The sequence below is a fragment of the Balaenoptera musculus genome, chromosome 20 (assembly GCF_009873245.2).
Source record: "Balaenoptera musculus isolate JJ_BM4_2016_0621 chromosome 20, mBalMus1.pri.v3, whole genome shotgun sequence".
NCBI lineage: Eukaryota > Metazoa > Chordata > Mammalia > Artiodactyla > Balaenopteridae > Balaenoptera > Balaenoptera musculus.
In genome coordinates, this window is record NC_045804.1 from 51401629 (window position 1) to 51914038 (window position 512410).

Sequence of the window (512410 nt, forward strand, 5' to 3'; positions counted from 1 at the left end):
GGTACACAGTGGTGTAGGTGGCAAAGCCAGGTATGTCTCACTCAAAAGTCTTTTTGTCTTTCCCTACTTCTACAAAAGCCTAGGAAAAAACAACTGGAGGGAACTGTGCCTTTACCCTAGGCACCTTCAGGACAGAAAACAGTAAGGATAGGGGTCACTTTTCTCAGATTCTTCAGGGTTTGGGTCAGGAAACTGAAGGTGATAACCGCAGACCTTTTGCATGGGCCACTGCCCTCTAACTTTCAAGGCCACCACAGTACCTGGCACACAGCAGGCACTCAGTGAAGGGAAATGGAAAAATGAATGAATATTTATACCTGTCAAATAATTTTTACTCTATCCTCATCCATCATCTTCTACATATTGTGCTATCTAGTCCACATTTATCTTGAAGAATAACAAGAAACTTAAACAGGTTGCAAGTTTTCTAAAAATTGCTGACTTACCACTTTTCAATTATTCTTTTTGGATTTTCAGTTATTATTGGGAAATAACAAAATAAACAAAGCTAAACAGATTTCTACCTTTTTTAAAAAAAGAACAGTGATATGTTTATTCACGTAACAGAATACCATACAGCAGTTAAAATAAATGACCTAGAGCTATCAATGTGAATAAATCTCAGAAGCATAATGTTAAGCACAAAAAAGCAAACTGCAGAGGATATACAAGGTATGGTACCATTTATACAAAGTCTAAAGGTATGTAAAACTACTGTATATTGCTTAGGAATAGATGCATGGATAGAAAAAAATATAAAGATATTCACAAGAATGATATACCCTCATACTTCAGATAGTAGTTACTACTATGAGGAGTAAGCAGGTTTCTTTTTGCAGAACTTTTCGGAGCCTTTAACCTGTCAATGAGCCTCATGATTCTCCTAGAGAAGTTTATCTTATCCAATGTCTCTCAAACTTATTTGGCCATGGAACCCTTTTCCTGTAGTACTTTATTAACATTGCCTAGAACGGTTTACGAATGGTAGTATAGTGTTAAAAAGGACAAAAACAAAACAAACAAAAAAACACCCTCAGAAGACCTCAAACTCAGGTCTTCCAAAAACAACGATCTACACTTGCTGAAAGATCATGGTCTGTATCTTAGCTTCCTAATGCACAAAATGAAATAGTATCAGCCTCTCTCCCCACTTTGAGGGTTCTTTTTCCGTATTTTCTTTCTATCTTCTCACGCCCCTCTCCTTGTCTCTAAACTTGACTTGAGCCAATTAAGGAGAACTACAGGAAAAGGAAAGCAGCTTGATGGAGAATGAGAAAGACCGGCAGAAGGGGTTTTCTTTAGACCACCTTTTCCTCCTCTTAAGTTTCCCCTCACTCAACTCAAATGATAAGTCCTTCCTTTTCAATCCCAAAGTTAACTTTTCTGGTTACCCCACTTCTCCTTACCTGTAGCTGAGGGGCAGCGTTAAACCCTGGTTCCTTCCCTGGGACAACCAGATAGTCTTCACACAGTCAATTACCAACTGAGCCAACTGGACATCAGGCTCCTTGCCAGGTGGACACAGGGTCTCTTCGATGAAGGCCTGGGCAGCCTCCAGCCAGGCTTGCTCCTGAGGAAAGTGAAGCGAGTTCATACACCTTCCTGACCATCTTGCCCACCAAGGAAACTGGGGAAGAATAAAGGAATAGATTTTTCTTTTTTTTTTTTTTTTTTTTAAATCAAGAGGGAGAACTTCCCTGGTGGCACAGTGGTTAAGAATCCACCTACAGATGCAGGTGACACGGGTTCGATCCCTGGTCCTGGAAGATCCCACATGTCGTGGAGCAACTAAGCCTGTGCGCCACAACTACTGAGTCTGCGCTCTAGAGCCCGTGAACTACAACTACTGAGCCCGCGCACCGCAACTACTGAAGCCCGGGTGCCTAGAGCCCATGTTCTGCAATAAGAGAAGCTCCCGCACTGCAACGAAGAGTAGCCCCCACCCCGCTCGCCGCAACTAGAGAAAGCCTGTGTGCAGCAACGAAGACCCAGCGCAGCCAAAAAAAAAAAAAAATCAAGCGGGAAAAAATGAAGATGTAAAGTAAAGGAGTTTAGAGCTTGAAGAAACCTTAGAAGTCTTAGTTCAGCCAATCAACTTAGAAAACTGGCCATCCAGCTTTGGTCTTGCCTCTTTCTTTAACAAACCTGTACCAATCCTGAAAGTGCTCAAGTAGAATAAATATTCCTTGTGAACCCTTCTTTGAGTATCCCCGGCAGAACGCTGCTCCCTCCTTGGAGCCCCCACAGTACCTTGCACATGGAGCACTGACCACCAGATACAGTGGCAGCCCACCTTCTATGCGGTCTGATTCTAAAGCCAGCAAGTTGAAAAACAAGACTGGTCTAAGGTCACCCTCAAAAAAAATCCTCTAAATTGCTCATAAGGAATAGTACATAACACTGTACAGTAATATGTATATGGAAATGGAAATGTGCCTAGTAGACATTACATAAAAGGACATAAGCAGAGTATAATTTTTAATCATCCCCCTCTTGTTTTAATGAAGTATATACATTTGAGTGCCTATAAGCTAAATATGTATGAGATACAATCTCACTGGAATTGTTTCCTGTTCTGTCTTTGTAGCTAAGATGTGGGCTTCCTAAGGAGGACAGGAACCATCTTCGTGTCTGTACCAGATTCTGGGGACATAGTTGCCTCTATATACAGATAACTCTAGGGGAGGGGGCCAGCTTAGCTTACTCCTAGTGCTAAGCAGATTTATTTTAAAATTCCGACAGAGTTCAACAATACTTAATGACCTTTATCCTTCTTATCCCCAGTGATAATTCAAAACCATTATAGCTCTATCCCTGTTCCTCCAATGCTCCTCCAGTCACTCCTCCACATCCAGTTAACCTTTAGCAGCTTGAAAACAGCTTGAAAAACCAGTGTTCAAGTTCTAGATGGCTTCAGTGTCCTTGTGGATGGCCCTATCACCCTATCATTGACCTTCACCTTCACCCCACCTCAGTCAATCACTCTTGTTCATGGTCAGTGTTGTCAAAATTGGACCAGATTATCACTTAGAACTGCCCACCAACATCAGACTCCTACACTTTTTGCCTTCCTCTCTTGATCTACTCTTTTAGCTCCTATTCCTGAGGACCTGTCCATTGGCACACTGAATACTACTGTTTCTCAAAGTGGTACTGATGCCTCAGAATCACCGAAGTTCTGTTTAAAATGCAACTGATTTTTAGGTGATCCAGTCCATTGACTCAGAATCCAGGAGTGGGTGGGGTGGGGGGAGTCAGCTCCAGAGTGTGTTTTGAACTTGGGTCTTGTGTAGGGAAAGGAAGAAGTGAAAGAGGACATCCACATTTCACGGCAGAAGTATTCAGTTGAGGGTGCTATTTGCCAAGTTAGTGAACATTGGAAGAGGGGTGGATTTTCTGAAAAGCTCATTGTTGGGCATATGTGGTGCCTGTAGGCTGGCCAGATGGAGAATCTGGCAGGCAGATGGATATAACTAGAGCTCAGGAGAGAGATCACAGCCAAAGTAGAGATTTAGGAAAAATCAGCATCTATCACTGGCTATTAAAGCCATGCAGTCAGTGGATGAGGTCGAGAAGAAAGCGTACAGTGTTCTCAAACTTCGGCCTATATCAGTATTAATCTGGGGAGCTTACTTAATTTAGATTCTATCTCCTCAATATCTTTTTACTGTTTTCACCTCTGGAACCTCAACATTGCTGCCATGGTCGGTGTCACTACCATCTCTTACTACATTTAAACCACAGCGTTCTGACTGATACTCTCTAGTCCAGGGGTCCCCAACCCCCGGGCCATGGACCGGTACCGGTCGGTGGCCTGTTAGGAACCAGGCCGCACAGGAGGAGGTGAGCAGCGGGCGGTGAGCAAGCGAAGCTTCATCTGTATTTACAGCCACTCCCCATCGCTCGCATTGTTGCCTGAGCTCCGCCTCCTTTCAGAGCAGCGATGGCATTAGATTCTCATAGAAGCGAGAACCCTACTGTGACCTGCGCATGTGAGGGATCTAGACTGTGCGCTCCTTATGAGAATCTAACGCCTGATGATCTGAGGTGGAGCTGAGGCAGTGACGCTAGCGCTGGGGAGTAGCTGCAAAAACAAATAAATTATCATTAGCAGAGAGGTCTGACTGCACAGAGACCATAATAAATCAATGTGCTTGAATCATCCCGAAACCATCCCTCCCCCCCGAAAAAGAAACTGTCTTCCACGAAACCGGTCCCTGGTGCCAAAAAGGTTGGGGACCACCGCAGTCCACTCTCTACTCTGCTACCTCAGGAAACGAAAACAAAACTCATCCACTCTTTTGCTTAGAACCCTTCAATAACTCCCAATTATCCTCCGGTTGAAATCACTGCCTACCAAGACTTACGAGACCGTCACCTTTGACCCCCTCTACCACCACCCAGCTGAACTTTTTGAGTTTTTCAAAGACACCTGCTCTATCTCTTGCCTTTGAACACGTTTTTTGCCTCCGCCTTGAAACTTCTTTTAGCGCTTTTTTTGTTTTTTTTCCTTGCTAACTCCTGCACACACTTCGGGTCTCAGAAGCTTTTCCAGATTATCGGTTACCCCTTTCCCATACAGCTGCGTCAGGGGTCTCCCCCAGGAATCCACAGCCCCACAGTTAGCCGTTCGTCTGCTCCTGGCTTCCCATTGGGCTTGAAGCCTAAGGAGTGGACAGACGTGTATTTATGGCTCACAGCCGGCGCCACTGCCATGATGGAATAAATGTAATCGCAGAACCAGTGAGAGGGGCGGGACGAAGCGCCTCACCGTCCCCCCTCGCCTGGGGGCGGCCAGCTAAGTCAGGGAGGCAAAGATGCAAGGTGGAACTTACAGGAGCAGAAAGAAATTTGGGACAGGCAAGAAAAAAGGGACGAGGGACAGAGAACAGCACTCACGGAACCAGGAGCCTCAGCCCGGCAGGCAGCCATGATGCTCCGGCGACTCCACCCCCTGGAAAGCGCGCCGAGACTCGAAGGCGGGCTGGTCCGTGACGTCATCGGCGGGCGCCTCCTTGGCTCCGCCGCCGACTTCTCCCCATTCAGCGTCAGGACCTCTCTGCTCCACTGCCATCTCTGTCTCCGACTCTGGCACTCCGACTCTGGCACTCCGACTCTGGCACCCCCAACCTCTTCCCCAGTGATATCCTGTCTGGCATCCGTGGGGTGGGGGAGCTCAGGAGCTCAAACACAGCCATTCTGGCTGGTAATTCCTATGCATCTTTCCATCTCCCTGATTGTGCCAAGCAGAGAGAAGTGTTTCCTCCTTAATGCAGCACATCATTCATACTTGCTTTGTGGCCTTAACTCATTGCTGTAATTGTTTAACTGTTTTCCCCACTTGACTGTGAGTACCTAGAACCTTTATTCTATTCTTCTTTGTATTTGGTGCCTAGAACAGTGCTTGTTGTTAAATAAGAACTTGATAAATTTTTGTGGATCTACTAATAAAAGCCTCTGCTCTCCCTAATTTAGTCAACCAACCAATCAATCCATGGCTTAATAGGCAGTGGAGTGCACAGAATTCATGCAACTATGTGTCAGGCACTGTTCGAGGCTTTGGGGATACAGCAGTGAATAAAGCAGACAAAAATCCCTGCTCCCATGGAGGTTACATTCTAGAACATGGGGGCTGACAGTTAAAAAAAAAAAAGGTAAAATGTGTAGAATGTTAGTAATAGGTGCTATGGAATGCAGGGGGTGGTGTGGTGTGTCCCTTTTATATAGAGAAGGCCTTACTGAAAAGGTGACTTTATATTAAAGAATTGAAAGAGATGAAGGATTCATATGATGGGGATCAAAGAGAAAGAATGGGCAGGTGAAACAACAAACACAAAGGCCCAGCGGTGGAAAGAAATGCAAGAAGTCAGTGAGGCTGGAGGGGAGGAGGGGAAATTAAAGACATAAAGTAAAAGAGAGGCATTTAATGCCATTGTACACTTATAGGAGCTTCAAATTGTTTTTGGAGCAAGATAGAATAAACATTGACTATAATATAGTAAGTACAAACACTTTAGACAATAAGAATGCTCTAGTCATAACAGGAGAATAAAGACTTTAATTCTACAAGTTATGGTATCCCCTAATTCAACTTCATTCAATGCAAGCTCTCTATTCCTTATTGCATGAACTAGTTATGCACTGTGGTGCTAAGTTATTTATAAGGCAAATCTTTGTTTGCAGTTATTTCCCATTATTACATCAGAGATGTGTTCCTTCCCTTTTCACCAAAACAATAGCAACGAGAGATTCCCCCAGAGAAGCTGAAACCTCTCTCCTACTCCACTCCAGCCACACTGGCTCCCTAATTAGAACACCAGTAAGAGCCTAGTCAAAATCCCAAACCTAATCATTCCTTTTGCATTCAATATTTCTCAACTCTGGAAGAACCCCCGGCCACCGTTTTTTTTTTTTTAATTTAATTTTATTTATTTTTTTAAACAGCAGGTTCTTATTAGTTATCCATTTTATACATATTAGTGTATATATGTCAATCCCAATCTCCCAATTCATCACACCACCACCACCACCACCACCACCCCCCGCCACTTTTCCCCCTTGGTGTCCATACGTTTGTTCTCTACATCTGTGTCTCAATTTCTGCCCTGCAAACCAGTTCATCTGTACCATTTTTCTAGGTTCCATATATATGCTTTAATATACGATATTTGTTTTTCTCTTTCTGACTTACTTCACTCTGTACGACAGTCTCTGGATCCATCCACGTCTCTACAAATGACTCAATTTCGTTCCTTTTTATGGCTGAGTAATATTCCGTTGTATACATGTACCACAACTTCTTTATCCATTCGTCTGTCGATGGGCATTTAGGTTGCTTCCATGTCCTGGCTATTGTAAATAGTGCTGCAATGAACATTGGGGTGCATGTGTCTTTTTGAATTATGGTTTTCTCTGGGTATATGCCCAGTAGTGGGATTGCTGGGTCATATGGTAATTCTAGTTTTAGTTTTTTAAGGAACCTCCATACTGTTCTCCATAGTGGCTGTTTCAGTTAACATTCCCACCAACAGTGCAAGAAGTTTCCCTTTTCTCCACACCCTCTCCAGCATTTGTTGTTTGTAGATTTTCTGATGATGCCCATTCTAATTGGCATGAGGTGATACCTCATTGTAGTTTTGATTTGCATTTCTCTAATAATTAGTGATGTTGAGCAGCTTTTCATGTGCTTCTTGGCCATCTGTATGTCTTCTTTGGAGAAATGTCTATTTAGGTCTTCTGCCCATTTTTTTTAAAATTAATTAATTAATTTATTTATTTATGGCTGTGTTGGGTCTTCGTTTCTGTGCGAGGGCTTTCTCTAGTTGCGGCAAGTGGGGGCCACTCTTCATCGCGGTGCACGGGCCTCTCACTATCGCGGCCTCTCTTGTTGCGGAGCACAGGCTCCAGACGCGCAGGCTCAGTAGTTGTGGCTCACGGGCCTAGTCGCTCCGGCATGTGGGATCTTCCCAGACCAGGGCTTGAACCCGTGTCCCCTGCATTGGCAGGCGGATTCTCAACCACTGCGCCACCAGGGAAGCCCCTTCTGCCCAATTTTGGATGGGGTTGTTTGTTTTTTTAATATTGAGCTGCATGAGCTGTTTATATATTTTGGAGATTAATCCTTCGTCCATTGATTCGTTTGCAAATATTTTCTCCCATTCTGAGGGTTGTCTTTTCGTCTTGTTTGTAGTTTCCTTTGTTTTGAAAAGGCCTTTAAGGCCTTTAAGTTTCATTAGGTCCCATTTGTTTACTTTTGTTTTTATTTCCATTACTCTAGGAGGTGGATCAAAAAAGATCTTGCTGTGATTTATGTCAAAGAGTGTTCTTCCTATGTTTTCCTCTAAGAGTTTTATAGCGTCTGGTCTTACATTTAGGTCTCTAATCCATTTTGAATTTATTTTTGTGTATGGTGTTAGGGAGTGTTCTAATTTCATTCTTTTACATGTAGCTGTCCAGTTTTCCCAGCACCACCTATTGAAGAGACTGTCTTTTCTCCATTGTATATCCTTGCCTCCTTCATAGATTAGTTGACCATAGGTGCATGGGTTTATCTCTGGGCTTTCTGTCCTGTTCCATTGATCTATATTTCTGTTTTTGTGCCAGTACCATATTTTCTTGATTACTGTAGCTTTGTAGTATAGTCTGAAGTCAGGGAGTCTGATTCCTCCAGCTCCGTTTTTTTCCCTCAAGACTGCTTTGGCTATTCGGGGTCTTTTGTGTCTCCATACAAATTTTAAGATTTTTTGTTCTAGTTCTGTAAAAAATGCCATTGGTAATTTGATAGGGATTGCATTGACTCTGTAGATTGTTTTGAGTAGTATAGTCATTTTCACAATATTGATTCTTCCAATCCAAGAACATGGTATATCTCTCCATCTGTGTGTATCATCTTTATTTCTTTCAGCAATGTCTTATAGTTTTCTGCATACAGGTCTTTTATCTCCCTAGGTAGGTTTATTCCTAGGTATTTTATTCTTTTTGTTGCAGTGGTAAATGGGAGTGTGTCCTTAATTTCTCTTTCAGATTTTTCATTATTAGTGTATATGAATGCAGAGATTTCTGTGCATTTATTTTGTATCCTGCTACTTTACCAAATTCATTGATTAGCTCTAGTTTACCAAGTCCATGAAGGTGTGCCCTATATCCTGGGATTTACCTCTGCTAGTTCATAGGAGGGAGAGTTGAGTTTAGGCTACAGTGATCAGACTGTAAGTTGAACTGGATCCACCACCACCCTCGTTGGTGTGATTTAAAGGTCAGGTTAGCAGTTTAATCTTGTGGCAGCATGCAGGATCAAATGAGAGGGCCACAGGGTCTGTCAAAGAGTGGGGTAAGTATGGAGGATTGGGAGCTGTCTCAGATCCAGTGATTTTGAATAAGCTACACTTGTTCAGGGGGCAGCGGGAGGTATAGGACCCAAGTCAGGAGAAGGATCAGGGACAAACAGATGAATCTGGAAGTCACTTTTCTTGTCCCTACATGGTCAAGCCAGGACTGTCACGGTACTATGGAAAAATTATTTCAGGTCTCAGTACAATGAGGGTCTTTTACTTTGACATGTCATCTTTCCATAAATTATTGTTTTTTATGTGTGCAGAGAGCATGTCCTGGGGGTCATTAACTTACTGAGCTCACTGGGCAGGATGTGGGTCTCATGCCACCAGGGTTTTATTGTTTTGGGGCATGTCTCATGCTTCTGTTGCATGGTTTGTTGCTAAGCAGGCCTGCTTGGTTTTGTGGTTAAGCAAACCTGTTTTCTTGAGTGATCATTAACTTACAGGTGTCTCCCATACTTTTTTCTTTACTTGCAATCCCCTAGTGGGATTAACTATTTAATTACCTAATTTGTCTTTTTACTCTGTCCCTATCACAATCGTACATGTATATAGTATGAGAGTTTAAAAAATGTGCCAAAAAACAGTACAAAGCTGCTAAGTGTTTGAGCTACAAAACTAAGGAACGAGAGCATGGCAATGAGCCTCAGCTTCCACTTCTGTAAAACAGGGTTTTTGTGAGGATGGACTGAGATCATGTAATGGGTGCTCAATAAATGCTTCCGATCATTATTATTGTCACCGTAACTAGCCAGAATACAGAAGTTAAAAACATATGCCTCCCCGACTTCCCTGGTGGTCCAGTGGTTAAGCCTTAGTGCTTCCAATGCAAGGGTCATGGGTTCGATCCCTGGTCCGGGAGGTTCCGCATGGCGATCGGGGTGCGCCCTGCCCCCCACAAAAAAAATATATATATATGCCTCCCACCCTGCTAAGAATTAAATAAATGAATTCATTCAGAAAAGATCAAAGTGAAAGAAAGAAAGCCAAGGGAGTAGGGGGAGGGAAACCGAGTCCTGGACAGGTAAGGTGCTTCTCAGTCCGTTTCCCGCATGCAAGGTCTCCGTCAGAGCTCAAGCTGGCTGCACGGATCTGACTGTATTTTCACAAAAGTTAATTGACCCCGGCAGGCGAGAGTGGGCGGGGGCGTTCTCAGGCTTCGCCTCTTCCTGCGGCGCACGCGGATGACGTACATGGGCGCGCCAGGATTCCGGGAGCTCAGGGACTGCGAGAACGGCTGCCACGTGCGTATGCTTACCGCGCGCAAACCCGGATGCCCCTGCATGCTTCACCCCGTAGCCACCCACCCAAAGCCTGATCCAGGCCGCTGCAGGATCCCCACCAGGCCGAGCTGCGCCCAGCGGGTGCCTGCGTGCCCGCCTTAGTGCAGGTGTCCGTTCGCGTTTGTTGGACGCCCGGCAGGGGAGACCCCATGTAAACTCATCCCCTCTCTGGCAATTCATTCATTCAACCAAGAAAAAATCCGTTGACAGCCTGTTTTATGTCAAGTACCATGCTGGTCTTTGCGGAGACAGCTCTGATGTAGACAATGCTGTCTTTGTGCTCTTGGAGCTTCTGTTTCACTGGGAATGATAAACGAAAATCAACTGGTATAATAAACAAAATGATTTCGGGTTGTGATAATTCCTGTGAAGGAATTACGGTATGGAGGACAACTGAGGCGCCTAACTTTAAAAAGGGTCATAAGGGGAATTCCCTGGCAGTCTAGTGGTTAGGACTCAGCGCTCTCACTACCGAGGGCCGGGTTCAATCCCTGGTCCGGGAAGTAGGATCCCACAAGCCACGAAGTGCGGCCAAAGGAAAAAATAAATAAAAAAAAAATAAAGGGGGTCATAAGCATTGGGTGGGGGCCGCTGAGAAAGGGAGGAATCAAGATCTGGCAGGAACACTGGTTGCTGAAATGAGACCTGGCCTGGAACTTGTCAGTCTACAAGTTTGAGATTTTTTGGTTTTTAAGCCCCAGGTATTGTTCTAAGCCTTGGTAATCCGATGGAGGTAAAATAGCTACAGTTCATGCCCTCATCGAGATTTTGTTCTAGTGGGGAAGGCAGAGCTAAAAATAAAATGTCAGATAGTGATAAATACTATATAGGAGATTAATATAAGACCATCTCATAATGGCTACTTCAGAGCAGTTGGTCAAGGAAGGCCTTTTCAAGGAGGTGAATTTTACCTGAAATCTAAATAACAAGAAAGAGCTAGCCATGCAAATAGCAGGGTGAGAAAAATGCCTTTCGGAACTGAGCTTGGCAAGTTAGAAAACAGTAATAGAAAAGAAGCCAGTGTGATTGGTGCATTGTAGGTGAGGAGAGTGGTGTGAGATAGGGTTGGAGAGATAGGCAATGGCCAGACAACATAAAGCAGGGTACTGAGTTGGAATGTTATACCGTGTGTGATGAGAAGCCATGATCTCATTTACGCTAACTTGTGGCGAGTGGATTGTGGTTGGGGCAGCGGTAGGATCAGGGGTCCTGGTCAGGAGGGCTACTGGTGCATTAGTCCAAGTGAGTCCTGGTACTGACTTGAACTGGAGTGATGGTAGCAGAGAGGAAAGGACGTGGACAGATTTGGGATATGTTTGGAAATGGATTCGCTGGCAGACTGGGTATAGAGAGGGCTCAGGGAAAGAAAAATTAAGATCGACTCCTGTGTTTTTGGCTTGAGCAACAGATTGGATGATGGTGGTGTTAACCGAGATGGGGAAAATGGGGGGAACCGCAGGTCTGGAGAAACGGTAAATCAAAATTTCTGTTTTGGCCAAAACAGGCTATCTGTGTTTATGAGACATCTATATGGCAATGTCACCTAAGCATTTGAATGTACTAGTTTGGAGTTTCAGGGAGAGTCAGAGTTGGATAAAGTTATGGAATCTGTTGCCAGATAGTAACTCAAATCATGTGAAATTGCCATTTTGAGTCAAAAATGGTTGAATGCTGGCAGTTTCATTGGTTCAGTCTAATAGATTGTATTTAAAGCCACAGGTCTGGATGAAGTCTCTTAGGAAGAACATTTAGAGGGAAGAGAACAAAGGGCACAGTCTTGGGCACCCACCATTTAGAGGTGGAGCAGCAGAGTAGGAGCCAGACAGGTGACTGAGAAGGAGCAACCAGCAGGTGGAGGAGCATCAGGAGAGTGGTGTCAGGAGGCCAAGAGAGGAGGGTGTTGCAGGAAGTAGAGGATGAATAAGTCAGATGCTGCTGAGAGGCCGAATACGGTAAGAAGGTAAGTGACCTCTAGATCGGCAACGTTGCAGTCTTTGGTGACCTTGACAGAATAGTCAAAGTCAGCCTTGAGTAAGTTAGATTTGAGATGCCTATGAGTTGTCCAAGTGAAGAAGCGAGGCAATGAGCTTCCTTTCCTCCCACTTCCTTGGGAAGAGGCCGTGTACAGCTGGGAGACCTGTGTGTGTGTGTGTGTGTGTGTGTGTGTGTGTGTGTGTGTGAGAGAGAGAGAGAGAGAGAGAGGGAGGGAGAGAGAGAGAGAGAGAGATCAGAGCTCAATGAGTGGTGCAGATCAGAAGCCCTCAGCTCTGCTAGGAGGGAGGTGTCCCTGAGCACTGGAGCAGTGAAGAAGGCCTCCCAGAGTTGGTGAGACCTGTACTCACCTTGACAAGTGGGAAAGCTTTGGACAGGATAGGGATAGGCATAGGCATTCTAGGATGGGGCAAAGGAATGGCGAGGAGGCTAGGCAGGGTTTAGTGAGTAAAGCCAGGGTCCTACTGAGAAGCACTGGGATGAGAAGTTGAAAAGTAGCTGGGGAATAGATGTGGAGAGCCTTTGACTGCCAGGCTAAAGGCTTTGGATTTACCTTGAGCAGGGAGATAATGTTTTGAAACAGTGAAGTAGAGGAACTATCATTTGACTTCACTGGCCAGACCCATCCAGCTCATCCTTCAGGTTTACGCTTAGATGCCATTTCCCTTAGGAAGTCTTTCCCACTCCTAAAGTGATAGGTTGGTACCCACAGTCCTGTGGCCTTGACCACACTGGACGGGAAATGTCTGGATGCATTTATGCCCCAGTGCCCCCACTGCTTTCCCCCACCACATCCCTAACGCTTCCGAAGCCTCAGCTGTCCTTGAAACTTGAAATCAGTTCAACAGATAGGCTCTAGTGAATGTTATTTTTTCTAACTTGTCTCGCCAGCAAAGGACACCTACAGAGATGTCCTCAGTCCTTCACTTCTATGTCCGTCCCTCTGGCCACGAGAGGGCAGCCTCTGAATATACTCAAAGGAAGCTGCGAGGGGAACTGCCAGAGCTGCAGGGTGTCAAGACCGAGCTGTGCTACAACGTGAACTGGACAGGTTGGGCCACTTACTGGATCCTCTGGGAGAGGTGCCAAGTGCCAGGGGCAGTGTCTCAAGGTGTCCTTGCCCTGTCTCCCTGCAGCTGAGTCCTCCCCGAGCGCCGAGGAGATGAAGAAGCTGAAATGGCTGTTTGGCTGCCCCTTGTTACTGGACGATGTCGCTCCGGAGTCCTGGCTCCTTCCCGGCTCCACTGACCTGCTGCTGGAGGTCGGGCCCAGGCAAGTCTCAGCCTCGGGTAGCTTGTTCCATGGTCCAGAGCCCGTCAGCCTTTCCAAACACACACTGCCACCCCTTCCACTTTCATTCCTCTTCCTCCTCTTGTGGTCCTTGGGAGACTTGTTTTCCCTTCATCCTACTCCCCGCCTAGAAAGCTGTGCACATGCTTTCCCCATGTGGGAAGATACCTTTGAAGACTGAGCCAGCTGCCAGGCATGTTCTGGAATATAACACGTTGTATTCTGAGAAGTTGAAATTGAAGCATTTTGTTGCTACAAGAACAGTTACGGTTTGATTTGAATGACCTTTGAAAGCAGGTTTCTCGGTGCCCAGGTCTGAGGCTGGAGGCCAGTGGTGTGGGCAGGTGCGGGGTGGGGGGTGGTAAGTAGAGCTGGGAGATTGCCTGGACAGCAGTGGGCAGGATCCACCTTCTCAGCTGGGGCTCTAACCATCTGGTCCTAACCAATCCACAGGCTGAACTTCTCCACGCCAACGTCCAGCAACATCGTGTCAGTGTGCCAGGCTGCGGGGCTGGGGGCTGTGGACCGCGTGGAGCCGACCCGGCGCTACCTGCTCTCGGTGAGGTAGTAGGCAGCCAGGGGGGGATCAGGAGGAGGAAGTGGAAGAGATTGGGTCCTAAGCTCTAAGGAAATGATGAGAAGCAGGGGGAGGAGTTCCTGGTTTGGCGCCTGCCCTGTTTGCAGGTTGTTCACTGCCTGAGGCCACCTGGTCGAGGAGTGAACAGGACAGAAACCCAGCCTGTGCTCCCCTTACTAATCTGTGCATGCTGACAGGGACTCATGCCTGGAAGGAGCATCTTTTTCTAACCTGAACAAAGGTGCCAGAGAGGCTAGCAGTGGGTGGTCCTGTGTGGCTTGGAGGACGAGGGTGGACCATTTTGGCCATTCTTCAACCCTGCACCCCTCGCCCTCTGTGTGTGTCTCCGCCCCTAGTTTGCCCACCCGCCTTCGGCTGAGCTGGAGGCCGTCGCCCTGGCTACCCTGCGTGACCGGATGACGGAGCAGCACTTCCCCTGTCCCATCCACAGCTTCTCCCTGGGCTGCATCCCAGCACCCCTCGGCGGCCCAATTGACATACTGGCCGAGGGCCGGTCTGCCCTGGAGAAAGCCAACCAGGAGCTAGGTGAGCAGGAAGGCCCAGGCCAGGCTAGTAGGGGTGCCGAGTCCCACAGTCAGCTCTTCTGGTGGTTGTCTCCTAGGTCTGGCCCTAGACTCCTGGGACCTGGATTTCTACACCAAGCGCTTCCAGGAGCTGCAGCGGAACCCCAGCACTGTGGAGGCCTTCGACTTGGCTCAGTCCAATAGGTGGGGAGGAATGGGGACATTCTGATGTCTGAGCCCGTGGAGGTTGGAAGGGAAGACCACAGGGACTCTCCATGGCTCTCTCTTGGCCTAGGGGCCTCCCTGAGTCTGTTTGAGTACCTGGGTTCCCCATCCATCCAGTAGTCTGCATTCACATCTTGGTTTTATCTTCACGCTGGATCTGGACCATCCACAATGACAGACTGTTGGAAGCTTATGACTTCTGGAATCTATTTTGACCTGTGGCCGTAACTCTGCCATTTATGCTGATGAGAAGACATGGCAAGGCCTGAGAAATGACCCATGTTTCCACCCTGCCTTCCCCTCCCCACGTCACCCCCTGCAGTGAGCACAGCCGACACTGGTTCTTCAAGGGCCGACTCCACGTGGATGGGCAGGAGCTGGCACACTCGCTGTTTGAGTCCATCATGAGCACCCAGGCATCCTCGCACCCCAACAACGTCCTCAAGTTCTGTGACAACAGCAGGTGGGCTGTGCCCTCAGCTGGGGTGACCTCAGACCCAGGGAACGGGAGGCCCCAGGCTCTGGTGGGGTAAGTGCAGATCCCAGGAAGGAAGTGAGACTCAGAACGGATGTGTCCACAGTGCAATCCAGGGGAAGGAAGTCCGATTCCTGCGTCCCGAGGACCCCTCACGGCCAAGCTGCTTCAGGCAACGTCAGGGGCTGAGACATGTCGTCTTCACAGCAGAGACCCACAACTTCCCCACAGGTGAGATGAGTCCTCAGGAGGGATAGGCAGGGTCAGAGTATAGGGTAGGGCAAAGGCCCCAGGCCCACCTGGGGACCAGCAGGTTGGCTGCATGTCCTTATTTTCAGTGGGGTGGTCAGAGGTGGAGTTTGCCTTTTCAGTACCCATACCCTTCCTCTCTCTTCACAGGAGTAGCCCCCTTCAGCGGTGCGACCACTGGCACAGGGGGCCGGATCCGAGATGTCCAGTGCACAGGCCGCGGGGCCCACGTGGTGGCTGGCACTGCTGGCTATTGCTTTGGAAACCTGCACATCCCAGGTCCCGTCTCTTTCCTCTCTACCCATCTCCCCTTCCAGATCCCTTGTCCTGGCAGGCACTGGACACTTATCTCTTAGGTCAAAGGGTCATCATGGGTACCTTTTCTTGGGAGGGAGGGCTCTAGAGTAGCTGGCCTTTCGCCAACCGTGGTTGTGAGGACAGTAGGCCAAGGAAGACCCAGATCTGGCTTTGCAGAACCACAATTTTCTTTATAAACTAGTATCTACTCAGCCAAAAAGAATTGTGGTACTGGGTTGGACTTCTGGCCATCAACTGCCCCAAAAATCCTTTTTTTTCTTTTTTTTTTTTTTTTTGATGTGGACTATTTTTAAAGTCTCTGTTGAATTTGTTTATTGCTTCTGCTTTTATGCTTTGGTTTTTTTTTTTTTTATTATTAATTTTTTTATTTTTGGCTGTGTTGGATCTTCGTTTCTGTGCGAGGGCTTTCTCTAGTTGCAGCAAGCGGGGGCCACTCTTCATCGCGGTGCGCGGGCCTCTCACCATTGCGGCCTCTCTCGCTGCGGAGCACAGACTCCAGACGCGCAGGCTCAGTAGTTGTGGCTCACGGGCCCAGCTGCTCCGCGGCATGTGGGATCCTCCCAGACCAGGGCTCGAAACCCGTATCTCCTGCATTGGCAGGCAGATTCTCAACCACTGCGCCACCAGGGAAGCCCTATGCTTTGGTTTTTTGACTGCGAGGCATGCGGGATCCTAGCTCCCCAACCAGGGATCGAACCCACACCCTCCCCCGCCCCGCCCCAAATTGGAAGGGGAAGTCTTAACCACTGGACAGCCAGGGAAGTCCCAAAATCCAATTTCTTGGAAAGTGTTAAGAACTCTGATCCCAAGAGTCAGACTCTCCCTGAAGGGCCCTGACTCCTCCATCTTCCATCTTTACAGTCCATCCATCTTTCTCCTTCCTGCCCAGGTTACAGTATGCCCTGGGAGGATCCAAGCTTCCAGTATCCTGGGAACTTTGCCCGACCCCTGGAGATTGCCATCGAGGCCAGTAATGGGGCTTCTGACTACGGCAACAAGTTTGGAGAACCAGTTCTGGCTGGTGAGGCTTGGTGGGGCATGGGGGCTAACAGTCCCAGAGGCGGGGTGGGGTGAGGTGTGTGACCCAGTGAGCGCTGAGGAGCCTGGCTGACTAGACTCTGTCCCTCTCCCTGTGCCGTCCACGCTCCAGGCTTTGCCCGTTCCTTGGGCCTCCAGCTCCCAGACGGCCAGCGGCGCGAGTGGATCAAGCCCATCATGTTTAGTGGAGGCATTGGGTCCATGGAAGCTGAGCATGTGAGCAAGGAGCCCCCAGAGCCAGGTAAGAGCCCGCCACCTGTCTACCAGGTCCAGCCAGCTTTCTCCCCAGCATGTGGCAGCCGCAGGAGTGGAATTTAGAGGAACTTCAGTGGTTTGTTTTTCATCTCCCAGCTCATGTCTCCTCTCCCCAGTACAGGCTTTCAAGGCAGGGCAGGGCTTTATGCCAGTGGGGCAGGCTCAGTCTGTGTGGCCTCTGTTTCTTCCCGGGTTGACTTCTGCATGGCAGGGGCCCACCCTGCTAAGTCAAGGCAGCCAGTGTTTACCCAGGGCCTGTTTTTATCTGCAAGCTCAGTTCAATCGGTCGACATTTACTGAGCGCCCATCGGGTGCTGGGCACCATGCTAGGACCTGTGGTGGAATCAAGATAAAGGCCACGTACCATTTATTGAATGGGTGACCCGTCACATGGCTCAGAATTTAAAAAGCAAAGAAAGGTTATACAGGGGAAACTCTCCTTCCCCTGACCTTCAGCCACCCAGTTTCCCTCCCTAGAGATAACCAATGTTAATTGGTTACTTTTGTACCCTACCAGAGGTTTTTCCTGCATACATAAACAGACCCATGTGTATATTTGCCCCCCCTTATTTATTTATGTATTTATTTATTTATTTTTAAAAGTTATTTCTGAGATATACGTTTTAAAGTAAAACCCCCCCCTTTTTAAACAAATAGCATGTGTGCACACCTTTTTTTTCTTTTTGGCCTCGCTGCGCAGCTTATGGGATTTTAGTTCCCCGACCAGGGATCGAACCCGGGGCCCCAGCAGTGAGAGCGCCGAGCCCTTACCACTGGACCACCAGGGAATTCCCCACCTATTTTTTTAATAACCATTTTATTAAGATGTAATTCATGTACCATAAAGTTTACACTTTTAAAGTGTACAAGTCAGTGGTTTTAGTATATTCACAAAGTTGTGCGTCAATCACCACTAATTCCAGAACATTTTCATCATCCCAGAAAGAAACCCTGCACCCATGAGCAGTCACTCCCCATGCCCCCTTCCTCGGCCTCTGGAAACCAATAATCTACTTTCTGTCTCGATGAATTTCCCTGTTATAAATGTTGTGTTTGGCTTCTTTCACTTTGCATGATGTCTTAAAGGTTCATCCATATTATAGTATGTATCAGTACTTCATTCCTTTTTATGGCTGAATAATGTTCCATCATGTTGCTGTATCATTTTGTCTCTCCGTCAGTTGGTAAACATTTGGGCTGTTTCTGCTTTTCGGCTATTATGAATAATGCTGCTATAAACATTTTATTTATTTATTTATTTTTGCCTGCATTGGGTCTTCGTTGCTGCGCGTGGGCTTTCTCTAGTTCTGGCGAGTGGGGGCTACTCTTCATTGTGGTGCACGGGCTTCTCATCGCAGTGGCTTCTCTTGTTGCGGAGCACGGGCTCTAAGCGCGTGGGCTTCAGTAGTTGTGGCTCGCTGGCTCTAGAGCCCAGGCTCAGTAGTTGTGGCGCACGGGCTTAGTTGCTCCGAGGCATGTGGGATCTTCCCGGACCAGGGCTCCTGCATTGGCAGGCAGATTCTTAACCACTGCGCCACCAGGGAAGTCCTGCTATAAACATTTGTGTACAGGTTTTCCTATGTACTTATGTTCTGAATTCTCTTGGGTAGGTAACTAGGAGTAGACTTGCTAGGTCACATGGTAACTGTACTCAGTCTTTGAAAAAACTACCTGACTGTTTTCCAAAGCAGCTGCACCATTTTACATTCCCCTCAGCAGTGTGTGAAGGTTCCGATTTCTCCAGATCCTTGCCAACACTTATCTGTCTCTTTGATTATAGCCATCATAGTGGATGTGAAGTAGTATCTTATGGTTTGGATTTGCATTTCCCTAATGACTCAGGATGTTAAGCATCTTTTCCTATGTTTCTTGGCTATCTGTATACCTTCCTTGGAGAAATATCTATTCATGTCCTTTGCCCATTTTTAAATTGGGTTGTCTTTTTTTTTTTTGGAGTTTAAGTTAGAGTTCTTTGCATATTCTGGATATTAGTCCCTTATCTGATAGGTAAATGATTTGCAAATATTTCCTTCCATTCTGTGGGTTGTCTTTTTACTTTCTTCATGGTGTCCTCTGAAGCACAAATGTTTTTAATTTTGGTAAAGTATAATTTATCTATATATTTTTTCTTTGTGGCTTCTGGCTTATAGTGTCATGACTAAGAAACCACTGCCTAAGCCAAGGTCACCAAGATTGACTCATATATTCTCTTGTAATACTTTTATAGCTTTTAGCTTTTACATTTAGGTCTCTGATACATTTTGAATTTTTGTGTATGGTATGAAGTAGGGATCCAGCTTCCTTCTTTCACATGTGGATATCCAGTTGTTCTAACAATCCTTTTTGAAAAAAACTGTTCTTACCCCCATTGAATTGTCTTGGCACTCTTGCCAAAAATCAGTTGGCTATAAATGTTTGGGCTCATTTATGGACTCACAGTTCTATTCCAATGACCTATCTATCTACCTGTCTCCTTCTGCTAGTAACACACTTTCTTGATTACTGTAGCTTTACAGTAAGTTTAAAAGCGGAAAGTATGAGTCCTTCAATTTTGTTCTTCTTTTTCAAGATTGTTTTGGCTTTGTTCTAGGTCCCTAGAATTTCCATATAAATTTTAGGATCAGCTGGTCAGTTTCTTTGAAAAAGGTGGCTGATTGTGTTGACTCTGCAGTTCACTTTGGGGAGTAACAATTGTAACAATATTAAGTTTTCCAATCTATAAGCATGAAACCTCTTTCAATTTATTTAGGCCTCCTAAGATATTTCATAATTTTCAGTGTGTAAGTCTTAAGTATTTTATTCTTGTTGATGCTGTTCTAAGTGGGTATGCATACTTCTGCACCTTGCTTTTTTTCAGCTTAGCAATATACTTGGAGATCATTTCATACTGATGAGATCAGATTATTTCATTATATTCATATGTAACTCTCTTTTTCGGGGAAATTCCCTGGCGGTCCAGTGGTTAGGGCTCCATTCTTTCACTGCTGAGGGCTTGGATTCAATCTCTGGCTGGAGAACTAAGATCCTGCAAGCCGCGCAGCATAACGAAAAAAAAAATTCTCTGTTTCAGTGGCTTAGTTTTTCATTATATGGCTTATACCATAATTTATTTAACCAGTTCTCTGTTGTTAGCATTTAGATTATTTCTCGTCTTTGGTAATACAAATAATGCTGCAGTGTTTAATTTTGTACGTAGGTGCTTTGTACCTGTGAGAATAAATCTGGAGGGTAAATTCCTCAAAGTGTATTTACCCAATCAAAGAATTTTGATTGCTCTCAGCTCTAACACCAGCTTCCCTTTATCCTCACACTGCTTCTTTCTCACACGTCTGGTCACTTCCCGAATGTTCTGATTCTGCCCTCCTTCCTCGCAGGCATGGACGTTGTGAAGGTTGGGGGTCCTGTCTACAGGATTGGAGTTGGGGGCGGAGCTGCTTCGTCCGTGCAGGCAAGTGCAAATAGCTCAGGTGCCAACTCCATGACATCTCTGGGCCCCATGCATGGGTGGGGTGTGAGCTCCCAGCCCCCCTGAGCTGAGATGTGCCATCTGTCCTCCCAGGTGCAGGGAGACAACGCCAGCGACCTGGACTTTGGGGCTGTGCAGCGGGGAGACCCGGAGATGGAACAGAAGATGAACCGTGTGATCCGGGCTTGCGTGGAGGCCCCCGGGGGAAACCCCATCTGCAGCCTTCATGACCAGGGCGCCGGTGGCAATGGTGAGAGGAGGGGTTGGGACAGGGGACCAGGCCTACCTGGTCTCCTGCCAGGTTCAGTCTGGGGAGAGGTATCGCGGATCTGCAACCAACCAGCTAGCTCTGGGCCCCACTCTCCACCCACTACACATTCTGGACAGGCTCAGGGTTAGTTGCTGGAGAGGGTGCAGTAGCGGTTCAAACAGGGATGCACAGAATTAGGGGCTCCTTTGGAGGCTGGGAACGGCCTTTTGTTTGCCCGGTGCTGACCAGGGCCAGGTGAGAGCCTCTCCCGGAAACCCTCTCACCAGGCAACGTCCTGAAGGAGCTGAGTGACCCAGCCGGAGCCGTCATTTATACCAGCCGCTTCCAGGTGGGTCTCCTCCCTGAAGTCTGATTGTCTCCCTGCCCCTGCCAGTCCCAGCCGGCCCCACCCATCTGTCCCCCACTCCCAGCAAGAACATGAGACTTGGAAGTGCCCGCTGACCCTTCCCTTTCGTCCTCCCCCATGGATGTGCAGCTCGGGGACCCGACCCTGAACGCCCTGGAAATCTGGGGGGCCGAGTACCAGGAGTCAAATGCACTTCTGCTGAGGCCCCCCGACCGGGACTTCCTGAGTCGTGTCAGCGCCCGAGAACGCTGCCCAGCTTGCTTTGTGGGCACCATCACTGGAGACAGGAGAGTGAGTTGGCTCAGGGAGTCGGTAACAGATGCTGTGAGTGGGCTTGAGCTGCCTAGGAGGGAGAGCTGTCTCAGGAAAGAGACGAGAGGATGGGAGCCGTGGGGACCAGCGTGGGGCCGGGGGCCTCAACAGGAGAAGCCAGATGGGGTGGACAGAGCATCTCTGCCGGCTTTCCAGAAGTGTTTATTCCCTGCTGGTGGTCACAGTCTCGTTCTCTCTGGGCGATGTCCCTGTGGCCTACAGATAGTGCTGGTGGATGATCGGGAGTGTCCTATGGGAAGAGATGGCCAGGGGGATGCCCCCCCAACACCTCCCCCGACCCTTGTGGACCTGGATCTGGACTGGGTGCTGGGCAAGATGCCCCGGAAGGTATGTGGGGGGCGGGAGGTTTCTCCCTCTCCGGCCCAGCCCTTCAGACCATCGTCTGCCCTACACGTGCTTTGTCACCTGTGTGCCCAGCGCCTCCCCAGGCGCTCACACCACTGTTGCCACCTGTGTTGCAGGAGTTCTTCCTCCAGAGGAGTCTCCCCGTGCTGCGGCCCCTGGCCTTGCCCCCAGGGCTGAGCGTGCGCCAGGCCCTGGCACGGGTCCTCAGGCTGCCTGCGGTGGCCAGCAAGCGCTACCTCACCAGCAAGGTCCGCCCCGCACCTGGCTCCGCCCCGCACCTGGCTCCGCCCCGCACCTGGCTCCGCCCCGCACCTGGCTCCGCCCCCAGCCCTCTGCGCCCTTCCCTCTGCTCGCCCAGCCCAGGGGACGGCTGTGGGGCCCCCCCGGGCCCGAGGGGGACGTGGCAGGGGCAGGGCAGCTACCCCGATGGCCGGAGCCCCTGCTGTCCGCCCCGAGTCTTGTTGTGTTCAGGGTGAGCCAGGCCTCCCACGCCCTTGGCCCTGTCCCTTGGCCTCTTGCCAACTCCACCTGGTTCCACAGGTGGACCGCTCCGTGGGCGGCCTGGTGGCGCAGCAGCAGTGTGTGGGACCCCTGCAGACCCCTCTGGCAGACGTGGCGGTGGTGGCACTGAGTCACCAGGAGCTCGTAGGGGCTGCCACAGCCCTGGGAGAGCAGCCAGTCAAGAGCCTGCTGGACCCCAAGGTTGCTGCCCGGCTGGCCGTGGCCGAAGCCCTCACCAACCTGGTGTTTGCTCTGGTCACCGACCTCCGGGTGAGCCCCCTGCAGCTTCTGCCCTGCAGCCCCAGGCCTCTGGGACGCAGACGCAACCACCGCCTGCTCACCCCTCTGCCCCCAGCCTCTCCACACCGCCCTCCCTCCCTAACGCGAGTCTCTGCCGCTTCCCAGGACGTGAAATGCAGCGGGAACTGGATGTGGGCGGCCAAGCTCCAGGGGGAGGGCGCGGCTCTGGCCGACGCCTGTGGGGCTGTGGCGGCCGTGATGGCGGCCCTGGGAGTGGCAGTGGACGGCGGCAAGGACTCCCTCAGCATGGCCGCCCGGGTTGGCGCTGAGACCGTGCGGGCTCCTGGTGAGCTCTGGGCGCCCAAGGGCGACGGGCAGGTCTGTGGGCCGGGCTGCGCCTCACTCTCCACTCCCTGCCCCGCAGGGTCGCTGGTCATCTCAGCCTATGCTGTCTGTCCAGACATTACAGCCACTGTGACCCCAGACCTCAAGCGTCCCGGAGGGAGAGGTAGGGGTTCTTCCCTCTCCTCGGTGCACTGTGGATTCACAGCCGGGTCCTTTGTTTGGGGTCTGCTCCGTGAGTGCTGGGCCCCCTCCTTCAGCACTGGGGCCGTGGTGCCTTCTGGGGCTGGTGGTCTGGGTGTCTCACCACGTCCCGGGAACTTCAGTGAGCATGGCGGGAGGGGTTCTCCTGAGCCGCCCACCTCCCCTCACCCCTTCCCTGTCTCCCCAGGCCACCTGCTCTACGTGCCTCTGAGTCCCGGGCAGCACCGGCTCGGGGGCACGGCTCTGGCCCAGTGCTTCTCCCAGCTCGGCGAGCAGCCTCCCGATCTGGACCTTCCGGAGAACTTGGTGCGAGCCTTTGGCATCACCCAGGGGCTGCTGAAAGGTGAGCGAGGCCCTGGAGGAGACGGTGCCTGTGGCTGGCACGGGGCGGGCACTGACCAGCTGAGCATGTGAGGGTGGGCCAAGAGGGGTCCGACGCCCTTCTCTCTGGTTCTCTGAGTGAGCCCCCCCCACTCTCGCCCCCGCCCTCTCCCGACTGTCCAGAAGGGGGGCGGGGCCTCCAGGTTTGGGTCTCGAGGCTGCTGAGCATCTTATTCCTTCCTCCAGACCGCCTCCTCTGCTCAGGCCACGATGTCAGCGACGGAGGTCTCATCACCTGCCTGCTAGAGATGGCCTTTGCTGGGAATTGTGGGATAGAGGTGGCCGTCCCTGCCTCTGGGGTCAATGGTGAGGAGCCTGAGGTCTAGATTCCAGCCTGGGCTGCCTGCCCCATCCTGCGGACCCCATGTCCTATTAAAGAGTGGAGCGTCCCCAACTCCTTTTCCCCTGAGTCCCTTGCTGTCTTTTCTGACCACTGAGCCAGGTGGCACCTCTGAAACCGCCTGCAGACCCTGAGGCCACATGCTTGGTCCTGCTTTCCCAGGCCTCACCCCATCCCTGACCCCTGCCTTCGTTCCTTTAGCCATAGCCACCTGACTCCACCTCTGAGTCCCTGGCAATACCCTAGTCACCTTGACCCCTCTGTTACTCTCCCAGCGCTGCCTGTACTGTTCGCTGAGGAGCCAGGCTTGGTGCTGGAGGTGCAAGAGCCAGACCTGGCCCAAGTGCTGACACGTTACCGGGAGGCTGGCCTCCACTGCCTGGAGCTGGGCCGCACGGGCAACGCCGGGCCCCACGCCATGGTGAGGAAGTGAGGAATGGCAGGCCTGCAGCGGGAAGGTCGTGGTTTGCCTCTGCCAGCCTCGGAGGGGGCCCAACGTGGACATCTTTGCTCTCAGCCCCTGAAAGATCTGCTCCCCTCTCTAGGTCCGGGTGTCAGTGAACGGGGCTGTCGTTCTGGAGGAGCCCGTTGGGCAGCTACGAGCCCTCTGGGAGGAGACCAGTTTCCAGCTGGATCGGCTGCAGGCAGAGCCCCACTGTGTGGCCCAGGAAGAAGAGGGGCTGAGGGAGCGGACGGGGCCCACCTACTGCCTGCCCCCCACCTTTCCCAAAGCTTCCGTGCCTCATGAGCCTGGTGAGGGAATGTGTGTAGTGGCTTGGCCGCCCGGGCACTTTGGGGAGGAGCCCAAGGCTTGGATGCGGGGGCCTGCCCTGGAAAAAGTGTCGGGGGGGCTGGGGTGGAGAAGTAACCCTCTGGCACAAGGACACTCCTTCTCCCCCCAGGTGGTCCCGCCCCCCGAGTTGCCATCTTTCGAGAAGAAGGCAGTAACGGAGACCGGGAGATGGCCGATGCCTTCCACTTGGCTGGGTTTGAGGTGAGCAGGTTGCCTGGCAGAGCCGGGGCTGGGCTTTGGGCCATGGGCCCTCTGACACTTGCCCTCCCCCTCCTGCCAGGTGTGGGACGTGACCATGCAGGACCTCTGCTCTGGAGCAGTCAGGCTGGACACGTTCCAAGGCATGGCCTTCGTGGGCGGCTTCAGCTACGCAGACGTCCTGGGCTCTGCCAAAGGTGGGTGTGCGGCCCTGCCCACTCGCTCCCCGCATGTTCCTGAAGAGCTGCCTTAGCCCCCTTCTCCCTTGACTGAGAACTGGCCTCTCGCCTCCACGAGGCTGGCCGGGGGAGCATGAGCGCATTCATTCTGGGCCAGCCGCCAGCAGGCCTGCAGGTAGCTTTTTTTTCATTCATTCGTTCATTCATTGACTGCGTTGAGTCTTCGTTGCTGCGCACAGGCTTTCTCTAGTTGAAGTGAGCGGGGGCTACTCTTCATTGCAGTGCGCAGGCTTCTCGTTGTGGTGGCTTCTCTTGTTGCGGAGCATGGGCTCTAGGCACGCGGGCTTCAGTAGTTGTGGCACACGGGCTCAGTAATTGTGGCTCGCAGGCTCTAGAGCGCAGGGTCAGTAGTTGTGGCACACGGACTTAGTTGCTCCGCGGCATGTGGGATCTTCCCGGACCTGGGCTTGAACCCTTGTCCTCCGCGTTGGCAGGCGGATTCTTAACCACTGTGCCACCAGGGAAGCCCCCTGCAGGTAGCTTGTGAGGCAGGTGGGCTGGGTGGTGCCGTGCCAACCCCGGGGGCATGTGCCGTCAGAAGCGGCAGCTGCTACTCAGCTCCAGCAGGTTGTCCTGTCAGAAAGCAGGCTCGGCACAGCCAGATCTTTCTGTTTTTCAAGAGAAGCCACAAATCCTGATTAAATGTTAGGCAACTGAATAAAAAATTTTGAAAATGCTCTGCTGCCTAAGCAGAAAACTCGTCATGGGCCATCTCAGGCCCAGGAGTTGGCAACATCTGTTTCAATCAGTTAAACCTGCTTTTTTCCCTGGCATTTGCCCTGAGCTCTGCAAAGGGGGTAGGTCCTGGGCGAGTGTAATGGGGCACGCTGGGATGGAAAGGCGACGGTCCCCCCTCATTCCGGCGCTCACCCCAGCCTCCTGTTCCCTCCTAGGGTGGGCAGCTGCTGTGACCTTTAACCCCCAGGCCGGGGCCGAGCTGAGGCGCTTCCGGCAGCGGCCAGACACCTTCAGCCTGGGCGTGTGTAACGGCTGCCAGCTGCTGGCCCTGCTGGGCTGGGTGGGAGGCAGTCCTGGTGAGGAGGCGGCAGAGATGGGCCACGAGCCCTGGCCGGCCCGGCCCGGCCTCCTGCTGCGCCACAACAGGTCTGGGCGCTTCGAGTCGCGCTGGGCCAGCGTGCGCGTGGGGCCCGGGCCGGCCCTGATGCTGCGCGGGATGGAGGGTGCCGTGCTGCCCGTGTGGAGCGCCCACGGGGAAGGTCAGGCTCCGGGGAGGCGGGGAGGGCCTGAGGGCAAGGGTGGGGGAGGACGCCACGGAGCTCTGCTCTCACGTCCCTCGTCCTTCCTTCTGCCCCAGGTTACATGGCATTTTCCTCCCCGGAACTCCAAGCCCAGATTGAGGCCAGGGGCTTGGCTCCGCTGCACTGGGCGGACGATGACGGCAACCCCACGGAACAGTACCCCCTGAATCCCAACGGGTCCCCAGGGGGCATGGCTGGCGTCTGCTCCCCCGATGGCCGCCACCTGGCTCTCATGCCTCACCCTGAGCGGTGTGTGAGGCCTTGGCAGTGGGCGTGGCGACCCCCTCCATTTGACACTCTGACCACCTCCCCCTGGCTCCAGCTCTTCATCAATGCCCGAAACTGGACCCGGGAAGGAGGCCGCTGAGCAGGCCGGGGAGACTCCCCTGGGCCCCGTGGTTTTTACCCACGGTGTCTTTAGAAGTACCTCATATTATTTCTGTGCGTCTTGGACAGACAAGGACCAAAATGCCCAAAAAAACCTTGGCTAATTTTATGAATCTGTCTATGCCTTACGCTGTTGGATCCGTTTTCAGTTCTGTTCTAACACGTTTTGTCCTTTGTGGGCCCGGGAAGCAACATGCGGTTCAGAGAATAGAGCCTGCGGTGGGAAGTCAGGATGCGTGGGGGGAGGGGTTTCCATTGCCCTGCTTCGCTGCACCACGTCAGTCATGTCACTTATCTGAGCTCGGAGGGGTGTCCTATGCCCCCCTTCCTCGTCGGGGTTTAAGGGGGTGGGGGCGGACAAAAGCAAGCAAGTGAGGACCTCGGCGTGCTCATCTGGAAAACAGCAGAAGCTTTCTGGATTCTTCTTTTTATTTTTATTTTATTTTTTAAATTTTAGATAGAGAATTTTAATTAAATTGGCATCGTTAAGACCAGAAAGATAAAGTGGACATTGTCAGTGTATCTTCAGCCCTTGCTTTAACAGGCAAATGAACACAACTTGAAACACAGGTGAATTCTGCTGGTCTATGAGACAGTGAAGGGAGCTTCTCAATATTTAAATACATTAATATAACCAGTTATAGAAATCTAAATATAAAACCAATCTCCTATAGGGTTTGAGAAGGCATTCACCATATCCCTGAAAAGTTTAACATTCCTTATTCAAGTTTAATCATCTCTTTAGAAGGGGAAAACAGTGATAGTACTTGTTGAACCAGAATTACTATCAAAATTCAAAAAGCTGACCATATTCATTTAGCCACAAGCCAATCTTATTCAAATCAGGACAGAAATACTACATCATCCATTCATGATCTGAATTCTAGTATATGAGATCAATTTAAATATGGTACACATAGAAAGTCATGAGACATTTGTTTCATAAGAAATAAGGCAGTGGCCAACTATTACTCATTAGTAGCTTTTTTGAGATAAGCTATCAAGTCTGCCCTTTCTCCCTTCTTCTTAATGCCAGTGAAGATCATTTTTGTTCCAGGGATGTACACTTCTTAGGATTCTCCAAATACACCATCAGTGTCTCCTCTCCCCAGGTGATGCCTCTGTTCTTGTTGGCATCTGTGTAAGAGAATCCGACAGGCTGACCTGTCTTTCGCCCAAACAGACCACGGAGATTTGGCCCAGTCTTGTGCTTGCCTCCCTTTTCCACAGTATGGCGCTGGGCACACTTCTGAACAAAAATCTTCTTGCCCTTCTCAACATCACCCATTTTTAAATCGTTCTTTCTCCGTGCACGACTAAGAGGTTCCCGCTCACAAACCGAACGTCCTGCTCTCGATTCTTCTTTTTAAATGCAGCGCTGTGCTAAGTGTAAGCAGTTGTTGGCAGCTTCTGTGACAGTGTCTCCAGCTGAGTCATACGACTGCCCTGGTGCTGGCCTCTGAACTCAATATTCCTAATCTTTGCTTCTAGTTTAGCAGCTCCCTTCCTTATCCCTAGCACTGAGCCTTTAGTATGCATTCATTCATTCGTTCATTCATTCATTCCATTAATTTTTGATGGTTTGCTACAGTGCCAAGCACTGTCGCTGCCACCAGGGAGTTTATGGTCTAATAGTATTTAAAATAATATCTGTGGAACTTCCTGGTGGCACAGTGGTTAAGAATCCACCTGCCAACGCAGGGGACACGGGTTCGAGCCCTGGTTCAGGAAACTCCCACATGCCACGGAGCAACTAAGCCCATGTGCCACAACTACTGAGCCTGCGCTCTAGAGCCCGCGAGCCACAACAACTGAGCCCGCTCACCACAACTACTGAAGCTCACGTGCCTAGAGCCTGTGCTCCACAACAACAGAAGCCACTGCAATGAGAAGCCCACACACCGCAACGAAGAGTAGCCCCCGCTCTCCACAGCTAGAGAAAGCCTGCGTGCAACAACAAAGACCCAACGCAGCCATAAATAAATAAATAATAAGAAATAAAGTAATATCTGTATGCGATGTATATATATATATATATACACAACGGAATAGTATTCAGCCACAAGAAAGAAGGAAATCCTGCTGTGTGCGACAACATGGATGGACCTTGAAGGTATTATGCTCAGTGAAATAAGTCAGACAGAGAAAGACAAGTACTATATGATCTCACTTATATGTAGAATCTAAAAAAAGCTGAACTTAGAAACAGAGACTAGAATGGTGGATGGGGGAAAGGGGGATGTTGGTCAAAGGGTACAAACTTCCAGATATTGGATAAACAAGCTCTGGGGATCTAAGGTACAACATGGTGATTATAGCTAATGATACTGTATCATATACTTGAAAGCTGCTACCAGAGTAGATCTGAAATGTTCTCACCAGGAAAAAGAAGTAGGAATTATGCGATGTGCTGCAGGCGTAAGATGTGATGCAGGTGTAAGGTATGGTGGTAATCACTCACTAGTGTATCAGATCAACACTTTGTACACCTTAAACTCACATAATGTTATATGTCAACTGTATCTCAATAAAGCTGAAAAAAAAAATAGTATCTGTATATGGCACCTACCATGAACCAAGCATATGCTAGGCATTTTATATGTAACTAAATTATTTTTCATAAGAGTTCAGCAAAGTACTTGATAGCCCCCCTCCCTTTTTAAAACAAAGGAAGAACTAAGGTTAAATAAATGGCAGCATTTCCTACTGCCCTGCAATCACATTTCCGGGAGGCAGCATTGTCAGGACTTCTTGCTGACAGCTGACCTTGCTCCCTTTGCTCACAGGAGTGTGTGTAAAGGCCACTTCCTCGTGACCGCTGTGACTGTCCTGTCGTACGGCTCAAGTCAGTTTGCCCCCTGAATAGCTCAACATCTTGGTTAAAGAAATTTCCCTGAGAATGGAGACTGGACTTTCAGATCCCTGAGGGCATTGGACCTGCGGGGGGAATGGGCAGTCTGAGTGGTGTACTCCTAGTAGAGTAGCCTAAGGAGAGACTGATGAAACAGTGTTGAATCACGGCTATGGAGAAAATAACTGTTTCAGGTCTTTTTCTCATTTGCAAACTGACCTACCCTGAGCAGTTTGGGGGAGTAGGGGTCATTTTGGGCATTTCAATATTCCTCCCTGATGCTGGGAAGCCGTGTGTGTGTGTGTGTGTGTGTGTGTGTGTGTGTGTGTGTATAAAATATAGGTAATCTCAAACGCACAATTTTGAGGGCTGATACCAAGTCTTGGATGTCAAGTTTATAAGCGCTTGACGCAAAAGTAGAAGGACGGTATGTGAGGTAACCTGCTGATTGGCTGTGATAGGTAAATTCATGCATTTTGGAGTTGGAGCGGTTTCTGGTTTAGATTACCCTGGCCAAGCAAGACCCACCCTTGGACACTACCAAAACCAAGTCAGCTGAGCTTGTTTTTATCCAGAAGCCTCACAACCCTGTCCTTGCTGGTCCCGACCCAGCTTCTATCTCCCCACCTCTCCCAAAGGCCGTCTAGCAAACTACCGGCTAGCTCTTTTCTGCCTCTCTTTGCCTTGCCAGGACACCAACTGCTCTGAAAGCCACTCCACAGCCCCTCCAGGTGGTGGCATTTATTCTCAAACCTCATCTCACCTTCCTCCGGCCAGGGAGTTCCTCTCTGTACCACTCCCAGATTATTCTCCACCCCCTTCGAAGAAAATCTTGCCCATTTTAGGTTCATGCCATTCTCTATCACCTTCACCCCCTACTTTGTGTTCTGTTGACTTCCCCATCACTCCCTGTGGAAGGGGATGCCAGTTGTTCCCCGATATCTGATTCCCCTTTCTAGAAATAGGACCTTCCAGTATTTTAGCAGGGGTTGTGGCTGCTCAAAATAAAGATGACATCTCCCAGTGTCCCTTACAGCTGTGACTAAATTCTGTTTTGTTTGTTTTGTTTTTGGCCATGCCACGTGGCATGTGAGATCTTAGTTCCCTGACCAGGGATTGAACCTGTGACCCCTGCAGTAGAAGCATGGAGTCTTAACCACTGGACCACCAGGGAATTCCCTGTGACTAAATTCTGATTGGTAGGAGAGAAAATACTGTATACAACTTCTACGTGTTCTTAAAGGAAGGGGTGCAACCTGAACTTTTTTGCAATGACTTCCTCCATTCTACCTCGGCCATGGAATTTTGTCAACACCCAGATGTGCTTCATTTCCACACTCACTCAAGCACCCTACCTCTGACCATAACCTCCCTTCCTTCCATCATGCATCTTCCTCTTCAGTACTCGGATCTCAAAGTCATCAGGACCTCCAGCTCAATCACATCTTTCCCCCAATCCATTTCTTCTCTCTTTTTCCCTCCTTGTCCAACTTCCAGTAACAGCTTTTCCAGTGCTCTTCAACTTGACCCAGTATCTTTTCATCATTCCCATTTGACAAAATCCCAACCCATCAGCTTTCCCAGAGAAAGCCAGACAACAGGGCAGATTGTCCCATTAGAAATTCGGCATTACCCACCTATGGGGGAAATGGGGAATCGGAATGAGAAACAGAGACCAAAGGTAATAAGAGAGGGCACCCAAGTGGAGCAATGATAATAATGTACCATGAACAGAAGGGGTATGGTGACCTCAGCTCACTACACCCGAGGTCTGAAACAAGACCATTAACGATAATGTCCAAACCTAAGTCTTGTCTTTTTTTTGGGTCTCATCAGTCAACAGCTCTCTGACCAAATTCTTTGTTAGACACCGGAGGCTCCTACGGTAGCATCACACACCTCCTTTTCTAGCCCAAGTCACTGTTGTAATTTCTTTTTCAGCATTGCAATCTTTCGTTGTTGTCGTTTTGTTTTGTTTTGTTTACCATTGCAATCTTACATTGAACTATGTGTTTCTTTGCTCAACGAGCCGTCTCCACAGTAGAGTGTGAACTCCATGAGAGCAGGAACTCCATTTCTGCCCTCCACTGCATCCTACCACCTAGCAAGGTGCTCAATAAATATATGTTGAACAAGTGAATAAATGTGAATGTTAAAATTAGTAAAGGTTGATACACATTTTTTTTCCTTAATAGAAGAGTGAACTTAGTGAATTGGGCTTATGGGTGGCTTTGCTTTGCAAGTCCTCAAGCATTTCCCTTTTTTACTTCATTCCTCCAGTCATTCAAAGTTACAAGCTCTTGTCCTCATGTCAAATGAAGGACAGTGTATGCATGTGTTGGGGCGGGGCGGGGGGGTGCATGGAGAGACAGGGAGAACCAGTAAGTCTTGTCTCTGTCTTAACACCTGCCTGGCAGCCAACAGGGCCTTCAATTTCACAGAAAAAGACACGGCCCTGAACTGAGCATGCGTTCATCCCTTTCAGCCTGATATGTGCTGGAAGGAGGGCTCCAGGAGGGCCGGGCACAGAAAGGGGGGCGTGTGTGCAGGGGTCCGGATGGGACCCCTGGAGAAGACCACTTTCTCCAGAGAGGCTCCCAGCCTCTCCAACAGGCCAGCGCACCCCTGGGCATCCCTCCAAATAGCACCTGGGACACCCCGCCCAAACCCAGGTGTGGACAACGGGGGTAGAAAGGAAAAAAGGAGGTGGACGCCAGACAGTTGTGAGCCTGTGGGAGGAGGGTGTCCCCCAAAGCAGCTGAGCCTTCAGAGGCCCCGGGGTCCCACAAGCTGTATTTATTTCCCCAGCACCTGCTGCATTCAAGACCCTGGGGCAGAAATCAAAGAAATCCTCAGCCTGTCATTAGACATTTGGGGGCAGCAAACAGCCAGATGGTGGAGCCTCGGGCGCTGCTGTGGTGGGGCCTGGGTTAGAGACCTGTCTTGGGCTTCAGGAAAGACCTTCCTATGTGAGCAGTCTACTAGGAGTGCCGGCGACTGTGGGCCGTTTTCCCCCAGGACGGCTGGCTTTGTGCGGCTTCATCTGTCTGCTCAGGCTGGAGGAGAAGCCCGTGGCTAGAGAATGGGACAAAGGGTGTGAAACAGGGAGCCCCGCCCCACCTGTCACTCAGGTAAGAAAACTGTCAAGGGCCTCCTCCCTGGGCGGGTGCACACACAGAGGGAGAGGGCCATGACGCAGACAATTTCAGTGAAACATCTTTGAGAGGAAGCTCGGGGTACAGGTGGGAGCTCACAGCAGGGGATGCAGCCCAGAGTCTCAGGATCAGGGAAGGATTCCCGGGATTAGCTGACACCTGAGGGATGCCTAGCAGCTGGTCACAGGAGAGGGGAGGGAGGGAAAGCCGAAGATATTTGCAAAGCCTCCGAGTTGAGCAATAAGGCGAGTTAAGGAACTGAACAAAGATGAGTCTGTCTGGAACATTAAGTACAATGGGAAACAGAACAGGCAGTTAAAGGCCTAACAGAGCATGTCAAGGAATCTGGATTTTCTCCTAAGAGCAATGGGAAACCACCCGAATGGGTTTATATTAGGGAGAGACATGATCACTCCAGCTGCAGAGGAGGAAGACAGGAGAGGATGTGGAGAGTCCCATAAGAGGGCTTTGCACGCTCCAGACAGAAATAGTGCTGGCCAGGACTAGGGTGGCGGCAGTGGAGATGGAGAGGGATGAAAGGATTCAAGAGACGTCAGGAGGGACTTCCCTGGTGGCGCAGTGGTTCAGAATCTGCCTGCCAATGCAGGGGACACGGGTTTGAACTGTGGTCCGGGAAGATCCCACATGCCGCGGAGGAACTGAGCCCGTGCGCCACAACTACTGAAGCCCACGCGCCTAGAGCCTGTGCTCCGCAACAAGAGAAGCCACAGCAATGAGAAGCCCGTGCACCGCGACGAAGAGTAGCCCCTGCTCGCCGCAACTAGAGAAAGCCCGCGTGCAGCAACGAAGACCCAACGCAGCCAAAAATAAATAAATAAATAAATTTATTAAAAGAAAAGAGACGTCAGGAGGTAGAATCACCAGGCACTGGATGTGAAGGGAGGAGAGAGAGGAGCTGAAGATGAAGCCCAGACTTTTTGCTGGGACCACTGGGTAGGTGATAATTTCATTAACTGTGATAGGAACACGGGAGATGGCACATGCATGGGAGGAAGATGACGTGCTCTGCTTAGGACGTGTTGAGTTTGAAGTGTCAGTGGGACACAAAAATGGAGGTGTCCCCCAGGTAGTCAGAAGAGATCTGGGATGGAGATGAAGGTTTGGGAGGCACTGGTCTATGCGTGGGGAAGGTGATCTGGGAGGAGTGAGTAGAGCCTGGTAACCCAACATTGAAGGGGTTGGCAGCAAAAGAGGAGGCTGAGAAGGAATGGCACCACTAACCTTACAGTCTAACCAGCTGAGTGGCTTCCCACTGCCCAAGTCACTGGAGCATCCTGGGATGCCCCTGGGAAGGTATCCAGGGCAACAGAAGGGACTAGAGAGTCAGCGTGTTCTCCTCACCACTGAGTCCTAGCTCTGCTGACCCCACCTTCACAGCGAGGCAAACCCTTCTCTCCCCTAGATCCTTTCCCAACGTAGTACAGACAGCCCTCCCCACTCCCAAACACCTCACCTGCAGAAGGTTACAAGGAAATGGCTTGGCTAAACAAAGCAGGTGAAAAGAGCTAAATTATGTGGCACTTTGGAGGCTGCGGCCCCGTGGACTCCCAACGGCACCTTATAGGAGGTTCCAAGGGAAGGAACAGGGGGCATCCTCACTGGGTTAAGGACACAAGGATCCTGGCCTGGGTCACAGCCCGAGGAAACCTCTCCTTACCCTTGAGGATGTGATGGGCATCCCCCTCTCCATGAGGACCCATCAGATGATGAAACGCAGTGATGGGACCAACCCCCAAGCCCCTCACCCCCACCTCCCTCAGACGCCAAGCAGGTCACCAGGGGAACGTCCACCACCACACACCACCTCTCTCATCTGACCACGTCCAAGTTGCCTCCTCCTCCCACTTCTGGAATAAAGGCTGAGAAACAGGTGTGAGATGCAGGAGGGCAGGTTAAGGAGTCAACACCGGGAGTTGCCAGAACTGAGTCGGAAGAATACGTAACTCATTCTGAGGGTGGTGGGGACGTGTGTAGCTCACTAGCTCCCGACACAGGGGCCTTATGAAGAAATGGTACAGAGCACTGACATATGGTGCGGTCATCCCTGCTTTGCTGGCCAATGATAATCCCATAGTGAAAAGCGATGCATCGCACAATTCCACTGTTGGCGAGTGGGGGACAGAGGGTAAAGTGCCCAAATTGTGACTTGGGGGCAAGAAGAGGAGCCCTCTCTCCTCTTTGCCCTGTCCACAATCAAACCCTGCGCCAGAAGCCCTATTCCTGTCATTGGTGTCTCCGCTCTTCTTGGCAAAGTCTCCATCTTTGAACCTGCTCTTTCTGCTCCATACCTTGTGGCTCATCCATATTATTACCGCCCGTGCTTTCTGCTTATTTGGCTTCATCTCCTCCTCTCCCACCTCTACCAGCTTAGTGCAGACCCTCATCACCCCAAACTTGGGATATTACAATGACCTCTTCTATTTCACCCCCAACTGGTCTGACACCAACTGGACGTACTGTAACATAATTCTGGTATATATATATATACACACACACACAATTACCAATTGTGTGTGTGTATATATATATATACACACAGACATATATATATACACACACAACACACACATACATATATATATACACACCAATATATGTATATATATATATACCAATTATTTTATGTTCAAATCCACTTTTATTAAAATTATTTGGCAATTCTGGCAGCAGTATAAAGTCTCTGACCACTGGACACATTAGACATGAGTTTATAATTTTGGTTTGTTGTGGGTTTGGGTACATGGACTTTTCTAAATCTTCTGCCCTTCATTTCATCACCAAATGGCAAGGTGCCTTAAGTTTCTCTATCTGAAATACCCTATTATTTATAGAACAGGAATTTGTAGAATAAGATTGAAAAAATAAAATGCACAGATTCAAAAAATTCTCTTCAAATATTAAAAACATACAAAGTATACTGAAGACATCTACGTTTAGTCCACTATATGTGTGTGTGTATATATATATATATATGTGTGTATATATACACCAATTTACACACACACACAGTTTTTAAAGTTTACACTCCATTTACAATTTTTTTAATTTTGATAACTGTATTTAAATAGTTTAATTTTCTTTGTATTCCTATATATTTTATTTTTTTATAATGGTTATATTTCCCTGTACATATTATCCTTGTTGCTTATCCATTTAATTTAATTTAATTATTTATTTTTGGCCACACAGCATGTGGGATCTTAATTCCCAGACCAGGGATTGAACCCACACCCCCTGCCGTGGAAGCGCGGAGTCTTAACTACTGGACCGCCAGGGAAGTCCCCTATATATTTTATCTTACGAATTTAAGAACATTATTCTGAGTAGGGGGGTGGTCCATGGGCTTCACCATACTGCCAAGGGGGTGCATGGAAGCAAAAAAGTTAAAAACCCTGCTTGGTAGAAATATATATTGTCCTTACTCTTCCCAAAGGGATGCTTGACTTTGTGCACTGAGCTACCTCTCTGGTCCGAGTCCATCACTTCCACCTCTTGGTGCCCTCAAAGGTGATGGGGTGGGGGCTCTGAGACAACTGTCCCCAAAGCAAAAAAACTGCATCAGGGGCTTCCCTGGTGGCACAGTGGTTGAGAATCTGCCTGCCAATGCAGGGGACACGGGTTTGAGCCCTGGTCTGGGAGGATCCCACATGCCGCGGAGCAACTAGGCCTGTGAGCCACAACTACTGAGCCTGTGCGTCTGGAGTCTGTGCTCCTCAACAAGAGAGGCCGCGATAGTGAGAGGCCCGCGCACCGCGATGAAGAGTGGCCTCCACTCGCCGCAACTAGAGAAAGCCCTCTCACAGAAACGAAGACCCAACACAGCCAAAAATAAATATAAAAAATAAATAAATAAATAAATAAATAACTGCATCAACTGCATGCAGGGCATTGGAAGAGGGAATGTCCCAGGGGTACAGAATCAATCAGTTGCAGGCCTACTTAAAACCAGTGAGTTGAGAGCTGGACACACCCTCACACCCTCTTGAGAAAAGTAGCTTCGGGCCATCTCAGCCTTCTGAGATCTCTCCCATGATACTGGTCAGCCTGGCCACAGCCAGCTGGACAAGGAAGGGAGCTCATCCGTGTCTGGCTAGTGGCCAGGCAGGAGAGCTGGCCAAATAGGTACTTTCAGATTGGACGGTGACTAACTGACCCGATTTGATCCTGTCTCTTGGGAAGTTTGAACTTGAACACGCAGGGGGAGTCAGTGGTTGGGAAGGCCGGAAGAAGTGACAGACACAGAGAAGAAGGTGAAGGGTGAGGGAGAGGGAAGTGGAGTCAAGAGCAGGAAGTTGCCAAGTTAGGGTTTCCTTTCACCCCACTCCCCCAGAGGAGGCCCCGCCCTGCACCTCTGTCACTTCCTGGAGGTCTGCTTCCTACCATCTGGAAGAGCCCACATAACCTGTGCCCCAAGAGCTCCAGAACTGTGGAGGGCAAGGCATCCTGAGATGCACAAGAGGCTCACAGCAGAGCATGACGCCTAACGTGCCAGAGACCCAAAATGAGGAAGCTGGGGGGATTCTCCTCAGTCTCCCTAATCTAGTCTGACCTCCTCCTGGCCCATGAATAAGCCCCCACCCCTTGTGCCCGGTGCCAGGGCCCTGTTAATTTCTATGTCCTTGCAGGTCCCTTTCCAAGGGTTCCCTAACTGCCTGACTGCTCACCAAGCAGCCAGAGCCAGTATTGCCAGCGGGGGCCAGGTGGGAGCAGATGGCAAGCCAGCAGAAATGGGGGGCAGGGATAGAGAGGTACATCATCCCCTACGTGAGGGAGGCAGCATGGGGTTGACCCCTGAGACTTGGCTCCCTTGGTTCTCCATGTCCAGGCTCCTTCTCTCCCTTGGGGGTCTATAACACACCCCTCTTCTTTCTAATTGCTTATGGATCAAACTTAGTCCGCTCTCTTTGCCCCAAAACAGATTCAATTCAACTACATCCATACTTCCTTTACTTCTAACAACGTTTCAGAGTTCAGGAAATGAGGCTCAGAGAGAAGTCTGATGCTGGCTGTCAAAAGTGAGGAGTTCACGCTCCTCGGCACACCCTGACCGTGGCCAACCCTCCAGCCTCACAGCTCCCTGCCATCCATTCCCCAGGGCACCCTTGCCAAACTGATATACTTACATTCCCCAAAACACGGCCCTCTCATTTCCAAGTCTTTGCTCCCGATGTTCCCCTTGGCTAGCATACCCCTAGGTTGCCCTGGTGAATTTTGAGTCAACCTTTAAGACTCAGAGTGTCCTCTACTGTTCTTTGTATACTCCTGGTGAGGCAGGGGCTCTGTCCTAATAGCCTTTATATCTCCAGGCTTTTGCTTAAGGCCTGGTAAGGTGAGGGACCAAAGAATATGTGCCCCTTGGCCCCAGTGTCACAAAATTATTACGGTCCAGAGGTATGATCGGCACTTGGAACCCAGTGGGTAGACAGGCTGGGACCTGGGACCTTTTGCTGCAGTGCTGCAATGCTTGCACCTGGACACACTTCTCCTCCAGCAACCAAATACAAAGAAATGGTATGGGACTAAAAATAACTACGTGTGCATGCACAGTTGGGGTAAATTCTGGACAAAAGATACAAAGAGACCAAAAAACCCAACTGCCACTTTTGAAGAGCCTGGAGCAAAAGCAGGGGGTGGCAGGGCCTTGGCTGCTATGACTTCATCTAGACTAACTGTGGCATACCCTGCCTTTCGGTTTCCCATTTCTAGAAAACTGCTCCCATCAGTAAACCATTCGACTTTAGGGATGTCAAGAGGCTCATCTAGAAGATCAGGCCTGCTGGAGTAAGTTTGTTCTCTGGTCTCTATACACTGGTGCAGTAAGTCTCCACTCTCCACTGCTGGAAGCAGAGTTGCTGGGTTCAGGGTTTGGCACACCTTTAAGGTAATGTCGGGGGTGTCCATTAGGAGGGACAGGTATCTTGTTAACCTTCCTCTAGTCAACCAATGATGTCCTCTGACCTCCAGCACAGACTGTACCTGATGAGGGGTCAACACATCTAAGTGTTGTCCCAGGGTGAGCTTGGAAGCCTCATTAGCCAACAAGGCTGTAGCTCCTACTGCCCGCAGGCAGCTAGGCCATCCCAGGCCAACTGAGTCCAGTTGTTTTGAAAAGAAAGCCACTGGTCTCTGATCTGGTCCCAGCTTTTGGGTCAGGACGGCTGGTGCTCTCCCTGACCTCTCGTGAACGTATAGGGTGAAGGGCTTGTCCATACGTGGAAGCCCCCGTGCTGGTACTCTGATCAACTCAGGCTTTGGAGTCTCAAAGGCCCGCTGGTGGTCCTTATTCCATTGAAGGCATTCCCTTTCTCCTCCCTTTAGAGCGTCATACAGAGGTTTTGCTACAAGGCCATAATTTGGAATCCAGATACGACAGAACCCAGCCATCCCGAGAAAGCCTCGGAGTTGCCTCTTTGTGGTTGGAGACGGTAATGCACTAGTTGCTATTTTTCGATCTATGGCCAGGACTCATGCCCCTGGGGTCAAAACAAATCCTAAATATTGAACCCCTTGCTGTGAGATCTGAGTCTTGGTTGGAGAGACTTTATATCCTCTTTTTGCCAGAAAATTTAGGACCCTAACAGTATTTTGACCTGAATCGTGTTTGGTCTCACTACTTATCAGTAACTCATCAACATACTGTAACAGAGTTCCCTTCTCAAGGCTCAGTTCCTTCAGTTCCCTTGCAACGCATTTCCAAAAAGATGGGGGCTGTCCCGAAAACTCTGCGGACGCACCATCCATGTATATTGGGTAACCTCCAGGGGGTCAGGGTCCCTCCATTCAAAGGCAAAAAGGTATTGAGAGTCTGGGTGTAGGGGAATACAGAAAAATGCATCTTTTGAGGTCCAAAACAGAGAAATACTGGGCGCTCCCTGACACCTGGGTGAGGAGGGTGTATGGGTTTGGCACCAGAGGGTGAATAGAGATGACTCCCACATTCACGACTCTTGCACAAACCGACACTCCCCGTTAGGCTTCTGAACGGGGAGGATCAGGGTGGTGCAAGGCGACTGGCAGGGCCTAATGAGTTCGTGTTTTAGGTTGGATTCCCCTCAGGGCCTCAGGCTTTAAAGGATATTTTCTCTTCCAGGGGTATTTTTCCCCAGGCCTTAACCTTATTTTTATTTGGGGAACACATTTTGCCCTTCCTGGCACCGAGGTATCCCAAACTGCAGGATCTACTTGTTCTCTAATTTCTTGAGGGATGTCTCGGGGAATATTTTGATGCCCAACAGGTGGGTCATCTGGGGCTACTAATAGATGCACTCTCTGTTCGAATTCTTTACCTCCTTGGACTTCACCCTGTCCTAAGAATACACTAGCTCCTAACTTACTTAGCAAATCTCTCCTGAGGAGAGGGACAGGGCATTCTGGCACGTACAAAAAGGAGTAATAATAACGGACCCGATTCCACAGGCAAAGGGAGACGTAAGTTGCCTTACCTTTAGCTGTCCATCAACTCCCGTCACAGTACAGTCATGGTTGGAGAAGGGGCCGGCTGGCCAAGTCAGAACAGAGCTGGCAGCTCCAGTGTCTACCAGAAATTCAGTTCTCCTACCTGCCACATGGAGGGTGACCCGAGGCTCCACTGGAGAAATGAGGATGGATGGAGTGGGATCTGGAGCTGGGCAGGCGCTCGGGCCGTCAGTCAGTGTGCGGGAATCTCTCATCTGAGAGATTCGCAAGGAACTGGGGCCAGTCGGGTTTGCCCCTCGGGGTCCCACAGGAGGGCGCTCAGGGCATTCCCCCTTCCAGTGCTCTCCTTCAGACAAAAGGCACACTGGTTTGGGCCCAGGTGGTTTCTTGGTGGTCTGTCCCACCTTCTCGTCCCTCCAGGGTCCCCTCGAGGTGGTGGGTGAATCAAGAGTAGCCAAAAGCTGCGTTTTCTTCATTAGCCTCTTATCCTTATTGGTCTCCTCCGTTAAGTCTCAGTTGTTATAGACCTTGAAGGCCTCCTCTACCAGGGTTGACAATGGGATATGGGGCCCAGCCTCAAGCTTTTGAAATTTTCTCCAGATATCAGGAGTAGCCTGGGTGATAAAATGCATGGCCGACAGTGTCCTCCCTTCTGCAGACTCAGGGTCTGTATTGGTGTCCTTCCTGAATGCCTCTGTCAACCGGCTCAGGAAGGCTGCCAGGTTTTCACCTTTTTCCTGTGTAACCGCTCAGACCTTATCATAATTTACAGGCATCACCATACACCTTTTCATTCCTTCTGATAAACGAGTAATATAATGTCCCATCCTAGCCTGGCCTACACGGTATTCATAGTCCCAGTGTGGGTCATGTTCTGGGATTGCACCCCCATCCACCTGATAAATCTGGTGGTGTGGATTGGTGGCCAGTAGGCCATCTGCGTGTTCCCTGGACTTCCTCAGTATACGCTCCTTTTCATCCGGGGTACAACAGTGGGCCAGAATAGCCATGATGTATTTGGGAAGTCTGTCAAAAATTTTAAAAAGTTTTAAAACACCCGGTTGGATAGGCTCATAGGTTGCTGTGAAACAATATTGATTCCTTGAGCCAAGGTAGGGAAAAAAATCAAAAGTAAATATAGATCATTTAAAGGCACAGGAATTCACACGATCTGTTATCAAAAGCAGCATTCCAGGACAACTTTGTTCTCTTATGAGAGACAGAAACCAAATCCAGTCTTGCATCAGCCTGATCTTCATAAAGTCTATTTACCTAATTAAATTTAATCCAACCTTAGAAAATCTTGATCACATACAAAATTCTTTTCTCACTGTTCCTCTTCCGCAAACCTTCTGAGGCCATACTTTGTCCCGTATTCTTTTCCCATTCAGAAATAGCCAGCTCTAGTGACACAGGCTGCAACATGGGACCCTTTGCTGCAGTGCTGCAGTGCTTGCACCTGGACACACCTCTCCTCCAGCAACAAAATACAAAGAAATTGTATGGGACTAAAAATAACTGCACGCATGCGCAGTCGGGGCAAATCCTTGCTAAAAGATACAAAGAGACCAAAAAACCCAACTGCCACTCTTGAAGAGCCCGGAGCAAAAGCAGGGTACTGCGCATGCCTCCTGCACACACCACCTATGGGGTGGGAAAACCACCTAAGCCCCCCCTCCGGCCTGACCCCCTGGACACACCCCTACCCTCCCCCACATAAAGAACAAGCTCACCACCGCCTCAGGGAGCCAGCAAGCAAGGGAAACTGTTGTTTGCTCTCACTTCCCCCTGCTGCAGCAGGGGCCCCAATAAAACCTTGCCTGAATTTCTTCTCTGGCCTCTGATCAATTTCTATTAATTAAGGAGGCCAAGAACCCTGGTCAGTAACAGGATGGCCTCAGGATGACAATCCTCTTGCTCACTTTTTGGCTTGGAAGTACATGACATCTAGAACCCCTGAGGGTATGGGTGGTCCCCTGGGTTCCAAAACTCACCCTGTTGGGTTCATTCAATCACTCAACAGTACATCATGGGCCTGTTATGCTCTAAACACTCTGCCAGGTGCTGGGGATCAAAGATGAATGGAGCAATTAGCTGGGAGGATACACTTGAGCTGAAACTTTAAGAACACTCTGAAAATCTATAAAAGAAAAACAGTTTATCTGTGCTTTCGTCCAGGCGTGTGTGTGAGGGGTGGGCAACGCCTCCCTCCCCACCCCTCCATCCCCTCGCCTCACCTCAGTTCCCAAGGTGAAGATTTGAGGGGAATTAGATGTATAATCCCCGGTTTGGGTCTTGCTTTCAGGAAGGCGTGAGGTGAGACCTGAATCCTAACCCGGCCCCGCACACCTGGCCCCATTGTTCCCCTAATTCCCTGCATCCGGGAATTAGCGATCTGGCTGGCAGCTCATTCCCTGTCAAGAGGCCCGGGAGAGTGATATGGGAGACCCTGAAACTATCCCCACCAACTCAGGAGACCCCACAAGACATCGGTCCCTTGGACGAGCAACGGCCCCTAAGGAGGGTCTCAGGCAACACTCTTAAAAAGTGCGACCCCTTTAGAAGGAGGAGACCGGCGGGGGCGGGCCAGTAACCACGAGAGTGTCACAAGCCCTAAACCAAAGTCTCAGCTCCTAGCGGACCCCAGGGTCCCACCCCGCGCCCTCCTAAGAGCTTGGCTTCCGGGAGGAGCTCCGCTGGGGCACCGCCCTCCAAGGCGCGGGCGCCAATTGGCCAGCGTGATCGCGGGCGGGGCCAAATCCTAAAGGGTCAGGAGCAGAGGAAGACCTGAAGGGGGCCGGGGCTGTTGCGAAACGGAGGTGATGCAAAGTGGCCCCATGTGGGTTTCTTTTAAATCTTTAATGCCCATACCCTAGTCTCAGGCCCATGGAGCCCACGCGAGACTACCCACTGTTCGGGGGCGCCTTCTCCGCCACTCTCCCTCCGGGGGCCATCGACGTAAGGTGAGAAGGCCCGGGCGCCAAAGGAGGCTGACCAGGTGAGTTGCGGGAAGTAGCCGGGGTCAACCAGGGTGTGCCTCGCCTCTCTCCAGCGACCTCCGACCGGTCCCGGACAATCAAGAAGTTTTCTGCCATCGCGTGACAGACCAGAGCCTGATCGTGGAACTTCTGGAGCTGCAGGCCCACGTGCAGGGCGAAGAGGCGGTGCGGTGAGGGAGGCGGGCCCGCGGCTGGCCAATGGGAGGACCAGAGCCGAAGGAGTGGGCGGGGCCTGTGGCGGGACGGTTAATCTGGGCAATGAGAACTCCAAGGGTAACACCACATCGCCAGAAATGAGCGAAGTTTAGAATAAGAGATGCTTGTAAGGGGCAGTGAGAAATGCCCCTCCCTGACCCTGCTCCCCCAACTCCAGGTACCATTTTGAGGACGTTGGCGGGGTGCAGGAGGCTAGGGTTGTGCAAGTGGAGGCTGTGCAGCCCCTCCTTTTGGAGAACCTGGCCCTGAGGGGCTGCTGTCAAGAAGCCTGGATCCTCTCTGGCAAGCAGCAGGTAGCTAAAGAAAACCAGCAGGTGAGGGCCAGGGGAGTGTGAGACGTCTTGGAGGGATGAAGGGGGTGGCTTTAGGGAATCAGGTAAGCATCCTGACTCTGATCACTTTAGGTAGCAAAGTATGTGACACTGTACCAGGCCTTGCTGCGGCTGCCCCAGTACCAGACTGATCTCCTGCTCACCTTCAATCAGCCCCCGTAAGGAGAACGGAAAGGGTACATGGCTCATGACTGGGTCCCCAGGAGAATTGGCTTGGAGGGGCAGAGTAGGGAGACTGGCTGGTGGGGTCCTCCAAGGAAGTGGGAGTGGGCCAGGGGTTTGGGGTCACAGATAACCAGGTTCTCTGGGAAACAGGAAATGGGAATTTACAAGCCCAAGTCCCAGATGATGTTCTCTCTCTATCTGTTCCCCACCCCAAGCCCTGAGAATAGGTCATCTCTTGGCCCTGAAAATCTTTCACTTCCGCCCTGGAGCCTGGGTGACTTTGAACAGTTGGTGACCAGTCTGACCCTTCACGATCCCAACATCTTTGGTCCCCAGTAAGGACGCTGAAATGCTGCATGCTGCTTCTGAAGACTTGGGGCCTCTGTTCTGCAAGGGGATCAAAGGGTTGGATATATTCCCCTAATTCCTTCCCAGTGCATAAACATAAGACACCTACTCTCTGCAGAAATAAACTTGCTTTATAACCAATATAATCTCTGTGCCTTTGAATCTAACAGAACACCTGGGTCCCCCCAATTCCCTTTGGTCTTGGACGGTGGGGTTTCAAATTGTGCATGGGATCAGAAGGGACCCAAGGCCAGCAGTGGAGGAAGGGAGGAAATACACTTTGGAGTGATTGGTTCAGCCCTGAGAGAGGGGTGTGAAATTCACAGGGGTACGGGTAGGGAAGGTTTAAAGCGACACCCAAGGAAGGGAGGGAAACGATCCCTTGTAGTGATTCAACCCTGAGAAAACAGATGGGGAGTGGGGTTGGTGGTCCCCCTCTGATGGATGAAAGATCATCTGGTCAGAAGTCACCAGGTCATAACAATGGAGTCAGAAGAGTCCAAGGAGCGCCGAATTGGTGGAGTGTTGGAAGAGTGGCTGTTGTTATTTGGTGTACATGTAGTAGAGCGTGCGCAGCTGGTCCCAGAAGAAGAGGGAGAGGATGGTGTGGGGGCCGAGGCGGAAGTAGGAGGCACCTATACCCTTGTACATGCCCCAAATGCCCTCTATCCGAGCCGTCTGCAACAGAGCATCCAGCAAGCCCCGGTACATGAGGCCCTGAAAGGTTGAAGAGGAAGAGCAGAGTTTGTCAGAGGCCACCAGGGGCCTCACCTCAGCAGGCTGCATTTTAGGCTTCCTACCTGCACCCACAATCTGCTTCCCTCACCCGCCTGGCTTTTCCTGCCTGCCTGCACCCCAGAGCACTCCCTTACCTTGCCCTGAGCATCTGTGGGCTGGTTGTAGAGCCTTGTGCTGACCACGTCAAAGGGTGTCATGGCCAGGACCACCGCAATGCCACTCACCATGGCGGCCACCAGAGCCACCTTCCAGCTCTGGGGTGGAAATATCTAAGAGGGGGAGGGAGGAAGAGCTCTGTCAGTCAGCCAATCATTCAACCCCTTGGAAAGCCCAGGCCCTGCGCCGGGGATACAGTGGAGAGCTGGTAACTCAGGGAGCTTCCACTCCACCGGTGATAACACTGTGAAGGAGGAAGAGCGGAAGGCCCTGAGGACTCAGGTGCACCTGGGAGGAAGTGACAAGAGAACTGTGGGAAGGTTGTAAAGAGACAGTGACCCCCCAAGCCCTCCTGCCGCTCCCTCACCTTGAATGTTGGCACTGTCCCTCTTCAAGCTGAGCCCACTTCAGCTTGCCCTCCCCCTGCCCACATTCCCAGGGTGGCCCCGCCCCTTTCCCAGGCAGTACCTCCCGCTGGGTCATGAGGTCCTTGGTGGACGAGAAGGTGCACAGCTGGGTGGAGGAACCGACGATAACTCGGGGCAGGCCGCCCAGGGCCCCACGCCACAACCCCACCAGACCATGTTTCTGGCCAATCTTGATTAGCGCCTGAAACATGCCCTGGTTGGGGGAGGGGGGGGCAGAGAAAAGACCATGGGGGCGGGGTTCAGTCACCCAGGCATCAGGGGCTGCCACCTCCTAATAGTGCCAAGGATGGGTCCATAAAAGGCACCCGATGTCTAGGCAACCAGTGCCATGTGGGCTTAGAGCATGAATGTGGCCCTCACTTGTCCGCCAACCCATCCTTCCCTCCCTCGCCACCCCAGAACAGGGCAGGGTATATGCAAGTGAGGACATTAGCAGGTCAGGAAAATGGGGCAAGAGAAACAGGTGCAGAAGCTAGAGGAACAGGGAACCGTGTGGATAAGAAGGTCTGGGTGGACTCCAGGGGCAGAGTAGGGCCGAACTGATGGGCTGGGCAGAGCCGTGGCTGGGTTGCGGCTGTTGGGTTCAGGCAGAAACCTGGGGGAAAATGGAAGAGAATGGGCAGGGACGCCAGCAGTTTGGAAAACCCTCACCTGATGGTTATACTGGTGCCCCACAGCAATTTCTGTGGCTGCCTGTGCCTGTAGGTGTGTCTTCACCTGGAGACGAGAGAGTATCACAGCCTATGGCCCAGCGGCCAGCCCCCCACCTCAGACACCCAAATGCCTGACCCCTTCACACTTCCTCTGCGGTGTTCGGCAATGAACATCCTTCTAATCTGATAATTATTGTTGTTCCCACCTAATAAACTGGTCATGAGACTGTGTCCCTTGGCTCCAGTCCTGGGGGATGGCTCTCCTAGCGCTGCAAGACACCCCACCCCCTCTGCATCCTTCTTCCCTTGGGGGAAGGGGCGGGCATGGAGAGGTTGGAGAATGGCAACAATTCCTAGGACTGTTCATGTTAGGCAAGACCTGGTGTCCAGCCTCTCATGCCAGCTCCTACTCCCAGACCAGCAGACAGCATCTTCGGCCACCATCATGACCAACTCCCCATCAGACTCTGGGGCAGGTTGTGAGGGGTCATCGGCAAAACTTGCTCTCTGGCCCCCAAGCCCTGTGGGGGGCATGTGTCCAGCTGACTTTGGAGAAGTCACTGTCCCTGAATCTCATACCCTGGGAGTGAGACCAGACTGCCTCTCCTTCTACAGAACTCATTGCCTCCCAACGTCTTTGCAGAAAGAGTGCTAAGCAGGGCCAAGTCCTAGCAACAAGCAGCTGTGGTGAACTTGAGCTAGTCACTTCCCCTTTCTGGGCCTCAGGTTCCTGACCCTTCACCGATACCAGACTAACTCAAAGGGGCAGACTGTGGGATAGTAATTCTGTAATGCCCAGGACTTCCCCTGATCCCCACACTCGTTGATGTATGTTAATCAAATTCCTCACCCTCCCCTACACAAATCCACTTCCAACCTCAGTATCAGGTTGTGAAGGCCCAGGCACCCACCCTACACCAAAGGTCTGCCCTGAAGGCCCCAAGCAAGACCCTTCTTCTCACCATGTAGATGGGGCTCCCCAAGTAGGCTCCCATGACCCCAGCCAGGGCTCCAGCTGCTGCGCTGCGGACAGGGCTGAGGGTGCCTTCAGCCGTGTGCAGGCAGCCCCCAGCTTCAGCCAGCCCGTAGGTGCCCAGCCGGACGCCGTTCATCAGGAACTGGTATAAGAGGGCAGGGGCCAGGCCCTTCTGCAGGGCTGCCAGGCCGTCCACCTTGCCGATGGTGATGAAGGCATGGAAGACGTTTCGGTAGTGTCGTCGGTAGGTCCCGGGGGCCTGCAGTTCTCCCTGCAGCTGCATCCTGGTCTTCACCACCTCCAGGGGATTGGTGAACAGACAGGCCCCGCAGGCTGCCAGGCCGCTCATCAAGAAGTCCATGGTGGGACAGCAGTAGCAGGAACTGGCCCAGGGGTAAGAAAGTTAAAATGAGCTTCAGAAACGGAGTCAGAAAATCAGGGGAAAGCCTCAGTTCCAGCAGTCCAGGCTGCAGGAGGTAGAAATGCAGAGGTCTGGAGTCAAGAGTGTCAGGGTCAAATGTCAAGAGGTCAAGGGTTAGCTGGAATTTGGGAGTCAGGAGATGGCAAAGAGAGAAGAAATATGAGTTTAGGAGAGTCTGGCGAGAAGGTTATGACAGGGACTTGTTAATCAAGGGATTTGAGGTCAAGGAGGGGCAGAAGCCAGGAGGGCGGCAGGTGGGATGCTGAGGATGGCCGGCTGTGGGGGCCGGGAGTAGGTGAGGGAAACGCGGAGCTGAGAGACCGGAGCCAGGGAGGAAGGAAAAAGAAAATCAGCAGGTTAAGGAGGGAAAGGATCCAGGAGAAGATCCGGTGGCGTCCCCGGACAGCAACGAGGTCTGTATCGGGGAAGGAAGTCGAGGCTCCGGCCGGGGATGAGCGCCCTCAGGCAGCTGCCGGAGCCCGCAGCAGCTTCACCCCAGGTAGCCTGCGGAGGCCGGGCCGCCACACTCCAATCACTGGAGAGCGGCGCCCAATGGGGAGCGTTAGCCGAGAGCCTCAGCCAATCAGCGCCGAGCCGGCTCTGCGGCCAATGGGAGGTGCGTTCGGCGACCCGGCCTCCGGAATCCACAGAGAGGCGTTTGGAATTAACTCTCCCCACCCCGGTACCAGTGCCTGGGCTGCGGACTCGGAGTACTGGGAGGGGTCCCCAGGGAGCAGAGGTTTTATCACTGGCGGGGAGGAGAGGTTGGACCCTGGGTTATTGGACGCAGAGGCTGAGTACGGAGGCAGCAGTCCCTCATCTGCCTGTTTGGGGCTGCTGCTCTTGCGGGCGGAGGGCTCCCCTCCTTCGCCTTGTATCCCAGGTCATCGCCGGGTGGGGCTGCCAAACTGTAGGTCCACTCCCTCTCGGTTCAGGCGCCAGGAGAGGCCGGAAACTGCGGCTCCTCCCGCGAGGCAGGTGGGACACACCTGCTGGACGGGACAGATCTCCTTAGGCTTGATAAAATATTTGTTAGGTTCCAGCGCGGGGGTGTGGTGGCTGCTGGCGCGGAGGAAGGGGTCCCGAAAGATGGCGAGGGAACAAAGTCACATCCCTACGCTCTTTTGATCCTCACAGCAAACCAGGGAGAAGGCCAGACAGGCTAAGTAAGGCGGGGTTTTGATCGCTGGGCTTAGGTTACACAGGGCCAGCAAGTGGTGGGAGAGGTCCTGAGACTCTGGACTCCTTCCTGCCGTAGTTCATGAGCCTGGTAATGGTTAATTACGCAAGAACTTCTGAGAAAAGAGACTCGGGAAGCTAGCTGGGAAGGGGTTGAGGGGGGAAGGCTTGGAGAAAGATGGCAGGAGGATAGCAGATGTCTTCTGGGGCGGGAGGAGGAGGCAAGGGGGCACACCTGTGTGTGAGGCAGCCACCAAACTTAGACTCAGAGGCCTTCGGAGTTCCAGTTTGGGTCTTCCTGCTTACCAGCTGGATAGCCTTGGGCAAGCTACTTAACATCTCAGAGCCTCCTTTGTAAAATGGGAATGATAATTATTTATTGCACAAACCTGAGTGAAAGTGTTGCATTTTCTCTAGATGCTCAATTATCAGTCTCCCTGTGCCCATGTGTATCCTGTTCCCACTGCCGGTGAAAGTCCTTGCACCCTTATTTTGGTGACCTCCAAATCACTCTTCGTCTTGAGTTTCATCTCCTGATCCTTGAAGCTTTTCAGCCACTTCCATCCTGCTTTGCTCCTCAGGCATTTACCTTTGTTTCTCATTTGATTAGCAGTCATTTACTCTGAGTCCTCCAGTACTCTGGAAGTTCTTGGATGCCCCCGGGGCTGGGGGGGCTGAGTCTGGGTCTTATCTCCCCAGTGTACTGCTATATCATTGAGCCTTTGGGTTAGGCAGGAGGGGTGGAGCAGATAACGGGGTTTCTCAGGAGAGGCTCTGAAAGGGTCCCCTGAAAATTTCCAAGGAATGCTCCCCAAATGCCTCCACCTGCTGGCTGGGATTGACACCCAGAAAATTGAATTCATCTCTTGGTGAGTGTCGAGCCAAAAGACACAACCAAGCCAAAGAGTGGGAGAAGGAAGGATTTGTAAGTAAGTTAGGAGAACACAGGGGATCTTTCCCAAAGCAGTGTCTCCCGAACAGCAAAATTGGAGACGTTTTAAGCTAAGGATACATGCATATTAGTGAATGGGTTTGGGTGGTGTATGCTTATTCGTGAAGGGGCTTGAGCAGAAGAGGAATCAGCATAGAATAGGGGCGAAGGTTGCTAGAGTCCAAGCTTTAGTTGATTGACGTCTCAAGCCCCCTACCCTATCTGCTTATAGGATGAGAGTTCATCATTGTTTTAATCTTTGAGTTTATACCAGTGATTCTCAAAGTGCAGCAGCACCTGGGGACTTAATAGAAATGCAGAGTCTCTAGGCCCCCCCTAGACCTCCTGCAGTGAAGGTGGGGGCCTGACAGGGATTAACAAACCCTCTAGGTTATTCTGATATGTGCTAAAGTTTTAGAACCACTGCTGAAGCCTTTCATTTTTAATATCCAGATGCCTTACAGATAGACAACTTTTAAAGTGTTATTTTTTTAAAAGAAGCTTAATTTTTATTTTTTTTTAATTTATTTATTTATTTTTGGCTGCGTTGGGTCTTCGTTGCTGTGCGCGGGCTTTCTCTAGTTGCGGAGAGCGGGGGGCTACTCTTTGTTGTTTCGGTGGCTTCTCTTGTTGTGGAGCACGGGCCCTAGGTGCGCGGGATCCAGTAGTTGTGGCACACGGGCTCAGTAGTTATGGCTGCTCGTGGGCTCTAGAGCACAGGCTCAGTAGTTGTGGCTCACGGGCCTAGTTGCTCCGTGGCATGTGGGATCTTCCCGGACCAGGGGTCGAACCCGTGTTCCCTTCATTGGCAGGTGGATTCTTAACCACTGCGCCACCAGGGAAGCCGTTTTCCCTGTTTTGTTTTGTTTTGTTTTGTTTTGTTTTAAACTGGGTTGCTTATCGTTGAGTTTGAGTTATTTGTGTATTTTGGATAACAGTCCTTTATCAGATAAGTGTTTTGCAAATATTTACTCCCAGTCTATGACTTGTCTTTTCATTCTCTTAATAGTGTCTTTTACAGAGCAGAAGTTTTTAATTATAATAAAGTCTAACATCAATTTTTTTCTTTCATGGATCATGTTTTTGGTGTTGTATCTAAAAACTTATTGCCAAACCCAAAGTCACCTAGATTATCTCCTGTACTTTCTTTTAGAAATTTCATAGCTTTGTATTTTACATTTAGGTCCATGATCTTTTTTGAGTGTGAATGATGTAAGGTCTGTCTTTTTTTACATATGGATATCAGTTGTTCCAGGAAGTTTTGTTGAAAATACTATCCTTTCTCCATTGAATTGCTTTTGCTCCTTTGTCAAAAATCAGTTGACTCAGGGAACAGAGCCAATATTTTATCATAACTATAAATGGAATATAATCTATAAAAATTTTGAATCACTATGTTGTACACCCAAAACTAATATAATATGGTAAATCAACTATACCTCAATTTTTAAAAAATTGAAAAAATATCAGTTGACTATATTTGTGTTGGCCCATTGCCATTGATCTATGTGTCTGTTTTTTCACCAATACCATGCTGTGTTGATTATCATAGGCTATTATCATTTTTTTTTTCCCCCTGGGTATGAATGTCCTGAGACACGTGTGAGAGGAGTGGAGGGGAAGCACAAAGATGGCCCCAGGTCTGAGAGAAGGGGTGAAACCACAGAGAGGGGAGAGTGAACGATGCAGAGGCCTGGAAGGCACGGAGCTGTGCCTCTTCGGCACCTCTACCTGGGGTGGCCTAGACACCCATGGCTTCGTATTGGCTGCCAGGCCCCACACCTGAAGTGCTCACACGCCACCTGGTGGCAGTTGGACAGAATCCTCCGTCCTCGCATAGACTAGAACCTGCACGGATTCCCAGAGCGGGCCAGCGTTTCCTCACTGCCCCCTTCCTGATTTATCGCACACCACAGGCAGGCTACCTGCCCCTAATAGCTTTCTAGACAGAAAAGAGGGCCTAGGTGTTTTGTACTCCATGAAGGATTCTATTGGAATTCAAGGTCCTGGCCCCATCAGAGGCCAGTGGGACTCAGCACTTCCTTCATCATGAGCGCCTCTCCCATTGGAAGGGATTTTTTTGCATGAATTAAGCTTTGTCCCTGCTTGTGTCACACACTCACCCCTGAACCAATCTCAGTAGCCAGGGAAGAGGAAATGTGCTGACTGGCTGCTTCTGGGCCGTACATTCCCCCAAGAATGGGCCATGTGGACCTAGAATGATGGAAGGGCGGGTCCCCGAAAGAAAACTCGGTGCTGGTACCCGAAGAGGGGGAATGGGTGGGGAACTGGTTACAACTCTTGCCATCCACTCCTCCACCTGCTCAGAAACCTCAGTGCCTGTTCTGCCCTGTCCGGTTGCCCGTGGGGTGGCCTCTACATGTTCCTCCAGCCTCGTACCCCTCTTTTCATATCAGCTAAGCTTCCCTCTCACAGTTCTCCAGATGGGCCTACTCTCCTCTTCACTGTTTCTCCACTTCCATGGTCTCCCCACATGGTCACCCATGCCTTGCCTCGTGGCCTGGCCAAACTTTACCTGATTTTCCTAACAACCAGGTGAGTGACGTAAGGAGGACTGAAGGAGGGTCGAAGCCACCTGAGGTGGAGGTAAAGGGGTGAGATAGAAAGACCTAAGGACTCCTCCAACCTTCCAGCAAAGAATCTTTGGGCAAAATCAAGACCAACCACATTGAAGCTTCTGGGGCTACTTTGTTAATCATTTTTATTTTTTAAAATGTTTATTTATCTTTTGGCTGCACCTCACAGCTTGCAGGATCTCAATTCCCCAACCAGGGATTGAACCCAGGCCATGGCAGTGCAAGCCCGGAATCCTAACCACTAGGCCACCAGGGAACTCCCCTTAATCATTTTTAAATTGAAAGTATTTTGTTTTGTTTTTCACAAAGATGTTTACTGCAGCATTAATTGTAATGCCAAAAACTGGAAGCTGCCCAAATGCCCTGCACTTGAGAATAAATTATAGCGTTTAAGATTCTTTCAACAGTAAGTGACAGAAGCTCAGCTCAAACTAGCTTAAGCACAAAAGGGAGTTCAGTGGCTCCGGAAACTGAGCAGTCCAAGGGGCTTAAATGATGTCAGGCCCCCTCCATCTCTTGGTTCTGCTTCCCTCCGGTGTGGGGCTCATTTTCTCTCACTATTGACTAGTTTCCTCCATTGTGGGGAAAGGGAGGCCGAGACACAGATTGCTCCAGACTTATATTATTCCTGCTTTGTGACCTTGGAAGAAAGAGAAAGATGCCCTTTCCCAGAGACCCAGGGCAGGACATCCTGGCATGGGTGATTTGCTCATTGCTGGGCCAGTCTCTGTGGCCAGAGGAATGGGATCCTGTGATTGGCTGAATCTGGGTCTGGTGGCCAGGAGAAGGTTGCTGTGACTGACCGTCCCACCGGAACCACATGGAGTGGGGTGGTGGATGAGAGTTTCCCAGAAGACTTTTACTGCTGTTACCAGGGTGACAAAATCTAGTTGATGCAATATTACACTCCAGGAAAAATTATAATTACAAAGTCCATGTGTGTAGTAACATGGCAAATAGTTATGAAGCGGAAAACAGAATTGAAACTATGATGGCACGTTTGGAAGGTAGAAAAAAGGAAAACTTTTGCTTTGTCGGGGTGGTGGAAGAACGTATCATTATATTAAAAATCTTCTGGGACTTCCCTGGTGGTGCAGTGGTTAAGGATCCACCTGCCAATGCAGGGGATACGGGTGGTTCGAGCTCTGGTCCGGGAAGATCCCACATGCCATGGAGCAACTAAGCCCGTGCACCACAACTACTGAGCCTGAGTGCCGCAACTACTGAAGCCTGCGCATCTAGAGCCCATGCTCCGTAACAAGAGAAGCCACCACACTGAGAAGCCCGCGCACTGCAATGAAGAGCAGCCCCCGCTCGCTGCAACTAGAGAAAGCCTGTGCGCAGCAACGAAGACCCAACGCAGCCATAAATAAATAAATAAATTTATAACAATAAATAAATAAAATAAAAATCTTCAGTACCTTTGCAAAAGTATTTGTACAATAAATAAAAGGTGTTTGTGCAAAAACAATCTGGCACATATCACATGATACAATTTTCAGAGCTCAGTTTCTTTTTGGAATGAGATGGGGCATAAATAGATGGTGATTTGTATAGATCTGAAATGTCATGCTTTTCATCTTTGTGGTTGCTTTGAGCAGGGAGCCCAATGGAACCTCTTTGTCAGGAGTGTTAGAACATTCTCAGTGTAGCTCCAGTGAACTTTAGTTCCCCAAAACATGCTATCCTGCCTTTGGGAGTAGGGGAAGTCTCTCCCCACCAGGCAGGCAGATGAAAAGCCTTCAGGTGGGTCTCTAATAAGGACAGAGAGAGGACAAGGAAATAAGCTCAGACGAGCCAGGAAGGACAGGTAAAGGTGCACGGGCGGCCCAGCCCACCTAATTCCTCTTTTTGTGCCCATACCCCCATGCAGAGCTGGGGTGGTTCATGTAGTACCGAGTGCCAACATGTCTGCAGCCAACAGCCAGCACTTTGGGGTTAGTTATCTTTTTGTTTATTTATTTTTCTTTTTGGCCGTGCTGTGTAGCTTGCAGGATCTTCCTTCCCCAACCAGGGATGGAACCCGTGCCCTAGGCAGTGAAAGCGTGGAGTCCTAACCACTGGACCGCCAGGGAAGTCCCAGTTATCTTTTTAAATGTTATTTTTGTAAGTAGTAAAACTAATACAGACATTCCTATTTTAGTAAAAACAAAAAACAGGATTTGTTTGGCTACACACATGTATCTAGCTTTCTTGATAGGGTCTCTGAGGCACTCTTGTAGAGATTTACTCTCCCTGGAAGCCGAAAAGGATCTAGAGGTGAGGGCTGGGAGACTGGATGTCTGGTCTTGGTGTGTGTGTGTGTGTGTGTGTGTGTGTGTGTGTGAGAGAGAGAGAGAGAGAGAGAGAGAGAGATGGGAAACTGGTGGGATCAACAGAATTATGGAAATGGTCTGTAGGAAAGGAGAGCCAGGGGAGTAGTGAGTGGGCTGTGGGGAGGATTCAACTCAATTTGTTCAATTCATCAAAATATTAAGCACCTCTTATTATGTGCCTGAACTTGTTCCAGAATTTTAGGGTATATCAGTGAACAAAACAGATAAAGATCACGCCTCCAGGAAGCTTACTTTCTTCTTTTTAAAATGTCATCATTTATTTATTGACAGGAAGCTTACTTTCTAATGTGTATGTAGCTATAAACATACTATGTCAATTTAATAGTAATACACTATATGCTATGTTATAAGGCATGATTGCTATGGGAAAAAAGGCAGGTCAGGAATTTGGTGTGACGCAATTTTAAAGAGTGGTAGGGCAGCCTCACTGAGAAGGTGATATTTGAGAAATGAGGTGAGGGACTCTTTCATGCGGAAGTCTTGGGAAGGGGGTCACCAGGCAGAAGACACAGCCAGTGCAAAGGCCCTGGAGCAGGAATGTGCCTGAGAGGAGAGGTTTAGGTTCATTGTTGGACCTTGTCTTTTACTCTGGACTTTGTCTTTTACTCTGAGGAAAAATGAGTTAAAACATATGTTTTATCCCAGTTTTCTGGCTTTTCGTCTTAGCGTCTTGTTTGGAGTGTGTGTGTGTGTGTGTGTATGTGAGAAAGTCTGGCAAAAGCAGGCACCTGGGCGTGGGCAAAGGCCCCCTGAGTTCCTAACTGCCCTTGCATCTTCCTCTCATTACCCTACTTCCCAGGCTGGGGTGTGGCTCATTTCGCCCCCTCAGTTGTTTTTATGACACACTCTGAGCCCTGGGAACTCAGCTCTTCAATCACAGAGCAAATTAGAGGTGAGAGGGACCCCTGCCCACTGCCCCCGCCCCCAGGGGTACTGACTCCCAGCCAATCAACATCACAGCCTCCCAGGGGGACAGGGAGAGTCAGGGGCTAGGACCCTGAGAGACAGGGACTGAGAATGGGGAGCAGGCAGGGGGCCCAGCAAAGGGCATATCCACCTGGGGTGCACCGAGATATCACACCGACCCCTTGGTCCACTACACACACACACTCTCCTGACACAATGGGCGGGTGGGGCTGAGGAACTGGCTTCCTCTGCGGAGATCTCAATCTGGGCCCTCAGTTCCCGCCCCAGAAACACAGGAACAGACCATCAGAGACCTGGCCCCGCGTTCCTTGCTCCAAGGGGCAGGCAGGACGGGCTGAAAATAGAAACCGCTTCCAAAAAGATAAAGGTAAATTTAGGGAGGGGGAAACCGGGATGGGCGGTGGGGTCCCTTGGTGTGAAATAATGGGCTGACTCACCCCCAGGGGGCAGGTTGGATGCGAAAGGGACAGGCTGTCATGCGAGGTGTGGAAGAGATGGTCAGACACGCCGTCGAGGGACGCACACCGCATCCCTCAGCGATCCAGAGGTGTCTGGAGCCCATGCCCTCCCGCCAGCCCAGCCGGTGCCATCGCCACCCTGCCCTCACCCCCACCCCTGTCCACCGCCGGCCGCTGTCCACACAGCAATGCGGACCCAGGACAGAAGGTGCACATACAACGTGCACAAACAGCCCACTCTCCACGGCAGAGTTTCATCCTTTCCCCAGACTCTGTTATCCTCCGAAACCCGGCATTCGGGGTCCCTCACATCTTCCAGAGCCCCAGTGTGCGCATGTGGAGTGTGGTGTGGTTTGGGGGGGGGGTGTCCGGTTGGGAGGAGGATCCGATTCCTGTTTCCTGCCCCTACTCACTCGGCCCCGGGAGGTGACCGAGAGTGGAGAGGCCTCGAGGGTGAGTGCTTGGGCGGAGTACCTGGATCCCTGCGAGAGGCCTGAGTGGGGGGCGGGGGGAGGAAATTAGGGCAGGTACCTGAGGGGGGCAGGGATCTCTGAGGGGGGCAAGGCTGGGGAGGAGCTGGCCAGCTGGGGAGGCTACTGCCCGGGGTCACCTAAGGAGCTTCCTGCCAGAACACAGAGGCCATTGAGCTGCAAGACTCCCAGTCTACAGCTCCCAGCCCCCACCCTGCATCATTTCTCAAAAACCAATCTGGGGCCTGGAGGGATCTGACTCTCCTGCTGACTCCACAGGGGAGTTTGGGGGCGCCAGGTCTCCCAGCCTGGACCTTGCTGCCTTCTCAGGATTACAGCGCCTTCCCGGCGGGAGGAAGTGAGCCCAGGTCCCAGCGTCTTGGCCCCATTGGTCCTCACCTTTATTCTGGCCTCCTGACCACCCTCTAGGCATCCTGGCAGGACCCAGGCTTCCACCGGGGCCTCTCTCCGGGACCAGGTGGGGGGCTGGGAGACAGGCAGGGATGAGGATGGGGCAGGAGAGACCATGCCGGGGCCTCCTGGGCTCTTGGGGTCAGAGGCTCCAGGAATCTTCATGGCAGGAAAAGGAGACTAAAAATAATCCGGAAAGGGAGAGTCCGGAGAGAGGAACTGGGAAATGGGGGTGGAGGGCCCGTTGGAGCAGGGAAATAGTGATGCATCCCTCACGGCCCAGGCACAGGCGGGCGCGCAGGCAGACGCACACCGCACATACGCCCCACACGACAGCACGGAACACACACACCCTTGCAGCCCCATCTCACACAGCACACCACACACACTGTGTACTCCACTCTCCCACTGCACACTCGCATATGACAGATACACTCTGAAACACAGCATCCAACACCCCGTTCATGTAGCGCTAGAAACACACCATGTCCACTCACGCTTAAACCACACACACAAACCTCCACAGCACGCACTACAGACACAAAACACAATAAATCAGGTAGACACATAGCGGCTCTACCAGCACACCCCATTTCCCTTACTGATCCAGTTCTCTTGTACCCCTCCCCCAGCCTGGGTCTCTACCCAGGTGCCCCAACTCTGGCCTCACTGTCTCCTCTGGCCTGATTGGGGCAGCAGAGGCTGAAAGACAGAGCGCAGTGGAGGCTGGGGGTGCCAGGGAGGGTCCAGAGTCCTCGGGGAGGGGACTGGAATAAGGAGCGGTGAGAGGTAGAGGGAGAAGACAGTGGAAATGGGAAGAGAGGAAGTGTATCCGCCTTCCCTCCTGACTCTGAAATCTTGGCTCATTTACTTGCAAACATTTCTGCTCACGGCCTCGGTCTACTCGTGGGCACTAAGGGTCTCTCTTTCTGCCCCTCTTCCTCAGGGGATGACTCCAGCAGTGTACCCCACTCCTTGGAAGAGCTCAGAGGAAGATGTCAGCTCAGTCTCTTCCTGCAGCAACACCCCCTACCCAGAAGCCCCCTCGGATCATCCGGCCGCGCCCCCCTTCTCGCCCCCGGGCTGCCCAGTCCCCGGGGGCCCACCACAACGGCTCCTCTCCACAAGAGCCTCCCCTCACTGCCAACGAGGCGCCAAGCCTGATGTGCACCCCCATCTTCTGGGAGCCCCCAGCCCCGTCCCTCAAGCCCCCAGCCCTTCTGCCCCCGTCAGCTTCTAAAGCCAGCCTCGACTCCCAGACTTCCCCAGACTCGCCTTCCGGCACCCCCAGCCCAGTGTCCCGGCGCTCCATCTCCCCAGAACCTGCTCTCCGGTCTCCAGTGCCCCCACCCAAACCCTCCGGGTCACCCCGAACAGCTCTGCCCCCGCTCCACTCGACCCGGGCCCCTGGCCAGGATGGCTCTGCCTCGGCCACAGGCACCGTGCGGAGACTGGCTGGCAGGTTCGAGTGGGGGGCTGAAGGCAGGGTCCAGGCTCCAGATGCCCTGGAGCCGGGTCCTCCAGGGGGACTGGATGTGAATGGGGAGAGAGAGACCGCCCAGGGCATCCTCGCTGGGAGTGGGTCCCAGGAGAACGGCACTCCAGGTAAGCCCGGGCTGGCTCAATCCGGCTCCTCTTCTTTGTTTTCAGGCCTTTAAGATTGGGTACTTTAAAGGGTTACTTTTTTTTTTTTTTAAAGAAATTCACGTTCTTTTATTTATTTATTTATTTATTTATGACTGTGTTGGGTCTTCGTTTCTGTGCGAGGGCTTTCTCTAGTTGTGGCAAGTGGGGACCACTCTTCATCGCGGTGCGGGGGCCTCTCACTATCGCGGCCTCTCTTGTTACGGAGCACAGGCTCCAGACGCGCAGGCTCGGTAATTGTGGCTCACGGGCCCATTTGCTCCGTGGCATGTGGGATTTTCCCAGACCAGGGCTCGAACCCGTGTCCCCTGCATTGGCAGGCAGATTCTCAACCACTGCGCCACCAGGGAAGCCCTAAGGGGTTACTTTTTAAAAACTGGATTCCATGTTTGGAAAATCTGGTTTTCAGATTTCTGGGGGTTTGAAGAGAGTCAGGGTAGAGGTGATAGATGCCTAGGGCTGACCTCCATGTTCCTGAGGCTGGGCTGGTTAAGGGGAGGGAGGAGGCCTGGGGAGAGTGGGTGTCCTAAGGATGCCCCTGTCTCCCACAGATGCTGCGCTGGCCTGCCCTCCCTGCTGCCCTTGTGTCTGCCACGTGGCCCGGCCCGGCCTGGAGCTCCGATGGGTGCCACTGGGGGGCTATGAGGACGGCCCCAGGGCCCTCTGCCGGGCCTCCCCACTGCGGACCTCCCGCTCCCGCCCCAGCCCTCCAAGCCAGCCCCCAGTTGTCCTCACGTCCTACCGCTCCACTGCCGAGCGCAAACTCCTGCCACCCCTCAAGCCCCCCAAACCAACTCGGGTCAGACAGGACGTCACCAGCTCTGGGGACGCCCCACAGCCAGATCTCGATCTGCCCTCTGAAGATGGAATCCAAACAGGTACAGGGCCCCTGGGGAGTGGACCTCTGGGCTGGGAAGGGGCCTCTGGGCTCCACGGGGTGGAGGTGAAGCATTCTGAACACCAACTCACTACAACCCCCAGCAGGCCCTGGGCTTCTTGTTCCTCTGCCAGCTGCTGCTCTGGGACTGACTGGAGTTGTAGTTTTTATAGTAACAGTCTCTGCTGGGCGGGAGTCAGGAGTCCTGGGCTGGGGATCCTGGAGGCTTGCTCTCTTCTCTCTGGATTCTCTCTCTAGGGGACAGTCCCGATGGCGCCCCTCAGAACAATCCTCCAGCCACCATGGAGGGCAGGTACCGAACACTCCCACCCTTATTCCTACCTGAGAGCAGACTAACCTACGGGTCCACCTGAATCCCACCCTCACAAGTGTGGAGTGAAGAAGGCCTAGGCCTCTAGGGACAAGCGGTGCCGGTTTCTAAGCCCAGCTCTGTCCCTTATCAGCTGTGTGACCTTATACAAGTCACTTAACCTTTCTGGGTCTCAGCCTCCTCACCTGTGAAATGGGGGTAAACATACCAAGTACTTCATAAAGTTGTTGGGGTCGGATATTGGTGACGAGCCAGAGCCATAATAAACCATTTTAGTTCCCCCACTTTGAGCTTCTATCGAAATTATTGTCTGTGACTCCATGTATCAACCAGGAACATCTCTCCTGTGTTATCTGGGCCTGTTAATCGTTTCACCACCATTATCAGAGTTAATCTGAGGCCATCCATTTATTCAACAAACATTTACTGGAGTTTATTCTCCCGGGCTTTTACTTTGGGTGAAAGGGTGCATGGTGGTGCTGATGACCGGAACAGGGCGGGGAGGTATAAGAGCTGGGTTTGCCCAGGTTGAGTTGTACCGAGGCACCCACAGGACATTCCAGACAATGGTCATTCCTTGAGAGCCCTGGAGTTGGAGGCTTGGAAGTCTCCGGTGCACAGTAGCTGAGACTGCAGGAATGGCTGGGGCGCACTTAGTACAGGGCGTCACATACAACAGGCACATAAAACGACCTGGGGTTTGTTCACAGTCCCTGCACACAACCTGCATGCAGGTCGTGCACCCCCTTACACTGTCACGTGAGGAGCACCCCCTGGAGGTGTGCACCGGCGGTGGTTCTGATGGAACCCCATCCCTCTCTCTTTCCACAGGGAGGACGAGGAGCTGGAGGAGCTGAAGGAACCGAACTGGGAGCTGCCCCTGCAGGACGGTGAGGGCCTCCGGCCCCGGGGGGTCCCTGCTGAGACCATCCAGCAGTGGGTGAGGGTTCCGGGGCACTGGACTTCGCTGATGTGCGACATCTGCTCTCCAGAGCCCCTGTACCAGACCTATCGCGCAGCCGTGCTGTCAGAGGAGCTGTGGGGGGTCAGTGAGGATGGGGGACCCTCTTCAGCAAATCCTGGGGAAGCTCCCCCCTTCGCCCGGCCCCCCGGGCCTCGCAACACGCTGTGGCAGGAGCTTCCGGCTGTGCGAGCCAGCGGCCTCCTGGACACCCTCAGCCCCCAGGAGAGGCGCATGCAGGAGGTGGACGCACCTGGGGTCCGGGGGGCGGGGCGGCGCGGGGGGGGGCGGGGGTAGGAGCCTGGGACCCGGCGCCTGGGCTGCGTGGGAGCTGGGCTTTCCACTCCCGCCCTGCTCTTCCTCCTCAGAGCCTGTTCGAGGTGGTGACATCCGAGGCCTCGTACCTGCGCTCCCTACGGCTGCTGACCGACACCTTTGTGCTGAGCCAGGCGCTCCGGGACACGCTCACCCCCCGGGATCACCACACCCTCTTCTCCAACGTGCAGCGCGTCCAGGGAGTCAGTGAGCGGTCAGTGGGGCCGCCACCCCTCCGCAAAGCGGGCCTCGGGAGGAGGCACTCCTCAGCTCTCTCCTGTCCCCGGGCCTCCCCTGCAGGGCCCACTTAGTGCCCAGCTCGTCCCTCGAGAAGCTGGGACACCTGGCTCTCTGCCCCGCTCCATTGCTTGTCGCCCACTCCCCCAGGTTTCTAGGGAAGTTACTGTCCCGTGTGCGCTCTTCCCCCCACATCAGCGACCTGTGCGACGTGGTGCACGCCCACGCCGTGGGGCCTTTCTCCGTGTACGTGGATTACGTGCGGAACCAGCAGTATCAGGAGGAGACGTACAGCCGCCTGATGTGAGCGTCCCAGGGGCGGGGCCACGTCACCAGTGCTGGCGGGAGATGGGGAGCAGGGTCGGGGTCCAGGCCGGAGCAGGTGGCGGGGAGATCGGGGCTTCGAGGCAGACGCCAGCCTGCGCCTGCTTCTACAGGGACACGAACGTGCGCTTCTCCGCGGAGCTGCGGCGGCTGCAGAGCCTCCCCAAGTGCCAGCGGCTCCCGCTGCCGTCCTTCCTGCTGCTGCCCTTTCAGCGCATCACGCGGCTCCGCATGCTGCTGCAGGTAGCCGTCCTGGCTTGGGCCCTTTTCGGTCCCACCAACCCCGTTGGAGAACTCTCCGCAGGGGCCGCCTGCCGCGCCATCACCATTTCCCACCCCACCACAAACACAAGAATCCCCTAAATCAGGACTCCTAATCGGGGCCTCTCCATCCAGGACCCACCAAACCCTACCTGGAGCTACCCAAACGTTTCAAGGAGCCGTCTGGGTGCAGGAAAAGAGCCTCTGGCTAGACACCTGAATTCTAGATTTACCTCTGCCACTAACTGGCTGAGCGACCTTGGGCAAGTCCCTTTCTCTCTCCAGGTCTCAGGGGGAATGTGGTGAGTGGTTTTTTAGGTCCTCTCAGTCCTGTCTTTGACCGTATGCCTTCCCAGTGGGGTGGTATCACCCTCAAGGAGGCAAAAACTCGTTCTTTGGGGGGCAAAAAAATCTTCAATATTCCAATGGCTTGTGGTACTCCAAAGGGCCAGGGTGTATAAATAGATATACAGTATATTTGTGGTATTAAAATTTGATGGGGGTGGGGGCAACAATTAGGGAAAAAATGTCTAAAAAGATTCCTTAGTGGGTTGATACTGAAAAAAGGGGTGAGAAACACTCTTCTGTTACAGAGTAGAAACTTCTCCCTAAACTAGGTTGCCTGATGTGGGGATCTCAATGTGAAGAGTCCCCAACTAGATCATCAGTGCCCTTGTCTTATTCAGCTTTATATATCCCCAGTGTAGACAACAACAACATAATAATAATGATGATATTAATCATAATAGCTAAACAACTCTTGGGTGTCTGTTCTAGACATGGTTCTAAGTGCAATACGCTTGTTTAACCTTACCAACGACTATGTGAGGGTAGGAACTATTATTGACCCCACTTTATAGATGAGGAAACTGAGGCTCAAAGAGGTTAAATAACTTGCCACAGGTCACACAGATAATAATTGATGGAGGCAAACTTTAAATCCAGGCACTCTTAACCCCACGCTATATTGTTTGTACTAATAGCTGTGGTTAATAATTATTAAAATAATAGCAACCCTCTTTTCAGCATTTACTATGTCCCAAAGACTATGCTAAGTACTTTACGTATATTTGCTTGCAGAATCCTCACAACAATGCTAATGGTATGGAAGGTGGGAGTTATCCCCATTTTACAGATGGGGTAACTGAGACTCAGAGAGGTAACCTGACTTGCTCAGGGTTATGCAGACAGCGAGTGGTGAGGCTGGTCCCCCAGCCCTGTGAACCCCCAAATGCCAAGCCAGGCAGGGTCCTCTGAGCTGCAGCCCCTCTGAATCCCAGAGCCACAGAGCAGGGGCCCAATTACCCTTCTTCCTCGTCCCCAGAATATCCTGCGCCAGACAGAGGAGGGGTCCAGCCGCCAGGAGAATGCCCAGAAGGCTCTGGGTGCTGTCAGCAAGGTTGGAGGGGGATGCTGGGGCTGGAGGAGGTGAGGAGGCGGTAGGGAGGGATGGAAGGGGTGGAAGGGAGTAGGAGTGGGTGACTTGGCTCCCCTTACCCAGATCATTGAGCGGTGCAGCGCCGAGGTGGGGCGCATGAAGCAGACAGAGGAGCTGATCCGGCTCACGCAGAGGCTGCGCTTCCACAAAGTCAAGGTTAGATCCTGCCCAGGCTCCCTGCTTCCCTTCCCCCGCGGTGCTGGTGCTGCAGGGAAGTCAGAACCTCCCCCCTGCTTCCTCACAGGCCCTGCCCCTGGTCTCCTGGTCCAGGCGCCTGGAGTTGCAGGGGGAGCTGACTGAGTTAGGATGCAGGAGGGGGGGTGTGCTCTTCGCCTCCCGCCCCCGCTTCACCCCCCTCTGCCTGCTGCTCTTCAGTGACCTGCTGCTCATCACTCAGCCCAAGAGGTGGGTCTCAGGGAGGGAGGGAGCCCAGGCAGGATTCCCGTTGGACCTCTGCTCTCCCTCTGAACTTCCTCTTCCCTGGGCAGTGGGCAGCGGCTACAGGTTCTGGACTATGCCCATCGCTCCCTGGTCCAGGCCCAGCAGGTCCCGGACCCATCTGGACCACCTACGTTCCGCCTCTCCCTTCTCAGCAACCACCAGGGCCGTCCCACCCACCGGCTACTCCAAGCTTCATCCCTGTGAGTTGTGTCTCCTTCAGAAAACACCCTGGGGACCCTCACTTGACCTCTCCGAGTCCACCACCCTCCTCCCTAATCTCTCTCCTCCGAAGCCCCTGCCTAACTAACCCCCAGGAGGATCTCCCGGGTCAACTGTGACCCTTCCCTATATTCCCACCAGATCAGACATGCAGCGCTGGCTGGGAGCCTTCCCTACCCCAGGCCCCCTTCCCTGCTCCCCGGGCACCATCTATGAGGACTGTGGTGAGTGTTCCCTAGAGGGGAGGAGGGAAGGAAAAGTGAGTCTTAAGGGGAATATGGAGAGAAGCTAAAAAGAGTCTGGATCCCACTGTAACGTCACCCGCCCCGACCAGACTGTTCCCAGGAACTCTGTTCAGAGACTTCCACACCTGCCAAGACTGAGGGACGGAATCTAGAGTCCAGGGCTCCCCACAAGCACCTACACAAGAGCCCCGAAGGTGAGAGATTCTTTTACTTATTCATTCAATAAGTATTTATTAAGCACCTATGAGGTGCCACTCGCTGTTCTCGGCACCAGTAAACCAAACACGTAGATATGCCTGCCCTGCTAGACTATACATTCTAGTGGAGGAGAAACAATAAAGAATAAACGAGATAAATAAGTAACATATATACAATGGAATATTACTCAGCCATAAAAAGACACGAAATTGAGTTATTTGTAGTGAGGTGGATGGACCTAGAGTCTGTCATTACAGACTGAAGTAAGTCAGAAAGAGAAAAACAAATACCGTATGCTAACGCATATATATGGAATCTAAAAAAAAAAAAAATGGTTCTGACAAACCTAGGGGCAGGACAGGAATAAAGACGCAGACATAGAGAATGGACTTGAGGACATGGGGAGGGGGAAGGGTAAGCTGGGACGAAGTGAGAGAGTGGCATGGACATATGTACACTACCAAATGTAAAATAGATAGCTAGTAGGAAGATCAGCTCGGTGCTTTGTGACCACCTAGAGGGGTGGGATAGGGAGGGTGGGAGGGAGACGCAAGAGGGAGGGGATATGGGGATATATATATACATAGAGCTGATTCACTTTGTTATACAGCAGAAACTAACACCACATGGTAAAGCAATTATACTCCAATAAAGATGTTAAAAAAAAAAGATAAATAAGTAAATTATACTGTCTGAAGGTGGTAAGTGCTGTGGGAAAATGAAAGTGAAGCAGAGTCAAGGGGGTCAGGAGTCCCGGGGTTGGGTAGGCTTACATGTTTAAGTAGGGAGGTCGAGGGGGATCTTGTTGAGGAGGCACCTTGCGAGCAGTGACTTGGTGGAGGTGAGGAATTTAGGCACGTGGTGTCTGGGGGAAGAGTGTCCCAGAGGGAGGCAGGAGTCAGGCTGGTGTGTTTGAGGAGCAGTAAGGAAGCCAGTGTGGCTAGAGGGAGTGAGGAAAACGGGGAGAAGCAGATGACATCATAGGGGAAACAGGGACCAGATCACGTGGGTCCTCGTAGGTTCCTGTAAGGAGTCTGGCTCTCACTCTGAGTGAGATGAGCAGTCATCGCAGGGCTTGACAGAGGAGGGAGCCCGATCCTCTTTTCTTTTTTTTCTTTAACTTTTTATTTTATATTGGGGTATAGCCGATTAACAATGTTGTGATAGTTTCAGGTGCACAGCAAAGCAACTCAGCCATACATATACCTGTATCCCTTCTCCCCCGAACTCCCCTCCCGTCCAGGCTGCCACATAACACTGAGCAGAAGGACCCCGACCCTCTTTGATGATGATGTTTCCTCCACCTCTAATGGCCTTTTTACCAATTCTCCAAGGCTTCTCCACTAATCCCCGCACCCGCCATGACCTTCAGGCATTAGACCCCACTGGGCCTCCTCTCCGTCCTGACCTGCCCCCTGCCCCGGTCCCACTTAGGCCCTTGTCTCTCTTTCCCCAGGCTGGCTGAAGGGGCTTCCTGGGGCCTTCCCTGCGCAGTTGGTGTGTGAAGTCACGGGGGAACACGAAAGGAGGAAGCACCTTCGTCAGCACCAGAGGCTCCTGGAGGCTGTTGGGCCCTCTTCAGGCTCCCCCAGTGCCCCCCAACCCTAATGCAGGCCGGGGGGGCGGGGGGGCGGCACAAGTTGGGACAGCGGGCAGCCTGGCACAGAGGAGACAAAGCCCATCCATCCATTGGATTTGCTGTCAGTGGAAACGCTACCTCAGTGGCAACCGATAGGGACCGAGCTTCAAGACTGGGCAGCCAATGAAAACAGAGCCGTCTGAGCCCACGCATGAGGGAGAATGAAGATGGCTTGAGTGGATTGCCAGTGGAGACAGAGGCTCAGTGCAGAGTGGCCAGTGGGTGCTGAGCTGGCTGAGCCTCTGGCCAGTGAGTATCCCTGCTATGCTCACAGCCAAGAAAGCGAAGCTAGGGCAGTGCAGCTAAAAGAGGGCTGCACTGGAGATAAAGTCCTAGGATAAAACAGCCAACAGTAGGGACACATCCAGCCAAAGAAGATGGTGATCTGGGTGCAAGAGACCAGTAGGAACCCTGCTTGGTGCTATAGCAACGACCGTCTTGCCTTTTGAGTCTGGGAAGTATTAGATTCCATTCCTGGGGTGCCTCCTGTGTCCTCTGAAGCCACTTCCTCTCTTCTAGAAGGATCCGGAGTGTGTGTCTCAGAGAATCTGTGTGTGTGTGCCTATGTCTGTGTATGTATCAAGGAAGGTGATTCTGCTGAACATGATGTGTGTGTGGTGGTGCCCCCTTCCCAGATGATTGAATCCTCTATTTCTCCCCTCACTCCCCATTTTTCCTATTCGTCTCCTCAAGAAAGACACTAGGTCTGAGCTCCAGTGGAGAATGTGCTGGGTGTGGCTGGCAGGCAGAGGCCAGAGCTGGGGATGAGAGGCCTGGGTTCTGGGTCTCTTGGAGGCCAGGGTCCCACGACAGTTGGGGGATGATATTGTGGAGCAGCCAAGCAGCCTGGCAGAGGAGTCCAAGGGGCTGAAGATGGCCAGTAACTGGGGTCCGAGGCCTCCTGAAGCCTGCAGGCCCTTCTCCTTGCCCAAAGCTTGGCCTCCATAATCCCTGCCTGCAGATCCTCCAACCTGAACAATAACCAGCCATTCAGCCTCAGCCTCGGGCTTCAGACTGGCTCTGGGTCCCAGGGTTGAGTGAAGAAACAGGAACTGTGGATCTCGGGCCAGCTGAGCCTCTAGGGCTTTCTTGCCTTCATCCTGGTCCTTTCACAGAAACACTGGGCCAAGCAGTGGGGAGAGAACAGAGAACCAGCATTACTGCCTAATCCCACCCAGAGCATCTGCTTCCAGATGAGAAACTGCCCCCGCACAATGCCAGAAGGAGGTGAGGAATGGAGACAGAGCGGAGCAGACAGCTGCTGGCAACTGGGGTCCCGGGCCTGGCACAAGGTCGTCCCTGAGCTGAGCCATCACACCTTCCCTTCAGCTCATGCATGGCAACTTGCCCAGGACAGAAACCGCCACACCGACCACTGGAGGTGCAAGGACTCTGGGAGACTGAGAGGGAGAAAGGCACTGGCATTTGGCATGTCTGTGACTTTGGAGATTGACCTAGCACAGTGCCTGACATATGAGAAACCCTCAATAAATGGTGGAGCTGCATTGAGGCTCTCCAGGGAGCATGTGCTTAAAGGAGCAGTGGTTTCCAAATGTGACTTTATTAGGGGGGAGGGGCTGGTTGAAAAGGGATCCTTTGAGAGCAGGGGTCAGCTCTGCTGGGAACTGGGGCTTGGAGACCAGGTGCAAGGTGTGTTGGCGCACTCATAGCTCCTGAGGGATCTATGGCGGTGTGATGAGAGGAGGGTTGCAGATGCTGAAGCAGAGAGCTGCTGCAGGTTGGGGAAGAGGACAGGCAGAGCCAGATATGGATGGGGCTCTGGCAGGGGATGAAGATGCAGCAAGAAGGACACAAAGGGCAATCAGTCAGCAATAAAGATCCTTTACTGACCAGCCAAGCATCTCTGTGTCTAATTCATTTCAATTCTACACCTATTTATTGAGTGCCTTCCATGTGCCAGGCACTCTTCTAGGATCTGGGGACACAGAGATGAAACAGACAAAGGCCTTGACCTCAAGGAGCCTACATTCTGGGGGAGCAGGTGGGGGGAAGTTACTAAGTGAACAAGTTAGTAAGAAAAGATCAGGTAGCAGTGAATGCTATGAAGAAAATATAGCAAAGGCTATGATACAGAGTGCCGTGTGTGTGTGTGTGTGTGTGTGTGTGTGTGTGTGTATGTGGCTTTGGGGAAGACCCTGGAGGAGGTAACATTGAGCTGAGACCCAAATGACAAGAAGGGAGCATCTGGGAAGATCTGGGCAGAGAGCACTCTAGGGGTGGTCGCAAGGGGATTGAAGTCCAGAAAGAGAAGGCAGCGGTCATGGGGAGGGAGCTGGCCTACGGGCTCCTTCCTTTCCTGGTGCGGGAGTTCCTCCACACAAACTCCCCTCTTCCTCTGACATAGTCAGAGACAGACAGACACACATCCAGAGGCGGACACAAAGCTGCACATGTGCCCCATATATGTTCCGTCTCAACTCCTCACTCCCTCCCCGAGTCCTGCCACTAAAGGAAGCCTCCAGGCTCCAAGTCAGAGGTTCTGATATAGGGATGATGGGGAGATGGAGACCAGTGAAGAATTGTTTGGGGGAAGTAAAGACAAAATACAACCGCATGTTCCAAAGAGACAGAAAGACAGGGAGGGAAGGGGACTGTCATGTTTCTGTTATCTCAGAGGCCCCTTTCCATTTTGGGGTGACCTGAGTGTGTGTGTGTGGTCCTGGAGGGGTCTGCATTCTGCAGGCCTGTCGGAGAGGGTAGAGAGGCATGAAAGAGGCAGATGTGAGGGAACGAGGACCACCAGCAGCATGGAGAAAGTGGATGGGAGAAGGAATGGGGCCCTGGTAAGAAAGAGAAAATGGAATAATGGATGGTGGGGGCGGGGGAAGGTATGGGACGTCCCTGGTGGTCCAGAGGTTGAGAGTCCACGCTTCCACTGCCGGGAGCGTGGGTTTGATCCCTGGTTGGGGAACTAAGATCCAGCATGCCTTGCAGCGAGGAAAAAAAAAAAAAAAAAAAAAAGGGGGTACAGGTGGCAGTAAGTCACTTAGTATTAGTTCCCCTAAGTTCTCTCCCTCCCTTTCCTGAACACCCTCTGCCAGGCATCAACTTCTCTGTGTACAGCCTCCTCCTGATGTCCATCATCCTCTCCATCCTGTGTGGCTCCTCCCCTTTCTTGCCCCTCTGGCTGCCTTCTGCAATTTCCTTGTAGGTGTGGCATGAGGACCCAGCATAAGGACCCATGGGAGGAAAAGTGTCTCTCAATGCTGCCCTGTCTGGCATTCCAGGCATGGTGGTGTTACTAACATCCCAGGTGGTAGAGAGGTACACTGACTGGCTTGGGGCATCCTGGAGCTGCCATTGCCCCATTCCTTCATATTCTATCATTCTGGGGAGGTGGAAGAAACAAACATTTTCACAGGCTTAGGAAAGGCTCACGTGTGTCTCAGACCTGGCGGAGGTGACTGGAGAGACAGACTGGGGAAGCTGGGCTCTTGTTGCGAGGCTTTCTCTGAATCAGTATGTGCTCTCTCCACTCACAGTCCTGCTCCTCATATTTGTGGCCTCCATATTTGGGGAGTCGACGATAATGCTGATAGGATAGGGCTCCGACCTCCCTTTGCGCTGGCCCTTCTATGGGCTCTGGGTCAACATCCTTGTGGCCATTATTGCAGGTGAGGCTGGTTGCAATCATGACCTCAAGCAACAGGTGTTTGAGAGGAGCTCGCTTCTCCCCACAGCCTGCTCATTAGCGTTCTCTCCTCTCCTTTTAGCCCCACCGGCCCCTCCAGCCCACTTCCTGCGATCCATTCCACAGCCCTTCAGCCTGGCTCTCTGTCCATCCCTGAAAGCTTTTCTCTCTCCCTCCTTCCTCGCAGGGCTCGCATCTCGTCAGCTACAGTGGTATCTGCTGGTTCCTGTTCTCCGTGTTGGCCAGTCGCCCAGGCAGGCATAGCATCCCGGTGCAGGAGTACCTCTCCTCCGACAGCGTCTCCAGCGAACTCCCGGAGGCCGCCCCGTCCTGGCTCCCCAGTACGTCCTCCCCAAACTACCCGCTCTCCACCCTCCAGCGGCCCGAGAGCGCCCCAGGCCAGAACAAGGGAAGCAGAGGGGCAGAATTCCTCGAGGATTCACTGGGACCCAACCCGGACTCCCCTCACCCCGGGGCGTGGCCAAGACCCTCCATGGCCCCGCCCCCGGGATTGGCCCCGCCTCCAGGCCGCACCCGGCCTTAGCAGGACATCTGGCCAGGCTCCGTCTCCCCCCACAGAAGGAATCCTCACGAAGTTGAGGCGCAAGCTCTTCGTCTGCAGTCAACCGCACGCCGCCGCCCCCTCCCCGCGCTGACCCGCCGAACTCTTGCTGTCGCCCCGCCTTCCCAGGGCAGGCGTTTAGCAGATTATCAACTTCGGACCCTACTGGTCACCTAGGCGCTCAGCTCCCGAGCTTCGGAGGCCGGGTTGGCATTTTCCATCGGTCCCTGCACGCACCTCTGTCACTGGGAACTCAGCCTTGCCTTGATGCTTTTCCAGATTCACAAAGGGAGGCAACCTTGAGTTTAACCGACTCTAAACCAAGAATGCATAGAGGCAGCCTGTGTGTGTCCTTCAGTTTATTGCCCAGGCCACAGAACTACCCTGAGCCCTGGTCCAGAGAGCTCAGAAGCATTTTCTCTTGGGGAGGAAACAGATTCATTTCTGAAAATTTGTTTTCTATTCATATTTGGGGTGAGAAGAAACAAAGTAGGCTGAGAAGAGGTGAGAATCAGAGAGAAGTGCTGACAGGTGTTGGGGAAATGTCAATTAAAACCAATAAACATTTCCTGAATCTCAGCTAAGTGCCCAAATCAAAAGGAGGATGGAATGGAGAAAGAGGAAGACAAAGTGGGTTAGAGAGAGAGGGAGAGAGAAGAAACATAGGAGGGAGGGCTTGTAATGCAGGGGTCAGATTCTGGCCTGCAAAGGCAAAGAGTCCGTGGATTCAGGAGCAGGACCAGAGACTGATTTTCCATAAAGCTAATATTGCTGATTTTTTTTCCAGGATGCTTTGAATATACCCAAAACTCTCGAGTGAGACTGTCCAGATTCAAATGCTGGCTCTACCACTTATTAGGTCTGTAACCTTAGCCCTGGTTCGATCCCTGGTGGGGGAAGATCCCACATGCCGCGGAGCAACTAAGCCCGTGCGCCACAACTACTGAGCCTGCACTCTAGAGCCCGAGAGCCACAACTACTGAGCCCGTGTGCCACAACTACTGAAGCTCTCACGCCTAGAGCCTGTGCTCCGCAACAAGAGAAGCCACTGCAATGAGAAGCCCGCGCACCACAACGAAGAGTAGCCCCCACTCACCGCAACTAGAGAAAACCTGCACGCAGCAACAAAGACCCAACGTAGCCAAAAATAAATAAATAAATAATAAATTAATTAAAAAAAGAAAAATTAGAAACTGACCGTTTGTTTTCCAAAATGTCTGTACCATTTTACATTCCCACCAGCGATGTATGAGAGTTCTGGTTGGTATCCTGCTCTGTGTCTTGGCCAGTACTTGGTATTGTCAGTTTTGTTGTTTTTGTTTTGCGTGCCGGTCTATTAGGTGTGTGGTACTATCTCACTGTGGTTTTAATTTGTGTTTCCCTAATGACTAATGATGCTGAGTATCTTTTCATGTGCTTATTGGCCATTCACATATCTTCTTTGGTGAAGTGTCTGTTCAAATATCTTGGCCTTTTAAAAACTGGGTGGGTTTATTTTCTTATTATTGTGTTTTAAGAGTTCTTTAAATATTCTAGATATTAGTCCTTTATCAGATATGTGATTTGAAAATATTTTCTCCCAGTCTGTGGCTTATATTTTCATTCTTCTAACTGCATTTTCCCAAGAGCAGAAATTCTTTATTTTGCAGTCATTTTTTAAAAAAAAATATTTATTTATTTACTTATTTGGCTGTGCTGGGTCTTAGTTGCAGCATGTGGGATCTTCATTGTGGCACATGGAATCTTTAGTTGCGGCATGCGGGATCTAGGTCCCTGACCAGGGATCAAACCCAGGCCCCCTGCATTGGGAGCATGGAGTCTTAGACACAGGACCACCAAGGAAGTCCCTGCAGTCACTTCTTGCTTTGTTTTAAGCAGCCATTTTTTTCTTCCTACTTCTGTTTAGTTGGTATACAGAAGGCAGTGGAATGTCCCACAGGGGCAGAACCAAGCAAGCAGGACACACACTGGCAAGTGGGTCTGCCCGTCATTCTCCCATGTGCCCAAAGCCTCAAGGTCAAAGGCATCCTGGGAGGAGAGTGGACCTAGCAACCCAGATCTTTTACAGTCTCATTCTTTACTCAATGTGTTATCCTTGAGCTGGCAGCATGGGCACCACCTGGGAGCCTGTCCGAAGTGTGGCGTCCGCATTTTAATGAGATGCCCAGGCCAGGAGTACACACATTAGAGTTTGAGGAACACCAGCAACAACTGGCCCACATGAAGGAAGGATGCATATTTCATAGATGTGAAAGGGAGGGAACATTGCAGCCACTGAAATGAATTCTGGCCACTGAAATGTCCTAGCAATGCCATGGGTCTGGGAGCTCACCACAAAGGAGATTCATGCTGGTGTTTGTACCAGGATGAGCTGGCCTGGGGTAGGACTGTTTCTGAGTGTAATGCAGGTAGCAAAGCACGTCCACGTGGACAGTCAAGGAGTGACCAATAAGCCTGTGTTCTCGAGTCCATGTTCTAAGCCCAAGTCCATATTCTCCAGGTCGGCTTTGCCCATGGGCACTGAGAGGCTATTGTCTCCTAAGGATGTCTAAGCACCTGCCCTTACGGATGGAAGAGTGGGGCACCTTCCTTCTCAGAAAGCTCCCAGCCTTGCACTCCATTCTGACTGCATCTCTGTACCTGTGTGAGCAAGTGATCATTATTTGCTGACTGCTCAGCTTCCTTTCTTTTGGGGAATGATCCCTCCCCAAATCCATGTGGTTCTGGTGGGCTGTCAGTCAAGGCATCTAGGCCAATCAGACTCTTGGGATTTGGAACCCTGCCCAGGAATAGACAAGGATGGAGGTCTGGGGGGAACTGGGGGGAAACAGCGGGAAGAGAGACCAGCTCATGCTAATGATACGTCCATGCTCCCCTGGTCTCTGTTTAGTTCTAGGCCTGGATGTTCTGCTTCACCCTGATCTGTGTTTATTCAGTATCGCCTCAATACATTCCTTTTTTCTTAACTTTGTCTGGGTTCGCGCTTTCAACCAAAGAACTCTCACTGATACAAAACCTTACAAGATAATTGGCCAGGACTTCCCTGCGGTCCAGTGGTTAAGATTCTGCGCTTCCACTGCAGGGGGTACGGGTTCAATCCCTAGTAGGGAAAGATCACTCATGTTTCGCGGTGCAGCCAAAAAATAAGTTAATTTAATTTAATTAAAAAAAAAAAAAGATAATTGGCTAGCACTGCTGCTAGCCCATAAGGGGTCTTTGTGCCTTTAACCTTGTGGTTAAAAGGCAGCCCTTTTGAATAGATGTAGGGGTAGTTGACTTGGCAGAGAGCAGTACCTTTATGAGATACAGAACAAAGCACCTCTTCCTCCAGGCCACTGGAGCCCCCTTGGCGGGGCATGGCTTATTGAGCAGAATGCTGACTGGAGTTCAGTTCTCACTCACCTCCTTTGCTGCGTGCTCTTGTGCAGTGCCCATCCTGCACAACCTTACGTGGAGACTCTGTTGTCAGGTCTCCCACATTTCCCTTCGGCTCTTTCTCTTCCTTCTGCCTTCTAGTTTACCTCTTCTAGGCTTTTACTGTGGCAACATCAAGGCTGATAACAGCTATGTTTACTTTCATAGCTGTAGTTAAGTTTTCCGTGCTTTGTCCATCTGTTGATTCAAAAATTGAAACTCAATGAAGAGTGTTTACCTTACATACTGTGACTGTATAAATATCTTTCATTGCAGAGCTAGTAATCACTAACATATTTCCTTTCTTGAGGAAATGCTGTTGGACTAGTTTTAATTACCTTTTGAAAAAGAATATTTGATACACTCACGGGGTTATATGAAATATATGTTAGTTATAAATGATTCGAGTATAATGAATACCCGTGTACCTATTACCCAACTCAGGAACAAATTACGTATTGCCAATAACATGTTATGTACCAGTGTAACCCTCCCTGTCCCATTTCCCTGTCTCCCCTGAGAAATAGCCATGACTCGATATTTCATGTTTATCATTCCAGTGCTTTTTAAAACATGCCATGCAGTCATAAGAGTATGTATGCTTCAGCAATGTTTTGCTTAGTTGCCATTCCTTCCTAAGAGTATAAGAGTCATAAGTCATAAGAGTATGTATGCTTCAGCAATGTTTTGCTTAGTTGTGCTTGTTTATAAGAGTCATAAGAGTATGTATGCTTCAGCAATGTTTTGCTTGGTTGTGCTTGTTTATGAGCTCTATAAAAATGGAATCATATTTATGGTACAGTCTTCTGGGAGTTACATTCTTCAGGAAACCTATTTCCAAGATTCTTCCATATTGTTTTGTGTTGCTGTTAGAACGGCTTACTGTGATTAAACACTTTTAGGAACTCCGGGAAAAACTAAAACAGATCCAAGGAAGAAAACGCAGTCCTGATGGTCACCAGTTCTGCATGAGGGACGTTCCCGGTAGGCCCAGCCCCCATCCCCCCAAAACTGCTCCCTCAGTTTTGCATCAGAGTCATCCCAACCTGCAGCCAGGGAAGCTAGGGAATTTGCCCACCAATTCCCTATCTGTCATTAGTTCATAGGTCAGCCTCCAGACCCGGGTGACCCTGACCATGGCTGATGGGATGGCACTTGTCCCTGGCAGGGCCAGAGAATGTTTGGGCTTGGGACAGAGAGACAGCCCGTGGCTCTGGTGGCTAAGGACAGCCCGCGATGTAAGGGCCACATTTCTCACCATGTGGACCAGAGGAGGAGGTTGGTTTGCAGAGGAAGAGCAAGATGCTCAGGGAAGGGACTTCCCTGGTGGTCCAGTGGGTAAGAATCCTCGCTCCCAATGCAGGGGGCCCGGGTTTGATCTCTGGCCGGGGAACTAGATCCCGCATGCCACAACTAAGACCCAGCGCAGCAAAAATAAATTAATCAATTTAAAAAAAATATACTCAGGGAGGAGCAAGACCAGAGTCCAAGTGCTACAGTCTGAATATTTGTGTCCCCCAAATTCATATGTCAGGAAAGTAACCCACAAGGTGACAGTTTTAGGAGGTCGGCCTTTAGGCGGCTCCACTTTCATTAATAGGATTAGTGTCCTTATACAAGAGACCCCATAGAGCTCCCTAGCTCCACGTGAGGACCCAGCGAGAACTCAGTGACCTCGAATCGGGCTGTCACCCGACCATGCCGGCTATGGTGGACGGCACCATGATCTTGGACTTCCAGCCTCCAAAACTATGAGAAATAAGTTTCTGTTGCTTATAAGCTACCCAGTCTGTGGTATTTTGTTATAGCAGTCCAAACAGATTAAGACACAGAGGAAGAGTCCTCACAGGATTTGAATTCTGTTTTTTTTTTTAAATTTAATTTAATTTATTTTTTATACAGCAGGTTCTCATTAGTTATCTATTTTATACATATTAGTGTATGTATGTCAGTCCCAGTCTCCCAATTCATCACACCACCATCACCAACCCCCCACCACTTTCCCGCCTCGGTGTCCATATGTTTAGGATTTGAATTCTTGATCCCAACTATTCTGAGGTCCAGCTGGGCACGTGACATCACAATCCGTAATTAACTCCCCTTTGGCTTAAACTAATTTTGGTTCCTTTCCATCATTTGCAGCCACTCATCAGCAAGGATGCCTGCCAAACGCCTCTGTGTTTTTTGCTCCTTCTCTGTTTGCTAGTAAAAGAGTGCAAAACAGTTAAAACAACTTAACAATAATAACTCCACTTTCTGGGAATTTACTAAAGAGTGCTTTTTGTTCATTATCTTATTCCATACTCAAACCAAATCTAGATGAGTATTATTGTGCTGTGTTATAGATGAGTAAACTGAGGCATAAAGAAGCTATAGGGGGACTTCCCTGGCGGTCCAGTGGTTTAGGTCGTGGCGCTTTCACTGCCAGGGCCTGGGTTTAATCCCTGGTCACGGAACTAAGATCCTACAAGCTGCACCAAAAAAAAAAAAAAGAAGCTATATGAATCCTTCAGGTTCACAAGACCATTAAGAGGAAGGCCCGTTATCCATGCCTCTGCCTGCTGGACCCGAAAGCCTGCGTTCTTAACCTCATGTATCACTGTCTTTGCAAAGTGAACCACCTCTGGTGGGATCCAAACTCACATCTCAGATTTGAAAGGCTCCTTCCTCATGAGAATTCCAGAGGCTGACTGAGGTCTGGAAGGCGCGGTGACCAGGCTGCCGTGGGTGACTCAGATTTATTTTCCTATAGCTTGAAAGGGAGCTTAGAAAAATCTTCTCAGACTGTGTGACACCCCCATGTCCTCTCCTAATCCTATGTCCTTTCCCTTCTGGTGCTGAGAAAAAAAGAAGGGAAAAAGGTCAAAAGAGGGGAAGGAATGGCAACTGTGGACCAGAAGTGAGTAGAGGTGGGGGAAGTAGGGAGAAGGTTGGTGACACCCGTGGAAGGCATTTCCAAATGTCTCCCTGGGGACAAGCTCCTCTCCCTCCTCCTGCTTCATCAGTGAGCACTTGGGGGTGGGGTTAGGGCAGAGGACGTGGGAAGAGAAAAGGAGACCCTCAGTGACCCCTGCTCTTAGACGAAGGGCGGCATCAGACCCACAGTTCTGAGTTAAGGCCGCGGGAGCAGGGTTTCCAGAAAGAGTTGGAGGTGAAGCTGTGGGCCCCCTCCCCCATTTGACGTCCCCCCACCCCAGGAATATTCCATGGCAGTTAGGGGCCCTGTCCTGCTGAATGTGTTGTTCTTTCCCAGATCCCAGGCCCTGTGGTGGCCACTGCTCTGCCTGATGAAAATATTTAAATGATGAAGGACAACTGACCCTGGCAAGGGAAGGGGGAGATGGAGTGGAGGATAGGAGAGTCAGGGGGTGCTCAAGATGGGGACAGGGGACATTAGGGATGAGTTCCCTGGCTCAGGAGGAGAAAGCGATGAGCATCAGAAGCCTGGAAAGGGCTGGGAGGGCTGGGAAGCAGGAGGGGGTGGAGGTGAGCCTGGGACGAGATGAAGGGGTGCCGAAATGCGTCTCCACCCCCGACAGTAACAGGCAGGTGACCATGGGCCACCACGTGGAGCATCGCTGGGTCTCTCCGATGCCCCTGCAGTGGAGGATTACACGTAGCTCTCGCTGGATGTCGCAGGTGTTGGCCTCAGAGCTCAGCCTGATCGCCTTCATCCTGCTGCTGGTCATGGTCTTCTCCAAGAAATGGCTGTACCTCTCGAGGATCCGTTTCTACCAGCACTGGCCCATGAATGTTAGCACCAAAATCGACACGTCGGTTCACATGATGTCCCTGGGGCTCCTGCAGATCTGCAAATCCAAGAGCTGTTCCAACTCAGAGAATGGGAAAGGTGAGACCCTTGCTCTCCCAACCCACCCCAGGGCTCTAGCCTGCCTTGGCCTCGACATCTGTACCCCGGTATTCTAGGCCCCTCCCTCTGGTCATCCCCATGTTTTTGGCAGGTAAGATGGTTCCGCTGGCCCTGAGACCCCCAAGGATCATTTTTTCCTCCCCAGTCTGGCCAAACTGACTCTCCTGACCCAATGGAAAGTATCACCGCTTTTTGTTAAGTCTCGCAGCCAAGTCTGTGCTTACAGAAATGCATGAGGGGGCACGTGAATCACTCAGTAATGACACAATTCACTGTTATCCTGGGAGAAGAGCCCCAGGGAGGTGGGGATTTCCTTCCTCGAGGCTTGCATACCCAGAGCTTGAGGAGTCCCCAGAATGCTCTCTCCCAGGCCCACTTTCTCACCACTGTTCTTCCCTCCGGCCTCAGGCTTTGCTTTTCTGGGCCAGCTCTGGGTTTCCATGTCTGGTTACCTTGCTCCTTCCTTCCTGGAGTTCTTGCAGCTACTTCATTCCCTATTGTTGTTAATTTCATGTCTGCTGTTCCCTCACCTCCCAGGTTTGGGCCTCCTTTCTCAGCACCTGTGGAAAACAAGAGCTATTGACCCCTCAATTCCACTTCTTTACCTCGTTAACTTTTTTTTTTAAAGTTACACAGCTATTATTTACTTCCATTATGAAAGTAACATATCCTTATTCGAATAAATTTGGGGCAACAAAAGCTATCATTTATTGCACCCTTATTCTGTTTGCTTAATTTAACCCTCTACCAATTCTAAGAGCTAGGGATAACTATCCTTATATTACAGATGTGAAAACTGAGAGGTTACCTTGCTCAGGGCCATAAAGCTATTAGGTTGAACCACATGACATGGGCAATTTTTGACCTCTTTTCACCTGCAAAAAGAGCAAATTCATACGTATCAATCTAATAATGGAGGTTTACAATTAAAACTCAGGTGTGTCTGGCTCAAAAACTCATGTAAGCACCTACATGCGTTTTTGCTCTACAGGCTACTCAAAGACTGTCACTACTGGCTATTTATTTAGCACTCATTTTTTTCCAGGATTATTTATTTATTTGTGGCCACGCCATGCGGCATGTGGGATCTTAGTTTCCCGACCAGGGATCGAACCCGTGCCCCCTGCAGTGGAAGCGTGGAGTCCTAATCACCGGACTGCCAGGGAATTCCCAGGCTTCTTTTTCTAAAATTGAACAAGTTTTGAATGATTTTTACATAGTTATAGTCATTCTTCATAAATTATTTTATATCTTTTAAATTATCTTTATTATCTATTTTATATTATCTTGAAATTTATCTTTATCAGCTATAATAAACATTTCCCTGTTATGACTATACTATTCAACTTAATAGATTTATCACCTTTTACTTGACTATTTTATTTACCTATTCTTGGCAAATTTATTTCCAGTTTCATACTTGAGAAAAAAGGACCAACAAAGTTTGTTAATCATGAAGTTTTTTCTGTGTTTAGTATCTTTCGGAACAGATTTCCCAAAGTGGGTTTAGTGGATCAAAAAGTATAACTATTTTAAGGTTTTTAATAAAATTTTCCATGTTGCTTTCAAAAAGTATGATAATTTATGCTTCCACTAACAATGTATGAAAAGGCTATTTCATTGTACCTTTGCCAGCAATGACTATTAACTTTATTCTTTTTTAAAATTTTATTTTATCTAAGTACAGTTGGTTTACAATGTTGTATTAATTTATGCTACATAGCAAAGTGATTCAGTTTCATATTCTTTTTCATTTTCTTTTTCATATTATTTTCCATTATGACTATTAACTTTAAATACATGAATATATACTTTTTTTATTAAAAAAAGTTGCACAATTATTGTTGGAAATGCAGAAAGTTTAAGAAATAAAATAAAAACCACCTAAAATTTCTCCACGCAGATATAATCACAGTTGACATTGTAACAGATTTACTTCCAATCTTTTGTGTATCTATATAAAATAAATACAAATAAATATATATCTTTATTTTTATTTTAACAAATATATATTTTTAGTTTTTCAAAGTTGTAATGATTCTACATGCTCTGTGTTGCAAACTCCATCTTTCAGTGGTAAGCATTTATTTGTATCATAAAATAATTATACTATAACATCACCTATATTAAAAATTTGATTACATAGTATACAAACACAGGGAAAATTCAAAAAATACAACTGATTACATAGTGAAGTGAGCCTCCCACCTTTGGCTTCCAGGTTCCCTCCTTAGTTTCTTCTTAGAGACATTCTATTTAGAGACAAGGATCTATCATATCCTCATTTTTAGTGAACACATAACAATCTAATGTGTGGGTACCTGATAACTTATTTAACAAATCTATTGTTAGACATACAAATAACTCTGCAAAGAAGATCCCTGTACTTAAATTTTGATGCATATCTTGGATTATTTCCTTAACATAAATTCCAAGAGGATGCATTGCTGGGTCAAAGGGCTTTAACAATTTAGATGTTGGGGGGACAGTTTGTGCCAGGTCACCATCAGAAATGCTGCCCACCAGCAGTGTGTGAAAGCACCTCTTTTCTCTAAATCCTTTCCTACACTGGATATCATCAGTTTTGTTTTGATCTTTGCTAATTCGATAGATTAAAAAATCACATTCAATTTGCAGTTCTTTGTGTTGAGTTTCATGTCTTTATTGGACATTCGTGTTCTTTTGAGACTTGCAGTTCAAGTCCTCTGTCCAGTTTTTCTTTTGAGGTAATTAGTTTCGTATGGTTGGGATTATCGCACAATCTCCATATCAAGAATCTCTGCCTATTTAATAAGTGAAAGTGATATTTTATTGTTATCTCAAATGTGCATTTCTTTGGTTATCTACAGCCCTGAACATTTTCTCTTATTTGCTCATTCGATTATATTTTGTCTTTTGTGATTGTTTAGTTCATCCTGTTTTCTCATTTTCCCTAGACAGTTTTAAGCTGTGGACAAATCACTCAGCTTTCGGGGTGGCCAAGATAACCTTCTGCCTGGCCTTGGGGCTGGGCTTCATCTTCACCATCTGGTTGCACCTGCCGTACATACCTGGTCTTCAGAGATTGCCCTTCTTTGGCTGGCTTGGGACTGTCATGAGCTTCTTTGAAGGTGCCCCCAAGCTCTGGAAACGGTCCTTAGTTTCACCTAACTCACATCTTCCTGGCGCTTCTCCCTCTTCCTTTCTTTGGGAGTGGGGTAGGGGTTTTGTGGGTGGTGGGAGAACAGAACTGGTAGTCGTTGACTGAGAACTGAGTTCCATCATTTCCTGGTCACTGGCAAGGTGGAGGTGGAGGGGTTGATTCCCATGAACCTCTGGGGCTGCATGCTCTGTGTGAACTGATGGGAGTTGTGGTTTGTGGCTGTAGTTCAACAGATGAGGAAGAGTCCCTCTGGGATTCTTGGGTGAAAATAAGACCTCTTTGCTTCCTGTCTCCCAGTTTTCTTCACTTTATTCACCCTCATACTGTTCCCTATTAACGTCTGGATCTTCGAGCTGAAGAAGAATTTATCAATCCCCATCAGCTGGAGCTATTTCATTGGTTGGCTGGTGTTTATCCTATATGTCACCTGTGGTGAGTGGCCTGGAGGGCCCTGGGAAGCAGGGAACACGGGTGGGTCAGGGAAGAGAAAGTGTGGAGGGAGGAGCTGTCAATCCCCAGGGATAGGTTCTTAGAGACTCTTCTTCCCTTTGGCCTCACCCTGCTTTGCCACTTTCCTCGCACTCTCCAACTTCACTCTCCCCCATCCCCTTGTCTTTTCCCAGCGGCGCTCTGCTACTTCAACCATACAAGGTCCTGGTGTCTGATTCTGAGCCATCCCTCTGGCACCGTGTCCTCCAGCAGCTCCGTACACCAATCTGTGAATGAGCAAGTAGCCTCAAACATGGCTGTCGATCAGGAGGAAGTCCTGGACCCTGAGTAAAAGAAGGCATCTCTGTAATCTTTTCTGAACTGGCGCCAAGTTCTGTCCATTCATTTGAATCCCTCTCCCCATCCTTCCCCCTGAACTCTTGAGTAGGTTGGCCCTCATGACTGCAAGGAATTAGAGAGGGAGGATTTTAGGCCAGCTTTGCACACCTCTTCCTTGTTCCTGCCTTGCCTACAGCTGAGATGATGTGGAATAAATTGTCTGTCTCTTGTTTATCACGTCCTGCAGTTGCTGAGACAAGACAATAACTTGAAGAAGGAGAGGAAGGGAGAAAGAACAAGTTTGTTTCCCAGTTCTTCCCGCCTATAGGGGCCCTTTGGTCCCCAAACCTGCCCAACCTCTCTCACAGCACACTGTGCACAGGCAAACACCTCTGGAGTGCTAAGCCTCTCTAAACTTTGTTTCCCCTATCCCAGCATTCGTTATTAGTAGGTGGGGGAGTAATCAGGAGAGAGAGATAACTAATGAACCTGCTGGTTTATTTATCGTGAAGGGTTCAGGGCAAAATGGCTCCAGGGTAAGAAGCAGGATACACAAGGAGAGCACAGTAGGGGGTGTGGCTGTACCGGGTGCCCAGGAGCAATCCCACCCTCGGCGTCCAGCTCAGATGACTGAGAACTCACAAAGCTCTGTGCCTGGATACCACCAGCATCAACTAAAACTCCACCTCCACCACCACCTGCATCTCCTCCACCACCACCATCATCACCACCACCAGCACCGCCACCACCTTCACCATCTCCAGCACCTCCACCACCATCTCCAACACCTTCACCATCTCCAGCACCTCCACCACCATCTCCAACACCATCTCCAACACCTTCACCATCTCCAGCACCTCCACCACCATCTCCAACACCTTCACCACCATCTCCAACACCTTCACCATCTCCAACACCTCCACCGCCTCCAACATCCCCAAAACCTTCACCATCACCAGCTGCAACTCTTCCACCTCCACCACCACCATCTCCAACACCTTCACCACCACCCCCAACTTCACCGCCTTGATTCTCTGGCTGCTACAGCTTTCTACTCAATCTCCCATGTCCTCCACTCTGTAACAACAGGACTAAAACAGAGCAAGAAAGGAAAACAGTAAAATCAGGCCATAAGGTCAAAAGACAAGTTACATGAAGACATGTGACAGCTGGCTTGGGAGGTGCTAGCCATGACGATTGGGATTCAGGCATCTTGCACAGCAAGGCTGGTCTCCCATGACTGATCTGTATCAGGTAGTATCCCTCCAGATAGAGCCATGATGCCAGCAAGCCGGAGGAGTGCAGGGACAAATTGTGAGTGGATCTGGATATGTTAAAAATGTATGCATTATTAGGCTGAATCATATGATATTGCTGTTTCAGCAGTTAAATATTGGCAATTTCATATGATTCAACCTAATATATATGACTGATTTCTATTTTATTTGAGTCTTTTTTAAGATTCTTATCCTTACCATACCTGACCAGCAGTTGTGGATTTTCTAACCTAGTTACAAGCAAATATTCTGAGCAAAGAACGTAATACAGGGTCTTGAAAATTAGGCAGAACAGACATTCCACAAATCCCTATTCAATGTCCTCCTTATGCTCCTACCACTGGTAGCTAGCAAGGTTTTATTGGAGGACTTATTGAATCAGTCATCCTGGGGAAGGGACACAAAACATAGGGATGTCATGACTTCTGCCTTAGATATAGATAAAATCTAATTAGAGAAAGTGATTTTGTAATTCTGTAGGAGTCATAAACTCAAGTGCTTACAGAAGCTAGGCAAGTAACGTAAATAAATAAAGGGGCCACTCTTCCAGTCTATATGTAATTTTCCTCTTTCGATAAAGACCTGGTATATTATTTACTGCTGGATAACAAATTACCCCAGATTTAGCAGCTTAAAATAATAAATATTTATTATCTCACATGGTTTCTGGGGTCAGGAATCTGGGAGCAGCTTAGCTGAATTGTTCTTGCTCAGGTTCTCTCATGAGGTGATAGTCAAAGTGTCAGCTGGGTCATCTGAAGTCTTTTGATGTCATCTGAAGGCTTGACTGGGGCTGGAGGATCTACTTCCAATATGGTTCACTCATTGGGCTGCTGGCAGGAAGCCTCATGCCACAAGGGCCTCTTCATGGGCTGCTTCAGGGCTAGCTGCCCCCAGAGTGAACCATCTAAGAGAGCAAGCTCCAGTGCCTTTTGTGACCTAGTCTTGGAGGAAAAACACTGTCACTTTCATCATATTTCTATTTGTTGGAAGCAAGTCACTAGGTCCACCCCACACTCAAGGCGAGGGGAATTAAGCTTCACTTATTGAGGGGAAGAGTATCAAGAATTTGTGGGGGGACTTCCCTGGTGGTCCAGTGGTTAAGACTCTGTGCTTTCACTGCAGGGGGCGCAGGTTTGACCCCTGGTCAGAGAACTAAGATCCTGCATGCAGCCAAAAAACCCAAAAAAACAAAAAAGGAATTTGTGGGTATATTTTAAAACTACCAGAGTCTGCCTTCTGGTCACAAATTACTTACATTCCTCCCTCATGCCAAATATGCTCACCTATCCCAAGGTCCCCAAGCGTCTCATCCCATTCCAGCATCAACCAGCTGAAAGTCCAGACTCTTGCTGTGTTGTGAGTGGGGGAGTTAAGTCCCCTTTGTGGAGTCTTTGAGGATTATTCCAACGTGGCTGTGGCAGTGCCACCTGAGAGGCGTTAAGAAAGTAGAGGTCCTAGAAGAGGGGGGCACAGCATGCCACGCAGGAGCCACATGGGAGGAGCACCCAGGGAGCGGGCTCAACCAAGCAGATGGAGAGCTGAGAGCGAGAGTGAGGACCCATGGGCAAATGTCTTTACGGGGTCAGGGTGGAGTCCACAAGCAAAAGGCATGAGGGGATTTCATTGGTGCGTTTGAATGTCACTAGGTCACAGAGAGGGGAGACCAAGAAGGGGAAATTGTGCCAGGAACCAAACCAGCATGATCACACTGGTGCACCTGGTTACCTGGTGAGGCATCAGGGAAATATGAAGTTTCAAAATTTTACAATATATTTGCCAGTTGTTATGGGCTGAGTTGTGTCCCCCCCCAAATTCATATGTTAAACCCCTAATCCCCAGTACCTCAGAATGTGACTGTACTTGGAGATAGGGTCTTTAAAGAGGTGACTAAGTTAAAATGAGGCCATAGGGTGGGCCCTACTTGAACTGACTGGTATCCTTGTAAGAAGAGATTAGGAATAGAGACACCAGGGATGTGTGCTCATAGAAGAAAGACCATGTGAGGACTCAGTGAGAAGGTAACCATCTGCAAACTAAGCAGAAAGATCTCAGAAGAAACCAAACCTACGTACATCTTGATCTTGGACTTCTAGTCTCCAGAACTATGAGAAAATAAATTTCTGTTGCTTAAACTGCCCAGTCTGTGGTACTTTGTTATGGCAGCCCTAGCAAACCAATACACCATCTCAATCAAGTCCAGGTACAGATGAGGCTCTTTGGATGTAATTCCTTAAGTACAGCTCCTGAATACCTGTGAACTAGAGACAAGTGATCATCCCCTGCATACCCAAAATACAATGGTGGGACATGAGAGGAAGACAGGAGTCACTGGTTCATAGCAATTCTGAAATCCAGCTGGGGAAATGTTGAAATCTCCTTGATTAGAACTCAATCCTGGGACTTTCCTGGTGGTGCAGTGGTTAAGAATCCGCCTGCCAATGCAGGGGACACGGGTTTGCTCCCTGGTCCGGGAAGATCCCACATGCCGCAAAGCAACTAAGCACGTGCACCACAATAACTAAGCCCATGTGCCACAACTACTAAGCCCGAGTGCCTAGAGCCCGTGCTCCACAACAAGAGAAGCCACCGCAATGAGAGGCCCGCGCACCGCAACAAAGAGTAGCCCCCGCTCGCCGCAACTAGAGAAAGCCCGCGCGCAGCAATGAAGACCCAACGCAGCCAAAAAAAAGCCAGTCTGAAAAGGCTACATACTCTATCATTCCAACTATATGACGTTCTTGAAAAGGCAAAACTATGGAGACAGTGAAAAGATCAGTTGCCAGGCATTAGAGAGTAGAGAGGGAGGGACAAACGGGATTTTTAGGACAGTGAAACTATTCCATATGACAGTGTAATGGTGGACACATGTCATTTTACATTTGTAAAAACCCATACAATGTACACCACCAAGAGTGAACCCTATGTAAACTATGGACTTTGGATGATAATAATGTGTCAATGTTGGTCCAACAATTATAACAAACATACCACACTGATGCCAGATGTTGATGGTGAGGGAGGCTGTGTGTGTGTATGGGGGGTGGTGGTAGGTGGGAACTCTATGTACTTCGTGCTCAATTTTGCCGTGAGTCTAAAACTGCTCTCAAAAATAAATTCTATTAATTTTTTAAAAAGGAAAAAACCAAGTGTGAAGAAAGAGAGAATATAGAGTTTAATTTTCTACAATGGAGAAAACTCAAGGGTTATACTTTCCTGCCTCCACAGAGCATTTGACAGAAACAGGTTGAGAACCCTTGCTGTACAGCAAGGAATGTCATTGAAGGATTCAACCACCGGGAAGGAAGAATTGTTCTCTGTGGGGGACCACTGTTTGAGGGTGAAGCTTGGTCAGTGGGATAGAAACTGTCTGTGGTACTTGTGAGAATTCTGGCTCTGTGTCTGTTTATCTGCACAGGGATTTGTCAGACACTACGTTCTACTGAATCCCTGAAATATACTTACATACAGAGAGGAAAATGGCACAGGGGCTGGGGACTTTCAGTCACCTTTTGGGATCTGCAACCTGGGCGATGAAGACTGATTGCATGGGAATTCCCTGGTGGTCCAGTGGTTAGGACTCTGAGCTTTCACTGCTGGGGCCTGGTTTCAATCCCTGGTCGGGGAGCTAAGACTCCCCAAGCTGCATGACATGGCCATACTTGCATGGAATCCTGCTTCTGCAAGACTAAGAGTTACTGCCCTGTATCCCCATGTTCACAGGTCCCCAGGCCTAAGGACTGGTCACAAGAAGGCAAAGCTGTCTGTCCTCTTGGTGGGACTCTGACGATTAAAAAAAATTTATGGTGGGGTGGAGACATCATTTCAGAGTTACAGAAAAGTTGCAAGAACAGTACAAAGAATTCCTTTATATTCTTCACCCAGATTTCCCCAAATGTTAACATTACTACATTGCTTTTTCTCTCTCCCTCCCTCCCTCCCTCTCTCTTTCTACACACATGCACACACACACACACACATACACTTATTTTTCTTTACCATTTAAGTTGCAGACATGATGCCCCTTTCCCTCCCAATACTTCAGTGTGTATTTCCTAAAAACATTCTGGACATTCTCTTCCATAACCACAGCACAAGTCTCAATATCAGGAAATTAACATTGATATAATAATATAACATCAGATTTTTCCAACTGTCCCAGTGATGTCCACTGAAAAGAAAGTCCTGGATCACGCACTGAATTCATTTGCCATGTCTCTTTCACCTACTTTAACTGCAACAGTTTCTCAGTCTTTCTTTGTCTCCTAACATTGACCAGTTATTTCGTAGGATGCCCCTCCATCTGGGTTGGTTTCATGTTTCCTCATAATTACATTCAGGTGATGCATTTTTGGTAGAAACATCAGAGAAATGTCGTTGTGTTCTTCTCAGTGCATCATATCAGGAGGCGCCAGTAGTTGTACCAACAATGGGGATGCTCATTTGATCACTGCGTTAAGGTGGTATCTGCCAGGTTTTTCTACTGAGGATCTTACCAAGTCTATTTCCCCTGTAAGAAGTCCTCTGATGCAAAGGAGGCAGAATGGAGAATGTTCACTGGTGAACTGCAAACAGTCCTTCAAAACTCAGCTTAAGTGACCTTTGTGTGGATCCCTTGTAAATCTTTGCTTTGTGCCCTATTTCAGCATTTAGCACTCTCTATCACGACCGATGACTTGATGGTAAACCAGCATGATGCCTGGCACATGGTTGGTGTTTATAAATGTCAAATGGATGGACGAAAGAGATAGGCTAGAGAAGTGGGTGGGTGAGGAGAGATGGAAGAGGGAAAGCCAAGACTGATAGATTTCAAGGAGGCTCCCTCCCTGGTACAGAGAATACCTGCATCTGGAGATGCGGAAGGGTGGCAGCTGCCAGGGGTCAGGACTGGTTCCCTCCACTCCACTGAGGGCAGAGACAGTGTTTCAGGGTTATTACTGGTGATGTGCGTTAAGTGTTGAGGCAAGATCCTAGGGGTCCCTGCAATTAAGGCAGCCATTTCCAGGATTCCTGTCACTGCATCAGGAGAAAGGCATAGGGAAAGGGGACATCCTCCAAAGAAGAGCAAAGAGGGGGGCAAACACCTGGTCACTGCATGACCCACCTGCGCAAAACCCAAGGAGGAAAGGCTGATAAGAGGCTCATCTGCTAGTTATGTCAAGGGAAGTGTCTAAAAGTGAAAAGAGATCCTAGACCAGCGGAGAAGTTATTCTGAACAAGGAGCTACTCGACAGAAAGGATGTACCAGTTCAAATTAAATAGAACGGGAAGATTCTACAAAGGAGACTTGGGGAAGCAAAAGACAAAATGTCAGGACCAAATTTCAAATGGAAAAAGAGAAAATATAATTCGATCTAAACCAAAAAATACATATATTTAATCAATTATAAATAAGAAAAGTAGACCTAAGATAAATGCCTCTGTAAAAGGCAAAGCCTCATATTAAAGCGGAAAGCCAATTGGCTCAGGAAGCTCAGATTTCCTGTCCACTTTGTTTGCTAGGAAAACACAGCAGAGCAGACCATCTGGGGTAATTAATTCTAGGGTAAAAATGTCAGAGCCTGGGTAAACAAAGATTAGTGCCAAGATAACAATGATAAAGTGGAACCAGGAACCAAAAAAAGAAACCAAGTTTCAATAATTCAAAGGAATAGAATTTTGGATAAAATTCAGAAGAAGATTCCAGGGACAAACTTATTCTGCCATTGGCTAACTTGGGAACAACAGAGGGTTCTTACTCTTGTATATTTCAAAGTATCTCAGGTTTCAAATCAATTTCTGGAAAATTTCTCCAAAACAAAAGGAAAGATGTGTAAATCACATATTTAAAAAGGGCTCCCCTCCCCACCAAAATGTTTCCCCTTAAAATTCTATTGATACAACCCAAAGCCACCAAATCTGAAAAGGTTAAAATAACTGTGCAGAGGTAACTGGCCCACACAGTGTTGAAGCTCACCTTGGCAAACCATGCTTTAAATGGTCTGTTGCACAAATGTCCAGAAAGCATGCAGAATAATTTGGAAGCAAGAGTTTAAGTCTGAGCTTCTCAGACACCTCCCCCTTCCTGTCTCAGAGCTAACTAATGACATTCCAATGTGTAGCCTCAAAAAACTACCGGGAATAGAATCTCAGAAATATCAAAAGAAAATGTTTTTTCTTCCCCTACAGCTGCAAAAAAGCAGATTCTATTCCACAATATTAGGCTAGTTTTGATAAAGTCGTAAGTGGAACATATTCACTAAAGCATCAATCTCTGAGTCTCCCATCTTCTCTCAAAATATTTGCAAACCATATATCTGATAAGGGGTTAATATTCAAAGTATTTAAGGAACTCCTTCAACTCAAAAGCAAAAAAACAAATAGACCAATTAAAGAATAGGCAAAGGGGAACTTCCTTGGCAGTCCAGTGGTTAAGACTCTGCGCTCCCACTGCAGGGGGCACGGGTTTGATCCCTGGTTGGGGAACTAAGATCCCACATACCACACAGCAGATATCACCTCACAACTGTTAGGAATGGTATTACTAAAAACAAAAGCTAAGTGTTGGCAAGGATGTGGAGAAACTGGAACTCTGGTACAGTGTTGGTGGGAATGTAAAATGATGCAGCTGCTATTAAAACAGCACGGAGGTTCCTCAGAAAATTAAAAATAGAAATTAAGAAAACATAATCCAGCAACCCCACTTCTGCATATTTATCCAAAAGAATTGAAATCAGGATCTATATTTGCACATTCATGTTTGCTGCAGCATTATTCACAATAGCCAAGATGTGGAAACAATCTAAATATTTACTGACAGATAAATGGATAAAGAAAATGTGGTATACATATAATGGAAGTTTATTCAGGCTTAAAAAAGAAAAAATCCTGCTATATGTGACAACATGGATGAACCTTGAGGACACTATGCTAGATCAGATAAGCCAGTCACTGTGTGATTCCACTCCCACTCACGTGAAGTATTTTTTAAAATAGTCAAACACATAGATGTGGAGACTGAATGGTGGTTGCCAGGGGCTGGGAGGGAGGGGGAAATGGGGAGTTGCTATTCAAGGGGGTATATAGTTTCAGCTATGCAAGATGATTAAATCCTAGAGATCTGCTATACAACACTCTGCCTATAGTCAACAATACACTTCAAGTTTGTTAAGGGGGGTAAATCTCATGTGAAGTGTTCTGACCACAGCAGAAGTGTGTTTGAAAACCAGAGTTCCTCTGTCCACTGCACTCCTGAACCACCCCGGGGGGGCAGATGGAGAACCGAGGTGCATTCAGCCTTGAAGGGCTTGGAATGTGGCTGGACGTGTGAATAGGCAGAGGGCACTGAACCTTGTGCCAGTGGCAGAAGCCAGGAGGGAGGACCCAGTCCAGCATGGACTCGAATAGGACTTGCCCACGTTGGCTACTTTCCTGCCTCCAAATCTCTTTTTTTTTTTTTTGCAGGAAAGGACTTGCCTTAGTTTGGCTGGTCATCCTGGGTAGAGACGGAGCTCTGTGAAAGCTCCCTAAACTGGAGGGAAAACAAGCCCCTCCCCCCATGCCCATCCTCTCTCACACACCTTATCACAATTGGGATTATTATTATCATCGTCCCCATTTTACAGGCGAGCTTTGAGCTCAGGGGATTTGTTCAAGGTTACGTATCAAGTTTACAGGCTTGAGCCTGTGGGAAAAAAATGCTGCAGGATCCTTGCTTCACTGTTAAGTCAAATCATCTTTAGCCCATTCTCCATTTACGTTTCCTAGTAAAATTGAGTTCCATAGGCCATATAACAGAATTCCAGAGATGAGCCTTAAAAAATGTAAGTCTTCATAATTAACAAAAGGAGCCTCAGTAAGATATGGCAACATTCCCTCTCTCCTGGGGACGATGTGGAAGGAGAGACACTGTTCTGCATTTTAAAACCAAGCCAAGGGGAATTCCCTGGCCGTACAGTGGTTAGGACCCCGCCAAGACAAACAAAGCAAAGCCAAATAATCTAGTCAGACAAGGTATTAAATTAAGATCTTTCTCAAGAATTGATATTGGAGATTTGTATGAATGTTTGTAACTGGTAACTCATTTCTTCTGTTTTCTGTTAAAATAAATCTGCCCTTGTAAGTATCATTTAAACAGGGGGGTTTTGTAAGTCTTCTAAGACTTTGGAAGTTGTTGCCATACCTCATAAAAACTACCTCTTAAAAAACTGTCATACTGATTGGCTGCTGCTATATGGGTTGAACTGTGTCACCCCAAAGATGCTGAAGTCCTAACCCCCATCCCCTGCCCTGTACCTGTGAATATGACCTTATTTGGAAATGGGGTCTCTGCAGATGATCAAGTTAAAGTGAGGTCATTAAGGGTGGGCCCTAATCCACTATGCTAAGGGGAAATTTGGACACAGAGACAGACACTCAGAGGGAAGGTGATGTGAAGACGTAGGGAGAATGTCATCTACAAGGCAAGGAACACCTGAGGCCGCCAGAAGCTAAAAGAGGGGCCCGGAACAGATTCTTTCTCACAGCACTCAGAAGGAACCAACGCTGCTGACATCTTGGTCTCAGACTTATGACCTCCAGAACTGTGACACAATAAATTTTTGTGCCACTCAGTTGGTTACAGCAGCCCCAGGAAATGAAAACTGCTGTCCTGAATAGAGTATAACCATTACTGTAGTTCCTTATCAGTCAGATATCTGTTAAAACAAGACAGTATCACTACACATTTTTCTCCTCTTCCCCATGCATGGTAGAAAAAATAAAAACCCTCAAATAACTTGAATCTGTTTCATATAAATGGACAGCCCTGATCTGATTACAAGTCCAGCATGCTTCCAATCCCACCACAGCTGCACCAGGGCACAGCTACCTGTTTGTTTTTCTTCTGCAGTTAACCTCTGCTCTTTCCTATTGGCTGCTCTTCTCATTAATTTGTAAGTGCTCTTTTAAAAATTAGGTTCTGTGGACAAAGAATGCCGCCTGCAATATCAGTAAACAAAGGATGTTGTGACCATCAAGTCATGAGCCCCTGCAGCTGCCCATGACTGCTCACCCTGAGGAGAGTCAGGATGGAGAAAAACAGGATACTGGTCCCTAGTTAAGATGCATATCAAAGGGATAATTTCAATAAGCCCAGACTCTTGCATCTTCCCATACACAGAAAAGTGCTAAATTCATTAACTTGAGATGTCTGTTTTTTAAAAAAAAATTAGCAGTAATCTTTTGATGTTCGATTACCTGTTTTGGGTTTTTCTTTTCTCTTTCCTTTTTTTTTGCAAAAACTGCTATATATCCTGGCTCCTCCCTTACCTCTTTGGACCAGTCCCTCCGAGCTATCTGAGAAGCTGTATCCCGGGCTTAAGTCCTCAGTAAGTCTGCTGAATAAACCATAATTCTCAACTTTTAGGTTATGCATTTTTTTTCAGTTGACAGTCCCTTATGTCTGTTTTAGATGTTGCAAATATTTTCTTCCAGCCTGTCATTTACCTTTTCTCACTTTTTTAAAGGTATTATTTTTCATAGATATTTAAAATTTTTATGTAGCCAAGTATAGTAACCTTTTCTTTCATGGCTTTCTCCATTCCAAGATCCCCCAAATCTCCTTTTTCCCCAATATTTTTTAGTTTTGTTTTTTATATTTAGGGATCAGACTTCATTTTTTTTCCAGTTAGCTATATGATCCAGCACCGTTATTTTTTTTTAATTGAGGTATAACTGACCAGCACCATTAACTGAATAATACAACCCCTCCCAGTTGTGAAATGCCCCTTTTATCATAAATTCCTAGAGGCATGGGTCTGTTTCTGGCCTTTATTCACATTCTGACTTCATCTGCCTTTCTTTAGCAACAGGCCACAGAAATGCATATGCAAAAATACAGGAATGGCCCAGATGGTGGCCAAGTGTAGAACGCAGGCCTGCCTCCTGGGGGTTACCACTTGGTCCTCTGCTGCCCTGCAAAAATGCGGGGGGCCAGATCTTCCAAGTTTTCAAGAGGTGCTGGACATCCAGATTTCTATATGAAATCTTCTGTTTTGAAAGTGATGGCAATTAATTTTTTTACATTTAAAAAACATTAAGTGGACAAAATATATATGCAAATTGAAAGCAGTCAGTTCTGTTCCAGATGCTGAAATGTGTTAATGCAGAGTAAGGCTGGACTGGGTCTGGGTGTCCACTCCAGCTCTCTCCACTGCCAACCCTAAAGAGCAAAGGAGGAAGACTGATGCAGCAGCTCCAGAAACCTAGGTTATTTGTGGCCACCCCCTGGGAAAGGCAGTAGTGTCGTGCCTCATCTCACCTCTCACCCACACGAGTTGATGATGTGGTTCCTGGTTTGCTCCGCAACCAGGAAGTCAGCATGGGGGGAGGGCTGGCACCATCAGTCAAGTTGGGCCTCCAAGGCCCTGCTAGCCTGAGTGATATAGAAAGGACGGAACGTGAGGTGCTGGCCAAGGATAGAGCAAGATTCTGGTCCCCCCAAACAAGCTGGAAAGTGATATCATCTCCTTTCTAATAATAATGCAGCCTTCCTGGATATCCAGCTTAACACTGTTTAATCAGCAAAAGAATGGCAACAGAGATCTCCAACTCTCACAAAGAGGATAAGATCTGCTGATAGCAAGGACAACTCACATCTAGAACTTCACATGCATTATCTCACTGTCTTTCACAATGACCCCATGAGGTAGGCGCCATCAGGACTGTTCTTGCCTCTTTCAGAAGACGAAACCAGCGCCAGGGGCAATCAGAATGGTTTTGAGATGGCTCTAGGATAGGCAGGAAGAATGAACGGGAGAATAAGGGACTGCAGGCCCCTTCTCCTTCCCAGTGTCCATCTCTGAAGAATCATTTGTTCACTCAACAAATCCTTACTGAACACCTCCCATGGGCTATGTACTCTTCCAGGCCTTGAGAATACAGCAGTGCACAGATCCTGGGTATTACTCTTCCCTTTACTCTGAACTATGACCCAGACTGGCCTTTGCTCTATTCTTCTCTGGTTGGAGCAGTGACCTCAGGCCAACTTTTGCATTTTGCTCCGGAGTCCTTAGTTGTTTCCCTGCTACTGGTCACTTCCTGGAATGCACTGACCCTTTCCAAGAATACATGTTGTGCTGTGCCTGAAGCATAGAAAACTGGCAGACTCAGACCCAAATCCCAGCCATGCCTTAATTTTGACCTATTTTTAAAATATGTTTCAGACACATCACACAATAATCCCTGTGGGTGCCATTCTGAGAGCCGGCATGGTATATCAGGTTTCTCTTGAAGCAGGAAACTTGATTGCCTGGTGGGGCAGGCAATCTCTGGGGCATGTTAGATCAACCTCTTTCTTCTCGTTATTTGTCCTTCACCTACATCTTCTTCTCTGATGCCCCCATCTTTTGGGTTATGTGTCTAGAAGCAGGAACAGGCACTAGATATATGTAGGGCAGTCCCACCAGCTCTACAGGCCTCAGACCCCATCAGTTCATGTTCTGCAGGCAAACATACTCTTCCACTGACTGTAGTTGGTAGAACTGCAGCCCTCCAAAAAGATACGTCCAAGTCCGAACCCCTAGCACCCGTGAATGTGACCTTACTTGGAAAAAGGGTCTTCACAGATGAAATTAAGGATCTTGAGGGACTTCCCTGGTGGCAGAGTGGTTAAGAATCTGCCTGCCAATGCAGGGGACACGGGTTCGATCCCTGATCCTGGAAGATCCCACATGCCATGGAGCAACTAAGCCCGTGTGTCACAAGTACTGAGCCTGTGCTCTAGAGCCTGTGAGCCACAACTACTGAGCCCATGCGCCACAATTACTGAGCCTGTGTGCCACAACTACTGAAGCCCACACACCTAGAGACCGTGCTCTGCAACAACAGAAGCCACGGCAAGGAGAAGCCCACACACTGCAACAAAGAGTAGCCCCCGCTCGCCGCAGCTAAGAGAAAGCCCACTCGCAGCAACGAAGATCCAACGCAGCCAAAAGTAAAATAAATTAATTAATTGAAAAAAAAGGATCTTGAGATGAGATCATCCTCAATTAGGATGGGCCCTAAGTCCAACGACATAGATTTGGTGTCCAACAGTGTCCTTGTAAGAGACAGAAAAGGAGCACACAGACAGACAGAGGGGAGAAGGCCACATGAAGACCCACGTGCAGACGAGGCAGAGACCGGATCTGTGCTACTCTAAGCCAAGGGATGCAAGGACTGCCGGCAGCCACCAAAGGAGAAAGGCATGGAATGGATTCTCCCTCAGAGCCTCCAGAAGGGACGAACCCTGCCAACACCTTGATTTCAGACCTCTAGCCTCCAGAACTATGGGAGAAGAAAGTGCTGTTGTTTTAAGCCTCCACATTTGTGGTAATGTTTTATGGCAGCCCGAGATCAGAGACCCAAGTTGCTTTCCCCCTGTGAGCCAGGACTACCATGGACAGCTTTCCTGAGAGTGTGGCCTTCATTCCTTTCATCCTTTCATTGGGCCTTGGCAACAGTTCTCAGGTGGCTACACGGTGCCCAGAGGCAGGTGTCTGTTCACCAGCAGAAGAGACCTGGGGCCCCTTGGGAGGTGCTCGGCTCTGCAGCTTCGGGAGGAGTGGGATTGACGTCCTCGTCCATGTCAGATCGGTCTGCTCCGACCTCAGCTTTTTCTTCCTGCCTGATCCAAAGGCTGCTTTCTAGCTGTTCTTCAGCAATTTCTAGTTCTTCTTCTGTTTGTAAAACAGCCACGGTTTCCCGGGGTAAGTGTGAGGAATAGAGTCCAAATTTGGCTTTACAACCAAACATCGCCTCATATGGACTTTGCTGCAAGGAAACATCAAAGGCCTGATTCCTCCCCATCTGCATGAATCGCAGGCCTTCGGCCCAGTGACGTGAACGGTTACTCTGCATCCAGGCACTCAGCATGTTCTTGACATCACGGCTTGCTCGCTCCAGGGAGCCCTGGCCTTGGCCAGGGTGGTACTTACCAGGGACAATCTTTAGGTCTGGCCATACCTCATTGAGCTCATTGACAACCTGGTTTGTGAACTCCAAGCCACTGTCAGATTCTAACATGGTGGGTGTACCAAGAACTGTGAAAATATCCAACAGGACAGCGACCACCTCATGGGCCTGTTTGGCCTTTAATGGCCGTAAAATAATAAACTTGGTCAAGTGGTCCTGGTAATATAAAATAAACTTGAACTCACCATCAGCATTTGACTGCATGTCAAGGATTTCAACTTGGCATCTGGAGTCAATGTCCTTAAATGGCATGGGCTTGGGTGCGAGGCCTCTCTTGGATACTGGGTTCTTCTGGTGGCACTGTTTACACAGAGTCAGATATAAGACAATGACTTCTTTGGTGACATTCCCATATTTTCCTTGCAGCTCCTTGAGCATGCGTGTCCGCCCGCCGTGGCCAATACTGAGATGTGTGTCGTGAAGAATATCAAACAGCTCTTCCTTGTGTACGTAATACCGTATTCGATCTTGTTCTCCATGAGTAGCCTCTATTAGTTTCTCTGTGCCCTGTACAGAGATCACGTCATATTTTGCTGCACGGCGATAATCACGTGATGACTTCCTCCCCTTCTCCTTAGCTTCCTTCACTTCCTTTATTGTTTGAAAGTACTTTTCTTTGGAAAACACCTTGCTGTTGTAACTTTTGCTTTCCACTAACTTTGTCACGCTGATGAGAAACTTTTCTCTCATGTTACTTATCTCCTTTTCCATTTCACTTGGATTTGAAACACCAGGGGGATCATTTCCAGCTCTCTGTGGCATCATGGAGAACTGTAAGAAGGATCCTAAGAAAGGCAGAAAGAAACAGAACAAGGTTAAGTTTGCTGATATTCCATCTGGAAGACTTTCCCTTCAAAGTTCCTCATTAACTCTTTCATCTGATTTTTGAACACATGGAAGAAAGATTACTAAGGTAATGGTATAAAGCAATAACAGAATAAAGATAACTAGAGGGACTTCCCTGGTGGCACAGTGGTTAAGACTCCGTGCTCCCAATGCAGGGGCCCCGGGTTCAATCCCTGGTCAGGGAACTAGATCCCACATGCATGCCGCAACTAAGAGCTTGCATGCCACAACTAAGGGGCCCACCTGCCGCAACTAAGATCAGGCACAACCAAATAAATAAAGAATAAAGATAACTAGAGGGCCCACTGGGCCCATTCAAAACCAGAGAATGTCAACAGAATTTTAAATCAGCAAGATATATATACAAATATGTAGCAATTTTTGACTTTAGGCAAACAGAGTAAATAATAAAACTGTTAGCTCAAACAGTGAAACCTAATTAACTTGTCTTTGCTAACTGAAGAAGAGAGGATAAATGGAAATGCCTACCGCAATAATAGGCTGATATCTCATCCTCCATTCCTTTTAAAATAATATAAATGGGAGAACGTTGCTAGAAGAAACCCACATAACAATAGTAAATTGTGAACTTGAAGTTAGCACCAGAGAGGGCTTTTTAGCTTTCCCACAATCAACTTAATTTCTTGTGGCTGAAGAGTCAGTCCTCATTTTAGGAGACTCAAGGAGAACGCGGTGGGATTTTTTTGGGCTTCTTTTGGCCGCACCACATGGCTTGCAGCGGGGTTGGGGAGGGAGGGCGGGGGGATCTTAGTTCCCTGACCAGGGATCGAACCCGGATCCCCTGAAGTGGAAGCGTGGAGTCCTAACCACAGGACGGCCAGGGAATTCCTGGGATATTTTTAAATGATGGTTTTCCCCATGGATTGTACACAGGATTAGTAAATGAAGACAAGTCCTTACCCTGAGGGACTGGCTTCTTGCAACTGTCCAGCATTGTGTCCCTGCTGCAATCCTTCTGAGAGGCCTCTTGACACTTCCAATCTCTGGTCACATCCTCAAATGTCACAGCCTCCTGAAATGATGCCAGCTGCTGCCACAGGGGCGGTTCTGTCTCGGGTCCTGGGCTAAGGAGTAGCTGCAGCAGGACTGGGAAAGAGACAGTGGAGGTACTGGGAACAAAGGCGCGCCCACATGCATGACTGAATGTCAGTCACGTGAGTATTACACAAAGAAAAGATAACAGAGGGAGAGGAAAGGTCTCATGTCCAGCAAGATGAGTCCAGCTACGTGGGTGAGGAAGAGGGGTTTTGTCCTCCTGGGAGGTCTGTAGGCCTGACCTGTTTTGACACTGCCTGAGCTGGAGCCCACATATTTCCAGAATGAAGCAGAGAGTCCAAGAGAACTTGAGCATTCCAAGGCCGGGAGACACTTTCAGGTACAGGCCTGATGGTTCTGAACAGAGGCAGCAGGGCCTGTTTCCAGAAATGAAAAGATTACATCTAGGGACATAGAGATATGTCAGGAGATTATCATGCCAAAGAGATACTCGAAATGGAGGCCACACTCCACCAAGATTGGAGAATTCCTCCGGAAGAGAACTTGATACTCAGGTGTCTAAACTGAGGTTCCTTAGTTAGAACAACTCTGGAACACAGGATGGTGATGAGGCCAGGGGAAGAGTTCATGTGATGATCACAGGAATTCCAATAATCTTAGGAAAACAAGATCCCCGAGATGCCAACCATCAGATGAAGAGCTGAGGGGTAGGGCAGAATCCTGAGAAGCAGAGAAAGATGGAAACATTTTTTAAAAAATATATATATATTTTAATATTTATTTATTTGTTTGGCCGTGCTGGGTCTTAGTTGTGGCACACGGGCTCTTGGTTGTGGCATGCATGTGGGATTTAGTTCCCTGACCAGGGATGGTACCCGGGCCCCCCGCATTGGGAGCGTGGAGTCTTAACCACTGGACCACCAGGGAAGTCCCGATGCAAATAATTAAAAGCTCTGAGCAAGAGTCTCAGTTAAGCTGAGCCTGCTTCCAGATCCTGAATATCCTCCACTAAAAAGGCTTTGAATTCCCTCGACTGGCATCACTGGTTAACCATGGAACATTCCTGATTCTAAAGACACTGCTGACTGTAAAACCACTGACATAATGACAATTTTCCTTTGAGAGGAAAAACTGAGGCCCTATATTAAATGAACATATCCAGATTTTTTTTTTTTGCCACGCTGCGCGGCATGCGGCATCTTAGTTCCCCAACCAGGGATTGAACCCGTGCCCCTTGCAATGGAAGTATAGAGTCTTAACCACTGAACCGCCAGGGAATTGCCCACACATCCAGATTTTTTAAAGGTGAAAAATATGCATTTCAGGATCGAAGAAACAGAATGTTTATCATATGCTCTTTCTTTAAGCCTGAGCTAAAGGCCCTCTGTGCAAACTGACATTTTTAAAGGCTCTGAGAAGTCCTGCAGTAAATAAACCAGTCTGTTTCATCCACCAGTCCCATATAATCATTGACATGGGGCTTTGTTTCCCAAGGAATATGTATTATCATCCCACAGTCCTTAGAAGAAACTTGAAACCACAAGATATTCAATGGGATCCAGGAGAAGCACCTTCCAGACTTCTCACTGAAACCAGCATCTCTCAGAAATTGGCTGCACTGGCTGCTATTTGAGGCCCTTCAGGGAACTACATGGGAAGGAAAGGCCTCATCTCCATCCTATAAAAGAATGAAGAAGACACGCTAGAAATAGTTTATAATCAAAAGATGGAAAAATCTCAGTCTTTAATATGAGAACTGGTCCTTACCCTATACCATGAAATTCTAAAGCACAGCCCGAGTCACATTTGGCTAATAGACGGATGTTGGTTGGTCTACCCAGTGTTTGTGCTTTAAAAATTGAATGGTTTACCTATATTTACAGACTGGGGAGTTCATGTAAAAATCTAGATTTCTGGCTTTCATGAAAAATGGGACGATGCAGTCATACTGGGAGCTTTGTTACTTGGCAACAACTGGCTGGAGTGGGGAGGCAGCCACTCCCTTTAGATAGTCCACACTCTGTTTCCCACAGTCTTTAAGCCAGCTACTAACTATTCACCTTAGCTGCCCACCCCTGTAGTTACCTGAGTTTGCAACACCTGTTCTAAAGCAAAAGGAAAGAAACGAGGCCCCAAAGAAAGATGGCCCACTTCCTGGTGTGATCTGTGCTGGTGGGCTGATAAATGAGCTTGTTTAGAGAAAACTGGAAAGATCTTCCTTCCTCACCCACCTGCGAGTCTTTGCTTTGGCTGTCCCGGACCTGGAACAGGTTCTTCCAAATCACACCCAGCTCAAATCAGCATCCTTCCTGATGCGCTCCAGCTGACTGCCATCTCTCCAGCCTCTGAACAGCCCGCACCACTCATGGAGCGCTTTGCATTTTCAGTCGACTGGTTCAAGTGTACAAATCTAGAAGGCAAGGGCTGAGGCTTCTGCCTCGCTGTATCCCCTCAGAGAGCCGATGAATACAGAGCTGAGACGAAAGATGTTCAAAGGGCATTTGTCAAGCACTTGGCTTACAGGTATAGAAGATAGGCACTGCAGAGGCATGGTAAGTCAATTTCTGACGCTATCATTTACTGTGTGAGTAGGCTGGGCAAAGTTACTGAGGCTTCCTTTTCCGCAACTATAAAATGGGGAAAATACCACTCTCCATCACAACGAGTTGTTGGGAAGACTCGGTGATAATGCAGATAATGCACTTAGTGCAGTGTCCCCACACCTTCCACAATACAAACTCCCGATTATTCCCGAAAACCTGGTTCGGGCATCAAGTCTTTGGCGCCGTCCTGAGTCCCGCGGTCTCGGCACCACCGCGCCAGGCTCCACGCGGGTTCAGCCTGCTAGTCGGGCCCGCCCACTCCTCCGAGGGCAGCCAACTCCGGAGGAGGAGTGAAATGAATTAGCCAGGCCAGCGGGAAGAGAGGCCGATCCGGGTGGTTTTGCAGGAGAGGGAGGTCCGGAAGGTAAAAGGAATACGCCAGGGCCGCAGGGTCGGAAGCCCGCCCCACCCACGGCCGCGTCCGCCCGCGCCGCCCGGTCCCCTCCCGCCCGCGTGGGCCCGCGGCGGCGGAGGCCGGCCGTGCCGGCCGGAAGCGGCTCCGCGCCGGCCGGAAGCCCCGCCCCTCCCGAGGGGCCCTCTGCAGACGCCGCGGCGGGAAGGAACCTTAGTCCTATTCTCGGTTACGGAGGCTGTGTTGCGGGGTCCTGCCCAGTCTGCAACGTGCTCGGCGGAAGCTGCGGTGAGTGAGATCGCTGAGGTGATAGCTGGGGCCGGCCCAGGTGCGACCTTGGCTAAGCCAGCCACTAACTCAGGTCTCCGGCGGCGGCAAAATTGGTCACCTATTTCCCGTTGTCGTAAAGGCTCCAAGATAAATGCATGCTCGCCTCCAGCCTGGAAGGTAAACCGCATTCATCGTCCTACACGTTTAAATGCTTAAGTCTAAAGTGAGGAAGGTGTTGCCAACAATTACTCTGTGCATGGTATCGCTTAATCCTCTAGGAGAAACTGCATTTTAGGTGAGCACTTTCTGCTTCAGATTGTAAGCTAAAGATTCATTTTGGTCTAACAGCACTCACACATCAGTGCAGAAAACAAGGTGGTAAAGGGGGTCCTCGGGTATTCAGCTTTACCCCAAAGTGCTGCTGCCTGCTGTAAAAAAAAATCACTATTTTATTAGTCCCCATTTCGGAATATTGTTAGAAAGCATCTCAATCATTAAAGAACTGATGCTTGGGACTTCCCTGGTCGTGCAGTGGTTAAGAATCCGCCTGCCAATGCAGGGGACACGGGTTCAAGCTCTGGTCCTGGCAGATCCCACATGCTGCAGAGCAGCTAAGCCCTGCACCGCAACTACTGAGCCTGTGGTCTAGAGCCCACGTGAAGCCTGCGCGCCTAGAGCCCGTGCTCCCCAACAAGAGAAGCCACCGCAATGAGAAGCCCAAGCGCAGCAACGAAGACCCAACGCAGCTAAAAATAAATGCATTAAAAACAAAAGAACTGATGCTCAAAGTTGGTTAAAAAAACAACTCTCTCTGAACAGTACTTTTCGTTACTGGAATCAAGCCACAAGATAAGGGTAGTCTGCCCCTACCTAGATGGCTAACATAACCTGAACTTCCCTGAAAACTGACCCACCGAAATCTAATCAGCGTCTCAAAGCACCACACGTACACAAAGACTCTTCATTTTAACAGTTTTTAATGAAAGTTGTATACACGATTACTTCATTCCTGCATCTTCTCAATTGTTTCTTCCTTATATTTGCCCTTTTCTTTTCCTACTTGGCGAGATTTGGCTTTACGTTCGAGGATCTTTTTGCGGTCTTTGTCCAGTTTTAGTCTGGTGATAACCACCTGCAGACAAATAAGAAAAAATGCTCCTGAGCTTTAAACAATTACCAACACAGAACACGTGGGAAGGCCCAACATTCAGTGCCATTCCCCACACCTGTGGGAGTGGACACGTAAACACTGAAGCGCCAGAAATGATTCTTTACCCCCAAACCTGGCTTAAATGTTCACTAATGCTCAGCCAACAAAGGAGAAGGCAATGTGGCACTGGTGGTTCTTCTCACATCCTCTTCTGTGCTTTATTATAAAATCAGCTTCTTTTTCTACTGCAAAACGTTTCAACTATTTCACTCCTCTCATAGTTTTATAAGCTAACAAAGTCATACACATTTTTGTTTCTATAGTAACATTAATACCACAAAGTTGGAAATTAAATGTAGCCTTCACACATGCTTCAACCTGCAAAACCTTTAGTGAAGTCACAGAACAGACCTTACTCCAACAGATTTGTCACTAAAGACACCCAGATTATGATAAATTTTAGTCTTAGGAAGGAAGGTGAGGGAAGGCAAAGACAGCACTGACCAAGGTCTGGAAATATAGCATAGCGACCAAAAGACAATCTCTACCGCCATGGAGGTTATATCTAATATGAGATGGAATGCTGGAGGACAGGGGCTAAATCATATTGAGATCAGGCAAAGCCTCACAGAAAGGTCTATATTTGAACAGAGACCTGATTAGAGGGGGTAGAGTATTCCAAACAGAACAGCAAGCACAAAAGTCCAGAGGCAGAAGAACTTCTAAGTTTAACAGGTGTGTTTCTCAAATTTGAGTGTGTCTGGAGGGCTTGTTAAAATAGACCCCTGGGTCCCACCCCCAAATTCTGCTTCAGTAGACCTGGGAACAGAATGGACAATTCTATGAAGTTGCCAGGTGATGCTGCCACCAGCAGACACGCTGAGGAGCACGGCTGCAGAACAGTAAAGAGGCCAGTGGACTAGAACACGGAGAGTGGAATAAGGTGACATCAAGAAGTAGCTGGGGGCTTCCCTGGTGGCGCAGTGGTTGAGAATCCGCCTGCCAATGCAGGGGACACGGGTTCGAGCCCTGGTCTGGGAAGATCCCACATGCCGCGGAGCAACTGGGCCCGTGAGCCACAGCTACTGAGCCTGCGCGTCTGGAGCCTGTGCTCCGCAGCAAGAGAGGCCGCGATAGTGAGAGGCCCGCGCACCGCGATGAAGGGTGGCCCCCACTTGCCGCAACTAGAGAAAGCCCTCGCACAAAAACGAAGACCCAACACAGCCATAAATAAATAAATAAACAAATAAATTTATTAAAAAAAAAAAAAGAAGTAGCTGGTAGGGCTTCCCTGGTGGCGCAGTGGTTAAGAATCTGCCTGCCAATGCAGGGGACACGGGTTCAAGCCCTGGCCCGGGAAGATCCCACATGCCACGGAGCAACTATGCCCGTGAGCCACAACTACTGAGCCTGTGCTCTAGAGCCCACGAGCCATAACTACTGAGCCTGCGTGCCACAACTACTGGATCCCGCATGCCTAGTGCCCGTGCTCCACAACAAGAGAAGCCACCGAAACAACAAGGAGTAGCCCCCACTCGCCGCAACTAGAGAAAGGCTGCACACAGCAATGAAGACCCAACGCAGCCAAAAATAAATAAATAAAATTAAAAAAAAAAAAAAGTAGCTGGTGATGGGACTTCCCTGGTAGCGCAGTGGTTAAGAATCCACCTGCCACTGTGGGGGACACGGGTTCAAGCCCTGGTCCAGGAAGATCCCACATGCCGCGGAACAACTAAGGCCATGCGCCACAACTACTGAGCCTGTGCTCTAGAGCCCATGAGCCACAACTACTGAGCCCAAGTGCTGCAACTACTGAAGCCTGTGCACCTAGATCCCATGCTCTGCAACAAAAGAAGCCACCACAATGAGAAGCCCGCACACCGCAACGACGAGTAGCCCCGCTCGCCACAACTAGAGAAAGCCTGCACGCTCCAAGGAAGACCCAACGCAGCCAGAAGTCTTGTAGGCCACTCTGATGGTAACAATATCTGGATACAATGTGACAGCAGTCAACAGGTCTTATCGACTGATGTGGGGTATATAATAATAATGATATTTTGGCCTGAGCAATTAGGACAAAGCTGCCACACACAGTGACGGTAACAAACTGCAAGAGGGTTCAAGGATAAAACCAGGAGTTTAAACATGTCAGGTTTGAGATATTGATTAGATATCTAAGTTGACATGCAAACTAGTCAACTGGATATTGAGGTTTGTCTGGAATAAGAGATGAAGATGAGCCATAAAGAGGAAGATCTGTGTCAAATGCTGCATTAAGTTCAGAAAACACTAAGAATCGGTCACTGGATTGGTGACCTTGACAATGGCTGATCTAGTTGGGGGCAAAAATAAGACTGTAATAAAGAATGGGAAAGTCCTCGCTCTTAAGAGATACATACTGAAGTAATTAGAGGTGAAGTGCCACGATGTTTGTAATCCACTGGTGGGTAGGGAAAAGGGCAAAGAAAATAGTAGTTGTGAATTCTAGGTGAAAGATATGCAACAGCTGTGCTAGTCTTTCGACTTCCCTGTAGTTTGAAGATTAGATTTGTGGTGCCAACTCAAGATCTTAAAAAACGAATACCTCATTATTTGAATAGGCACCAAGTACATTTATTACCTTTATATTAAGCATATTTTTTTAATTGAGAGAAATTAGACAGCAGTATTGGAGAATTCACATTGAAGTCCAGGACATGAGAATCAGACCATTATCTTCTATTTTGGCTTAGATACCAGTATCAATGGGATCTAGACTCTGAGGTCTAGATTTTTTCCATCTGCAAATGATTTAATACCTACTTTGCAGGGCTGTAAATGTGCCTTACTGTTTACTCAATTCTGTTTAATACACAGGGTATCAGCTCCATATCATCTAAAAATTACCCAATTTCCTAGATTTTAAGATCTATTCGTTTTTAGATTGATCGATCAGCTTACTAATAGCTTTTAAGGACAAGGTACATTAAATACACATACAGAATAACTGTTAAAATTTCCTTCTCCCCTCTCAAGCATTCTTAAAAACACCCACCTTGCTGGGGTGAATGCCCACGTGGACAGTTGTGCCATTAGCCTTCTCCCGCTGCACTCGTTCAATGTAGATGACATACTTCTTCCTGTAAACCTGGACTACTTTGCCAATTTGCTGCCCTTTGTAGTGCCCTCGTACAACCTAAATGCAAATTCAAAAATAAAAGATGTATGTGGTTAAAAGAATATTAAACTTGACAATCAGGAAACCTATGAATCAGGTAAACACCATTCACTTTATCAGATATACAGGATCTTCCAATTTTGAAAGACCTAATCATTAATGGAAATGTGCCAATAATTCTATCTCTGGCTTCAATTAACCTGGAAATAAACTGTGCTCCATATAAATCTACAGTGATGGACAGGGCATCCTACAACTGATGATCCAGCAGCAGTGGTGGGCTTGTTAAAAGGTTAAAAACGAGGAACAAGCCCACCTTGGTTTTTTGTACCAAGTTGACAAGGAAACTGTCACTCCATCTCAAAGGGAACAACAGGCCATAAATATTAAATTCACAACCCATTAAAGGGCCCAACTAAGTGCCAAAGAGTGGGCAGCAGCTAATATTTAAGGGAACATGCCACTTCTTTCCCTGAGGTTAACTAACATCGTTCTGTACCCGGAAGTCCCAACCATCCTCAGCTTGCCAAAGTGCTTCTGAACAGATGTTTCTTCCCAGTCGCAGAAAGCAGAGAAGACTGCCTCCGAAACCTACTGGCAATTTTAGCACCAGCACAGGAGCGACAAATGGCTATTCATGTCATGAAATGCTGGTAACATGTAAGCTGCTTTAGAGACTGCTTGAATCTTAATCACTAGCTGCAAGTTACAGCTAAGAAACATTAATAGAAATTTTCACTTAAATAGATTTGATACATTATTTACTGGTACTCTCAAACAATCATATGAAACTACAGCTCAGTTGTAACTTATATATGGATTTTGATTCAGACGCAGAATTGTTTACTGGTCCTCAAATGCCTCTCCAATGCCCAAACATACCCGGAAAAAGATAACTCCAAACTAAGATTCTGGTTCCAAACCCCCTTTCTTCTGTTTCATTAAGACTGCATCTGATGCTTGAGACAATGGAGTTTTCACCAAAGTGTAAAGGTGAAGAAAGCAGCATACTTTTTGTTTAGTCCCCAGCTCAACTCCTTCTGCAGTCCTGTGCTGGGAGCCAGTGTCTCAGATGTATCACTCTCAGAATGCAATCCATCGTCTATGCCTAATGTGCGGGATATTCGCCAAGATGACCTGAACCCGGCACATACCTGAACTTCATCATCCTTCCGGATGGGCATGGATCGGACATTGTACTTCTGTCTCAGCTCTTTAGAAAGAGGGGAAGACATAATCTTCCTGCGAATGTGGGAAGGCGCATTGAAATGCCTTTTCCGGTTCTTGCTTCGGTCAGAGGTCACAAAGGGATTGAACTTCATTTCGGCTAAATAAAAAGTTAAAAGAGGTGTAAATCCTTAAATGACCAAATCTCACTCAGTTTACAAACAAGAAACTGCAACAATTTCATCTTGAAAGTTTAGAACGCTCACAAAAGCTGTCACATTCTTTAACTCCATCAAAAACTGCTTGTAGTGAATTGCTTTACTGGGATGTTTTCTGTATTTGCTTATGGAACAGAAGAACGTTCCATTGCCAACACACCTGTTGTAATTAAACTTTTTGTTTACACACTCAAACTGCATAACTACTGCGTAAGGAAGCTAAAACAGCACTTATATTTCCGCTGAATTAGGGCAAAGCAGACTGACAATCCAAATATCACATCACGTTTTAGAAAGACCAACCAACGTTAATTTACGAACTTGAGAGTGAACACCTTTAGCCCCATCCCAAATGAATGAAATCAGGCCCTCATCCCGAACCTGGAAAATGGACAGAACTCGGGTCCAAAAAGCCTTACAATGGGCGAGCGCCGTCTGAAAGTTCGGTAGATTTACCAAGAGGCTATCTTGAGACCATTCTTTAGGAAACTACACTGTCCAGACTAGACTCCATCACCATAGGCTCCCTCCCCTTCAGCTGCCTCCCCTTCAGCTCCCGTTTCCAAGTCCCCAAATCCTCTTTCCTCCTCCCTTCCCCACCCCGGCGGTCCTTGAGCTAGGAGAAAGACAGGCCGAGACCATCCTGGCCCCCCTTCCCGGCTGCTACTCGGCCACCGGAACAGTATCGGGGCCCCCAGGGTCGAGATACACCAGGCCCGTGAACGGATGGCTGCGGATTATACGCGTTTTCCCGGCAAACTCACCCGCTAGCGATCCAGCGATGGCCACAAAAGGAAAGAGATCCACACACAGCTTCCGGTTTTGTAAGTTTCCGAGAGATCTCGCGAGACCGATGTATCTTGGAGCGAGAGAGGCGCAGAGTTTGAACACGGAGGGAAAACTGGGAAAGAAGTTGATAACTAGCGTCATCTCGTGGCTCGGAGGGGAACTGCAAAACCCTTCTCCAGGTCCTGGTGCCTACCGTGGGAGCTCTGGGTTCTACAGCTGCGTCGTCTGGGAACGGTGGTTCCCAGGCAGGTGGCGGGGGCTGCTTGGGGTCTGACTGCCCCGGCGGGTGTTGAGGGAGAGAGCGGCCCCAGGAACCCGTGTCCCTTCACTCTCGAACAGCAGGCAGCGGGTACTCCCTTAGCCGGGAAAGGGCAGGTCCTATATTTGACCGCCAGGTGGCGCCGGGACTCCGGCTGGCCGGTCACCTCGGTTACCTGGACATCGTGGGCCGAGGGCGTGGGCTTGTCGAGTGTGCCTGACAGGTAACCAGCTCCAGCCCGGCGCCCGCAGCCGCCCCGGCACCGCTGTGTGTGCTGACTGCTCCGTGGGGCCCTCCCGAGATTCGGCTCCCGCCGGCGAGGGGCCTTCCGAGGACTGGGGCCGCGGGTCCGCCCCCCACCCCGCGGAAGTAGATCTGAACCCGCGTTTCTAACGAGCTCCCAGGTGATGCCGAGGGTGCTGGTCCGAGACCACACTTTGAAGTAGCGCGCGTGAGGAAGCCTTTCCACGTAAAGAACTGTGCCCTTTTCTTTTTTTAAAAAAAATAAATTTTATTTATTTATTTATTTATTTTTGTCTGCGTTGGGTCTTCATAGCTGCACGCGGGCTTTCTCTAGTTGCAGTGAGCGGGGGCTACTCTTCGTTGCGGTGCGCGGGCTTCTCATTGCGGTGGCTTCTCTTGTTGCGGAGCACGGGCTCTAGGTGCGCGCTCTTCAGTAGTTGTGGTTCACGGGCTCTAGAGCGCAGGCTCAGTAGTTGTGGAGCACGGGCTTAGTTGCTCCGCAGCATGTGGGATCTTCCCGGACCAGGGCTGGAACCCGTGTCCCCTGCCCTGGCAGGGGGATTCTTAACCACTGTGCCCTTTTCTTAATTTTACTGCCTGCTCTCATTCAGTTCAGGATCTGATGGAAGCAGGGCAAGGGGGTGCGCTCTCCTGAAGAAGGATTGCAGTGCGGGGTGAACGCCCGCCGCGTGCCTGGCCGCGCACGTAGTAAGCGATTGGTTTCTGTTGAATGAATAACACAGGTGTCGTACTAGGGGAAGACACACGTTTCATGATACTTAAGACGTAGTAAGCTTGCAGAGTCTTAGGGACACTCTTCTACTCGCTGCCTTCTTAGCTCCTTTAATCCACCAAATAGCCTTGCCATCCTGGTATTGTTGTCCCGTTTTACAGATGAGGACCCTGAGCCACAGAGAAGTGAGAGGAGCTCGTGCAAGCTTATACAGAACCCATAGGTTATAGACGAACCCGTGCAGGCTGGCTTCCCAGCCCCTTCTGATAATTCCCTATATGGTCCCAATTTGTAGGAACCCACTGGGGTCAACTCAGAGAGTGAGAAACCATATCCTTGAGGGCCCAGAGTGGAGTCAGTCAAGAACACGTGTTTTCATGATTTAAAAATAGTTGTGTTCTTAAATATGCTGTGAAGATATAGCCCCGGATTTTATTTGTTATTCAAAAATTCAGTTAGAGCAGAATTCTGCTGCAATTCTTTTCAACAAATGTTTATGGAATATCTTTCATGGGCCAGCCAGGTTGCACCCTGGAGCTACAAAAGGAAATTAGTCAAAGTTTCTGCCTGCAGGAAGCTCACTGTCTAAGAGATGAGATAAACAACAAAATCAACAACCACAGGACCCCAGAGAAGTGCTCGCTGAGCCTGCCTGTCCTTGGTGCCTGGGTGCTTCGGGAAGAGAACTCTGGGGTCCGGGAAGACCTGGGGTGAAGTCACCCTTTAGTGACTTTTGAGGAATGTTAAAATTAGCTCCAGGAGGCAGAGGGAGTAGCTTGAGGGAAGGCGTGGGGGTGTGAAGCCCATGACGCACTGTCTCCAGGTGCCAGGTCCCTGTGCTTGGCATGAGAGGGATTCAGAGACGGAGCCCATGGGGTTCTGGGGTTGAGCTGAGTTTGATTTGGACGCTGAAAAGTCGTAGGGAGCTGCTGAAGGCTCCTGCCTTCCTTTCTGGTCTTCACCTTCTCTTTCCTCTTATTGTCTTTACTAGTTTCCTTAATCGCCTCTTCTTCAGGCCTCCCCATCATCTTTCTCTCTTCCCACAAAGGTCCTCTCTGTTTCTTCAGCCTCCCCATCATTCTCTGCTGTCTCCCAAGCCTCTCAGGCCTCCCTCCCTCCATCCAACACAGAGTCATCGAAATTAAACTCCAGCCCACCCACCATGTGGAAGCATAACCGCTTTATACAGTGTGAAGATTGTTGGAAATTGTACCCACAGATGCAGATGACTGCTAGCCTAGTTATACAGTCTGTTTATCTTCACAAGTATCTGTTGGGCGTCATGGCTCCACCCTACATGAACCTCTGGCCACCTCACCTGGCTGCCCTCTCTCCACGTTCTTCTTACATGACTCCTTTTTTTTTTTTTTTTTGAGTCTTAACCACTGGACCTCCAAGGAAGTCCCCACGTGAGTCCTTTTAAATTGGCTCCTTAGGGTCATTTTGAGGGTGGTTTTTGTGTAGCCCTAAGACACACCGAAGTAGGTATTATCCAGACTTCGTGCCTACATCCCTGGACTAAACTTTTTTTCTGGACCACAAACCAGCATGTTTTCACTTGTTCATTTGTTCATCCATTCATTCCTTCACTCATGCATTCTTCAAATATTTATCCAGCTTCGACTCTTTCCTAAATTCTGTGCCAGACACTTGGTATGATCTTAGCAAGATCAGTTAAGATCTAGCCTCTCGTCAAGGAGCACATTGTCTAGAAGGAGGAGACGGACTTGTCAACAAACATGCATTATAAAGTGTCTCGGGAAGATGGTGGGATGCAGCGGGGGACACAGCATAGGTGTGGCCAATTCTAACCAAGGTAAGGGTTGGGGGAGCTTTTATAGGTAACCCATGAACTGTTTCTGGAAAGCTAGGTAGGAGTTTTCCAGGTAGACAATGGGGGAAGCGTGTTCCAGGTGGAGGGAACTGCCCAAACGAGAGCCCAGAGGCCTGCACCAGCACTGCTTGTAGGAACTGCCAGTAGTTTGTGTTGAGAATTAGTTGTGGCGTTCCTTTGTTCTGGGTTTGAGGAGGATGAAGGAAAGGGACAAGTTGAGAGGGTGGGCCAAGACTGTTTATTTTGTGTCAGAAAAGGACATTTGGATTGTGAAGGAGGTCAGAGAGACAAGTGGTGAGTGCAGAAGGGCTGCCCGAGTCATCAGGCTTCACTGAGGGCAGAGGTCACGGGCCCGAGGGGCAGAGAGGTCTCTGATGCGCCTGCCCAGGCTCCTGGCAGCCCTGGCCCGGGGCCCGCCAGTGAAGTATGGGCCCTTCAGCACGCTGGGTCGGCCTAGACTGTGTATGAGAGTTAAAGGTTATTGTGATGGGAGGTGGCAAAGGGAGTGAGTGTGTGTGAGTGTGAGAGCGTGTGTGTGAGTGTAAAGGCCGGGGTGGGGGGGTGCCTCTGGAAAAGGGGAGGAAGAGAGGAGTGACAGTTTATGTTTAACCCCGGGGCATCCGTCTGCCTATCTACCTATCTGTCTATCTATGTTATCTTCCTGTAGTGCCCTGACCCCAGGGTGGTTGCTTAAAGCGAAAGATTTTATTTGAGAAAGAAAAGGAAGGATAGAGAAGAGGGAATCAAAACAGGGAATTCCCTGGCAGTCCAGGGGTTAGGACTCCCCACTCTCACTGCCAGGGGCCTGGGAAGTTGGAGAGCTAAGATTCCACAAGCCACGCAGCGTGGCCAAAAAAAAACAAGAAAGAGGGAATCAAAATGAGCACATTAAATGGTGGGGCCCAAAGAAATCCACAGGAACTTAGGAACGCTGAGAATATTAAACTTTCTACCTTCCTTCCTGGGTGCCTGTTAAGCCTAAGATGTCATACCTCGAACGAGACACATCAGCTGACGCCCTGGAACCACAGGACAAGCAGCCTGGCGGCTCGCAGATATTCTTGGGGCCGACTCCTCACCAGGCAACAAGTGTGTACACTGCAGATATCTTTAGCTTCTAATATAATGTTTCAATTTAATGTTTGAATAATACCTACATTTATTTGGTTCAAAAATCCCAAAATACCAAAGGTAAAGGGAGAAGTTCCCTTCCCATTCCATCATTTTCTCATCCCCATCCACAGTTCACCACTCTTACTAGTTTTTTTTCGAATATTCCTAATTGCTTTATGCACAAATCAGAAAGTAAATTCTTTTTTATTTTTTTGGGCACGCCACGCGGCATGTGGGATCTAGTTCCCTGACCAGGGATCGAACCCGTGCCCCCTGTAGTGGAAGCGCAGTCTTTTTTTTTTTTTTTTTAACATCTTTATTGGAGTATAATTGCTTTACAATGGTGTGTTAGTTTCTGCTGTACAACAAAGTGAATAAGCTATACGTATACATATATCCCCATATCTCCTCCCTCTTGCACCTCCCTCCCACCCTCCCTATCCCACCCCTCTAGGTGGTCACAAAGCACCGAGCTGATCTCCCTGTGCTATGGGGCTGCTTCCCACTAGCTAGCTATTTTACATTTGGTAGTGTATATATGTCCATGCCACTCTCTCACTTCGTCCCAGCTTACCCTTCCCCCTCCCCGTGTCCTCAAGTCCATTCTCAGCGCACTCTTAACCACTGGACATCAGGGAAGTCCCAGAAAGTAAATTCTTATTCCCCCACTTTCTATACAGGTTGTAGTATCGGATACCCAGCGTTCCATACCTTGCCTCTGCCCGTCGGCCATTGGATCTTGGAGACTTTCAGAGTCAGTTTGCAGGTCCTTCCTTGTTCTTTTTACAGCTGCATGACAGTCCCTGCATCTTAAGTTACACAACCAGCGCCTTCTGACTGGCATGTAGGGTTTTCCCAATTCTTTGTTTCTAGGAACAACACTGCAATTACATATGTCAATACCGCAATATGCAAGTGTATCTGTCAGATACCTTTCTAGAATGGGAACTGCTGGGTCAAAGTGGACATTTGATAGACAATATCAAATTTCCCCTCCTAGGGGTTTTATCAGTATCCCTTCCTACCAACCTCACTCGCTTCCCTCAACGTTGGCAGCAGGGTGAGTTTAGACAAGCTAATAGGTGAAAAATGGGATGCCAGCAGAATTGTAATTTGCATTCCTTTCACAAGTGTGTCTGAGTAAATGTTTAAGAGCCATTTGCATTTGTGTTTTCGGATGGTCTTTTTCATTTAAAATGAGTTATCCTAAAAGTCCAAGCTCAGCGCTTCCCACATGCATTTACAATGTGTCTGGAATCTTTGAGAAAATATATAGCTTTTGACATTCTTTGAAAATAAAAGAAGTGCCATCTACAAGTCACGACTGAACAATATGGAAACGCTACAGGTATTTCGAAATTAACTTTTGGCAAACACAACAGAATCTGAAAAGGCTAAAAGCAGGTCCCCAGAAATTCATGACACTGTTTGAAGCAGCCTGGCTGTGGTTAAAACTGACTCAGTAGGGGGCTTCCCTGGTGGCGCAGTGGTTGAGAATCTGCCTGCCAATGCAGGGGACACGGGTTCGAGCCCTGGTCTGGGAAGATCCCACATGCCGCGGAGCAACTAAGCCCGTGAGCCGCAACTACTGAGCCTGCGCGTCTGGACCCTGTGCTCCGCAACAAGGGAGGCCGCGATAATGGGAGGCCCGCGCACCGCAATGAAGAGTGGCCCCCACTTGCCGCAACTAGAGAAAGCCCTAGCACAGAAACGAAGACCCAACACAGCCATAAAAAAAAAAAAAAAAAAAAAAAAACTGACTCAGTAGAGTCTTTGTAAATTTAACATTTTAATTCCTATAATAAACATTTTTCCTATGAATCCACCTGTACCTCCCCCAATAGCACCTATGTTCTCTAGTCTTGAAAAGAAGAAGCCCATAAGTGCATTAAATCAACCCTCTTTGTGTCCCAATATCCCCTGCAGGTGGATCCCATTCCCTAATGGTCCCCAAATGACCACCACTACAGGCTTTTAGGAACTAGGTAAGAGGGCGCTATTTCTTTCCCCACAGACAGCGAACTGCGCTGAGAGAGGCAGAGGCTGCGGAGAGCTTGGCCTTTGGCGCACCTGGGCTCTGAACACCCACCCATTTCAGAAAACAGCTTGAGGTTTTTGCTGTTCTTAGCCCTAAAATTAAGATGATGGCCCACTGACTTATGGGCCTTAGTAAACAGAAAATAGCTGTCCCCGAATGGCTCGCTCCCCAGACAAGACCCAACCTGAGCTTTTTCTAGTGTCCTCATCAAGGACCCCCAGCATAGGCGGTGTCCCCAGGTGATGTGACCTTGGCCAGCAGCCGACAACAGCTGGCTTCCAGTGTTCACTGAGACAGAAGCGTCCCTGCCAAGCACAGCTGTTTTCTTCCCCACCCTTCCTCACCCAGCCCAGCCTGGGAATCCACCCCGGGAACTGGCCCAGCTGGTGTGGCGTCTAATGAGTGGTTGGTCATGAGGAAGAGGAGAACCTGGGCTGGGAGGGAGCCCCCAGGGGTTCGTTTGCCCACATAGTTTTCAGCTGACTCAAGTCCCGGCCACCAGGCTTCCCCTGCACTGCCCACCTTCCAGGCTATCCTTGAAAACCCCAGGACTCAAAATTTGGACCATTCCTGGGCCCGGGAGGCTTGGGGAGACCTCTGGCTCTGTGCGCCATTCTGCTGGCCTCAGCCTCTGTCAACAAACTTCTGACTCCTGCTGTGGTCTCTGCTCCCCTTTTCTGTTCCTTCCTCCAGGAGCTCCCTGAGATCAGCTTCTCCCTCAGGGAAGACCTTCCAGGCTGGCACCCTTGCCCAGCTGTGGGGTGTCACGGATGGGGGCTGAGACTCCGGGAAACACAAGTGCCTTTGGCCCCTGCACCACCCCTTCTGTTTATTGCTCGGAGCAGGTTGGAGGACCCTGGCCGGGAATTCTGACCTGGAGGAGTCCTGCCCTTGGGCCCCCTCCAGGATGTACCCCACGCAGAACCCCAGCTGGCCTCAGGTAGTTCACCTGGCAGATGAGGACTACCCCTCGGGGCTGGTGAGCCCACAGGACAGAGCAGCTGCCCATCTCCCTGCCTTGCTTGGCTCTAGCCTAGAGGAAGGACCAGTATCCCCTGAGGGTATGCCCCTGCTGCTGTTTCTGAGCAGGGGTGTCCATCATGCTTTCCTCCCTGGCCTGGAGCCTGGAGTTTCCATTTCATTCAGCCCAGCTCTGGCCTCCCTGTTCTGTCTGAGACGCACTGGGAGCGAGGAGCCCGGGGTGGGGAGATGCCACTGGACCTCCAGCCAGCACCGCCTTGACACCCCCTCTGCCCCAGGCCACCCCTCAGGGCTCGGCTGGCCCCGCCCAGGCAGCCTGGCTGTGTGAGCGGGCGGCTTCCAGAGCGGCCCTCGGGCCGGTGCCCCACTCACGCGCGCTTCCTCACCAGCAGCACCCAGGGCAGGATGGCGGCCACCACGGCCATCACGGCCACCGCGGCAATGAGGGTGATGAGCAGGAGGGCCCGGGAGCGGCTGCAGAACGTCCAGGTGGAGCTGGGCCCCCGGGGGGCCTCCGAGAACTCGGCCAGGCTGCGCCCGAGCAGGATGCTGTCCTGCTCCCCCAGGGGCACCCCGTAGCGGCTGATGATGAAGATCTGCGGCTCCCGGGGCAGGCCGGGCGGCGGGTCCAAGGGCAGCTGGCCGCCCTGATTCGGGGACGGCCTCCAGAAAGGCTGGGAGAGGGCCAGGGGGTTGGCGTGGCCTAGGGTGTCCGGCGGTGGCACGGGAGGCAGGCCCATGGGCACGGCCAGGGTCTGAGAGCTCTTGTCCAGCTTGGCGGGCCAGCAGGAGCTCTTCTTGCCGAGGAAGGTGACGTAGCGGCAGACGGGGCAGACGACGGTCCTCTGGACCTGCCCGTCCACGCGCGTGGAGAGGAGGTACTTGACCAGGCAGTCATGGCAGAACATGTGGCCACAGCACAGCGTCCGGCCGGCGCCCTCCAGATCGCAGAACTTGTCGTAGCACACGGGGCACTCGCCGCCCGAGCTTTCCTTGCTCTCCCCCTCGGACATGGCCGCACGGGAGGGCAGGGCCCCGGCTGTGGGCGGGAAGGGCCGAAGCATCAGGGCCTTTTCCTCCTCCGCTCCCCTGCCCGACCCCTCCGGGTCGCCTGCCGCCCCGCTGCCCCCACGCCCTCCTCCCCGGTCCTCTCCCGCTGCTCCTCCTCCAAGGTCTACCGGAAGTAAACCCGGACCCTCCGGAGGCGATGAGGGGCCGCTTCCGGAAGGAAGATTGGGAGACAACGAGAGATCGCAGCCACGCTGGGCTCTGGAAGGAGGTGGGTGGCGGGGGAAGGTGTAGCCTCCCACCTCCACCCCGACGGGCACTCGCTGTGAGGTCACCCCCTCCCCCTTCCTGGTTCCATGCCCGAAGTGGAGGCCGGAGGACCCATTTCCCGGGGGAAGCAGGTGGCTAAGCGGATGCGCCCGCGGCCTCAGTGCAGGCTTCAGTGTGGGCGTGTGCCCAGAGTGGCCGTTTTCCAGAAAAGCCTCTGCCGCTGCTCCGTCTCCCCGCTCGGGCTGGCTGACCCACTGGAGTGTGCTCAGCCCCTGGATCGCATCCCTGTGTGCTAGGTGTGGCTGTGAAGCAACGAGGGTTTTGAAAACGAAACTCAGAACTTACACATCCAAATGCCGGCTGGCCGGCCGCGCGGTCGCGTCAGGGAGCTGTGGGCTCCTTCCTTTGCCCATCACAGCTCACTCATCCTTCAGACTCTTCCCAGAGGCCTGCCCGAGGCTGCGAGACAACCTTCTGATTAACCTCTGTGAAGGCAGATTTTCATCCTTCGAGGATACGTCTGGTATTTGGAAATGGCCAGAAGTCACCGGGTGCCCATTCTGGTGAGAAAGCAAATGAGTGCTCAAGTGGCATGAGATTGTTTTAAATCAAAGATAAGGAGTCACCATGATGTAACAGGTGGGTTTCTAACATTATCTGAGAGCTCAAGAGAGGCTCCAAGGATGCTGTCAGCAATGGCAACATTGTTGGATTTAGTCCAGTTTCCCAAGGTGTAAACCTTGATGGGAAACACCTCTTTGGGTACGTGATGCGGTCCAAGTGTTCTCATTCTTCTACGTGTCCCCAGTATCACAGCTGTGTCATCTAAACTCATCTAGAACAGCCTCTTTAGAAGGACCGTGATCACCTGTTATTGATATATCTTTCCATCAGTGACGTAGACAAAAGACCCCTGGACACACTGACAGCTAGAGCTGTGTAGCAGCCCCCAGCCCTGAGAGATGACGTAGCGAGAACAAGATTAGTTAATAGGAAGGACAAACTAGAGTTGGTTCAATCACAAATCTTTTGGAATCTCTCCCCCCTCCTGGCTTGGTTCCAAGTCCATTTTGCCAGGTTGAAAACTTGGTCCCATAACCAAGAAAGAGCAAAAATATGTAGAGGGAGGGGTAGGGGACTGGGGACCCTGGTGGCAACACCAAAGCCTTTGCAGGGGTTTTCGAGCTTTGGTCTCTGAAGTGGTCAGTGTGGCCTCCAGGCTGGGAGTGAGGGTTCAAGTGCTCAGACTCTGAAGCTGGCTTCAAATCCTTGATATACCCATTACCGCCTGTATAACCTATCTGAGCCTCAGTTTCCCATCTCTAAGGTGGGGTTGATGATAATCGTACCACCTTCCTCTCAGCGTTGTCCAGAGTATTAAGTGAGGTAGCATGAGTGAAGAGTCTGGCACGCGGTAAGTGCTCAATAAATGGTAGGTGTCATTGTTAAGGCAGGCCGAGCCCTTTCCCCTCCTGGCATCTGCCTTCTGGCCTTCCCTCTCCTCCCCAGATGTTCCTTATTATGTAAGTGACTAAAGAATATCACACCCCTGACAGAGGGCAGCTCCCCTCAAATTAGAATAACTGAACAAGATGACAATAGATTAGGTCAGTGATGGGCAATAGATCATTAAGATGGTGATTCCAGCGTTTCTCAGACTTTTTAACTTTTTTGTTTCATAACACACTTGCAAATGTCTAAACTGGGGTTAGTCTCAGGATGACCTTGATTTCCTTAAGCCAACCAACTGTCCCCCTGCATTTCATTATTCCCCACAGGCATATAGTGGCAATTCCATCCATCCATCCAATTATTCAACAAATATTTATTGAGCGCTTGCTGCGGGCTAGGTACTGAGCCAGGCATTGGAGATAAGCAGTGTTCAAGAAAGCCCTTCATGAAACTTTAGAGCCTAGGGGACATTTATAAATTTTCTTGAAAAAAGATTTTTTTAAAAGGAGGAATGATGATCAATCGCTTAAGTTGTTTGGGTAACTGAGAAGTAAGTAATCAAGACAGGCAAGAGAAGTAAAGCAGGGACTTGCCTGGTGGCGCAGTGGTTAAGAATCCACCTCCCAATGCAGGGGACATGGGTTCGAGCCCTGGTCCGGGAAGATCCCACATGCCGTGGAGTAACTAAGCCCGTGCGCCACAACTAGTGAGCCTGTGCTCTAGAGCCTGCGAGCCACAACTACTGAAGCCCGCGTGCCTAGAGCCCGTGCTCCACAGCAAGAGAAGCCACCGCTCTCTACAACGAGAGAAAGCCCACGCACAGCAATGAGGACCCAACGCAGCCAAAAATAAATAAATAAATAAATAAATTTTTAAAAAGAGAAGTAAAGCAGATAGATAAGAGAATGCTGGAGGAAGAAAGGACTTCTGAGGCCATTTAGGAAAATCTAGTTTTATAGGTGAGCAGAGCTGGGTCCAGAGATGGGGAAGTGACTTGTCTGAGGTCACCTAGGAAGGAGAATGGAGAGGGAGATGGGAGAGAGAGAGAGATTTCATAGATAGTATAGAAAACATTAGAATCAGTTGATAGATTGGGTGGGTGAGTAGATATTAGCCAAATCAGGAAGCACTTTCCTCCTTGGGATGAGAAGGGGAGCAGGGAGGACTGAGTTTGAGGAAAAATTAAAAGGATGCAGGGGATGCAAAAGACATCCCAGGTCCCCACTGGTGGCTTCTCTGTGCAGTCCCTTCCCCATCGTGTACTTCGGGAGAGGCATGTCCCTCACGTCTGGACAATGCCACCCGCCCTCCATCCCCACCTTCTCACCTCCCTTTCTCAGCTTCCCTGACACCTCCCTCCTTGCATCCCTCCCTTTCTCTTAATTCCATTTCATTCTCCATCCTTGAGTTCCTCTTATGGCCCTGACTCTGTCTTGGGTGCTGGGGCAGGGGAGAGGGCAGCAGAAGAAATGCAAGGAATAATGCTCTGATTTGGGCACAAACTAGCTAAATAACAGTGCAAGACATTATCTGCCAAAGGCATCCCCATTGGTGCTTCAGGAAATTTCAGGGAAGGAGGGCTGAAAAGTCTTCCTAGGTGAGATGGGACTAGTGTTGAGCTAATAATAAATAATTATAACAGCGACTATTTATTGAACACTAATTATGTGCTTGGCATCTTGCATCCCTTCCTCATTTCATCATGACAGCGACTCTGGGAGGTGGATGTTATTTCCATTTTACAGATGAGGAACCGCGAGGCTTAAGTCACTTGTTCAAAGTCAGGCTGCTAGTTCAGGGCAGACCCAGGATTCGAGGCCAGGTCAGTCTGGTTACGTGGCACATGCTGCGTACCACCTCCTCTAGCGAGGGTTCGGATGCCTCCATGGAGGGCGTCCCAGACCTTGATCCAAGGAGTAGGTGAAGAATCGAGAGCAAGATGGCAGAATTGGAGGTCCCAGCCCTCACAGAATGTTTCTCTACAGAAACACTGATCTAACAAACATCCAGGGATGAAAATACCTCACGAGAGCTCCAGAATCCAGTTGTATATGTTAAATATGTACAGCTTGTTGTATGTCAATCACACCTCAGTAAAGTTGTTTTTTTTTTTTTTTTTAAGGAATAGATGAAGCCTGGATGGGAAAGTGACTCCCCAAACTTCCCTCCTCAGAGTGACTGTAAACGGGGCTGCCCCTCCAGCCGCCTGGGAGGCAGGGGAGGACGAGGGCCAGCTCAGGGGGGGCCGTCCTCGTGAAGCCCCAGTGCCTAGCTGCACCCACAGCAGCCCACCTCGAGGACTGGTGGGGGGGTGTCACCAGTCCAGACCATCCCTGCCCCCCACCTTGGGACGGTGATCGTGTGAGGCAGAGTGAGACTTGTGGGCACCGGGTTTCCCTCCTGGATTCCCGAGGCAAGGCTTTGTTGACCACTTCCTCACCCCTAGACACCACACACACACACACACAGACACACACTCTCACACCCTGGCATCACTCCAGTGTCAGTGCAGAGCCCTGCCAAGCTCTGACTGGATCCCACTCCTTCCCTGCCCCCAGCCCAGCCCCCAGACTCACTTTAGCTGGGACCAGGGCGTGCAGCATCTGCCTCTCCACCCGGGGCCTCCATGGAGCAGATCTGAGCCACCCAGAGGTGCTGGGCGGGGGACACGTCCTCCTGCCGCTGTCACTGTGACAGCCGCTGCCTCCAAGGCATTTCCTAATGACTGAGCAGGTCGGGAGGACAGCACCGGGAAGTGAATGTTGGCCAACCCGTTTGAGGCTGGGAGGCTCTTGGCGTTACCCAGGGGTTTGGCCCCTGCTGGAGTCAGGTGATCTTGATGAGGATGCTAGGAGAGGAGGGGCCCCTGCCTAAGGAGGAGCCCAGGGATGGGTGCTGGAGACAAGCAGAGGGTCTCACGATGGAGGCAGTGATCCAGGACCCCTTTGACTGAGGCTCCCCAGAGATGGGTCTTCTCAGCCCAACAATAAAAGTCATACAGTCCTTCAGCCTCCTGGACCCATTTCAGTGATCCTCCCCCAGCCCCCTGGTCCCCTGCCATGATAGGGTGAAGGGGTCGGTAATGCTTTGCCACCCAAAGTCATACACAAATATTTGGGTGATGTGCTTATGTACATTTGTCCTTCATCTCACACTCAAAGGGGCTCAGAGCTCCAAAGACCAAACACCATGGAGATAAAGAAGGAGGCAGAGTAAAACCAACAAAGTAGGGCTTTCCTGGTGGCGCAGTGGTTAAGAATCTGCCTGCCAACGCAGGGGATGTGGGTTTGAGCCCTGGTCTGGGAAGGTCCCACATGCAGCAGAGCAACTAAGCCCGTGAGCCACAACTACTGAGCCTGCGCTCTAGAGCCCACGAGCCACAACTACTGAGCCCGTGTGCCACAACTACTGAAGCCTGCGTGCCTAGAGCCCCTGCTCTGCAAAAAGAGAAGCCGCCAATGGAAAGCCCGGGCACCGCAGCTCGCCGCTTAACCTGCGCGCAGCAACAAAGACCCAATGCAGCCAAAAAAAAATAAAATAAATAAATAAATATATTTTAAAAAAAAACCCAACAAAGTAGAAACGCACACCTGCATGGAAGGAAGTCCCTGATATCACATGAAATATAGTAAGTTTCTGAACAGTCTGTGTGATTCTGTTTATGGATGATAATATCATTTTTATAGAGGAAAAATCTGGAAGACACATCCAACTTGATACTTTTATCTCTGGAGGAACTTTTTTTTTTTTATTTTGACTGCTAGGGGTCTTAGTTGCAGCGTGCAGGATCTTTAGTTTTGGCGTGCAGGATCTAGTTCCCTGAACAGGGATCAAACCCGGGCCCCCTGCATTGGGAGCACAGAGTCTTAACCACTGGACCACCAGGGAAGTCCCTGGAGGAACTTTCTGACATACATTCCTGTGATATTTGAATGTATGTTTCTTTCAAGATCAGGAAAAAATAATCAAGAATAAGGCAGGGACTTCCATGGCGGTCCAGTGGTTAAGACTCTGTGCTTCCACTGCAGGGGCACAGGTTCGATCCCTGGTCAGGGAACTAAGGTCCCACATGCTGTGTGGCAAGGCCTAAAAAAAAAAGAATAAGGCGGGAGTCCATGAGAAATTGGTTTTCTTCTGACAAAGGAGGTTCCTGGATCCAACCTGATGGCTATCAGGTTGTGTCTAGCCATCTACAGCCAAGCATGAGTGTGACCCCACCAGGGCACCCCACGACGGCCCCTCCCTCACCCAACCAGCCCTGGCCTGGCACCATGGCCACCTTGAGGCTGGGCTGGGGGAGGACGGTCAGGGGTTAGGACTCCTCGCTTTCACTGCCGCGGGCCCGGGTTCAATCTCTGGTTGGGGAACTAAGATCCCACAAGCTGCGTGGCTCAGCCCCCCCCCCCAAAAAAGCAGACTGCCCAGATGAATTTGTATTTCAGATAAACAAACAATTTTGTAGTATAAGGGTACTCAATGCAATATTTGGGACCTACTCATGGGTAATGGGGATTGACTGTATGGTGACGGACGGAAACGAAACTTCTGGTGGTGAGCACGCTGGAGTGCATACAGAAGTAGAAATAAAATGTATGCATGAAACTTACATTATAAATCAAAATAAGTTAATACTTAGGCTCTATTTATACTAATAAATTATCCATGGCTTATCTAAAACTCAAATTTCAGCAGGCATCCTATATTTCATTTTGCAACTCTAGTCCCAGAGGGCTGGCCAAATTTTTCTCCTTTTCTCAGCACCTCCAGGGGCACCTTCAGCAGTGTGGCTTCTGACTCTGCCAGGGCTTCCTGGGGGTCCCTGAAAAGAAGCCCCAAATACCCAGCATCAAGGCTGTGTGTGTCCCCCAGGGAGGGGACTGAGCCAGTCCAGGCTGTCCTTCGACTCAGACTAATGCAGCGGTCCCCAACCTGTTTGGCACCAGGGACCGGTTTCGTGGAAGGCAGTTTTTCCATGGACCGGAGGGCGGGGGGGTGTTCAGGCGGTAATGCCAGCGATGGGGAGCTGCAGATGAAGCTTTGCTCGCTCACCAGCCGCTCACCTCCCGCTGTGCAGCCCGGTTCCTAACAGGCTGGTACTGGTCCGCGGCCCGGGGGTTGGGGACCCCTGGTCTAATGTGATGTGGTTATAGTGGAAAATCTTTTCCACTCGTCCTAACCTGCCATGAAGCTTGACTTTGAGGATTACTTTGAATATATAAGTATTTATTATCATAGTCTGTCATGGTTTTGTGTTCCAAAATAAGAATTCCACTTTAAAAATCGTATCTACATATGTATGTATATGTATGCGTACACACACACACACACACCCACACCCACACACCCACAAACACCCCTGACCTGAGAGAGTAAGTATATCAGCTGGGGAAACCTTAGCTTGAATTTATTTATCAGGTTGTCTCTAGCCATCTAGCAAGGTCCTAACAGAGTAGGACATAGGACAGTTTTTTAAAAAATATTTATTTATTTATTTATTATTTATTTTGTCTGTGCCGGGTCTTAGTTGTGGCATGCAGACTTCTTAGTTGTGGCATGCGGGCTTCTTAGTTGCGGCATGCATGTGGGATTTAGTTCCAGGACCAGGGGTCAAACCTGGGGCCCCTGCAGTGGGATCGTGGAGTCTTACCCACTGGACCACCAGGGAACTCCTGGCTGTTAAGTTTTGACAGGTAGAGGGGGATTAGTGATCAAGAAGGCTTGAGAGCAGAGGTATATTAGCCAGGAGGACCCACACTATAGGATTTGATAGTAGGGAGTGTGGGGAAATTGAGATCAGTGCATGAATGTTCACAAGGGTTCTTTGTGTGTTTATATAAAGAGAAAGTGCATGTACCTTGGGGTAAGTTACTTAATCCCTTCGTCCCTCAGTTACATCATCTGAAAAATGGAGGTGATGTTACCTCCTCTATAGGATTGTGATGATCAAATGAATGGATACAAATAAGGTGCCTGAACCTACTGAATGGGAGAAAATATTTGCAAATGATATGACTGATAAGGGATTAACATATACAAACAGGTCATACAACTCAACATCAAATAAAACAAACAACCTGATTAAAAAATGGGCAGAAAAACTGAATAGACATTTTTCCAAAGAGGAAATGCAGCTAGCCAATAGGCACATGAAAAGATGCTCAACACTGCTAATCATCATGATTTCAGAGAGGCAGCAGTGAGTGGTGGTGTGAAGCTAGATCTTAATTCCCTGCCCAGGAATTGAATCTGGGTAGCCTGGATGAAAACCAGAAATCCTAGCCACCACACCCCCTGGCCGTTGCCCCCAGTGAAAAATGCATTTCTCACGGAGGCAAAACTGTAAAAACAGGTACAAAGTTTATTATTAGAGACATAGCACAACAACAAGTGGGAGAGCACACAGAGAAGCGATTTGTTTAGTTAAGATAGAAGCAAGACAGAGATGCACACCAGGAGAGAAAGCGTGTGGGCGTCCTCTCTAATGAGTAAGAGTGCAATAAATAGGCAGTGAAGTCATTTACATAGGGCAGTTCTTCCAGATCTTTGTTTACCTTTGGCCAATTATCTGGTTTCTTTTTCCACACCTGACCTGCCTTAGGACCCTCCCCAACTTGCGTGGGCAACTTTTTTCTAAGATGGATTACAGCCCAGAGGCCTATGGGATAGCCTTAGCATCACATATTATGGGGTGGTGCCCCCTCATTTTTGACCCCCCAAGGAGCCTTTCTGCACATGTGCAATGTTTCCCTTGCCCCAAGGATGGGAAGTGTATGACCTCTTGATCTTTTAACAGGGTTTAGTCCCACTCTGTTCCTGCCATAAAAATGTCCAATGTCTGGTTATTTACCCTATTTCTGTTGCTGGTTTTTATATCGAGGTGCAGATCTCGAAATATAGACAGGAGTCCGGTCATAAATATGTAGTCCTGGAGCTCATTTGTCTCTTGCTTCAGGAAATGTAAACAGGGGGCTGGTAATGAATGTCCGGCCTGGAGCCCATCTTCTTCTCACCCCAGGAAGTGTAAACAGGAGGCTAGTTGTAAATGTCTAGCCTGGAGCCCATCTATCTCCTGCCTCAATCAGGGAAATGCAAGTCAAGTGTCCCCCCTCCACACACCCCACACACCCACCCCGCATCCAATTGCAGGGGGCCCTGCTTGGTTTCAGCCAGCTCAGAGGCTGTTTTGGGATTTCAGTTTATTCACACCCCTGAAAAATCTCACTCTGTTTTACCTGTTCCCTTTGTCCCCTGGGCTCTCCCCCCATTATTACATAGCCTGGGGCTGCTGGTAGCACAGGGGAAACCTGGGGCCTTTGAACAGAACACAGGCCCTGCCAGGGCACCTGGCTTGGTAGGCGGACAAGGGCTGCTCTCATTCCCAACTCGTCCCCCTTGGCCCTCAGCCCCCTCAGTCCAACCTGCAGCCCAGCACACAGCAGCTAAAGAGCAGCTTCACAGATGTTACCCTGCACCCTCTCCTCCCTCTGAAGACTTCCATGGCTCCCCACTGCCCTCAGTACAAAGCCCACCCTCCTCAGCTGGCACATGAGGCCCTCACTGCCTTTCCCAGACTGTCTCTGGACATCCCCTTGCCCTTGGCCGTCTCATGCCACACAGCGTGGCCAAAGTGCTGCCTTTTAGTTTAGATACCTGAAGGCCTCGGGCTTCTGGGGCTCTGTGATTTTTTTTTTAAATGCCTTTTTAAAAAAATTTTTTTTTCCTGGCTGGAATGCCTTTCTACCTTATCACCTCCCCTGTGGCATCTTTAACTTTTAAGACCTTGTAGGAGGGGATCCTAACTCATCTGTGTCCACTTCTGTGGGCCTGGTGTCTATCAGTAGCGCTCAATAAATCAGTGTGGTTTGTTTTGTTTTGTTTTGTTTTGTTCTTTTGGGCCGCATCAGGCAGCATGCGGGATCTTAGTTCCCCAATCAGGGATTGAACCCAGGCTCTCCTCAGTGAAAGCTCGGGGTCCTAACCACTGGACCACCAGGGAAGTCCCTATCAATGTTTGTTAAATGAATGAAGGTAACTTCTGAAGCCTAGCTCACGTGTATGGGGTGTGTGTGTGTGTGTGGAGGGGTGGCGCACAAGGGAAGTTTGGACAATGCAGTCCTTCTCCTTTCTATTCTAGACGCCTTTGGAATCCATACCAAGATTCCCCCCTCAAAGTCATAGTGGACTGAGAACCTCAGGTCAGGCTGGAGACAGCAGGATGAGCCCACCACAGGGGTAGAGCCTTACTCAGTCACTGTACACCAATGTTGTCTTTGAAAAAGCATGATCTTGGACAGGTTCTCCAGGAGGTGAGTCTGGGGAGAGGAGGAAAGATGGGCCGGGGAAGAGGGAGGGACTTGTGACGGAATCTGGGGCTTTTTTTTAAAAATTTTTCTTTATTTATTTATTATTTTTGGCTGTGTTGGGTCTTCGTTTCTGTGTGAGGGCTTTCTCTAGTTGCAGCAAGCGGGGGCCACTCTTCATCGCGGTGCGCGGGCCTCTCATTGTCGCGGCCTCTCTTGTTGCGGAGCACAGGCTCCAGACGCGCAGGCTCAGTAGTTGTGGCTCACGGGCCCAGCTGCTCTGCGGCATGTGGGATTTTCCCAGACCAGGGCTCGAACCCGTGTCCCCTGCATTGGCAGGCGTATTCTCAGCCACTGCGCCACCAGGGAAGCCCGAATCTGGGGCTTTTAAAGGAGGAATCCCCCCGGGGAAAACTTAATCTAGTGGTTTGTCTTGGTAATTTTTGCTACATCTAAGTACGATTGTTTACTTGATTTTTCTTTAAACAACAGCAACAAAAACCTACTCTCTCTCGTTCTGAGCATCCATTCTGTGAAATCACAGGTCTGATGCTCTAATTATATTTTTAATAAACAGCAAAATGAATACATACTGTTAAGTAAAAAAAAAGAAAAAAAGTTTCTCTTGTGTACCACCGGAAGTCGTGGCGCGCACGGGCCTTGGCGCACGCTGATCTGAGACGTACGACTGGGGGATGACGACCCCCAAGGTCCGGAGCCACAGCGGCTCGGGATCTCAGAGCCGAAAGAGGCCACTTCAGGATTTTTCAAGGCTGGGCCCGAGGCTGGCTTTCAATGCTTGAGAGCCCATTGGACGGGAAGCCACAGAGTGGGATCAACCGAAGGAATCCTGAGAAAAGGAGAAAAATAGCTTGGACTTGAGAATGAAACTGGCAAGGACGGACGGTCACCCGAGGGTGCGGGCTGCGGGAGGAGACAGAGGACAGCAGGGGTGGGGCACTGGGAGAGCAGGAAGGCTGAGTCACGTCGCAGCCGCGCACGAGCCGCCGTGGGCTGCGTCCTGCAACTCACCTGGTCTGCGTGCGCCGCCGCCCCACGCCCTCCCACCGCCATAAAACACACAGGCCCCAAATCGCCAACTGCAGGAGCCGAGATGCTCTGAGACGGGTGGGGGAAGGGAAGCTAAAGAGCGGGGAAGCCCAGAGATTTGCTCGCTGGGCGGTATGTGGAAGGGAAACCTCTCCCCACTTCCTGGGGGTGGTGGCAGCTGCAGGAGAAAGACTGCTTGAAATCAGTCTTTGTTGGAGGATTTTCTGAGTCTTCACTCCATCCCAGAACTGAAAGCCTCCCTGACAGCTGAGAGGCCTCAACGCTTGAGACAGGTAAGACCAGGGTCAGGGACAGAGTCAGGAGTGAAAAAAATTTTTTGTATTTTTCCTGATTATAAAAATAGCACTAGTGTTGAAAAAAAGTGGAAATTTCATACAAGCACACGCGAAAAGGAAAAATACAAGCTCTATACCACCTCTACACATAACTATTATAACTATTTTGGTGTTTATTCTTCCAGCCCCTATATATATTATTATATATGTATATATATATGATTATGCTAAAGATAATTGTGATAAGATATAATTATAATATGTGATGATTTAAAGATAAGTGGGATCACACTGAATAAGTACTTTCAGGATCTGATTTTTTTCAATTGTTATCTTGTGATCCCCAATAAATTTTCTTTTACACCCTCATTTTGATTTTTATTTATTTTATTATTATTATTTCTTGGCCACGCCCTGAAGCTTGCGGATAGCAGCTCCCCCACCAGGGATTGAACCTGTGCCCCCTGCAGTGGAAGGGAAGCTCAGAGTCCTAACCACTGGACTACCAGGGTACTCCCATACACTCTCATGTTTTAAAAAAATTTATTCATTTTATTTATTTATTTTTGGCTGCGTTGGGCCTTCGTTGCTGCGCACGGGCTTTCTCTAGCTGCGGCGAGTGGTGGCTGCTCTCCGTTGTGTTGTGGTGGCTTCTCTTGCTGTGGAGCATGAGCTCTAGGCGCGTGACTTCAGTAGTTGTGGTGCGTGGGCTCAGTAGTTGTGGCTTGTGGGTTCTAGAGCGCAAGCTCAGCAGTTGTGGCACATGGGCCTAGCTACTCCGCGGCACGTGGGATCTTCCTGGACCAGGGATCAAACCTGTGTCCCCTGGGTTAGCAGGCAGATTCTTAATCACTGTGCCACCAGGGAAGTCCCCAGAATTATCTTTTTTAAAAATGTACATTAGTTGATTTTTGCTTCTGGTCGTGACAGAGTGGCTTGTATCAGGCTAGGATTCCTTTAGAGAACAATGTAAAAACTAGATTTCCCCCCACCCCACACACACACTCACAGCTGTTTTAAGGCTTTAGAGAGTAGCCAAAGTGGACAGAACTTAAGTAACCAGGATCCTGTACAGAAGGAAAACCCTTTGAAGTGAGGGGGATCATCTCCACTGCTTTCCTGAAGGAAATTCCTTACAGTAATTTGCTGATTTGCTTGGGAGGCATTGAGGCTGAGCAGAAAATGGTGGCCTAAAGTTTTGGCATTATGACAAGGCTCAGGAGTTCAGGATCTGACAAGAAAGAGGGACCTGAGAAACACTTTAGGGTTTCAGCTGAGACCCCTGAAGGGCTATGATCTAGGAGCAAGGGCAATCCAGAAACATACCAGCCCATACAAAGCCAGAAACATCGCAATTCCTGATTGTATTAAATGATTTAACCCTACTCTAACTGCCTGGAAACAACAACAACAACAACAAAAACCACAAACAACAACAACAACAAAACCACACCCCCAAAACAAAAAAAAAACACCCAGAAATTTCCATCTCTTCTGGAGAAATAACATAATCCAGAGCCTCTACGGTTTTTCATTCTACACAGCATCCAACATTTAACAAAAGTTAACAGATATACTAAGAGACAAGACCAAATGAACAAAAACCAAGAGAAAAAAATAAATAGCAGACCTGAAGGAGAAAAAGATATTGGTATTATTGTACATGGACTCTAATACGTTCAAGAAAGTAGATGGAGAACTAGAAACAATTTTTTTAAAAGAACCTTGGTTCTTTTTTTGTTTGTTTGTTTTTTGTTTGTTTGTTTGTTTGTTTTTGGGCCACACTGGGAGGCTTGTGGGATCTTAGTTCCCTGACCAGGGACTGAACCCAGGCCACAGCAGTGAAAGTGCCAAGTCCTAACCACTGAACTGACTTCCAGGGAATTCCCAACAGCCGGTTAGATATAACAGAAGACAGGATTAGTAAACTGAAAGATAGGTGGGTAGAAAATATTCAGTCTGAAGCATGGGAGTGGGAAAAAAAAAGATGGAAAATACAGAAAAGAGCATAAGAGAGTATGGAATGTGATGTAAAGGTCTAAATACATTTAATTGGACTCAAGGAGCATGGGTGAGTCGTTCTGAAGCAATAGGTGAAGAGTTACTGATTACAAATTTTACAGTATTAGTGAAAGACATTAAAACACAGATTCAAGAAACTCTACAGATCTGAAGCAAAATAAATACAAAAAATCCCTACCTGGGCAAACTGTAGTAAAACTTCTGAAAACCAAAGTCAAAGATTATTTTAAAAAATTGACTGAGGGCTTCCCTGGTGGCGCAGTGGTTAAGAATCCACCCGCTGATGCAGGGGACACGGGTTTGAGCCCTGGCCCGGGAAGATCCCACATGCTGCTGAGCAACTAAGACCATGTGCCACAACTACTGAGCCTGCACTCTAGAGCCTGTGAGCCACAACTACTGAAGCCCGTGTGCCTAGAGCCTGTGCTCCACAACAGGAGAAGCCACGGCAATGAGAAGCCCATGAACCACATTCATGAGTGGCCCCTGCTCGCCGCAACTAGTGAAAGCCCATGTGCAGCAACGAAGACCCAACGCAGCCAAAAAAAAAAAAATTTAAAAAAGACCTTAATTAATTAAAAAAAAAATGAAGGTGGAACAAAGAGGTTTACAAACAAAAACAGAGACTTCATTGCCAAGAGAGCTGAACTAAAAGTACTACTAAAGAACATTTTTTAGGCAGAATGAAAGTGACCCCAATGGAAGCAAAGACATGCAGGAATGAATGAATGAGAAGAGGTAAATGTGTGGGAAAAATACATGAATATTGACTGTATAGAATAATAATATTGATAATATCTTAAGTTTAAAAATGCATGAAAAATTAAAATACTTGACAATAATAGCCAAAAAGCAGGAGGAGGATATATGGAGTTAAATCAATCCTAAGATTCTTGCATTAGCTGGGGAGTGGGATTGCTTGATAACCATTAGAATTATAGTGAAAGAGTGTATAATTTGAATAATGGGAGAGGCATTAATTTAAAAAATCTAATTCAAAAGAAAGTAAGAAAGGTTTAAAATAGGGACATTTCTTAAAAATGTCTTTGACTAATTATATTTCTTCTGCTTTGAGCTTACCTGTATCTTTTGCCCTGTATCCTATTTGGATGCTTTCCTTCTGCTATTGATTTTAGATGGATTTAAATATAGGTTAGTAGAAATATGTCCATGTGAATGTTGCAAATAGTTTCTTATAGGGATCAGTTTTAAATCTTTATGCCTTGGTTTTAACACTAAGGGCTTGGTTTCACCACTTGCTTTGATGTTAGTGAAAAGAGAAATGGTCACGTCTTAGGCTTTACACCCCTAATCAATTGAACTGAACTGAGGTCAAGGGAGCAAGCAAACATGAGGTGCTGCATTCTTGTCATTTAGAGAGTATGGAGTTATCTGAACCAGTGATAGGAATAACGAATGGTGAATGTTGAAGTCTAAAGAAGGAAGAGAAATAAACCGGGCTGGGAAGAACTACAAAAATCCCCAAGAGAAGGCTCAGCCGCTGCACACAAGTAGCTGCCGCTCCGGGAGGGGATGCCTGGAGCATAGACGTGTGATGCATAGCTAATCAAGACCAGCAGGTGGCGCTCTAAAGCCGTCCGATTGCTCTCCAGACTTCCAGAGTTGAGATTTTGCTTGAGCACCTAGGAAGTGGAAACTGAGGCCCCGGGAGCTTCGGACCCCTAATTTTTGGCTCTGTGATTCCTGTAGAGCAGCAGCCCCCAACCTTTTTGGCACCAGGGATGGGTTTCTGTGGAAGACAATTTTTCCACGGACGGGGGTGGGGGTTGGGGGGGTGGTTCAGGCGGTAATGCCGAGCCACGGGGAGCGATGAGGAGCCGCAGATGAAGCTTCGCGGGCTCGCCCGCCGCTCACTGCTCACTTCCTGCTGTGCGGCCCGGTTCCTAACAGGCTGCGGACCGGTACCGTCCGCGGCCTGGGGGTTGGGGAGCCCTGCTCTAGAGGCAAAATCCCCAAGATCTAGAGCCCTGTGGGGTTCTTTTTCTATGCTTGCTTTGCCTGTGCGCGCCTGTATTGCATCATCTCTTCAATTCAGTGGCTCAAACCTTGATGAGCAAACCGATCACCTGGTTCTCTTGTGAAAATGCAAATTCTAATTCAGTCGGACTGGGGTGGGGCCTGAGGTTCTGCGTTTCTAACTAGCTCCCTGGTGATGACTCACACTCAGTAGTTCCGAAACTTAGAACATGCTGACTCTAAGGTCCTTTCTCTGTGCGATGTGGGAGGTGGGAGAGTTTGCAGCTTCCTGGAGTAAAATCCCACTGAAATGTCTGCAAGTTAAAGTTGGGCCAGTTGCGTGACCTCTTGGGGGTCTCAGTTTCCTCATCTGTAAAATGGAAATGGTGACGGCCTTTACTTAGAGAGTTATTTGAAGGTTAAAGCAGGATATTGTATGTAAAACACCACAGTGCCTGGTGCCTAGGAAGCCTCAACAAGGCTTGGGGTTACACTATGAGAAGTATGGAGACAGGCAGCCCTGGTGGGGTGGTACCTTGGAGGGAGCAAGAGGTGAGGGGCAATCCTTAAGAAGGTGCCGTCTTAGCTATCAAGATATCTGTCATCTGAAAAAAAGGGGACCTTTTTGTCATCTGGCTGAGGACAGAGAGCCAGGAGGAGAGCAGGTCTCCTGATCAGGTTGTAAACGTAAGGCTGCTTTTGAGGGAGATTTAAGTAGGCTGCAGGCTATGCAGGCTTCCTTCGGGAGATGGGGGCGGGATGGGAAGCAGTTTTTCCAGGCAGCTTGAGCTGCAGCTTTCATCACACTCCCCCATTTCACATCTTTAGGGGCTTTAGGGGTTGTGAGAAGAGCTTAGAGGAGCCAGGGATCGCCCTGGTCCTGCCCTCCTGCAAGGCTCTGCCACAGCCTGCAAAACCATTGCTATGGCGACCTCAGCCCAGATGCCTGAGTTTACCGAAATGCTTTAAATAGGGCGGTGTTTCCATAGCATCTTTTTTTTTGGCCCTGAAGTTATGTATTTTAACAGCTTTACATGTAATATTCATATATAAAAAACTTTAAGTGCTTTCCTCCAATTAAGAAATCTAAAGAATACAAAAATAAGGCATTCAATATTTGAAAAAAGTACAGATTTACAAAATGTGCATATTCTGTCATGAAAACGCCACACTAGCATTATACACTTGGAAAAAATACTAGCAGGATATATTACACATTTATGTAAGCAATAACTTAGTTATTGCTTACATAAATGCAAGCAATGCAAAAAAAAGTACATTAATCAAGATACATTAGCTTTTGTAGGTTCTAAACTGAAGGACTTCTTTTTCCTGCAGAATCCTTAAAACCTGTGGCACTTAAAATTTGTTAGCCTTTCTACTGCGAGGTAAATTATACACAACAGTGATGAAAAAGATTAATAGACCAGTTGTGTATTATGAATCATTCCAGCTTTGTTCAATAATGGCCGAAACTCTTTTCTCATATCCTCGTTTGTTTTCCTGATAAAGCTGTGATGCCTGGCTATTGGCTGGACTATTTGGATTCGGTTCATCCAGCAGGGACTGAATTGATGTTAAGAGAGAAGCTACTTCATATATTGGACTCCACTGATCCTGAAGGATATCTAAACATATGCTACCATCAGCATACACATTCGGATGAAACATTTTGGATAAAAACCTAACAGCTGGCAGTATATTTGGATACTCCTCAGAAAATTCTATTACTGGTTTAAAAGTACCATCTTCAAAGGATGTCCCTTCTGGTCCAAATATAACTGCATTCCCGTGCATGATGTTGTTTTCAGATGGTGCGCCACTGACACGCACAGGTGGGTCCTCTTGCAATCACTTGAAATCCCGCATAAGCCTCCTCCAGGGCAGGTCGGCGTGCTCCCCAGCTGCCCCGCCGTCAGCCTGAAAGCTCCGTAGCATCTTAAAGGTCCATGAACATTTACGGACGAACTTCCGATGCTCTGCTGGATGCTCCTGGGGATACAGAGACAAATCCATGCAGCCCTTTCCCTCGCTGGGTGACCTTGGGGAGATAAGCGTCACCGTGGGAAGGAATTATCAGTGAAGGGCCTCAGTAGCAGTTCTTAGCAATGGTGCTTGTCCTACGTGGTGGGACTTAATGACACACGGGACCTGCAGCCGCTTTGGAGGTGAGAGGTGTTTGGGGTGACTCTTCAGACCAGGGTGGTCTGACCTGACAAAGACTAAAGGAGTGGGTCAGATTTGGAGAGGGAGAAAGGAGGGGGGACGCCACAACCCACTAAAGGGACTAATTGGATGTATATGAAGCCAATTACACACGTTATCTCATTTAAGCCCAAACAATACTGTGAGGTCAGTACGGCATTTCATTTTGGGAAAATGCAGAGACGCACGGCAACCCGTTCAAGGTCTCGCCGCTAAAAGTGGTAGGTGGAGGCTATATGACTTCAAATTCTTTCTTTTAAGTACCACATGTGTGCTCTGCCGGGCTCTGTGCATCTCTTCTTCACCTCGCCTTTCCCCTCAAATACAGGGCTGGAGACATACATGCATATAGTGGACATGGGGAGGCTTGAGGTTCTGGCTAAAGAGTTAGGGCTTGAATTTCTTTTTTTCCCTTCCCCAGCCCTGAAGTCTTGTTCAACAACAGCTGAGCGATGAGGCTGGCAGGGTTGCCTCACTTCTAGAAGGCCGGCCCCAGCCTTCCTGGCCTGAACCCACTTCCTGTCCTTGTACCTCTTTTGTCAGAAGGTGATTCTCATGCTTCCTGTTGATTTCTACTTTGTTTCAGCGGCTTCAGCTCCGGCCGCTTTGTGCTGCTGTTGATCTGATCAGCGAGGCCTGGGACACGGGACCAGGTACGTTGGGATGGTGGGGAGTGGGGGGTCAGCTTGGACAAGGTCTGGGCCAGGTGAGGGCCAGCTGGCAACACACCAGAGTTGGGGTGGGGGGCTCCTGGTGGACCCTCTCTGTCCATGTGGTCGGGGGACTGTCAGAGGCTGAGGTCAGTTTGTGAAGTTGGCGGTGTCCCTGTCGGGGGGGTGATACCAGGGGTTGGCTTTGGTGGTTTGGTGGTTTCCTGAAATCCCATCACCTTGATTTGGTTGTGTATTACCAGAGCTGCCCAGGTAGCATTTTTCTGGGTTGCAGAGAGAGCCCCTTGGGTTCAGACAGGTTTATCTGAGGTTGACTGGGACACAGCTGGTGTGTTGCTTGCAATTTTGCCGAGCTGACCAAGTTGGGGCTTGTGATTAAGTCTTGGCTTCTTGCCTTACTTATGGGCAAGTCACTTTCCTCTGAACCTGTTTTCTGGTCTACACAGTTGTAAAATGTCTCTGCTTTGTGGGATGTTTGTGATGCTTGAGCAGGACAATGATTGTGAAAGTGTTTTGTAAACTATAAGATGGCATTCTCAGGGTTTGAGGTTACTTTTATTTCATTTTCTTTTAAAAAAAAATAAATTTATTTATGTGTTTGTTTTTGGTTGCGTTGGGTCTTCGTTGCTGCGCGGGCTTTCTCTAGTTGAGGCGAGCGGGAGCTACTCTTCATTGCGGTGCGCGGGCTTCTCATTGCGGAGCACGGGCTCCAGGTGCGTGGGCTCAGTAGTTGTGGCACGTGGGCTCTAGAGCGCAGGCTCAGTAGTTGTGGCGCACGGGCTTAGTTGCTCTGTGGCATGTGGGATCTTCCCGGACCACGGGTTGAACCCATGTCCCCTGCGTTAGCAGGCAGATTCTTAACCACTGCGCCACCAGGGAAGTCCCAAGCCATCTGGTTCTGTTGAGAAAGACTCTCTGATCTCCTGCCTGGAGGGTAGAATCCAGGCTGCCAGCATTCTTGGAGGGTCAGTAGGGGAGGGAAGTTGGGGTCTCATCGTTTGATATGAAGCCTCTGAAGAATCCTCCCTCCCTTTATCCCACTTCCCTTTCCAGTGTAGTGACAGCCTTGCCCTCTGGTGTGCCCAGTGTCCCTAGGTCTGGAGCTTCTCTGGTTTAGCTTCTCCAGAGGAGAAGCCTCCTCCTGCTGGGCAGGGGGAGAGCTAAATGCCTTGGCTGGTCAGTTACCTGGGCTGTGAAGTCTGAGTGCTTTGTAAACACACTGTGCTTTCAACAGCCCTTCCTGTTTTTGGCTCCACCCCACCCCGCCTTCTGACATAGCTGGTACCTCCAATTCCTGGGCGTTTCTGCGGTTCAGAGGCACACCCGGCTTGCTTCTGGTTGGCATTCAGTTTCCAGCCTTCTCTGATGCAATCCATCAGCTGCCATTCACCGTTCTGCTTTCTGTCTTCCAAGTCTGTTGACATCTTGTCTGCTCTCCTGTACTCCGTCCTGATGGGTTTCTACCTTTTAAAATTTGCCCTGTCTTTTTTGTGATGTTTCAGGAGGAAGTGGAGATACTTGTATTCAATCCATTGTGGTAACTGCTATAGTTGTAGCATTTTCACTTGGACCAGTGTTGTCTGAGAGTGTTGGCTTCCTCACGCTATTACCAGCACTGGGTATTATCATTTGTTTTATCTTTTAAAGATGTTTTTTGATGGACTATTTTTTTAAAGTCCTTATTGAATTTGTTACAACATTGCTTCTGCTCTATATTTTTTGTTTTTTGTTTTTTTTTCTTTTTTTTTTTGGCCACAAGGCATGTGGGATCTTAGCTCCCGTCCAGGGATCGAACCTGCACCACCTGCATTGGAAGGCGAAGTCTTAACCACTGGACCGCCAGGGAAGTCCCTATCATTTGTTTTAAACTCTGCTAATTTGATAAGTAAAAAATGTCTCATTGTCATTTTAATTTACATTTTAAAAGTTATTAATGAAACGATTGAGGATTTTCTCACGTGTTTATTGGCCGTTCGTATTTCTTCAGTGAACCACTTATTTATGTTCATTGCTCATCTTTCTACTGGAGTAGAATAATTGTTAAATTGTTAACATATGGCCAGCTCAGGGAAGAGGTTTGTGGTTGATCCCTTATTTTCCTGGATATGCGATCTCAGAGCATAGGCTTCAGAAAACAGCAGTTCTTAATGACTATGTCAAGAATTTGATGAATTTTTTTCTCCCTTGGATTATAAAAGTAATCTGTGTTCACTGTAGGAAATTTGGAAAATACAGATAAACACAAAAAAGAAAATATAAATCACCTAGAGATAGCCACCAGTTATAAATATATCCTTCCAGTCTTTTTTTTTCCTGTGGGTATATACTTATAAAAATCGGAATCATTTTATTTTGTATTCATGCTTTCGACTTACTAATCATAATTTGTTCTCATGTTATTACACAGTGTTCTATGACATTATCATTCGTGGCTACCTGGTATTCCATTGTGTGAATATATGATCATTGATTCAGTCAGTTCCCTTTGATGGACATTTAGGGTCTTACTAGGTTAAAATTTGCATTAACAATTTCCTCTTTTGATCATATCCCCATCTAACCTTGTTTTCCACTGTGTATCTGCTTAGCAATTTCTTTTTGGGGGGGAAAGGATGAAGGTAAACGTTAGTCCTTTTCTGGTTAAATTATTACTCATTCCAAATTAATGTATACAGACTCATGGAGATTTTCTAGCACTTTCTTTCTTTTTTTTTCTGTGGGTCAGAGGGAGAGATGGGGAAGGGTCGCTCTGGGATTCTCATTAGATTCCTCCACAGCTTTCAATTAGAGAGAAAATGATGAGGGGCAAAAGCACCAGGGAGGAGAGATGTATGCAATAATGAGAAAAGAGAAGCTGATCAGGTAGGCATCTGAAAAAATCATCCAAGAAATAATAGCTTAAGAGAGAGAAAACCTGAAAGAACAAAATGGTCTGGGAGTTGAAGACCTGAATTTTGTCCCTGAGTCTGCCACTAAACTGTGTGTCCTTGGGCAGGTTGCTCAACCTCTCTGGTTTCCTCATTGGCATTCCTCATCTCAGGTAGATTTCTAAGTTTTCTTTTATCTTCTGAGGTTCTATGAATATAGACTTTGTCACACTAGCTGTGTGATTCTGGACAAGTTGCTTAACCTCTCTGAGACATGGTGTTCTCAACTGTAAAGTGGGAACACTAACAGCTACTTCATAGGGTTGTTGTGAATGGATGTGTGTAAAGCACTTATCACAGGACCTGTCCCAGATGAAGTATCCAATAAATGAAAGCTTTTTTTTTAATTTTTAATTTTTTTAATAGATATTTATTGGAGTATAATTGCTTCACAATACTGTGTTAGTTTCTGTTGCACAAAGCGAATCAGCCATATGCATACACATGTCCCCATATCCCCTCCCTCTTGAGCCTCCCTCCCATCCTCCCTATCCCACCCCTCTAGGTCCTTGCAAATCACTGAGCCAGTCTCCCCGTGCTATGCTGCTGCTTCCCACCAACCAACTATTTTACATTCAGTAGTGTATATACGTCGATGCTACTCTCACTTCGCCCCAGCTTCCCCCTCCCACCCCATGTCCTCAAGTCCAGTCTCTATGTCTACCTCTTTATTCCTGCCCTGAAACTAGGTACTAGGTTTATCAGTACCTTTTTTTTTTTTTTTTTAGATTCCATATATATGCGTTAGCATACAGTATTTGTTTTTCTCTTTCTGACTTACTTCACTCTGTATGACAGACTCTAGGTCCATCCACCTCACTACAAATAACTGAGTTTCGTTTCTGAAAGCTATTTTTATTGCATGCCAGTTGTTATGTAAAAGGAGGGCAATTATATCATCCCACACCCTGTGTATTGGAAAGGAACTCTGTCTTCTTAAAAGCTGTTTCCAGGTTCAGTCAGCAGCTGGGACACATGCCAAGGGGCACAGTACAAAGTCACCACTGGTTACGGACCTCCCTTTGCAGTGCATTCTTCCCTGGGACCTGGACGCTGTCCAGATGTGGGTCAAGTAAACACCCTCTGCTCAACACAGATAAGTAGGATGCATGGATGTTGGTCCATAGGGGAAGCACTAGGAAACCCCACTTTCCAAATATAAAATATCCGGGAGTGTAGCCGAAGGGGAACTGAGCCCTAAATGATATGAATCACCAACGCGAGATGCTATTAAGAAAAAGCTGACATCCTTTCAAGCTGTGATTAATGAGCACCGAGACGGGAGGAAGAAGTCGTGGGTGTAGCCGCAGTTTTGCTCTTTGCTGCTGTGCCTTCGTGGATAAATTACCCTATTCTGTAAAATCAGGAGGCTGGACTCTATTTTTTTTCCCCAAAGGACAGTCTGTGTACTACTGGTGGCACGCACAGTGATGTTATGTGGTGCAGAGATGAACATTTGACATTTTTTTTTAACTTTTTATTTTGTATTGGAGTATAGTTGATTAACAATGTTGTGGTATTTTCAGGTGTACAGACATCTTTTTTAATGTATATATATATATATATTTTAAAATTGGAGTATAGTTGATTTACAATGTTGTGTTAGTTTCAGGTATACAGCAAAGTGAATCTGTCATACATATACACATATCCACTCGTTTTTAGATTCTTTTCCCATATAGGCCATTACAGAATATTGAGTAGAGTTCCCTGTGCTGTGCAGTAGTAGGTCCTTGAACATTTGACATCTTTTTTTTTTTTTTTTAATAGTGAAAACTTTTATATTTAGAATTAGTCAGCTGGACTCAGTTTAGATGATCCCAATTTTGTTGGCAACATCCAAAGCGTCATAGTCAGGAGCCGGTCGAACATATGCCTTCTTCTCTCCATCAGGCCTGATCAGGGTGTTGACCTTAGCCACATCAATGTCATAGAGCTTCTTCACAGCCTGTTTAATTTGGTGCTTGTTGGCCTCGACATCCACAATGAACACCAGTGTGTTGTTGTCTTCTATTTTCTTCATGGCTGACTCGGTGGTGAGGGGGAACTTGATGATGGCATAGTGGTCAAGCTTGTTTCTCCTGGGGCGCTCTTCTGAGGATATTTGGGCTGCCTCCTGAGCTGCAGTGTTTTGGGCCGTCGGAAGGTGGGTGACATCCGGATCTTCTTTTTTTTGTGGCTGTGTACGCCTTTCAACACTGCTTTCTTGGCCTTCAAAGCCTTTGCTTTGGCTTCGGCTTTGGGAGGGGCAGGGACTTCCTTCTTCGCCTTCAGCGCCATCTTCGTGACATCTTAATAGTCATGTATTTAACTTATGAAATAGTAGGGAAAATACGACTAGCAATCAATTCTATAATTTCATAGATATGATTGTTTTTTAAAAATATTTATTTATTTATTTTGGCTGCACCAGGTCTTAGTTCTGGCATGCGAGATAATTGTTGCGGCATGTGGGAGCTTTTTTTGGTTGTGGCATGTGGGATCTTTTAGTTGCAGCACGTGGACTCTTAGTTCCGGCATGTGGGATCTTGTTCTCTGACCAGGGATCGAACCCGGGCCCCCTACATTGGGAGCTCGGAGTCTTACCCACTGGACTACCAGCGAAGTCCCTGATATGATTATTTTTTAAGTTCATTTTCTTAGAAAGTGATCTGATTCAAAGAAAAATTCAAAGATGAAAAGCAGAAATGGTAAATATCATGAAGGTGGTAAAATTGGAGCATCAGATGTGGTAGGCAGAATAATAGCCCCCAAAGATGTCCAGGTCCTAATCCCCAGAACCTGTGAGTATGTTACCTTTTATGGCAAAAAAGAACTTTGCGGTTTTAAGTTAAGGATTTTGCGATGGGGAGATTATCCTGTCGAGAAGAGCTCTCCGATCTCCTGCTTGGAGGGTACAGGCTGTTGGCATTCTGGGAGACCATCGGGGAAGGCAGCTGGGGTCTTATCATTGATATTCAGCCTTTGAAGTATTCCCCCTCCCTCTCCGGCTTCCCCCCCTTTTTTTTTAAACATTTATTTATTTACTTACTTATAATATTTGGCTGTGCCAGGTCTTAGTTGAGTATGGCATGCGAGATCTTCGTGCGGGATCTTCGTTGCTGTGTGCGGGATCTTTAGTTCCCTGACCAGGGATCAAACCCAGGCCCCCTGCATTAGGAGCACGGAGTCTTAACCACTGGACCACCAGGGAAGTCCCCCGCTTCCCTTTATACTGTACTGATTCAGCCTTGCTCTCCGGTATGCCCAGTGTCCCAGGTCTGGAGCTTCTCTGGTTTAGTTTCCCCAGAGAATAAACTTCCTCCTCTTCCTCCTGCTGGGCTGGATTATCTGGGTGGCCCAATGTAATCAGAAAGGTCCTTATAAGAGGGAGGCAGGAGGAGTCAGAGAAGGCAATGTGATAACAGAAACAGCCACTGGAGTGATGCGGTCATGAGCTCAGGAACGCTGTGGCCCCTAGAAGCTGCAAGTGGCAAGGAACTGGTTCTCCCTGGAAACTCCAGAAGGAACCAGGCCTGCCAATACCTTGATTTTAGTCCCATAAGTCTCATTTTGGACATCGAACCTCCAGAACCGTAAGAGAATCAATGTGGGTTGTTTTAAGCGCTAAGCTTGTGGTACTTTGTTACAGCAGCTTCAGGAAATGAATACACCAGATGTTAGATGCACTTGAAGGCGATTTATTCTGCAAGTTCAGCGATCCCGGGGCATAGCAAAGGAACGCTGGCAGGAATGAGACTGTTCTCGGTCACCTACCCCCACCCATCTAGGACGGGGCTGACCCTGCCATCACACTGGGCAAACTGGCCAAAGAGAGGCAGGGTCTAAGCGCCCCCAGGAGGGTGCGGGAACTGTTATCATCTGGTCCAACCTGCACGTTTTACAGATAAAGAAACTGAGGTTCAGAGAAGGGAAGCAAAATCACCTATGATGGGGCTGATTCTCCAGAGAGGAGCAAACACCTGAATTCCTAAGGTGGAGGTTAGGGAAGAGGAGCAGGCGGGACTGGGTTCTCACACCAGGTGGGGAGCCCTGAGAAGGGCTGGTGCCTGCACCTTTGGCTCGGGGTGGAGGGTGGAGCTTGCCACCCTTTGATCACCTCCTCTGTGTGTCTGGGCCTCTTGCTTTATACCTTTTTTTTTTTTAAATTTATTTTTGGCTGTGTTGGGTCTTCATTGCTGCATGCGGGCTTTCTCTAGTTGCGGCGAGCAGGGGCTACTTTGTTGCTGTGCGCGGGCTTCTCATTGCGGTGGCTTCTTTTGTTGCGGAGCACGGGCTCTTGGCGCGTGGGCTTCAGTAGTTGTGGCACGCGGGCTCAGTAGTTGTGGCCCACGGACTCTAGAGCGCAGGCTCAGTAGTTGTGGCGCACGGGCTTAGTTGCTCCGAGGCACGTGGGATCTTCCCGGACCAGAGCTCAAACCCGTGTCCCCTGCACTGGCAGGCGGATTCTTAACCACCGCGCCACCAGGGAAGTCCTGTGCTTCCTCTAATATCTTTTTATCAGGGTTTTAACAACCATCCTGTCAACAGAAGACTTTCGAAAATTGTTGAAACAGCAACGTGCTTGAAGAAAGGGCTCCTCTGCTCCCCGCTTATCCTGCCCCCAGCACTTTAATTAATGTCTTCTCTTCTGCCTGGGCTGCATCCCTCTAAAGGGATGCTTCTTTTCTTTTCATAGAAGGGACATTTCTACTGTGATTAACAGCAAACCTAGGATGTTTTATTTCTGCATTTCAGCATTTATGAATCAAAATTGGCTTCTGTGGCCAGGACTCTCCTGAGTAAAGCCCTTTCTCCTAATTTTGAGCAGAAGATATTTTCCATGTAGAGGCCCCCAAAACCCACTTGTTGTAATTTTCAAAGTGGACATCAAGGCCTGTGTTGTTATTGTACAGGAATAGATGAAAACTAGTGTGAAATTGCCTCTGAGGTCCCATGGACTGTCATTTTACCAATTAGGTTATAATTATAAATGGTCAGGGTATTGTTCCCCTTATTTAGATAATGGTCACCAGACAAGTGACCCCTGGAGAAGCAATCCTTACATTCCAGATTACCTATAGTTGACATCCCAGATGGTTCTATCAAAGTCCCAAATATCATTATGTCATCAGTTAATGGATGTGTAGAAGATATGACATTTAAAAGATTGTGGGGTGGAAACTTTACACCTGTGGAACCAGCACATATATGTTTACAGGAGAGAATAACATCAGGTTGGGCTAACTAGGGAGTCATAGCAGGAGGAATTAATTCTTTGGTTTTTTTGGCCATGCCACATGGCTTGCGGGATCTTAGTTCCCTGACCAGGGATTGAACCTGCGCCCCTGGCAGTGGAAGCGCAGAGTCCTAACCACTGGACCGCCAGGGAAGGGAATTAATTCTTATGATCTGTGCTATAGAATTAGGAACCCTCCTACTGAAGCTTACCGACACCTGAGTGCCACGTCACTCTTGTATCTGCTAGAGTGACTTGGCTGAAAGGCTGGATTTTAAAATGGTCCTAAAGCCACAAACTTAGGAAAATCATTTGGAAAGAATTTTGAGGAAATGATCTAGCTTTAAGTTTGGATGCATTCTTACTTTTTTAAAACTTAAAAAATTATACAGTTAATTATTTTTGGTTAAAAATACAGAAAAGAAACAAAAAAGGAAGGACAGATGAGAGAAAATTACCTGTGATCTCACCTCCCATAGATGACCACTGTTAACATCATTTTGGTGTCTATCTTTCCAGACATTTTCCATGTAGAACATATGTATGTATTTCTGTTTTACAAAAGTGGTACCCTATTATACATATTGAATTAACTGCTTTATTCATCTGTTTCATTGTTAATATTCTTTCATACCATCATTGTTACCAACTATCTACTATTATATTGTGTGGCTATCACATAATTCCACTTAACTGATCTTTTCGTCTAGGTTATTTCTAATTTTTTTGCCAAACAGTGCTTTGATGAACATCTTCATGGATAAATCTTTACACACATCCTTGATAATTTCTCTTCAGGTAAATTCCTAGGAGAGGCTAGATCGCAAGGGCTGCATATTTGTAAGTTTCTGGCTCAAGCCACTAAACTGTCTGCCAGGAAAACTCACACGTGGGGCACCCCCTTCGCACCGTACACAAGAGTGCTGGCTTCTCTGTGTTCTTGTCTCCACTTTGTAGTCTGATGTTTTAAAAATCTCATATGTTTGTTGGATGAAATATAGAATCCCTTCTTTGCTGTGCTACTTTGAATGGTTTTGATTTGGAGCACGGTGGAATGTGATATGTTTGTTAGCCCCCTGTGTTTTTCAATTTTGTCAATTGCTCATTTTTTAATAGGGGAGTTTTTTAGTAGAGTTCTAAAGGATAAAAGTGCTTTGATGAAAGAAAGAAAAAGGAGAAAGAGGGAGCAGCAGAAGAGAGCGACGAAAATAACTCAGAACTTAACATTCTCTGCAAGTTTTTTATTCACTCAACAAATGTTAAGGGCTTACCACACGCCAGGTGCTGCCTTAAATGCCACCCTAAGTATAAAATATTGAAAAGTCCTGGCTCCTTTTTTCCTCCTCAGTACTTATAACTGTCTGACATGCTAATGTTTATCTTTTTTCGGTTTCTATTCTTTCCCTTCTTTTCTGTAAGCTTGTTTTGTTGCCTGCCCTATCTCTGGGGCCTAGAACAGTGCCAGGCACTCAATTATATTTGTTTAATGGTTGAATTCATGATCTTTCATTCCTGGTAACTTTGACTCATTGGTTTACTGGTAATGGGAATTTGGCTGAAATTGCCTGATGACAGTCAGCTCAGGTTGGTAAGAAACATCCCATTTCTTCTAAGCCCTGTCATTTCATTAGAATGGTTTGGGAGTAGGCAAAACTGGTGCCACCTTGTCTGTGCAAAGGTGTATGAGCAGATATCGCTTTTGTCTGGGGACAGTCACACTGTTTATGTAGGTGTGATGTCAACAGCCCTTGGGGTTGCCAGGTGCTAACCAAATTAGCAATTAACAGTGTTGTGCCATCCTATTCTGTGGACGCGGCTGTCACTCTGGGGTGTGGGTAGTGACCATGAGGGGGCTGGGGTGGGGGCCAGGGCTGACAGTGAAGACCGAAGCTTGGGGGAGTGGAGGCTCTGAGGCCAGGAAGCCCACGAGGCTGCGGACAGCTCCAGAACAGGAGGAAGTCCACAGTTCCGGGAGGCTTCTGGGGAAGAAACGGGGCAGCTCCAAGAGATTCACGGGGGGCGCGGCAGGATATCCGGGTCCATCGGTAGGGGAAAGAGACTCTGGCAACCTCAGTTTGCCCCCCAGATGAGGACGAGGGCCCTTTCTGCAGGACCCTGCAGGGTTTCTGCAGGACCCTGGCAGGAAGGCCTGTTGTTGCAGGCTTTACCTAAATTGTCCTCATTTTTCTCACCTGCAAGAGCCACTGGTCAGCGAGCTACACCTGGAGGCCCTCAGGGGGCGAAGCACCCTGCGAGGGCCAGAAGCAGGCTGCATTTTTCAGACACCCCAGAAAGGGAAGGAAGAGCAAGGTCTGGAACCTAAAACCCCGCGTAACAAAGCCGCCGTACCCACTTCCTGCCTTTCTGTTGACTTACAGCCAACTGGAGTTTGAAATTCAGGGGACAGATTCTATGGAAGAGCTGAGGTTTGGGAGGCTGAGTTGCTTTGGGTAGTTGGCGAGCACTGTTTGCTCCAGAAGCTACCGAAGATGCAATAAAGGCAACAAATGGAACTTCCTTTTCCCTTCTTCGGTACAGGGATACCCTAGGCTGAGCTCTTGATGGCTGGGTCAAGGGTTAGGGACCCACCAGAAGTGGGCATTTAAAAAAAAATTTATTTTATTGAAGTACAGTTGATTTACAGTGTTGTGTTAATTTCTGCTGTACAGAAAAGTGATTCAGTTGTGTGTATATACACACACACATTCTTTTTCATATTCTTCATGAAACCATTACGGTTTCTCACAGGATACTGAATACAGTTCCCTGTGCTATACAATAGGACCTTGTTGTTAATCCATTCTATGTGTAATAGTTTGCATCTGCTAATCCCAAACACGCAGTCCTCCCTCCCCCACCTCCCCTCCCCCACCTCCCCTCCCCCTTGGCAACCACAAGTCTCTTTATGTCTGTGAGTCCGTTTCTGTTTCGTAGATAGGTTCATTTGTGTCATATTTTAGATTCCACATATAAGTGATATCATATGATATTTGTCTTTCTTTTTCTGACTTCACTTAGTATGACAACCTCTAGGTCCATCCATGTTGCTGCAAATGGCATTATTTCATTGTTTTTATGGCTGAGTAATATTCCATTGTATATGTATAGATATATATATACTTCACCTTCTTTATCCTTTCATCTGTTGATGGACATTTAAGTTTCCATGTCTTGGCTATTGTGAGTAGTGCTGCTATGAACATAGGGGTGCACAGAGGTGGGCATTTTTGAATCAGCCATGAACCGGTTATCATTCCTTATCTTGGAAGGGGAAATTTACCAGCTGGTTGAAGGCTCTGGCATTCTGTAGACCACCTAGCAAGTCATTCATTCAACCAATATTTACTGAGTGGCCACTCTCTGCCAGGCACTATGATGGAAAGCAAGATAAACTTCTCTATTTAAGGCATCTGCACATATTTTTACGTTCTTAATTTCACACCTCTGTTGCATTGTCTATAGCAGCCCTTTATTTTAAGGGCCTTGACAGTTTCACGGAGAAGAATCCCCTGAGCATTAAGCCCTATTTTCCCTCAGCAGCAGCCCCTGCCACATCTATCCTCTTATCCTGCTGTGTTTCTTAAAGTACTTGTCATGACCTGACAGAAATAAATTTGTCTATTTGCTTACTGTCTTCTCCATTAGAATATGAGCTCCATGTGGGTGGGGTGTGCTCTTTATAGTTATATGGTTGAAGCCCCAGGGCCTAGAACAGAACAAGCACTATAAACCCATAGCTGATGAGTGAAAGACTTTATCAAATCACTTCTCACCTCAAGGTCCAAGTGTATAGTTTTTTTAAATTAAAAAAAGACAACTAGTAGTTATTGTAAATTACAAAAGCAAAAGATGTTGCTTTGGAGATTGTGGATGCTATAGACTGAGTTTTTTTAGTATTTATTTATTTATTTATTTTTGCCTGCGTTGGGTCTTTGTTGCTGTGCACAGGCTTTCTCTACTTGCGGCAAGTGGGGGCTACTCTTCGTTGCGGTGCGTGGGCTTCTCATTGCGGTGGCTTCTCTTGTTGCGGAGCATGGGCTCGAAGCGCACGGGCTTCAGTAGTTGTGGCATGCGAGCTCAGTAGTTGTGGCACATGGGCTTAGTAGTTGTGGCGCACGGGCTGAGTTGCTCCGCAGCCTGTGGGATCTTCCCGGACCCGGGCTCGAACCCATGTCCCCTGCAATGACAGGCAGATTCTTAACCACTTCGCCACCAGGGAAGTCCCTATAGAATGAGTTTTAAGTTTGGGGCTAGAGAAAAGTCATAACTGCTCATGGTCCAAATCCCAGTTCCTTTGTAACCTAGCATCACCTAAGTTCAGCCTTTCAGACCAGTGAAAATCTTCTCTCTCTATGGTAATTTTTCTCAGAATGTGGGGCATTTTCCAGAAAGTGCTGTCAGTCTTGCATTTGGAGTTATTGCCACCAAACCATTGATTCATTCTCTCACCTGCTGCACCGCGCGGCTTGCAGGATCTTAGTTCCCCCATCAGGGATCGAGCCCAGGCTCTGGCAGAGAAAGTGCCGAGTCCTAACCATTGGACCGCCAGGGAATTCCCTCTCTCACTTTCATTGAAGCATGTTAAATGAGTGTTTGCTAAGTGCCTGTTGCTGGCAGATATTAGGACAATCAACATTATTCCTGTGCTCAGTGAGCTTTGGTTCCTTGGGGGAGGTCAGACACCTCCATGACCAAAAGGCCGTGTTCAGTAAGTCTCCTGTGAACTATGCAGGGCTCTACATAGTTCCTTCCTCCCGAGAGGAAGGAGCACTCACTTTGGGGCTTTAGGTATCAGGGAAGGCTTCCTGGAAGCGGTAGCAATGAGTGAGACTTCAAAAGGCAGAGAGGAATGCAGGCTGGCCCCAGGGAGCAGCTGTAGCGCATCGGGCAGTGGAAGTCAATAAAAGGCCCAGAGAGGAAGGGAATTGTCCATTTGGGGTACACAGTGGAGGGTCTGGTTAGACCCAGCTAGGTAAACTGCAGGACGGAGACAGGAGAAGTGGGTTGGAGTTGCTTTGGGAGGACCTTGAATGCCAGACTTCGTAGTTCGTGTTTTATCACAAAGGCAGTAGGACGCCAAAACAAGTTTTGTTGCCTGTGATGCTCTGTACACAGTGGGATTTTAGAAAGGTTATTCTGATGGCGGTGTGCACTGCAGGGCTGGAACAAGCAATTCGAGGGAGAGAAGTTCGGGAAGGGATACTTTGGACTCGGGAGATTCAGGGGCAGAAGACTGGAAATGTATTTATTTGAGAGTTTATGAAGGGAAAGTCTTTCAGATTTCATTTCACGTGAGTGAAGTGAAAGCTGGGGAAGGGGATAATGAAGGGTGAGTTGACGAGGCTTTTGTGCCTTCGTGACTAGGGGAGTAATGACACCATTGGCAGAAACGTGAAACCCTTTCTGGAAATTTCAGCTGTGGCAAATGGAGAACCTGTTTGAGGTTTAGACATGAAGAGCTGGAGGTGGTGATGGGAATCTCGTGGACGTATCCAGCAGGCCATTAGTAACTAGCCGGCCCTTGGGAGTCCCTTGCCCAGCCTGATTGATGCGCCTATAGCTTAGCAGAAAACAGCTGGCCAAAGAGATATGGAGATCAGACTGAATCAAACCTTTGAGTTGGAGGTGTCTGCTCCCCTGATTCACTAGTTTCACATGCCCCATCTCCTCAGAGTTTTCACGGCGGGCCTGTGTGCACCGCATCACCTTTTGTGAGTGTGTGAAGTGGCTGGAGTCCACATTCTCACTGGCTGGAGTCTGTGTTAGTGTCCAGACCTCTCCTAAGGCAGCTGGTCAACCCCTCCTCTTCCAGCGTTGGAAGCTGGCCTCTGTTTCCCGGGTCTCGGAGTTTGTGGTAGGGAAGGTGGGATGCTCTCGGGGGCTGTGACGTTGACCACCTTGGCTTGGTCCAAGAAACACCTTGGATTGGGACCCATGCCTCAGCAAACCCCTGCCTAATGGTTTATGAAGGCAGAGGGTGGGGCAACCCTCACTCACCTTTCTGCCTTCACAAAGCTGATTGTAACTTCTGTTCCCCTTTGAGGCTGCCTTCCGTCTTTACGTCCACTTTATTTTCCCGGGATGGACAAACTGGAAGCAGGGAGTGGGGCAAAGGTTGCTGTTACTTTGGAGAAAACTCAACCAACACAGAGGAGGGAGTTCAGTACAGGGCTTTGATACCTCTGAGAGCCCTGCCAAGCAAAGGCCATTCATTCAGATGGGGCCAACACACCAGTCCTGACAAATACCAGTTCTGGTCCAGGCTGGGTGGGAGGGGTGGTGGCCTGGAAGATGACGCCCACATTTTCTGCAGGCCCTGGCCTGCCATTAGGTGACTCAGTGTGTTTCCCAGGACTTGGCAGGGACCAGAGCTGCAGCCTTTATTTGCTCTTGGGGTGGGACTGTTCTTTCTTGGCATCAGATGCACAGGAAGTCCTCCCTGCTCATCACCTCTGGGGCTCTGCTTTCCTGGCTGAAGCTGTGCCCTGGTGGATGAGGTCACAGGCTTCCATGATGTCCCAGGTCACTGGGCTTGCACTAAGACCTGCTTGGGTTTAAACCTCAGCTCCCCGGGCCTCAGTTTTCCAATATATAAAATGCATGTAATAATTTTAGCCTCACAAGCTGCTTATGAGGAAATGTACGTAAAGCTCTTAGCACAGGGCTCTAGCCCAATAAGTGGTCGTTATTAATAGTCCCCTTTCTTGAGTGGCAGTAGAGTAGTGGTTAACAGTGTGGTTTCTCGAGTTAGATAATCCAGACTAGGTGGGTTTGAACCTCGAGTCCTCTTTTTTCTAGTTAAGTGACCTTGGGCAACCTCATCTTACTGGGTCTTGGTCTCCTCTTTGGTAGGCTGGGAATAATAACAGCACCTATCTCATGGGGTCATTGTGAGAATTAAATTATGCAAACCAAGCATTTAGCACAATTGCCAGTACATACAAATGGCACAACAAAAGTGAACTACTCATTATTATTATTATTATCATGATCTTTTCAGAGTCTAGTTCGAGGTGCCATCCTTCCCACAATCCCATTAATAACTTATTTGATTTTCATTGATTTGGACACCTCTTAGAATCTATCTTGCACTGCTCCTGTTTATGTCCATGCCCTCAAAAATATAACTGGACCTCCCAGGCTCACCTTGTTCTCACCTTGAGACCTTACACATCACTGTGTCCAGAAACCTCACAAACCCAATCCCAAGAGCACTGACATCAGAGAGAATTATGTTATACATTACACAGCAAAAGTTCCTAAAATTGTTTTAAAAACAGCTCTGTTTCTTCAAGTTTTCACTCCCTAAGCAGTTGCCCATCCTCCTCTATCTGAGCCAGTTCACCCCGCCCCCCCTTATCCAAGTCTCCTGGGGGGTAATATGTATGTATAAATAAAATGGATTCCATTAGTTGGGGGCCCAAGGGAGTGAAAACACATACACACGCATATTTACATGAATAAATATACGCTTAGATATATAAAATATACAAGTGGAAATATTTATATTCCCTCGGTGCCCTCAACGAGTCCAATCATTCATTCAGCAAATATTTGAGCTCCCACTTTGTGCCTGGGACCAAGCTGTCTGCTGGGATAAAAAAGGAATGAGGCTCCGGTTCTCGTGTAACTTACATTTTACTGGAGGAAGACAAGAAGTAGTATAAAATTTCAGCTAGTGGGACTGCCGTAGAAACAACAGAGGTCTTCGTGAGAGGGAGTGATGAGGGGGTTAGAATACGCCTGAATTGGGTGGTCGAGGTGGACTTGGAGGTGAAATCTGAGCCGAGGTTCTTCTTATAAACGGGAACACTGAAACAGATACTTGCAGGACTTGGTGGCTGAAAACCGGGAGGCAGGTTGTCATCCACGGTGATGCCACTTTCCCGAACGTAGAGCCCTTTTAGGGAACCACGAAGGTCGCAAACGACACGCAGTGGGGCCCAGAACACCGGCGCAGAAGGCCGCCGCTAGCTTGACGTCAGCGCGCCGGGCCCGGCGCGGCCCCGCCCCCCGTGACACCATTCTCGCCACAGCCCCGCCCAGGCCGCCCCGCGCTCGCGCGCATGCTCAGAGCCCCGCCCCCGTGCGTCACAGAATGGCTTCGGACACCCAGGCAGGCTCTGACGTGTCGGGGAGGAGCCGGGCGCGGAGGTGCGCGGAGTGGAGCTCAAGGCTGCGGAGGGGAGCGGAGCTGAGCGGCTGGGCGGGCCTGGCCAGGCCAGCGGAGAGGAGACGTCGGTCGAGCGGCGGCGAACATGCGCTTTTGACACATTGGAGGTGAGCCTGTGGTGCGGGGCCGCTCCCGAGGGCGCCGGGCCGAGCCGGCGGCGCCGAGGCCTGTCCCCGGGGAGCCTGCCAGCCCGGGGGCTGTGTCCGAGGCCCCGCCGGGCCGGGCCCGGGTTCCGGGGCGACCAGTCCGGCGGCAACTGTTCCAACCGCTCTAACTGCTCCCTCCCGCCCTGGTCCGAGGTGTGGCCCACCGGGGCGCCTGGAAGGGAGCGAGCCGGGCGGTCTCCCTAGGATGTGCCCGCGTCCGCAGGTGGGGTGAGGGATGGCGGGGACGAAGGCCGGGACGTGGCACCGTGGGCCCGGGCGCTGGTGGCGCAAGGAGCGGCTCCGTTGGAGGTGGCGGCGGCAGCTCAGCCCTCCTCCTCCACCGCCCCTCCCCCATCCCGTCAGCTGGGAGGGTGGTTCGGAGCCGGGTTGGATTTTGAACTCCCCTCGCTTCTCTCCCGCGGGGGGCCAGAGCGGAAGCAGCCCACCTTGGGCTCCGGTGGCATTCCCGTGACTGCCTGTCCCGAGCTGCTCAGCACCCCTCTTGGAGTTCAGAAAAGTGTCCCCAAACGGGTTCGGGTTGCTTGTGCTGGCCTTTCTTTTTTGTTGTTGGTAAGCAACGAAGTAACTCTTTACGTTTTGCCAAGGAATTGAGGGTTCTTTCACTCCTGATAATTTCGTTACATTTCTGTAGCGCCTTCACTCGTTTCAGAACACTCTCGCTATCTCCTTTGAACCTCATCACCTGCTGAGTGGCTGCGCCTGAGTCTCTTCTCGCCATTTGACGGATGGGGAAATTGAGACCAGATGGGGTGGGGGCTTAAGTGATTTCTACTGTGGGTTCTACCAGCCGGTGAGTGGCTTCGCTTGGTCCAGGACTTACGTCTCCCGGCTTGGAGTTCTGGTTTCTTTTTGTGGGATTTTTATACCCTTCTCAGCTAGAAAGCAAAGTAGAAAATTTGACTTGCCAAAAATATACCAGAAGCTAGTAGGAGATGTGTTCAAATATTTTTGAGCAGACCTACCTAGGATAAGAACTGCTACTCAGTTGTAAGAGAAATCCTACGCTGGTACTTGGTCATGGTTGCTGGCTAATTATTTTGTCTGATAAATTGTGTTGCTTTTAATCCATTTATGAAACAGGATAATGGCTTTGCTAAGTCATGAAGTTGGTGCGGGTAAAGTGCAGCATTAAGTCATGTGTTGAAGAGAATAAAGGGGAGCTAAGGTATCTTCTCTGAATCTTTATTAAAGTTATTATTTAAAATCAGAGATCAGAAGGAACAACAACAACAAAAAACCTTTGGCTAGCCCTGGTTGCAAGTTGACTGGGTCCAGATAGAAATCTTATGAAGCAGTTGTTTTTTGTTCTGTTTTGGCTTTTTAAATTAAATAAATTGAAATTGGATGAGGAACACTTAAGTAGAAACCTCAGTAAAAACTTAGATTGCTTTTGTGACATCTCCAAAACTTATTTTTATTCTCATTTTAAGTCATACTGGGATAAATTTGGTTACTAAAGTTTAAAATTACTTCTGACGTAAGTTTCTGAGCACTTCATAAGGTAGAAAAAGAAGTTTGATAGGACCAAAAGGGAGACCATATTTATGATTGACTTTGAAAAGTTTAAAATTCTGTACATGTCACCTTTGGGAGTAGAAGAATTTTGGTAAAAAGGTATCTATTATCTATTGTGAATTCCAGAAGAACTCTTCCAGTCTCACTAGTCCATTCTACAACTATTAACAAGGAGACAATATCATATAAAATGGATTTTTTTTTTTTTTTTAAAATTTTGTAGCTACTTTATTTATTTATTTATTTATTTATTTTTGGCTGTGTTGGGTCTTCGGTTCGTGCGAGGGCTTTCTCTAGTTACGGCAAGTGGGGGCCACTCTTCATCGCGGTGCGGGGGCCGCTCTTCATCGCGGTGCGCGGGCCTTTCACTATCGCGGCCCCTCCCGCCGCGGGGCACAGGCTCCAGACGCGCAGGCTCAGTAGTTGTGGCTCACGGGCCCAGCTGCTCCGTGGCATGTGGGATCTTCCCAGACCAGGGCTCGAACCCGTGTCCCCTGCATTAGCAGGCAGATTCTCAACCACTGCGCCACCAGGGAAGCCCCTAAAATGGATTTTCTTAGCATTGCACAAAGAATAGTTTCTTTGTAAATATAGCATTTGGGACAGGCAGTTTTATACCCAAATGAGTTGATTTGTCAGTTGCTAGATATCTGAAGGTCACACACAGTATGATGATAATGCCCCATGTAGAAGTTGTCATAGTTCTGGGGTTCACACTCCATCTGTATGGGACACGGTATTGAGGGAAGATTTGGGTAGTGGGGAAGAGTATATAATTGTCTACTTTCATTTCAGCTTCAGAAGATTGTAGATGTGTCATTAAAGCTTTTTCTTTTTTTTGGTAGCAGTATAGTTTTCTGTATTGACTAACTTTCTCTAGTCTAATATCTCCAGTTACATAGTTTCAAATAACACAGTGAACACATCCTCCTGCTGTAACTTGAAGCAAAATGAACAGATTGTCTTTATGACAATAAAGGTCTGCCCCTGAGAAGGGTCTTTTGAATATCTGCAGTGGTAGCAAATTTTTGTTATTTGTAAAAAATCCAATTTCTGGAAAGGCTAAGTCTTGTGAATAAAATTAGAGTGATAAAGCTGGATAATACCAATTAGGCAGTAGAAATGAGGTATGACCACAAAGAAAGAGCTTTTTGTTTATTTTTTAATCTGGTTCTTCAAGGCTATTCCAGAAGAGGTTTTAGAAATGTTTTCAGTAATGGTGGTATCACTGAAATATGCACATAGCTGCCAGAAGTGATTGATTTTAAGGAATCATTTGTATGTTTTAAATTCTGAAGCACATTTATTTTGTGGTTATGCTTCAGAGGTCTGCAACTGAATGACCAGTTTTTAAAAATAATTTAACGACGCAACTAAGACCCGGTGCAACCAAATAAAAAAATGAAATTTATGCTGCGTTTACTGTGCCAGACTCCGTACTAAGTACTTTCAAATGTTAACACACTTAATCTTCATAACAACCCTATTTTAATTATTATCCCCATTTTACAGGTGAGGAAGTGGGTCACTGAGTGGTTAAGTAACTTGCCCAAGGTCAACTAGTGAGTAGAGGACTCTGATTCCAACCTGGGCAGTTTGGCTCCAGGGTCTGGGCTCTTAACTGCTATGCTGTGCTGCTCCTACCACTTGTTACCCTCTTAAGTGTTTTTAATTGGTTTGTTTGGAAAAGCTGATGGTCATTTTAGTAAAAGGCTTCTGGCGTAGCTTACCGTTTGAGGGAACAATAAGTGACTTGTAAAAGTAGCCTGTTAATTAGAAAAATTGTAGTCTACGTTCAATTCACATAAGATTCAGCAAGAAAACAGAAGTGAGTGTGAAATAAAAACACATATTAAAATAATTTGGCTTGGGCTTCCCTGGTGGCGCAGTGGTTGAGAATCTGCCTGCCAGTGCAGGGACACGGGTTCGAGCCCTGGTCTGGGAAGATCCCACATGCCGCGGAGCAACTGGGCCCGTGAGCCACAACTACTGAGCCTGCGCGTCTGGAGCCTGTGCTCTGCAACAAGAGAGGCCGCGATAGTGAGAGGCCCGCGCACCGCGATGAAGAGTGGCCCCCACTTGCCACAAGTAGAGAAAGCCCTCGCACAGAAACGAAGACCCAACACAGCCAAAAATAAATAAATAAATTAAAAAATAAATAAGTAAATAATTTGGCTAGAATTATTTGACACTGAGCTAAGTAGTTGGACAAGGAAAATACAAGAAATAGAACTAGATTCTGAAGAAGTTTCACACGAAAGGCTATTTAAAACCTGAGTCGCCAGGGGACACTGATGGAAAAATTGGTAGTTGTATTAAGAATACGGCCCTATTCAAGAACCAAAAAACAGGGACAAATGGACTCTTTATAGTATACCCAGAGGTGTAAACAGTGAGATTCCTCAGGCAACACTACTTAGCTAAGCACGCTTCAAAGTAATAACAGCTGTAGGTCCTCTGATACTGTATAAATGGGTCAACAACAACAATGAAAAAGAGCCTCACACAGAAAAGTTTCCAACTGGGCATGTGAACGATAACATTTGTAGATAAAAACAACCCTAACCCTATTTGTAGAAGGGTTGGCTCCACATTCAAATACATTCAAGTAAATGTTAGGTGCCAAGGGAGGCATCTAGTAGTCATTATGAACTTCCATAAGGACATTGGCCCATGGACCAATTGCCAGAATCATCAAATACTGCATAGTAACAGAAGGAGTACTGGAAACTGTAAAAGTATCCTACTTGTGAATAAAATGTTGACATGCTGAAGTAGCATCAGTCACTCAACTCCAGAAAGGCATGTATGTAATCTAGAGAAGTTCCAAAGCAAGACAACAAAAATATTTAAGGGATCCAGATGGCTGCCAAGTGAATATAAAGCTAAAAGGACAAGAAATACTCACTTTGAGAAGACCAAGGCTGAGAGGTATTATCATCAAAGTCTACAGAATTAGGGCCTAAAAAAGAATACAGACTTGTTTACCAAATCCTAGAATCTTTAAAGGGAGCAACACACTAAATGTATGGTAAATTTAAGACCAAATATACTGTGTTTTTTTTTTTTTTTTTTAATTTATTTATTTATTTTTGGCTGTGTTGGGTCTTCGTTTCTGTGCGAGGGCTTTCTCTAGTTGCAGCAAGCGGGGGCCACTCTTCATCTTGGTGCGCGGGCCTCTCACTATCGCGACCTCTCTTGTTGCGGAGCACAGGCTCCAGACGCACAGGCTCAGTAGTTGTGGCTCACGGGCCCAGTTGCTCCGCGGCATGTGGGATCTTCCCAGACCAGGGCTCGAACCCGTGTCCCCTGCATTGGCAGGCAGATTCTCAACCACTGCGCCACCAGGGAAGCCCCTATACAGTGTTTTGATTTCTCTGTAGTTTCCAACTTGCTTTTTTTTTCTTGTTGACACAAGAGTGATGTCCTTTTATCATAACCTCAGATTTATCCAGCTTCCCAGTCATGGTGTCTGTTACGGGATTCCTCCTTTGTCCTGGAGCGTCCATCTGGACTGAGCGACTCTCGGGGCGTGATGGACTAGGCTTCATCTTGGGATGTGCCTTCTTTGCAGTCCTGGGTTGGAGCCACTATTTCCTATAGCCTCTGCCATCCAGGTCTTGTTGTTCTCTTTTGTAGCTGTCTCAGGAGATGTGTGGGAGGTAACCCTCCTGAGTTCTTGTATGAGAAGGGTTCTCTCATTTCCTGAATTACCTGTTTCCTCTAGGTTCAGTAGGTCCTAGGATTTTCTTACTCATGCTGCTGGCTTTTCTCATTTCTCTGGTGGTTTTTGGTTGTCCATTTATATTTAAGAATTAAGGGCTGGACAGTGATTATTTTAGGTAGCTAGTGTGCAGTGGTTATCGCCAAGGCTCTCCCCGGTAAGTCCCAGCAGCTCCCTATTCTGTGATGTGGGGCCTCTGCTGAGCTTTATAAGTGACTGTGAATGTGGCTTGGCCTGCCTCAGACTGATAATTTTGTCTAGCTGAGAATGATAGGTTTTATAATCCTGATTTAATACATGGTGGTGTGTTGTGAGGTAGAAATAAACTGCCCACACATCTTTTGGCTTACACCATTTCTGAAACAGGAATTTCAATATTAATAAAGGAAAGCAGTACTTTGAAAGCAAAGAGGGAATAATAGGAAAAAAAAAGATTATAAGTCAGATTCAAATATCAGATTTCTACAGTGTTCCATGTTCCTGGTGAGGCAGAAGGCATTTATAAGTAAGACACAGGTGCTGCCCTTGGAAACTACCTGGAGAGCCACAACCTTTCATCGCTCTTCAAATATTTCTTGTTTAAAATAGAGTAAGTAGCAGCAGAACTTTGCTTCTTGTATCCCTTAGATCTTCATAACATTTCGCAAGACCATAATTTATTGATTGTGTATGAGAAGCTGAATATTTGAGCTGCACATTGATACATGGTTGCCAGTGTTCCAGTGGCAAATGTGTCTCTGCAGATTTGAGGACCAGCACCCAGGAGCTTCTTTAGGGCTGGATTCATAGATTTCAAATGTAATTAACTTTTTTTTTTTTTTTTGCATTTTGGGAAAAGACCTTATGTAGAGCATTCAAGGGACACAATGATTGTTGCCTCACCCTGAGGCGCTTCTCTCATGTGTCCTGTAATTATATCTTCATCTGGGTTGTCAAGGAGACTTAGGCAATGAGTCTGAGGGGTTTTTGATACCACGTGGTGATGCCCTTAACTGCTCTGGATACTCTTCTGAGATACAAATAAACCTCTTGCTACTGGATTAGCCTCATCTTCATTCACACCTTACTACTAATTAAATTACAGTTACAAATAAGATTATCCGTACATCTGGGGAAATTGAGTAGGAATTGGGAACTTTGATGAAGGGATAGGATTATAAAATTAATCAGTATTATTTACTAAACAGTATACATATTTGAAGAAACAAGTCAGCTAGTATAGTCCAAACCCTTATTAAATGAAAAAACTGAGACTTTAAGAGATTAAGCAGATTGCTTAATTGCCATTAAGGAATTTAATGGCAGAGTGGGAACCCTAGAACCCAGTCTCAGCAGGACTCCTAACTCTGTGGGTTTTACATTTTAGTATGCTGTCATGCTATAATGGTTTCTTCAAGAGTAGAAAAACAGACAAAAGTGTGCCACTGTAGGGGTAATAAGATTAGAGGAGGGTGCATTTGGTCCACTAAATGTTTATCCAGCACTTAACAATGTCTGACACATTGTAGGTGCTCAGTAAACGTCTGTAAGCACTATGTATTTTCTCTGAGCAAAGTGCTGTGCTTACTGCCAGGAGGAGACGCCAAGTATGTCAAGGACCCATCTCTTTTCAGAGAACTCTTAGGCTGATCGGTAATTTAAGTTAATTAGAAGATTGACTAATATGCCAAAAGTAATAATAGACGATGTGGTCAGGAAAGACTTGACTAAAACCAGAAGTCACAGGCCGCAAAAGCATTACACTAAATGTGTATATTGATAGTTACATTTTAATTTTATTCAACTGGAAGCTATTCTTGTGGTATACCTACCCTCAAGCTGAAGTTCTGTATTTGTTCTTGTCCATGTCTTTTCTAAACATTCGTGAGTAGTGGGTCCTGCTGGATGAATTCCGTATTCTCTGCAACTTCAAGTTTTAATTTAATTTTTAAATTTATTTTTGGCTGCTTTGGGTCTTCATTGCTGTGTGTGGGCTTTCTCTAGTTGCGGCGAAAGGGGGCTACTCTTCGATGCGGTGAGATGGCTTCTCTTGTTGCGGAGCACGGGCTCTAGGTGCACAGGCTTCAGTAGTTGAGGCGTGCGCGGGCTCAGTAGTTGTGGTTCACGGGCTTCGTTGCTCCGCAGCATGTGGGATCTTCCCGGACCAGGGCTCGAACCCGTGTCCCCTGCATTGGCAGGCGGATTCTTAACCACTGCGCCACCAGAGAAGTCCCTATTAATTTACTTTTAAAGCTGGCCTTGAATTCTTGCTACCCAGTATGGATTAGGTTGAATCAATTTTGGTTTAATTTAATAAATATTATTAAATATCTGCTATTGTGCAGGCAATGTGCTGGGGTTGAAATCAGTAAGAATGATACACAGCCTAATAGGGGGAGGTGTAAGCAAATGCATTATTATGTGGTAAATATATGCATGAAAGCATATTCATGGGGGCCAAGAGTTTGGGAGATTTTAGTGCTGTCTGGGTGAGGACAGGAAATGATTTCTGGAAAAGATGACAGCTAGGTTTTAAAGGATAAATAGGAGCTTTCTAAATGCACAAGGAAGGAGAGCCATTCCAGATAGGGAAAAGATCCAGACCTGAAGCAGAATGGTGCGTTAGGACAATTTTGAACAGTATTGCTGGAATATAAAGTCGGATGCTTGGGGAGAGGGTTGTAGGAGGTAAGACTGAAACACTTAGGTGTGAATCTAGGACAAGCCCAGCATCTTTGGTATTCCATTGGGCCTAACAGTCAACTGGAAATTTTAGGTAGTCAGTCTAAATGCAAGGTTAACTAAATAGATATTTTTTAACCCACTCTGAAAGCCTTGGGAGAAGAACCGAGGTGAAAGAACATTGAAGTTGGAGAATTAGTGGACTTATGGAGGAAGCTTGGGACTTAAAAGGTAGTTAACAGGAAATGTTTAGAAATGTAATGATAGTAAACTATTGGGAATGTGGTCCCTGATCTCCTCGAAAGGCTACCTAGCATAAAATGTTTCAAGCAGGTGTTTTGAAGCAATTGTACAACAGAGAAGGGCACGCAGCAGTAGCAACTCTGACAGTAAGCTTGTTTTCTGTCACCTGATTCCCAGAAGATCAGTTCGCTGTGAACCAGCTGCAGGATGATTCTGTGGGGTCAACTCCCCAGAACCTAGTGCCGCCACCAGAAGCACTTCACGTGGCTTCTGTGACTTTGTTCGTCTCCTCTGCTGACCCCGTCCACAGTGCTGGTGGTCCCTGTGAGTGGGGCAGTGAAATGATTTATGAGCCTGAGTTTATTGTAATAAAGAGTTAACTGCCCTTAGAATCTTTCATGTTTGACTCCCTCCAAAATGCTGCAGATTTAGTATTGTCCCAGGCTTTATACTTTTACTAAGATTCCTGTGTTCTCTATTAATTTATTTTCGTCTTTAATATTTCACAGGCTTTCTTGATCATGGATGGTGAAGATATACCAGATTTTTCAAGTTTAAAGGAGGAAACTGCTTACTGGAAGGAACTTTCCTTGAAGTATAAACAAAGGTAATGTTGAAAAGCATCCTAAAAAGGAGAGGGCTTTGGAATACATGATCTCTAGTTTGTGCCTTTTTTTTAACAAAGCTAAATTTAGAGTTTCTGATATAGGATTGGGATTCTAGAAATAGTCATAGCATTGCTTGTATTTAAACAATATAAAAATGACATAAATCCTTATATTACTCAAATTATTAAAATAGTAAGAAAACTGTCATTTGTGATTTCTCCTGGTAGTTTACCTCCTTTTATAAAGCTTATTACTGCTCTTGGCCATCTTTGGCCTGCTCGGTGTACAGATTCTGCCTCCTCATTTTGGTCTTTTGGAGATTCTGATAAGCTCTCTAGGGCTTCATAGGGTAGACTTTCTTCAGGCAGGTGTTATCAGTGTCTGGAGCCAGCAAAGCTTTGAGGGAGGGACAAGAGCTTCAGGGGTATATAGAGCATTTTATAAAATCTCAATCATTTCAATTAGTTGGGAAAACTTGTAGATAACCTTTTAAGTACCAAAACTTATCTTAAGTTTCTTTTTAAAATGAAACCTTTCTAAAATATGTATACATCTTCCAACTTTGGTTAACAGTTTAGTAAGACTTATCAAACCTTTTTTTTGGGGGGGCTGCATTGGGTCTTCATTGCTGTGCACGGGCTTCTCATTGTGGTGGCTTGTCTTGTTGCGGAGCACAGGCTCTAGGCTCACGGTCTTCCGTAGTTGTGGCTCGTGGGCTTCAGTAGTTGTGGCTCGTGGGCTCTAGAGTGCAGGCTCAGTAGTTGTGGCACATGGGCTTCGTTGCTCCGCGGCATGTGGGATCTTCCTGGACCAGGGCTTGAACCCTTGGTTCCCTGCATTGGCAGGCGGATTCTTAACCACTGCGCCACCAGGGAAGTCCTGTCAAACCTTTTATTGCTATTTCACTGTTATTGCTGAAGCCAGTTACTGTACTGTGCTAGTGGGTATGGAAAGTGTGCGTCTATGGCAGGGGTTCTTAGTCTTTTTGTGCCATAGGTGCCTTCATAGGCTGGGGAAAGCCTATGGACCCCTTCTCAGAATAACGTTTTTAAACGCATAAAATTAAATAATAGAATTACAGAGGAAACCAATTATATTGAAAAAACAAATCTAAATGTTAAACTAATTTGTGGATAGTAATATGTGCTTCTTTATCAATATGTTAAATAAGAAAGAGGGGTGAGTGTATAAAAAATGAATCCTTTTGAGGCTTATAACTTATTTTCATTGAACCCTGAATATAGAGTAAGAGATGCAAAATAGATGGCCTTTATTGTTTAGTATATTTTATGGTAGCATAACGTTGAGGCAAAAATTATTGAATTGATATATAATCATCTTCAGGATGATCCTTACGCTTCCTACTATAACTGATCTTTCCCGCTTTGTTTCTGATTAGCTTCCAGGAAGCTCGGGATGAGCTAGTTGAATTCCAGGAAGGAAGCAGAGAATTAGAAGCAGAGTTGGAGGCACAGTTAGTACAGGCTGAACAAAGAAATAGAGACTTGCAAGCTGATAACCAAAGACTGAAGTATGAAGTGGAAGCATTAAAGGTAATTGTGGCACTAAAAGCTGGTGTCTCATTTGCTGGGTTTTATTAAAATGAGAAATACATTCTTTTAGGTGGAGCTTAAGAGCAGCAGGCAACATAAAAATGTAAAAAGGCCTAAAGTGAATTTTTGACAAAAACTCTTTGCTTTCGTGGAACCAAGGGAAAGGTGGTTTAGAGTTCAGGAGTTCACTTGGAAACTGTAGCTGTCAGTTTTTTAGCTAAAATGTTCCTAGCTATAATATTACGTTGTAGTTCCTATAATTTTCAAAAGCTGCCTGATTACTTGTTTTGACAGAGTGCCTCATTCTGTGGCACTTTAAAATTATATTTGTATGAAATACACAATTATTTCATTATGGTTCGTAGTCCCTTTAGTTTTGGAGTTTAGTTTTTAAAAATTCCCTTCTAACAAGGAATATTCAGGAGTGAAAGATTAACCCCTTTTTGCTGCTCTTCCTCACATTCCTAAGCCAGATGCTTGGGGTGTTCCTGTGTCTGGGCAGTGGGGTAGATTTGGGGAAGGTGAGGTATAGGGAATTTGAACTCTTGTCAGTCAACTTCTTTGTGCTTACTCTGGGCTGCATTCAGCCTAAGAACCCGGAGTTTCCCCCACCAAGATTGAGGCTTTTAAGGCAACAGTTTCACTATTTTACCTCTTTTCAGAGAGATCATTATTAGATTTCTTTGAGAGGAGAATGATTGACTAATTTTATATGAGTTCAGGCACTTGGAATGAATGTGTCATTGTTTTTAAATAGTGTAAAAAGGAGAGAGGGGTACCATCAACTCAGATTGTGGGTGAATTTCTTGGATCCCACCCACCCCGTCCCACCCCTTACTTGGGTTACATCCTTTATTAAAGAAAACTATATGTTAATGACACATGCTTTCCTTCCTATACCCACACCTTCAGGAGAAACTGGAGCATCAATATGCACAGAGCTACAAGCAGGTCTCAGTATTAGAAGATGATTTAAGTCAGACTCGGGCCATTAAGGAGCAGTTACATAAGTATGTGAGAGAGCTGGAGCAGGCCAATGATGACCTGGAGCGAGCAAAAAGGTAAGTGAATGCTGTGCATTTTGTTAGAATAACCAAAGTTGGCAATCAGTGATAAAAATTTGTTTTTAGGCTCAACCTGTCACCTAGATCTTAGTTCCAGAACATTTCCTTTTGGTATTTCATGTCACCTGTAACTTGTCACATTGAAACTTACCAAAAATCCTTATCTCCCCAGATAATGCCCTTCCAGGCTTTTCTTTCTGTTTTTCCTTTTTTCTTCTTCTTTCAGGTACCATTGTTGATCCTGTTGGTTTTTCTTTCATGAATAAAACATTCATTCCTCCACTTTCCCTGTATGTTCTCAGTACTACCACACTTCTTGAAGGTCCTCACATCTTATACCTGAATCCTGCAGTTAATTCCTAGCTGATCTGTCTTTAAATTTTCACTGCTTTTTATTCTCTTCTGTTTTAATACTAATCATGAATTGTCTCAAAATAATGCTTTTATTATGATTTTGCTGAACAGCCTATAGTGGCTTGCCATTACTTTGCCAAGATTGCATATATCTATAATTAGTTGTTTCTTAACCATTCCAGACTTAATTCCTATTACTTTACAATTATTGTCTGATATTCCTTTCCTTAGTATCTGAGTGACACTTAAATGCTTGGCATGATGCTAGAGTTGAGGATACAAAGATAAGCTAGCCACTGCCCTTGGGCGTGACAGATAGGGATAATCCACGTGACAAACACTGGTACAGGAATGTACAGACTGCTCCAGGGCATAGAGAAGGGCACAGCTAAAGTACTCTGGTAACTGGGGAAGCTGAGTCTGCAAGGAGGAGTAGATGTTAACCGGTGAAGAGAGAGGTGCGAAGGCAGAGAGGCAGGAAAGTGCATGAGGTATTAATATTTCACTTTGACTGAAGTGTGTAAAGACAGTATGGCTGAACAAGATGAGACTGGAAGATGTTTGGGGCCAGGTTGTGTAGAACCTTGTGCTTGACTATGTTTGAAAGTCATTCTGTAGGCAAAGAGGTGCTCCTTAAGAATTTTTAAACAAAGGAGTATTATCAGATTGTGATTTGGGAAGATAATACTGAGGAATTGAAAGTAGGGAGGAGGAGATGTGAAGGCCATTGAGGAGTAATCCGGGTGATGGATGAAGAATTAAGCCAAGGGCAGAAGATTGGAGGAGAGCAAATGGAATTGAGAGGCATTTTGACAGTTGACAGGAGGTGGTAAAATTGGACATGGCATTGAGCAGCGGTCCCCAACCTTTTTGGCACCAGGGACCGGTTTCGTGGAAGATGGTTTTTCCATGGACAGAGACGGGGTCGGGGGTGGGGTGGGGTTGGAGTGGAGGGGGGGTCAGGTGGTAATGCGAGCGATGGGGAGTGGCAGACGGAGCTTCGCTCGCTCTCCTGCCGCTCACCTCCTGCTGGGGACCCTGGCATTGAGAGTTTTAACTTGAGGTTAGGAAATTTTATTTCTGTAGCACATAGTGGGTAGAGGGCACATAGCAGGTACCTGTCAATGTTTGCTGAATAAATAAGATGAGAAATGCAGGAAGAAGAAAAGCTTGGTAGGAAGAAAGTAAATAGAGTGGGACCTGGGACCGCGTTTTAAACTAATTCTTAGTTAATTCTTAACGTACTCTAAAACTATTGAAAAGTTTTCTTCCTGAAAATATGTAAACTTCATTGACTCATGTTTAAAGTCCAATGGGGAGATATAAATTGTATGATAAGTAGGCCTCCTTTAAGAAACTTGAAGGAATTTAGATGGGAATTTAAGAGAAAAGAATACATCGAATGGCCCCAAATGATAGTAGAGACACTAAATGCACCAGAGGTCAGAAGGGGGCGAGATCATTCTCTTTTAACTGGGCCAGGCTTTCTAGGTCATGAAATGGCATGAGATAAACTGACAGTTTCCTTTTGTAGTAGCTATTTGCACGTTATTTAATTCATGGACTCTAATTTTTTTTTTTTTTTTTTTTTTAGGGCAACAATAGTTTCGCTGGAAGACTTTGAACAAAGGCTAAATCAAGCCATTGAACGAAATGCATTTTTAGAAAGTGAACTTGATGAAAAGGAATCTTTGTTGGTCTCTGTACAGAGGTTAAAGGATGAAGCAAGAGGTAAAATTTATACTTAAAGAATATTTATTACCTTACTGTCCCTGAGCCAGAGTGCTAAGCTAGCTTCAGGATCAACTTTTTAAAGCTACACATTTATATGCTTTTGTCAAACACTATGCTAAGTACTCTTAATCTGTTTATTCAATATCTACATAATCAACTCTAGGAGGTAGGTATTATTATCCACATTTTATAGGTCAGAAAACTGAGGCACAGAGAGTTTGAGTTGTCAGTAGGGATTCAAACCCTGGTCTGTTTCCCAAAGCCTTAACAGCTACCACTGTGCATATATACTGCTTGGTTTGTTTGGATTTTTTTCCTTTTTGCTTGTCCTAAATAATTTTGTCATGCACATATTAGCATTACATATGTGTACATATTGCTGTATACATATTATACATGTAGAGAATATATACTTTCTTTTAAAATTCTCCTTCCCTCCCTCTTTTTTTCTTTCATGCATGTTAGAATGCAGAATATTGTAAAGAAGAAACTAAAAGTCTCTGTCAGTCCCTTTATCTTGAGAGAACCCACTAAGAGTTTGGTGTGTTTCTTTCCACTCTTCCCTGTGACTATACATAAACATACCTGTATATTTTTTTCCTTTATATAATTGGAACCACGTTATATATACATATATATTTTTTTCTATACTCCTTTAATATAGTGAATGTAATCCATGCCATTAAAAAAATCTTTTGAAATAGGTTTTTAAAAATGTATAATATTCTGTTATATATGATTTTTTTTGATGGGTCCTTTATTATTGGTCGTTAATTTTTTGCTGTAAATAGTTCTGTAAATAGTGTCCTTGTACATAATATTGGGGAGTATCTTTGATTTTCTTAGATTCTTAGAAGTGGCAAAGGATATAAGTATCTTTAATGGTTGTAACAGATGCTGCTAAATTACTTTTTAGAAAGTTGGTAACTTTACACTCTGGCAGTGACTGAGTGTCCTTCTCACAATGTTTGCTAGTATTGTGAATAATAAAAACAGATTTTAAAATTATTTAAAAATCTATTTGAAAGTTGAAAATTGATATCACATTGTTTTTAAATATTTATTTGTTTATTTTTGGCTGTGTTGGGTCTTCGTTTCTGTGCGAGGGCTTTCTCTAGTTGCGGTGAGCGGGGGCCACTCTTCATCGCGGTGCGTGGGCCTCTCACTATCGCGGCCTCCCTTATTGCGGAGCACAGGCTCCAGACGCGCAGGCTCAGCAGTTGTGGCCCACAGGCCCAGCTGCTCCGCGGCATGTGGGATCCTCCCAGACCAGGGCCCGAACCCATGTCTCCTGCATTGGCAGGCAGATTCTCAACCACTGCGCCACCAGGGAAGCCCACATTGTTTTTAATTTGTAGTTCTTTGGTTACTACTTATGAAAACTTTTTGCTAATGTTTACTGGCTCTTTTAAAAATTGTTTTTTCATGATTTTTCCTTTTTTGGGGGAGGGTTTATTCATCTGAAGAACTCCTCATAATTTATATAATGTATAAAGTATTAACTCTATCCTATTTATTTTTAAGTTTACAATTCTGGTTAAAAAAAAAAAACACGTAACATAAAATTTACCGTCTTACCCATTTCTAAGGGTACGGTTCAGTAATGTTAAACTATGTTCACATTGTTTTGTAGATCTCTAGAACTTTTTCATATTGCAGAATTGAAGCTCTTTGCCTATTGAACAGCAAATTCCCATTTCTCCCTTCCCCAGCCCGTGGCAACCGCAGTTTTACTTTCTCTCTTTTTTTTAAAGTAAATTTATTTATTTATTTTTATTTTTGGCTGCCTTGGATCTTCGTTGCTGCGCGCGGGCTTTCTCTAGTTGCGGCGAGCGGGGGCTACTCTTCCATGCGGTGTGCGGGCTTCTCGTTGCGGTGGCTTCTCGTTGCGGTGGCTTCTCGTTGCGGAGCACGGGCTCTAGGTGCGCGGGCTTCAGTAGTTGTGGCATGCAGGCTCAGTAGTTGTGGCATGCAGGCTCAGTAGTTGTGGCTCACGGGCTCTAGAGTGCAGGCTCAGTAGTTGTGGCACACGGGTTTTGTTGCTTCGAGGCATGTGGGATTTTCCTGGGCCAGGGCTTGAACCCGTGTCCCCTGCATTGGCAGGCAGATTCTTAACCACTGTGCCACCAGGGAAGCCCTGCAGTTCTACTTACTGTTGTTAGGTATGACTACAGTAGTCCCCCCTTATCCGAGGTTTAGCTTTCCATGGTTTCAGTAACCCATGGTCAGCTGCCGTCTGAAAATATTAAGTGGAGAGTTCCAGAAATCAACAATTCATAAATTTTAAATTGTTGTTCTGAGTAGCTGTTCTGAGTTGCTGTTCTAATTGCTGTTCTGAGTAGCAGGATGAAATTTTGCACCATCACGCTCAGTGGGCGTAAATCATCCACTGAGGGTCTTGGAACATACGTTCCTCAGATAAGAGAGGGACTACTGCACTCTAGATACCTCATATAAGTGAAATCATACAGTATTTATCTTTTTTGTGACTGGCTTATTTTACTTATCATGTGTCCATAATGAACATGGATGTGCAAATATCTCGGTGTCCTACTTTGAATTCTTTTTGATATATACCCAGGAGTATGGTAACTTCGTATTTTTTTTTTAATATAAGCAAGTATTCTGTAGGTCAATTGCATAACTGGAAAAGAAAACATTAATTTTGGGTTAAAAATTCAATATTTCAAAACAAAACAATTTGCAACTATTTTGACTACTTTCTTTCTAAGACAAAGTATTTCATAGGCTAGTTAGTAAAAAAAAAAAAAAAAAAAGCCAACCTATTTAAAATGACAAAAATGCACTTCATTGATTTTGTAATAATCCCCAGACTACATCATCATTTCAAAATAAATGCAAATGAGTCGGTAAAGAATATTTATTTTTGTGTCATATATGTTCACTGTGAGTTCTACTTTGGACTCTGCCCTATTTCTTTTTTCATATAGGCATAAATAATTGTTCTGTTAAGTTTATAGCATTTTTAAAGTCTAAATGATCATATAGACAGTAGGGTTGTTGTCATTTTTATTCCCCTGGAAATAAAAATTGTTAAATAGGAAATTCATTTTTGAGAAGTAGTAATTTAGGAAGAGTGTCTTTATGCCATTTCAGATGTGACTTTGCTTGATGTATTTTCTTCCTCTAGTGAATATTACTACTTTTGCAACATTTTACAGATTTAAGACAAGAACTAGCTGTTCGGGAGAGACAGCAGGAAGTAACTAGAAAGTCGGCTCCCAGTTCTCCAACTCTAGACTGTGAAAAGATGGATTCTGCTGTCCAAGCATCACTTTCTTTGCCAGCTACTCCTGTTGGCAAAGGAGCAGAGAACAGTTTTCCTTCACCAAAAGGTTTGTAGTGTCTTTTCTTTTTGAACCTGTGGTTGATTATCCACTTAAGAGGCTTTGCTGGTGAAGCAGGGGTTGCTAAGGTTTAAGCAATCATTTTAATTTTTTTTTTTTTTTTGGCCATGCTGTGTGGCATGTGGGATCTTAGTTCCCCAACCAGGGATCGAACCCATGCCCCCCTGCATTGGAAGCACGGAGTCTTAACCACTGGACCACCAGGCAAGTCCCTAAGCAATCATTTTAGTTTAAAAGTTGGTTAAATCTAGCACTGTGTGAAGCAGAAGGCATTGGTCTCCTAGGCCAACTCCTACGTAGGAAACAGTGCGATGAGGGCTACATTTGAGACAAGAGCAGCTTAATAAATTGAAATTTTAATAAAGGTTTTTAAGGGAAGTTTATTTTTTGACTATAGCAGTAATACATGTTCATGTAGAAAAATTTAAAAACAAGAGAAAAAATAAAATCCATCTGCAATCTTAGGGCTCAAAGTCAACTCTTATTAACACTTTGAATTTTTTTCTGTTGTGTGTGCTTTTTTGTGTTTGTGCCACCTTGTTACACACAAGTTTTGGGATCGTATTTTTTTTTTTAATTAATTTTTATTTGAGTATAGTTGCTTAACGGTGTTGTGTTTGGGATTGTATTTAAATGCAGTTTTATTTCTTTTGCCACTTGACATATCATGGGAGACTAGAATGCTTTATACACAGAAAGTACAGAGACTCACTGAGTTACCATTCAGACTTGTCTAAGATTGGCTTGGGTGGACATGTCCATTCTATAACATGCCTCGGTAGCTGCCATTTTCATAGGTGATGTTCAGAGTAACTGATGAATAGTACAGAAAGAATATGCCTTTTGCCATCAGTCAGGGTGTTTTTTTAAATCCAGGTAAGCAGAAAAACGATTTAGTAGCCACTAGATAGAACGTTAAGAATGGAACCCTGAAGCTCTCAGTTGAGATTTATTTAGTTTTTGCAGCTTGGAGATCATATTTCAGCTACTTCCACTCCCCTATACTTTCTTCTCCCCCAGTGGAAGCTGTCCTTCTTCACACTTTTTTTTAAAATATAGGACTTTATCTTTCGGAGTGATACGAGAAGGTTTCTGTCTGGGCGGTTAGTGCAGTTAGCACTCCATATTTTGTGCTGCCCAATACAGTAGCTGCTCCAATGTGACTATTTAAATTTTAAAATTTTATTGATTTAAATGAATTAAAATTTAAAATTGAGTTTCTAATTGCGTTGGCCACATTTCAAGTGCTCAGTAGCCCTTGAATAGATAATCCACCCTATTTTCGTCTTTTTATGAGGTGAGGGTAAGGTATGTGAAAATTCTATGTGGTTACGTTATCGATTGTACTGGTATGTGCTGACTCTGCTGCAGAGGATACAGAGCAGGCAATATGTAGATCACAGCAATCGTAAGACGCCCTCGTTCTTCAGAATGGCTGCTTGTGCATTTGAGGACCTTAGAATTACTAGCATTTGAGAATTAACAAAGCTTTGCTTTTATGTTACTAATTAGAATTATGCAGATAAATTCTGAAATTTCTTTAGTTGAGCACTAATCAGAATAGTCTGGAGCCTCAAGGGGGTGTCAGTAGGACATAGAGCTTGCTCTGGCACAGTTAAGATAATGTCAACCCTAAGGCAGTAATATTTGTCCAGACAGACAGGTTTTTCGATTGGAACTGATAGCATGAGCTTTCACTGACCTAAAAGCTGCCGTTTCATGACAAGGAAGTCTGCACAGACACAGTGAGAAGCCAGAGGTTAGAGAAATCAGTGGCAAGATTGAAGAGCTGATCTCTATGAAGTGGTCTAGCTCTAATTGTGTTTTATTGATAAAATGCCTGTTTCCAAAAAGCATTCAAGACAACTTACCATAAAAGTACAGATTTAATAATACCTAAAATATAAAATTCGAGGGGAATAGGGAAAAACAAGATCCAGAAATTCCTGCCAAGAGAAGTATAGCAGTTTATTTGTATCGCATTGAGCACCTGTTATATGTCATGTATTACTCAGGATGCGGATATCCTCAGGGGAGCATAGTGGTCTAGTAAGACTAAGTTGCTACCTTCAATGTGATTATATTCTAGAGGACAAGGATAGTAACAGCAGCAGCAACAAAAGCATTTTACATGCTGATTACAACTCTGTAGAAAGCAGATAAAAATAATAGTAACATTTATTGAGCACTTACTATGTGCTCTGCATTTAAAAAATTTATTAATGAATTTTGGGACTTCCCTGGCAGTCCAGTGGTTAGGACTCTGCACTTCCACTGCAGGGGACGTGGGTTCAATCCCTGGTCAGGGAACTAAGACCCTGCCTGCTGCGAGGCACGGCCAAAAAACAAAATTTATTAATGAATTTAAACTTAACAACTTTATGATTTAAGTGCTATTATTAGCCCCCTTTCACATTTGGCTACTTAAGGTCACACAGTTAACGGCAGAGATGGATGTGTATCTAGCAGTTTAGCTCCAGAGCTCTTAACCACCATGCTTTAATATCTCAAAAATAAATTGAAGAAATGTGCATGACTGAAAACCTTTGCTGAGGGGCATGAAAGAAGATGTGAATAAATATCATGTTAAATACCATGATTCAGAATAGGAAGACTTAATTTAGTTGCAATATCCATTTTCCCCAAATCAATCAATAGTTTAAATTTCTAATAAAAATCCTAATAGGATTTTTAAAGTTGTGAAGTTGATTTTAAAGTTACTCTGGGGCTTCCCTGGTGGTGCAGTGGTTAAGAATCCGCCTGCCAGTGCAGGGGACACGGGTTCGAGCCCTGGTCCGGGAAGAGCCCACATGCCGCGGAGCAACTAAGCCCGTGCGCCACAACGACTGAGCCTGCGCTCTAGAGCCCGCGAGCCACAACTACTGAGCCCGTGTGCCTAGAGCCCGTGCTCCACAACAAGAGAAGCCACCTCAATGAGAAGCCCGCGCTCCTCGCAACCAGAGAAAAGCCCACGCGCAGCAACGAAGATCCGATGTAGCCAAATATAAAATAAAAATTAAAAAGAAAACTTTATTTTTTATAAAGTTACTCTGGAAGAGTAAATGTGCAAGAATAGTCAATAAAAGTTTGAAATAGGTTAGTAACAAGAAGAGGCTTTGCCCTTTAGGAAATATATTTTAACACTATAATAACTAAAGCAGCATATTTCTGGTAAAATAGACAAATAATTTAATGGAACTTGAAATGTATAGAGAATTCAGTGTGTGGTTTTAGTGCCATTTCAGATGAGATAAGTCTTTTTCACTAAGTGGTATTACAACAATTAGATACCCATTTGGAGGGGAAAAATTTAGATATTTGATGAGTTTTTTAGAAAAACATTAGGAGAAAATGTGGGGAACAGTTTTATTATGTTGCAGTGAGGAAGCTCAAGGCTTCCCCCCAAACCACAAAGTTTAAGAGATAAATGTCACACTGGGAAGTACAACATATATAAGAGAAAAGGTGAATATCTATAGTGTATAGTGCCCTTGCAAATTGATTAAAGACAACCCAGTAGAAAAAAGTGCAGAGATTAAACAGATGACTTCCAGAAAAAAATATTCAAATGACTCTTGATTAGGGAAACAAAAATTAAAACAAAGTGACTATCAAATTGGCAGGAAAAAAAGATGTCTAATACTATTGAGGGCATTACCATTCAGACTGCTGATATTGGCACAACCTAGAGAACATTTTGGCAGGATATTAAGGTGAAAATATGGGCATATCCTCTGACTCAGCAGTTCTATTTTTAGGAAGCTCCTCTCCAGAAATACTTTTCTTGATGTTTTAAGGGTATATGTCCTTTCAGCATTGTTTATAATGATGAAAAATTGGATATAATCTAAACATCCAATGGAGATATTTGTGGTATCTCCACTTTATACTTTATCCACAGTTTGGAATACTATATTGATTTTTCATTCAGCGTATACTGCTTTGTAATATGAAAACCCAAATGTAAAGGGAACTGCAAGAGTAATCACTCACCTTTTATCTTTCTCTAGCTATACCAAACGGTTTTGGTACCAGCCCACTGACTCCTTCAGCTAGGATATCAGCACTAAACATCGTGGGGGACCTCTTACGGAAAGTAGGGGTAAGCCTTTAATTATTTATCACTAGGTGTTTCAGCTGCCAAGGTGATGAATTATTTCTTAATTTGCAGTGAGGGAAGAAAAAAGGATACCTTCCTGTGGTAAAGTCTGTAATTAAGCTGAGAAACAGGAGCATCCAGTGATCAGCTGAGACTGTGAACACCTCCAGGGCTCAGCCTTGCCAGTGCCTCTGCAGAGGGTCCCTGCGCTTAGCTCCCAAGTTCCCCCTGGGCCTTCTTCAAGTTCCCCCTGGCTGTTTCTAAAGCATCGTGATTCCTCCTACTTCCTCTAAGGCTGTGTGTCTTATACCGCCCTCTGATCCTTTTCTTTGCTCTGCCTGCTGTCCTCCTGGTCATCCCCGGGCTTTTTCTTCATAGGACTTCCGCATTGGCTCGTGACATGAATTTCTGCTCTTAGTCATACACGTCTTTGCTGCTTGGCCCCCTCAACTCCAGTGCTGTCTCCTTGGCTCTAACCTTGCATTCCAGAACATTTTGGCTTTTGGAATATTAAACTTGGTTTTGTGCTTATTCAGTTTTTTACTCTGTGTAATACCTACTCTTTGACCTTATCGAGAGCAGTACTCTTGTTTTGATTTTTCGGTTATCTCTTGCTTTCACTTTGTTCCTACTCATCTGTGATCCACGGATCGCTTACTCTGCCACTGTTGACTCATGGGCTCTTTGGCCATGGAGGAGACCTGCAGCCTGGATCAGTCAAGGAACTGGATTTCTTTCCTGCATCCAGATCACAGGAAACAGTTATATGACCTTGTGGATTTTTAAGCCACTATAAAGTTAGCATTTCTAGCATTAGTCAGTTTTCTTTCCTGTTTCCCTCAGTGACTTTTATTTCTCTTTTCAATAATCTACCCCTGAAACTTCCCACTATCCACCGCCCCTTCACTTATTTTTTTTGTGTGTGTGACTCTTTCTGAAAAAAGCAGAAATTGCATTATACTTTACATAAAGAAGAAATGGGAGGCCAAGATAGAAGGTCCTATTGCTACCTTTTCTGGCTCATAAAATTATTGTCTGACCATCAGATTAACTCTAAATCTGCATTTTAAAGTTACTATAAAAAGTAATGTGCACAAATCATTCATACAGTACATAGAGTAATCTTCCCTTACTCCTAACATAATCTTCCTTTAACCTAGCTGTCGTAAGAGTTGCATTGTAATAGTTTAACCTATTTGTTGTAACCTATAACTTGAAGTAATGTGCTTGCTTTTCTGTATCTTAAAAACTTTAAGCAAAAAGATGAGGCATTTAACTTACATCCTCCTAATTTTTTATTTTTTGTTCTTCTGTTGGTTATTTTTATAACTTTAAATAACATGCTTAAACCTATGTTTCTGAATTTATTAGACTGTATCTCAGCTCCCTGTTGTGTGTGTGTGTCTCTGTCCCTTCTTGAGCTCTCCATTGGTTGGTTCTGAAAATTAGTCAACAGCACCTAAAATATTATGCCTACATGTATATTATTTACTGAATAATCATAGAGGAGGAGCTGGGCTCTAGGGCTCTTTTACTTGTGCTGCTCAACAGGTGTTTCAAGCATTTTGTTCTTTACCTATTATTTACTCAAAACCATATTAGGTTTTTTCATATTTGTATCACAGTTGACATGTATGTCTTTTTTTTAACATTTTTTTAATTGGCCATCTTTTTTATTATTTTCACCGCAAAACAATTTTTACAAGATCACAATAAAATAAATAAAAAGAAAAAAGCTTCTAAAATCCTGTCATTTCAACGAATTCAACCATTTTTATTTTTTAAAATTACATTCAGCCTTTGTATGCATATATAATTTGTGTATCATTGGATATTTTTGTTATCATGGGTCTTAGCATTTCTGATTACCTTTGTTTTCTTGTGGAGCAAAGAAACACGTGCTTTGCTATATCTTGTATCTTCCGGCTTCTTATTTACTGAGTGCTCTGATATGCTTCTAGGGCTGCTGCACTGCTGTCAGCCTTGAATTTCTCTTCATTATACTCTTGGGTTAGTTCTGCCTGTTCCTGGACCCCACGTTGTCATCTTTGTTCCCTGTTTTGCTTTAGTACCTTAAGTAATTTATTTAGAAATGGTGCACGAAAGTTGAACTTAGAGTCCTTGCATTGTTTACACATTCAGCTGACAGTTTGTCTTTTAAGGTGTCGTTAGAGTTTTTGGTCTGCTGTTATCCTCCAGCCCCTGCATACTTTTATGAATATTTCATTTTCTACTTCTTCATACTACTTTGTCCACTGACTTCACCTGGAAGCCCCATTCCCACTCTTGCATCCTCTTCCACTGAGAAATCAAGGCCATCTATTTAAACTTTGTTTTCCTCTCTTAACCTTCTTTTAGTACTCTCCTATTATTACCTCTGTGGCTGTTCTTCCTTTTTATCTCAGTGGTAAAAGTATCACATTCCTCCCATGGCTAATTTTGTCCCTCTGTGCTTTGGATCTCATTCCTTCCAGCCTTCTCATCTTTATGTCTCCTGTATCTTCAGACTTTTACTATATGTTTTAATATTTATATGCAATATTTATGTATAATGTATTACATATATATACTTTATATCTACTATTTATACTTTATATCTAATATTTATATATTACATATTATACAATTTTTAAACCTTAAAAGCAGCTATTCTTTGCTTCTACCCTACGTCTCTCTTTAGCTGTCATTCCGTTTCTCTTCTCCCTTCCCAGCCAGGGGTTTGAAAGCGTGTCTCCGTGTATTGTTAGCACTTTTGATGGCGTACTCACTCCCCAGATAGCCTAGTCTGGGCTCTGTTTCCTGCTCACGCCACTCAAATTGCTCACTGATGATCTCAGTGCTGTCAGATCCAAGGGATGCTGTTCTGTCCTAATTTTACTTGAAACATTCAGCGCTGACTTATTTTTTTGAAATGGCCTTCTTTCCTCTGCTTTTCTGATGCTGTGTCGCTGTGTCACGCCTGCTCGCCTTCCTGCCCATTCCTGTTTGTCATCTTGTTGGGTCTTCATCTGCCCACCATTTCAGTGTTGATTTTGCTCAGAGTTCTGGCCTTACCTTTCTGATCTTCACAACCACAGTTTCATCTCCTACTTGGTGTGGATATGGTCTAAATCTTGATTTCTAGGCCACTGTTTTTGAGTGCCAGACCCAGTGCTTGCATTAGGCTGTCTCACTGACACCTCAAACACAAGTTGTACCTGTTATATGATAGATTCTCAGCAAATATCAGAACAAATAAATGAGTGTCTTGAATATAGGAAATTAATGGCTCTCAATTTTTATTGTGTATGTGTCTATTTAATAAGATGCTGAAAAAATGCTTATTCAGAGCTTGTCCTACAAGGTCACTACCTCTCTTCCTTCTTTCGTTGTTGTTTTACTAGGTCATGGTACTTTTGTTTTAAGAAAGGAGAAGAGAAAGAAGTTTCAGTCTGTTTTTGTTGCTGTGTCTTAATAGCTGTTGTTGAAATTATGGGGGGAGGGTTCTCAGTGGAATATGTTATCTGTGGATTTAATTTTTTTTTAATAAATTCATTTATTTTATGTATTTGGCTGCGTTGGGTCTTTGTTGCTGCGTGAGGGCTTTCTCTAGTTGTGGTGATGGGGGCTACTCTTCATTGTGGTGCGTGGGCTTCTCATTGTGGTGTGCGGGCTTCTCTTGTTGTGGAGCATGGGCTCTAGGCGCATGGGCTTCAGTAGTTGTGGCACGCAGGCTCAGTAGTTGTGGCACACGGGCTCAGTAGTTGTGGCACACGGGCTTAGTTGCTCCTCGGCATGTGGGATCTTCCCTGACTAAGGCTCAAACCCACGTCCCCTGCATTGGCAGGCGGATTCTTAACCACTGTGCCACCAGGGAAGTCCCTCTGGGTTTAATTTATCTATGTATTCCACATTCCTTAGTGTCATGGATAATAGGATTAGACTATTTTTTGTTTTTTTTTTTTTTTCGGGGAGAGTGGTTTGATTTGGTAAAGTGTTTGCGGGAAAGGGGGAGTTGGTGATATTTGTGAGCGATGGAAATTGATGAGAAACTTCTGTTCTCTTCATGTCATCTGTTGGTTTGTAGAGCCTGGCATTGACCAGGTGTTGTGGTGACAGGTGCTAAGCAGGCACTCAGTTTAGAGGTAAATGCTAACGGGCTGATGTCATTTTCAGGTGAATTATTTAACTATAGATGAAGGGTATTAGATGTTTTACAGTGTGCTCTCAGAAGTAGAAAAGCATTTAACTTCATGTGAGGTGTTGTAAATGAACTTATCCATTCTGATACAGTAGAAACGACTAACCTGAAGCCCTAAAGAAAGAATTGACTGCTTTAAAAAATTTTCAAGTGATGTTTTTGCATTCTTTAAAATGCTTGCTCCCAAAACACACACACGCACACACCCAACTAGCCAACTGACAGTCCACAACTTAGAAAGAAACAGTGGATAGGGCCAAGAGACCTGGGATCCATCTCTGTATACTGTGCCATACTTTTCTTAGTTGTAAGGTGACGATTATATCTGTATCCCTCAGTAACACTGAGAGAAGTATATATTCTGAGTTCATTAGAAAGGGAGTCAGCATAAATATTCCCTCTTTCTATTAGAAAGGTGATTGATATGGCTTAAACAGCCACCATTATCAACTGAGAGAATAAGATTTGAGTCTTGAAATAGAAATGGTTTGAAATGCAAATTTTTATGTGCAGCCACTGTTTTGACAACCAAATCATTCCTTCTTCCTTTTGTAGGCTTTAGAATCCAAATTAGCAGCTTGCAGGAATTTTGCAAAGGACCAAGCATCACGAAAATCCTATATTTCAGGGAATGTTAACTGTGGGGTGATGAATAGCAACGGCACGAAGTTCTCTCGATCAGGGCACACGTCTTTCTTCGACAAAGGGTAAGTCTTGGAAATTCTAAACGTTAATTTTTTGGGTAGTGAAGTTGCCCATTATTAAGTGAGCTTGTTGAACTTTGAAAAGATAAACTCAGTTTGATAAACCTACCTGAAGCGTTATCATTGAGATCTTAGGGGACATGAAGTCTATTGCCTTCTAGTCCCCATGGAGTCTGTTGCCCTGGGAACCCTGACTCTGAAGCTTCTGTCCTGGGAAGCAGACTCTTGAAAGGCAGCTGTGTTAGGCTCTGGGGATTAAAGATGACTATGATACGGTCCTTGTGCTCAAGGTGCTTGCAGGCTAGTAGACTTTCTTGGCAAATATTTGTTAAGAGTAGAAGAGAACATGATGATCATGTATGTGTGAGCTCTTCAACAAACGTTCTGTCGGAAGATTTTAGAAAAAATATAAAACCACTGGATCAAGTACAGTTTAGGAGATACAAGTTTTGTATGATGTGAAGATGTTTTTTGGGGAATTGAGAATTAAAAAAAAATTGTTGTAAGATTAAAGCAGTGGTACATCCTTAATACAAAAAATATGTCAGTTGGTACAGAGTATATAAAGTAAAAAGTGTTTTCCGTTTTCAAACTGTTTTTGCATCCTTATAGTTATTCCTAGGCATGTAAATTCATATTTTTATGCATCTGCTATACATTTTAAAAAACTTATGGGATACTTTATTTTAATTAATTAATTAATTAATTAATTTTTGGCTGTGTTGGGTCTTCGTTGCTGCGCGTGGGCTTTCTCTAGTTGCGGCGAGCGGGGGCTACTCTTCGTTGCGGTGCGCAGGCTTCTCACTGCGGTGGCTTCTCTTGTTGCGGAGCATGGGCTCTAGGTGCATGGGCTTCAGTAGTTGTGGCACGCGGGCTCAGTAGTTGTGGCTCGCGGGCTCCAGAGTGCAGGCTCAGTAGTTGTGGCGCATGGGCTTAGTTGCTCCGCGGCACGTGGGACCTTCCCGGACCAGGGCTCGAACCCATATCCCCTGCATTGGCAGGCGGATTCTTAACCACTGTGCCACCAGGGAAGCCCAGCAGATGTATTTTTAACCACTGTGCCACTAGGGAAGTCCCTGGGATACTTTAAATACTGCTCTGCAATATGCCTGTGGTGACTTATATTGCCAGTATCTTTCTGTGTCAGTACATATTGTTCTACTCAATTAAAAAAAAAAAACCCAACAAAATGCTGCATGGGTATACTCTTGTACGGGTGTGCCTTAGTCTAGGTAACTGGTTAGGACCTATGGTCTGAGATGCTGACTGTGTGACTTAAGGTAGCTGGTAGTGGAGCAGCAACTGAGGCACCAGGAGTCCCTTGCCACCATCTCTGCTTTGAGTCATAGAGGCAGCTTGTCCTTGTTCTGTGAAAGCAATATAGAAATTTTCACAACTTCTTAAAGGAACTTGTATTTTCTGCTTTCCTCAGTGACAGTGGCACATTTGTGGAGGCCCTGATTTGATACATAGTCCACTGTAAAAAGCTTTTTGTTGTTCATCCTTGTGGAGTGGAGTGTTCTGGTTTTTCTCTCTCCCTTAAGAGAATTCTACCTTGAAGTATATGTATTTCATTAAGGAGCACATTCTAAAATAATGTATAAATCAGGGCTTTCTTTATACACATTTCATTAAAAGCACGTTCTAAAATATCAACATATAAATCAGAACTTTATTCTAACCACTGGGGCTCCTCAGTGGTGGTAAGAATAAAATTAATATTCCTCATGTTTAGGAGCTCCAGGCAACTTTGAGGAGTGTCATTTTTATACTATAATGATAAGTGGAATAAGTCGGTAGATATTTTTACATTAGAGATGGCATTTCCCCAAAACAGTGTAGGGAAGGTTATAGGGGAGGTCTTCATGAGTGTTGGAAGTAGTGCCTAATTATTTTTCCTGCAACTTACAGTTCCCTCCAATAGAGTAGTTATTCGTCTATCTGGAATTGTATTTCTTCATGGGCCTTGGGAATCTTATGACGTGAGAACAGGCAAACCATAAATGGATTGGTCGGGCAGATGCCTTTGCAATAAAAAGTCCTTAGAACAGTCACGATGAAGGAGGGATAACATTATCAGTTCCGGCTCACTGCTCTGTCTTCCTGAGAGCCTGGCTTCTACTTGACCCCTGATGCGGAGCACCAGGGCAGTGACTTCCCAGAGAGGAACCCAGTCTTAGGTAGATGGCGGAGGATTCAGCGTAACCTGGAACGAGGAGGGCGCCCTGGGCACTGTGACGGAGATCCTGTCCCTTGAGGAGCATCCTAGGTGTAGGTATAGGCTTTATGTCCTGAACTGAATCTGGAAATATGCTTCTCAGTAGAACTAGTTACAGATAATGTTTAGTTTTGGTTTAGATAGTACAAATTTTTAATTGTATTCTTTCTGTTAAGAATGAAATATGGTTTTGTGGGTTGGCTTTTTCTCAAGTGTTTAGTTTATATGGTAAATGGATTGTATATGCACACTCAAATATTAACCTATTATTGCTCGAGTTACGTTTGTAGTTGCCATCTTCCTGAGGATAACTCTTGTGTGGGTTTTGCTATGTTCTTACTTCCTTGCTGCTTTGCTTTGATTCTGGCTTCCTTTTGGCCTGCCTGGCTTTTTACCTCTGGCCTTCCTTCCTGCTCACCTGGTGACTAGATAAAAACCATGATGGCATATACCTGCTGCAAAAGGAAGGGGTAAATATCCCCACTCCCAGCTCCATTATTAGACCTGGCTGGTTAAAAGCATAAATGATAGTTCTTGTAGAAGTGTAGCTTGTAGTTTCAGCATGAGAAGAAGCTTTCCATTTAAAAAAAGCCTTTGGCTCTAGAACTTGCCTGCTGCCTCTCACTCCTAAGGAGTCTGTCTGTAGCACTGTCACTGTTCGGGAGAGTTTGCCAAATTTGGTTTGCGTGCGCGTGCACGTATTGAATGTACGTGTATATACTGTGTGCTCCTGCTTCCCTCAGAATCTTGAGATGAAGCAACGCCTTACCACGTAAACATAAAGCCTTATTGTTATGTATTGTTTTATGGGATTTGAAAATATTTTGTAAGCTCTGGTTAGTTGAGGGCTTCTTGGAGTCAGGATTTTATCTAGTCTGTGATCACTTCAGTCCCTAAAGTGTGGGTTGCTGGGCCTACTTCCCTGTTGTTGCTGTTTCCTCCAACCACTGCCAGCCGTTCATATCACTCATCCAAAAGGACACCAGTTCACGTGCAGTGCAGTCACTTGAGTTCTCTCAAAAATGTCCTTTTTTTTCTCCATAGCTTTTATTTAGCTTCTTATGTATCACTTGTCCTAATTTTGTAAGCCAGTCTGATTTCTTTTGGGTTGGGTGTAGGTGAACGTAGACTAATTTTAGGGCATGGTGTGAAAATAGTATTTGTATTACTGTTTAATATTTTTTCCTTTCTTTTACTAGGCAAGAAAAAGTCATATTTCCCACGTTGTTCATGGGTAACTGAACTTGTTTGCTGTGCTCTTTCATTCTTAATCATGGTGTGTGGTGGAAGACAAGTTAACATTAACAAACTGGTTTTACTAACTGCATGGGGCTGACTGCTTTAACCAACTTCCAGCCCATGAGTGAGCTTTCAGGTTCCTGTTTGATTTGACTGTGCACCATTATTATTGGTTCAGCTGTGCAAAACAGAAACAAGTTAGCTGTAGTGGTCCTGGGGCGGTTGTGAAGTGCTCTGATGGTACTCCTGTTACAGGTGGGAGTGTGGTGGAGATGATGCCAGCAGTCTGGGGGCGGGTTGGGGGTCACTGCCAGGCCCTGGGACCCACATTTGACTGCCTCCACGGGCCTGGGGTGCTTCCTGTTACCCAGTGTCTTCTGTTTTCTCAAAGCAGCACTAATGATATTGGATTCTTGCCGTGTGGGAACTCTCCTCTGTGCTCACGCTTGTGTTCCCTCAGGACGCTGGAATGGTAGATGGGGACATGTGTATAAGGGCTGCCTTCCTTTTGAGGAATGTACATTTCAGTTTGCAGAGCCTGGGCCGAGGACTGGCGCTGCGCTGAGCGTCCATTTATCCATAGAACTGGGAGACGGGGGTCTGGAGTGTGTCTGCCTGCTCTCCTGAATTAGCTCTAGCCCAGTCTCTTCCTTTTCTTTCCTGCCCTCTCAGGTGTACCTGTCCTTGCTTTGACAGATTTAGTCCCCATGCTTTATCTATATTGTGTTAAATTTATTATCCTCCTGACCAGCTTCTAAACATGCATTGGTTCTTTTCCCTCTTTCCCTTCTTCTGTTGCCATTTACAGCTGACCTTAGTTCCTTGTCTTAGCTGGATTCTCTATTTTTCAGACTCTTAAACTAGATTTTTGTGGTATGATCAGGAAATTTTATAGCTTCTGGAACCTTTTTTACATAGATGATTCCCAGATCTGTATCTCCATCCCTGCCCATTCTTTCTCCGTTCAGTCCTGTGTTGTCCACTGGGACATTTCCCTTCGGCTCTTTTGCTGCTCCCTAAAACCAAATGTGGTGAGTATGGAGGCGTTTCTTTTCTTGGAAACCTTTCCTCATTGCACAGCTTTGCTGTTCCCTCAAGGGACCTCACCAGACTGATAATTCTGCTTCTAGGTTCAACTTTCTCCTTCCTCCTGGTCTTTTACTTACTAGTTCTTGACTCAGAGGTGCTAGGTAAGACCCTGGTGGATTGTTATTCTCTCTCTCTTCCATTGAACTTTCAAATCCAGAATTCCCATTTCTGTCCACACAGAGAAGCTACTTTATCTAGTTTCTTGTTTTCCCTTTATATTTTGGATTGCACTGCTTATTTTTTCCATTAGAGCAACCTGCAGTGGGAGAACCAACATGCTTGCTCACTGGAGCCTGTCAGGTGTCCCTGGGACGGGAGGAAACTGGGAAAGGATAATGGCCTTGGCATCTGGAGGCAGGTTGTGGGCCCAGCTCCCCATTGACAGGCTCACAGCGTGCACTCAGGTGAATGGCTGGACCTTCTCCTGCTTTTGTTTCCTTGGCTGTATAACAATGGGGATGAACTTAACATTCCTTAAAGGTCCATTCCTGGAAATGCAGGCATCTCAGTCCTAAACCTGCATGTGGAGCCATCCTCACGTTTGCTGCTTTTGCACGCCCTGTGGAACAGGTGCCAGGTTCTTCTTGGCACCCAGCAGTGCTCCCTTTCTGCCGAGTTTCGGGGACTGTCTGTAGCCCTGCCTGCTGCCATGCTCTGTGCAGCTGGGAATCTGATGCTCACGTGTGTAAAGCTGAACCTGTTTGTGAGGCCTGCCTAGTTAGTTCTCCCTGAGGTGTTCTAGGAGAGGCAGGCATCAGGGCTCTGGGACCAGGCAGACAAATGGCTTATTATGTGAGGGCTACAATGGCATATAGGATGTGGGCTCTGTCCCCAGAAGAGGTAAAGGCATACAGCCTTGGAGGATGGAGAGGGATGATTTAAAGTTTTCAAATGTGATGAAGCTCAAATATCAGACCTCCCCAGCCCAAAGGGAAGGGAGAAAATCTTGAGCGTGCATCACTGAGGTGGGAAAATGGACAACAGGGAGAGATTGCACTGGTCAGAGCCCCTTCTGTTGCTCTTGGCCTGTGTGGGTAGCATGATTTCCAACTCAAAATCTATACGCAGGTTAGTTTCTTAAGATGTTAACTGTTCTTCAAAGTAGTCAAGGGTCATTAGTCAAGTCTCTTTGCATGCCTGTTTCTCCAGGAGGTTGCCCTCACCTCTTCAGTGTATGAAACCGTCATCTTGATCTTGGTGGGGAATATGTGTCTGTGTTTTGTTTTTTTAAGAGAACCTCTGTCCATGAGTCTATATTCAACTCCCTGGGCCCCTCTGATGAGTAGGCCTTTGGGGACAGTGGTGGGCACGTGTGGGGCAGTCCGGCCCCTTGCACTTGGCGGCATCTCCCAAGTTGTGAGTGGGACACATTTTCTAGGACGTCTGTCAGTATGGAAGGGCTGCAGTGGTGTCCTGAGAGGGGCTGCAGGCCTTGCACTCGCTCCCTCACCGCTTCCTGAGGCTGTGCTGCCGGCGCTGGGGCTGGGCGGGGCTGGGTCCTGGCTGCAGGCGCTTGTGCTGGGCGGGGCTGGTGTCTCACAAGGTGGCAGAGAAGCCTACCCATCTGGCTTTGCTGCTGAACAATTTAAAAAAGTTATTTTTCTCCCCCTTATTTAAGATGTTCCTGTACATTGTAGGAGATTTGGAAAACAACAGAAAAGTATAAAGTAGTAAATAAAATTTACCCACAACTCAGAGGGAAGAAGAGTATTGTTACGTTTTCCTTCTGTAGTATATGTGGGCGTGTGTGTGTGTGTCCACACATTCTAGATTTAGCTCCGTGGATGGTAATGTCTAGCTGTATAAGGGGCTGTAGTCCAGAATATATACTACTCACTTTTTTGCCTTCATATTATGGAGCATATCCAGTTTGGTAACCTGCTGCTTTTTCCACCTAGCATTAATTACATTCGGCATATTTTCCATGCTGTTAAGAACTCTGGAATGTGTTTTTAATGGCTGTATGGTATTTCATTGTTTGTTTGTACCCTTATTTATTTAGGTAGTTCCCTACTGGTAGACGTTTAACCTGCTCTGTTGGGAAATCAATCAGGGCTGTGGCTGCCGCGGCCAGTGTGATAAAGTTGCCGAGGAGGGAGCAGTAGTGTCATCACTCGCAGGACCACGGGCTTCGCAAGTCTCTCACCAGCTCATGCTCTCTAGGCAGCTCGCTCCCTTGGGCCATCAGGATTCTGCTCTAGGCCGGGAAGAGGAATAGTTGTAGAGAGCAAATGAATTTCGCTGTGTGTCGAGTGATTTTAAATGACAGTCTCTCTTTCTCTTCCCTTCTCTTCTCTGCTCTGGTCACCCCCACAGGGCAGTAAACGGCTTTGACCCGGCTTCTCCTCCTCCCGGTCTGGGCTCCTCGCGCCCGTCGTCGGCACCGGGTATGCTGCCTCTCAGCGTGTGAGTGCCCGGCCTCCAGGTCGGGGCTCCCGCCCTCCTGCAACAACCCAGGACACCCACGCCTCACCCCTCGGTGCCCGGGCCCAGCTCGTGCCCCTCCGTCTGCCTCCCCACGGCTGGCAGAGGGCAGGCTGCATGCAGTGGCGGCTGCTGGGCCCTGCCCAGCCCCAGGACTCTGCGCGACATCAATACTGGCTATTTTCTCTTCTCGCCGTAGTGCCGTTGGTTTCACATGATTGCACTTTTGTGGGTCACAAGGTGATACATACACGTATTACTTGGTCACTGGATGCAGAAGTACCCATTCATCACACCTGCCTCATAGCCCCCTCCCTGCTGTACTGATAGGATTTAGTTATGTTTAGGACATTGCAGATCTTCTAGAGGTTCTCCCCCAAATCAGGTCGACGTGTGCTCTCCTCCTGAGCTCCCACCCAAGCATCTCCAGTGCTCATGGATCATGTGTCCCCACCTCCACGCCCCACGGTTTGGGCCTGTTGCTGGCAAAGAGTCAGGAAGGTCACTGAATTAGGGAACATTTTCTGCACCTTCTGGTTTTACTTTAGCAGTTATCATTCCATAGGCTAGCCTCCCAGAGCAGCGAAACGCCTGTCTGAGCCCAGGTGGCAGGAGCTTCTGGGACCTGGGCACGTGCAGGGCTGTGCCCCTGCCGTCTCCTCCTCCTCCATGTGCCTGAGACTCGGGGTGGGGGTGGTGGCGTCCTCCTCGCCAGCTCTCTGGTCCTTCAGTTAAATGACACCTTCAGAGTGTGTTTGTTTTGTTTTCAGAGGGCCTGTCCAGTTGTGTTAGGAAGGGTTGAGCGGCCTGATTCCAGGGGCCGGCTGGTGCCAGCTCCTGGGGGCAGACTGACCATAAGTGGTTGTCCCTGTGCATCCTTTGATTACTCTCATGCTGCATTTACTGTTTACATTTGTTTTATTGTACATAGGTTTGTAAACATTATTGCCTAAGATATTTGTATATAACTTGGGCTTTGTAGCTTTTATTTATTCAGAACTCATATGGCATGTTAAAGACTTACGATGGTGTCCTACTCTGGGCAGCTGTGTAGGATCATCATGTGGTTAGAAAAAATACTCCCCCTCAAAAAAATCTTTTAATGTGGAAACAATAAATTTCACAGAAAAAAAAGAAAAAGGATTGAGGTTGCTTTATTGGTTTTCTGCCATCCTGGGAGAGAGGAGCTGGAGTTGCAAAGCCAGGTTCAAATGTCACTTCTGCTGTGACATGGGACATGGGGATGGACAGCAGCTGTGGAATAGGGCAAAGAAAATTCAGGCGGCCTCAGGATGTGTGAACAGGCATTCTCATGCTGATTGTCTTTTATTTATTTATTTGTATAAAATTGAAGTATAGTTGATGTCCAATTTTACACAAGTTACAGGTATACAATATAACGATTCACAGTTTTTAAAGGTTATATCCCATTAATAGTTACTACAGAGTACCGGCTGTGTTCCCTGTGTTGTACAATACATCCTTGTGGCTTATGTATTCCTCATGCTGATTCTTGGTGCTGGTTTCTGCTCTTAGCTGTGATTTCCAGGAGCAGCCTGAGAATAGCCCTGGCCCCGTGTGGAAATCTGGGCGGAAGGGCCTGCACTTTGAGGGAGGCAGCTTGCTAAGTCTTGGAGTAACCGCGATGGATCCAGGAGCTGGTCCTCCTGCTGGGCTGCCGTTCATGACACGTGCTGGTGTTCTGGGATTAGAGGTTACTTGGATCCGGGCTTCTCTCCTCATCCCTTGAGAGAAGGTGCCAGATGTTTAGTAGCAAGAGACAGGGTGCCTGGACTTGAGGAACAAGTAAACTGGGGCATCTGTACGAATGTGTCAGATTCTGAGCACTGCTTATAACAAAGAGCATAAACGGAGTAGTTTGTAGTTTTAAGACTATATGTAAATGAAAGTAAATGAATCCAGTTCCTAAGTGAATAAGAAACATTAAGGTAGGATACATTAAAATTTTTTTCTTCTATCTGTCAGTATGCAGGCAGGAATAGCTTCTATTAGTTGTTCCTGGAGATTTCGTCATAAGTTGACTCACGAGAGACGCTTGTCCTGGTGTGTGTGTGCTGTGCCCAGCTCTGCTGGCTGAACAGTTGAAAAGAAAACTCCAGGTCTCTTACTGATGGGCAGACTCCTAGCTTCTTTCGTAGCCATCATTGGAAGGGTTGGATTAGATCAGAGGTTTCAGCGTTTAGCAGACCTCTTTGTTTATGCAGGAACCCCAAATCTAAAACATAACAAACAGAGCTACTCTGGTTAAAGTAAGGATGAGTTCTGGAGCTTCAGTCCTTTTCCTTGGCTCCCCAGCGATTTCTCACTTCCTCTCCAGCTGCACACCCCTGGGATCATCTCACCAATTGTTATTCAGGCAGTGGCTGGGAGTAGGGCCCTGGCTTGCAGGGGCCAGTGTGTTATTCACTGATGTCACCACTGCTTTGGGTCCAGGAGAGCACAGGCCAGGTCCGTGAAAGTACAGAGTATGCTGCTGGGCTTATTTCCGGCCCCTTCAGGAGGGGACTCCCACATAGTTTTGGTTTTTGATACCTGCAGCAGCCCTTGGCATATGACCCCCTGAGGAAGCTGGTTGATTCCCCAGGCCTCTTTCAGCTTTTTCTGTGGATTCCAGATCTTCCTCCACTTACAGTGGGATTACGTCCCAGTAAACTCCTTCATTGTAAATTGAAAATGTGTTTAATACACTTAACCTACTGAACGTCGTAGCTTAGCCTCGCCTACCTTAAACATGCTCAGAACGCTTAGACATTAGCCAACAGCTGGGCAAAATCATCTAACACAAAGCCTATTTGATAATTAAGTGTTGACTATCTCATCTAATTGATTGAATAGTGTACTGAAAGTGAAAAACCAAACGGTCGTCTGGGTGCAGAATGGTTGTAATTGTATCAGTTGTTGACTCGTGATTGTGTGGCTGACCGGGAACTGCCCTGGCCAGCATCGTGAGAGAGGGTCGGGCTGCGTATTGTTAGCCTGGGAGAAGATTAAAATCTAAAATTCAAAGCATGGTTTCTATTGAGTGTATCGCTTTTGCATCATGGTAGAATCAAAAAAAATCTTAAACCATTGTAAGTCAGTGACCCTCTGTATCTGGTGCAAGATGCTGCTTTGTACTTGCTCAAATAGAGCATTTGCTTCCTGGTATGAAAGTTCTACTAACTGCTTGCCCGTGTAGCTAAAGATCCTCTGAGTGGGTTCTCTTCCTAGGGCTGCTCGATTGCCAGGTTTGCGTGGCTCACACTGAAACCTTCAGGAATGAGCTGCCCCTGAGCTGGGTCCACATGGTCTCCCTTGCGTGGAGGGGGCTGATTTTCCAGGTGGCAAAGGACAGCTTCTTGTCTCCGGATATTTTCATCTCACCACCCATTCCCATCCCTTGCTCCTGAAACATCTTCCTGCATAAAATAGGAGCCAGCTGAGTGGCCAGAAGCGATACCCCACCAACTCAGTGAGGAGCCAGAAGCCGCAGCTGGGGTGTTGAGTCACAAGTAGGCAAGTGGCAACTAGATACAGTGACCTGGGCGCAGGATGAGCTGGTTTTGCCTCGGTTTACAGACGGGAAAGCGGGCCCAGGGTGTAGGTGACTGGCCTAAGCTCACGCAGCTGCTTCACGGAAGAGCCAGGTTTGGGAAGGAGCCCAGTGTTTTTCTGCTGTATTCACCACCTTGTCGAACTCGAGGCCTCGCTGGCCTTGACTCTGTCTCATGCCCCCGGAGGTGAGCTGATTTGGAACGCTTGGAAGTGATGCGCATGGAGGCTGCCCAGCCTTTGCAGCAGGAGGAATGCGGCTCATCCACCACCCTCCTCTCCCAATCCTGTGTCTGTCGTGTGTTGACTCTGTTTCTCTCAGAAGCTGTCTTGGAGACGCCATTAGCACCTCTGGAGAGCCAAGGTGGAAGCTGGCACCTCTGGGGAAGGGGACATGACCTGGGGTGCGGCAGTGGCTTTAGGGGGCAGCCTGTAGCCAGGTCTCTCTCCTGCCTGTCTGACACCGAGAATAGCCAGCCTGGCCGCTGGTGGGAACAGGGCCTGAGGGGGGTTGGGTCCAGGCTGTCAGTTGTCCACAGTGTTTGCCTAGAGGGATGCTAAGATAAGCCTTTTCTACATTCTGACTTTTACTTCATGGGTTGTTTTTCTCTCTATATTTGCCTCAAAGTTTGAAACAAATTGAGAGCACTAGCTTGGCCTTTAAAATTTGAATGTGTTACTGAATTCTTTTCTAAAAATGGGAGCGGGGGCAGGAGGCATCTTTGCAAATCATCTTCCTAGGACTTAGAGCATCTTATCTAACAACTGGTCCCATGACTTAAAAATATGATATATAGGAATACAGTAGCGCTTTTTTAATTTTAAGGAAAAACAATCTCTAGTAAATATTAATGTAACAGACTTCTTTTATAAGATAGTGCATGTGAAGAGGCAAACTTGAAAACAGAGCAAAGCTTATGGTGCTGGTGTTTGTGCCACACGGGGTTATGATTTGGAGTCATGCTTTATCCTGCTGCCCGCCTGCACCCACAGGAGTTAATGTTAGTGTTTCGAAACTGAACAGATGTTTCACTTGTTTACCTGTGGGGTGTCTTCTAATCCGGTATCAAGTTTGCTGCCCCCATTGAAATGTGGACACTCTGCCTGGGTCATGATATGCAGGTGGAGGCCTGGGAATGAGGGTGCTGGGCTGGCAGGACTGGGCAAGTTTTCTGTGCGTGGATCAACAGCGACGTTTGTGTGAGGCTCAGGGCCTTGTCAGTAGATGGAGCTATGAAGCACTGTTTTTTGGTTCCAAAAAAAGTGAGTGCTTTAACTGCCCACCCTCCCCAGCAAATCCTGCTGTCACCTAGAATTTAGGGGACTAGGTACACTTTTACATATTGGTGTCACTGAATTATCCTCTGTACGTCTTGACTCAGTCTAACAGTGTGATAAGCTGTAACGGCTCTTCGTCTATGGTAGTAAGAACAAACAAAATCAGTCTCAGTAGTACTAATATAAATATCTGATGGCAGGGGAATGGAGTGGTTGGGATGACTTATCAGCTGAACAAAAGACCACGGAGCCACTGAAACATGAGTGTGCAGTCGTGCTAATCCGTGGGAATGGAAATGATCAATGAGAAGAGGATACAAAATAGATGAACATGCAATTGCAGCTTTATAAAAAAAAAATCAAGTGAAATGAAAAGATGGAAATAGTTTACTATTTGTGGGTTCTAAATTTTCCTGTAAAGTTGCTCAAATTTTTTAAAAATTGAAGTAACATGACTGATTTTCTTTCACTGCCCCAGTTGGCCTGAAGACTTGTGCTGAGTAGTTCTGAGAGTTGACCAAGTAGCACAAAGCAGGGGGCTCCCTGACCTGCCAGATGACCAGGCTGAGCCATACTTGGGGAAATTTTAAAATGCAGATTCCCCCAGGTTCCACCCCAGCACCGGCCTAGTGAGGAGAGTTCTGTATTTCATGGACTCTAAAACACCAGCAATTGTAAGACACACCTTTATTTTGTAAACCAGTAAGAAAAATGTGCCAGTTGGAACTATGAAAACGCCTATCGTTTAGACTTTGTATTTATTGAAAGTCTAAAAGACTTCTTTATGCAGATTTTCATCATATCACACTTAATTCATACACAAAAAGGAAAATGTGAGAGATACTCCTAAAACTTCATTGTGATTCCGACGTTCTGAACTACATTTTGACCCAGAGTTGTCCTTGTCCGTGTTTTCCCAAGCAATGTCATCCTCTGCGCTGCGGTGAGCACTGGTGATGCAGTACTTCTGAAAAGCATATTCTTCTGCTGGCCCCAGAATCTTACTCTAAGCTGCTGATACTCATTCTACAAAATCTGACGCTGGGCTTTATTGACCTTACCAGGAGTCAGGCAATGACACCCACGTGACAACTGCCACCTCCTGAAGGTGATTATGAGATGCATGAGCTTACACGTGTGAGAACAGGAGCATCTTAGCTTCTGTGCAGTATGGTCCTTTGAAGGAGCCAGCAGCGCTCTGCTTGGATGTCTCAGTCAGATCCAGTGCTTAATAGTCTGATTACGTCACGTTACATCTTGAATAAGGCTTCGTGACATCCAGTTAGCGGGGATGGATTCCGTTATTGGGCTACTTTGAATAAAATAAACAGACCTCACTGCTGTAATGCATCAAACACGAATTTGTAGTCTTGGTGTTAGGGGTGAAGGACGTGTTCATACTTTGTGCATATGGTACATAGGCACTGTAATTACAGTTAATGTTGTCTTTGGAAACTGGCGTCATGTCAGTATACCTTTATAGTGTTTCATATTCGATTTCTGAAAAGAATTGTATGATTTGCTAGATTCCCAAATGACAGGTGGCTACACAAGGAAGCAGACTGCCTGGTTGGTCCTGACCGTGCACAGGATGTAGCATTCTTGCAAATGCTCAGCATTTCGGAAAGCTCTTAGTGAAGATCTTGTCCCTCCCAGAGCGACTGGAAAGCTTTTGTGGATGGGGACTCACCTCGGGTCTCAGCCACGGGCTTCACCCAGGCCGGCCTGAACTAGGGGGAGAGGAGCCATTGTCTCCACTTTCTAAAGATTCCAGCCTATGGCCTGTTGTGACTTGATTTTTTTTTTTTTAGGGGCGGGGCAGGAAGTGGTTCCTAGCATCTGACAACTGTGAGCTCTTTTCTTCCGCAGTCTTGACAGACATGTCTACTGTCATAGCAACGTTGGCGTCAGGAGGAAGGGGCCATGGGTCAGTGATACCCAGAGCCATAGGGAGGGCCGGTTGTAAGAAATCGGTCTTCCAGCTCATTTCATCTTCATTGAGGTTTCCAGGGATGGGGAAGATTGGTGACAGAAGGAAATGTGATAGGGCACTAGTCTTTCTGATGTCAGAATACCCAGGATGGTCAGGCTAGGAACAGATGTGTTATCCGTACCAAAGTAATTTAAAAGAATTTCCTAGAATGTCTGCATTAAAAAGAGCAGCAACTATGGTGTGGCGAGGGCAGACAGAGCATTTAAAGTGTACGTGACAGAGTTAAAACCCCAGCAGAGCTCATCTAAACTTCATTTCCACAAAAGGCTAAGGTTTTCCCACGTCTTGCCTGAGCCCTTCCTCACGATGGACCATACACCTGTGGGGTGGGAGCTGGTCTGTTGCTTTGTCTTTGACACTCAGAGCCTGGCTCCCATCAGCTGTCTTCCTTGTGCTTTACATGCCCCGCGAATGTTTCACGAACTGCCTTAGGCTATGATGGTGGCGGTCTGTTTAGTGAAGAAAGGTCCTTTCTAGTTAGCATCTTTTTGGAATCAGGGATTGGAATCTGTTCATGTAGATTATATGTTTCTCCTGATAGGCTGAGTAGTTGGGAAACAGTGTGACATTAACACCAGTTAAACCAGCCAGCAGGGAAGGATTCTTTTTGAGAAAAACAAGCCTCTGAATTCCACAAACTCCTGGACTGAGATATTAAATGCAGGGGTGAGAACACACCTGAGACACGGTAAGTGCAAATCACCTTTTTTTCCTATGGTAGTGACACAGGAGAAAGGGAGCACTTTTGCCCGTTTTTCACATCCCCACAACTGCCGAGCAGCCTTAGGTATATAGTTCAGACCACCAGCCTAACCTGAGCATATCATGGAAAACCCCCCAGCATTCTCTACATGATTGTGTTCCCCTAGTATTTCTCTCCAGCCTGTCCTAACTGGCTCACAGCTGCCCTTGGATCTCATCGCTGAATCCTCCCAAAAGCATTTTTAATGTGCATCCTGCCTGAAAATATAGTCTGAAACGTCTTGGACCTCTTAATCCAGTAATGAGCTTCATTGGTTGGTGACTGGAAAACCTCCTCAAGGCTTCATCCTGCAGCCCTGGATTGCTCCCTTCTCCATTAACAGTTAGGGCTCCAGCTCCAGCAGCCCTTTCCTTCCCGATGCGGCTACACACGGAGGCCATCGGTGAGAACAGGATCTGTCGCCGAGACTGCCCAGAGAATTAGCCTGTCATTCGACAGTTTCTGCGAGTGCAGTGCCCTCAGAAAAAGCAGGCTGGCTGTCAGTATTTAAAGTCTCTGTATCTTCCAACCTCCGATCAGACCACAGGTGGGAAATCGAGAACAGAAGGTGAGAAAACAGATTTCACATTCACATGATTATTCTTGTTTATTGAGGTCTGTTTATTCTCAACGGGTGCTTTTTCCTCCAAGTAAATAGAGCAGGCGTAAATATCTATAATGAATAAATTTATTGTCTTACAAAAATCATTGTCTAGAAATATGGGAATACAAGAAAAGATATTTGCAGTCAGGTGTCTGGTGGTCAACAGCCAGTACAATTCATAAAGGGGGAAAATCAAAGATTCCAAACCCACATGACAAATTCTTCCTAACAGATGTTAAAGCTTTTAACCCAAAAGGTTTGTGTTTTCAAGCATGTTGCAGAGGATCAAGGATTTATAATTAACACTGATTCATTGTCACTGAATGTTTATAATACCACTTTGACTAGAGAGGTACATGATATATGAAGCAGTCAAAACTTAATACATTAGATTGTTACAGAGGCAAATAATATATTTAACATTGTCTTAGTACTGTAGTGTCTAAGGCACTTTCTGTAATGTCAGTTTGATTAACTATCAACCAAAAACAATGCTAAGTGTTCACTGTAACACTGTCCCAAGGGGGAGGGGAAAGGAGAAATGAAAAAGGAGTCACATCCACTGGCATGTCAACATTCAGGCAGGTGGCATCTGTTCTCGAGGTTCTGTCAACCTCACCAACAAACTTGGAACAAGTCTCGGACACAAAACCAATATTCCCATTTTGGGCTCAAAGCAGCGGCTGAATTTGCACGGTCAGCACGAGAGCCTGGCTGGCGAGGGAGGGTATTCCCCGAGCTTCTGCTCAGGGGCCTGCAGCTGCTCGCGCCAGAAGCGAGGAGCACACTGGGGAAGCCGGGGCCTCAGGAGGCCACCCTGAAGTCACTGTGATGGCTGCCCCCGGGGGCCTCAGCTGGGTGGTGGCCACCGTTCTTCCTATGCACAGACTGGGCCGAGGACAGTTCACGTGAAGAGATACGGGCACACCACGACTCGAGGGAGGTGAGCATGGCCACCCCCCACGGATGCCGCTTCCCCCCATCCAACCCACCCCTCCTAATCTCTCCAAAGCCCCTTTCACAGTTTGCTCACTGAAATAGTGTTGATCATTATTTGAAGGAAATGAGAGCTACAAGTGCAGTTTAGGTTCCACGACGTTCTAAGAGACTTGACGTGGCTGAGGAGGCAGGGGCCACATGAACACAGAACTAAGGTAGCTGTCCGTACGACAGAGCATGCAGAGCGACTGGGCAGCAACCCCGGGGCTGCCCCAGCGGCCGGCAACGGGGTCTAGAGTTTGTTTGAAAAAGGGTTCTCTTCTTAACATGTATTATAAAATGGTCTCTTGATGGATATATGGAAAATAGACGCAATGATGAGACGATCTGTTTAATATGTGTAGGTTTTGTGTATATATATATAAAAAGGGGAGCAATTGTACCTAAATCTGAAGCAGGAGACAGTCGTGTAGGCTGCAAGTCCTTAAGACACAGTTGATCTCTCAGGAAGGAGTCGTGCAGTTCGCCAGTCCCCCAGATCTGCAGGGGGCCCCCGAGGCCGGGGCGCTGGGTGACTTCCTGCGTGTCCCTCGGTATCGCCTCCCCCGGCTTCCTTGGATCTACTCAGACTGGGGTGGCTGCGTCTCATTGACGTCACTGGTCTTACTTTCTGTGTCGTCATCCGACAGCTCCAGGGAAGCGCCCTCGATGTGCAGCTGGCGCCGGCCAGATCGGCTGGCGGAGAAGCTGATGGGGCCTCCTCGCCTGGAGAGCACAGAAAACGTGTGGGCACGACCGCAACAGCACGTGGCTGGCAAGTTGTTCAACCACCTGACGACTCAAACTTCCAGCCCTCCCTCAAGACGCACCAGCTGGGGGGGGGGGCGGGCAGCTCAGGAACGGCTCCGCGCTTTCCCACCTCGCCCACACCCGCCTGCGGAACATCATCCGGGTAGGGCCCCGGAGCGCTGGCGGGGGTGGGGCTGGACTCAGCTCCCCGCTCTGTGATGGACACAGTGAGGAACGTGCCACCTGCTCACCACGGGCCAGCCTCTCCCCAAAGGATGGAGGGTAAATGCTCTATCTAGGCTTTGCTCTATCTAGGCTTTGTGGGCCACCTAAGGTCGCTGTGGCACATTCTTATCTGTTTTGTCTTTTTACAGCCTTTATAAATGTGAACACCATTCTTAGCTCCCTGGCTGTACAGGAGAGCAGGGCACAGACAGGATCTGGCCCATAGGCCACGGTTTGCCAACACCTGTGCTAAGCTGTCCTTCTGGGGGAGAAGGTGTAGCCTTCGCTCCCCGTGTTCTGCCCTCACCCGGGACGTGGACAGACACCTGGGCTGGCTCTCAAGCCTCGAGCCGTGTATTCGCACAGCCCGCTAGTAAACGCGGAGCAAATGAGTGGGCCTGTTGCTCCTCCATCCTCGAGGACTACTGACAGTCAGGGATCCTGAACGGGTAAACAGGCAAGAACGAAGAGCTGGACAGGAGCCTGAGAAACCACTGCACCCGGAGCCCACGGACGCAGCTGTTTGCAGGCTCTGCGTGTGACCTCGCGGAGGCCCGGGGCGCTCACCTCAGCCGGTTCTTCAGCGTGCTGACCTCGCGGCTCAGGCCCTCGTTGGCCTCAGTGGCGTCATCCAGTTCCCGCTGGAGTTTGCGCCGAGACGCGTTGGCACGTGTAGCTTCTTCCTCTGCTTCCTCCAGCTGCCGTTTGAGCTGCTTCATCCTGGCGTTGGCCTTCTCCATCTCGGGGAAGTCACACGAACCAAGTCACACCAAACCGGTGAATCCAAATCCGGCATCGCTGCATCCTGAGTGTGTCACCATGGGCCCCTGCCCTGCCAGCCACGCGAGTGCACACACGAGTGTACCCACACACACGGCGGGCATATACACGTGCGAGTGCGCTGACACGCGAGACTGGGGCCTGGCCCAAGGCCTGTTGACCAGCCTGCCGTTCTCAGCAAAACCATGTCTATGCAGCAAATTATGCTAAAGGAAACTTAAAAAAAAACTTAAAACCCGCTTTTCATCCCTGAGTTTTCTGCAGAAAAATGACAGTTTAGTATCTTCACACGAGTGCCCTATGGGATTGTGAGAGGGAAGGGCTAGTCCCGCAAGACACAGAACAGCCAACAGTGTGGACAGTCTCCAACCCCAGGAAATGCTCCATTCATTTTACACCTCTTTGCAACACGGGTGTGTCGACGTTCTGTTTGATTCAAGTACAAAGCCACTCTGGAAGACCTGACACGAGAACTCAGCCTGCCCACTGGATCCCTCACTCCTGAGCCACAGAGACTGGCCAGTGCCCTGCGGGTCCAGCTCACACCCACCCAGAACTGCCCTCGGTGTTGCCAGGCCCTGAGCGTGGGGGTGAGAAGGGAAGGCCAGGCTGGGTGCCTGACTGGAGCAGGGGAGGAGGATCTGGGCCAAAGGCAGTGGATCCTCAGCTCCACCCACAGCAGCAAGTCTCAGAGAGGACCGGACCGAGCACCAGAGGAGGACACAGCCCCCACCCAGGTTTTAGCCAGTGCAGACCTGACCACAGTCCGAAGCCCTATCAGCACGTGCCCTTGGCACTGAGAAAACAGATGCCTGGATGCAGACAAGGAGGACCACTCGGGTCCCACGTGCAGTACATTTGCTTTCTCTTCGCTTTCCATTCAACATCTCCTGTATCCACCCCTCCATCCGGCCAATATTCAGTGACTGCCAGCTGTGCCCAGAACTATTCTAGGCATTCAAGAGATGACAGTGGGTGGAACAGGCAGAAATGTCTGTACTCCTGTAGCGTCCATTCTAGTGGAGGAAACATGATAACTTTAAGGTCAGTCCAGGCCTCACACTTCAAAGCTTCCTGACGTACTCTCGCCCACCCCTTCCCTGTATCTGGGGCACTTGGGGGGACTCATGGGGCAGGGCCAGGTCCTAATCACCTCTGTATCCCCCAGCACCTGGGAGTGAGTGGCAGGAACAAGGAACAGCACATGTTTGTTGAAACGTTAGAATTAAGAGTTTCAAATAGCTCTTCCTCATTCAGCTAGTCAAATGGTAACACGGCTGGTTTTGCATCCGTCTCCTTGCTACAGCATTTAGAGTGGAGGATGTGTTCCTCCTACCCCGCCTTCTCCCCTTACCTGTTCTTTATACTGATCGGCATGGCGGCGTTCATCCTCAACCTGCATGAAGATTTCCTTCAGCTTCTTCTCGGTACGACGGACTAGTTTGTTGGCGGCTGCTCTTTCCCTATGAAAATGAAAATGATCAACATGTTAGTTTTCCCAATTCTTGAAATGAATATTTTTTTTAAGTCCTTTTCTCTGGAAGATGGCATATGTTAGAGTGCTTTCTGGGACCTCTGTATCATCGTGATCAATATGGCCCAGAAACTTTTCCCTTCTGGTCAAACTATGGATTACCTTTAATGTATTCTAATGCTGACAGGTAGAAAAACTGCATTATTCCTTCACACACAGATGTTAATCACTTTATTTAGTGATCTACCAAAGATCAAATGTTACATACAAGCTACCTGTCACTTATTTGAGTGTAGAGTTTTTGAAGACAAAAACCTTAGTTGGTTCCTCTAATCCCCTAACTAACTTTTCAGCCTGGAAAACAAAACAAAGACTCAATTTATTAGGCGATTGTCTCAATTTAAAACTTACTGGCTACGTACGAAGATGCTAGAGCAGCTGACACTGAAACAACGCCCCCAACCCTCCACGCTTCACGTAGGAGTCAAAGCACCATGTTTCTAGACAGGCCTCCACTGTCCCACATGAAGCAGAGGTAGCTTATTTGGAGGACTCCACTGAAAACAGAAAAAGTTCTTTTGTTCCTCCACAAATGTTATGCAAAAAGGATAGTGATGGAGTCAGCTGAAAGGGCGAGTCATGTTAATTACAACCAACGGCAAACAAATCCTTAACTGTTAGAGTTGAGTGCAGGGGCAAGTCTGGGATGCTGGTTGGAGAGGATGTCAGGCTCTGAGCACAGACCCTGCATTTCTGGGCCCCAAGCTCCCCGACAGGAGGGTGAGCGGAAGGGCTGCTCTAGTTCTGGCAGTCTGTGATTGTATTCTAATAGATTTGTAAATGCCTGCCAAAAGCTGTATTGTGCAACTCCTCATAAATTTCAGAACGGTTTACGACACCCGTCTTTTTGTCATATTGCATTTCTTCTCTGCCAACAAATTGTAGCATTTCACGTGATGCCACCAACTCGGGCAGTCGACTTTGGGTAGAGATGTAAACTATGGCACCAGGAAGTCACGGGGCACAGTGTGATGGGAAGAGCTGACAGGTGAGCCCAGCGTACCCTGAGGGCTCACACCACCTTCTCTCTGGTTACACGTGTTCTTGTCATTCTTCCCCTGCCAAGGGAGCTCCCATGGGACAAGGGGCATGTCTGTGTCATCTCTGACTCACAGGCTAAACCTGGACCTGGTCTGTAGCAGAGACGCTGTGAAAACCTTTCTTTGGTTTACGGCAGCAAAAACCTCTTACTTGGCCTCCTGCTCAAGCTGCTCCTCCAACTGCCCAATCTTGGCTTCCAGGGCTGAGATGGTGGCCTTGAACTTGGACTTGACAGCGCCCTCCAGCTCCTGCAGCTTGGCCTTCAGCTCCTTGTTCTGCCGCTCCAGCTGCTGGCGCGCATTGTCACTCTTCTGGGCGGCGCTGCGCTCGGCCGCCAGCTCTGCGTTCAGCGTGTCCACCTGGAGAGGAGATGGGTCAGTCATGCGGGGGACGGCGCAGCCCTTCCTGGGGCGGCCGCCGCGTGCCCACCTGTAGCGTGGTCTTGCGGAAGCGGTCGTTGAGCAACTCCATGTTGCTCTGCTCCTCTTCAAGCTCCTCCTCCAGCTGCGCTATCCGTGCCTCCAGACGCCGCTTCTCATCCAGCAGCGCAGACCTGCCAGGCAAGGAGGCGACAGCTCAGACCCGTCTCCACGACACGGGAAACTCCCAGAGGGCGCCTCCACCCACCCTGCTGCTAGAAGCCAAGCAGCATTCTTGACGTTTCCCTTTCCTCTGTTCCCACCCCAATCCGCCATGCCTAGCTGGTTATGCTTCCAAACACACCACCCACTGCTCTCCATCCCCAGGCCTACCACCCAGGCCAGGCCCATCATCTCTCGTCTGGACCGCTGTGTAGCCTTCCGCTGACCGCCCTGCTGCCTTCCCTGCTCCAGCTCTTCTCGGCAGCCAGTGTCAGCTTTAAAAGTGCAAAACATCCTGGCATTCCCTAGCTTTTCTAGTGCACCGAGATCAAATGCCAGGTCCAAATGATGGCGTGCTAGAAAATGACCACGATGAATACTCAGTACAGTAATTAAATGGAGAAAGCAACCTCTTAATTGGGGAAAAAAAAAAAAAAAAAGGACTTTTAATGAAAAATGCATCCAGGGTAAGGTAAGTCTAAGGAATGTGCTTGTCAAACCTAATGAATCTGAAAGTGAGGACTTGCGTTGCAAGGCTGGGCACCCTATGGAAACCAGCTTGGTTCTGAATGTCTTTCCTGCACACCTGTGTGGGCATGACTGGCACAGGGAGGTGTGACCTGCCGGGGTCATGCAGCCGGCCAGGGGCCGTGGCAGCCCAGAGGCTCAGCATCTCGTGCTCATCTTTCCAGACTTGGAACAGATGAGCAAACCAACTACTGACTCCTAGATGCCAGACGACCCCCATGGCTGTCTCAGTGCCATGGGCATGCCCCAGGGGAATGGGCCAGCGCCCACGAGGACGGGGGGCCACCACCGATTGTGAGATGCCCGCCCCTTCCCACCTGCTGCCAGGAGACTCACTTGCCAGAGGCGCTGTTGGCGATCTCATCCGCCAGCTCATCTCTCTCCTGCTCGGCGTGTCGGCGGGCTCGCTCAGATGAGGCAAGTTCCTGAATAAGTTGAGACCGTGATTGAAGCTCTGGCTGTTAACAGTTTCCTCAAGTGTGAAATCCAACACTGCCTGTAGCTGCTGCCACCTTGCTCAAGGCGGTAAGTGTGCCTCCAATTGCAGTCAGATTTGAGAAATCACCCATCAACTTCTCTGACGTTAGCCAGGTAGAACGGTGTCAAAGTATGACCACTTTGTCTGCCCAACTGAAGCAGTAAGATGGTCCAGTACCATATTAAACATGGATAGTGAAATTACACTAGGCTACAAAGATACTAAAATATATTTATCTGGTCTTAGAGAAATTTCAAGGGCAGATATATTTTTTTAAACAAATGGATGAATAAGTAAACAAACAAACCTCCTGCAGTTGAAGGATTTCTGCTTCCAGACTCTTCAGTTTCTTTTCACTCTCTTTGGACTGAGCAAAAATCTCATCCCGGGATGCACGAGCTTCTTCTAATTCACGTTGGTAGTCCTTCATCTGAGCCTAAGATTAAATAGGAAGAAAGTTTTAGGGTAATGTCCATTCTTAGTTTTTAAACATATATTTTTCTCCAGATTATAATATATGCATTTATTGTAAATATAAAAGTACGTGGAAGTGACAGAAATAAGACAAGAAAACATTCAGGCCAATATCCCTTATGAATACAGATGTAAAAATCCTCAACAAAATAGTAACCAACTGAATCCATCAACATATTAAAAGAATTATACATTGTGTATATTTATATACCATTAAACCCCACCATCCAAGTGGGATTTATCTGAGGAATGCAATGTTGATTTGATATCCCAAAATGAATTAACATAACTGTATGATCATCTCAATAAATGCAGAAGAAGCATTTGACAAAATCTAATACCTTTTCAATATAAAAACACTCAATAAACTGAAGGAAACTCTGATAAAGGGCATCAGTGAAAAACTAACAGCTAATATCATACTTAATGGTCAAAGACTGAATGCCTTTCTCTAAGATAAGCAATGAGACAGGGATGCCTGACCTCGCCCCTCCTGTGTAGCATTGTAATGGAGATCCTAGGCAAAGCAGTTAGGCCAAGACAACGAAAGAAGAGACATTCAGATTGGAAAAGAAGAAATAAAACTAGCTCAATTTGCAGACGATATAACCTTATATATTGAAAATCTTAAGGAATCCACTAAAAAACGATTAGAACTAATAAACGAGTTCAGTGAGGCTGCAGCATACAGGATCGATATATAGTCAGCTCTCCGTATCTGTGAGTTCCACATCTGTGGATTCAACCAGCAATGGATCAAAAATATTCAGGGGAAAAAAATTCTCAGAAAGTTCCTAAAAGCAAAACTTGAATTTGCCACATGGGCAGCTATTTATATATCATTCACCTTGTATTAGGTAGTATTATAAGTAATCTAGAGACGATTTAAAGTATACAAGAGGATATGAATAGGTTATATGCAAATAATACACCATTTTAGCAGGGTACTTAGGATGGGAAGGAGAGACCTTTTTTTCTTTTCCCCCCCTTATTTTGGCTGTGCTGCACGGCATGTGGGATCTTAGTTCCCTGACCAGGGATCAAACCTGTGCCCCCTGCAGTGGAAGCACGGATGCCAGGGAAGTCCCAATACACCATTTTACATCAGGGACTTGAGCATCTGAGGATTTTGGTATCCATGGAGTAGGGGGGTCCTGGAACCAATCCCCCTCGGATACCAAAGGACAACTGTACAAAAATCAATTATAGGGCTTCCCTGGTGGCGCAGTGGTTGAGAATCTGCCTGCCAGTGCAGGGGACACGGGTTTGAGCCCTGGTCTGGGAAGATCCCACATGCCGCGGAGCAAATGGGCCCGTGAGCCGCAATTACTGAGCCTGCGCGTCTGGAGCCTGTGCTCCGCAGCAAGAGAAGCCACGATAGTGAGAGGCCCGCGCACCGTGATGAAGAGTGGCCCCCGCTTGCCACAACTAGAGAAAGCCCTAGCACAGAAACGAAGATCCAACACAGCCATAAATAAATAAATAAATAAATAAATAAATAATAAAAATAAAAAAAAATTTAAAAAAAATCAATTATATTTCTATATACTAACTATAAACATTCTAAATATTAACAAAGCAATTACACTTAGTGTCAAAAAGGATAAAATTTAGCTAAAGTATAAGACTTGTACACCAGAAACTATAAAATAAAGCATTGTTAAAAAAAAGAATAGAGAAATAAATGGAATGATAGCCATGTACTGTTAAGATGGCAATACTCTCCAAGTTGATCTTCCAAGTCAACACAATATAAGAATCCAAGTGGGGGGCTTTGGGGGTTGGGGGGGGAGGCAGAAATTGACAAGTTGATCCTAAATGGAATTGCAAGGAACCCAGAATACAGTCATGAAAAAGAAGAACAATGTTGGAGAAGTCAACAGAGCTACAGAGCTACAGTAATCAAGACTGTGTGGTACTGGTGGAAGGACAGACATAGAGATCAATGGAATAGAACTGAGAGTCCAGAAATAAACACAAGTCTCTGGTCAGCTGATTTTTGACAAGACTGCCAAGACAATTCAAGGGGGGAAAGACTAGTCTTTTTAACAAATGGTGCTGGGACAACTGGATATCCATCTCCGAAAGAATGAAATTGGGTTCATGTATCAAACCATATAACAAAAATTAACTCAAAATGGATTTAGAAAAAGAGCTAAAAATATAAAACTCTTAGGAGAAAACATAGGACTGAATCTTCAGGACCTTGGATTAGGCAGTGGTTTCACAGACGTAACAAAAAAAGAAACAAAAGAAAAGATAAATTGGACTCCATCAAAATTAAAAACTTTTGTGCTGTAAACAATACCATTGAGGGAGTGAATAGATAATCTAGACAATGAAAGAAAATATTTGGAAACTGTGTATCTCCTAGGAAACATCCAGAATATATACAGAAATGTTACAACTCAGTTACTGAAGACAACTCAAAAGCTTAGCAGAGGACTGAAAGACATTTTTTCCCACATATGATATTGGCTAATAAGCACATGTAAAGCTTTTCAACATCATTTGTCATTAGGGAAATGCAAATCAAAACCACAATGAGGGACTTTTCTGGTGGTGCAGTGGTTAAGAATCCACCTGCTAGGGCAGGGGACACGGGTTCGAGCCCTGGTCCGGGAAGACCCCACATGCTGCGGAGCAACTAAGTCCATGTGCCCCAACTACTGAGCCTGCACTCTAGAGCCCGCGAGCCACAACTACTGAGCCCTTGTGCCACAACTACTGAAGCCCACGCACCTAGAGCCTGTGCTCCACAACAGAGAAGGCACCGCAATGAGAAGCCCACGCACTGCAATGAAGAGTAGCCCCCGCTCGCCACAACTAGAGAAAGCCCGTGCGCAGCAACGAGGACCCAACACAGCCAAAGATAAATAAATAAATTTATAAAAAAAAAAAAAACCACAATGAGATACCACTTCATACCCACTGGGATGGCTATAATTAAAAGATAGACAATAGCAATTGTTGGTGAGGATGTAGAGAAACTGGAATCCTCATACATAGCTGGTAGGAATGTAAAATGTTGCTGTGGAAAGAATGGGCAGTTCTCAAACAGAATTACCGTATAACCTAGCAAAACACACATCCACACAAATATATGTGAATGTTCATAGCAGCAGTATTCATAGTAGCTAAAAAGTCAAAGTAACTCAAACGCCAACTGATGAATGGATTAATAAAAAAATATGGTATGTCCAAACGATGGAATATTATTTGGTAATAAAAAGAATGAAGTACTTATTTATGCTACAACATGGTGAACCTTGAAAACATGCTAAGTGAAAGAAGCTGGTCACAAAAAGCCACATATTGTAGGATTCCATTTATATGACATGTCTAGCATAGGCAAATCTATAGAGACAGAAAGTAGATTAGTGGTTGATCAATGTTGGATGTGGCAGAGATAGTGTGGAGTCACAGCTAATGGGCACAGGGTCTCTTTTAGAGGGAACCAAACTGTCCAAAATGAGATGGTGATGCTCGCACAGCCCCTATGAATACTCTAAAAAAACAGCAAAAACACTTTAAATGGGTAAATTGAATGGTGTGTGAATTATATCTCCATAAAGCTGTTAAAGTCATAGTAATATAATTTATATTCTTTGTAATTAGCTGGTCAAAGTAAAAACCTTTGTATTTAGCTTTTTAAAAAAGTGTAAGGAAGCAAATAAGTTACTCATGAAACTATTATCCAGAGATGACTTTTCCTTCTAAACTTTTTTTCTAAATGTGTATATCTACATGTCTATGTATCTTCCTGTGTCACTGCATACATATCCCCATCATTTGAATGGCTGGCAGTCCACCTACATTTAGGTTATTTCCATTTTTGCCGTCATAAATAACACTTCAGCTACATACACACAAAAGTGATGATTCAATCAGACGGAAAGGCTCACTAACGCTCACGGCGCCAGCGGAGGGAAGTCTAAAGCTCACGGCGCCAGCGGAGGGAAGTCTAACGCTCACGGCGCCAGCGGAGGGAAGTCTAACGCTCACGGCGCCAGCGGAGGGAAGTCTAACGCTCACGGCGCCAGCGGAGGGAAGTCTAACGCTCACGGCGCCAGCGGAGGGAAGTCTAACGCTCACGGCGCCAGCGGAGGGAAGTCTAACGCTCACGGCGCCAGCGGAGGGAAGTCTAACGCTCACGGCGCCAGCGGAGGGAAGTCGACACCACTCTCCTCTCGGTGGCTTAGTGGCTGCATGTTTAGTTGAGCATCAGAGGCTGTTCAGAGTCCCAAAAGCTCACCCCGCTGGTGACTCCACCCCGATCAGTCCAAGTGGGGCAAGCACTGGTCCACTGTAGACACTGGAGCTGCACATGTGACATCTTTATGGCCTGTGGCCCCAACCCACAGCCGAGGCTGACGGCTGCACTGTGCTCTCTGCAGGGGTGACCTGGCAACCCTGAGCCTGCGGGCAAGATGGCAGGCTGGGTGCTGCCCAGAGCCCTTCTCCCCAGCTTCACGGGCCATGTCGCGCTCGATCTAAGTAGGTCCAGATGACACCTACCACCACCAAAGACTGACGGCTGGCTGCACTTACCTGAAGTTTGCGGAGCTGCTTGATCACTTCATCCCTAGCTTTGTTTGCAGCCTCGATCTGCGCTTCCAGGTCCTTCAGGTCTATTTCCATTTTCTTCTTTGAAGCCACAGCAAGGGCCCGCTGTTTCCGCTCATCCTCCAGCTCAGCCTCCAGCTCCCGCACCTAATGGACCGCATCGGGTTACGCTGGTCAGACCCGGTGCCCCACCCAGAGAACCGGCACATGAGGGCTCGGGTTACTCTGGAGAGGTGCCGTCTGCCACTGGGCAGTTATTACTGTTATTAGCAGTTAATTTGTACAGAGAGATCTTTAACCACCACCACTGGTACAAACCATTTCCACTGACCACAGCAAAGGCACGTAAGGAGGCAGAGCTCATGGTCTCAGTGATGCAACGAGACTGGCCCATGTGCCCGGAGCAGAGGTCTCGGGCCAGCACCTTGCGGGTGGGCCAGCACCCCGTGGGCAAGCCAGCCAGGATGCAGACCCTCCAGCCCCAGTCAGGCCTTCAGGTGACACACCCTGCTAAGTCCATTCTGAATTCCCGACCCACAGAAACTCAGTTAATGTGTGTTGTTTTAAGTCACTAAGTTTGAGGTAATTTGTTATCTAGCAATAAATGACTAATAAAATATTAGTGGACTGCAAATAACAAAGCAAAATTAAATATATCTCAGATCCAAGACTTGATACCATGAACTCCAAGGGACTGAGAAAATATCCAAAATTAATTTTTAAAGTAAACTTTTAAATTAGAAGTTTAACATGCACTCAGGAAAGTATATAAATCATAAGTGCCCAAGCAACTTCTTAAAATTAAAAAAATGTAAATACCTAGAGTTTTCCCTTTAAAGAGTGGCTTAATGAGGACGTGTGATCTGACCTTCAGAATACCCTGAATCACCTTGTCAGGTACATACTGATTCTTCCCTTTATCGATACTCATAAGACTCACAGAACTTGAACCTGACTACATATCCCTGGAGATTCCACTAAGGGCTTTTCAGTGGATATCCTGGCTTGTAAGTAGCAGTGATATTATGTGAGAAACAGGAAATCAAAACCAGTTGTATTACACTTTAAAGAATTATCAAATGACCAAATAAATTTCCTCCAGCTAATATGTTCCAATGTGAATGAATAAGATATTGACCCAAAACTGGGCTTTGAGAACAAACCGGTCCCTGTCCTGGGGGCCGCTCTTCCATGACCCACCTGTTTAACGAGGAGCCGCTTCTTCTCCTCGTTCTGCTCATCTCTGGCCTGCAAGTCCCTCTCGAACTGGGCCTTCATGGCCTGCATGTTGACCTCCAGGCGAAGCTTGGCGTCTTCTGTAGCCTGAAGCTCATCTTCCAGCTCTTCCAGCTGGGTCCTCATTTCCTCCACCTGCTGCTCTAGGGCCCGTTTGGATTTTTCAAGTTCATGAACCTAGACCACGGGAAGCACAGGGAGGGGATGACCCTTGGTGGAGGGACAAGCGAGGACAGCAGTTCCTGTTTTATAGGCACCCCTCCCCCACATGCATCCTTCCCTCCCACTGCAGCTGCGCTAGTCCTCATTTCAGAGCGCGCCACCTGAATGACAGGCCTGATTTCTTCATTCACATGTGCTCTAGAGTCGATCAGTTACTCTCCCATGACCTTGAAGCCGAGAGATCTTTAAAAGCGGTGAACAATAAAAAAGAGCATGGTGTCAGGGGAATTGCCTGTTGATTGGCCATTGGCCTGAGGTCTGTGTCTAACATAGTACATCCCTCTTGCTGTGGAAAAGGTCATTTGTATTGAAAATGCACATGTGGAGACTTACATACTACGTGTGTGAGGCCCGCAAAGCAGGGTACAGTGAAAAAGAGGTTTGACCTTTCTCTGCGCAAAGATCCCCACCACACGTGTTTACTGAGTTCTTGGTGCCAAGCGCCGTGCTGGGTGCTCCCCCTTCGCGTCCCCTCTGACCCTGGAGACAATCCTGAGGCAGGTGTGCGCAGGTGCTATTATTATGTGTCCCTTTGGGGTTCACTGCCACGTCAGTGCTCACGCGGGCAGGAGAAGCCTTACAGCGTGAGGAGGGCCTGTGTCTCATAGTGTCCGGCACTTCACAGGCACAAAGGAAATGCTTGTGGAATGAATGTGGGACTGTCGTTTGTTCTAAAGAAAACTAATGTGGAACAAGAAAATGGAATCAGTGGTGGAATTCTCTCTCTACATTTTACTATGTAATCCTGGCCATTTCTACTCTAGGAGGCCTCTTCTTGTCCACGGGGCCGGTCCCCAGGCTGTAGGAGACTCAGCAGGAAGGTAGGACAGTCCTTCCTCCCTTATGATGTGGCCAGAGAGGCCGTGTCCCAGGAAAAGGAGCTTTTATCTTTAGAGAGGACTTTATGCTTTTCAGGGCACAGCTGCAGCAGCTTCATGAAACAGGCAAGTATCACGTCCATTTGACAGAAGAGGAAACTTAGGCTTAGACAGGTTAAATGGGAGCTTGGGGGAGAGTCAAGCCCTGAACCTGTTCTGACCCCCAGGCCTGGGTCCCCGTCACTATCCTCAACACCTCGTACACTAGGGCAGGGAGGTAGGGTAAATAAAAATCACAGCAGCTCTTGGGAAGGCGTGTGCAGTGGGAGGACAAGGGGGTCCCACCTGGCTCCTCCTCTCCAGCTTCCCCACTCGGTGCAGGAGACAGATCCCACTACCCTCAATCTGAGGGGACTTCAGGTACTTGCGTTTGATAACCACCTGAGACTCAGGAACAGAGAAACCCTTCATTAAAAGGACCCCTGCCAGGATGCAGCTTAGGGCGGGGAGGGCCCGTGAAAGCGACAAGAACTCCCTGCCTGGCTTTGGCACAGGTAACCGAGAACAGACTGCAGAAAACCTGATGGCGTATCCTGGGAGTCTTTAACCCCCTATTTATATACCGGCCGAGACACTCCCAGTCCGCTCCGCTGCAGGGCTGGGCCTTCCCAGAGCCGCCTGCCTGCCCTGAAGGCTCCGGCCCCCGGGACACTCACGTTCTTGCCCACGTCGTCCTTGGAGCTCATCAGGTCCTCCATGTCTGCCCGCAGCTGCTTGTTCTGCCGCTCAGACTCTTCCTTGGCCTCCAGCGCCTCCTCAAGGGCGCGGGCCAGGGACAGGGCTTTGGTTTCCTTCTCTCTGGCCTCTGCTTCGGCCCGGTCTCGCTCTTCCGCGTAGCGGGCAGAGACGTTCTTCTCTTCTGCTAACAGCTACACGGGATGGCGTTGGGAAACAGCAAAAATCGATTACAGAAGCAACACAGACTCCTCTCATTTGCTACGTGCCTGAATTACTGCTAAGAATATCAGGGGTGTTCTCCTGTCTCCTTCTTTATGCTGGTCTGCTTTTTCCAATTTTGCTATAAATATATATTGCTCTTAAATAAGAAAGGATTATTTTAAGCCGAAATGACAAAGGTGAGGGCTTTGCCAGGAGGAAACACGTGTGGCGCTGGCCCTGGAGCCCAGGGGTGGGGAGCGCTGGGCACCCACCTGATCGAACTTCTTCTGCTTCTTCTCCAAGTTGGAGACGATCTGGCGCTGGTGGTCCAGGTCCACCAGCAGGTCATCGAGCTCCTGCTGCAGGCGGTTCTTGGTCTTCTCCAGTTTGTCGTAGGCCAGGGCCTTCTCCTCCAGGCGCTGGCTCAATGCTTCCACGTCTTTAAGGAGCTTCTTCTTGGCTTCTTCCAAACTTTCAATTGTCCCCAGGTCATCATCTACTTTCTTCTTGGTATCTGTCAACTGAGGGAAAAAAGATCACTATTAAAGAACTCATCTGGATTTCACACTTGAGGAATAAAGATAAAACTTGTTTTCAATATTCTGTCAGAAGAAATAATATAAAGCAATACTATGTGTTTCTGAGCAAATGAATCTTAGACCATAAATTTCTTCACTGATCATCTATAAAAGGATGACTGGATTGGAATTTACATAGTTGACACAGTCTGAGGGTCTTTACTTTGCTCCCAACAAGACCCAATTAACTGTCCCAAATGGAGTTGAAACCACCCAGCAGGGCAGGGACGTTAGCTGCTAAACACACACGTTGAGGCCACACAGCGTCCCAAGTGGATCACGCACCTGGGCCTGCAGGGCCAGCACCTGCTTTTCCAGGTTCTTCCTGGCCTCCTCCTCCTCCTCCTGCTGCTCCTGAAGGCTGTTCTTCTCCTCCTCCAGCTGCCGGATCCGACTGCTCAGGTTCAGTTTCTGGCGTGTCTCTTCCTGAAGAAGCTCCTGTTTATTTTTATAAACGGTCAGTACTTAGGTTATGGTAATCACCCAAACCACAATGCCTCTGCTAAAAAAAACAGAGTCTCAGTGTGTGAGAAATACCCAGTGATGTTAACAAACAAGTGATTTTAAAACACACCTGATCATTTAACAAGTGCCCTTAATACAATATTGCTTTAAAGTTGTTCACGAGGGAATTCCCTGGCAGTCCAATGGTTAGGACTCCGCGCTTTCACTGCTGAGGGCGCAGGTTCAATCCCTGGTCAGGGAACCACGATCCCGCAAGCCATGCAGTATGGCCAAAAAAACCAAAAACAAACTTGTTCACGAGCAATGGCAGTGTCACCCCACAGGGGCCCAGGCCAGGGACCTGCGAGCTTCCCTTTCCCACATCTTTTATCACTCCTGGAATCCTTTCCTGTTTCTCTCAGGTCAGCGTTAATGAACAAAAACCATGAGAAAATGTCTAAAATGGCCAGCAACGCACAAATGTATAACAGGACCGCTGCCTGGTGAACCACACCCCAGGCAGCGCCCGGCCAGACAGCAAGAGCCGCCTCCCAGGCACCCACATGCCTGCCAGACACAGGAACCGCAGGCTCTAGATATGAGCTCAAAGGTGAGTTCCTGAGCATGAGGGCTGGTTTTGGTGCAAGATGGTTGAAAAAAAACGTAGAGCAGAATGGTTTCCCTGGTGGTGCAGTGGTTAAGAATCCGCCTGCCCATGCAGGGGACAGGGGTTTGAGCCCTGCTCCGGGAAGATCCCACATGCCATGGAGCAACTAAGCCCGTGTGCCACAACTACTGAGCCTGCGCTCTAGAGCCCGCGAGACACAACTACTGAAGCCCGCGCGCCTAGAGCCCGTGCTCTGCAGCAAGAGAAGCCACCGCAATGAGAAGCCCGCGCACCGCAGCGAAGAGTAGCCCCCGCTCGCCGCAACTAGAGAAAGCCCGTGAGCAGCAACGAAGACCCAACACGGCCAAAAATAAATAAATAAATAAATTTATATAAAGAAAAAAAAGTAGAGCAGAAGATCAGAGGTGATAAGAGGGCAGTTCTGGGGATAGCATGTTTCACCAACTTACAGATCACAGAAACAGCAAAGTTACTATTAACGCCCCACCCCTGGGGGAATACCTGTGTGTCCTGGAGTTGAGACTCAAGACCAGCTGCGTCCTTGGCAAACTTAATACCCTTTTTCTCTGCTTCTTCTAGAAGAGTTGAGACATTATCCAATTCATTCTGCAAGGAGGAGTGAAAGGTTATGACTCACTTCAGCAGTAGGCAGAGAGAAACGAGTGGTGGCTCTGGACCCTAAATGCACACGGAGCGAGCATGTCGTGGGGAGGAGGGGCCGGCCTCAGCTACGGAGGGCTCACCGCCGAGAGTCTACCGCCCGCACGAGCAGGCCCGGAGCCGGCCACCGCAGACAGCCTCCCCTACCACCCGGCCAGGGACGCTTCGGACGGCACAGCCCGCGCGTGGAGGGCGTTCTCCTAACTGGCTTGCTCTCTTGTGATTCAGCGTCAAGAGACAAAAATTATACCAAAGCCTCTGAAAGAGTGGCTGCTTTCCTATGTGAGGAGGCTCAAGACCAGCAGGTGGTTTATTTTAACCCTTTTTCACACGAAGATGCACTGTCCATATGCTGGGGGGAGGTGGGTAGGGGGCGCAAGTATTCATTTTCTTAGAGAACTTGAAAACTTTATCCCACAGATTCAAAGAAGTTTAAATTCTAAGAGTCACAGCCCACAGTTCTTTTTAAGCTGAAAGAAAATCTGGTATGATATATTTATCATGAATATGTAGCCATTTCTTATGGTCGGATTTTATGAATAACGTGGTAAAAACATTTTTTTCTTTTTCGTGTTTAATTAACGATAGCTCTAAAATACCTCCCCCTCAGAAACCCCCGTGGCGTAAGACCTTCTGTGTTTTTTGTGGGGCCAGTGGGTCTTCGACAAGAGGGACAGGAGTCGCCCTTCGTCCTAGTCTGTCCTCTAGTCACGTGAGCAAAGGCAAGGCACACGGAGGACGTTTCTATACTTGAAACTCAAGCTGATGGCGTTTCTGTTTATCCTCATTTTAGCAACGCCCTTCAGAGATCCCCCGCTTCATCAGTCTTGGCAGCAGTGGGGCGGGGAGGGCTGTGGACTCAGCAGAGCCCAGAGGCAGGCGAGCTTCTCATGTCCTCGTCCACCAGACTCACCCGGGGGGCGCTGTGAGCTTCAAGTGGGAGGACAACACAAGGAGCCTCATGTGGACCTGGGGCAGCCCGGGCGCCCCCAGTGTCAGTCCCCTCCCCCCCAACCCCGCCAGACACTGGGGGCGACGTCAAGGCTGTCCAGGCCTACCTGTAACTTGTTCGCTTTCTCGGCCAGTTCCACCCTGAGTCTGTCTCCTTCCGAGACCTTGGCGTGGAGCTCCTGGACTTGGGCGTCCAGCTTCTTCCGCTTGTGCTCAGACTCGGCCTTGACCTGCTGCAACACCTTCACCTCGCACGCCAGCTCCTTGTTGTCTGTCTCCAGGCCCTGCTTGTTCTTCTCCAGATTTGCTTTGAACTAGGAGAGAGGAGGGAAAAAGAGTTCACTAGCAGTTTTACAACAGACGACGCAAAGGGCATGGCTTTGGGATCCGGAGAACTGTGCTGACACGGAGTGAGGCTGCAGTCGACATCTGTTGCATAAATGAAGGAAGACACCTGCTGTTCGTGTAGCGTGAAGACTTCTGTGGGTGGAGCACCCCTGTACACACCGCTCAGGGCAGCAGATACAGTCTGGGCGGGGGGGGGGGGGGGGCGCGCTGGCAGCAGTGCGGGGAGCCAGCACGTGAGATACGGAAGCGGGAACGACGTGTGCGGTGCCTGAGGCAGACGGGGGGCAGGAGGGATGGGGCACCTGGAACACTTGAAGGGCCGGGCGACTTCCGGGCAGCAGGTGAGCGAGAGCAGACTTCCAGCTGCTGAAGGTTTAGAGCTAAGTCATCAGGAGGAAGAGGGTTATCGGTGAGAGGAATATGGCATTCTAAAATAACATCAAGGGCGCCTGGCTCTCCCAGGCCAGCAGTGTGCTTTCAGAAAGCAGCCGCCGCGGGGGCATCTGGCCGCCCGCGCTGCCCACCGACGCGTCCTACCCGCTTCGCCTGCTCCAGCTGCTCCGAGAGCTCCTCCAGGGCGGTCGCGTGCCTCTGCCTCATGTCCTGGATCTGAGCCTCGTGGTTCTTCGTTTCCTCCTCAAGAGCCTTCTTCAGCTCTGCCACTTCTTGTTCACGTTTGGTGCTAGAGAAACATAATTTTAGAGGGAAAAGCTCAGGATTAGTTGAATGACTAAATTAAATGCACATTTTTAAAGTTCTGCTTTTGTTTGAAACATGGCATGGATTCCAGGAGGCTGGCGTGTCTGTTACTGTGGTAGCGGGAAGCCTTCCAGAACCAGCACGACCCCCATTCCACATGCGACTTACAGTCGAGACACGGTGTAACGTCCCTAAGGGTCTTCGGACGTTCGGGGCAGCCTGGGTGCATCACAGGCCAGGCGCTGCTTAACACAAGATGCCAAAATGCCTGCCACAGCACCAGCTGGCATTTCAATAAAACCGGAAGAGGGTAAATCCCCAAAAGCGCTGGTAAAGGCTCATCAGGCAGGACACTGCACCCCGACAAAAGTGGGGCCGAGCATCAGGTTTAAGCGCACAGCTTAATGCTGAAACCAGTTAAGGTAAATACCGCTCCTGCTGAGAGCTGCCGTAACACGGAGAGCTTAGAGAGCAGTAACTTTCCAATCATCCTGAAGCACAACTCTGGCAAACTTGCTCTAAAACCCGTAGCCAGTTAGAACAGTGACATACATGCTGATTGCTGTGTGGGCGCACTTTCCTCTCTTTACAAGGAAGAGAAATCTAGGGGCTGCGACCAGCTGCGGCAAAGAGAAAAGGGGCCCAGGTGGCTTCTAGCTCCGGGGTGGCAGGTCACCAGACGAAGGGAGCCACCGGCGTCGCGGTGGCGCAGCCGGGCTCGGCCACACGTTCGCTGGAGGCGAAAGGCGTGCGGGGGTCTGGCCTTGGCCTCTGCCAGCTTCCGTGCAGAGGCGGGGTGGGTGCTGGCGGTGGAGGAGCGGCACCAGCCCAGCGAGACAGGCCCCACCGAGGTTGCTTCAGTCCACCCCCCATCGACCAGATGGCAACACCACTTCCCCTGACGCATCGGAGCTGCAGGCCGTCCGACCCCTTCACCAGCAGAAGCAGGGAGTGCTGTGCTGGAGCACATCCACGGTTTTAACAAATATGCACATACTGGGCTTCCCTGGAGGTCCGCTGGTTAAGACTCCGTGCTTCCAATGCAAGGAGGGTGGGTTTGATCCCTGGTCGGGGAACTAAGATCCTGCAAGCCGTGCAGTGTGGCCAAAAAAATTAAAAAAAAAAAAAAGGGGCATATCATTGGTACTTTTTTTTTTTTTTAAACAAGATTTGAAGGGAAGAAGTGAGCAGAACCTTTTTTTCTACCGTGGTTGAAAGCCCAGCTGAGAATGGCTATTTCAACCAAGTCTAATCATTAGACTGTGGGTTCCAGCCCACAGTTCAGTGGTTTCCAGATATTTAAAAAGCAGGTATTTTAAAGACAAGGCCAGGACTTAAAACTGCTAAAAGCAGAGCTGCTCTGTGGAGGCGGGTAGGAGCCCCTAGCCCCACTGGCTCAGGTGGCTCTGCGGGGACATACCCTGCGTGCTCGCGGGCAAAGTCCCTGGCACGCTACCGGGCTCACCTCCTCCGTTTCTTCAGCACTGAGCGCTCCGGACACCCACCGTCTGACCTCACCTGGCGGCTCGGCACCCGACGGGCACGCGCCCCTACCCACTGCCTCTGTAAATGACCCCTACTGCGCTCGCCTTGCTGCAGGCTCTCCCTGAGCCCCTTCTCGGGGGCAGGCTCCCCTTCCCACCACTCACAGCCTGGGACAGGCGGCAGCGGTGCGGGTGTGTGCGCGCGTGCGAGCATGTGCACGGCCAGGTCTACCCGCCGAGGCAGCCTGGGGATTCCTGGGCTGGCCTCACGCGGCCGGCAGCTTGGTCTTGAGGGGGGAGGAGCCGGTCAGGAGGAGGCCAGCAGGGGCCTCAGGCAGCCCACCTGCCCACCGCTAGCTGCGCGCGCTCTCCCGGGGCTTCCCGTGAGTCGTGTCTGGCTGCGCGCGTCACTTTCCTCTTGCCTGCGCTCGGCGGCTGGCCCATCTGTTACGTGGGTACCTGCACTCACCCGTCCTTTTGTCTCTGTGGACACGGGCCTCCTTCTCGTCTGTTTCTGCACCACTGTTCATCAAACCAATTGCCGCAGCCAGCAGATGCCCAAACACCCCCATCTCCTCCTGTTTCTGTGTCTGTCCCCTCTAGCCCTCTGGCCCCTGAGCCCCCCGCCTTACTTGGTTCAGGTGTAACTCTCCCTCCAGCCCTGTGTGCGTACCTGGGGCTTTTCTGATCACACCTCCCTCATCCACCTACCCTGTGCTTTCTACCTACAGGCAGGTTGGTTTCTAACCACCAAGATTTTGTTACCGTTCCACCTGCCACTGTTTCCAGGAGGGAGAGAGGATGCTTGAAGTGACAGCATACAGGAAAACACCGCCCTCCCCGAGGACGAGCATCTCTGCTCTGCCCCCGCTTACCGCAGCTCCTGCTGAGCTGCCGTGGTGTCCAGCGTGTCCTCAAGCTCTGTCTTCAGAGCTTCCAGCTCCTCACTCAAGTCCCTCTTCTGCTTTTCCGCCTTGTTCCGCGAAGCCTTCTCGGATTCAAAGTCTTCCTGCAGCTCAGCAAGCTGGGCTTGCAGCTCTCGCACGACTTTAAGCGCGTTGTTCTTGTGCAGTGTCTCGTCGTCACCCCTGCGGAGACACCCGGGCACGGGAAGCGCTCAGAGCCGGCGCCCGGGGGCTCTTCCCACAAGGAGACCCTGAGACACCACCCCCAGCCCACAGCCCACGGCTTGGAGGCCCAGAGCTGGTATCAGGATGGAGTCTGGGTCCTGTCCAAAAGGCTAATAAAGTTCTCCGTGAAAAGGGAGGACCATCTCACTTTAAGGATTATAATATTTAAAAATTCCCTCTCAAGCAAATGTTCTTCTAGTTAAAACACTGCTCAAGGTAGCGGTCTTGTCCGTCAGATTGGTTCCAGCCCACAGCGAATCTGCAAATTCAGAGAAGTTCTTGGAACAAAGTGGAAGCAGACCCGCCACCTTCACACCCTCCACTCTACGCTTTCTCTATCCTCTGGTGCATCTTTTTGCTCACGTGTGGTTTAATGTGGGTGGATGTTCTGACCGGGGATAGGTGGGAAGTGTGAGGTGAGGGAGGGGAAGCTGACACATGGGAGCAAATGGAGAATTTTAGTTCTGGGTTGCAGCCCTCACCTCTGTAAGTGGCCAAAGAAAGACTAACAGTGACAGAGGCGGAGAAGAATTTCTGTTATAAGATTTTCGTCATAGGACTCAGTTTAATTTATAATTTATTACAATCAAGAAGATTGTAATAAATTATAAATTAAACTGAGTCCTATGACCATGTAGCCAAATAGTTATTCTTTATAAAGAAATGAAATATTAGGTATAAATGTATTTACTATATATGACTTGCATTCTGTAACTGAATGGTTTAGGACTGAATAGCAAATCATGCTAGAAGAGGGGGGAATATTTCTGAAAAGTGATTTCCTCTAAACTTCTAAATCATATTGAAATTAATCTGTAACGTACAGAAACCAGAACATTTGATATGGTTAAAACTGTTCAGGTGTGAATTTCCAAGGATTTCATGATATGACTCGTGATTTTTAAGTATAAATACCAAGAAGGATTGATGAGATTTTCTGGCTGCCCTGACACAAATGCTCCGGGGTCTCCCAGGCCCGTGTCACACCCAGTGACAAGGAGGCCATAAGTCAGTGTCCCAGGGTCTCATCTGTCGGGAATCCCCCTCCAGCCACATGCCTAGTGCAGACCTGGCCAGGGCGCCCTGCAGCTCCTCCTCCTTCTTGGCCACCTGGATCTTGAGCTCGTCAATCTGTGCCTGGAGCTCAGCGATCTGGTCCTGCAGGTCCGTGGTCTCGCCGTCCAGTTTCCTTTTGGCCTTTTCCAGTTCCTGGCGGGTCTTCTCCTCCTTCTTTAAGCGCTCTTTAGGGCAAGATACAAGAAGCCCCTCAACACACTGAATGTCACTCCATATGGACAAATTCAAAATATAAACTGATTAAAGTTGAAAATTAGCCATTGTATTCTAAAGCATGTCGCTGCCTTAATATCATCCTGCCAACCGCTCCATCACCTGAAACCCATTAAGATCAAACCAAAGGCGAGATACATTAGTAGGAGGGTGGAATTTTCAGGAAGAAACTGGGAGGATTCTAAGGATGTCCTTCCACAGGGAGCGGGCCCCCGCTATCAGAGCCAAAGTGACCTGGACCCCGTGCTGTGCCCGGGATTGCAGAGGGCTTGGCACAGGCCGGGCGGCGTGTGACTCCTGTCACCCAACTCCCCTTTCACCGGGAATCCCTGGTTTGAACCCAAGACTGCAGTTCCTGAGCCCTGAGGGCGAGAGGGCAGAGTGTGGGCATCTCTCCCGCCCGCCCTCTGAATCCTGCAGTGATTCCTTAATTAGGGCCGGGGATGCTTCCATTCACACTCTGTCCTCACCCGCCCATCAATCAGGTGAGAAAAGGACAGGCCTACCTACCCTTCCCAGAAGAATCGCCTACGGGTAAGAACGGTTTATGGAAAGAATTTCAGGCTGACAACAAGGAGGACAACAAAATCCTAAATACTGTTTTAGAAACCACTCATTTTCTCCCCGTTATAAACGACCACGCGACAGCATGGTGTTAAGAGCCACGCTCTTCCCCCTCTGTCGATGCCAGTCTCCAGCTGTGGGTCAAAGGGAAGGTTTTCTGGGCTCTTTCCAACTTCCACCCTCTTATTTCTTTTGCAGAAGGCAGTGATCCATTTTGCAAAAATCCTAGCATTTGTGGGCATGACTTGGGCCACCAGAGTGAGACACTGCTACCCTGCAGAGTCTCCTGTCCCTGCCAGGTTTTGTGTCAGCAGCTGTCCCTTTGTGAAGGGAAACCTAGGCACCTCGACGCAGCATTTAGATCAAACACAAACAAATTTAACGGCCCGTACAGCTCAAACTTAATTTAGGTCCCACCTGTGTCCACCAAAGGGCAATCTATTTTACTACAGGACCTAACTTTAAAAAGTAAAAGTTTAAAGATAATTTAGTGCCGTTTGATGGCGCTAAATACTTGGTGACTAGGCAAATGACAACACCATATAAGAGGCCTATTTTAATAGTTGAACCCAAACTGATGAGCAATCCGCATGTACATATTCTATTACAGCATGTTCTGATTTAAGTAAAATCTAAAGGCTCACATGTCCTAGCCCTAAATTTCTCTAACCTCCAACACTCACCTTCTAAATCTGAGATCATCACTTCTTGCTTATTCCTGATCTTGGCCAGGTTTTTTGCCTTTTCTTCCTCTTCAGCCAGCTGAGAGGAACACTCAGCAATGCGATCTTCCATGAGTTTCTTTTCCTGAATAGGAAAAACGGCTTCAGAAAAGGCATTCAAAGTGACAACTGGGTTTGGTTATTACTTAGAAAACAAGTAACGTTGGCCCGCCCGCCTGGCCTGCAGTCCCGCAGCAGGTGCTGAATGTATTACCGCCCAGACGGGAACAAGTCGTCGGTCAGTGTCCAAAGGGCACAAAATGTGCACGTTCAATCATCTCAGGGATTAAAAGGATATTTGGTGGATTAAAAAAATTAAATAATTTCTGTCTTTAGAAATCTATACCGACTATATATCTGTAGAGACTTAAGAGAGAAAACTGAATAAATGAACTTGAAATCTTGAGAATTTCCTGTTTGAAGCCACTTTCAGTGAGAGCATTGACACAAGTATTTTCCATATTCTAAAATCAGCTCTTGGACTCCCCTGGTGGCGCAGTGGTTAAGAATCCGCCTGCCAATGCAGGGGACATGGGTTCGAGCCCTGGCCCGGGAGGATCCCACATGCCGCGGAGCAACTAAGCCCGTGCACCACAACTACTGAGCCTGCACTCTAGAGCCCGCGAACCACAACTACTGAGCCTGCGTGCCACAACTACTGAAGCCTGTGCACCTAGAGCCCGTGCTCTGCAACAAGAGAAGCCACCGCAATGAGTAGCCCACACACCACAACGAAGAGTAGCCCCCGCTCGCCGCAACTAGAGAAAGCCCACACACAGCAACGAAGACCCAACGCAGCCAAAAATAAATAAATAAAATAAACCTATTAAAAAAATAAAAATAAAAAGAAAATCAGCTCTTAAATGGAAATAGTCTCTTACTTTGATAAATTTGGAATTTTGGTCCTCGAGAAGCAGGATCTCCTCTTCCATCTTCTTGATCTTGGCCTCCGCCGTCACCTTCTCCAGCTGCAGTTTCTGGCGAGCCCCCTCCTCCTCGTCCAGCTGCTCCTCCAGGTCCTTGGGGAGAAGTACACGTGGTCAGTCTCCACACTTTCTCTACGAGATTCTACACATGCTAACGAGCAAGGTCAAAATGAAATGCCAATTCTTGATTTTCAAAATGGCAGGGTTATTTTTAAAAATATAAAATGTAATTATGTGAAACAGACACTTGTGTCCACTATAGGTTAAGTACAAAGTGCGTCAGTCCTTCTAGAAGCCAACATGGGAAAATGCAGCAGCTTTGAAAAAGAGCATTTCTTTTAAACCAGCAATTTCAGGAAAAGGCACAGATGTGATTTATATTTAAGAGACCTGTAGCAAAGTGTTATTTATCATACTGAGGAACTATGAACATACTTCAGAAAAGTCTTGGTGATTAAAAGTGGGTATATTTGGAAAATGGGATAACGTGTAGTTATTAAAATCCGTACTTTAGAACAGTAGTAACACAGGGAAATTGAATAATACAGTCCAACTACATCAAACACATACTTCATTCATTCTACTATGTCTGTTTAGCCAAAAGAGAAGAGAAAGACGACTAAGAAACAACCATGGAAATAGTACAGGTCGGTGAGAAAGGGCTGTCTCAGGTCAGGTGTGCCGTGCCGTTCACAACATGAGCGCATCACCAAACTGGGTGGGATTCCAGAGTTTACACATGGGTTTCCTATAACACACTTCTCTTTATTTCATGCCCTACGTTATTGTAGCTAATAAACATATGCATTACAGAACAGAGTTGTATGTACAAATCAATATATGGCCAGTTTAAAAAACTTTCAAGGGACTTCCGTGGTGGCACAGTGGTTAAGAATCCGCCTGCCAATGCAAGGGGCACGGGTTCAAGCCCTGGTCCGGGAAGATCCCACATGCCGCGGAGCAACCAAGCCCGTGCGCCGCAACTACTGAGCCTATGCTCTAGAGCCCAAGAGCCACAACTACTGAAGCCTGCGTGCCACAACTACTGAAGCCCGCGAGCCTAGAGCCCGTGCTCCGCAACCAGAGAAGCCACTGCAATGAGAAGCCCGCACACCGCAACGAAGAGTAGGCCCCGTTCGCTGCAACTAGAGAAAGCCCATGTGCAGCAACGAAGACCCAACGCAGCCAAAAATAAAGAAAGAAATAAATTTATATATAAAAATAATAATAAATAAAAGCTCATAAACACAGAGGTTAAAAAAAAGAAACTTTCAAGGGTAACTTTGGCTCAATAATTTACCACAGTTGATTCTGTAATGAAACCTCTGCACAAGATTAACTTTTTTTGTGAAAAACTTCAAACACACATATAAGTACAGAGTAGCACGGTGACCCTGACACAAATGCATCAGCCCAAGCTTAACAAGCATCAGCTAATGGTCAGTGGTCACTTCTAAACCTCCAGCTTCTCCCTCCTCCCCGTGCATTATTTTGAAGGAAATCCCAGACATCATATTTCATCTGTAAACCTTCAGGCTCTATCTCTAAAAGATGAAGACCATTTAAAAGTACACTTGTTTGAACTGGAATCCAAATAAGGTTCACACATTGTGATTGACTGATAAGACCCTTAAGACTGCTTTAATCTCTAGGTTCCCTTAAATTTCTTTCTCCTCCCTTTTTCTCACCATTTATTTGTTAAAAAAAAAAACCAAAAAAACCCCACAGGTCATTTGTCCTACAGTTTCCCAGAGTCTGGATTTTGTCCACTGCATCCCTGCACTGCACACTCCTAAGGTGACAAAAGCAGTGAACAGAACAGTGGGTCCAGTGTAATTCAATTAATAAATGAATCCACATATATCTGTTCAGAAATATATGCAAAAAAATAATAGGGATAATGGGATGATGGGTGGGAGGAAACTTATAAGTGCTATTTTGTATTCTCTGGGTATTCTACAATATAGTGTTATAATCAGGAAATTAATATTGAAAACAAAACAAAAACCAAAAACAGCTCTAGTAGTTTTTGGTTGAAAAGGAGACAGATCAGAAATCCCTGAAAGCCTCACAGGCGGGGGAAAAAAAAAAAGGACAAGAGACCAACAAGGTTGGGTTTTCCCAAGGGCCATGCAGTTAATATAGAATCTCAGATATTCCATAAAAGGGGGAAAAAACTAATATTTAATAATAACATTACCATAAATATTTTATAATGTGTTTGAATTTACAATGGAGATATTAAGATAACAGTGCGAAAACCCAGTGAAAGAGTCTAGAGTAAAGGTTATGAAGATGAAAAGTATTGAAAAACAAAACAAGCAAAAAACAACAACAAAAACCCTGTTCTTACAAGGAAATGCTTGTTTTCTAAAGAGAGTAATGCAAGCATTTCATGTGAAGTTGTTAAAACGTGGAGCATAAAACAGTAGGTTGGGGAGACGAGATGACTTTGGGTGACCTTACCCGGTATGAGTAAAATATTATCACTGAAATGAGCACATGCTCTGAAACAAAGAGAAAATCAAAATGGAAAAAGAATTTGAAAAAGGATACATGTATATGTATAACTGAATTACTTTGCTGTATACCTGAAACTATCACAACATTGTTAATCAACTATACTCCAATATAAAATAAAAAGTTAAAAAAAAAAGAGAATATCAAAACTGTTGATAATACCACCAGAGCTCACTATTATTGGTGACTATTATTCTAGATCTTCTGTACGTTCCCTTATAAAAATCATACATAGTTTGTAAGTTATATACTTTTAGTTAGAGCTTATTGTGTATACTCTTTTGCAACTCTCTTAATATAAATACCCATAAAAATAAACACCTTTTTAATTTATAACTGTATATTATTACCGTAGTTTAAGAATCCCCTATTGGGGCTTCCCTGGTGGTGCAGTGGTTAAGAATCCGCCTGCCAATGCAGGGGACACGGGTTCAAGCCCTGGTCCGGGAAGATCCCACATGCCACGGAGCAACTAAGCCCGTGCGCCACAACTACTGAGCCTGCGCTCTACAGCCCACGAGCCACAACTACTGAGCCCGCATGCTACAACTACTGAAGCCCGCGCACCTAGAGCCCGTGCTCTGCAACAAGAGAAGCCACTGCAATGAGAAGCCCGCGCACCGCAACAAAGAGTAGCCCCCGCTCGCTGCAACTAGAGAAAGCCTGTGAGCAGCAACGAAGACCCAACACAGCCAAAAATCAATAAATTTATAAAAAAAAAAAAAAAAGAATCCCCTATTGTTAGATAATTAGTAGGCTTCCACTGATTTATGCTTAAAGTCCTAGAACTAGAATTGCTGGATTAATGTGTACTTTTTACAGCTTTTGTGATATTTTGCCAACCTATTATGGGATACTGGAAAGCTGTTTGTGTTGAAGAGTGGAGAGGGCCTAGACAATTTATTGTATGGGGTACTTGCCAAGGAAATAATATGATATCTTTCGTGGTTTTGAGAAATGTCTGAAATGTCTGTGCTTTGCAAAGATAAGCTAAGTGGTGGGGGAGAGATCTGGAAGAAAGAAAGTTTGGTACTGGACCTGTGAAGCAGTGGTGGCAGATGCAGACACCCTGACTCTCAAGGCCATGCTGGATAGGCTGGGGTGGGGTTCCAGGAGAACGTGTCTCAGGGTACAGGCACACTGTTGTCTGGGTCACTCATCTGGGTATTCAATCACAGAGACAGCTGTGCTTCATGTGAGGACAGCTGGCTCTCCTAAGAAAGCAGCTACCAGCAGGAAGGGCTAAGTGTTGTATTCTGATTCCTGGCCACCTCCTGCGTCAGTGCTGAGCATTTCTTATGAACCAAACCACCTCGTAGGTGTCTCTCTAATGAATGGAGTGAGCAGTGGAATTATTAATGATAACACAAAGAACAAACTCCGTCCCCACAGACCCTGGGATGTTTCTACTCTGAATCACTTTGCATCCTCTAAGATGCCACATCAGAACATAAAAAAGATTCCTGTTCAAAATAACAAATCTGGGGCTTCCCTGGTGGCGCAGTGGTTAAGAATCCGCCTGCCAATGCAGGGGACACGGGTTCGAGCCCTGGTCCCGGAAGATCCCACGTGCCGCGGAGCAGCTGGGCCCGTGAGCCACAATTACTGAGCTTGCGCATCTGGAGCCTGTCCTCCGCGACAAGAGAGGCCGCAATAGTGAGAGGCCCGCGCACTGCGATGAAGAGTGGCCCTCACTTGCCACACCTGGAGAAAGCCCTCGCACAGAAACGAAGACCCAACACAGCCATAAATAAATATATAAAACTTTAAAAAAAAAACAAAAACAAATCTACTTTTGAAGGAATCTATTATATGTGTGCTTCAAATGATCTTTTAAAGGGGTGGGGGGGGTGGGGGGGGAGAAACGACTTATTACTTAGGCTCCTTCTGCTCCTCGATGGACACAAGAATCCAAACCCATAGCGTCTATTCACTCCACAGATCCATCTGGAAAACCCAAACTATACTCCTAAATGAAACTCATCACAGATACCTGAATGTGTGCTTGCATTTTCTTCTTTTCATTTTGGAGGATTTGGTTTCTTTCTTCTTCTTCTTCAACCCTAGACTCCAAGTCATGGAGAATCTCTTCTAATTCCTGCTTTTTAGCAGCAAGTCTTGCCCTCATCTCTTCTGCTTCAGCAAAGAGCTCAGTCTCTGCCTGTAGCTGCTCTGCCAGGATATTCTTCTCTTCTAGCAGCTGCAATCACAATAAAGCATCCGGTGCTATGACTGGCCAGTTATGCACAAGAGACGGTCACTGGGACTCCAGTGGTCAGTGCAGGCCACCCAAGAAACCCAGAGTTAAAAATATATAACATCACTCGCAAAACTTTCAAATATGTCTTCGGCTCTAGCAAAATAAGCTGGGTGAAAACTTGAGACAACAGAAACAATGAAAAATGTTATCCTGAATAATACATATTAAATTCATGCTATTTTAAAGAATTCCCTTTCTTACTATTAAGGTAATTCACAAAGGGACCAAAGAATAGGAGGGGAAATATTATGCAAATGCTATGAAGTTCATGGTGACTGAAGCTGTCTGGTATCAAATGATATTCTGGCCTCTACTGTTAAAACGTTTTGGCCCTGAACACATCAGTCCTATCACTGTCAGCTACAAACATTTCCTGAGTCTCTGCTTTGTCCATGAAGCACAGCTTCCTGAGAACGGGGTGTGGACTCAAGACCACTGCGGCTGGAGAGCAGGCAGGGGGGTTGCCTTGTACTGTCTCATCCTTTTACTTTTTTCTAGGTCCCTTGTGAGCAGTCATAGGAAGGTGCTAATACCAGGATAAGTCTCACTGGTGTTAAACGCACACCTGATAGCAAACGTGATCATCTGGGTGTCCAACGGGTGACAAAGGCAAAAATGCAAGAGGTCAAGCTGATTTCAGTTTATATATACCCCGATGCTTGGCCTAATACATCTGCTACCTCTATGCTCAAACGTCTATGCTTTGGAAAGGAGTGAAGAATACACACAAAACAAGATGCTGTTTCTTCGGAATTCACTGGGTGGGTCCCTATCCGCGGGGTCGCGCATCTTCACTCAGGGCTGAGCGGGAACCGGGGAGCTGTACCTGCTGGTGCTTCCTCTCCATCTCCTCCAGCTCCCCTTCCACCTTTGTCTGCTTCTCTTTCACCTTCAGCAGCTCTTCGTCTTTGGCCTGGAGTTCCTCCTCCTGGCGAGTGACTTGTAGGAGCGGCTTCACCTACATTCACGACATTGAACACTGACTGTCACACCCTGCACCTCCCCGCCCCTGGGCTCCTCTTGGTCCCGGGCGCCCACCTTGGTGAAGACGCGCCACCACTGCCAGTGCCGCAGCTTCAGGTACGCGGCGCAGTTGCGCTGCAGCACCTTCAGGGCGCTCAGCTGCTGCTGCTTCTTGGCGAAGGCCCTGAAGAAGAGGAAGGAAAACTAGTTAAAGAAAACTGTGGTTTTGTTTTTGTTTTGTTTTGCTTGTAAACAACAAACATTTATCTCTCACAGTTCTGGAGGCTGGGAAGTCCAGGATCATGGCCCCGGCAGATTCCGTGCCTGCCGAGGACCCACTTCCTCACTGACAGCTTCTTCTTGCTGTCGCCTCACATGGGGGAAGGGCAAGGAAGCTCTGTGGGGTCTCGCTCATGAGGACACTAATCCCATTCATGAGGGCTCCACCTTCATGCACTAATCACCCCAAAGGCCCCACCTCCAAACACCATCCCACTGAGGATTAGATTCTGGCACACGAATCTGGGGGACACATTCAGTCTACAGCAAATAAGAACGAACTGTGCTTTGACAGCTGCTGTCATAGGAGACTGCCTAGAGGTAAATGTTCTTTGTGGGCTGGGCTGGGGAGCGGGGACATGACCACGTCCCTGCCGGATGGCGGGCCTGCTCCGCCGACCTCAGCTCGTGTCACGGGACCTGGCACTTTGTTCACAGACGCTGCCGGAAACGGCCCCTGCCACCTACCCCCAGACACACACATGTGCGCGTGCACGCGGGTGTGAACAAGGCCCTGCCCTCCCTTTCCCTTTGCTGTGCTCTTCATCAATCCTCTATTAGCCACTCTTTTCTTTTTGGATCTGTCACAGGAGAAACCTCCCTCTTTCTTGCTAAGGTACTCTTTCTCCTCCTTCCCTCCTGGACTGGACATGCAGATCATCTTGCTGACACCTCTCATTTACAGACGGGCTCAGAGAAGCCCTCCCCGAGGACCCACGCTGAAGCAGGACCCCTTTATCGTCTGTCTTGGCCCCTTGTTTGTGTCCTTATTTAGAACGTGTGTCTGCTTACCTGGCTCTCGGTCCCACAGGACAGGGACCTCAAGTCTCACACGCGCTTGTATTTCTAGCACAAAACACATGCTTATTAGCACAAGCACACACTCTAAGCATTTAATACATGATTTCCCACTTACTTTCTGGCTAAATAACCTCTGCAAACAGCCTGAAAGAAGATAATGATATCGGTAATTTTTAAATCTCTTTCTTCCTCTAAGTGTGCCAAAACTCCAGCTCTGAAAAATATCTTGCTCTGTCCAATCCTGTACAAGTTTGGGTCCAATTCTAAAGCCCGGATCTGAGAAAGAAAGAGTCTGTTTATTATTTTTGCTACAGGAAAGATTGTGTCAATAGCCCACAAACCAGAAAAATCCAGAAGAGCTTACCATGCGCTCACAAGCCTGTTTGCCATCCATAAAACCCTTAGGAATAGCATTTGGAGTTAGGATCTCATATCTGTAAGAAAAGCAGCCAAAAAGCCTTTTGTAAAAATTTGTGGAAATGTTTACCTACTAACTATGAGTTTTGTTTTCTCTAAGAGGCAAGAATATAATGGGCAATCATGTTGAATTAAGAGTAAAGAAATGACCAGCTGATAATCTGAGGTTTTCTGCAGATCTAGTTTCTATTTCTTAAAAGAAGCAGCAAAATGAAAATGCAGTCAATTCTCCCAAGTCAGAGACCATGTTTAAGAAGTTGTGGTGGAGAGGAATCAAAAGCATGGTGATTTTAGAAACTTTTTGTTTTTATTTCCCACAAAATGTCCACGTCCTTAAGATGCAAGGAGAATCTGGCTCTTTGCGTGTTGAGTCACCGTCAACTTGTAGGCATTTATTAGATAACAGAAAAGGCTGTAAGAGCAATGCCTGGAGGCCTCTGTTTAGAACAGAAGGGGACTTCCCTGGTGGCGCAGTGGTTGAGAATCCACCTGCCAATGCAGGGGACACGGGTTTGAGCCCTGGTCCGGGAAGATCCCATGTGCCGCGGAGCAACTAAGCCCGTGAGGCACAACTACTGAGCCTGTGTGCCGCAACTACTGAAGCCTGCACGCCTAGAGCCTGTGCTCTGCAACAAGAGAAGCCACCGGGATGAGAAGCCCGCGCACCGCAACAAAGAGTAGTTCCCGCTCACTGCAACTAGAGAAAGCCCGCGCGCAGCAACGAAGACCCAACACAGCCAAAAATAAATAAATAAAAATAAATAAATTAAAAAAAAAAAAAAAAGAACAGGAGGAAGTCTCAGGGTGACTCAAAACAGCGCTGGGCTGGGTGCACATATGTTCACCGACCTGCACACCTGAGGTCTGTGCATTTACTATATGTGGGTTATACCCCAAGAAAATAAATTTTAGCACAAAGACAGTGGCTGTATTAAAAGATGAATCCTGGCTACTTCAACCAACTTTGTATTTTGGATGCCAGCTATGTTCCATTTTCTCCTATCAAATAAAAAGTGAAAATCTACCAGCTCGTTTATCATATAGTGGGGCCATAATAAGGGTTTCCCTGAAAATCTCTAGGGATTGGAACAGTTTTTCAACTGGATTCCCTCTGGGAGAAAGGGCTACTCTTTGACCTGCAGCACTGTTTATTTTATGGAAAAACAAATGCTTCATATTTGGAAACTTGATTTCCAGGAGCAAAGAGGAAAAAGGCAAACTAGACTAACTGTTAAAGAAAATTACATAATACACTTAAAAAACCTGTTGCCCATCATATGTTTTCATCCATTTCTTTTGCACACTGATCTTCTCCCTCTTGTTTTTTTCCTAATTCTTTTCTAACCTCTTGTATTTCCGACCCTACTTTAGTAAAAGGATTGTAAGAACACACACATGGGCATACACAGTGGGAAAAATATATACATACACACATACACAGATATAGTCATTGAAAAAAAGATGGAAAGAAATGTCCCAAAGTGCTTTTAGGAGTCACACCTGAATAATTTTTATTTACTTTTAACGTATTTAAAATTTTTCCTAAAAGGAACATACGTTATTCCTACATTTTAAAAAATCAGTCTACAAAAGAGTTATGTTTAAATCCCAGGTAGAACTGTCTGAATGAGTGAACTGTAAGTTCTCAGCTCTCCGTGTTTCCTCACAACAGCCTCAGGGCCCCAAGGCCAGGAAGCAGTCTTTGCTGCACCCAGAAGTTATGAGCGCCCTGCCTCTTTGTAAAGTAGGCACTCAATATTCCCGACCAACGATAACGGTAATAATGATGACCGCCCTCCTACATGAAAAGAGAACGGAAACCCTGCAGGGAACAAGGAAGAGTCCTTTCTCATCATCTCACTGTTTGATTCATATTCAGATAAGCTTTGATACACACAGAACCCAGGTAAAGGTGAGCAATACCTCTGTCTGAATTCCTGGAAAACAATCCGGTTGGGGAATCCCTGGCGACAGATTCTGATCCCTTCCAGGACACCATTGCAGCGAAGCTGATCCAGCACTAGGTGCGGGTCCAGTTTTCCAGCCTAATCAAGCAGAGGACAGTTTTAGAGCTTCATCTTTGTGACTGGACCTCGATCAGTCTTCAACACCCGCATCCGTTTTGCTAAGCACGTACCCGCTTCTCGTGATTTGGAATGATGCAGCGCACAAAGTTAGGGTTGGTGTTGCGGAGCGTCGCCATCAACTTGGTGAGAGATTCTTTGTAGAGCTGCCCGACTGTACGAAACATGCCCTTCTTGGTTTTATAGGCAGAGCCAAAAGCTGTCTCCGTCATCCCCGTGACTTGATCCAGACCCACGATCCGGTCCACTGGTGGAAATAAAAAAGACAAGGGAAAATAAGCCAACTCTAACTCTTTAGCAGGGAAAGAAAAGACAGAGTGAGAGTGCAGCAGCACAAGCTTTGTGGGACAAATGATAAGAGATGCCATAGAGGTAAGGCAGTCAGCATATTTAGACACTGCACAAGCCGTGGAACTAAAAGCCACACACTTCTAGGGCAGGATACTGTAGTGCTTTGACAACTTCGTACCACACACCAGCAGGTGCCTTCTGCTACACTAGTTTCAGGAACTCACTGCCTGATAACATTTGCCTGTTACATACACAGTTATTTGGTAAGTGAAAGATTATTGGCTGGCATTGATACCCAAACCGACACTGTGACAAGTCTCAAAATAGGAAATGGCTTCTAAAAATGTACATTAAGATATACATTTGTACAAAGCAAATCCACTTAAGTGAATATGCTCAGCAATTAGGGACCAGAGTCATCTCTTATTGGTCATTAGATTTCCAAAGAGAAAGGCCAACAAATGCAGGAAGATTAGATCACATCAGCTCAGGTTTTCAGGAAGGAGTAAACTTCAACTCTCTCCTCAAAGCATGGATGGCACTCACGAAAGGGCAAGAACACTCCATCGGAAGGAGTCTTCTGAAAAGTAATCAGTGCCTGAGCTGAGTTCAACGACGGTTAAACCTCTCGGACGCTACGCTCTTATTAAAGCAGCTGACAGTTTCCCCCGCCCACACACCTAACGCTTCCAGTGATGGGGTCACATGCAGAAGCCCGGCAAGCGCACCAGCCGCCAGCCAAACATTCGGTGCCTAATATGCTCTCATTTAAAAAAACCTGATGAATGAATGAAACACACACAAAAAATCAAAATACCAATTGAACTACCCCATCAACGCTCTCTTCGACCCTAGCAGTCCCCTCCGTTTCTTCCGTTTGCTCCCCAGGGCAGAAAGCACGTGGGGACCTGGCACCACGTGAAGTGCTCTCTCAGCAAAACCTCAGTCTTGATTCCAATCCTTGATTTCCAGTGAGGTTTTTAGGGAAGAGGCAACCATGGCCCAGGAGGTAAGCGAACTGTCCAAGTCATGCAGGCCTTCCGTGGAAGCTGCGAGAAGGGTGGATGAGGCCTGCACACTAGCTACACTTTCTCCTCGGGAAGCCGCCAGACTCGAGGGTTTAGGTCAAAGCTACTCCTGCTTGTGCCCCTTGGAGACCACCACTCTCTCCTGTGCCTTCCGCCCGGCTCTCTTCACCAAGCCTGCCCCTGCACGCGCCATGACAGTGAACTTCCGTAAGCCAGCCCACTTCTGTCTCCTCAGAGCCGGGCCTCTTTCTAGGGCGGTTCCCACACTTGCCATTCCTCATCCTTCCCGCCAATTTCTCCTTGTGCAGCCAACTGGCTTCCAGGGCACTCTCCCCCCACACCCCATTCCACTCAGGCCATGACAGGCCCGGGCCTTATTTAGCTTGACCCTGGTCCGTTTACCTGTTGACCATCACAGCAGCATTCTAGAAACTCTCCACACCTGGCTTCTCTTGTGGACCATGAACCCCACCTTCTCCTGGCCCTCGACCCACCTCTCTTAACCACCACGCTCTCCTTAATGACTTCTCTTTTGCGTTTTCTGTACACCACGACGCTCACGAAGGGCCCAAACTCAGCTCACCTAAACTCCTTTCTAGAATAAGACAGGACACACGTGCGGGCAGACAGCACTTGGCCAGAATTCTGCCTTCCTCAAGCCCGTCTCTTCCTGGGCGATCACGTTATACCTGACCTCCCAGCACCAGTCACCAAACACCTATATTCTCCTGCCCACCCAGAGGTCACAAAGCTGCCTCTGCCTTCCACAAAGTGTCTCTCACATCTGCTTTTCTCAGTATCACCTCCCTCTAACCTAGCGCGACGTCTGGCATATAACGTGCTTGATACATATATATTAGCAAATAAATGAAGTAAACATTAAATGCTTTCACAATTACAAACAGTGAGAAATGCACTGAAAGAAAAGAACAGGATGCTATGAGAAGGATGGGCGGTTAGAGACCTCTCTGGAGAAATTACGTTTCATGCCTCAAGGGTAAGGATGAGCCAGTGGAGAGATCCCTGCGGGCAGTGGGAACAGCAGGTGTGAAGGACCAGACGCAGGAAGAAGTGCAAGAAGCTGGTGCCAGTGGGGCCTCAGGAGCGAGGAGGCGAGGACACGCACGCCACAGAGAATGCACTGGGAGAGGGGTCAGGGAGCAAGGGGTGACCCATGTTGTAGTCCAGGCTCTAAGAGAGATGATGGCAGGCTGAACCTGTAAGATCACAGAGGAGATGGTGGACAAGGAAGATTCCAGATGTGTTTTGGTGGCAGGACTGACTTGCTCTTAGGATGAACTTGGTATGGAGAATAAGGCAGAGGGCAAGAACTTCTGGGATTTGGGCTTGGGCAGGCAAGTGGCTGGTGGCACCAATGGGAAGATGGGGAGAGAAGGGGGTTCTGTGGGTAGAAAGATGGATCCAAACTCTATGTAAGTTTGGGGCGCCCGTGAGACACTGAGGCGGAGATGTCAAGCGGACAGCGGACAGTCTGCTGCTAAGAAAAGAGGTCTGAAGGAGAAAAGGTAGATTTGGGAGTTGCTGACTTGCAGATAGGATTTAAAGTTACGGGACTGGATGAGTCCCCTAAAGGGCGAATGACCAGAGATGGGGGCGTGGGGCAAGCCCCAAGGAGCTGGGGCAGGAGGAGGAGCTGGATAAGGAAGATGAGAAGGGGCTGGAAGCAGGGGGGCCCAAGGTCAACGTCCTAAACTGAAGCACATTCTCCCTGCCCCTCCTCGTGTACATCTAGTGCAGACGTGGCCACGGGTTACTCAAGCCAGAAACCGGGAGTCAGCCTCCATGCCCCTCCCACATGCAGCTGCTGATCTACCGGAACCAGTCAGGACAAACTTCCGGAGTCTTCAGTCCCTCCCTCCTCTCCGCTGCCCTGGTCTGTGCCACATTGCCCTACCGGTTCCCTCCTCCAGCCTCACTCTCCCGTTTCATCCTCCACCCCTGCAGCCACAATGTGCTTTCCAGCTACACCTCTGGTCCCAGTGTCACGATTAACAGCTGTGTCTAAAACTAAGCAAGTTCCTTGCTCCTAGACTTAAAATCCTTCCATTTCTCCTACAGCTTGTAGGAAACGGTCCAAATAACAGCCCAGCAGCAGAGCACAGGGACGAAGAACTCTACCCAGAGAGTCAGAAACACCTGCCAACTTGGGTCTAGTCACCCATCTTCTCCCAGCCTCAGTTTGTTCCTCTGTGAAATGGAGCCAAGGTGACCCACCTTACAGAACCGAGGTGCCTAGAAAGCATGAAGTGCTCGGTGAAGGGACCTCCTGTCACCTTCCCTAGACGCCAACTCTACAAACCAGCTGCATTTTCTCAAAGACCCAAAGCTGTCAAGTCACCATCCTTTTCTCTCTGCCAGGAACCCCGCCTCCTTGCGACCTCATAACGGCTTTTAAATCTCCATCCCTTTCCCTACCACCTCTTCCTGTCCGCCTGCCTCCAGGCTAAACAGGCCACTCCCTCCTCGAAGCTTCAAATCACGTTAAGTCAGGCCCTGGGATGACACTTCCACTCTGATCCCTGTATATTCCTGCTGGACTCAGCTTCCGGGGACGTCTCTCTCCAGCATCGAACACACGCGGGGTCCTGAGAGCAGATCCCTGGTGGCCCTGGACCCCCCTGATCACCAGCTCAAATGGCTTCTTCTACCTTCCCCACGCCCTGATGTTGGCCTGAGCGTGGTCCCTGGCACACAGTAATTTTTTTTTTTTTTTTTTTTTAACAAATAGCCACTGAATGAACACAAAATTACCCACAAGAACAAGTCACGCCCATAACAAAAGAGAAGGAGGCACCACGCTGACTTTGGGGGGATTCAGCCGCACCGGTCTGCAGCTCTTTCCCTGAAGGGGCAGGTCCTCTTCCACAGTGCAGGATGGCGGGGACCCACGATGCAGCCCTGGGGCAAGGACCACTTTTTTTTTTTTTTTAAGTAATAAACAAAAAATATAATCATAATGAGCCTGATTTTCAAATTTAACTTTAGTAAGGGTAATCCAAAGCTAAATATCCAGATTTTTAAAAAATGAATGCTTCAGACTTTCAGTTTTTGTTTTTTTTTTTTAATTCAAAAACTTAAACTCAGGGTTAGTTTCTACCAATGAGTAAAATTATTGGGTAAAAGAGAAACACTTTGGGAACTTCATTAAATGATTTGGGCCACACTAATCATATACGATTTCACTCAAAAATCAAGACCTAGAAAAACCTCTGTTTTAAAAGAATATTTTCTTGTTGAAGACTGTTGTAGCAGGAACCAGACAAAGGTGAAAAATGCAGGCAAGATGCTAGCAGCCCCCTGAAATGAGCAGCACTGCCTCTTCTAAGACTTAATATCACTACTAAAACCTCAAAGTGTCTACTGGCCAGGGTTTCAAGGCAGAAGAATGGCTTTGTTTATCCTTCTCCTCCTCCTCCATCCAGGAAAGGCTGGTTAGGCTGCTGGTGGGCACTGCAATTCATTACTTGGTTGCCCAGTGGCCTGAAAAGAGTTCCAAGTATTTTATACTAACAACTTATTAATCAATAAACCCTACGTGGACAGTCAGAAATGAGATGAGCTCCACAGACCTGCGATCTCTAAGGCCATGTTCATAGTTTAAGAGGCAAAAAAAAAAAAGCAACAGTAATCCTCTATCTCATAAAACTGCCATCAACAGTTTTACGTAAGGAATGGTATTGTCTACAGCCGGAATGCTTAACTGGCCCTTCTTCTAGCGGACAGTCTCAGGAGACAAGAGGAATACATGAGATTTTTGTGTTCTTTAAATCTGTGCATGGGCCAAAATACTAGTGCTATTATTTCATTTGAAGTATTTAAGCCAGTTCTTCAGAAACTCTCTCTAGATAATAGAGCTGGAAACCAAAAAGGGGGGGAGAAAACTGTCTTAATGTTAATTTTAATACCCAGACACAACGATTAGGAACCACATCACACACTCCTATCCTAGAGAAGCCTCTAGCGCCCAGCGCTGTGCCAGGCTCATGGTGGATTCTCAGTGCTCATTTACATAGACTAAGACTGTTCTACTCCTAAGGTACACTAGAATGTTACTAACAGTTGAAAATGATTCCCAAACAAATATTTAACTGCTATGAATTCCCAGAAACAATCTTAACATCGAATAGTCTATCTCCAGGGTACGGCTATTACACAGTAATAACAAATTTACAGTGGTTACATAACTGGGTTGTAGAACCAATCTGTTAAATGTTCTAGAGTGTCTGGGAAGTTTTAGAAAACTTCCAGGAAGTTCAGCAGTTGACGGGGAGCGTGTGATTCAGGGAGAAAGCAATCTGCCTTCCCCCAAGCGCCAGCGTTAAGGTGACCTGAAATTTGTCTCCCTTACCCACCCTCCCCATCTGTACTTTCTGCCCCTACAGAAGCCAAAGTTTGGGCACACAGGGAGCCCCACACCTCCCACCAGCGCCTCCGGCTTGGCTACTCCTGCTTTCTTTCTCCCGCGGGCAGGTCCCATGAATATGATTCATGCCCACCCCGGGCAGCACAGAATGACTGCCTGTCCGCGGGGCCTCGGGGCACTGTGAAGAAAAGAGGACCTGCGTGAGACGATGGCCAAGGAAATAAGCATTTACTGACTTTCTCTGTTTTTTATAATTAGCACAGCAGCAGCAACGAGGGTACAAGAGCAATTACGGCAGCTGCAGAGGCAGCCTCGGCAAGTGCAAGGCCAGGCAGGCGGCGTGCACTCGGGCACTTCCTGGGCCGGGTCAGGCTCGCGCCGCCTCGTCTGATACTCGCGATAACCCTGAGAACCAAGTGTCACTGTCCCCACTGGACCTCGGGAGCTGGAGGTGCTGCTTCTCCTCGAGCTCCCAACTCTGGTTAGAACTCAAGATAAAGAAATAGGAAAGAGTAGAATATGCAATGACATATAAAACCTTCATCCACTGAACACGAAGACAATGAAACTGCGTACAGAAACCGGATCAGACCTAAACCAGACAGTCTAAAAGGCACTAAAAATAGGGGTTAGGACCAGTGGATATAATCTACACAGAGATCCAATGATGACCGTTTTTATCAGTCGTGCTACTGGATTCTAACTACTCAGTGAAGGAAAAAAAAAGGCTGGTTCAAAGTCTTCGAAGTCAGAACATCGTCATTTCTGTTATGCCAAGAAGGAAGGGAAGAATTCCGGGGCCACTAGGAGATGAAGGCAGACCCCAGTGGGGCAGCCCTCCCGCAGGCCGGGACCGAGCTCTCCCTGCTGATTCCCAGCCCCAAGTGAACTGCTGCCACCATGTTTCAAGTGCTGCTTCTATGAGAGATTGAAAAGGGTGGAGGGAGTTCTCTATCGACGACTAAAACTTGCTTCCTGTACTTCTCACCATGTTTCCGGTGGTCACCCTTCCAGACCCGTCAGCTGCTGTCCAGCACTCGTGGGGGGTCAGAGAACCTAAGGGTCCTTACTACCCTGTGAAGGACACGGCAGGTGTCCGCTAGCGTTAGGGCAGATCACACACAACCGTCCCTCCAACACAGTTCGCGTCAGGACCAAAGCCACAAACTGCCACCCCCGTCATCACAGGCCCTTTTAGTCTAAAAACCCTGCCTACCACTTTGAGGTTAGGAACCCGCTTTGCTAATTCATTGCATCCTCCATTACTAGTTTATCCCAGGAGTCTAGATTTTCAAAATATATTTGGAAGAAAACAGTCCTTTGGTTTCTAGCAGAAACTTGTATGACCTCCTTATTCTGCCTCTAGGAATTGTTCCTTTCTCTCCTGCACTTGTTCTTTGATGGTTTTGGAAACCTCTCTTTACCCCCATCTCTCATCTTTCTCCTCCAAAGCCCACGCATTCTTCTAATGCTGTTTTCCTAACGTTATGACTGTACTTAGAAGCACAGGGCCCGCGGCAGCTCTTTGTCATCTCATTGAGAGGCACCGCCCACCTCAGTGTGTCAAAGGCCATCACGACTTGATCCTGAGGATCCCCTTCATCCACCGTCTTCCGAGAAATCACTGAAAATACTAAAGCCCGTGTTTTCATTTAAAACCCGTTACCCCTCCCTGAGGTTTGAATCCATGAGCACACGTTGAGGAGAACATTTCCGCTGTAGAAATATCAGTAGTACCTACAAGTTCAAAGGCCACCTGTGGCCATAGCGGATGGAAGGCCCTCCGGGGTGGGGAGACACTGAGACCCCGATGCTTGGGTCACCTGGCTGACTCAGCCAGAGGCCACCTCATGAGAGAGACGGACCAGGCACGTTTCCAGTGCCCAGGCAAGCAGACGGGGAGGAGCGAGCCGGCTCCCTGAGGGAATGGTTTTGTCTAGGGTGGTCCTGTACCTGATCCCGCAGGTACAGAAAAGCACCTGGTCCACAGACCCCGAAGATCATGGTCCCGCAGGAAAGAGCATCTGTGCTGCAGGAGAGGGAAGGCCATGGTGGGAGGGCTGGGCGAGTCTGCTGCCCCTCGCTGCTGGGTGTGGGACACCCACCCACGGACTTCACGGTGCGCCCGTTTGGTGCCAGCAGCGGGGGAGTGATGGGGGCTCATGGGCTGGAAGTCTCTTAAATGGTTAGAAATCCAAGAGTTAGAGGAATGAATTTAAAGAGGGAGCTCTACTGGGGGAGAAAGTCCAAAAGATCGAGCGCTGACCTTCCAACAAAGCACAAGTCCCAGGCAGACCATAAGCTTCAAACTACCATCTAGCTCTTTCTCCCCCCACTTCCTCAACTCTCTCAGAACCCCCAAGGCCAAAGATGACCGACCTTGAAGATTTCTCCTGTGGACAAGTCATCCCAGTTCACGGAGCAACCTTCGGCATAATCTCTCCCTCCCTCCGCCCCCTTGCTTGCAACCTACTTCTTTCACAGTATGTGAGCCAGAATTGACCCCAGGAATCTGGGATTAAAACGGGCATGTTTCTTTAACATATTTTAAAAACACTTTTGAGATGGGTTTGGGTCTCAGCATTATGTTCCAAAAATCATGAAGGAAATTTTATAAGATGAATTTGACTTTACCTTTTGAGTTTTTACTACTTGACAATTTCACTAAACAACTGGAAGGTTAGGTGATCTGCATTTATATTCGGCTTTGGGAGGGCCTCTTTGCCATGGTTAGGCTGTATTCTTTCCTTCCTTCCATCTATCTATCTATCTATTTTTAAAGTACAGTCGATTTACAGGTTAGGCTGTATTTTAAAGAGGGCTAAGGATTCAAACCATAAGGCCCAAACTTGTGAAGCTCAATTTCAGGTTCAAGGTTCAGGTTCTAACACTCCACTTTTCGTATCAACGTGCACATTTCAAGCCTCGTAGACAGTTTCATGGTTTTCAGTTCAAAAGAAAAGGGCAAGTAGCCAGATATGCACATAAATTCCAAATAAAAGGCATAATGATGAGACCAACATACGTGAGATAATCACGTAATTATTTGTTCACAAAACGTTAATGACTTGAAAAAAGAAAAAAAAAAACCCAACTCCTCCTTGGAGTTCCTTAGAGTTGAAAATTTAAAGGTAACTCAAAGACAAAGGAGATATTACTGGGGACATCGATTCCTAACAATTCCCTTAGAGGACTGTGTATCAAACGGCACTACTGGAAAAGGTAGTGACAGACCTTTTGCTCTGCGGTGCTTACGGGCTACGCATAAAAGAAGCAATGTGTAGGCAGTAGCGACTGAATTGTTTATGCGCTCAAACAGTTGCCTTGAAGGATAATAAAACTGAGCATGAAATGAAGGTTCATGCAGGTCTATGAGCAAAACAAAAACAGAAACCCAGAAACCAAGCCCCCATCCTCCCCGGCCACCCTGCCAGGCCCCCCACCCCGCAAGTTCTTCCTCTGGGCTGAAACCCCTTGTGTTTGGAAGACCTACAGGCTTTATCCATTCACCTGGTGGCTCATGAAGACCAGAAACACTGTCATAGAAAGAAGCTCTCTGAATATTCTGAATCTCTAAAGCAGAGAAACAGCAAAAACAGGAGGACAGAAGGGCAAATACACAAACACTTCAGTTAGTGTGAAAGACATTCGACATCACAAGTCAACTTTGCAATTGGGCTACAAAAGCAGCTAGTCCAGGGCAGACCCCATGCAAACATTACTGTTTAGAGAATTTGCACATCTGGACAAAGTTCTCTATAAAATAAATGTATATAGCCGAATCATTCCCAACTCCAGGTGTGAGCATTATATCATATTAATATCAAATGGTTACCCCCATGTAAACGCAGGATGAAATTTAAGAGTAATAAGGTACTATTTGCGTTGTCTTTCATAAAATTATCTTCCAATTAGCAAATTGGGACAAGACTGCAGTAAGTTAGATTACTCTGGAAAAGGTAAATATTAGTGGCATTTACTGTCAAAAATTCACACTGCTGTGTAATTTTATCTCCAATCCAGATTTTGGAAATATAATTTATTTCAAATACCAGCTACGAATAGGTAACTACCACTAAGGAAAACAAAATTCTATTGTAGCAAGTTCTATTGTACAAAATGTTAAAGCAACTTCAAATCATAACTAAGATGATACCTATTGATCATACCGTTACCGTTATGAAAATATCATAGGAGGTACATTTACATGAAAATGTAATTTTTAGGTCTTTTCTTCCTTGTATGTTAGCCCCGAGAAGTGGCAAGAAATCGTGTGCAGCTGGTAGAGAGATCGCAAAACATCTTTCAGCAAAAAGTAGGGCACTATATAAATCTCTAGGGCAGGGCTGCCACCAATAAATCTTATTTCTCCTGGTTTGGCCTGGAGAAAACTCTAATACAAAGTTTATTTTAACATGAAATGTTTTATACTCAAGGCACTGCACCTTCACAGGCAAACTATATTCATACATCATATACTCATACATTCAGTCAACTTGTCATTTTCTGCCTTTGCATTGATGTGGCTGTAAAAAGAGAAAAATAATCACATGTTTTTCCAGGGCTATTTTCTTTTCCTAGAGAAGAAGCTCCCCTTTTCCCAAGACATCTCTACGTCCAGAGTGAGCATGATGAGTTCTCCACCCTACGACCGTCTTCAAACTCCTGTGCCTGCCGCTGACCTCATGCGTGAAACACACGGTCCTCGAAATCGGAGGAGCCTGGCATCAGGCTCCGCCTGCCCCTCCCCCTGATGCTGGGTCACCTCTGAGAGCCTGTCACTCAGATTAAACTGAGTGACCGTCCACCTGAGCTGACGGATGGCAGGACTTCCCACTAAGAGAAGCGATATCAGGAGAGCAAACACACAGGATGAGTCCGGAGTGGATGCTGGCAGAGCCAGGTCACAATGGGGAGAGGATTCCGCTCAGCCCATTTGGACAAAAGTGGCCACACGTGCTCCCAAGCCGTCCACGTGGAGAAAGGTGAGGGCCCCGGCAGGGCCTGAGCTGTGGGCCAAGGACAGGTGTTCAGGGCTTGAGCCAGGACGGGAGGGCCCCGCAGGCCACACGCCTCTCCTCTCAGAGCTTCTGCCTTCAAGCGAGTAACCTGTCTGTAGCTAGTCCATGAAAAGCACAGAAAGGCAGGTCAGGGCTCTGCAGACGGGGTCCTACCTGCGAGACACGTCCCCCGCACCTGCGACACGGGACGCGCATCTTATCATCGCTGCAGCTGCAGCCCCCACCCCCCTCACCTGCCGGATCTCACGTTCCTGACACTTGTGACCCGCTGCCGCCAGAGGCCCTCCCGTACCTGGACGGCGAGCCGGGGAGTTAAAGGAGGAGCCTGGAAGGAGGAAGCCGAGGCAGAGGCTCCTCGGTCCCGTTCCCGCCTGTGTGCGTGTCCTGAGTTTCCATCCAGAGGAAGGCCCTGGGCGGCAGGGAACACGCCGGTCACGGTTCCCGAATCCACCTCACTGCTGACAAGCGTGGGCGGTGAGCTTGTCCAGCGTGGCTGGACGTGCAGGGTCACAGGAACAGGTCAGGGGGTCCAAAGGTGTTCCCCGCAATATTGTTTTCGGTTAAGAAGTGAAAAGACAAGAGTCAAAAGTGGTTCACAGTGTCAGAACCAGTGTGTACGCCCGGGACCTGCTATCATGATTCCCCAAACACCTGCTTCTCTTTTCATTCAAAATGAAGAGAGAAAATCTGTTTTTGAGACTTCAACGGTAAAATGCTGGTTTCCTCTGTTCCTCTTCTCCTTGGCTTTCCTTCCACGGTCACCTCGCGCTGAACTGCCCGCTTCCGGGGTCTTTCACCCTGATCCATCCAACAAACCACTGCCTGCTTTGCTTCTTCAAGTTCACACTGTGTCCCTACCCTGGCCCGTAAAACTACTGATGCCATTTAGTCAGTGAAGTCAAATTCACCTGAGACTGGCCACCGCGTTCCTCCGTGCTCCGGCCTCATCCATCACCGGCCTCCTTTCCTGCTCACTCTGCCTCCTGGCCCCAACCCTGCCCTAACGCCCCAACGGGACACTCACCCCAGGTTGGGATTGTCCACTTCCGCCCTGTGATCGCTCCTTCTACCGGCTTCACCCCTGCTTCTTCCACACCAACATCACTCCTAAAAATGCCACCCACCCCTAGACGAGTGGGCTCGCAGAAGCCTACTCACCCTCCACGGTTAAGGCCCCAACAGGATGTGAATGTTCGTCGGTGGGTGCTGGGAGACTGCCCGGCCCTCAGCACGTGCTCAGGAAATGCTGGCTTTCTTTGTTTCTTCAACAAAGTATTACTTTTCGAGGACAAGGAAAACTGCCTCATCCTTCATGACATTTGACCTTAGCACCCCAGGAACAAGGCAGTCCCCGCTCAGCTGTCCCCGCGGCATTCATCTCAGGGGTCTGCGACACTCAGCAGTCTGTCCACACGTCTCACTTCCTTTGCTCTGAGATCTGAGCGGAGCCAGGAGGCGGGGTGGGCGTGGTGGGCTCCGTGGGCCACACTGCCCGGGGCAGCACAATGGAATCGACTCCGGATTGAACACAGCATTTCTGACGGGCAGCGTTACTCCTTCCTCCTCTTTTTGTGACGTTTCCTGTGCACCTTTCCCACTGACCTGTGCTGGTCTTCCCAGCCCTGTGGACCCGGTGGCCATCAGAGCTCAGGGTCCCTTTTTCCACGCTAGATCCATTTCTCAGACCCACTCTCACACTTCCCAGAACAGGGCCAAGAGTCCCTTGGCCGCGTGGGCACCGCAGACACCACCTTAGGGTCCTGCTCTCGCCTCAGTCCTCACGGGGCCCCCTAGGCTGACCAGGTCACCGCAAGTGACAGCGAGCAGGCAGCAGCCAGGTGAAGACCTCCATCCAGTGGGACAGCGATTAAAAGCTTCTGTTCTACTTGCTGGAAACCTAACCCTTCCCCCAATCCCTCCCTGTACACAGTCTCATGCACACGATCTCTCCCCAGGACACGTGCGTGCACGTGTGCGGTGTGCCCAGCCCTGCAGGCTCCCTCGCACTTGTTGGAGCCGATGTACGTGACCTTGACTAGGCTGTCTTTGGTAGGGTCATCACCCCCCTGCTCACTTTCTCTGTGGTCGTTCTTCTCTTTCTGTCTCTTTCCTTTTGTCCTGATTGCCCTAAGCCCTCTGATCTGCCCTCTGGGTTTCTTTCTCTCTACCTGAGAAGACAGCTAGATGGCAAGGTCTTGAGATGCTATAGAAAAAGCAGAAGTGAGCCAGGTAACTGACAGGCCTGGCCTCAGGGTCAAAGCCTAGGCAGGGGCAGATCCAGAGCTAAGGTCCTGCATGACCTGAGGCCAAGCGAAGCGGTGGGGACAACCAGGATGAAAGTGTAGAGAGAGCTAAACGCCAGAAGATGCTGGTCCCACTATACATACAGACACAGAGCTGCTTTGTTCCTCTGGTACCAGCAAAATCTCTAGTCTATGATAAAATCACCAAAACCTTCACCTGAGGTTCACGTAAACCAAAGAACTATGAGGACTGACAGAAATACAAACAACTGATCTATATGCAGATGGTCTAAGCTTATTCACCAGCCACTTTGCGTGCGTGTGGAGGGTAGGGCACTGGGGGAGGACGCAGCTCGGCTGACCTGGACACAACACAGCGAAGATGCACAAGGCTTCTCAGGTTTTGTATCCCGACACCCTTGGATTACAACTGCACTGGGACCAGGGTGGCCTGAGGCAAATGTGTAGTTCTTTATGGCTCTGCTACTAGAATGTTCCTACAGCACCTGACCAAGAAGGCAGATGTCTTATTACCCAAGTTTCCTTAAGGTGGGTAAATTCCGATACAATGGCAGCCCTGCTCTAGGGAAAATAAAGAGCTTTAAAGTAAAAAAAAGTCTACACACATCTATAAGTAAAAGAACCATATATAAGCCTTAACTGTAAAAGATTCGGCCAAGTTTGATTACAAACGCAAGCACGTTCTCACCATCCTTCCAGAGCTCCGCCACAAATCTGTCAGAGGACTGATGCAGAAGGGTGGCCACGTTGTCGTTCAGGGGGTCCATATTCTTCATCAGCCACTCGTCCGCCTTATAGTCCACCTGCCGGGCCAGAGCCGGGTGCGCAAGAGGGAAAAAAAAACCAAGAAACATTTCCAGCCTTAACCAAAAACGTTCACAGGACCCCCCACCCAGGTGGAGGATGGGAACTGCAGGCTCAACCCAAGACTCCCGGAGCCCCGCCCTGTTCCCTCCCCAACAGCCAATCAGAAGAAAGTCACACACCCTGCAGCCCTCACCCCAAATTTTACCTGTGAAAACCTTCCCCCCAAACTATCGGGGGCTCAGGGGTTTTGCGCATGAGCCACCCGTGCTCCTCGCTTGGCCTTGCAACAAACCTTTCTCTATACTTCTCCCGTTCCACCCCCCAAATAAGTTCATAGAACAATCCAAAAAATGGGTTGTCCCGAAGGAAGTGCCCTTGTAATATGTACTAAATTTAAGGGTTTATAAGTGTATATCAGCACATTTGTTACAACCTTCATCAAATGCAGCAAAATCTCAAACACAGCACTTTTAATGGAGTTCTTTCACTCTTACCTTCCCTGCATAATGTATAATGCAAAAGTCAGCTTTGTCTTTCAGTTGACGAGGTTTCTGAAACTTGGAGTGGGACCCTTGCTCTTGAACTAGTTTTTCAACAAAGGTCTTATCTGTGGCTTTAGGGAACCAGCACTCTTCATCCAAAAGGGCCAGCACGCCAGGAGGGTTAGCCTGATAACAGAGGCAAGAAGAACTGACACGTTTTGCACATCACTGTACATACAAGGATGTTTTCCACTGGGTTTGGCAGTTTAACTTCCAAAACAGTTAGAGCTTCGTGAAGATCTATGCAAATCAAACTGCTAGGGTAGCAGGTAATGTCAAATCGCAACTATCACGCAAACGCTGAGATCTCAAACTGCTCAAGAAGTACTGGTAAGAAAATGGATGAGTACTGTATCTCACAAACTTATAAAAAACTAATTCCAAGTAGATAACTCCCCCAAAAGTAGCAAATAAAAGACACCAGAAAGGAACTGAAAGGTGTAGAGACAAAACTGAATCTTTATATTCAATGACTGGCTGGATAAATTGTAATAAACCCTCAACTAGCTGGAATGCTTCAGACATTTTATACCCTAGTCAATTTAAGTTTCTATTTAAGTGATGATTAAATAAAACGAGCACTTCACACTTGGTGAAATATTTAAAACTATTGTTAAGTAGACTATATGGAAGGTGATGAAGTAATTTATCAATTACTTCATTGGTTTGTTTTATCAACAAATAAAATAGAGCCTTTATTTCACTCAACTAGTTCACTGAAAAAAGCCGTAGAGACTTAAAAGACACGGAGACACAAGATAGATTAGTGGCCCAGGGGCTGGGGGAGGGGAACAGGAGTGACTGCCAAGGGCAGGAAGTTTCCCTCTGGGATGATGAAAATGCTGTGGAATTAGACAGTGGTAATGGTTGTAAAGCTCTGTGAATATGCTGAAATTCACGGAATTACATACTTTAAAAGGGTGAATATTAGGATAGTGAATTATGTCTCAAATTAAAAAAAAATGCCCAGAGCTTGACATTCTCTGGGAGCTCGGAAATCAATGGAACGACTTCTTTTTTGGAGGAAAGTGGGGTACACATGAAAGCTAAATGAAATATTTAAACAATGATGGCCTATTTTATAGTGCTTTGGGGGTCATCGTTTACTGCCATACTGCAAATATAGCAAGTTTCTGATACAAGACTGAGCGTACCAATTCTAGGGCACAACGATGAAATCAGCTTTTGGAATAAATTTCTTAAGACCAGTTTTCCTCAACGCACAAGGCCTTTATGTTTACTGCAGAAGAGCTGGCTCTGTGCAAATACTGCTTAAAAAGTAACTGGAGGTTCTAGTTAAACATGAATGAAACAGTGTAATCATGTGGTCACAGGAAGGCAGAGGTTAACAGAACAGAGCAGGTAGAAGCAGCTGAGGGAATCCTCCCCTCCAGGAGCCCAGGACATCTCTGAGACCCTTACTCCCTGGCTGTCTAGTTTGTGGCCCCTCTACCTGAAAGGATTTGCAGGGTTCAGAGCTGCTAAAAGAACACTATAATCAAAGGCAACTAGGCTTCGGTGATCCTAGGGTCCAGGATGGCATTTAACCCAATTTACCCCACTCATCTGACAACTTTGAGAAATGAAGTTCTAGATTAAGATAAGTGAAACACCCATCTTTCTGCCATAATTTTTACATTTTTAATCTGTTTCAATGAAAATATTTCTAAATTCTGAAAGAGGAGCCCAAATATAATTTAATCTTTTCTAAAGGACTAAGTGACAGCATGATTCACAAGATCCATAATTTTGTCTCCTTTTTATTTTTCCTACTTCATCTTTCAATGTCAAGATCTCTCATCCCTTTTCCTTTTCACTGGGGATTTCTAAAGAGCTTTAAGTTTGGGAGACCATGTTTTGTCTTGTGGTCAGAGTACCGTAAGAAGGCAGGCGGGGCCTGGGTTTGTGAGAGATGAGGACAGACGCCCGGGACAGGCAGGTGCCCCGACAGAGTCGTTTTAGGTATTTTCCTTCTGGAAAAAGTTGTCCTCACTCTCCATTTTGAAAGGACCCACAATGGAATCATGATGCCATATCATTCTACATGCTATAGTTAAATTCCCTATGATTATAAACTCTTACAAGGTTTTGAAAAACCTTATAAAAAAGCATCTTTGTACTTATGAGGATAAGCTTTAGTTACCCCCCAAAATGGATTTGCACGACCTGTCTTATTCCCAGCTAGACACGACGCCCCTTTATCACCTCGGACGTGTGCTCAGGAGAGCCCCACACCCTTGACACGTGCCGAGGGCTGGAGTGAGGGCAGCTGCCGCCACCACCGTGGCACCTGCGGGCAGCCAAGGACCACGTCGGCCAGCACACGGACCCACGCGAGGACAGGACACGGCCGTGAGAAAGGACAGCTCAAGAAGGGTCTTACTGGCACGCTACTCACTTTTCAAATGGATATTTCAAATGGGCATTTCAAATGGGCATCACTTTCCTAGGAAATTTAGACTAGAAAATTATCTTAGCACTCATGAGACAGGATAATTCCCGTCTCAGCTGATGGCAAGAAAAAACTCAAGGCCCCGCCTGAGCAGGGGCCGAGAGCCAGACGGCGCGGAGAGGATCTTACGGGTCTCTCGATGAGGTCGATGCACGGCTGCAGGTCCAGCCCGAAGTCGATGAAGTTCCACTCAATGCCCTCGCGCTGGTACTCCTCCTGCTCCAGGATGAACATGGTGTGGTTGAAGAGCTGCTGCAGCTTCTCGTTGGTGTAGTTGATGCACAGCTGCTCGAAGGAGTTCAGCTGCGGGTGCCAGGAGAGCCATGTTCCAAACGTGGGGTGGGGATGGGGGAGGGATAATGAGTCAGCTAGTTCCCAGAAAGTTCTCGAAGAGTTATTCATCAGGTCTTGACTACCCTACTGAGTCCATCAGATGACAGTGACTAAAGCGAGGGGGGTCTCTCTTAATCTCTGTCTCACACACACACACATACACACACACACACCCAGATCACATTACTGCGAAGCTAAAATGAGAAAATGATAAACTTAGCGTGCTGAGTTTCTACAAATAAAACCATTTTGATTAGCGAATGATTAATGAAGAGAAATGAATAAATGAGAAAGAAAGTGAGAAAAAGAAGAGAAACAAAGAGACTCGGGAAGGCCAGAGGCCAAGGAGGCAAGCGCGTCTCCGTGAGCTTTGAGGGTCCAGAGGACAGATGGGCTGCTGTCTCCTCTGCTCCTTACTTAGGCCACTGGCTCCAGAGTGAGTTAAGGAAAACAATAATAAAAAATAATAATAACCTTTTCATCTGTTACAGACATTTCTTTTTCCCTCTCTGTGAAATCTGCCCATTTCTCTATTGTGCTGCTGATGGGATGAAACATGGATGGATGAAGTAACAGGGATAGTTTTTTTTTTTTAAAGAAATCTTTTTTTTAAAAATTTTATTTATTTATTTATTTATTTATGGCTGTGTTGGGTCTTCGTTTCTGTGCAAGGGCTTTCTCTAGTTGCGGCAAGTGGGGGCCACTCTTCATCGCGGTGCACGGGCCTCTCACTGTCACGGCCTCTGTTGTTGCAGAGCACAGGCTCCAGACGCGCAGGCTCAGCAATTGTGGCTCACGGGCCCAGTCGCTCCGCGGCATGTGGGATCTTCCCAGACCAGGGCCCGAACCCGTGTCCCCTGCATTGGCAGGCAGACTCTCAACCACTGCGCCACCAGGGAAGCCCGAGGGATAGTTTTCTTAAAGCAGTCGCCTTATATGAGAAGTACTCAGCCTTTCCTTCTGCTTCCATGCTGTCCACACAAGTACCATGGGCCCATGAACAACCTCTTTCATTATAAAGTGATCTGTAATTAGGGAAGGTTTAATCAAGCCCCAAGGAATAGATTTAGAGTCTGAAAAAGCCATTCCAATCTTCCCTGGGAGGTGTCACACTCAGCGTCTTAGAACGAGGTCACGCTAGGAGGGCCAGGGCAGAGTCTGCCTTGTTCAACGCCGTATTTCTAGTGACCCACATCAACACCTGCAGACCGCCCGATGGTGCTTGGTTATGTTTATGTGAATGGATTTTGCTCTGCCTTAAGATCATGAGATCTTAGCGCTCTATTTAGCCTGAGCTACTACATGTGATGGTATTTTTCTTTAATGGATTTCTACTTGTCTTCGTATTTAAGCTACCAACTGTATTTTAAAATAATCGATTTTTAAATTGGTAACACATGGTATAAAATTTAAAATGTACAGAGAGTTGCACTGAGAAGTCTCACTCCAATCACCCACTTGCTCTCCTATAAGCAACCACTGTCACCTATTTCTTGTGACCCTTCCAGAAACAGTCTGTGCACTCATAAATGTGTGTTACTCTGATTTTTAAAAAAACTTAACAACGCATCTTGGAGTCTGTAATATAAAGCCACTTCATTCTTTATAATGGGTGCACAGTTCTCTACTACATGAATATATATCATAATTAATCAAACCAATCTCCTACAGTGAGCATAAATCTCCTAACAGTGGGCATTTTCCATTCTTTTCCGTGACAAATAACACTCACTAAACAATCCTGCATTTTTAGCATCTAAAACTGTTTTTTTTTTTTTTTACTGTCTGTATATATTCGTATGTCAAAACCATACTTCTGAAGTTCTACAGCTTTATAATGTTTTAGCTCTTAATATCCTCTTTTCATTTATTTTTCAGAATTTTACTATCTATACTTTAATTAACTTATTTTTCAAATTAGTTTTAGAAGCAGGTTGCCTAGTCCTCTTCTACCCCTTGAAATAGGTTTTAAACAAGTTTGTTCACTTTAAAGATAAATTTGGGGGACTTCCCTGGTAGCACAGTGGTTAAGAATCGGCCTGCCAATTCAGGGGACACGGGTTCAAGCCCTGGTCCGGGAAGATCCCACATGCCGCAGAGCAACTAAGCCCGTGCGCCACAACTACCGAGCCCATGCACCACAACTACTGAGCCTGTGCTCTAGAGCCCGTGTGCCACAACTACTGAAGACCGTGCACCTAGAGTCCGTGCTCCACAACAAGAGAAGCCACCGCAATGGGAAGCCCATGAACCACAACGAAGAGTAGCCCCCGCTCGCTGCAACTAGAGAAAGCCCAAGCACAGCAACAAAGACCCAACGCAGCCAAAAATAAAGATAAGTAAATAAAATAAAATCTATGCTCTTTTTTCTTGATGTTAAAAACATTTTTTTTTTAAAAAAAGATAAATTTGGGGAAGATTTACACCTTTACAATGCTGAATTTTCTCATCCAAGAACAAGCTATATTTTTAAATTTCTTTAAGTCTTTCATTTTTTCACAGTTGCACTGTAAAGTTGTCTTCAACTAAATCTTGCCCATTTCTTCTTAGGTATTGCATCTGTTCTTGTTGGCAGCTGGAAGTGGGGGTCTTTTCTTTCACTGTATCTTCTGATTGTTTACATACAGGAAGGCAACAACAGACATGCAATTTGCACGCAGCCACCTTTCATGGTTTTTCAGTTATTCACAAATCAGTACATATTAAAGCAATCTTGGGGCTTCCCTGGTGGTGCAGTGCTTAAGAATCTGCCTGCCAATGCAGGGGACACGGGTTCGAGTCCTGTTCCAGGAAGATCCCACATGCCGCGAAGCAACTAAGCCCGTGCGCCACAACTACTGAGCCTGAGCTCTAGAGCCCTCGAGCCACAACTACTGAAGCCCGCTCACCTAGAGCCTGTGCTCCACAACAAGAGAAGCCACCGCAATGAGAAGCCTGTGCACCACAACAAAGAGGGGCCCCTGCTCGCCGCAACTAGAGAAAGCCGGCATGCAGCAACGAAGAACCGACGCAGCCAAAAATAAATTAAAAAACAAAAAACATATTAAAGCAATCTTTTATAGTGGCAGTGGCAGTTTGGGGGATAAAACTGCTTATACCAGTAACAGTTCAGATTTTATGAGGACAGACTTATAGTCCAAAGGGGTTCATTTTAAAACAGGACAATTTGGGCTTCCCTGGTGGCGCAGTGGTTGAGAATCTGCCTGCCAATGCAGGGGACACAGGTTCGAGCCCTGGTCTGGGAAGATCCCACATGCCGCGGAGCAACTGGGCCCGTGAGCCACAACTACTGAGCCTGTGCTCCGCAACAAGAGAGGCCACGATAGTGAGAGGCCCGCGCACCACGATGAAGAGTGGCCCCCGCTTGCCGCAACTAGAGAAAGCCCTCACACAGAAACGAAGACCCAACACAGCCAAAAATAAATTTAAAAATAAATAAATAAATAAATAAAAACAGGACAATTCAGTATCCAACTGGTCAAAGCAGCACACTGATCCCAAGAAGTATTTAATTTAGTATTTGTGCCTTGCTATGTAGTGTCTATCAAAGGAGAAAGATACACATTTTTAGGAGACCAAAATTTTATCAACGGTTAGCAAAACCACAGCAGGTATGTGACTACAAAGCTTTGACGGATTGATGGTGAGTGTTTGGAGAAATCTAGTCAGATTAGTAATGAAATATATTGAGGTGCATCACCAAGTCCTGTGGGTGTATCTTCAGAACGGAGTCTACTATGTTTCCTCATCTCTTGATCTCACACAGCTGCTCCTGACTCCCGCCCAAGCCAGTGTCATCTGGCCGCCAGGCTACGGCAACGCCATCCTCCATGGTCTCCCCGCTTCTGCTTTTCCACCTCACACTCCATGTCTCCAGCTCCTCTGCCCCTCTGGTCAGCTACATCTAGTCCCACTGGCTTTCTAGCAGTTTCTCACATCTGACAAATTCTCTCCCATACAGGACCACTGGACCTACTCTCATTATGCTGGGGCTTCTTCCTGAGGGCGGGGGCTTCTCATGCTCCACTCTTACTGCTGCAGACACATCTTCCACAGTGGGCCCCCCCAATTCCTTCTATCACAGCCCCCCCCACTTCATTATCCAAAATTCTGAGAATTTTGGGTTTCTGTCACTTAATGTTTGACTCTCTACTATCAACAGAATGGCAGGGACTGTACCTACTTATCTACCATCATATCCCTGGTGGCTGGCACTGAAGCTGGTACCGAGGGAGCCTTAAGTGTTATTTGTTAGGAAGGAAGAGCAGGAGGGAGAAAGATATACCTCAAAAATCTCAAATCCAGCGATATCCAGGATTCCAATGAAAGATGCCCCTTGCCGTTTGGTCCTATCCAGAGCTTTGTTGATGCGGTGAACGAGCCAGCGGAAGAGCCGCTCATAGGTAGCTTTTGCCAAAGCTTCTACTGCAAAATCTGCCTGTAATCAGACAACATCAACCTTTTATTCTGGAAATAATCTCAACAAAACACTAACAGCTGCTTGATGGAGGGAGTTTAATGATCTACAGCGCCCCCAGAACCCTAACAGAGCACTTACTGCTTAATCCTCTCTGAATTTTATACATCAACAGAGGGTATTAGTACAATTACATGTAAACTGGAGATAATCAATGTAGGAAATGGGTGAAGATGCCCAGTAAAAATAAACTCTTCCCTCTGCCCCTGGGGTTCTAGGCAGCGAATCTGCCCAGAGTCCAACAGGAAACAGGTGAATCCGACTCTGCATTCTTGGCGCTGTCTCCCCTCCCCCCAACAGGGACAAGGGAGCAAGCAGGGCACCCCCCTGTTGGGCGGGATCCCGAGGTACATGTCCTGGGGAACATGGACGATCCATCTACCTGGGGAAAACTCAAGGTGATATTTCAGATTTCCTTTTTTACAAGTCACCTCTAAAAACGTTCTGAGAGAAAGTACTCAATTAGTACCAAGAAACATCCATATAATAGGGCTTCTATTGATTCAGTTTGTTACATGCCCATCAGAAGGTCTAACGGCCACAGTTATCAATCAAACAAATGTGTGATAGCAACTGATGTTAAACTTACTTGTTCTTTGGTCTGTGCTTTCTGCACGTAGTCTCGGCCGACCTTGATCCGGGGGGTGAGAATAGCCCGAGTGAACTCCATCACATTCATGCCAAGAAGATGGCAGAGTTTCTGGGCAACTAGAGGGTAAAAGGTCTCCTCAATACTAGGTTTCTACTTACGATCTAGTCACAATATATTTAGTAAACACTTGAAACACCTTAGTAGTTATCAGATTGTATTAAGAAATTAAATATAAGGCATAAGGTTGGGCAAGTTTTAGGTCTGATGAAAACTACCTTCATCCTTTCAAATTAATAATACTCATCCTTAGGCTATATAAGAGAAGATTAGTCAGCAATTACTTATTCTGGGTAATTTAATGCAAGTTACTAAGTCTTAGAACCCATGGATAATGCACAGAATGAGAAAAATGGCGTTTAAAATAGTTTAAATCATCATGTTACCAAGACAACTTATCATGCCCATATAGCGATCCTAATAATATTTTAGTAGGCAAGAAACCTAAAGGTTATTAAAATTATTTGATTTCTCGGCTCACATAAAAAGCTGCTAATTTTGTTACTGTTGATTCTCACCAGCATTAGGGCACCGACCTCAGCAGAAGTTCACTGTCTAATGTCACTAAGGTCCAACAAGTGTTCCAATTATTACAATAAATGTCTGATTAAGTGTTAAAACAACAATAAAATTCTATAAGGGTAAGTACAGTTTGAATCACGTTAGAAGCATAACCAAGTTCTTTCTCAAAGATGCACTGCATCCTACCCCCCTCTGATCCAGGTGAATTGTTGGCAACCTAGCAGCACCCTGGGTGGGCAGGGCAGGCCGTGCCTCAGGGAGCACTTCCTTTGGTTTATGACTCTTCTCACCAGCTTTTACCAACTGCCCTCCTCAACCCCTACGTCCTGGCTCCTTTTAAGTTAACCTACATAGGTATGCTTGTGTGTACGTACTGAATGGGAAGTTGAAAAATACAAAGAAGCAAAAGCAAATTGCCTACACTCTCTTGCTTTATCACGATAAACATCATTTTAGCAGCGAAAAAAAATAGACTTTATAGTGTGGTTATATCTTGGCTTACTTTCCTCTACCAGGAAAACAAGTTCCCTTATAACTGCAGCACATTTTCTACTTCTAAGCCTTATTATCCTCTTATTTGCCATTTATGCTTTTTTTTAAAGAGTCATATTCAATCTAAAAGGTAATAATTTGCCAATATCCCTCTGAAGGCAACTCCAGGGAGGCGCGTGTAAATGTTTCAGCATCACTGGAAATGGAACCATTCATCCTGATTGTAGCCCGTGGTCATTTAACGCGTGCCTCCAGCCTCTGTTCTCCTGCAGATAGGTGGTTAGATCTGGCAGTCTTTTACTGGTTTTCGTTTTTGTTTTTGAAGCAGCAATAATGACCCTAATTTCCCAGCTCTCGCTTGGTCTGTTTGTGATTGTTTTTTCAGATTTTATCTAGTTTCAAACTGCCTTATATCCAAAGCCCAATAATCAAAACGTGCTCTTCCTTTTGGTTCATTATTATGTTTGTGATAAATTTCTGTGACTAAATGTATTTTTTTCTTTCGAATTTGTGGTGCTCTGGTACTACTGGTTAACAGCTATTTGCTATATTTACCTTATTCATGGGGCGGGGAGTGGATAAGGAGGAATGGGCTGTAGAGATTGGTATGTTAATAAAGATAATTTTACTTTTAGTACTATAGACAAGAGTAGAGAATAAGTCTTTTTAGAGAAATGCCACTTTGGTACCAACATGTAAAAATGCCATGGGAAATTAATGTATAATAACATATTAATAACCTGATGAAATAAGCCAGTCACAAAAGACAAATACTGAATGATTCCACTTCCACGAGGTACCTAGACTAGTCAAATTCATAGAAACAAACTGGAATGGTGGTTGCCAGGGGCTGGGGGAGGGGGAAATGGGGAGTTGTTTTAGAGTTTAAGTTTGCAAGATGAATTCTGGAGACTGATCGCATAATGATGTGAATATACATTACTGAACTGTACACTTTAAAAATGGTCAAAATAAATTTTGTTATGTGCAATTTTATCACAATTAAAAATTTTAAAAATATTGATAACCTGAAAAACTCTGGTAAGAGAAAGTAGAAATATCACCAATACTAAAAGAAGTCCAAGTGTATATGCTCACTTCAGGCCCTTATTTTTTGATCCTGAGTCAAGCATCAGACTGAAATATTTACAGATGAAATATCTGGGACTTGCTTTGAAATAATCCAGAAAAGGGGAAGTGAGAGGTGGTATGAGTGAAACACGACAGGCCATGAGTTGGTGACTGTCTACGCCAGGTGACGAGAATGTGGGGAGTTCCTTACACTCTTCTCTCTCCTCTTACATATTTACATTTTACTGTAATTAAAAAGTACAAACTCTTACTCACTGCAACAGAGCAAGTGTTAATTAACCACCACTACCTAATATAGGTAATAATTTGAGAAAAATTATTTATAGAGTTGTAATTTTTTAAAGCTTCTCATACAATTAGAAAGAGATTTATTTTACTTTCATTACTGGTGATGTAGAGAACAGCAATGAAGCAATGACACTGGAGCCATTTTAGTTGTTTTTTTTTTTAAAAAAACAGTTGTTCTGTAAATGAAGCAGGAAAAAAGGAAAAAGTAGGGAAGGATGGAAAGAAAGAAAAATAAAGTTAGAAAGAGATAAAGGAAAGAAGAAAGGAAGAAAAGAAAGAAGGAAAAGAATAGAGAAAAAACAAAAAGAGGGGGAAAGCCTTGCCATTATGAGATATTTTCAGATTTTCAGGGAAATTTTCAAATGCCAGTCTATAAAATCGTATGAAAAAGTAACAAATCAAGGGCGTTAAAAAAAGGAAAACAAAACCAACCATTATAAGCCAGAAGTTATCTTAAAATAACAAGTAGAGGACTTCCCTGGTGGCGCATTGGTTAAGAATCTGCCTGCCAATGCGGGGGACACGGGTTCGAGCCCTAGTCCGGGAAGATCCCACACGCTGTGGAGCAACTAAGCCTGTGCGCCACAACTACGGAGCCTGCACTCTAGAGCCCGCGAGCCACAACTACTGAGCCCACGTGCCACAACTACTGAAGCCTGCACGCCTAGAGCCCGTGCTCCACAACAAGAGAAGCCACTGCAAGGAGAAGCCCACGCACCACAACGAAGAGTAGCCCCTGCTCGCTGCAACTAGAGAAAGCCTGTGTGCAGCAACGAAGACCCAACGCAGCCAAATAAACAAATAAATAAATAAATATTTTTTTAAAGGTAAAAAAAAATAACAAGTAGAAAACCTATCACATTATATTTTAAAAAGTAGAAACACACTTGGCTGCCTTGTCTTTCAGAAGGGTGACTTGATTCTCTTCTATCTCTAGGTCAAGATTTCCAAGCAAAGTTACACTAATACATTTCTTGTTCTAAATCTTAAATTGCTCGATTTTAAGTCTTACTTAACCACGTGAAAGCTATATGGAAGAAGCTGGCCCAAATGTCAATCAAAATACTTTGAATGAATGATACATTTCATGATCCTGGAACTCTAAAGATTGAAGATGAGGTGCAAAGGCTTTGTCAGGAAATGGTGGTGATGAGGTATCAGGAGACGGACAGGTCCCTTAAAAGGGTTACACAGAATTAAATTAATATTGGTTACAACAAAGAAGGCCGATTTCCAGGGCAGAGACTGTGATGTATGTCAGCCTTCACTGGCCACAGTGGATCCTGTGAGGCAGGATAACGGCCTCGGGTGATCAAGCACTGGAGTCAATACACTGATTCCTCAGTTTTCTTTTTGTCTCCAGACCTTCGGAAGCAGACCTCACAAGGCTTGCAAACACACTTCATGGTTCACAAACTTCTGTCCTCGACCGGTGTGAATTTCAATCCATTTTCGATATTTAAAAGCTTGAAGATTTCATATTAAAATCTAGGTTTCCACCTTTCTCTGAAAAATCAATTCTAGCTGGCAGCCCTGGGCCTATATGCCTGGCAAGGAGAAAACTGGCTATAGAACGCGGCAGCTGCAGCTCCCTTTCAGATGAACGCTGTGGTCTCTGCAGCCTGTGTCCCCTCCCACCCCCCAGTCCTAACGCCCCATGGCTAAGGCAGAGTCTCCACTGCCGCGTCTCACCCTGCACCCCATTCTCTTGCCTCTTTTATAGAATCAGAGTGACCCTTACTCCTAGGCACGTGGAGTCTCATAGGAAACACTTCAGGAGGGCTTTTATGCTTGCGTTGTAACATGTTTTTGGAGAACACAACAACAGACCATGGAAATAGAAATAAAATCAGTATTCATCAATTTACCTGTATTCTCCGGCATGGAAGCTTGATCAGTGTTTCGCTCCTTTTTGAAAGAAATATTTCCGAACTGTAGCACTGAAGATACCACTTTAAGCATTGCTTTACGTTGATATAAAAAGAAAAAAATTAAGATACTGCATCAAAATGTAGCAGAGACATATTCTAACTTAGTTTGTGCTAAAAATTAGCTACACAAAATTTTTCAGTAAGACAAATTTTGTAAAAAAAATTTCGTAAAATTACAGGCAGTTCCCATTAGTTTCTCAATCATTTTCTAGTTTAGGTTATTTACCCCCAATTTATAAGTCTTATGAAAATTGAGCATCAGAATCTTATTAGAGAAATCACACATACACAGAATCTCTTCGTGGGAGAAGCCCATTATATGCATTGCTTCCATTGTCTCCTGAAAGTTATCTTTGTCTTGCTGTCCCGGAATAGGAATATAGCCATTGGAGAGAAATCTGTAGTTATTAAATCCTTCAAGGAGCAAGTCAGCTGAAAGAAAACATAATAGAATACAACGTAGTAAATAGTCAACAACAGACTAAAGCACATCTCCACCTTCAAACTGCACCCACATGGCAGAAGAACATCTAACCCATCACTACCACGTACTTCTTCTTTCTTTATATGCTCATGTTAAATACACAAACATAAGACAGTTTTCCATTATCTGTACAATGAAGGAAAACGATGATGTAAACAACAAACATCTAAACAGGGGCTTTTGGGAACAGCGGTTTGTATAATATTATATTTGAAATCAGAAAGCTGGGGTATGATAATCTTCCAGATAACTAAACTTTATTTTCAGATTTAAATATTTTAGGCATCTTTTGAGGGAAAGCTTTCAAACCCATATTCTACGTTCCTATATTAGCAAGGAGTTTATAGCAAACGCTATGAGGTCAATGTGAAGATTGCATGGGCTTAGATAAAGACTTGGATATGGAAGGTGTAGAATATGGACCAGGTAAATCCTGAGCCCAGACAATGCCTTGAAACTCTTTCTCCGAGTCAGTCTGTTTAGTGGTACATTGCCTCTGAGAGTGATGTCTGACATAGTAATAGTCTGACGGGGTATTATAATGGACACTCCCACTGACTCTATACTTCAGGGGCCAGGAGTTAGAGAGAACTTAAACGACTCCTTCAAGAAATGTGTTCTTAAGAGCAGAAGAACGTTCTCAGGAGCACTCAAAATAGTAAAACAGACAGTTATCCCTTTAGGAGATGTTATCGTGTGCTCCTAGCTTTCTGTGTAACTGGCTCTGCTGCAGAGAATTTCTCCCGATCACCCCCATCCCTTAATTCTTATTTACATCACATTTAGCTTCTACTGGGTATTGCTTGCTCTTTTTTCTTTTTTTTTTTAAATCTCCTTCTTTTAACAGTTTCGTCTTTTTTTTTTTTTGATTCATTACTACTTCAGAATGCCTGCCAGTCTGAAAGCCTGAGGGTTTTCTTCCCTTCAGCGTTACCTAATGTGTAATCTTGAATTTTTAGTCTCTCACTGGCAATTACTCTATTTACTTGCTGCTTATTATTATTATTTTTTTCCTTGCAGGTCTTTCTTTAACTGATTTCTGGGTTTAATGCTTCCACAGATGACCTATGGTTAACAAAAGCCTAGACCCCAGATGAGAAAAGTATTACTGGGTTTTATATGTCTGTTTTGATATCTAAATAATATACATACTAATCCTAGAGAAGCAGCATGGACTTTGAAACTCAGAAGAAACTGGAAAGTTGTGTACCTTCTCCTCTCCCTCCTGACCCAGCAAAACTCTGACCAAGAACAGAATTTACTTTTTACCCTGTCCAACCCTAAACTTGTGATTCACAAAATAAATAAATAAAAATCCACACAGGCTCTTTCTAGTACTACTGGAAGCATAACACATATTCAGTTGTAAATCTAGGAATACACATATTTATTCAAGTTAATTTTATTAAATAAATTTATTTTTTCTTACTTTTGTACTTATAAACTTTGAAATGGAATGTGTATAAAAACACATCATTTGTCTTCTAATTTAAAATTATTTTAAAAGAAAAGAAACAAAAGTACAAAAGATAACATAACACCAACCATATGCTTGCCACTTAAAGTAACTGATCCCATGGCTTGGAAGTTCAATATCATTTTCGTAATTTAACCAGCTAGAATTCTGGCGTATGTGTATAAATCTGTTTCCCAAAACTGTTCTCTTTCTCAAAAAAATTTTTTTAATATTAAAAAAGATACTCAACTGAATATAAAATAGTAAAAAACTTTGTAACTTACACTTCAGATGTTCTCCTGCTCCAGATAACAATTGGTAAAAGATATGAAAAGTACGTTCATCTTTTGCTTGACGAACAGCACGAGATTTTTCCAGAAGGTCTGAGCAAAGGAGGTTAAGGGTGACACTGAAGGCAGGAAAAGCCTTTTGACATCAGAATTACTATCGCAACTTCACAAATAAGGAAACCAAGGCACAAAGAAATTACTCAAAATAACACAGCTGGGACTTCCCTGGTGGCGCAGTGGTTAAGAGTCTGCCTGCCAATGCAGGGGACACAGGTTCAAGCCCTGGTCTGGGAAGATTCCACATGCTGCGGAGCAGCTAAGCCCATGTGCCACAACTACTGAGCCTGCGCTCTAGAGCCCGCGAGCCACAACTACTGAAGCCCGCGCGCCTAGAGCCCGTGCTCCGCAGCAAGAGAAGCCACGGCAATGAGAAGCCCGCGCACCGCAACAAAGAGCAGCCCCCGCTCGCCGCAACTAGAGAAAGCCGGTGCGCAGCAACAGCAACGAAGACCCAACGCAGCCAAAAATAAATAAACAAATAAATAATAGAAATGCGAAGCATTGTATGTAGAAAAGATTTAAAAAAAAAAACAAAACAGCTAATAAGTGGTAGAGGTACAAATCAAAACTTTGTTGAACTCCAGAATACATGTGCGTAACTCCTGTCCTACCCCTGCGAGTCCGCACTCAGCGCCTGCACGTCATAACACCGCGCCTCCGCCTGGGCATCAGGACGCACATCTGGGGCCTGTTTGGGTTCTCTGTCCACGGGGCCTTGATGCTCCCGGCGTGTCTCTGGGTCGACAGCCACACTGGGCTCTGAGAGTCTCAGTTTCACTGCTTTGGGAGAGGATTGCCTCCTCTGAAGTAAACCTTCCCAGGGGCCACCAAAGTGAATTTTATGTGTGTGCCATACAGCCTGATTTTAAATCAGACTATCCCAAACACATCCTCCACATTCGGTGGAAAGTACACTCACATGAACGATGCTCCCCAGTATGAAGAAACCCTAGCTCCATTCACCTGTCATTTTCAAGTGCTTCTTGTGTTTTCTGGCTCTGAGCATATTTAGAGACATAAAACACAGTTCTGAATTAACAGGAAAAGTTTGATTTATCCCTCACCTGAGGGATAGAAGCAGTGTATTTCTATCACTGAAGAGTATTTAACAAGTATCAGAGGATTGTCACCTGTATCTTTCCTAACTGGCACATTATCATTCAGAATCATTTCTAATTTATTATCTCTTAAATCAAATTAATTCTTTATATACCTATCATTCTTTAAGGCCATTCTATGCATGTGACATTTCTTAAGACTAGTCTATGTATTTGACTTTTTTTGCCTCTAGTTTTATTCTGCTTAACACTAACTGAAACAACTTCAGCTCTGTACATTAATAAGGTTTGTTTCGATGGGACATGTTCACCCCACTAGTATCAGAAGTAGATGGTAAAAAATGGGCTAACACAGCAGTAACTGAAGATGTTTGCAACATATCGGTATTCACCTAAACGTCCTTACAGCACACAGACACTTCCTGGGTCGATGTACAGGTACCCTCACCTCAGTGGGACCCTCCACTTCCCCAGCCATGTGACCAGATCATGACCTGGTGTTAAAAACGAACAACAACAAAATACCACTTTGGAGTTCATATTCCGAAGTTGAAGGTATTTGAACAAGTCACAATCTCTCTGGGCTAAAGTTTTATCATCTGGATAATGGAAGAGGTACCACAGAGGGTTGCCATGAGGCCACAGGAAGATTAAATCATTCTCTATTTTGAATAATGCGATTATGAAAAAGGATACATGTTTCAATGTTGGCCCCAACGATATACCCAGTTACGTCAAAGTTGATCCGAATAAACTTGCCCTGAAAATAAATCACAAAGAGAAAATTGAAAATAAATTAAGGACATAGGAGATCTGAACACTATAATAAAACAATAAGCCAAAGTACCCTATCATGTATCCATGAATTGCTTACAAAAGTGGATCTTATATATTGCCCCAAATAAAAAGAAAAAGCCTCAATAAATTTTTTTTTAAATGTAGGGCTAGGATAGGTTACTTTCCTTGACATAATAAAAATGAAATCCTAACCATTTAGAACTTTTTAAAAGCTCTTCTAAATAATCTGAAAGATTTTAATAGCTTTAAAGGAACACTACGCCCAGCCCTATAATGCTAGACTTGAAAAAAGTAAATAATATAGATGACTTCCTAAGAAAACAGAAATCCATTCAGGAAAACAACAAGAGAAAACTTGAACAGACCATAATCATAGAAAATAATAAAATATAATTACTCCTTTAAAAATGATGGATTGGTCTTAAATAGTTTTGCAAATTCCTAGGGAATATTTGATTGCTTCACTACATAACTGTTTCAGTGAAACAGAAAATAGTGATTCTTTCATAATTCATTTTATAAAGTTATCATAACACTGAATACCCAAACCGGTAAAGATATCATAAAAAAGGGAAAGCAAAATAAAAGCAAATATCTTACTTATAAATACTGATATAAAAGGCCAAATTAAATACTTTGCAAAATAAAGGAACATAATAATGATCAAGAATTCCAGGACTGCTAAGGACTGAGACTGGTAAACATACTACTATTATTCAGCAAATGAAAAGGCAAGGGATTGGAAGGCTTTCTTTATAGAAGTGGACAGGCAGATTCTAAAATTTAAGGGAAATGAAAAAGATCCAGAAAAGTCACAACAATTCTGAGAAAGAGGACCAGAGCTTGAGGACTTGCACTACCGGATTTCAAGAAGCTATAAAATGATGAAGACAGCGTGGTATTGATTAAAGAACAGAGATACAGATCAACGGAGCAGAGTAGAGTCCAGAAATAGAGCACGCACATTCGGTCAGTTCATCTTTGACAAAGGTGCCGAGGTAATTTAACAGGGAAAGGACCAGTCTTTTCAACAAGGGGTGCTTGAAATATATGCAAAGTGAAACAAAAAGAACCTAGACCCTTACCCCACACCATATACAAAAATTAACTCAAAATAGACCATAGACCTAAACGCATGGGCTAAAACTATAAAAGAAAACTTTCTAAAAGAACTTGCTAAAGAAAACAGGAGAAAATCTTTATGACAAAGATTTCTTAGATAGAATGCAAAAAGCATAAACCATACAATAAAAAACTGATAAATTGGATTTCATCAAAATTTAAAACTTCTGTTCTTTAAAAGACACTGCAGTACTCGTTTCGGAAGCACATATACTGAAAAGACGCTGTACAGAAGATTTAAAAAAAAATAAAAGAGAGGGAGAAACCAAACTGGCAGAAAAAATTTGCAAAACATGTATCTGATAAAGGATTTTGTTCCCAGAATATATACAGAACTCTTACAACCAGTAACAAGACAAAAAATCCAATAAAAAAAAATTGGACACAACATTTAAACAGATACTTCATCAAAGAAGATATGTAAATGGTCAGTAAGTATATGAAAAGATGCTCAATATCATTAGTTATTAGGGAAACGCAAACTAAAACTGGCACAATGAGATAGCATATCCACTCTAAAATTTTTAAGAAAGACCAGCAAGGCTATAGAACAATTAGGGCTCTCATGTAACCCTGGAACGAATGCAAACTGGTACAGCCACTTTGGAAAACAGTTTGCCAGTTTCTTATAAAGTTAAACATAAGTTACCACATGACACGAAGTGTTGCACGTGAAGAACGTCCACAGCCGCTTTCTCCTTAATAGTCCCCCAAAAGAAACAATCCAAATGTCCATCAAGAGCGAATGGATAAAGAAATAGTGGTATATTCACACAATGGAACACCGCAGAGCAATAAAAATGAACAAGCCAGTGATACACCCAACAACACGGATGGATCTAAAAAAGCTTTATGTTGTGTGAAAGAAGCTGGACGGTAAACACTACACTTACGCCATGATTCCATTTACTTGACATTCTAAAGAAAACAAAACTATAGAGAAGAAATAGACCAGTGGTTATCAGAGCTACAGTTAGGAGGAGGGGACTGACGATGTCAAGGCAGGAGGGAAACTTTTTGGAGGATGGGAATATTCTATCTCTGGATCACGGTGCCAGTTACACTACTATTTACATTCGTCTAAATCCATCGAACTGTACACTTGAAAGGGGTGAATTTTACTGTATGCAAAATGTAACTCAATAAACTAATTTTAAAAAATAATCAAGGGAGATATCTTAGGCCTCCTTAGATAAACATCATTTAAAAAAATATAATTAAACATCTATTCCTTAGATTTACAATAAACATGTTAAATTAAAGGTTACTTCCTCATGAAATGCTGATTTACACTCTTCACTTGTGTCTCCACTCCACTTGCCCATTCTTTTACCTATGACTTCAGGACTCTTCTCACCTTTCCAATGTTATTTTTTCAGCGTATAAATATTTACTTTAAGTAGAAAAAAATGAGTAAGTATTCGGATGCTACCACAGAATTTTTGAACTGTGATTTATTGCAGGTAAATTATATCTCAATAATGTTGATTTTCAAAACTGAAAAAAGGGATAACTTACTAAAATCAAGAACTCATATTTTGGGGCTTCCCTGGTGGCGCAGTGGTTGAGAATCTGCCTGCCAGTGCAGTGCACAGGGGTTTGAGCCCTGGTCCGGGAAGATCCCACATGCCACGGAGCAATTAAGCCCGTGTGCCACAACTACTGAACCTGCAAGCCACAATCACTGAAGCCTGTGCGCCCAGAGCCTGTGCTCCACAACAAGCCACTGCAATGAGAAGCCCGCGCACCACAATGAAGAGTAGCCCCCGCTCACCACAACTTAGAGAAAGCCCGTGCACAGCAACAAAGACCCAACACAGCCAAAAATAAATTAAATTTTAAAAAAGAACTCGTATTTTTTGCTCAATATTATGAGCACTCAGTAAGAACTCACCCAGTTTTCCAATTTTAATAAACTCAAACTAAACTAGGAAAACAAGGTGAAAAGAGGTCGTACGTGGGGAAGCTGGGGAGAAAGTTCCTAATGCTGATTTCCGGCAGTGAAGTCTCCCTCACGTACACACCGAGGAGCTGCCTCCCCACCCCAGTTCTCCCCTTCACCATTTCCAAAGTGTCCTTCAAACCACCCCCCGCCCGGCCACCAAAATGTAAATATGCTATCTCATATTTTCTAAAAGCCTTGCTCTGCACAGGAAATGCATGGCTAGTTTGGTATGGCTAAGGTATCATGGCGTCATAACAACAGACATGCACTCCATTAAGGGTCTGCCTCAGATGCCACTAAATCCCAAAGGGTTCAAGAGGGAGGTGAAAAACATGAGTCCTGGAAGAAGCAAAGGCATTCTGTGAAAAACAGCCTCTTAGCACCCCTCACACAGTCATGTATAAAGTCACTCACCACATTTACAAATTATCAAAACATTGGCTAAACCAAAACAACTCTGGGCACGGGTCTAACATTTGTAACTGAGTATATGCAGACAACAGAATAGAACATGAAATTGGAAATGAGGATGGTGACACAAATACCAGCAACGCCCTCTAGCTTAAAAGCTGACCTTGTATCACCGAACTTAATGAGGTAACAATTTAAATTCCATCAGACTACCATGCAAATCTTTAAGAGGCTGCTGGTGAGCATTGAACAATTTCTTCCATAGAGAACTTGTTAATTACTTAAGCGTCACAAAATAAAAATCACAATTTGCTTGTTTGGTTAGTTTTATTTTATGGCGGTAGAGAAAGTTTTGTTTTGTTTTTTAACGTGAGAAAAAACTTCTCCTCCTTTTCAGACGGGCTCTTGTGATATAAGTATTACTTTTATACAAACAACCAGTTTACACAAATAATATGGTTGTGGCATTGAGAGATGTTGACCAGTGGCCCCCAACTTCAGGAGAACCAAGGCGGTGTTTTTTCAGAACTTGAAGAACGTGGTCCGGGCACGTCCAAAGGACTGAGAGTCGGTGCTATGGGAACAGAAGGATTCCCAGAAACAGCCCAGTGGAGCTGAGTAGTCTTACAGTTTATCAAGTAGATCCGTTAGCTTCAAGCTAAACGGTAATTTAAAGGGAGGATCTGTGTTTACGTCCTCATAAAATAAAACTACTACAGAGAGTAGTAGGCCATGATACACTGCAGTCTGATTTCAACCTCTAAGTTGTAAGCAAAACTACTCCCTTATCTTCAAGAGATACAACATCCTGGGGTAACAGCTGTTCAGAGTGGCAACTATCAACACCTTTATTCCCTTCCACCAACAGGTTCTCACTTATTATTGCCCTTGCATTGTCAGAATGCAATACTGGAAGAATACCTAAAACCTCTGACAGCCCATAATTTTGTTTATGAGAGGAAGTCCTTTTTGGCTCTGTAATTGTAAAACGTTTTCATTTTTAGATTTACAAGCACCGATTAGAATGGTCAATCCAATGAATCTCTTCATTTCTACACCGTCTACTTCCTTCCAATCACTTTCATATACAATTCTGCCTTCAGCACTTGTCTCCTTACAAACCATACTGCATAAATGCTGGTCCACAAACATTACACAAGATGAAAGAACACTGTCACACGGCCATTTAGTAAAACCAGCGGTCCAGATTCTTATTACAAAATTCTGAGTTAGGAAATCCTTCCTGTTGAATGATTAACTGGATGCCAATGACGTACTTCCTTTTTGTCTTTAGAAATAGATTGTTCTTGAGTTTGAGAAAATTCTAGGCTACCGCATTTGAAGACTCAACCTGAGACTTACAGAACCAATTTCACTGTCATCAGAGTCTACAACGCTGCCTGTTTCTTTGCATTCATCTTCTGATTCATCTAATATTTGTGAAATGTGTTCCTCTGTCACTTTACTTCTCTTTGTCATTAAGGTGAAAACTTCTGATTTTTTCAACCATGTTCACTGAAATCTAAAAGCAGACTACAAAAATGCTGTCTGTAGCATTCTTTCATACCTTCTTGAAAGATAATGCAATTCTTTGGGCAATACAATAAGCAAACGAAAGGATGATGCAACAGTCACTGTTACAGCATCCTTCTAGGCAATTCCATTAGTCTTATTATTTTAGTCTTTTTTTAAAAAAATAAATAAATAAATTTATTTATTTATTGGCTGCGTTGGGTCTTCATTGCTGCACACGGGCTTTCTCTAGTTGTGGCGAGTAGGGGTTACTCTTCGTTGCGGTGCACGGGCTTCTCATCGCGGTGGCTTCTCTTACTGCGGAGCACGGGCTCTAGGCGCACCCGTGGGCTCAGTAGTTGTGGCACGTGGGCTCAGTAGTTGTGGTGTGCGGGCTCTACAGCGCAGGCTCAGTAGCTGTGGCACACAGGCTTAGCTGCTCCACGGCATGTGGGATCCTCCCGGACCAGGGCTCGAACCCGTGTCCCCTGCGTTGGTAGGCGGATTCTTAACCACTGTGCCACCAGGGAAGCCCCTATTTTAGTCTTTTTAAACATTGTTGGGAATAACTGATGAGTAATGATGAATCAGTTCCAAGGATGATGAAAGAGCAAAATGTTACAAAATACAGAAAAAAATAAGATCACTAAAACCCTTAATTTTTCTTAGATTTATAAAATGGCCCAAAGGACTCATATGGTAATTATGAGAGAAAATGAGTTTTATGCTATTTTTAAAATAAATCATTTCTGTTCTTGTTTTGTGGAAGACCCTTAAGAAACAATAAAGTTCAAAAACTATCAGTCCTTACAAATCGTTAGAACTGCTCAAAAAAGAAACTCAAAAACTAAAATCAGGTCCTGATGTTATAATGAGGAGTAAAATTCTTTACAAATTTTAAACAGCTATATCATCTATACCCTACTTCATTGAGTTAATAAAAAAATTACTATTTTAAGAGACAGTAGTCAAGACAATGTTACTACTTCAAAGCTGCAAAGATTACACTGCCATCACAACTGCTCAAACAGATACTTTTTCAAACTTCTCATTTTAACCCTGCAGAAATGTTAATCAAAATCATATCATATCACCTAATTCTTACTGAGTATTTCACTTAAAAATTCATTATACAGTAATACAAACGTTCAGCTTTCAATAACTTGTCTAATTTATTATGTATTTATCTACATGCTGTTTAAGCTTTCAACTTCTTATACTATTTCCTATCCCCTTTTCTTTACCACTGTACATTAGAAGTTCAAAATTCATTAAACAAAAGAAATTCTTTATTTGGGCAAAAGGACAAAGTTATCACACTGGTAATGTTGAACTGTAATAACTTTAAAATTTTAAATTGAACACTATCCATTTTATATTTGGTGAACTTATTTTTCCTTTACTTCATGAGAAAATATAAACTAAAAAGAAGTTAGATTCAAAGGAGAAAAAAAACAAAACAAAGTTTTTTAGTTCTTCTGAACTAAAAACACGGGCTTCTGAACAGGTAACCTAAAAAGAAATGGCCCCAAATAATTTAGACATGTGACCACTTACCTGGATAAACAAAGTCACCAACATACAACGTCTAATTTGCTCATCAGTTCCGTAGCCAAATCGGTTCCCTTTCCTTTTTATAACTGGCATCCGTAGTTGCTCTAACCATTACAGCTAGTGCCAGAGAAATATCTTTTGGCTAAAGGAAAAGGGCCAGGCAAAAAACTAATGAAAAAAGAGGATGGAATGAGAAAGCCTACACGTGGGAGAAGGCAGAGTGGACTGGGGGTGTCCCTCTGGCCCTGTCCTGACCCCAAAAGAAACCAGTAACTCTGAAAACAACCTACTTAGTAACTAATAAATCTTGGTTCTATTTTTAAAACACTTTAACAAAAAAACCTTATAAAGTTGAAAATTATCAACTCTCTATGCTAAGTGATACTCATGTTCAGCTATTTTACGAAATCTACCCAAGTATCGATACTTTGACAACAGAAAAAAGCAAAATTTCTGAACCAAAAAGAAATACTTTACTGAATATCCTCCAAATGGTCTAGGATTTAAATATTCCCCTTAATGTTGAACATCCTGGCAAATTAGGTAAGAGGCAGGCCAGGGGATGTGAAATCACTTCAGTGTTAGTCTTGGGGCGGGGTCAGGGGAGAAAATAAAATATATAGGTTGAAAAGCTTTTCTATCACATACATAATAAATACTCTTTCAGAATTAACATTTTTATTAACATACAAATCTAAAGTGGAAAACAAGCAGAGTTTTACTTTTAAATGGGTTGGGTCCTCTCATCTTTTAGACATGATGTGAAGAAACTTGTGGTGAAGATGCCCACACTGTATTTGATTCCCATATAGGTCAGATTATGGTACTCAGAATATTCAACCAGGATTTCGCCAATAAAAACAAAAACAAAGGAAAAGCAAATAACAGGACAAGTACATTATGTGTTAATGATAGAGGATGCATTTTGATGCCACGCACATTGCTTCCCAATCCAAGGACAACTAAGACAGCACGTTACTGCAAGAGTCTGAACAGCAAAGATGGCTAGAATCCTCTCTCTTATGTAAAACAGAAACTGTAAAGAATTTCACTCAAAAGGTGCAATAGGACAACTTGGATATTTTGATACTATCAAGAAAATAAGAAGAAAATTATCTTACTTAAAGAATTTTATTCTTTCTGAATCAACATTGACTTTCTGGAACTTTTTCGGTGGGTGGTTATGACATATCCATAGTTATTAAACCTAGATTGTTAGCAACTTACTACGGGGACAATGCAGGTTTGTTTCATGCTCTGAAAATACTTTCCCCCTTCCTAATTTGGTATTCAAAGTTGTTATAAGAGCTGTAATTTACCTGAACACATGTTAGTACAGATAGCGTGCTATGGACGTGTATTAGTTTGCTCCAGGAAAAATCTCCACTCTGGAGGCAGCTATTTGCCCTAAATGGGAAAACCCATTCGTGAAGTAATTAGTTAGGATTTAATCCCAAGGCCAGATGGCTATTTTAAATGCTTCAGCTATCTTAATCTCCAGATTACGCCAGAAGCTTTGTTAATTAGTAAAATGAGTTTTCTTGTGAACTAAGTGGCCCTGTTACTTAGTGTAACGGATGTTAGAAATTCCTGGGGAAAAATGAGTGACATTAATAGCCTGGACTGATTGGAAATACACAGACGTCCGCCAGCCAGTCTGGTGTGGGCCAGGTGTCAAGGCTGCAGCAAGCCCCAGGGGCTGCAGGGTTGGGAGGGCAGCCACGGGTTTGGAGGATGGGGGTTGCGTGGTGCAGACCACGTTCTGTCTCTAATACTGTCACATTTGCCTCGGTAAATCTTTACAGAAAGGCTCGGTGAGACGACACGAGACAGAGCAGCAACTGTGTTCAATTTACCCACAAAATTGATTTTGGTGCCTGCTCGATAATACACGTGAGGGTGCAGAATTCTGACTCACTTTCATTGTAACCTGGTAGCCGAGGGGTAAGGAGGCACCTGGAGGCTTTATCTAGCTTCAATGATTAGAGGCTAATTAGTTACCACAAGGTACATAAAACGGAATTGCCAAATTGGCTTAAATCTTTGCAAAGGAAAAAAAAAAAAGAAGAAAAAAAGGAAAAGATTTGTGCAGATATGGAAAGTGATCCCTACTAAAACTTTCTAAGACGAGACGTATCTGCTGATACAATCATTTTGAAATTGAACTCCCTGTTTCTACAGTTTCATTACAAGACATTCATTTTACATAAATCTCCTCCATCTGGAACGCATTTCACTTGTCCATAAACAGAGAGCTGGACTAACTGTGAACGATTATTTTCATAAGGGCAATGCTCTCCTAAAGAATCCCCTTCAATACAAACCATGCGCTACTCACCTTTGAAAGAAAAGATATTCTTCAGGAAATTACTTGTCTGTATCAGATCAAAGAAATGGAAACAAGTGGATTCTAAAATTTACGGAGTTTATAGTTTCTAATATTTTCACTGCAGGCATGTGGCTTGTAAATAATGACTACACGGAATTCCACTGTACGCACAACTCATCTTTTAACGTCATGTCACTCTTTCCATCTGACGTCCAACCCCAATCCCAGCCCCAACCCCAGGCTGGCCTGGCTGTGGGGCCAGCAGCTCCCACGTACCTTCTGCCCACACTTCTAAAACTGGGGCATACACACTATGGAAAACAGGGTGGATATTCCTCAACAAGGTAAAAATAGTTACCATATGATCCAGCAATCCCACTCCTGGGCATACATCCGGGAAAGACGAAAACTCTAGTTTGAAAAGATACGTGCACCCCAATGTTCATAGCAACACTATTTACAATAGCCAAGACATGGAAGCAACCTAAGTGTCCAGCAACAGATGAATGGATAAAAAGATGTGGTACATATTTATACAATGATTTATACAACATCTGTCCAGCAACAGATGAATGGATAAAAAGATGTGGTACATATTTATACAACAGAATACTACTCATCCATAAAAAAGAATGAAACATTGCCATTTGCAGCAACATGGATGGACCTAGAGATTATCATACTGAGTGAAGTAAGTCAGACAGAGAAAGACACATTACACGATGTTGCTTATATGCAGAATGTAAAAAATAATACAAATGAATTTATTTACAAAACAGAAACAGACTCACAGACATAGAAAACAAACTTACGGTTACCAAAGGGGAAGGGTGGGGAGGGATAAGTTAGGAGTATGGGACTAACAGATACACACTACTACATATAAAACAGATAAGCAACAAGGATTTACTGTATAGCACAGGGAACGATATTCAGTATCTTGTAATAACCTATAATGGAAAAGAATATGAAAAAAAAAATGTATAACTGAATCACTTTGCTGTACACCTGAAACTAACATGATATTGTAAATCAACTATGCTTCAATTAAAAAAAAAACCCAAAAAACTGGGGCATGCATATTCTCAGAGAGCCTGGCACGTGCAACACTCCCTGAGCTCAACTGTACACGATGGCAAGTCATCAAAAACACGTTAAAGGTAAAACCCAACTGAAGGCGAGCTCTGTGAGGCTGCAGACCTTTGTTTTGTGCACTGATACATTCCCAGGGCATAGAAGAGTGTCAAGTGCTTAGTAGGCAACCACACTGTAACAATGGATTCCATAAATACATACACCTACTATGTACTTACACGTGGGAGGCAGAGGCAACTAAGGATCCAGAGAGCAAGGTGGATGGGGTCCCTACCGCCAGAGATCTTACGTGCTAGCAGGGGAGAGATCACAGATAAGCAGAGCGCCGACTACAGACTGTGGTAAGTGCTACAAGGGAAATCAGCAGGACACTGGGGGAGAGGATATAGAGGAAACCTCCTCAGACCAGGTTTGAGACGAACAAGGAGTTTAGGGAAGGGAGAAGGAGAAACGTGGACAGATGTGAAACACGTTCTGGAGGCAGAACCACAAAATTCACTCCTGGCTTGGACATGGGCCATGAGAAAAAGGCTCAAGCAAGGATGATTCCTAGGCATTTTGTTTTTCTAGGTTTTGTTGTTTTTATTTTAAGTTTAAGCAACCGGGTGACTTGATGGTACCATTTATTGACATCAGACTTAAAAAAAGAAATTTTGAACGAAAAAAAAAAAAGTTCCATTTGTTAATTCAAGAAATCCATTAGACATCCAATGGAGATAACACGTAAGCAGCACAGTGCCTGGCAAAGAATAGGTGCTTAACAGTTAACTGAAATGCACAAAAAAAATCTAAATTAATAAAATTTAATTTAAAAATGAGTCTACACTGGCTACTCTCTAACCCCCTGAGAACCAGTGTCGGCAACACCCACAGGAAACTGCTAAAGGGTGTTTTAACTGAACACGAGTCAGTCAATGGAACTAATTACTTCGCTATTTTTTATGGACCCGCTAAAATCAACTTCTTGTTGTATTGTGCAGTTAATGCCTTATGATAATAGTAGCTAGCTACTAAACTCTTTAAAAAAATACTGTACGTATCAATATAAAGTTGACTTTTTCTAAGAATTAAAGCCCAAAGTCAATATTAAAGATACTTGTTTCTTGGTTGAATGAATAGCTAAGAACACTGCCTTAATCAAAAATCTTTTCTAAAAAGATTAGCTTTTATACTACAAAGCTACAGTAATCAAGACAGTATGGTACTGGCACAAAAACAGAAATATAGATCAATGGTACAGGATAGAAAGGCCAGAGATAAACCCATGCACCTATGGTCACCTAATCTATGACAAAGGAGGCAAGAATATACAATGGAGAAAAGACAGTCTCTTCAATAAGCGGTGCAGTGGAAAACTGGACAGCTACATGTAAAAGAATGAAATTAGAACACTCCCTAACACCATACACAAAAATAAACTCAAAATGGATTAAAGACTTAAATGTAACACCGGATACTATAAAACTCTTAGAGGAAAACATAGGAAAAATACTCTTTGACATAAATCACAGCAAGATCTTTTTTGACCCACTTCCTAGAGTAATGAAAAAAAAAAAAAAAAAAACAAGTGGGACCTAATTAAACTTAAAAGCTTTTGCACAGCAAAGGAAAACATAAACAAGACAAAAAGACAACATTCAGAATGGGAGAAAATTTCACAAACGAAGCAACTGACAAAGGATTGATCCCCAAAATATACAAACAGCTCATGCAGCTCAATATCAAAAAAAACAAAAAACCCAATCCAAAAATGGGCAGAAGACCTAAACAGACATTCCTCCAAAGAAGACATACACATGGCCAAGAGGCACATGAAAAGATGCTCAACATCACTAATTACTAGAGAAATGCAAATCAAAACTACAGTGAGGTATCACCTCACACCTGTCAAAATGGCCATCATCAAAAAATCTACAAACGATAAATGCTGGAGAGGGTGTGGAGAAAAGGGAACCCTCTTGCACTGTTGGTGGGAATGTAAATTGATACAGCCACTGTGGAGAACAGTATGGAGGTTCCTTAAAAAACTAAAAATAGAACTACCATATGAATGAAATTAGAACACTCCCTAACACCATACACAAAAATAAACTCAAAATGGATTAAAGACCTAAATGTAAGGCCAGACACAATAAAATTCTTAGAGGAAAACATAGGCAGAACACTCTATGACATAAATCACAGTAAGATCCTATTTGACCCACCTCCTAGAGTAATGGAAATAAAAACAAAAATAAACAAATGGGACCTAATGAAACTTAAAAGCTTTTGCACAGCAAAGGAAAACATAAACAAGACGAAAAGACAACCCTCAGAATGGGAGAAAATATTTGCAAATGAAGCAACTGACAAAGGATTAATTTCCAAAATTTACAAGCAGCTCATGCAGCTCAATATCAAAAAAACAAACAACCCAATCCAAAAGTGGGCAGAAGACCTAAACAGACATTTCTCCAAAGAAGATATACAGATTGCCAACAAACACATGAAAGGATGCTCAACATCACTAACCATTAGAGAAATGCAAATCAAAACTACAATGAGGTATCACCTCACACCAGTCAGAATGGCCATCATCAAAAAATCCACAAACAATAAATGCTGGAGAGGGTGTGGAGAAAAGGGAACCCTCTTGCACTGTTGGTGAGAATGTAAATTGATACAGCCACTATGGAGAACAGTATGGAGGTTCCTTAAAAAACTAAAAACAGAACTACCATATGACCCAGCAATCCCACTACTGGGCATATACCCTGAGAAAACCATAATTCAAAAAGGCACATGCACCCCAATGTTCACTGCAGCAGTATTTACAATAGCCAGGACATGGAAACAACCTAAATGTCCATCGACAGAGGAATGGATAAAGAAGATGTGGTACATATATACAATGGAATATTACTCAGCCATAAAAAGGAACGAAATTGGGTCATTTGTAGAGATGTGGATGGTCCTAGAGTCTGTCATACAGAGTGAAGTAAGTCAGAAAGAGAAAAGCAAATATCGTATATTAACGCATATATGTGGAATCTAGAAAAATGGTACAGATGAACCTATTTGCAGGGCAGGAATAGAGACACAGACGTAGAGAACAGACATGTGGACACTGGGGCGTAAGGGGAGGGTGGGACGAATTGGGAGATTAGGATCGACATATATACACTACCCATGTGTAAAATAGATAGCTAGTGGGAACCTGCTGTATAGCACAGGGAGCTCAGCTCAGTGCTCTGTGATGACCTAGATGGGTGGGATGGGGGTGGAGGTGGGAGGGAGGTCCCAGAGGGATGGGATATATGTATGCCTATGGCTGATTCACTTCGTCGTGCAGCAGGAACTAACACAGCATTGTGAAGCAATTATACTCCAAAAAAAAGACTAGCTTTTACTATATTAGATTGAGCATACTTAATGATGATTATTCAGTAGTACAAGCACTTTGGAAGGTGGAACCTCAGCTGAATCAGGGTTTGTTGAGAATTCACACTGAATGGGTGGTTCTTGCTAGAATCAATCTTGCTAGGAAACAATCTAAGAAATTCTTCCCACCAGGAGAATGTAAAAGAAGTTCCCACCAGAATTATTTTATCAACCTTTGGAACAGGAGGCATCAATAACAAGCATTAAGGAGACTTAAGTATAGTAATTGCTCTGCAAATGAATTTCAAAAAGTGATCAGCTTAATTTAGACTACAATTTAAAGGAACAAACTAGAGCAGAGCTTCTCAACCTCCATATAACTGACATTTGGGGATAATTCTGTTGTGGGGCCTGTCCTGTACATTGTAGGATGTTTAGCAACACCCGGGCCTCCACCCACGAGACGTCACATGTGGGATCCCCAGGGGACCCCAAATTGAGAACCACTGATCTAGAGTAATGCAAATTATGGATTATAACCTATATACGTCAATACGGAAATCTAATGATCTCTGGTAGCCAACTTCCAAGATGGCCTCAATAACCCCCCCCCCCCACCTTCTGGTACTCAGGTCACCTGCTCTGGGGGATGCCGGCTGCCATGCCGTGAGCAAGCGTCCCTGCAGAGAGGCCACTGAGGTGCGCAACTGAGGCTTCTTGCCAAAAGCTACCCAAGTAAGCTGGCAAGCTCCTCCAGCCTCAGCAGGCCTTCAGATGCCTCGGCACTAGCCAATCACACAGTAATGACAACCTCGTGGGAGACCACAGGCCAGAACCAGCACTCAGAAACGCTGAGACGATAAACGTTTTATGTCACTAGGTCTTAGGGGAATTTGTTACATAGCAACACGTCTATCTGTCCCAAACACTAAAACCTCAGTAGATGACTCTTTACCACTTAGTAACGGAATCACTACATTCTTTACCAAAGGACATACATGACTGGTTAGTAGCAATTTATCTTTTCTAGGCAAAAATGAGACAAATGGGTACAAAAGTGTTTTTCTTGAATTTAGAGTGTGGTTTGGGGGGAGGGTAGAAATCAGAATAGACTGGTAACTTGATTTATGTGGTAAAATAAAACATTTTCCACTAAGAAGTCCTTGAAAATCTTCACGGAGATTCACATACCAAAGCTGGTAGCTCACTGTGTCTCCCACCCCATGACACAGCCACTAAACACAGGGCTTTCAGGAGGAAGAATTTCAGATTTAATTGTGGCTCCAGCTCAGTGCTGATGACCCACAGAATGATAGAAACTCAAAAAGCAGCTCAGTTTCCCCAGATCCAAAAGTCACAGCCATGCTTCCTACTGACACGGGCACATTTGTTATCCCACTTTGTACAGAAAAGGCTAAAATAATTACTAAATGAACTTGGATTAAGCAAATCTTCAGATTTTAACTTACTGGGAATAAACAATATTCCAAGCAAATAGTCCCATACTTCTTACATAACTTGGAAAGTCTCTTGCACTTAAACTACCTCTGCGGGTGTTATGGGCTGAATCGTCCCCCACCCCCAAATTCATACGTTGAAGTCCTAACCTCTAGTAGCTCAGAGCATGACTATGTTTAAAGAAAGGGTCTTCACAGACGTAATTAAGCTAAAATGAGGTCACTAGGGTGGGCCGGATCCAATATGACTGGGGTCTTATGAGAGAAGAACAGACACAGACATGCAGAGAGGACCACGTGAATTCACAGCAGACGGCCATCCACAAGCCAAGGAGAGAGGCCTCGGAAGAAACCAACCCTGCCAACACCTTGATCCCAGACTTCCTCCAAATGTGAGAAAATACATGCCTATTGCTTAAGCCACCCAGTCTGTGGTGCTCTGTTTTGGCAGCCCGGGCAAAGGCATAGAGAGGGTTATCTAGCTACCTTTGTATTTCCTGGGGCCTCTGTGATCTGGTAGCTTCTCCTGATCACAGAGACCACATCATCAGGAGATTAACGTGCGGACCCAGAGTAAAGAATGTCACAGTGAACCCGATTTCCAGAAACTGCCCATCAAGGGATTGTTAGAATTGAAGTCTCTGATTCTGGCCTTCTTAACTTTAACTGAGACGTCTAATATCAGAGGAGGGAGGAAAAACATAGAATTAACTCGAATGACTTAAGTAGAGATAACAGAAGTTGAATGATTTGCTATGAAAGTGTCGACTCTGAGCAGCTGGAAAGGGGAGGGCCGTGTCCTGTAAGTCACACTGATCCGACTGTCACTCAGGATAACGTCCCCAGACTAGGTGTGCAAGCCGGTCGGGCTGAGGAAGAAAGTAAAGCTTGCAGCGAATTAAGAGAGTCGAACAGCTGAGGAGGAAATTTTTGAGGAGACAAAATGTGAGGGACAAATTCTTCTGAGGTCCACATCCCATAGAAATGGTAATGTATGAAAAGAACAATTTACCACATCAAATTCCAACTTTGCTTGTTGAGTGTTTACTGTGCCTGGTTCTGTGTTAAGTACTCAGCACGCATCTCATTTTATCTCCACGCCAACCTCATAATTATATATCATCCCCAATCAAAAACGAAGAAATAGGTTCACAGAGGTTATATAATTACACACCCATAGAATAACACATAACTATCTATATACATAACTATATATAATAAACATAGGATTAAAATTACTTTCCCATTTGTTTTGCTTTTTAAAACGTGACTACTAGGAAAATTTCAATTACACGTGACTTGCATTGTATGTCTATTGCACATCCCTGTTCCGTACTACATCTGTTAGGAAGGAAGGTACTTGATTTGCTTAATCATAGTAGACATTCAACTAGAAGTCTGAGGAATGAAAAGTTTCTGGTGCTTTTAAACTTACAAAACGAGATGAGTTATCATTTTTCACAGTCTTTGCGTTTCCAAATGATTCCAGGATTGGATTTGCTTGCAAAAGCTGCCGTTCAAGTTCCCCCTAAAAGACATTACACACACACACACACACACACACACACACACACACACACACACACACAAATAAAAGCAAATATATGTTAATCTAACATGTCTACTCCAGTCCTCAGGGAAAAAAAACAAAGCAAAACCAAACACTGCGTCTTTTGCTCAGTGTTTTCATTTTATTTGCCATCCAGCAAACTTTGCTGTTGGCTTCTTATCTTGGTCTTACGGGCTCTGCTAAAGGAAAAAATTAGCATCTACCATGTGCTCACAAGGAGAAGAAAACGTCACATTGAACAGTGATGGTAAATTTAAGGACGGGCACATAAATTAAGTGGAGAATTTTTAAAATAAAGCAAACTGGTTTTCATGAAACGAAATTTAGCATGATACTTCAATTAAGAACATATTAATACTTCTGCTTATTTCTACTTTGCCTTGTTCCAAAGATTTAAGGCAGCAAATTCTAATAACTTCTACTGTACTGGTAATAAGACTTGCCATTTTTCCAAGGGTTTCACATAATATCTTAACGATGTAGACAGGGCAATGTCCTCGTCTCCAGTTTCAGAGATGACAAAGATGGCGATGCTACTGAATTCTTGCACGTATTTAAAAAGCTAAGTATACTGTACTTGGTATAATGGTCATTACTTATATGCAAATTAAGCTTTAAAACAGATTTTACAAACAAAATACGTAAGTATATTAATATATGCTTTAATCATGAAACACAACAGAAGGCTGTATGGGGAAGCATGAGGCATTTGTGTATCCCTGGAATGTAATTTCAGAATTATACTGTAGGACTTAAATAAATCTGCTCTTTCCAAATACAAATCTTACCCCTATATTTTAAAATACCCACAGTATACTAGACCTCAAGAAAGAATAAAAACTGCTAGCTACTGTGATTCTCTAAGCAAAAAAAGAGTACAAGGAAGCTCACCTAGGATTTTAAAATTAATGGCCACTTGCTCTGTGATGTATTACACTATCATCGACTCCAAAATCAGGAACAAATCTATGCCATACACGCAGTCTCGGCATCTAACCCACGTGTGGTTGGATGTTTAGGTGGTGTGGTTCCCTCCAATGAAAGGGTCGGAAATGTTCCTGAAGCACGTGACACAGTGAGGTGCTGCAGTGTTCACGTCTACTCCAGAGCATTTATCTGGATTGTCTGATTGTCGGGATTATTTTCCCAGGTTTCATCTGTAGTCTACTATTGTGTTCAACTGAAACCAGTCAGGAACCAGTCCTGCCAGGGGAATGTCGAGACACAGCATCAACTCACATTCCTGGCTTTAGATAATATGCTCCCTGTACAGGGGATCTTCCCGTTTCTGGACTTCAAGACACCAGGCTACTTCTGATGTAAATCTTTCTAAACGCTACATGCTATCAAAGTTTCTTAAACATGGTGCCCTGAACCAATGTTAATGGCTGAGAGTCGTCACTAAGAACAGCAGCCATCGTGCTGTGACGCAGAAGTGCCTTTGCCCTGGAGGTTAGCGGCCACAGCCATCACTGAGTCTGTGCCAACATCTCGCAAAGCTCTCGGTACGCTGGCACCGCAATAATGATTTGGGCTGTGGAATCCCTTAACCTCGCTCAATCTGTGTGATCAGGGCGTAGAAACTGTCAGAAAAACCCGGACTTGATAAGTGGGGCACTGCCTTTACCTGACACTCCTGCGGTTAGATCAAGGAGTTAGAATACAGATTCCTTAAAATTACACACTATCCTACCAAATCATAATAAAAATACTTTCAATAATAATCTATCTTTAAAATATTTTCCTAACTTGGAGGTAAAGCAAATATTGTATACCTCATTTTAATATTCCCTAGACATGGCTTCAAGAATTCTTTGGGCCAAGTTTATAGATTCTTTTCTTTTCTCCTTCGCGTGTGTATGCGTGTGTGTGTGTGTACACGCACATGTGTGCGTGTGATCCACTGATCCTGATTCCATTCTTTTTTCTCTTGGCTTAAAGGCACCGGCTGTATCCCCTGCATGAGGTTAGTGAGTATCACGCCAAAACGATGCTCCGTGAATGTTTGCTGAATGGATGGGTAATCAGCGGTCCGAAGACACTCTAGTAGTATTTGGGGAGGGGATGGTGGTGAGCCAGAGGTGGCAGTAAGTTTTGGGTTAAGGGTCCTCATAATCACTGTGGTAACCGCAGGCTTGGGTCCCTGCTTTGGAGGCCACTACATTAACAGGAATGTGGTGGTACTTCTCTTCCAATGGATTTTTGACATCACTGAGACCAAGTAAAGATCTCAAAAACTCATAAATGAATCACAAAGAGCTTGACACAGGGCTAATATTATAAAACACACAAAAATGATATTTAAGAAATTACCACTAAAATTTGACCATTTCTGCACTGAATAATTTCACATTTAGATAAACAGGGCTAACAGCTCTCAACCAAATTATGAAGCCATTTACAGACCATCAGGGGACAGTGGCTAAGTGCTAACCTTTCTGCTGGAACTTGGATGGGCAATGTCCCTTTTCTATTCTATATAGTAACGAGAAATGTCACTTGGGAACGTGGGGAAAAGAAATCAGCGTTAGCTATTTAAATTATTTTTAAAGTTCTAAGTATTTAGAATTATATGATGCTTTAAAGGTTTACCAATCGTGATGAAAACTATACCCTTGTGTTTATTACATAATGTATTATATATACTTGCTATATGATAGATATAGGATGAGTTTTAAAGTGGTTAAAAAAAAATTATATATATATATGTATACATACACCTCTTTCAAAACTCCAGTTCAGCCAGCAAGGGGACTCGGGCTGGACTCTTGCTGCTCCTTGTAGGCCTGAGGGGCAAAGCTGCAGGTGTCCCACTGACCACAGAGTAGGGTTGGAAGCTGGCAGCGGCAATCAATCGCCATGCTTAGAACCAGACTCTAATCTCGAGTGGCAGGCTCTAATTTCTGTGCTTGTTACTTGCTATCTATCACCTTTTTGTCTTAGTTCAAGGCAGTTTAGACCAGTAGACACAGAGTGATCCGGAAGCTGCCATCTAGAGGTGGACGACGCAGGAGTCAGTGGGGAGGTGGGCTGGCTTGAAGGGCTCATTCCCAGGGGATGGTCCAGTTTAAGAAATTAGTCGTCCTCAAATCTGCTCTGAAATCGTACCATGTCCAGGCTCTGGAGCGGCCCTGAACACTGTGCCAGACATCGAGGGTCTGTAACAGTGACCTGCGATGAGGGAATATGGGCACTGGAGCTGTACTTGCTGTTGGCCGGGGCATTAGGCCAAATGAGGACTCATTTTGTTATAGTAAGTAAAAGTTGATAGGTAAATGTTTTACTTCTTAAATATTGTGACCTTAATTTTGAAAATTTATTTCTTACATTTGTTCATATTTCTATAATGAAGATGAAGTTAAAAGGTAAACATAAAAATATCGATCACTTCACACCGCTAGGATGGCCTTAATAAAAAGACAAGTGTTGCCCAGGATATGGAGAAACTAGCACCCTCAAACATTGCGGGGAATGTAAAGTGGTGCAGCCTCTATGGAAAAGTGTGGCAGTTCCTCAAAATGTTAAACAGAAAATTACCACAATCCAGCAATTCCACTCCTAGGTATACACCCAAGAGAACTGAAAATGTGTGCCTACGTGAAAACTTATATATTGCAGTATTATTCATATTGGTGCCAAAGTGGAAACAATCCAAATGGCCATCAACTGGTGAAGGGATAAACAGAACGTGACAAATTTAATATAATAGGTTATTATTTGGCCATAAAAAGGAATGGAGCACTTACACATGCTCCAGCATGGATGAACCTTGAAAACACTATGCACAGTGAGAACCACATATGATATGATTCCGTTCATATAAAATACCCAGAATAGGCAGAGTCAGAGAGACAGGAAGTAGATGAGTGATTTCCAGGGGCTGGGAGAACATGGAAGGTGATTCCTAAGAGGTATAAGCTTTCTTTTTGGGGTGATGAAAATATTCTAAAATTGATTGTAGTAATAATTGCATAACTCTGGGAATACACTGAAAAAAAACAAAAACAAAAACACTGACCTGTACACTTTAAAGGAATGAATTTTATGGGACATGAATTTAAACCTTAATAAAGTTATTTTAAAAAAAAGAATGAGCAAAGAGACAAAGACTCACAAAATCAGGAGCCTACAAATGCCTTCCACTTTGTTTTTACAATTTATACTGCTGTTTAGTGATAAAATGCTAGCAATTGACACAAATGGTTCCTGGGAATCTAAGTTTTGCCAATAAAGTGCAACATAAATTTGGAAACCAGTGATATTAAACCAAGAGAAACACTGCCTTTGCAAAGTATAACCATTACTTTACGGTGGCCATCCTCAAAATGGGGTGAGGAAGTCATGCCTAGGGGTGCCCGGGAAGGGGAGGGGGTGGTGGGGAGAGAAGTAAGTTCTTGATTCAACCCTCCCCAGGGTGTGACCAGTCCCTATGCTCAGGAGTATCTCATATTCCTCAGGTGTGCTGGGGAAGAAAAATTAATTGAGAACCAGGAGTCTTCTCATGTTTCTAAAAACACGGCATAGCTACTACTTGACTAGTATTAACATAACCTTGGGGAAAGCAGCATGGAAGATTCTGTGCGGAGTGCGAACATGCAACAAGACATGCAAATCAGTAATGACAGTGCAGCACGGCCCAGAGAAGCTGTCGCCTCGCCCTCCTGGAGGATACCTGCTTACAGGGCTTGATTTGACCCAAAGTAAAATCTAGGGGTAGGCATGCTACTCACACACAACAGGGATCCACTCTGTAGTTTAAGCTGACATCGAAACAAAATGTTAACGCTAATGATTTATGTAATCCACAGAGGATTTGGAAAACCCAAATCTGTACGTTAACTATTTAACACTATTTTGCTAGTGATCTAAGTACATATTAAAAGGTCATTTAGCATGTACTCTAAAACACAAAGAAAAGCTGGTTGCTGGTCTAGAGATTCCTTCTTTAACTGGCAAAGAAGCCTTTAAATATCATATAGGATAATGATTATTTCATTCATCCTCTCAATGCGTATCACTGGTCTGGTCTACAGCTAAAAGCAAAAGGACATCCTGGGCCTTCACAGGTATAGTACAGCTTTAGTGTCTGAGAATTTCTTAAGAATTCTAAAAAAGATAACTGAAAATCTCAGTATCTGCGACTATTCCTTTAGATGTTTCTGATTGTTTCTTTATATTAAGAGATTGTTTTCATAACACTATCATTTCTTGCTTTATGCTAGCTTTGCACCGCTATGCTTGTGGAAGACAGACAAACCAAAACGGTTCCAGTGCGAGGGAATGGGATGTCCAAGTACAGACGTCCCATTCCATCCAAGGCATCTGGCTCAGCTCTGCCCTCCCTCTCTTGCCAAGTAGCAGGAAATGCTCCAGTCCACGGTTTGTTCATCGCTATGCTCTGCGGAGCTAAAAGGTGGGCATCTGATAATTAGGGAGAATAACATTCCTCTGCTACTTGCCCTGGATAAAGGAAATTCTAAATTTATGTATTAAATACAATGAGGCTTTTGGGTTAAAACACTTACCAGGCCCTACAATGTTAACAGATTAGAAATTTTTTAAGTTGCAACTTTTAAAGCCGCGGCCCCAAATTCAAAATTTAATGTGTGGCATCAAGTTAGGTTTCCACCTGTTTAAGAAGTATTAAAGTAATTCCACCTGGTAATTGACACGTGAAACCCTAAGTTTACAGGCTTCATAAACATATGATTCAATGTCATGATGAAAGGGTAAATAAATATTAAAATTCCTCTATAAAACAAAGGTAAAGCAAAATGGCATGCTGCTTCTCAGGAAAGAATAAGCCTCAAAGCAACACAATTTCAAAACTAAATATTTTGTTCATAGGAGATTTTGCTCAGAACGAATGGTATTTGTTTCTAGTAGAGATTCAATCCAAAGACAGAAATTAGCGCAAACACTCAAGACTAAGAAGCATAAAGAAAAGCACTTGCCTGGTGTTTCACTGGTTTAGGTGATTCCTGCTGCTCGTTACAAACAGATAAATGCAAACGTTAGCAAGTTTGGGTCTTTTCCTAGCGGTAAGCCACATCCAAAGCACCAAGTCAGTGTGCGGTTTAGAACCGTGAAAGCTGGTTTGCCTGGCATCTCTCAGGGAGTATTAACTACTACTTCTCGTATCTACAGATTAAGGACAACTGACGTTTATATTCTCACCCCTTTTCTATCATCAATTCTCCCCAAATTTCTATCCTCCCCTCAGGCTGCTGTGCGTGGTAGCTCTGTAAGTTCAGGGAGAAGCGCTGAAAATATCTGAGGATCTTCTCTTGGTGGAAACGAAGAAGTCTTCCTAAGCACTGCTCATCGATGTTTAACAATCCCCACCACAGCTTTGTAAGAAATTAGGCTTCGAGTTACAACCGTAATTCCAGTTTGCCCTGGTGGAATCGCTAGTTACTAACATTTTCCTGATGCCCTAGCTCCCTCCTTGCTGGGTGGGGAGTGGCGGAGACAGGGAGCTGTCAATTACAGCAGCACACTGAGTCCGCTTGCTTCCTTATTCTTGTTTCTGAAATTACAAAAGAATAAATCTAAGGGTTTTAAAAAACAACAGCAGAACAAACACTTACAGGAATATTATGGTCCTTTCGTCCTTTGTGTGAAGAAGCGACATGAGCAAGGTACTGAATGACTTTCTTAGTATTTTCTGTCTTCCCGGCACCCGATTCACCCCTGGAAGAAATATTAACATAGGCTGCTTCACAAAAAGCACAGCATACACATTCCCAAACTATAATCGACAAAATTAAACTGAGTTGGAACAAGAATTAGTAGGAAGTAAAAAGAGAATAAGTAGGGAAGAAAAAAAAAAAAAAAACTATCACCAGTAGTTGGAAAATTATTATTTTTAAATGGCATAAATTAACCCAAATATTTTTTTGGTAGATGCCGCTAAGAGGACAGAGGAAAATGTTCACAACGATTTTTTTCCCCCTTGGAATTGGGGGCTCTGCCAGAGAAGCGGAGTTTATTAGAATGTTTGTAAAGCAATGCCTCAGCACCAGAAACATATCCAGCACTGGAAAGAGAATTCCTAAAACAGTTAAATTAAGGTAATTTAATCTGAAGGAGCTGAATGAACTCTGGGATGTCCGCTGATTACTGACAGCATCTTCAAGGACACTAGACGCCTTCTCGGCTCATCCCTCAGACCAGGCTGACGGTGGTTCTCTCCCCTAGACCCACGTGGCACCTTGTACATGCCTCGTACACAAATCTTCACACTGATCACCAGCCTCACCCGAGGAAGGATAAGGTCCCATGCGTTTGCTGATTTGTATGTTTGTGTAGTTTCTTTTTAATCCACGTAACCTTGTGCAGTGTCGACACACAGCCAGGACGTAATTTGTAGAGAAAATGAAGGGATACTATGCATTTTGTTATGAACTGGGACAAAGGCTATCACTTCCTATGATTTCTATTTTCAAACGAGGCTGGCACATTTCAAAGGTTGCTTTTTATTTCTACTCAGTACTAAGCTTGAAATTCAGGCAAGCTGCTAGCATACAGTGTGATACTTGAATTATGGCCTCTTTGATCAAACACTTGAGGTTCCCCAAGACCCGGGCAAAGCAAAATGAATAAAATCTCAATTTGGGTTAAAATAAAAAACTGTAATATATAATTAAATTAATTTTCTAAAAAACAACAACAAAAACACCCCAGGAACTCAAAAATGTTATTATACACATGGCCAACTAGTGATCCTCTACGCCTCTTCTATTTAAGGCTTGAAAATCTATTTTTTCGAACTCTGACCCTTTCTTGAAATTGTACTTGGAATTGTACTATCTGAACTGTCCCCAACATGAGTTCTTTAGGTTTCCTGGTTGCATTACCTCCCTAACTCTCTGCACCCGAATACCACCGAGGGGTTGGGCAAAAGGGTCCTATTGATCACCTAGTGGTATGGCTTTGAGTAAGGAAATTAACTTCTCTGGAAATGGACATCATCATTGGTAAAATGTAGGAATAGGATTAGACTCTTTCCAGCTCCAAGATTTCATGATTCTAGATACAACCCACTTACTGGTGTCTAAGAATATTTTACATATTAAGCTTATTAACCACCATCTACTGTTGTATTAAAAACTGCCCCCTTCTTTGTTTTGCCATCTAAGTCTAGTCTTACGTACTCCAATCCACCAAACCTTCTATTAATGTTTCTGCCTGCTATTCAGGCTTAAAAAGCCCTTTCCTGGCTTCCCTGGTGGCGCAGTGGTTGAGAATCTGCCTGCCAATGCAGGGGACACGGGTTCGAGCCCTGGTCTGGGAAGATCCCACATGCCGCGGAGCAACTGGGCCCGTGAGCCACAACTACTGAGCCTGCGCGTCTGGAGCCTGTGCTCCGCAACAAGAGAGGCCGCGATAGTGAGAGGCCCGTGCACTGCAATGAAGAGTGGCCCCCGCTCACCGCAACTAGAGAAAGCCCTCGCACGGAGACGAAGACCCAACACAGCCATAAATAAATAAATAAAAATTAAAAAAAAAAAAGGCCTTTCCTGCACTAACATTTATATCCATCTATATTTTCATTTCTATATCATCTATATTATTAAAACCATCTATGTTTTCTTCCAAGACTTTGATGGTTTCACTTTTTACAACTAAGTCTTTAAGTAATTTGAAAAAAAAAAAAATGTATGGTCTGAGGTCAAGACTGATTCTCATTTTCCCCTCAAATGATTCAGTCCACATCCCAACATCAACGGCTGACCAAGACATTGATTACCCAGCAATCTGAAATGTTATCTTTACCTTACACTTATGACTTATTCCAAAGCCAGTACCACACTGCAGTAGTTCGGAAGTATGACTAACCAGAGCACCCATCACTGTCTTTAAAAAATAAATCAAGTAGTCTCTGAGGTTAATTTTTTTTCAGATAAACTTCAAATAATTTTGTTCTGCTATATCCCTCTCCCATCTCCTCCCACCCGTCACCCCCATAAAAATAGTCAGACAGAATTTTGAGTTAAATAATACACCTGCTATTTTTAAGAGAAATGATGGCTTCATCTCTGTCTCAGTTAAATTCTGTATCTCTAAGTTCAAAACAGGCAAGGACCATGTTTGTCTTATTGATCTTTTAAGTCACAGTGCCTAGCATAGCAGGTACTTGCTGAATTCTGTTGAATAAATGAATATACGTCCTACACAAATTTATTTCTAGGCTCTATTTGATAATTTTTTGTTCCTGTTATTAATTTCACCACCATTATATTTTCTACCTGGCTACCACTGGTACACAGATAATGATTTTCGTTCATTCATTTATTCAACACATATTTGCAAATCATCTTCTATGTGTCGGGCATCCTTTTAAGTGCTAGAGATAGAGCTGTGGACAGGGCCCTTGTGCAGCTCAAGATCAGCAGAGACTTAAAGTAAACAAGAAAAACAAATGGGATAATTACATGTGAGGGAGGCGACGAAGGAAACAAGGAGGCGGCTGAAAGGGAAAAGGCAGAAAAGCAAAGGACAACTCCCTGGAGATGCCAGGATGAGATGCGGGGAGAAGCCTCCTGAAAGGTGAGCAGGACCAGGCAAGAGAGGGCCTGGGGCAGAGCATCCAGGGGGATGGAAAGACAAATGCAAAGCCCTCAAAGCAGAAAAAAGCTCGGTATATCCCAGGAACTGGCGGCCGGAGTGCAGGATTTGATATAAATAACTAGCAAGGCAGACAGCGGCAGGAGGTACTGCCGAGGTGGGAAGGGGTGGATGTGATGTACCCTGGAGCCATGGGAAAGAATCTGGATTTTATTTTATGTGTAATTTCGTTAAGAGCTATGATGTCGGTTTTCTTTGTTTTGTTCTTAACTTTATTCAAAACACCTAGTGTTTCAAGCTAAGCATGATGTTGGTTGTTGGTTTCAAACAGATAATTTTTCATTACGTTAAGAAATGAGCCTCATATAGCCTGGTGATGACTTGTCTTGAAAACAGTTGTGATTGGTACTCGTCAGCTTGGTTTGCCTCTGAGGTTTCTCAGCTAACCCCTCTCAACTGGACATGCTTCAGTGTGTCCTGAAAGCATTTTTTGCCCCCATCTGTCACACTTACTTGGCTGTACTTGACAACCACCTATGAACTCTGCTACATTTTCCATATTTCAGGTCTAAGGTACCTCTGCTAATAGAAAATATTGCTTCAAAGACAGATGTATTCCAGTACCTTACGGTTGAGGTCCCAAGAGGGGAGACAGCTTTATACTCTCACCTCAAAATGGGGATAATAGCTTCTGACACGTAAGGTTATTGTGAAGGAAAAAAATATAGTCCGTCTAAAGCTTATAATTAGTAGTCAGTAAACATTACCCATTATTGTCCACTCAGCTGGTGTCAGCTGGATGACACCATATAGGAGGGAATTTGAATTACTAAACTCTCTATAGTGTTAGTAAAGTGGTTAAGAAGTGGGCCATGGTGTCCTGGTGACCTACTTAGATTCAAGTCCCATCTACCACTTCCTAGCTTATGGGGCTTTGGGCAAGTTACCGGGCTCTCTGAGCCTCGGTTTATACTCCTTTAAAATGAGATTCGGTTACTTCAAAGGACTGAGATAACGCATGTAAACAGCATAGCGTGGCACCCAGCCAGAAGTTTCTCCATAAATGTCAGTAGTGGTAACAACTATGACAATGGTCAACAGTGATGATAAAGAAATTGACAGAAGTAAAAAGGTGATAACCTCTTATTTGACTATGAAAGACGCGGCAGGATCAAAGGAATATAATTCTTAGAAAAAAATTTTTTAAGGGGAAATGGCACATCTGTCCCAGATGGAAAAGGGGGAAATAAAGCATCTTGAACAAAAGTAAATGGGCAGAGCTTCCCTGGTGGCGCAGTGGTTAAGAATCCGCCTGCCAATGCACGGGACACGGGTTCGATCCCTGGTCCAGGAAGATCCCACATGCCACGGAGCAACTAAGCCCATGCGCCACAACTACCGAAGCCCATGCACCAAGAGCCCATGCTCCGCAACAAGAGAAGCCACCGCCATGAGAAGCCCGCGCACCGCAATGAAGAGTAGCCCCCGCTCACCGCAACTAGAGAAAGCCCGTGCGTGGCAACGAAGACCCAACGCAGCCATAAATAAATAAATTAATTAATTAATTAATAATACAAAAAAAAAGTAAATGGGCAAGGGAACCACAAAGAAAGCTCAGCAGACTCCTCTCGAAGAAAATTAGGAGAATCCTCAAAGGTAACAACAGGCCAAGCCCTCAAAGAGTGAAGAAGACAAAGGGAATCTGACCTCATTTCCACCAACGAGACAAGACCTATCAATGCAGTAGTTCTATACTGTAAAGGACTGCTTGTTTCATTGCTGGTCTCTGGGGCACAAGTGCAAGGTTAACGGGAGAACAGAGCAAGCAGCCTGCTGGGTGGGGTGCCCTGTGTCTGTTGCAGCACATATGGATGTAAAAGATCAGGAGTTTCTAACCTGAAGGTATTTGTGTTTTCTAGAGAGATCTGTGGCTTTCACTGGCTTCTCAAAGCAATGTGCAATCCAAACAATAACATAAAAAACAACAGTGGTGAGAAGCAGTGATGCAGATAATTAATGCATGATCAGTTCCGAGATCTTTCTCCGAATCCCTTCTGGACTGTGGGTATTTCCCCAAAGAGAACCCTGCTTTCCCAGATCTTAATTGGTTTTGTTTTTATTCTCTCTGGGTATTTGTAACATCAAATTCAGTCTAGTTTCAAAACCACCCTTTGCCTGAAGTTCTTGCTTTCGATAACCTCAATTTGAAAAACAACACATATATTTTACATAAAACATATAAATATACATATATATATAAATAGCATTACTCAATGACTTCCTACAGTTTCAAAACTCTGTTCTATTAGAAAGAAGCTTACTAGGAAGATCAAGATAGACTTGGGTTCAAGTCTTCTATTAAACACTAATACCAGCTAGTGTCAGGTATGTAAATGGAGATAACAGGGGTATTGCAAAGATTCATGGAGATAACATTTGCAAAGATGTTAGTTCCTTTTTCTGGAAGATTTGCCTGGAACATTTTAAACTCCTATTTACAAGTTGATTTGCATACTCGTTCCCCATAATACAGCTATCACTGAGAGGCAGACACAGTAATCTAAAAATCCCCACGTTTTAAGACTTGAGGACACATAAAGCAAAGAGTCGTTAGAAAAGCAAACTGAGGTCTAGAGAAGCTCACTGTCTGACCTAGGGTCATGGTAGAGCTGGGACAAAAACAAAAAACAAAACAAAAAAACCTATCCAACAACACAATGGTTTTTTAACTACAACACACTTTTTGTTGCCTTCACTATTTTTTTTTAAGACTATTTTTTTAGAGCAATTTTAGGTTACAGCACAATTGAGAGGAAGGTACAGAGATTTCCCTTGTAACCCCTGCACCCACACACACAGCCTCCTCTGTGATCAACATCAGTCACCAGAATGGTACATTTTTTACACAGGATGAGCCCTGAGTTCATAGTTTACATTAGGGTTCACTCTGGGTGTTCTATGGGGTCTGGACAAATGTATAATGCCTTGTATCCACTATTATAGTATCACACAGAATATTTTCACTTCCCTAAAAATCTTCTGTGCTCTGCCTATTCAACTCCCCTCCGCCCCCCACTCCCCTGGCAACCACCGATCTATTGATACTTATTATCTTCATAGTTTTGCCTTTTCCAGAAGAATGTCATCTAGCTGGAATCATACAGTATGTAGCCTTCTCAGATTGGCTTCTTTCACTTAGTAATGTGCACTTAAGCCTCCTCCATGTCTTTTCATAGCTTGATAGCTCATTTCTTTTTAGCACTGAGTAATACTCCATTGTCTGGATGTACCACAGTTTATTTATCCATTCACCTACTGAAGGACATCCTGGTTGCTTCCGAGTTTTGACAATTATGAACGAAGCCACTATAAACTTTCAAGTGCAGGGCTTCCCTGGTGGTGCAGTGGTTAAGAATCCGCCTGCCAATGCAGGGGACACGGGTTCGAGCCCTGGTCTGGGAAGATCCCCCATGCCGCAGAGCAACTAAGCCCGTGTGCCACAACTGCTGAGCCTGCGCTCTAGAGCCCATGAGCCACAACTACTGAAGCCCGCGCGCCTAGAGCCCGCGCTCAGCAACAAGAGAGGCCACCACAATGAGAAGCCCGCGCACCACAATGAAGAGTAGCCCCCGCTCGCCACAACTAGAGAAAGCCCATGCACAGCAACAAAGACCCAATGCAGCCAAAAATAAATAAATAAAATAAATTAAAAAAAAAAAACTTTCAAGTGCAGGTTTTGGTGTAGATACAAGTTTTTAATCCTTTGGGAAAATACCAAGGAGTCTGATTGCTGGATCATATTGTAAAAGTATGTTTAGTTTTGTAAGAAACCGCCAAACTGTCTTCAAAAGTGGCTGCACCATTCTGCATTCCCACCAGCAGCTAGTGAGAGTTCCTGTTGCTTCACATCTTCAGCAGCATTTGATGTTGACAGTGTTCCAGATTTTGGCCAGTCTAGCAGGTGTGTAGTGGTGACATGATGTGGAACATCTTTTCAGGTGCTCCTTTGCCATCTGTGTATCTTCTTTGGTGTCTTTGGTGTCTGCTAAAATGGTCTTTAGACCATTTTTTAATTGGGTTGTTTTTTCCTACAGTTGAGTCTTTTAAGAGTTCTCTGCATATTTTGGATAACAGTCCTTTATCAGTCGTGTCTGTCGTAAATATTTTCTCCCAGTCTGTGGCTTATCTTCTTGATCTCTTGACGTTGTCTTTTGCAGAGCAGAAGTTTTTAATTTTAATGAAGTCTAGCTTATCAATTATTTCCTTCATGGATGTCTTTGGTTTTGTACCACAACAGGCATTACCATACCCAAGGTCATCTAGGTTTTCTCTTATGTTATCTTCTAGAAGTTTTATGGTTTTTCATTTTACACTTAGGCCTCTGATCCATTTTGAGTTCATTTTTGTGAAGGGTGTAAGATCTGTGTCTAGGTTCTTTTTTTTCTTTTTGCATGTGGATGTCCAGTTGTTCCAGCACCATTTGTTAAAGAGACAATCTTTGCTCCATTGTATTGCCTTTGATCCTTTGTCAAGATCAGATGACTACATTTATGGGGTCTATTTCAAGGTTGCCTTAGCTATTTAATCAATTCTATCAATTTGGTTCACTTAAAACTTTTAAGGTATGTTACTTATAGCAAGAATCAACCAACTGTTTGAAATCCAGGATGGCTTATCATTATCCCTTAATGCAATATTTGTATAGGACATAAAATTCCTTAACAACAACAAAAATCTATTGTCACATCCTGATAGAAGACTGATATGGAGCAACCATTGTTTTATAATACAATTGTTACATTATATACAAACACACTTAAAAGGAGAAAAACTAGAGTTAACCAGCAGTTAGAGTCATAAAATGTAAGCAGAGTATTCTTTAAAAGGGGGCTTAGAGAACAGAGTAACTTCTTCACCAAGGGTGACTGTGAATTTTAATTATAATGAGAAGGAAAGTCAACATGAGGATTACACTCTTAACAGGATTTCACTTCCAATTACATTGGGTGCTCTCCCATGATCAAGGAAGTCCTTGCCAGGATACTGGAATAAAGGATCCAAGCCACCTGCTTGGTCATAAGTGGGAGGGCTCACACTGCCTGGCCTGAGTCTGCAGAAATAAAGGCTAGTTGGGGAGCTGTACGCAGATGAGGCCAGAGGGTAATTTACAAGTTCATCCTTTTGGGGGAAAAGTAAATTAGAGAGTAAATGACTAAAAAAGCAGAGCTTAAACAGGAGCTGTCAAACTACTTAAGTATTGATTTTTTTTAAAAATGGTGCTTCCAACTGTATTTTCTCTTTGTGATACCTTTGCAAACATAGGTACTTAATATAAAATAACTACTAAATAAAACTGACTAGTTATTCTCATACAGAAATCTTAATTAGCTCAGCTGTGTACTAAACTTAAGAAGACCCCAGTTACATACTCCTAGAGTTCTTTACTTGGTGGATCCTCAAAGGCACCAGGGAACATATCATATTTTCTTAAGTCTGGGATACCTTGTTTAACATTTTCATATTTCTCAAGTCACAATGTAGCGTGTAATAGATATAAGCATGAAAAGCTATTTGTTATTAAATATCATAACCGGTAGATTATTATAGAATTACTAAGAATTAAAATATGGTGAGGCTAAAAGAAGTAAGGGTAGGAACTGGCTGGCTACAGGAGGGAACTTTTTGCGGTTTACGTTACACAAATAACTCAGCACATATATACTTAAGATCTGTGCATTTCATTATATGTAAAATTTATCTCAAAAGATAAAGATGTAAATATTGGACTTTAGTTAACGTTATGTATGAAGTATTTAGGGGGAAGTGTGCTGACGTTTACAAATGCATCAGATGAAGGGATTAATAGTCCATCAAAGTGGTTTTCAGTTTAAACTGAAAACAATCTAAACAGTCAGCGGCCACAGAAAGGAATGCCATCTAACCTTAAGCAGAGCCTCCTGAAAATACAGCTGCCACGGACCCCCATCCCAGGGAGTTTCTGGATTGGGAGAAGTCTGACCCTTAGTACCAGGAAGTGCAAATTCAGCTGTCCACTGGCATCATAAAGCCCGATAGAACCCTCCATTACTTTCCCCCAGAAGTCCTAATTCTCCTACAGCACTCCTCCTTTTGTTAAATTTAGTATTTAAGCCTTTTATTTCTGGTTTTCAGCAGGTTACTCATGAGCACTCCCACACGCATGCGTGAATACACCTTGTCTTTTCTCCTGTTAGTCTGTCTGTTGTCAATTTGCAGACACCCAACCACAGGACCCAAGCTGGAAAAGTTCTCCTCCCAACACAAACAATAAAATGCATTGATAGATGGATAGAGCGATGAACAGATCAATATATAATAAAGCAAGTATAGTAAAATATTAATGGTAAAATCTAGGTGGTAGATATATGGGTCCTGACTGCAAAATTCTTTCAACTTTGCTTTATGTTTGAAAATATTTATAATAAAATGTTCAGAAAATTCAATTTTAAAAAAAAGAAAGAAAAGAAAACAAACATGGTACTTGATGACTGCTACTTTGTGTCCGCAAAGAGATAACCAGCTGCTAGGAGACTTACCTCATAAATCCAAGCCTATCCATGGATGCAAATGTCAGTCTAAAATGACAATGACCATCTAATTGCATGCCTGTGATGGGCACTTTTGGTGACAAGAGTAAATCAGTGCTCACTAACCTTTGGTTCTGTCAAACAGCAGTCATCCCCTCCCCCAAGTGTTTCCTGCTTCCAGACATTGCAAACAGTCCTTATCCAAAATGGTCACCCAAGCTCCCAAACCACCCAAAGAGGAGAGCTCCATGTCCTGCACCTGGTCCCCTGCGTATTGTGTGCAGGGTCACTGTTACTGTGACACTGCAGACAGGTGACACACAAGTTCTAGTCCTCTCTCGCTCCTGAGCAGAAGAAGGTAGCTCATTTATTACGCTCATTTCATGACGCTTCAGTGACTAGATTCTTGTGGCGACTTTATATTAACCAGTGCTGTATAATAAAGAATTGCTGGTCTTTGTTTCTGATTCCTGGGAGGGAGCCTCTAAGTACCTGGAATGTCTTTGTTATTCATGGTGGGCACTTCAAAAGCTCCAGGATGGGGACTGGCCAAGCTGAGAGCCCAAACGGGTGATTAGAGGTTTGGGCTTTAAACCATGTGACATGAGCCTCACCTCTTGGGAGGGGAGAGGGAGTGGACGTTGATTCAATCAATCACGCCTACATAACAAAGCCCAATAAAAACTCTGGACTTTGAAGCTTAGATAAGCTTCTTGGTTGGTAACATACACTGATGCACTGGGAAGGGAAGTGACCAGAGGCTATGGCAGCTGTGCCTTTGGGAATCCCCAGACCTCACCCTCTGTGTCTCTTCTTTTGCCTGGCTCTGACTTGTCATTCTAGCAAAGTACTGAATCTGAGCGGGTAGTGGCAACCCCCAAACGTGTAGCTATTTATTTAGTCAGAAGCACAGGTGGCCTGGGAACCCCAGAGCTTGTGGCTGGTGTCTGCCAAGCAGGCCCACGTAGAGGAGCGTGCCCGGGAAGTCAGGGTCAGAAGTGCTTTGAAACAGATACTTTTAAAAAGACATCTGCAGATCACGTTCTAAATAACTGACTTTTTGGAAGAATACAGCCAATGGAATTAAATAAATAAGTAAGTAAAGCAAAAAAGTGAACAGACTATTCTAGAATATAGAATTAAAATGAAGAGATGTAAGGAATACAAGGAGTGAGAGCCTGACAGGATTTAAAAGTTATTAGAAACATGGTGAGGACTGTTACAGAATACGGGTTGTACATGAGATGACATTACTGAATCACTGTCAATCTTCTCAAGTGTGACAATGGTCTGTGGTTATGTGGGAATGCCTTGCTCTTAGAAAACGCCTGCTGTGTATCTAGGGGTAAAGTGTCAGGATGCCTGCAAACTTGCAAATGGTTTAAAAAAAAAAAAAAGTGCTGTGTGTGTACAAAGAGAACTGACATTTAAGTGAAGGGTATACGGGCACTTAAAGTACCATTCTTTCAACTTTTCAGTAAAATTCAGGTTTGAATTTTTTAAAATAAAAACTTGGGGAAATGCACGAGCAAAGGTTAAAAAAAGGAAAAAAATGAAGTAAATAAAACGTAAAAATTTAAAAATCACTGAAATAGGGGATGGGTATATGGGGGTCACCAACTATTCTATTTTTGTGTAGGTTTGAAGTTTCAAAATAAAATGCCTTTATAAAATGCTATCAGAAAGGTTTTACCCTTTGAAGACACATACAGTATTCATTAGTTTCTAAACTTCCTAATCTGTACTTAAGCCTGTTTCCTTGGTTCCTACTTAATTAAGAGATGCATTCTTTTGTTTGCATTTTTATCCATTTCCTAAGTATGTTCAGAACAGTGTGCTAGATTCTCAGGGGATAATTAAAAAGCAATGAAGGTAAGTCACAGTTCCTACCTTACTGTCTAGTTATAAGACAAGACCCACACGACCTAAATAGGTAATGAACTGCTGTCTATAAAAAAAAGGGCCTGATAAGGGGAAATCAGTGTGGGCTGGAACTGGCTGTATCGATGGGCATATTTCCTCCCTGGGGGGAGAAAGAGGCTAAAAGGCAAGGAAGTCAGCCAGGATCCACCAAGATGGGCCAGATAGTAGGTGCTGGGCAGGGCTAGGAAAGACAGGAGAAATATGAAACGAGGTGACAACCAGAAAGAGGGATATGAAAGAGAGCGGGGAGTCCAAACACAGGGCAAGATTTAAACCTTGAGTCTGGAAACACACAGTGTTGATGTCGGAAAGAAGGATAATGGGAGACACATCTTATCTGTGTAGGAATAAAGGTTAATTTTTAGGCATGTTGAGTTTAAACTGGCATTTATTCCCTACTTCACACCCTGGGCTCCACGCAAGACCAAATTACCTGGAATTGCCTGACATCATTTCTCACCCGCTGTCCCCTGTGCCCGGAAGGTTCACCGATTCTTTAAGAAGTCCCGAGGGATTGTGACAAGGATGAGGGTCTAGAAACTCACCTGGCTGCACGGCTGGCCATCTGAGCTAGAAACCCCCTAGAAGCCAGTAAGGACCAGCCAAGGCTGCTGCCTCCCAAAGGCCCAAGTCCCCCCCACCCCCTTCCCCAATGCACCAGGGCGCAGAGATGAACTCTGTAGGGGAGCTTTCAGACTCACACCCCTGCCAGCCTTGTTCACTGTCTCAAATGTCGCTCCTCTGCTCTCATATTGTGTTTTCTTTCTCCTGATCCCAAACCCCACTATTTCCTGCTCCCGCCCCCCTCTTTTCCTCTGTACTCTCTGGGCCCCCCATTCCACAGTGTGCAAAGGCACCCATGTTCTCAGTGTCCTCCCTGAACACTCCCTCCTCCGCTGGCCCTGCTCCACGTCACACACCTGCACACACACGTGAGCAGGAAGAAAGGGGCATCTTTCTGCCTCTCCCTCAGGTCGCTTCCAGACCCTCGTGTTACAAAGCCTCGACCCCTCACCCCCGCCTCTCTGAGGTCACATACAGCCATAACGGTTGTTCTGACACTTGGATTTATTTTGTCTAGTAAGATCATTAAACACAAACAAAAACCTCCATTCCCGTTTCAAAAAAGAAAGCACTTTTTATCCCCCCCAAAAAAGGGAAGTGTCTTACCTTGGAATAAAGGACATTCCTCTAAGTGAAATAGTTTAGCTTTTTGAAGGGCTCACTAGAGGCCACCATCCTCACACTATCACTCGTGTGTGTGTGTGTGTGTGTGTGTGTGTGTGTGTGGTCAAGCCTCTCCTCTCATGTGAGTGACACACCCCCAACCCAGGCCCCTTGGCTCCTTGATACCTTCAACCCCGATGACCCCCTGCTCTCTCTTTGCTTCGGCTGCCCACTCCTGTGGCCACACCGAGGTGTTCCCATCTCATCACCTGCGGCCACAGTGCCTACTCTTCCTGCTCCTTCTGCGCCGGTGTCCCCAGGAGGACCTGTCCTCTAGTTCTCTGACCCAACTCCTTCCTCCCTATCAATCCCCCCTCGTTTGCCTATATCCCAGGCAGGGTCCATCATGACAGTTTCTCTGGCCAATGTCCTCAGTTCTCTCATTTCAGTGACTGCCCATCTGCACCCGCTTACAAAAACTGTCCCAGCTTCTGTTGGATTGAATCTGGTTCCATTCCAACACCCTCGTGGGGCAAGGTCCACAGCAACGACCCCAACTGTTTCACATCCTGCTGTACCTACCCCCTTGGCTAGTGTTTCACACACTGACCTTGGCCTTGGCCACACATCTGGCTTGGGAATGGGGCAGCAGCAAGTGCAGCAAGTGTGCACAACCCTTATGCACTGGAGCTCGCTCTCCTGCTGCTCTTGGCACCTGTCACCATGTTAAAACCAGGGCTGGCCTGCTGGAGAGTTAAAGGGCCTACAGGCAAGGCACCCCGTCCAACAGCCAGCCAGCCAGCAACTCCCCCCTTCCCCACCCCCCGTCCCAGGTGCGACAGGTCAGCCTGGCCCCGCCCAGCAGAAAGGCCCAGCTGAGCCCAACCCAATTGCTGGGAAAACTGCTTTAAGTCATTAAGTGTCAGGGTGGTTTGTTTTTTAAGAAAAGCTAATTCAGGGGCTTCCCTGGTGGCGCAGTGGTTGAGAATCCGCCTGCCAATGCAGGGGACACGGGTTCGAGCCCTGGTCCAGGAAGATCCCACATGCCGCGGAGCAACTAAGCCCATGTGCCACAACTACTGAGCCTGCGCGCCTAGAGCCTGTGCTCCGCAACAAGAAAGGCCGCGATAGTGAGAGGCCTGCGCACCGCGATGAAGAGTGGCCCCCACTTGCCGCAGCTGGAGAAAGCCCATGTGCAGCAACGAAGACCCAACGCAGCCAAAAATAAATTTATTAAAAAAATAAATAAATTTATATTGATTCGTATAACTCAGAGGCTAAACAATGCTGGAAGAAAATTTACACAACAGAGAGACTAGTGTCAGCTATTTCTGCTTCTCCCCTCCTCCTTATTAACACCAAAGTCTCTCTTCATGGGAAGGAGAAGCCACGAGATGGGAACTTTCTCAATTCCCAGCCTCCCTGTCACTCTAGAGGCCTCACGTCCCCCCAGGTCCCGGCCCGACGCCCACCCCGTGCCCTCCGCGCCCCTCAGTTCTCTCTGCCCTGCCCCCATCTCCCTCTACAGCATTTAACCTCTCCCACATTAAACTCACCATCAAAAACAACAAAAGTCGATTTCTCACCACTAATCCACTGCTGCAATTTTCACTTTCTCAAGCCCTGGGGAAGTAGCAGGCCTACACTTGGCTTTTTGATTCTTTTTTAAACTTTTTCACACACACACACCCCGCCCCCGTCATTCCTCAGCTGCCATCTGGCTTCGACCTCCCTCCCCACCCCCAGTGCACCTCAGTCGACCACCGCCAGCCTCCTGCTCTAGCGCTAAATCCCACGCCCGTGGTTCTGTATATTTCACTCAATCTCAAGGGCGTCTGACGCATTCTGTGGCCCACGGTTTGGGCGTCTCTGCGGCGTCTCACCCTCTTCCCCCACCCTTGAAGGTCGCCCCTCCCGGGGATCCCACACTCAGAGGCGACCTCACTCACCGCGTGGCTGCCGTCACCCAGGCCGCCGGCTCTGCATTCCGGGCACAGCTCCGACTCCACGTTCATGGGGCCAGCGGCCTAGTGACAGCTCCACTCTGGAGAGCCACAGGCACCTCAAAGTCAGTGTCCTCCCAAACTCCTTGCCTTCCACCCCGAGCCTGTTCCTCCACCGAACTCCTTACATCCTGAAACTGGCACAACTCCAGCCTCTCCGAGCTCCCCTTTCTCGGGCGTGTAAATCACCGAGTCCCACTGGGCCTGTCTCCTAAACTAAACTCCACCAGAGATCCATCCACTTTCCTCTGGCTCCACCACCACCTCTCCACCTGAAGTCACTTCCCTCCCTCGCGGAGCTAACTCAACAGCCTCCCACCTGGTCTTCGCGTGTTCACGCTTCCCCGTGCACCCTCCCCACCGTAGCCAGCGTGACCTTCCTAACGTGCAAATCTAACCGCTTCCTGCCACGGGTTCTGTTCTATCCTGACTCTCCAGCACTTCACACACAGCACACAGGCGCATGATAATAATGCTTCCTGGGTGGTACGGGTGAATTCCCAAAATGTCCAAGAGGTCAACACTTGGACAAACAAACTAAAGATGTAAGTTTCACAGATTAACGTTATGAAATGTGTGAAAAGCCCAGTTTGACAACCAAAGAGTAACACCAAATTTAAGCAACTTATATACTGTAGTCTTAAAACAACAACTGCAAGGTTTACGTCAAACTCTTAAGTGACTGCTCTCCCTTCCCCCTCCCCCCATACAAAAAAATAATGGCTTTTACTTTCCAACAGAATCGAAAAGAAGTCTGAATGTTCAACATTTACTTACGTGCAAAGAATTGACTGGTCCTCACGATCTACAAAACAAAACAAAACAAACAAAAAAAAAAGAAAGTGACCATTTGCCTGGTTTTTAAAAAATTTGATATAATAATAAAGTTGCAGTGATAGCCTCTAAAATACTAGTAACTCTGCTGCTCTCAGGTCAAGTTAACTCTTCCCAACCCTATTATATATTATACAGTCCTAAATCCAGTCAAGTTCATCATTCTACTGCCAGATTCTCTGGGGTAGATAACAACCCAGGCTCAGATGACTGTACATGTCTAATCAACCTGGACTCTCCAGCCCGGCTGCCCATCAGAGTCAACTGGGAAGTTTTATAAAAAGGATCTCCGCAGAGCTCCACCTCCACCTTCAGGGGGAGGGATTGAAAACCCCTTTTTAAGCAGGTTCCCCAGGTGATTCTGATGCAGGGCCAGGTTTGGAAACCACTGCCTTTCAAGAAAACCCACCACCAGAGAGGAATCATTATTAATTTGACCTTAAAGGAGAAAAAACCCCAAAAAGTATCAAACACTGAGTGGAAGAGAAGATTGAAGGAGGATAAACATCTATATGAGGTTTAACCACTGTCTCAAGTCAGAATGTTAGATACACCAAAAATAACGAAAGGACGTATGATGAAAAATATCTAACATGATTTTAAAGTGATGAATGATTTAAGTATTCATATTCAGCTCAATTTTTCAACTGAAAAGGTGAAATGCAAACCCACGTGTAGTCCAAGGACAAAACCACCTGTGTAGGATGTATGACTTCCAATCACTTATGAGCATCATTATCTCTATTTTACAGACGAGAATGTTCTTTGAGGAAGTTAATCCTCCAATCACATAGCTACTGGGGGACAAGGACGCAGGTGAGAACCCAGGTCTGTCTGCCTCCAGTGCCTGTGTCCTCAACACTCCCGACCAAGACTGTCACTGCCTCAAAAGCAACTGCGGTCACGAGGGCCCGGCCCAGGTAGCATTTCCGTCGCTCCCTACTCTGTGCTTGCTTTCCCATCAGAAAAGCCATCACGTGCCCAATGAAGGTCTCACAGTAGTTCAGGCATAGATAACCTCCATCAAAGAGAAATGAAGAGTTCCTTCACTACGTCATACTCTTTTCATATAATATTATTAAAAGAAACAAATCCATTCATATACTCTGTGTATAAACTGATTTATAGCAAGAGCATATTACTGCCTGGCCCCTTGAGTCTAATTTTAATTCCTAATAATAGCTCCTAACCACTGTTTTCTCCTTCTTTCTGGCCGCCATGGGCAACATAGTTGATGTCTGCCCCTTTATTGGTTCACTTTCCCAGGGATGTGCCATCTCCTTTCTGTGGCATGTCCTTCCCGGATCCATGACCACTTGGATTACCTCCACCTGCCCTTCGTGCTCAGCTCAGCTGTATCTCCTCTGAGGAGCCTCCCCAGACCCTCTTCCTCAGGCTTCTCCCTGTTTCCTTCTTTTGACCACAGTATTCTGGAGTTAGACAAACGATACCGCCAACTGCCTGCCCCACCAGCATGTGCTGCCTGAGATCACAGACTGTCTTGCTTCTTTATTCCCAGAATTAACAGTCAGCCTTCCGTCCACTGAGACAACCCAGTACAAGGAGCCAGGCCGGGCACTGGCAAGGCACTGGGAACTGGAATCTTCTGTCCTAGTTCCAGCCCCACCATAAACTGCCCACAGATCTATAAATGAGGCATTGATTCCTTGCTGGTCTCGGGTTCTTCACCTATAAAACTAGGATTTTACCAAGTTTTTGCGTATTATTCACTCTAAACATGAACCCTCACACCCCAAATTCTCCTGGTCTGAGCAACGTCTATAGAACTCCACTTCATAGTTTACAATGAACTTTATATGCTAAAAACCTATAAATATAACCAGACACAGCCTTATAGTGACATTTAAGGGAAATAACTTCATGTTCAAAAATGCAACTAGCCTTCTAAAGAGTAGAGACTCATTTGATAGCTCAGTTATTTTCCAAAGCACCTTTCAAAAAACACATAAGGAGGTACTCAATAAATCCATGTTGAATTAAATCATATTTTCAACAGTGAAAAAGGTTTCAAATCAGTCACCTCAGCTCCTACCTTAAAAAACTAGAAAAGCACAAATTAAACACAAAATAAGTAGAAGAAAAAATGATAAGGAACAGAAATCAATGAAATGGGAAACAGGAATAAAAAACAAAAACAAGTGACCAAATGCTGGTTCTTTGAGATCGATGAAATTGATAAATCTCTAGACAAAATGATCAGGTATAAGACACAAATTACCAGTATCTGGAATAAGAAAGGGAAAACCACTATAGATCCCAGAAATACTGAAAGGATAATAAGGAAATATTAGGAACCACTTTCTGCCAAAAAATTTGACAACTAGGATGAATAGGATAATTTCTTTAAAAGACATAAACTACTAAAGTTCACTCAAAAAGAAACAATAACTTAAATAGATGTAGAAAAGACATACAATAAAACAACATCCATTCATGAGTAAAAACAAAAACAAAAAACTCAGCAAACAGGAATACAAGGGAACTTCAACAACTTGATAAAGGGCATCTACAAAACACCTACAGACAGTTTACATCATCCTTAATGGTGAAAAACTGAATGCTGTCCCCCTGAGACCAGGAATAAGACAAGGATGTCTGTTCTCACACCTATTCAACATCACAAAGAAGAAAAATAATTAAAAGCAGAGACTTAAAAAGGAGGAAATAGGGCTTCCCTGGTGGCGCAGTGGTTGAGAGTCTGCCTGCCAATGCAGGGGACACGGGTTCGAGCCCTGGTCTGGGAAGATCCCACATGCCGTGGAGCGACTGGGCCCGTGAGCCACAATTGCTGAGCCTGCGTGTCTGGAGCCTGTGCTCCGCAACAAGAGAGGCCACGATAGTAAGAGGCCCGCGCACCGCGATGAAGAGTGGCCCCCACTTGCCGCAACTAGAGAAAGCCCTCGCGCAGAAACGAAGACCCAACACAGCCATAAATAAATAAATAAATAAAATTAAAAAAAAAAAAAAAAAAGGAGGAAATAACAATGTCTCTATTTGTAGAGGACATAATTGTCTATAGAGATAATCCCAAAGAATCTACCAAAAAACCTTTCAGAATAAGTGACTTTTGCAAGGTTGCAAAATATGTCAATATATATTTTAAAAATAATATTTCTATATATTAATAGTGAACAATTGGAAATTAAAAATTTTAAAGTTCCATTTAACACTACTAAAAACAGGAAATGCTTAGTTATACTAAGGGATATGTTATACTTAGATATAAATCTAACAAAGTATGTGCAAGACCTATATACTAAAGACTATAAAATACTGATGAAATAAATTAAAGACCTACATAAATAGAGAGATAAACCATGTTCATGGATTGGAAGACTCAAAACTATTGTCAATTCTGCTCTAATTGTTCTATAGAGTCAATGCAATCCAATCAAAATGTGAAGAGTGGGACTTTAGAAAATGACAAGCTAATTTCTATAATTTATATTGAAAGACAAAGCAACTAGAATAGAGAAAATAACTTTTAAAGAATGATGGTGGAAAATACACTATTTGATTTCAAGATTTACTGTATGGCTATTGTAACCAAGACGTATGATATCTGCCAAAGGACAGACATACAGATCAAAGGAATTGAGAATCCTGACAAAGGCAATTCACTGGAGAAAAAAATTGTCTTCTCAACAAATGGTGCCAAGATCAACTGGATATCCACATGCAAAACGATGATCTTCAATCCATACCTTGCACCATACATGAAAATTAACTCAAGATGGATCACAGACTGAGTGGGAAAAAATTGCAAATCACTTACCCAATAAAGGACTTGTAACTAAAAAGGACAAAGAATTCTCAAAAATGAGTAATAAGAAAACAAACCACCCAATTTTTTCAAATGGTTAAAAGATTTGGACACTTCACCAAGGAAGACATACAGGTGGCATAAGCACATCAAAAGATGCTTAATATCATTAGTCACTAGGGAAATGCAATTTAAGACCACAATGAAATATCACTACACACTTATCAGAGAGACTACAATTTAATAAAAAACTGACAATACCAAGTGCTGACAGGATGCAGAACTGGAACTCTCATCCATTGCTAGTAAGGTTGAAAAATGGCACAGCCACTTGGAAAAAGTTTGGTAATTTCTTATAACGTTAAACATACACCTACCATGTGACCGAGCAATCCTACTCCTAGGTATTGAGCCAAATGAAATTAAAACTTACACTCAAAAAACCTGTATACAAATGTTTCTAGTGTCTTTACTGCCAAGAACTGGAAACTATCTAAATGCCCTTCGAATGGTAAGTGAATAAATAAACTGTGGAACATGCATCCAATGGAATACTACTCAGAACTAAAAAGGAGTGAAGTATTGGTGGATGACGCTCAAATGTACTATGTTAGTGAAAGAAGCCACCCTCAAAAGGCTAACTTGTGTATGATTACATGATGTTCTGGAAAAGGCGAAACTATAGTGACAAAGGAAAAAAAAATCAGTGGTTGCCATGGTCTAGAGGGGAGGGAATGACTATAAGGAGAGTGTAGAAATTTGGGGGAAGATAGAGCTGTTCTATATCTTGATTGTAGTTACACAACTATAAGCATTTGTCAAAGGTCAAAAAACTATGCACTAAAAAGGCTGAATATTACTGTAGGCAAATGATACCTTACTAAAATTGTATATATTTAGTTTTCCCATCCAGCAACATGCTGTGCCTCTACATTTAAGACTTTAAAAAAGTTCTGCAATTTCTTATTCAAGTTCTGCCTATTTTTGTTCACTGCTACTATATACATTTTTGGCTAAAGAATAAGTACATCTTTAAACTTATCACCCAGTGAAATCACTGTTTCATCCCCTCACTAACCCTTTCACTCTGATGCCTGTACCCTCTTAGTTTTCTTCATAGCACTTATTACTATGATATTGTCTTTATTTATTTTCCTGTATCTTCAATGAGATAACAGTTCTCTAACACAATCACTAGAAGGGTTTTCCTACATTTGACAGCTTCTCAGGGTAAGGAGTGTTACTGTCTCCCACTGTCTGTATTCCCACATTATAAGATTCAATACATAGATTCAAGGCAACTGTAATTCATTATAAAACATTCCTTTTCCTGGCATAAAATAATGCCCTTTGTCCCTGTTTCTGCTGTGACGTCTACTTTAGACTTGAGATGACTTTAATTGGTGCTCTCTTTTTGTACCCATTTGGCCAAGGAAATGCCCATCACTGCACTGCTATTATTTTTCTACTTTGAGATGTCTCTCTTGTAAGGGGCATATGATTATATTAGGCTCTGTTATTTATAGGGGGTTAAAAGTATTTCTATTTACTGCTGTATTTGGTGTTACCTGTTTTCTGACCTTTTGAAGCCTTCCTTGATGTTCCTTTTAAAAGATGGTCTGTTTTCCTTGCTTTTCTTTCTCCTAATGTAAGAAACTTTTATCCAGTTTCAACATTTTTCAAAAAGAATCCTTTAACCTACATTTTAAAGGTTCACATTTTGATGTATATCAATCCTAGTCTTAAAAGACTTATTCTTAAAACAAGAGAGGGGTAGTATATGTGCTTATTATACTAGGACATCCCTTGGTGTGTCAGACATCATTTCAAGACTGCTGCTCAGGATTCCACTATATAAATGAGCCATCCTTTTAAGTAATTACTTACTCGTAGAACAATTGGTTATTTCCAGTGTTTCTCAGGAAGCTACTGGAGGCTATTCTCCATCCAAAAAAACAGCATATGGGATCCAGAAATTAAGAAATACAACCATGGAAAGAAACAAGGAGGAATTCCCTGGTGGCCCAGTGGTTAGGACTCCGTGCTTCCACTGCAGGGGGCACGGGTTCGATCCCTGTCGGGGAACTAAGCTCCCGCATGCCGCAAGGCGAGGCCACACACACACAAAACACACATACCCTTAAAACACACATACCCTTTGATCCAGCAGTCCACAGAAAGAAGCAAGGAATTTCCAGAGTGCAGGCGAAGGCAAGTCTGAAGACCACTAAGTACAGACTGGAGGATAAAGGGTCCCCGGAGGTATGTCTCCAAGGGAGGAAAGACACTGATAAATTACGTGATATATGTCTACGTATTGAAAGAAGACTTGTAGTTCTGTCAAATCAATGTAGTAATTGCAGAACTACTCTGTTCCCCCAAAATAGGAAAATTACTAACCCCAGGGAAAACAGCAAATTGTGTAAGAAAGGAAATGTGATCATAGGAGAAATAGTTTAAATGTTGAATACTAAAATGCCAAAAAATGTTGATTTGACTTCTATCAGGAAGATGGGGGCGGGCAGTTAAAAACTCTTCTTTCATAATAGGAAGTCTATAGAAAACACCGGAAGTTAAAAAAAAAAAAAGAAAGAATATCACAAGCCTGTTACTTAGAAATATATACATACACAAGAAGAAACAGATTAAAACATGATTTCCTCTAAAGAGGAAATCCAGAATGGGCAGGGGTAGGACAGGTATCTCTTGTTTCTTTTTCAATAATGTAAGCCTTGCTGTACGGTGTTTTTGCTTGTTTCAACTATCTTCACGTATTACTTTTTAACAAAAAGTAAAAAGTAATTTAAGCATTCAAAGTTCTTTGACAATTTCTGATCTTGATGTTATCCAGACTATTCTGCGTTGTTTAATGGTCTAAAACCATTTAGATAACACAGGAATTATCTAGTCCTTGAGATTTGATAGACTTCCCCACTAAAATTGTCTGGGCCTTGTGTCTTTGAGACATAAAGGTAAAATCTCTGACAATCTTTACCATTTCTCCCACTGGCATTTTTCTAAGTTTTCCACCTTATTTTGAGTCAATTTTGTCTCTGTTTATAGTGTTATAAAACCTTTATTCTTTCTGGTGGTTCTCTCTTAGTCACACTTGCCAAATGTTTGTCTATTTTACGGTCTTTTCATGGAACTAGTTCAAGTTTTACTTAACAATTTTATGTTTTTCCTCTAGTTTAGGTTCATTTCATGTTGTACTTTTTAAAAAATTGAGGTATACCTGACATGTAACGTTATATTAGTTTCAGGTGTACAACACAATGATTCAATATTTGTATATACTGCGAAATGACCACCACAAGAAGTCTTAAGTTACCATCCAGGCTGTACTTTTAAAGAACTTCTTTTGTGTGTGTGAAATGACACACAGAAAAGCTCATGAGACAATACAGTTTAATAAATTATGATAAAGTCTTTTATCTACCTTGTGAGTAAAAGGCTTGTATGTAAATTTTTATTTACTAATAAAAATATTTATAGCTATGAATTCTTTCTTAAAGCAGTTTTTGCCTTAAGCCATAAATTTTTTACATGTGATATTTTGTTGTGGTTAACTTCTAAAGAATCTGTAATAGCAGTTTTGATTTCTTCTTTTACCAAAAAAGCCATATAGATGAATGGCTAACAGCAAAAACAGTAAGAAGAACTCATTAAACAACACTCCCACAAAACAAACCCAGGTGGAAATCTGTTAATACCTTGTCTTACTGCACTGTGGCCAGAGAATGTGGCCTGATCTGAGATTTTTATTGGTGACTTAGCATCAAAATTACAAGCCAAGGTTGTAAATGTTCTTTCTGCTTGATGGGCAGTAGTAATGTATATACGGGCAGTAGTATTGTATATACACTTTCCAATTCAAGCTTGCTAAATTGTGATCACATTCTTTATGTTCTTTCTTTTCCCTACTTATCTCAAATTCTGAGAGAAACACATTAAAGCTCCCTCTATAATTGTGGGTCACATTTCCCCTGTATTTCCAATAGCTGTTGTTTTAAATATGTGATGCAATGTGAATGGTATAACTGTAAGTATTATCTGAGTCTTCTAGAGAATTATGTCACACTGTTCCTCTCTTAAATCTCCCATCTCTGCTCCCTCCTCCTCACTCTCAGCTGAGACCCTGCTTCACCTTTCCCTGAGAAAACAGGAGTGTTTTCACAAGTTCCTACCACCAACCATATCTACCCACCAACCGGCAGATGCTTTCAAGAAACCTGGCCGTGAAGGGAAGGAGAGGATGGAAGAGAGAATTTTCTTTTTTAAAGTAACGGGGAAAACTTCAGCACATTTAATGCTAACATTAGGAGCCTCTAAAAAGGGAAGCAGAAGACAGTCAACACCGTGAGCTTCCTGAGACGGATTCCTAGGAAAGGTGGGACGGGCACCAGAGGTGAAGGAGCTGGGAAGACTGCCTTCACGGGAGCAGGCGCAGGACGGGACGGTTTGTAAATCTGGCTCAGGAAGCTGCGGCAGCTCCTCTCTGGTGGCTTCTAATTTCTCCATGGATCCGGGGAAGAAGCCACCAGCTGGGGAGGAGAAGGGGACGCAGGGACCTAGGGAGCTGAAGTGGGCAGGGGCTTGAGACAATCATTAGGGAGAGTGAGGTTATAATCTTAATAGACAATCAAGGAAGGATTAGCAAGCAGTGTTCTGCGTGGAATCTGGGCTCGTGGTCACGAAATTAACAGGAGTATTGATCTGTTCAGCTGTATGAAGAGAAGATGCCAGAGGCATCAGCAACCCAAGTAAGAGCCTTAAAAAAAGACAAATATCTTGACTGACCCAGGGTAAGAATTTTGCCAAATAAGTATAACAAAAGAACAAAGGGACAAGGGGCGTAGGATACTGACAGAAGACGCTGAAATGACAGACTATAAAATCTAAACTACACAAGGAAGAAAGTCAAGGCAGTACTGATAATACACAGGGAAAAAGGAGAACAGCGTCTGGACCCGAGATCTAAACGGAGTCAAAGAACACGGTCAGGAGACTTGCTGACTGAACTGCCAGGACGGAAGGATTTTGCAATAGAATTTCTGAAATATTTGAAAAATAAGATCATTTCAGAAGGTGGCACAGTCTAGGGTGTCAGCAGCATAAGTCAGAAGAGAAGAAGATTAAGAGATGATTAAGAGACCGGGGGCTGGCTGTTGACGAAAAACTAGGAAGTAACACAGGGTTATGGCAGGGCTTGAGGCAGGGAGGAAACGACGCCGTGTTGGGGGCCAGACCCACTAAGGAGGGAGGGGAGGAGGAGGGAGGAGGGGAACCTAGAAGAAAGCTGCTACAAGCAATGAGGGGCAGGCAGAGGAGGGGCAGTGTTTTCAAGGGGTAAAGAGTATTAATAGCCCAGCAGATGCACTGAGAGTAAGGACACTGACCCCATCTCCTAGCGCACAGGATCGGAGTGGAGGGCCCACACTCGGGGGAAAGCCAAGTTTCAGTTAAAGCCCGGAGGAAAAGAAAACACTTGACGAAGACATTGAACACATAGGGAAGTTTGCACATCACAGTGTGGGAGTTACCTAAGGCAGAAATGAAAAGAGAGCATTACGGAAATGAAGATGTGACCGGGAAACAAAAGAACAAGGAGATGTGGATTTCATTCTAAGACTCCAGGAAGAAGGTAGAATCTCAGGTCTTAGATATGCATGGGGGCCCCTGGAACTACTGTTAACAGCAAAATTTGCCTTTACATCTGTCTAGGTCAACAGAAGGTGGGTGGCAGTGTTGGCTGCTACTGAGTGGAAGCTGGCTGGGGTGGACGGCCACGGGGAGGGGCAGAGGAGGAGGAGCACACGGGGTGCTGGGGGAGCCTGGAATATTAATAGTCTTAGGTCCCCTCGCATGATTACCTACCGGGCACAGGTCTCAGTGTGCTGCGTTCAGTTTCTAACACGCAGGACTGCAAATGAGAAGTCTGAGCCCACTGACGCCCTCTCCACCGAGATCATTTGATGTTGCCCTATCCACACCACGCTGTGTTAGACCAGGCATGTGCCTCCTTCCTTTCAAGATTCCTGCCTGGCACTTAGTGAACCCTCTCAGTTTCAAGACTCAAGTCCTTCTTCAGCTCTGGTGAACTTTCTCAAAAATATCACTTCTCTCATGGCTCCTGAGAGTCTATACCATGTCTACAGATATGCGGAGTGTACACCATGTTTCCTACTCTTTCTGTCATAATTTCCATCAGTTTCTTTTTGTTGTGTATTCTGGAAGAACTCCTTGAGTCGGTCTTCTAATTCATTGCTTTAGTCCAATTATGTCAATTCTGCTATCCCATGCTTTCAGAGTTTGTGATTTTTGTGAGCAAGTTTATGTGCAAGAACTCTACTTTCATTCATGCAGTCAAAGAATATTTCTTGAACAACTACTATGTGCCAGGCACACTCTGCATTTTTTTTTTTTTTTAAGTCCCACTGGTTGTTTTTTTTGGGGGGGCCGCGCCATGCGGCATGTTGTGATCTTCATTCCTTAACCAGGGATCGAACGTATGCTCCCTGCATTGGGAACACGGAGTCTTAACCACTGGACCACCAGGGAAGTCCCTCTGCATTTTATTGACGCAATATCCCCTAGAATCTAAAGTTAAGAAAAAAAATTAAGCTCTCTTCTGTTTTTTGTGTTAAAAAAACAAACTCTGTTCAGTAGGACCATCTGCTCTGAATCCTCCACATGGTCCCCTGTCAAGCTACAGGTCCTCTTCGTAGGCCCACTGACGTTTAGCTATTTATTTGCTCACGTTTGTAATTGAAAACCTAGATGGATGAGCATTGGTAGCTGGTCTAAGCTTCATGAGCAGTTGCAAGTTGTTGACTGTTGTCTGACTGCTCTAGCAGACGTCCCACCCGACTGTGTTGTATCCTATATCCACAGGTAGCCCCCTACTTATAGAAAAAAATACAGTGGAATTGGTTAGAGTGGGGTTTTTTTGTTTTTTATTGTCTGTTTTAAATTATTACGTAATAAAAACTATCAACTAATTCTTTTAGCTTCCACGTGGCAGTTTATGATTGTGGATAAGAATGTGTCACGTTGCCTTGGTTTTGAATCCTCGTTCATACCTCTTCTATTTACATTTTCTTGGTCAAGTTATTTAACTTTTTGTGCCTCAGCAAAATAGGGACAGTAATTCTATTTACTTTATAGGATTGTTGTGGATTAAATAATACACATAAAGCATTTAGCCCAGTGCCTGGCACATAATAATATTCAATACAGGTTCATTCTAGCATTAGTGATGATATTAATAATACCATTTACTGGTAAGCCACATCTTCCTCACTCTGTATTCATATAGCTGGTTTGGAAACCCAGTAGTGGGGCATTAACATTTATCCCTCTTAACTGGAGTCAAGTCACCATTCAACCTGTCAAGAGCTTTTGAAAACTGTTTCTTTTCATCAAATGTATTTCTTTTTCCTCCCAGTTTCATGTCATCTATAAATTTTACAGGCATGCATCCTATGTCTTCAAGTATATTGATTAGAATGTTGGAAAGGGCACAAACCCCTTGGTGCACATCCTGACGCCTGGCCAACCTCTATCATTAATCAGCATCTCAGGCACAACTTCGCAGCATCCAACCACGAGGAGATCAACAGGGATCATGGAACGCCGTGGAGAAGTCCTAATTCTCTGATAACACTGTCTACTATATTTCCCTTCCTACTCAGTGTAACGTAATGTGAGGAATATTTTCATGCTGTTTCTAGACTATTAACAGTAGATTCTAGAATCTTTCCTGGCAGGTATAGTAAGCTCAAGAGTGGGAGCTCCTGAGCTTAATATAAAGGGGAGCTTCTTCCTCTTTTTAAAAATTAGAATTATATAATGTGACACCATCTCAGCCTTCTGGAAACTCCTGTTCTATATAATACTTCAAAGAACAGGGGTTCGGTAACCTCAGTTGTGAGAATGTATTTGTTTAGAAGAGAAAATATGGATTCAATCAGAGGCGGAGTGTATTTTGGCCAATTTCTTCTCCCACATAAGGCAGTTTGCTCATTCATACAAATACTTTTCTGCATGTAAAGATCATTCTTCTTAATGGAGACACAGAATGAGACACAAAACAAAACGCTGAAGATTTTCCTTCTCCATCACCTGACTGCAATTTATCACAGTCATGGCCATTTCTTAACATTCTTGGCTCTGAACCTAAGAAAGGGTTATTAAATTGAATCTTTTTTAAGCCTAAGCTCATTTTGGATTCTGAACCTCTTCTTACCCATCTATGCCACTATTCTAGTCCTAAAGCACTTCCTGTTTGCCTCCGAGGACCTGGTATGGAAGAAGCATCCAAATGATACCTGAGTAGGAAATGGGTATTAACTCCCTCACACTACCCTTTAGACCCAGCACCCAGGCAGCCTTTCCAGGACCTGAGATTTGATGACAGGTGGATGCAGCATACTCTGCTTCCTGAAGACCTCATAGATTTTATTTTACTTTACAGAATTCATTTTTAAAAAAATAAAAGGAGAGAGAGGGAGAGTTACTATAGAAGATTTCACATAGTGCTAGGAAGTCCCACGTTTAAATGCAGTCTTGTTGACAGGTCCTACTGTATAACACAGAGAACTATATTCAATATCCTGTGATAAACCATAAGGGAAAAGAATAGGAAAAAGAATATATAAGGGAGTTCCCTGGTGGTCTAGTAGCTAGGGGCCACCGGGGTCACTGCCGGGGCCCAGGTTCAATCCCTGGTCAGGGAACTGAGATTCCACAAGCCACGTGGCGTGACCAAAAGAAAAAAAAAAAAGAAAAAGAACACGTATATGTAAAACTGAATCACTTTGTTGTACACCAGAAATTAACACAACGTTGTTAATCAAACTATACTTCAAGAAAATCAAAATTTTAAAAAATTTAAAAGGAAAAAAAAATAAATGTAGTCTTGTTACACAATAATGTTAAATGCATTCAAAACTGCTCCATTCTAGTTTTCAAAAAAAATTCCTCCATAAATCATTGCGTCTGAAGCCATAATTCCAATTAAGGACTCTTCAAATTTATATTTCACTCAAGATCCAAAAAGAAAACAATCGAAATCCACCAACTCCACACATGCTGTTTAACTTTTGGTGTGTCCTTTTTCATGCATTTAAATAAAAAATATTTTATAATCTTTCTTTCCCCAATGATGCATCCACCTTTTCTTTTATTCTTCCTGTTGGTTTTAAAAACTAATGCAGTACAGCTTTGATTATACTGGCTTGTGGTGGAGAGATCAAATATATATAAAAACTAGATGCTTCTTAACAGAAAAATTAACATGAAGTATTTATGAAGCACCAAGCATACTTACCGGATGCCTATAGAAAATGGCCATATTGCCTAGTCTAATCTTAAGAATTCATAATTTTTCTACAATAAACATCTATCACTTTTCTTTTTAATCTTAAAAAAAAAAAAAGTAAAGCCCTCTGTAGAAAAGATTGAAGACATTCTAAAAAAAACCGAATTACATTTAAGAAATTCTGAGTAGTATTCTAACATTTCCAGTTACCTTGAAGCATGCATCTGTAAGCAGATTCAGATATGGCATAGATGTGTGGAGGCATCTCGTGACGTTTCTTCCCTCTGTACATTTCAATAATATTCTCAGAGTAAATGGGAAGGTTCTTGTAAGGATTTATGACTACACAGAAGAGTCCAGAATAGGTCTAGAATAGATAAAAATAAAATACAGTGTTAAAAAAAACAAACAAACTGCATATATCCACAGGATCCAATCAGGAGACAAACCACACAGTAATTTGAACAGAGGACCTTTATCATTTGCACAATTAATCTATCCCTAAAATTAAATCTCGCCTATAATGGGCAATTCTAAACCACAAGTAGTTCTCCCACAGAGAGCCTATTAAGTGGTACTTCCTAGATTCAATTCCCTCATCTGTCAAATGGAAATAATAATATATGCTTCATGGCTTCACAGGGTCATTATTCAAACATGTCATTTGCTTTTTCACACTCATTCTCTCATGAGTGTATGAGGTATGAAAAGTTCATTAAGGTAGTTTCAGATTCCACGTTGCAACTCATCTTTAAGGAGATACCGGTGGCCAAGTTTGGGTACAGTATCAAAGGAGAATATCCACAATTATCTGGAAAGGTTATTATTAAAGAGTTTTTTTTTTTAAGTGTAAAACATTTTTACTCTTCTAATTTTTTTTGCTTTGGAAAATATAGGGGTTTTTTTCATAAAAATAATTTATGTCAACTTGTTATAGGTTTATTTTTAAATGAGTTGATAAATATTTAAAATTTTTGTTTTACTTTCTAAACACAGTAAATATCATGAAATATACACAAAAGCTCTTTGGGGGCCCTCAAAAATTTTTAAGAGCCACTAGTCTAGAAGATAAAAACCTTCCTCATCAGTAGGGTAATCATTACTCAGAATTAATACTAGGAGCACTTTTGCCTTTGGGGTTTTTTTAACTCACATGGAATGATTTCTGAGAACTGACTCTGGGAATTATGGAAAATCAAGAGCAGTTAGGATTGCTGCCAGATGCTCTGGTCCTGGCGGGGCTGAAGGCACCTCAGCTGCACCGGGAAGCAGACCCTTTACTTCGGGTGATTCTAAATCTAAAGGCAAGAGGATCCTAGAAAAGGCCGAGGACCAGTGGTGCTCAGCTCCCCCCAGGAAGTACCGAGGGGCTTCTAACCAACAAGCTGTGTTCAGAAAGGCTGAAACCCCTGGCAGTGGCCACCAGGAGGCACTGTCCAGCCCACTCTATTCTGAGCGCTGCAGTTAATGATGCTGGAAGAAGAAAGGTGGCCAAAAAAAGTTTAAGTGATCAGAACCACCTCAGTAGCTGCTCTCCTTTATCTTTGCTTCCCTCCCAACGGAGGCTCGGATGTGGAATGCACTTCCTACCTAGATCAGCGCTTGGGAATAAGACAAAGGCAAGCAAGGGCCCTGCCCTGAGCTCACTGATTTGGGCTGTTTGCCTGATTTCTGAACTGAGCGTCCCTGTTTGCCTGAGGCCACAGTAATTACTTGCCCCTCCCTGGGTGACTGCTGGGCCTGAAGCCGTTGGCTTTCTCATGTCCGGCATCACACCTCCAAGAACCCGGGCTGGCTCTCAGGCCACCCACCCAGCAGCCTGGCACCTTCTACCGAGTCTCTAGTCTAAGTAGGCCAGCCTCTCTCTGCCACCCACAGGAGAGAAAGGCAACGAGAGACAATAAAAACAGAGATTTTATTAAGGGTGAGAAAACTAAGGAGAGGCAATCTCAACATTTTAATTTTTTATTGAGTTTAATTTATACACAGGAAATTTGACAAATCATAACTACACATCTCAATGAATTGTTATATATACAACCTCCACTTTTTCTTCAAAAATGAGATAATAGTCTATCATGAAGCTACAAATTCTGCATTTCACTTTCTTTTGTAAGAGAAAAATAATTACAGACTGCCAAAACAAAACAAAACAAAAAACCCCAAAACCTCCAAGGAAGTTAAAATACGCCAATTCAGTTTAACATCCCATAGCATGTACGGCATGGTAACAGATCCTAATGATGACATTTGTAATCAGAAATCATTCCAACATGTGTGTCTATCATGTGTTGGGGACTTTTCTAAGGACTAAGATTACAGAGATGAGTAAATCTCACAAATATGAGTAAGTCATCAAAAAACAAGGTTGAATAATCATCAGTGTCCTATGCTTGCCAAAGAGGAGCAGTAATAGAGGTTTAAGTGGAAATACTAAATTGAAGTGCTTAAAAAGCTAAGCTTCTATCTTGAAAATTAGCTCAAATGTTGGGCTCCTGCACTGAACCAGTACTGTACCACTTTTGTCCTCCCCAAGTCACATGGAAGGAGGGCGATGTATTGTTAGTTTCTCTGGAGGCCTTAAGTTCAAAGTAAATGTCATTATGAAGCATTTGAATACATGCAGAAGATACTAAGCAACTTCTTATACGCTCTAGGGGATGAAGACAATAAAGATACACTAAGCAAACAAGACATAATATAAGGCACTAAAAAGAGAGTGGTACAAAAAAAGAAAGATGAACAAGCCTTTTCAACAGAGAAACTCTGCAGTGGAACACACGACAAACCCCACTGAAGGTCACGGCCATCTTGTCAGAAACCGTACAACTAGGTACTGAGTCCAGACCTAGAGGGTCTTTGATGTTCTTTTTAAAGACTATTAGGTCAAAAGGAGGGATAAAGGAATTCCTATTAAAATAGTAAGAATGTGGGGCTTCCCTGGTGCTCCAGTGGTTAAGTGCTCCAAATGGAGGGGGCCCAGGTTCAATCCCTGGTCAGGGAACTAGAGCCCGCATGCCACAACGAAGGTCCTGCATGCCGCAACTAAGACCTGGAGCAGCCAAATCAATAAATATTTTAAAATTAAAAAAAATAAAATAAAATAGTAAGAATGTAAAACTTGGTGGCAGGGTATATCCACGGCAGAGTGAAGCGCAGTCTAGCTGACAATAGTTTGTTCTGTGGAAGGTGAGAGAAAAGAGCCCAGACAGGCAGATTTTGTCCACTCTAGGTGATCAGGTATCAGAGGTTCAGGAGAGAAGAGTGATGGAAGGAAAGAGGCATTCCTGAAACAGCATAAACCTGGCAGCCATATGGAAAAGAGACTGAAGGGGCAAGAGGTGGGAAGCAGGAGGTGGAGATCTCTCCAGGCACAGTAACAGGCCTGCAGGAGAGAAAAACAAGACAAAAACGGAGCAGGGATGAGCCATGAAGAAAGCGGGCTGGAGATTCAACAGCAGTCAGGACTCTGAATAGAGAAAACCATTCAAGACTCAAGGTAAAGATGACTCCAAGGTTGTCAAGCTTTAGAGGTGGAAAAGTAACGAGTGGACGGGAAAAATCATTGGAATTGTTTGTGGGGAAAGATACTGAATCCCCTTTTAACATATTGAGATTGTGGCATGTTAAAAGGAGATTCATTACAATAAGGGAGCCCAGGAGAATGAATGCCTACTGAACAGTTGGAAACACTGGAATCCTAAAGCCATGAGAACATTCTGAAGAACTGCAAAGCCTTGAAGAAGTCTGCAAAGGCTTTAAGACACCAAGTAACAGTTATTATACAAAAATACTAGCACCAAAACCACCCTGACATTTTCCCAACAGTCTGTGCTGCTTTATGCCTCCAGGCTTCTACATACGCTGATCACTCTGCCCGGAATGCCCATCTCCTATCCAGTATTGGGAAATGTTACTCATCCTTTAGGGTCAGGCCTCAGTCTAAGAAAACAGGGATATGCATATACATTATTACTTCATAGCTTTGAAGGATTAGAGAACCAGGAAACAGAGGCAGGTACAGATATCAGTGCAATAGAGCAGATACAACAGTCTCTTATTAGGAACAGGGGATTGAACTGGGAGCATCACCCCAACCTACACCCCGACCGCAGCTCTCACAAGAAATCAGACCTCCGCCCAAAAAGGAAAGGAAGAGAAGAAAGAATAGGTCGCTCACACCATTTGCAAACACCACACCTAGATAAAATTCACGTGTGTATTTAAAAAAAACCAACAACCCTATGTAATAAGGAAAAGGTCATCTTCCAGAATATTCAGAGAGAGAAATGACCTCTGGACATTCTCTACAAAATAAGCTAAAAGAAAACTTTAGGGAACAGATTTATGGCTGCAACAGAATGTAACACAACATGGACTCTTAAAGAAAGATAAAACAAAGGTAAATAATAAAAGAAAAAGAAGGTACAAAGATAAAACCAATTTAAAAAATACACAGAGGAAAGATGAACATGGAGAGCAAAGAAAGGATAACTAAAATATTAATCATTGCTCCTTAGGGAGGAAAAAAGGTCAAAATTCTGTAAAAAGAACAGTAATCAAAAATAAACTTGAAGAAAACTGTCTGTGCCTGGTTGGGGTGGGGAGGTGCTGTAATACACATTGAGTTAAAAAAAAATTCATCAAGCTAATAATAACAGAAGGAATGATGACATTAGACTATCACCATTTTGCTTCCTAACGAAATGATGTATCAGGACAGTGCCCACCACCGGCACTAAAACCCTTAGGTGAGCAGAGGTTGAGACACAGATGTAGAGAACAAACGTATGGACACCAAGGGGGGAAAACCGCGGTGGGGTGGGGATGGTGGTGTGCTGAATTGGGCAATTGGGATTGATATGTATACACTGATGTGTATAAAACTGATGACTGATTAAAAAAACAAAAAAAACAAAAAAACCCTTAGGTGAAGGCAGGCACTCCTAAAGAACAAATCAGGCTGACGAAGCCCAAACTGAGTCACTGATCCATCTCAACATTGTAAACTGAGAGACAGCTGGCATCCTGTGCGTCCTGAATCTGAATCAGATCAAGCCGCTGCATCCAACTACCAGTTTACAGAAGGCACCACAGGTACGCAATCAACAAAATCCAGACTATGGGAAATTCAACAGCACAAAAGACCTTGGTATTTAAAGAAAAAAAAGCCACTCCGGAGGAGGGTAAATACCCCAGGCGTTCAGCTAGGACCCTAACTGCTACACCCTGAGAGTTTAGAGTATACCAGAAATAGACCAGCCCAAAGCCCAGTTGGGAAGGATGTAAATCCCTGACTGATCTACACGTGCTCCATCCCCTTAATCTAACTGCCTGCCCAGAGCAAAACTCTAGAACTAGCTTGATGTCATGCAGAGCCTCAAATTAACTTCACAATTTCTTATATACAGTAAGTGGCACGTAAGGCAACAGTTGTGACTAAAATCCAAGATAATATGTGGGTTCTCTGTGAGTCTACTTTTATTGCCTTGTATTATTATCTTGGACAATAATATGCTCAAGTAATTAAAAGACATGATTGAGATTAGTAAAATTGATAAACCTCTGGTGAGGCTCATTTTAAAAAGGGTAGAGCAGATTATCAGTATCAGGAGTGAGAGAGAACATCACTACAAATCCTACAGGAAAAAAGAGGGTATTATGAACAACACTATGCCAATAAATTTGAAAATTTACATGAAATAGACCAATTTCCAGAAAAACTCAATATCAAAACTGATACCAAAAATTTTTAATCTGAAAAACTCTATATCTATGAAAGAAAAACTTCCCCACAAAGGAAACTATATCATTATTGTAAAATGAAATAACATCAATCTTATCCAAACTCTTCCAGAGAAAATACAAAGATAAAATATTCCATGATTCATTTTATAAAGCCAGCATAATCTTGATACCAAAATATGACAAGGACATCATAAGAAAGGAAATTTTTAAGTCAATCTCATTTATGAATATAGATGCAAAAACTCTAAACAAAATATCAGCAAACAAAATCTAGGAATCCAGTAATACATAAAAAGAATACTTGGTCCTTGCCAGTTTAGTCTTAACACTAAAAAATATAGTATATAATTCACCACAATAACAAAATAACCAGAAAATCACACTATCATCTGATCAGAAACTGGAAAAACATGTGATAAATTAACAACCAATCAGTATTTTTTAAAATTCATCCATGCAGGATAAAAACTAGGAACAGAAGGAAACTTCCCTGAATCTAATAAAAAAATATTCAAAACAAAACAAGTCATTCTTAATAGTGAAATATTGAAAACTTTCCCTCTGACATCAGGAATGATACAAAGATGCCTCCAATAACCACTACTATTCAACAAACATTTACCAAACTGCTTAGACAATGCAATAAAGCAATGTACAAGAATTAGAAAGGAAACAATAAAACTGTCATTATCTGCAGACAACATGAGTGTGTTCAACACAACATCCGAAAGAATCTTCAGCTAAACTATTATAATCAATAAATAAACTTAGTAAGGTTGGTGAATATAAAGTCAATATACAAAATTTAACTGTAAAAAAACATGGCAACTGTATTTCTACCTAATGGTAACAATTTAAAAACAACACTTAGGGCTCCCCTGGTGGCACAGTGGTAGAGAATCCACCTGCCAATGCAGGGGACACAGGTTCCAGCCCTGGTCCCGGAAGATCCCACAGGCCGTGCAGCAACTAAGCCCGTGCGCCACAACTACTGAGCCTGCACTCTAGAGCCCGCGAGCCACAACTACTGAGCCTGCGAGCCTAGAGCCCGTGCTCCACAACAAGAGAAGCCACCGCAACGAGAAGCCCGCGCACCGCAGTGAAGAGTAGCCCCTGCTCGACACAACTAGGGAAAGCCCGAGCACAGCAACGAAGACCCAACACAGCCAAAAATAAATAAATAAATAAATTTATTAAAAAATAAAAATTAAAACACCACTTAAACCACCACTTACATAGCATTAAAAAAATCAAACACCTAAAAATAAATCCAACAAAGGATATACATGGCCTCTACAAAAAAAACCCTGAAACATATTGAGAAAAATTAAGAACTAAATAAATGAACTAGATGAACAGATATTGTAAAGATCTCATCTCTCCTCCAAAATGATCTATAGAATCAGCAAAAACCCAATAAAAATTCCAATAAGGTTGTGTGTGTGTGTGTATGAAAAACTGACAAGTGGGTTCTAAAATTATACTGAAATGCAAAGGACCTAACAACCAGAACAATCCTAAAGAACACAAATGAGAGAACACATACTGGATACCAAGCCATAGTATAAAGCTGTAATAATCAAGACAATGTGGTATCAGCCCAAGGATAGGCACATAGACCCATGAAACAGAACAGGGAGTCAAGCACACATTTATGAGCATCTGATTTACAACAAAGGTGGCACTTCAGAGCAGTGGAGAGAGGGCTATGTTTCAGTAAATGGCACTGGGTCAACTGAAGAGCAATTTGGGGAAAAAAAAATTAACCTTGCCCCTACCTTATACCATACACAAAATTAAATTCCAAATGGAACTGAGGCTGACCCTAAGAAATATATCACCAAATTCCCTTCTCCTCTGGCTTCAAACTGAGTCAGGCAGCAGGAGATTGAGGGTGGGGGGAGAATGAAGTCAGGATGTTTATCCCCCAGGCCCCTCCCTGCTAGTTGTCCGCTTCCCTCTAAAGGCGGCCACAATTCCTACCAGGAAGCCCTCTGCACACAGCATGCTCTCCCAGCTGAGGTAACAGCTCTTTGTTCCTTTAAAGATGAAGATGGGTCCAGGGCTCTCGGCCATCACTAGTGCTGGGATACTGCAACATTTCTGCATCTGTTTTCTAAACTCTATTCACATGTTTGTAAATCGTCCCCTTATTAAATTCACAGAATACCTAGTTAGAGGGCCTTCTGTTTCCTGCTGGAATCTGACTAACTTAGGCATTATCTAGAAAAGCTGAAGATATGAGTTAAAGATATGCATGTCCTATATCACCCAGAAACCACTCCTAGTTATATACCTTATAGAAAGCCATGCTTATGTGCCCCAGGACATGTCCGAAACTGTTCACTGAAGCACTGTTTGTACAATAATAGCCACAAACTGGAAAAAAAAAATGTCCAAAGACAGTTGAGAGGATAAATAAATTGGGTCAAAAATCTTACAATGGAACATTACATTCCACAAAAAGGAACAAAATACTCAAACTTTTACAGTTCAGGGCCCTTTACCACTCTTAGAAATTGTTAAAGATCCTAAAGATCTTTTGTTTTATATATTTTTATACAAATATACGTACATACATAGTTTTTAAATGTGTATTTATTCATTTAAAAATAACAATAAATAACATTTCTTATGAAAAATAACCTTCTGTTTTCCAAAATAAAAGTGAGAAGAGTGGTACAGTTTTATATTTGCAAATCTTTTATTGTCTGGCTTAACAGAAAACACTCAATTTTCTTAATAGAAAACACTCAACACTCTGTTTCAGCATTCAGTCTATTGTTGTTTTGACTGAAACACATGAAATTAGCCTTACACTGATATTTAACTGGAAAAGGGAGGAGTAGTTTAACAGCATTTTCATGTAATTATAGATATTCCTCTTTGATACTACACCAAAACTCGACAAGTAAGAATTTCCTAAAGATTAGATGCAATGTAGCATCTGACACCCTGTCAATGAACTTTTCATACTCTGTTACATACATCAAATCCATTAGCTAAGTTTGCACAGGTGAATGAATCTTTTACCGAGGCATGATTTTGTAACATCATGTACACATCATTTGGAAAACTCTGGTTCAATGAATTGTGCAAGTCTTCCAAATGATGACATTTCACACTATATGACATTAAAAAAAAAATCACATTCATTAATATCGCCATCTATCTCATCAGGAAGGTTTTAAGTGTTGACAAGCTGTCAAGTTCACAGCGGCAGATACAAATTCTAATTTTCATGTGAAAACTCAAATTTTATCATTGTCAACAAATACATTCAATTGTTTCCTTTAAAATGACAGGCTCACTTTGTTCATTTTCAAGAAAATGTCTGCCAAATACCCCAGTGTGAATTAATCATAGCTTATCTATCAGCCATTCTATCGAATAAAAATGGTATTCTATAAAAAAAAGTAGCAAGTTTAGTTTGCAACTCAAATAGCTACACACGTGCTTTTTTTCAAAGCAACCATCCTAGTTCAATATGCAGCAGAAGCGCTTTATGCATACTTATCATTTCATCACACAGAATATTAAAAGATGTGTTCTCAAGAGCTGAAATAAATTCAATCATTCCTCCTGCTTTACCAAGGACATTCTGGAGTGAAACTGGATTAGTATGACCACCAGTACAGTTTGGGGTCACTGCTTTTACCCACGATAAGGTGTCAGCAGTTTTCCTCACCATTGCTTTTACACCATCAGTACCAATGTCAACAATAAAAGGGCAAATAAAGTCTTCGATAATCATGAAAATAGTTTTGACCTCAAGGATCCCATGAAAGGGTCTTAAAGAAACCCTAGGAGTCTGTAGAGCACCCTTTGAGAACAACTGAATTACATCAACACAAAGTAATATGGGTGAATCTTAAAATTGTAATGCTGAGCAAAAATACTGACACAAAAAGGTATGTATTAAGAGATGCATTCATATAAAAATTCATCAACAGGCAAAACTAAACTATATTTTTAAGGAATGCATACTTAGTTTGAGAAAACACACTGGGAGATTTTAAGACACTTCTCAATAATCAACAGACCAAGAAGACAAAAATTAGTAAAGTTTAAACACAATTAAAAAACTTAGTCTAATGGCCACATATAGAACTCCACACCCAACAATAACAGAAAACACATTCTTAACAAACATACAGAACACTCATAAAAACTGACGATATGCTACACGAAGCAAGTCTCACAAAAACAAGGAGTGTTAGTATATGGACTATATTAATGCAATTAATTTAAAAATCAATAACACAAAGATAACTTAAAAAACAACATTTAGGAATTTTAAAAGTATATTTTTAAACGGTTCATAGGTTAAATAAGAAATAATAGAAGTTAGAAAATATTTAGAACTGAACACTAAAAATACTACATGTCAAAACGTGTGAAGTAAGCTAAAACGTAGTAGAGAAGACATCTGCAGTTTTTAAGTAGTTTTATTAAGAAAGAAGATGAAAATTAATGACCTGAGAAGATGGAAGTTGGGGAGAATAAATCCAAAGAAAATATAAGGAAATAACATAACCAAACCTGTTAGTAACTTACCTAAATGAACATATGTTATGTCTTATCTATAGAAATATGTCCCAATGGACTTCCCTGGTGGCACAGTGGTTAAGAATCCGCCTGCCAATGCAAGGGACACAGGTTCGAGCCCTGGTCCAGGAAGATCCCACATGCCGTGGAGCAACTGGGCCCGTGAGCCACAACTACTGAGCCTGCGCTCTGAAGCCTGTGAGCCACAACTACTGAGCCTGCGCTGTAGAGCCCGCGAGCCACAACAAGACAAGCCACCACAATGAGAAGCCGGTGCACCGCGACGAAGAGTAGCCCCTGGTTGCCGCAACTAGAGAAAGCCCATGTGCAGCAACAAAGACCCAACACGGCCAAAAATAAATAAATAAAAATAAATAGATTTATTTAAATAAAAAAAAAAAAGAAATATGTCCCAAAGGTCCTATCCAAGTTATTATAGTGTCTATACCATGGTACCTCAATTGATCAATTTCAAGTGCTGGGTGAATTCCAAAGCCCAATACTACACCCTTCACTCAATGTTCAGCAGCCACAGCCGCCCACAGCCCCATTCTCTTAGTTGGTTTCTTTAGAGTCAAGCGCTCCAACGTGAATCTTCCATAGGAACCCTTTCTCCACCCCACTAACTGAAGGCATGATCCTCCCAAACCTCACCTCTGCTGTGACCTTAGTACTTCAAGACAAAACTCAGGGACTTCCCTGGTGGTGCAGTGGTTAAGAATCCGCCTGCCAATGCAGGGGACACAGGTTCGAGCCCTGCTCCAGAAAGATCCTACATGCCGCGGAGCCACTAAGCCCATGCATCACAACTACTGAGCCTGTGCTCTAGAGCCCGCGAGCCACAACTACTGAGCCCGCGTGCTGCAGCTACTGAAGGCCACGCGCCTAGAGCCCGTGCTCTGCAACGAGAGAAGCCACTGCAATGAGAGGCCTGCGCACCGCAATGAAGAGTAGCCCCCCCCCCACCCCGCTCACTGCAACTAGAGAAAGCCCGCGCGCAGCAACAAAGACCCAACGCAGCCTAAAATAAATAAATTTTTAAAAAAAGAAAAAACTCAGATTCTCCTTCTGTAAAGCCCAGGGGGCCATGCTTTGAAAAGAAACCCAGAAATTCACTCCTGTTGGCCCTGAATTAAGCCTGAAAAAAATCAAACAAACTCAATAAAAGATACTTGCAAAGTCTTAGAATTATCATGAGGATTGGCTACAAGTAAACGAAATCGTCTTTTGCCCTCCTCCTTCCCTTGTACCCACAGCTTCCTTCCCCTTTCTCTTTCCCTCCTCTCTCCTCCCTGCAGCAGCCCTCCAGGGCAGGGTGGGGTCGGGTCGGGGGCAGACAGGCTCTTTTCCACAGCGCAGCACTCCACAGCTTTTTGGTTACGGCCCTGCATTTCCAGCCCTTCACAATTCACCGCACCAGGTATCATCCAAAATTGATCCACCTCTCAAATCTCAGATGTCAACATAATGATCTGACCACAATCTCTTAATTTCCCAGTTTTCTCACTCCCTCTCTCCACTCCTTTCTCTCCAGACAGAAATGCGGCCACCTTACACATTCTGTTATTCAGTCTCAGCTGGATTCCCAATGCTGTTCTCCAATTGTTTTCTTATCCTTGGCTTCCTCCCCTTTCCAAACCTTACTCATTCTCCTCAAGCCACCTTCCCGACCCTGGTGCCTCTTACCCTTCCTTTGCATCCTAACTCATAGAGAAAACATAAAATAAAAGAGACCACCAGGCTTGATTCAGACTACTCTGGCAAAGGTCATGAATGAACTACTCATTCTCAGATGTTCCCATGGCTAGCTCCCTGCTATCAGGCAGATTCCAGCTCAGATGCTACCTTCTCAAAGAGCCCTTCCCTGACCCGCTGGGGAAAGCCATCCCATAGTCCTGTTTTATTTCCGTACAGGATGTACCACAAAGGCAGGGATTTGGCCTGGCCTATTCACCACACTCTCTCCAGCACCTAGAACATAGCAGGTGCTCAGTAAACATCCACTAAATAAACTAATTCTATGGGAAGACGACTTCTGCTTTGCTGAAGTTCTGAATTATACATGGACGTTAGTACCACAGTCTTTGCATAAAATTCAACTTCTCTTTTCCAAATTCAGACCATTACAGTGTCAACCTTTCCCTCTACTTCTCTTCATTCTAAATCTATGTTCTATCTACCCTGCCTTCTTTATTTTTTAAAATTTATTTTATTGAAGTATAGTTGATTTACAATGTTGTGTTAATTTCTACTGTATAGCAAAGTGATTCAGTTATACACACACACACACACACACACATTCTTTTTCATATTCTTTTTCATTACGGTTTATCACAGGACATTGAATATAGTTCCCCGTGCTATACAGTAGCACCCTGTTGTTTATCCATTTTATATATAATAGTTTGCATCTACTAATCCCATACTCCCAATCCATCCCTCCCCCCCACTTCCCTTGGCAACCACAAGTCTGTTCTCTATGTATGGGAGTCTGTTTCTGTTTTGTAGATAAATTCATTTGTGTCGTATTTAGGATTCCACATATAAGTGATATCATATGGTATTTGTCTTTCTCTTTCTGACCTGCTTCACTCAGTATGATAATCTCTAGGTCCATCCATGTTGCTGCTAATTACCCTGCCTTCTTTAAATCATTGCCACCCGTGTCTACCATCCCTTCAAGCCTCTTTTGGCATTCGAGATTCTTTCAGTATCTGGCTTGCATTTTCCTCTCAACCCGATCCCTTATTACTTTCGGGAACTTCTATATGGTCACAACACCGTCAGTGACTGTGACATATGTGTCAACTGCTAACCACAGGACAACCCCAGCCTCAATCTCAACCTGAACGGTTTCCTCTTAAAAACCTCAGCATTCAGCTTTCCCACTTCCCTGTACCCAATGACCTTGGTCTTGCTTCTCACTGAAACCTCTAAGCTTGCAGCCCCGCCACTTTATACCCCCTGGATACACACTGGATTTCCTACCAATCTGCCGTCTGTATCCTACCACTAATGCAACTCTTATTACCATATTAAGTTCCCTTATCTTTCTGCCACACGCTCTCCCCCATCTTATTAGGCTCCAGAGCACCACTACACAAGTCTCAAATACCATTTTAGTATATTTAATTGCAGACTGGATTATTTAAAATTATGTGTTAAGATTTAAAGCAAAGCAAGACTTGGGTAAGCAAGGGACAATCTTTCTACCTTTAATAGAAATAGACATGTGAAACAGAGATTATGTGAGTATTCCACATTGATTAGGACAGTATGTATAATTTCCATTAATTCCCAGTCACCACTTCACATGATTATTTAGAGGGCATACTTACGTAGATGAGTCCTGAATAGTAACGATCCTTCAGATTATGCAAAACAGAAGCTTCATTTAAGCACGTCAATTCTGCCATATCCTCCACCTTGGAAAACTTAGGTGGGTTCATCTTCTGAATATCATCTTTGTTGACCATTGCTTTCTTTCCATTCTCCGCCAACTCCACCATAACTTCATCTCCCCGCTCTTCTTTGATACTAGCTGCCTCGAAACCATGGCGTTCTGATGGAATCCACACTAGCTTTTTAGCCGTCCAATCAGCCTGAGTGGCAGGGTTGTAGATGACTGCCCTGTCCACAAAGAGATACCTCTCTGGATCTTCAAGTCCAGTTCTCTGTGCCATTGTGAACAGGAGGATCCAAGAGCGATTGCCTCTGAGAGAAGAGGAGGAGGACAAAGTCAGATATTTCAACATATACTGTGGTTCACAAATTTTACTCTTCTAAGAAACTTAAAACAAACGCTTTGGTAAACAGAAAGCGTGAACTCTGAGTGAAGGAGCTGGGGTAGCCCTCTCCATGGCCGTACTAACTGGGTTTCCAAGGTAAATTTCAGGGGTGACCACAAATGATGACTCTGGTCGTCTGAGGACCACTCAAGATGTAGCCTGTCACTGACGGCTGGAAAACAAGCAGGAGGGAAAAGCAAAGTTCCAGTTTCACCCCTTTTTCCCTCTCCATCTCCTATTTCACCCTCATCACAAACTAAACAGGGACTTAAGAAGGGAAAGGAAAAGGAAGAAAAAGAAAACAAAGTTTCATGACAAAAGGCCCATGGAGTGCTGCTGGACCACCAGGACGTACGGATGGCCGCAGAAACGCCCGGTAGCTGCTCGCAGACCAACCCTCAGGTCTAGAATGGGCCTCCCATCCTACCTTCAGACAACAGGCTCAACGTTCTTCCTTACAACTACCCCAAGCCAGCCCCCGGCAGCTTCGCTATGGCCCATGTGGCCTCACGGTGATCACGAGACCACAGGGGATGAGCGTAAGTTGGCATCACACCCAGCCTTTCAGGTATGCGATGGGGGCTGTTCAGGTCTCCACTCCCAGGCCCGCAGCTGCTCCCCGCCCGTTCCTCTCCTGCATCCCGTCCTTCATCAGGACTCACTCCTCCACTCTGGTCTCTCGCCTCTACCCAGACTCCATGCCCCTTTCGAGTGTGGAGACTGGAAGCAAACAGAATATTCCAGACACAGTCTGACCAGTGCAGAAGAAAAGGAACTGTTCACAGCCTCAGGCCACACTGGGGAAAGCACTGCTTCTGTGACTTTTACAACGACCAGTATCTCAAGACCTGAGTGGTTTATTGAGCACTCATTTACGGTTGGTTCACAAGGAGCTGTCAGCGAAAGCTCCACTCATGGTCCTTGAAGCTACTTCTCCTCTTTCACTTGTGGGATTGACTTTTTGGATCAAAGGACAGGATTTTACATTCGTCACTCACCTTTCTGATGTGACTCATCATTCCCGCCTGACAGTATCTTTCTGGAATCCAACACCATCATTAAATACTAATGTTATTACTCCGAATTCCAGGTTATTACAAATCTCAACCAAATCAATGCAAGAAGGCAAGTGAGTAACCATCAAACCCTCCCAACTTTTCCCTCTCCCCAAAATGATGGGGATTCTTGGTAGGCAAGAGAATGGAAGGCTGCAAGGGAAATCATAAAAGTCATCCAAAGTTGTTAAGAGGTTCTCAACCTCGAGTCTGTAGACAAAGTTCAAGCTCCATGAAATCACTGAAATGGTCTAAAAACGTTGTACAACGTTTTTGTATATCTGTGCTTTTCTGAGGAGAACACGTATAACTTTCTTCAGATTCTTAAAGGGATCTATTTATCTTTGTCCTAAAAGATTAAACACTGATAGTGGGTACAAGATACTAGCCCTTTCAGTCCCAGTAAGAAGGTACTAGAATCAAATAGCTAAGATTCTTCAGAAACTGGTTGTTACAATGTAAAGGATTACAAACACTCATGCCCTGGAGCATGGTTCTCAAACTTTGGCAAGGGCATCAGCAACAACTAAAGGGCTTATTAAAATACAGATCGTTGGGCCCTATTCCCAGAATTTCTGATTCAGTAGGTCTGGGGTGGAGGGCCTGATAATTTGCATTTCTAACAAAAACTCCCAGATGCTGCTGATAATGCTGGACCACACTTTAAGAACCATTCCTCCACAGTTCTCTGGTTGCCATGGTGAACCACTGTTACTACCAGGTGTGTTGGAGTAGAAAAAAAGGTTGAAAACCAATGTTTTAGACTAATTCATAACCTGATTTAAAGGATATGCTAACGTTTTAAGGAGTATACACTTGGATAAAACAAAAATCACAAAACAGAATAAAACAACCAAACAAAAAATCACAAAACATGTAACATTAAGACTTCTACCGATAGAATTGCTAATATGGGGCTTCCCTGGTGGCGCAGTGGTTGAGAATCTGCCTGCTAATGCAGGGGACACGGGTTCGAGCCCTGGTCTGGGAAGATCCCACATGCCACGGAGCAGCTGAGCCCGTGAGCCACAACTACTGAGCCTGCGCGTCTGGAGCCTGTGCCCCGCAACGGGAAGGGGCCGCGATGGTGAAAGGCCCGCGCACCGCGATGAAGAGTGGCCCCCACTTGCCGCAACTGGAGAAAGCCCTCGCACGAACTGAAGACCCAACACAGCCAAAAATAAATAAATAAATAAATAAAGTAGCTATTAAAAAAAAAAAAAAAAAAAAGAATTGCTAATATGCTCTCTAACTATACTTGCAGTTGCCTTCTTAGGCATCCATGTGGGAGAGGGCAATAGAGAAAATATTCATGCACACATGTACATTCTGAAGAACGGTTTCAAAAACCCATCACCTCTCCGGACTGCACTAATAAGATTATTAACAAGTTTTCTGTCTTCCCAACCTGTACACTCACTACCCACTGCTAGGAAGAGGATGGCTCTGAAATGGGAATCATCCTGGATGACTGTGGATACAGACAATAGGACACACACTCTGCCTTAGGAAGGACAGTCTCTTAAAAGAGAAAATATCCAACTAGCACAAAACACGATAACAAGTTACTCTTATTCCTATTAGGTATAAACTGTAGACCCCATACAACACTTCAGAAACTGCCTTGCTGCCTGTATGTATGCACACATTTCTTCACTTTTACACTGGACATGTAATTATATGCTTAGATTTAGCAAATGACTATAAATCACAGTAACTTAACAGATCATTTCTAGGGCAGGTCTTTTTTCTTTTTTTTAAAGTAAATCATGGATTTAAAAATTATTCGACCAAATCAATGCATTTTAAATTTATCAGTATGTACTTTTTCTAGGTGGGGAACCACCTATAATTTCATATAAGGGAAAAAAACCACAATAGATCACAATAGTGTGATTACAATATGCTTCCGATTTTGTGTGTGGGGGGGGGGAAATTACATAAACACTTTTTTTTCTTTTTGTTTTAAAAGAAACAAATAGTCATTGGGTCTTCACTGGGTAGTGGGATCACAAACTACTTTTAATTTGTACTTTTCCAGAGTTTTCTACAACTAACTAAACACTATGAGGATGGTTTCCTGTCTTTGCCATATGGTGAGCTTACCCCCTGGTCCACGGGAGGGCCTCTATATACCTATTGATCAATACTACATGAATGGTCCCAACCCTCACTGTAAGTTTCAGCTTCTCCTCCACCACCAAAGGCTAACCATTCCTTCAGATCCTAACCCAACGCCACCCTTTCAGAAGTTCTCTTCAGGTCAACCTGGCAATTTAATCCTTCTCCTTCTCCTAACATTTTGTACCGCTCTCCTGGCATTCTTCTTCCCTCCCTCGCCTTTGTACCAGAGGACTCAGGTAGTAGGTGCTCAAATCCTTGTTTAGTTGACAAGAGTCCCTGAGGCCAGTGAAGATGTTTTGTTCATCTTAACTGTTCACTTGTGGTTGCCAAATATGTTGTATTTTTTTCATTCCATCGTACATTTGGTACCTAATCTTGATAATGCTGATATTTAATAGGGAAACCTCTCCCAAATGCTTTGCCTTTCGGAAAGGATAATACTAGAATTTGAAAAACAGCAGATACTGTTGTTATATACCACTAATCACGGCCAGGCACTATTCTAAGCAGTTTATGTATGTATTAACTCTTAATTCTCACAACAGCCCTACGTGGTAGGTACTATTAATATCTCCATTTTACAGATGAGGAACCCAAGGTTCAGAGAAAGCCAATAACTGGCTGGAGGTCACAGAGCTAATGAGGAGCAGAGCTGGGAGTAAACTCAGTTCAGCTCCAGAGCACATGCTACAAGGATGGAAGGGGAGAAGGAGAAAATTTTGAAGGGCATGTAGTACACTACATACTGCCTCTCGATCAATTATCGATCATGGCTTCAAGAGTACAGGCTCAGGGAATTCCCTGGCGGTCCAGTGGTCAGGACTCTGCGCTTCCACTGGCGGGGGCCGGGGTTCGATCCCTGGTCTGGGAACTAAGATCCCACAAGCCGCCAGAAAAAAAAAAAAAAAGAATACAGGCTCAGCCAATGAACGCACTAGCACAATCTAGCAAAGGCTTTGTATTTTATATTAAAAAAATACCTATATTGGGGAAAAAAAGGAATAAATAGGAACATCTTTGCAACAGACAGAATCTGAAGGTTCTTGGTGTCAACCGAAATAACTGCCTAATTACAGTTGAATCATTTATCTGTGCACAAATTAGCTCCCTACAGAGCCAAAGCCCCATCCCCTTCATTTGCTTTTAGACACACACACCCCTGCGCTCCATCTCCAAGACCATTTTAGACTCTCAATGAAATATCACCCAGGAAACTTCTCGACTGCCTCCCAGCACCTACTATAGGTACAGGCACAGGAAAACAGTTTTATGAATATCTTGCATATAAAAAGCCAAACAAAAATGATGGCTAAGGGATCCATATGATAGCGCATCTCTCTAAGACGGATAAGCTAAAACAGAATTGTCGCAATTTGTGTAACGCTACCACAGAGGTCACTTACATTACAGAGCCCTGCAAGTCTGTTCCTTTATCAGAATTCTGTTTAACCAAATGAGCAGAAATACAAACTAAGTGCAAAAGGACACTATCGCTATTCATGGCCCAAGCCACCTCTGTGAATATCTTTACACCGTGTTAAATGTTTCTGAAACGTGGAGACGACACCAGGAATTTTTATTCTTCCTATATGACAAGTAAGTACATCATCCGCTGAAGCCTATAGTCTTTCACCATACAACGTGCCCTTAAAAATTTCCTCCATCTCACCTTCCATCCAGCCTGTCTTCATTGAAAGGATTACCCTAAGGAGCCCAAATAAAAAGCCAACCTCTCGGGTCACATCCCTTTGCAGCAAAAGCTAATGCTATATCACACAATTACACCATATGCTTTCTCCAGATAAGGACGAGGAAGAACTGAATTTAAGATGCAGAAGTAAGGAGCTGCATAAAATGGCCACTTTTCCAGAGTCCGTGACAGACAGGGCATACTTAAACATCAAAAGCATGGAACTGAAAGAGTAATTAATAAAGATGGATTGATGAAGGAAATGAAACAATAAATACATTAAAGTTTTCCAGAGTGAGATACTATCAAGAATAATTAAACCTGACTCAAAGAATCCTCAGCTTCAACGTTAAAAAACAAAAATCTCAGCAAAGCCGAAGTATTATATTTGGTATTATATTATTCAGCGAAAACAGCAGTCTTTGTTTCATTTGCAGTCGGGATCTACCCTGCCTGCTTTCCCCTACCCCACCCCACCCCACCCCCTTCCATCCACCACACTGATCTCGAAGGGAACTGCAGAGGCCCCAAGGAACAGAGATAACGGTCACAGGCAGAGGCCACGTTACCCAAAACTCACCAGCCGAGCTCAGACCAGAGTCGCCAACCTCCTTCCCAAGGCCCTAGTTCCCAGGCAGGCCAGGCTGGGGGCCTCACCGGTCCCCGGGCCGCATCCGCCCACCGCAGGCCCACAAAGCCCCCGCGGACGCCGGGACTCCGCGCCTTCAACTTCCCTCCGACCCCATTCCAGGCCGATTTTATGGGATCAGGGTGTGACCCCCACTGCAGAAGGCCAGGAAGAGACTCCGCGCCGAGCCATGCCCAGATCACTTACACAATAAAGGGATCCCGAGGCGAGGGCTGACCCTCCCCCCCCCGACCGCCCTGCTGCAGCGCGCCCCCGCCACATTTCCCGCCTCGCCCCCCCAAACCTCCCGGGCCTGACCGGGCGTCCACCCCCGGCCCCCGCTGTCCCCAGAGCGCCTGGGAAGACGCCCCCCCCGCTCTCCCGCCCAGCTCCCCCGGGACCAGCGGAGCCCGACCCTCCCCAAGCCGGCGGCCGGCTGCTGAGACCCTCACCCGCCGCCGCGCGCCTCCCGGGCCGTGCGCAGCCCTGCCCTCCGGTTCCTTCACCCCGCAGGTCCCGGCGCGCCGCCCGCCTTCCGAGCCCTCGGCGAACCCCTCACCGCACTCGGGATGCCGGACCCGGCCTAACCCACCCAGTGGCCCTTCCCGTCCAGCGCTCCCCCACCCCCAACCCGGATGGCACTTTCCAGCCCGCCCCAGGACTCCCTCCCCTCCCGGGAGGCAAGCACAGGCTCGCGGGACCCCCGGGGACACCCACCAGGGCACGAGGCCCCCCCAACCCCGCGCCTCACAGACCCCGCACGCCTAGTACCAGGTCAGCCCATGCCCACCCGCAGATCTCCATCCCCAGCCCCCCAGGGGTCGTCCTCCCGCACACCCAGGCCCTAATCCCTGCAGGGGTCTCACTCTCAAGGACCTCATTCCCCGCCCCTCCAGGGGTCTCTCCACCCACCGGGGTCCCGTTACCCAACCCTAAGGTCCTTCCTTGCACGAATCTACGGCCCCTGCAGCACAAACCCTCCGCCCGGAACCCCTTCTGTCTTCCCCAGCTCCCGCTTCGGCTCCGTTCCTGCCCTACAGAGCCGCCCGGGCCCCCAGCCGGGGATCCTCTCCTCCCCCACAAACCGTCCCCCTGTCCCCGGCCGCCGCACTCGGACCCGGGAAGCCGCACCTCTCACCTTCAGCCGAAGATGGTGGCGCCGGCGCACGTCCCCAGCCGCGACCACAGATCCGGCGCCTCAGTCCAAAACCCACCGCTGCCTCCGCCGGGCTCCTTTAGCACTGCTACTCCGGGCTGCCCCACCCCCTCCCACCCTCATTGGGCCAGCTCCACGCCCGTCATCACCGCCCCCAGACCCACTGGTCCGTTTGCGCGCCCATCTCCAAGGGAAAACGTTAGCAACCCGAAAGAAGCTACCTTCCCGAGGTCCGCTCCCTCCACCCACCTGAAATGATGCTCATTGGCTCCCGCTCCCAGCCCAGGCCGCCGAGGCCCCCATCTCATAGGCTGAGCCGCACGCCCGTCAGAGATTCCGGGAGGTGCGGCCGGGGCAGTCGCGGGCGATTGGCTGGCTCGGGCGGAGATGGACAGCTGCGGCTGGCTGGGCGACCCGCGATTCCGCGGGGCAGAGGGTACGGACCCCGCAGCGGCCTCGGCCGTGCGGACCGCGGGCCAGGTGTGCCACGGCCGGAACCCCGAGCTCCGCCTGGACGCGCCTGGCCCTGGTGTCGGGCTGCAGGGGCAGTCCAGTCAAGTGCCTCGCCGCCTCCTCTGCCTGTCGCAGCCGGCGTGTCCCGCAGCGGGACCGGCTTCCACCGCGGAGTCGCGGGCCTCGGGCCGCGGGCGCTGCCTGCAGGGGCGGGGCCGGAGCGCGGTCCAGAGGCCTTACGTCACTCCCGGGGCAGCTGGGGGGGGGGGTGGGGGCCGCGGCTCGGCGGCTCACCTGCAGTGGGGGAGGGGAGGCAAGTCTCGGGCTGCTGCTCTGCCCATGCGCTCCGGCCCTGCAGCTGGGGCCCCGGCCTCAGTCGGCGGTCCGCGCTCCCGCCACTGTCGCGACCCCCGGCTCCGGGCTGACCCTGCCCGGGCCCGGGCTGACGCTACCCAGGCCCGCTGAGCGGCGGCCGCCGGACAGCTTCCTCCGCTGCTGCGGTTTTGATGTTTGAAAGGGGAGACGCCTCCCTACCCAGACTCCTGGCTGGGCTGAGATTCCAGAAGATTGAGAAGCGAACCCCCCTTGGAGAGAAGACTTGGGAAAAGGACTTAACCTCCTTCATTCGTTCGTTCATTCCTTAATTCATTCAATAGAGCTCCCTACTTGAGAGGGGCTCTGAGGAGTTTCTGTAGAGCTGTCTTATCCCCCAGGGCCTATTAACTTTTCAAAGGCCTTAGAAAACGTTTGAGACCTGAAGAAGAAAAAAAAAGCTCCAAAGTAAGGAAAGGGAACCAAAAAATCAAAGTTAATCAATATTTAATGAAACGTCTGCAATATCTAGTCAACTGCAACATGACCCTTAATTAATTATATATAAATATAATAAAGTTTAAGTCACAAGAATAAAATGATTTATTCTTACAAAAACTGAAGTTTATCCAAATCTTTTCAAAAAAATTTTACAGCAAGATGTAGTTATTTCATGTTGAATATGGGTGCATTTTATTATTTATGATGTAAGTGGCTAGGCCTAGGAAACTTCCGGTCTGGTAAAATGTGAATAAAGCAGAAAACAAAACAAGGCAGGAAACGATAAGGAGGGGGTGGTGCAATTCAGAGAAGATTTCAAGGCAGCTGAGTGCAGAGTCCCTCCTGGGGAAGTCCGAATCAGGTCCTGTACTGTCCTTTGTCCTAGTGCATCTTGCCCCCCACCCCCACCAGCCTCCTGGAGTAAGCTGCCCCTTGTCCAGGTGTCTCGTGACTCGGCTCCATGAAGTCTGTCCTTCTTAATGCAGCCTGCCCATGGAGTACAAGTTAAACTGTACATAGCATGTGAACAGTATTCCTCTTCTGAATTAAAAAAAAACAAAAACAAAACTTTTTAGAGAACACCAAACACTCCATCGCTAACGCCTGAGTCTCAGCTTTGCCAGCCACTGAAGTCATTTCTGAATGCTTAGAGCATTCACGCACTAACAGCCCCATCAGCCACCAAGTCTGTGGTTTCCCATAATTTTAAAACAAACTCAGTGGACCATCAGAAGAGGAGGGCAGGAAGCTCACCAGAATTCAACATCACAAAGATGTCAGTCCTGAAGAGAAATCAATAATAAAGAGACTGTCCCCAGGAATTCCCTGGCAGTCCAGTGGTTAGGGCTCTGGCGCTTTCACTGCGGAGGCCCAGGTTCGATCCCTGGTCCGGGTAACTTAGATCCCGCAAGCTGTGTGGCGTGGCCCCAGAAATAGAGAAACTGTCCCCAAATGCATCTCTAGCCATGACATCTCTGCAGCCCTTGGGCCCTACATTTTCAACTGTCTGCTAGAGGTTCCAACCTGGATGGGAGGACAACTGCAAAAGCAGGAAGCCCCAAACCTATTTTCTTCCCACTTCCACTTCATCCCTCCACCCAAACTCTTTCTTCCCAACTTCCCTTTGTCTGTTAATGAAACCAGCCTTGAAACCTCTTTGATTCCTTCCTCTCCCTTGCTCCCACATCATGTCCCCCTCCACCTCAGTCATCTAGCCAGCCAGGCTCAGAATTCTGACTCCAGTCTCACCCCATGTAGCTCCATCCCTGAACCTCTTGCCATTTTGATCAGGAAAACGCAGGATTTAGGACCACATAGACCTGGCTTTGAATCCATCTCTGCCACTTACTAGAGCTTTAATCTTTGACAGATTCCTTAACCTCATCTCTAAAAAGAGGATACAGGACTTCCCTGGTGGCTCAGTGGTTAAGAATCCACCTGCCAATGCAGGGGACACAGGTTCAATCCCTGCTCCGGGAAGATCCCACATGCCGCAGAGCAACTAAGCCCGTGTGCCACAACTACTGAGCCCGCATGCCACAACTACTGAAACCCGCGCACCTAGAGTCCATGCTCCGCAACAAGAGAAGCCACTGCAGTGAGAAGCCTGCGCACCGCAACAAAGAGTAGCCCCCCTCGCCGCAACTAGAGAAAGCCCGCCCACAGCAAGGAAGACCAAAGGCAGCCAAAATTAAATAAATTAAAAAAAAAAAGAGGATACAAATATACACCTGAAGGACTCATTCAACAAATATGTAACAGGATGATTTACTGGGGGAAAAAATGGCATTATGAATATACAGATTGAAAATTGTCCTTTTTTTCCTAATCTACAATTTCATTACAAAAGAGTGAGAAATCTTTGTCCTCTCTCCATAGTAATTTTTGCTGGCAGTCTAGGCTGCTTTTACCCCCAGAAGAAAAAGGTCACAGACCACTGTTTTGCAGAGTCTAGTTCACAAGTCCAAACTCATTCCCTCAGGGCAGTTCCAGCCCATGAACCTGTTTTGTTCTAAGCTGTTTTGTTCCGTCTGTACAGAGCTGATATGAAGCATTTTTTTTTAATAAATTTGAGTGAATTCCAACATTTAAGTCAAGAGCTATCCAACATCATTAGCCATTAGGGAAATGCAAATCGAAACCATAATGAGATACCACTTCACACCCACTAAGATGACTATAATCAAAAAGGCAGACAATAACAAATGTTGGCGAGGATGTAGAGAAACAGGAACCCTCAGTCATTTCTGGCAGGAAAATGGTGTAGTCACTCTGGAAAATAGTTTGCCAGTTTCTTAAAAGTTAAACATGAATGTACCATGTAACTCACAATTCTATCCTTCAGTATCTACCAAAAAACAACAAAAATAGTATGATATATATGGATACAAAAACTTGCACACAAATGTTCATAGCAGCATTATTCATAATAGCAGAAAAAAAAGGAATGTCCATCAACTGGTGAATGGGTAGACAAAATGTGGTATATCCGTACAATGGAATACTATTCAGCAATAAAAAGGAACAAACTACAGATTCATGCAGCAACACAGATGAACCTTGAAAACATTATGTTCAGTGAAAGAAGTCAGACAGAGAGACCACATATTGTATGATTCCACTTACATGAAATATCCCCAAAAGGCAAAGCTATAGAGACAGAAAGTACAATAATAGTTGCCTGAGGTAAGGGCTGCGGTGAGGAGGAGGAGGACAGCACAGGGATTAACAGTAAATATACATGTGGGATCTTATTGTGATGATGAAAATGTTCTAAAATTGATTTATGGTGATGGTTACACAACTGGATAAAGTTACTAAAAAGTCACTGAATATTATACTGTGAATTACATGATTTTAAAAATATACTTTAATAAGTAATGTTTTAAAAATATAGAAAAAAGAGTTCTCTCATGAAAATCCAGATTTCTGGCTTCCCTTGAAAACACAGAAGATCTGGAAATTCAGCGCCAATTCGCTGATGCCTTAGCTGCTGCTCATTTTTAGACAAAGCTTGTGTTCTAGAGCGTGCCTCAGTCACCACTACTCCCTGTTGTCTCTTGAAGCCAGCCTGCTTTATTCATTGACATTCTTTTCCTGGTCTTTTTAGGCATCTATTTGCGTTTTCAGTCTCTGTCATGCCTGTCAAGGGATTTCATGTCAGATCATTCCAGAGAGATAAGAGAAAGGGTGGTATTTTTGAGTTAAAGAGCTATTTCCCTGACAGTGGTGAAGGAGTAGGAGATTTGGGGTGTCCCTGAGAAGGGGCCCCCTTTCAACAAGATTCCTGGAAGTGGCAGGACTTTGGGGCAGAGGCTACTGTACTGACCACCTCACAGCCCACCCCGGGGAAATAATTCCTGACTGACAGATGCTTAATAAATGCTTGCTGAATAGAAAGATGGAAAGATGGAAAGATGGAAGGATGGATGGATGGGTGGATGGATGCATGAGGAGATCCCTTCCCGCTTTCCACAGCTCAACTGTGGCATTTTGAAACAGAAGGAAGAACAGTTAAAAACAAACAGAAAACTTCTAATGAGCTGAGAAAGAAGGAACCTTCCAGAATTTTCTTGGGCCCCTTAAGCTCTGGAGTTTTGGGGGGAAAAGAAAAAAACAGAAGAGTTTCCTGAAAATGACTAATTTAAGACTTCTCACCAGCCACGCAGGATGAGGCTAACTCAGATTTAATTTGATTTAGAAAAACAAAAGCATGATAGTCCTTGCATCCTAATGTCTTAGAGCAACTTGTACCTGTGAAAAATGCTTACTGTCTTCTGCGTCTAGGAAGAGAGCAGGGGTTTTTAATCTGGAGTCTGTGGAAACCTAAAGAGTTTTAGGGGTTTTATAAAACCTCTGAAATTGTATGCAAAATGTATTGTTCTTTTTTCTTCCCCCTCTGGGGAGAAGCTGTACAGTTTTTCGTAGATTCTCATAGAGGACTCTGATCCAAAAAGATTGCAAGAATGCGATATGGGGCTTCCCTGGTGGCGCAGTGGTTAAGAATCCGCCTGCCAGTGCAGGGGACACGGGTTCGAGCCCTAGTCTGGGAAGATCCCACATGCTGCGGAGCAACTAAGCCCGTGAGCCACAACTACTGAGCCCGTGTGCCACAACTACTGAAGCCCACGTGCCTACAGCCCATGCTCTGCAACAAGAGGAGCCACCGCAATGAGAAGCCCGTGCACCGCAACGAAGAGTAGCCCTCACTCGCCGCAACTAGAGAAAGCCCGCGCGCGGCAACAAAGACCCAATGCAGCCAAAAAAAAAAAAAAAGAATGCAACATGGCATGATAAGTACCACATGATGGGAAGTACAGCAAGATCCAGGGACACATAAGGGACACCTAACCCAGAATGGTGGCAGGAGTGGGGGTGGGGGAAGTTCCAGAAAGTCTTCTTAGAGAAAGTCATTTTGAAAATATAATCTGAAAAATAAGGCATTAACCAGACAAACCGAGGAAGAAAATACTTTCAGAGAAAAATAATACATAGAAGAGAGAGTACAGGGCTTTCCAAGCTCAGAAAGAAGTTCAGAGCAAAGCTACCGCAAAGTGAACAAACGTGGAGGAGTGTGAAATAAGGGACTGAGGAGGTAGGCAGGGGCTGGATCGTACGTGTAAACCATGAGGCGGAATTTAGATTTTATCTGGAGGACAGCGGGGGAACTATGGGAGAGTTTTCAACTGAAGAGTAAAATGACCAGGTTTGTGTTTTGGAAGCATCCCTCTGGTCATAATATAGAGAATGGATGAAAGTGGGGGTCAGGGTAGGCCAGTTAAGAGGCTGCTGCCACAAACAGTCCAACTGAGAGATGATGGTGACTTGGTCTAAGCAGCCTGGAAAAGATGTGGTCAGGTTGTAGTGATGGCAATTGCAAAGATTAACTGAGATATTTAAAGTGCCAAGCCAACGTATGAAGATGTTAAAGTGCCTCGAACGTGCATGAGGATATCTGCAAGTGCCTAGCAGAGTATAAGCTGATTCCCTTCCTCCACTTTCTCATGCCCTCTTGAATAAATATAATCCCTCACTGTACCCTGTACACACATTTATCAAAGCACCTATAAAAACTCCTTGTATGTTTTTTTATCTCCATCCCTGTATCCTCCTTCGAACCGAGTGCTGTCCAAGAGAAACAGAATGGGAGCCACCAATGCAAGCCACATATCTAAGTTTAAACTTTCTAGGGGCTACATTTTAAAAGTAAAGCAAAATAACTGAAATTAATTTTAATAACATATTAACCCAATATAAAAAGAATATTACATTTCAACATGTAAAAAAAAATCACTAATAGGCTATTTCGCATTCTTTTTCTTGTGCTAAGTGTTCAAAATCTGATGTGTGTTTTGGACCTACAGCACATCTCATTTCAGACTGGCCACATTTTAAGTGCTCAAGAGCTACACGTGGCTGGTGGCTACCACAGTGGACCCCACAGTGCCAGACTGTAAACTCCTTGCAGGCAAAGTCAATGTTTTCAGCTGTATCCCCAGGAACTAGCTCAGTGCTTGATACAGAACAGATGCTTAATAAATGCTTGTTGAATAGAAAGATGGAAAGATGGAAGGATGGATGGATGGGTGGATGGATGCATGAGGAGATCCCTTCCCGCTTTCCAGGTGTCATTTCAGCTGAGCCTGAATCCCCATCAGGACTGCAACGGTGGATGATAATACGCTGCAAGGGCAAGGATGCAAGGAACCGAAGCAGGAGCAGGGAAAAGTGATACCAGGAAACGGTGGGAAGTAACAGCATTTGACTAAAGAACGGAATACTTGCTGCAGAAAAGAAGGTGAGAAGTAATACTGGAGGTTCCTGGAAGCTGACACTGAACCCTATACACATCTGGGGATTCCCAAGCTTCCAGTGTAATTTCCATCAGTAAATATTTAAGGAACAAATGAAAAGAAAGGTGAGAGGACGAGGCAGCAGGAAAGAGACAAGGAAGCAAAAAGAAAGGGAAATGTTAGCAAAGTGATAACAACTGCTGGTGTGAATGTTGGCAAATAACACACAATAAGCAAATTTCTTAGAGGGTCCAGGTTGTCTTGATGGAAAGAGGAACAGGTCACTGGAGAAGTCTGAAGTCTGGTCAATGGTTAGAGATGAAAACAGGGTCATTGGTCTCAGAGTATCTGTGGTCCCTGGTGGATCAGACCTGGTGGGAAGAGGGGGGAGTCCCATTTTGGTGCAGAAAACCCCAGTTTGAAATCAAGCCTGATTGCTATTATATGACGCAGCATTATTGCCACCTCGGCCTTAAGGAGCCAGGCCTGGTTTGCATTGGTCCTACTCACTAGGTGAAGAGAAAATCAAGAAATTGCCCTGGATTTGCTAAAAATGGATATGACTCTTCGGGAAAAAAAAAAAAAAATAGTGTGCGGGCATCTCATTGGAGGTTGTTTTAAAAATCCAAATCAGTCTATTCTTGAAAGATATATTTTATCAAAGGCTTTTTTTGTTGTTGTTTAAAATAGTGGTCCCCAACCTTTTCGACACCAGGGACCGGTTTCATGGAAAACAATTTTTCCATGGGGGAGCGGGGTGGGGGATAGTTCAGGTGGTAATGCAAGCGATGGGGAGCGACAGATGAAGCTTTGCTCGCCTCCTGCTGTGCGGCTGGGTTCCTAACAGGTTCCTAACAGGACTGGTACCGGTCCGCGGCCTGGGGGTTGGGGACCCCTGGTTTAAAACATCCTGCCTGGGGGACTTCCCTGTTGGCACAGTGGTTAAGACTCCATGCTCCCACTGCAGGGGCCCCAGGTTCGATCCCTGGCCAGGGAACTAGATCCCACATGTATGTCGCAACTAAGAGTTCGCATGCCACAACTAAGACCCGGTGCAACCAAATAATTAATTAATTAATTAATTAATTTAAAAAAAAAAAAGTAAAACATCCTGCCTGGGAATTCCCTGGCGGTCCAGTGGTTAGGACTCCACACTTTCACTGCCGAGGGCCTGGGTTCGATGCCCGGTCAGGGAACTAACATCCCACAAGTCTCACGGTGCAGCCAAAAAAAAAATCCTGCCTGATAGTGGGTATGTCCTTAACCTCTCTGTGCCTTGATTTACTCTTGTGCAAAACAGGGATAACAATACCTACTTAGTAGGGTGGCTACCAGGCTTAGATACAGTGAGGTAACACTTGTAAAGGTCTTGGCACAAATTAGCAGTCAGTAGCGTTCCTCTTTATCATTACTATGCTATTCATCAGCAGTATCATTACCCTTTTGAAAGGACTTATACACAGCCTTTCAGAGGAAGCGTATAGTGTTCTTCCATTATTTTCTCTAGATGTATATTAAGAGTATTGTCCCTGGCTTAGAGGTTTAAATGAAGAATGCATAACCTGTAGAAAAAAATCATTTACGGCTATCAAAGTTCTTATAACAACTAAATTGAAAATATGAGGTGGGGGGCTTCCCTGGTGGCACAGTGGTTGAGAGTCCGCCTGCCAATGCAGGGGACACGGGTTCGAGCCCGGGAAGATCCCACATGCTGTGGAGCGACTAGGCCCAGTGCGCCACAACTGCTGAGCCTGCCTGCCGCAGCTACTGAGGCCCACGCGCCTAGAGCCCGTGCTCCGCAACAAGGGAAGCCACCGCAATGAGAAGCCTGTGCACCGCAAGGAAGAGTGGTCCCCGCTCGTGGCAACTAGAGAAAGCTGGCGCACAGCAATGAAGACCCAATGCAGCCAAAAATAAAAATAAATAAATTTCTAAATAAATAAATAAATAAATAAATAAATAAATAAATCCCTCCCAAAAATGTCAAAAAAAAAAAAAAATGAGGTGGGGACTTCCCCAGCGGTCCAGTGATTAAGACTCTGCGCTGCCAGTGCAGGGGGTGTGGTCAGGAAACTAAGATCCCACATGCCATGCAGTGCGGCTGAAAGATTAAAGAAAAGAAAAAGGTAGACAAACAATGCTAACTGGAAGTTATATGTACACACATAGACCTCACAAATAGCTTACCTATAAAGGTCCTCTCTGATAGACATACAGGTACCTCTACACTTAGGAGCATTTGCTCTGTACATCTAAGCAAGAGAAATGTGAAGGGATAATCTCAGTATTCGAAGTGCATCTCAGTGTCACACAGGGCCTCTCACAGTAGGTAGTATGGTACCGCAGATAAACGTCTGGACTCAGCAATCAATTAAATTGGCTCTACCACTTACAACTATGTGACCTTGGCCAAGTGATACAATCTCTCAAAGCCTCAGTGTTTTCATCTGTATAATGGTGATGATGATGATGATAGCACAGATTCCATGGGATTATTATTTTTTTTATAGAATTTTTTCTAACTTTTTTTAAAAAATTAATTAATTTATTTATTTATGGCTGTGTTGGGTCTTCGTTTCTGTGCGAGGGCTTTCTCTAACTGTGGCAAGTGGGGGCCACCCTTCATCGCGGTGCGCGGGCCTCTCACCATCGTGGCCTCTCCTATTGCGGAGCACAGGCTCCAGACGCGCAGGCTCAGTAATTGTGGCTCACGGGCCCAGTTGCTCCGTGGCATGTGGGATCTTCCCAGACCAGGGCTCGAACCCATGTCCCCTGCATTGGCAGGCAGATTCTCAACCACTGCGCCACCAGGGAAGCCCCCACGGGATTATTTTAAGGATTAAATAAGATAATATTTGCAAAGGCTTGGCCCAGCATTTGAATCCTAGAAAGTCTTGTCGATAGAATCTAGCTATCCTTAAGTGCTCAAACTGGGATCAGATCAAGTCTCTGGACCCAACTACCAATTTACCGAAACTATACAGGACAGAGGAACATGTTAAACCACACCAGAGGAATGCAATCAGCAAAATCCAGACTGTGGGAAACACCACAGGACAAACAACCTGGTTTCTTCAACAAATAAATTGCAAGGAAAAAATAAACAACAACAAAAAGATGAGGCTCTGCTGTAGGTTAAAAGAGATTTAAAAAACACATCAACCAATTGCAATGAAACCTTTTTTGGATCCTAATGCAATGAAACCTTTTTTGGATCCTCATTCAAGCAATAAAACAAATTATAATAATGTGTGTGTGTGTATATAAAATAAAATTTATGAAACAAATAGAAATTTGAATGTTGACTGAATATTGGATAATTATGAATTATTGCTAATTTTTTTATGTGTGGTTATGGTATTGTGCTTATGTGATACTAAAGAGTCCTTTTATTTTTGAAATTTACACTGAAATATTTACAGATGAAAGAATACAGTGTCTGGGATTTAATATACATATATATATAAATGTCCCCCACCCCGCCCCACACCGCAGGGCATAACGGGATCTTAGTTCCCAGACCATGGATCAAACCCATGCCCCCTGTAGTGGAAGCATGGAGTCTTAACCACTGGACTTCCAGGGAAGTCCATGGGATTTATTTTAAAATGGCATAAAAGAGAGGAAGTGGAGAGGGTACAGATGAAAGGAGTTTGGCCATGAATTGTTGAAGTTGGGTGATGGGTATAGGGGAGTTTATTATCACTTGTCTTAGTCAGTCAGGCTGCTATAAAAGAAGTCCATATAATCGATAGCTTATAAACAACAGAAATTCATTTCCCACAGTTCTGGAGGCTGGGAAGTCCAAGATCAAGGTGCTGGCACATTCAGTGTCTGGTGAGGGCCCGATTCCTGGTTTATAGATGGCTGTCTTTTGACTGTGTCCTTATGTGGCAGAAGAGGGAAGGAGCTCTCCAGGGTCTCTTTTACAAGGGCACTAATCCCATTCATGAGGACTCCACCCTCATGACCTACTCATCTCCCAAAGGCCCCACCTCCTAACACCATCACATTAGGGGTTAGGATTTCAACATATGGATTTTGGTCCCCCCAAAATAACATTCATTCCATTGCATTACTGGTCTCTCTACTTTTGCATATCTTTGAAATTCTCCAATAACATAAAATTCAAAAATTATTTTTGTTGATATGATTTCTACTGGAAGGGCTAGATTCCAAGGGAAAGGAAATGAAATCCTAGAAAAAATAAGAAATTCCTCAGGGAACTCCCTGGCTGTCCAGTGGTTGTGACTCCGTGCTTTCACTGCCGAGGGCCAGGGTTCAATCACTGGTTGGGGAACTAAGATCCCACAAGCTGCGCAGCACAGCCAAAAAAGAAAAAAAACAATTCCTCAGCTTGATTTTCACAATCTTGCATATTATGATCTCAACCTACCTTCTCAAATTCCTGTCTCCTGCTCCTTCATTACAGCTGTTTCTCCTAATAATCACCTCTCCTTGGCCTTCTCCATCTGTCTTGCTTTTTTTTTCTGGCCATCTTCTCCCCTTTGCTTATGCTATTATATGTTCCATTGGAGGGCCCTTTCTCCACAAATCCACCTGGAAAGTCCTCCCAGGAGGACTCGTGTCAGGGAGCCTTGCTGAAGCTCTTCAGTGTGAGAAACACCACTGGGGAGCTCAAGCAAAGGCCCCTGTTCTCCTCAATTTTAGACTCAAGTTTCATAGTTGTGCAGCGTTTTTGGCATATTCGGAAAGGGTGGTTCCTGCTCTGCCCGTGAGTGTTCTCATGAAAGGAGATTTCCCAATTTCCTTCTATTGAAAACACTGATGGGTGTGAGCCCACTGGTAATAACACTATTTTCCATACCAGGTATTTGAGAGTTGGCTGGCGGGAAGCAGAGGAGCTGCCCAGGAACCCAGCTTTCTCAAAGGAGCTCCAGACCTGCATCTGCCCTTCAGATAGACATGTGGGAATCACAGAATCTAGACCTTTATGGATGGAAGAGCCTGTAGAAGCTGCCTAGTCATCATTTCACAGATGAGATACCGAGTCAGGGACTTGCCCAATAGCACAGAGCAAATCAGTGCAGAGCTAGGACTCAGCCCTAAGTCAGCTGCCCACTCTCCATACAGGAATTTTCTGTGTGTCATCATTTTCAGCCACGGCAATTTTGTGGTGCACCTACTGTGTGCAGCACTCCTACTGTGTGCAGAGAAAAATAATACAGAGCATCTCAGAAAGGGTTGTAGAATTCAGAAGATGCTCGTGTGTTTAGGCAGGGAGTGGGGGAGGAGTGGGGAAGAACTCATGGAAATAGGGCTGGTTCTCAGCTTGGACAGAAGAGGGGAGAGGATGGCACAGGGTATCAAGATAATGGGGAGATAGGTCTAGAAGCCTGAGGGAGATTTAAGTAAAGGGATGCCCAATCTTCCCCCAAAGCATCTATTCACAAATCATGGAGACATCCAGTTACCTTCTCTTCCGTGCAATGCCTGACAGCCTGTGAAAATGCCTAATACTTTTCCCAGGTCCCCAGCTGACGGGCCAGAGGCTCTTGGCTCAAGGCCAAGCAGGTAATATCTAGATAACACCCAGCGTAATGATTAAACAGAGATGTTTTGGAGACACAGCCTGAGTTCAAATCCCAGCTCAGTAGTGACTTGACCTTGGACGAAGTCAAGTCCTTCCTACTTGTCAGGGTCATGGCATGAGTTCAGGAGCTGCCGTACATAAAGTGATAAGCACGGTGCCTGGCACACAGGTAACCGCTTAGTAAATGGCAGCTGCTATTCTGGTACTTTGCTCCTCTGTCTCCCTCGTCCTGGCTGCTGAGTCAACAGGAAGTTGGCCTAGAGACAAATGAGCTCCCCGGAACATACCTGGAGTCCAGACCTATTAAAAGTTTCTCTCTCTTCATGGCCACATCTTTCATTTCGGGGAAAATCTGGAAGAGCTAAACTGGGAATGGAAAATTTGCATCTGACGAAAGGTATGTGCAAACACATGTTTGCAAATGAGGTCAAGGTTTCAAAATACCCCTTCTCTGACAGATGAGTCAAGCCCCACACAGTGGTCTTACTATTTACCGCACATGACGGCACATTCTCTCCACGACTGATAGGGTCGTTTGCCAGGAGTTATATTGGAAGGAGTTACTCATTGGAAAATGTGGCTGCATTGCCCAGACTGAGATCTGAACTTGGACTTCCAGGGATTTCACCCAAAATAAGCTGAATTCCTCAGTTATAATTGTCAAAGAAACACAGCCAAGGAATCTGTGTGCCAGACCAACGCCAGCTCCTGCTGGGAAAAGTGTGGGTCCAGGCAGGGGATGCTCACGGCTTGGATTAGGAAAGCACAAGGCACTGGGCTCTTCTGACCCTCACGGCATTTAGTCACTGCCCAGGACTGTGGCCAATTGGTTGTCACTCATCCTTTTCCTTTGCGATCTCTCTTTTCTTATTGTTTCATAAAATTACTTATATCCCTTGTTGTTATTTAATCTTGTAAGCTCCTGTGAGGGCATAGATGACGCCTTATATTTTGTTGAACCACCCCCCCGCCAAATCTAATCCAGAGTCTACTACAGAGAAAGACTGTAGTTGTTCACAGACAAAAGATTCACATCCCTAGTATATTACGAGCTTCTAAAAATGGAGAAGAAAATAACCAGTAACACCACAGAAAAATGAGCTAGAGATATGAATAGATAATTCACAGAAAAAAGAAATGAAAACAGTCCTTAATCATATGAAAAAATGCCCAAACTCACTCATAATAAGAACAACATAAATGAAAACTACACAGATATTATTTCCAACCTATCAGATTGGCCCAAACTCAAAAGTTTTACAACACACTCTTGGCAAGGTTGGTGGAGAAACAGGTACACTCTGCATTACCGGGGAACCATGTTTTATTATGTAAGAGTACTATTGCATTTGTACACTCTTTAACGAGTGTATTGTTTGTGTTTGTGATACGTGGAGCCCCCTAAAGCACGGATTCTGGAGCAGGGGCCCAGGGTGGGAATTCTTTTACTGAGTTCTAAGGAAAGTTCTGCTTTGGAGTCATCTCCAATGAAAAGAGCAAGGTGGAGAAAAGTATGTACAGAATGTAAGAAAGGATGTATCTTTTTTTTTTAATCACAAAAGTTAAGCCATACTTTATTTTTTTTTTTTTAAAGTATCTATAGGGAGAGAAAGGAAATAGAGACCCAAGGATAGAAGCTGGACTTCTCTAAATATACCTTGTTTGGTAGATATGACTTTGGAACCATGTAAATATTTTATATTTTATTTTAATTTTTACTAACACAAAATTAAAGTTTAAAAAAAGGGTCTTGGGGGCTTCCCTGGTGGCGCAGTGGTTGAGAATCTGCCTGCCAATGCAGGGGACGCGGGTTCGAGCCCTGGTCTGGGAAGATCCCACATGCCGCGGAGCAACTAGGCCCGTGAGCCACAACTACTGAGCCTGCGCATCTGGAGCCTGTGCTCCCAACAAGAGAGGCTGCGATAGTGAGAGGCCCGCGCACCGCGATGAAGAGTGGCCCCCGCTTGCCGCAACTAGAGAAAGCCCTTGCACAGAAACGAAGACCCAACACAGCCAAAAAAAAAAAAAAAAAAAACTGCCTGCCAGTGCAAGGGACACGGGTTTGAGCCCTGGTCCAGGAAGATCCCACATGCCGCGGAGCAACTAAGCCCGTGCGCCACAAGTACTGAGCCTACGCTCAAGAGCCCACAAGCCACAACTACTGAGCCCATGTACCACAACTACTGAAGCCTGCGTGCCTAGAGCCCGTGCTCCACAACAAGAGGAGCCACTGCAGTGAGAAGCCCGCGCACTGCAACAAAGAGTAGCCCCCGCTCATCGCAACTAGAGAAAGCCCGTGCAGCAACGAAGACCCAACGCAGCCAAAAAACAAACTAATTAATTTTTTTTAAAAAAAGGGTCTTCACTGAAAATCTAAAGTAAGTGAAAAAAAAAAAATGAACCCAACTCTTTATCCAATTTGAGGCATAACCACACAGAGAAAAAGTATTCCAAGGGACCTGAAAGCACAGGAACTTGAGTGCACATTCCTAGTGGGATAATCCTAAGGACAAAGAGAACTGTTAGAAGGAAGGAAGGAAGGAACAAAGGTGGGGGGGGCGGGGAAGAAATCTTGAACCATCTTCAGTAATCATATTGCTGGTGATAGGGTTGATATTGCTATTCTGACACTGTTACGTGTACTCTGTGGGTTAAACCTGATGAGTAATTCTGTTATACTGTCAGGAACCAGGCGTTTCAGTATAGGAGAAAGGAGGTAAGATAGATGAGGTTAAGTAAACACTTTGCAGCACTGCATTTGAACCAGAATTTAAGCAAGAATTGATAAAAATATTCTGTCATTAAAAAGAGTATTTCCTAGCTCTGCCCATGGAAGAAGCCTAGAAACAGTGGGCACCCCTAGAGCAATGAACATCCCTGGTGGCTCTATAGTGTGGTCTACAAATGCTATCAAAACTAGGCTCCTCAGGGAAATGGCTGAGTCCAGGTCTGAGACAGGAAATATACAAGATGAGCTTGGAATATCTTATCATAACAGAAAGCAAGGAAACAAAATATCAAAAACTACTAAGTTATGACAAAAGGATGTAGGAGCTAATTTGAAGAGGCTCCCTCTGGCCAAATATGGGAGCCACAGCTTGAGTATCATAATGATAACAATGGCAATGAATTGAAACATGTTAAATATGTTTAAATACATGAGTTCACAGTGATTAAAACAAAAAGCAAATTCATGGGCTACCTTTGAAGAGGGCAAGGGAACAATCTCATGACTTAGAAAACAAGTAAATAGATGTTCAAAAAAAACAAGCATTTATCTTGCCTTTCCTATATAAACTGTAACTGCAGGAGAGCCAAAGAATTGATGAGGGAAAAGTTTTTTCCTTTAATAAATGACAGTTAATAAATGACAAAGGAATGGTAGAATTGGAATGTTGTTGCTTTACAACCCTCTGCAAATATTGGATCTAGACAATAATTGTCAGTGGATACTAACATCATAAAAAGAAAACCAACCTGACATGGTTCTCCTGGTGGAAGTACAGAATGCAACCTCTGAGTTGTCCAAAAAAAAAAAAAAAAAAAAGAAATCAAACCTAAATCTGACTGAGCCTCTAGATCTCACTACTAATTTATCAGAAATACAGAGGACAGAGAAACATGTGAAACATAGCCATAGGAAAGCAATCTGAAAAATTCAGATTGCAGGAAATTTTAAAGGACAAACAACTTGATTTCTTCAACAGTAAATTGCAAAGAAATTAAAAAGAAGGGAGAAAGAGAGTGGAAGAGAGAACTGTGGATCAAGATCAAGAGACAAAACATATATCAGCAAACAATATATGGACCTGATTTGGAATTTGATTCAAACAAACTGTTTAAAAAATTATATACAGGTAGAACAATTGGGGGATTTGAATACTCATTAGATGTTTGGTAATATTAAGGAATTATTGTTAATTTTTTTGTTGTGATAATGATATTGTGGTTTTTTGGTTTTTTTTTTAAAGAATCCCTATCTAGAGATACATGCTGATATATTCAAAACAAAATAATATGATGTTGGGAGTCATTCAAAATAATCTGGGAGGAGTGAGTAGCATTACTGTTGAAACAAGACAGTCTATGAGTTAACTGTTGGAAGCTGGGTGACAGGTCATGGTCGGGGGTGTCCTCAAACTCTTCTCTCTTTTGCTCATGTTTGAATTTTCCATAATAAAAACTTAAAAATAAGTAAGATTAAAACGTGGTTTTAATTACAAAAATAGTGCATGCTTTTTGAAAAACATTAAAATAATACAGGAGTGTAGAAAGTGAAAGATAAAATCTCCTTAACCCCTGGCCCTTGACCTCAGCAGTAATCACTACCAATGGTTCAGTAGATTCTGTGGTAAGATTCTGTGTTACTAGGACTTCCCTGGTGGTCCAGTGGGTAAGACTCCACGCTCCCAAAGCAGGGGTCCCGGGTTCGATCCCTGGTCAGGGAACTAGATCCCACATGCATGCCGCAACTAAGAAGTCTGCATGCCGCGACGAAGATCCCGCGTGCCGCAGCTAAGACCCGACACAACCAAAATAAATAAATGGATAAATATTAAAAAAAGATTTTGTGTTACTGCTCAGACATTGTCACTATGCTACTCTGAGGCGGGAGTATGCTTCCTCACCCTGTTGTACTCAGGCTTAGCCATGGAACTTGCTGGACCAAAGAACAGAGATTCTTTAAGAGCCAGAACATGGTTTTCTCTTCTGCCACGATGTTCCAGAAAGTTCGATCCCAGAGTGAAGACAACAAAGCCACAACCAGCCCATGACACCCTGGTGTACATAAGCAAAACTTTATCGTGGCAGACACTGAGATTTTTACAGTGATTTAGCACTGGGACACAACCTCACCCATCCTGACTGATACAATATCCTTCCAAGCCTTTCGTTGTGCATGTATAAAATAGTTTTTTCCATGAATATTATACATATTACTCTTCAATTTGCTTTTTTAAAAAAACTCAATAATGTATCATGGGCATTTGAGTCTCTTTGAAATAAAACCAATCTGAGTTCCCAAAGGCCCCAGAATAGTTTCCTAAGGCCAGAGACTTCTGTTTCTTTAAAATGTGGGTCAATGGAGAAGTTCTCCGGAAAAAAAATTCATGCGGGAAGTAAGCTGAGTGGGTCAGAGTGTGAATTCCAACATTAGCGCCCTCCTTGTTACCGGAGTATAATTGGCAGAGGATCTGCATGATTCCAAGGCTCTTCCTGCCGGAGGAAGGCAGGACATCTACGAGGCTGTTAAAGTGCCGGTCTTTCTCTTTGTAATCTTATAGGCGCTGCCTGAGGTTGGAGGCAAAATCCTGGATTTCCTCAACAGCTTGGAGTCAGAGGGCTTTTACTGCTATTATGATTACAGCTGAAGTGCTGGGAGAATTGAGCATTTAGTTTTTCGGTTATACTATCAAACTCAATTCAAATTGGCCCCCTGGGTTTCCTCTGTCTGATAGTGGCACCTCCACGCAGCCAGGTCCACACACTGGAAACCATCTTTCACTCTCCAGACCACTAGCACATGAGCTCCAAGGGGACAGAGATCTGTCTTGTCCACTGCCGTGTCCTCAGTGTCTGCAACGCTGCCTAACACATAGTAGCTGCTCAATAAATATTTCATCAGTGAATGATTCTAAGTACTTGCCAAGTCCTCTGACTTCTCCCTCTGTAATTTAGCTTCGACCTGTCATCCCCTCATTCCCATTGTTAGTACCCATGGTGGTTTAAAGAGAGCCACCATTCTTGGACAACGCTCCCGCTGAGATGTGGGGTGTATGTCCTCAACTCCTGAACCTCGGTGGATTCTGTGACTACTTGAACCTATAGCATATGGTAGAAGTGATGGAGTGCCACTCTCCAGGCCCAGGAATTAAGAGGCTGGCAATTTCCACTTCCTGTCTCTTGAAACTCTCACGCTTACAGCCCTGGGCTGCTGGACAGGCCCTGAGAGACTACATGGAGAGGGAGAAAGGCCCAACTGAGACCAGCCTTCCAGCCATTTCTGCCAAGGAGCCAGACGTAAGAGCAATGCTCTCTTGGACCCTCTAGACCATCTCAGCCTACCAGCTGAATACTGTTGAGTGAGTCTACTGGGTGTTCTGCCGAACAGAAAAATTATTCAGCTGAGCCCTGGGCTGGTCCACACAATTGTAGCTGAGTCCAAATTCCTGATCTCCATGATTGTAAGATGTGATACTACTGTTGTCACTTGAAGCCATTAAGTTTCAGGGTGATTTGTTAATGCAGCAATACATTACCACAACATTACCCTGCTTGGGACCTTACCTGGAAAACTGACTCCTACGTTCAGTCTCCTGCCATTCCAATCATGCTCTACACCACTCAGTTTGTTTTCTTGAAGAAGCTGTAGGAGTCCTGTTTAAAAAAAAAAAAGAAAGTTATTGTCAACAGAATATGGCCCAATCTCTTTAGCCTGCCTCCACTGGCCTTCTAAGATCGCTCTCTGAACTCAACTTTCCAAGTTCTCCTATTCCTCCTATTTCTTAAGTTCCAGCCAAATTCAAGCTTTGGTCCACCCCCTCGACACCCCATAATTTTTATTTTGTTCATACAGTTCCTCCTCCTGGAACGCCCTTCATCACATCCATGTATGTCCACATCCTCCTTGCCTTCCAAAGACATCCAAGAATGTCAATTTCCCCAGTGGAAATAATCTCTCTCCTGAATTTCCACATCATTTGACCTGGGGCTCTCATAAAATGTACCCTTCTCTGCCTTTTTAACATTATAATTTAAAACCATTCTTGCACTTCCTCATAGACCAGGGACTCCTGGGAGGCAGAGTTCACGAAGTCTTATTTACTTATGACTGAAACTAGCGAAGAACTCAGCTCTTGGTAGATCCTTAATAAATATTTGTTGGACAAACAGGAGGATAAATGGGTGAATGGGTCAGATACATTTGCTAGAACCACGTCACCGGGCCTCAGGTCCTCTCTCCATTGCTCAGCTCTGTTTTCTTCTGTCTTGGTTTCTTTCGGAGGCAGCTTCGCCAGCTGGTGGCACAGATGGCCCCTAGCAGCTTCACACCTACACCCTACCAGTTTCGCACCCTCCACCGAAAAGGGTGCTTCTTTTTTCCCAATAGTTCCAGAAAGAGTCTAGGGATGAGGACTCACTAGGCACAGAGGAGCCCTTTCCCTGAGCCAATCACTTTGGCTCTAGCCAAAGGGATGGACCGTCCTGATTGTCCAGTCCTGGGTTTCCAAGAGACCCCAGGAGCTAGAGCTGGAGGCAGTGGTGGAGGGAATTATCCTAAAGGAAAATGACAGGGCTGTTAACCAAGGAATGCAGAATGGAAGTTGGAGAGGGAAGACAACAGATCCCACCCCACCCATCCTGGGAGGAGCGACCAACCTCCCCAGAAAAGGAGTGCTTTTCCTCAAGCTTAGTTTTAGGTACCTGTTCTTTACTGGACCCTTTTAAAGAGAACTGTGCTGGGAATTCCCTGGCGGTCCAGTGGTTAGGACTCCACGCCTCCACTGCCAGGGGCCTGGGTTTGATCCCTGGTCGGGGTACTAAGATCCTGCAAGCCGTGTGGTGCAGCCAAAAAACAAACAAACAAACAAACAAACAAAGAGATCTGTGCCAACCAGGTAACATGGCATCCGGGCCCATGATAGCTCCACTCCACTAGCTCTGTCCCCTCCCCCATCTCTGCTCCTTATCCAAACCACCTTCCATTTGTCTCTGATTTGCCCTTCCTCACCCATCACGCCTAACTGTCGTCTTTCCTGGTTCCCTATCCCTCCTAGCATCCATGAGCATGAAACACAAGAGCTGTTTAACGCCACTTCCCTGCCCAAGCCCACCCGTACCACCACCGCATATTTACATCCTTTGCCTGCTGTTGGCCATCAGGCAGAAAGCCCATCTGAACAGTAAAGAGACAGAGCCCTGATGATATTGCTTGAGCTCCTGAAGCCAGCCATACCTGAAGCCAGCTATATCTCTGTTGTGGGTTGAACGGTGTCCTCCAAAAAGAAATGTTGAAGTCCTGGGACTTCCCTGGTGGCGCAGTGGTTAAGACTCCAAGCTCCCAATGCAGGGGGCCTGGGTTCGATCCCTGGCCAGGGAACTAGATCCCACATGCATACTGCAACTAAGGAGACGGGAAGCCATAACTAAGGAGCTCGCCGGCCGCAACTAAGCCCTGGTGCAACCAAATAAATAAATAAAAATTTAAAAAATGATAATAATTAAACAATTCCTTAAAAAAAGAAAAAAAGAAACGTTGAAGTCCTAACCCCTGGCACCTGTGAATGTGACTTTATTTGGACATAGGTTCTTTGCAGATATAATCAAGTTAAGATGAGGTTGTATGGGTGTCCTTGTAAGAAGATGGGAGTCCTTACAGGAAGAGGAGAAGAGATCTAGAGACAGACACATAGGGAGGATGCCATGTGATGATGGAGGCAGAGATTGGAGTGATGTGTCTACAAGCCAAGGATTGCTGGTGACACCAGAAGCTGAGAAAAGAATAGAAGAGAATTTCCCCTAGAGCCTCCAGAGAGGGAGAGAGCTTCCAGAAGGAAGTAACCTTGTTGATACCTTGATTTCAGACTTCTAACCTCCAGAACTGTGAGGGAATGTTTCTGTTGTTTTATGCCACCCAGATTGTGGTGATTCCTTAGGGCAGCTGAGAAGGAAACCTACACTATTCCTATGTTTCTCCTTTACTCTCACACTTCTGCCAAACTCACGATACTTCTGACCCCTGATGCGTGAGGGCTTCCCCACACCAAGCAATTCTCTGACACCAGCGAGGTGTCCTACAATTCAACTCAATTCTGACACTGCCTACCTGGAGAAAGCATCAGATTCCACAGGTTAAGGGCTCAGTCCTACAAGACTGTCCCCACCCCGACTTCGGATACCAATTTCAAGTCCAGGCTGTCACCTGAGCTTCTAACCAAGTGGCCATAGGCCAGAGGTTCCAATGACTCCCTCCTTGAGTTAGATTAATTTGCTAGAGTGGCTCACAGAACTTAAACATTTTACCTCCTAGATTACTGGTTTATTATAAAAGGACATAACTCAGGAACAGCCAGATGGAAGAGACGCACAAGGCAAGTGGGGAAAGGGCTCAGAGCTTCCATGCCTTCTCTAGGAAGCCACACTACCAGAAACTTCACGTGTTCACCAACCCAGTTTTCCAAACCCCGTCCTTCCAGGATTTTATGGAGGCTTCATTATGTAGGCATGAGTGATTAAATCATCAGCCATTGGTGACAGGACTCAATCTCTAGCTCCTCTCTCCTCCTTGGAGGTCAGGGGTGGGATGGAAAGTTCCAAACTTCTAGTCACACAGTTGGTTCCCCTGTCAACCAGCCCCCATCCTTAGGTGACTTAGGGGCTTTCCAAATGTCACCTCATTAACGCAACAAGACACCTTTTATAGCTCTCATCGCTTAGGAAATTCCAAGGGTTTTAGGAGCTCTGGGCCAGGAACTGGGATGGAGACCAAATATATACTTCTTATTATAAATCACAATATCACAGCAGCCCTAGGAAACTAATATACCTTCTCATTTTTTCCCTGTTTTGTGAGCCAATGAATTCCCTGGTTGCTTAAGCAAAATGTTTTCTATTACTTACAGCTAAAGTCCTGAATAACACGTATTACCTAGTCTATGCGCTAAGGATGCAAATGCAAATTAGACCCTGTTCTTATCTTTTTTTTTTTAAATAGGTTTTTCTTAGGTTATTTTTGCAGCATTCAATCCCACTCCCCATATTTAACATAAAGTATATAATAGAGGGTTTTTTTGTTTTTTTGGATTGTTGTTTCCTAAACCAAAAGTTGACTAGCCAATTCATTCACTTCATTCAGCAAATATTGTGCGCTCATCAACTACGGAAAGCACAGTTTAGTGATAAATCAGTCAAACTATCCCCAGCGTTGCTTTTTTTCTTTCTTCCCACCCCATCCTTCTGGGCCCCTCTACCCCAACCACCAATCTGTTCTCTGTTAACTATGAGTTTGTGGGTTTTGTTTGTTTTTAGATTCTACATATAAGAGCGATCACACCGTGTTTACCTTTCTCTGTCTTATTTCACTTAGCACAATGCCCTCAACGTCCATCCATGTTGTGTCAGATGGCAAGATTTCATTCTTCTTTTTTTTTTTTTTTTTTTTTTTTTTTTTTTTGTTTGTTTGTTTTTAATAAATGTTTATTGCTGAATGTTACTGAGGTTTTTTCTTTTTTTTTTAAAGTTTAATTTTTATTTATTTATTTATTTATGGCTGTGTTGGGTCTTCGTTTCTGTGCAAGGGCTTTCTCTAGTTGTGGCAAGTGGGGTCCACTCTTCATCGAGGTGCGCAGGCTTCTCATTATCGCGGCCTCTCTTGTTGCGGAGCACAGGCTCCAGACGCGCAGGCTCAGTAATTGTGGCTCACGGGCCTAGTTGCTCCGCGGCATGTGGGATCTTCCCAGACCAGGGCTCGAACCCGTGTCCCCTGCATTGGCAGGCAGATTCTCAACCACTGCGCCACCAGGGAAGCCCCTCATTCTTCTTTTTTACGGCTGAATAATATTTCATTATATATATATGCACCACAATTTTTTTCATCCATTCACCCATTGAGTTGTTTACTTAGGTTGTTTCCATATCTTGGCTATTGTAAACAATGCTGCAAGTATCTGGGGGTGCAGATATATTTTCGACTTAAGTGTTTTCATTTCCTCTTGATAAATACCCAGAAGTGGAATTGCTGGATCATATAAGTAGTTCTATTTTTAATTTTTTGAGGAACCTCCATACTGTTTTCCACAGTGGCTGCACCAATTTACATTCCCACCAACAGTGCACAAGGGTTCCCTTTTTTCCACATCCTTGTCAATACTTATTATTTCTTGTCTTTTTGAAAATAGCCACTTTGACAGGTGTGAGGTGATATCTCATTGTGGTTTTGGTTTGTATTTCCTTGATGATTAATGATGTTGAGCATCTTTTCATGTACCTGTTGGCCATCTGCATGTCTTCTCTGGAAAAATGTCTATTCAGATCTTCTTCCCATTTTTAATTGTTTGCTTGTTTGTTTTTTGCTATTGAGTTGTATGAGTTATTTACATATTTTGGATATTAGTTCCTTATCAGTATATGATTTACAAATATTTTCTCCCATTCAGTAGGTTGCCTTTTCATTTTGTTGACTGTTTCCTTTGCTGTGCCGAAGCTTTTTAGTATGATGTAGTCCCACTTATTTATTTTTACTTTTGTTGCTTTTGCTTTTGGTATCAGATTAAAAAAATAATTGTCAATATCTATGTGCAAGAGATTACCACCTATGTTTTCTTCTAGGAGTTTTATGGTTTCAGGTCTTACATTCAACTCTTTAATCCATTTTTGAGTTAATTTTTGTGTATGGTATAAGATAGTGGTGGAGTTTCATTCTTTTGCATGTGGCTGTCCAGTTTTCCCAGCACCATTTATTGAAGACACTATTCTTTCTCCACTGTATATTTTTAGCTCCTGTGTCATAAATTAACTGACCATATATGTTTGGGTTTATTTCTGGGCTCCCTATTCTGTTCCATTGATCTATGTATCTGTTTGTATGCCAATGCCATACTGTTTTAATTACTATCACTTTAAATGTGGTTTGAAATCAGGGAGCATGATGCCTCCAACTTTGTTCTACTTTCTCAAGATTGCTTTGGCTGTTTGGGTTTGTGTGTGTGTGTGTGTGTGTGTGTGTGTGTGTGTGTGTGTGTGTGTGTGTGTGGTTCCATATAGGATTATTTGCTCTTTTCTTTGAAAAATACCATTGGAATTTTTCTAGGGATTGCACTGAATTATGTTGAGGTACTTTCTCTCTTTACCCACCTTGTTGAGAGTTTTCATCATAAATGGACATTGAATTTTGTCAAATGCCTTTTCTGCATGTCCCTACCTTTGAGTCATCCATTCTGTGGCACTAAACCCAGCATCACCTAACATCACTGTGGCCAAAACCAGTGAGAAGGACAAGAAGAAACCCAAAGCCATAATGGGAAGGCAATTTCTTACCCCTGATTAATGAAAGTAATTTATCTCAAGCACAGTTCAGACTCTGATCAAAAATGCTAACGGCAGCTTCCCTGGTGGTGCAGTGGTTAAGAATCCGCCTGCTAATGAAGGGGACACGGGTTCAAGCCCTGGTCCGGGAAGATCCCACATGCCACGGAGCAACTAAGCCCATGCGCCACAACTACTGAGCCTGAGCTCTAGAGCCCACGAGCCACAACTACTGAAGCCCGTGTGCCACAAGTACTGAAGCCCGCGCACCTAGAGCCCGTGCTCCTCAACAAGAGAAGCCACTGCAATGAGAAGCCCATACACGGCAACGAAGGGTAGCCCCCGCTCGCCACAACTAGAGAAGGCCCACGCGTGGCAACGAAGACCCAACACAGCCAAAAATTTAAAAAAAAAAAAAAAAGCGCTAATGGCTTCCCATCCCATACAAGATAAAGGCCAAACTCCTTAGCCAGGCATTCAGGGCGCCAGTCTGTATTTCCATTACCTCCCACTAAATTTGGCTCTTTCCTCTTCTCTACCTCCTTTGCCCCAGCCATATCGAATTACTGATTATTCCCCAAGGACATCATAGGCTTTCCAAAGTTGTTACGTTCACTCATAGTGGCTCTGTCTACACATAGCCCTTTCCTCCATTTCAAAGTCCTACCCATCTATATTGGTTTCCTGGGGCTGTCATAATAAATTACTACAAACTGGGTGGCTTAAACCGACAGAAATTTATTCTCTCATGCTTCTGGAGGCTGGCTATACGTCTGAAATCAGGGTGGCAGCGGGGCCACGCTCCCTCTGAAGGCTCTAGGGGAGGATGCTTCCTTGCCTCTTTCTAGCTTCCGGTAGCTGCAATAATCATCGGCATTCCTTGGCTTGTAGCCCATCACTCCAATCTCTGCCTCTGGTGTCGCAGAACATCCTCCCCGTCTGTGTCTGTGTCCAAATTTCCCAAGAGGACACCAGTGACTGGATGGGGACCCAACCTAATTCAATATGATCCCAAATCATAACTTGATCACACCTGCAAAGACCCAATTTCCAAATAAGGTCACATTCACAGGTATGGGGGTTAGAACATGAATAAATCTTTTCGGGGAACATCACCCTTCAAAGCCCAGCTCAAGTGCCACTTCTTGCAGGAAGCCCTCATCATCTGCCTACAGCATGAATGCCTAGTACTCCCGAGCTCTGTGAAGCCTTATCACATTTGGCCCTGCAGTACAGACCCTTGTAAACGTACTGCCACTCGTGAACAACAGGACTAGGATTCTGTCTGTACCATCCAAAGACCTCGGGCAGTGCCTGTTTCACTCGTCAGAAAATAACCTATAAATGTCTGTCATTTTGAATTGAACTGATAAGGAGAAGAGCGATAAGGGAGAGAGTAGCTGTAGGGCGCATGCTGGAATGGCTTTTAAGCCATTAAAAGAAAGAGAATAAAGTTAAATCTGTCCTAATAAGAACTGAAAGGTGATCACAAGTCTTGCGATTCCTCTTCTGCAGCTCCTCTGCCTCAGCGCCCCACTTGCAACAATCAGAGTTTTGGTCTCTTGCATGCTCTAGATCAGAGGGCTTTGAACGGCTCGGAGGGGCCGAGAAGAGTCTTTGAGACCCAAGAATGGCCCCTGTCCAGTGGCTGCAGTGGCCTCGAGGCTCCAGGACAGTGGAAAATCCCCCTCCCTATGATTCCATGACAGCCTCCAGCCACAGACTCTGACTGCCCGATCTAAAACCCCAAATCCACCACACACCAGGAAGACCTCCTGTCTCCCGCTGGGGCAGTCTGGGTCCCCAAGGTGCTGCACGGAAAACTGGCGGCCAGTGACCAGCCCAGATAATACTGATCCCAATACTAAGAGGAAACAGCCCGGCTGGCCCAGAGCCCGGCCTCGCTCCCTCCGTGGTCTCAGCACTTGACAGAAGCGGAGCTATTGCAGTCTGCTTGGAGACAAGAATAACACTGCAGTGTCCTAGTCATCCTGAAATAGCTGAGGAATGATCGCCCAATACCCTGACGCCTGTCTTTTGGGAGAGACTTTCAGAAATAGCCCAGTAAAAACACAGCTTTACTTATTCCTCTTCATTAGAATGTTTCAGACACCCAATCAGGCTTTGGGGCCTGGGTTCCAGCAATCTCTTTGTTAGGGTTCCTCTCTGGTGTTTTGATAGTTCTTGCTGAATTGGGCAGCTGATGTAGGGACTCTTCCTAAATCAGGGTCTGCGAGCAACTGGCCTCCTTAGCAAAAGTCCCCAAAAATTCAAGAGGAAAAGAAAGTACTAAGAACAGTCCTTATAGAGCACTTCCATGGCCTGGTCAAGCACTATTTTAAGCAGTTTGTATAGGTAGGTAGGTACTGCAGTAGACGGTATTATTGTCCCAAATATTCTCTGCCCTTCCTTATGGGAGAATTATCTCTCCCCACCCTGTTGACATCATGCTCAGCCAAGGAAATGTAAACAGAGGCGACAGATGCCATTTTTAAGAACAAGCCTTGGGAATTCCCTGGTGGTCCAGTGGTTAGGACTCTGTGCTCTCACTGCCGAGGGCCTGCGTTCAATCCCTGGTCGGGGAACTAAGATCCCACAAGCCTCGCGGGTGCGGCCAAAAAAAAAAAAAACAAGCCTTAAGAGCCATTGCATGGATCCACCATCAACCACTCTTTTCCTGCTGCCCTCACACCAGCCATGTCTCAGAAGAGGGCTGCTCCTTCAGTATGGTCCCAGGGGGAGGAGCCAAAGCCAACCTGTGACAGACATGTGATATGAGCGAGAAATAAACCTTTGTTAGCGTAGGCCACTTAGTCTTTGGAGCTGCTTGTCATTACAGCACAACTTAGCCTAAGCTATTAACCTCATCCCCCTTTCACAAATGAGGGAATCAAGGCACCCAGAGATTGTGCACTTTGCCCGAAAATGCCTTGTTGTTTCTTTCAACACTCCTTTAGCTGGCAAGATCCCCGTGTATGCTCTGTTGTTCTTCGTTTCCCATGGAGGTAATTAAGAATAAACAGCAGGGCTTCCCTGGTGGCACAGTGGTTGAGAATCTGCCTGCTAATGCAGGGGACACGGGTTCGAGCCCTGGTCTGGGAAGATCCCACATGCCGCGGAGCAACTGGGCCCGTGAGCCACAACTGCTGAACCTGCGCGTCTAGAGCCTGTGCCCTGCAACGGGAAGGGCCGCGATAGTGAGAGGCCCGCGCACCGCGATGAAGGGTGGCCCCTGCACCACGATGAAGAGTGGTCCCCGCTTGCCGCAACTAGAGAAAGCCCTCGCACGAAACGAAGACCCAACACAGCTAAAAATAAATAAATAAATAAAGTAGCTATTAATTAAAAAAAAAAAAAAAAAAACAAAAAAAAAAGAATAAACAGCAGATCACTTGATCCCCAGTAGGTAGAAGAGACTAGGTCGATAGACAAAAAAACATAACTGGTTATTGAGTGAGCTGGACTCACTGGTATGCAGAGCAGGAAACAGCTTTGTTCCACACCATCGTCTTTCAGGAATTAAATGATTTCGTCATTAGAGATTTTAAAACTGAGATCAAAACTCCAATCTCTCAACCACTGGAAAGCTTCTCTCCTGTCCCACATTTGGAGATTTGCAACAGGGAAGGGGGTCAGGGGTGGCTGCCTGATTTTCCTTCTTCACCCTCTCCACACTCAACTGACTGCCTCAGGCTCTTGCAGAATTAGGGTTGGGGAGGGATGGGATGGGAAGGATAAGAGACAGAAGAAGCCTTACTCGGCTTTAGTGCCCTCTGGGCGTGGCAGGTGGTCAAATGCTTATGAATTCCCCAGAGTCATATCTGAAAGTGGGCACCACTTTCCGGCCCAGGTAATATACTACCTGGCTAACCACTTAGGACCAGTTTCTGCATCCAACCTCTTCCTGCTGGGGGCGGAAGACCCACTCACACGGAATACGGCTTTACTGAGATATAGTTGGCCTACAATAAACTATACATACTTAAAGTGTACTACCGCTAAGTTTTGACTTTTGAAGAGGCCCACTGTACCAGAAATCAAGATAATGAACATTCCATGGTTCCCAGAAGTTTCCTTGAGGCCCTCAGGGATTCCTCGCTCCCGTCCCTCCCCCACCCCCAGGCAACGCTCATCTGCTTTCCGGCACTAGAGGTAAATTTGCATTCTCTAGAACTTTATATAAATGGCATCATACAGTATGTACTCTTGTTTTTTTGGTTGGGCTGCTTTCACGCGGCATCATTCTCTTGAGCTTCATCACGGAGTTCCTCTTGCAGAGAACTGAAGCCTGGCCACTGCCCACAGGTGCACAGGGCCCGTGGGAAAGTCCACTCACCCGCGTCCTGACACACAACGCGAGTGCAGCCCGTTCCCAGGAAGCTGCCCTGAGCTGCTCCACCTTTATTTTCCAGGTGTGGCAGGTTCCAGTGTGAGGCCACTCCAGGGGGACACGGGCCAGGCACCTCGGCTTGGGAAAGGGAAGGGCACCCCCTCCTCACCTTTGTACCCCGTAATTTTGGGGAAACCTTTCCTTTCCAGTCTCCTTGTGGACACTTCAGCCCCCCCCTTGCACAGCCTCCAGTGGCTGATGCTCTGGGGCCCTGATCAGTTTGGGGGAATCACTTTGCTGAGTTCTGCACAGATGATCTGGAGCCTTTCCTGAGAATACGTGGGCGCCTAACATCCTCTGTTCTCATCGCGGGGGCCTCAGCTGAAACATAGACAACAGGAGAAGTTGCACGTTAACACCAAGTGTATAATCACTTGGGATGTTAAAGGACACCCTTGCATAGAAATGTTTCTATAAGGGTTCTGTACCCAGTTCCAGCGTGGGTGTGTTTGCGGGGCGGGAGGGGCTCCCCACACCAACAAGCAGTTCTCCGACACCAGCTGGGCGCCCTACAAATCTACTCAATTCTGACACTATCTACATGGAGACAGCGTCCAATTCCACAGGTTAAGGGCTCAGTCCCACAAGACCGCCCCCTCCCTCACAACTTCAGACGCCAATCGAAAGCCCAGGTTATCAGCTCTGTGCTTCTGATCGACCAGCTATAGATTGGAGGTTCCAATGACCTCCTCCTTGGGTTTGATTAAGTTGCTGGAGCGGCTCCCAGAACAGAAACATTTTACTTACGAGATTACCAGTTTATTATAAAAGGTATGTGGATGAGAAATGTCACCTGCCATATCAGTAAACAAAGTATGTGGCAGGCGATCAAGCCACCAGCCCCTGCAGCCGCCCAAGGAGAAAAGCAGGATACTGACCCTAGATAGTTAAGGTGCATATCAAAGGAATGATTTCAAGGAGCCCAGACTCCTGCATCTTCCCATACACAGAAAGGCGCTAAATGCGTTAACTTGATGTCTGCTTTCTTTCGTTAACAGTAATCTTTTGATGTTCCAACTACTTGGGTTTTTGTTGCAAAAACTCCTACGTATCCTGGCTCCCCCCTTACCTCTTCGGAGCGGTCCCTCACAGCTAACTCAGAGGCTGCCTCCCGGACTTAAGTCCTCAGAAAGTCCGCCGAATAAAGCATAATCCTCAGCTTTAGGTTGTACGTTTTTTTTTTTTCATTTGACAGCTATAACTCAGGAACAGCCAGATGGAAGGAAGAGATGTAGAGGGCGAGGTGTGCGGGAAGGTGTGTGGGGAGCTTCCGCGCCCTCTCCAGGCACCACTCTCCCAGACCCTCCACCTGTTCACCAACCCGAAAGCTCCCCAAAGCCTCTCCTTTTGGGATCTTATGGAGGCTTCATTACAGAAGCTTGATTGATTCAACCACCGGCCTCTGGTGACGGCTTCACCAGCCCCGCCCTTCTCCGGAGGTCACGGGGGTGGGACTGAAAGTTCCAACCCTCTAATCACGTGGCTGGTTCTCCCAGCAACCAGCCCCAGCTCTAGGTGTTTTCCAAGAGTCTCCCCATTAACATAACAAGAGACACCTGATCATGCTATTCACAGGCAATGCTAAGGGTTTTAGGAGCTCTGTGCCACAAATGGAATCAAAGACCAAATACACATTTCTTTCTATGAATCACAACATCACAGACTCCAACCCTGATGCCTCAAGTTGAATTTGTAACCCAAGTATCCCAGACGTCATCAGCTGATGTACTCATGCTGTCCCAATCACAGTAGCCAGGGCCCTAGCCTCCTTGACCACACACTTTTACCAGGATCCTATGCAAGTTTTCTAGAACTCCAGATGAAATGCCCACAAGACCTACACATCTGTCCTGACTCCACTTTCACCTCCATCAGCCCTGAGATCCTGGAAACTCCCTCACTCCCCTCTCCCCAAGGACCCCCTCCCCGCCTCCCCCCTCTAGAGCCTGACTCTTCTGGCAATGACGAACTCTCTCAGCCCGTTTGGCTCACCCCAGCAGGGCACAGACCTCTTCCTCAAGTGCGCCTAGCAAGCCTGAGCCAGACTTATTTCATATGTAATACCGGAAACTTGGAGGTAACAGGAAAGATAGCATGGAGGGTCTTCACAGAGGTTCCTTGCTTAGGGTTGCCAGATTTAGAAAAATATAGGCTGCGCCAGTTAACTTTCAATTTCAGATAAACAACAAGTAATTTTTTAGTGTCAGTATGTCTTGTGCAATATTAAGAACCATGCAATAGTTGAGACATACTTACGCTAAGATAGTATTTGCTGTTTATCTGAAATGCAAATTTAAGCAGGCATCCAGCATTTTATCTGGCAACCCTGCTGCCTTCTGGTGTCTTTCAGTTGACCTTGACGTGTTGTCCATCGCAGAATTTGACTTCCCTCCCACCATGGGAGTATCCTGAATAAACCCTCCCTTTCCAGGGTCTAGGCTTTTCCTTCCTCAAAGCTCAATGCACAAGGAGCAGTTTTCCCCTAGGAGAGTCTAAAGTTCCTCCCAAGTCCCTATTTTTTTTTTTAATAAATTAATTTTCTTTATTTATTTTTGGCTGCGTGGGGTCTTTGTTGCTGCGCGCTGGCTTTCTCTAGTTGCGACAAGCAGGGGCTACTCTTCCTTGCGGGGCGCGGGCTTCTCATTGCGGTGGCTTCTCTTGTTGCGGAGCACAGACTCTAGGTGCACGGGCTTCAGTAGTTGTGGTGCATGGGCTCAGTAGTTGTGGCGCACGGGCTTAGTTGCTCCACGGCATGTGGGATCTTCCCGGACCGGGGATCAACCCCGTGTCCCCTGCATTGGCAGGCGGATTCTTAACCACTGCGCCACCAGGGAAGCCCCCAAGTCCCTATTTTGGATCCCAGGATGACTGATCAGGGGAACAACCATTCTTTGCAGGGGAAACCCCACCCACACCCAGAAGAATGTGGTCTTGCCCTTTGCCCCCAAAAGGGCATCAGAACAATACTCTGGAGTCAGCACATTTCCTAAGGTCTTAGGTTGCATGGTTGTTCTAGAATAACCTGGCCTGAGGGAATATCTGTGGGAGCGTCCAGGTGGCCTCAGGCCGTGCCCATCTAGCTGCCTTTAGGGGACTCAGTCAGCCTGCAGTGAAGATAAGGCTCCAGGCAGCTTTCCTGGACCTTCCGATAACTGCTCTTAATCTTGGACAAGACCCCATCACACATCTTTCCAGAAGAAACAATAATTTTAGAAACATCCGTGATGCAGCTCCGCCCACGGGAAGACACTCATTTACATTATCGTACAGAGAAGCAAACCTCCCCAGCCAGAACAGGGTAACACGGCTACTTTACCTTTACAGAATCAAAGGCCTATTAAAGGCTTTCCTCTAAATCAAGGCCAAAATCCCAGCCTCTACTTAAACAAGAGGACAGCTTGTGCATTTAAAGCATTGGGTTTTCCTACACAGAACCACCAAACTTTCAAAAAATCTAGGAGTTTGGTCTTAGCCGAGACCTCACCCAATCCTCCAGCCCTGTACACACCACTAGTGACTCATCCAATGGATAGATTTTAAATCTCTGAACATCTTGCTAGGTTTTTTTTTGGTTCAAAACACAGTGATACTTCAATTATGCAGCTCTGCTGGCACCAAATTCTTCAAAAACAAATGAGTTTTCCAGATAACTGAAGCTTATCTTTACAAAAATCAATACTTTGTTGACTTTAGTCATTTTGATTGGAATCTGTCAAAAATGTCACAGCACAGTTCCATGTCTGCTTTTTTTAGGTTTCCGTCTCCTTTGTCCTCGAGCTACCAGATGGTTTAACACTGCTGCTAACACGTCTGTCTGTAGCGGTTCCCTCCCAGGTCTTGACTCGCTGTGGAGAAGGATCTGCTAAAAAAGAGTGAATAGAATTTCCAGGTCTAAAGGCTTTTCTCACAAATAAAGCTCTTGTCTTTAGTGTGGGATTTTGTGAAGGTTATTCCAGAGGCTTGGAGGGTTTTGTTTTGCTTTGTGGCTTAATTTTAGATTTTCATCATTCTGAAAGGTTAAGATTTCTTCCCTTCTGGATCAGTGAGATGGATGTTATTATCATGAAATCTGCAAGTTCCTTTAGAACGAGCTATAAAAGTTAGAGCCGTTGCTAAGCAAACCAGGCAAAGCTTGCTTAATGTATAAACCTGGCTATTATATTTAAAATTCAAGTAGCAGCCAGAGATTCCTCATGGGAGAGGGAAGACTGTTTTTGAAGAAGAAAGTGGAAAATTGCTCCTCTCTCGTGGGACAGGGGAGCTTCTGAGGTTCATCATTTGTAGCCTACAGACACATTTCTGTGACTACTCTTTCTTTTCTGTTTCTCATGGTAGAAGAAAAGGAAAGCCACTCTTCCAATAGGAAAGTGAAGAGGAAATACGGGCAGCTCTCGCTTCCCTCCTAGCAGTTTGGTTGATTGAGTTGAAAGAGCAGAGGAAGACCACAGCTGTGACACCAGCTCTAGAGACGGAAAGGACAACTCGGAGACAGAGACCCTGAAGCAAGAAGGTGAGGAAAGAGCTAAATATCCTTTTCCCCCCACCAAAGGAAACAGGTTTAAAAAAGATTAAAATGTTGAGATTGAAGGACAAAGACATTTAATTGTCCGTAGCTGCACACCATCTCTTTTCCGGACCGGGCCCTTCCCCCGCCCCCCACCCCCCATCCTGGTGCCAGATCACATGGGAGGGAGACCAAGTTAGGTCAGAGAATCTGAGACTTCAAGAGATCGTCCAGTTCATCGTACTCAATTAACCGCTGCAGAATCTAAGGCCCACAGAGGTCCTCATCAGGGAGGAATGTGAGTTCGAACTCCTAACCCAGGATGTTTTCCCACTGCCATCAGCCACGGCAGGAACATCCCTGGAAACTTCGGGAATTTTCTCACTTAAACAGTGCTCCCTCAGAGCTATAAAGAGCAATGTTTCAAAAGTGTCTTCCACAGAACACCAGTCCAAGAGATGCTCCGGCAATTCCACATCTGGGTATCTACCCCACGGAACTGAAAGCAAGGACTCAAACGGATATTTGCACACCCCTGTTCACAACGGCCAAAAGGTGGAAATAACCCCAGTGTCCACAGATAGATGAATGGATAAACAAAATGCATATACATACAGTCTATACATACAACAGGGTAATATTCAACTTGAAAAGGTCTGACACCTGCTACGACACGGATGAATGCTAAGCGAATATGTTAAGTGAAATAAGCCGGTCACAAAAGGACAAATACTGTGTGATTGCACTTATATGGTGTATCTATCTATCTATCTATCTATCTATCTATCTATCTATCTATTTATTTTTTTATTTGGCTGCGTTGGTCTTCGTTGTGGTACATGGGCTTATCATTGCGGTGGCTTCTTTTGTTGCGGAGCACGGGCTCTAGGCGCGTGGGCTTCAGTAGCTGTGGCTCGCAGGCTCAGTAGTTGTGGCTCACGGGCTTAGTGGCTCCTCGGCATGTGGGATCCTCCTGGTCCTGGGATCAAACCCTCGTCCCCTGCATTGGCAGGCGGATTCTTAACCACTGCACCACCAGGGAAGTCCCTATATGGTGTATCTAGAGTAGTCATATTCATAGAGACAGAACGTAGGGTGGTGGTTGCCAGGGGCTAGGGGGAGAGGGAATGGGGAGTTACTGTTTAATAGGTACAGAGTTTCCATTTGAGAACAGATGGAAAGGTTCTAGAGATGGATGGTGGGGTAAGTCTGTGGTATGTATATTTCACCACACACACACACACACACACACACACACACACACACACACACAAAAGAGATACTCCACTTATCAGTGGTATCACCAAACAAACCAGTCCAAGATCTGAATTCTACCCCTTCCAGCCCCCCTCACACACAGCCTCAGCCCCGGCAAGTCAGTGCACATTCAATAAAAGACTCCGAGAAGTCCTAAATCAAAGACGGTTTGATTCGATTTAATCAAGCACTTCCTCCACTGAATACAGACCCTTTTTATTTTCACGGAGTGCTATTAATAGCCCACATCCTTAGTGCACACTCGGGAAATGCTGATAAAGAGCTTCGTTCTGCTCAAAGCACTTCTTCTATCAATACCTCACTGGATGCTGCCGGCAGCCTAAAGACAGACCCTGACAGTTAGACCTCAGTAATACTTATTGACTATTTGACAATCAATGAGCTTATTAATTGTCCCCATTCTACTGATGAAGAAACTGGGGCTCTGAAAAGTCAAGCCCTGGCTCAAGGCCTCACAAAGCTACTCTGCCAATATCAGTGGCAGAGTGGGGCCAGACCCCCGCCCCCGCGCCCCAAGTTCCTAAACCCTGATCTGGAATGTGTCCCCCAACCCCTGTGCTGATCTCCTGCTGCCTCTCCTGGGTGCCAGCGTGTGGGCAAGTTCATGGAAGAAATTCAGAGCTCCAGGGCTGCTGGATGGCAGGTGGGGACACCAAGGGGGGCAGAAGCACTCAGGAACTCAGTTCCTGACATCTCAGAGTCCTTAATGCCAGCGTTCCCAGCTTCCATCTCCTTTCTCTCTTCCTTTCTCCAAAACAGGGCTGGGGGTGGTTAGAGATATCCCATTCCCTACAGCAATTCCGGACTTTTCCTGGTGTAAGACTCATCTGGGGTACCATTAAAATACAGCTTCAAATGAAGTAAGTCAGAGAAAGACAAATGCTGTATAATCTCACTCATGTGTGGAATCAAACAAAACAAAACAAACATAAAGAAAGAGATCACATTTGAGGTTTGCCAGAGGAAGGGAGTGGGGGTGGGGGAATTGGGTAAAGGTACAAACTTCCAGTTATAAGACACATAAGTCCTGGGACTTCCCTGGCAGTCCAGTGGTTAAGAATCCGCGATCCCAGTGCAGGGGGCACGGGTTCGATCCCTGGTTGGGGAACTAAGATCCCGCATGCCACATGGCACAGACGAAAAAAAAAAAGAACCCCCTCCTCAAGAAAAAGACACATAAGTCCTGGGGATGTAATGTACAACATTATGACTATAGTAAAAAAAAAAAAGACTGTATTGGTATATTTGAAAGTTGCTAAAAGAGTAGATCCTAAAAGTTTTCAGCAAAAGGAAAAAAAATTTTTTTTGTAATTATATAAGGTGATGGATGGTAACTAAACTTATTGTGGTAATCATTTCACAGTATATATGTATGTCAAGTCATTATGCTGTACACCTTGAACTTATACAGTGTTGTATGTTAATTACATCTCAGTAAGACTAAAGAAAACGTGTGCTTCAGTATCCTCATCTATTAAAAAAAACAAGTAAATATAAAATAAAATAAAATATAGGTTCTCAGGCCCCTTTCCCCGGAGATTCTAACTCAGTGGGTCTGGGGCAGAACTTGGGAATGTTTGAATATCTTTGACCTTTGCACTCAAAGGGACCTTAACAGAACATCCGCTGGTTTAGTTTCCTGTTCCAGATATTGCAGATGAGGCTCAACAGAGCTGAAGTGATCGTCCAGGTTCACACGGTTACGTTTTCTAACCATTTAAGAACAGACACAAAACCAAAATACTGCTTTCCTCCGGGAAAGATGCAGGTCGGTCAGTTTTTAAATAAAAATGGATCATCCCTGCAAACCTTAAAGTCCATCCCTCCCTGCCCTGCGGAGACCACCCTTCTCCTGTTCTTTTGGGCAGGTCTAGCCGCCCGGAAAATTTCCCCGCCGCCAGCTCCCTGCTACAGACCCAGCTCTGACTGCAGCCTTGACCCAAGTTGCTTTCTGAGCAGTGATGGAGACCAAATGGAGTCTGGCTCTGCTTCCCCGCCCCACTTCCTTGTGAGCACACAACTATCTCAGGCTTTAACTATGCTGCAAGGGGGAGCTGGCAGCCTCCGGGCTCTCCCTCCCCGGGAACCGCCATCCGCCCCCCATCCCATGCCCCTCCCCCCCCTCCCCACCGCAGCTGCAGAACCTGCGGCCCCAGCCCGTCGCGGGAGATGGATGAGCCACGACGAGGCTGGGCACACACACAGCATTCTGGCATCACTGGCAGGGCCTTGTCAGAGCAGATGGAAAAATCTGAGGACACTCCATTCCCCAAATTCCTTTTCTGAGAGCTCTATCCCATCCCAGCCTCCGCAAGTTAGAGTCTTTTCAAAACGAGTTAAAACCCAGCTACTCCTCACCCACATATACACCAATTTTCTTACTTCAGGTCCCAGGAGCGTGGGGGAGCTAAGAGATGGATAGATCACCAGGGATGTTGTGTCTCCGGGGTAGTGGGGTAGAGATGTCTGCCTGGCTTCGCTGGTGAGGTCCCCGCTCCCCATCTGGAGGGCCCAGGGTTGTAGCTTCTCTGTGTGCGGGGGGGGGGGGGGGGGTGTCTTACCCGCCACGGCCTCGCCCCAAGAGGGCCTCAATGTCGCATGTGGTCCTGGAGTCCTTGCCAGCCACCGGAGTCACAGACCTGGCTCCAAACCCTGGCTTTCCGTCTGTGGGATGGGAACGCTGAACCCCTCTGGAGCTATTTCCCCATCCGTACAATGGGAATGATAATATCTACTTCACCAGGTTGTGGTGAGAGGCTGGGGGCCAAGTGGTTGGCACCGAGCTGAATGCTCAGTGAATGGCAGTGATGATCATTTCCTGAGCTCTCCTCTCCCCGGCTCCCCTTTGCCCCAAGGGATGCCACCAAGTACACCAGCATGGGACCTGGACTGCCGCCATCATAGAGCAAACAACGGCCATCCAGAAATAATTGATTCAATTAAATAAAAATGTACTCCACACACAAACAAAAGTAATAATAATAATGACTGCGAGGGGGAGGGGTCTTAACTGGTGGGTTTTCGTGTAAAATAAACATGGGGATATAAGAATACCTGAAATTTGACTCAAGAATGTGTAATCTGATATATTTTGCTAAATTGCTTTCCAAAAAGGTTGCATCAATTTACACCTCCTCACACGATGTAGGAAAATGCCTACTTCCCTGCCCCTTCCTGAACAATGTCTATAGCAACATTTTTTTTTTAATAGATCTTTATTGGAGTATAATTGCTTCACAATACCATGTTCATTTCCGTTGCACAACAAAGCGAATCAGCCATGTGCATACACATGTCCGCATATCCCCTCCCTCTTGAGCCTCCCTCCCACCCTCCCTATCCCACCCCTCTAGGTCATCCATCGCAAATCACTGAGCCGATCTCCCTGTGTTATGCGGCTGCTTCCCACTAACTAGCTATTTCACATCTGGTAGTGTATATATGTCGGTGCTACTCTCTCACTTCGTCCCAGCTTCGCCCTCCCACCCCATGTCATCAAGTCCATTCTCTATGCCTACATCTTTATTCCTGCCCTGCAACTAGGTTCATCAGTACCATTTTTTTTTTTTTTTAGATTCCATATATATGCATTAGCATACAATATTTTTTTTGTCTTTCTGACTTACTTCACTCTGTATGACAGACTCTAGGTCCATCCGCCTCACTACAAATAACTCAATTTCGTTTCTTTTTATGGCTAATATTCCACTGTATATATGTGCCACATCTTTATCCATTCATCTGTTGATAGACATTTAGGTTGCTTCCATGTCCTGGCTATTGTAAATAGTGCTGCAGTGAACATTGTGGTGCATGTCTCTTTTTGAATTATGGTTTTCTCAGGGTATATGCCCGGTAGTGGGATTGCTGGGTCATATGGTAGTTCTATTTTTAGTTTTTTAAGGAACTTCCATACAGTTTTCCATAGTGGTTGTATCAATTTACATTTCCACCAACAGTGTAGGAGGGTTCCCTTTTCACCACACCCCTTCCAGCATTTACTGTTTCTAGCTTTTTTGATAATGGCCATTCTGACCAATGAGGTGATACCTCATTGTAGTTCTGATTTGCATTTCTCTAATAATTAGCGATGTTGAGCATCTTTACATGTGCCTCTTGGCCACCTGTATGTCTTCCTTGGTGAAATGTCTATTTAGGTCTTCCGCCCATTTTTTAACTGGACTGTTTGTTTTTTTTGATATTGAGCTCCATGAGCTGTTTGTATATTTTGGAGATTAATCCTTTGTCTGTTGTTTCATTTGCAAATATCTCCTCCCGTTCTGAGGGTTGTCTTTTTGTCTTGTTTATGGTTTCCTTTGCTGTGCAGAAGCTTTTAAGTTTAATTAAGTCCCATTTGTTTATTTTTGTTTTTATTTCTGTTACTCTAGGAGATAGGTCAAAACAGATCTTGCTGTGGTTTATGTCGAAGAGTGTTTTTCCTAGGTTTTCCTCTAAAAGTTTTTATAAAGCAACATTTTTTAAGGCACTGTCAGATTGATGAATTTTCTCATAGTTGTCCTGATTGGTGAATCTGTGATTATAGGTGAGGTTGAAGTTTTTCTTCATATTTAGTGGACATTTGTATTTCTTCTTTTGTGATTTTCCTATTGGTGTCCTTTGTTTCTTTTTCCTATATTTACACTTTTAGTCCCTCTAGAACAGTGCCATTCAATTTGGTAGCCACCAGCCACAAATGGCTACTTACATTTCAATCAATTAAAATATAAAATTCAGTTTCTCAACGCACTAGCCCCGCTTCAAGTGCTCCATAACCACATGTGGCCAGTGGCTACCATCATGAATGGCACAGATCTAGACTATTTCCATCATCAAAGAAAATTCTATTGGACCGCACTGATCTAGAATTCATTCTGTGAATGATGCGGAAGGGTAGGGAACCCAACTTTTTCTTCAAAATACTTCAGGTAGTTGTTCCAAAAACATCTTTTGGATAATCCACCGTTTTGAGCCTGATTTGAGATGTCACGTTTAAAATATTTATAAGTCTAGGGACTTCCCTGGCAGCCCAGTGGTTAAGACTGTGCGCTTCCTGTGCAGGGGGTGCGGGTTGGATCCCTGGTCGGGGAACTAAGATCCCACGTGCCGCATGGCATGGCCAAAAAAATAAAACTAAAAAATAAAAAAAGGGAATAAAATATTTTATAAGACTTGTAATATACACCTGGATCCATTTCCGTATTTCCTATTGTATTCCTTATCTTTCTAATTCCCACCAGGACCACACAGTTCCGACCATTGTGATCTTATATTTTAATATTTAGTAGAGTAATATTTTTTTCTTTCCTCACTATTATTTCTTTAAAAAAAAAATCCTGGCAATTCTCACACTTATTTTTTCCAGACAAACTTTAAGGTCATTTTGTAGTTTGGAGTTGGACTTACATCCGTACACTAACTCAACTCATGAAAGGCCTTTATCTGGCCCCCCATTTTCTAAAACTTCTTCGACTTCCCGTCAAACTCTGTATTACCACTGGACTCAGCTGCTTGTCCTTCCACTGTGTCCCTGTGCCCTGTGTCCTCCTCCTGGAACTCTCGCCTGTGGTCCACTTGGGCCTTTGGCTTTTTCTCTCAGCTCACAGATCCCTGTTGCCCCTGGGCAGATGTGGGTACTTCTTCTCCTGCTGTACTTTGTACACTCCTACCTTGGAACAATTAACTTATGATTTTGCATTTGTTTACAAGTCTGTCTTCTCACCACGAAAAACAGTTTGAGGACAAGGGCTATGACGTTCCAACTTCCCATAACCTACACAGTACTTTGGCTCAAGGTTGCTACTTAGCAAAAACGTCTTGAGTCAAACAGCATAACTCCGGCAACGCTGGCAAAGCTGGCCATGGCATGCCGTGGACGGCTTTGAACACAGATATGGGTGGGCTTGGAGCTGGCTTGGGCTGAGACAGAGCTGTACTGTGTTCATTTAATCTGGCAGTGATGCGATAACTGCATTGGAGCCGGGAAGCAACAGAAAGACAGGAGACTAGTTAAGAGGCCATTATAAAGTTCAAGGCAGACAGAGTAAAGGCCTGAATAAGGGTGGTGACTGGGGCTTGGAAAGGAAGGGACATTGCTGCAGGATGACGCAGGGTTAGAATTATCAGGAGACTGCGGGCAGACAGAGCTAAAACTAAAAGGATCTTTCTGCAATTTAGTCTCATTGAATTTTCAATATGCTTAAGTGTTTTGTGTCATTCACAAATATTACAATGAGATTTTACTGTAAAATCTAAATGAATTATTATAATGTCACTGATGATTGTTCTAGAGCCAGCTGAGCTGCCTCAATCAAGGCCCTTAATCTCTCTGTAACTGTTTCCTTGCCTGTAAAATTGGTATTGTCATGGTACCTCCCTTAGAAGGTTGTGGTGAGGATGATGTGAGTTAATAGTTGGGATGTGCTTAGGGCAACACCTGGCACACAGTAGGTGCTTAATAACTGTTGGCTATTTTAAAAATTAGTATTCAGGGACTTCCCTGGTGGTCCAGTGGGTAAGACTGCGCGCTCCCAATGCAGGGAGCCCGGGTTCGATCCCTGGTCAGGGAATTAGATCCCGCAAGCATGCTGCAACTAAGAGTTCGCATGTTGCAACTAAAGATCCCGTGTGCTGCAAATAAGACCCAGCGCAGCCAAAATAAGTAAATTAAAAAAAATAATTTTTTTGATTTAAAAAAAATTAGTATTCATGCATTTCCATGAAGAGAAGAACCCATTTATCCCTGCCCCTAAGGTAGCTCCTTACTTGTGACAAAAGCGACCAGTCATCCAGTGACTCATGGAGCTGTATGTGGGGAACTCATCAAAGGCTTTTTGAAGGATAAAGTCTATTACAGGTATGCACTCGGGAAAGAAACTGTCCTGCCCCTATTAAGTCAGGTTTGTTCAAGGCTATCATTTACTCTCTCTGTTCCTTGGTGTACCTGGGAACAACTGGTCTCTCTGTTTCCTTTGAGAGGCAATGCACATGCAGTTAGGCAAAGAGTTCTTGGGGTGTGTAGGGTGTGACTGGGGAGGAAGGGCCACGCAGATGGAGAGTAAGGGGAGGCCACCCCAAGCGAGACCCACTCACGTCCCAGGAGCAGGGCAGGATGCTCTTTTTCCACATGGTTCCCATCGTCCACAGAGAGAATGTGAGTTAAGAGGCAGGAACTAGAGGTTGAAGCTATCTTGTTCTTCCCATCCACAGAGAAGGCTGCAGGAGGAGCTGTGACTCCCCATTAGCCAGAATCAGCTATTGCCAGCGGATTTTAAAATCATGAGAGTTCAGGGAATTCCCTGGCGGTCCAGTGGTTAGGACTCTGCGCTTTCACTGCTGAGGGCACGCGTTTAATCCCTGGTCAGGAACTAAGATCCTGCAAGCCGCACGGCCAGGTCAAAAAAAAAAAGAAAAAATCATGAGGCTTCAGGTCAAAGGCATTTCAGCCTGGACAATGCTTAGTGGACTCCTTGACTTCTATGGACCAAGTGCACCTATTGGCTGTGCTGGCTTCATTTCACATTTTTACCATTCATCCTGCCATCTTGCCCATAAAGAAAGTGAGATGTGTGGTTTTTTGTTTCGTTTTGTTTTGTTTGTGGCTGTGTTGAGTCTTTGTTGCTGCGCACGGGCTTTCTCTAGTTGCGGCGAGAGGGGGGCCATTCTTTGTTGCGGTGCGCGGGCTTCTCATTGTGGTGGCTCCTCTTGTTGCAGAGCACGGGCTCTAGGCTTGCAGGCTTTAGTAGTTGCGGCACGTGGGCTCAGCAGTTGTGGCTCACGGGCTCTAGAGCACAGGCTCAGTAGTTGTGGCGCACGGGCTTAGTTGCTCCGTGGCACGTGGGATCTTCCCGGACCAAGGCTCGAACCCGTGTCCCCTGCACTGGCAGGCTGATTCTTAACCACTGTGCCACCAGGGAAGTCCGAGATGTGTGTTTATTATAGCTCTTATATCTTTTTTTTTTTTTTTTTTTAGCTCCTATATCTTGAGAGAAGAAAGTGGGCTATCCCAGGATGTCTGTTACAGATTTTACCATCTTGTTCATCACAAAAGTGAATGTAGCATAGTGCTTATTATTTCTTCTTTCCTCTTTCCCAGAGAGAGGGTGAGGGTTGACAATGCCTTTCTCAAAGCTTCTACGGGTCCTCCTTGTGACGAGGGGTTAAAATGGCAACGCCTAAAGCCTAGTCTGTTGAGCTAGCCTGGAACTCTCTCTCTCCATCCATCCGCCCTTGCCTTCAGCCTTGTCTGTGTCAGACCTCCAGGAGGGATTCTGAGGTCTTTGATGAGCATCGCCATGTTTGCGAAGGGTCACGCTCACAGTTGATGCCTTTGTGCTGGAACAAGGTCTCCGCTGTGTCTCTCTGGGTGAAAACAAAAATCCCTGAGACACAGAGCTGACTTCCAGAAAAGACTCCCGTGCTAAGTCAGCCAACAGACTCCAGAGTTAATCAGAACCAGATGTGAGTTCTTTCACTGAAATATATGGCAGGTCACAGATTTATTTTTTGAGAGCGCCTATAATAACAATTAAAATCATAAAATGTGTTTTCCCTAGATATTTTTTCCTAGCCAATCGAGCAATCTAGTCTGATAAGTTGGGGCTAACGTATGCCAAAATCAACATATTTGCTTTGTTAGAAATCTGCAGAATGAGTCTGTCTGCGGAGGTGTGCTCTGGTCAGGCCAGGGGCAACTGGCAACGTACAAACCGTTTCTTAAAATATCCTGTGAACGCAGGAATGATAAGCAGACTCCATGGGCTTGTGGCTGAGAAGTGGAGAGAGAAAAGCCTGGCTGAGAGGCACAGAGTGAATGGCATTAAGCATAATTCACGTAATGTGGCAGATCCTTCCTGTGTTTGAAAAACAAGAGTCTACAAAGAGTTCAACGGCTGCCAACAACTTTCTCCATCCCAGCAACGCTGCCAAAGTTCAAATGCTGGGCTCAAGGCCACCTCTAGGAAGAACGACTAGCAAATTCCCAGGGCCGTTCTTTCATCTAAACTCTCCCACCAAGACACATTATGTTTTTGGAGACGCGGTCAGGCCTTCCTAGGAGCCAATCCTCTGCCTCTGAATAGCTCCCTCAGCCAGGTGCTGCCAACTCTCCCCACTTGGGTCCCAAGTCCACGGAAAGTGGCCTGGCTTCCAACTCGGAACGCCAGCGAGCAGGGCCCTCCTGCCCTGGGATCACCCTCTGGCCCTGGGGCTTGTTTTGTTACTTGCTGGTAGCCATTTCCACGCCAACACATCCCCTATTTCCCAGCACAAGACTCCCAAGGCCCTCTGGTCATAGCTTCTTTTTTGTGTTTTGTTGTTTTCGTATCCACTACTGTCTTCGCCGCCTAGTTTCCATTCTCCCTGCTTTTGGTAACGGCCACCCATCTCCATGTGGAGAAATCTCTCTCCCCACTCAGTCCTGAGTTCCCCTGGGGTTGATAACACCCTCTCTGTCCCCACCATACACACCCCCAGGCACCTTGGGTGGTACATGCCCTAAGCTTGGCCAAAGGATAATGGTGAATCAGTGAAGGCTCATGATCAGCGGAGGTTTTGGACTTCAGGTCCTTTCTTTTTAAAAATTAGTTTTTAAAATAAGTAATCCATTCACATGGTTCCAAAAAAAAGTAAAGAAGGGAAATAGTAATAAAATAGGAAATTATGAGTCTATAAATTAAAAAATGAGTAAATGCAAAATTTGAGACAGCACAGGGTATTTACATAGTCTCAAAGTACAAAATCCTCATTCATTACAAAGGGGAAAAGAGTAACTTTACAGTGGAGAATCCTGGCAGACACCACCTTAAAAAAGTGATCAAAGTTAATGTCATCAGTAAGGGGACAAATCGAAATCATGTGCCACCGGAGAGACAGCAATGAGAAGATTATACATCACTTCTGTGATATTCCTGTCCAAGATTCATAACCTGAATTTAATCAAGGAAACGTCAGACGGAGGGAGGGAGGTCCAAGACGGAGGGGATGTGTGTATGCATATGGTTGATTCACTTCGCTGTGCAGCAGAAACTGACGCAGCATTGTAAAGTGATTATACTCCAGTAAAAAAAAGAAAAAAGGAAACATCAGACAAACCTAAATTGAAAGACATTCTATAAGATTACAGGCCTGCATCATCGAAAAGTCTACAAATAATAAATGCTGGAGAGGGTGTGGAGAAAAGGGAACCCTCCTCCACTGTTGGTGGGAATGTAAATTGGTGCAGCCACTATGGAGAATATATGAAGGTTCCTTAAAAAACTAAAAATAGAGCTACCATATGATTCAGCAATCCCACTCCTGGGCATTTATCCGGAGAAAACTCTAATTCGAAAAGATACATGCACTCCAATGTTCATGGTAGCACTATTCACAATAAAGCCAAGACATGTAAGCAACCTAAATGTTCATTGACAAATGAATGGAAAAGAAGATGTGGCATATATGTGTATATATATACATATATATATATGTATATATGTACACGCACACACACACAATGGAACTACTCAGCCGTAAAAAAGAATGAAGGGACTTCCCTGGTGGCGCAGTGGGTAAGACTCTGTACTCCGAATGCAGGGGGCCCAGGTTTGACCCCTGGTCAGGGAACTAGATCCCATGTGCCGCAACTAAGAGTTCACATACCACAACTAAGGAGCCCGCCTGCTGCAACTAACACCCAATGCAACCAAATAAACAACTAAATATTTTTTTAAAAAAGAATGAAATAATGCCATTTGCAGCAACATAGATGGACCCAGAGATTATCATACTAAGCAAAGTAAGTCAGAGAAAGACAAACATCATATGGTATCACTTACATGTGGAATCTAAAATATGATACAAATGACCCTATTTACAAAACAGAACCCTATTCTCAGACATAGAAAACAAAATTATGGTTACCAAAGGAGAAGGAGGGGGTGGAGGGATAAATTAAGAGTTTGGGATTAGCAAATGCAAACTACTATATAAAAAATAAACAACAAGGTCCAAGTGTATATAGCACAGGGAACTATATTCAATATCTTGTAATAACCTACAATGGAAAAGAATATGAAAAAGGACATATATATATATAACTGAATCACTTTTTTGTACACCAGAAACTAACACAACATTGTAAATCAACTAAAAGATTACTGGCCTATAATCTATATGATCATGAGGGCTGGGGAAATACTAAGAAACTGTTCCAGAATGAAGGAGACTGAAAGAGACATGACAACTAAAGGCAACACATGATTATGAATTGGATCTTTTTGTTTCTATAAAGGATATTATTGGGACACTTGAATGGTGGAAATGTATCAGTGTTAATTTCCTGATTTTGTTGATTATATTGTGGTTCTGTCAGAGGAGGTCCTTCTTGCAGGAAATCCACACTAAAGTACTCAGGGGTGATCAGGCATCCTATCAGCGACTGACTCTCAAACGGTTCGGGGGGGGGTGGCGGAAAAGGTATTTTTACCATACTTGCAGCTTTTGCATAAATTTGAGATTGTTTCAAAATTTAAAACTTGTTTTAAATTACCTAGTAAAAATTTTGCCTTGATTCCCTGACCCCCATCTGGCTACCCCTCCCCAATAACAGGTAGCCATGTAGCCTGATGTATTCTTTAGAGATTTTCTTTCTAATGTATATATAAGAAGGAATAATCCAATGGCCACAACTTAAGAGGAACTCTATAATACAGGGATCTCTGAATCACAATTTGCTAGAGGATCTTGAAACCTTGCCAGGGCTCCAGACCCTGCTCTGGGTACCTTGCCCCTCATCCCCATAGCTCTTGGGGATGCCCAGTCTGGGGGTGCAGAGGCCCCGTTCTCATGGCTCACCTTACCAGGACGGCAACTTGCATTCTTTGTCCTCTTTCTCTCTTCTCTCATCAAAAGTGATACGGCTTTAAGGGGGAGGGGGTTGGGGGAGGGGTGGAATGGGGGGGGAGGGGGTTGGGGGAGGGGTGGAATGGGGGGGTTGGGGTGAGCAGATGTAAGCTTTTATATAGAGAATGGATAAACAACAAGGTCCTACTGTATAGCACAGGGAACCATATTCAATATCCTATGATAAACCATAATGGAAAAGAATATGTAAAAAAAGAATGTATATATATGTATAACTGAATCACTGTGCTGTACAGCAGTAATTAACACAACATTGTAAATCAAGTACACTTCAATTAAAAAACAAAGAAGAGGGACTTCCCTGGTGGCACAGTGGTTAAGGATCTGCCTGCCAATGCAGGGGACTCAGGTTCGAGCCCTGGTCCGGGAAGATCCCACATGCCGCGGAGCAGCTAAGCCCATGCGCCACAACTACTGAGCCTGCGCTCTAGAGCCCGCGAGCCACAACTACTGAAGCCCGCACGCCTAGAGCCTGTGCTCCTCAACAAGAGAAGCTACCGCAATGAGAAGCCTGTGCAATGCGAAGAAGAGTAGCCCCTGCTCGCCGCAACTAGAGAAAGCCTGAGCGCAGCGACAAAGACCCAACACAGCCTAAATAAATAAATAAAATAAATTTATAAAAAGAAAAATAAATTTTAAAAAAACAAAAAAGGGAATTACAAAAGGTAAAAATGAAAAACAGAAGTCACACAGCTTTGCAGAAATAAAATGATTCTTGCTCAAATAGCTCACCCATCCAAGCCACCCACCCATGGGAAACATATAATATGTCAGAACCTCATTTGGGGACATTTAGATTTTCTTTGAGGGTGATGCTTCAAAATGTTCAATGCTTCCAAAGCTTGATTAACATTGGTTTACTTCAAACAAATACATTCACCAATGAATACATTTCCATTCTAAGTAAAGACAGAGAACTAAAGAGAGACACGAGGACTGTGAGGAAGAGAAAAAGGCTGAGACAAAATTTCAAGCAGAGGCCAGGCACCATGGGGGTGGGGGAGGGGAACTGTTGTGTCTCCTGGAAATACTGGTCTCCAGTTAATGTCTTATACTCAAACCTGGGGGCTTCCCTGGTGGCGCAGTGGTTAAGAATCCGCCTGCCAGTGCAGGGGACACGGGTTTGAGCCCTGGTCCGGGAAGATCCCACATGCCGCGGAGCAACTAATAAGCCTATGCGCCCCAACTACTGAGCCTGCGCTCTAGAGCCCGCGAGCCACAACTACTGAGCCCTCGTGCCACAACTACTGAAGCCTGCGTGCCTAGAGCCCGTGCTCTGCAGCAAGAGAATCCACGGCAATGAGAAGCCCACACGCCACAATGAAGAGTAGCCCCCGCTCGCCGCAACTAGAGAAACCCCGTGCGCAGCAACGAAGACCCAACGCAGCCCCAAAATAATAATAATAAATAAATAAATAAATAGATAAATAAATAAATAAAGTTCCCTTTTAAAAAAAAACAACCTGGGGCGGAAAGAGGGACTTTCTCCTTTCAACGTGGAGTCACAGAGGCCTTTCCCCATAGCTTCTTCTACAGCAGAGCTTTTTCCTTATCACATCCACTGTCATTCCTCATCTCTCAATTCAAGAGCTAAATTATTGTTCCCCAGGAAGGAATTCTGGGAGCACAAATTCTCTCCAGTTGGAGGCCCATCCGTAGGACAGGCTCTTTTCACTTGGCCTTTTACAAGTCCTCTTCAGACACAGCCTGTTACTTGTTTTTGGTGGGGGGCGGCGGTGGTGGTGGTATTCTTTTTCCGATTCTTTTCCCTTATAGGTTATTACAAAACATTGAGTATAGCTCCCTGTGCTATACAGTAGGTCCTTGTTGGTGATCTATTTTATGTACAGGAGTGTGTGTAAGTTAATCCCAAACTCCCCCGGCCCCCTGTCCCCGGCCTGTTACTTTTTCAGTGCACAGTTCCTGTCTGTGGCCCCGACCATACTGGGCTCCACTAAGGCCTCCTGAGTCCCCTGGGGGTTCACACTGCTGTCAGCCCCTGGCTTGGAATGAACATGGCCTTTCAGAGACCTCGCTCCTTAAGGAAGCAGGAACTTTTTTGTTCACTTACTTATTTAACAAATGTGTCTGAGATGCCCACCGTGTGCCCGGCACTGGCTCAACACTGAGGAGGCAGGGGGACAACAAGATGGCACCCACGCCCTGTTGAAGGACACGGGAGACAAAGATTTAAATTACACCTTTAAGTATTTAATTACAATGGTAGCAAGTGCTAGGAAGTAGACATCCAGGAGGCCATGACAAAGCATATCATACTGCAGGTTCCTGACACTAGTTTAAAGAAGAGACATGTGAGCTGAGGGAGGACGATGAGTGGGAATTAACCTGGAGAAGAAGTGGTGGTGGTGGGGGAGGTAAATGTGTAATCACTGAAAAGTGTTCAGCAAAGAAGGTAATCTGAGTCACCTGACTTTTTAAAATAAATTTATTTATTTATTTGTGGCTGCGTTGGGTCTTCGTTGCTGCACGCGGGCTTTTCTCTGGTTGCGGCGAGCGGGGGCTACTCTTTGTTGCGGTGCGTGGGCTTCTCATTGCGGTGGCTTCTCTTGCTGCAGAGCACGGGCTCTAGGCACATGGGCTTCAGTAGCTGTGGCATGCGGGCTTCAGCAGTTGTGGCTCGTGGGCTCTACAGCGCAGGCTCAGTAGTTGTGGCGCACGGGCTTAGCTGCTCTGCGTCACGTGGGACCTCCCTGGACCAGGGCTCAAACCCCTGTCCCCTGCATTGGCAGGTGGATTCTTAACCACTGCGCCACCAGGGAAGTCCCTCAACTGACGTTTTTAACAGAGCATTCTTAATAAGAAGATAAATAACCCAGTTTTAAAAATCAGCAGAAGATTTAAATAGACAATTCCCCGGAGCAGATATTTGGCTGGCAAATAAGCACATGAAAGCATGCTCAATCAACATCATCAGACATTAGGAAAATACAAATTAAAACAAGAATGAAATATCCCACTAAAATGGCTATCATCAAATAGACTGACAGTACTAAGTGTTGGCAAGGATGTGAAGAAACTGGAACCCTCAGTCACTGCTGGTGGGAATTTACATAAAGCAGCCACCTTAGAAAACAGTTTGGCTGATCCTTAAAATTTTTAACATAAACTTACCATAGGACTCAGCAATTCTATCCTTAGGTATATACTCAAGAGAAATTAAAACATACAAAGTCTTTGTCCACACAAAGACTCGTACCCAATGTTCACAGCAACATTTTTCGTAAGAGCCCCAAACTGGAAACAACCCAGGCGTCCATCAACTGATGGACGGATAAACAAAGGGTGATGTATCAACAGAGTGGAATACTGTTCAGTAGTAGTAAGAATACAGTATCAGTGTGACTGACTGATATACTCTAAAACATGGGTGAAATCTCAAAAATATTAGGCTAACTCAGAGAAGCCAGAATACAAAAGACTAAATTTTGTATAATTATATCTATACGAAATTTCCAGAAAAGACAAAACCATAGAGACAGAAAGCAGATCAGTGGTTACCTGGGGCTGGGGGGCGGAAGCAAGGATGGACTGCAAAGAGGCACAAAGGAAATCTTCGGGGTGATGGAAATATTCTAAAACTGGATTCTGGTGATGGTTGTACAACTGTATAAATTTACTAGAACTTGTCTAACTGTACCTTTAAAATAGTTGAATTTTATGACATGTAAATTATGCCTTAACAAAGCTATTTAAAAAGAAAAAAGTCATTCTGGGGTAGGGGGCAAAGTTAAAGATAGAAATTTAGAAAACCTGGAGTGCCTTCTCTTGTGCTTTTTTCCTTGGATTCTCGTCTCCAGAAGTCAAACCTCCCTTAAAAAATAACCACAAAACCACCTCTCCACAGAAAAAGCTGGAGTAGTGGCACATTCTTATACACTCTGATACAGCAGACACTGAGACCGGCATGAGGAAATCATTACAATTAACACAAGCATTCAGGTTGTCTTGACTTCACAGTTTGTTTAAAAACCATCAGGAGTTCCCTGGGGGATCCAATGGTTAGGACTCATGCTTTCACTGTTGGGGCCTGGGACAAACAATGATAAAAACAGCTGGCCTGGGCTTCCCTGGTGGCGCAGTGGTTGAGAATCTGCCTGCCAATGCATGGGACACGGGTTCGAACCCTGGTCTGGGAAGATCCCACATGCCGCGGAGCAACTGGGCCCGTGAGCCACAACTACTGAGCCTGCGCGTCTGGAGCCTGTGCTCCGCAACGGGAGAGGCCGCGACAGTGAGAGGCCCGCGCACCGCGATGAAGAGTGGCCCCCACTTGCCGCAACTAGAGAAAGCCCTCGCACAGAAACGAAGACCCAACACAGCCATAAATTAAAAAAAAATAAAAAAAAAAAACAGCTGGCCTTAAAGATACATATAAAACTCCATCTTTAGTGACAGAAAATTATTCCCAACTTTTAAATTACAGCCACCACTCTCATCCCCTGCAAGTTTCAAAATCCACGTGATCTCTTCTCCACTCCTTATACCACCTAGCAGAGGAAGGCACATATTAAGGACCAAGTGACTGCCTTTCAGAACATCTCCATTTCCATCTTCCCACTACTCTGTCTCTTCTTCGTCTCCATTCATCTTTCCAGTGTCTTTTCTGTGTTTGGTATCATGCTTCTTTCTCCTGGGTTCTATTATTGCCGAGTTGCCCTTAACAACTGTGGGGCCTGTTATATTTGTAAATATTTAGAAACTGCAAACCAAAATGGCAAACTGTTAAGTAAAATACGTTCTTGTTTCCTACCTTGACATTTACCTTCATAACAACCTGGCAGGCCAGGTTTGAATTTAGAATACTCGCACTCCTTGGAATATCGTGCTAGAATAGGGAAGCTTAGAGACAGGCTGCCCATCCCCAACCCCGGGCTGCAGCCCACCATCCTTTTCTTCCCGCCCCCAGCTCCATCCCATACCCGGAACCTCATATGCACACCTATGGACACCCCAGCCCAGGTATCTGAGCTCTACCCTACCACACAAACAGCCTCACCTTGGCCATCGTCCCTGAGGCCTTGGGGTGTGTCCTATTCTGGTGGCAAGATCCACCCTTGATGGGCTGGAACCAGGGGAGAGGTCAGTGTAGGCCCTGGAAGTGGACTTGGGGCCATTTGGGCAGGCAGTTTTGGAGTCCTGGTCCTGACAGTGTGGTCTATTAGGAAGGAGGAACACAAGCCAAGTCTTCCTGGCCCAGAGGAATCCTTTACCCTTTGGGAGAAGCGGGGCTGGAGGGGGGCCAAGGTAGGTGGCCCTGCTGCCCAGGTCCAAGGGCAGTACTGATTGTCTTGATAAATTATATTATAGACTTCCTGATATCCATCCATCCTTGTGATTCTGGAATAAACCCTGCTGAGCCATGGTTTTTTATATACTGCTGGATTCTATTTGCTAATGTTCTACATAGGAATTTTCCAACCATATTCATAAGTGACACTGATCTCCAGTCCTCTTTATTTGTGCTAACATTGTCAGGTTCTAATATCAGGGTTATGCTAGTTCTATAAATTGAATTGGGAAGCTTTCCATCTTCTATGTTCTGTAACAGTTATTTTGTTCCTTTGAATATGTGAGGCATTTATAAAAACATTCTCATCGTAAAAAAAATTCAAACCATACAGAAAAAGCAAAAATTCTCTCTGACTCTCCCTTCAAATCCTAATCCCCTGCCTAGAATTGACCACATTATCTTCTAAACCTTTTCATTTCCATATATACACGTACATCTATATAATTTGGCACTTTTCTTTTTTTTTACAGAAATGGGATTAAATTCCACATACTGAATTGCAAGGTTTTGTGTTTTGTGGGTTTTTTGGTTCTGTTTTTACTTAGCAAATTTATGTCTTGGAGAATTTACCACGTCAGTACACACAGACCTATCTCATCCTATTTAAATGCTATATAATAGTCCATAGTACGGATATATATATATATATATATATATATATTTATATAATTTATATTTATATATTTAAAATTATTTCCTATTTAGGGGCAGGTAAATGGGTTCCAAATTTTCTTCATTATTATGCTGCATTAAACAATTTTCATAGCATTTATTACTGCCTGACTTTATCCTATTTAGTCATTTGTTAGGTTGTTCATTTGTTTATTGTTCTGTCTGCTCCCACTAGAACTTCTTTAAAGAAAAACATTTCCTGCTCTGTTCTTGCCATGCCTAAAACTGTGTCTGGTACACAGTAGGCACTCAATAAATATTCACTGAATAAATGGATGAATGAAAGAGCATCTTTGTAAATGGGTCTTTGGGTGTACAGGCTATTGGGAGAGGGAGTTAAAACATGAGCTAGGTCTCAGGCTTGAAGTCTGTTGCATTTTTCAGTCAGAGTTGGTTCCCTGGTCTAAACTTTTAAACCAGTAAGTTGAACCTCTTTTATTTCTCTCTCAACACCATCCCAATCTAAGTTAGTGCTTGGGGCTCAATAAGTATTTGTCAACAACTCCTCTTCCTCCTCTTTCTCCCCCTCCCCCTTCTCCCCCTTCTTCTTCTCCTCCCCCTTCTCCCCCTGTTTCCTCTCCTCCTTGTGGATAATCAGTAGCCCTTTTGAGAAAAGCCCAACTATCGGGGTCAGTGGTTCTCAAATGGGGGATGCACAGCAGAATCGCTTTGGCAGCTTAAAAAAAATAGACTCCTGGGCTCTACCCTGGATTTGGCTGAATCAGAATCACTAGGGGCAAGGCCAGGAATTCTGAAATGTTTAAGATCTCCCCAGGTGATACTGATGTGCAGCCAGGGTTGAGAATATCCAGGTCTTGAATCTTAACATATGACTTTATCCTTGAACAACAGTTAAACCATCGAAGAGGATTCTGTCAGCCGATGTGACTAATTCTAAAGGACAAATGACCCAGTTTCTTCAACAAATAAATGACATGAAAAACAGCAGGAGAGTGGAACGTGTTATAAACGAAAAGACTTGAAACATAACACCCAAATTCAATGCGTGGACTTGTTTGGATCCCGATTTGAACAAACTAAAAATAGGCATTTCTGAGACCATGAGAGAAAACCAAACACAAACTATTTTATATTAAGGAATCATTAGTTTTTGTTGGAAGTGATATTGTTGTGTTAAAAACACAAAGTCCTTATCTGTTAGAGATAAATACTGATGTATTCGGGGTGACATAACGTATCTGAAATTTGCTTTTAAATATTCCAGAAAAAGAAATGTGGGAGGAAACGATGAAGCAAGAATGGCAGGGTGTTGCCAACTTTTGAAACTGGGAGATGGGTACGAGGGGGTTCTTTGTACCATTTTGTCCACTTTGGTATATGTTTGAGAATTTCAATAAGGAAAACACCTTAAAAGAATGATACCATCGTAAGGGTTTGAAGACCCAGGCTCCTCTCAAGTCGGTTTTCCTGACCCAGCCTCACTTGGGCCTTATCAGCATCTCCCTTTGGTGGTTTATTTTCTCTGGATGTACCTGATTGGATCAAGAGGCTTTACACCAGCTTTCCCTGTAAGTCCCTTACCTGCTCCTTCTGCCTCGCAGGGAAGTGGAAAACTAGATCCGGAGGGATGCTTTGCCACTGACACTCCACATTTTCTAAAATCAGCGCTGGAGCAGGAAGCCTCGTCGTCAGAGCTTCAGGGGGCGTCTCCCCTCCCGACCTTCAAACCTTGCCTACGTGGCCCCGTGGGCACGAAGAGCCCTGGATGAGGCTGTAGAGCTTAGCCCCAAACACCTCTCAGGGGAGGGGGAGTGTGGCATCCAATCAAGCAGGTGAAACACAAAGGCAAGGTTTTCTCACCGAAACCATCTGAGAAGAAGAGCCAGAACCACCGGAGTCCAGCCTTAGTGGAAAGGAAAGCACCCGGAAACTGGTTTCTCTCTATTTTGTCTTATAAAGTTATCATTTTTCAAACTCGGTTTTCTTGATTTTTAACTTAGGAGTTGTACGTGTGTGTCTTTAATAAAAACGATGAGAAGAGAAGAATGCCAACTGTATAGCTATCCACGCTCTGACTGTAGTCAGACTGTTCAAACACCTTGACAAACATCCCACCAGTGGCAGCTTCCCCTAAATTCAGGCAAAGTACCTCGGAGGCAATCGACCACCTCTTGAACTCGCACGTCTCAAGTCCAGCTTCCATTAAGTCGACAAAGATCACACAAGGACAAAGCCATTTCTCTGACCTCTCTCTCTCGGCCTCTTGGCTTTTCCTGGACTTGCCAATTCCAGTCACCACAGCCCAGTTTCATGGCACTAACATCATCTTCGACCTTCTTCTAAGCTCAAATTCCTCTTCCTTCTGATTTTGCTCAAAAGAAGGTGGAAGGTGGAGGTGAGATGGAGGGGACCAGAACCTGCACGCTACCGGCTTCCTGGAGACGGGTCCGCTGTTCACTCAGCCACCCTCCTCCTGTTTTCATTTTGTTTTTTTCTTTCCCTCCTGCTGGGCAGAGAGGGGTTGCCGTACTCTCTCAGCTGACTGATGTCCCTTCATATTTGGGCCAACCATTATTTTGTGCTCTTAGTCGATGAAGAGGCCGGCTTTGAAACCCACTCCTTGGCAGCCTACGATGGAGGGCAGGGGAAGCAGCACACTGCTTGTGCCAGAATCAGGAGCCTGCCGAGGGCATTGCTCTTCATGACCTGAAGCATCCTCCCAGAGTCCGTCTTGCCAGGTTTAGCCTTGACATCCTGCGAAACACAGCCAGTGAAAAGTCCCTTCATATTCGTCTGGTGTGTAAACCAGTGGCGGTGCTGAGACCTGCAAGCTCTGGAATCGTGTTCCAGCTCCCCCTCGCCCACCCCGCCAGTTAGTGGTGGTGGGACCTTGGCCAGACAATTTAGCCTCAATTCTCTCATCTTTAAAGTGGGCAGAGTAGTAGAACCAAATGAAATAGCATGCCTTCAGCACCCAGCATGGTGGGGTACACAGTAATTATTTAGTAGCATTACTACTATGTAAACAATCTCACTGGTCCTTCTGGAACTTCTCTACCTCCTGATTTTGCGGTGGAAGAAACGGGGGTTTTAAGACATTCGGAGCGTTGAGGAGGGGGCTCTGGCAATTCAGGGCAGAGCCAGGTGGGAGTCAGCTTCTGACTTCCAGGCCACGGCTCATCCTTACCGGCCAGCTGGACCACGCAGCTCCCTGGGAAGGGGCTTTGCTTGGGGGACCTGAGGCTGACCCAGGTAGGGGGATCAGGAGCTGGTGGGCTCATGTCAGACACTCCAGGAAGAGCCACCCTGTTTGCAGCTGTGCACACATCAGATCACCAGGGAAGCTGGGAGGGACTGACATATAACACATCACACACCCGAGACCTACCCCAGGCCGTTAGGTCAGAATGTACCGGGCCCAGACAACAGTAGCTTGTAAAAGCTCCCTTGTGTTTCTCTGTGTAGCAGGGTCAAGCTCCTGCTCTGTGCTAGAGGCACAGGGGGTACACTGCTGGAAGAATCAGTCCCTGTTATTTGAAGCGAATTAGAAGACAGGGATCACCAAAGCCGCATTTCACCAAGGGTGTACTCCCTAAGGATGCTTCTGGACACCATGCGAGAGGCTGGCCGCCTGCCTTCCTCGCCCTTGACGTCAGAGGCTCAGCTGCTCCTATGAACATCCTTAAGCTTGCACCCGCCACTCCAGACCGGGTCTAACCTTGCTCCATCTGTCTTTGCTTTAGGACTGAGCCACCCCCCTGACGTGTAACAGTGCCACCTCCGACCTGTGATTCTGAAGCTCTGAAGAAATTCTGGGCTGGAGGTGTAAACCTCAGAAATCTTGACTGCCTCAGGCTGGTGATGTAAAGTGAGGTCCTGACAATGGCCTTGGGGGATCGCCGATATTTATTTGGGCCTCAGAGAGTCTTAGCGGTTGGCTTCCTGTGTTGCCATTCTTGCCACCTCAGGCCCCTGGGAAGGCTCGGGCAGCATCTCCTGCTTGGCCAGGCCAGGATCTGGCCGGGACAGGTTCTGGGAGCTGGGGCATCTTGTCTGCTGTGACCCTACACTTCTTTGGATCCCGCCCGGCCTCAGGGGCTCATCTGCACCCGGCCAGCTTCACCTGGGCTGAAGGGCTGCAGGCGAGGAGGGGATTCTGGCGCAAGGGGAGAAATGAGGCGAGTCAGCAGAAAAGGCCCTCTGGGGGCGGCCGGAATGGGAAAGACTTCAGGGGGGCTGCGGGGTAAGGGGCAGCGGGAGGAGGGGAGGGGAGGGGAGGGTCAGAGGATGAAGGAAGGGAAATGGCCAGCACATCTCTTTCCCCACATTCCTCCTGGAATTCTTTTCGTTCCCTTGGTTATAGAAGAATAGCAATTAGCAAATTCAGTAAAAAGAGCCAGAAATGGAGATTGTTTGCGCCTTTGGGGGCCAACATGCATTAGTGAAGGAATGTGAACAGAACTATATATAATCCCCCTGCTGGCCCACCCACCTGTCCGGCGGGTGAGCGATGGTCTGCTTGTTCTGGGCTGGTATGTAGCTCACTTCACTCTGGGAGCCCACCATCTGGGCCCGAGCCTCGCTGCCAGTAGCTCTCGGTGACCATATATGGCAAAATGATATATGTGATAAAAAGAAGCCAAATTCTCCAGTTGCGTCAGCCCCTGGAGCACGCAGCCTGCGGGGCTCCAAAAGCCCTTCCAGCCCGGCTCCCTGCCTCCCGCCCCCAACCCTTGCTCCGGAAACCGAACGGGCTCAGTGATTGGCTGGGGGGAGCAGGGGTGGGGGCTGAGGGGGCGGGGCCTCCCTCCCTTAGAAGGCTTCTGCCCCCTCTAAGGCCCAGACTGACTTCAAAGTTTGTTTCTGGTGGGCAGGATGATGGCTGAGGGTGTTTGACGCTGGCTTTAAACCAGCGAGATTAGAAGTTGAGTGACAGCACACATTCTTTTCGGAAAGCAGCCTGGTGTGGCACCAGCGTGTATGTGGGTAGCAGGGTGTGGGGCACACACCACCCCCAGTTCCAAAGATAAAATGAACCCACATTCCCCAACATCCCTACAATACGCCTGAACCTTACTTAAGCCACCAGGAGAAAAGTTCAGTCTAGACTGCTTAGCTGGGGGAAGAAAGTTCTCTCTCTCTCTCTCTCTCTCTGGCTATGGTTATATACACATATACATAATTTTCTTTTCATTCACCCCTCTGCAGGGAGCTCCCACACGGGGCCTGGTATCAGGCGGGATGCTGAGGGAAGACGGCCAGCGCAGGCAAGGTCCTGGCCTCCAGCAGCGGCCCTGGGCAGAGGAGAGGCGGTGGCCACTGCTGCCGGGGCGTCCAGCCCAGACCCAGGGGCTCAAGGAGGCTCCTGCGAGGAGGGGACGCTTGAGCAGAGCCTGAAGGGTCAAGCAGTAGTTTGCCTAGTAGTGGATGGGGATTGGGAACAGAAACCCTAGGCTGAGGGGAGAGAGAGGGCAGGAGCTGGGTGAGTTCTGTAGGGGTGGTGAGTGCTAAGGCTGGGAGGAAGGCAGGGGCTAGAGCAGCTGGGGGTCTTTTCCAGGAAGTGCTAAAGAGTCTGGACCTCTGCCTGTCTCCCCGCCTCCTCTCACATCTGAGCCTGTGACGCCCCCAGCATATGTGCCCTGTGCCAGGTCCAGCTTACACACCGATATCCAGTGGTGAACACCCACCCACACACACACACACAGACACACACACACACAGGAACGTTCACAGAGACCCACGCTAATGCCCACCCATTGCCACATCACATAAGCAAGGACCTTTAGCAAAAGGGGAGAGAAGAAGAACAATGAAGCACAAACGGGAAGCTGGGGGAGAAGGCAGGCCTGGTGAAGGCGCTCTGCCAGGAAGGGGTTCTGTGGGAGTGGGAAGTGCGCGGGCGGGAGAACAGGAGCTGCTGATGGAAGGGGAGGGGTGTCCCGCTTGCTCCCCGCGCCCCTTGGGGAAGGCACAGGCGGGGCGTGGAGACAGCTGGTCCGCAGAGGGGCTGGGGGCCCAAGCACCAGCCAGTAGCCAGCCTCCCCCGACCGACAGCGCAGCTCAGGACGTGTGCCTGCGTGTCTGCAGGGGCTCAACACCTCCTCTCCAACCCTCACCTCCACCACCCGCCCCGCCTTGCCTGTGGGGACTGCGGCTCCCGCCTTTATCTGCACTGACCGCCTTGCCTGTGGGGACTGCGGCTCCCGCCTTTATCTGCACTGACCGCACTGCAGAGGCTGGGGCACTGGAGGCGGGCGGCCCCTGAGAAAGTGCTCCTGTGAGGCCCAGCTGGGAAATAGGGTCTGGGGGCTTTGTCTGTCTTGCTCCCCTCGAGGATGCATACATCCAGACATGTCCCCTGATGTCCTGGGAGGCGTGAGAGCCTGTCCTAAAGGGGTGAGGTCACCCTTGGATGCGCCTTCAGAGGCCTGCGTCCACTGAGCAGTCAGAGGGGAGATGAGGTTTTAGGATGAAGTTCAGCGATCGCTTCCACCAGGAAGCCCTCCCTGGCTCCCCAGGGCTAGGCCAGGGACCCTCCTGTGTGCCCCTCGGACACAACAATGCAGTGGGACATGCCTGGGGGAAGCAAGGTGCCAAGTTCAAGTCTCTTATGACCTGGAAGTCACATCACTTCCATTACATTCTGTTGGTCTCACAGAGTAACCTCAATAGGATATAGGAGGAGACTGCTCAGGGCACAAATACCAGGAGGCGAGGATCTTTAAGGGCTTTCTTAGAGGCTGGTTACCACACTCACTAAGTTTGGGGTCACTTCTTATGCAGCCATAGATAACTAACACAGCACTGGATGCCCTTGTAAGGGTACCTGGGCCCAGGGAGCCGGGCGAAGAAGGTTGGGTCTCTAGAGTAGACAGGATTCTTTCCATCACAAGAGGAAAAAAAAAAAAAAAAATCACTTCAAAATGAAGTCTAGAAAGAAATGCATTGGCTCACATAACAGAAAAAGCCCAGAAACAGTGCCGGTTTCAGGAGGAGCCGAAACTCAGATTTCATGAGAAAGTACATTATTAACTGCCAAATGGGAGGCACGGACAAGTCAGAGGTGTTTGGAGGAGGAAGAGGTCAGTGGTGGTGAGAATGACGGTCCATGGAGGTTCACTGTACTATTCTCTCCATTTTTGCATCTGCTTTCAAATTTCTACAACAAAAAGTAAAAAACAACAAAGAACCAGAATGGGCAAGTTTCCTAGCAGGGTGCCACCTTGTTGGTCTGGCTCTTTCTCTTCCAAACACATACAGAGTCAACCACCAACACATCCCAACACACTCAAAGCACAGAGGGGTTCTCTGCATCAAGTTGCTCCAGAGATGTATCTGGACACACACACCTCCCTTCCCCAAAGTCCCTAAGACATTCCAGAGGACAAGCCTTATCCAACAGCCCCTTCCTATTATGGGAAGTCTGTTTTCCTCTGACCCCCATATCTGTTGTGTCTATCTGCTGCTATTCAAGAAATTGGTCCAAATTGAGGGCACCTGCCTGGCCAAAGAGGTTGTTGCCACTCGGCTTCTTTGGATACAGGCATGGATTCTGAGAATGAGGATGGCATTGGTCCTGTTGAGTGCTCTACCCACGGTGCTCAGGACCTGGTTTGGCACACAGCAGGCGCTCCATAAATATTTGTTGAATGAATGAAATCTTTTCAAGAAAAAGGACAGATGAATGGATAAAGAAGATGTGGTATATAAATACAATGGAATATTACCCAGGCATAAAAAGGAATGAAATCATGTCATTTGCAGCAGCATGGATGGACCTAGAGATTATCATACTAAGTGGAGTAAGTCAGACAGAGAAAGACAAATATCATATGATATCGCTTATATGTGGAATGTAAGACAAATGATGCAAGTGAAGTTATTTACAAAACAGAAATAGACCCACAGACATAGAAAACAAACTTATGGTTACCAAAAGGGAAGGTGGGGGAGGGATAAATCAGGAGTTTGGGATTAATACATACACACTACTATATATATAACAGATAACCAACAAGGACCTACTGTATAGCGCAGGGAACTCTACTCCATATTTTATAATAACCTGTAGGGGTAAGAATCTCAAAAAGATATATATATATATGTATGTATAACTGAATCACTTTGCTGTACACCTGAAACTGACACAACATTGTAAGTCAATTATACCTCAATTTTTAAAAAAAGAAAAAAAAAAAAAGTAAAAGGACCAGCAAGACTCCGCTGCAGGCTTTCTCCCTCTCGGTTCTCTGCCCCACCATGTGTTTGCTCTGCTCGCTTTCCTCTCCCTCTGGCTCCCCTACTGCCTGCTTCCACTCACACTAGCTCAGCCACAGCCCCCCAGGTCCACCTCACGGCATCCTTCATTGCCGACTTTCAAGTCCCACCTTCCAGGAACCTTCTACTGTCCCTGACTCCCTTCTCTTATACATCTAATCCCTTCCTCCAAACTAGATGGTTCCCATCAACATTTAAACATCCTCTGGGCTCACCCACTGAAATCACCAAACCTTCTCTTAACACGTCCTCTTCCAGTGACTGCCTTCCTTCCCTTCACAACCAACTTCTTTAAAACGTGTCCATATTCTGCTCTCCTTCACCCCACACTCAGTTCTTACTCATTTCATTCTGGCTTCTACCACCATCACTCCACTGACATAATCTTGCCTGGGGTACCAGTGACATCCTGGTGGTCCGCATCCTCCTCTTACACGACCGCTCAATCACATGAGACACCGTTGGCCAGTCCCTTCGTGGACTCAGCCGTTTTTTCCCCTCCCTCTGGTTGCTGCAGCTCAGCCTCCTTCCCAGGCTCTCCCCCTCTCTCGGGCTGGTGGGATTTCCGAAGCCCAGGCCCCCAGGGCCCCCTGGTCCACTCTGTATTCTCACTGGGCAGGTCATTCATGTTACTTATTTCGGCTCTTCTGTTACTATATATACATCTATGACTCCTGGGATAATCACTATCTATTCTCCTCTCCTTCCAAAAGTATGTTAGGACACCCCCATCCCCCTGGGACATGGTCATGAACATGAGCAGAAGTGACACATGTCCCTTCAGGGCAGAAGCTTTAAGGGTCAGTATGCAATTCGCTACGTCTCCTTTCTCTGCCTTAATCACAGTGGAAGCTTCTGTTGAGACAGAAGCTTCATCAGCCTGGTCCCTGAGTGTCTGTGACAAGCACAGTCTTCCTTATGACCCATTCTGGACATGTGGCCTACTAAGAAATAAGTCTTGTTAATTATGGTGCTGAGATCTGGGTTCAATCTGCTTATAATGTCTTTGTTGTTTTGGTATCAGGGTACTGCTGACCTCATAAAATGAAGTGGGAAAGGTTTCCCCCCCATCTATTTTCTGAAAATGTGTGTATTGGTGCTATTTCTTCCTTAAATGTTTGATAGAATTCACTGGTTAAAGTATCTGGGCTTGAAGTTTGTTTGGAGGGAAGGGTTTTGATAATGAATTCTAATTCTTTAATAGATAAAACTCCTTGGATTCTCAATTTCACCTTGTGTCAATTTTGGTAAGCTGCGATTTGTCAAGCAATTTGTCCATTTCATCTATGTTGTCAAATTGATTGGCATAAAGTTGTTTATAATATTTTATTATTCTTTTAATTGTCTTATTATTTTTATTATTCTTTTTTAATGTCTGCAGGCTCTGTGGTGATATCTCCTTTTTTATTCCTTGTACTCAACTTATTCTCCTCCTTTCCCTGTCTCTTTGATCAGTCTAGCTACGAATTTACCAATTTTGTTTATATTTCCAATGGACCGACTTTTGGCTTTGTTAATTTTCTGTTTGTATGTTTTCTATGTCGCAGATATTTGCTCGTCTCACTATTATTTCCTTCCTTCTCCTTACTTTGGGTTTACTTGGCTCTTCTTGTTCTAGCTTATTGAAATGGAGTATTAGATCATTGATTTTATATCTTTCTTCTTTTCTAATAAGCTTAATATTTTCCTTTAAGCACTCCTTTAGCTGTATACTACAAGTTTTGATAGATTATATTTTCATTGATCATTCAGCTCAAAATATTTAATTTCTAATTTTCCTTGTGTTAAAAACAAGACCGCAGGGCAGCTCAGCTTGGTGGAAGCTCTGCCCGCCTGGGGGAGTGGCCCAGCTGTGGCGTCTCTGCTGTGCTGCCATTGGCTACAAGCTACTTGGGGAGGGAGTGGCCTTGGTGTGAACACCTGAAGGTGCGGGAGCTGTCAGCCAACCAGCTTCCTCGGAAGAGGGTCTCTTGAAGGGACATGTGAGTGGTGCCCCTCACGGCCACACATGCCTTCCTAAACTAGGTCACGCTCCCGTGATACCTATTGTCACAGAACGATGTTCCTTTTGGAGAACTCACTTCGGTTGTAACTACACCCCTCGGGGCCTTTGTGTGTGTGTAAGGTCTGTCTCTCCTGGAGAACAGGGACATTGAACTTGTTCACCACTGCGTCTCCCACGCACAGCAGCGTGCTCAGGAAGTGCTCGTTAGAGATGCGGAAGAATGAACAGGTGACTAGTAACTCACTCAGGCTCTCAGGATCCCCTGGCAGCAGCCGGGCCACCTGGGAGCTGTTGCTGACCCCGTGAAATCAGGTATGTCGGCGAGGGGAGTTGTGTGGTACTAATCCGCATGGAACAATGGATACTTCTAGAACCGGCATCTCTGGATCAACACAAATCTCTGCGAAACTTTCTTGTAAAGGGGATGACACTCCTTCCCCTGACTTTCTCCAGAGACAGTTACAGATGTGAGGAGCAGCAGACAAGTCTGTGACTCCCCCCCCCACCCAGTGAACTGTCCCCAGGAAACAGCTAAGGGTCCCCATACCAGAGGCTTTAATACACCCGTAACACGCCCCCTGTCTCGTCTCCTTCCCCAGAAAGCTGCCCTTTGCTCTGTTTTTTCTGAGGGGTTTCAGCTGGAACAAAGGCAGCCTCTCAGGGCCCGTAACGTGGGATGAAAATATAGCCTCATGTTAGGAACACGGCTGTAGGTTCAGATCCCAACCGTCCAGCTGCAGGACTCCGGGCAGATCATTTCACCTCTCTGAGCCTCATATTCCCATCTGTGAAATGGAACTAGCAAAAGGGCAGAAACAGAGGCTCTTCTGAAGGATAAGCAGAATGTCTGTAGTGGTGGCTGTGAGTTCAAGGCTCTGAGAAACCCTGCGGTAAAGAAATCCAGCTTTCCCGAAACTTATTGGACAACAGGTTGGCAAAGCCCAAGCCCGCATGGGATCCCGGTGTTCCATGGAAAGCAATTCGAGAAACACTGCTCTGGAGAACTTAGCTTTTATCTTTAGAATGCTGTGGACCTTCTGAACTATCACAGATGAGATCCAGCTGGCCACGGCCTCCTGCAGAATCGTTCTGAGTTGAGTTGTAGGGGCGGTTATGACTGCATTTCAGCGAGGGATGCTGGCACTCTCCAGTGCCCTTCTGGGGTGGTGCTCTGCGGGGAGGTAGTGGGTGACACTGTATGACACTCCTCTCTTTAATGCTAAAAGGACGCTTTCTCCAGTAAGAACTGGTCGTGGTCATAGAGGCATGGCATGTTTTACAGCGGGATGCACCCTAAGGTTAGAGGCCCACTTATTCCACTCTTCGTTTTATAGATGGGAAAACAGGCTTGGCTAGAAAGTCAAGTGACTTGCCCAAGGACATACGAAGTAAGGGGCAGAGCCCAGAGCTCAGAACCAGCCGTTAGGCTCCAAGGGAGATGACGTCTCCTTCGTTAGAACTGGGCATGCGAAGGACCACTCGGTGGGGACTGAGAGGTCCCTCAGCTCTTGGCTCCTTCTCCCAAAGTGAATTTATAGAAGGAGCTGAGAGGAGGGATTATGGCTGAAGGTCAGGGGTTAATAGGCCTGAGTCCAGATGGCAAGCAGATGGGCCCAGGCACAAACGAAGGCCTGCTTCCTCCCCTTTCTGGTGGTTCCAGGGATGAGAAGTTAGGGAAGGAACTTGCAACAGATGGAAGGGAGACCAGAGGAATTTGGAATGGGCCCAAGGGGCCCGGCTCTCATAAACGAGGGGCAAATATTTTCTGCTCGGAGAGAACATTATTTGCAAGGGAAGAGCAGAGACAGTGTCCTACCCGGATAGACTGGTGGGCTCTGGCTTCCCTTTCTTGGCCGTGACCGATCATACCAACTCACGTTTCTAAGACAACTGGAGAACCAAATAGGAACAACATTCATGGTGATAAGAGACGGCTGTGGCGGGCTGGGCTGAGCCAGACAAGTTGAGCTCAAAGACCAGAAGTTTTGAGGCCAGTTCTAAATTTAGCGTCCAATTTTTGAGGAAGCCAAAATGAGCTCTCCCTGCATGAAGTATGTCAGAAGAAAAGATACAAATCCCAGGGAGCAACGAGCACAGAGGGGGCGGGGAGGCCCCTTTCAGCCAGAGATGCTCAGAATGAGATCAACCAGGCTCTCTTTAAAAAAAAAAACAAACCTCAGTGTCTTTGAAAACTAAGAGCTTTGAAAGAACTGCATATCGTGTCCCCTCTTCCTTCTTCCCTGCTGCTTTCTTAAAGATGTACTACTCAGAAAGACCCTCGAAGCAACTCAGGGTGTGGGTGGAGATGGCAATTCAAGCCTCTGTTTCCCCGTCCACACCAGCCCCCATCGGTCCCCCCAGTGGACCAGGCCTCGCTCCCCATGAGTGGGCTCCTGGCCCTGGGAAGAGGGCGGGTTCCCCACCAGGGCGGGCTCTTTCTGTTGGTTCAAGCCAAGTCATCTCCTCATTGGACAATTCAAGGCATTGACACCACGCGTCGCTGATGCCAACGTGCCCTACAGAGAAGTCACCGGAGCCCCTACTTTTCTGGCCCCCACCACGAACACTCCCATTGTGCTCTAATGGACGAGGGGTCCAAAGACCTAGACCCCATCCCAGGCCACACCCTCCTCTTATTCTTTTGCCCACAGACCTCTTACCTTCCGCCTCTGCCGTTTGCTTTGCTAGGAGATCCTGGAGCGTTAACCCCTCAGAGCCAGTCTCCTCACCTGTAAAATGTCAAGATGCCAAGCTGTGTCAGATGCACCCCTGTGGGGTTTCCTGCCTTCAGACCCAGCCCTCTGCTCCCACGTGTGCTCTCCGGGTCAGGTCTTCATCACCGGCGGGAGACTCCTCCCTTATCCGCTGCCTGCACTCATCCCGCACATGGCTATGCAGGGCCGGCTTAGTCTCCCTAATGATCAAGTCACTCTCCTGCTCCAGACCTTTCCATAGCTGCCCACTGCCTACAGAGTCAAGTCCAAATAGTTCAGCCTGGTGTTCAAGGTCAGCCATGGTCTGGCCCCAGCCTACGTTTTTTGGCTTCATTCTTTTATTTACTTATTTTTTAACATGTATCATCATAACCATTTTATTTTTTAATAAATTTATTTATTTATTTATTTTGGCTGCGTTGGGTCTTCGTTGCTGTGTGCAGGCTTTCTCTGGTTATGGAGAGCGGGGGCTACTCTTTGTTGTGGTGCACGGGCCTCATCGTGGTGGCTTCTCTTGTTGAGGAGCACGGGCTCCAGGCGCGTGGGCTTCAGTAGTTGCAGCACACGGGCTCAGTAGTTGTGGCTCACGGGCTTAGTTGCTCTGCGGCAAGTGGGATCTTCCAGGACCAGGGCTCGAACCTGTGTCCCCTGCATTGGCAGGCGGATTCTTAACCACTGCGCCACCAGGGAAGTCCTTCATTCTTTTATTTAAAAAAAAATTTTTTTTATTGACGCATAGTTGATTTACAATGTTGTGTTAGTTTTAGGTGTACAGCAAAGTGATTCAGAATATATATATTCTTTTTCAGATTCTTTTCCCTTATATTCAATACAAAATATTGACTATAACTCCCCATGCTATATAGTAGGTCCTTGTTGGTTATCTATTTTATATACAGCAGTGTGTATATGTTAATCCCAACCTCCTAGTTTATCCCTCCCCACTCCTTTCCCCTTTGGTAACCCTAAATTTGTTGTCTCTTTTTTTTTGGTTTCATTTTGTTTTGGCTGAGAGGCTTGCAGGAATCTTAGTTTTCCTGCAGGCCCACAGCAGTGAAAATGTGGAGTCCTAACCACTGGAAGGCCAGGGAATTCCCCATAAGTTTGTCTTCTATGTCTGTGATCTATTTCTGCTTTGTATATAAGTTCATTTGTATCATTTTTTTAGTTCCACAGATAAGTGATATCATATGATATTTGTCTTTGACTTACTTCACTTAGTATGGTAATCTCTATCCATCCATGTTGCTGCAAATGGCATTATTTCATTCTTTTTTATGGCTGAGGAATATTCCACTTTACACACACACACACACACACACACACACACACACACACACACGGCTTCAGTTTTTTTTTTTATCAGCCGTGCTGCGAGGCTTGCAGGATCTTAGTTCCCCAACCACGGATTGAACTCGGGCCATGGAAGTGAAAGTGCTGAGTCCTAACCACTGGACCGCCAGGGAATTCCCTATATGGCTTCATTCTTGTCCACCTACTTCTTCCAGCAAACAGAGCAATGACTCTCCAGGTTTTCATGACTCTGGGCCCTCGCTCACAGCATCATTTTATCTGAGATGTCCTCCATATTTCTGCATGTCTGACCTTTACCCTACTGACCCCCACAGCCTAACTGTTAGCTGTATGACCACACGCAAGTTATTTAAACCCCGTGTCTGCATGAGACTGTTTCCAAAGACAGCCACAGCGATCCCTTCCATCCTGCGTGCCCTTTGCATTGTGACTTCGCCACTCCCCCATGTCAGTTTCCCTTCCACTTGAACCTGGGCTGGCTCTGTGACATTTGTGGACCAGCTGAACGCGGTGGCCATGGTGCAATGTCACTTGCCACTTCTGTGTTTGCACTCTGGGAAGAAGAGCAAAGAAGCCCCGGCCACCCTGTTGGAGAGAGGGGTCATGTACAGGACAACTAGACTGCCCCAGCTGACGGGCAGCCTGACACTCCAGCCAAGCGACAAGGCCATCTGGATCCTCCAGCCACAGCCGCAAGCCCGGCTAACACTGTGGAGCAGAGAGGAGCGAGCTTTCCCTGCTGAGCCCTGCCTGAATTCCTGCCCCACCGGCTCGTGACGCAAGAAAACGACGGCTGTTTTAAACCACTACATTTGGGGTGGATTGCTCTGCAGCCACAGATAAGTGATAAGTCTCCTCACTGACAAAATGGGGATATTAATGTTTTCCTGCCTCACAGAAGGGCCAGGAGGATTAAACAAGTCCATCTATGTAAAGCACTTAGTGTCAGCACATTGTAAGCACTCAACAAACGACGGCTCCCCAGAACCTGAAATTACACTGTTTACTTTTGTCCTACTCATCCCCAAACCCTTCCCCCAGTAGTGCCTGGCATACAGTGGGTACCCAGTAAACACAGATGAATGTCAAATGCCCCCTCCTTCATAAGCCTTCCCTGATGTTCTCCACCTGAAGGACATTACTCTCCCTCCCCTGGGCCCCCCTGCACTTCCCAAACTGTAAATTTCATTCAGCCCTGAGCTCTGGCTGGTGGTCTCCCTTGCAGACTGTGAGCACCTCAAAGGCAATGACCTTGCCCATAATACATGGGCAATAAATGTTTGCTGAATGAATGAATGAATGAAGCACGGGAACAATGCCACCTGCCTTATTAGCCTCACCAGGCTTATTGTGATTTATAAAGAGATGAGTAAAGAAGGACTCAGGCACCTCTGTGCTTCCTCCAGAGGAGAGAGTCTAGCTGCAATTCTGCTGCTTCTGTCTTCTAGTCTCATGTGTGAACTTTAACCTTTACGGCAGGAGAGAATCCAACATAGGCCCCCTGGAGGAAGTCTCCCTATTTCCTGCCCTGAGAGCTGGCTGCCCTCGTAGGTGTGGAAGTACAGGGTGTGATGTCACAGACCTGGGAAGGAACTGATAACCTCCCAAGTCCATTCCCATTGTTGACGGATGCCTGGGGTTCCACTTCTAGATGGAAAAGAGCTGATTCCTAGGCCATAATTCAATCAGATATCAGTTTAATATCTCTAACATTTGCATGGTCCAAAGAGACAACAGAATATGAAAGAATGCAGGATTCCATCTGGTTTGAAGCTCTTTAGCTTTAGATAAAAAATGGTTTGACTAATCTTAAAAGCCAAAGGTGCAAAATCAGGCAGTAGAGTTTCCTGGTAGGGGTATAACATGTCATTTAAATCTAGATGTCCTAGGCCATGTGGCACCTCCTTTGAATTATGGGGTCACTGACACAGCAATGACAGGGCAGAGAAGATGTTCTGTCATCTCAGAAGAGTCGAGAAGGCAACCCTCAAAACGATGTGAAATTATTATAGTTTCCTTGGTGAGTGGGCATATTTATAGATTTAAAATTAAGTATAGAAAGTTTAAGGGAACCCAAATCATGATAATGTTTTTATGTAAAAGAATCTGTGCACATTTGATATTTACGTATTTATAGCTCAATAGGACTTGGCCTACTTAGAGTAAAAATCTTGACTTTCCAATGGAAAATCAGTAGGAATGGAATTGATTCAGATTTATAATTTTAAACTGAAAACTTGAACTTAGAGTATGGGAACATTTAAGAGAACTCAAAGTTCAACATATTTATAAGTTTAATTTATTGGAAGAATAATTTAAATTTAAATACTTGGAAAGGTTCTGTTTGTTAAGTCAGATCACTAAAGTACATAAAAGGAAACCAAACACAATAAATGTTTAAATGCAATTTAAAATGTTTAAGGGAGTTTTAACTTTGTTAACTGGAATCAAACATTCCACATCTTTATAAAAGTGATTGTGAAAATATGTTGGCCACAAATAAGAGTAAGATTTGTAAGCCGAAGCTTAAGGAAGAACTAGGGTTTGTGAATTGTAACTCCAATAAATCAAACATTAATTTTAAAAGTCAGTGAAACCTCTGAATCATCTTTGTCTAGAAAATGAGATTTATGGTAATATGTGCCTTGTAGGATTGTTGGGAGGCTTAAATGAGACACTGGGTTTGAAGTGTTTGACATCATGACTGGTACATGGTAAGCTTTCAATATGACAGGCCAGCAATTATTAGTATTATTCACTCTTTCTTAAAGGAGAGTATAGCAATGTCCTGAGATAAGAGGGATGTTCTGAGATGCCGGATGTATCCCAGAACACAGGTAATCCGCCACAGAGTCCCTCTCTGGCTAGCAAGGCTCGCCCTCATTTTGCTGACTCCGCCCCAAATGTGGCAGACTTCCCCAGCAGGTGTTCAGTTCCTTATCTTGACACCACCCAATGTCCCCTTCGCCAGTGTCCACGGGAGGCATTTCTCTCAGTTCACTCCTCTGTTCATTCACTCATCCTACAAACATCCACTGATGGATGTACCAGCTCCACTGATGTTTGTGCCAGGCGTCATTCTAGGCAGTGGGGATACTGCTGTGACCACAGATGACAACCCCTGCCCCCCCTGGAGCTGACATTCTAATAGGGGAGATGGATGTTATACAAAGTCAACAAGTAAATTACGCAGTATGTCAGAAGATGGTATGTTTATGGAGAAAAATCTGCAGGGCAACGGAATGGGCGTGCCAGGGGTGGGGACTGCAATTTCAGAATGGGTACCCATGGTAGACCCCACGGAGGAAGAGACATCCGAGCCCTCTGAGCCAAGACTTGAAGGAGGTGAGAGCAAATTCTGCACCCAGGGAACAGCAAGTGCAAAAGGCCGTGATGTGGGAGGAATGTGGAGGAGGCTGGTAAGGCTGGAGAGGAGTGAGCAAGGGGGAGGGTAGGAGATGAGGTCAGAGAGATGACAGGGGTGGGCGGAGCTGATCACGGAGGGCCTCGTGGCCTTGGTAAGGATTTGGCTTTTACTCTGTATGAAGTGGGGGGCCATTGGGATATACTGGACAATTGGAGAAATGTATGAACTGTATATTAGAAATCATTTAATCAATATTCAAATTTACAGATGTGATAATTCCTAATAAATCAAAATAAAATTCTTGGGTGTCACTGTTCTTCAAAGAAACTTGCTAAAATATTTAGAGCTGAAGGGTCATGATGTTTGCAACTTATTTTCAAACGATTAGGCAAAAAAGAAAAAACCCTAGCTATTTGTAATAGTTATCTATTACTGAGTGATGTTACCTCAAATTTAGGGGCATAAAACAATAATATCACACACATTCTATTCATTTTTCACTTCTTTACTGTCTTATAAAGTATATTAATTCAGTCACTAATGTTAGTTGGGCTCCAATCACGTTCAAGCTGCTATGCTCAGAACTATAGAGATCCAAAGATCAACATAGGTCCTTCCATTAAAGAATATATACTTCATTCACTTTATTCACCCAACAAACACTTAATGAGCACCTCCTATGTAGCAGGCACTAACTAGGCAATGAAGACACATCTCTAAATAAGACAGAAACTATGCCAGCTCTCATGGAGCTTATAGTGAAGTTATTTAAACAATGAGCAAATAAGAAAATTAAGCAGTAATTATTTTTTTTTGGCCACGCCCTGCAGCTTGTGTGATCTTAGTTCCCTGACCAGGGATCAAACCCGTGCTCTTGGCAGTGAAAGCACGGAGTCCTAACCACTGGACTGCCAGGGAATTCCCAAGTAGTAATTAATTTAAAATTACATAAAAAATACAATGGGCTTATATATTTGAGAGTGACTGAGTGGCTACTTTAGATTAGGGTATCAGCCAAGAAAGGGCTGAGAAAGTGAGGTGAAAAAACCCCAACCAAAAAAAACCCAATAATATCATTACCTCACATGATTTCTGAGGGTCAAAAATCTGGGAGCAGCTTCACTGGGTGATTCTGGCTCTGGGTCTATCATGAAGTACAGTCAAGCTACTGACCAGGGCTGCAGGCATCTGATGGCTTATCTGAGGTAGGAGGATCCACTTCCAAGATCCACCCTCATGGCTGTTGGTGGGAGGCCTCAGTTCTTCACCAGGTGGAGGGCTCCGTAGGGCTGCGTGAGTGTCCTCATGGCATGGCGGTTGGCTTCCCCCAGACTGAATGCACCCAGAGAGAGAGAGAAAGGAGGAAGCCACAGTGCTTTTTCTGACCTGGTCTTAGAGGTCATACACCTTCACTTCTGCCATGTTCTTTTCTTCAGAAGAGAGTTGCTCAGTCCAGCCCACGCTCAAAGGGAGGGGAAGTCACTCCACCTCTCAGAAGAGCAGAGTATCAAAGAATACTCTTTGTAAATGTTATACTCGATCTGTTGTAATAGTTAGTCTTATCAATATATTTAACTCTGCTGGGAGCTCCCATAGACGAGAGGTAGTACATAGACCTTCCTCTAACTGGTCCTCAACTCTCTGTAATTAGGGGGCTGACAGGAGCCTGAGAAAGCATTCTCTGGGAGGAGAGAAGACGGGGCAAAAATTCAGTGTGCGAACAGCCCTTAACCTCTCCGTTCATCACATCTGCTGTGCCTCAGGAAGGAAAAGGCTACGAGGAGTTACCTCCAAGTTTCCTGTGATTCCTTCTCAAGGATGGCTTGGGTAGTGCGGTTAGGTGGGCATCCGTGGTCTTCAGCATCCCTTCTCTGATGCCTTACATGTCACACTGGGTTTTGCGGGCATTCAATAAATATTTGATGATGATGATGATGTCGAAGATTCTCACCCATTTGCTCTTCGTTTATACAGCTGCATCTTGCCACCTGTCTGTGTATTCACTTCTGATGCGTGTTGGTTAGTTAAGGATCACAATTCTGATGAGACACTTGGCATCGGTTCCCAACCACCGGGCTTCTCATGAGCAGAGTGAAGCAGAATGATGGCTTGTGGATTCATTCAACCACTAGAATTGATAATGACTAGGGTTCTTGGCCTTCCCCAAGCAATAGAAATTGACTAGAGGCCAGACAAGAAATTCAGGCAAGGCTTTACAGGGCCCCTGCTGCGGCCTGGGGAAGCTAGAACCAACAACAGGTTCCCCTGCTTGCTCCGCTCCCTGAGTGGAGGGGGGCGAGCTTGTTCCTTATATGGGGTGAGGGTAGGGGTGTGTCCAGGGGTCAGGCCAAAGCAGTGGCTTAGGTGTTTTGCCCACCCCTTAGGTGGTGGTGTGTGCAGGGGGCATGCGAAGTACCTTGATTTTGCTCCTGACCCCCTGCTTTTGCTCCAGGCTCTTCAAAAGTGGCAGCTGGGTTTTTTGGTCTCTTTGTATCTTTTGTCCATAATTTTGCCCCAACTGTGCATGCATGCAGTTATTTTTAGTCCCATATAGTTTCTTTATATTTGGTTGCTGGAGGAGAAGTGTGTCCAGGTGCAAGCATTGCAGCACTGCAGCAAAGCGTCCCAGGTCCCAGGACTGTCTCAGAATCACAATGATAGGAAATCGTTAAACTTCCCATGCCTCAGGTTCTGTACTAAATGACGTACATATATTAATTGATTTAATCCTCAAAGCAACCCTAGGAGCTGCTATGGTCTCCATTTTACAAGTGAAGAAACAGAGGCACAGAAAGATTAAGAAACATGCCTAAGGTGACAGAGTACAGAGTCTTGATTCCAAGAGTCTGCGTTTAAAAGCACTATGCTGGATTGCCTCATCAAAACTGCACAACTCATCTTTAATGTTTTAGGATCTCTAAATGCAAGCAGGAGGTGGTACTTAAATATACATAAAAAATTCAGAGTAAGACCTGGGGAACTAGAAAGCCCAAAGAATGCTCAGCAGGCAGGAACCTAGGAAATACCAAGGCCCAAGTTTTCAAACTGGATTCTGAAGAGTCCCAGGCTTCCTGGGGTGTCCCCGGTTCTGCTGGCAGGAGGGAGGGAGATCTGGGGACCCTCACCACCCCAATTCAACCACAGCACACCACTTGGATATGTTCCACACACACTGTTCCTCTGCGTAGGTCCACGTTTGCATGGACCACTGCAGCAGCTCCAAACTGGCCGGGAAATTTGTGAAAGGCTTTGAAATAGGCAAAAATATTACTATGTTTCCTTTCAGTGTTGTCTCTAGAGGACCCTTCCAGAGTTATCTGATTCTAGAGGGGTTTGACCTTTCTGTTCTTTTTTCTTTTCCAGTTTGCAACTCTATAGAGACAGGAAACTTACAGAGGTGATGCGAATGATTTCTGCTCATAGAAATTCAAATGAATTTTGTACAGGGAAGATGCAATTGACTTCTGCCCTGTGGCGGAGATCATTTTTACATCTATTAGCAACTTAACTTCAGCATACCAGATTGTCTCTCTGGAACATGTTCTTTGGCTTCTCCTTTGAACTGGGTTTTATGTCACACTCGTTCACTCCACTGATGAGCTCGGCAAAATCTTTAAGACGTGTCCATTTTCTATTTATATGGCAGTTATAATTCTACCTAAAAAAATATCCTTTAGCAAGGTGGTCTCCCTGCAGGCACTCTGGCCTCCCGCCTCTCTGGCACCCTATTAACCATTCTCCAACACAGTAGCCAAAGCCATGTCTTCCAAGGGCAAATGTCACCATGTTCCTCCCTGGCTCAACCCTGACATGCTGTGTAGCCTGCTGACAGCGGTGCAGGTCTGGCTTCTGCTAAGACAACCGCGTGCCGTCTCCCCAAGTCGGGCACCTTGCCTTGCATCAAAGAGTGGGACAGCCCCCAAGGAAGGATCTCCCCTCAGGGGGCCTTGCGCCCACCTGATTAAGCCCAGGTTTCAGTGGCAGCACTCAGAGACTTACCTTCCTAGAGCAGGACAGAGAGGGTTTTGAGTTTTGTTCTGCTTTTCAGATTTAAAGATCTACTCCCTTTCTCTCCCCGCAAACCTCATCCCCCAGCTCCTGGGGTGGGGATGGGCCACACTGGCTTTCTAAGCTTGTCACTGGAAAACAAAAACCAAATAAACTTCTACTCAGAGCCCAACCTTTGGCCTCTTATCCTTTGCTTTTTTTCTTTAGTAAAGTCCCCTAGGGCTCTTCAGTTCCCTTAGAATAAAACACGAGCTCCCTGGAAAGGCCCACCCAAGAGGCCCTGCGTGCTCTAGCCCATCTCCTCCCCTCATTCTCTCTGCTCCAGTGACGTTGGCCTTCTGCCCCATCTCTTCCAGACCCAGAGGCCTCCTGTTTTGTGTTAGGACAGCCTTACCCTCCCTCCTTCTCCTTCTCCTCCCCCTCCTCCTCACCATTGTCTGGCTAAGGAAAACACCTATTCATCGCATAAGTCTCTCCATAAACATTACACAGCTTCCTCAGAAAGACTTGGTTGGTTCCCCGCCTCCATCCCCTTATAGGATCTCAGCACCCAGCATTTCCTGACAGCCTTGCAGTGATAATTATTTAGTTATTTATAACTATTGGTTTAATATCTCTCGTTCCCAAAAGACCGTAAGCTCCAGGATTCAGGAACCATATCAATTGTTTGCTATGTGCTTGGCACATAGGAGGCACCCAATTATACCACTATTTGTTGACTGACAGAGGGTGCTGACGCCCAGGCGTGAGGGTGGCGGATGGGAAGGGTGGGTGGGAAGGGCAAGGGCACACGTGGGGGTGCGTATACGTGATTCATGGGCGGGGCTGGATGGCTGCCTGCTCTCTAATTCATGCTTCAGCCTCCTTCCCTTGAGCCCAGGCAGCCTGTAATTGGATATTACAGTCATCAATCGTGAACCATTGCTTCATCAAATCCTGCTTTTCCATCTGACTTCCCTGCCAGCTGGCCTTCCTTTTTGCTAACCTGCCATTAATCCCTGAAATGAAAGTGCTCCCAGAGTATTTCAAAATGCAGTAGTTCCAGACAGTTTAGCAGTTTCTCAGAAGGTTAAACAGAGTTACCACATGAACCAACAATTCCACTCCTAAATATATATATATATATATATATATATATACACGTATATACCTAAGAGAAACAAACACCTACATCTACAGAAAACCTTGTATAAGAATGTTCATAGCAGCCTTATTCATAATAGCCAAAAGGTAGAAAAAACCCAAATGTCCATCAACTGATGACTGGATTTATAAAATGTGGTAAATCCATACAATGGAATATTATTCAACCATTAAAAAAAGCAATGATGTTCTGTTACATGCTACAACATGGATGAACGTTGAAGACATGCTAAGTGAACGAAGCCACACAAAAGACAACATATTGTATGATTCTATTTATAAGAAATGTCCAGGGACTTCCCTGGTGGCACAGCGGTTAAGAATCCGCCTGCCAATGCAGGGGACATGGGTTCCATCCCTGGTCCAGGAAGATCCCACATGCCATGGAGCAACTGAGCCTATGCGCCACAACTACTGAACCTGCACTCCAGAGCCCGTGAGCCACAACTACTGAACCTGCGTGCCACAACTACTGAAGCCCATGTGCCTAGAGCCGTGCTCCTCAACAAGAGAAGCCACCACGATGAGAAGCCCGCGCACCACAACAAAAAGGTAGTCCCCGCTCGCCACAACTAGAGAAAGCCCGCATGCAGCAACGACGACTGAACACAGCCAAAAAAAAAAAAAAAATAAAAATTAGAATTAAAATAAAAAATTTTAAAAATTAAAAAAAAAAAAGAAATGTCCGGAATAAGCAAATCCAGAGAAACAGAAAGTAGATTAGTGGTTGGGTACGGCTGGGGGTTTGGGAGGAAACAGGAATGACTACTAATGGGTATGAGTTTCTTTTTTGGGGGGGTGATGAAAATGTTCTCATATTGATTATGTTGATTGCATGACTCTGTCAATATACTATAAACCCCTGAACTGCACATTTTAAATTAGTAAATTGTATGGTATATGAACTATATCTCAATAAGGCTGTTAATTTAAAAAAAGAAAGAAAGAAAGGCAGTAGTTCCTAACCTCATTGGGTTAAGATCCTTGGGAGAATCTACTGAAAGACATGGACTTCCTCCTGCCCCCACCCCACCCCCTCACTCATGAAAAATCCATATGTGCATGTATATAAAAGTTTCATAAAACATCAGAAGACTCCCAGACTGGCTAAAGCCCATTTATTGCCTCCCTGGACGGGTAACAGCTCCAGGAGAACCCTGTCTTGATGAAACTATCACGAGTAAATGTTAGGTCAGCTGCACATCTGGAAGGTTCCTTTCCATCCACGCCTCATCTTGGCCTTGGACCACCCTTGTCACACTCCCTCCTAGCCTTCTCCTCCTCTTCCTCTTCAAGCGGTCTTGACATCTTTTTTTTTCAATTGAGGTATAATTGACATACAACATTGTATTAGTTCCAGGTGTGCCACATAATGATTTGATATTTGTATATACTGCAAAATCATCACAATGCATCTAGGTAACATATGTCACCACAGTTACACCACTTTTTCCTCTTGTGATGAGAACTTTTAAGATCTACATTCTTAGCAACTGTCAAATATGCACTACAGTATTAACGATGGTCGCCACGCTAGACATTCCACACCCATCCACATCCTTTCTTTTTTCTTTTTTTTTTAAATTTATTTATTTATTTTTGGCTGTGTTGGGTCTTCGTTGCTGCATGCGGGCTTTCTCTAGTTGCGGCGAGTGGGGGCTACTCTTCCTTGCAGTGCGCGGGCTTCTCATTGCAGTGGCTTCTCTTGTTGTGGAGCACGGGCTCTGGGCACACGGGCTTCAGTAGTTGCGGCACGCGGGCTCAGTAGTTGTGGCTCGTGGGCTCTAGAGTGCAGGCTCAGTAGTTGTGGCACATGGGCTTAATTGCTCCACGGCATGTGGGATCTTCCCAGGCCAGGGCTCGAACCTGTGTCTCCTGCATTGGCAGGCGGATTCTTAACCACTGTGCCACCAGGGAAGCCCCCACATCCTTTCTTGATCAGTAGGGTAGGTACAGTTCTAAGATGGCCTGCATGACCTTCACGCCCTCGTGTTTCTCTCGTTGTATGACAAAAGGGAGATGGGCCTAAACTTATCACCTGAGCCCTTTAAAAGCGGAGAGTTTTCTCCGGATGGTATTGGAAGAGAAAGTCGGAGGGATCTGAAGAGTGACGATGACTCCATTGCTGGCCTTGAAGATGGAGGACAGCACACGTGACAAGGCAGGCGGGCGGCCTCTAGGAGCAGAGAGTGGCTCCCGGCTGGCAGCCAGCAGGGAACTGGGGACCTCAGAGCCCCAGCTGCGAGGAATCCTGCCAACAACCTGGACGAGCTGGGAAGTGGATTGTTCCCTAAACCCCCCAGACAAGAGCCCAGGCCGTCCAACGTGTTGATTTCAGCCCTGCGTGGAGAACCCAGTTGAGTCCACAGGGACTTCTGACCCCCAACTGTGAGACAGGCAGTGGGTGTTGGTTTAGGTCTCTGAGTTTGTGGCAATCTGTCACGCAGAATGGAAAACTAATACCATCAGTTTCACGTCACTGTGCAGCTGGCTTTCCTTCTGTTGGATGTTTCTAGATCCAGCCTGTTTCCTCCTAAAATTCCTAAAATGGTTATTTGCCTCCCTGGAAGGTGGAACCCTCATGCTCTGGATGCGTCTGAGCCTGGCTCTTACCATCCCCGACTCTGTGGTTTGCAGTGGGACACTTTCAATTTCAAACAGTTAAAAGTTTCAAAGAGTTAAAGCTAGGGGGGAGTGTCGGGGCAGGTGAGGAAAGTGGAGGTGAGGCCCACAGCTGTATTGAGGGCTCATCTCCCAGGGGAAGGAGCTGCCTGGGGCCTCCTGGGACTCGGCTTGCCTTCCACACCCTGCTGTGGACACTTCTGATAGATATCACTGGATCGAAAGTTTCAGACCAGAGGTGCCTGAGGGATGACCCCTAACTAAGATGGTTTGAAATGACAGGAGGAAGGTTCCAGGCACCCGCAAGCTGCCCAGAAGCCTTGGATGTAAGATGTGGGACCCCAGCCTGGAGTCTGAGAAAGGGGTGTGATCCCAGGGACCAACAGCTAATCCTACAGAAGCATGAACTCTTCAACTACTCCAGAGACACGGATACCTCTCTGAAAGCTTTCAACTCTTCGTTCTACGCCCGTTCCTCACCAGCAGCTTTGGGACATTGACTGCTGTTTGGGGGTTGCGTGTGTGGCGTGGCGTAAGTGACAGACATGGAGATGCCCTCCTACCTGGCTGCTGGCGGGCTGGGCTCTTTCACGCCTCGAGGCCTTATTCCTCCTTTTTCCTGCCCCCCCTCCCCCGCCCCCAATCAGGAAGCACTAACAGCATTGAGAGTTAAGTCCCTGAAGGTCTTCCCTCCTCTTGCCTCCCGTTACCCATAAAACACCCGGAACCCTACTTCCTGCCTGTGCTGATGAGAACCATTCATTTCTGGAACCAATCAGTTATTTCTGCTTTAAAGAGCTGCTGTCTTTTCTTGCTGGGAAAACTCCAATCATCTTAACTCCATCTTTTTTTTTTTTCTTGGAACACTCTCTCCTGCTACTGGGAGACCCAATCCCTCTTGAGTGGGCGGTCTTGGGCTTCTTTCTGTGGGTCCAGCGCCCGGGGTGGACAGGCTGAGGGGCTGCGGGAGAGGAGTGAGGGTCTGTCCGTGACCCCTGCCTGTGCCCCCTCCAAGGGGAAGCCCTCGCGCTCAGGCTCGGGACAATCGCTGGCCCTCCTGGAGCGGCTCTGCCCCTTTCTGTGGGTTTGGGAATGAGTCTGTGGACCTGTGGCTTCGCTTGGAATCAAGAAATCTGCCTATAGACCCACAGCATTTCTTCTGCTCCCGGGCTGGGCCCCTTTGGAAACCTGAAAAACGCGAGGAGTCTCCGAGTGAGTTATGCACACGCGTGTAAAGCCGTGTGGGTTAGGGTAAGCTCGTGTGTGATCACAGGCATCCTGAGTGTGACTCTTCACAATTCCTCACTTTGGGGAAACGTGACACTCCAAGACAGAGGAGCCAGGAAAGAGGGAGGGAGGGAGGGAGGGGCCTGGGGCAGGGCTGGGCCCCCCCACCACCCCAAGGCCTCCCAGGAAGTGCGTTCAGCCCTTACAGGCTGAACTTCTCAACCACCACCTCACAGATACAGCAGAACACGGTGGGGCTGTGTGCATGGGGGTTGGGTAACCATCTGTCCTGCGCCCTTTCCTGCCTCCCAGGAAACAGCCCAGGAGGCTCAAAGGTGAGGGGAAGCTGTATTAGAGGCATATCCTTCACCCCCAATCCTGCTTCTGGAGGCCCAGGCATCCCCTTCCAGTGAGAGACTCTACCCATCCCCCTCTCAGCACCACCCCCAGAACTCGCCCGTCCTGGGTCTGCGGGATGACCTCTGCCCTCCTGAAACCCAGTCCCCCGAAAACTGAGCTCCCCCGCCAAGTTTCTGATGAACCTCTCTATCCAAAACTTTATTCCCTTTCTTGTCCTGCCCCTGCTCCTCTCAGGATAGAGGAGGCTCAAAGAAAAGGGGGGACTGAAAGCAAGCAGGACCCTGCGGGGCCTTCCTGGCACAAAAGCCCCTCTGTGTTCCCTGTTTCTTCTTTGTAGAAAAAAGGCTTCACTCTCCTAGACCCTCCCCGAGTTCCAAAGGGCAGGCTCAAGCAGTTAATGGTCAGGACAATAGTCCCAGGACTCCTAGGTCCTCCTGAAAGGGACACAGATAACAGCGTGACACATCTCTGAGTTGTTCTGCAGAAGCTAAGACCTCCCCACCCGACGGAGGATGGTGACTCTCTGCTGACCACAAGCACGCAGACCCCAGACCGGCTGCAACCAGAAGGTCGATGACTGAGATTCCCAAAGCATCACCCTGCTACCTCACCACCAACCAATCAAAAGGAGGTCCATGAGCTGATCGAGCACCCTACGACCGTCTCCCCTCACACTGTCTTTTTTTTTTTTTGAATTTTTGAATTTTATTTATTTTTTTATACAGCAGATTCTTATCAGTTATACATTTTATACATATTAGTGTATACATGTCAATCCCAACCTCCCAATTCATCACACCACCCCCACTGCTTTCCCCCTTGGTGTCCATACGTTTGTTCTCTACGTCTGTGTCTCTATTTCTGCCCTGCAAACCGGTTCATCTGTACCATTTTTCTAGGTTCCACATATCTGCGTTAATATACGATATTTGTTTTTCTCTTTCTGACTTACTTCACTCTGTATGAGTCTCTAGATCTATCCACGTCTCTACAAATGACCCAATTTCGTTCCTTTTTATGGCTGAGTAATACTGCATTGTATATATGTACCACATCTTCTTATAGGTATTTATTTATTTATTTATTTATTTAATTTTTGGCTGCGTTGGGTTTTCGTTGCTGTGCGCGGGCTTTCTCTGGTTGTGGCGAGCGGGGGCTACTCTTCATTGCGGTGTGCAGGCTTCTCATTGCAGTGGCTTCTCTTGCTGCGGAGCACAGGCTCTAGGCTCGCAGGCTTCAGTAGTTGCAGCACGCAGGCTCAGCAGTTGTGGCTCGTGGGCTCTAGAGCACAGGCTCAGTAGTTGTGGCGCACGGGCTTAGTTGCTCCGCGGCATGTGGGATCTTCCTGGACCAGGGCTCGAACCCGTGTCCCCTGCATTGGCAGGCGGATTCTTAACCACTGCACCACCAGGGAAGTCCCCCACATCTTCTTTATCCATTCATCTGTCGATGGGCATTTAGGCTGCTTCCATGACCTGGCTATTTTAAATACTGCTGCAATGAACATTGTGGTGCATGTGTCTTTTTGAATTATGGTTTTCTCTGGGTATATGCCCAAGAGTGGGACTGCTGGATCATACGGTAATTCTATTTTTAGTTTTTTAAGGAACCTCCATACTGTTCTCCATAGTGGCTGTATCAATTTACATTCCCACCAACAGTGCAAGAGGGTTCCCTTTTCTCCACACCCTCTCCAGCATTTGCTGTTTGTAGATTTTCTGATGATGCCCATTCTAACTGGTGTGAGGTGATACCTCATTGTAGTTTTGATTTGCATTTCTCTAATAATTACTGATGTTGAGCAGCTTTTCACGTTCTTCTTAGCCATCTGTATGTCTTCTTCGGAGAAATGTCTATTTAGGTCTTCTGCCCATTTTTGGATGGGGTTGTTTGTTTTTTTAATATTGAGCTGCATGAGCTGTTTATATATTTTGGAGATTAATCCTTTGTCCGTTGATTCGTTTGCAAATATTTTCTCCCGTTCTGAGGGTTGTTTTTTCATCTTGTTTGTAGTTTCCTTTGCTTTGCTAAAGCTTTGAAGTTTCATTAGGTCCCATTTGTTTATTTTCGCTTTTATTTCCATTACTCTAGGAGGTGGATCAAAAAAGATCTTGCTGTGATTTATGCCAAACTGTGTTCTTCCTATGTTTTCCTCTAAGAGTTTTATAGTGTTCAGTGTTACATCTCCTCTCACTGTCTTGAAAAACCCTTGCCTGAAAGCCACCGGGGTGCTTGGGTTTTCTGAGCATGAGTTGCCCGTTCTCTTTGCTTGGCATCCTGCAAATAAACCCTGATTTTGTTGCAAACACCCGCTGTCAGAGCTTGGCTTTCTGCGCTGCCAGCACAGGAGCCCTTGCTCGGTTACATTCCAACCCCTTCCAGAGAGAAGTCCCTTTGGCAGGGGACAGCCAGCCCCTCTCCCCTCCCCCTTCCCTCACCTGTGAAGCAGATGACGGTCGTGTGGAGGCTTGGGGACGTGGCAGCTTGGCCAGGCTGTGCTGTGTTCCCCAGAATGCCTTTTCCAGGGTGTTTCTAAGGAGCAGGGGTCACAGAGGCTCCAGTGAGAGGCTTGAGGGCAGAGGTGGAGGCTCCCACCCGCTGTCCCTGCACTGCCCACTCCCCTCATTCGTGGGAGGCCGTGGCCCCAGCTGTTCCTCCCTCCCTGGACCCTCTTGCAGCGTCTCCGGCTCCTGGGCCAAGTGTGGGTGCTCAGCTCCGTGATCCAGGTCCAGCTTCTACAGACGCCCACCCCTCCCGGCTTGGAGGCCACAAGAACTACCATGGGTTTCCGTCCATCCTCATGGGCCCAGTTTGTGAGCGTGGATTCCGACTCACTCTCCATCTCCCCCACTTTACGTCCATATTTCTTTCCCAACTACTCCCCGTCCTTGGGCTTCAAGCTCCAGCATCAGTGGGAAGACGACAGGTGTGCAGAGACTGCTCAACTGGCGGTCTCCCTGCCTGGGGTCAAATCCCCTGAACAAAGCCGCTGATGTCCATCTGCATCTCCCTTCTCCTGGTGCTGCTCCTCTGACTGCACGTGGACCCTACAGGTGGCATTACTGATAGGTACGACCTCACAGGGTGGGATCCCAGGTCCTTGAAAGTGTTTGGTTTACCCTAAAGTGGTGGTTCTCAAACTTGAGCTTGTATCCGAATCACCTGGAGGCCTTGTTAAAACCCAGAGGGCTTCGCCCCACCTCCAGAGCTTCCAATGCTTGGGTCTGGGATGGGGCCCGAGAATCTGCCTTTCTAATAAACTCCCAGGGCGTGCTGACGCTGCTGGCAGATGGCGAACACAAAGGTGAGGGGTGACTGCGGCCCACAGCAGGATCCGGGCAGGGGCGCTGCAGCAGACTCCCCTGGAGGTGACGGTCTCCCCGCAAGGGCCTCTGGGATCACAGGGCCAAGGAGGAAACAAGCAGCCGTGTCCAGGCCGCCCCCTCGGCCTGCCCCTGGAGGGGAAAGCAGCCTGGTGGAGGGAGCACAGGCTGGGGGCAGGCAGACCCAGTGCGACTCCCGACCCTGTCGCTGGAGCCAGTGTCCTTGGGCAAGTGTCCTGTTTGGTAATTCAGGTGTTAATGGTGCCACACGGTTCTCACTGGGATGATGTATGTGAAACATATGCTCAATAAACGCTGCTCTTGGGCGTCCCTGGTGGCGCAGTGGTTGAGAATCTGCCTGCCAATGCAGGGGACACGGGTTCGAGCCCTGGTCTGGGAGGATCCCACATGCCGCGGAGCGACTGGGCCCGTGAGCCACAATTACTGAGCCTGCGCGTCTGGAGCCTGTGCTCCGCAACAAGAGAGGTCGTGACAGTGAGAGGCCCGCGCACCGCGATGAAGAGTGGCCCCCGCTTGCCACAACTAGAGACAGCCCTCGCATAGAAACGAAGACCCAACACAGCCAAAAAAATTAAATAAATAAATAAATAAATAAGTCAGGAGCTCTTAAAAAAAAAATGTAAAATAAAAATACAGATATTAAAAAAAATAATACAGATAAATATGAGAAGATCTTGGCAACTTCTCCAACACAATCACCTGTCCCAAACACAATCGCTGGAACAACTACCATTCAGAAACCTGCAGGTCCTTTGGATGTTCATTTAAATAAGATGAAAACTTAATTATCAGTGCAAATTCAATCACTGCTGTGTGGGATTGGGTATATGATTGGTAAGCAAAAATAAATAAATAAATAAACGCTGCTCTTTCAGTCCAGTTCCTGACCTGCCTTTTGCCATTGACGATCGATAACAGTGCCGTTGAGTTTTTGACCGTTAAGTGCGAGACTTCATATTTACCTCCACTCAGTTTAGTTTGGCCGGTTTGAGGCCATCATTCCAGCCTGGTAAGATGCTGTCGCCTGGCAACCTGCCTGCTATTCCTACGTCAGCGTTGCTGATACCATATCGCATGTCTTAGGGTCCAGCGGGGGCCGGACAGCAGGGCTTCCTCCCGAGGTCAGGGAAGAGAGAGTTCCTAACTTACCACTTCCGGTGCTCTGACCCAGGAAGCTGCCTTCATGGTTTCTAGTGAGTCTTTGCACCCCAGCTGGAAACACCAACTTAAAAAAAAAATGGAAGTGGTAGAGGAAAGAAGGGCCCTATGTACTCACCCCGCTGTGTGTTGCCACGTGGATACTTCCTGTGTAAACTGCAAAGCCTAAGAGATACCAGACCTGGGCAGCCTAAGTGACCAGCTTCAAGAGGGGGTGCTTTGGGGGATTCTCCCCTCAGTGGACCCTCTTCCCCGTGAATAAACCACCAAAAAGAGAGAGAGAACTTAGGAACAAACTTCTCATAGAATTTAATGTTTTCAGGGATGGGACGGGCTGCGGCCTGAGGGGAAAAACAGGGATTTCCGAAAGGCACAGCGGTCCCAGAGGGCTGGACTGGGCTGACTGGACGGCAAGGTCACCAGGAACTTTCTCTCTCCCTTCTCTGTCTCAGAACATTATGGAACCATGGCTGCTCCTTAAACCCGGACTTGCTGTTGCTCCTTCTTCTTCACCTCTGCCCAGATGTCTGACAGGTCCTGGATAAACTGCTGGATCTAGCAAGGCCAGGGGACCGCAGTTAATCCCAGCAGGCGACAAGCCACCCATCCAAAAATGTCCGGGCATAACCTGCTTGCAAGGAGTCACCATTTCCTGTGACCGACTTTCCCTCATTTGACAATTATTCTAGTTGACATGGAGAATGAGGCTTAGCAGACTAGAAGTGATGAACATGGATGGAGTTGGGAACCCCTAGAGGAAGACGCAGTGAAAGGATGAAGTACAGGCTGACAGTCTAACAAAGGGAGACAAAGCGAGTATCCTGAGTGGACTCAGAGGCTACACGCACTTAGCAGGAAGGGGTCAGCCAGGGTCAGGACAGACGGCTCTCCACTATTTACAAGCCTTCAAGGAGGTCATTTGCTTGAAACCCAGAACTGATGCTCGTTATGATAATCTTGAGTCATCAAGGGAAGTTTAAATTCTATTCACTAACTTTTGTTGTAAAGAACATGCAATCAGTATGACACAGTGGAAAAAGCACAGCCTCACAAGTCAGAAGACCTGGGGTCCTGCAATCTAAGCACCTATCAGCAGACGAATGGATAAAGAAGACGTGGTATACACACACACACACACACACACACACACACACACAAAATGGACTATTACTTGCCATAAAAAAGAATGAAATAATGCCATTTGCAGGAACATGGATGGACCTAGAGATTATCATACTAAGTGAAGTAAGTCAGACAAAGACAAATATTATATGATATCACTTATATGTGGAATCTAAAAAATAGTAGAAATGAACTTATTTACAACACAGAAACAGACTCACAGACATAGAAAACAAACTTATGGTTAACGAAGGGGAAAGTGTGGGGAGGGATAAATTGGGCATATGGGATTAACAGATGCACACTATCATATATAAAACAGAGAAGCAATAAGGATTTACTGTAGAGCACAGGAAACTATATTCAATATCTTATAAAAAACTATAATGGAAAAGAATTGGAAAAAAAAGAATATGGATATATATATATATATATATATATATATATATATGTATGTATAAATGAAGCACTTTGCTGTACATCTGAAACTACCACAATATTGTAAACCAACTATACTTCAATTTAAAAAAGGATGACGACCTGGGGTCCTCTGGGGAAATCACTTCATCTTTCTGGGACTCAGTTTCTTTATCTCTAAAAAGGGAAGAGGGAGAAAAGGTTGGCCTAGATGGCCTTTAAGATCTCAGTCCTAAAATTCCTCCTTTTCAAGAATGTTCCTAGGGGCTTCCCTGGTGGCGCAGTGGTTGAGAATCTGCCTGCCAATGCAGGGGACACGGGTTCGAGCCCTGGTCTGGGAAGATCCCACATGCCGCGGAGCAACTAGGCCCGTGAGCCACAATTACTGAGCCTGCGCGTCTGGAGCCTGTGCTCCGCAACAAGAGAGGCCGCGATAGTGAGAGGCCCGCGCACCGCGATGAAGAGTGGCCCCCGCTTGCCGCAACTGGAGAAAGCCCTCGCACAGAAACGAAGACCCAACACAGCCATAAATAAATATATAAATAAATAAAAATTAAAAAAAAAAAAAAAAAAGAATGTTCCTAAAGATGGGGCTACACAGACTGTCCAACACTCTCAAAAACCCAGTTAGTTGCTAATACTGTTACTAGTACCAACATAATTCCTATTTTGCAAGAGAGGAAAGAAACAAACAGTGACTGAATTAGAGCAACTTTCCCAAGGTTACAGAGATGACAAGTCCAGTATTTCCCAAACTATGTTCTTGTAGTAAGTAATCACCTACCCCAAAAAGGGTCTGTGGTCAAGTAAGTTTTAGAAACTTTACCTGCGGGACTTCCCTGGTGGCGCAGTGGTTAAGAATCCGCCTGCCAATGCAGGGGACACGGGTTCGAGCCCTGGTCCGGGAAGATCCCACATGCCGTGGAGCAACTAAGCCCGTGCGCCACAACTACTGAGCCTGAGTGCCACAACTACTGAAGCCCACGCACCTAGAGCCCATGCTCCACAAGAGAAGCCACTGCAATGAGAAGCCCGCGCACCGCAACGAAGAGTAGCCCCTGCTCGCCGCAACTAGAGAAAGCCCGCGCACAGCAACGAAGACCCAACGCGGCCCTAAATAAATAAATAAATAAATATTTTTTTTAAAAAGAAACTTTATCTGCTTGGAGAGTCTCAGGGCAGAACCATAGCAAAGGCACTGTGAAGTCCTGTATTTTTTTTTTTTTAATTTTATTTATGGCTGTGTTGGGTCTTCGTTTCTGTGCGAGGGCTTTCTCTAGTTGTGGCGAGTGGGGGCCACTCTTCATCGTGGTGCGCGGGCCTCTCACTATCGCGGCCTCTCTTGTTGCAGAGCACAGGCTCCAGACGCGCAGGCTCAGTAGTTGTGGCTCACGGGCCCAGTTGCTCTGCGGCATGTGGGATCTTCCCAGACCAGGGCTCGAACCCGTGTCCCCTGCATTGGCAGGCAGATTCTCAACCACTGCTCCACCAGGGAAGCCCCTGAAGTCCTGTATTTTAAAACCAGCCAACTTTGTTTAACTTGAGTTTTCTAAATTTTTTAGACCGTACAGTCTGTTTATTTCCCTGGAGGAAACTTACTACCATCTTGGGATTCTAGGATTTGCCAAGCACGGTTTGGAAAATGCTGCTCCAGACAGTTTGGGTTTTATTCAGAAATAATAATGCTCGACCTTCCGCACACAGTATACTGAACGCAAATCGTCTTGGACTTTTGCAAAATCACTTTCCCTGAGTGGTACCTTGTTCCTGATTCTAAGTAAGTGGCTGCTTTCTGAAGCCCATGCGTGGATCTGTTGGAGGGACACTGCTGAGAACATCATTCACTGAGTGTCTCTGGAGCCTCCTTGAAAATTTTCAGCTAGAGGTTAAGTGCTGGGAAAGTTTTGCTCTTTCTGAAGAAACCATGTGTTTTCTTATTCTGGTACAAGAACTACGTGTTGCTTTTCCTTCTGGTAACCAGGAAGCTCAGAGCCAACTACTGTCCCTGTTGAACTACTGTCCTCTGTAATCCAAGAATCCAGAGTCCATACGTCTCTCTCTTGCCTTGACCTCAGATTTTAACTTATATTTTCCCAGGTCTTTATTTTTCTTTTTTCAGGCTACTTAATCATGTGTGTGTAGGCTCATATCCTACAGGAATGAAGTGGAATATTTAAAAATAACATTTGGGCAATATGAGGAATTCCTATGGAAGCAAATCAAGGTTGAGAACAGGAATTCCCTGGTAGTCCAGTGGTTAGGACTCGGCACTTTCACTGCTCGATGCTGGGGGCCTGGGTTCGATCCTTGGTGGGGGAACTAAGATCCCACAAGCCGTGCAGCCAAAAAAAAAAAAGGTTGAGAGGGAGTCCGAAAGCTCAGAATTTGGAGTGGATGTACTCTAAGCTATGGTCTGAGCAGGTGATGCTCGGTCAGGGCCCATGGGCTGGAGATCACCACCTCCTGCCCCATCTTTCTTTACAACAGCTAAAGGAGAGGGATCTGAGGACGGCTGGGCGTCCTGAGACCCTGCTGCTGGGGAGAGGGGTCTGCAAGGCCAAAACTCTTTTATAATAATACTAAGATGTTACTTGTCTTTTTTGCTCTTATTTTCTCGAGAGTCTACAGGCGCTTCTACCAGAGTGGGAAGTTCCCGTGACGTAGGCTATCACGACAGGCTGAAAGCAGAAGCAGGTGTGAGAATCCACCTGTCCTCCAGGAAGCCAGGCATTCAAGGGATTTGAAAGTGTCAAATAATGCCACTCGTCCATAAAATACTTTTTGAAAACGTGTTTTTCATTAAAAATGCTATTTGTGTTCATGTGCTTCTTACTGTCATTTTTAAATGAATTATTTTTAATTTTTCTGCTTGAGTTTCTAATAAGGTAAACATCAGTTGATAGAACCCATATAAACAAAAGCTCTTTGAGGGTCTTCAGTAAATTTTATGAGTGTAAATGTATCCTGCTACCAAAAAAGTTTGAGGATCGCTATTTCAGAACAACTTTGCTTACAAATTCCCTTTACAGTCTTTGGACTGTTAATAATTCTGCTCTAATATGCCTTACGATGCAGGCTGATTCTTTGGTTTAAGGAAATCCTACTTCCTGGCTGGTCAGTGGGTGAAATTCTTTACATTTCACGAGTTTCATCTTTTTTTTTTTTTTCAACAGAGGAAGCACCTCTCAGTCAATTGCTTTTATCGGCTTGTGTTTCATATTCATTCACCAAATACTTATTGAGTGCCTGCTATCTGCCTGGCATTGTTCTAGATGCTGGGGATACAGCAGGGAACAAAGCAAACAGAAATCCCAGCCTTTAGGAGCCTACTTTCTACTATTTCATGGCAGAGCTAAAGGCTTTTGCCAAAAAGGATAAATAATTAGTCATGGTTCTCTGCAGGTTACAAGAAGCACGGCTAATGCATCTGCTGGTGCAGTTTCCCAAATCGCGGGATGCGGGTACCTTTGGTCAGAAGTGAGACAATTTCAGGTGGCACACGGATATGGCATCCAATAGCTTTGAATCATACAGTGAAAAAGTCATTTCCTTTCAATTACTTCAAAGAGAAAACCTCAGAATGGTACTAATATGACTCTGACACTTCCCTGCCCTTGCTGATTTCCCTCCCCGCACCACCCGCCCATTTTCTCTTTTCCCCAAGCGTGGGGGTCAGTCACAAGCCTTCAGCATCTCACTAGAACTTAATAAGACTGTTTCGTGTAACTAATGAATGCAGTAGTGGGTCCCTGCTACTGCCCGCGTTGATTGGGGCCAACAGAGCCTTAGCGCTAATGCAGTGGTTCTCAAAGTGTGGAACCCAGACCAGCACCATCACCTGGAAACTTGCTGAAAATGGAAATTCATGGCTTTTTATCTCAGACCCACCGAGTCTGAGACTCCGGGGGTGGGATCCAGCAATATGCCCCAGCCCCCAGGTGATTCTGATGCTGTGAAAGTTTGAGAACCACTACTCTGTAGGAATCATGCCTCTGCTCAACCCATGGAGAACCGTCGTGGCTCAGTCGAGCCAGCTGGTCCGGCACTTGGGCCTCCTCTTACCGTGTCCAGCTGTTTGTGTGTGTCCTCCAGGGACACGAGGCTCGCCTCCTTCAGCTGCTTGCTCACGATCTGGAAGAGGTTCAGCGTTGCCATCTTAATGGTGCCAAGCAAGAGGGTCTTCTTGGCGGCGGTGTTCTGGATGTGTGCCCAGCGAGATTCCTGGGGAGGAGAATGAGGGCGGGGCGTGAGCGCTAGAAGAATGTGTGTGTGTGTGTGTGTGTGTGTGTGTGTCCCTTACCCACCCGCCCCGGGGCGCTCACCCAGATGATGACGTCGCTGCGGGCGCGGTCGAAGCGCATCTGCAGGCGCGCCAGCTCGTTGTTGTGCTGCAGGATCTCGTCGTCCTTCTCCTCCTTGTAGCGCGCCAGCTGGGCCTTGGCGCGCTCGACCTTCTCCTGGCCCTCCTGCGCCGACTGCATGAGGTCCTGGTGCATGCTCACCAGCGTCTTGTAGCGCGCGATCACCTCGTGGATCTCTTCGAACTGCGGCGGGGATGGGCGGGGCGGCGGGGGGGCGGGAAGGGACGGACTCGGACCAGTGCACCGCCGCCCCGGGGGCCCGACCCCACTCTGCGCCCTCCACTCCCAGCCTTGATGCCTCTGCCCGGCAGGGAGGCCCTGGGCCAAGGGGCAGAGGCTGTGAGGCCCTTGGAGTCCCCCTGCGCTCCTCCTGAGTTGGTATGGGCCGTGGGCCACGTGTTGGGAGCACGTGCATCTAGACCCAGGGCACGCAGTCTTGCCTGCAGGTTATTAGAATCACCTGGGAGCTTTAACAAAGACACGTGCCAGGCTCCACCCTCAGAGACCCGGATTAAGAAACCGCTCTGAAGATTCCCCAGCTGAACAGGAGATAAGAAAACCAGACCCTGCTTTTAGGAAGCCTTACAACTTGGGGTGGCGGGGTAGGACAGACAGACAAGTAAATTAGTCAGTTACAACGCAGAGTGCTAAGCCCTCTTGCCGACTGGAGGATGGGCTGCAGGCGACGGCTGGGTAGTATCTCCAGCCTGGTGCTCATTTGTTCAGCAGGGGCTGAGGCCTCCCTCCGGCGGGGGCTGGAGAGGGTGGGTGCCAGTGGGGCAGGTGGCTGGCCAGGCTCAGCTGCCCCGTCCGCCACAGTGCAGAGCCACGCTGCTCTGGCCCTAACTCAGCAGAGCGGAAGCCCTGTGACCCTCCCTCTCTAGAAGGCGCTGTGAGCACCAGCTCCAGCATGCCAACTCACGTCCCGGGGGGTTATCAACACGTGACTTCCAGCCACCCAGGGGACACTCCCTGAGTTGTCTCTCCATCTCATGACATTTCCAGTGATGGATTGGTGTTCCGGGAACTGGCCTTTCCCCAAATACATCCTCTGTGGGCAAGGCCCACTTAACCCAGCATTAGAGGAGATGGGGACAGCCAGAAAAGGCTTCCTCAGGAAAAGGATGGTTAAAATGAGACCAGAGGTATGAAGAGAAGATGGGCAGGCCAAGGCAGGTGGGGGAAAGTGAGGAAGTAGTACAGGTAGACGGAACAGCCTGGGTAAAGATGATGGGGTATGTGTGGCATATCCAGGATGAGCAAGAGAGTTTAATATGAATGGCCTGAGTTCAAGATGGGGAGGGAGAGATCACCCTGGAGAAGTTAAAGAAGTGCCCAGTAAACCCTGAGGAGTGTGAACTTCATCCATTGAAGGAGAGAGCAGAGAGAGAACTTCCTGTCTGCGTTTCTGAGAGATGCAATGGTGTACAACAGCTAAAACGAATGGGATACATCAGAGCAACCAGGAGCACCTCTCCCAAACTGAACGCTGATGTCCAAAGGTCTCAGGTGCCAACTTGAAGAGGCTCCCCCTGTCCAAAGATGGGACCCTTTGAACATCAGTAAGAATAAGTGCAAAGGATTGAACCATATCAAATGTGTTGTTCGCAGTGATACTAACAACATTACAGGGCACTTTTCAGAGGATGCTGGAGAACCAACTCATTATTCTGAAGGCTGTAAATAAAGAGTCAAGCATTTAAAAAGATTTTTCTTTAAGGCCCACCTAATCATCAAATAGTTGATGACGGGAAGATTCTCTTTATGAAGTCCTTTTCCTGATGGTAGTATTCTAGCTAATATGTGAAGAGGGGGACTTAGAACATTTCCAGCACCCTAGAAGGATCTTTGGCCCCCTTTCAGTCAGTATCTGCCCCGAGGAAACCAGAATTGTGACTTCTATCCCCAACGATTCATTTTACCTGTTTTTAAACATATCAGTGGAATCATACAGTATGTCCTCTTTCATGTCTGGCTTCTTTTGATCAGCATAGTAATAATGTCTGGGACACTGGAGAAACACATCAACCAAATGCAGTTTGGGGACCTTAATTTGGACCCCGATTGGAACAAACAAGCTGTACAAAAAGCATTTGTGCAATAACTGGGGAAATTTTGACGTCGGCTGGATATAGGTATTGTGGCTATGTTAAAAAGAGCTCTTTTAGAGCCATATAATGAAATACTGATGGATGAAAAAACTATCATTTGCATCAAAATGGCAGAGATGGGGATCTGACAATGAGCTTATGATTGCTGGAATTAGGTGATGAGTAATGGGCATTCAATAGACTATTTTCTCTGCTTTTGTATATGCCTGAAATTTCCCATGATACAAAGTTTTTGGTTTTTTTTAAATCATTGATTGGAAAAAAGAAGCCATAAAAGGACATGTACATACTATTCATAGTTTATGGATAATGTAAACTGTGGCCCAAAATAATAACAACAAGCCTGAGAATGAGAAGCTTAAAAATCTGGATTACTGGTTACCTCTGAGGAGAGGAGAAGAATGGTGTTTGGAAGGGGGGCACACGGGGGGTTTCAATTACCAGTTGTGTTTTATTTTAGAAAAAAAAGGGGCAAATTGGGGGAAATACTAAGATTTGACGAAGCTGTCGTGAGTACTTGGGTGCTGTTATATATTTATGTATACTTTTCAGTACACTTAAAATATTTTGAGAGAAATAAAGGACGAGGAAAGAGAAAGAGATTGGGATCCCACTGGCTGTAGAATGCTGGACAGACTGGTGGCGAGGAATAACGCAGAGCTGAACTCCTGGTGAGGTACATTGGTGGTCTGGATGAGGAAGGGGCAGGGGCTGGATTCCAGAAATACTTAGGAGGCAGAATAGACCAGATCTGCTGATTGATGGCTGCGGGGAGGGAGGGAGAAGGAGGAGGAGTCCAGGAAGAAGCCGGAGTTCTGGCGAGGCTGTGGGTGGGTGGTCGGTCTTGCCATTTACCGGCACTGGACCCACCAGCAGCGGCGCTGGCCTGGGGATGGCAGGAAGCAGTTGTGGACTCAATAAATTAGATGTAGGGGCCTGAAGCTTAGGAGGGAGCTCCAGGCCAGAGAGATGCAGGCCAATCTCCTCCATTCTAAGACACACTTTACTAGCTCTAAATTTGAGTCGTGTCCTATAATCTATCTGCTGCTTTAATATACTAGTCTTCTCTCACTCCCCCACCTCCCCCAAAACCCAATTACTAAATGAACAATTTATCATACAGTAGGTAGTACCTTAGAATGCAGGAAGTAACACAGACTTGGGACTCAAGCATAAATAAATTAGGTTAGTGGTTCTATATGGAAATTGCCAGGACTTTTTAAAAAGTTGTGCATCCTTTGTCTCCCTGTGCCCCCCACAGGACATGGATTCACACCCCAGAGGGCATACCTCATACCTCTCTCCACCCTGGTGAAGGGCGGGCCCTGCTGCTGTCACATGGGAGGATGGGGGACATAGGTGGATGGCCGTTGACATGGGTGACATCCATCAGAGGGAGAAAAGTGCAGGGTGTGGGACAAAGACCCGAGGAACTTAAGGAGGAGGAGCCCCAGAGGAGCCTGAGGAGGAAGGGCCAGAGGTAGCCTGAAAGTAGAAGGAGGGAGGAGTCCCAGAGGAAAGGGCACAGGTATGTTTCAAGCAGGAGCATGGACAGTGTCAAATGCTCCAGAAAGCATGCGTGGGCAGAGGGCAGACAAGTTCCCTTAGCTCTGGCAACAAGGCAACTTTCTGAAGAGCAGTTGTCAGTGGCTTTGTGGGGCCCACCGAAGAGTGGTTAGAAGCAAGCGCTCTGCCACTTACAAGCTGTGCATCCCTGAGCAGGTTACCTAACCTCTCTGAGCCTCCGCTTCTTCCTCGTAACAGGGTGAAATGATGGCTTTCCTCTGGGGGCTAGTGAGTGGACTGAGCAAGGCTACGCTTGCAGCACCCACCCAGCCCAGGGCCCAGCACATGCTAAGCGCCCAGCTCTGCACAAGGCTGGCGCTTTCTCTGCCCATTTACTCTCAAGTAAACTAAAGAACACCAGGGAGGAGGGGAAGCAGGGAGAGTGTGGGTCACATCCGACGCAGGCCAAGCTGATCGTTGGTGCTCCAAAACAAAACCTCGCTCCTAGACACAGAGACGGGCCCACGTAGAGACAGGTCCACAGATGTCACGCACACAAAGATACACCACCAGGTCCCCACCCTTGAGAAATGAGTCCAGCCTCGCCAGGGGCCTCTGCCAGCTGCCCTCCTTGGCTGGAGGCCTCTCCCCAGAGCAGGTGACCATCCGTGCCGAGGGGCCCCAATCCCCCCAGAGCCCAGGCCCCTGGGGAAGAGTAGGTGGGCCTGGAACCTCCCACCCCCCTCAGCCCTCCACGCACCTCGGAGTTCTCCACCACCTTCTCCAGGTACTTGTTGAAGATGGAGTATTCCTGCAGCTTGGCGCTCAGCCGCTGGTGCTCCAGCCGCAGGGCCGCCATCTCCTGCTTGGCCTTGGCCAGCTCGTGCGTGCACTGCTTCTTGAGTTCTCGCTCCTTGTTGGCCTTCTTCAGGGCCCGGATCCGTTTCTGGTCGTTCTCCTGGGGCCAGGGAGGTGATGCCCATCGGGCGTGGGTCCTACCCTCCCTGGGGCCCAGGCTGGTGGGGCTCCCACAAGGCCTCTGTCCACCCTGAGGGTGGACGGGGGTGGCCAGGCTGCCCATGTGGCGGATGAGGTGTAAGGAAGAGCATCTCCAGGGTTATTTGAAGCTGGTTGAGGGGCTTTCTATGGACGGAGGAGGCTGAGAGGACAGAGATTTAATCCAACATCAGAAGTTGGCCTTATGGGGACGAGACAGGAAGTGATCCTGACTCTGTGGGATTTGAGCTCTGGAAGCCCCACGCCCCACTGGGCTCAGTGTCTGGAGAGAACTCAAACTCGGGGAAGGCTGGGAAAATCTTCTGATAAAGTTTCCGTCTCTATTCTTTTTTTTTTTTTTTGGCCGCGCCGCTCCTCTCGCGGGATCCTAGTTCCCCGATCAGGGATCGAACCGGAGCCCCCTGCAGTGGAAGCGCGGAGTCCTAACCGCTGGACCACCAGGGAAGGTCCCTCATCTCTATCCTTAGTGGTGGCCATTTGTCACAGGGCAGAGTCCTGGGCCCAGACTTGGGGAGCCCAAATTTTCTCCTGATTTGGTGCCTCAGCTTCTCCAATTGTAGAAATGCGAGGCAGGAGCCCCTCTCTTCCTTTCAAAAGCTGGGGCAACCCTGCTGGAGCTCTAGGGAGACGAGCTAGGAGGTGGGCCCAGTCCGGAGGGCCTGGTGGGGCAAGGCCATTCCGGAGAAGATGTTCCTGTAGCTCAAGCCTGGCATCAGGCGGGGACAGGAGGAGATGATGCAGGCAGTTCAATGCCCAGAAGGAAAGACATGAGGCTCAGCTGCTGCAACTGGGCTGATCCTGTCCTCCTTCCGTCCTTGGGAGGACAAGCTCTGCTCCCAAGATGAGGGGCAGACCTGTCACACTGCATGTGTGTGGCTCCTTTCCCCCTTCAGGGGCTGCGGTGCTTCCACACAGATGGGTGCCTGTGGTGGTGGCATTTGGAAGACATGGAAGAAGGCACCCGGAGGATTTGCATTCTGCCCTGTGGGTCCAGGAGAGGACAGAGGGGCCCCAAACCAGTGGTTTCCAAGTCCAGCTGGGCATCACAATCCCCTGGGGATACTTTTAACAATACAGTCGACTGGGCCTGACCTCAGGCCTGCTGAAAGCAAGGAGAGGGGAGGGGCCCAGGGTCCGTATCTGTAACAAGCTCTCCAGGATTCCGACGATTTGCGGAACCCCTCACCCCCAAATCTCCTGCCACCCCAAGCACTCCATGAGCTTTTCTCTGGCCAGTAAGGAAGACTGGACCTCTGGAGAATAATGCCTGGCCCATCAGCTTCCTTTCCCACCTGGTTTAGGCACAGAGAGAGACAGAGATGCTTGAGAACAGGACTGCCCTGTAGCAGAGGCCAGAGGTTACCCCCTGGGCCTGGGCCAGCCCTTCAAGGCTCGGCAGGTGCCCGGCTGGAGCCAGTCTGGAGAAATCTGGATTTTAAAATGGTTAAATCCCTCCTCTCAGGACACACTGAGAGGGGTTGCCTTGGAGGGGACTCCAGTACCTGGTTCTTCAGTGCCCCCTGCCTGGGCCTTCAGTGCAAGGATGGAGGGGTAGGGTGAGCTGGGGGGACTAAAACCCTGTCTGGGGGCTTCCCTGGTGGGGCAGTGGTTGAGAATCCGCCTGCCAATGCAGGGGACATGGGTTCGAGCCCTGGTCCAGGAAGATCCCACATGCCGCAGAGCAACTAAGCCCATGTGCCACAACTACGGAGCCTGTGCTCTAGAGCCCACGAGCCACAACTACTGAGCCCATGGCCACAACTACTGAAGCCCACGCGCCTAGAGCCCGTGCTCCGCAATGAGAAGCCACCGCAATGAGAAGCCACCGCAATGAGAAGCCCACGCACCGCAACGAAGAGTAGCCCCTGCTCGCTGCAACTAGAGAAAGCCCGCGCGCAGCAGCGAAGACCCAACACAGCCAAAAATAAATAAATAAAATAAATAAATAAAAATAAAAAATAAAACCCTGTCAGATTCATCTTTGTATCCCCAAGTGCTTGGCCCTAACCGTGGCACGTTCATTCATCTATTCATCATCCATCATTCATTCATTCACTGTATAAACTGTATGTGCCAACCACAGGCAAGGAAATAGGAAACAGCAATCTAGAGGGGGCAGAGACTGACAGGGCAGCAGGAAACTATCAATACAAACAGAGCAATAGGAGGGGGAGATAAAGGGGAAAGCCCCAGGCACTGGTGAGCACCAAGGAGACCTCTAACCCAGGGTGAGGAGTCAGGGAAATCGAGGATGAGGAGGGAGGGGGAAGAGGTGGAGAAGGTGGGGAGTGGGAGGAGGGGCAACTTGACCAACTGCAGAGTGTGACACCCCTGCTTCAGCAGGCCCCACCCCTCCGTACCTGGATGAACTGCTCAAACTTCTGTATGTGGGCTTTCAGCTGGGCCTCCTTGACTCCCAGCTCCTCCCAGCGCAGGTTCAGGGTTTCCATTCTGCGCTGAAATGTCTAGGGGTGAGGGGGAGCAGAGAGGTCAGGAGGACCCCCGAATGGGAACCGAGGAAGGCCCCAGCATCCCCTGCCCTAGAGCCCCTGTCCCCAGGTGCCCACTTTCCACCCCACGTCTGGTTCAGAGCAGAGCATCGCAGGACACTGGTACCCCAAGACTCGGATCCCTTCTGCGCTGTGCAGAGGAAACACAGGACCACCACCCACGACGCCTGGCTCTAGCCACCACCACCCACAAAACAGAGGGCCGTCCTCAGGCTCTCCCTGAGCCCTGTGGCCCTCCCCGCATCCAACCCTTGCATCTCCCACCTCCTTCTTCTGCTGCATGGCGTGGTGCATGATCTCGGCCTCTTTCTTCTTCTCCAGTAGCCGGATGGATGGGGAGTCTGAGTGGTCCTCAATGCGGGGGAACTTCCTGCCCAAGACACAGGCAAGAGGGACTGTGGACTCAGCGCCTGGGGCAGCCCGGGACCGGGAGGAACCCGTGGAGACAGGCACCCAGGGGGAGGGAAGGCGCCCTGCCCCATCTGAGCGAAAAGAACGCTGTGCTGAGAGGGAGAGAAGGCCGTGCCGGGGAGCAAGCTGGGGCCGGGGATGGGCGGGATTGGTGCCGGGGTGATGTGGGGTGCTGGGTTATAGGAGCGGGGCGACAGGTGGGAAGGTGGGGCGCCGGGGGGGCACGGTGGTCCCAGGCCCTCCGACACTCACTGCAGCAGCCGCAGCAGCCGTTCCCCATACTGCAACCGGAAGTACTCGGCCAGATCCTCCTCCTCCATGATGCCCAGACTGATGGCGGCGGTGACCTAACGGCCCAGCGGCCGAATCTTCACAGTGAAACGGGGGTGGCGGAGCTCAGGGGTGGTGGCAGGGCTTGCTTCTCCCCTCCTCCTGCTTTTCAGGGTCCCACAGAGGGTGGGTGTCTGAGAGACTCAGGGAAGATGGCTGCAGCCTGCCTGTCGGCAGCTCAGGGTGTGTCGGGAAGGTGCTGGGAGATCTGGTTACCTAGCAACAGGTCTCTGGGTTCTGTGAACCACAAGCGGAACCCAGACTTTGCCCTTTGACCCCTGTCCATACTGACCCCACTCTGGCTGGGGTCTGGCTCTCTGCTCCTGCATTTATCCCTCAGGAACTCTGGGAAGAAGTTCGGCCCGATTTGAGGCCTGATTTGATGCTGGTGCCGGGGGCCGGGGAGGCAGGGGCTGGGCGTCCACGGCTGAGAAAGGGGGGTTTTGGTGGAGGCATGTTTTTGCGGGGCAGCCCTGCCCGGGGGGGCTCCCTCCTGGACGCAGGTGTGTGTGCGAGGGCGAGGCAGGGGGCTGGGGCTGGGACAGATGGTCGAGGAGAAAAGAACTGAAGGAAGCTGTTTAGCTGAGGCCGGGGTAGGGGTGGACAGAGGCGCATGGGGCCTGTGGGAGGAAGTTGAGAGACAAGTAGTGGGCGAAGGATGTGTAGGGGTGTATGTGTTGGGAGGGGGCTGGGGCGGGGTGCAGATAGGCGATAAGCCTGGGGACCAAAGGGGCCGTGCCCCGGAGAGACGGAGGAGGCCCAGGACGAGGCCCCTCGTAGGGTAAGAGTCTCAGGGCCAGTGCCATGTTTTGAGGTTGGCGGAGTATTAAAATAGGAAGAAAGGCCGAAATGTGTTAACATAAATGTCAGATATTTTACATGTCTACTTTCTGACGCCTGCCTTCCTTGATCCCGTCAGGGCATCGTGCATCAGCTCATCTGGCGCGAGGTCCAGCGTCTAAATCTGAGACCCTGTGTGCGAGGCGGACACCCCGGGGCCCCCGCCCGGAGGTAACAGCCGTGACCTCGAGCCCGCCGCTGCCGGGCACAGGCTTCCGGGCTCCGCTGGGTTTTCTCTGCTTCCCTCGCGCACACCGGCCGCGCGGCCCGGGTCCCCTCCGGGCCTGGGATGCGGAGCCGGGGTGGGGCGGGGGTCTCGGGCGGGGCAGCGTCCCAAGCCCGGCAAGTCCTCCGCGAGGCAGTGCCTGTCCTCTGGCGCCCCCTGCTGGCCGCCCGAGCCCGCCCTCAATCCCGGCCGGGGAGGAGGAGGAGACGTGGCGGGGCGCGGCCCACCCCGCCCTTTCCCATTCCCTCCCCCAAGTCTCGCCTCCAGAGCCAGCCCGGCGGGATCTGCAGAGGCAGCATGACGGCCCCCACCGCACTCAGCCACCCCCTCACCATCCCACTCCACCCTCAGCGCCTCCACCCGAGAGGGTTCTCCATCGGGAGCACCCGCAAGAAACAGACCCTCTCCTTTTTAATCCCTAGAGTTTGGCACAGCGGGGGTTTCCCTCCCTTTTCCCCCAAGAGGGTGTGTGTGTAATGCCCGTCCTTGAGGAGGAGGCTCTCTGTTTCTCGAATCACCTGCTTGCCCTGGTATTTTGACACGTCCTTGGTTGCGTCTATGAATCGGGTGGTCCAGGGCCAGGTTGGTGCATACAGGCAGCTGCTAAGGCATCTTCTTCTCCTGCCGGTGTACGTGCCCGTGTAGCGTTTCTGTTGCTTCTGTACCTTGTGGGAAAGTCATGAGAATCTTCATCCCCATCACCCACCATCCCTCCCTGGGGTCTAACTGCCTTTTCCAGAGCTGTGGGTCAAGATGCAGGGCTGTCTGGGATTCACAGAAGTCTGTGCTCTCCCCCACTCCTCTCCTCTTCCCTCCTTGGGTGAGCCCAGCTTTCTTACCACCCTTCACCCCCTACCTCCACTTTTCCATCTTGATATTTGCCTCGGAGGCATCTAGGAAAATCTGATGGATTTAGGTTGTCGGGAACCAATAGGCATAATATTTTCTGTTTTCTATCCTGTCCCATCCTCCCTCTGAGACAATTATCTGTTTGAAAAGGGAGAGGGGGAAAAATATGAGGAGGAAAAAAGATCTAGGTTAATGTCTCAAAAAATATTTCCTGCCATATAGACCAGCACAGTGCTAGGTACACACAGAGTACTGGGTGTGAGGAAACCACTTTTTGTCTGTTATTTTCCATGTCTTAGATTCCATGTAAGTGGAATCACACAGATAAACTATATTAAATACATTTCAAAATGGACGTTATGGAAATTCCTTGTATTGGTCAACTATGTTGATGTTAGTTGTTGTAACAAACAACCTCAAGTCTCAATAGCTTACCAAGGTCCAAAGTGGATTTTCTCAGTGGGGCAGCTCTCCTGGGAGATTCTCTTCCAAGCAGTGAAAAGTGTAAGCCCCTTCCATCTCTCAGCTCCATGACCTCCAAGGTCACTACGGAAGGGAAAGAAAGAAAGCAAAGGCCCTTCCGCTCTTAACAAACCCATTGCCATGTCCATTCACTGACCTCTGGTGGGAACCGGTCACATGACTAGTTATGTTGCAAGGGGCTAGCGATGTGGTTTAGCTGTGTTCCCAGGAGCATCAAACCAGTTCGTGCTGTACTTCTTTTGAGAATTAAAAGAATGTTTGGAAGTAAGCTGAAAGCAGAGCTTTATAGAAAAACTAATTATAGACAAAGAAAGAAAAAAACAGGCTAGTCACAATCTCAAGTATGAAAATCCTTGTAAATCAACTATACTTCAATTTAAAAAAAAAGAAAATCTTAATGAAAACATTATCAAATTTAATTTAGTGTAATGTTAAAAGAATAATTCACCAGGACCATGAATACGAAAATGGTTTAATATTAGGAAGTCTATTAATAAAATTAATTCTATCAATGTGTCTCAGGAGAAAAGACTTATGATCATTGGGATATATGCCAACAATGCATTGAAAAATTCAACGTCCATCCTGATTTTTAAAATTCCAAATTATTAGTACACAAAGACACTTTATCAACATGCTAAAAAATATCTGAACCCACCAGATAACATTAAAATTTACATTAAAGACATTTTTGTTAAAGTTAGAGACATGACAGGTTTTCTTCTGTCACTACAATCATTTGACATTGTTTTGGATGCTCTGGCTATTGCAAAAAGACAAAAAAAAGTTTTTTGTTTTTTTTTTTTCCTTTTTCTTTTTTTCATAATGGCAGATGCTCTGATCATGTACTGTGAAAATCCAAGAGAATGGTTAATTAGTGAAAAACAATTAGAATTTAATGTAATTCTATGCTATTTATAAGAAGATTGAGGTTGATTTATATGCATGGACATGGAGAGGTTTCTGTGATAAATTGCTATGTGACAAATGCAAGATGCAGAACAGAATGTGTAGTGTGTGTGTGTGTGTGTGTGTGTGTGTGTGCGCGCACACGTGCATGCATGTGTACCTGCAGGGTGTGTATAGTTAAGCACAGCCCTAGAAGGATAGCACCATATTTCTGGGGACAGAATGACATGGGGGTGGGGTGATGGTTCTTTATATTCCTATATTGTTTAATTTCTTTTTGTACAATGGCCACATGTTATTTTTGTAATCTTGAAAAAAAATGAGAAAAAAATATCCATCCGTATTGGCAGCAACAAAAGAAATTCTTAGAAATAAATAAATTTAGCGAGAAATATGCAGGATCTTCAAAAAGAAAATTTTAAATTTTTACTCAGTGATATAAAAGAACTGAGTAGAGACTTACATTTCTGAATAATGACTCAATATTGTAAAGAGGTAAATTCTGTCCAAATGGATTTAGGAACTTGATGTACTTGCAATCAAAATCCCAGAGAGATTTTTTTTTCCCCAGAAGCTGACAAAATAATGTCTAAATTATTTGGAGAATTAGAGCACTTAAATATTGAAAAAGAAGAATATCAAGAGAGAATGTCCACTGCTCCATACTAAAATATGTTATAAAGATAAAATATTAATGTTGCTAGTGTCACTCCAGACAGAAAAAAACTCAATTACCTAAGAGCTTGGGCAAGTAACTTGGTCTAAGACAGAACTGACTCTCTAGACCCCCTAAAGCAGGGGTCCCCAGCCCCTGGGCCACGGACTAGTACCTCCGCGGCCTGTTAGGATCTGGGCTGCGCCGCAGGCAGGAGGTGGGCGAGTGAGCGAAACTTCATCTGCCCCTCCCCATCGCTCGTGTTGCCGTCTGTGGAAAAATTGTCTTCCACGAAACCGGTCCCTGGTGCCAAAAAGGTTAGGGACCACTGCCCTAAAGGTATTAAAATTCACAGGCTTAAAAAACACCTCTGGCCAAAACCAAAACAAGTTGGAACACACATCTGGAAGTCTGTTGAGCCCACAGTGCCACAGTTTGTGATTCTTGCTACACTGAATCAGAATAGAAAGCCCAGAAATAGACCCAAGTTTATATAAGTATGCATTATACGCTAATGTGGCATTCAACCAGTGGAGAAAGTGTGGATTATTAAACAAATGGTATTAGGGTAAGTAGCTAATTATTTGGAAAAAGAAAAATATATACAAATTTATTTTATTTTTCAAGTAAGAATCATATATACTTAAGGAGTACAACATGATGATTTGATATACATCTACATAGTGAAAATGATAACCACAGTCAAGCTAATTAACATAGCTACCTCACATAGTTACCATTTTTTGTGTGTTTGGTGAGAGCACCTGAAATCTACTCTCTTAGCAAATTTCCAGCATTCAGTACAGTATTATTAACTATAGTCGTCATGCTGTACGCTAGATCTCTAGACTTATTCATCCCACACAACTGCAACTTTGTACCTTTAGACCAACATCTCCCAATTCCCCTCAGATCCCCACTGCTCGAACCACCATTCTACTCTCTGCTCCTTTGTATTCACCTTTTTAGGTTCCATGTATCAGTTAGATCATGCTGTTTTTATCTTTTGGTGTCTGGCTTGCTTCATGTGGCATAGTGTCCTCGAGGTTCACCCATGTTGTTGCAAATGGCAGGATCTCCTTCCTTTTTGAAGGCTGAATAATATTCCATTGTTCATATATACACCACATTTTCTATATCCATTCATTGGCTGACGGACACTCAGGTTGTTTCCATATCTTGACTACTGTGTTTGTGCTGCAATTAGCATAAGAGTATGGATATCTCTTTGAGGTACTAATTTCATTTCCTTTGGATATATACCCAGAAGAGGGATTGCTGGAATGATTGATATGGTAGTTCTATTTTCAGTTTTGAGGAACCATCATACTGTTTTCCATATGGGCTGTACCATGTAACATCCCCACCAACAAAGCGCAAGAGTTACAATTTCTCCACATCCTTACCGATACCTGTTATTTCTGGGTTTTTTTGAAAGAAGCTATCCTGTTGGGTATGAAGTGATATCTCATTGTGAAAATATGTTATTTTTGAATTAGAAGGGTAATGAGTGAATGTATTCTCATTGTCCATCATTCAAACAAAATTGATACAGCTGGAGCCCTATTGATCCCTATTGATCCACCATCCAATCCCATTTCCCAGAAATGAGCATGCATTCAACAAATACTTATGTTGAGTACCTGTGATGTGCCTGACACTACTCTAGGATGGGGATACAGCAGTGAACAAAACAAGGTTCCCAATCTTACGGTGATTGGAGGAGAAAATAGGAAATAAACTCTGGTGACTACATCTGAGAATGTTGTATTCAGGACGCTGCCCTTACTACCACCACAAGGTGACCGTGACTGGGGAGGAGTAGGGAGTTGGGACAAAGGAGCCAATCAGGGCCCACAGACCCAGGCACCTCCCAAAAAATCTCCCCAACTGGGTTGTCTATCCTCCAGGCCCTGTGGGCCCAGGACCCAGGGTCTATGAGCTTTTCAAGAGCTTGCAACAATGTTTGAAGCCTGGAAATGATTGTTGGCTCTAGAACACAGAAAGAAAACCACAAAATAAAGAATAAATGTTTAATTAAATGCACACAAACACAGTATTCCAACTTCATGAAGTGTTAATTTTAGCATTCATACAGTGTTTCACACATTTGAAAGTAATCTGTGGATTTGATTTCCTCATGTCTCAAAAATTCCCAATTATGCACAGATTTTTGGAGAAAAATCAAAGCAAATTGCGAATTAAATGAGTTATTTATAGACAAAAATTTCAAAAGTGTGTTTACAAAAATCCTCTCACTTTTTTTTCCCCCCAAATTATATTTAGTGTAGATGCAAATTATACTTAGTGTCGATGGGAGTGCATTTTTAATCTGTTTGCTGCAGCAGGGTTTAGGGCTGAGTGATGTAACCAGCAGGTTTGGGTTGTCTACAGATGGCCCAGTTGGGTTGTCACTAGTAGGATCATGCAAAGCCAGTGGCCTCCCTGACCCCAGCCATCTTTTCACAGAATGGTTCTTATTCCCTTTTGGCAGTCTGCTGAGGCTGAGGATGACAGGCCTCTTCAGAGGCAGTTTCAAGGGCCTCTTACAGGGAAAGGATGAGGCAGAACCTTGGTTGTATTCATCTCAGTGACTAGTCATGGGCCAACTCTGACCTTGGTGCCTGGCCCCAAACGTCAGCCTGCTCCTGGGCTTGTCCCTGAAATGGTAAATGATTCCCTGCTGTGTTCTGATGCCTTATTTCCCAATGCTGGTGTTTCTGAGAAGTGAACTCCCACTGGTCCAAATGAACGGCTCTGCTAGGCAGCAGCTGAAACCATCCCTTTCCTTCTGATCTTGATGTTCTAAGAGTATGGCTCTCTCCATCAGGAAGAGGACCAACGCTGTCAGTCCAGCTATGGGAGCTTCTGCCAGTCACTGCGTCATCACCTTGGACAGACCTAATGAGCAGAAAGAAGTTTCTCATGCTCTGATCCAAGTTATTCCATCTATTTTATTATTCCTCTCTCCTGGGGCTCCTTCAGCACTGACTTTTTTTTTTTTTTTTAACCTCAAACAAGTATTTCAATACATAGTCATCATACTTCTGTCTTCAAACATGAAAACTGATTTTTCAAAGACAAAATATTGTCTTGCATACATATATGAAGTAAAAGTATAAAGAACTACTGAGAATGATAAACATTGAATTAGGATAATGGCTACTACGTCTTGGTGATGGTGGAGAGGAGGTTGCTATATGTTGGTCATGAGTAATATTTTAGATTGGGCACTGGGCACACAAGTGTTCATTATGTTATTCTGTGCACTATTGGTAAGTCAGAAATATTTCCTAATAAATTAGAAAGAAAAGATGGCATCTGCTCCCATGGTGGGTTAATTGCATTTGTCATTCTCAACACTTGCTGATTCTCCTCCAAACCTTTTTCCAATCAGTGGTTTTCCCTTTCTCTTGTGACATCTTTCTCTTTCTCTGTCAATATCCTCCCCTTCTCATTCCTTGAAACTTGATTGACATTCCACCCTCTAACTCGACATTCATTTTCGTTAATAACTCTCTCTCGTTGGGTGTCCCCCCCATTATGTCTCTATATCACCTTGGAAACTGTGTGGTCTTAAAATAACTCAATGTCTCTTACCTGCCGCCTCTGCGTGTACTGCATGGAATCACAGAATTTTAGAGCTAGGACAACTTGAGATCATCTATTCCAAACTTCTCATTACAGAGAAGAAAAGAATGGAGGCTTGGAGATTAAAATTCATCTTCAGCCACAACACATGAGGCTGACTTCAGGTTTCCCACAAGATTGCAAACCAGGAGAGGTTCTTTGCTCCTGTCCTGAGATGCTGCAGAGATGGGAGGGAGGTTGAGGGATACCAGAACTGAACATAAAAACTAAGAAGAAAACCCTAGGGAAACAGAAAGTGGTTGGATTTCTTTCTCTTTCTCTCTCTCTCTCTAATGGTAGTCTAGAGCAGAAGAGGGCCAGATACCAAAAAAAAAAAAAAAAAAAAGTTGGGGGGGCTCGGACCATGCCATTTCTCTCCTTTACATTGCTGGGAAGATCACTGCACACCCTATTTCCACTGTTTGGTAAGAAAATAACATTAGCCCAGTGCCAATGTGATACCAGCCCGGAGCAGTGAGGTGAGGGGGAGGCAGCCTTGGAGCAGATACAGGGGCACCCAGGCCGGACACACCTAAATGTTCCCTCTTTCAAGGGACAGAGAGTTGCAAGAGGGAGGTAGCCCCTGGAAAAGAGCAATGTCTGGGGAGGAGGTCCTGGAAGATTTACTGAGAAAGAATATTGCCTGGTTGGGAGAGGGAAGGGGGAGTGGTTGCTTTCAGACAGCAACACAGAGACTCTCTGACTGCCCAAGTACACACCGCCAAGCCAAGGTCATTGGTGGTTCCAAGGACACATGAGTTCAGAGGGGAAAATAATGGGATCTCTGAGGAGGGTAACTGTTATAAGAGAAAGGGAACAGACAGAAGAACCTGTACCAAGGGAAACAGAACGAATGGATTAAAGGAATAAACATTTAAAATAAACATAACAAATATCCTCAGAGAGAGGAGGGAAGATATCAGAAACATGAAGCTAGAAGCAAGCATAAAAGATGAACGAATTCAAAGGACATACTGGATATGAAAACTGACTGAAGTACTTAGTGGATGCATTGAAGAGCAGATGCATATAGACAAAGAACAATTAGTAGGTGGAAGACCATTTTTAGCAACTCTCCCAGAAGGCATCAGAAAGAGACGGAGAATAAGCTAAGATACAGAGGATTGAAGTAAAAAATAGAAAATCTAAAGTAATAATGGAAATTTTATAAGAAGAAAAAAATGGAGAGGGATGAAATATTTGAAGACAAAAATGACCAAGAATTTCCAGAAGAGACCTCAAACTGAAAAAAGTTCATATCTAAGAAGGAGAAAACAAAAAACAAACAAAACCCAAAAAACAAAAAAACCCCAAAAAATCAACCACACCTAGACATAGTACAACAAAACTAATTTTTTTCATCAAATTTGGGAAGATTTTAGTCATTATGTTTAAAAATATTCTTTTTTTTTTCTTTATTTTTCTCTTTTCCTTCTGGGACTCCTATTATGTGTATGTTAGTATGCTTAATGATATCCTATACGTCTCTGAGGCTCTGTTCATTTTTATTCCTTAGATTGGATAATTTCTATTAACCTACCTTCAAGTTGCTGATTCTTTCTTCTTACAGCCCAGATTTGCTATTGAGACCCTTTAGCAAATTTTTCATTTCAGTAACTATGCTTTTTAACTCCAGAATTTCTATTTGATTCTTTTTTGTAATTTCTGTTTTTGTTGTTGTTGTTGATATTCTCTATTTGGTGAGACATTGTTGTCATACTTTAATTCTTTAGGCATGGTATTCTTTAGGTCTTTAAACGTATTTGTAGTAGCTGGTTTAAAGTCTTTGTCTACTAAATTAAACATTTGTGCCCCCTCAGGGATATTTTCTGCTGGCTGTTTACTATTATGTGGCATATTTTTCTGTTTCTTTGCATGTCTTGTAAATTTTTGTCAAAAATTAGATATTTAAAATAATATATTGTAACAACTTGAAATCAGATTCTTTCTCCTCAGATTTGTTGTTGTTGCTGTTTTTTGGTTATTGTTTTTCTAGTTGCTGCTTATTTGTTAGTGAGTTTCCTCAATTAATTCTATAGATTCTGTATTCCCTGAAGTGTATAGCACTTTAGTTCTCTGTTACGTTCCCCCCCCCCCCCATTTTTTTAACTTCGTATTTTAAAGTCTGGTTTCCTAGGGTTCACTCCTGGTTCAGTGTAATTTAGTGGTAAGCCAATGATTGGTCTAAAGATTTCGCTAAATGCCTTGCTTATATGTCTTCCACCCTTTGACAAGGAGATCTGTGTCTGAAGACACACATTCAAACTTCAGGCAGTTAACAGAACAGACTTAGCTTTCACTTCCTGAGTACACAGGGCCTAAAGGTCAGTCAGAGGTGAGTGCCTGAAGCCTTTTTCCAAAGGCCTTTCCTAACCATGTGCATGTGCACAGCCTTCTAGATCCCTAGGAATATGGTGAAGCTTTTCAAAGTTCCCTGTGGTTTTCTAGTTCTCCAGGGCTTACTTTAAAACTTTTGTTGTTGTTGGTCAGGCTTCTGTTTGCTCCAACCAAAATCACAACCTTAGGCAGCTGAGATATTATTAGAAGATTGCTATTGTTTTTGGTAATGCCCTAGGGATACCACCTGCCCTCCCCCGCCACCCCCAGCTGTGAGTCAAATCAAATAGCCATAACACCTTGGGAATGGAGATTTTTCAGGTAGCTTCTAACTTGGAAAAAATATTGACTATGCTCTAGGAATGGGCTTTTAACAGAACTCCAAGAGAAATCAGACTTCATCAGCTTTGAGACTGCTAACTTTTCATGGCTACTGACCCACCAAGCTGGGGAGGGACTGTGGGCTGGACACCACTGTCTTGTTGAAGTTCAGTAGTTTCTCTTGGATAGATAATTTTCGGTTCAGGCAGTGGCTTTGGTACATTTCTAGAGTTCTAAAATGGTTGACTTTAGTTGTATTGCCAGTGTTTTTGTTGTTTTTATGGGAGAGTGGTTCACCAAGACCCTCACTTCACTGTTCTAGAAGTTGATCTCCCTTGAAAGCATTTTTTAAAAAAGTACCTCAGGAAGATGGGAAATGAATCCAGGATAAAGCAATGAGATATGCAAAGTAAAGAGGAGAACATACCTTAGAAAAGGGTAACATTACTTAAATTAACAATGCTTCTCCCCTGGTGGGAATATATATATATATTGTAAAACTGAATTATTATATATATTAAATAAATAAATATAAAAACCAGATAATTCAGAAATAAAGCTGTATACTAGAAACGTGGCTGGGGAAGGGGCTTGCGGAACTGACAGAGGGAGGAAAAAGTGGAGGGTGCTGCAATTATGCTAGGGAACTTGTCCTATTTAAGGAAACATACAGATTTGTTAAGCTTAAGAAGCTGACAGGGGCTTCCCTGGTGGCACAGAGGTTGAGAATCTGCCTGCCAATGCAGGGCACACGGGTTCGAGCCCTGGTCTGGGAAGATCCCGCATGCCGTGGAGCAACTGGGCCCGTGAGCCACAGTTACTGAGCCTGCGCGTCTGGAGCCTGTGCTCCCAACAAGAGAGGCCGCGATAGTGAGAGGCCCATGCACCGCGATGAAGAGTGGCCCCCGCTTGCCACAACTAAAGAAAGCCCTCGCACAGAAACGAAGACCCAACACAGCCATAAATAAATAAATAAATAAATAAAAAGAAGCTGACAGGGGAAAGAATAAACATAAGTAAGGGTCATAATAAGCTAAGGTTAACCATGAGAAGAGTATAAATGGAATGTATTATTTTCTACAGAATAATTTGATCTTGCCAATGGAGAGTAGAAAATCCAAACTTTTCAACTGAAGGAAGGACATTTTGAACCATTCCAAAGATGGAAAGGAGTAGAAAGAATAGTAAATAGAAAACACAAAATGAGATAGCAGAAAGAAGTCCTAACATAACATTAATAAATATAAACGAGGATGAATTAAACTCACAAATCAAAATATAGAGACTCTGATTCACTCTAAAAACAACATGCAATAATATATTTTTTAGTAAGAGATCATTTAAGCAAAATTGGAAAATAAATGGTTAAAAAATCCTGGCACATTAAAAAAAGAAAGAACTCCATGGTAGCAATTTTAACGTTAAAGAAAAAAAATGAATTTAAGGTGATAAATAATTAGAGATGTTATATGCTACTAAGGAATAATAAATCAAGAAGAAACACCAGGGAGTTCCCTGGTGGCCTAGTGGTTAGGATTCTGGGCTTTCACTGCCATGACCCAGGTTCAATCCCTGGTCGGGGAACTGAGATCCCACAAGCCATGCAGCGTGGCCAAAGAAAAAAAAAAAAGAAGAAATAACAATCATAAACATATACATGCCCAGCAATGTATCCTCAAAATATATAAAACAACAAACAGCTAAAATGAGGAAAGGGGGAGGGGCAATATGGGAGTAGGGGATTAAGAGGTACAAACTATTATGTATAAAATAAACTACAAGGATATATTGTACAACGTGGGGAATATAGCCATATTTTATAATAACTATAAATGGAGTATAACCTTTAAAAATTGTGAATCACTATATTGTATATCTGTAACATATAATATTGTATGTACATCAACTATACTTCAATAAATAAATAAAACAAAACATGAAAAAAATGAGGGAAATGAATATATCAACAATTATATTGGGAGATTATATCACAACTCGTTCAGAATATGATACATCAAGCAGATCAAAACTAGGCAGGATAGAATATTTGACTAACACAGCTAATAATCTTGAGCTAAAATATGTGTACACATATAGCTCTTTATACCTAGCCAACAAAGAAAATCTCCACAAATTACAAAGAACGACATTGGTTACATTTTCCAACCATACTGAAATAAAGTTAGAATTTAATAAAAGGAGAACTCTTAAAAATCCCATATTCCTAGGAAAAAAATTTGAATCACCTTTGGGCTAAAGAGGAAATGACAAGGGAAATTATGAAATACTTAGAACTGAATTACAATGCCAAGGTTTGTACTGAATTACAATGTCCAAATTTGTACTAAAGCAGTACATAAGGGAAATTAAAACATGGAGTACATTTATTGGAAAACAAGAAATACTGAAGACAAAAGATGTTACTGTGTAACTCAAGAAGTTAGAAATAAAAAAGAGCAACATAGTGAGCCCACAGAAACAAGAATGAAGGAAATAACAAAAATAGCGGCACAAATGAAAAGAGAGAGCAAAAACAGTGGATAAAATTAACAAGACCAAACACAGGTCCCTTAGAAACACGAAATGCAAACTTCAGAAAAGAATAACTAAGCAAAAAGGACTGTGTTCAGCCGAGTGTGGGATTTTCTTGCTCATGCTTGTTGCCTTATGGCTGCAAGATGGCGGTTTCTCCTCTAAGGAAAGGGGAAGAGGAGGGGATGAAGCTTATGTAGGAGGTGGAACCTGTGTCTGGGAAAGTTTTTGCTTTCCCCACCTGCAAGGGTATCTAGAAAGCTATGCATTTTACTTGAACACAATTGCTGCCAGGAACACGATTTGGGTGAAGAAGAGAGAAGAATGGATATTGGGTAGGCAAGCAGAAGTTTCTGCCTCAATAATTATACACCAATGCATCTGAAAACTTGAGTAAAAAGGATAAATTTCTAGAAAAATGTAAAATTTCATATGACCAAATAGAAAACTAAGTGTATAAACACTTGTATGTACAAAAAAACCCCTGTTCTACTGACCTTCAAGCACAACCAGTTTTTACCATTTATTGAGGTTTGTCTTATACAAGTTGTTCCATACAATAGAAAATATAAGAGAGAGGGAAAGCTGCTTTACTTATTTTAGAGGCTAGTATAACCATAATGACAAAACTGATTAAGGAAAGTGAAAGGAAAGAAAACAAAGTGAACATTAATGCAAAATTAATTAAATAATTAACTAATCAATTAAATATTGGCCAGTCAAATCCAATGGTGTGTTTTTAAAAACATAATTTATCAGGATCAAATAGGGGTTATCTAAGATTTCATGGTTAGTTAAAAATCCAAAGTATTGATATATTGATGTAAAATTCATCACACAAATGGAGTGGAGAAGAAAAATCACTTCATCTTCTCCATACATGCAGGAAATTCTTGACATAGTTTATGATGAAATGTTATGAAAACTAGGAAAAAGGGGGAATTTCTTTAACTTAATAAAACCTTCAGCAAACATCATACTTAAACCTTTAGATACTTTCTTTTCAAGGTCTGGAACAAAACAAATATGGTTATTTAACCATAACTATTCAATATGGCATTAGAAGTCCTCACTAACCAAGACAATGAACCTCATCACCACCATCACCACTGACAACAAAATGTTCAAGTGTCAACAGGGTAAAGACAAAACTGATATTAGTTGCAGATGATATGCTCTTTTACATAGCAAACCCAACTGAGTTAAGAGACAGAGAACTAAAAAGAGGGTTCGGCAAGATAACTGGAGATGGTGCCCAGCATACAATAACCAATAGGGTTTGTTTTGACAGCAGTAGTCAATACCAATTGAAAATACAAGAGAAAGTAAAATTACCTTTCACAATAGCATCAGAAACTATCAAGTATTTATGATCTTATATAATGAAAACTACATAAGATCTTTTTGAAGTAAAATTTAAAACTTTATTAAAGGATATAAAAAAGACCTGAACAAATGGAGAGATATACCATATTCATGGATAACGTGACTTAGCAATTGTAAAGATGCCAAATTCCTCCAAATTAATGTACAAATTCAATGTAATTCCAATAAAAGTTCCAGACTTTGGGCGGAGATGGTGCAAACTAACTCCAAATTTATAAGGGGAAATAAAACTTGAAAAAGAAGAGCAAAGAGGAAGGACACACTGAATACTGAGACATATTACAAAGCCAAGTGCTAAAAACAGTGTGACATTGTGCAGGAATAAATAGATTAAAGAAACTAAACAGACAACTCAAAGGCAGGTCTAGGTATACAGAGGCAGTACCATAAATCAGTGGAGGAAAAGGTGGGCTGTTTAATATATGGTATTTTAACAATTGGCTAGATGGAGAAATATAAAGGTGGGTCCCTATCTTAAGCATATGCGAAGGAAACCCCAAATGGATTAAAGACCTTAATGTGAGAGACTAAAACTGTGGATCTAACATTGAAAAATGTAAGACATATCTTTGTAACCTGGTAGTCAGGGGTAGTAGATTCTTAAATACGATCCTCAAAACAAATTGTAAGGGGAAAAAATTTTAAGTTTGATTACATCACAAATCAAGGCTTCCTGTTCAGAAAAGGATACCAAAGTTAATAGATGGTGACAGACTGAACAGAGATATTTTCTGCATGAAAATCAACAAAGGATGAATATCTAGAATGTAGAAGACATTCCTACAGAACAAGAAGAAAAAAGACAGGATTATTAGGGAAATGCAAATCAAAACTACAATGAGGTATCACTTCACACCGGTCAGGATGGCTATCGTCAAAAAGTCTACAAACAATAAATGCTGGAGAGGGTGTGGAGGAAAGGGGACTCTCCTACACTGTTGGTGGGAATGTAAATTGATACTGCCACTATGGATAACAGTATGGAGGTTCCTTAAAATACTAAAAATAGAGCTACTATATGTTCTAGCAATCCCACTCCTGGGGATATATCCACAGAAAACCATAATTCAAAAAGATACATGCACCCCAGTGCTCATTGTAGCACTATTTACAATAGCCAAGACATGAAAGCAACCTAAATGTCCATCAACAGAAGAACAGATAAAGAAGTTGTGGTACATATATACAATGGAGTATTACTCAGCCATGAAAAGGAATGAAATCATGTCATTTGCAGCAACATGGATGGAGCTAGAGATTATCATACTAAGTGAAGCCAGTCAGACAGAGAAAGACAAATATCATACGATATCACTTATATGTGGAATCTTAAAAAAAAGGACACAAATGAACTTATTTACATATCAGAAACAAACTCACAGACTCAGAAAACAAACTTATGGTTACCAAAGGGGAGAGGTGGCAGGGGAGAGATAAATTAAGAGGTTGGGATTAACATATACACATTATTATGAAATAGATAAGCAACAAGGACCTGCTGTATAGCACAGCGAACTCTACTCAATACTCTGTAATAACCTATATGGGAAAAGGATCTGAAAAAGAATAGATATATGTGTACATGTAACTGAATCACTTTGCTGAACATCTGAAACTAACACAACATTGTAAATCAACTATAGTCCAATATAAAATAAAAATTTTTTTTAAAAAGAAAAAAGACAGGACACCAGACAGAACACTTTACAAAGTATATTGTGGAAATATGAGCTGTGAGCTTCAAACACTTTGATTTAACCTTGGCTAAAATTATAGTTGGAACCAAAGGTCACAGACGACAAATTGAATATCTTGGAAGGAAAATACTTTTGAAAATGCAAGGCATGATCCTGGCTCACAGCCCTGGAGATAAGTGTAGCCGGGCTGTGAGTCCCCTGAAATCCTTTCATTTCCCAAACGGTTCAAAGTGCTCTCAGCGTGGAGAAGAATGGCCCTCCTGGCCCTACAATTGCTTGGGCCTTGCTAAGTCTTTTGGTAGCTGGAGAACAAAGTAGCAGCTTCTTTGCTGAAGGAAGGAGGCAATATCCACCCCCACCCCCAGTGGAACCTCAAGCTCTCTTAGCGCTAAAGGTGCAGAGCTGGGACCCCTACTCCCTACCCTTGAACCCTCAGCTCCAAGAGCTAAACTCAGGAAGAGACAGAGCCTTCCTCCATTAGACCTACCTCTTTTTTTTTTTTTTAAATTTTAATTTATTTTTGGCTGCGTTGGGTCTTCGTTGCTGCGCGCAGGCTTTCTCTAGTTGCCGCGAGCAGGGGCTACTCTTCATTGCTGTGCGTGGGCTTCTCATTGTGGTGGCTTCTCCTGTTGCAGAGCACAGGCTCTAGGCGCAAGGCCTTCAGTAGTTGTGGCTCACGGCCTCTAGAGCGCAGGCACAGTAGTTGTGGTGCACGGGCTTAGTTGCTCCGCGGCATGTGGGATCTTCCCGGACTAGGGCTCGAACCCGTGTCCCCTGCATTGACAGGGGAATTCTTAACCACTGCGCCACCAGGGAAGCCCCGACCTGCCTCTTTTTAAAAAAAATTTTTTTTTAATTGTGGTAAAACATAAAATTGACCATCTCAAACATTTGTAAGTATACAGTTCAGTAGCGTTAAATCCATTCACATGGTTGTGCAACCAACCTCCAGACTCTTTCATCTTGGAAAACTAAAACCCTATACCCATAAACACCACCTCCCATTTCCCCCTGCCCCCAGCCCTGGTAACAACCATTCTACTTACTGTCTGTATGAGTTTGACCACTGTAGGTACCTCATGTTTTCTCCAAGCCAGGTTTGTTTGCCCGACGTGCAGCGAGCCAAACGCTGAGACGCTGAGGTTTGCACCAGAAAAAGGGTTTATTCACGAGGCCGGAAGGCGGGAGAACTGATCTCAACTCCACCTCCTTGAAGGCAAGGGCCTTGAGGTATTTATGGGATAAAGAAGCAGGGTGGTCTGAGGTGTGGGGAGTGTGGGGAAAGGGGATTGGAAATAAGAAAAAGGTGAGGCAGTCGTCCTTCTGCGCTGGTACAGGTGCAGCTAAGTTACAGGCTTCCTCATGAGACGTATGTTTAGAAAAAGGCAGGATTTTTCGTTTCCTTGTAACAGTGTACAGGGGTTCCAATTTCTCCATATCTTTGTCAACACCTGTTATTTTCTGGTTCTTTTGTTTCTGGTCTTTTGTTTTTTTGTTTTTGTTTTTTTGATAGCAACCATCCACAATGGGTATCTCATCATGGATTTGGTTTGCATTTCCCTAATGATTATAGACGTGGAGCATCTTTTCATGTGTTTGTTGACCATTTGTATATACTCTTAGGAGAAATGTCTATTCAAGTCCTTTGCCTATATTTATAATTGGGTTGTTTGTTTTTTGTTGTTAAGTTGTAGGAGTTCGTTCTTTATACTGGATATTAACCTCTTGTCTGATGTAGGATTTGCAAATATTCTCTCCCATTCCATAGGTTGCCTTTTGCTCTGTTGATTGTATGCTTTGATGCTACAGGTGCCTGTTTGCAAACTTTGTCCTCCACCTGTAAACCCCATCATGTTTCCATCGGTGGACGTCATGATGCTGGTGGTGGGCCCCAGTTTGGATGTAGTAATGGTACCCGGTATCTCTTCTCTCCTCTCCCAGGTCACCTTGCTTAGATTCCTTTGATTGTAGTAAGGCAAAGATTTCTGGGCACCAAGTAACACAGAAGAGTTCATTTTAAAAAATGGTTTTGTTTTCTAAATGCTTCTTTAGTCTCTATCCAAGAAAATGCCAAGCATATTCAGATATTACCCTCTCTGTGGAAGACAGTATTTCTTTAAATGTCCTGAGCCCCCGAGTTGCTCTGGCTCACCAGCCCCTGGGACAGACACAGCCAAGTATGTTTGCTGCCCACAACTGGCATGGTGGCAGCTGTTGTGAGGGGGGAAGACATTCAGATCCCTCTCACAACTTTCCTTAGAAATGGTGGCCCCCCGTGGCCATTATTTATGGCAAGTTCAGTAGTGACACCACCCAACCATAGCTCTCTCACCTAATTCACCCCACTGAGGGCAAGCATCTCACTATTCTCCAATGGAAACCTTGAAAGCCTCTACAACCTCCAAGCAAAAGATTCTCTCCTGGGACTTCCCTGGTGGCGCAGTGGTTAAGAATCCGCCTGCCAATGCAGGGGATATGGGTTCAAGCCCTGCTCTGGGAAGATCCCACATGCCACGGAGCAACTAAGCCCGCATGCCACAACTACTGAGCCCGCGTGCCACAACTACTGAAGCCTGCGAGCCTAGAGCCCGTGCTCCGCAACTAGAGAAGCCACGGCAATGAGAAGCCAACGCACCGCAACAAAGAGTAGCCCCTGCTCGCGGCAACTAGAGAAAGCCCGCGTGCAGCAATGAAGACTCAACACAGCCAAAAATAAATAAATTAATAAATTAATTTTTAAAAAAAAGATTCTCTCCTTACTGGAAGTCTAGTCTCTTTTCTGGGAAAAGGGCACACAGATTTTAATATATCTTGCCAAGAACAATAGAAAGAGGCAGTTTGTCGATGCCACCTGCTTCCGGAGAGAAAGGAAGAGGTCGTATCTTGGTGGTATCAGAGGGTCTCAGGTTTTTCCCAAAGGTGACAAATCCTCCCATCTCTTTCCATCGGTAGGGGGTGAGGGCTGGTGAAAGCAGAGTAATTGGTAAACACTGGTGAGGCCCTCACTGCAGGCATCCAGATATAAACAGGTGAGACTCGAGGGGCAGCCAGGGTTGGAGGGATGGGGGCTGAGAAGCAGGAGGTGAGGACCTGTGAAGCTGATATAATTCCTATCAAGGCTGTGATCCCATATGGCCATCAGCCCTGGGATCTTCAAGTGGTACATGCAGTCTTTTGTCCTGTTTCTTTCACACTTACAGGGACTCCCACCCAACCTGACCAAGACCAAAGCAGCATAAGGGTAGCTTGTCTCCTCAGGAAGAAATACCAGCGGCTGTTCTGAGCTGGCGGGGCCGCTGGTACTTGTGTCTCTTACCTGCCAAGTCCACTGCAAACCCTGCAGCCATCACCTCTCCGAAGTCCTTCTCCTGGAGGTGTCCTATCTCTCACTCAAAGCCAGCTCAGCAGTGGCACCTGATCCTTGTTTTTTTTTTTTTTTCCTGTAGTTCCCAGCTTCAAGATCTAAAGGGTCCTCAGGGAGCTGGCCTCACCCTGAACTGGAGCTTTGGGAAGGGCCTGGGCCCATGTTTGCCAAAGGAAGCCAGGCGGGTGTTTCCCCGTGTGTTTGGTGCCCCCTGGTGGAACACTTCTGAATTGCGGGCCGACTCCCTTCCTTCCTGTCCTGGTTTGTTCTCCGCGGTCCCAGCTCACGGCCCTCAGCTTATGGCCCTCGCACTCCATGTGGAGGTAGAAAATGGCCTCTCTGGCCCGAGAGGATGCCCTCATCCCGGGCACAGGGTAGAGGGGATGCAGGAGTCCAAGGTTGCAGCCTATGATGGTTGACGTGTGCAGAGCTGGAATTCGGATGCTGCTAGGAGGGAGTTTCCTGCGCTGAAGGTGTCTGCCTGGGCCTCCGCCTTCCACCGCAGACCCCCACCCACAGGCTCGCAATTCCAGCCCCCAGGGACCGCCCCTCGGGTTCATCCCATCACTCCTCTGGAGCCCTGGTTTTGAGGGCAGAGGGTCAGTCTAGGGCTGGGACTTAGGGCTCCACGTGGCCACGCTGCACAGCAGACCAGGGGCTCAGTGCCAGGTTCAGGGAAGGAAATAAACATTCATTCAGTGCATCCCTCGGGTTCCAGGACGCCATGCCGTTCTGCTGGATGAGAAGGGCCGAGGCTCAAAGGAAGAGATCATGTCCAGGCAAACGGCACAATTTGGAAGATCATGGAGGCCAAGGCCCTTGTTTATCAGACTTGGAAGGTGAGACCTTGGAAGGGTAAGTGTTTGCCCGAGGGGTCACATCTTAAGCTTCACTTCTGTAACAGAAGACACCTCACCACATCACCCTCCCATCACAGATCACAGGCTCCCAGGGTCCAGAGGAACTGCAGTCCAGTCCAAACTCATGTCTCCAAGCTATTTCCCAACCAGACTTGAAAAGAGAGTCAGGTTTCCTGAACATTGCTCTGGAAAAGCCCTCTGATTTTGGAAATGTCTTCTGCTCTGCCTCACATCACAAGTATCACCAAACAGCCATATCCCTGGTCTCGGTGACAGTCATCCATTGTGGAAGGGACCTAGCAGGCTTAGGAGTAATGTTTTTTCTGTATTGTCTTTCATTTTTATGATATAGGCACTGGTTTTCTGTCATTCTGGACTCTGCCCTTTCTACATACATTTTCCCTCATCACATGGGTTCAAAATTGCAAAATCATCCGTGATCCTTGATACCTCCTTCTTCCTTAACCTCCACATCATTAGTCGATCAATAACCAAGGGCTATATTGTTGATTCCATCTCTGAAACTCCTTTGCATACTGCATTAGTCTTCTCCGGCTGCCATAATAAAATACCATGGGCTGGGTGGTTTAAACCACAGACATTTATTTTCTCACAGTTCTGGAGGCTAGAAGTCCATGGTCAAATTGCTGGCGAATTCAATTTCTGGTGAGGCCTCTCTTCCTGGCTTGTAGACAGTGGCCTTCTCCATGTGTCCTCACATGGCCTTTCTTCTTGCACTGGTGGAGAGAGAGGGAGAGAGAGAGAGAAAGAAAGAGGGAAGGAGAGATGGAGGGAGGGAGGGAGAGGGAGAGAGAGCTCTCAGGTGTCTCCTTTTCCTCTTATAAAGACACCAATCCCATCGGATTAGGGCCCCACCCTATGACCTCATTTAACCCTAATTACCTCCCAAAGGCCCTAACTCCAAATGCCATCACATTGGCAGTTAGGGCTTCAACATATGAGTTTGGAGGGGACACGATTCAATCCGTGGCACATACATTGTCACATCATTAGATCATCACATGCTTCTGAGATGCAGCCCCCTTCCTGCCCAGACAATTGCAATGGTCTGTCCAAAACAGACGTCCCAGCCCTGACGGAGCTCCCGCAACCCAGACCCATTGTTCACAGTGCAACCCGCAAGAGACAGTCTAAACTTTCAGTGCCTCTCAACTGGCTGGTAAAATCTTCACTTCCAGGAAGCAGCGTGAATATTCAGAGGAAGGACCATGAGATTGGGTTCAATCTATGTTCCACCATCCAAATAGTCATGACCCTGAGCAGCTAAGTCGGTTAACCTCTCTGAGCCTCAGTTTCCCCTGCTGTAAAATGAGCATTTGTGTGGTGAGAATTATGAGCATTACATGTGCAGGTGTCAGGCACAGAGGGGGCGGGCATGGTTCAACCTGTGTGAATTCCCTTTCCCTTAGGGTGATATTGAGGGTGTCCACAATCTGACTCCAACCCATGTCTCCAACCTATTTTCCACAACTCCTCATACAAAATCCACAAGCAAGTTTAGTGTCTTGTCCCCGCCATGCCCCTGCCTGGTCATCACCCGCTACCCTTGTAGAATAGCCTCTCCACTTATCTGAGCCAGTTTCAACATACAGCTTGAGCAGGTGGGCTCAAACAGATCTGGTTTTGAATTTTAACCTCCTGAGCCTTAGTTGCTTCACCTGTAAAATGAGTGGATGCTCTGACTTAATGAGATAGCTTTGTAGCACGGATACCCTCGATTCTTGCCAATCTGGGTGTGGGAGCCCAGATTTGTCCCTGAGTCGAAAAGGTCACACAGAAAACTACCAACATTGGTGTTTTCCAAGCTTCTTCTAGGGAACACTAGTTCTGCAAGATAGTGATTTGTGTACCTGGAAGAAAGTTGTGATACGTGTTATGTCAGGGGAATTACAGGGCCAACAAAGTTAAACAAATTTGTTGGCTATAGGGCTTTCCAGAGTCTTTCTTTGCTAATATGTATTGTAAGTTTCTAAGAGGTGACATCATTTACATAATTTCTTAAATTGTTTGGCACAGAATTCTTTTTTAGTGCCCCCACCCCCCTCCCTGCTAGGATCAAGTGTTCTGCAAACTCACCTGGGAAATGAAGGTTTAAGTAAGGCTGAGCAGAAAGGTTAATGGCTCATCCAATATTTACTTGCCTCTTAGCCGGAACTAAGATGTGTTAGAACTCAGTATCTCTGATAGCCACGAGGCTGCGAGCTAAGGATTTCATTTGCTTTTAACTTTATGATGCTGAACTGATCTAGTGGCTGGTTACTAGCGTAAAAGTCACACCTCTGAGGTCTAAGTCTTTGTGACCCGATCCTTCCTTCAATATGCAGGCCTATTTCATCATCTCCATGAGGTTTTCTCCCAGCATTCAACCATCACGCCTGCCCCACACTTCCTGAAACACTGTTTGAACTCCTCACTTGACATTCAGCTTGTCTTGTCTTGTTCTGTGTGTGTATATGTTTTCTGTTGGTCCTGCTGGCTGCCCCTTGTCCCTGGTTCCTGGAAGGCAGCCTCTAAATCCTTGGAATTTCCTGAGTTATAAGAGTGTCTTTGTTATTTTGGGTGGGTCTCTCTGGACCACACCCGTGTTTATGCTGATGCGTGACTCCAGGAGGGCCCCTGGTTTATGTTAATGAAGTAACTAGTGAGGGACCCTAATGCTAATGAGATAACTGGGAAGGGAACTGCTGTGCCAGAAAGAGCAACCACGTGATTAAATAGAAGTTTGGGGCTTTGAGCCATGTGACAACAGCCTGACTTCTGGGAAGGGGACAGGGGCTGAAGATTGAGTGACAGACCAATGACTCAATGAACCATGCTGATGTAATGGAAACCACAGATGCCAGAGTCTCCCGGGATGGTGATGCTCCGTGTATTTGCACACATCCGTGGCTCAGAGGTGGTGGATTCTGACCCCGTGGAGAGAGGACGTGGCCGCTTCACGTTCGGGACCCTCCAGACCTCACTCTATGTGCCTCTTCTTTTGGCTGGTTCTGGTTTGTCTCTTTTGGCTATAATAAAACTGTAATCATTCGTGTAGTACTTTCATAGGTTCTGTGAGTCATTCTAGTGAATTATTGAACCTGAAGGGGAAAGTGGGAACCCCAAATTTGTAGCCAGTTGGTCAGAAGTGAGGGTGGCCCTGGGGACCCCCGAATTTGTGGCTGGTGTCTGAATCCAGCCTTGGGAACTACTGGCATAGCGGAAAATGCACCAGATCTGCGGGAAGGAGATCAGGGCCCTGGAGGTGTTTCTGCCAGTGACCCAATGTGTGACTTTTCTGAGACTCTGTTTTCTTGCTTGTAAAATGCAGTGAACAACTTTGAGTTATTCATAGGTTTGTTGTGGGAGGTCCAGTGGCACAGGTACTAGCATCCTAGCCCTAAGGAGGCTGCCGCACCCTCAGGAAGCAGATACAAAAAGTCTCCGTGTGCTCTTGAGAGGTGGAGCCTGCAAAATGGGAGTCCAAAGGACGTGAAATGGCTCTTGCTCTCATCTAAGTATGGAAGACGAGTCTAAGGATCTTATTTTGGTGACGCACACGTCTGAGAGTAAGAATGAAAACCTACTCACCTCCACCCCCTATCCCCCCCTCAACACACATTACACTTCCCATCATTTTCTCTTCTTGGAGACTTAAGTACCTGGGTGTGAGTGTGGGCACCTGTATATCAGTGGAGAGAGAGAGAGACAGAGAGAAGAGTTTCGGTTCTCATTACCATCCTTACCTGCCCACGGCATGGCTTTTACAGGCTCGGGCTCAAGCCTTAGGAGCCACAGGAATGTACACGACTCATTGAAGCCTGCTGCCCCCTCCGCCGACTGAGTCCTGCAGTTCCATCGCCTTCCCAGCCCCGTCAGTTTCACCTGAGCAGTTCAGCCGTGACTGAAATCAACAGCACCACGCAAAGCTCTTGCAAACCGCATACGCCAAAAGAGAGCGACCACAAAGGGAAATTTTTTGTTTTTTAGCAAATGTATTCTTGCTCCATTATTTTAAAAAGACTGAACAGCCAAAAGTTAAATCTCCTTTTACTACAAAAGTAAAGAAAATCATGCGATGAGATGATCCCGTGGGGCTTTGGCACAGACGTGCTTCTCTCTCCCCAGGCTCCCTGCCGTCCTGGCAGGACTCGTGGGGTTTGCCCTCAGCAGGCTACGTGCTGTCCGTCCCTTTGGCTCCTTCCCAGATCACCGCATCCTGACTGTCTCTCAGCCCCTCCAGTCTGAGTGTTCGTCCCTCATGGCCTTCACAAGCCAGTCCCGTTCGGTCCCCTGCTCAGAGTCACTCGTGTCACTGGCCTCCACGGCCAGCAGCTTAGAGTAGTTGATTTTCCGCTCTTGGGGCAGTCTGGGCTGGATGGACAGGAACAAGGCCAGCCAGAGCAACAGGACCACGCAGCAGGCCCGGTAGAGCACAGCTAAGCTGAAGCGCATCACCACGAAGCCCCCAACGAAGCTGCCCAGGCTGGCCCCGCCCCCGTAAAAGTGGCTTCGGAACATGGCACTCAGAGGTCTCTCTGTTCCTGGAGTGGCCAGATGCTCTATGGAGGCCCCGACTGCCCACCACAGAGCCCCGTGGCTGATGGCGCTCAAGATCTGAGCGGGGAGGACGGACCACCAGCTCCAGAGGAAAGAGAAATACAGCAGCTGCCCCGCCAGGCAGCCCAGCCCTAGCCCCACCGTGCCCACCCTGGACAGCTTCCTAAGCAACGGAGTTTTGAGAGGATGAAGTAGAATTTCCCCCAGCCAGCCCAGGGCCACTGAGAAGCCCATGACCAGCTCGCTGCTCTCGTGGTCTTTCATGTGCCAGAACAGGAAGTTCTGCACGGTGCTGGTGGCGGTTCCTATCAAGAAGACAGTGAGGGCGAGGGTGATGAGGCGGGGGTCACCGCCTACGAGAGACAGGGCTTTGACCATTTTGTAGCTGGGCTCCCACCGCCTGCAGACGGGGACGGGAAAGGCAATGCTCACCAGTAAAGCCAGGGTGCTGACCAGTGAGTAGCCGTAGAAGTGCACTGCACCCCGGGGGCCATTTGTCGTTAGGAAGCAGTCCAGCTGCCCCACCAAGGCTGAGATGCCACACACGCCTGCCGACATGCCGAGCGGCCTCCAGATCCACAGGCTTCTGTAGCGGTCAGTGGCGTCCACAAAATCCAGGTATTCATAAAGGCTGTCATCTGCCACCTGCTCCAGAGGGGATGTCAGCAGCTCCCAGCACACCACGGAGCCCAGGGAGAGGATGAAAGTCCACCGCAACCCTTCCCAGGAGAGGTCGAGGGTCCCCGCCTTCCCCTCGGCTGCCGACTGGTTGGACGGACTTGCCAACGCCATACCCCCAGCGAGCAAAGGGAGGGCAGGGCTGACCACCCTAAAAGCACCTTCCTGGGGAGTATCTTTCACTCTTGAAGTAATAGGATGGAGGAGAACTCGGGATGTGGTCCTGGTTCCTTGGATGGAGCCCACAAAGGAGCTGGGCAGACGGCTGAAAGGTTCTTGGCCACTTTCCCCAGGCCCTCCTCTGAAGCCATCGGCTGGGGCGACCCCAGTACTCCTCTCGGCTGGGAGGCTGGGCGCTGGGTGGTTCGGAGCTGGCTCTGGGGCGGAGGTGACGTTCACAGTGAGTGCGACCCCCGGTGGTGGGACCGTGGCGGTCACACTGTGGCTTCCATTACACGAGCGGTACCCTGGGTCTCTGTCCAAGGGCGGCACCAGGACCATCAACAGGCTGGCTCCCACCGAGCCGAGCAGCGAGCCTATCAGAAGCACCCTCCGCTTCTGGTAGCTTTTGGCCAGGAAGGCACAGAAGGGAGCCCAGAAGGCTGAGATCAGGTGCTTGGTTCCCATTAGGATGCCCACCCAGGGCGCGGCCAAGCCCAGCTGCCGCAGGTAGAGGGTCAGGAACGGGGTCACGCAGGCATCCCGGACCCCGCACACCAGATGGAAGAACCTGGCCACCCCCAGCGCCCTGCTGATGTCCCACTGGGGGTTGGCGCTCATGGCTGCCCGGCTCCGTCAGACCCGGGCGGGCGGAGGGCGCGGCGGGGCGCGGGGCGGGCGCGGCGTCATGTCCCCTGAAGGGAGGCGGGGAGCGAGCCGCACGGCACCTCCAGCCTCCGGCGGCGCCGCGGTCACCGGGTCAACGGCCGCCCCCACCCCACGTCCGGCCACCGGCCCGGAAGTGGCCCCGCCCGGAGGGCGCCGCCCCTAAGGGGCGGGGCCGGTGCACCTGCGGGCCGCACCTGCCACGCCCCACGGCCTTCGCCGCCGCACCTGCCAGATGTGCGCAGGTGCGGGAGGGTCGCGGGCTGAGGCCTGCAGGGTGCGCTCGAGGCCACCCCCAGGGCCCCCGCGTAGCCCACGGTGCTGAGTTAGATCCCTGAACTGCTTCAGGCAAGTAAAACTTGGCTGGGGAGGAGCGAGAGTGGAATTCATGATATGCCCCCCCTGCCGCGTGTTCTTTAGGTCTTTACTCATGGGCCCCCTGATCAAGGACGACCCTGTTTCCCTCAGGGACCGTCCCTGTCTACCCTCGCTGACAAACCACCGCCCCCCACCCCACGCCCAGACTCACACTCTCCCCTTCCCTGCTTATTTTCTTCCGTGGTACGCATCGCTGTCAGACACACTACCCGTTTCTGTTTCACGGCTCTATCTTGTTGATTGTCTGTCTCCATTGGAATCAAGGTGCTATTTTTGTCCCCAGGGCCTAGAACTGTTTGATTGGATGTGAGCTGCCTCTGGAAGAGGCACGACCTTAGGTGACACGGTTTTCTTCAGTGGAGACAATCCCCAGAGAGGGACTGACAGCTGAGGGTGGTCTCGAGGTGGCAGCTCCTCCAGGCAGCCCCGTCCAGCATCCACCCTCAAGCCCACCCCCGGGCCAACGTTACGCATGTACTGGATCGTTTTAATCTACACCTGAGAGTGCCTAGTTGTCCATTTGGGGAATACATACGCCAGAGGTGGTTAGCTAACATTTCATCCAAAAGTCACGCTCCAGAGGCAGTGAATATAAGCACGTTAATGATCTCAGATCAACGGAAGTGGATTCATTAATTATCCCGAGAGATATTGGCAAAATTTCATTGGTGAAATTCGTGGTGTCCAAGTCACATGGATTGTTTATAACTTTTGGAGGCATTTCCTCCCTTGGTGAACAGGATTAAGAATCCGGAGATTCCAGCAGTCCAGACCCTTTGCAAGGGAAGACTTTACTTTGAGATGGCCCAGCGTCCAGCCACCCAGTGTCCTTGCGTGAATGTTTCAAGCAAGGTTCGTTCGGAGCACCTAATTTGACTGGGGGTGGGGATGAGGAGGGCTACCTGCCAGTGCATATCTGAGTGTGCAGCAGAATTTGGTCTATGACGTACTTTCTTTGTAAGCTGGTGGAGAGATTGTTGGGGGAGAAGGCCCAGAGCCCTCACCTAACTCTAACAGCTGGTAAACCCTGCAGCTGTTTATTTCAAGAACCTAGTACTTGTTGCCCAAATTGATATGAATCAATTTACATAACCCCAATGACAGAAAAAGAAAATCTAGCCATGTTCAGATAAACTCACTCGAATTCAGTGATCTCAGTCATTTCCCGTTTAAAACCACCTCAGTTACATTCAGGGCTGTCCCTAGTCCCTCTCCTCCCTGGGCTCCGCGGGGGCAGCTTCGGTGGAGGACCGCACATGCATCAACTTCTCGGTCTTCACCTGTCCAGGGTGGATCGCCACTGAGGGGCAGGGATTTCACCACGTAGTGTCCATCAAGGTGCCTGCGGTCCACATCCAGGCTTCAGGTCCTGTGGTCCCTGTAGCCACTCATGGCTGCACCTCTTACCTTGGGCTTGTTTGCTTTCAACTACCTGGGGAAAACCGTACCTGCTTCCTGTGCCCACAGAGGTGCTGGGACTCTCTTTAAGCTTGCTCTTGGGCCCATCTGCCTAGGCCCCCAGGCAGCCCCTCTTACACCATGCCCCTAGGCTCTGAGAATGTGCTCTGAGACCTGCCCCCACTCCCAGGGCAATAAGGCCAAAAGGGAAGTGCCTACCTCTCCACTCGGGTCCCAAAATTGGAAGGGACTCTTCCATCCCACTGCCACCATCCCCTGGGATTGCCCAGGTGATAGGTATGGACTTAACATCTGGATAACATCTGGACTTAACATCTGAACTCAAAAGCCAAGAATTTGGATGTCTTTAACCTCTGGCTCCTCTGAAATGAGCCTGCATTCCCCCCTCCGTTCTGGGGACATCTCCGGTCAGGAGGCCCTCAGTGAACGCGAACGAGGAGGGGGCCGGGCAGGTGGACGGAACACACCAGTGAATGTTTCACCAAGCTCTTACCTGGGCCTAAGCAGAGTCATTACGTTAGACTACGCAGTGCCTCTGCTCTCTACTAAAACACAAGTATTGCTCGATATAGATGAGAGCAGAAAGACTTTAGTGTGCATTTATTGAATCTGACATTTCCTCTCAACCGGGAGAGACGCCTGCCTGGGAGTGGGCGAGGTGGGCAGTGACCCGCTAGAGGGAAGGGAACAGACTGGGTGGGAGGGGCTGCCGCTGCCCACGTCCTGTTTGCCCCAGGCCACGGGGCCCCAGGCCACGGGACAGCAGCTCTCACCTTGGTTTTAAGGGCTGGGTGGGGAGCTTGAGTGGGAGAGGCAGGGATTGGAAATCAACGAAGGAGTGGACACAGGCGCAAGGAGCTGGGCTTTGGACGCGCGGCTTGGCCAGGGCCTCCTCGGCCCTTCGTGTGGGCCCTGCTCCGTTGCACCCGCCACGGCCAGCTCCCTGTGCTCCTGGGACTTGCTGGCTTTTAGGTGTGGCTGGAAGCCACCCCAGGGAGCCTCGTTCTAGACGTTGGTGTGAGTGTTTGGGGCAGGTGGGGTAGTGTATCCTTCCTCTCGGGCCCGCCGCTCTCAGACTCAGCGATTCTGCAGCCCCTTTGGGCTCACTGGACGATGCCAGAGAACGTGTTGATGGGCATTAGAAGGGGCTTGGCCTTGGCTTTGGTTCTTTCCATCTCCTCCTGGTGTGAGCTGAGCCCCAGCGCCTTGGATTTCTGGGCCCCAGAACACGGCTCTGGGCAGGGAGCAACCTCGAACCTGTGGGCGGAGAGAGGCCAGCTCAGGAGACCCATCTCAGGGGTCAGATCTGCCTGGGCATTTTAAACGTAGCCCCTTTATTGTCGGGTCTAGACAAGGGGGCTCCGCAGAGGGAAGAGGAAGAGTCAGAACGAGAAAGAGCACCCTGAGCCTGGGGCGAACGCGCGGAGAGGAGGTTACGCCTGAATGGGTCACCCTGTGTGCCTGCCTGACCCAAATACACCTCCCCGGGGGACACCAGTAAGTGTCGTGTTAACTGGGTCGTAGCTGCCACAGAAGGGCAGCCTGTGTTGGGGGGCCAGTGCCAGCACAGGGGGTTGGATCAGGAGGCCTGCAGGCTGAGCATTTGTAGAAGAATCTCGGGAAAACTGAATCTCAGCTACTGCCCAGGGTCAGCCGTCATTTGCTCTTCTTCCTGGATTTAAGTCATCACCTGAGTCCACACCCATCAGGGATACCTGCCCGGCCCACGATCCACCCCGACAAGGCGTTCAGGCAAGAGCGGGGGCGGGGCCGGCAACCGGGAAGCTTTGCCCAGGGGCACGGAGCCCAGCCTCACCTGGCCACGTCCCTGTACATGCGGCAACTGTCCTTGTCCAGCAACAGTGTCAGCAGCCTCTGGTCCTGGCTTTGGATCTGGATGTTAGCCGTCCGGAAGGTGTTTGTCACCATCTGCAACAGAGACAGCGTGGGGGGCATCACCTTGGTAACAGATGGCCCAGCCAACACCTCCTAGCCTGGAGTCGTGTGTGTTTCAGTTCAGTACACAAGGGTCCCGCCTCTCTTCTTGCAAGTGACCCTGAGTAGTGACGAGCCTGCATAAGATGCTTCTAGGCTGCCCTGGTCCTTGGCTCTCCCATCATTTCCGCAGTTCTTTTTCCCACCTGTTGTCCTTAATTTCAAACACGACCTGGGATGCTACAGCTAGAGCTTGCCAGGTGCTGAAGTGACCTGAGCACCTTCTATTTGACAGGCATGTTATGTATGGAATTTGGGGATACTTCAGGGTTTTTATAAGTCCTGACCCCTGTACTCAGTGTTGGATTGCGTACAAAATTATTTCCCTGGGGCAGAGACAGAGGGTCTGGAAAACAGCCACCTATCCCCATGACTCAGACTAAGCCTGTACCAGTTTGTACCATGGGGCTAGTTACATCCTCTGCACGGGGAACCCGGGTCAAGGTGTTCCCACCTTTCACACCCACAGCCCTGCGCAGCTTCTCCAGAAAGCACCCAGGAGCAGAGGAAAGCAGCCCCGAGGCAGACCTCCAACCCGTGACCTGAGGGGGCTGCTCCCGAGAGACCCCTCCCCCGGACAGAGAATGTAGAGCATCCTGGGCTCCAGGTGGGGCACTGAGGGCCTTTCCGGTCACTGGCCCATAGCACATGCGGACAGCAGCTTTGCATGATTCACCACCACAGAGCACTGGAGTTTCTAGAGCCTTAAACTCCATCTCATTCAAGTATTCTCAACCCTGGAGTCACCTTTCCAAAACATAAAATTAGAAATTCTGATCTAAGTGGTCTGGAGTCCAGCCCCGGCCTGGGCATTTTTCATAAGCTCCCTATTGTAGGCAGGGCTGATCCACTTTCCTGCTGTCAAACAGCAGAGGGACAAACAGAGCCTCAACCTGGGGGGGTCAAGCATGTCCAGGCATTTCTGCTGGACTTTTGTGGGGTGGAAGGTGGGCTTGGCTGCCAGGAGTCTATGGGCAGAGTGTGTAAGAATCTCCCGGGAGACTCTACACCCAGACCACCGGGCTTCTCATCCTGGCTCTGCCACTTATTAGCCGTGTGACCTCGGACATGATTCTTAATCACTCTGTGCTTTTGTTTCTCACCTACTGAGAAAAAAATATGGTAATACTAGCAACTACCTTGTAGGTTGCAAGACAGTACAGAGGTAAAAGGGAACTCGCCAGGGTGGTAAGTTTAGATTTTCAAAAAGCTCACAACCAGGTTATTTAAAGAGGTCATTAAAAATAGAAACCGTGGTAAGGAACTGACTTTGAAAGAGGAAATACATAGAGGTAAATGGGTCCACCCTGGAACCTGAAGCTCAAATACACAGCTGTCCTGTTGCAAGATCTCAGCTCAATACAAAGCTCTCAGCCCGTCAGAGCGCTCCTCCAGTGCATAGGCTGCCCCAGGAACAATGAACTCTGGTTACAGGTGAGATCCTGCATAGGTGGAGGCTGGGTCAGATGATCAGGGAACATCTAGCCAGCTCCTGCTGTGGGCCATTCCCACGGTGAGTGCTGGAAAGACGGAGATAGGGCCTGAGCCACGAGATCACGTCATTGACAGTTTTGCAAATGCTTCAGTGGCTGTGTCCCCAGGGCTCTGGGGGAGCACAGAGGTGGGGTCCCTAGCTCTCCGGGGAGTGGGAAATGGGGAGTGGGGTGGAGGAGGTGGAGGGAAGGGCCTCCTGGGGGAGATAACACCTGAGTTTCATCTTGAAAGAGAAATAGGGGTTATGAAAGGAAGATGGGGAAGAGAAAGGGAGGAAGGGGGTTTCAGGCCAAGCAAAGCGCGTGAACAAAGGCACAGAGGAAGGTCTGCCAGTACACTTCCAACTGTAACCGAGCAGGACACTATGGGACCTTCCCTGGACAGACCCCCTCCCCCACATCCTCTGCTGTAGCGCCTCTCTGAAGTACCTAGATAACAGTATCTGATGCACATTTCCTGAGTTGTTTTACAGATGCTAAAACCACCACCAAATGGAAGAAATTAACTACTTGATGATCATTAGAAGGTAGCCCCCAGACCTACTGGCGCCTAAGGATTGATAATGTTAACCCCTGTGACACCACCCTGTTACCTCGCCATCAGCCAATCAGAGAACTGTGCACCAGCTGATCACATACACTGGGACACCCTTCCCTCACCTGGCCTTTAAAAGTGCTTTGCTGAAACCCATCGGGGACTTTGGTGGTTTTGAGCACCAGCTGCCCTGGACTCCTTGCTTGGCACCCTGCAATAAACACTGCACTTTCCTTTGCCACGACCTGGTGTCAGTGTATTGGCTTTGCTGAGTGCAGGCGAGAGGACCCAGGTTTGGTTCAGTATCACAGATACCCCCGTGTAAAGTGCATGCAGGGGTGACCAGAGTTGCAGATGGAGAGAAAGAGGAACCAAGCTATGCAACACTGAAGTTTCTCTGCCCTTCTGCCCTGGAGAGTAGGAAATGGTCGAGGGATTTTAAGCACAGAGTCATGTGTCCGAGTTCTATTTTAGAAAGATCACGCAGGCAGAGGTATGGAGGGTGGCTTGGAGAAGCGCTGGAATGACATTGGGGAGACTGGCTGGGAGGCTGTAGAGTTTGTCCAGGAGAAGGGGGTGGATGAAGGTCTGGCCCAAGGGTGACCAATTCGTCCCAGGAAACCCCTTAGTCCCTGGCAAATTGGGACAGATGGTCAACCTCACTGGACCACAAGAAGGAGGATAGAGAAGAAGGGAGAGGTGTGAGAGTGTTTGAGAGAGAAAACCAGTGGACACGGGAGGTGAGAAAGAGGAGGCATCTGAGCTGACTCCAAGGTTTCTGGGACAGGTGACTGGTTAATGATGGTCCCGCTGAATGACAGACAGGACACGGGGGAGGAGGGGATGAAATAAAAACAGCCGCTAATACATATATAGCTCTGACTTGGCCAAGCACTCTTCTAGAAGCTTGACACGTCACCATCGTTTAATCCTCACAACAACCGGATAGGTAGGTACCATTATTGTCCCCGTTTTCCAGATAATGAGACTGAGGCACAGAGAGCTGGAGTGACCTGCCTAAAGTCACGTAGCTGGTAAATGACAGAGCCCAGATCTGAGCCCAGGCAGTCTGGCTCTAGAGAGCTCTTAACTACTAGAAAGCACTGGCTCTGGTTTTGAATATCTTGAGTTTGGGGTGTCGTGGGACACCCAGGTCATGCTAACTTAGTTGAATACAGGAGTCAGACACTCAGGGATGAATGTCAGAGCAGGAGATAAAGGTTTGGGCACCCTTAACAACTTGGACTAAAGCCATGGACGTGGTTTTGAGAGTCCAGGGAATAAGAAAAGAAGGGGGCCATGGACTGAGGTGGAGAACAGTAGCTATTTAAGGAATTGGCTTAGGAAAAAGAGTCCAGAGGAAAGGGTTGAGTGATGCCAAGGATCGGGATGAGGTGGAAGGTCACGATGGTGCGGCGGCCCTGACCTGCATGGATGCAGGATATCGCGGAAGCACTCAGACACCTGGGCGTCAGACCGGGTAGGCGGCTTGACCTAAAGGTAGTGTCTGCCTGGCAGGCGATGTGGGGAAGTTGAGGCTGTCTTGAGAACGTGGTTCAGGTATGATCATGGGCTCCAAGCCCAGCCGAGTAGGGCAGTGAAGTCCAGAGAGGCCATCAGATAGGGAGAAAATGGGCGGGTCCTATGTCTGTATCAATAAGGGACTCTCTCTGAGTATCAGTAAGGGTTAAGGCAAAGGGCAAAGGGTGGCGGTAGGGTGATAAGGTTGAAAGAGCTGGTTTGATATGGTCAAAGGCTGGGCCACTGCTGTTTGGGAGTCTGGCTGCTGTGTGCAGGGGACGCCAGAACTCGGGTGCATTTTGTACTATCTGGGTACGTCTTAGGTCCTCAGATGGTCCAGGTGGAGGCGGAGGGCAGGGCCTTAACTCTTCCAGTGCCTTACTTATGCCAGTTGGTGCTCAGTATTTCAAACAGACTGACTGGAAAGCGGACTGTTTCCAACAGGAAGACCCACTTCAACAGCAAAGGCTCAGAAGAGTCCATTCCCCCTTCACTGAAACCCTCCCCCTGGGCTCCCCGCCACCTACCCTGCTTGAATCTCCCCAGTTCTCACTCTACCCAGTACTTACAGAGAAGGACCTTCCTGCCAAGTTGGAGGTCTTGACAACCTCTGTCACGCTAATATTCAGGCATGTGTGGTCTATATCGGGAGCAGCAGTTGGGGGGCAGTGGGTGGGCCCTGAAACTGGGAAGAATGAGATGGTGGGTGAGGGGCTGTGAATGGGCCTCTAGGGAAGTAGGGGAGCTTGAGATTCCACCTCCTAAGAAGGACATGAACCCACCTTGACTACCGCCCCGCCCCCTTTTAACCCCTCCCCACACCCTGCTCAGCCCCTACTTCCTGACTCCACCTTGGTCCTCGCCAAGCCTCAGTTCCCTCCAGATCATCCGTCTCCCTCCCCTGGAGAATCCACATTTCTATATCCTGAGGCATAGCAGCCATCACCAACCTAAATCCTTTCTTTCACCTCCTCCTGTACCCGTCTCCAATGGGAAGAAGTTCTTCTGAAGCTACTGGGCATGCTCAGAATGGCAGGAACACCTAGCCCAGGATGGTGTGTAAGACAGGTGGAGGGCATCTGTCCCAACATGTTGAGAGCATTTCCTTGACTTTCCTCACAGTGTATAATGTGTCAAAAATCATTACTGTGTGACTGCTGCCCGGCTTGACCCCTCCCTGCCGACGAAGGAGGGTTCTTAGAGATCCAAGAACAGTTCGGATAGGACTGTGTGATGGAAAATTTGGAGGAGATTCAGGAGTTAGAGCGGGGGTGGGTGGGGTGGGAGTTTTGTAAAGGAAACAGAAGAAATCAAAGTTTAACAATAAGGGCTGACGCTACAGTTTACTACATGCACATATGTTAGTATCTTGTCTCTATTTTAGAAATGAACAAACAGGTAGAGGGGTCACAAGTAACCCGAGGTCACACAGATGGAAACGTGGCAAAGCTGGGCTTCGAAGCCTGCCCATCTGGTTCTAGAATCTGTGCTCCTGACCCACTGCTCTGTGACCGCCTCTTGTCTTAGAGCCATTGCCAAAGTCGCACGTGTCCTTCATGTACACGAGGCCAGGTACGCCCCTCCGCGTGGTCCCTCCACCTTCCAGCTCAGGCTCATCCGGCGGCAGCAGAAGCATCACCCAGTGCTGCTCGATGGTGACCAACCTGAAGGCCAGGCGGGTCCTCACCCGGGCAGCCTGGCGCCCAGCTCCGGGCCCAGCACGGGTAGGAGTTCGACCACGTCCCGTGATCCCAGGGACAGGGAGGGAGGCCTCCTTCCCCTGGCTCACCCCGGCTCCTCTCTCTCCTCGCCGCCCCAGCTTTCCCGTGCGTGCCCTTCCCTCCCTCTGCTCTGCGTGCCCAGCTCCCCACCTTCAGTGTCACCGGCTGGAAGGGCCTTCAGGACCAGCCCAGCGGCCCGCAGGGAGACGGTGACCTCTCGGGTGCGGTGGCTGAGCAGGGCCTGGGGAGGGGGATGCAGGGACAGAAGGGGGTCCTCAGGACGAGGTTCACAACGCCACGTCACCAGCCCCGCTTCTGTCCCCTCCCCCCATCCCCCGCTTCCCGCCCCTGCCCTGAGTCTTGGCCGTGTCACTAACGTCCAGTGAGGAGCCAGAGGACGCAGGCTCAGAACACTCAGCCCAGGGAGCCCTTCAGCCTTCCAGACCAAGGACTACGCCCCCATACATCGGGTCAGCTAGCGAGGAGGGTGTTTTTGAGCAAGGGGACAGCGCCTTGTTCCTTAGGTCAGATCGCCTCCTTGGCTGTGTGGAAGGCCAACTGTAACCCGCCCACCCCTGCAAAACTCCCTGGAGGCTGGGAAACTCTGGGGGCAGCCACGAGAAAAGGGCAGAAGTTTCCTCTGGCTCTATCTGCTCCCCCTGACGCCCCTGACATCTGCTTCCCTCCAGCTGTGCCTCCGGGCCACCTGCTGACCACGCCACACACACTGACCTTCTGGTAGCAGATGGAGAGCTCAGCCCCTGGGCCCTCGGCCACGCCCCTCCTCCTGGGTGAAAGACTATCTGCAGGGAGCAAGAAGAGGCTGAACGAAGGCGGGAGGTCCCCGTCCCTCCCGCCCTGGCTCCCCACCTCACTGAGGTGGAGCTGAAGCTGCATCTGTCCCGGGATGGAAAGGCAGCACCTCGGGGGGGCCAGGCTGCCCTTCAGTCTGGGCGGGCTTGGAGGGGGCAAAGCACCCCGGTATTCAGCACAGGTGGGACGGGGGTTGGGGGGAACCACTAGGTGAGAGGTGGGAGGACTTTCTGGAAGCGGGGCTTGAGGAGCTGAGTCAGGGTAAGCTTTGGGAAAGGGGAGACAGATGCTCACCTCTGGGGAACTTGGAGTCTTGGATCTTGACTTTGAGCTCGGTGAGGAATATGTCCTCTGCAGGGTCTTGGCTCAGGTCACTGAAGAAGATCTGGAGGGAGGCGGGGAGGAGGGAGGTTGGAGGAGGCCGTCCCCAGCAGAGGCAGCTCCCCCCTAACCCCTGCAGCCCGGGATGCGGGGTTTTAATCCCAGTGCCCACCGCTGCCCTCAAATCTTCCCTGTGCCGACTTCCTTGCCCTTATCTTCCCCTATCTTTTAATTTATTTTTCTGCTCATTTGAATTCTCACAGAAACCCTGTGGTGAAGATTACTATTCCTATTTTAAATGGTTGCCCCACCTCCTACATTGCACCTGCCTTCCAGAAAGGAGAAAGGCTTGTGCCAATTGAGACGGCCCCACCTTTTCTTTCTTTCTTTTTTATTTTTTAATATTTCTTTCTGTCTTTATTTAGGCTGCGCTGGGTCTTAGTTGTGGCACGCGGGATCTTTAGTTGCGGCCTGCGACTCTTAGTTGCGGCCTGCGAACTCTTAGTTGCGGCATGTGTGTGGGATCTAGTCCCCTGATCAGGGATCGAACCTGGGCCCCCTGCATTGGGAGCGCGGAGTCTTAACCATTGGACCACCAGGGAAGTCCCTATTCCCATTTTAAAGATGGGGAAAATGAATGTTAGAGAGGTAGAGGTACCCGCGATCACACAGTGAGCAGATGGAGGGACCAGGAGGCAAAGCCATGAACTTATTACCACTTCACCATTGGCTCTAACTTTACACCCACTGCACCCAGCCAGTCCCACACTGACCCACTCTTTGGTTTACACACACACACACACACACACACACACTCACACACACACACACTTTATGGTGTTAATAGCAGGAGATTCAAAGATAAACAAAGGACAGTCTCTTATCTCAGGGGACTCAGAATCTTGGTGGGGAGGGACAGGCATCTGCAGGTATATGACAAAGTGGCAGTGAGGTGTCAGAGGGATGCCCAGGGCATCACAGGGGCACCCAGGAGAAGCACCCAATCGGGCTGAGAGGAGCAGAGGTGAGGGCAGTTTTGCTGTAGGGCGTGAGGGTTGGCAAGGATGAAGGGGAGTATGTGAGGTAAGGGAGAGAACCTTCCACATGAAGAAGACCTGCTTCTGCTTGAACTTGAGGCCTTAGGAGTTAATAATTATCTGACTCATCCAGAGAGTAAGAAGAGAAAGTTAACAACCAAGAATGTCTGGATGAGTTTATGACTTGCATCCTGGCCCCCTGTTTCCCTGGAGCCAGGGTATTTAGGTTGTGGGGTCCTGGGGTCCAGCAGGCCGCCATGGTCTCCTTGGAGCCCCAGGTGGGAAGCTTACCTTGACTGCGTAGATCTGGAAATAGATGGGTTGGGTGCCCATGCGAACATAGTAGGTGATGGCATCCAGGATGAAGGGGTCTACGGTCTGGGATGTGTCCAGGGAGAGAGGCTGTGAGTGAGGGAGAGGTACTGTCTTCAGCCAGCTTCCTCCATCCATCCTACTGGGGGAGCTGCCACTTTCTTCCTTTTTTTTTTTTTTTTTTTGGCCATGCTGCATGGCTTGCAGGATCTTAGTTCCCCGACCAGGGATTGAACCTGAGCTCCGGCACTGAAAGTGCCGAGTCCTAACCACTGGACTACCAGGGAATTCCCACCACTTTCTTAACAGAGAAACTCCAAAGCCCCCATGTGCCCTCTGTGATACACTAACCCAGCTGGTCCTTCAACAGTCCAAGGCTTTCCCACCACCCAATTTCTGCTCCTAATCAAAAGATGCCTGTCTAAATCCCCATCTCAGGGACTCTGATTCATTTCAATCACACACAGACATATTGGGCAGCTCTGTGTATAAGGCGCTGTGCTGGGTGCTTGGGGTAGACAAGATGCTTGAGAATGTAAGTAATGATGAGAGAGACTGGAGTGGGTTCTAGTTTGCATTAGCTACTCACTAGCCAGGTAACCTTGGGCATGAGAGCTGGAACCAGATGATCTGATGTCTCTTTGAGTTCTTGTGGCATCTGAATATATTAACACATGAGCTAATGTTTACATGCTATTGGGAAATGACTAGCGCCATGTCCTACAGGCCTTCCCCAACCCCATATGATTATAAAGCATAATGGGTTTTTCAGGTAAACAGAACGTCTATATAATGTCTGATAGTATCAGAGTTGGAAAGAAGCTCAGAGTATTTCACCCATATCCAATCTTATAATATCTCTTCTAACTTTCACATCTGGTCTATTGAAATCTTGTTCCTTTCAAAAAGCTCACACTGAGGAACTATGAACTTATTCTAATAGTGCTGCCATTGTTCACACTATTTCTTCATGTGGAACTGCTTTTGGAGTAAGTGTAAGGGCCACATAAATTGTTAATTATAAGGGGAAAGAGAGAAGGGGAAAATAAAAATCCTACATGTGTCTTGGCAGGGAAAAAAGCTACCAACAAAAGAGTATAAATGAGACCCTGCATCAGATGTTTCTCCTGTATCTTCCAGGTTTCGAGGAAAAGGTATTTTAATACCCAGCTAAACAGTCTTTCATATATAGGCAAAGACATTTTCAGATAAGTAATAATTCAGAAAAGATGCCTACCTCCAATATCTTTATTAGAATATAAGAAGATGCCCTAATCAATCAGGCAATGAAGCAAAATGTGGCCAGTTAGAAAGTAATTATGTAAAAATCAATAACTTCCTTTTATACTAGCAGTAACTACTACCCAAATATAATGGGAGAAAAATCCACAACTATAAGAAAAAACTATCAAACATAAGGAATAAATTTAGCAGGAAATGGGTAAAATCTATATGATGAAAACTGTACAACTCTCCTGAGGGAGATACAAGAAGACTTTAATAAGTGAAGAGTTATACCTCACCCCCAGAGAGTGTAACATAATGTGCTGAAGATGTTAATTCTCCAAATTTCAATCGAGATCCCAAGGGAATTAAAAATAAAACTTGACAAAGGGATTCTGAAATTTATCTGGAAAGATAAAGAAACAAGACTTTCTAAGTCTGGAAAGTTTTGAACGAGTAATGGGGTAGATGTACCGTGCCAGATATTAACATTAAAAAGTGCTAATTTATACAAAAATGAATAGATGAATCAGAAAGAATAGGTATCCAGAAATCAACTCAAGCATGTGTGACAATTTAGTAAATGATAAAAGTGGCATTTCAAATCCATGGGGCAAGACGGTTTACACAATAAATAGCTTTAGGACAACTGGCTAAACACTTGGAAAAAAATAAAATTACATACTAAAATTAACGGCAGAGAGGTTATTTAAATGTAAAAATTGAGACCATAAGATTGTTAGAGAAATTATCAGTAAATATTTACTTAATCTTGGAGTGGAGAAGGCCTTTCAAAGCATGGCTCCAAAGGCAAAAACCATAAAGGGTAAAAATATTGAAATTCTGTAAGTCAAAGAAAACACTCTGACAAAATTGATAGGTGAGTAAAAAAGTGGGGGGAAATGTCTGCAGCACATATGACAGCAGAAAGGGAAGGCCTTTCAAATCAGTAAAAGATGAGCTCTCCTTGCCCCCCACTGCTGCCTGGGGTAGGGGATTGGCACTATGGCTTGTGGTCAAGAGAACATGCTCTGGAATCAAGCTGCCTGATTCCAAGCGGGACTCCTTCTGTTACTTTGGGCAAGTGACCTAATCTCTTTGTGCCTCAGCTGCTTGGTCTGTAAAATGGGGATGCAGTGGCAATAGCGCCTGTAGACAGACAAGAGTACCTGGTTGGTAGGGCTGCTGCGTATAAGTGCTTAGAACAGTGCCTGGCATGTGGCAGTGCTCAGGAAGCATGAACTGTTGCAGTTGGAGAGAAAATAGCACAAGAAACGCACAAGAGAAGGCATATAATCGGCCTACACACTGAAGAATGTTTTACTTTATCTTCTCCATAGCGTTCCCGTAGGTGCCTGGTATGCGCTCCAAGTGAATTCCAGCCACTAGCTGGTTAGGGCTCCTCTTCTGTAGCCCTTCCTGCCTCACCCCTCATGGGGCTCCCTGGGCTGACTCCTGAGGTCAAGGGTCAAGAAAACACCCCCTACCCCCTCCCTCCTGCCCTCCTACCCTCGCTGCCCTACCATCTCTGCCAGCTTGCGGATGGCGGGGCACAGGGTGTTGACGACGCTCTCGTACCACGGGTCTGCGCGGCCCAGGAACGCAGCCAACTCTCCGAGCTCCGAATGCCTGGATGCTGTGGGCTTCTGGGGACAAAGGGACAAGGGGACAGGGCAGACCCGTCAGGCCCTCTCTGGCACTCTCTTCCTACGCGGAGGGTCCCCAGGTACCAGTCCCAGGCAAACTAGCTTTGGGAATGTGGCCAAATCACTCAACCTCTTGGGGCGTCGATTTCTGCACCATGTGAAGACTTGTTTTACACCTGAGATGAAGCTGGAATCCCCTTCCCTGAGGATGCCTGCCAGGGACACTGAAAAATGATCATCAGCCTTAAAAGGGGAGAGACAAGTATTGCCTTGAATTTAATGCTCTCCAATCAGAAGCAGAGTGGGCAACAGAAATGAAAAATTGCCAGTGCGGGCTTCATTCCTGGCCCCCCAGGAAGGGTGGTGTGTATGTGGGCGAGTGTGTATGTATGTGTGTGTGTGTGTGTGTGTGTGTGTGTGTGTGTGTGAGCCCCGTTTGAGAAGCTTGCCATTAATTCCATTAGAAAAGCAAAACGATGCTCCCAGTGAGAGAGCATCTCTCTCTGGCCACATGCAGCCCCCAGGGCCCACATCTGTGGCTTCTGGGACAGAAGGCCTCCAGGTCTCTCCCAGCACCACATCCTAAGGAAGAATGACCCCAGTTCCTGCTCCTGACACCTTCCATCTCTTCCCCCATGTCCCCCGCCCCCCCCCCCCATCCAGCCACCTCAGGTGCCAGCACAGGGATGTAGTAGAGCTGCAGGCTGAGTCTGGGGGTGAGGCAGAACTTCTGGGTCTCTCGTTTCCTGGCAAGGGGGAGCAGAGCACAGGCATGAGGGCAGGTGTTTTGGCTTCAGACAGACTTGGTTCCACATCCTGGCTCTGTTATTTATTATCTCTTGACTCTGGGCAATTGACCTACTCTCTCCGAACCTCTGTTTTCTCATCTGTAGAATGGGTGCAGTAAAGCAGGAAGCCGGGTGCGGGGGCAGGGGGAGCGCTGTGCACCATCCTCTGCCCTCCCACCCTGGCCTCGGTCTCCTGAGCGCCCCCCCCCCCCACCCTTCCATCCTTCACCAGCACAGGCTGGGCCCACCTGTGCCCCTCGGGGCCCTACCTGAGGCTGTGGTAGGCCCGGGCCAGGCGTCCCAGCATCCGGTCGTCCCCCAGCACCAGTACGCGGGCCGTGTGCAGCCGGGAGACCCCAGGCAGCAGCTCCCCATCCCCGCTGGGCCTGCCGATCCTCCGGTGCAGCCCCGGGGGCCCATCCCAGATGCCGGGCATCAGGATGTCCGGGGGCCACACCCGCTTCTTGATGCCCCCTCTGCGCTGCAACCCGGCTCGCTCCACCTCGGGGCTGCCGGGCGTGGGCGGCTCGTCGGCCCCCCAAGGAAGGTCCCGCTCGATGCCGCTGTCGGTGGACAGCACGGACGCCCGGGCCAACTCCCGGTCTGGCAGGAAGCCCTGCAGATCCAAGGCTTCCAAATCTGCACTGAGGCGGAGCTGGGATCGCAGGCGCAGGAAGAGCACCAGTTCCTCCCCTGGGATGCGGAGACAAAGGGGACCGTCAGGGCGGAGAGGGGACGCGAGGCTGGCAGGGCCCCACCCTGGCAAGGCCGGTGGTTCCGTGTTTCCCACACACCGTTAGCTGAACAGAAGCCCCATGAGATGCTCCGTGAAGGAACAGAGGTTCTGTGGCCGACAGAGACTGAGAACCCCACACACTCCTGCCACAAGTAAACATCTTGAAGGCTCTGAGAAGTCCTGCAGCAAAGAACTCAGCTTAAAGCGGTGCCTCCTCACTCTGGAGTCCTCTTCTCCACATTTGCTCCCTAGCAACCTCCATTCTCCAGCTCCCCCCCACTTTCCCCCGGGACACAGATAACAGAGCATCAGCTCCTGGCTCTTCTGATCCACCTTCATTTTATTGCTCATGAGGAAACTGAGGCCCCCAGGGAACTGAGTCCGTCTAGGGTGACCCAGCACGTGAAAGGACGTGTGGGCCTTGAACCCGGTTCACCAGTCTGGCACTTCCCACCACAACCTGCCGCTCTATCTTCCCCCCTCCCTTGAGAAGAGCCAGGGGGACTGGGGGACAGACATCAGGGTGGAGGGGGAGTGTGGGCAAGTGGGCCTCTCTAGAAGGCCCCCTCCTGCTCCGGAAACCATAACTTTTTTGTGCCTGCCTCCTTCTTGGGGACATGTATTGTCTGTTGGCACCATCGTGGCATGTGACACTTTCTAGACACATGTGGCCAGTGGCTAATGCACGGAGTGTTCTGACATAGAGAAAATGTATCCTCTTTTCAGATGCTGCAAACAACTCAGGGAACAAGGAGCACACACAGATACACAGGCGGACACAAAGACACAACACAGAGACACACAGACACACAAAGACACAACACAGACACACACAGATGCACAAAGACACAACACAGACACACACAGACGCACAAAGACACAACACAGACATACAGACGCACAAAGACACAACACAGGCACACACAGACACACAAAGACACAACACAGGCACACACAGACGCACAAAGACACAACACAGACACACACAGACGCACAAAGACACAACACAGACACACAGACGCACAAAGACACAACACAGACACACACAGACGCACAAAGACACAACACAGACACACACAGACACACAAAGACACAACACAGACACACACAGACGCACAAAGACACAACACAGACACACACAGACGCACAAAGACACAACACAGACACACACAGACGCACAAAGACACAACACAGACACACAGACGCACAAAGACACAACACAGACACACAGACGCACAAAGATACACACAGGCACACACAGAGACACAGGCAGACACAAAGACACAACACAGACACACAGACGCACAAAGATACACACAGGCACACACAGATACACAGGCAGACACAAAGACACAACACAGACCCAGACGCACAAAGATACACACAGGCACACACAGAAACACAGACGTAGACATACACACAGATACACAATAAATATACATAGAGATAGACACACACAGTGCACACACAGACGCAAACATAAAGACACATACACAGACACACAAAGACACCTGCACACACACCGAGAGACATACACACACACACACGCGCACACACGCACACACCACTACTTCCAGCCCCCTCCCCCTGGAGGGGTCAAAGGCACTGCACTTACAGAGCTGCTCCTCATCGGTCCATAGGTGGAAGGTGATATGGGGGCTGGGCAGAGGGATGCTTGGCAGCCGGGCCTGGGGGCGGTCACCTGAAGGAAGGCGCAGGCTGTGGCCGCCACGGAGGAGAGGACTGTGGGATTCTCCTCTGCCCTTGCCCCACCCCCAGCTCCTGTGTGGGGCCTACGGGGGTGGGTGGCAGAGACCCTCGCCCTCCCGTATCTGGCCCTGTCGAGTTCCTCTGCCTCTCTGCCACCATCAGCTCATCCAGGGCCTAACACCTGCCCAAGAATGCCTAGCGGCTCCCAGTTTCCTGCAAACTTCCTAGCTGGGCCTTTAGGACCCTTCAGAAGCCAGCTCACTGCATCATTCCCAACCTTTTTTCCCTCCTCCAGCCCTGCTGCAGCCATGCTGCCTTTCCCACTGTTCAGAGACATCCTGGCCACATGCAGACCAGGGGAAAGGCCTCCGTATTTCTCAGGGCCTCCTCCAGGAGCCTGCACACAGTAGATGCTCAACTAACATTTGCTCCTGGTGCTGAAAATAGTCACGGCCAAGTATGAAGGGCAGCAGGAAGCCTGCATCCAGGGGAGAGACCAGGGCCAGCCAACCCCCCCGTCCTCCTTCCAGAAGCCTTCCTGACACTCCAGCCCGGGAGTCATCCCCTCTCCAGACCTTATTGGCTGCCCACTGGGCACACCTAACATGTAGCCTTAGGATTTAACTTCCACATAGCACAGCTCCCTCCTGAACAAGGCTGCCAGCTTCCTTAGGGGAGAGCAACCCACGGTCACAGAACACTTACTACTGTTCTCACCACGCCCACAGTGCTATCATCTCACCAGGTCCTACCAGCGACCCTGGGGCACAGGTAATATTATCTTCACTATAGAGGAGGAGTCAGGGGCACAGAGAGGATAAGTAACTGGCCTGAGGTCACACAGTAAGTGGCAGAGCCAGAATCTGAGCCCAGGCAGCCCGGCTACAGAGTCCATGCTTTTACCCATGACACGGTGCCCATAACCACTGTCCCATGCTGCCTCCCAGCAGCAGGGGCTCAACGCGGGTGCTGGCTGGCCATTAAGGTGCACAGGGCAAGTCTGGGCGGGAGGCAGGTGCCTGGATGTCTGGGATGGTGGGGGCAGCCCAGACTGGTCTTGTCCTGCCCACGCAGATTTACTGCTGAGTTAGCAAGTGGTACCCAAGGAGAGCAAAGCCAGATTTGCCCCAGGGTTTGGCCCAGCTTTGGGAGGGGAGAGGCTTCATGAATAGACATTTCCATGTGGCAATCAGAGGCAGTGTAGAATATTAAAGCAAAATAAGAGGAGGTTAACAAGGAGGAAGTTTTAAGTAGGTGCCCAACCTGCCTGCCTCACCCTGACTTCTGCAGTCTCCACCCCACCTGGGGCTGCCGAGGTCAAGCCCAGGGAGGGCTGGCACACTGGCCTCTGCCCATGGTTTCCAGTCCTCAGGCAAGTGCTGTGTACCTATGGGTGCACCGTGTGTTCGCCGCGTGCAGGCTGACGAACTCCATGGGTGCTCTGAGCGGCCATGAAACAGGACACAAATCAGAACTGTCCTCCAATAGCCAGAAAATATATGTTCCAGACACTTCTCTGGGCTCTCTGGAGTTTCTGCAACACACACGGGCTTGCTTCCCATCAGTGTATGGCATTGTCTTATAAAAATGCAAGCAGAAAGGAAGCGTTGGAATAAAAATCTGTGAGACCAGATGGAAGTGATGTGGACTCAGATGCTATTTTGGATGCTGTTTAGAGGATCTGTGGACCACTGGATCCCTTGGTTACTATAGTATAGTGGTTAAGAACTAGACAGCCTGGGTTTGAATCTCAGCTCTGCTACTTACTAACTGGGTGATCTTGGGCAAGATTTATAGCCTCTTTCTAACTCTGCTTTCTCACCTGCAAAATGGGGTTAATGCTTTCTACCTCGTAAGTAGTCTACTGTGAGGATTAATTGATTTAATATATGTAAACTGCTGAGAACAGCAACTGGGGTATAGTAGGTGCCCAGTAGGTGTCAGCTGTTATCATGACCCTAATTACCCACCTTCTAATTAGCCCGGGACCTTCAAGCTCCTGGGAGCCGCTGTGTGTCCCACCCAGCTTCAGCCACGCGCGCAGACTCGGAGCGGGTACAGCGCCGGTCTCTGGCGCCCCCTGCAGGGTACCCGGACGGCAGCTCACCGCGCCTGCCGCTTACCGACGCAGCGCCCCCTGGCGGCCTCCGCCGGCCCCAGCAGCGAGCAGTAAATCTCCTCCAGCCTCTCCAAGTGGCCCTCCCGGCTCGGGCTGGGCTCGCTGGCCATCTGCTCCACGGCTGCCACCACAGCGTGGAAATAGCGCTCCAGGGCGCGGCGGGAGCTGGTCTGCCAGGGAGGAGCATCAGAGCTTGAGTGCCGGCTCTGCACCCACCCACCCCTGCTCCAACGCCAAGCCTGCAGGTGCACAGACAGCCCAGTGGCACCTCCCCTCTGCCCGGGACTCTGGCAGGAGCTTCCCCACGAAGGCCTTCCCACGTCCAGGGCTCCGCTCCTGCCCTGCCATAGCTGTTGCCCGATGCCGCCTGCAGCTGGGGGTCCCCTCGGCCCCTCACACCGTGGTGTGGGGGGACAGCTGGTGCCCGGCAATGTCGGGAACCCAGGGGGCCAGCGATGGCCTCTGGCGCCCACCCTCCTTGGAATGTCACTAAGTATCTGGATCACTGTTCTGCCATCACTCGGATGTGAACTCCAGGAAGGCAGCAGTTTTGTCTGTTTCATTTACAGCTGCATCCCCAACACCTAGAACATCTGCTGGCACATAGTAAGTGCTCAATAAATATTTGTTGAATATTTCCTAAACGTATGTCTCTCCTATACTGCCTTGACATACCACCTATAAATCATTATTTTTCTTTAAATCATTGCACTTTTTTGGTTCAAAATTATCCCAAAAGCAAATTTTACATTGCTGCTCTAAGTAAAACAGCTAGTGTCACTTGTCATAAGCAGAAAATAACTAAGATGAATATAATGATCACAAAACTCTATTATTAAATTCTAGTCAGGTACTATGGCCTGCCAAGGCTTTAGAGCTGGAAGCTTGCTTTTTTAAAAAAAAAGGCAGATTAGCAAGCGTTCAAGAGGTTAAGGGTAAAGCACCAAGCTGAGCCTTTCTCCTTAACGCAAACAGGCTTTGAAGAGCTTCTCACTCTCTGAGTTTCACCATGCTCTCCAGCACCGAAGGCTCCCGTCTCCATGGGTACCTCTCTGACACCGTGAGAACTCCCCTGGATCACCGTTCTCTGGCTGTGTCCCCTCACCCCCACTCACCACCAGCTGATCCCAGCTCATGACTGAGGATGCGGGGCCCAAACGAGTGACACGGGCAGGCACAGCAGGGCTTGCTCTGATCTCTTTTTTGTGCTAGGGGTCCGCTGAGCAGGGTCTTAACTTCCTGGGCTAAGGGAGAGTGGGTCATTCTGACTAGCTAGGGCTCCAATAAATATCTGCTGAATGACCAGCTGAATGAACACGAGCAATGAGAGGGACAAGGAATCAGAGTTGGAAGGGGCCACAGGGACCATCTCGTCTTGTTGCTTCATTTTATAAATTGATTATAAGTGAATTAATTAAATAGTTATCAAGTACCCACTAGGTGCCAGGCACTGTTCTAAGTGCTGGGGTACAGCAGTAAACAAAACAGACAAAAATTCCTGTCTGCATGCAGCTTATATTATAGTGTGTCTCTTTGTGTGTGTTTGTGTGTGTGTGTGTGAAATAATAAACAAGATAAGTGAAATTTATAGTATGATGAATAACAGTAAAGTGATGAAAAGAACATAAAGCAGGGAGGGAGGATGTGCAATTTGGGGGAGGGGCTGAAGTTTTAGATAGTGACCAGAGGAGCCTCACTGAAAGGTGACTTTTGACTAAAAGCCTAAAGGGAGTGAAGGGTCGAGCCATGTGGGTACCTGCCACGGGGCAGCCCCACCTGGACATCATCTCTAGCATCCAGAACACAGAGCAGTGTCCGAGAGCCGGGTTGTCCCAGGCGGACCTCCCAGTCTCGAGACCTTGTCAGATCCTGTGGACACGTGGGGAGACCAATCTACGCCCCCCCGCCTCCTACCTGGGCCTCGGACCAGGCCCTCAACAGACAGGATGTGGGCTGGTGGCCAGATAAGGCCTACCCACCAGACCGTGGTTGGCTGGGCCACCTCTCCCAGGCCCCACCGGTCCTCGAGCCGGCAGGTAGGACTGGGAACGGCACCCCTAAAGCAGAATTCCAGATAAGGAGGCTGGGGTCTCAGGAGGCGGGGAGCCCCAGGCCGGGCTGAGGTCTAGGAGCCCCAGCACCCAAAAGGGGAGGGGGGCTGCCAGGGGACCACTGAGGACCCCTTAACTCCAAGCTTCCGAGGGTCTCTAACTTCAGATGAGTGACGCATTCCCTGGGTCTCTCCTGGCTCTTCTTTGGTCCCTCCCCCACCAATTCTCTTTTCACAACAATGGAGACTCAGAGCCGTGAGCTCCGGATAAAGTGAGGTGGCGGAGGGGGCATAAGATTTTGACTATGCTTAAAAAAATACAGCTTTCACTTTCAGCATTTCTTTTTTCTATAGCGAAATAGTGCACGCATCAGACCCATTAATTTCAGCCCTGAACCCCACCCCATTCTTGACCCAGCACCTCCCAATCCTACCCTATTCCTGATGCCCTCAAACCCAGCCCAGCCTCACTCCCAAGCCAACCCCTGAACTCCAGCCACATCCAACTCAGGGATGGAGTGAGACTGCGGATCCTCTAATGCCTGCATCACTGAGAAACAAACATCAATGCGCTTAAAATGTTAGGGAACTGTTGACCAAACCCACCCACTTTGGCCAGGCACGCTGATCACCGCTTGCCTGAGCTGTCTCACAACAGGAGGTCCCGAGAATTCAGGAGGGGCCAAAAGAGGGAGGAGACGACCAACCTCCCAGAATCCTTCGCACTGGAATCCACCTTGGCTGAGAGATACGCCAACAGGAAGGACCCTGAGTCAGACTATGGACCAAGCAAGATGATTGGCCAGAGACAACCCGGAAACTAACCCCATCACCACAAAACCCGAGACTGCAAGCCACGTGGCAGAGCAGTTCTCCTGGGTTCCCTTACCCTGCTGCTCTCCGCCCGGGCACCCCTTGCCAATAAAGTCTCTTGCTCTGTCAGCACGTGTGTCTCCTCGGACAATTCATTTCCAAGTGTTAGACAAGAGCCCACTCTCGGGCCCTGGAAGCGGTCCCCCTTCCTGCAACACTTACGTGTTTGACACTGTTGTGTCAAAATGGCGCCTTGACCATGGGCTGTTTGGTGAGCCAGAAACAATCTCCAGAGCCGCAGGTGGCCACACAGGGGCTGCCGGGTCAGCTGATAAACTCTGGTCAGGAAGGCAACTACCCTCCCCCCTTCCCGAGAGCCACGGCCAAGTGCGGGGAGAGGGGACAGTAGCCCCCGTTAGGACAGACACATGAGACACATTAGGGGCCATAGGTGCTTGTGCTAAAAGCAGCCTGGGGCTTAGGTATGAGTCCGGGGTGGGGGGAGGGCATTCCTCCATCACGCGTCTGTGTGTTGTGAGCCTCCCAGGGGGCTGTTATGGAAGGAGGGATGTCCCAGATGGTGGCATGGGGGAAGGGAGTCAAGAACCCTCAGTGGGTCCAAGCAGGTGGGCAACCACAAAGGAATGGTATGGATGGTCCTTTTAGAGAAAAGGAATGACAGAAAATGACCAACATGGTTCAAGGAGGAACCCAGCCGCACATAAAAGACACCTATCAAAGGAAGGATCCAAGACCTAGGGCTCAGGGCGTGGAGAGTTCCAGATGGAAACAAGAGCAGGAAGGGCAACGGCTCCAGTGCATGTTGACGGGCAAAGCAGGGTCTGAGACTTGGGCCGGAGGAAGGACAGACACCCACTTCCTGGGGCAGGACGGGCAGGGGATCGTGGACCCCTCGAGGGCACGCCCCCGTTCTGGAGCCGGCCCTTCCTACGGCACCACAGCCCTGAGCGATCCCCCAACCCCGCTTCCCGCAGGGCAGGCGCCTTTCCTCCTACTGTGCAGACTCCGACTGGCCACACTGGCATTCTCCCCCACCCAGGAAATCCAGCACCTGGGGGCCACCGCGGCCAGAGAATCTGCAACCTGCTGCAGTCTTGGCTGTGGACAGGGGTGAGGCTGAGTCAGAGAGAAAAGCGAGGAAATAAGCGGGCAAGTGTTGGAAGCAAACTAAATGCCCACAACAGGAGCAGGGGATAGTTAAAAGAAATAGCAGCACATTCATGAGACAGAATTCTCTGCACCAGCAGAAGCACATGTTTTCTAAGGAAAATATTTCCATATGGCCTATTTCCAGTGGCAAGGAAAAATAGATACTATATATATGCACATAGAGAGGCAGTATATAAACTGTATACAGAGTCTGATAGCTCAACTGTTAAAAAGGAGTGGGGCTGCGGATGGGGCTGGAAGGCGACTGAACATAGGCTTGAAGTCAGATAGACCTGGGTTCAAATCCAGGCACAGCCACTTCCCATCTGTGTCACCGCAGGTAGGTTATCGGCTTCTCTGTGCCTTTGTTTTGATAAGTACATCCAGTTCACAATGTTGTGGTGAGAATTTTTTAAGGTGATACCTGTAAAGTGTTTAACACGGTGCCTGGAACACAGCAGACGTTCAATAGACGGTGGCTCTTATGATGATCACTGTTGTTAGGAAACAACAGGAAACATACCAAACGTTAATTGCTAATGTGTGTGGGTAGAGGGGTGTGAGTGATTTTTATTTTCTTTCTTGGCTCTTCTGCATTGTTTTTCAAATTTTCCTTAGTGAATGTGTCTTTATTTTTGGTTTGGGGAAAAAGGTGATATGGAAACCGGAGAAGGGGGAAGCCGAGGGGTGTGAGGACTGGTATGGGGGGGTGGGGGCGGGGGGGGTGGGGGGGGCAGGGCAATGACCTCACCTGCAGCTTCTTCTGCAGCATGCCTGCCTCGCAGGCCTCCCCCAGCGCCGCCTGCAGGGCGTGGGAGACCACGTGGCGCATGCAGGCCTCTGGTGTCTGCTGCCCCTGGGCCGCCTCGATCTCCAGCAGCAGGGCGCTGCACACGGAGGGAGACACCAGCTCAGGATCCACGAAGAGGAACACTCTGAGGGCAAAGGTGGGGGGACCGGGAGCTGATGAGGAGGACCATGGGGAGAAGGGCCACTGGAGGGGCACCCTCAGAGCCTTGCAGCGCCCGCCAGCCCCCACCCCAAGTTATTCACTTCCTCCAGAAACGGGAGCCTCAAATTCAAAGTTCTATTGGGGGACCACACTAGGGAGTGGTGGGGACTGCAGCAAAGAAGAGCAGGGACGGCCCTTCCAGGGGGGCAGCTGGTCCCTCTGGGTCCCTCTCGTGTCAGGTAAGTTCCAGCTGAAATGCCGCTCCCTCCCTCAGTGTCATGGCCCGTTGACCCCGTAGCCCTCTAGGAGGGACCCTAAATCCTGCCTGCTGAAACGAGCTCTGAACCCTAAGTGAGCCCCTTCTTCTCTCATCACCCTCAGCACACCAGAAAACCAACCTCACCCACCCTCTCTTCCGTACTCAACTGTCATTTCAACCTCTCCAATGCCAAGTCCTCTGGATCCCTTCCCCTCCCTGCACCCTCCACGAACACAGAGCCCCAAGCTACACCTTTCAGTACCAGGCGAGCAGAGGTACCTGCAGGGGAGGAGGCTACGCACCCCCCGCTCCACCCCTGACTCCATCAGCCTCTCTCCCCAGCACGAGCAGTGGACGTGTCCTCAGTCTTACACACACACAGATGAAAGACCCCGGATCTCATGGTGTGACTGTGGCCTGAATTATTGATATTCTAGAGGTGCCTCTGGCTGCTTGATGCAACGCCATGGCCAAGGGCAGAACGGAGGTGGAACCATGGACCTGCAGAATGGCCCAGTGCTCGTGTCCACGTTCTGCATGTGAGCGGGCGAGCTCTGAATCCAGCCCAGGAAGAAAGTCCTAACTGCTTTCAGGGATCTCCAGGGAAGGACACGCTCCATCCACCCTGAGGACGTCCCGCTGCTGGACCAATGCCATGGGTGGGAGGGGCTCCTCCCCATCCAGCCTCCTCACCTGTCCTGCGGGCAGCACCCTGGCTGGGGCCACTCACCTCTCCCGGTAGGGGTACAGCTCACTCGTCAGGTTCTGCTCGGCAATGACCAGCCTCTGGTACAGCGTCCCTGCAGGGCAGACCACTTCAGCCAACCAGCGTCTGAGTCTCTGACCCCCATTCCCTACTTTCCCAGAAGGTGCTGGGGCTTTTGAGCTCCCTGGAATCCTGGAGAGGAAGGCAAGACCTTGGGCGGAGCTGGAGCGGCTCTTACCTGGGACGGCCGTCTCCGTTTTCAGCCTTATGGCGCAGTCCAGGGCGATGGTGCAGTAGGGGGCGGGCAGGGTCAGCAATCTCGTGCAAAAGGCATAGGTTCTCTGGTGGAGCTCCTCTGTGATGCCCGTGGCCTGGGTGACAGGGAGGAGTCAGGGTGCCCAGAGCCCTAGGTCTCGAAGGGTCCTGGGTGGGGCGGGGTGATGGGGCGGGGGGAGGGCAGCCAGACCTGGGCTCACACTTCCCTCCCAAATCTACACCTTCAGCCTCTTCTCCCAGCATCTCTAGGACATCTCCCCCCGCACACCACATTCAGGCTTATCAAGATGGAAACTCATCCCCATCCTGTTCTGCCAGCAAGTCAACTCCCCTCGCAGCCCTTCTGCTCTGTCGGGGTTGCAGATTTACCGCCACTACCTCCCCAATGTCATCTCTTCGTGTATCAGGGCGAGGGCAGGGCTATGGGGAGAAGCCAGGTAGGGGCAGGTGCTCCTAGAGCTCCTCCAGGCTCGCTCGCCAGGCAGAGACCGCTTGTCTCCTGAGTGTCCAGCCCCGTCACCCGTGGGTCACCCCGACCCCCTTCACCCTCAGTCCCCGCTCACCTTAGTGAGCACGTACATTAGAGTGTGCAGCAAGGGAATGATGACATGCCGGGCATCCTCACTTTCTGCCTGGAAAACAGGAGATCACAGGACATGGACGGGGCTGGGGGTCGCAGGGGTCTCGCCACACCCTAGCGGGAGATGGGGTGGAAGGCAGTGTCCCAGCAGGCCGAGGGGAGTGGAAAAGGGCCACAGCCTGCCCTGGTAGAAGAGCCGGGCGGGGGGGGGGGGGGGGAGGGCGCACAGGTGCGGGAGCCCAGGTGTGAGGGCGTGGGGGAGGGGAGCAGGGAACTCTCTGGGGGGAGGAGCCGGCAGCAAAGCGACAGGCGAGGCGCCAGCTTGGAGGCTCCCTTGAGGGCAGCGTTTCCCAAACCTAGAGCACGGGGTGGTGTGGAGGGTAATTATGAGGACAATTGTGAAAATTTTTAGTAGTTAGGCATTTACATTTACAGGTACTTTCCATTTCTGTCCAGTGATACGGGATTTCTATTTACGGTCGTGTTGTAGAGATCCTTTTTGAAAGACGTTAACTCAGGTCAAAGAGTGGGAGTCAACGTAAAGATAAAATTGCTTATAGCAAAGTACTGGAGAGGGAGAAATACGGTAGAAATCAAAAGACAAAAGTGTGTGGGGACACGGGGCGGATGGGCCCGAGTGCCCAGCGGGAATGGCCCCTCTTCCTCTCGTGCCCGTCTGCCCCCCCACCCACCCGAAGCCCGAGGACTCACCTTCTCCAGTTCTCTGAGCAGGATGCGGACCAGTGCCGGACTCTTGCCGGGATCCCGCTCGACCTTCTTGTGCAGGGACCATCTCCACATGCCTGGGTCAGGAGAAAGGGGTGCCCAGCCCAGCCAGGCGGGACGAGGGGGGGCCTCTGAGAGGAGACCCCTCTGAGCAGGGCCCTGAGCCCTGGAGTCCCAGGTCTGACCCCCGCCCCCACTGCCAGGTGCTGGGCTCCGCGCCCATGGAGGGGCTTCTCTGATCTGCAGCCTCCGTGGGCGGTGAATTCCCAGGGCAGAAGGGAGGGAGGTGGGACGCTAGGGGGGACAGGTGTGTGCACGTGGCTTCCGGAGCAGCGACGTTTACAGCTCAGCACCCCAAACCCCGTTCCTGGGAGTCATGCGGGCCTGGAGTGCCAGGCGACTTTTATTTGCAAGGCAAGTTGGAGAAGGCGGTTAAGAAAGAGGGTGGCAGACCCCCGATGGGCTGTGTCACAGTCCCTGGAGGCTGAGCCAGGGGGCAGAGAAGGCCTTCTGGGTCCTTCAGGCTCCAAGGATTTCCAGGAGGACGGGGGCTTGGCTGGAAGCCCCTCATTCTGTGAGCTCCAGGCTGGGGCGCTTTCCCGAGAACACGTGGGCAGAGTTGGCTGGGCTGGGGCGGGGGAAGCAGAGAGCGGACAATGCCTGCCGGCTCTTACCTTGGTTGCTCGGCAGGGCAGGGGCCTGGGCGCTGAGCTCTCGGAGAACAGCGTGCACGCTCCGCTGGAGGTCCAGATCCACATCTGGGCAGCAGGGTGGGGAAGCTTTGAGGCCAGGAGCCCCTGGCCTTACCCTCGCTCCCACCTCCACTCTCCCTGAGAATGTCTTTAGCCTCTTCTCCGAGCCTCAAGAGGTGCCCGGAAGTAATGAGCTTAGAGCTGGCAGTCTGCATCCCGACCAGGACTGCAATACAGCCTTTCAACCAGCACTTCTGTGTTCTCTGTAAAATCCACATTCCCCAGAGTACGGTACGTATATTGCCAGTGACATGCGAGACAATTTTAGATGGTACACAAACGATTCTAAAATTTGAGTAATTATGCACTTGTTTTAATGTATAGAAAAAATATATAACTAGTTCCTCAACTAGTGTGAAGCTAAAATTTAAAGCCAAGTTAAAGAAACGTATCAGATAAATACCAGGAGGTGACAAGAACTCTCTCCCTGACCAAACTTCACTCAGGATCCTCGAAGCCCTGTTCTCCACTAGGCCCTCAGCGTAGCCCCTGTCCTGTCTTTGGTCTCCAAGCCCAGTTTTAGCAAGAATCCTGCTGTCAGTCGATAGAAGTCCCTCTCCCTGATATCTGATCAAGTTCTCTATTCCCCACCTTTGATGTGTAAGTCCTTGACCTGCGTCCAGCAAGAATCCTGTTAGGTCAGTTTAGTAAGAATCTCCCACCCCTGAGGTCCCCTCTTAGGAATTTTCCATCCACTGACCCCTCCCTCTGTTTGTTAGCTGTAAATCCCCAGCTGTCTTTGCCTTATTCAGAGCAGAGGCCCATCTCTCTCCTCTATTGCAATAATCTTGAATAAAGTCTTCTTTAGGGTTTAACAAGCGTCAAAATAATTTTTTTCTTTAACAGCAGAGCATTGACATTGCCGAGCGGTGGAGGTGGGTACACGAATCAGTAACTGACATTTGGAAAGTACCTCACTGATCTCCCGCTACAACAAGTTTAAGGAACCAAGGAGCTTTGTGCTGTTGGGCTGCGAAATCCATCACCTCCTGCCGAGGCCACACTTCCCAGCCAATAGGGACAGCAGCAGGAATTCTAAAGCCAGCTCCTCCTCGGGAACCTTTGTTGGTGACTGACTCTGGCTCAGGGATTCCCCAACCCAAGACCCGTCAGTCTAACACATTTCCACCCAACCCTTCCTCCCTTCCTCCTTCCGAGTCAGATTTTCATCACCGTCTGGGCGCTTGCTCTCCCAAGCCCTCACCAGCTTCCTCTCCATTTTCTGTCCCACAGGTGTTTCCCCACATGAAGCCTTGCATGTCTCATCTTGTCTTGCTGTCTGCTTCTTAGAGGATCTGGACCAACACAGGAAGTACGGGAGACACTCCCTGCACCATCAATTCCCCTTTATGATCAGCTCCAATCAAGAGGATGTTTTTACAGGCGAGGGTGCAGTCTCTTGTTGTCAGACAGTACAAACCACACGCCTCAGAGGTTCCCCTTTTGCCTTGGCGGTCAGGAAACTTACAGCCAAAGTGGGGCCCCGTCTCAAAAATCAGCTTATCTCAAGTGACAGAGACCTCTTCTCCTTTGCTCCTTTTCGGGTGCGCTTGCTTCACGTTCTACTAAACATATATCTTAATTGCCTCAGATTCCTTTGGAAATAGGTAGGGTAGAGAGGACAAATCTAAAAAACCAGCAGGTTGCAGGCCAGGAGTTAGAATTTGTTTAGGTCAAGGCACCCCATGCCCTGGTGCTCAGGGACTGGCCCTTCCATGGCTCTGGCGTGGGCCCTTGCACGTCTGCTGGGGCCACCCAGCATCTCTGAAACCCTCACTTTCCTCCTGCCTCTCACTTGTCCCCCTGCCCAGACCAGGTCCAGGTCTGATCCTGAGTCTCCTTCAGGCTCAGAGCGGGCAGGAAGTAGGCAGGTGTTACAGCGCACGCTTGCCCACCCGGCCACTCTGTTGGGCAGTGCAGCATCTCCCAAAACTGGCAAAGAAATTATTTAGCCTGGCAAGAAGTCCTGTCACAAGCCATCCTTCCATCTACCCAGCTCCACCTGGCATGAAAATAAATGAGTTAACGCAGGGTGAGTTATTAAAAAATAATGCTATGTCCTATTTCTTCTTCCCTTCTTTCTTCCTTCTCCCCTCCCTTCTTCTGCCCACCTCCTCGCCATGGACTACACAAAAGACTTAAAACTGTGATAACTGTGATTTCCTCCCTGCCACCTCATTAGAAGGGCAGCCAAACCTTTGTCTTCTGAGTCCTAGGTTCTCCTGCTTTGCAGAGGGAGTTAACTTTTTATGTTTCAGAGAAAAATGGAGAAGTTAAACTCTGCCAGTAGCCCCGGGAGACAACCCCAAATAAACTTTGTTTCCAAAAGTCTGGGCAGCTGGAACAAACTCTCAGGCTTTGGTCCACATCTGGCTTGCAGACGTGTCTTGTTTGGGCTTGTAGAGTGTCTTGAGAAAAAAAAAAAAAAAATTGAACTAGCTGCCAACATTTACAAATCAGGAGATTTTGCATAAAAGTTCGGATTTCTGGCATCTCCTGAAAGTCTGTCGACACTGGGCGTACATTCTTTTTACATGTGACAGTGACAGGGGCTGGGGAACAGCTGCCCCTTGAGACAGGGCACAGCTCCCCTAGGGCTTCAGAGTGGTCACTCTCCTTGTTTCCCTCACTTACATCCTCTCCCCGGCCCCTTGACTTTGAGACCCCTGGCTGTCTGATTGACACAATCAAGCTGGATTGTCTCCAAGGGATGGGGGTGAAGGCTGCTGCTTATTTAAAGAGGGGAGTGGCAATTCAAGGGTGGAAGTTTGGATTCCCAAGACTGTGAGGGCACGAGGGTTATGGGGACCCAGGAAAGAGGGAGACCAGGGTTGGCTGGGACATAGCTGACCGGTGGTGGCAAAGATCTCAGATGAGGGCAGCTAAGCACTAAACTCTGTATGCTTGAGTGCCACTGCTGTGGTCTCCTGGGCCACCTTTGCCAGAGTACAAGAATGTCCCCAAAGGAGCCCCCTGTCTCCTTATGGACCGTGCAAGCTGTTCTGGGGGCTGCAGCCATAGTGGACTGAAGACCACTGACACTTCCCATCATCCAGACTTTGTAACCCCTGGGCTTCTCACAGGATCCCAAGGAGAGGAGGTGGGTACTGCAAGTGAATGACATTGGAATTTGTACTGACCTTGGAAAACAAGAGCTTGAAGCTGGATTTGTTTTGATTAAGCCAAAGAAATAATATTTCTCGTGCCTCAAGTATCTCAGGGTCGTTTATACATGATATGCAATGTCTAACAGCATTCTTGATCCAGAACAACCACTAAATAAATAACATTCAATATCCACCTCTCCATCCAGAAATAGGATATAACTATCAGGTGTCCAGATTACTATTAACACCTAACATTTAAATAGCACTTGAGGGCCTCCCTGGTGGCGCAGTGGTTAAGAATCCTCCTGCCAATGCAGGGGACACAGGTTCGAGCCCTGGTCCGGGAAGATCCCACATGCCGCGAAGCAGCTAAGCCGGTGCGCCACAACTACTGAGCCTGTGCTCTGGAGCCCACGAGCCACAACTACTGAGCCCACGCACCACAACTACTGAAGCCAGAGCGCCTAGAGCCTGTGCTGCGCAACAAGAGAAGCCACCGCAATGAGAAGCCCGCACACTGCAACGAAGAGTAGTAGCCCCTGCTCGCCGCAACTAGAGAAAGCCCACGCGCAGCAACAAAGACCCAATGCAGCCAAAAATAAATAAATACATTAAAAAATAATAATAAAATAAATAGCACTTGAATGGTATACACATAGAGAGTCTTATGTAGGCGTAGCAAGACAACGGTACGTGTTCATCAAACCAAGTTCATTTTTGTCGCAGGCAGATGAGAAGACTACATTTCCCAGACTCCCTTGCGGTTTGACAGGAGCCATGTGACTGAGTTCTGGCCAATGGCACGTGGTGGAGGTGGTATGTGCCACCTTCAGACGTGGCCATAAAACCCTCCGCCCTATCCTCCCTGAGCTTGGAATATATATGTGGAAGATGATGGTGCCCCGAGGGGAAAGAAGCCTATGTCCCTGAAAGACTGTAGCCCAGATGGGGTGGTGACATGAGTAAGAACTAAGCATTTGTTGCGTTGATCTGCTGACACTGGGGTCATCTGTTATGGCAGCCACTGTTCTCTGACTCAGGGACACACAAAGTGTGTCCCCGGTGTGTTGTCTCATTGGATTCTGAGCAGAGCCCTGTGAGTTTGGCAGAACAAATACTGTTCTCCCTGTTTTGTGGAATCTAGATTAAAAGTCGCCCCATATCGCCTCTCCAACCACAGAAGGTCAGACTCAGAGGGACCTCGGAGGCTGGCTCTCTTCCCATTTCCCAGAGGGGGAAATGAGGCTCAGAGGGGAGAGGCGATTTTCGCAAGGTCACAGAGCTTTTTGTTGGAGGAGAGCTTTCTGTTTGCCAGAATGCACTTCCTCTAAAGCTGTCATCTTACTCGTGACCATTCACCTCTTTACTGGGGAAAGGGAAGAGGGGATACCCAGGTGAGACTGTGAGCATGTGTCTACCTATGTGTGCCTGGGGCTTGAATGCAGAAAAAAACGCCCCTGATAAAGTTGCCTGAAAAAGGGTTCCCAGCTCTCCAACCAGGGTAGATGTTATTACAGCTAAAGGGACAATAGGGAGGAAGGAAGGGAGAAGAAAGGCTGACAGGGTCCTGCTGTGGCAGGACAGCCATAGTTCAGGGTTTGCTCTTCCACTTCCGGCCACTCAAAGCTGACCCAGGACTTGGCAATGTCAGCTCTCTGTTGTCCTGCGATCCTAGACAGTCAAATCTCTCCCCAAGCCCCTCCTTAGATGTTTGCTTTTCCCCTACTTCCCAACCTTGGCTCACATTAGAATCACCTGGAAAGCTTTAAAAAAATACCGATGCAGAGCCCACCCCAAACCAAATAAATCAGATATCTGAGGGTGGGGCCCAATAATCAATTTTTTAAAATATCTCCCCAGGAGAATCTAATGTACAGGATTGCAGAACTAATCTAATTCAGTGAGAATTACTGTCTTAGGTGGTAAGTTTGGACATATGAATAACTGATCTGTTAGAGAAGCTGTGAAGTGACAAGATGTTCAGAGTTCACAGAGGACAATCATCCCTGAATTAAGAATGAAGGTCACAGGGTCAGGATGGCCCCTCCCTGGCAATACTCCTGGCTCTCACGGTGGTGGGAGGAGATTTAAAAGAATACAATTAGGGGCTTGCCTGGTGGCACAGTGGTTGAGAATCCACCTGCCAATGCAGGGGACACAGGTTTGATCCCTAGTCCGGGAAGATCCCACATGCCGCGGAGCAACTAAGCCCGTGCGCCACAACTACTGTGCCTGCACTCTAGAGCCCGCCAGCCACAACTACTGAAGCCCGTGCTCCGCAAGAAGAGAAGCCACCGCAATGAGAAGCCCATGCACTGCAACGGAGAGTAGCCCCTGCTCGCCACAACTAGAGAAAGCCTGCTCGCCGCAACTAGAGAAAGCCCAAGCGCAGCAACAAAGACCCCCAACGCAGCCAAAAATAAATAAATAAAATAAATTTATTTAAAAGAATACAATTGGAGAAAGTTTATTATTATTACTATTATTTTTGTTGTTGTCCGTTAGCTTGTTTGCAAAAGATATAACCTTTGTTTAGAAATGTAAGCCTTCTAGACACCAGTGCTCTGACTCTCTTTGGGTCCAGCCATGACAGGAATAAAATCTCCTAAGATTTTTTTCAAGCAGACCAGTCTTTGTCTTCTTGAAGTTGTCCCATACCCTCTTGTGATAGTTAATTTTACGTGTCAACTTGACTGGGCAACAGGGCACCCAGATATTTGGTCAGATGTTATTTTTTTTTTAATTAATTAATTAATTAATTTATGGCTGTGTTGGGTCTTCGTTTCTGTGCTAGGGCTTTCTCTAGTTGCAGCAAGCGGGGGCCACTCTTCATTGCGGTGCGCGGGCCTCTCACCACCGCGGCCTCTCCTGTTGAGGAGCACAGGCTCCAGACGCACAGGCTCAGCAATTGTGGCTCACGGGCCCAGCGGCTCCACGGCATGAGGGATCCTCCCAGACCAGGGCTCGAACCCGTGTCCCCTGCATTGGCAGGCAGACTCTCAACCACTGCGCCACCAGGGAAGCCCAGATGTTATTTTGATTGTGTCTGTGATGGTGTTTTAAATGCGTTTAATATTTAAATCGATAGATCAAGTAAAGCAGATTGCCCTTCCTAATGTGGGTGGGCCCCATCCAATCAGTGGTGGCCTGAATAGAACAAAAGGCTGACCCTCCCCCAAGGAAGAGGGAATTCCTCCTGCTTGACTGCCTTCCAGCTAGAACACTGGTTTTCCCCTGCCTTTGGACTTGAACTGAAACACTGGCTCTTCCTGAGTCTCGAGCCTGCTGGCTTCTGGAATGGAATTTACACCATTGGCTGTCCTGACTGCAGGTCTTGGTACTTGTCAGCCTCCATAATCACGTAAGCCAATTCCTTATAATAAATCTCATTCTGTATATGTATATACATCCTACTGGTTCTGTTCCTCTGGAGAACCCCGACAAACATGCCCAGAGAGGACCATGGCATCAGTATGGGGAAAGTTGGTGGAAGAATCAAACTTAAAATTCCCTCAGCCTTCTCCAGCTGGTGGAGATAACCACCCAGATGAGAGGGTTACAGGGAACACAAAATTGCTACCAGAGAGATTGAATTCATAATTCCCAAGGGACGTTTCCCTCAAACTAGGATGTTGTGGAGAACTGTCCTTTTCCACTCTCTGGGTATCAGCCGTCAGAATCAGAACCCCCTCCCTGGAATGGAAATGGAAACACACCAGTGAACTCTTTCTGGTCCCTTCCCTTTAAAATCACAATAAAATCACTAACCTGGGGGTCCCACTACCTCATGCCGGGTGAGCCATAATACAATTGAGAAGAACATGGCTTGTTTGCCTGTGTTCCAATTCAGACTCAGAATACCCCGGGCAGCTTAGCTCTGTACAGGTGAATGTCATTTGGTATATGTTGTGTTTACTAGTTTCCATTTTGGAGGATGACCTTTTCCTGACCTTGACCTTTCAGCTGGGCTCCATTTTCCTGGAGCCCATGGGGCCCCTACACGCTGACCACCTGGACCTTACCGACTGCCCTTCCTACCAGGGGCGAGGACTTGTCTGAGAATCCCCTGGTGAACAGACAGCCCTGTCTCAGCATCTCAGCTGCTCACTGAAATCACGTGCTCAGCACCCAGGTGCACCACTGGCTGGAGTAACACGGCTCATACTCCTCTTTCTTCCATCCCGTGCCTGATTCCCACCTTCCCCCCATGCGGTATAAAGGCTCAGATGGTTCTAAAAAGGTTTGCAATCTTGTCCCTGTTCGCAGGAGTGGCAAAATAATGATACCTTTGGTGCCCTTGAAACACTGCTCTTTTGCAGCCCTCAAAATAAACGTCTTACTTTTCAGGTGCCCCTCTTCTTGACTCTAGGATGAGAGGACTCTAAGGGCTGTAGGAAGGTGGGAAAAGTTTAAAACAACTTTAATTTGGGAAGCCAGCCAGGACAACTGCAGTCCCTGGTCCTGATGGAAAAACTCCCTTTCGGAGTTTCCAGGGCAAGCATCCTAATTTGGGGGTGCTTCTCTCACCCACTGGACTTTGGGTCGGGGGGGCTGTCATCTGTCACATCTTTGGGGGTGGATGTTGGTGGTCTTTCTTGCCCTGTAGCCTTCCCCGCTCACTATAATCCTGGTGACACTGTGACCCAGGTGCCCTGCTTTGCCCTGGCCTTGGAGTGGCACGGGACCCAGCTGGCCAAAGGACTCTCTCTCCCTCTGGGTGACCTTTGTGTGGGTGACAGCCAGGAGTGGAGAGAGCCTCCTCTTCCTGTCCTGGCGGCAGATCCACCTTGTTCCCTGCCCTTTCTGGTGCCTGGTGCTTCAGCTGTTCCTTCAATGCTCAGTCACTTTTTATTTTTGAATATTAAATGAACCCTATGGGTTTCTATTGCTTATATCCAAAGAACCTTTATCGGTATACCTCCCCTCCTAAAACACGATACCGATGTGTCTTAATTGTTGTAATTCAAGTGAGTGCAAAGTAAGTTGGTTTTGAAATGTTCAGTAGGAGATTTTCACAGTGCTGCCTCCACCCTTATCCTCCCAGCCCAAACCCCAGCTGGTTAAAGACAACTAGGAACCTTGTGACACCAAGATTCACTGGTTGAAGCATCTTCTGATTGGGTGAGGCTCTCTGAGGGTGAGTGGGGTGTGGAAAGGGTGCTGTCTTGGGAATGATAACAAGCTGGTGGCTGTGCCTGCCTCGGGGTGTCCCCTACCCTTCCGTGGGACAGGGATCTTCAACGGCCTTGGAGTCTATGCCTGGTGGCCAGAGGAGTGGTTTCTGACTTGCCAGGTGAACATTAGTTGATACGCATCTTGGGGGAAGGGTCATCTCTGCTTGTTGTCTCAGGATGGTGTAGGGAGAAGAGTCTAGGTTTTGGAATCAGCCAGACGTGGGTTCCAATCCTGGATCTGCCACTTACTAGCTGTGTAGCTTTGAGCAAATTACCTAACCTCTCTGAGCCTGTTTCCCTTTTAGTAAAAGGAGGACAATTGTACTGACATCCCTACCTCGCAGAATCCTTCTGATGTTTTGCATGAGGCAACCCGTAGAGAAGTCATTCACAGCACAGGTGCTGGAGCTAGATTGCTGGGTTCAAATCCTGATTTGACCATATAATATCTATGTGACCTTGGGACAATATCTGTCTTCTCTCACTTTCCCATATTCTGTAAAATGAAAGTAATAATAATATCTATCTTATGGGATCTTTATGAAGGCTAAACGAATTAATATTTGTCAGGCGCTTTTCCCACTACTTGATATATTGTACGTGCCATAGAGATTTTTGTTAAATAAATGCAAGTGTTTGGCAACATATATTGTTATTATTGTCATTACTCCCAATGTCCAGCTCAGTGATCTGCCGGCAGCTGGGGCTCGTACAAGCGTGTAGATGTCCGTCTCTCAAGATGTTCTCGCATTTGGGGAGCTGAGTAGGGGTCTCTCAGCCCCGCTGGGTAGAGGTGGTCCTGCCAGCCCTGGGGGCATCCTCACCTGCCAGATGGGCCTTCCCCACTCTGCAACGAGGTACACCAGACCCCCCTCTCCCGGACCATACTGACCTGAGCTCTCCATGGGGGCCTGGGGTGAGTGCGAGGAGGATGTGATTATCTCAGGCAGCGGAATGGAAAGTAAGGTGGTTGTTTTCCTGCAGAGAGGTGGTTCTGCAAAAGAAGAGACAGTTAGTGTAAGTGGTGGGAAGTGTACAAAGTATATCTGTGGACCGGAGAGGCTCCCAGGGGACCGAGGCTTCTCTCAAACTGGAGGGGAGGGAGTCTAGGTTTATTTAAGAAGTGCTTCTGTGGTGCTTGCTATGTGCCAGGCACTCTCCTAAACACTTAAAAACTATCAACTCTTTAATATTAACCTTATGAGGTAGGCACTATTTTCTCCCCATTCCACAGATGGGGAAATGGAAGCACAGAGACAAATAACGATTGAAGGTCAAATAGCTGGTAAGGAAAGGAATGAGCACTTGAACTCAGACCATCTGGCTGTAGAGCTCATGCCCTCAATCACGACCACAGGCTGCCCCACTGTGACCCCAGAGGGAGGGACGCCCGAAGTCTGCTTCCCGGAGCAACACACTTCTGCTTCTGAAAAGCAGAGGAACTCCGAAAGAATCCAAGAGCTTTGAAGAAAAGAAAAATACACACATACACACACACTTGGGAAAGCTAATCGAGAAAGAGAAAACAAAGAGACAATATTAGGAATGATAAACATCCCACAAGACATTTACCTGTATAAAGAAAGTCTGAACCCTCCGTATCATACACAGTTTTCTAGGAAAATAAAAATGACTCAAAAGGCTCTAGAAGAGTTAGAAAAACTGCTTATATTAGTAACCAGTGAGGAAACAGAGAAAGCCATTAAATAACCAGCTCGTAAAACGTGGCTTCTGGCTCCGATGGTTCCTTTGATAAGTTCTCTCAAACCCACAGAGTGAAGCAAGTTTTCATGTTACTCAGCATAGAGTTTACTGTTCCAAAGAATAGAGAAAGAAGAAAAGATTCTCTGAAAATGCCAGCCTACCCTTGGTACCAAAAATCGAATGAGGATAGTTTAAAAAAAATAGAGCAAGCACTTCACATCCACTGGGAGAGCTACTAAAAAAAGAAATACAACAGAAGGGACTTCCCTGGTGGCGAAGTAGTTAAGAATCCGCCTGCTAGGGACTTGCCTGGTGGCGCAGTGGTTAAGAATCCGCCTGCCAATGCAGGGCACACGGGTTTGAGCCCTGGTCCGCGAAGACCCCACATGCTGCGGAGCAACTAAGCCCGTGCGCCACAACTACTGAGCCTGCGCTCTAGAGCCCGTGCGCCACAACTACTGAGCCTGCGCGCCTAGAGCCCGTGCTCCACAACAAGAGAAGCCACCGCAGTGAGAAGCCCGTGCACCGCAACGAAGACTAGCCCCCGCTCGCCGCAACCAGAGAAAGCCCGTGCGCAGCAACAAAGACCCAACGCAGCCAAAAATAAATAAATAAATAAATAAATTTATTACAAAAAAGAAAGAAAGAAAATAGGTCAGTGGTTGTTAAGGGTTTGGGATAGGGAGAGGGGGTGACTACAGAGGGGCAAGAGGGAACTTTTGGGGTGATGGATCTGCTCTGTATCCTGACTGTGGTAAAATCGATATATGTGTTAAAACTCATAGAACTGCATAGCAGTAATAGTCAATTTTACCATACGTAAATATAAAAAAATTAAAAAGTATTAAAAAAAGAGAGAAACCCACATCTTAATTTGTAACTGGCATCACATGCTTGTGTGCTTAGTTGGTTTTTACCAAATTCTAGAATTTACCAAGAAAAAGGCATGTTTGTTCAATGGTGCTCTCACATCTTTAAAAAACCAGATCATTTACACACAAGGCACAGCTACCTCTTGAAAAACATCTGAGGAACTGGAGTGGAAAAGTAATTGACATTTTAGTATATACCCTTTTTTTACCGTTTTAATTTTTTTAAGCTTGTGCATGTTTTATATACTCGAAATGCAAATAAGCCTCTATATCTAATTACCAATTTATAGGAAATACAGATATTACCAGGATGCAAAATCCAGCATTTGAGAAACTCTACAGGACAAACATTCTGTTTTCTTTAACAAACAAATTGCAGGGAAGATGGGGTGAAGGTGAGGAGGGGAGACGTAAAGCCAAAGGAAGCGGGGGCTACAGATTAACAGGATTTAAGAGACATTATCAACCAAGTGAATCTTATTTCGATCCTAATTCAAACTATTACAAAAAACTATGACATTCGAAGCAACTGGAAACTTGAACACCACAGAAATTTGGGTGGAGGGAGATAATAGTTTTGTAGTTCTGTTTGAAAAAAAAAATAACAGCTGTTGTCTTTTTTTTAATTAAATGTTCAATGTTGAAGTAACTGTAGATGCACATGCAGTTGTAAGAAATAACACAGAGAGATCTCACGTGTGCTTTACCCAGTTTCCCACTGTGGTAACACCTTGTGAAACTGCAGTGCAAATATCATTACCAGGATATTGACATTGATACCTTTTTATTCAGATTTCCCTGGTGTGTATGTGTGTGAGTCCTTTATCTTTTAATGATACACACTAAACTATAAAAAAATAAGTGGTATCACTTACCCATAGGCACTGGTTTTCATTTTTAATACATTTCTATATCTGATGTCTTAATATGAAATAGGTTTGACTTTATTTTTATTATGTGGCAGAGGGCACACAAAAGAGAGAGCTGACATGTATGTAAGTTGGGAAGCATAATAATAAAATAGACACCTGTGAGCTCATCACTCAAGGACACGGCCACTGAATTACACTGTGCGTGTAACTTATAATCGCGGGGAAAAAACAATAAAACTATTAAAATAATTGCTCTTCTCTTCCTCCCTGGGTCTCTGGGACTGCTGTGCTGTAAGGCTGACCATGCTGAGATGTGGGCGTGACTTCTGGAGTCTAAGGAATCCGGCTCAAGTCCCAGCACCCCCATCCCCATGGGGCCCACTGGGGGCCTCTCTGAGCTGCAGTCTCCTCCTCTCTTTGTGAGATGGACACCCAGAAGAACCAGCTAGAATGTCAGACTATTTCATGATGACATTTTGATCAAGGGCTGGGCATGCAGGTCGGGGAACTAAAACTCCACTCAGGAGAGGAAGGTGTCAGGCATTCATGATGTTTGTTCTCTCTAAAAATGCGCAGTGGCATGTTTTGGTGGGCAAGACTAGACACTGAAATCTAAATGAACTATGAAACTTCAAACATGAAAGTTCGACTGTGAGTGGAAGACCCTGGGGTGTTCCCAGTCTATAGGGAGGAGCTGGAAAATGGCAACACAGAGCCACCGCCCAAGGCGGACAGGCAGTGGGAACAGGGCAGATCCCCAAATCCAGGGGTGGAGGGACACAAAGAGAAGCTTCCCAAGTGGGACCCCAGAAGTTGTGTTCTCAAGTCCCCCTCTATCGGCTATGTGGTTGTGAAGAAGGATGGTGATAACCTCTGCTCCATCCCCACTGCCCCACCAGGTCCAAGCCACCATCATTTCTTGTTCAAATTACGGCAGTGCCCCCAGTGGGTCTCCCAGCTCCCACTCTTCCCCCTACAACTCAGCCCCTGATTGAAGCCCTCCAATGACTTCCCTTAGACCTTATCATAAAGTCCACACTCCTCATCCCGCCTAAATCTTGCCCGATCTGGCCTCAGTACTCCTCTCCAGCTGCATCTCAGCCCGCTCTCCCTCTGGCTCACCAGGATCTCACCTCATGGCTCTTTGTGTTCCTCTAACTTGCCAAGCTCAGTCCTACCTCAGGGCCTTTGCACACCTCTGCCTGCAACACCTTTCTCTCAAGTTTTCCTCATAGCCGGCTCCTTCTCAACACTCAGGTCTCATTTGAAATGTCACCTCCGTAGAGAGGCCTTTCCTTGACCAGTCTTTCTGAAATAGCTTTCCCAGTCATGCTCTAGCACACTCTTTTATTTTATTCATAGCTTTCATCAGGATCAGAAATTTTCCCATGTAATGAGTAGTTTTCTGGGCTCTTCATTAGAATGCGAGCTCCACAAACACTGGGTTCCAGTGTGTCTTATTCACTGCAGCATGCCCAGTGCCTAAGGCAGTATCGGCACCCAGGAGACAGTGAATAAATATTTTGGAGAAATATTTGAAGTCACATGTCCAATGAATGATGAATCAGGGCTAGAACTCAGATCTCAGCCTGGGGTGTCCAGTCATGGCCCCCTCCCTTCCCTCCGTACACATTCTTCCCCTGCTCCAAACCTCACAGAGCACCCTCTGCCCGAGGAAAATAAAGTAGACACACAGTCAAACTTTTGTCGGGGAGGAATCAGCTAATCATGACCACCGAGCAGCCTTAAAGGAAAAGAAACCACAAAGATACAGATTAAAAGAGAAGTGTAGGCCGGGTCGGGGGAGGGATAAATTAGGAGGCTGGGATTAACATATACACACTATTATGTATAAAATAGATAACCAACAAGGACCTACTGCATAGCACAGGGAACTATACTCAATATTATATAATAACCTATAAGGGAAAAGAATCTGAAAAAGAATATATATAGCTGAATTGCTGTGCTGTACACCTAAAACTTACACGATATTGTAAATCAACTACACTTCAATAAAAAAAAAGAGAAGTAGGGACTTCCCTGGTGGTCCAGTGGTTAAGACTCTGCACTCCCAATGCAGGGGGCCCAGGTTCGACTCTTGGTCAGGGAACTAGAGCCCACATACCGCAACTAAAGAAGCCTGCATGCCGCAATCCCATGTGCCGCAACTAAGACCCAGCTCAGCCAAATAAATAAATAAATATATTAAAAAAAAAAAAAAAGAGGGGCTTCCCTGGTGGCGCAGTGGCTGAGAATCTGCCTGCCAATGCAGGGGACACGGGTTCGAGCCCTGGTCTGGGAAGATCCCACATGCCACGGAGCAACTAGGCCCGTGAGCCACAATTACTGAGCCTGTGCGTCTGGAGCCTGTGCTCTGCAACAAGAGAGGCCGCGACAGCGAAAGGCCCGCGCACCGCGATGAAGAGTGACCCCCGCTCGCCGCAACTGGAGAAAGCCCTCGCACAGAAACGAAGACCCAACGCAGCCATAAATAAATAAATAAATAAAATTTAAAAAAAAAAAAAAAAAAAAAAGAGGAGTGTATTCTCAGGACTTAACTATGTAAAGCTGGGGGTGGTCTGGGATGATGTTTAATGGAAAGCAAAATTCTAAGAAGCTTGAACAATCGCTGTCAGAAAGCCTCCTTCATTCTTCTATTCATTCATTTGCTCACTTATTCACTCATCAACCATGTATTCGGTGCCCGTATGTATTTGTGCAGGTCCTGGGGATACGCTGTGCCACCGCCTTGTTCCTCTGCAGGGGCCCTCTGTAATCTATTTCCTGTCCTTTGGGGCTGCTGACCACACCAGTATGGGGCAGAGCCCTCAGGGGTCAAGCCTGCACCAGACAGGAAATGGAAACAAGCAGAACCCAGGTCATTCTGGCAAAACGCAGCAACATCTCAGTTGTTTCACTTCAGGATGATGTGAATTTCTCAGGAAATAAACCTTGCCCTTTTAAGCACCCAAACTTGCCTCTGAGGTTTTCTCGATGAATCTCATGGGAGTTGACTGCAGGTACCTCGCCGTAACACAGTGAGGATTTCAGGGGCTGTCGGTAGGTGAAGGAAGCCTCCATCCTATGCTGAAAGGCTCCTGCTTTCTCAGGTCTGAATCCTGTTTCAGCAGTGGGGACTGCACCTCGCACAAAGTGGGTGGATGGGGCTGCCGTCTGGCCCACAGCCTCACTGGCCCTCCCAGCCAGGAAGGGCGAGGTTCTGTAATCCATCCAAAAGGGCGCTTGCTGTAATCTGTGTGTTCAGAGGGGATGCCTCTCTTAAATTGGAACAGAGGCTCCTCTGTGTTGGTGATTGCCCTGCTGCCGTCTCTGCTCTTTCACCAGACTGCCGATTTGCCGAAGGCTGGGAAGCCAGACAAACACACGGCATTGTCTTGTATGTAAAATACGGAGACAAAGCCCGAGAAACTGGTCTATGAAAAGAGCGTGGAACGCCCATGCTCTTGGAACGTCTATTCGGGCTGCTCCGAGGCCCTCTGGCTCTCTTCCTAGCTCCTGGCAGTGTTTCGAGGGACGGAGATTGCTGAGTAAATCCAGCAGCATCTATGGAACACTGTTCATGTGGCAGAAATTGTGCCAGGCCTGAGCGTTCAGAGGTAAATAAGTGAGACACAGTCCTTGCCCTTAGGAGCTGGGGGCCTACCAGCCCGTGACTTCTGACTGCAGTGTGGCCCTACTCGCCACGTTCTCGGCCCACGATTGGCACACTGGTCCCCATGCCCACAGCAAGCTTGATGACACACATATTTCACAGAAACCGAGGGTAGTTATCAGTTAGCCATTAATAAATAATAAACTGCCTTTGCTGATCAGGCTCGCTTTAATTATTTTTACAAAAACTTGCGTGTCCTGCAAGTGTCATGAAGCCTGAACAATAAGACGTTTGCCCAAGTTGCTTTTTAGGAACTCAAAGTTGTGTCCAGTTTGAGTCTGAGCCCATTAAGACTCGTTGAGACCACGGACCCTCCATCTGGGCGGGCGCAAGTGTCCACTTGGTGACCATTTGGCGTCAGGGGCCCAATACCTCCACCCTCAGAACATGCTAATGGCACCATTTTCTGAGCATGCGTCCCGTGAAGAAGCCTGTAGCTTAGCTGCACCTGCACAGAAGGATGATTACCTCACCTTTTCTTGTCTGCATCACCTTTCCCCATGCTCCCCACGCCTCATCTTTATCTCATAAGTACCCCTCGCCCCCTCGCCTTCAGGAAGGCGGATCTGAGATTTGTTCTCCCGTCTCCTCGATTGGCTGCCTCATGAATAAACCCTTTCTCTGCGGCCAACCTCAGCATCTCAGCGTTTGGCTCACTGCAACTCGGGCAGACCAAACGTGTTTGGTAATATTTGCACGGGGAACCAGAGACTTGCTCTGCCTGGTATATTGTTAGAATTCACTGCCCACGCTAAAAACTCTGCCCATGGCAAATGTCTGAAAGGTACACATGCTACACAGTGAAAAAGCAAGCATCCTCTTTCCCTAGAAGCAGCCACGGTTCTAGAAAATTTGACTCTGTAGCCCACATTTAAAAGTCAGATTTCACATAAAAATCAAGATTCTCAGCTTTTACTTAGAAGGAATAACTGGAAGATCTGGAAACAATGGGCCCATAATTCCACGTGGCAACCATCAGTGGGCTTGGACTGCAGCTGCCCCCCTGGAAGGGCCGTGCACCCGCCCCTCCTACTGCGTCCACCACTGTCAGCTGGTCTGTGGCATCGTTCATGCTTCCTGCTGGGCTCTTTGAGGCAGACAAGCTGGCAACCCAAAAGCTATATAGATCTTTCTTGATTTATGATGGGGTTACATCCCAATAAACCCACTGTATGTTGAAAATATTGTAAGTCGAAAATGCATTGAACACACCTACCCTTACAGAACATCACAGCTCGGCCCTGCCTACCTTAAACCTGCTCAGAACTCTTCCATTAGCCTACAGTTGGGCAAAATCTTCTAACGCAAAGCCTACTTGATAATAAAGGGTTGACCATCTCACGTAATGGATTGAATACTCTACTGAAAGTGAAAAACAGAATGGTCGTCTGGGTGCAGAATGGCTGTACGTGTATTAGTTGTTGATCCTTGTGATCGTGTGGCCGGCTAGGAGCTGCCCTGCCCAGCGTATCGTACCCCATATCGCCAGCCTGGGAAAAGATCAAAATTTGAAGTACGGTTTCTACTGAATGCACGTTGCTTTCCCACCATCGTAAAGTCGAAAAGTCTTAGGTCAAACCATTGTAAAGCTGGGGACTGTCCGCTGTGGCCCAGGTCCCAGTTCTCAGAGAGAAGAGTTAATTACAGACACGCCTGATGTAAGCTGGGCGTTACGGTTGCCCCGAGGTGCCATGTGAGTCATTCGACAAGCATTTACGGTACACTCCTCTACTTCTCCGTAGCCCCTGATGCGTTGCATCGTGAATGTCAAGCACTTGTATGAAGACAAGACAGGGCCCCTGTCCCCAGGCTGCTCTCAGGCTGGGGAATGGAATCAAGCCTGTTCGGCATGGTTGCTATGGCAAGTGGCACAGGACACAGAGGTGACACTGACGTTCCGAATACTGGGGAAGAGGCAGCGGTCCCGCGGGAAGGGGGCCCCAGACACAGCGGTAAGGACGCTGCTCTGCCACTTGTGCGGGGCACTGGCCTCCGGCTCCATCTCGGATGACCGACTGTGGCTTTTGTGCTGCTGACCAGGCAAGCGGCACGTCCAAGCTCAGCTCCCAAGCCCCTGCCCTCTCCCAGCTCCCCCAGTCACAGCAAGAATGCGACATCACAGGATAGAAACACACCAGCCTCCGCCACCAGTTGGGAAGATTCCCAGCAGCTGGTACAAGCAGCACGGAAAGCGGCCAAGGGGCGAATCCCAGCCACCTGGGAGCAGCCCCGCGGTCACGGCACTGCAGCCTCTCATACATCCCCCACCCCCATCCCCGGCCAGTGCTATTCGTTGCTTGTCTCATTTGCTCAATAGTGATTGAGCCTTATCTGTCCTACAGACTCAAGGTAGAGAGAACCAGGTCTTCAGCTGAAGATCATATAAGTGGATGGATTCATTCATTCACGCAACGAATATGTTTTGAGCCCCTTCTAAGTGTGAGACACTGTTCCAGTTCCTGGGGATGCGGCAATAAGTTAAAGTAGACAAAGACACCTGCGCTCATAAAGGTCACACTCCTGAGGGTATGTAGTGAGGGTGGGAGTGGGGGAAGACAATAAATGCCATAATTAAGTTGTATATGAGATGCTGAGAAGTGCTATAGGAATACGGCTGAGAAGGGGATCGTGAGGTTCCAGCGTTGGGGGTGCCATTTTAAAAGGTCTCCCTAAGGAGGTGACATCTGAGTAGAAGCCTGTGGGAGGAAAGGAGCAAGCCAGGCAATGTCTGCAGGAAACATGTTCCATACGAAGGGAACAGCCACCCAAGCGCTGAGGAGGGAGGTGCCCGAGGTTTTTCAAGGGACAGTGCAGCTGGGGTGCAGTCAGCGAGGGGACAGTAGGAGGATGCTGGCAGACAGTCCTCCACGGGTTTGTGCCTGTCTGGTGAGCTTTTGTTCCAGATCATTTCGTCAAGAAGGTTTGTATCGTGAACAGCCTTGGAACAGAGAGCAAGTATCTCCTCCAGGGCCAAGGGTGGATCTCTTTGCCAACCAGTACGATAGAGACAATGTCTCCTTCCAGGGCAAAGATGGCAGGTTTGCTCGCAGCCCACCGTGAACACTGGGGGTTTCCTTAGCTCAGGGCTCCTCAGCCGTGACACACAGCATCCACTTGGGGCCACCTCCCCGCTCTCCCAGGGGACTTGGGGGCAGGACGCTCACACTGCCTGTTGCACCGTGAGTGATAAACACCTGGGTCTCTGACTCTAGAATCTCGTGTTTTCCGCCAGCATCCCTAAAACTGTGACACGCTAACCTGTTAGTCACAAGGAGGGTAAAATCTTAGACCCTTTCCAGCAGAGGGGCGAGACCAGAAACAAAGAATGAACGAGTGAATGAATGAATTGGGATTCAGAGGACATTCCTCCTTAAACACAGAACATTAGCAACGAACAGTCCTCAGGGCGGGTGCAAACACATGGCTATTCACTGCCTTGGGGTGAAATAGGCCACAGGACCAGCCACAGAGCCACAGAGGCGGTTCTGTGACACGCGGCAGGAAGCAGCAGATGGGACCCTGTTCGCAGCTGCTGCTGCCCATTCTCTCTGTGCAAGAGATCGTGGGAAAGACTTCCCGGCTGGAGGAAGGGCTGCAGAGAGCAGGACTGAGGAGGCCTGGCTCCGGGTCAGTGTTTGGCTGTGAAGATCCCAGCTTCGGAAGATCCCCTGCCTGCCCCATTGCTGGCTCCCGGGCCAGACCCTTCAGACAGAAGAAGCCACCCCTTGGGAAGAAAGACACAGAGTTTCCCAGGACCACACCCCTGCCTCCCTCCTGTCCTGTGCCCACCGCCCCGGCACAGAGAGAAGGGACCCCCCCCCCACCGCTGAACCACTCCCCTCTCCTCCCACCCACGTTGCCAGCCAGCCGCCCCCAGGATATTGGGGCAGATGCCATTTCCAAGACTCTGAGTTTTTCTCTCCGTAGAGACAGACTTGCCGGACGACACACCCAGTTCTTTGGTTTAGAGCGTGTGATTAGTGGGGGTGGAAGTGCAGAGCTTGGGGTTCTGAGGGGGCCCCTGTCAACCCTCATCCCACGAGGCCCGCTGGGCTTTCCAGATTCCCGAGGGCCCTGCTCCCCAGCTGTCCCCTGAGGACCGGGCAGGCCCACTTCCTCCGCCGAGTCTGCCTCTGGCTGGGAAGGAAACACCTGGATGCAAGAGGGCTGCTCGAGGGGGGAGGAGGAGAGCATTGTTCCTGGGGTGGGGGGGGTGCTGGGGGAGCCTGGGAGGAATGTGACAGGGCCTGGATGCAGACCAGGAAGCCGCGAGCCAGCCTCGCATTCACGTCCACCGTGAGAGCCGAGGAGGTAACAGAGGAAAGTGGCAGAGTGGTCGGGCAGGTAGCATTTGGTGCTGGACTGCCCGGGTTCCAAGCCTCTCTGTTGCTATGGCAACATGTTGCTTAGAGCCCTTGTGCCTCAGTTTCCCTATCTTTAAAGGAGACCTAATATTAGCACCTACCTCATAAGATTACTGTGGGGACTCAGTGAGATGATATTCAAAAGCCACTTACTTAAGAGCTAAATAAAGAAACAGGACAGGCCCTTGCTGCTACGTCCTCCACACACCCCACGCGTTAGCAGCCAAACAATCTCTAGCTGTTCTTTCTCGCTGTTCACACCCACACTCTCCTACTCTGGGTTTGAGCACTTTGCCCCCCTCACTGGCACGCCCGCCGCTGCATCTCTGCACACAAGCCCTCTGTCTCCCTCAAGACCCAGATGCCACTTTGCGTGGAGCCCTCCCTGATCCCACACCTGCGGGGCTCTCTCCACCTGCGCGCACACCTCGCCTCGCCAGCGGCCCCGGCACCTGTTACTGTCTGTGTTAGTCACTCACAGCCGCGTCTCAACCCCACACCAGCCGGGCAGCTTCTCAAGGACAGAGACACGGCTCTGGTTGGACTCTGGCACCGGCTGCACACGTAGAAGATGCTCGATCCACGTGTGTGTGTGTAGAGAATGGCCAAGACCCGGGACAGAGATGGACAGATAATGTCCCAGGAGGGGCACAGATGGGGACCCAGAAGATTCTCTCTGAGCCCTGTGCCTTGCTTACCCACTCTGCAGTCTTTGCCAAGTAAGTTGCCTCAGTCTCCTGACCTACAAACGGGCATTAGAAACATACCCAGCCTTCCTCCAATTGCCCGTGAGAATCCAATGGGCTAATGAATGTAGTCTATGGCACCAGGTGTGAATAATTAGTCCTGTTATTACTGGCATTTACAGGATTCGGAGAAGAAAGGAGAGGTCTTCTCACAGGGTCCTGCGTCCTTTCTTCTTGTGAAAATGGATTGAATAATCTTTTTTTAATTTTTTTTTTGACCGCACCTCGAGGCACGTGGGATCTTAGTTCCCTCACCAGGGATCAAACCCGTGCCCCTTGCATCGGAAGCGCGGAGTCCTAACCACTGGACCGCCCGGGTTGGATAATCTTAACTTGGCAGAACGGTCATAGTAGCCACCACATCTGGGCAACCCGTCTCGGAAAGGCTGGGCGTGTGTTCATAGGCGCCAGGGGTGTCTTGCCCCTCACGGGCTCCCCTTCCAGCATCCCTCCTCCCGGACCCTCCATCTGCTTTGCTCAGATCTGCCTCTCCCGGCTCCCTCCCTGGAGACCCTACCCCCAGCCAGCGCCTACCTTGGCTCAGCTGCAGCTCAGCTGTCCACAGTCCTGCCCGGGGAGGCCTCCAGCCCCGGACCAGCTGATGTCTTAGACGAGCCCTGACCGGTGTCTGCAGCTTCCAGACCTGCAGAGAAAAGCCCAGTGTCGCACAGGCCTGGTTCTGTCCCCTCCTCTTCCTTCCCCTTCCCCATGGCCCTCAAAGCTCCACCCAGAGCACATCCTGCTGCGAGGCTGCTTTCTAGAGAAGTGTCTGTGGTCAGCCACTGGCCACTGGAGGTTCTTTATTCTGATTGGGTGGGAGGGTGGCACCTCCAATGGGCCCCCCCGCTGGTGCTGCCTGGGCAGCGATGCAGGGAGCCCTGACTTCTTTCTCAAGCTCCAGACACACCAAGAACCCCCCCGCACCGGACACCATCAGCCAGATGGCCCCAAGCTCCTCCGACTCAACAGGTGCAAAGCCAGTTCCTCGTTTCACCCTCTAAACCCACTGCTCTGCTGCTCATCTCAGAATCAGAAACCTGGGTGTCATTCTTCACACCTTCCCCTCCCTCACCTGTTACACCTAAACAGCACCAAGTCTTGTCACTGTCTCATGAATTGTCCCATTTTTTTTTCCATCCCCCATGGCTGTCATGAGGTCACCACCGTTTTTCTCCTAAATTATTAAAACTGCCTGATGTCTCCCTGCCTCCGCCTCATAGCCAAAGGTCTCTTTCTGATAGTGAAACACAAATCTGATCGTGTTACACCTTGTTACAACCTTCAATAGCTCCCTATTACCTTCAAGAGAATGGCCAAATTCCTTAGCATGACTTGCAAGGCCCTTCTTGATCTGATCCTTCCTTGATCCCCAACCTCAGGCTTTATTCCCTTGCTCTGACGCCTTCCAGAACGACTGCAGTTCCTTAACGATTCAGGCCATCTCCCACCTCCAGGCCTTCACATGTGCAGTGGGATTCTCTTCCCAACCCTTCTCCTGGCTCACTCCTAATCTTCCTTCCTTCAGTACAGAAGAGGGAAAAACAGGTCAGGAGGAAAAGTGGAGTACCATGGAAGCTGGGGGTGGGGACAGTGTCATGGGCTTGATGGTCAACGGTGTCCAAGACTGCAGAGAGGACATGGATGAAGAGCACGAAAAAGCATCTGCTGACCTTGATGATCAGGAGACAGCAGTGCTGGAGAGCAGATCACCTCCAAGGTGACATGTTTGCTGGTTTGTCATATTCTTTCTTTTTCTCATATTTTGAAGCCAAGCAATATTTTGGGGAATCTCCAACACATTTCTAGACCTTTGAAAAACTCACACACTCTATGCTGTCATCCGATTTGGCCTAATGCCTAAATGGCTCTGGAGAGAGGCAGATTGCAGACAGCATGAATGCCTGGATTCAGCTGTGCCTGAAACCCTGATGCCTAGATCTTCTCTTAATTGTTCCACTATGTGATCCAATAAATGCCCCCTCCTTTTTGATTAAGACTGTTTGCATTGGGTTTCTGTCACTTGGGTTCCTCCTTTGCAACCAAAGGAGAAGCCGCTGACCTTTCTCTGCAAGGGTTGAATGGGCTCTGTTCCATCCCTTCCTTTTGTAGAAGAGGCCATTTGAAAAAAAGAAAAAAGTCCAGAAATTTGAATCATTTGCTCTAGAGCTCAGCTTCCCTCTCATAGCTACTTCTTTTCAGTCCCACTCACGTGACTGAACTCACATTTTACCTTGCATCTTTGTATTCTTAGGTCACATATCTGCCGCATCCCTGCCCCTATAAGTTCTGAGAAAGCAGAGGCTAGGTCTTATTCATTATTCTATCCATCACAGGATAAGAGAATGTCAAGAGACAGTTTGGCTCAGTAAATAAAACAAAGGGATGAATGGATGAACGAAGGAATGAGGGAATGAATGAGTGAAGCGAATAAGTCCAGGACAGGATGAAGGACCAGGAACTCAGCCCTTGCAGGTTCAGGACTCAGCAGCAGCCAGCAGTGTGGCCGTCACGGGCAGCCCCTTCTCCTTATCAGCTTTGGCCGGAGTCGGAAATCACAAGTTGATGTCAGCCTCTTGTGGCTGCTCTGCTCCTCTTATCATCGGCTGATGTCTCTGCAACTACCATGGGTGTGGTAGCCACGGAAGTGGCTGCTTGGTGACCGTGGACAGCCTGGGAGCTGTGCCCTGCAAGGAGGAGCTGAGGCGCCCTCATTTTGAGGGCACGCAGCTGATAGCCAGCCAGGAGACAAAGAGAGAGTGACGGAGGTGGACAGGGGAAGGACCAAGACCCCACACCTGCCCCCAGCGCACCACGCCTACCATCACCAAGGGGGTGGCATTGCCCCTCTGATTGTTCCCAGTGACGCTGTGTCCCTCCAGATGCTCTTCTTAGGGTTTGTTTAATCTGGGCTTTTCAGGCCGTCTGTTGCCAAGTTTCCCACCTGCACCAGTCTCTGAGGAACAGCCCTTTCCCCCAACAAGACCACATGATCCATAAGCATCAGACTCGAGAGGGTTAGGGTTCCCTGCACGTACTGCTCTGGTTCCCAGATCACCTGGTTAGCTAATGGTTGCAAAGCCACTCTGGGGTGACCAACGTCCAAGATACAGAAGCAGAGGCTCAACATCTATGGCCCCTTTGGGCACAGCTGTGATAGCTTCCCAGGTTCCTCTATCCCAGCCTGGGCGTTTGGAGGTCTGCTCACTAATTCACCTTGGAGCTGCCAAGTTACTTATCTTTCTTGCCGACAATCCACTGCATCTGTTCCATCCTCATTCCTCTTTCCAGCCCCCTTTATTCAGAAAGATATGTCTTACTTATTTCCCGGTCTATTACTAAGCAGCTGAGAGGTTTAAACAAATGAAACTTTAAATTTTTAAACAAATTAAAACAAATTAAATCCTCTTGTAACTGTGGTGGTAGGGAGATGAGTGCTGGGATCAGGGCCCTCTAGAGGGCCAGGGTATTGGAGTCAGGGAAGAATTATTTGTTTTGGACACAGGAAACCCAGGGCCACCTGTGCGTTGCTCCAGCCCCATCTTCTGCAGGGGTCCCCTCTGGGAGCATTCAGCAGCCGATGCAGAACCCATCATCTCTTTGAGTTTTCTAAGGAGTTCACTCTCAGAAAATCCTAATAAGCAATGTAGATTTTACTGATGATTACATTAGGAGGATGGAAAAGAAGTGGCTATTACTCATCTCTTAACGCTATTTAAAGATCTTCCGTGGATACTTCTGTTGTCCGGACGCCCTCCTCCAGGCCATGCTGTTGGACTGGTAGAGTTTTTTTTTTTTCCTTTCTCTTTTCTCCCCGTGACCCCAACTCACTAACTCCTGGCTCCTCCCACCCAGATTTTTTCACAAATATATCAAAGTCCTCTTGAAGTGCATTCAGAGCACCTCAACTCCATTCTAATCCTTGCCTCCCAGTTTTTATACCCCAAACTCATTAACAACAACCAAAAAACAAATGGTTCTCTGGTTGGTAGGACCCATCCTTAGAAAGCAGTGAGAGGTAATAAACCAGAAAATAGCTGTTACGGAAACACATCTTACTTTATCTATACAATCACTTCAAGAGTTAGGACAATTATGCAGACAGGTAAACTTGAGTTTAAAGGCTCGTGTAACTGGCAGGTGATGGGACTTGAACCAGGAAACACCGAGTCCAGCAAGTTCATTGTAGGACCACAGGGAGGACCTTCAGGCTGAGCCAGCCTGAAGCCTGGCCCGTGTTCCTTGGCTCTCAACTCTATTGCAGGAAGACCAAGGCAGTGGCAAGGCTGGCGCTCACCTGGTGGGCACCTCTGCTTCTAGTGAATTCCCTCCAGGGCAGCAGAACAACATCATGCCCTAAACCAGTGTTTCGCAAAGCACAGTTCCTGGGCCAGCAGCATCAGTATCACCTGGGACCTTGTTAGCAACTAGTACTACTGTCTGGTGAGGAACAGTACATGTATCGGATTTTTCCACCCTTTACTTCCAGCAGTGTGGTTTTGTTGGTTGTGTGAGCACGCAGAGTTAGGGCTAACGGGGTGACCTTTGTAGGAAGCTGATTTATGTTTTTATCCATTCCCTCACCTTTCAGCTGCTCTTATTTTGGGGGGAGAAGGAATTTCGATTTTAAACACTGTCAACATTTTTTTAAATTTTAGCGTTTAAAAAATTGCTCAAGCAATTCAAAAATATATTTTCATGGTAATAACAAACATTATACAGCAGTATATAGCATAAAAAAGCAAGCCTACTCCTCCGCCTTCCCAGTTTCTTTTCCCTCCCCTCACAGTGATCACCATTGCCCACAGCTTGGGGTGATTTATACAGATTGTTTGTCAGCTTGCTTTGTTTCTTGGAAATCATTATCAGTACCTAAGGACCAACCACATTCTTTTTTTAAATTTAAATGTCCGTATTTTCTGGACTAGTAACACATTTACATGGATCAAGGTGGGAAAGATACAGAGAAACCCAGACCATTCCTTCTTGCACAAGCCATCCTTCAAGTTGGTGAGGAAAAACTTCTCTGCCCAGGCCTCCCTCTGCACCTGTGCCCCCTCCAAACTCCTCAGGCCCCTCAGGCCCCTCCGCAACGGGGTCAAGGGCAGAGAGAACCTGGGGTTGCCCTGGAGGGCAGGGCCTGGGATCCTCTTACTCCCCCTGTTCTCAGGTCAGCCTGGAGACCATCCTTTCCTGCCCCAGCACCCTCACACCGCTGCCCCCTTTACCTTCCTAATAAGGCAGGTTCCTCCAGGGCAGGTCTGCAAGCTTCGCAGAGTGTGGAGGAGGAGCTGGAGGCGCTTGTCTGTATAAAATTCGCCCTTAGAAGGCTGAGGATGGAGCAGGACATCAGTGAGAAAACCCGAAGAGCCCAATCCTTTATTACCTGCGCAAATTGCCTGGCCTGTGCACACGCATGCGCACGCACTCCGGTAGGAGACAGAGCGTTCTGCCCGGGCTCTGCTCCTAGCTGCCTCTGCTCCTAGCTGCCTCTGCTCCGTCCCCTCCTCTCCGGGTCTCAGTTTGCCCATCTGTAACCCGAGGGGTTGGAGAGTGTGTTTGCAAAGCCTTCCTAGCTTTCTCCGGCTTCTTTCCCAGGCAGTCTTACTTCTGTAGACCTGCGGCTACAGTTTTGCTCGGAGAGGCCCCTTTCCTTGGTGGGGGAGGGGTTGGGCGTGGGGAAGGCTGCTCTGCTCCCTTCCCTCCCCCCACTTTCCTCTCTCCCGAGGTCTCAGGGGACCCTTTTGGGGCCAGGGCCAGCTTTGGGGGCTGAAGCGACATTCATTCACCAAGGGCTTCCTTCCTGACTCCCTCACCCCGCCCCCCAGCAGTGGCCACACAGACCTGCCTGGAGCCCCGCCAACCCTTCACTCTCCTCCTTCACCCCCCCACTTCCACTTCTCCACACCCCGCCCGCCACCATCCCCAGGGAGTGTGAAGAGGGTAGCTGTGAAACCAGCAGGGCTCCTCCGGAAGTCCATTAGGATGAAGCCATCCCCCTCAGATCTGTGTGAACTTTACTTTTCTGGGCCTCAGTTTCCCCACAGCTCACATGAGGGGGTTGAGGGAGCAGCAGAGCTTAAGAGCAGGCTTAAGAGCAGGGAGTCTGGTGCCTGGCTGAGTCCTGGCTTCCCCTTTTCACTGTCTCTGTGACCTTGGGCAAGTTCCTTAGCTTCTCTCAGTTTCCCCAACTGTAAAATGGGGCACAATAGTACCTACCTCATGATGAGACAGGCTGGGACCTGGGACCCTCTACTGCAGTGCTTGCACCTGGACAAATGTCTCCTCCAGCAACAGAATACAAAGAAACTATACGGGACTAAAAATACCTGCACGCATGCGCAGTTTAGGCAAATTATGAACAAGAAGATACAAAAAGGTCAAAACCCAACTGCCACTTCTGAGGGGCGGGGAGCAAAAGCAGGGTCCTGCGTATGACCCCTGCACACGCCACCACCAAGGGGGTGGGCACACCACCTGAGCCACCGCTCCGGCCCAACCCCCCCTCACCCCATTTAAGGGACCAGCTCGCCCCACCTCAGGGAGTGAGCAAGGGCACATGTTGCTTGTTTTCGCTCCCTTCTGCTGCAGCACGAGTCCCAGTAAAGACTCGCCTGAATTCCTCCCCCGGCCTCTCATCAATTTCTATTGATTAAAGAGTCCAGGAACCCTGGTCGGTAACAGTGGTGGCTTTGGGAAGCATCCGTGAGATGACGTAAGCACGTAAAGCGCGTGGACAGTGTTGGGAAGCGTAAGCGAGATGACGTAAGCACGTAAAGCACGTAGACAGTGCTGGGCCCGTGCACGATAAGTGTTTGCTAGTATCTCGGTTTGTGCTACCTTGATGTTCAGGGCAGATTCTCTGGTCAGGCTGCAATGACTCCGAGGCTTGGCCTCCAGCTCTAAATTTCTGAGATTCCCCGAATGGGTCCTGTTTCTTCCCACTCGCCCTGTGCAGAGAGGGGCACAGGCGTGTGGCTGCCGTGACCACAGCCGCCTCTCCAGGGACCACATGCTCAGAATTGCCAGGTATTACGGACTAAATGTCTGTGTCCTCCCCAGATTCTTATGTTGAACCCCCAATGTGATGGTGTTAGGAGGTGGGACCTCTGGGAGGTAATTAGGTTTAGATGAGGTCCTGAGGGTGGGGACCCCATGATGGGATTAGCGTCTTTATAAGAGGTAGAGACACCAGAGCTTCCTCTCTCCACCTTGTGAAGACGCAGTGAGAGACGGCCGTCTGCAACCCAGGAAGAGAGCTCTCACTAGACACTAAACCTGGCAGCACCTCGACCCTGGACTTCCCAGCCTCCAGAATTATGAGAAGTAAATGTCTGTTGTTTAAACCACCCACTCTATGGTATTTTGTTATAGCAGCCCAAGCAGACTGAGATCCTGGGGGCTGTGGACTGGCCCAGGACACAGGTGTGCCTGGTGCCTGGGACAGAGAGAAATAAAGGGCACAGATGGGGATAGCCTGCCAGCTGCCTGTCTTTGCCCCAGGGGGATGGGGTGGGCACTCTTTCCCAGGGGAGCCAGCTCCCTTTACCCTGCTTTGCTGGTTAGGGTTAGGGGAGTGAAAAGAGGGATTCAGAGACTTGGGTAAAGGAGGGAGTAGCTTCTTCCCCAAGAAAACCAAGAAGCCCTCTTCCCAGGGCAGCGGCTAACCTCCCAGTGCTCGAGGGTGGGGTGGGCGTGACAGTGGGGGAAGGGAAGTCTGAAGCCCCAGGGCAGGTGCCAAGCAGTCCAGGTCCACACACAGTCTCCCATGTGGGTGAAGCTGCAGGGGCTGGAAAACTCTCTGATGCCTCTGCTTTGAGCAGACTGAGGGGGCTCTAAGCGTTCCTTGACACAGGGGTTGTGGGAGAGCCATCCCTCTGGAGGAGGCGTGACGTGGATGTCAGGGACCATAGAAAGACGTCTGAGGATGGTACCAGACCACTATGGCCTGGGCCCCAGAGGAAGCTGCCAAATCGACAAATCGGACTTCGTTAAAATTAAGACCATCTGCTCTGTAAAAGGCACTGTTAGGAGAATGAAAACACAAGCCATGGATTGGCAGAAAATATTCGCAAAACGCATATCCGATAAAGGACTGGTATCCAAAATATACAAAAAACTCTTAAAATTCAATAAGGAAACAACTCAATTAAAACATAGGCAAAACCACACCACTGTAAAGCAATTATACTCCAATAAAGATGTTAAGAAAAAAAAAAGGGCAAAAGATCTGAACAGACACCTCACCAAAGAAAATATACATACGGCAAATAAACACATGAAAAGACGCTCAACATCATAGTCTTTAGGGCACTGCAAGCTAAAACAACAATGAGATATCACTACACACCCATTAGAATGGATAAAACCCATAGCACTGACAATACCTAATGCTACTAAGGATGTGGAGCTACAGGAACGCTCATTCATTGCTGGTAAGAATGAAAAAAGGGCCCAGCCACATTGGAAGACAGTTTGGCATATAAAAAACAAAACAGAAAAACCTAAATATATTTGTACCATACGATCAAGCAATTGTGCTCCTTGGTATTTACCCAAATGAGTTGAAAACGTATGTACGTCCAAACAAAAAGCAGCACACAAATGTTTATGGAGGTTTTATTCAGAACTGCCAAAAAATGGTATCAACCAAGATGTCCTTCAGTAGGTGAACGAATAAACAAACTGTGGTACATCAATAAAATGAAACATTCAGCAAACAAAAAGAAATGAGCTATGAAACCACGAAGACATGGAGGAATCTTCAATGCATATTGCTAAGTGAAAGAAGCCAATCTGAAAAAGCTACATACTGTATGGCTCCAACTATATGATATTCTGAAAAATTTGTAACTATGGAGACAGTAAAAAGATGATTGGTTGCCAGTCTGCTTAAGAAAATAATGGTTTCAATTTCTTTAATTATATTAGCCTATTTGGGATATCCATTTCTTCTGTCAGATGGGCAAACTGTATTTTTGAGAAATTTCTCCATTTTATCCAAATTACCAAATGTATTGGTAAATCTATAATATCCCTTTATTACCTTTTTAGTGTGTATAGGATCTGTAGAGATGTCTTCTTTTTCATTCATGATATTGATAATTTGTTCTCTCTCTCATCAGTCTTGCTAGGGGGTTTTCAATTAGTATGTTGGTTTTCTAATTCATAGATTTCTGCTATTACACTTATTTCCTTCCTTCTACTTTCTTTAGGATTGATCTACCATTCTTTCTCTAGCTTTCTGAGATGTAAATGTAAATAACTGATTTTTAGCTTTTGCTCTAAGATATGCTTTTTTATGGCAATAAATTTTCTCCTAAGTATTGCTTAAGCATCCTGAGAGTTTCAATAACATATACTCATTATCAACCACTTAAATATATTTTCTAGTTTCCACTTTTATTTCTTTCTTGACCCCTGGATTATTTAGAGATGTAGTGTCTGATTTACAGGCAGTTGGGATTTTCTAGTAAAATTTACCTTATTGATAATTTAATTTCATTGTAGTCAGGGAATATACTCAGTTTGATTTCAATCATTTGAAATTTGATATTCTACTCGTACTTGAAAACAATGTGAATTCTATTGTTGTTGAGCAGTGTTCTATTTCAATGAGATCAAATTGGTTAATTGTGTTGTCCAGATCTTCTATAACTCTACTGATTTTTTTTTTTTTTTGGTCTATTTGTTCTATCAGCTCCTGAGAGAAATGTGTTAAAGTCCTTCACTATGGTTGTGGAGATGTTAATCCTGTCAATTTTTGTTTTATAGTTTAAATTTATAAAATGTCCCTCTTTATCTTCTGTAATGCTTCTGACATTAAAATATTTGTCTGATACTGGTGTAATGCCACCATCTTTTTGGAACATGTTTGCATGGTGTTATCCTTTCCATCCTTTTGCTTTCAGCCTTTGTGTTCTTACATTTAAAGCATTTCTCTTGTGAGCAGTGTATAATTTTTTAAAAATCATTGAACAATTGTAGGTATAGAATTCTAAGTTGACAGGTTTTGTTTTTTTTCTTTTCAGCACTTTAAGTATGTCATTTCATTGTATTCTGGCTTCCACTGTTTCCGTAGAGAAAGGAGCTCTCAGTTTAGTTGTTGCTCCTTTGAAGATTAAGTGTATTTTTTTCCTCTGGCTGTCTTTAAGATTTTCTCATTACCTTTTTTCCCTCAGAAGTTTGACAAGGAGGTACCTCTGTGTGTGTGTGTGTGTGTGTGTTTAAACTAAACTCCAGACTTTATTGGGATTTCAGCAGTTTTTCCATTAAGATTCTCTTTCTGTTTCAGGATCCCACATTGCACTTAGTTTTCAGGTTTCCTCGGTCTCCTTCAGTCTGTGAATTTTTCAGTCCTTCCTTGTATTTCATGACACTGGAGTGAGTACTGGTCAGATTATCCTGTAGAATGTCCCACAATCTGGGTTTGTCTGGCATTTTCCTCATTATTAGTCTTGGGTCATAGGGTTTTGGAAAGAATATCAGAGGTGAAGTGCTCTTCTCATGTAGTTTTATTTTTCTCTTGTGTGAGGTTTGCTGAGTTTATTGACTCTGTGGGCTGATGTCTTTCATCGATTTTGGCCAACTGAATGTTGGCAGAAGAGATACTGTGCCAGTTCCAGGCTCAGGCCCTAGGAGGCATCACATGTCTCTGCTTACCCCTCCTATGCTAACATGCTGACCCAAGGTACCCGAGGGACCCATAGA

The 512410-nt window shown here is 46.8% G+C and overlaps 14 protein-coding genes, 1 long non-coding RNA gene and 3 pseudogenes across 45 annotated transcripts in view; 6 read left to right on the top strand and 12 right to left on the bottom strand.

Annotated features, from left to right (window-relative positions):
- CTC1 (CST telomere replication complex component 1) overlaps positions 1 to 5205 on the bottom strand; it is a 19665-nt gene extending 14460 nt beyond the window's left edge. Inside the window, exons 1-2 of one of the 4 annotated variants that reach the window (XR_005017949.1) lie at positions 4900 to 5205; positions 1407 to 1627 (exon numbers count right to left, since the gene is read on the bottom strand). Coding sequence is in view for 3 of the 4 variants with exons in the window: in XM_036838008.1 (XP_036693903.1) it covers positions 1407 to 1627; positions 4900 to 5001 (323 nt within the window). In the remaining variant the exon portion in view is untranslated. The remainder of the gene's footprint in view (positions 1 to 1406; positions 1628 to 4899) is intronic. The other 3 variants (XM_036838008.1, XM_036838006.1, XM_036838007.1) reach the window with 3 other exon arrangements.
- Positions 5206 to 10021: 4816 nt separating this feature from the next.
- Positions 10022 to 27174, top strand: PFAS (phosphoribosylformylglycinamidine synthase). 2 transcript variants are annotated; one of them, XM_036837482.1, is made up of 28 exons: positions 10022 to 10078; positions 13001 to 13160; positions 13246 to 13381; positions 13853 to 13958; positions 14333 to 14522; positions 14599 to 14704; positions 15048 to 15188; positions 15307 to 15431; positions 15600 to 15728; positions 16657 to 16788; positions 16918 to 17046; positions 20435 to 20508; positions 20620 to 20776; positions 21064 to 21125; positions 21273 to 21434; positions 21678 to 21803; positions 21938 to 22069; positions 22362 to 22592; positions 22728 to 22908; positions 22987 to 23070; positions 23296 to 23451; positions 23676 to 23795; positions 24105 to 24250; positions 24375 to 24582; positions 24732 to 24823; positions 24903 to 25017; positions 25953 to 26276; positions 26375 to 27173. In XM_036837482.1, the coding sequence occupies exons 1-28, from the start codon at positions 10028 to 10030 to the stop codon at positions 26683 to 26685; spliced, it is 4086 nt and encodes a 1361-aa protein (XP_036693377.1). In that variant the 5' UTR covers positions 10022 to 10027; the 3' UTR covers positions 26686 to 27173. The 2 variants fall into 2 exon arrangements, with proteins under 2 accessions (XP_036693377.1, XP_036693378.1); XM_036837483.1 differs by lacking the exon at positions 10022 to 10078 and adding an exon at positions 10203 to 10224 and having other exon boundaries at positions 26375 to 27174.
- A 443-nt stretch (positions 27175 to 27617) lies between these two features.
- LOC118887005 lies at positions 27618 to 28407 on the bottom strand (annotated as a pseudogene).
- Positions 28408 to 32108: 3701 nt separating this feature from the next.
- On the top strand, positions 32109 to 33379 carry LOC118887006. The gene is made up of 3 exons (XR_005017850.1): positions 32109 to 32228; positions 32575 to 32687; positions 33319 to 33379. It is a non-coding gene; the product is annotated as an uncharacterized LOC118887006 (long non-coding RNA).
- A 9519-nt stretch (positions 33380 to 42898) lies between these two features.
- RANGRF (RAN guanine nucleotide release factor) lies at positions 42899 to 44349 on the top strand. Of its 3 annotated transcripts, none has more exons than XM_036837509.1 (5): positions 42899 to 43111; positions 43201 to 43317; positions 43521 to 43677; positions 43768 to 43871; positions 44076 to 44349. In XM_036837509.1, exons 1-4 carry the CDS (start codon positions 43035 to 43037, stop codon positions 43855 to 43857), a joined length of 441 nt encoding a protein of 146 aa, XP_036693404.1. In that variant the 5' UTR covers positions 42899 to 43034; the 3' UTR covers positions 43858 to 43871; positions 44076 to 44349. The 3 variants fall into 3 exon arrangements, with proteins under 3 accessions (XP_036693404.1, XP_036693402.1, XP_036693403.1); XM_036837507.1 differs by having other exon boundaries at positions 42920 to 43111; positions 43768 to 43853; XM_036837508.1 differs by having other exon boundaries at positions 42920 to 43111; positions 43521 to 43656; positions 43768 to 43853.
- Positions 44320 to 48065, bottom strand: SLC25A35 (solute carrier family 25 member 35). Of its 2 annotated transcripts, XM_036837505.1 has the most exons (5): positions 47146 to 48065; positions 46182 to 46247; positions 45571 to 45723; positions 45081 to 45215; positions 44320 to 44925 (listed from the first exon to the last, which is right to left on the bottom strand). In XM_036837505.1, exons 1-5 carry the CDS (start codon positions 47518 to 47520, stop codon positions 44752 to 44754), a joined length of 903 nt encoding a protein of 300 aa, XP_036693400.1. In that variant the 5' UTR covers positions 47521 to 48065; the 3' UTR covers positions 44320 to 44751. The 2 variants fall into 2 exon arrangements, with proteins under 2 accessions (XP_036693400.1, XP_036693401.1); XM_036837506.1 differs by lacking the exon at positions 45571 to 45723 and having other exon boundaries at positions 44337 to 44925.
- Positions 48066 to 55825: 7760 nt separating this feature from the next.
- Positions 55826 to 67860, top strand: ARHGEF15 (Rho guanine nucleotide exchange factor 15). 7 transcript variants are annotated; one of them, XM_036837501.1, is made up of 17 exons: positions 55837 to 55917; positions 55994 to 56097; positions 57836 to 58494; positions 59085 to 59411; positions 59669 to 59723; positions 60573 to 60631; positions 60734 to 60945; positions 61071 to 61231; positions 61405 to 61557; positions 61692 to 61821; positions 63164 to 63238; positions 63341 to 63433; positions 63522 to 63682; positions 63766 to 63918; positions 64079 to 64161; positions 64272 to 64376; positions 65837 to 67860. In XM_036837501.1, exons 3-17 carry the CDS (start codon positions 57885 to 57887, stop codon positions 65986 to 65988), a joined length of 2529 nt encoding a protein of 842 aa, XP_036693396.1. In that variant the 5' UTR covers positions 55837 to 55917; positions 55994 to 56097; positions 57836 to 57884; the 3' UTR covers positions 65989 to 67860. The 7 variants fall into 7 exon arrangements, 6 of the variants coding, with proteins under 6 accessions (XP_036693395.1, XP_036693398.1, XP_036693399.1 ...); XM_036837500.1 differs by lacking the exon at positions 55994 to 56097 and having other exon boundaries at positions 55826 to 55917; XM_036837503.1 differs by lacking the exon at positions 55994 to 56097 and having other exon boundaries at positions 55826 to 55917; positions 61453 to 61557.
- Positions 67861 to 76397: 8537 nt separating this feature from the next.
- KRBA2 (KRAB-A domain containing 2) lies at positions 76398 to 100599 on the bottom strand. Of its 6 annotated transcripts, none has more exons than XR_005017839.1 (6): positions 99772 to 100599; positions 80569 to 81433; positions 78327 to 78393; positions 77971 to 78078; positions 77362 to 77456; positions 76398 to 76484 (listed from the first exon to the last, which is right to left on the bottom strand). XR_005017839.1 is itself a non-coding variant. In XM_036837430.1 (4 exons), exons 2-4 carry the CDS (start codon positions 97476 to 97478, stop codon positions 93094 to 93096), a joined length of 639 nt encoding a protein of 212 aa, XP_036693325.1. In that variant the 5' UTR covers positions 97479 to 98260; positions 99772 to 100599; the 3' UTR covers positions 92124 to 93093. The 6 variants fall into 6 exon arrangements, 4 of the variants coding, with proteins under 4 accessions (XP_036693325.1, XP_036693323.1, XP_036693324.1 ...); XR_005017840.1 differs by lacking the exon at positions 99772 to 100599 and adding an exon at positions 95863 to 95994; XM_036837430.1 differs by lacking the exons at positions 76398 to 76484; positions 77362 to 77456; positions 77971 to 78078; positions 78327 to 78393; positions 80569 to 81433 and adding exons at positions 92124 to 93098; positions 95863 to 96462; positions 97445 to 98260.
- Positions 76482 to 81979, top strand: ODF4 (outer dense fiber of sperm tails 4). The gene is given in 4 exon segments (XM_036837431.1): positions 76482 to 77138; positions 77140 to 77497; positions 80958 to 81092; positions 81284 to 81979. Coding segments are annotated over 4 exon segments (783 nt in total). The 5' UTR covers positions 76482 to 77024; the 3' UTR covers positions 81460 to 81979.
- Positions 100600 to 101725: 1126 nt separating the features above from the next.
- On the bottom strand, positions 101726 to 107355 carry RPL26 (ribosomal protein L26). Of its 2 annotated transcripts, none has more exons than XM_036837758.1 (4): positions 107222 to 107355; positions 106227 to 106399; positions 104950 to 105090; positions 101726 to 101897 (listed from the first exon to the last, which is right to left on the bottom strand). In XM_036837758.1, exons 2-4 carry the CDS (start codon positions 106392 to 106394, stop codon positions 101769 to 101771), a joined length of 438 nt encoding a protein of 145 aa, XP_036693653.1. In that variant the 5' UTR covers positions 106395 to 106399; positions 107222 to 107355; the 3' UTR covers positions 101726 to 101768. The 2 variants fall into 2 exon arrangements, with proteins under 2 accessions (XP_036693653.1, XP_036693654.1); XM_036837759.1 differs by lacking the exon at positions 107222 to 107355 and adding an exon at positions 106506 to 106524 and having other exon boundaries at positions 101728 to 101897.
- A 5827-nt stretch (positions 107356 to 113182) lies between these two features.
- Positions 113183 to 119855, bottom strand: RNF222 (ring finger protein 222). Its single transcript, XM_036837757.1, has 3 exons — positions 119754 to 119855; positions 116071 to 116285; positions 113183 to 115486 (listed from the first exon to the last, which is right to left on the bottom strand). Exons 2-3 carry the CDS (start codon positions 116072 to 116074, stop codon positions 114816 to 114818), a joined length of 675 nt encoding a protein of 224 aa, XP_036693652.1. The 5' UTR covers positions 116075 to 116285; positions 119754 to 119855; the 3' UTR covers positions 113183 to 114815.
- A 12404-nt stretch (positions 119856 to 132259) lies between these two features.
- LOC118886809 lies at positions 132260 to 132694 on the bottom strand (annotated as a pseudogene).
- Positions 132695 to 138403: 5709 nt separating this feature from the next.
- On the bottom strand, positions 138404 to 138918 carry LOC118886808 (annotated as a pseudogene).
- Positions 138919 to 149942: 11024 nt separating this feature from the next.
- Positions 149943 to 184101, top strand: NDEL1 (nudE neurodevelopment protein 1 like 1). Of its 5 annotated transcripts, none has more exons than XM_036836195.1 (10): positions 149943 to 150123; positions 158836 to 158933; positions 160334 to 160487; positions 161400 to 161548; positions 163500 to 163636; positions 166822 to 166995; positions 171018 to 171109; positions 175842 to 175993; positions 179408 to 179484; positions 182853 to 184101. In XM_036836195.1, exons 2-9 carry the CDS (start codon positions 158848 to 158850, stop codon positions 179448 to 179450), a joined length of 987 nt encoding a protein of 328 aa, XP_036692090.1. In that variant the 5' UTR covers positions 149943 to 150123; positions 158836 to 158847; the 3' UTR covers positions 179451 to 179484; positions 182853 to 184101. The 5 variants fall into 5 exon arrangements, with proteins under 5 accessions (XP_036692090.1, XP_036692089.1, XP_036692088.1 ...); XM_036836194.1 differs by having other exon boundaries at positions 179408 to 179442; positions 182853 to 184099; XM_036836193.1 differs by lacking the exon at positions 182853 to 184101 and adding an exon at positions 182539 to 182836 and having other exon boundaries at positions 179408 to 179442.
- Positions 184102 to 191195: 7094 nt separating this feature from the next.
- Positions 191196 to 329580, bottom strand: MYH10 (myosin heavy chain 10). 8 transcript variants are annotated; one of them, XM_036836191.1, is made up of 43 exons: positions 329257 to 329580; positions 321905 to 322280; positions 308481 to 308637; positions 295108 to 295135; positions 279692 to 279794; positions 279056 to 279085; positions 272967 to 273059; positions 256645 to 256708; positions 254825 to 254923; positions 252889 to 253032; positions 252538 to 252633; positions 248216 to 248334; positions 247435 to 247587; positions 242946 to 243119; positions 240317 to 240490; positions 239704 to 239818; positions 235241 to 235303; positions 226081 to 226274; positions 225867 to 225988; positions 223891 to 223960; positions 223642 to 223802; positions 222522 to 222630; positions 222310 to 222441; positions 221217 to 221423; positions 216659 to 216796; positions 215739 to 215862; positions 214271 to 214442; positions 212947 to 213159; positions 210426 to 210570; positions 209648 to 209854; positions 208431 to 208535; positions 207143 to 207295; positions 206552 to 206800; positions 206057 to 206269; positions 204265 to 204477; positions 203050 to 203211; positions 198332 to 198460; positions 197883 to 197971; positions 196867 to 196990; positions 196588 to 196796; positions 195217 to 195325; positions 193650 to 193822; positions 191196 to 192833 (listed from the first exon to the last, which is right to left on the bottom strand). In XM_036836191.1, exons 1-43 carry the CDS (start codon positions 329313 to 329315, stop codon positions 192689 to 192691), a joined length of 6114 nt encoding a protein of 2037 aa, XP_036692086.1. In that variant the 5' UTR covers positions 329316 to 329580; the 3' UTR covers positions 191196 to 192688. The 8 variants fall into 8 exon arrangements, 7 of the variants coding, with proteins under 7 accessions (XP_036692086.1, XP_036692079.1, XP_036692082.1 ...); XR_005017736.1 differs by lacking the exons at positions 235241 to 235303; positions 279056 to 279085; positions 329257 to 329580 and adding an exon at positions 328990 to 329205 and having other exon boundaries at positions 191196 to 191932; positions 191979 to 192833; XM_036836184.1 differs by lacking the exon at positions 279056 to 279085 and having other exon boundaries at positions 329257 to 329579.
- Positions 329581 to 413484: 83904 nt separating this feature from the next.
- CCDC42 (coiled-coil domain containing 42) lies at positions 413485 to 429406 on the bottom strand. Its single transcript, XM_036837544.1, has 9 exons — positions 429335 to 429406; positions 428569 to 428715; positions 426907 to 427022; positions 426508 to 426613; positions 426094 to 426198; positions 423477 to 423674; positions 419061 to 419282; positions 418801 to 418959; positions 413485 to 413754 (listed from the first exon to the last, which is right to left on the bottom strand). Exons 3-9 carry the CDS (start codon positions 426972 to 426974, stop codon positions 413677 to 413679), a joined length of 936 nt encoding a protein of 311 aa, XP_036693439.1. The 5' UTR covers positions 426975 to 427022; positions 428569 to 428715; positions 429335 to 429406; the 3' UTR covers positions 413485 to 413676.
- A 21677-nt stretch (positions 429407 to 451083) lies between these two features.
- On the bottom strand, positions 451084 to 453229 carry MFSD6L (major facilitator superfamily domain containing 6 like). The gene has a single exon (XM_036837167.1). The coding sequence runs from the start codon at positions 453089 to 453091 to the stop codon at positions 451304 to 451306; it is 1788 nt and encodes a 595-aa protein (XP_036693062.1). The 5' UTR covers positions 453092 to 453229; the 3' UTR covers positions 451084 to 451303.
- Positions 453230 to 454686: 1457 nt separating this feature from the next.
- On the bottom strand, positions 454687 to 502332 carry PIK3R6 (phosphoinositide-3-kinase regulatory subunit 6). The gene is made up of 20 exons (XM_036837154.1): positions 502238 to 502332; positions 490362 to 490463; positions 481111 to 481194; positions 480422 to 480513; positions 479694 to 479762; positions 479093 to 479225; positions 478879 to 478948; positions 477689 to 477872; positions 472909 to 473074; positions 470691 to 470777; positions 468609 to 469032; positions 468219 to 468297; positions 467429 to 467551; positions 464661 to 464771; positions 463306 to 463396; positions 462931 to 463001; positions 462349 to 462439; positions 461047 to 461156; positions 456750 to 456862; positions 454687 to 456190 (listed from the first exon to the last, which is right to left on the bottom strand). Exons 2-20 carry the CDS (start codon positions 490372 to 490374, stop codon positions 456037 to 456039), a joined length of 2265 nt encoding a protein of 754 aa, XP_036693049.1. The 5' UTR covers positions 490375 to 490463; positions 502238 to 502332; the 3' UTR covers positions 454687 to 456036.
- Positions 502333 to 512410: the final 10078 nt, after the last annotated feature.

What these genes read in the sequence shown, in the direction of transcription:
- PFAS (XM_036837482.1), top strand. Translation starts at nt 10,028, where the DNA reads ATGGGCGCGCCAGGATTCCGGGAGCTCAGGGACTGCGAGAACGGCTGC. An exon ending in GACTTGGCTCAGTCCAATAG is followed by an intron (nt 14,705 to 15,047) that starts GTGGGGAGGAAT and finishes CACCCCCTGCAG; the next exon opens with TGAGCACAGCCGACACTGGT. An exon ending in CCATCACTGGAGACAGGAGA is followed by an intron (nt 21,435 to 21,677) that starts GTGAGTTGGCTC and finishes TGTGGCCTACAG; the next exon opens with ATAGTGCTGGTGGATGATCG.
- RANGRF (XM_036837507.1), top strand. Translation starts at nt 43,035, where the DNA reads ATGGAGCCCACGCGAGACTACCCACTGTTCGGGGGCGCCTTCTCCGCC. An exon ending in TAGCTAAAGAAAACCAGCAG is followed by an intron (nt 43,678 to 43,767) that starts GTGAGGGCCAGG and finishes TGATCACTTTAG; the next exon opens with GTAGCAAAGTATGTGACACT. An exon ending in CTCACCTTCAATCAGCCCCC is followed by an intron (nt 43,854 to 44,075) that starts GTAAGGAGAACG and finishes CCCCACCCCAAG; the next exon opens with CCCTGAGAATAGGTCATCTC.
- SLC25A35 (XM_036837505.1), bottom strand. Translation starts at nt 47,520, where the DNA reads ATGGACTTCTTGATGAGCGGCCTGGCAGCCTGCGGGGCCTGTCTGTTC. An exon ending in TGGGGAGCCCCATCTACATG is followed by an intron (nt 46,248 to 47,145) that starts GTGAGAAGAAGG and finishes TCTCGTCTCCAG; the next exon opens with GTGAAGACACACCTACAGGC. An exon ending in CCACAGATGCTCAGGGCAAG is followed by an intron (nt 44,926 to 45,080) that starts GTAAGGGAGTGC and finishes TCAACCTTTCAG; the next exon opens with GGCCTCATGTACCGGGGCTT.
- ARHGEF15 (XM_036837500.1), top strand. Translation starts at nt 57,885, where the DNA reads ATGTCAGCTCAGTCTCTTCCTGCAGCAACACCCCCTACCCAGAAGCCC. An exon ending in GAGACGTACAGCCGCCTGAT is followed by an intron (nt 61,558 to 61,691) that starts GTGAGCGTCCCA and finishes CTGCTTCTACAG; the next exon opens with GGACACGAACGTGCGCTTCT. An exon ending in CACCATCTATGAGGACTGTG is followed by an intron (nt 64,162 to 64,271) that starts GTGAGTGTTCCC and finishes CGCCCCGACCAG; the next exon opens with ACTGTTCCCAGGAACTCTGT.
- KRBA2 (XM_036837428.1), bottom strand. Translation starts at nt 97,478, where the DNA reads ATGCTGGACAGTTGCAAGAAGCCAGTCCCTCAGG. An exon ending in CAAGAAGCCAGTCCCTCAGG is followed by an intron (nt 96,463 to 97,444) that starts GTAAGGACTTGT and finishes TGCCTTTCTTAG; the next exon opens with GATCCTTCTTACAGTTCTCC.
- RPL26 (XM_036837758.1), bottom strand. Translation starts at nt 106,394, where the DNA reads ATGAAGTTCAATCCCTTTGTGACCTCTGACCGAAGCAAGAACCGGAAA. An exon ending in GGAAGGATGATGAAGTTCAG is followed by an intron (nt 105,091 to 106,226) that starts GTATGTGCCGGG and finishes ATTTGCATTTAG; the next exon opens with GTTGTACGAGGGCACTACAA. An exon ending in TGGGCATTCACCCCAGCAAG is followed by an intron (nt 101,898 to 104,949) that starts GTGGGTGTTTTT and finishes ATTTGTCTGCAG; the next exon opens with GTGGTTATCACCAGACTAAA.
- NDEL1 (XM_036836192.1), top strand. Translation starts at nt 158,848, where the DNA reads ATGGATGGTGAAGATATACCAGATTTTTCAAGTTTAAAGGAGGAAACT. An exon ending in CAGTTTTCCTTCACCAAAAG is followed by an intron (nt 166,996 to 171,017) that starts GTTTGTAGTGTC and finishes ATCTTTCTCTAG; the next exon opens with CTATACCAAACGGTTTTGGT. An exon ending in ACGTCTTTCTTCGACAAAGG is followed by an intron (nt 175,994 to 182,852) that starts GTAAGTCTTGGA and finishes TCACCCCCACAG; the next exon opens with GGCAGTAAACGGCTTTGACC.
- MYH10 (XM_036836191.1), bottom strand. Translation starts at nt 329,315, where the DNA reads ATGAGATGGGGGCCTCGGCGGCCTGGGCTGGGAGCGGGAGCCAATGAG. An exon ending in GCCAACAGCGCCTCTGGCAA is followed by an intron (nt 196,991 to 197,882) that starts GTGAGTCTCCTG and finishes CTTGCCTGGCAG; the next exon opens with GTCTGCGCTGCTGGATGAGA. An exon ending in CCGATCAGTATAAAGAACAG is followed by an intron (nt 193,823 to 195,216) that starts GTAAGGGGAGAA and finishes GACTTCCCCGAG; the next exon opens with ATGGAGAAGGCCAACGCCAG.
- CCDC42 (XM_036837544.1), bottom strand. Translation starts at nt 426,974, where the DNA reads ATGGAGGAGGAGGATCTGGCCGAGTACTTCCGGTTGCAGTATGGGGAA. An exon ending in AGTTTGAGCAGTTCATCCAG is followed by an intron (nt 423,675 to 426,093) that starts GTACGGAGGGGT and finishes CCCTGGCCCCAG; the next exon opens with GAGAACGACCAGAAACGGAT. An exon ending in AGGTGGTGGAGAACTCCGAG is followed by an intron (nt 419,283 to 423,476) that starts GTGCGTGGAGGG and finishes TCCCCGCCGCAG; the next exon opens with TTCGAAGAGATCCACGAGGT.
- MFSD6L (XM_036837167.1), bottom strand. Translation starts at nt 453,091, where the DNA reads ATGAGCGCCAACCCCCAGTGGGACATCAGCAGGGCGCTGGGGGTGGCC.
- PIK3R6 (XM_036837154.1), bottom strand. An exon ending in CGCCAGGGGGCGCTGCGTCG is followed by an intron (nt 470,778 to 472,908) that starts GTAAGCGGCAGG and finishes GCCTTCCTTCAG; the next exon opens with GTGACCGCCCCCAGGCCCGG. An exon ending in TCCCTGTGCTGGCACCTGAG is followed by an intron (nt 467,552 to 468,218) that starts GTGGCTGGATGG and finishes CTTTGTCCCCAG; the next exon opens with AAGCCCACAGCATCCAGGCA.